This window comes from Phocoena phocoena, chromosome 4 (genome assembly GCF_963924675.1).
Source record: "Phocoena phocoena chromosome 4, mPhoPho1.1, whole genome shotgun sequence".
NCBI classification, from domain to species: Eukaryota; Metazoa; Chordata; class Mammalia; order Artiodactyla; family Phocoenidae; genus Phocoena; species Phocoena phocoena.
This window is the reverse complement of record NC_089222.1, coordinates 24,263,327-24,696,647: the sequence shown is the minus strand read 5'-3', so window position 1 is coordinate 24,696,647 and position 433,321 is coordinate 24,263,327. Positions and strand designations below refer to the sequence as shown.

The following is a 433,321-nucleotide window of genomic DNA, read 5'->3' as shown; positions in this document are numbered from 1 at the left end:
TAATTAAATGGAGCATGAAAATTGGGCCTCAAGTATAATTTACTGAATGTGGATTTTATTTCTCTTTTTAATGATGTAACAGAAGTGTCAAGAGAATGGCTCTTATTTATAGGTATTTTAACTTACGTTTTATTATATCTGAGGGTCCTTTGGACCTGTTGTGAAGTGATCACACTTGTGGTGGTGCTGCCAGTTTTGCTTTATTCTCAATTTTCTACCAAAGCAACTTCAGAATACTGATCAGAATATTTCATTTAACTGCTTAGAATTATAAATAGCAATCTAGATTTGAGTAAATAATTACAATTTTTTAGATTATTCAAGAACCAGCATTAGTAATTTCTAATAAAATTAAGTTTCAAAATCTACAGGGTATAATGATTACAAATTAATCTTCTAATAGAATAAAGTACGAAATATTAATCATGTTAATTAAAATAAATGGTGTTATCAATTTGTATAGCTTTTTACCTGCTTACTTAAACATACATGAGAGCTCCGTTGTTGGTACACGTGTAGTGCTTCCTGGAACTGATGAAATCCTAAATTTTTTAACAATGCCTAGGTGTGCACAGGCACCGTCAGTGTATACTGTACATTATTTATATGACAAGTGCCCGTCTCATTCTCGTTCCGTATTTTTAGCTTTATGCTGAACTGCCCAGGGACTCTGGCGTTTTGTCTTTGCATGTCACGTGTGGGTGTGTATTGTTCAAGCTGTAGCTGTTGAAATTATTTTAGAGTTTATGAAAATGTCTCAGTGGTACCAGGGCCTGAGTTTTTATATATATGTTTGTGCTTTCATTTTTGTGATATGCTTGTATTTTTAAGGAAGTAAGTTATCATACTTTTTTAAAAGTACGAACAACAATCTTTGTATGGAACTGCTTATTATTATATTTAGTTTCATTTGGCTCATTGAAAACTCTGCCATGAGTCTTTGTTTGTTTTTAAAAATGCTAGTACTGAATTCAATGGATTTCCTTCTCTAACTGCTAAATGTTAGAGTTTCTCTAAATGTTAATAGGATATTTGTATATTAGTCGTGCCTTTAGTGTAAGAGATAAATGTTCATTATCTGTCATTTATCACAATCATGTGAGTTTCTGTGATTTTATTTTCTATTAATTTTCCTAGATTCAGATGTTCATTGGTTCCCAGAATTTCTTTTTTGGGGAATATTTGTTTCTCTGTAATGGGATCTTGAGTAATGAGGCTCAAGTAATTCTCAGTGTTTGTCCTTATTGCCTCATGACCTTTTTTTGTTTTTTAAGGGAACATCTATTTGGGGCATACAATACAAAAAAGTTAAATTGTGACGATAAGATTATGTCAACCTCTTACTACTTTAAAGTGTATAATATTTTTCACCTTATGTAACTTTACAAACTCCAGCATTCAAGAATTGCCTCACTCATCATTGCTCTGTGACCACTCTATAAACAATGTACAGCCCACATCTTTTTTTTTTTTTTTTTTTGCGGTACGCGGGCCTCTCACTGCCGTGGCCTCTCCCGTTGCGGAGCACAGGCTCCGGACGCGCAGGCCCAGCGGCCATGACTCACGGGCCCAGCCGCTCCGCGGCACGCGGGATCCTCCCGGACCGGGGCACGAACCCGCGTCCCCTGCATCGGCAGGCGGACTCCCAACCACTGCGCCACCAGGGAAGCCCCCACATCTTTTTTAAAGCCCAGAAGAAGGAGCACGTGCCGTCTTCTGAAAACTCCAAGAGAAATTTCGGTAAGCACAGTGCCGCTGAACCCATATACGGATGTTTCCTCAGTATTCAAGCAAAGCAAGCTGACAATTCTAGGTGGATAGGCAGTAAAAGTGTTTTCTTTTCATTCTTTCTTCTCTTTTTAAAAAATGTATTATTCTAAAAGTCAAGACTAAAGAGAGATTAAAATGGGAGAGAGCTCCGTAATGACTAGATAGTGTCAGGCATTCATCTATATTCTCTTCACCTTGTATACCTATTCTAAATGTGGGCCTGAGAGCAGTAGATGTGCCCTCTCTGGGGAGGATGTAAGAGGCAGACTGTTTTTAATCTCTCATGACAATCTTGAGGAGACTAGATCCACTAATAGAATAGGAAACTTAACAGTTTTTCCTTTTTTGGATGGTGCAGACTCAGAATACCCCGGAGTTTAGAAATACGCCCATTCAACTGTTGAATCTGTTGTGGCCTTTCTGTGGAAACCATGGGCTGTACAGGGCACAGAGGATCAGATTCCCCAAAATGCTTCATGTTTCCACGTTAATAAGAGCAGTTAAATCTGTTTGAACCTTCTTCTCTTCGCTGAAAGATTATTTCTAAATATCCTTGTTCAATAAAGTTTTTTTCTTTTTTTTTTTTTTGAGCAAATTAAGTGAATTTTGAAGATTGGTCCTTCAGTCTCATTGTTCCTTTTCACCATTTCCTACATTACCTGAGCTTTATAATTTTACAGATAGACTGTATTAATTGACTGAAACATCATGTAGACTCACGTCTTAAACGTCTGAGACTCAGTTGCCTGAAAAATTAATTTCACCTCTGTATCTTGGTTTCAGTTTAAGACTTTCCTTGCTGTTCAGAGGGATAAGTAGTTCTTTTAGAACTAAAAAGATAAGGAGATCTTTTTTTTCCTATTGGTGGGAGAGATGAAAAACTCCTGATGCAGGTTTTTTGTTTTTTATTTCCTTTTCTATAATCAGGTACTTGCTTTGGTTTTAGACTGATATTTTTCAAACTAATCTAGGTTTGGGGGGGAGAGGTCAGAGAGGGAGGCAGTTGGAAGAAGGAAACAGTTAAATAAGACCTATCCAACACTGCATTTTTAGACTATATCTTTCTAGCTCAAGGAAATAGATAAGTTGCAGGGTCTTTTTTATTCACTCACTTTTTTTTTATGATCTTTTTTTTTTAATTGGAGTATAGTTGTTTTACAACGTTGTGTTGGTTTCTACTGTACAGCAAAGTGAAGTAGAGTTCCCTGTGCTATACAGCAGGTTCTTATTAGTTATCTATTTTATACATATTAGTATTCACTCACTTTTAAATCATCTGTTTTATTTGTATTAATAAATCATACATTTTCATAGTGGTTGTCTAATTTTTACCTTTAAGATAGCTAGGACTGTCCAGCTGTCCTTTGAAGTTCATTGTAATATGCTTCATCTCATTGTCCAGAGCCTCTTTTTTAAAGGAACTGTGTACAATCTCCCAGCTTTCTGAGTTTGCTATATTTCTTAGTACCATCTGGCTTCCAAATTGTGTTTTTACTGTGGAGGAGAATTAATTTATTGGAGAGAAATGACCATGACAGACATTCTCAACCTTTAAAAAGAAATGAATCACAGAAATTCCCTTATTTTTTTTAGAGACAGTGATATAGAACTCAAACTGGCAGTGTTCTTATTTCATAAGTTTTGTCAGTGAAACAGTGTTTTTTTTGCAGGAGCTTCCTTTCCTAGTTAGGATAATGCTTAAAATTCCAGAAATGAATGTGTTTCAGACAGAGCTGGTTCAAATTTCCCTCAGACCACTCCATCTTCTGCCAGGGAGCAGTATGAGACAGCGGCGGGACAGACAGAATGGGGGCAGGCGGAAGTTTCACTGACTTAACTCCAGCACCACTGATCCTTTGTTTAGAGGGAGAGAAAAAACAGGTATAAAATAGTTTTCGTAGTTAAGAATATCACCAATCCATAGCTGCTTTTGTGTGTGTGTGTGTGTGTGTGTGAGAGAGAGAGTGAACCAGCAGTAATGCCTTGTTCAGTCGCATTCAGCCATCTCAAGTGCAATTCATGATGGAGACTCTGGTTTCCAACAGATAAAGTTTTACGTAGTTAAACCTGTAAAACTTAATTTTTTTTTCAACAGTACACCTATTGCTATTATTTCAGCAATTGGTGTACTATTAAATTGCCCAGGCCAAATAATTAAATTTCTGTAGATGTTTTAGTAATTTGAGCCAAATCCTCATACTGTTTTCTCATAAAGAATGAGAATTTGGTCCTCAGTTTGCTTTAAGTTCTCTTACTCCTTTCTTTCCCTTACAGTTAAAGGACTTTTTTGTTTGTTTTGGAGCTTGGGGGCTTTTTTTTGCCTGAAGTGTCATACATTTTCTTTTGCCTGCACCCAGTTGCTTCTTTGAGTGTTTTCATCTATTTTGATATATGAGTAATAGATAGTGTATCATCCGAGTGTTCCAACGTTTTGTTCTTTTAAACAATGTAAGTAAGTATAACTCATACATATATATCTTAATTCCTTTCTTTCCTCACATAAGTATTTTATAAGTAACCGGAATTTTTCATTAGATCTTATACAGAGCAGTATTTTATTAAAAGTTCAAAAGGGAAGACTTTTATGTGCTCATTTTGTAGTTTTTGGTTTATAAATATCTTTACATTGTCTGCAATTAAAGTGTTTTAAACTTGTATTGGAATGGACTCCGAATGTATTTTTGTGTTAAGCTGTACATTTGTAGATTTCTAGCATGAAGTTAGCCTCAAAATGTGCAAAAGGATTTTAAAATATATGAATCACTGAAAGAGTTTAAACATCTATACATGTTAAATGCTATATGGATTTTAATTAAACCTTTGAGAATGATTTCATAAGTTGTTTGTTCTTGTATGTTTGCAGTGATATTAAAAGCAGAAACATTACAGTATTCACTTAAACCTCATATCCTTTTTTTTAGCAAGTTTTTAAAAAATATTTATTTACTTATTTGGCTGTGTCGGGTCTTGGTTGCAGCACGTGGGATCTTCGTTGCGGCATGTGGGATCTTTTGTTGCAGTGCACAGACTTCTCTAGTTGCAGCGTGCAGGCTTCTCTCTAGTTGTGGCACGCAGGCTCCAGAGCATGCAGTCTCGGTAGTTGTGGCGCACGGGCTTAGTTGCACTGCAGCATGTGGGATCTCAGTTCCCCATCCGGGGATCAAACCTGCATCCCTTGCGTTGGAAGGCGGATTCTTACCCACTGGACCACCAGGGAAGTCCCAAACTCCATATCCTTTTATTTGGTATTTTGAAACTATGTCAGTTAGCATAAACTAGACAGCACGATTGGTGGAGAAAGTCGGACTATAGATTCTGTTGGCCACTGTTCAGATCCTACCTCTACATCTAATTGTAAATAAATCATTTTCATTTTAGGACTGGCAAGTTATGTAATACCTAAGCCTCAGTTTCTTCATCTCCTAAAGGAAGAAAACAACACCCCTTGTATGGTTAATATGTTTAAAGCACTGGGTACATAGCAGGTATATTACAGATGTTAGTAAATAAGGATTTGTCACATGAACCCAAACACACAGAGTCCTGTATGGTGCCAAATACCTCTGTGCTTTTCCCATTGAGTCCCTCTCCAGTATTCAATTCATGCAGAGTCCCCATGCCTCACTTAGGCATATGGGAGACTTTTCTCTTTCTGTTCTTCCTTTTCCCTGCCATTGATCCCCTCTATCTTTTCTACCAAGGGGAAGGTTCTTACAGAGCCATGTTGGAAGAAGCTTTAATTCTTACTCATAAGACTGGGGAACCTACAATACTAACATCTTGCTAATTGGCCATGTCTCACAATATAACTCCAATGCATTATTATGCATATTACCAAAATCTCTCTATGGTAGGGGTGGGAAGGAGTTGGAAAGAAAGGGTTAAAGAGGGAAGAAAATTTCTACCTAGTAAATCTGCTTCCAGCTCTGCCCCTTCAACCTGAGTCTTTCTCTACTGTTGTACTTTTACTCAAGACCCCAAGGAGTGGTCACGTTCTGATACGGTGTTGGGCCACCTTCATCCAGCAGAAGGCACGAGGCCTAGGATCTCCAGTGGAGACATCGCCAGCTGCTTTTCCACTTCATCCCCCAGACCACCAGCCCCCCACAGTAACCACCCCTATCTACCCCAACTCTGTAGCATCACTGGGCTCCCCCAACCTTGGTGTCAGTTTTTTTACTTGAAAATCAAAACTAAACAAACCAAAACCCACTCAAGCTAGCTTAAGAAAAGGCAATTTGCTGTAAGAATATGGGGCTATCTCAGAGAATCCAAGCAGGCTTCTCAGGAACTGAACCTTAGTCGAGGTGTCACCTTCCAATTCACTTTCTGTCTCCTCTCCATGGGGCCGTGGGCTCTATAGTGTCTGTGACTCTCTGTAGATCAGGTCTTTGCTCCGACATCTATATTTGGGGGTGGGGGACAGGTCACCTTGAGGGGCCACCCCTGCTGGACTGTGGGTTGATGAGGAAATTTGGACCTATCAAAGGTAGGCTCTTAAGAAACAACCACATTCTGGGCTGGCAGTCAGTCCTCATAGTTCATACATAAAAGAAGGCCTGCAGGGACTTCTCTCGTAGTCCAGGATGTACAGAAACCACCTAGAATCCGAAAGCAGAAACGCAGCTGAGCTTCAAAGGGGCTTGGGCCAAGAGCAAGAAAGCTATCAGAAACATAGATACCTAACTTCTCCAGTCTTACCTCTGCCTTTCTGTTTAACACTCAAGCCTTCCATATTCCCTTTGTACATTGCTTTAGTTCTAGCAACCAGCCTCGGACTAGCATCTCTCCATCTCCACTCCAAATGGGCTAAGTTTGTATCAGGTGTCCACCTCCATGTAAGCAATTAACATCAACTAACACAAACATGGCTGCCAAGGCCCATTCATGTGGAGCGATGTACTTCGGAGCAAGAAAGATCAGGATGTGAAGATACCCCTAAAAGCTATTCTCATAGGAGCTATTACATGATTTTAATTAAGTAGGGGTTATTTGCTCTCAAAATGAAAACTGGTGGCATTGCAGAGAATTGATTAGAGAGAGTGGAAATCATACACAAACAGAAAGCTGTTTCAGTCATCCAAGTAAGAATGATGTAGCTGCACTAACTCTTAGAAGCTCCTATATTGTTCAGTATGTTCAATGTCAAAGAGAAACAAGAAATGTGGAATCAAGAGTTCCAGCATCACCCTCTCAGGCTGACCCATTAATATTTTACCAGAGATTCTCTCTGGCATATTGTAATTCATGGTGTAGCTGGTCTGGAAGCAACACAATAGATCCAAGCCTTCCTGAGGACAATTAACGTTCTCCCACATCCTCCCGTGTATGACCTGCTGACTTTAGTATCTAAGAAATACGAGCTCTTTCCAAGAAGTCTCTCTCAGCCTGATGACACTTCCTAGAATGTCAAACAAACATGACTTCTGCAACTATACTCGTGGATAGCAGGAGCAAAAACTATTTCTTTTTTTAATATTTCTTTCTTTATTTTGGCTGCACTGGGTCTTAGTTGCGGCACGTGGGATCTTTTAGTTGCAGTGTGTGGACTTAGTTGCAGCATGCAGACTCTTGGTTGCAGCATGCATGTGGGATCTAATTCTCTGACCAGGGATCGAACCCGGGCCCCTTGCATTGGGAGCGCAGAGTCTTACCCACTGGACCACCAGGGGAGTCCCACAAACTCCCATTTCTTACCAAGAATGTATCACACGGGCTTCCCTGGTGGTGCAGTGGTTGAGAGTCCGCCTGCCGATGCAGGGGACACGGGTTCGTGCCCCGGTCTGGGAAGATCCCACATGCCGCGGAGCGGCTGGGCCCGTGAGCCATGGCCGCTGAGCCTGCGCGTCCGGAGCCTGTCCTCCGCAACGGGAGAGGCCACAACAGTGAGAGGCCCGCGTAACGCATAAAAAAAAAAAAAAAAAAAGAATGTATCACACGGAGTCAGAGCTAGCCTCAATCCCAAAATCCTGAATGACAGTAGGTACTCTTTGCTCATTATGTTAGTACATTATGTTCTACAGAAGACAACTGGGCACAAACTGATGGAGATATCCCTCGCATAATGGCCAAGGCTGGGAATTTCTCCACTATGTCGGTTGCAGGGCAATTTGTATTGTTCACAGGCACAAGTCACATCATTAATTATGTCTCTATGAATATAGCACTGAAGGTTTGTGCTCCAGGCTCAGTGATAATAACAGTTACCACTTACGGGCTATCTGCGAGGTACCATCCACTTTATATAACACTTTCGATCTTCAAAACAACAGTAATATAAAATAGTATTAACTCATTTCACAAATAAGGAAAGTAAGACACAAAAATGGCTAACTTGCCCAAAGATACAATATGCAGCTGAATTGGAATTCAGAAGAGATCTGTTGCATCCCCAAACCCATGTTCTAGTTTACTTTCTCTTTTGAAATTAATTTCTAATTGTTTAGGTAACATATGGCTGCATTTCCTACAAATTTTGAAAGTATGGCAGGTAAGAGTAAAATCTTTGGACCACCCTCTGGAAGTAATTGTTGTGAGCATGTGGTGTGTGTCCTTCTAGCCTGTTTTGGTGCCACCCTATCTGCACATACAACTACTTGTAATTGCTTTTTTATTTTACATAAATGGCGTCATGCTTTAGGCATCATTCTGAAACTTGCCTGTTTCCCTCAGCAAGTATCTCTGAGACTTGGCCTGCTCTGCCACTCATGCTGTTCCCCTTCCTAGGCCCACCCGCTTCTCTGAACACCTGGCAGAGCAAGAGGTAGTGATGAAGATCTCAGCTGATCACCACTGAGAGCACCAGACACTTTGAGGGAATTTTTTTCTTTTTTCCAACATTTCATTATGAAAATTTTCTAATAGCAAATATTATACAATGAGCATGCATATACCCAATACCTAGATTCTACCGTCAACATATTACTATACTTGCTTTATTACATATCCATCCAACCACATTAGCAGAGCTCCCTGAAGCACCTCATTGAGCTATCGGCTCTGCTCAGGTTGTCAAATGACCCATATGACACCTAACTGGATGAGCGGGGAGCAGTGGTCAAACTACCTGTGGAACCCAGTTTGTTAGATGTCAGCAGAGTTCTCTATCCTGGAAAGGATGTCTTTTATGGAAAAACTACCTATCCTGCAGGACATCCAAGACGATTTGACTGAAGGAATCACTCAAAATGGCCTAGAATTGTACTTAAGGTTGAAAAGACTGTAAGAGAATGGATTACATATCAGCCTGCCAAAGCAAACTATCCTGGGTCCCTACTTTTCGGGAGGGTGGCCCCAAGAGCTCCATCAAGAATCCAGACTGACTTCAAGGAAACCATCATGGTCGATAGATTCCCCAAATGGATCCAGGTCTTCCCCTATCCAACTGAAACCTCTGGAGAAACAGCCCTGAGAGAGACAACTGTTTGCAGCACCAGGATGTCAGGAACGACCATTTATGACAGTAAGTCTATCTTTATTTCATTTGACATGAGGAAATTTGTGGTCAAGATCCTTACTGTGCAGTACAGTGGGGCAGGTTGTAAAGACAGTACAGATCTCTAAGTACAAACTTGCCAGGTTTTGTGTCCCTCCAGAGCAGATATTTTTTTAAGGAATGTGGCCAAGAGTGAATGAATGAATCAGCGTTTTTTAAAACAGCATTATCTTAAAGCTGGCTTTGCCTACTTGCAGCAAAACTTAACGGGCATACAGCATTCTGGTTGCAGTTTTGTTTGTAGGGATTCTTGAGTTAGGTTTATTCCAGGAGTATATTCCCACCCCTGTGACTTAGGTTATTGGGCCTGTGACATGTACTAACAGGCCATTGTGGTATCCCCACACATAGCTGAGGCAGAAGTGTTCCTCAAGGAATGCAAGGGGTGATATGGCACCAGAAGAGGTGAGCTTTCTGGCAGAGGGCAAGAAATTAGTGGAGGGAGTGCCAGCAGGGACCAGGGATAGATTTAGTGGAGCTGGCAGTGCAGAAGGGAAAACTTCCTATACTGCTTGAAGGAGATGCTTTGATATTGTTCCACAAGTGTTAGTTGAAGGCTTGCTATGGGCTGGGCACTGTCAGGAAACCCAGGCTTCCAGGGAAGGACTCCAAAGGAAGGAGAAGAGAAGCCAGGACTCAGCCAGCATACAGACTTTATTCCCTTCACATAGAGGTGACTGTGTATTTATCACACAAGGCCGCTATCTCATTCAGGACCCTCAAGGTCAGTTTTCTTTTTCTCTTTTTAATCAGAACATTTAAAAGTAAGCTGACATGATTTCCAGCCAAAGAGGGACTTTTGATAGGGAATTTTGCTCTCTTCCTTTGCTGCAAAATAATGTATATTTCTCTTCTGGGGAAAGAGCACACAGAGCTTGCTTAAGCACAATAGATATTAGTCACAGCTCACTGATTTCATCTGTTTCTCCCCCGGAAAGAAAAAAACCATTACAGGGTGATATCAGAGAGTCCTCATAAGGGGACTTGACTGAGAATACAATGCAAAGCTCAAATTAGCAGTATCAGACAAATGAGGGTGTCCATAGCAAGGAGTCTGGGAGCTAAAACCGCCAGGTCTGCACACGTTGCAGAATAAGCTATGAGACAATTTTTTTTTTTTTAAGTAGAAAACATTATTTATTTATTTATTTAGGCTACCCCCTGTCTTAGTTGCGGCATGCATGCAGGATCTCGTTCCCCGACCAGGGATCGAACCCCAGCCCCCTGCATTGGGAGAGGGGCGTCTTGCCCACTGGACCACCAGGGAAGTCCCTATGAGATAAATTATTAATGCAGCTTTTGTGATCTTTGCTTTTCTTCTTTAAGCTGTAGTTCACCATTGCTAGATAAATGCTTCCTGAGTTCAACACACGCAAACAACTTTCCCCATCTCAATAGCTTAATCAAACACCAGTGGAGTCTTAACCAGTGTCTCTGGGGTTGTCAGATGATAATTTCCCAATGACACTCCCTTATCACCACTAAGTGAAGGAAGTCATCATTTTGGCCTGAAATGCCATCATGTGATATTTCTACATTTATTGCTAATAATAGAAGTCACAGCTGCATGAGTCATCTTTGATTCCTCCTTTTCTTCACCCACCACACACACTTCGCTTGTCGTGGTGCAATGTCATCTCCTATATCTGCCCTCTTCTCTCCATCCTCATGGTTACCTTACCTTAATGCAGGTTCTCTTCTTCTCAAGCTTAGCCTATTGACATGGTCCTCTTTTTTTCCTGCTTCTAGACTCCAGTCCATAAGAACAACAATAGTAAGTACTGTTTACAGACCAAGTGCTTTATAGCATCCTGCCATTTAACTCTCACCACAGTGTTGTGAGAAAGGCATTTTTTAAGTTTTTTTTTTTATTGTGGTAAGAACACAACATGAGATCTACCCTCTTTACAAGATTTTAAATATAGAGCACAATACTGTTGACTGTAGATGCAATATTGTACAGCAAATCTCTAGAATTTATTCCTCTAAACTGAATTCATGTAGAACTTAAAACTTTATGCTCGGGACTTCCCTGGTGGCACAGTGGTTAAGAATCCGCCTATCAATGCAGGGGACACAGGTTTGGTCCGGGAAGATCCCACATGCCGCGGAGCAGCTAAGCCCGTGCGCCACAGCTACTGAGCCTGTGTTCTACAGCCCACGAGCCACAACTACTGAGCCCACGTGCCTAGAGCCCATGCTCTGCAACAAGAGAAGCCACCGCAATGAGAAGCCCATGCACTGCAACGAAGAGTAGCCCCCGCTTGCCACAACGAGAGAAAGCCCGTGCACAGCAATGAAGACTCAACACAGCAAAAAAATAAATAAATAAAATAAGTAATTTTTAAAAAATATATTGAAAAAAATCATTTTAAAAAACCCTTTATGCTCATTAACTAGAAATTCTTCAATTTCAACCCCTGGCAACCACCTCAGGTTGAAATTTTCCTCAACTACCCAGCAATGAATGAACATATGCTAGGGTCCATCATCATGGCACTTTAAGATACTGAGGCAAAGAAGCTCTTGAAAGCTTTCAAGAAAAAAAATCACATACAAGGGGTTAGGAGTAATAATGATTTAAGACGTCTCAAAGGTAGTGCCAGAACCTAGAGAATAATGAAGCAAAGTCTTCAAAATACTGAAAGGAAATAATTTCTAACATACAATTCTATACTCAACCGAAGTATTGATAAAATATTAGGATATAATGACATTTTCTAACGTAAAAGTCTCAAATAATGTAACACTTTTTTTTTGTTTTTGGCCACACTGTGCAGCTTGTGGGATCTTAGTTCCCCAACCAAGGATTGAACCCGTACCCTCAGCAGTGAAAGCACATAGTCCTAACCACTGAACCACCATGGAATTCCCTCAAATAATGTAACTTTTTTTTTTTTTTTTCCTGTACGCAGGCCTCTCACTGTTGTGGCTCCTCCCGTTGCGGAGCACAGGCTCCGGATGCGCAGGCTCAGCGGCCATGGCTCACGGGCCCAGCCGCTCCGCGGTATGTGGGATCTTGCCGGACCGGGGCGCAAACCCACATCCCCTGCATCGGCAGGCAGACTCTCAACCACTGCGCCACCAGGGAAGCCCCAAATAATGTAACTTTTAAGTGTCCTTTCTCAAGAAACTATTAGAAGATATGCACTAACAACGTGAGAATGTGACCCAAGATTGACGATTTAAACCAGATGGAAAGAGAAGTTCTAATCTAATTAACACAAGATAATTTCTTCAGTGATAGAAAACAGAGATTTCAGTATGGAAGCTGTCCATCAGGTCTAGAGGTTGACTAGTACAAACTGGAAAAAGTTAGAAAGCCCCAGAAGAGATGACTTTAAGAAAATGAAACTGAGAAAATTCCTGATGTTTCTGAACATCCTAAGGGGAGATTTAGAAAATTATAAAAGGTACTTGGGTTGAATTAATAATAAATTTATAGAAAACCAGAAATATCAGATTAAATATTAACTCCAGAGAAAATGGAAAAGTTTTGCAGGAAAGGAAAATATTCATAATTTAGGTCTAGCAGAAAATAGATAGCATAATTCAGGAGACCTTAATAAAGATACTAAAAACTTGTAAGGGTGTAGGTAGACTTAAGAAAACTAAAAAGACTAATAACAACATAAGAATTATTACCACTCCAGGACAAAAAAGGCAAAAAGAACATGCCATTACTTGACTCCAAAGAGACGGAGGGTGTTGCCTGACAAGAGCTGTGACCTTTTGTAGAACTAAGCAGCTAACCCATGGCCACCTAGTTGGGCAGGAGCTGGGGAACATATACTATGACCTCATTGTTTCTCCCTCCAGTGTCCTGCTGGTGCTTTCTATTGGTCAAACCCAACTGAGTAACCATGGGGCAAGGGAACCCTTTGATGGAGTACGTGCAGATCAGCCTCCCAAGACGCAGCAGAATGGAGAAGGATGAAGAGTGAATCTGGAAAGGCAAACAAGAGACACAGCATAGTACTGATACACTGGGTCAACTGTGGATTATGGTTATAATAACCATGTTAAAACATATGATTATAATAATGGAAGCCCAATAGTCATCTAAACAAAAGCATGTTATGACTGTATTAGGAAGATGGAAAGGGTGCACATATGTGGTGGCGGATGGAAATGTGTGTGTAATTCTTCCATGGTGAACGTCAGTAGATCATGTCCCAAACTGATAAAATATGTCACTAATGGAAATACGAAAAGAAGATTTAATGTAACTGCCTACAATAAAATGAAATAAAACAATAAAAGAATTAACCGAGAAGACCTCTCACGTCTTTCTCAGCCCTAACACCTTATTATTATTATTCTCATGGTCCATAGGTGGAAAATTCTACATTTGACTAGTGAAACCTCCACCTCAAGAATGATTAGGGGCTTCCCTGGTAGCGCAGTGGTTGAGAGTCCGCCTGCCGATGCAGGGGATGCGGGTTCGTGCCCCGGTCCGGGAAGATCCCACATGCCGCGGAGTGGCTGGACCCGTGAGCCATGGCCGCTGAGCCTGCGTGTCCGGAGCCTGTGCTCCGCAATGGGAGAGGCCACAACAGTGAGAGGCCCGCGTACTGGAAAAAAAAAAAAAAAAAAAAAAAAGAATGATTAGAAATTTAAAAATCCTAAATTAGGGACTTCCCTAGCGGTTCAGTGGTTAAGGCTCCACACTTCCAATGCAGGGGCCGCAGGTTCAATCCCTGGTTGGGGAACTAGGATCCCGCATGCCGTGAATAGAAAAAAAAAAAAAATCCTAAATTAGGATTCTCACAAACTGGATTCTCACAGTCTCAAAAATATCACTCCATGGATTACTTATTAAGTACAGAAGGGGAGAATGTACCTTCATAGTGTGGAGATTTGGCAGTCACTATTTTAAGCAAATAGTCAAGCTTGGCAACGGTTGCAAGAGTAGTAGGGAAGGACTGACATTCTATACTTCTTGATGTGATGCCAGTTGTTGAGGACTCAACATCTCCAATGTGGTATTCTTGCCAAAAATGCTTGTCCTGACTCTAGTAGAGGGAGACACGTGGGATTTACAGCATAAATCAGGGCCAGATAACTGACCTGTTCTCTCCAAGGGAGGTTGGGGGCAGGGAGGGCTGGGAGAGATTCAAGAAAACTAATGGTCAGATACAATGTGTGAACCTTGATTGGATCTAGGTTAGGAAAAAATAACATTTATAAGGCACTTTATGGCTCAATGGGGCTTCTTTGAATATGAGTGATGTTACTGAATTAGGGTCAGTTTTCTCAGGTACAGCAATGATGCCTCAGTTATGTAGGAGATGTTCATAATCTTGGAAGACACACAGTGTTGTATTTAGGTGTGAAGTGTCATGTACCTGCCTCCCACTTTCAGATGGTCTGGCATAAAGGAAGTGTAGAAAAGGAGGGAATGTGATCAGATGTCAACAATAGCCTTTTCGATGAGGACTGTTCAGGTAAGAATACTGAAGACTATTCTTTCAACTCTTCTGCAGATTCAAAAGAAAAGATTTTAAATGCTTCTGAGGAGGGACAAATGTGGGGATTGGTGGGGTATTGTTTCATAATAAGCTTTGTTGAGCATGGGCTCTATCTACATATCTACATAGTACATATTTAACCTTGATAAAGATAAAAACTAATAAAATAAAATCAGTCAAAGCCAACAGGAGGGACTTCCCTGGTGGTCCAGTGGCTAAGACTCTGTGTTCCCAATGCAAGGGGCCCAGGTTCAATCCCTGATCAGGGAACTAGATCCCACGTGCCACAACTAAGAGTTCACATGCTGCAACTAAAGATCCCGCATGCTGCAAGTAAAAGATCCCACATGCCACAACTAAGACCGGGCACAGCTGAATAAATAAATAAACATTTAAAAAAAAAGCCAACAGGAGAAACATTACAATTTTGATAAGTGTCATTTGGAAATTAGTACTTTTTACGTTTAGCAGTTGAGTCTTAGGGCTGGAACTTGCCTGGAGAACCTCTCAGCCTGCCTCCTCTGTTGTAGAGATTAATAAAGTGAGGCTCAGCAGAGTTAAGTGACTTGCCCAAGGTCACACACGTATGTAGCAGCGGAGCCAGGCCTAGGGTGGCCGCACTTCTGCTCCAATAATCTTTCCTTTATGTACCATGAATCATTCATCATCTATTGAATGCCATTACTGCATAGTGAGTACACCACTGTGCAGTGATCTGTGCTCTTTCTTAAGAACGGTAACACCAACAGCAGTGAAAGGGGAGAAGAGGGAAAACCAGGAGGCTACAAAGACCACAGTCCAATATTGGCTGGGAAGGGAAATTGACACTGACATTGCAGAGTGGTCCCTCTCAGGCAGTAAAGAATCCATTCTACCAAATTAGAGGGTTTCATCAGTTCACACTCTAATTGACCATTAAAGCTTAGTAATTGATACTAAGAAGCTTGTAAGCCTTTGGCTCCCAACGTTTGGCCCAGCTGTCAAAAGTCAGCGCAGTCAAGACAGACAATGAAGCTTTGTTGCTGCTTGTGGTCACCAGTGAGATTTTTAGACAAAGAGAAACAGTTCTTAGAATTTGGGGTACTTGGCTAGTTTTAAAAAATTTCCTTGCCACGTTTTAAGGCTCCAAACAATAAGGGTGTGTTTGACAATGTATTTTATTCTTTTCCCCTATATCTTATTGTAAAAAGTTTCCAAACATGCTTAAAAAAATTACTTCTGAACATCCATATACACACCACCTAAATTCTACCATTACTATTCTACTATTCTTACGTTATTACCTATATTACGTTATTACCTATATCCATCTCTCTTTCTATTTACCGGTCCATCTTGTTTTTGTGTGCATTTCAAAGTAAGTTGCAGACATCAGTATACTTCCCCCAGATACTTCAGCATGCATATCACTAACTAGAATTCAATATTTTATGGTGCCTTTTTGTTTCTTTACAGGTAAAATTTATATAAAGTAAAATGCACAAATTTTAAGTGGGCCATGAGGTCTGGCAAATATACACACACATGCAACCTAAATCATCACCAAGGCACAGAACAGGAACATTACACACACAAAATTCCCTCACACCCTCTCCCAATAAATCCTCAGCTGCCCAGAGGCAACCATTGTTCTGAAATTTTTTCACCAAAAATTAATTTTGCCAGCTCTAGAACTTCATATCAATGGAAAAAAACAATATGTACTCTTTTTTTTAAAAAAAAATTGAAGTATAGTTGATTTACAGTATTATATTAGTTTCAGGTGTACAACATAAGGATTCAGTATAGAGTATATACTCTTTATGCTGGGTTTCTTTTACACAATATAATGTTTTAGCATTCGTTCATGTTGTTGTGTGGATCAGTAGTTTGCTTCTCTTTATTTCTGAATAGTAGTCCATTGTGTGAAGAAGATAGCTTAAGATTTATTCTCCAACTGATGAACAGCTGATCTGTTTCCAGTTTTGGTTCTTATGAATAAAGCTACTATGAATGTTCTTGTACATAGCTTTTTGTAGACATTTGTTGGGTTTTTTTAAAAGATTTTTTTTAATGTACTTTTTCTAAAAAATAAATTTATTTATTTATTTTTGGCTGCATTGGGTCTTCGTTGCGGTGCACGGGCTTCTCATTGCGGTGGCTTCTCTTGTTGCGGAGCACAGCCTGGGCTCTAGAGCACAGGTTCAGTAGTTGTGGTGCACGGGCTTAGTTGCTCCATGGCATGTGGGATCTTCGCGGACCAGGGCTTGAACCCATGTCCCCTGCATTGGCAGGTGGATTCTTAACCACTGCGCCACCAGGGAAGTCCTAGACATTTGTTTTCATTTATATTGGGTAAATACCTAGCAATGGAATTTGTGGGTCATAGGATATGCATATGTTTAGTTACATAAGAAACTGTCAGACTTTTTCGACGTGGTCATACTAACTCGTACTTTCACCATCAATGGGTGAGAATTCAACTTATTCCACATGTCCACCAACCTTTGTCTTTAATATGAGCCATTCTGTTGGTGTGTATTCTTTATTCTTTGATAAACGCATTAATACCATTAAAATCAGTCTGTTTTTAGAAAAAAAGGGTACCCTCACTTAGAGAAGTTAAGACTTTGCTTTCTTGCACTCACAGGAAATTGACATACTTTAAAATATATACATGCAGTCTCTCTTTTTTTCTTAGACTCTGTCTTATTGTTTTTTGTCATTTTTCTGTAGTTTTTTTAAAATGTGGCAAAATACACATGATGAAATTTACCACTTTAACAATTTTAAAGTGTACAACACAGTGGTATTAAGTACATGTATGATGCTGTGCACTCATCACTGTATCTAGCTGCAGAACTTTTTCACCAGCCCAAATGGAAACCCCACTTTTCACTCACCCTTCTCCTTCCTCCAAGCCCCCAGCACCCACAAATCTGATTTTTGTCTCTATGGATTTTCCTATTCTGGATATTTCATATAAATTGGATACTACAAAATGTGGCTGTTCTATGATTATAGGATAGTAGGTATGACTATAGACTCTTTGGTTGCCAGGACACAACACAAAGGCACTCTGGGTAGATGAAAGGCAGAACATGTTGTTACTTACAGCTCCAAATGAGAGAAGGCTTCCTTGCAGGAACGCACTGGGTTGGCAGGGGACAGGGCAGAAAGAAGCCGGAACCGTAGGAGGCAGCTCAGGTGTGACAAGCAGGGTGGGATTGAGCTTGGTTTTATGGGCTACCTGGGAAGTGGGAATTTTGAAGAATTATGTAGGTCTAAGGAAGAAGAGGTCACCCCTGTTAGGTATCTGGGAGCCTCTGGCAGTTGGGAATGTTTGTACATACCCCAGGAGTGTCAGAGCCCCAGAGGGAAGTAGTTGGGGTGGATGCTTAGCAAACTGCCCACAAAGGGGAAATGAGAATTTTCACCATGACGCAAATTGGGTCAAGAGAGCACTTGTGAAATATTATAGTACAGCAACCTTTTGTGTCAGGTTTCTTTCACTGACTACAGTGTTTTCAAGGCTCATCCATGTTGTAGCATGTGTCACTACTTCATTCTTTGCTGTGGCTGAATATACTATTCCATTGTCTGGATATACCACATTTTGTTTATTCCTTCATCCATGTAATGGACATTTGGATGGATTCCACCTTTTGGCTATTAGGAATAGTGCTGCTATAAACGTTCATGTACAAGTTTTTATTTGAACACCTATTTTCAATTCTTTAAAGTATATTCCCAGTATATTCTTTAGAGTGGAATTGCTGGGTGGTATGTAATGTACTGAGGAATCTCCAAACCATTCTCTGAGTGGCTGCATGATTTTACATTTCTGCCAGAAATGGACAAAGATTCCAACTTCCCTACATGCTCACCAACACTTATTATTTTCCACCTTTTTATTATGACCAGTCTAGTGGGTATGAAGTGGTATCTCACTGTGGTTTTTTTTTTTTCTTTTTTTTTGCGGTACGCGGGCCTCTCACTGTTGTGGCCTCTCCCATTGTGGAGCACAGGCTCCAGACGCGCAGGCTCAGCGGCCATGCCTCAGCGGCCATGGCTCACGGGCGCAGCCGCTCCGCGGCATGTGGGATCTTCGCGGACCGGGGCACGAACCCGTGTCGCCTGCATTGGCAGGCGGACTCTCAACCACTGCGCCACCAGGGAAGCCCTCACTGTGGTTTTGATTTGCATTTCCCTAATGACAGACGACAGTGAGCACCATTTTCTGTGCTTGTTGGCCATCTGTATATCCTCTTCTGAGAGACGTCTGTTCAAGTCCTTTGCCCATTCCTAAACTGAGTTTTTTGTCTTTTTGCATGAAATCTATCTTAACTCCACAAGGCAACTTTCTTTTTTCTAAATAATTTCCCCTTATTTTCAATACAGGCATACCTCAGAGATATTGCGGGTTTGGATCCAAACCACCGCAACAAAGCAAATATCACAACAAAGTGCGTCACATAAATTTTATGGTTTTCCAGTGCATACACAAGTTATGTTTACACTATACTATAGTCTCTTAAGTATTGCATTATATCTAAAAAAGCAATGTACCTACCTTAATTTAAAAATACTGCTGTTGTGGGCTTCCCTGGTGGCGCAGTGGTTTAGAATCCACCTGCCAATGCAGGGGACATGGGTCTGATCCCTGGTCCAGGAAGATCCCACGTGCCGCGGAGCAACTAAGCCTGTGCACCACAACTACTGAAGCCCGCACGCCTAGAGCCCGTGCTCCGCAACAAGAGTAAGCCACTGCAATGAGAAGCCTGCGCACTGCAAGGAAGAGTAGTCCCTGCTCGCCGCAACTAGAGGAAGCCCGCGCGCAGCAACGAAGACCCAACGCAGCCAAAAATAAAATAAATAAATTTATTTTAAAAAAAAATAATAATGCTGTTGGAAAAACGGTGCTGATATGCATGCTCAATATGGGGTTGCCACAAACCTTCAATCTGTAAAAAATGCAATATCTTCAAAGTGTAAACAATAAAAGGAGGTATGCCTGTGTTTGTAGTTTTAACTTAATAAAAGATAAAGGTTTGCTTATTCCAGCATGCAATATTTTTAAAAACACGGTTAAACAAAATATGTGCACTGTTTATGTAAAAGGATCAACTTTTCAGATGACATTATTCTAGTTTTCAGAAAAGAACTGAATATCCTGATTAGAAGGCATTAAATTAAACTGAAATTCAAACCTTATTATCCTATTATCAGAACAGGTGGCAAAAACACTATTCTTTTTATTTTTAATGACTTTATTGGAGTATAATTGCTTTACAATAGTGTGTTAATTTCTGCTTTATAACAAAGTGAATCAGCTATATGTATACATATATCCCCATATCTCCTCCCTCTTGCGTCTCCCTCCCACCCTCCCTATCCCACCCCTCTGGGTGGTCACAAAGCACTGAGCTGATTTCCATGTGCTATGCGGCTGCTTCCCACTAGCTATCTATTTTACATTTGGTAGTGTATATATGTCCATGGCACTCTCTCACTTCGTCCCAGCTTACACTTCCCCCTCCTCGTGTCCTCAAGTCCATTCTCTATATCTGCATCTTTATTCCTGTCCTGCCCCTAGGTTCTTCAGAACCATTTTTTTTAGATTCCATATATATGTGTTAGCATATGGTATTTGTTTTTCTCTTTCTGACTTACTTCACTCTGTATGACAGACTCTAGGTCCATCCACACCACTACACATAACTCAATTTTGTTTCTTTTTATGGCTGAGTAATATTCCACTGTATATATGTGCCACATCTTCTTTATCCATTCATCTGTCGATGGATATTTAGGTTGCTTCCATGACCTGGCTATTGTAAATAGAACTGCAATGAACATTGTGGTACATGACCCTTTTTGAATTATGGTTTTCTCTGGGTATATGCCCAGTAGTGGGATTGCTGGGTCATATGGTTGTTCTATTTTTAGTTTTTTTGTTTGTTTGTTTGTTTTTGTTTTTGTGGTACACGGGCCTCTCACTGCTGTGGCCTCTCCCGTTGCGGAGCACAGGCTCCGGACACGCAGGCTCAGTGGCCATGGCTCACGGGCCCAGCCGCTCCGCGGCATGTGGGATCTTCCCGGACTGGGGCACGAACCCGTGTCCCCTGCATCAGCAGGCGGACTCTCAACCACTGTGCCACCAGGGAAGCCCCTATTTTTAGTTTTTTAAGGAACCTCCATACCGTTCTCCATAGTGGCTGTATCAATTTACATTCCCACCAACAGTGCAAGAGGGTTTCCTTTTCTCCACACCCTCTCCAGCATTCATTGTTTGTAGATTTTTTGATGATGGCCATTCTGACTGGTGAAAAACACTACTCTTGAACATAACAGGAGATGTTAAATACAATGGAGAAATGATGAGTCTCCTCAATTAAACCTAATTAATCCTCCAAAATAATATTTTAAATGTGGGCAAAAGTTCATCAAGCTATAGTAAGAAAGCTAAATTTTAATACTATTAAAATTAATCAAAAAACAGGCCTTGGCCTCTATAATTCTAGGTAGTTTTTTTGCCTGCATCAGACAAACTGTATCATAACCAGGAAAATCATACCCAACATGACCAATTGAGGGATTTAACTTTTCACATACATACCAAATTGCAAACACCCAAGAGTCAGGGAACACACGAAAACTAACTCCTAGTAAATACTAATTGAATTCAACCCAGTTAGAAACCACAATTTCTCAAAGTAGAAAAACAGGCCAAAGCAATCCAATAGACTTCTTTCAAGTGCTAAATAGGTGGACAGAAAACATGTAAACAAGGATAAAATTTATTTAGTCTAGAAAAATGAGTGCAACTAAGCTTTATACCAAAATCTCTCTTAAGAAAATAAGAGGTTCCTTGGCCTAAAGGAAAATTTTTCTGGAGAACTGCCTTAGAGATGAGAAACAGGGCAAGAAAAAATGGACTCCTCTTTTGAGCTCAGGAATCAGGGTGCACACTTGTTTCATTTAACATATTGGTACTAAATCTGGGAGAGGAAGGTCATAGTGACATATTTAGGTTGTTTGATGAACCCAAATTGTTGTGTTATAAAAATGTCAATCGGGCTTCCCTGGTGGCGCAGTGGTTGAGAGTCCGCCTGCCGATGCAGGGGGACACGGGTTCGTGCCCCGGTCCGGGAAGATCCCACATGCATGCTGCGGAGCGGCTGGGCCCGTGAGCCATGGCCGCTGAGGCATGGCCGCTGAGCCTGCGCGTCCGGAGCCTGTGCTCCGCAACGGGAGAGGCCACAGCAGTGAGAGGCCCGTGTACTGCAAAAAAAAAAAAAGGCAATCAATAAATGTAGAAAGAATGATGGAATGAAGAAAAATCACAATTTGGCAACCATCTTAATAATTGATTAAGGCAAGAATCATCAATAGATGCTAAAATTATTGGGTGAAAATTTGAAGAGTGATAGGATATTTGCATAGTCTCAAAGTAGCTCCCTATAAGACATTTATTAATTACAAAAAGAATTATAGGGCTTCCCTGGTGGCGCAGTGGTTGAGCGTCCGCCTGCCGATGCCGGGGGCGCGGGTTCGTGCCCCGGTCCGGGAGGATCCCACATGCCGCGGAAAGGCTGGGCCCGTGAGCCATGGCCGTTGAGCCTGCGCGTCCGGAGCCTGTGCTCCGCAACGGGAGAGGCCGCAACAGTGAGAGGCCCGCGTACCACAAAAAAAAAAAAAGAAAGAAAGAATTATAGTATCTGCACAATGAAGAAATCTGGCTGACACCACCTTAATCAAGTGACCAACAGACATCATACTGAAATAATAGATACCACATACCTCCTAAGATGATGTACTGAGAAGCAGGGCGGGTACTCGGTTGAGGCAAGCAAGGCATTTGTAGCTTACCCTGTACTAGCTGAGAATGAATATCTCCTTAAATTTTGTGCACTGGGTACCTCCTTTGCCTCATCCAAGGCCCAGCCCTGCTAAGAAGAGCACGTTGCTTTTGTGCTGTTCTGGCCCGAAGTGCATAACCACCTGAATCTAATCAAGAAGAAACCTCAGTCAAACTTAAAAGGAGGGACAGTCTAGGGCTTCCCTGGTGGCGCAGTGGTTGAGAGTCCGCCTGCTGATGCAGGGGACACAGGTTTGTGCCCCGGTCCGGGAAGATCCCACGTGCCAAGGAGCGGCTGGGCCCGTGAGCCATGGCCACTGAGCCTGCGCGTCCGGAGCCTGTGCTCCGCAACGGGAGAAGCCACAACAGTGAGAGGCCCGCGTACCGCAAAAAAAAAAAAAAAAAACGAGGGACATTCTACAAAATGAGTAGCCTGTACTTTTCAAAAATGTCATTGTCACTAAAGACAAAGACTGAGCAATGGTGCCAAGTGAAAGGAGACTAAGAAACATGACACTGAATGCAGCACACAATCTGGGATTTTCTTTTTCTGTAAGAGACACTGTTGTGATCATCAGTGAAATCTGAATAAGAACTCTAGATTAGCTAACAGGATTGTGTATGATGATTATACAAGAGAATATACTTGTTTTTAGGAAGTTCTGACTCAAGTATTTTGGAGCAAATGGGCATCATGTCAGCAACTTACTTTCAAATGGTTCAGAAAAACATACAGGTAAATAGATAAATAGAAAAAGATAAACTTAATGTGGTAAACTGTTAGTGTTTGGGAAATCTGGGTAAAGGCTATATAGCAATTCTTTGTGCTATCTTGTAACTTTTCTGTAAGTCTGAAACTGTGTCAAAATCATTTTTTTAATCAAATATCTAATATGAGAAACTAGGGAGGCTAGGAGGAGGCAAAATGTACAAAGCAGTACATTTTCCAGAACTGAGGAGCCAGGTCTTCAGTCTGAAGGATAAACTAAAAAGAAGACCACACCTGTGAAGACCAGAACACTGAATCTGAATAGAAAATCTTAAAGGCACATGAGAGAAAAGACAAGCGTACCCACAAAAGAATGAGAATTAGACTGGCAGCAGACTTCTCATTAGTAATTACAGCTAGAAGCCAATGGAACAATATTTTCAAAGTGCAAAAGGAAAAGCTGTAAACTAGTATTCTCTACCATGTCAAACTATCTTTTAAAAGTGAAGATATATGTGTAGATATTCAAAAACTGGGGAAGTTCAATCCCCAAGGATCCTCACTGAAAAGAACTACTTACTTGTGTCATCTGAGAGAAAGGAAACTGGCTTAGAAAGATGGGAATTGAATGAGATATGAAAGGCAATGCTTGGAAAATAAATTGATCTACATGTTGCTAAATCTAAATACGAAGACAGAGAGACAGAGAGATGTGCACATTCTCAGCTGAGCTCAAATAAGATGACATTCTGCCTTCTTTCAGCCTTCATACTGTAAACAGATGTCCTTTCTACTGACTATTTAGTGCCGCATTTTTCACATGCTTGTGTTTTTGTTGGTGATTTCGTGTTTAAAATGGCCCCGGCGTAGTACCGAAATGTTCTCAAGTGTTTCTAAGCCCAGGAAGGCCACGATGTGCCCTGCAGGGAGAATACATGTGTTAGATAAGCTTCATTCAGGCATAAATTATAGTCCTGTCAGCTCTAGATTCAATGTTGATGAATCAACAATATATATTAAGTAACATGTCTTTAAATAGAAACACATATTGAACAAGGTTATGTACTGATCAGTTGTTGGAAATGTGACCAGAGGCTGCAGGAGCCTAACCCTATATTTCCTCCAGCAGAAATGATTCGGTATTTGCCAATTGTGTTGGCCATAACTTTATAGAACAGTAACTACTGCAAATAATGAGAGTCAACTGTAATTCTTTTTCAGTTAACAAAATCTACTGGTTTTTTTTATGGCTCTTTATTTCTAGTTTCTTTACTTTGTGTTCTGAATTAATTAGATTTTATTCTGAGTTTCATCTCCTTTATAGTTAAAGGATCTATCTTATTAATAAAGCATAATAGAGATTATTAAGGCACACTATCTAGAGCTACAATTTGTGAAATACAACCTGTAGTAACTGTATTTCAAAACAGGGCTTTTCCTTCCTTGACAAGATAAAATGTAAGCTTGCCAACTGAATGCTCTCATTGCTTAGAATCACTTCAAGCAGTGTGGATTTACTCAAAACATATAAAGGAACCAGGAAGTGTCAAGCTATTACACTTAGCTTTATGTAAGCATGTCATTTGGTGAAAACCCCAAGTCCACAATCTGGCCCACATGTCACGAGGACCAAGCTCATTTACAGTCAGTCTGGAATTGGCAACTTCTTTTTGGTATGGGTTGCATCTCAAATTGCTGAGATCAGTCTGCTAAATTCAAGTGTTCTGAGTTACGTATGCAGATGACATCACCTTATGCTCATAGTAAAGGATTCAGAGTACTGTGTGCAAAAGGGACTTTTTAGAGTGGTGGAGATATTTTCTATATTAATGATGGTGGTGATGGTTTCAGGGCTGCATATGTTTGTCAGAAGTCATAAAACTGTGCATCTCAATAAGTATGACTTCAAGAAAAGAATCCTGTGGGATCTGGGGAAAAAATAATGCCAACAGAGGCTAAGCAATATGTAAGGAGATGTTTCCTTCTTTATTCTGTGTTATTCTTAGCCAAAAGGCCAAGACAGAAATCTTTATTTTTGAAAACTTACCTCAAAAGTAGTAACAGTTACTTTCCTACATTTTCTTCCATAGTACCATTCTTTATTTTGGATTTAAAATTGCCTTCTACAAAAATTCCAAATTTTTCCTCAAAAAACAAAGTTTTATTTGTATCCATGAATTCAAAAGTGTTTTCAGCCATTCTCTAGTGTGGTTTAAATCTTAACTCACAGAATTCATTCATTTGAGACTTTATAATCTCCCTAGTTGAATAAAGGCTTCTGACCACAAGTGAAACAGGATGATTGGGATGAGGAGGGAGGTAGAATGCTTTTGTTTTGTTTTGTTTTGTTTTGCAGTACGCGGGCTTCTTACTGTTGTGGCCTCTCCCGTTGCGGAGTACAGGCTTCTGACGCGCAGGCTCAGTGGCCATGGCTCACGGGCCCAGCCGCTCCGCGGCATGTGGGATCTTCCCGGACCAGGGCATGAACCCGTGTTCCCTGCATCGGCAGGCGGACTCTCAACCACTGCGCCACCAGGGAAGCCCTAGGATGCTCCTTTTAAGCCATGGCCTCTCTTCAGAACTTTCCAGCCTCTGGGTGTTCACAAACATGAGAAACCTGGCCACATAAGGCTTCTTCCCCTCCCACAATGTATACAGACAGGTGAGTGAAGGAAAAGATTTCCTGTCACTTAATCCACTTCAGGAGGGGAGAAGTTAAGACACGGAGCAACGAGCCAGCTCATGTTTCTGACACTGGATGCCTCAGAAGGGCATGGAGATGAGCAAATACCTGGGCAGGTGTGGCGGGTGTGGCTCTGGAAAGGACCTCAGCAGAACAATGGTGAGAAATGGGCAGGGTCTGGATCTTAAGTTGGCCCGGATGGAGGAGGCCAGGGCTTATAACCATGATTACTCAGAGCTGTGTAGGGAGGACAGACTTCATCAGCTGATGACAGTATTCAGGCGGTTCCGAACGGTGAATTGGGGACTATGTTACTCAGAGTGCATGCCGACGGCATTACAGACCACCACACTGGGATCCAGAGAGGAAGTCCTCCTGGCTTTGGGGACTATAGAAAGGTGGGGAGGGCTATGGTGTTTGAGTTTTTTTGAACTTTTATTGGAGTAGAGTCGATTTACAATGTTGTGCTAGTTTCAGGTGTACAGTAAAGTGAATCAGTTATACATATACATATATCCACCCTTTTTTTAAGATTCTTTTCCCATATAGGTCATTATAGAGTACTGAGTAGAGTTCCCTGTGCTATAGAGTAGGTCCTTATTGGTTATCTATTATATATATATAGTAGTGTGTATATGTCAATCCCAATCTCCCAATTTATCCCTCCCCTGCCCGCTTTCCTTCCTGGTGGGAGGATTATGGTCCTGTGGGAATCGAAGCTTGTACAATTTGGAGGGCCCACTTTAGGAAAATAATACAGAAAGAATCCACTTTTGCAAATGCCATAAAGCACAGGATGCTGGACAGTTTGCTAGGGCTCTGCTCAGGGCCTCGGTAGGAGCCCATGCAAAGTGGGGGACGTGAAGACATACTATGGTAAGTCTACCCCTGTGTTGAGGCCAGGGCTGCAGATGCAGTCAGGAGTGGAGCTACAGAGCAGGAAGCCGAAGAGGGAGTCCAGCCCAAGTTTAGCTGAGCTCATGAAATAAGGGTGAAAAGAAAGGATGTGGTTTGACGCTCACGTGGGGATCTGGGGCTCAGTCCTGATGTTCCAGGCGCCAGGTTCAGGGCAGGCAGCCTGACCTCCCTTCCACATCAGAAGGGCTGCATCGGTGGTCAGATGACGACAAGCCCAGATGAAAGCAGACTTTAGGAAGGGTTCACTGCCCTCTGTGTCCTGTGGCCACGTCAGGCAGAAGGTAAGGTCTGATAAGGACTTGCAAACATTAACTTGTTTGTTCATTTAGTCATTCAGCAGTTACTTTGTGCCTCTTGGAGGAAAAATGACTAATGCCCTGTTTCTGTCCTCAGGGAGCTCACTGTCTAAAAGCAGTGTCTGACACCTAAACATGAAGCAGCCAGCATCCCAAAGGAAGTCACCTGTGGACCCCAAGAGTCTCTGAGTTGTGAGGAGGACTGTTCTGGTTTTAGCATTGAATGTCCTGTGTTTCAAGAAATTCCTCAGTCCCTGGCAAATAGGTGCAGTTGGTCACCCTAGGAGGGAAGGACAGTGATTTGTTTCCTTGGAGTGAGGAGGGCATCGAGTGAGGTCCTGCACTCAGCCTTGAAGCACCATCCATTTCCCTTCAGGGAGTCCCAGGGAATGCTGGCCTCCCACGCTTTCTGATCCAGCCCTGAGTAACCGCATCCCACGCTTTCTGATCCAGCCCTGAGTAACCGCATCCACATTTCTCAAGAGCCTGGGAGGCTGGTGCAAGTTTTAATTCTGGGCCTGCCAGAGGAGAAAGGGTAAGGAGAGACAGTGGTGGGGAAGCAGCCTGGGAGAAATCCTCAGTGGCCACCTCTGGGCCAAGCCCAGAGTCTGAGGGAAGCAGCAGGCAAGCCAGAGGCAGACCAAGGCCATCAGGTGATGGGGCTCAGAGCAGCAGTGGCCTCTGAATCAAGAACAATGAACTGACCCACTAGCAAAGGGACTTTCAGAGTTTCTGAGCTCTGTGCCCTGTAGCCACTTGCTCCTTTCCCTGAGGGCGGAGCAGGGTGAGAGGCGCTAGCAGAGAACAATGAAGGAGGAGGAAACACAGTATCCCTTTGTTCCCCCAGGCCTCTCCTAGGCAACAATCTGTCCAGGTTAGGGAATTCACTCTGGATTTTTAATCTGAGATCTTCATGTTTAGTTTATCCCACACCCACCTGCAACCTCATGCCAAGTATTGTGTATATAAGCATGTTCTTGGGAAGATAGCATCATCAGGATCTCAAAGTTGTTCAAGATCAGAAACAGATTAAGAAACACTAGACTACGTGGTTGCTAAGCTCCCTGTTTTCACAGTCTATGATTCTTTGATAATGCTCAAGATCACTTGATGCGGATATAAAAAGAATCACAAAAGAAGTTACTGTAGGTGTCCAAGAAGCCCAAGAATTATCGCTTTGAGAAATATGCTAAATGTTCATATCAGGAATACAAAACAGCTTTCTCTCTTGTGAAAGGGGACCTGTGATGGTTAATTTTATGTGTCAACTTGAGTAAGCTAGTGGGCACACTGTAAAGGTGCCCAGTTGTTTGGGCAAGCACCAATCTAGATGCTGCTGTGAGATATTTTTTAGATGTGATTAACATTTAAATCAATAGACCTTGAGTAAAGCAAATGACCCTTCACAATGTTGGTGGGCCGCATGCAATCAGTTGAAGGCCTTAAGAGCAAAGATCGAGGTTTCCCAAAGAAGAATCCTCCTTAAGATTGCAACATAGGAACACTGCCTGTGTTTCCAGCCTACTGCCCAGCAGAATGTAGACTCAGACTGTAACATCAACTCTTATATGAATTTCTAGACTTCCAGCCTACCCTAAAGATTTCTGGGACTTGCCAGCCCTCACGAGCATGTGAGCCAATTCCTTAAAATAAATCTCAATCTCTATCCTATTGGTTCTCTTTCTCTGGAGAACTCTGGCCAGACTACGTGACTCATTAGTCATTTATTTCAAAATTACAATACTGGGGATTAACATAGTATATATGACTCACCAAAATGGTCACCACTGGTGAAGGCAGTCCTAGGGCCATTTGGAACGAATGAGTACTATTAGAGAGTTACAAGGTACAAAGACAAAGATTAAACACAAAAACAAAAACCATACTCTTCCAGGTGCTTGTTCCAAGTTTCAAGTAATATGGCCAAAGAACCATTGGTCAAAGGCCATTGGTCAAATGGGCTGAAAGCAAGTGGGTTAACATGACAAATTGTTCAAAAGAACGATTTGGCTCAAAATGAATATCCCTTACTTTTTTTTTTCCTTACTTTTTAATTGATATACCACTCTGCACTGAGAAACTTTTTCACAAAGAGCACATATCCATATTACTTTCATAATTTTACAAAAAGAAGACATTGAATATTTTCAGACACTGGTTTTTTTTTGGAGTGCTGGTGTGGTGATGGTGGAAAGGTGGCTGAAGCAGGAATTAACGCCTCTGCACTCCCCGCCTATAAGGACCACCCCATGGGAATCCCCCTGGGCTCGAGGCTGTGACCAGAGCTGCAGGAAACTCGAAATTTCCGCAGGCCTCCTTCTCTGTCCCCTGCGTGGAAGAGCCCACGCTTTTTGGGCAGGAGTGAAAGGTAAAGGGCCCTTGAGGGACTTTCATGTTCCTGAGAAGCCAGTCGTTGGGGTGGAGCTTGATGGTAAAAACAGCCACCCCTGGCTTTGTCCCTTCTTCCCCACCAGAGGGCTGGAGAATGTTCAACTCATTTGAGTGTTTATTTCATTTAGCAAGTATTTTTTGACGTGTATTATATGTGCAAACCTGACCAGGTTTTCTGAGGAGAGAAGTCTTGGGGGGGAAACCCTCAGTTTATTAATGAATACCTTCGGCGGAATTTTGAATTTCTTTTCTTTTTATTTTTCTTAATAGAGATTCATAATACGTAATTGGGTTGAAAGAAATGCAGGCCCTGCCGCAGGGTACGTGGAGTTAGGAGGGAAATCACGAAAATTACGGGCCAGGGCAACGCTGAGATCTGCCGGTGTTTGGAGAATCGGGCGGCACGGGTGACCCGGGACTCCAGGGACGCACCACCTTCCTGCTCGCCTCCACGCGCCCCACGCTACCGCCGAGACCGCGCTCTCTCCTGCAAAGGGTTCCTGCGCAGCCGTGACGTCACGGCGTCGGGGCGGGGCCCGCAGCGGGGGCGGGGCCGTTCCCGGATCTCGCGGAGGGGGCGGGCCGGGGGCGGTGGCCCGGCGGGGAACGCTCAGCCTCTGAGGTACGGGCGTTTAGAGCGCGCCCGCTCGGCTGGAGGCAGGTGCGGAGAGGCGTGGGGGTCGGGATGCCAGGGCCGCCCACAGTCGCGGAGCAGACGCGCCCCGAGCAGAGCGCGCCGGACCCGCGGCGCGCAGGCTTCGTGCTGGGGCTGGACGTGGGCAGCTCGGTGATTCGCTGCCACGTCTATGACCGCGCGGCGCGGATCCGCGGCTCCAGTGCTCAGAAGGTGACCGAGGAGCTGGCGTCGGGGCAGCGGGTCTGGGTCGCGCGGGGCACCCGGGATCGGGTCGCGTGGGGGCGAGAGGGCGGGACCTCCTCATGCGGCTTGGACGCAGCCACCTGCAGCACCACGGGCCCTCCGACCTGAGCGGCGCGCTGGGACCCGCTAAGTCTTCGCATTCCCTCCCCGGGCAGGGCTGAAACCTGCGCGCCCTTCCTGTCCCGGCTGAAGACAGCAGGGGCTCGGTTTGTGACCTGGGGCCGCTCACTCGCTTCCGCTCACCTGAGGATTCGCCTCTCTGGCCTCACCTGGGTGGGACTGCGGTGACTCCCGGGGCAGGGCAGGGCAGGGCAGGCTGGCTGCGCGTATCCAGTCAGAGGGTGCTTTGTGACTGGCTTGGTTTCTCCTGTACTTCCTTGATAGGCGTCCAACCCTGTCTTTATTTACATTTAGGATTTTCAAATCTTGATGGAATTTAAGTTTATGTTCGTAATTCAGTTATCATCATTAACTGCTTCTCAAAGTGCTGAGCAACTGATTCCCAGAGATATGAGAAGTATTGGACAAGTTTTGAAGGCTGTGTTGTCATTACTTTTCTCATTTCCATCTTTGACAATTCATGAAAGTATCTTTTTTTTTCTGGTTTGAGAAACCTATCAAGTCATTAGTTGTTATTAGTAAAGCAACTAACAGATTGGTATTCTTCTGTTCTCGTTTTAATGAAGTGTTGATTTCTACACAGTTGACAGCATGCCAAAAATAATGTTGATTCCATGTGATGTTTCTTATTTACTCTTCTTTCCAATACCAACATCTTTTTATGTTGGCGGTGTTGGGGGAACAGGAGCTATTAGTTACCTAACCCATTCCCAGCAGCACTGGACTCCCTCATCTGCTTGGTTCCCACCCTTTTTCCCACCCCCTTAGAAGTGTTTTTCAGCCGCAGGGGTTGCCCAGGAGCAGGTCCAGCCAAAAGACTGCTTTGAGCGTTTGATTTCAGGACTTCCTCATTCTGGTTTCAGGACCAGGACAGGGAGCTGGGACTAGAGCAGCTCCCTAGTCCCTCTTCTGTTCACCTCTGCAGGAACACTGCCCACCACCCACACACCCCACCCCTAAACCCACCTGAAAGGACAGCTGAAAGGCGGATTCTGTCCTTCAGCGACTATGTCCTCCTTATCTTTTTATGAGTCTTTATCAGAACACGATGATACTTTACACACAGTCTCCCTTACAATTCTAGACACAAAGTACTTTTGTTTTAAGCAGTGATTTTTTTTTTCAAAGAAGTTGAAGTGTTTGAAACTGAAGGGGTGCAGGAATTGTTAGAAGATCAAGTTTCACAGTTGCTATATAATTTGGGGGGAATCATTATTTTTTTAGAAATGAGGTAAGAATCTCAAAGATGAATCAAGATTGCTGTGAGCAGCATTAGACTAGAATGGTTTGGTCAGACTCAAAACTGTGGCGAAGGTGTCTGGAAAGGTATGTGAGTAAATAAAAATACAAAAATTCCTTGCCCTCAAAGGATGAAGTGCTATGTCTTAAATTAGGAGTTGAAAGCAGTGCCTCTCAACCTGTGATAGGAGTTTACAGCAGTGCTTCTGAAAGTGTGGCTCCCAGCTGCTGGGGTTGAGAGAGAAAAACTAAGATTTAGAAACTTGTGTAGCAACTTGGCAGAGTCATTTTATGTCTGTTGACCTCAATAATAAAACATTTGGGATTTTACTTTGTATGTCCTTTTTTCCTAGAAAGTTGTTTTAATTGTGTCTTAAAAATTGTTGGTTCACAATGAATTACAAATCAGAAAAAAACCCAAACAACAACTGGTCCTTTACTTCAGATGGCTTGAGTTCTTTGGGAAGAATGGTCTTGTGGGTCTACATTGCTTCTTAGCACCAGGCTTATTACTTCATGAGTACAGAATAAATAACTGAATTGCATTTAATCAAAGTATTAGGAAATCAGTTTGCTTCATGGGACTCTATGGATTAGACACAGAATTTGTGTTTATTTACTCAAGTGAAAATCACACCTCTGCTAAATTATGTTGGAAAGAATGTATAATAGAAACCCAAACGTCTTAGTATAGGATTTGATTGATATTGCTAAATAAATAGCTTAAAAAGGAGAGAAAGAAGAACTGAACAGATCACCCTTTAGAGATAAGAACAAAGAAGGCTTAGTTGGTCTTTTAATTAAAATTGAAATCCCAAACAGGAAACTTTACATTAGAAGGCTAGTACTAGGTCTCTCAGAAGACTTTAATTTTACCTCTTATCTCATTTTTTAATAGCAGAGGCACATTTTTAGCCTTTTTCTATAAGTTGTATTTTAAAAAAAATCTTTCTATGAACTTTTAAATATTGGCATTATATACTAGAGTAGTATTCACAGTTAGAAATCCCACATGTGAATATTTGATATTTTTAGTTTTTCAAAATGAAGAAGGTTCATCATGTTCCCCATTGAAACATCATGCCATTGTGAGAAACCGTAAAAGATGATAACATCTTGGTTGGAAGAACAGGACGGAAAGGCCTCTCCAAAGAAAACAGTGGACTCTCCAATACTGTGTACCCTCTGGACATTCTTGAAAAACACTGGTTGTTGTCTTTTGTTTTTAATCAACAAAACACGTTTTCTTCTTAGCTTTGATTATATTCTTGATCTAATTTCGGTTTGGTCTTCTAAGCTATTCTGACATGTTTAGGGATGGTGAGCTGTCCGGGTTGGTGGAGTCGGGGGAAGGGACCCTGAAGTGCCAGGGACCCTGGTTTGTAGGCTTGACGCGATTATGGCCACGCGGTACGCGGGCCTCTCACTGTTGTGGCCTCTCCTGTTGCGGAGCACAGGCTCCGGATGCGCAGGCTCAGCGGCCATGGCTCACGGGCCCAGCCGCTCCTTGGCACGTGGGATCTTCCCGGACCGGGGCACGAACCCGTGTCCCCTGCATTGGCAGGTGGACTCTCAACCACTGTGCCACCAGGGAAGCCCAAAAGTTGTATATATTTAAGGTATATAAATTGATGTTTTGGTATACGTATACATTGTTAATTAAATAACATAATTAATGTTAATTACTCATCATGAGTATACAGATGAGCTACTCATCTCACATGGTGACCATTTGTGTGTTTGTGTGTGTGGGTATTGAGAACACTTGAGAACTACTGTCTTAGCAAATTTCAAGTGTATAATACATTATTATTAACTCTAGTCACCATGGTGTACATTAGGTCTCTAGACCTTATTCATCTTATAACTGAAAGTTTGTATCCATTTCCCCCACTCCCCTAATAATTGTATTTTTTAATCCTGAAATTGTTAGAATTTCTTTTTTCTTTTGTTTTTTTTTGGCCATGCCGCTCAGCTTGTGGGATCTTAGTTCCCTGACCAGGGATTGAACCTGGGCCTTGGCAGTGAAAGCAACAGTCCAGTGAAACCACTGGACTGTCAGGGAATTACCAAAATTTTGTTTTTCTTCATGTCTTTTATTTCTTTGCTGAGACTTTCTATCTTGTTTCAAAAGAATTCACCCTTACTTCTTGGAGCATTTTTTTTTTTTTGCGATACGCGGGCTTCTCACTGTTGTGGCCTCTCCTGTTGTGGAGCAGAGGCTCCAGACGTGCAGGCTCAGCGGCCATGGTTCACAGGCCCAGCCGCTCCGCGGCATGTGGATCTTCCCATACCGGGGCATGAACCCGTGTCCCCTGCATCGGTAGGCGGACTCTCAACCACTGCGCCACCAGGGAAGCCCTTGGAGCATTTTTATAAGAGCTGCTTTAAAGTCTTTATCAGATCTCTGTGTTATGTTGGTATTGGTATCTATTATCTTTTCCCATGTGAGCTTTTTCTGATTCTTAATATACCTTGTATTTTTGGATTATATCCTGGGCATTTTTTTTTTTTTTAATAACATTTATTTTTGGCTGTGCTGGGTCTTCGTTTCTGTGCGAGGGCTTTCTCCAGTTGCGGCAAGCGGGGGCCACTCTTCATCGCGGTGCGCGGGCCTCTCACTGTGGCGGCCTCTCCCGTTGTGGAGCACAGGCTCCAGATGCGCAGGCTGAGTAGTTGTGGCTCATGGGCCTAGTTGCTCCGTGGCATGTGGGATCCTCCCAGACCGGGGCTCGAACCCGTGTCCCCTGCATCGGCAGGCGGACTCTCAACCACTGCGCCACCAGGGAAGCCCTATCCTGGGCATTTTGATTATCATGTTATAAGACTCTGGGTCTTGTATAAAGTCTATGACAAATGTTGATATTTTTCTTTTAGTAGGCAGTTAATGCAGCTGTGTTCAGGCTACAAATGCTGACCAGCCTTCCTTGGACTTTGGTTTCAATGTTAATTCTCTTTTTAAGATCTTGGAGGTACTATTTGGATCTGCCCTGTGTAGTATGTGCCACCTAGGGGTCAGTCTGGGACCTGGGCAGTCGTCTGTTTTTTCAGTTCTGCTTTTAACATCGTTGCTATGCTGTCTGGTATTATATTCATATACGTGCAGCTTCCAGGTGAGCCTAGGAATTCATCCACAACTTTCTGGAGTAGCTTTTCCAAGCTCTTCTCTCTCAGATCTTCCTGGGATTTTTGGTTCCCTGAGCCTCCCCCTTTTGGGTCCTCTTGCCAGAAGCTGGAGCTTTCATTATCCCATTCTGCTGGACATTTCCTGTGTCCACATCTGAGGCTAGGCATCAGGAGCACACAGAGAGAAAAAAGCCATCGGGGGTTCACCTTACCCTCTTGGGCCCCCAGCTCCTCTGATCAGAGAGGAAGTTTTACCTCCCTCAGTATTTTGGGTGCTTGTGGTTACTGCTGCAGCCACCACAATGGGATAGCCAGGATATAAAAGTATGGAGGCAGGTGTGGGGGGATAAAAAACAAAAGTGAGGGATATCTCGCATTCCCTCTGAGTGTTAGAAAAACTCTACAGGTGTTTTCACTGCACCCTGATACCCACTTCTGGTTTTCAGGCTGCCTTGAGTCCAGGCCAGGGGGTACCAGAAGAAAACTGGGAAACTCACCACCAGTTCAGTGGTATTCTAATTCTTATCTTCTTCCCCAGTCTGCCTGCCACCACATGCTTTTTGCAGTCCACAGATAGCTGCTCCATGCATTCTGTCCAGGTTTTATATCTGTATTCAGTGGGAAAGAGGGGGTGGAGTGTGCTTACTCCATCATAGCTTGAACCAGAACTCAGCACTTTATTTGCTAATTTAAAGGGTTTTTTTAAGTTTGACTTTTTTTAAAATTACAAAAACAACACATCTTCATTGTAGAAAACCTGAAAAATAAAGGTAAACTTAGAAAATAAAATAAAGCTAAAACCTTCTGTAAACTTATGAACTGAAGAAAACTGTTATTTTGGTGTATCCTTTTTTATTTCATATATGTATTTTTAAAAATTAATTAATTTATTTATTTTTGGCTGCATTGGGTCTTTGTTGCTGCACGCAGGCTTTCTCTAGTTGTGGTGAGCAGGGGCTACTCTTCGCTGCAGTGCACGGGCTTCTCATTGTGGTGGCTTCTCTTGTTGTGGAGCATGGGCTCTAGGTGCGCAGGCTTCAGTAGTTGTGGCACGCAGACTCAGTAGTTGTGCCTTGCGGGTTCTAAAGCTCAGGCTCAGTAGTTGTGGCACAAGGGCTTAGTTGCTCTGCAGCATATGGAATTTTCCCGGACCAGGGCTCGAACCCATGTCCCCTGCATTGGCAGGCGGATTCTTAACCACTGAGTTATGAGGGAAGTCCCTGTATATGTATTTTTTCCATGTTAACAATAAAAATGAATTAGGTAATTAATAAAATCTTGTTTTAAATTATTTTAACCAGTAACCTTAAGACCCAGATGCTATTGACTTGATCTAATGTTGTTTATACTAAATCTTCTCTTTTCCGAAATAGGTAAAAAGTCTTTATCCTCAAGCTGGCTGGGTTGAAATTGATCCTGATATTCTCTGGCTTCAGTTTGTTGCTGTAATAAAAGAATCTGTCAAAGGTATTTGGATTTATAGAAGTAAAGATAGGCAGTAAATATGTTTTGTGTGTAATAAAGAGTTTTCCTCAGGCGTCTGTAGAATTTTGTGGGTTTCCTAAGTTATACATACAATATTTTATTGGGGTCACAGTTTCCCAGTAGTTTGGGGAGGGGAACATTTGTGGTTTACACTGAACCACTTTGTCAAGGAAAGGTAACAGCAGCTCTGTCCTCTGCTTTAACTCTTTTTGAGCTGCAGTATTAAAGTCTCACCTTCCCTCTTGGTTCCCTGTTGTAGCTAGTGCCGATTTGATTTCCTGTTGTGTTTAAAATACCAAAGGGTTATAAACAAAGTTACAACACACAGTTCCTGCTCTTAGGAGTTTACAACTGAGTTACCTTTATTGTAAAATAAGTTTTTGTTTTGTTTTTTCCTGAGCAGCCTCTTAATGCAAAGTGCTCTCCTGGCCACAGCCAGGGTAAGAGATCTTAGCTCTTTAAGAACATTTGCAGTGCTACCTTCTTTAAGAATATGGCGAAAGAGTACTTGTCAATTCGAAAAGGTCTTTTACTTCATTTTTCTGACTGAATTGCTTCTCCTTCTCACCTTTCTGGCTTGAAGTATTTCAAAACCTATAAAAAAGAGTTCAGAGAATACTACATTGAACAGCTGTGTACTTTCTCCTAGATTCAAATGTGTTTTACAGTGTTTACATTACCATCCTCTACAAACTATTTTTCTTTTTGGCTGACCAATGTGAGAGTTGGTTGTGATGTAATAACCTGTCATCCCTAAATACTTCATCATTACCTCCAAAGATAAGGAGTATTCTCAAATGGAAACACAATGCAGTTATCACACAGGAAATTTAACATTAACCCAGTGATATTTTCTAATACTTGGTCCTCAATATTCACCTCTTATCTCAGTCTTTTTTTGTTTTTAATCTCAGTCTTGAATAACTTTTTTTTTCAATCCAAAATCCAACCAGAGATAAGGCATTGCCTTTAGCGGTCAGTCTGTTTAGTCTCCTTTAATCTAGACCATGTTCTTCATGACACTAAGAGTTTTTAAAAGTATGGAAGAGTTAAATAGACTGTCCTGCATTTGGAGGTTGTCAGATTATTTACTTATGATCAGGTTAGGTTAAATATTTTTGGAAGGCGTACTGAAAAAGGGGGGGATGTGTCTTCCTCAGTGCTCAAACTGAAGTTGTCCCTATGTTGTTCAGTGGGATAAATTGCTTTTTAAAAAGAATATCACGAAAACACTTGAGCTGCTATATTTTAAGCCTTCCAAAAATCCAAGTTTTTATTTGCATTCTAGCATCTGTTTGTGTGGAAAATAAGATCTGTGCTTCAATATTTATACTACTTTCCCTGAGGACTTTCTCTTATTGCCATCAACTAGCTTCTACTGTGGCTGATCTTTGCTTAAATTAAGATCCAATTTTTTAGTATCAGTATTATCAAGAAGAAAATACAATCTGACTTATTTTAAGTAGTGTTTGTTTTTTTCTAATCTTTAAAGCAAAAATGCCATTTTATTATTATTAGATTATAATCTTTTTTCCCTTTAAGTAAAAAAATACTAGAAAATCATCCTGGTAATGCTTTATTTATTAGCTCCAACTGTGTTATTAAAATGCTAAGCCCAGTTGTTTTTCTTAAAGATTATATTAAATGATTTCTTTTTCATATGATAATATTATAAAGAAAAACTTCCTGGGCTTTTAAATGTATCTTTTCTATCTTTATTTTTAGCTGCAGGACTAGAGATGAATCAAATTGTCGGTCTTGGCATCTCAACACAGAGAGCAACTTTTATTACGTGGGACAAGTAAGTGCATTGTGCAATAAGAACTCTAATGCTGGGTTCATACCACGGTGAACACATTGCTGAGAAACCTGTTTGGGTAGTTTTAAATTTTTGAAGTAAGAACAGTTTTGCTTGGTTAAGAGGGATGAAGGTGGACCTACTTTCTGGCTTAATTAAATATGCTCGCTGCCAACATTGTTCTCAATGGTGAAAAACTGAAACCATTTCCACTAAGATCAGGAACAAGACAATGTTGCCCACTCTCACCACTGTTATTCAACATAGTTTTGAAAGTTTTAGCCACAGCAATCAGAGAAGAAAAAGAAATAAAAGGAATCCAAATTGGAAAAGAAGAAGTAAAGCTGTCAATGTTTGCAGATGACATGATACTATACATAGAGAATCCTAAAGACGCTACCAGAAAACTACTAGAGCTAATCAATGAATTTGGTAAAGTTGCAGGATACAAAATTAATGCACAGAAATCTCTTGCATTCCTATACACTAATGATGAAAAACCTGAAAGAGAAATTAAGGAAACACTCGCATTTACCATTGCAAAAAAATAATAAAATACCTAGGAATAAACCTACCTAAGGAAAAAAAAGACCTGTATGCAGAAAACTATAAGACACTGATGAAAGAAATTAAAGATGATACAAACAGATGGAGAGATATACCATGTTCTTGGATTGGAAGAATCAACATTGTGAAAATGACTCTACTACCCAAAGCAATCTACAGATTCAATGCAATCCCTATCAAACTACAAATGGCATTTTTCACAGAACTAGAACAAAAAATTTCACAATTTATATGGAAACACAAAAGACCCTGAAGCCAAAGCAATCTTGAGAAAGAAAAACGGAACTGGAGGAATCAGGCTCCCTGACTACAGATTATACTACAAAGCTGTAGTAATCAAGACAGTATGGTACTGGCACAAAAACAGAATTATAGATCAATGGAACAGGATAGAAAGCCCATAGATAAACCCACGCACATATGGTCACCTTATTTTTTATTTATTTATTTTTTTGTGGTACGCGGGCCCCTCACTGTTGTGGCCTCTCCTGTTGTGGAGCACAGGCTCCGGACACGCAGGCTCAGCGGCCATGGCTCATGGGCCTAGCCACTCCGCGGCATGTGGGATCTTCCCAGACGGGGGCACGAACCCATGTCCCCTGAATCGGCAGGTGGACTCTCAACCACTGCGCCACCAGGGAAGCCCTGGTCACCTTATTTTTAATAAAGGAGGCAAGAATATACAGTGGAGAAAAGACAGCCTCTTCAAAAAGTGGTGCTGGGAAAACTGGACAGCTATATGTAAAAGAATGAAATTAGGGCTTCCCTGGTGGCAGCAAAAATGAACTCAAAATGGATTAAAGACCTAAATGTAAGGCCAGACACTATAATTATAAGGCAGAACACTCTGTGACATAAATCACAGCAAGATCCTTTTTGACCCACCTCCTAGAGAAATGGAAATAAAAACAAAAATAAACAAATGGGATCTAATGAAGCTTAAAAGCTTTTGTACAGCAAAAGAAACTATAAACAAGGCAAAAAGACAACCTTCAGAATGGGAGAAAATATTTGCAAACGAAGACAAAGAATTAATCTCCAAAATTTACAAGCAGCTCATGCAGGTAAATATCAAAAAACAAACAAACAACCCAATCCAAAAATGGGCAGAAGACCTAAATAGACATTTCTCCAAAGAAGACATACAGTATCCTATCCGCTGCAGATCTCTTTTCATCTCCACCATTCAGGCTCAGGGACCCTGCGACCTCGGAGCTCCTCCTGTCTCCTGTGAGCCGAGATGGGCACTTACAAGTACTTCCAGGAGCTGTGGAGGAAGAAGCAGTCAGACATGATGCGCTTTCTGCTCAGGGTGCACTGCTGGCAGTACCGCCAGCTCTCAGTGCTGCACCGGGCCCTGTGCCCCACCTGGCCTGACAAGGTGCGCAGGCTGGGCTACAAGGCCAAGCAAGGTTATGTGATATATCGTGTTTGCATGCACTGCGGTGGCCACAAACGCCCGGTCCCAAAGGGCGCCACCTACGGCAAGCCCGTCCACCATGGTGTCAACCAGCTCAAGTTTGCCTGGAGCCTTCAGTCTGTTGCTGAGCTATCAGAAGAAACCCTGACACCCAGTGGATCACCAAACCAGTCCACAAGCACAGGGAGATGCGGGGCCTGACGCCTGCAGGCAGGAAGACCTGTGGCCTCGGCAAGGGCCACAAGTTCCACCACATGATCGGTGGTTCTCGCCACGCAGCCTGGAGAAGGCGCAATACTCTCCAGCTCCACCGCTACCGCTAATATAAGTAATGTTTGTAAAATTCTTACCTAATAAACAGTTTAGGACATCCAAAAAAAAAAAGAGAAGATATACAGATTGCCAACAAAGTCATGAAAGGATGCTCAACATCACTAATCATTAGAGAAATGCAAATCAAAACTACAATGAGGTATCACCTCACACCAGTCAGAATAGCTATCATCAAAAAACCAACAAACAATAAATGGTGGAGAAAACAGAACCCTCTTGCACTGTTGGTGGGAATGTAAATTGATACAGCCACTATGGAGAACAGTATGGAGGTTCCTTAAAAAACTAAAAATAGAACTATCGTATGACCCAGCAATCCCACTACTGGGCATATACCCTGAGAAAGCCATAATTCAAAAAGAGTCATGTATCACAATGTTCACTGCAGCTCTACTTACAATAGCCAGGACATGGAAGCCACCTAAGTGTCCATCGACAGATGAATGGATAAAGAAGATGTGGCACATATATACAATGGAATATTACTCAGCCACGAAAAGAAACAAATTGAGTTATTTGTAGTGAGGTGGATGGACCTAGAGTCTGTCATACAGAGTGAAGTAAGTCAAAAAGGGAAAAACAGACACCATATGCTACCGCATATATATGGAATCTAAAAAAATATATGTTCTGAAGAAACTAGGGGCAGGACAGGAATAAAGATGCAGACATAGAGAATGGACATGGGGAGGGGGAAGGGTAAGCTGGGACCAAGTGGGGGAGTGGCATGGACTTATACACACTACCAAATGTAAAATAGATAACTAGTGGGAAGCAGCCCCATAGCACAGGGAGATCAGCTCAGTACTTTGTGACCACCCAGAACGGTGGGATAGGGAGGGTGGGAGGGAGATGCAAGAGGGAGGATATATGGGTATATATGTAGATGTATAGCTGATTCACTTTGTTATAAAACAGAAACTAAGGCACCATTGTAAAACAATTCCAATGAAGATGTTGGAAAAAAAAATGCTTGCTGCATGTCAGCTGGGCCTAACTTATATAAAGTAATAGTAATAAAAAGACTTGCTTTCATTAAAATTCAAATAAGCATGGATTGAAGATCTGAAAATTTAGTTTATACCTAAAGAGATTCAGGAGAACCTGAAAAATTTCAAAAACACAAGACTATATAATATGAGTTATATTTTCAGTCTACTCCAAATTTAATACTGAAGTACCTACAGCATATGAGGTATGTATGGATTAAACACAATAATAATACCATAATGGCTACATATAGTGATTACCTGTGATACTTCCTTCAGGTTCCAGTATCCTTACAACAAACCTGTTATTTAGTTGTTAAGTGTATTTTTACAGAGAAAGAAACTGAAGATCAGAGAAATAAGTAACTTATTCAAGGTCACTCAGTTAATTAATCAAGCCAAGATTCCAAATTATCTTTTTAATCCCAAAGAATATGCTCTTTCCACTATCCCCATATTGCGTTCAACATGTGTTTCTTGTCTTAAAAACAATAACAACAGAAATGCTGTAAAATGTTTCTCTGTTACAAAGCCCTAGATTCCAAAGAGCACCTTGAGCTTGGGGCAGTGGGGAAGAAAAGTGGTGGATGTGGAGGATAAGGGTGAATTCATGCACACTTGGCCTTTAATTCAGTGTTAGGAAGGAGGAAGAAGTTTAAATTTTCCAGTATTTGACTGGGTGGGATCAAGATGGTGGAGTAGGTAAACCCTGAGCTCACCTTCCCCCAGAAACACATCAAGACTACAATGACATATAGAACAGCTCTCTCTGAGAACAGCCTGAAGACTAGCAGAATGGCTCTTCTACAACCAAGTTTATTAAGGAAAGTGGAGTCTGGTAGGAAGGAAGGAGAAGTGATCTAATCGGGACCCACACCCCTAGTGCTAAGAAATAAGAAAATATTTATTTGAAGGAAAAAAATCTCACTGATATATGTAAATATATTGTGAAGGCAGTTGATCAACCACTTAAGTAAGCTACTATGAAGGTTAAAAGACAAAATTGTAAAATCAACCATTAATCAACTATAACTACAATAAACAGTTAAGGGGTATTCATAAAAATGTAAACTATGACACCAAAACATAAAATGTTGGTGGGGGGGTTTAGTAAAAAAAAGTAGGGCTTTTAGAATATGTTTGAACTTAAATGACTGTCATTCTAAAACAAGTAGATATATTTATAGATATGAACCTCATGGTAACTGCAAATCAAAAACCTACAGTAGATACACAAAAAGCAAAGAGAAAGGAACCCAAACATAATACTTAAAAAGTTATCAAACCCAAAGAGAAGAGATTAAAAGAAGAAAAGAACAAAGAAATACAAAAACAACCAGAAAACAAGTAACAAAATGGCAATAGATACATACCTATTGATCATCACTTCTAATGTAAAATAGACTAAATGCTCCAATCAGAAGACATAGGGTAGCTGATTAGATTAAAAAACCAAGATCCATGTATATGCTGCTTACAAGACACTCATTTCAGAGCTAAAGACACACCCATTGACAATGAAGGGATTAAAAAAGATATTTCATGCAAATGGAAAGAAAAGCTGGGGTAGTGGTACTCATATCAGATAAAATAGACTTTAAAACAAAATCTATAACAAAAGACAATTTAGGACATTAAATAATGATAAAGGGGTCAATCCAAGAAGAGGATATTAGACTTGTTAACATATATGCACCCAATACATTTATGCACCCAATATATAAAGCAAATATTAACAGACATAAAGGAAGAAATTGATAGTAATACAATAATAATAGGAGATTTTAATTACCCCATCACATTAATGAATAGATCATCCAGACAGAAAATCAATAAGGAAACATTGGCTTTAAATGACATTTTAGACCAGATGGACTTAATAGATATCTGTAGAATATTACATTCTAAACCAGCAGAATACACATTCTTCTCAAATGCACATGGAACATTCTCCAGGATAGGTTACGTGCTAGGCCACAAAAGAAGTCTCAGTAAATTTATGAAGATTGAAATTAAATCCAGCATCTTTTCTGACCACAGCAGTGTGAAACTAGAAATCAATAGCAATAAGAAAACTGGTAAAAACACAAAAAAGCGGAGACTGAAAACATACTATAAAAAAGCCATTGGGTCAACAAAGAAATTAAAGAAGAAGTCAAAAAATACGTTGGGATGAATGAAAATAGAAACACAACGTCCAAAATCTATGGGACACAACAAAACCATTTCTAAGAGGGCAGTTTATAGTAATAGAAGCCTACCTCAAGAAAAAAGAAAAATCTCAAATGAACAACCTAACTTTCCCTCTAAAGGAATTAGAAAAAGAAGAACAAGCAAAGTCCAAAGTCAGTAGAAGGAAAAAAATAATAAAGATCAGAGTGGAAATAAATAAAATAGAGACCAAAAAACATAGAAAGGATAAATGAAGCTAAGAGCTGTTTTTTTGAAAAGATAAACAAAATTGATAAACTTTAGCCAGACTCATTAAGAAAAAGAGAGTGCTCAAATTTAAAACATAAGTAATGAAAGAGAAGTTACAACTGATAGAAGTTACAACTGATATCACAGAAATACAATCATAAGAGAATAATGCAAAAGTGATATGCTAACAAATTGGACAACCTAGAATAAGTGGATAAATTCCGAGAAACATACAGTTTTCCAAGACTGAATCAGGAAGAAACAGAAAATCTGAATAGATTGATTGTTAGTATTGAAATTGAATCAGTAATCAAAAGACTCCCAACACACAAAAGTCTGGGACTAGATGACTTCACAGGGGAATTCTACCAAATATTTAAAGAAGAGTTAATATGTATGCTTCTCAAAATGTTTCAAAAAATTAGAGGTGGAATTCCCTGGTGGTGCAGTGGTTAAGAATCTGCCTGCCAATGCAGGGGACATGGTTTTAGCCCTGGTCCAGGAAGATCCCACATGCCACGGAGCAACTAAGCCTGTGCACCACAACTACTGAGCCTGCGTCTAGAGCCTGCGAGCCACAACTACTGAGCCTGTGTGCCACAACTACTGAAGCCCACGTGCCTAGAGCCTGTGCTCTGCAACAAGAGAAGCCACTGCAATGAAAAGCCCATGCACCACAATGAAGAGTAGCCCCTGCTCGCTGCAACTAGAGAAAGCCTGTGTGCAGCAATGAAGACCAATGCAGCCATAAATAAATGAATAAACAAACAAACAAATAAATAAAAGAGGAGAGAACACTTCCCACCTCATTCTATGAGGCCAGCACTACCCTGTTACCAAAATCAGATAAAGATACTACAAAAAAATTTACAGGCCCATATAGCTGATGAAATAGATGGAAGAATCCTCAACAAAATATTAGCAAACCAAATTCAACAATATGTAAAAAGGATCATACATCATGATCAAGTGGGATTTATTCCCGGGATGTGAGGATGGTTCAATATCTGCAAGTCAATTAACATGATACACCACAGATACACCACATTAACATAACCAAGGATAAAAATCACATGATCATCTCAATAGATGCAGAAAAAACATTTGGCAAAATTCAATATCCATTCGTGATAAAAACTGTCAACAAAGTTGGCATAGAAGGAACAAACCTCAACATAATAAAGGCCATCTGACAAACCCACAGCTGGCATCATACTCAGTGGTGAAAAGCTGGAAGTTTTTCCTTTAAGATCAGGAACAAGATGAGGATGCCCACTCTTCCCAGTTCTACTTAATATAGTATTGGAAGTCCTAGCCACAGCAATCAGACAAGAAAAAGAAATAAAAGACATTCAAATTGAAAGGGAAGAAGTAAAACTACCACTGTTTGCAGATGACGTGATACTATATAAGGAAAACCTTTGACTCCACCAAAAAAAAGCTACTAGAATAAATGAATTCAGTAAAGTTGCAGGATGCAAGATTAATATAAAGAAATTTGTTGCATTTCTGTACACTAATAACAAAAGAAATGAATCCCATTTATAAATCAAAAAGAATAAAATATCTAGGAATAAATTTAATGAAGGAGGTGAAAGACACATACTCTGAAACCTATAAGACATAGGTGAAGGAAATTGAAGAGGATAGAAATAAATGGAAATATATCCCATGTTCATGGGTTAGGAGAATTAGCATTATTAAAATATCCATACTACCCAAAGCAATCTACAGATCTAATGCAATACCTATCAAAATACCCATGACATTTTCACAGAACTAGAACAAATAATCCTAAAATTTGTATGGAACCACAAAAGACCCTGAATAGTAAAGCAGTCTTGAGAAAAAAGCACAAGGTTAGAGGTGTCTCTGCTCTCTGACTTCAGACTATACTACAGAGCTAAAGTAATCAAAACTGTGGTATCAGTACAAAAACAGATACATAGATCAGTGGAACAGAATAGAGAGCCCAGAAATAAACCCACGCACACATGGTCAATTAATCTATGGCAAAGGAGGCAAGAATATATAATTTTTTAAAAAGACTGTTCAATAAGTGGTATTGGGAAAACTGGACCAACTACACATAAAAGAATGAAATTAGAACATTTTCTCACACTATTTACAAAAATAAACTCAAGATGAATTAAAGACCTAAATGTAAGACCTGAAATCATAAAACTAGAAGAAAACATAGGTACTACACTTTTTGACATTGGTCATAGCTATATTTCTTTGGCTTTATCTCTTTAGGCAAGGGGAATAAAAGCAAAAATAAACAAATGGGACATAATCAAACTCAAAAGCTCTTGTACAAAGGAAACCATCAACAAAACAAAAAGGGAACCTACCAAATGGGAGAAGATATTTGCAAATGATACATCTGGTAAGGGTTTACTATGCAAAATATATAAAGAACTCATACAACCCAACATGAAAAAAAAATAGCCAACCCAATTTAAAAAGGGCAGAGAATCTGAACAGACATTTTTCCAAAGAAGACATACAGATGGCCAAAAGGCACATGAAAAGATGCTCAACATCACTTATCATCAGGGAAATACATTTCAGAACCACAATGAGATATCACCTCATACCTATTAGAATGGCTATTATCAAAAAGAAAAAAAGTAGCAAATGTTGGCAAGGATGTGGAGAAAAGGGAACCCTTGTGCTCTGTTGGTGGGAATGTAAATTGGTGCAGCCACTATGGAAATCAGTATGGAAGTTCTTCAAGAAATTAAAAATAGAACTACCATATGATTTAGCCGTTCTACTCCTGGGTATTTATCTGATGAAAACACTAATTTGAAAAGATATATTTACCTCAGTGTTTATAGCAGCATTATTTACAATGGCCATGACATGGAAGCAACCTAAATGTCCATCAATAGATAGAAGGATAAAGAAGATGTGTTATATATATAGAAACATAGGACTATATATATATGTGTGTGTATATATATATAAAAGATATATATATATATAAAAAGGATGAAATTTTGCCATTGGAAACAACATGTGTGGACTTGGAGGGTATCATGCTTGGTGAAAGTCAGACAGAGAAAGACAAATACTGCGTTTCACTTAATATGCAGAACAAATTAAACATATACAAACAAATGAACAAATAGAACAGATACTGAGAACAAACTAGTGGTTACCAGAGGGGAGAGGTGTCAGGGTTGGGCCAAGATAGGTGAAGGAGATGAAGAGCTACAAAATACCAGGTGTAAAATAAATAGGTTACAAGGATGTTATGTACAGCACAGGGGATATAGACAATATTTTATATTTTTCTATGGCATATATTTTATAAAAATATTGAATTACTATGTTGTACACCCAAAACTAATATAATATTGTAAGTCAACTATACTTCAGTTAAAAAAAATTAGTTCAATTTAAAAAATTAACTTACCACTATTTCTGGTCTTGATGTTTGGGAGGACGTGAAAGAAATTATAGAGAATATAAGAGGAGGAATGAGATAGGTGGTGATGAGGGTGGGTAGAAGGAAACATGATCAAGTGTTTGGTTTGGGACATGTGAATATGGAGATATCCCACAGGTTTAGGCAGGCATGGCTCATTTCCTCCAGAGAGGTACTCTTCCTTTTTCTTGTTTTGTTTTGTTGTTGTGTTGTTGTTTTTTTTTTTGGCTGCACCGTGGGACATATGGGATCTTAGTGCCCCAACCAGGAATGGAACCCACACCCCGTGCATTGGAAGCACAGAGTCTTAACAACTGGACCACCAGGGAATTCCCTAGGTACTCTTTTTTTTTTTTTTTTTTCAGCTGCATTGGGCCTTTGTTGCTGTGCACAGGCTTTCTCTAGTTGTGGCGAGTGGGGGCTGCTCTTTGTTGTGGTGCGCGAGCTTCTCATTGCAGTGGCTTTTCTTGTTGTGGAGCTCAGGCTCTGGGCATGTGGGCTTCAGTAGTTGTAGCATGCAGGCTCAGTAGTTGTGGCATGTGGGGTCAGTAGTTGTGGTGCATGGGCTCAGTTGGTGTGGGATCTTCCCGGACCAGGGATCTAACCCGTGTCCCCTGCATAGGCAGATGGATTCTTAACCACTGCACCACCAGGGAAGTCCTCTTGCTCATTGTTGAGAGAAAAGAGAGACAGATTTGACCCTGTGGAACAACATATTGTTCATCCAGCCCCAGCCAGTGCCTGCTCTTCCCAGCTCATTGTTTTTTCCTCCAGCGTCCATGGTGCATTCTGTCATCATGGCCATAGAAACTTTGTTTGCCTTAGAATTGCTGTTAGGATGTCTAAAACTTTGAACTTTTTTTTTTTTTTTGCGGTACACGGGCCTCTCACTGTTGTGGCCTCTCCCGTTGCGGAGCACAGGCTCTGGATGCGCAGGCTCAGCAGCCATGGCTCATGGGCCCAGCCGCTCCGCGGCACGTGGAATCCTCCCGGACCGGGGCACGAACCTGTGTCCCCTGCATCGGCAGGCAGACTCTCAACCACTGCGCCACCAGGGAAGCCCTGAACTTTCTTTTTATTTTTCTCCTCGTTCCCTCCCACCCCTCAGATGCCAGAAAACTCTTTTTGTTTGTTTGTTTTCATTTCTATTACTCTAGGAGGTGGGTCAAAAAGATCTTGCTGTGATTTATGTCAAAGAGTGTTCTTCCTATGTTTTCCTCTAAGAGTTTTGTAGTGTCCGGTCTTACATTTAGGTCTTTAATCCATTTTCAGTTTACTTTTGTGTATGGTGTTAGGGAGTGCTCTAATTTCATTCTTTTACGTGTACCTGTCCAGTTTTCCCAGCACCACTTATTGAAGAGACTCTTTTCCCCATTGTATATCCCTGCCTCCTTTATCATAGATTAGTTGATCATAGATGCATGGGTTTATCTCTGGACTTTTTATCCTGTTCCTTTGATCTATATTTCTGGTTTTGTGCCAGTACCATATTGTCTTGATTACTGTAACTTTGTAGTATGGTCTGAAGTCAGAGAGTCTGACTCCTCCAAGTCCGTTTTTTTCCCTCAAGATTGCTTAGGCTATTCAGGGTCTTTTGTGTCTTCATACAAATTTTAAGAATTTTTGTTCTAGTTCTGTAAAAAATGCCATTGGTAATTTGATAGGGATTGCATTGATTCTGTAGATTGCTTTGGGTAGTATAGTCATTTTCACAATACTGATTCTTCCAATCCAAGAACATGGTATATCTCTCCATCTGTTTGTGTCATCTTTGATTTCTTTCATCAGTGTCTTATGATTTTCTGAATACAGATCTTTTACCTCCTTAGGTAGGTTTATTCGTACGTATTTTATTCTTTTTGTTGCAGTGGTGAATGGGATTGTTTCCTTAATTTCTCTTTCTGATCTTTCATTCTTGGTGTATAGGAATGCAAGAGATTTGTGTGCTTTAATTTTGTATCCTGCAACTTTACCAAATTCATTGATTAGCTCTAATAGTTTTCTGGTGGCATCTTTAGGATTTTCTATATATAGTATCATGTCATCTGCAAACAGTGGCAGTTTTACTTCTTTTTCAATTTGTGTTCCTTTTATTTCTTTTTCTTCTCTGATTGCCATGGCTAGGACTTCCAAAACTATGTTGAATAATAGTGGCAAGAGTGGACATCCTTGTCTTGTTCCTGATCTTAGAGGAAATGGTTTCAGTTTTTCACCATTGAGAATGATGTTTGCTGTGGGTTTGTCATATATGGCCTTTATTATGTTCAGGTAGGTTCCCTTTATGCCCACTTTCTGGAGAGTTTTTATCATAAATGGGTGTTGAATTTTGTCAAAAGCTTGTCTGCATGTATTGAGATGATCATATGGTTTTTATTCTTCAATTTGTTAATGTGGTGTATCACATTGATTGATTTGCATATATTGAAGAATCCTTGCATCCCTGGGGTAAATCCCAGTTGATTATGGTGGATGATCCTTTTAATGTATTGTTGGATTCTGTTTGCTAGTATTTTGTTGAGGATTTTTACATCTATATTCATCAGTGATATTGGTCTGCAATTTTCTTTTTTTGTAGTATCTTTGTCTGGTTTTGGTATCAGGGTGATGGTGACCTTATAGAATGAGTTTGGGAGTGTTCCTTCCTCTGCAATTTTTGGAAGAGTTTGAGAAGGATATGTGTTAGCTCTTTTCTAAATGTTTGATAGAATTCACCTGTGAAGCCATCTGGTCCTGGACTTTTGTTTGTTGGAAGATTTTTAATCACAGTTTCAATTTCATTACTTGTGATTGGTCTGTTCATATTTTCTATTTCTTCCTGGTTCAGTCTTGGAAGGTTATACCTTTCTAAGAATTTGTCTGTTTCTTCCAGGTCGTCCATTTTATTGGCACAGAGTTGCTTGTAGTAGTCTCTTAGGATGCTTTGTATTTCTGTGGTGTCTGTTGTTACTTCTTTTTCATTTATAATTTCATTGACTTTAGTCCTCTTCCTCGTTTTCTTGATGAGTCTGGCTAAAGGTTTACCAATTTTGTTTATCTTCTCAAAGAATAAGCTTTTAGTTTTATTGATCTTTGCTATTGTTTTCTTTGTTTCTATTTCATTTATTTCTGCTCTGATCTTTATGATTTCTTTCCTTCTACTAACTTTGGGTTTTGTTTGTTCTTCTTTCTCTAATTGCTTTAGGTGTAAGGTTAGATTCTTTATTTGAGATTTTTCTTGTTTCTTGAGGTAGGGTTGTATTGCTATAAATTTCCCTCTTAGAACTGCTTTTGCTGCACCCCATAGGTTTTGGATCATTGTGTTTTTGTTGTCATTTGTGTCTGGGTATTTTTTTATTTCCTCCTTGATTTCTTCAGTGATTTCTTGGTTATTTAGTAATGTATTGTTTAACCTCCATGTGTTTGTGTTTTTTCCACCTGTAATTGATTTCCAATCTTATGGTGTTGTGCTTGGAAAAGATGCTTGATATGATTTCAGTTTTCTTAAATTTACCAAGGCTTGATTTGTGATCCAAGATGTGATCTATCCTGGAGAATGTTCCGTGTGCACTTGAGAAGAAAATGTAATCTGCTGTTTTTGGATGGAATGTTCTAGAAATATTGATTAAATCTATTAGGTCTATTGTGTCATTTAAAGCTTATGTTTCCTTTTAAATTTTCTATCTGGGTGATCTGTCCATTGGTGTAAGTGAGGTGGTAGAATCCCCCACTATTATTGTGTTGCTGTTGATTTCCTCTTTTATAGCTGTTAGCATTTGCCTTATGTATTGGGGTGCTCCTATGTTGGGTCCATATATATTTATAATTGTTATATCTTCTTCTTGGATTAATCCCTTGATCATTATGTAGTGTCCTTCCTTCTATCCCGTAATATTCTTTATTTTAAAGTCTATTTTATCTGATATGAGTATTGCTGCTCCAGCTTTCTTTTGATTTCCATTTGCATGGAATATCTTTTTCCATCCCCTCACTCTCAGTCTGTATGTGTCCCTAGGTCTGAAGTGGTCTCTTGTAGACAGCATATATATGGGTCTTGTTTTTGTATCCATTCAGCTAGCCTGTGTCTTTTGGTTGGAGCATTTAATCCATTCACATTTAAGGTAATTATCAATATGTATGTTCCTAGGACCATTTTCTTAATTGTTTTGGGTTTTTTGGGGTTCTTTTTTTTTTTTTGCGGTATGCGGGTGTCTCACTGTTGTGGCCTCTCCCATTGCGGAGCACAGGCTCCAGACGTGCAGGCTTAGTGGCCATGGCTCACGGGCCTAACCGCTCCACGGCATGTAGGATCTTCCCGGACCAGGGCACAAACCCGTGTCCCCTGCAACGCCAGGCGGACTCTCAACCACTGCACCACCAGGGAAGCCCTGGGTTTGTTTTTGTAGGTCCTTTTCTTCTCTTGTGTTTCCCACTTAGAGAAGTTCCTTTAGCATTTGTTGTAGGGTTGGTTTCGTGGTGCTGAATTCTGTTAGCTTTTGCTTGTCTCTAAAGCTTTTGACTTCTCCGTCAAATCTGAATGAGATCTTTGCCGGGTAGAGTAATCTTGGTTGTAGGTTCTTCCCTTTCATCACTTTAAATATATTGTGCCACTCCCTCATGGCTTGTAGAGTTTCTGCTGAGAAATCAGCTGTTAACCTTATGGGAGTTCCCTTGTATGTTGTCATTTTTCCCTTGTTGCTTTTAATAATTTTCTTTGTCTTTAGTTTTTGTCAATTTGATTACTCTGTGTCTTGGTTTGTTTCTCCTTGGGTTTATCCTGCCTGGAACTCTCTGCGTTTTCTGGACTTGGGTGGCTGTTTCCTTTCCCATGTTAGGAAAGTTTTCGACTATAATCTCTTCATATATTTTCTTTGGTCCTTTCTCTCTCTCTTCTCCTTCTGGGACCCCTATAATGGGAACGTTGGTACATTTAATATTGTCCCAGAGGTCTCTTAGGCTGTCTTCATTTCTTTTCATTCTTTTTTCTTTATTCTGTTCCATGGCAGTGAATTCCACCATTCTGTCTTCCAGGTCACTTTTCTGTTCTTCTACCCCAGTTATTCTGCTATTGAGTCCTTCTAGTGTTTTTCATTTGAGTTATTGTATTGTTCATCTCTGTTTGTTTGTTCTTTAATTCTTCTAGGTCTTTGTTAAACATTTTTTGCATCTTCTCGACCTGTACCTCCATTCTTTTTCCAAGGTCCTGGATCATCTTCACTGTCATTATTCTGAATTCTTTTTCTGGAGTGTTGCCTATATCCACTTCATTTAGTTGTTTTTCTGGGGTTTTATCTTGTTCTGATACATAGTCCTCTGCCTTTTCATTTATCTGCCTTTCTATGAATGTCGTTTTCGTTCCACAGGCTGCAGGATTGTAGTCTGGTGAAAAAGGCTATCTAAGAGCCTTGTGCAAGCTTCCTGATGGGAGGGACTGTTGGTGGGTAGAGCTGGGTGTTGCTCTGGTGGGCAGAGCTCAGTAAAACTTTAATCTTCTGTCTGATGATGGATGGGGCTGAGTTCCCTCGCTGTTGGTTGTTTGGCCTGAGGTGACCCAGCACTGGAGCCTACAGGCTCTTTGGAGGGGCTAATGGCGGACTCCAGGAGGGCTCACGCCAAGGAGTACTTCCCAGAACTTCTGCTGCCAGTGTCCTTGTCCCCGCGGTGAGCCACAGCCACACCCTGCCTCTGCAGGAGACCCTCCACCACCAGCAGGTAGGTCTGGTTCAGTCTCCCTTGGGGTCACTGCTCCTTCCCCTGGGTCCTGCTGGGCACACTACTTTGTGCATGCCCTCCAAGAGTGGAGTCTCTGTTTCCCCCAGTCCTGTCAAAGTCCTGCAGTCAAATCCCGCTAGCCTTCAAAGTCTGATTCTCTGGGAATTCCTCCTCCCATTGCTGGACCACCAGGTTGGGAAGCCTGATGTGGGACTCAGAACCTTTACTCCAGTGGGTGAACTTCTGTGGTATAATTGTTCTCCAGTTTGTGAGTCACCCACCCAGCGGTTATGGGATTTGATTTTATTGTGAATGCACCTGTCCTACCATCTCATTGCGGCTTCTCCTTTTTCTTTGGGTGTGGGGTAGCTTTTTTGGTGAGTTCCAGTGTCTTCCTGTCGATGATTGTTCAGCAGTTAGTTGTGATTCTGGTGCTCTCGCAAGAGGGAGTGAGCACATGTCCTTCTACTCTGCCATCTTCTGCCTATTCACCGAAACTCATTTTTTTTTTTTAAACTCTTTTCAGTCCTTGAGTTTTCTTCATATGCTTCAGGTTAAATTTTTTTTCAACATATTTGATCAGTGGTTGTGTTTAGCCTGTTTTCTAAAACAACTGTAAATGATAACTCCTCCGTTTTGGTTGTTTTAAATTCACTTTGTTCTAAAAAAAAAAATCTTGAATTGTTTTCTTTCTTCTGACACTGTGTCTCTCAGGGAGGCTTCTGCCAACTAACCTCAGATCAGGTGTGTGCCAATTAGTAGTATAAGCCATGAGTCCCTGCACTGGGATACACTTGGTAACTGTTTGAGGGCTCATCGCAAGTAAGGCATTGTGCTAGTTGCTGATTTGAATAGAAAGATGCATCAGAACAGCAGCCCTCCAGGAATTTACAGTCTCATAATGCAAGTACCTAAATTAGTCTGCATTCACTCAGCACCAAATATATCTTTCATTGTGGCACTTGCTACTTGTATTAATGGTTCTTAGCAATTATTTATGGCATAAAATAGATTCAGAGCCAAGAATGGTACACTGTGTTAGAGAGGTTTAAGACAGTTCATTTACAATACTGCATTCTTGTTTTCCCTCTCTTTTTCCTTTTACTGTTGATAGAGCTAAAACAAACATAAGTCACCACAAGTGAATGTTAAAACATGGGCTATTACTTGAGATCAGCATTATATATCATCTTCTATCATGTTATGAGTTAATGATGCCACATTCACTTTGTGATCTTCTCCCCTCTTTGTTCTTCAGCTACACCAGCCTTTAACACATCATGCCCCATCCTGCCTTAGCACCTTTGGACATATAATACATTTGGTTGGGAATGTTCACCCTCCTTGTTTGTTCCTACTTATCCTTTGGAGCTCAGTTCTGTTGTCACTTTTCAAAGAAGGCTTTCCTGACCTCCCAGACTAGGTAGAGTCTCCCCGTTAAGACACTCATGGTACCCTTCATGGACTTGTTCCTTTTGTAAGTAAGCAACTGAGTAATTGATTATTTGTTTGACTTCCCTGTTAGAAAATATATTCATAAGGGCAATGATGCCATGTCTCTGTTCACAGCTGTATCCCCAGCTTCTGGCAGAAATTGCTGTATAAATATTTGATGAAGCAGTGAAAAAATCAGATTTAAGTGTGTAAGTAGATGCTGTTGTAGAATGGCTCCAAAGAATCATATATCAATAGATTTCATTTCTGACAAACCCAGTCTGATAGTTCTCAGTAGCAGAGCAGCGTTTATTCATTTCTCAATCAAATACCTCTTTCGTATCTGGGCTAGGTGGTGAGAATCTGAAAGTGAATTCACTGTTCCCTCAGGAGGCTCACAGTCTAGTGTTAGATACAGACGTGTACATAGTGAGGGTGCAGCTGACAGACGTCTGCTCTGCAGGACTGCTTTCTACCTTAATGAGGGAGCCGGAGGGGGTGACTGAATAGCCTAGAAGTGGGAGTTAGGGAACGTTTCACAGAGCCAGGTCTCGAAGGATGAGTAGGAGTTCCCTTAGTGGAGAGAGCAAACCACTGGCAGAGGCAGGAGATGCAAGAGCATGGTGCGTCTGAAGCATCTAAAGGACTCTGGAAGGAGTTCCCTGGCGGCCCAGTGGTTAGGACTCCGTGCTTTCACTGCTGAGGACGCGGTCCAGTCTCTTGTTGGGAAACTAAGATCCTGCAAGCCGTGCAGTGCAGCCAAAAAAACTAAAAATAAACAAGATAAAGGGCTCTGGAATTCAAGCAGTGACATCGGGAAGGCACCACACCCAAGTGTTCTCACTCCTTCCTGACTCTAACCTCATCTCTGACCAACCCTCCTGCTATGCTCTGTGCTGCAACCACCCCGCGGCCTGCTTCTTGAACGCTCTCCACCGATTCCTGCCTTCGAGCTTTGTGCCTGCTGCTCCCGCTGCCTGGAGCTCTGTTACCCAAGATCTTCCCTTTCTCATCATTTGGAGCTCACTTCAAAGATCACTTCTTCTAGGGGACCTTCCCTGACCATTTTATTTACCTGTGACTTTACCATTTTATTTTCTTCCTATCACTCATCACTAAAATTTTTCATATCTAAAATCACTTCATGTCTAAAATTTTTATTTACTTGTTTACACATTTTAAAAATTACATCTCTCCCATAGAAGTAAGACATTCCATGAGTGTTGGGACTTTCATCTGCCCTGTCCTCACAGGGTCCTTCACACCCGAGTACAGTACCTGGCACATAGTAGGCACTCAAGGCTTTGATTGCGATGAACCTGGAGAGGAACGCAGGGACCCAGACCAGAGAAGACCATTGGTTGTGGTAAAGAGTTTACCCCTAATAAGCAGTGGGAAACTCAAAAGCTGTTAAGCAGGAGAGCAGTGTGACCAAATTTATATTTTAGAAAGAGTATTCTTAAAGCAGCACGGACAGTGGGTTTGAGGGGAATGAGGCTGAAACTGGAAGTCTCTTTGAAAGCTGTTGCTTATTCAGGTCTCTGATCTGATATCAAAAAGACACCTCAGGACTTCCCTGGTGGCACAGTGGTTAAGAATCCACCTGCCGATGCAGGGGACACGGGTTCAAGACCCTGGTCCAGGAAGATCCCACATGCCGCGGAGCAACTAAGCCCGTGTGCCACAACTACTGAGCCTGCGCTCTAGAGCTTGCGAGCCACAACTACTGAGTCTGCGTGCTGCAACTACTGAAGCCCGCGCGCCTAGAGCCCATGCTCCACAACAAGAGAAGCCACCACAACGAGGAGCCTGCGCACCACAACGAAGGAAGTCCTCGGAGATCCAGTGGACTTGGCGCTTTCACTGCTGAGGATGAGGGTTCAATCCCTGGTCGGGGAACTAAGACCCTGCAAGCCACTTGGCCAAAAAAAAAAAAAAAAAAGAAAGCAACACTAAATAAATAAATAACTACATTGATGAACATAGTGAATGTAATTTTCATGAATGATTGGGAATCTAAATTGCATTTGAATTGTATGTAGTTGATGTAGTAGGAAGTGATATGGAAACTGAGAGGGCTTAGTTGGGTGGGGAGGTATCGTGGGTCAAAGATGGGGAGATTTAAGCAAGTTGAGAGAAGACAGTTGCAGGAATGTTTGCGAAATGAAGTTATAGAAGAGACAGGAAGGCATGGATAAAGAGAGTACAGGTGGAGGTGCCAGCATTAGACTTGGAGAGGGAAAGCTTCTCCTCTGACCCAAGAGTGAGATGCACCATCGCTGTAGGTGTAGCTGGAGGAGTAGAGAGTTGAGGAAAGTCATTTCCTGTGTCCTTACTTCCCTTGAGAAACAGGAGGCAAGTGGTGGCCTAGGGCTTGAGAAATCTAGTGAAAAGTTAGATGTGCCATTGGTGGGGAATGGAGAGGAAACTAATTAGGGGCAAGAGAGAGACTTTCATCATTTTAAGTGACTTTGAGAGAGCAGACGAGCTTGTATCTCATAGGTAATGGTACCAATTCACAAGGCTATGGGACTTTCCTCCAACTCCTCTCAATGGTTCTGACATTGAAAGTGAACCCAGAAGAAAGTTAGATTAATCCCAGATTAGGTATTGAAAAGGTACATAGTTAACTTGTAAGTCAAGGGGTAGAGAGTGACATCACCAAAATAGTGGAGTGGGACGCTATAGGGGTTGGTCCCTCCACCAAAGCAATTGTTGATTTGGAGAGATTGGAATAAGCTCTTTCAGAACTCTGGAACCTGATCCGACCTTATAACAGCTAGGGGACTGCTGGATAAAGGTAGAGGCTGCTATCCTTGGGTAAGAGAGGACATGTGCAAACCAGCCACCAGCCTCCATTCTTCAGCCCTACTGCACATGTGGGGAAGGCGGCCCACATTCCAGGAATGAGGGCTGAGAACTTTGTCCTACCAAAATGTGGGCCTATGTACTTTGGTAGAATTTGCAATGCCCTGCAGAATTGGCACAGATGCTTACCTAGGTTCTGGCCCTCTCAGCTGCAGCTGCTTCCTTTGGCAGCGTCTGTTGGAAGATTTAAAGGGCCAGTATTTTTGGGGGGTTTTCGAGGCCACACATTTTAGAAAATGTTCATCAGATCACTAGCCGATCACAGAGAAAACATAACAGACGTTTCAGAAACTTCAGCGACCACACACCAACAAGGAATACATACTTTGCCAAAGTCTTTGGAAAAGTCACAAATTGACAGCCCTCAGCCAGGAAGAAATGGCAATCCCTGAGGAGTGGGAAAAGCAGATTTCTAGAGTTATTACACTTATTTTCAAAGGAATAAAACTTGAAAAAAATCTCACTTACCTGAGTTAAGTAATTAGTCAACTTAAGGAATGTTTGAATTTATCTGTTAAAAACTGAAACTATACATTAAGGTATAATACTACACATTACAAAAACTGTATAAAACCATACAGTTCAGGATTCATGCCTTTCCTTAAAACCTTTTCAACTCCCTTAATTACTCTGTCTTTCCTGTAAACGGCACCTCCCAGTATTCAACCTCACAAGTTATTAAAGCAAGGTGCATTTTTATACCTTAATCTAACAAAAAGAAAAATCAATGTGTGTGAGATTATGACAGATTTGTTTCACTCATGCATTACTCTCATATTCTATAATATATTCATGTTTGCTTTCATCTAAAATTAATGTCTCCAAATACTTATTAAGGAAACCTGTTGTTCCAAACACTGCCCATGCACCATCTGGAAGGGGCAGCCTAGCTGAGAAGGCATTTAACTGTGTGGCATTAAAAGTGTTAAAACAATCAGTATGCAATATTGATTATAAGAGCATTTGAGGAGCTGGAAAATTGTCTTACTCTTTGACTTAGTAATCTCACACTTAGGAGCGAAGGAGATTTGGGGGAAATAACTCAACAGCAGTGCCTCAAAACGTAACCTTCGGAAATAGGGTCACTGCAGATGTAATTATTTAAATTAGGATGAGATCATAATGCAGGATGAGGTGGACTCCTCATCAAATATGACTGGTTTCCTCATATGAAGACTGCCATGTGAAGACAGACACAGGGAGAACACCATGTGAAGAAGGAAAGATTGCTGCAAACTACCAGATCCTCCCAGGCAAGGGAGGATCCCCTTACAGGTTTCAGAGGGAGGACGGCCCTGCCAACACCATGATTTTGGACTTCTAGCCTCCAGAACCGTGAGACAATACATTGCTATTGTTTTAGTCACCCAATTTGTGACCTTTGTTATGGCAATCCAAGGAAACTAATACTGTGGTCACTTGGTTTTGTACCAGGGAGCCATGACCAGACAATAGGGAAAGAACAGTCTCTTCAACAAATAATGCTGAGAAAACTGGACATCCACTTGCAAAAGGAAGAAGTTGGACTCTTACCATATACCACATACAAAAATTAACTTTAAAAAATGGATAAAACACTAACTTTAAAACAGAAAACTATAAAACTCTTAGAAGAAAACAGAGGAAAATTTCATTACTGTGGATTTAGCAATGACTTTTTTTAAAATTTATTTTATTTTTGGCTGCGTCGGGTCTTCATTGCTGCCCCGTGAGCTTTCTCTAGTTGCGGCGAGCGGGGGCTACTCTTCGTTGCAGTGTATGGGCTTCTCATTGCCGTGGCTTCTCGTTGTGGAGCACGGGCTCTAGGAGCACAGGCTTCAGTAGTTGTGGCTCATGGGCTCAAAGAGTGCAGGCTCAGTAGTTGTGGCTTGCCGGCTTCAGAGCACAGGCTCAATAGTTGTGGCTCGTGGGCCCAGCTGCTCAGCGGCATGTGGCATCCTCCCAGACCAGGGCTCGAACCTGCGTCTCCCACATTGGCAGGCAGATTCCCAACCACTGCGCCACCAGGGAAGCCCCAGCAATGACTTCTTAAATGATATCAAAAATCCAGCTAACAGGGACTTCCCTGGCAGTCCAGTGGTTGAGATTTTGTGCTTCCAGAGAAGGGGGTGCAGGTTCGATCCCTGGTCGGGGAACTAAGATTCCGCATGCTGCACGGCCAAGATAAGATTTTTAAAAAAAAGAAAGAAAAAGTGCAGCTAACAAATGAAAAAAATAGGTGAGTTGAATTTTATCAAAATTAAAAACTTTTGTGCATCAAAGAATACTATCAAGATATTTTCTTCTATTTATGATGAGTAATTTTTCTTTAATTTTCTTAACTATTGGAACTGTCCAAAGTAGAAACTGAGAAGAGCCCTAAATTTAGTACAGAATAATAAGAAATAAAGTCATGCTGAAATTATTTTGACATAACGTATAATTTGCATTTTAAAAATGTCTGAGGGCTTCCCTGGTGGCGCAGTGGTAGACAGTCCGCCTGCCAATGCAGGGGACACGGGTTCGTGCCCCGGTCCGGGAGGATCCCGCATGCCATGGAGCGGCTGGGCCCGTGAGCCATGGCCGCTGAGCCTGCGCGTCCGGAGCCTGTGCTCCGCAACAGGAGAGGCCACAACAGTGAGAGGCCCGTGTACCTCAAAAAAAAAAAAAAAGAAAAAAATGTCTGAAAAAATTTATAGCCATTGATATCTTAAATCTACAGTTAGATATCTGAAAACTGACTGAAGCATGTAATATGGAAGGTATGTGTCTTGGTATGTTTGGTTTGTAATTTAAGATGGAGGACTAAAACAATAGGAGAGGAACTTCCCTGTGGCACAGTGGTTAAGAATCCACCTACCAGTGCAGGGGACACAGGTTCGAGACCCAGTTCGGGAAGATCCCACATGCTGCGGAGTAGCTAAGCCAGTGCGCCACAACTGCTGAGCCTGTGCTCTGGAGCCCGCAAGCCACAACTACTGAGCCCACGTGCCTAAAGCCCGTGCTCCACAACAAGAGAAGCCACCGCAGTGAGAAGCCCGCGCACCGCAACGAAGAGTAGACCCCGCTTGTTGCAACTAGAGAAAGCCCGCGCACAGCAACTAAGACCCAACGCAGCCAAAAGTAATTAAATAATAAAAAATAAATAAATAAATTTATTAAAAAATAACAATAAGAGAATCACTTCTCTGATTTGTAGTAACGATAATCGTGATCGTTTGGATCACTAAAGGAAAAAGATGTACCATATTCATGATGTATGTGAATGCTGTGATCCCATTAATAAAGGTGAAAAACAGAAAGAAAAAAAAAAAAGGACACTTTAAAGTAAGTGAAAACTCATAAAATGGGAGAAAATATTTGCAAATCATATATTTGATAAAGAATTAATATCCAGAGAATATAAATAACTCTGACAGCTCAGCAACAACACCAAAGCCTAAACCTAATTCATAAATGGAAAAAGGGTTTAAATAATATTCAAATGGTCAACTAGCACATGAAAAGGTGCTCGATATCATTAGTCATTGAGGAAATGCAAATCAAAACCACAATGAGATACCACTTCACATCTCCCAGGATGGCTATAATTTTTTAAATGTAAACTAACAAGTGTTGGTGAGGATATGGAAAAATTGGAACTCTTACATACTGGTTGCTGGAATGTCAAATGGTGCAGCTGCTGTGGAAAACGGTTTGGCAGTTCCTCAGAAACTAAACATAGGGGACTTCCCTGGTGGCGCAGTGGTTGAGAGTCCGCCTGCCAATGCAGGGGACACGGGTTTGAACCCTGGTCCGGGAAGATCCTACATGCCGCGGAGCAACTAAGCCCGTGCGCCACAACTACTGAGCCTGTGCTCTAGACCTCGCAAGCCACAACTACTGAGCCCGCATGCCACAACTACTGAAGCCCACATGCCACAACTATTGAAGCCCGCGCACCTAGAGCCCGTGCTCTGCAAAAAGAGAAGCCATCACAATGAGAAGCTGGTGCACCACAACGAAGAATAGCCCCCGCTTGCTGCAACTAGAGAAAGCCCATGTGTAGCAACAAAGACCCAACGCAGCCAAAAAATAAACTTATAAAGAAAAAAAAACAGGCTCAGGCTACATTTTCGCTGTTCTGTAGGTACAGAAGTTTTTATCTGATTGTGTATATTAAGATAAGTACAATGAAAAGAGAAAGTATTGGCTTCTTTGTCTTGCTTTTAAAATTGTATGAGCAAGTCTTCGAAGGCTTTTCATCAGTTTTGTTTTTGGAAGTGTATACATTGTAATGCTTCAAAAAGAAGATTTTTTGGATAGAATCTGATCTAAAATTTTATACTGTACATCACATAATTGTTACAAAGTGTGTTCAATTTATCAAATCAAAGAGAAGAAGGCATTCAGAAAGCCCCAATTAATTAAATCATATGTTGAAATTACAGTTCGGCTTCTAATTTTGTTCTCTCTTGTGACAGATCTTTTATATAATATAGTCTCTGATTTATATTGAGTCTCAAAATACTGTTTCCATTTTTCTTAGGAAAACGGGAAAGCATTTCCACAACTTCATTAGTTGGCAAGACCTAAGAGCTATTGAACTTGTAAAATCTTGGAATAGTTCTCTTTTAATGAAGGTAATCTTTTTCTTATGTTCGGTGATTTGGTTGTTGCTGTTTTTTCCTGTAAATGTCCTTTAGCCGTAGGCCGAATTGTATCATCTACTGATGATGTCTTAGGACATGAAGCAGAAAATACACACATGCACACTCCCCACCCCAGTGAAATTTAATAGTAGTCACCCAAGAGCGTGCTGGTGGACCGAAGTCCTTAACAGCCGCACATCAGGAACTGATGAGGAGGTTTGGGGTGGACCAGAGGTTCACAAGTTAGTGAGAATTCATTTCCATTCCTGGAGAAATTGAAAAAAAACGGACTATGTCCAGAAAAGGTACAGACTATGTCCAGGTTTTATCATCTTTTGCTATAAAAATGGTTAATGGACGTTGAGATAGATAACTGGCTGACTGCCACAAGCTTTCACCATGATGCCTGGCAAACGATGATGCTGATGACTACGGTAACAGCCGTAGTAGCATCTCACTCTGAAGTGTGAGACTACCGAGTTAAAGAACGAGACAATTTTCCAGCTCCTCAAATATGTTGAAACCTGCAATAGTTGGTCTTACAATCAATATTGCATATTGATTGTTTTAATGCTTCTAATGCCGCACAGTTAAATGCCTTCTCAGTTAGCCTGCCCCTACCAGGTGGTGCATGGGGAGTGTCTGCAGCATCAGTTTTCCTTGATAAGTGTTCGGAGACATTAACTTTATACGAAAACAAACTTGAATACATTATAGAATATGACAGCAATGCATGAGTGAAACAAATCTGCCATAGGCCCACCCACAATGATTTTTTTTGTTAGTTTAATATATAAAAATGCACCTTGCTTTAATAACTTGTGAGGCTGAATACTGAGAGGTGCTGTTCATGGGAAAGATAGAGTAAGAGAGTTGAAAGTGGTTTTAAGGAAATATTGTGAACTTTGAATGATATAATTTAAAATTATACTATTTATAATGTGCAGTGTTATACTTTAATATATAATTTTAGTTTTTAATAGGTCAAGTCATTGGATGTTCCTTAAGTTAGTCAGTGAGGTGTTTAATAAAACTTTTATTCCTTTTAAAATAAATTGTGAAAACATTTATTTCTGTAGTATAAGCCCCAGATCTCAAATCGTGATGAAAAACTGACATCAAGCACAAAACTGAGCATTTAAAGCACTTGTCTACCTGATATTGAACAGGTATATGATATAAATTTTGACCTCTCTTAGCAGAGAAATGCACACAAACAGACTCATGGAGTTTAGCGCACAAAATTGCAGAGCTGGCCCTGCCAGTGAAGGAACCCTACCCTATAATCATCCTTTTCCAGATGCTTATGGTCTGTTGACTCAGGTTCTTGGAAATGTTTAGGGAGGATGTGCCAGAGCGGGCACCAAGGTCATGCGTTTAGCCAAGGCTACCCGCAGGCAAAGTGGTGAAGTAATTGGGGCGTGGTGGCAATCTCCTGGCACCACAGTTTCCTCCAGTCACGCCAGGCACCCATGCTTCCTCTCACTGTTCTGATTCTTGCCTGTTGGTTGCTAAGGCTTCTCTGCTTTTAGCATAACAGTCCCAACTCCTTACCAGAGTTTGATCCTGTCTCCAGCTCTGACCCCTTCCCAGACCTCTCTCTCCCTGAAGCTGCTAAGGATTAGGCTCCAGCTTTGTCAGCCCTCAAGCCCTTTCTTACCTGAAGGCCCTTGTATCTGCAAGGGGCTCTCTCTGCCACCATGGCTGGATCCTTCTCATCCTTCAGGGCGCAGCCTCACCACCACCTCCTCTGTGGGAGCCCTTCTCTGCCATCCTATTCATAGTAGCACTCCTCACCCCCCCCAATCCGATCTCTATTACTGTCCTTTATTTCTTTCACAGCACTCATCAAATTTCAGAGACTCTGAGGTGTACATTTCTTAATTGAAGTTTTAATTGAGGTCATTGTAGATTCACATGCAGTTGAAAGAAATAATAGAGATCCCTTACAGGCTTTGCAGTTTCTCCCAGGGGTAACATTTTACAAAACTATAGCATAATGTTACAACCAGGATATTGACATTAATATAATCCATAGATCTTATTCAGATTTCCCCAGTTTTACTTGTACTCAGTTCCATCTGTAGGTATGTTATGTGTTTTAATTTCTGTACAGTTTTTTCCATATGTTCATGTATCTGTTACCGCAAGGATGATGAACAGACACGGGACTGTTCCATCACTACAAGCATCCCTCCCTCATGTTGCTTTTCATAACCACATCCACCGCTCTCCTGTGTACCTCCCCACCCTCTCCCATCCCTAGCTCCTTGCAACCTCTAATCTTTCCTCCATTACACATTTTTCTCATTTCAAAAATGTTATATATGTGGAATCATGCAGCATAAAACATGTTTTTGATTTGCTTTTTTCACTTAGTATGATTCTCTGGAGAATGCAGGTTGTTACATGTATCAATAGCTTGTTTCCTCTGTATTGCTGAGTTGTATTCAGTGGTACAGATGTACCACCTGTTGAGGGACATCTGTGCTAATTCCAGTTTGGGGCTATGACAAATAAAGCTGTTATGAACATTTGTTTATGGAATTTTATGTGAACATAAGTTTTCATTTCTCTGAGATAAATACCCCAATAGGATGCTTGCTAGATTATAGGGTAACTGCATGTTTTATTTTGTAAGAAACTGCCATACTTTTTCCCCAAGTGGCTGTACCATTTGCATTCCCACCAGCAATGTATGAGTTATAAGAGATACATTTTTTTTCCAATTTTGAAAAGGATGATTTTTATCTAGGATACATTTTTTAATCATCAGGGGTTTTTGGGTCATTTTAACCATAATTTATATCTTACAATTATGTCATAATTTAACTAGCAGGATTTTTTACTTTTTTGCTAGTACGTTAAATAGTGGTTCATCTTACAACCAGTGTCTTCTTAGATTATCTCATTTATTGATTTGATTACATATTTGTCTGTCTCTTCCCACTAGAATGTAAATTTCAAGAAGGCAGGGATTCTGCTTCTTGTTCACTCTGTTTTCTCAGGACCTAGCGCACTTCTTGGTACATGGAAGGTACTCAATAAATATTTGTTAAATATATGAACAAAAGTGTTCCTCGTTCATATGTTGACAAAAAGTGCAGGTATTAGACCTCTTAGTACTTTTTGTGTGCCCCTGCCAAAGTATCTGCATTTTAACAGAAGATCCCTGAAGGATCCTAAATCTAAGTTTTTATACGGAAAAGTATAGTTGCTTATGGAAGAAGAACTCATTTCAGTTCGAAATGTTTCTTAACATATAACACATCAGAAGAAGGATTCTGGGTGTTCACCTTAAATACTTTAAAAAGGTCTTATATTTAGTAAGTAATGTAAAATATAAGGAAGTGCAGAAGGTTTGAGTACTGAACAGGGTGAAAAGGAGGGTACAGACTTTCAGTTATAATGATGAATAAGGTCTGGGGATCTAATGCATAATATGATGACTAGTTCATAATACTGTATCGTATAACTGAAATTTGCTAAGGGAGTAGAGCATAAATGTTTTCACCAAAAAGAAAAAAGGTGAAAAAAATTAAAATGAGCCTCATTGTTCAAAAAAAAAAAAAAAAGGACAAAACTGAAATGTAGAGAGAACTGAGTCTACACATTTCTTGATTGATGCATTATGCTAAAAATGAAAGAAAAATAGATTTATTTCTATTTTAAATAAATAAACCAAAATCTTTCCATTTATTTTGGGGAGAGGTGGGCATAATAGGAAAAAATGCATAAAGTAGGTAAATTCTCTGTAAATGAATGTTTTGTCCAACATCAGTTTCAGAAGTTGAATTGTCCATCTGCCTCCTTCTAGTTAGGTAGCAGGATAAGGGTTCATTTTGTTGTGGTTTTTTGGGGTTTTTTAGTATGTCTTACAAACCTTAAAACTCAATGCTAGTTTTCTGTATAAGCTTTTTTCTTTTTTCAGTTAAAGGTTTTGCATACGAAAAAGTAAATTGAAAACTGTATGTTTCATCTTCAGTCATTAGATAAATATAAATAGTATTAAATAAAATCTCTTATCCCAAATTTTAAGCACTTAATGTGTAGGGGGAGCTTCCCTTCTGAGTTAATACTAACTTGATTAAAAATATATTTCTAATAGAAAAATAGCCTTCTCCCTTGACTCTCTACCTTTACTTCCATAGTTAAAAATGGGTAAAGAGGTAGAAAATAGTTATTTTTAAAAGACTTTTATAAGTACTTGAGCCTCTAGTGTTTGCTAAAGAAGTTCGTAGTAGATGTGTCACATTTCATATTTTAGAATGCAAATTGTCCTCTTAGGGTGCTTTGCTCGATCTCCTTAAGTGCTGAGAACACTTTATAAGTAGTTAAATAGTTTGCTATTGGGTTTGTTTGCATGTGTATGAAATTTAATATAGAAACATCAAACACCATTAAATGCATTTTCCTAAAATATCTTTTTTTTTTAAATAGCTCATACACAGCTCCTGCCGAGTGCTGCACTTTTTCACTAGAAGTAAACGATTTTTAGCAGCCAGTTTGTTCACTTTCACAACCCAACATGTTTCTTTGAGATTGGCCTGGATTTTGCAGAACCTGACTGAGGTAAGGAAAGAGTGTGTGTGTGTGTGTGTGTGTGTGTGCGCGCGCGTGCACGCACGCGTGTGTGTGTGTGTGTGTCTAGATTATAGGGATGAGAAAAATGCAAGGAATAAAGAGAATAATTTGCTTATTTGAGGGAAAATTAAGTGTCCACCACATTGGGATGGAAGACAAGGAATCCTTACTCAGTTTGTTTTTTTAAAACCTTTTTATTGTGAGTCATGGCACATATAGAAAAGTGAACAAAACAAAAATGTACCACTCAGTGATATTTTGTGGAGCAAATATCTGTGTAACACTACTCGAATCAAGAACTAGAACACTGTGGCACTATGTATTACATTTTCTTTCCACTTTTACAATTTACATGTTTACTCCTCAACACTGCACGTCAGCTTTCTTTGCCTGAATAGTTTTGAATTTTGTAAATGGAATCATACAGTGCTTATTCTTTTGTGTCTGACTCCTTTCGCTTAACATATTTGTGAAATATGACCAAATGGTATGTAAATTAATTTCCTTATATTTTCATTGCTATTTAGTGTTCAGTATATGATTTTACATAGTTTATCCATTTTGTTCATGTACATTTGAGTTATTTCCAAATGTACATTTTGGGCCATTATGAATAATGCTATGTAAATGCATTTCTGCTGTATCTATGCATGGGAATGGAACTTTTAGGGCATGAATGTGTATATATATTTTCACCTTTAGTGGATAATATCAAACATTTTTGCACAGTTTTTGACAATTTACACACCCCTCATCAGTGAAGGAGAGAATTTATAATTTCATTTACCATCATAATTGATATTATCAGTCTTTATTTATTTATTTTTGCGGTATGCGGGCCTCTCACTGTTGTGGCCTCTCCCGTTGCGGAGCGCAGGCTCAGCGGCCATGGCTCACGGGCCCAGCCGCTCCGCGGCATGTGGGATCCTCCCGGACAGGGGCAGGAACCCGTGTCCCCTGCATCGGCAGGCGGACTCTCAACCACTGCACCACCAGGGAAGTCCTATAAGTCTTTTTAATTTTAGTCATTTTGGTGGGTAGGTAGTGATATTTCATTGTGGTTTTAGACTGGATAAAAAAGCAAAATCAAACTATATGCTGCCTTATGGGAGACATACTTTAGATTCAAAAATACAAATCAGTTAAAAGTAAATGGATGGAATCTATGCAACGGAAACAGACTCACAGACATAGAGAAGACAGGCTTGTGGTTGCCAAGGGGAAGGGGGAGTGGGGAGGGAAGGATTGAGTGGTTGGGATTAGCACATGCAAACTAGTATGTATAGGATGGATAAGCAACAAGGTCCTACTGTATGGTGCAGGGAACTATATTCAATATCCTGTAATAAACCATAATGGAAAAGAATATGAAAGAGAATGTATGTATATGTATATAGAATCACGTGGCTGTACAGCAGAAATTAACACAACATTGTAAATCAACTATACTTCAATAAGATATTTTTTTAAAAAGCAAATGAGTGGAAAAGATTTCCATGCAAACAGCAACCACAAGCTAAGTGACTATCTAATATCAGACGAAACAAACTTTAAAAACAAACAAAAAAATGTTGCTAGAGAAAATAAGGGCATTTTATAAGAAGAAGTCCATCCATCAGAAATATATAACAATTGGGACTTCCCTGGCATTCCAGTGGTTAAGGCTCCACACTTCCACTGCAGGGGGCACAGGTTCCATCCCTGGTCAGGGAAGACCCTGCATGCTGGGCGGCACAACCAAAAAATATATATGTGACAATAATGCACATAATAACAGTGCTCCGAAATACAGGAAGCAAAAACTGACAGAACTGAAGGTGTAAATAAACAGCTCACCAGTGGTAGTTAGAACAACTAGAGAGGAGATCAACAAGGAAATAGAAAACTTGAACAGCATAAAGCAACTAGACCTAATAGACATTTATGGAAAACTAATAACAGCAGAATATACATCCTTCTTAAGTGCACATGGAACCTGCTCCAGGATAGAACATATGCCACACCATAATACAAGTCTCAATAAATTTAAAAGGACTGAAATTATACAAAGTATTCCTATGACTACAAAGGAATGAAATTAGAAGTAAGTAGCAGAAAGAAATTTGGGAAGTTCAAAAATATGTGGAAATTAAACAAAGCACTTTTAAACAATCAATGGGTAAAAGAAGAAGTATCAAGAGAAATTAGAAAATTTTTGAGATGAATGAAAATGAAAACACAGTATACTAAGATATGATGTAGCAAGAGTAGTCTTTACAGGGAATTTTAGAACAAGACTATATTACATAGAGAGACTACATGAAAACAAATCTAATATTCTCCCTTAAGACACTGGAAAAAGGTGAGCAAACTAAACCCAAAGCAGGCAGAAGGAAAGTAATATAAAGGCTAGAGTGAAAATTGATGAAACAGAGAATAGAAAAACAGTTGAAAAAATCAACAAAACCAAAAGTTGGTTTGAAAAGATTAGCTAGACTGACAACGAGAAAAAGAAAAGAGAGAAAGATCCAAATAACTGAAATTATGAATGAAAGAGGGAACATTAATTCCAACTTCACAGAAGTACAAAGCTCTATTAAGCAATACTATGAACAAGTGTATGCCAAATTAGATAACTTAGATAAAATGGAATACTTCCCAGAAATGCACAGACTACCCAAACTGACTCAAGAAGACATATACAAGCGGAATAAATCTTTTGTCCTTTAAAAAAATTAGTACATGTTAATTTTAGAGGAGTTTTAGGTTTACAGAAACATTGAGCAGAAAGTACAGAGTTCCCATATTCCCCCCAACACGGTTTTCCTGTTATTAACATTTTGCATTAATATGCTACATTTGTTGCAATTGATGAATCAGCAGTAACACATTATTATAAAATATTATTAATGTAATATATCTATGATTACAGTATCATACAAAATAGTTTCATTGACTAAAAATCCCCTGCATTTCATTTATTCATCCCTCTCCTCTTACCCCTGAAACCCTGGCAACGACCGATTTTTTTTTTTAACTGTCTTTATATAGTTTTGCCTTTTCCAGAATGTTGTATAGTTGGCTACAGAATGTAGCCTTTTCAGACTGGCTTCTTTCACTTAACAATATGCATTAAAGGTTTCTCCATGTCTTTTTGTGGTTTGATAGCTTATTTCTTTTTACCACTAATTAGTATTTCATTGTGTAGATGTATCACAGTGTGTTTATCCAGTCAGCTATTGAAGGATATCTTATTGCTTCCAGTTTTTGGCAATTATGAATAAAGCTGCTGTAAACATTTGTGTGGAGGTTTTTGTATGAACATAAATTTTCACCTCGTTTGGGTAAATACCTAGGTATGTGATTGCTGGATCATATGGTAAGACTATGTTTAGCTTTGAAAGAAACTGCTAAATTGTCTTCCAAAGTGGTTGTACCATTTTGCATTTGTACCAACAATGAATGGGAGTTGCTTCACATCCTTGCTAACATTTGATGTCAATTTTGGATTTTAGCCATTCTGATAGGTGTGACATAGTATCTCATTGGTTTAATTTGCAATTCCCTAATACAGGGGTCTGGTACTGGTCGGCGGTCTGTTAGGAACGGGGTTGCACAGCAGGAGGTGAGTGGTGGGCAAGCGAGCGAAGCTTCATCTGCTGCTCCCTATCGCTCGCATGACCGCCTGAACCTCCCCCCAGCCGCCGTCCATGGAAAAATTGTCTTCCATGAAACCGGTGTCTGGTGCCAAAAAGGTTGGGGACCCGCTGCTCTAATAGCATATGATGTAGAAATGTGACTCTACTCTCATTTCTTTTCCTTTGCATTGACAAGGACCTCCAGGATATATTGACTAGAAGCGATGACTACAAACATCCTTTTCTCATTCCTGATCTTGGAACAAAAGCTTTCAACATTTCACATTTAGTATAAATTTCTTTAGCTATCCTTTATCAAATTAAGGAAATTCTCTACTTTTCCTAGTTTGCCAAGACATTTTGTTATGACTGAATGTTGACTTTATCAAACACATTTTCTGCGCTTATTATCTAGGTGTGACAACCTGCTTGGCGTTTGTAGGGCGTCTTAAATTCATTGTTTGATATCTGTTGTTGATTTGGGAAATTTCTCAGCCATTATCTTCAAATATAAATTTCTGCTGCATTCTGCTTATCTTCTTTCCTTCTGAAAATCTGATTACATGTATGTTAGACCTTTTGACTAAATCCTTTTTGTCTCTCACTCTAACATATTTTCTATTCTTTGGTCTCTATGGACTTTATTCAGGATATTTTCTTCTAACCTGTCTTCCAAATCTCTTATCTCTCTGTTTCTAATGTGCTATTATGAAAACCCATCCACTAAGTTCTTAATTTTTTTAGTTCTAGAATTTCACTTGTTTTCCCCACGTAATTAGCATGGTATTTTAAAAGTCCATGGCTATTAATTCCAATATCTATAGCTCCTATGGACTGTCTCTTTCTCCTTCCCCCACCCCCTGCAATGTTCTCTTGTTTCCTTGTATGCCTGGTTACTTAATTGGTTTTTTAAAAAATTTTAAGCCACTTTATTGAGGTATGATTATTGGCATACAAATAGCTATGCATATTTAATGCGTACAACTTGATGAGTTTGGTGAACCTGGCTACTTGTTTGTGTGTATGTGTGTGTGTGTATATATATACATATATATGTGTGTGTGTGTGTGTATATGTGTGTGTATATATATATATGAACTAGACATTGTATTTGTGAGCTTGTGTGTAGAAATTACGAGAGCCTTAACATATGTTGCTCTGGATAGGATCTATGTATGCTTCTTCCATTCTTCTATGCACCAGCATTATCTCAATCCAATTTAATGATTGAGATGGTTCAAAGCTGAGTTGGAGTTCCTATAGGAGCCCATCCTTCTAGTTTACCCTTTCTCCGAGGGTAGAGCCATTTGGAGTCTTAACCCAATGTGCAGAGGATTGCCCTTGGTCCTCCTACCTTAGGAAGCCCTGATACCTACTCTGTGTCCATCTAGCCTCACAAGGGCCTACTACCTATCAATCAGAGGGCCTGGCTCTCACATATTTTTTAAAATAAATTTATTTATTTTTGGTTGCATTGGGTCTTTGTTGCTGTGCGCGGGCTTTCTCTGGTTGCAGCGAGTGGGGCCTACTCTTCGTTGTAGTGCGCGGGCTTCTCATTGCGGTGGCTTCTAGTTGCAGAGCATGGTCTCTAGGCACGCAGGCTTCAGTAGTTGTGGCACCCAGGCTCAGTAGTTGTGGCGCATGGGCTTAGTTGCCTCGCGGTATGTGGGATCTTCCCGGACCAGGGCTTGAGCCTGTGTCCCCTGAATTGGCAGGCGGATTCTTAACCACTGCGCCACCAGGGAAGCCCTCAAGTATTTTTTGAATGAGCAAATGAACTTACTACCTGGCACGCATTATTGCTACTTGCTGAAATACAGATTAACCTTTGTCTAATCTGAAACAAATTTTAGAATCACAATTTCTAAATTTAAGAAGAGTTTGAAATCTAATAATATTACTTTAAGTACTCCATATTTAAGTGGTATAGTACTTGACTCTTCAAAATACTTGTTATAAGTAATCTACAGATGACTTTTTTTGGAACTCATGTCATCTGTCTTCATTTTTTTTTTTTTTTTTTTTTTCCCGATACGCGGGCCTCTCACTGTTGTAGCCTCTCCCGTTGCGGAGCGCAGGCTCAGCGGCCATGGCTCACAGGCCCAGCCGCTCCGCGGCATGTGGGATCTTCCCAGAACGGGGCACGAACCCATGTCCCCTGCATCTGCAGGCGGACTCTCAACCACTGCGCCACCAGGGAAGCCCATGTCTTCATTTTATTGATCCTTTCTACTGTTAAAATATGATTCATTCTTAAATGTCTCCATTTGTTGTTTTTTTAAATCTCATTTATTTAGCAAGCTTTATTTTTTTAACATCTTTATTGGAATATAATTGCTTTACAGTGTTGTGTTAGTTTCTACTGTATAACAAAGTGAATCAACTATATGCATATGTATATCCCCATATCCCCTCCCTCTTGCCTCTTCCTCCCACTCTCCTTATCCCACCCCTCTAGGTAGTCACAAAGCACTGAGTTGATCTCTCTGTGCCATGCAGCTGCTTCCCACTAGCTATCTATTTTACGTTTGGTAGTGTATATATATGTCAGTGCTACTCTTTAACTTCGTCCCAGCTTACCCTTCCCCCTCCCTGTGTCCTCAAGTCCATTCTCTGCGTCTGTGTCTTTATTCCCTTGCCCCTATGTTCATCAGAACCATTTTTTTTTTAGATTCCACATATATGTGTCAGCCTATGGTATTCGTTTTTCTCTTTTTGACTTACTTCACTCTGTATGACAGACTCTAGGTCCATCCACCTCACTACAAATAGCTCAATTTCATTTCCTTTTATGGCTGAGTAATATTCCATTGTATATATGTGCACATCTTCTTTATCCATTCATCTGTCAATGGACACTTAAGTTGCTTCCATGTCCTGGCTATTGTAAATAGAGCTGCAATGAACATTTTGGTACATGACTCTTTTTGAATTATGGTTTTCTCGGGGTATATGCCCCGTAGTGGGATTGCTGGGTCATATGGTTGTTCTATTTTTAGTTTTTTAAGGAACCTCCATAGTGGCTGTATCGATTTACATTTCCACTAACGGTGCAAGAGGGTTCCCTTTTCTCCACACCCTCTCCAGCATTTATTGCTTGTAGATTTTTTGATGATGGCCATTCTGACAGGTGTGAGGTGATACCTCATTGTAGTTTTCATTTGCATTTCTCTAATGATTAGTGATGTTGAGCATTCTTTCATGTGTTTTTTGTCAGTCTGTATATCTTCTTTAGAGAAATGTCTATTTAGGTCTTCTGCCCATTTTTGGATTGGGTTGTTTGTTTTTTTGATATTGAGCTGCTTATATATTTTGGCAATTAATCCTTTGTCAGTTGCTTTGTTTGCAAATATTTTCTCCAGTTTTTTTTTTTAACATGTGCTATATGAAAGGAACCCTCCTAGGTGCTGGGGTTATAAATGCAATCTAGTTCCTGCTCTTAAGGAGCTTAGGGAAGTAATGATGCTATGAGATAATGGCTATATGGAAGTTGCCCGTGTGATACTGGGTTAGGCACACCTAAGAAATGCTAGTCTTGAAGGACAAATAGGAGTTGAAGAGGTGATCAAGTAGGATTTATGGAATTGTTTTCCAGTAAGTTAATGATATCTTTACAAGCATGCCAATTTCTCTATTAGCTAGTTTAAAGAGGTTTTGATTCTTTTGTTTCTTTTGGTAGATATTTTCTGTGACATTCCAGGTAAGTAATATTTTAGGCTTTGAAGGCCATGAGGATTCTGTCACAAACAGTCTGCCATCGTAGCATGAAAGTAGCCATAAATAATACATAAATAAATGAGCATGGCTGTGTTCCAGTAAAACTTTATTTAAGGACATGGAAATTTGAGTTTCATATACTTCTCATCTGTCACAGGGTATTCCTTCTGTTCTTTTAACCACTATAAAATTACAAAAATGTTCTTAACTTGAGGTACAGACAACAGGTTGGATTTGACCTATGAGCCATACTGTGCCATCCCATTTTAGACTTTCTATATTTAGACATATTTGTATATCTAAACTGAAAAAGAGATACACTGTTTTTTTCATCACAAAAGTAAACATTCTTGGTGTAAAACTAAAGCCTTTCATACCCTATATAATTGCTTAGAACAATTGGGGGTAAATTCTAGAAATTATTTCTCTATGTATATATTAATTTTTATAAAAAATGGGATTATATTGTATTTAGTGGTTGGCACTTAGTCATGCACTTAATAATTTAGCCTTTTGAATTGATTTTGTGCTGTTGTGTTTTCAAGGTGCGAAAGGCAATTGAAGAAGAAAATTGCTGCTTTGGGACTATTGATACCTGGTTGTTACATAAGCTCACAAAAGGTAAAGATGATTTGATAGATCTGTGTCTCAAGTAAGTGGAATTTGACTGACAGAAATGACCTATTTGAAAAAACTGGACGTTTGAAACTTTTTCCTCCATATCCCAGACATACTGTTTCTTTGGTACCGTAGTTACTTCATATTATACTAAAGCTAGATTAATTTCAGATTTATTCTAAGAGGAGGGTGATTTTAAAATTGTGATGAAACCTCAAACATAAGACCGAGGAACAGTCGTAATTTCGAGAGTGGAAGACTTGAGTTCAATTCCTAATCTACCACTTTGCAACTATACGTATAGTATAGCTATAGGTAATCACGTTGCTTCTCTGAGCCCCTTTCCACATCTTTAAACTGGGAATCATGATATGGAAATGTGCCTGAAAGTGCTTTTGTAAAGTATAAAATTTCAAAAAGGTTTAGTGGGAAATTGCTTTGGAGACTTTGCACTGGAAATACACATTTTGGAATGAATTTGAGGGCAGACAAAGGTCGAGACTATAAACTAAGGATAGGTGTTGATTTATACTACCTGATCATAAATAAATTGTTTCCAATATAAATTTAGGTTCTGAATTTGCCACAGATTTTTCAAATGCCAGTACAACTGGACTTTTTGACCCATATGAGGTAAAGTTTTTTTCCCTTCTTTTTTCTTTTTGAATTTATTTATTTTATTTATTTTACTTTTGGCTGCATTGGGTCTTCATTGCTGTTCACGGGCTTTCTCTAGTTGTGTCAAGCGGGGGCTACTCTTCGTTGTGGTGTGCGGGCTTCTCATTGCGGTGGCTTCTCTTGTTGTGAAGCGTGGGCTCTAGGTGTGTGGGCTCTAGGCGCCCGTGGGCTTCAGGAGTTGTGCACGTGGGCTCAGTAGTTGTGGCTTGCAGGCTCTAGAGCACAAGCTCAGTAGTTGCGGTGCATTGGCTTAGATGCTCCTGGCATGTGGGATCTTCCTGGACCAGGGCTCAAACCCGTGTCCCCTGCATTGGCAGGTAGATTCTTAACCACTGAGCCACCAGGAAAGCCCCTTCCCTTCTTTCTGAGTCACCAATTTTTCTGTAATTTAGCTTGGATTCTGATGACATGTTTCTGTGCTCAGATGTGCTGGAGTAAGCTCATCACCTCCCTGCTTTCAATCCCGCTCTTTCTGCTGCCTCCCGTGAAAGATACAAGGTAATAATGAAAATCAGACATAGAAACCAGCAAAATTGTCCCTGAATTCACCTGGCCTGTGTGGGGAAAAGCATCTTATTATACGTTTGAGGTGCTTGTATGTTCATTATGTAACTTTTTGGCCTACGCTAAAAACAATTTGCTGAATTTTAGAATTAATATTTCTAGAGCTATAACTTACTTTTTAACCAATTTTATTTGAAGCCACAATTTTGGATCAGTGGATGAAGAGATATTTGGCGTGCCTATACCAGTAGTGGCCTTGGTAAGTAGAAAACTTGAGGGCTTCTCCTTGTATAGTATAAACTAAATGAATGTATATGAATAGTTAGGATTAGATTTAAGAAACAAAAAAGGTCCTTGCAGAATAAAGTTAAAGTATCTTTTTTCTTTTTAACTTAAAGGGCTCTCAATATAATCAGAAGTGTTCTCCATTTTCTGGAAAAGGGACCTGTGGGCCAGTGTTCTTTCATGGAAATATTTTATAACCTTTTCTGACTTCTCTATATATAGTTTTTCAGAAAACTGTGTTAAATTTTTTTAAAATGTTGTATTTTGAGTAATGTGTGGCTTGTATTTAATACTCTGAGATAAAAAACCGTGATGGGGCCAATGCTTAGTTTATATATGACATAGTATAATGATAAACCGTGATAGGGCAATTAAAGTAAAGAAGAAATATATTTACATTTTATAAAATCCTTCCTCAGCATCTACTTAGCTGGTAAAGAATTTGTGGATGAGTGGAAAATTAGCTGTTTCTGATTTTTGAGGTTTCTTTCTTTATTATAGAAACTCAGATCTTGTCTTTAATTTCCTGTAACAGCTTAAACAGGAGTTATTGAGCATCTGTCCCTAGATGGACAGTCACTATGGTAGGTGGAGAAATCAAGTGAGGGGAGGGGAATTAAATTCTCAAGTTACAAATTCCTGGAGAGGATCAGTCCTAGTAGGCTCAGGTTTAGATTAAGGTATGGCTAGAAGACATAGATTAGTGAGAAAGCATTCTTCAGATGAGTTTTGGTCCTTAAAATATTGCTGTATATATATCTACATGTAGTTACATTAACAAAATGTTACAGGGAAGTCCCTGGTGGTCTAGTGGTTAGGATTTGGCACTTTCACTGTCATGGCCTGGGTTCAATTCCTGGTTGGGGAGCTGAGATCCTGCAAGCCGTGAGATGTGGGGGAAAAAAAAAAAAAGTTATAATTTTTTTTAACAAAATGTATGTTTGGGAAATGTATATTTTTAACCTACATCTACTTATACACCTATCTCTCTTATTAAAAGAGAAATTTGTGTGGCCAGTTATTTTGACTAATGAATGAAAATGCTTGCAGTTTCAAATGAACAATCTTAGTTGTTTTTTTCTGGACAAATTTTATTCTGACTTTTATTTCTAAGATTATTCTTATGATACTTAAAAGTGGTGAAGTAGGTAGACTGCTGAAAATTCCTGAGACACGTTAGTTATCCCTATAACGTTAGTCCTAGAGAGACTCCTATCATATACTTGTTGCTCTCTGTTTCCTTTTTTTAAGGAAAAGGAAATAAAATGGTGAACCATGAGAATACAATAAGTAAGACAGCGGGATACAGTGAAATGGAACACTGCTAAGGGCCCAAGGTCTTATATTTGAATGTTTTTGGCAGGTTGCTGACCAGCAATCAGCCATGTTTGGAGAATGCTGCTTCCAGACAGGAGATGTGAAGTTAACCATGGGAACTGGGACATTTTTGGATATTAATACTGGAAATAACCCTCAACAGAGTGTTGGAGGTAGGTAGTTAGAATATATCCTATTTATTAATAAAATATCCCTTCTTTTTACTTGTTCAACTTTTGTGACACTATTTTCTTATTTTATATTAAGGATATTGTCTAATATTTTTCATTATTCTTCTTAGAGACAGTTAATCCCCATTTCCCTTTTTTCTTAAATTAAAAGCACTAAAAAAATGAGAAAAATTTTAGGGAAAAGTTCAGAAAGACTAGGGTATTTTGGTCAGCTTTCTAAATATTTACCTATAATACATGTTATATTTGTTGAAAACATCTTTCTAGGCCTCTAAAATTTCTTTTATGTGTTAGAATTTCTTCTTTTTGTGATACTTTTTGGCAGTGGTACTTCTCAACTAGTGATCCATGCATATTTAGGGTTTTAATGACAATTGCTAAGAATTTGCTCTCTCTAATGGAGGAAATCCTGGAATGCACAAACCAAGAAATTTAGATAGTGTAACTACACTCAGGAGAGCTTGGGGCTCTTAGTCTGAGCTCTGGTCTCCTAACATGGTTACTAAGAGGTGGATTTAAAAATGTTTTTCTTGCCTTTCATTCCCCCTAAAGTTCTTCCTTTTTCCCTAACTGGGAAAATGAAAGCTGGAAAAATGATCATTATAAAAATTAAATTAAATGAAAATAAAAACACAGAAGAATGATCATTGTTTCTATTTAGGAACGTTGTTTAGAAACTACAGATAGGGGACCTTCCTGGCAGTCCAGTGGTTAAGATTTTGCCTTCTAATGCAACAAATTCAATAAAGAGTTAAAAAAAAATTAGTAACTACAGATAAATGCAATAGCATGGTTAGTTGTCTGACAAACCAATCTCATAATAACCTTTAATTTCTCAATTAAAATATTATTTCTGTGTTTCTAGAGACACAGATATGCTTGTAGCTACTAAAAGCTAATATTTATTGTTCTTTTTCTATGCCAGGCACTGCCCTAAGTCCTTTTTCAGTTTATTTTCACAGAAGCTCTCCGAGGTAGACCACTTTACAGTTGAGGAAACTGAGACTAAGAAACTAGAAACTTGTAAGACCACAGCTAGAAAATGAGAGAGGGCTGGGATTTGAACTCAGGCAGTCTGACTCCACAGGCATGTTGCTAGTTTTTGAGATAATCAAATTGTTCCACTGTAGACTTCTCTGTAATTAATTCACTATTTATTGTGTGACTTACATTGTTTATTTGTTTTTAAGGCTTTTATCCATTAATTGGGTGGAAGATTGGGCAAGAAGTGGTGTGCTTAGCTGAAGGCAATGCAGCAGACACCGGTACTGCCATACAGTGGGCTCAACAGTTAGGTGAGTCGTCTCTTTCAACAGAATTCATAGGCCAGACATAACTCAGGAAAGCCACAGGATCGCAGATCAGCACGAATGGATGATTCAAATGAAACGAAATAAAATGACGTGCTAGAAGAAAATACAGGATGTTATTTTCATGACATTGGGATGGTAAAAGGCTAGGCATTAAAGCCAGATACCATAAAGAAAAAGAAAAATAGATGTAAGTATAGAAAACATTAGAACGTGTAGGGAGAGATGCTGTAGCAAAGTTGAAAGACAAACTGGTAAGGACAATTTGTAGCATATGTTAGAAAAATTTAAAAAGATGACCAAAAAATTGGACAAAAGGCAGAGGAATAGGTATTTTTTAAATCAAGTGACTGTTAAAATGTGTTGTTTAAATTCAATAATCAAAGAAATACACATTTAAAAATTGATGTCTCCTATGATTGTCAGAAATTAATTACTTCTACGATGCTCAGCATTGATGGAAACATAGAGAGAAAAGTATTCTTGTTTTCCATTGCGATGAATGTTAATTAGTATGGCCTTTCTGGAGGGCAATTAGGCAACATGTATCATTTTATAGAGTACAGACCCTTGGCCCTCAGATCTATTCTTTGTTTCCTAAGAAAATAATCATACAGGTGTGCAAAGACGTGTACATACATGGGTGTTTAAAACGGCAGTTGGAAATAAGTTCCTGTCTAATAATAAAGCGTTAAGTAAGTAAATGTTGGTACATCCATATAGTAGAACGCTGTACAAATAACACAAATACTGTAGTCACAAATAACCATGTAGTTGCACATCTTATTGACATGCAACATTGTCTGTGATACATTAAGGAAGGGATTAAGCAGTCGCAGAACAGCCTGTATGAATATTTTTTGCTTTTTTTTAAAAACAGCTTTTTGAGATATAATTCACATGCCAAATAATTCACTTACTTAAGGTGTACAATTCAGTATTTTTTAGTATTTTCACAGGGTTGTGTAGCCATCACCACAATCTAATTTTAGAATATTTTTGTTCTCCATAAAAGAAACCCCCCTACCCATTGGCGGTGACTCCCTGTTCTACCCCCCAGCCCTAAGCTACCATTAATTGACTTTCTGTCTCTATGGATTTGCCTATTCTGGACATTTCATATGGATGGAATCAAACAATATGTGGTCTTTTGTGACTGGCTTCTTTCACTCAGCATGTAATGTTTTCAAGGTTCACCCATGTTGTAGCATGTATCATTACTTCATTTCTTTTCATTGCTGAATAATTTTCCACCATATGGATGAACCAGCATTTATCCATTCAACAGTTGATGGCCATCTGGGTTGTTCCCACTTTTTGACTGTTGTGAATAATGAAGAGCCTATATATTATATAACCATATTTAATGCATACAGTATGTAGTGTTATATACCAAAGTATTAACAATAGTTATGTCTGATGATTAGATTATGAGGGGCTCTGCTATCTACTTTGCTGATTTGAACTAAACTGATTTGTTTAAAGACAAAGATAATTCTGTTGGCAGAAAACATACACTTCAGGAGGAAAATGCCAATCCATTTCTTCCTTTCTCTCTCTTTCTCTATAAGCCTGCACCTACATTATCATCATAAGATTACTTATTAACAACAACAACAAATTGTTTGTTTGGAAGATTTTATCACTTAAAAGTCTCTTCTTCCTTAAATGTACTTCTTTTAATTTTTTGGACATGTATCTTTAGTCAACTCAGAATTATCAGAAACAGGAAATATAGGTTACCTATTTCTTCTCTTTTAGTTATAGCTTTTATTAATTTTACTCCTTCCCCCCGCCAAAAAAAAAAGTGCAAAGAAAAAGCAGAATGATTTCACGTTCCTCATTAAAAAAAAATCTTTCCCAAGTTCCTTTGACATCATGTACACATTATCAGGGGGAATCATTTCCACCGCTTTGCTGGGTTGGGGCTCATTCACTGTGATTCTCAAATGATGAAAACTCTTTTCTGGGGGATGGAGCTAAATGCCCCTGACCTAGAAAAGCGGTGTGATTTCCAGTGGACACATAAGCCCCTCCTAAAGACCAGTCCCATCTCTGGCAGGAAGCAGGACCATTTGTCTGACTGGAGAGAGAGAGAGAATTCAGAGTTGAATTATTTACTTAAAAATTTCAATCATTGGACTTCCCTGTCGGCGCAGTGGTTGAGAGTCCACCTGCCGATGCAGGGGACGCGGGTTCGTGCCCCAGTCCGGGAAGATCCCACATGCCGTGGAGCGGCTAGGCCCGTAAGCCATGGCCACTGAGCCTGCGTGTCTGGAGCCTGTGCTCCGCAACGGGAGAGGCCACAGCGTGAGAGGCCCAAAATTCAATCATTGGCAGAGCTAAACATTATTGGTATACATCTGTCTGAAATGTAAAAAAAAGGTGACCTTTATTTGAATATATCTCTTTCTGTTCTGAGAATTCACTTTAATGAGTATATCGAGAAAATAACTGAATTATGTTCAGGAGAAACACAGTGCATAAGAGCCTGAGTGACCCTGTCATTTCCTTGAAGATGTGTATTCTGAGCATTTATGTCTGTGTGACCTGCTGCGTTTGTTCCACTCTGAATGGTGGCTTCCTCCTACCCCTTTACTGGGTTGAATGCCTCAGTCGAGCTCAGGCACGAAAGCTCTTTTAAACCACTTTCATCTTGACTTTCAGATTTATTTTCTTAATCTTTTTCACACAGGCCAATTCTCTCACTTTTTTCCCCCTTGAGTTCCTATGGGATCATCTCTTTTTCCTTTTCATCTGGTCCATCTCAGCTCCCCTTCACTCTTTGTTCCCTATTTTGCTATCTCAATCTTAGAAATATTTCTATGTCTTCCAGCTTTTATTCAGTTAACAAGTAATTAAGTGCTAAGTACGAACCTGGACCTGTACATGCTAGGAGACACCAGTGGATAAGACAGTCACTCCCTGCCCTCACGGAGGTTATAGTCTAGCAGAAAAGATGTATATTAAATGAATAATGGAAAAAAACAAAAGAAATTAGTGTTAGGTACCAGGAAAGAGAAATAGAGGTAGAGTCAGTGATCTCTTTCTAAAGGGGGTGCTTTGTTTGGTCTGGGGAATCAGAGGGCTTCTTTAAAGAAGTCATGCTTCAGGCTTCCCTGGTGGTGCAGTGGTTAAGAATCCGCCTGCCAATGCAGGGGACACGGGTTTGAGCCCTGGCCTGGGAAGATCCCACATGCCGCGGAGCAACTAAGCCCATGCTCCACAACTACTGAGCCTGCACTCTAGAGCTCGTGTGCCACAACTACTGAGCCCACATGCCACAGCTACTGAAGCCCGCGTGCCTAGAGCCCGTGCTCTGTAACAAGAGAAGCCCCTGCAATGAGAAGCCTGCGCACGGCAACAAAGAGTAGCCCCCACTCGCCGCAACCAGAGAAAGCCCGTGCACAGCAACAAAGACCCAATGCAGCCAAAAACAATAAATAAATACTTTATTTTTTAAAAAGTCATCTGCAACTAAAAAAAAAAAAAAAATAGAAAAAGAAGTCGTGTTTCAGCTAGGACTGAAGGAAGAACAAGAGTGGTTGGACAGATGGGAGAAGCACTTGGTCAAGGAGCAGCCCAAGCAGAGAGGACCAGTGAAGAAGGCCCTGAGCAGGGAGAAGCATGGCCTATTTAAGGAACTGAAAGAACGCCCTATTTCTTTTCTACAACTGAGACAGTTCCCATCTCTGTTGTCCTCCAGTAACTTGGGTCAGGGGACATCTTTTCCTTAGCAATTCCACTTTTAATTGCTACATGTCACATCTGCCTGCTCCAGGCAAGCCCCATCAGACTCCCAGTATACTTTGTAAATTACCCAGGACTCTTGTTTACTAGAAATAAAGGAAACTGATTTCTTCTCTCTGGGCCTCTTCTGAAGAGAGATAACAGCCTCTCTCTTTAGAGGAGATGAGATAAACATTCTCTCATCTAGGAACTAATTAGGTGGTGGTGAATGGTTACATGCTATTGCTAGTGAGTAGGGTTTTTGTTCATGGTCTTGTATCCCTCTTGCTTCCTGCTGGGATGACACACAGTAAGATAAATATGGCTGCAGCTGGAGTGGAACCCAGTCATGAATGAAACCTTGAGTTGTCAAGGAGACTGTGCAGACCCAGGGTCTGTAGAGGGCACCAACTGAGTGTTATTGGTGAAAATACCAGAGGCTGGTGAGGACCCTGTAGATGTTCTCTATGGATCGAGCCTGCTGAGCCAAGAGAAAATCGCCTCAGACGTGGAGAAGAAAAAGCTGGGCCTCCCCACTCCTGGGAGAACCTGGTAACAGTGGACGTCAGTACTGATTGGTCTGAATTGCTCCTCTTCCAGGATAAGTGGAGAGGCCTAATCTTTCTCATACTCTGAGAAACCCGAGAGCCAAGGGCATTCATTCCCTTACCTCTCACTGCCTGCCAACCCCATAAGCCTGACCTGAAGGAAAGCACAAAGCATTCAAGAACATCCAGTACCTTGAAGGAGGGTGACCAAGTTCGATAAAGCACAACAGGTGGCTCCCACAGAGGCAGATGTCATGGAGGAAACAGAAGATTAAAATAACAACAGTGGGCTTCCCTGGTGGCGCAGTGGTTAAAAATCCGCCTGCCAGGGCTTCCCTGGTGGTGCAGTGGTTGAGAGTCCGCCTGCCGATGCAGGGGACACGGGTTCGTGCCCCGGTCCGGGAAGATCCCACATGCCGCAGCGTGGCTAGGCCCGTGAGCCATGGCCGCTGAGCCTGCGCGTCCGGAGCCTGTGCTTCGCAACGGGAGAGGCCACAACAGTGAGAGGCCCGCGTACCGCAAAAAAAAAAAAAAAAAAAAAAAAATCCGCCTGCCAATGCAGGGGACACGGGTTCGATCCCTGGTCCAGGAAGATCCCACATGCCACAGAGCAGCTAAGCCCGTGCATCACAACTACTGAGGCTGCGTTCCACAACAAGAGAAGCCACTGCAATGAGAAGCCCATGCACTGCAATGAAGAGTAGCCCCCGCTCGCCACAACTAGAGAAAGCCCGGGCACAGCAACAAAGACCCAACGCAGCCAAAAATAAATAAATACATAAACTTATTAAAAATATATAACAACAGGGCTTCCCTGGTGGTGCAGTGGTTGAGAGTCCGCCTGCTGATGCAGGGGACACGGGTCTGTGCTCCGGTCCGGGAAGATCCCACATGCTGCGGAGCGGCTAGGGCCGTGAGCCATGGCCACTGAGCCTGCGCGTCCAGAGCCTGTGCTCCGCAATAGGAGAGGCCACAACAGTGAGAGGCCTGCGTACTGCAAAAAAAAAAACAAAAACATATATATATATATATATATATATATATATATATATATATATATATGAAACAACAACAAAAATAAAACAGTAAATGGATAAAAGAAGATATTGCGAAGAAATGTTGGGAACAAATAATTTCAAAGAGCAAAAACTGTGATATATAATATGTAAAGAAATTAATAATATGTAAAATGGACAGTAGTGAAAACCCAAGTAGGGATCAGGAAGAATTTAACAACAAAAAGGGAAAAAATAGAAAATAAAGCTGAAAGGTAAGATATATAGAGGAAAGATCAGAGGAAAGAAATATGTGACTAACTGTCTCTTTTCTAGAATATGAAAATGGAATTATGAAAATGTAAAAATTGAAGAGAGAATTGAAAATAAATGTCCCTGAACTGAAGAAAGACCTAAGTTTTCAGAGTGAAATGGCTTTACTAAGTTTAAAAAAGTCGCACACTAAGACAGTCATATGTAGATGAATTGTCTGAATCCCAAGAATAAAGAAAAGAGTTGAGAGAGGAAGAATAGTTGATTTATAAAGAGAAGAGAATCAGACCGGCCTGGAAGTTAGTTGTAAAATTTTGAAAGTGGAACAACATCTACCCATTACAGAGAAAAAAGAACAGGGAGCCAATATTCCAGGGTCTGGCTAAGACGTCATTCAGATTAAGTGCAAAAGGCACATTTCTTGGCCATGCAGTATATACTTTCTGAAGAAATTACCCAAAATGAGCTAGAACAAAAATCTCAATATGGAGAAAGCAAAGGATACAAATAAAGTGTTTTCCAAATAAAAATATATTTTTTTCCTGGTAGTAGGCCAGACTTCTCTTTGTTCTATTTTATTTGAGCTGCTCTTATACCAAACTGATTTAAGTTTTCTTACTGTAATGTAAACACTTTATTTCCATACATTAAGAACATAGTTTTGGATATCCTTTTAAGAGATTGAAGTGATCTTAACACTAAAAAGAGCCCCTAATTAAGCTGGGCTTAAAGATTTTATGTGTGTGCATGCTTGCTCTACAAAAGAAAGTAATGTTCCTGTCCAATGTTTCAAAATGGTATTTTTTTTCCTTCCAATAAATGCTTTTAATTCTGTGATGTGTAATTTATGGGGCAAATTGCTGGTCAAGAATAGACAACGGAGTGTACATCTTTTCTGTTCTTCATTCTTCTTCCTGTTCATCTATGTTTTTATTTCAAGTCTGTGTAAATCCCTTTACACACACACACACACACACACACACACACACACACACACGCACAGAACCAAATCCTTTTCTCAGTGCCATACTTAGACAAGCAAGAGTGGAACATCTCAGGGCTTCCCTGGAGGCGCAGTGGTTGAGAGTCCGCCTGCCGATGCAGGGGAGCCGGGTTCGTGCCCTGGTCCGGGAAGATCCCACATGCTGCGGAGCCTGCGCGTCCGGAGCCTGTGCTCCGCTACGGGAGAGGCCACAATAGTGAGAGGCCCGCGTACCGCAAAAAAAAAAAAAAACAAGAGTGGAACATCTCAGCCTGTTATGTAATACAGTTAGAAATGAATAGTAAAAACAGTATTTAAATGGTACTTAGCCACATGGAAATTTGAAATGTCTTTTCTTAAGTAGCATAGGGCCAAGGAAAACATTTGAAACACAATTTAATAGTGTCCAGAAAATAACGAAAATGACTATAATTCTGTAAAAATTAGTACTTAGATGAAAATGATGAATGCTTATTAATATGCAAATAAAGAGAAGCATTTTAAATTTCCAACCCCAAAATGGTAAAGGTATGCAAATCATAAAAGGTAGATTGATAAACTAAATCTCTTTTAAACATATCTAAGTTACACTATATACGTTTCAGTGAGTTTATATATGTATATGTGGGGGGGTGGAGAAAGAGAGAAGAGAAAATGAGAACTGTTTTAACTTTTTGTTTTGAAATAATTTCAAACTTGTAAAAATAGTACAAAAATTCATGTATACCCTTTATCCCAGATTATCCCTATGTTTCAACATTTTGCCATAATTGCTTTACCTATCTATTACCCACCCATCCATCTATCCATCCAATATGCTATAGGATAGATAAATATCTAGATAATTTTCTGAGCTCTTTGATAATAGCTTGCATGCATCTTACTTCTTTCCCTGTAGTATTTCACTATGTATTTCCTAAGAACAAGAATATTCTCTCACATAGCTAAAGTATGGTTATTAACTTCAGAAAATTTTAACAGTGGGTACAATACTTTTGTCAGATGTCCCAATCCTGTCCTTCATGGCAATTTTTTTCCAATACAGGGTCCAGTTCAGGATTGCTTATTGTATAATTTCCTTTAATCTAGAACAGTTTCATCAACTATTCTGTTTCTATTGACATTTTTGAAGAATATAAGTCAGTTATTTTATAGAATGTCCCTCAATTTGGGTGTTTCATGTCTAGATCCAGGTTATATAGTTTGGACTGAAATTATACATAAGTGATAATGTGTCTTTCTCAGAATACATACCTGGAGATGCAAAGTGCCTCTTACTCCTGTTTTGGTTCTGTCAGTTTTGTTCAAGTGCATAAGATATTTTCTGATTTCTCCATTGTATAATTACCATTTTTTTGTAATAAATAATATGTGGCGAGATACTTTGAGATTAGCTTGGTACCCCTTTTCTCACCAAACTTCCCCCATCCCCTAAATTTAGCTTTCATTGATGATTCCTACCTGGATCAGTCTTCACTATGATAGTTGCAAAATGGTGCTTTCTAACTCCATTTTCCCCTCTGTTTATTAGTTAGCATTCTGTTATATAAGGAAGAGCTTTCCCTTCTCCTCTGTTAATTTATTATTGGTATAAACTCATGGTTTCTTATTTTATTCAGCAGGTTATAATTTTTACAGTTCTTATTTGTTTATTTTTTTCATGCTCAAATAGCCCCAGATTTGGCCAGTGAAAACTTCCTCAGTCTAGCTTCTATGTCTTTGAAGTGTCTATCTGTATTATTTTTGAGCACTTCCTTAATTTCTGGCACAAGGTGGTTTTAAGCTCATCTTGTGTTTCCTGCCCTGGAATTCCTGCCCTGGAATTAGCCACTTTTCCAATGAGCCCTGCCTCCTTTTAGTGGGAAATGGTATTTAAAAGCAATGAGGGACTTGCCTGGTGTGCAGTGGTTGAGAATCTGCCTGCTGATGCAGAGGACATGGGTTTAAGCCCTGGTCCGGGAAGATCCCACATGCTGCGGAGCAACTAAGCCCACGGGCCGCAACTATTGAGCCTGCGCTCTAGAGCCTGCGAGCCACAACTACTGAGCCCACGTGCCACAACTACTGAAGCCCACACGCCTAGAGCCCAAACTCTGCAACAAGAGAAGCCACTGCAGTAAGAAGCTCGTGAACCGCAATGAAGAGTAGCCCCCGCTTGCTGCAACTTGAGAAAGCCCGTGCTCAGCAACTAAGACCCAACAACGAAGACCCAATGCAGCCAAAAATAAATACATTTATTAAAAAAATAAAAACAATGACTGGGGGAATTCCCTGGTGGTCCAGAGGTTAGGACTCCATACTTTTACTGCTGAGGGCTCGGGTTCAATCCCTGGTTGAGGAGCTAAGATCCCACAAGCTATGCAGTGCAGCCAATAAGTAAATGTACAATTTGATAAATTAAAAAAAAATTAAAAACATATAAGAACAATGACTGGAATGCCTTTGTAGAAGAGCTGGAAATGTGTGTGTGTGTGTGAGAGAGAGAGAAGGGTCCCTGTTCCACATTTTTGTCTCCCACTTGTTTTTTCTCGACGTGGAAAAAACCACGTTGAGAACCTGGCTCCCAACAACATTAATATTATGTACTTATTTGCTCAATCTTAATATATACACCAAAGAGTTTGAGTTACTAGACCCATACCACTCCAACAAACAACGTTCAAAGGTTTTTTTTCCTTTATATTAAGGGTATATGGTCCAAGCATGCTATTCAAATTACCTGGATTAATTCTTTTTCTTCTCCCTTCGGTGAGTTTATTAATTTGAAAAGAACTGGGTTCATTTGTTTCTGTTACCATTCATTTTTAGTTTTTTTCCCTCTGCATCCTTTTTAAAAACATTTTTTAATGTGGAATTTTAGCATGATTTCCAAGTCAAATTCATAAAAGAAGGAGCAGTTGACTCCCTCTCCTCTCCCTTCACCCTGTCTTCCTACCTCTTGTAGATACTACATTTGTTTTTGGTTTATCCTTCCTATTTGTTTTTGCAAAAACATGAAGATACAATGTTTTTTCTCTCTCATTCAGGTAGAATGAAAAAACATTCAAAAAACAAAAAAAACAGGATAATTTCCCCACTCTCTGTCCTGTGGAGACCCCTGACTCTCACTCCTCAGACCAAAAAGAGGGGCTTCTTCAGAAGCTCTTCATATTTGTACCTGGTGTACAGACCCAAGTTTCAGGTTTCAGACTGTCCCTGATTCTAGGACAGGAGATATCAGAGAAAATAAAAAACAGGAAACTCACTGCTGGTTTGGTGGTATTCAGAGTTCCTTGGTTGGACTGCTAGCTTATTCTTTTGAGTCTTCAGATAGCTTTTCTGTGTATTGCATCCAGGATTCTTAGTTGCATTCACTGGGAGAGATAGAGTGAAGTCTGCCTACTCCACAGGACTTTCCATTAATCAGCTCATTGGTGAGCATTTTAGGTAGAAGATTGTTTAGAGAAATTCTTCAAGCAAGGACAGAACAACCAGTAAAGAATGTGGACAAACTAGATTTTCTTCCCCCTGTTTCTTTGTCTGTTACCAAAAACTTTCCTCAAACCAGCCATCTAGTATGTTTTCCACATCTTGGTTGAAAAATTTAGACATTTGGACATGATTTCTTCAAAGTATAGATTTTTAAGAGCAGTGTTTTTTTCTTAATATATTAGTTTTTGAAGTGCTGTCTATTTTGATGTGTTATTGGACATTTTGAACAAATGAATGTGACTTATGGATCTGATAACTGTCATTTTGAGTAAAATTTGTAATAATTATTGAGCGATCCTCATTAACCATAGTTTTATCATAGGTGTTCCTTAAACGTCTTGTCTTTAATCAATTCTTCATTATAAGAATAACAAAACATACAAGAAAATAAAACCAACTTAAGTATTATTGTATAAGGCCAGCAATATTTATTATGACCAATTCCTGATCTTTTGCATCTGATCTATGCTGTCAGTCTCACATGCTTATTCAGGAGTCACATTACAAACAAGGGTATCCAAATGGCCAGTGAAAAGGATTTCAACTTCATTAGTCAACAGAGAAATACAAAATCAAGCTATTGTGTAATACCACCAAACAGTAAAAATGAAAACCATAGACAGTATCAATTGTTAACAAGAATATGGGATAACTGGAACTCTCACATGCCTGGCAAGAGCCTTAAATTGGCAAAACCACTTTGGAAAACGATTCAGCAATATCTGCTAAAGCTAGTCCTAAATGTGAAGATCCTAGGACCAGCAATTCCATCCCTTGGTATATAACAAACAGAAACATATACATATGCTTACCAAAAAGAAGGTACATGAGTGTTCAAAGTGGCCTATTTATATTAGCCCCAAACTGGAAACTACCCATATGTGTATCAGCTGTAGAATAATTGAATGAACTGTGTATGGTGAGAATGGAATACTATACAGGCATGAGAATGAATGAAGTACAACTACTTGTAACAAAAGGAATCTCACACACATGATGTTGAGCAAAAGAAGTTGGTATCTGGACCTAGGTGTTGGTTTCCTGGGTGTATTCACACTGTGAAAATTCATCCAGCTGTACATTTAGCATTTGTGCATCTTCCTATATGTATACTTCAATAAAAAAAAGTATACTAAATAAATTAGATCTTGATTTTTTGTTTGTTTTATAAAAATTGACTTTTAGTGTATCTCTGTGTTACTGGCCCTTTACTGAACTCCTTAGATGGAATAGTTTTTCAGTTGACTCTCTTGTTTGTTATAGGTAGATGATCTTTTCATCAGAAAACTAGAATGGGTGTAATCTTTAGGAGAATAAAGTTTTTAATGCCAAAAAATACATAGAATTGATTCTTAAACAGCCCAATTATCTTTAAAGGAAAAAAGTAAGGCCTGTTACATCCAGAGCCCATCGAAGAGGGTCTTCTGTCTCCCTTGTCCTTTCCATGGGCCATAAACCTTTGCAGTGGGAGAACCCAGATAGCACTAGAGCAGATTGCCTTTGTGTTGACCCTTTTAAGTGAGCGACCTCTCACATTATATTCGTAATAAATGCTGATGCAGGTGAATACTAGTCGTATAACATAATTCTGTTTGTCCCTCCCCAACCCCTTCGTTTTGTTTTAGGGTTTTGTTGTTGTTGTTTGTTTGTTTTTGTTTTTGCAGATCTGTTCACAGATGCTGCTGAAACTGAAAAAATGGCCAAAAGTTTGGAAGATTCGGAAGGAGTTTATTTTGTTCCATCTTTTAGTGGATTGCAGGTATTTTTTTTAAGTTAATGGCAATTACAAACATTTCCCTCTTCATACTCACACCTAATATTATGTATCTGAAAATGTGGGCACTGAACAGAACTGAAGTGAAAGGTACTTTCTAGGGCTGAGAAGTTGTGTTTTGACCTAGCATGAATTCCACGAGAGGGCAGGGCAAATTCTGCTGGCTTCTGCTCAGAACTCCATCTCTGTGAAAACTAAAAGTTGGCAGGTTTATTATAGAACTTTTACATAAGACCCATGGTTACTTTATCATGACCAAAAATAGCCATTTACCAGTGGGGGAAAATAGATCAGCATTCTTTAGTTAGAAGAGGTGTACCATTGAGAATTAGAAAAATAATGTTAAGGTATATATTATACCTTATTTTTTTCAGTTGTTTATAAGTTTCATTAATTTTTTTTCTTTTTTTTTTGGCTGCATCAGGTCTTCGTTGCTACGTGCAGGCTTTCTCTAGTTGCAGCGAACTGGGACTACGCTTTGTTGTGGTGCATGGGCTTCGCATTGCCATGGCTTCTCTTGTTGCGGAGCATGGGCTCTAGGCGCGCAGGCTTCAGTAGTTGCAGCATGCAGGCTCAGTATTTGCAGCACATGGGCTCAGTAGTTGTGGTGTGTGGGCTCTAGGGTGTGCAGGCTTCAGTAGTTGTGGCGCATGGGCTCAGTAGTTGTGGCGCACGGGCTTAGTTGCTCTGCAGCATGTGGGATCTTCCCAGACCAGGGATCAAACCCGTGTCCCCTGCATTGGCAGGCGGATTCTTAACCACTGTGCCACCAGGCAAGTCCCTAACATTTTAAAAAAACATCAGAATTTCTTTTGGTTAACCGTTATGATGTGGGATGTTGGTTACCTTGCCTAACTAAAAAGTGAACTCAGTAAAATACTTGATTTTGTAATATTTAACTTTGTATTTAATTGAAAGATCTGTTGATACTACCTTTAATTTTAGCAGAGTGTTACAAAGACTTTTACAAACTGTTTTCAAGTATATTATTATAAACAAAATTCCTTTTTGGGGGGATAATTAGTCCTTTAATACTCCTCTAAATATTTTTTTCTTTCAAAAAATAAAAATTTCCCTTTCTTCTAGTCCATCTATACTCAAGCAATCAGTTACAAAAAATCCAAAATTTAGAAGTTTGGATAATACAATGTAGAACCTGGTGAAAGGAGTTAGATCAGGATGGTTTTAAATCCCTAAAAATACCATATTTTCAAACTAGATTTTTAAATGAGCATTATTTTAATATCTGTAATAATTTCCTTCTATATACTTTATCACAAAGGACTAAAAATGTATTAACTACATAAAAAGGTTGCATTGCATCCTCTTCAGAGTGATGTGACGCACCCAGATAGCATCCATGATAGGACAGGTAATGAAGAATATTTGTCTGATTGAGGTTTAAGGAGGAAGGTTGGATGAATAGTTGTCATCAGCAAAGGGAGGGTTTAATTAGGTTACTGTGGATTCTTCCCTTTTTGAAAAATGTGCTGGGGGACCTAGTTGTGACTCTGCCTTGGCAACTCTAACTTCTCCACCAGTTCATATGCCTGTAAAAATAATGTAAACTATGTGATTAAAAAAACCAAAGTATTGCTAAAGTCCAAAAGATTAGACAACACTATCACAGATGTGATTTTAATTTCATGTTGCTAACAAAATGTCCCTGTCCTGCCATGATTGCAACCTGGCAGTATGTTGAAGTGGGTGGGGTGGGGAAGGACCGCAGGCTCGTTATTTCCTGATGTAAAATGAAACTCTTAATTGGAAACCAAAAGTTAATTCAAACAACAATAGTGTGTTGATACTAAGGTGTTCAGAAAATAGTGGGGAGATCACTTGTAAGTTGCCAACGTCAACAACTAGAGAAAATGCGGGCTAGGAGAATGGAAGGAAGGAAGGGTCAAGTATCTATGATACTGCCTTTAATTTTAGAATATTGTTACAGTTGCCAGTAATGGTGGGCAGGATATTGAATGCTCCTAATAGCCTCAGGGGCATCATCTGAGAAAGGGGCATTGGAGGAACTTCGAGGACAGGGGGAACTTGTGGGGCAGCCACTTTAGGGAATGGGCTGGAGCATAGGGCTGTACACAGAGTGGCATCAATTGGTGCAGCCATTGTGGCTTTGTCTAGGTTTGGGGAGGGGCATGCTAGAGCAGAGCATCCCTCACAGGTATCGGAGGCAAGAATCAGTGGCCATCTACCTGATGTTAAAGTTACTGTGATGTTGGCCCTACACAGTAGGATGGCAGGACCGTGAACCAAATGCCAGTCTTCAGCGGATGAGGAGTCATGCTCCAGTGAAGGTTCTTGGGTTTGCAAGGAACAGGCTTGCTTGAGCACCTCCCTCTCTTCCCCTGCCCGCCCAAGAGGAGCTGGCTGTTCACACACTCCTGAGCACCAGGACTGGAAAGGAGTTGGCAACTGACGTAGCAGTTCTCAGTGTTCTTCTCTGTGGTTTCTGCCTCTCTGTGGCTGTGCTTTTCCCTTCTCCTTACCAGCTTTGCTCTGTACCCTTTCTTCCTCATAGCTTCTGTTTAACTGTCATTCTTTTCCTTATACTTTCTGCCTTTTCACAGTTTGGATATAAACACAACAACCTTTTTCCATCTTGCGCATCCTTTTCGCGTCTGTTCCCTCTGAAGCGCTTCCTCTTTCAGATTCCAGGGGAGGGAATCTGATTGGGCCACCTTGTCTTTTCAAGCCTTGGACAGACTTGTGCTCTCCCCCTGCAGTTGTGGTGGCAGCAGTAGGACGAGGGCATGAAACATGGCTGCTTTAGACAAGGATTCAAGCAGTTTGCTGAGAACCCCTCCCCCTGTAATTCCCCCCCTAGTTCTGTGAGTGACTGGGACATATGAGCCATGCAAAGGTAAAGGGATATAAAGCACGATATTGATGCGGGCCTAAGCAAACACGGGGGAGGCGACGTGTCTGCTGACAGCAGATGCATGGTGGCTGACGGTAGTCATGGGAGGCTAGAACAGTCCTTCTGGTCCTTGTGTATGGAAGCCTGTGGACCTTCCACTCCATAGCTGCAGCTGAAGCCATTTGCCCAGCACAGAGCCAGGCTCGTTATAGCAACCAACCACAAAATCAGTGGAAGGCACGTCTCAGAGTTAAGAGTTAGAGGAGTTTATTGACAACAGAAGGAAAAGTTGAAAAGGCATAGTAAAAGAGTTATGAAGAAAGTGAGTAATAGTGGGAAGGCTTTGAGTAAGAAATGACAATTAAAATATAAATTATAGTGGCAGCTAACCTGTGAATACTCGCTATGTCTCAGGCACTGTCCTAATTTCATTACACGCGTCGGTCTCATTTAATCCTCAGTCACTCAACAAGGTAGAAGATACTCTTAACATCCCATCCTGAAGCTGAGGTTTGGAGCAGTTCTATCACGGGCAGTGTCACACAGCTAGTGAGTGACAGAGCTGGCTTTAGGACTCCGGGGTCCAGATTCTTAACCGCTCTGCTGTTTCCTGGGAGAGCATAAAATACTCTGACAACAGGAATACATAACTGGAGCCAGAAGAACTTACTTTTAGGGTCTAGCTTGACAAGGACAAGAGGTATGGTGGCCTTAACCATTGTGCAAGTCCCCAGCGGATTAGGCTGAGGTTCCAGTGGGGACAAGGACCTGTGGCCCGGGCAGGAGTCTGCTGGTTTTGCTTAGAGAGCCACACACAACTTTGCTGAGTCCTGCTGTTCTGGAAAGCTCACTTGATGGGCCTGGCAGTGATAGATTGGAGGTGTGGCTGGAGGCTGTCCGCCCTGGCAAGGTGTGACCAGGCCCTTAAAAGTACCTTGCCAGTGTTTTTCCTGCTTTATCATCCCAAAGAGAGACTCAGTTGGACTAACAAATGCAGGGACATTGTACCCTATTAAGAAATTTTTAGGTTTCTATGGAATTTATAACCCCTCAAGTTGGCCTATTACTAACGGTAAATTATGTTCATAGCTATTTGTACAAAAGTGATTTCAGGCCAGGATTTTATGTGGTATATTGGAAGAAGTAATTTTTACGCAGAAAAAAACCATAGCAAGGGAATTCCCTGGCCGTCCAATGGTTAGGACTCAGCTCTTTCACTGCCGGGGCCCAGGTTCCATCCCTGGTCGGGACCTGAGATCCTGCAAGGCACACGGCACAGCCATAAAAAACACAAAAAACCCATCACATACTACTAGGGACTAATTGAACTGGCTGAGTCTGACCCATCTTTGTCATACAGTATTATATCACTTGGTATATAGACCAGCTTTACTATATAACTTAGCTTTTACTGAGTGAATCACCAAAAGATGTTTTAATAAGTTTGAAAAATTCTCTTTCAAAATAAATTTGAAAGATAAGATCACAAGGAGGAAAATCATGGCTATGATAAAGATAAGATGTAATATAGAATTTCTTCATTTAAGGCATTAGGAAAAGTATTATTTGTTCATGGATTCAACAAATGCGTATTGATCCCCTGTGTGGGGCTAGGTGCAGTGCTAGGCCCTGGAGACACACCGTGAGCACATCAGATGAGTTTCTCTGCCTGTGATGCTAACAGTGTAGCACAGAAGATGAAGTTTCAACAATCACACAAATATCTGTGATTATAAACTGGCACATGACATGATGGGAAGTTACAAGGTTCCATAAAAATGGATAGTGGGGAACCTGACCTACTTTCTGGGATTCGAAGTTTTCCCAGAGGAAGCTGAGCCAAAATTTGGAAGGGGAGTAGGATTAAGTAGGAGGAGGTGTGGTAGAAAGTTTTCCAGGTAAAGATAGTATGTCAAGCTCTGAAGCTAGAAGGAGCTTCTGGGGACCATCATTTCCTGACAACACTAGCCTGTCCCTCTGTCATGACTTTGCATAGGTGTGTTGGGACTCTTCTGTCTGTTTCCTTGTGAGATGGCAAGGCCTGACAGAGATCTTTGTGTTTCATCTTTGTGTCCCAGAATCATCTTGCATTTCTGGCTACAGAAAGATGAATACAAACTTCGTCTGATGAATACATAATTCCAGCTCAAGATTATGCCTTTTAAATGCAGATGTTAGGCAGGGTCATTTCTTTTCTTTTCTTTTCTTTTAAATCTACAGCTCTATGTTCTCTTTTTTAATATAAATATTTATTTATTTATTTATGGCTGCATTGGGTCTTCGTTGCTGCACATGGGCTTTCTCTAGTTGTGGTGAGCGGGGGCTTCTCTTGTCGCAGAGCACGGGCTCTAGGTGTGCGGGCTTCAGTAGTTGTGGCACGCGGGCTTCAGTAGTTGTGGCTCGCGGGCTCTAGAGCACAGGCTCAGTAGTTGTGGCACACGGGCTTAGTTGCTCCGCGGCATGTGGGATCTTCCTGGACCAGGGCTCGAGCCCGTGTCCCCTGCATTGACAGGCAGATTCTTTAGTGTTATTGCCTAATATCATAAATGACCCAGCCTAGGACTTCCCTGGTGGCACAGTGGTTAAAAATCCACCTGCCAATGCGGGGGACACGGGTTTGAGCCCTGGTCCGGGAAGATCCCACACGCCGCGGAGCAACTAAGCCCGTGCGCCACAACTACTGAGCCTGTGCTCTAGAGCCCGCGAGCCACAACTACTGAAGCCCGCACACCTAGAGCCCGTGCTCTGCAACAAGAGAAGCCACTGCAATGAGAAGCCCGTGCACCACGAGGAAGAGTAGCCCCCGCTCACCGCAACTAGGAGAAAGCCCGTGCACAGCAAAGAAGACCCAATGCAGCCAAAAATAAATAAATAAAATATATAAAAGAAAAGAAAAAACACTATTTAAGCTAAGAAATAGAGTTTACTTTGAAAGTCTGACAACATATTGGGTGTAAGTTATGACACTGGAAAACACTTTTTTGTGTTGTAGTTTTTTTATCTTAAGTCTAACTTAATATCCTCAAAAAACCACTCTACATGGTAAACAGTTTCAGTGTAAACACTTTACAGTTGGAGAAAAGGGGAAATACTGGCATTGCTTTCCATTTTCCTCATATATCAAGCTAAGCATTTCATAATCTATTACTCTGGGCGTCAGTCCCTTTTCTTGGTACAGGTGCAAACAGAAGATCCAGCCCATAAGTCTAATATCTGTGACTCATCCTTGCTTAAGTCCTATCAAAAGGTTATCTGAATAGTTAACATCATTTTGGGGCTATCATTTATGTTAAAACTATTTATCTCTAAATGAGCATTCTTTTTTTCTCTAACATGGCTATGTTTTTATTGTATAATATACCTTCAAGTCTATAGATATAATATAGAGCAGTAATAATATATTACTGTCTTTTACTTCAGGCTCCATTAAATGACCCCTGTGCATGTGCCTCTTTTATGGGTTTGAAGTCTTCCACCAATAAATACCACCTTGTACGAGCAATATTGGAGTCCATAGCTTTCAGGTACCAGAACCTGCCCGAAACTCCCCCCTCCCCATACAGTATCGCTATTTCCTTTTATTAATTTCTACTAAACTAAATTTTTTAATTTCTTAATTTTAACTGTTTATACTTTAGTTTAATTCATACTGTATATGATATAATCTATTATTATTACTAATTTTTTTGCATCTCTTTTTTTTTCACATTTAATAGTACCAGTACCACTTAGATTTGATATCTGAAAACTGAATGATTTTAAAAATATCCAATTTATTAAGCATAAAGGATTCAAAATTTGGACTTTCAAAGTCTTTTATTTCCTTATTCATGAAGGAGAATTCTAACTAATAATGCTTCTTTTATACTCAAAGATTGACTCATCAGAATTATTCTTTATGTATATTTCTTTTGGTCTTTTTGTTACGGGGCAGGTGTAGCTCATTAAAATTAAAAACGCAGCTGTCATGAATGGAACAAATGGAACATTTGTAATGTTTAAAATAACATTTTCTCTGATTACAAAATCATTATTTTTATATTTGATTTCTATTAGATGCTATTTATGGTGTGTCATCCATACCTATTAAATGGATGCTTGCTTTAAATTTTTATTTGCAGGAATGGTAACAGATTAAATTTAGTTCTGAAATAAAAATTATGTTCTTTTGCATCAAAGTGAAAAACAGAAGGGCCTGAACCTTGTTTACTTGACCATCTGTTATTGACATCCAGTTAGCCTAATATATTTCTTTAGTGTTTTCTTTTGCATATTTTATAAATGTCATGTAAATAAAACCACAGTTATTATTCTAGATTGGAAAAAAACAGAGAATTATTATGATATGAACTGCCTCTAAATAGTTTCCTTGTTTTTTTAACTAGAAACAAACAGTTATATGAGGTGATGCAGAAAGAGATCCACATTCCTGTAAGAAAAATTCGGTAGGTAAACTTTGTTCCTAATAGATTTAATTAGAAATTAGAAGTTAACTGGTAGCTGCTGTTGGCATTTTCATGATTATGATTATTCAGGATTTCAAAAAGAACTTATGCTTACCTTCTTTGCAACAAAATTCTTGATCATAGGAATTTGGAGAGGAAGGAAAGCTAATTTTGGATTTAAGGAGAATAAAACCCAATATGGAATCTGAGAGGATCTTAGCACCCATATGTGTATTATAAGAATCTTTAAACTTTAAAAATAAAATCAAGGATCTAAAAAAAAAGTGTGGCTTTTAAAAAAAGAATTAATAATGTATTTATGCTTTTGTTACAGTAATTTATCTCCAATATCTTTCTCCCCACAGAGCAGATGGAGGAGTTTGTAAGAACAGTTTTGTCATGCAGATGACTTCAGACCTGATTAATGAGACGATAGACAGACCCGTCCACGTTGATATGTCCTGCGTAGGTGCAGCTTCTCTAGCTGGTCTTGCTGTTGGTACGTGTGGGTTTTATTAAAACGAGAGCTGTCTTGCAAAACCATTTCTTACAGATAGCATTTCTCCTCCCAAATCACAAAATTATAGATAGAGAGGGTCTGGAAAGCCTTGGTGTCCATTAGACCCCATACACATATGCACATCACTCACAAAATGTTCCAGTGATCTCTTCTGTGGGTGGGCCTGGTTGCACCTCTTCCCTCCTTGGTGCTCTCCTTCAGTCAGAAGAATGAGACCAGGAAAGCTAATTCTCAACTGCTCTGGTCTTTAGCAAGGGAATGTCTCTGGGTAAACTTTCTGATTAGATAAGCTTGTCTTTGGCATTAGAAACCACTCCACTCTTTCATTTAGTGAACGTTTGTTGAGCACCTGCTTCATGAGAGTCGCTGCTGGGAATAATAGAGTTTAAATGATATAGTCCCTGCTCTGGGAGTCTCCAGTGGGAGCAGTCAAGCAAGTCAACCCATTATTATTCTTCTGTGATAAGCCCAGCGAACAGCCACAGTATCAAGCAATTGGTGTAGGCTTTCCCAGAGGCGACAACGTATAGTTCAATTTTGAAGGGCTTAGCAGACAACCAGGTGAGGAGAGAATAGAGGTGAGTGGTCCAGTAGAGAAGGCAGCTCGTGCAAAGGTACTGGCCCATTATGGTGCTGATAGGATGAGAGCAAGAGGGGAGGCTGGAGAGGTACATAGAGGTCCAGTCATGGTGGCTTCTTCATATAGAGGAGATTGGACTTGATCTTGAATGCATTGGAGAGCCACTGAACAATTTTAAGCAGAAGGACATGGTTAGATCTATATTTGAACAAATCACTTTGGCAATTAGTGTTTTCACTAATTAGTTGGGAGGAGTAAAGAACAGACATGGGGAGGCCAATTAGAGGGCTCTTTAGGAGCAGGATGACGCTTGGGACACTGGGAGTGTTTTCCTGTGTTCCTGTATGGAAGGGAGGAGTGTTTGTACAAAACAGGATAACTTACACTTAAAAGTTTAGGCTGTTATTTAGCAATTAAAGTTATGGACCCAAAAAGCATCAAATCTTGGTAAGTTCACCTTATACTTTATACTACTAAAAATCTGTTAACTTTGAATAAAATTGAAACAGTCACTTTCATTTGTTCATTGATTGGTGTTTGATTAATTCAAGTTGAAGAAAATAACTTCCCCTTAAATGGTCATTCCCGTTTACAAATTTAAGTTACTTTGTATATTTCAACTCTTAAGTACAATACAGCTGATGTTATTTTTAATAATTTCACATGACTAATTGAGCAAACTTAGAACTATAACAAAGAAATTTCTCCAGTATTTAAACAGCTCTTGAAAAATGAATAAATTAAGCTTATCATTACAGTAAGCCAAATGCTCATAAGCATTCCAATATTGTTTATAAAGTTAATCAAATTGATCTACACTTATCGCCTTATAAAGCTAAATATGTCAAATTCTCTTGAACATTTAATACACTTTAAATAACAGACACATGCAAGTTATTCTTACATATAACATAGTGGCTTGAGTTGTATCTACTTCATTTTATCTGTATTTAATTTCAAAACTTTTCAATAGAGAGATACTTCACTAACTACAGGGAACAGTTTTACCTCCTCAGAGAATCTGAAATTTCTGGTTGGATTACTTCTCTCTCAGAAATATGAGACATGGGGCTTCCCTGTTGACGCAGTGGTTGAGTCCACCTGCCGATGCAGGGGACACGGGTTCGTGCCCCAGTCCGGGAAGATCCCCCATGCCGCGGAGCGGCTGGACCCGTGAGCCTGCGCGTCCGGAGCCTGTGCTCCGCAACGGGAGAGGCCACAATAGTGAGAGGCCCGCGTACCGCTAAAAAAAAAAAAAAAAAAAAAAAAAAAAAGAAATATGAGACATGAAGGCTACGCAAATTCTCTGTATTTTCAAAATTCACCCAGAAACTGGGTCTGTTCAATACACATTTAATAAAGTGACTTTTAAGAGTATGTATGCCATTAAGTATAAATAATAAATTCTGGAAATAAGAATTTTAAGAACATACTTATTTTCATGACTAGATTTATCTACTTGTAGTACACTAATAAAGATTATTTTTAGTCTTTTAATAACTTCCATAAAATAATTAATATCTTTAAATATAGACAGTCTAAAACACTGACTTTGTAAATAGAATGTGGCCTGATGGAGAATTTTAGAAGAAAGAATTTTATGTGTCAGCTTTATTGGTAAGAGAAAAATGTACTTCTTGAAGACTTGTCAACTATGTTAATACTTCAGAGTAAGTGAGATGTACCAAGTTTATTAACAAGGGATCGCTACCATTTCAGACTACGTATGATCGTAGTTATAATATGTTTTCTTCTGCTTTTTATTATAAATCACATGATCCTCTTTGTAAAGAACAATATATACCAGAACTACAAGATTATTTTGAACTGGAATTTAAAAGCCTTGTATGAAATGCAATAGTTTGAAAAAGAAACTATTTTTTATATTAATCCCCAACTTTGAATTTTATGCATATCCTGAGGAGTTGCCTCTTACCTCAAGATATATGACAAAAATCTTAACTTGGGGGATTCCCTGGCGGTCCAGTGGTTAGGACTCTGTGCTTTCACTGCTGTGGGACCGGGTTCGTTCCCTGGTCGGGTAATTAATATACTGCACAAGTTGCAGAGTGTCGCCAAAAAAAAAGAAAAACCTTAATTTATCATTGTTTTGCTTTGGTTTTTTTAATAAATAAATTTATTTATTTATTTATTGGCTGCTTTGGGTCTTCGTTGCTGCACACGGGCTTTCTCTAGTTGTGGTGAGCGGGGGCTACTCTTCATTGCAGTGTGCGTGCTTCTCATTGCGATGGCTTCTCTTGTTGTGGAGCGTGGGCTCTAGGCACACGGGCTTCACTAGTTGTGGCATGTGGGCTCAGTAGCTGTGGCTCACAGGCTTAGTTGCTCCACGACATGTGGGATCTTCCTGGACCAGAGCTCGAACCTGTGTCCCCTGCATTAGCAGGCAGATTCTTAACCACTGCACCACCAGAGAAGCCCCTACTATTTCTTACTTGGGGTTTTTTTTTTTTTTTTTCTTAAGAGCTAGTCATGAAATTAAATGATGGCAGGATGTGGTTGCTCTAGAAATGATTTGGTGCTCTTCCACACAGAAATAAAGCTGCTAGTTAGAAACCAAAAGATTTTAAAATCCTGATGTATTTATGCCCAGGGATAGTCAATCTAACCAAGCTCAAAGCAACAAAATATTTTGAATTGTGTCTTAAAGTAATAACTGTTCACCTGTGTACCAGTTCACATAGGTTTGTGGATAAACTTTATGGACTCATTATTTGCCTTAAAACTTGAGAGTAAATTTTTTCATCTATAGGGTTTTGGACTGACAAGGAGGAACTAAAGAAACTGAGGCAAAGTGAAATAGTTTTCAAGCCACAGAAGAAATGGCAAGAATATGAAAAGAATATGGGAAACTGGGTCAAAGCAGTGAAACGCTCCATGAATTGGTATAACAAGACATAGCACTAATGGAATGACTGAAGCCACGCATGGCTGGTTGCTGTGATGTGCAGATGAGACAAAGCTCAGGGACAGCAATACGACCATGAATGAGAGGAGAAGACGAGCTGAGCTCTGCAACCGGAGAGAAAAAGCACTGCTTTTTTGAAAACAAAACAAAACTCATTGAAAAAATTCTAAACCTTGGTAAGATTGTAAGGCAACAATACCTCAGAACTTTTAAATCTTCTGTTTTATAGCAAATTCCAAAGGACACTAGCTATTTCCAACCATGTTTTGACAGTCACGGGTCCTCCTCCTGTTTGTACTGGGCCAATATGAACATAATTGTTTACTATCTGAGTTAATAGTTCCGGGTCAAGCACTGTTCGTGTTTTGTTCCAAAATGATGTGAAAAGTGTTTCCTTAATTCTTTAAAATGAAGTGGGCTCTTTGAAGTCCATATAGTTAAAAAGAAAGAATAACCAAGAAAATGTGGAATTTTGATATTTGAATTTTAATATTTTCTATTTAAAGCCATAATTGTTCAGTGTTGTATCCAAATATTAGCTCAATGTGTCTCTCTTAGATAGGTTCATTTGGTAGTCAATTCTTTCCCTTATTGGGTTTAAAGACACTGCCTTAATTTTTCCTTGTTTAACCAAAATCTGAGCTTTCTTTATATATTGAAAAACACTGAAAAAAATCATTTTAGTTAATAAAACCAAAAAGGGTATTGATTCATAAGGAATAGGAGAATACTTTCCTTCTCAGATAGCATTTCTTTCAAAGATTTCTGGGTAAAGTATAAAATCTCATTTTTTACAAAATACACGTAGTAAATATAAATCTTGCCTTTCTTCTCCTCTTCTCTATCCTTCTTACTTGTTGAGATGCTGGTGTAAACGTCTTTTGTTTTTATTAAGTGCCTAGTCGACAGAGCTTAATTTGAAGAAAGTGCCCTAATTTATTGCTGACTTAAGAATTGCCTTCATTGGGGTATTTTGCTTGTCCAGGTATCTTTCTTGTTTTTGTCCAATCTACTCATCTCTCTGAGATTTGTGCAGTGAGGTAGCTGACAGAGGGGATGGGAGTGTAGTCAAGCTAGTGACTGCCCCTCAGCCACTGAGCCAGAGATCCACAGAGAGGAACAGCATGAGTCCTACATTTTCAAACTCACTTGATAGAAACAAGGTAGAGTAAGGTAAGAGCTAAGAGTTGTGAGTAGCTTCAGGCCAGATGTAAACTTGTCCTAAGGCAAGTTGACCACCTTCCAACATGTTCTCATGTTATTTGCCCCTCCCTGTTTGGGGGCTAGGTTCCTTTTAGATTTGCAGCAATAATGTATTTATTTCCCTCTTGGTCAGGCTTTATCATATCACATAAAGTCCTACTGTTATAGAACTCACTGTTAAATAATAATGTAATTAAAGAAGTGACTGTTATAGGGAAGTTTGCTGTTCCTATCATGTACGTCCATTTCAGAGACAGGTAATAGATATTAGACTTGGAAATATTTTTGTTAAGTCAAGGTGTTTTGTTTACTGTAATAAGTCAGATCCCCTTATGTTGATAACATCTTACTCGTTTCATTCTTTCTGTTATTCACATCCTTTTTTACAAAGCTTAGTGGCCAATTAAAAGCTTTCTTATCAAAGTCATATGAAAGCCACTCTGTTTTACTATTTCTTATAGAGTCTGCTCCTCAGTGGGTATGATGTCCATAGGAAATAATTGTCTTTTTGTATTAGGATGTACTGAATTGTGATATTATTAATACCTAAACATTTGTTATTTCATTCATTTTCCACATTGTTCTTTCTCATCATGAAACCACAAAATAAAGGAGAAATATCTTTTAGATAATGTGGAAAAATAACTTTGAATATCTTTCTACTGGAATTGAGCATCTCCTCAAAAATCAGTGGCTAATTTTTTCTTCCATTAGTTTAGAAGTTAATCTTCTATTTTTAATATGTCTGGCCTTTTTTTTAGTAACACAGTTTACTAGATCTTTTGTCAGATTTGACCTAAATCAGAAACATGACCACGTTTGCTTTTGTGGTTGTAGAAAGCGCTGATTATCAGAATCAATTGAGCAAAAAATTGTCCTTTCAAGTTTATTTTTCATACGTATGCTAATAATTGAAGTTAAAAAAATTTCTATGCTAATATTTCTCAGAATGTTTTACTTCCTCACTATGGGTCTATCAGATAATTTTAGGAGAGATCTCCTATCTTATCAAGCTATCTTATCAAGGAGGAGAATCTTCCTGTACAATCCTTCCTAAAGTGGTACTAAATGCTTTTATACTATAGACTTACTGATTTTTAAATTTTTTTATATCCAACCATGACATGGTTTCTCAACCTCAGCATCTTTGACATTTGAGGACAGATAATTCTTTGTTTTTGGGTGCTATGTATTATAGGATGTTTACCAGATCCCTGACCTTTACCCACTAGCATCCATCTACTTAATGATGGCAAAATGTCTCCAAACATCGCTAAATGTCCCCTGGGAGACAAAATCAACCCCGCAGTTGAGAACCAGTGATGTAGACTGTTGGAAGAAAATTGAAGACTCAGTGAATTAGAGTGTCTATCGTACTCCTTTTCTCTCTGCTTCATTTTTACCTTAGGAAATAGTTGTTAGCAAAAAGAAGTAGTAGTATCTTAAAATAAATAGCGTTTCTGCTTTGCTGGTTAATGAGGTGGGAAAAAAATGTCATGCTGTAGTTGTCTTCTGCTGTTTTTATCCACCTACCCTCACCCCCGTGTCTGCATTCTCTGTGGTCTTAATGAGTGAATTTATGACTTCAGTATGGGATTAATGTAGTCTCCAGATCATCTTTGATTTGATCTGCCTTTTTGTTTCCTTTTCATCTCTGAACAAAGGAGATGATTTACTCTTTTATCTGCCTCTGCGCAAGTCTCCACCAAACTAGAAGTTCCCTGAAAGCAGAAAACATGTCTGCTTCCACAGAACTTAACTCTGTGCCTTCATATTTGTGGGACGAATTTGTACTTTGTGTTTGTAAGTGCAACTTTTTTTGCATATACATTTTGTCCTTGATGTTACATGTGTTTCTTGATAGGGAGCAGCTTCTATGTGTTACAGTAAAATATGTTTTGCTGGATTAAGAAGGACTACTTTGTTATGAGAACTAGAATCCTCATACTGTTTATTCTTAAAGTCTTTGTATGTTTGTATATTTGCATATCTATTTGTGTAGAGATACACATCCATATATACACATATTAACTTTCGAAGGTACAACTGAAGCCTTTCTATTCACAGGTTTTGTGTATTTGACTGCAGTTGACTAACAGATTGAATCTTAGGAATGCCAAACACTCTCATGTTAGAGGGAAGAAACTTCAGAAATACCCACTTTTGCAAGGCTCTTATACTGAGGACCAGTCTTTAATTTGAAAAGTAATCTAGCCCAGGAGTTTGGCAGTAATTTTAAAATTCTTTGAGGTGAGACATAGCTGGACCCTGGGGCTCTTCAACTTTAAGTGATTCTAATCATCCCAGAGAAGTGATTCTAATCATCCCAGAGAAGGCTTTAATCTATCCCAGCGGATTCTGAATCCCTTTGGGAAATTTATATCATGTTTCTCAATTAAAATTAAAAGCCCAAAACACACCCTGGATCTATCTGGTCCCAGAGTCCTCATCTTGCATACTCAAATCCAGGTCATCTGGTTCAAACCAGCCTAAAGGGGTAACTCCAGAGAAGTCAAATAGGCCGTCAAGAATCACATTGTTTTTTAAAGTTTTGGATCCTCATAGCTGTAAGTATTTTGGCACCAGCATCTATTGTGAGTCACTGGTTATTTTGTCACCATATTCCCATGGGACCTTTGCCCCTAGAAGGATGCAGGAATGATCATGGGAATGGGAATGATAGAAGCAGGAACCTGCAGAATCAGATGTTTTGGAAATTCTCTGTTATTCTATTTCCATCGTCTTTCCCCCCACTTTACATTACATTTGGTTTATTAAAATAAAATGGATGTGTCTGTATAGATACCTATGTTGTGTAGAAAATAAATGATAAGGTTTCCAATTTAAATGAGCCGTATCTTTACAAGAAACTGCCAAACTGTTTTGCAGAATAGCTGCACCATTTTACATTCCCACCAGCAATGTATGAGGGATCCACTTTCTCAACGTTGTCACCAGCATTTGACGTTGTCACTGTGTTTTACGTTCGTCCACTGGGATAAGTGTGTGGTTTTCTCATTGTGGATTGAATTTGCATTTCCCTGATTAATAATGATGTTGAACATCTTTTCATGTGCTCTTTTGCGATCTGTTTATCCTCTACTGAAATGTCTGTCCATATCTTTTGTCCATTTGCTAATTGGGTTGTTTGCTTAAGGAGCCATATCCTTAAAGGAATATCCTTTATAAAAACTTAAAAAAAAAAATCAGTCCAGTGACTTAAGAAGTCATTAAGTAGCATTTTCAAACCCTCCTGGGCAAAATGTATATAGCCTTTGAACATGACTTTGTAATGTACTGAGCAGAAGAGCTCTTGTATTTCTTACATACTTATTATGTAGTGTGGCACTAACACTGTATAATAGCAAAAAAGTTTCAAAGACACCTTTACTTAGAATGTTAAGTAAAGTGTACAAATACATGTTTTGTACATAGGTATCATAATCCTAAAAATATTTTTTATTTAAAATAAGCTGATTTGTGTAAATATTTCAGAATGATTTTATGGAAAATTAATTCAAAATTTTCCTATTTGTGCAAGACAGTTAATATAGATTCCAATTTGTATGCATCAGTAAATTTATAATTTTATTTCTCTCATGTTCTTTATGAATTTCATAGTTTTATTAAATGGTCATTGAGAACATCATAAATCATTGTTAAAATCTATAGATAAAATCAAGGATGCAGAATAAAAGGAATCTTTTTCATGTGTATGGGAATTTTCCCGTTACCTTTTGTCTACTTTAACTTTTGGATTTATTTTTTAATTTTACCTGGAAATTCTTATTTAATACCATTTCTTGTTTTGGTTTCTGCACATTAAGAACGTCACAGAGAAATAAGCATATGTTAACTTCGGTTGTGACTCAAGATAAATTTGGACTTGTGTTTCCCTTTTAACTGGAAGAAGAAAAAAATGAGGCTTAATATGGTTAGAGAAGAAAGGTTTTCTGTAAGCCTGCCTCTTTAGATCCTGTTTAGGCTTATTCTATACTCTACATTCTTGCACAGAGGAAATTACTAGAGATGAGAGTTAATTCTTTGTAGTGGAAAAAAGATGATACAGTCTATTGTGAAAATATACTGTATATTTAAATGTTTAGAAAAATTTTAAATAACTGGAAGAAACATACTTTCAAATGCTAATGTGACGGAATTAACCTAGCAGCTGTTAAAATCCATTATGAAAATTATCATTAAAATTATTTGGGAAATTATAACGAAACAGTGAGTGATCTGTACATATTGTGTATTAAAGCCATTCTTTTTTAGTGTTTCTCTCTTCGTTGCTTCACATCCGCACACATAAACTAGCGACATCCCGATGATGATGGCAGAGGATTCAGTTGGACAATCTGGATTCCATTCCCTGACCGAAGGGGAGCCCATGGTTCATTCTGTAGGAATTTTGAAGGATAATAAATATTCAATTATTTGAAGAAAGAAAGGGGTATGGTTTTGATTTTATTGTTCAAAGTCCTATTAGTCTAATGAGGAGGACAGGAAGGGGCAGGTATGTGGAGCTGACTTTTCTGAAATGTATGTGACTATAAATTGTATTAAATATTATAAAATTATTTTTAGGGAATTCGCTGGCAGGCCAGTGGTTAGGACTCCGTGCTTTCACTGCCAAGGGCCCAGGTTCGATCCCTGATCGGGGAACTAAGATCCCGCAAGCCATGCAGCGCGGCCAAAAATATACATATATATATCTGTGTGTATATATATGTGTAATATATATATATATATGTAAAGAATCTGGCTATGTAAAAGAAATTGTAGGAAAAAAATAAATGAGGGTGATAGGGACTAATAGTGGATTCTTTGCTATTTAGAAACAACCCACTAGGATGTGGAGATTGTAAGGCAAATACCTTAGATTTACTAAATTACCTCTCCCTCTTCCCCACCACTTGGGCAAAGTTATTAGCCACCAGATCCCAGGGAATTCTCATATTCTTTAACCCAGCCCACAGGGTTGTCCTGTCTCTCCCAGAAGGTCCTGTCTCTGTCAGCATCGCAGTTTCATCACCAAACTCTGTCAATATATCAGTCCCAATCTTCCGATTCATCCCACACAGGAGATACTTTTAGACCATGTAAATATCCTGTTTCCCATCACACTTTCACTCACTAGTTTTTAGTATCCCCGGATGCTTCCTGTCTGCAACAATCATTTCTGTAATATTTGCCTAATAATGGTGATCTTCTATTTCCATTATGTCTTTACATTTATTCATGGAATTCTACTGTAAGGAAGAGTTGTTGCCTGTCCTCCATTTATTATCCAATTATTTATATCAGTATTGGTCATCTCTTGCCCCACTTCACATCCTCTTAGCCCACTTTTTGATTCCAGTTGTAGCAACCAGCTGCCCAGGTGTAACCTGACAGCATCTTACTTTACCGTATCTCTGGTTTTATGAGCTGGGATTTCTCTGCCTCCCAGTTTGGAATACTCATTTGAACTCATTCTGTCATTTTTCACCCATGGTCAAGCCTGGAATGGTAGAAAGTTGACACCATATGGGTAATGTTTAAACAATGGGGACAGGAGCCAGTGTGTAAACATGCTCCTCTGTATTAGTTAGCAGATGTAATAGTTTGCATTTGCTAATCCCAATCTCCTACTCCATCCCTCCCCCATCCCCCTTCCCCTTGGCAAAAGCAAGTCTGTTCTCTATGTCTGTGAATCTGTTTCTGTTTCGTAGATAAGTTCCTTTGTGTCATATTTTAGATTCCACATATAATTGATGTCATATGATAGTTGTCTTTCTCTCTGACTTCCTTCACTTAGTACGATAATCTCTAGGCCCATCCATGTTGCTCCAAATGGCATTATTTCGTTCTTTTTTATGGCTGAGTGATATTCCATTGTATATATGTACCACATCTTCTTTATCCATTCTTCTGTCAATGGACATTTAGGTTGACTTGGCTATTGTAAATAAGTGCTGCTATGAACATAGGGGTGCATGTGTCTTCTTGAATTATAGTTTTGTCTGGATATATGCCCAAGAGTGGGACTGCTAGATCATATTATCATTATTTCTTATACCTCACATATAATGTATATTTTTAGGATAAATAAGATATTTATCTTAAAATAATTTTAGGTTTGATATTAAGAAAAGTTTACTTCTATTAATGGTGGCTGTGTAATCTTTCCACTGCCTGAACAAAGTCATTCCAGAAATGAACTGAGGAGAAAGCTGTGTCCCTCACTGAGGAAATTCCAAGGCTTTGATTCCACTCTGCAGTTTAATGTGACTAAACTGCCCGTAATACAACTGTCTCTGGAAGACAAGGCCTCGCTGTAACACATTTTTCACTTAAGTGTTATTTCTTTTGTCTGTCACTGGATGGATTGGGTGTGAAATCAGGATGCTTTTTAGAAAGTCATCTGCAGGATTTCCCTGGTGGTGCAGTGGTTAAGAATTCGCCTGCCAATGCAGGGGACACAGGTTCGAGCCCTGGTCCGGGGAGACCCCACATTCCGCGGAGCAGCTAAGCCCGCGTGCCACAACTACTGAAGCCTGCATGCCTAGAGCCCGTGCTCCACAACAAGAGAAGCCACTGTAATGAAAAGCCCACGCACCACAGAGAAGAGTAGCCCCTGCTCCTCACAACTAGAGAAAGCCCGCCTGCAGCAACGGAGACCCAATGCAGCCAAAAATAAATAAATAAAATAAATAAATAATAAATTTATTTTTTAAAAAAGTCATCTGCAACTACAAAAGTGTAGACAACTATGGATTTTGGGGAATGGTAAAAAGGTGTCACTAAGGTCCTTGTCACTCAAACTGTGGTGTTTGGTGAAGCAGCAGCATCACCAGTTGGAAGTTCATTGGAAATGCAGACTCTACCCCACTCTGAGGTGGGGTACCTCAGACCTGCTGATCTAGAGTCTGAATTTTAATAAGATCTCTAAGTGATTCCTGGGTACATTAAAGTTTGAGAGACATCGGTCCAGGAGCACTATAGCTATGCCTCTAGAAAGCAGCATCCAGCTTCAGGAGAGGGGCAGCACAGGGAAATTCCTCAGGTTTAATTTTAGCAGATCTGTCTCTTTCATGGCCGTCTGTTTGTTGCCCCGCATATACAAGTAGAGACTTTATTTATGCTCGTCTCCTCTTTCCAACGTGCTAGGCTGTGGCACACTCATCCATTCAATAAAAACTTACTGAGCTTCCCTCAAGCACCGAGGATAATGTAGTGAATAGAATGGCATAGATCCGAATCGCAGGGAGCTTAACAGTCTAACAGGATACAGGTACTAAATGAGTAATCAGAAGTTTGATGAACATTAGAAAGACAAACAATTTTATGGGCCAAGAGCTGGAGACCGGGAGTCAGAGGAAGCTTTTCTGGAGAGAGTGTTGTTTCAGCTTAGATGAGAAGGCATGTGTAGATGAGGTGTGGATGAACTGGGGGATTGTTCTAAGCACAAGGAACGCCCATGAACAAAGCTCTTTGGACATTTATGTGTGTATTTCCAATGCCTAGCACTGTTGGTGGCATACAATAAGCGCTTAGTAAGTGTTTGCCAAATCAGTAAGTGTTCTGTCGTGTTTCAAACATCTACTCTCTTGCTTTGGAGATAGTGGAAGCTTTATTTTCCTTTTCAAAGGAAATCAGATCTTTTAATGGGGAAATGAGAAGGAAGAGAGAAAGCTGACTGTTGTGCAAATTGCTAAATTGGAACTGTGAGTGGGAATGAAAAATTGATTTACATGAATTTTCCTCCCTGAAGCAACTTGACAATTTATTCTGTTCTGGGGAATTTTCAGTTTTTGGCTTGAAAACCAAGCTGTTCCTTATTCTGAATTTCTTGGCCTGCCGTGAAACTAGCATTTTGTGTCTTTTACAGCATACCCTGATTAGGTCATGGAAATTCACAGCTAGATCAAACCAGTATATGGAAAATTTGAAACTTGCACTGCCCATTTTACTTCAAGGCGTTGGAAGGTGTTATGAAACATTGACTTTTAAATCATTCTTTTCAAAAGCACTATTATCAAATGATCATAATATCACCATTATTTACTGAACACTTACTATATGTATTACATAGCAAAATCCTCATATTAACTCTACGAGTCATATGAAAATTGCCAAATATTAACAATTTCATGTGGTTTAACTTAATATTATCTTCCGACTCTCACCTTAAAAATTTACAAAGAGGTTAGAGAATCCCTGATTGCCGTAGCCTTACTCCAAAATTTAGCACTGAGTTGTCTTCATAGATAAAGAGATTCCGAGGTACAGTTCCTTAATAACATCCACTGCTTCTCCCTCCCCCATTAGCCCAAGCACAGCTCTGCATCTACTTCTACTTGGACAGTTTACACTTTGACCTGAGGTGATTAACAATCCATCTCTCCTGATAGACTGAGCTCCTTGAGGATGGAGGTTTCGTCTGTTTTCCTCATTTTTGTATCTTTGTGCTTACGATGTTTGAAAAGTATTTAAGTTGAAACCACAAAATTTCTGTGGAAACTAAATAAATCTTATTGATTTGTTATTGCAAAATGCAAGGTAATGACTCCATTGGGGCTTTTGCATTTTAGAATGAGTCCAAGGAGACTGCATTCAGCATTCTTGACCACCTAGGACTTTATCTACGTACCAATTATGCAGAAATTATCTCTCCACTCCACCCCAGAGAAAGGTCCAAAGGTGCTTTCTCACCTCCCCCAGTTCCTTTAGGCATTTATTTAAATGGTGCCTTTCCTGCTGCCTTCACTGAGCGCTCTATTTAAAAGTCAAGCCATCCCTCAAACACCTTCTCTGCTACATATTTTCCCCAAAGCAGGTCCCAGCATGTAACATAGCTTATATTTTGCTTATTTCTTTTGCATATTGTCCTTCCCACCCCACTAAAATGTAAGCTCACACATGGTTTTCAGATAGGCACAAAATGTATTAATACTGAACTAAATGGACAGGTATTTGGGGGGTGGGAGCTGCGATTTTCTCTTCAGCTTCCACGTGACATGGTGACCTGGCCCGGTTTGGATCTTACTTGCCTGTGTACTGAAGAAGCCACATGCCCAGCGGTCTCTAACCCCTGTCTGAATAATTTACCGCACACTCGTCCCCACACGTGGCCTCAATCACTCGTCCCCTTGCCCCTCCATGCTGCTGCCCCGGAGGTGACCCATCAAGTGACTGGGGACGGAGTTGTGCTTGGGAACTAGGGATGACCTAGTTCCTCCTTTTCTAAGAGAGATGGGGGTTTTCCTGCTTGGGCCCGGGGGGATGGGGGTGGATGGAAAAGTCAAGATTCCCACCCAAGCCGGGGGAAGGGGCAGGGAAGGGTGTGTCTATAAATTTTAGGCCTCAGGCCTGTAGCCTGCCCCGGAGGCGGCTGGGGAGCCGCGTTGGCGACATCCCTGCGGGAGACCCACTGAGAACCTCCAGTGGACAGCCCAGGGACCCGGCACAGTGCCTGACGCCCCGCTGCTACGCCTCGCGGCCCCCTCCTCTCTTTGGGAAGCCTCGGGGCGGGGTTTGTTTACTCCTCGCACGCACCGCAGGCCTGGCCAATCCGTGGGAAGAGGTGCCGTACGACATTCATCCCGAGGGCCAATCGGCGCTCACCGTGCTGCTCCGCCGCCAAAGCTCGCGCGGGGGAAGCGGGGCAGTGGCTTGGCCGGGCGAGGGCGGACGAAGCTGCCAGCGGTCTCGGCTGCAGCCGCCGCCGCTGCTCGGTACGCGGGCGCGCCCTGACCCTTCCTCTTTGGGCAGGCTCAGGGGCGCGCGCGCGGTCGGCGTCCCGGGGCCTCGAACTCCAGGGCCTCGACTGGGCAGGCCGCGGATCGCCAGCCTGCCCGGCGTGCGAGTCGGCCGGGAGCCGGCCGCCGCCAGCCGCGGCCGCCACTGGAGCGGCGGCGCCCGAAGACGTGCCCCAGGCTCGAAGAACAGCCCTGCGCGGTCGCCTCGTTTTCTGCAGCCAAGCGGCGGTAAGGTTCAGGGTGCGGGCGCGGGCTCCGTGCCGAGGGCCTCTGGACCCGGCCCGGCGTGTTCCTGGGCAGTTTCCCTCCCTGCGCCTCCGGGCCCCCTTGTCACCCCGAGTCCCATCTGTTTATTCCCACGCATTCTTCCAGGCCTGGCCGAGTAACCCTTGAATGTCTGGGGAAGAGAGTTGGAAACCGGAGACCGCCCCTCCCCCCCCGGTCCCCCCCCGGTCTCCGCCCCCCAGCCACACACAGACACACAGAGCGAATTGGGGGAGGCACCGTCCCTGAGTCACGCCTCGTGGAAGAGAGGAAGGGCTGCTTTCTACTTTCTCGGTATCTTCAGGGGAGAAGCATGGCTTCTATGTCTGGTTTTCCATCTCTACCAGGTGTATTTCAGAGTTCCAAAGCCTCGTGCGCTTGGAAGAGCCTCGTAGCCTCTATAAGGGAACTTTTCTCTCAAGTAGAGGGTCACTTTTGGGGCCCAGACTCTTTTGAGAAATTCCGGAGAGCCAAGGTCTCTCTCCACAGAAAAGGGTAAAGATTTTTATAGGCTCTTGCAGGGAGACAGTGCAACTAAGGGGATGAGTGCTCCGTCTCTGGTACCAGTCTCTGTTACCTGGCGTTGTGTGGTCTCAGTTTCTTCATCTGTAAAATCGTATCCACCTATTGAGGGTGTTGCCAGGAGGAAATGGACTAATCGGTGTCACCATTTGGAACAAAGCTCACCTCCTATTAATTGCCCTGCCCTGCTTGAGTTAGGCATTTAATTGACCCCCGTGAATGATGGTTTAGAAAAGTTCCCCGTGTTGTTTCTCTTTTTCCGTTGAAACAGTTAACAGGCTCATCCCTTTCCGTATTCACTGCTGAAGCTCCCTTTGAGGCTTTGAATACTTTTCCTCATTCTGGCCCTGAGGGCTCAGACTCCCTGTCCCACTTCTTTGCTCTCTTTTTGGTAAGTCAGTAGCTCATTCCCTTCCTTCCCCTTTCTCCCCCAAATCTTAGTGTTGTGTTTTTTCATTTGATTTCTATAGCCTAATTTTTTTTCTGGGCCACTTTTCTTTTCTCTTAATGGCTTGAAATCATCTTCACCTAATAGGTATAGTTGAGGTTATTCATCTGTCCTCTGTACGGTGTAATCATGACCCTACCTCTGTACAAAATTATACAGAAAATAATTTAATTGATCTGATATTGCATGTTGCTTTTCCATTTCATTGGTTGGCCTATAATTTAGCTAAAGCTTTATCACTATCCTGTTACTGTAATAAATCTTTAATGGCAGTGTCCATTCTCAAGTAGCACCCGGAGAAAAATCAAATGCCTAGACCCCGGATTCTGTCACACTTCTGTGCTGGCTCTTGATGCATTTGTTATTTATTAGAACATCTTGTGCCTGGAACTAGAGTCTAGTCTCATGGCAGACATGGTGTCTGTAGCCCTGTTCTGGCAGTTCAGTTGCAGTTTCAGCAATGTGGTGCTTATATTTAATAAAGGCCCAAGACTTATTAAACTCTTATTTTGGAGTTCTCTTTCTGTCTAGTTGTTTAAGAGGGAAAACAGAAGTTTCAAGTGTTTAATACTTCACGTTACCATTTTGTGATCATATGCTTTTCCCCCCAACTCTTGGAAATGTATGTGTCCTCCGACTGGCACCTTCAGGTTTTTCCCTTGCACCCAAAATTCTTAACTGTGAGCTATGTCCCCTCAATACAACTTGAAATTGGGTGCACAGATGTGTTTATCCTTAATATGGAAAGCATTTGTGGATGGAAATTATACATTAAAACAACCTGAAGGATTCAGAGGTTGCTTTTTGTAATTAGGAATTGAAATGTGAATATACATTTGCTTTTATTTTTTTTAGCATTGTAGAAAGACTGGCTTTGTTTTCTTGCTATTGATACTTTATGTTTTATGCATAATGCATGAGTCGTATATTACATTGCACTTCACCATTTTTATTTATTTTTAACATCTTTATTGGAGTATAATTGCTTTACAATGGTTAGTTTCTGCTTTATAACAAAGTGAATCAGTTATACATATACATATGTTCCCATATCTCTTCCCTCTTGCGTCTCCCTCCCTCCCACCCTCCCTATCCCACCCCTCTAGGTGGTCACAAAGCACGGAGCTGATCTCCCTGTGCTATGTGGCTGCTTCCCACTAGCTATCTATTTTATGTTTGGTAGTGTATATATGTCCATGCCACTCTCTCACTTTGTCACAGCTTACCCTTCCCTCTCCCCATATCCTCAAGTCCATTCTCTAGTAGGTCTGTGTCTTTATTCCTGTCTTGCCCCTAGGTTCTTCATGACCTTTTTTTTTTTCTTATATTCCATATATATGTGTTAGCATACGGTATTTGTTTTTCTCTTTCTGACTTACTTCACTCTGTATGACAGACTCTAGGTCCATCCACCTCCCTACAAATAATTCAATTTCGTTTCTTTTTATGGCTGAGTAATAGTCCATTGTATATATGTGCCACATCATCTTTATCCATTCATCTGATGATGGACACTTAGGTTGTTTCCATCTCCGGGCTATTGTAAATAGAGCTGCAATGAACATTTTGGTACATGACTCTTTTTGAATTATGGTTTTCTCCTGGTAGTGGGATTGCTGGGTTGTATGGTAGTTCTATTTTTAGTTTTATAAGGAACCTCCATACTGTTCTCCATAGTCACTGTATCAATTTACATTCCCACCAACAGTGCAAGAGTGTTACCTTTTCTCCACACCCTCTCCAGCATTTATTGTTTCTAGATTTTTTGATGTTGGCCATTCTGACTGGTGTGAGATGATTTCTCATTGTAGTTTTGATTTGCATTTCTCTAATGATTAATGATGTTGAGCATTCTTTCACGTGTTTGTTGGCAATCTGTATATCTTCTTTGGAGAAATGTCTCTTTAGGTCTTCTGCCCATTTTTGGATTGGGTTGTTCATTTTTTTTTGATATTGAGCTGCATGAGCTGCTTGTAAATTTTGGAGATTAATCCTTTGTCAGTTGCTTCATTTGCAAATATTTTCTCCTATTCTGAGGGTTGTCTTTTGGTCTTGTTTATGGTTTCCTTTGCTGTGCAAAAGCTTTTAAGTTTCATTAGATCCCATTTGTTTATTTTTGGTTTTATTTCCATTTCTCTAGGAGGTGGGTCAAAAAGGATCTTGCTTTGATTTATGTCATAGAGTGTTCTGACTATGTTTTCCTCTAAGAGTTTGATAGTTTCTGGCCTTACATTTAGGTCTTTCATCCATTTTGAGTTTATTTTTGTGTATGGTATTAGGGAGTGTTCTAATTTCATACTTTTACATGTACCTGTCCAGTTTTCCCAGCACCACTTATTGAAGAGGCTGTCTTTTCTCCACTGTATATTCTTGCCCCCTTTATCAAAGGTAAGGTGACCATATGTGCGTGGGTTTATCTCTGGGCTTTCTATCCTGTTCCATTGATCTATGTAGCCTGCCCCGGAGGCGGCTGGGGAGCCACGTTGGCGAGATCCCAATGTTTTTGTGCCAGTACCATACTGTCTTGATTACTGTAGCTTTGTAGTATAGTCTGAAGTCAGGGAGCCTGATTCCTCCAACTCCATTTTTCGTTCTCAAGATTGCTTTGGCTATTCAGGGTCTTTTGTGTTTCCATATAAATTGTGAAATTTTTTGTTCTAGTTCTGTGAAAAATGCCAGTGGTAGTTTGATAGGGATTGCATTAAATCTGTAGATTGCTTTGGGTAGTATAGTCATTTTCACAATGTTGATTCTTCCAATCCGAGAACATGGTGTATATCTCTCCATCTATTTGTATCATCTTTAATTTCTTTCCTCAGCGTCTTATAATTTTCTGCATACAGGTCTTTTGCCTCCTTAGGTAGGTTTATTCCTAGGTATTTTATTCTTTTTGTTGCAGTGGTAAATGGGAGTGTTTTCTTAATTTCACTTTCAGATTTTTCATCATTAGTGTATAGGAATGCCAGAGATTTCTGTGCATTAATTTTGTATCCTGCTACTTTACCAAATTCATTGATTAGCACTAGTAGTTTTCTGGTGGCATCTTTAGGATTCTCTAGGTATAGTATCATGTCATCTGCAAACAGTGACAGCTTTACTTCTTCTTTTCCAATTTGGATTCCTTTTATTTCTTTTTCTTCTCTGATTGCTGTGGCTAAAACTTCCAAAAGTATGTTGAATAATAGTGGTGAGAGTGGACAACCTTGTCTTGTTCCTGATCTTAGTGGAAATGGTTTCAGTTTTTCACCATTGAGGACAATGTTGGCTGTGGGTTTGTCATATATGGCCTTTATTATGTTGGGGAAAGTTCCCTCTTTGCCTACTTTCTGCAGGGTTTTTATCATAAATGGGTGTTGAATTTTGTTGAAAGTTTTCTCTGCATCGATTGAGATGATCATAGGTTTTTCTCCTTCAATTTGTTAATATGGACTTCACCATTTTTAAAGGCTATTTAGGTGTATGAAAGTTTGTAGAATGTGGTGAGGAAACAGACTAAGCCAAAATTAAATTCATGGCAAAAATAGTGAAGTAGAACCTAGTATTCTGACTTCTAGTACATTGTTTCTTAGTTTGTCAACCTTAACAACCAATCGGGACTAAAAGATGAGAAGGGAGAGTTTAGGATGAAGTCTTAAAGGCAGAGGGGGAAACTTTCTAATTTGGGCATTAAATATTAGATATTGAGTAGTATATTAGCACCTCATTTTTTAATCTTTAAACTTAGGTATGTTTCTTTTTTTTTTTTTAAATTTATTTATTTATTTATTTTTGGCTGTGTTGGGTCTTCGTTTCTATGCGAGGGCTTTCGCTAGTTGCAGCGAGCAGGGCCCACTCTTCATCGCGGTGCGCGGGCCTCTCACTGTCGCGGCCTCTCGTTGTGGAGCGCAGGCTCGAGACGCGCAGGCTCAGTAGTTGTGGCTCACGGGCCCAGTTGCCCCGCGGCATGTGGGATCTTCCTGGACCAGGGCTCGAACCCGTGTCCCCTGCATTGGCAGGCGGATTCTTAACCACTGCGCCACCAGGGAAGCCCCAGGTATGTTTCTTTTAAAGATGAAATAGTAAGCCATTATTACTTACAGTCAGAACTTACTTATAGTTGGTTTACATTGTTGCTTGGCAAACTTGATTTCACTTTTTTTCTGAACCTGTCATGATATTTTAAGCTCTTATTGTAACATGTATCTTAATGTGTCTTAGGGGAAACTAGAAAGCATGAAGTTCAGTGCTTTTTAGATCATAAAGTTTTAAGCTGTAATCAGTTTTAAAGATTATAAAATATATTTGCCTCTTCATACTTGAATCTTTTCTGTTTTAATCTGGGTTAAGTAATTCTAAGGATGGGGCATGAATACATTAAAAGTAGATTTGTGAACCCTTGGAAATTTTATGTGCATTTGTATATTTTTCTGGAGAGAAGATTCATAGTTTCTGAGGCAAAGATATTTGGACAACTCTCATTTTTATAAAATTATTTCTTTTACAGAACTAGAAGTTATATCTTCACTGGTTTTAGTTCTGTCCCCTCTGTAGTGGGTTTTCAAATATTTGAAGATACTTCCTATACTCTCATGATTCGTTTCTTTTCTAGACAAAGTATTCTCAGTCTTTAACCTCCTCTAATGATTTGCACCTCCTCAAATTACTTATGGCTCATTTGTGGGTTTGTCAGTTCATCCATATTCTTCTTAAAAGTGTAGTACCCATAATTAGATATTAACCAGTAGAGAAGACCGTAAATTACCTCTCTGATTTAAGATTAAGGGTAGACTTGCTTCTTTGGCAATCACGTGGCACTGTTAATTTACAATAATGTCCTGTCAAGAAGGCGAACTCTGGGGCTAGCCTGCCTGGGTTTAAATCCTGGTTCTACAGTTTATCAGCTGGGTGACCTTGAGTAAATTATGAAAACATTTTGGGGCCTCAGTTTTCTCATCTGTAAAATGGGGTTTATCATAGTACCTATCTGATAGGGTTCTTCTAAGGAATAAATGAATACATATATGTAAAGCATTTAGAATAGTCCCTGGCATTTAAGTGCTATGTGCATTACCCATTATTGATTTTGTAGTCACCTAACATTCTTGAGTTGTTTTGTCCATGCTCTCCCAGTTCTTTAATAGAATATTTTTTGGTAGGACTTGATATTTATCCCGATTAAATTTTATCTTGTCAGATTGGTTCCAGTTTGTTGACTCTAAAAAAAAGAAAAAGTCTTGATTTGGTCATTCAATAAAAAAACTTATTTGTTTATCCATAGATTTGATAAACTATAATTTTGATAATGCTGACATAGCCTTCATACAAATATTATTAAAATGTTGACTAGGTGGGCCTAGGAGCAGAGCTCTCACCCTGCTAGAGACCTCATAATGTTGAATTTTAAAAACCTGTTAATTCTTTGATTCAAGTTGTTCAGCTAATTAGAAATCTAGCTAATTTATCATTATCTACCTCAAATAGTTCTAGGTTTTCACAAGGAAAATATAAGGAACTTTAACAATTGCCTTCCTAAAACCCAGGTAACTTTATATATACTTCATTAAAAAAAATCCTATCTGTTTAATAACTGTCAAAAAAAAAAAGAGCATTAATCTGTCATTACTCATCCTTAATGAAACTATACTGATTTCCAGGAGCATAGGCTGGTTATTGTTTTTTCTGTGTTCATAGACTTCTCTCAGTAATGACTCTAAAATCTTGTCTAGAGTTACATTTAACTCAGTGATCAATAGTTGGCAGGATCCCCTTTCCCTAGCAGCTGCATGCACATTTCATCGGGAGTGATATACCTTGTTGAAGGTTTCCTTAGAGCAGTTAGGAACTCTCTTTAGAATCTTCTCATCTATATTGAGCTTTGGTTTCCATTAATTCATTGATTAAATTTATTAAATGCCCATTTTGTGCAAGATACCAATGCTCGTTTAACCCCATACAGTCTGAAGAGAATTTTTCATGGTAGAGATACCTGAAGCAAAAAGGTAATCCATGTCCGTTTCTCGCCATTCCTACTGTTGTTACCATAGTCCGGGCCTCCATTCCTTTCCTCTACAATAATAGCTTCCTTTTGACCTTCCTTCTTTGATCTTTTTCTGTCTCCAATCCTTAAGCATTGCAGCCAGAATCATCTTTTTTGTTTTGTTTTGTTTTTTTGCTGGACTGCTCAGCATGCAGGATCTTAGTTCCCAGACCTGTGCCCTCTGCAGTGGAAAAGTGGAGTCTTAACCACTGGACCACTAGAGAAGTCCTTCATGTTTTTTCCTTAAATTAATTAATAAGCTTTTGGTTGCGTGGGTCTTTGTTTCCGCGCGTGGGCTTCCTCTAGTTGTGACGAGTGGGGGTCACTTTTCGTTGCAGTGCGCAGGCTTCTCATTGCGGTGGCTCCTCTTGTTGTGGAGCACGGGCTCTAGGCACGTGCACTTCAGTTGTTGTGGCACGTGGGCTCAGTAGTTGTGGCTCGCAGGCTCTAGAACACAGGCTCAATAGTTGTGGCGCATGGGCTTAGTTGCTCCGCATGCGGGATCTTCCCGGACCAGGGCTCAAACCCGAGTCCCCTGGATCGGCAGGCGGATTCTTAACCACTGTGGCACCAGGGAAGTCCCTGTTTTTAAAATGCATGTATTTCTTTAAAGTATTTTCTTCCCCACTGGAAAAATGTTTAATGATCTAATTAGATTTTAATTTTTGACTACTTTCCAACTCCCTTATTCTGTTTACTAGCCTTTTAAATTCAAGCCTCCCCCGCCCTCTTTATTTTTTACCTTACTTATTCTTAGAGATGATATGAACCATCAGCCAGATAGTAGGCATGGAGCAATGGTGATTCCTCACCAGCTGGTCTGTGTGTGAGTCACTCAGCTGACAGATATGGAGTGCTTACTATGTTACAGGCACTGTGTGAGCCACTGAACTGACAGAAGAGCATGACATAGCCTCAGCCCTTGAAGAATTCTAAGTGCAGGGAAAGATAGAATAGGGGAAAGTATTTGGAAAAGAGAAATCTTTCTTTTTTTTTCTTTAATACTCAAAAGCATAATAAGTTTATGTAACAGATTCCATTTTATTTTGAAAAGAGCCAAGTATGTTGTTATTAAAGAATGAGTTTGTGGGACCTGCCTGGCGATCCAGTGGTTAAGACTCCATGCTGGGACTTGCCTGGTGGCACAGTGGTTAAAAGTCCGCCTGCCAATGCAGGTGACATGGGTTCGATCCCTGGGCTGGGAAGATCCCACATGCCACTGAGCAGCTAAGCCCATGTGCCACAGCTACTGAAGCCTGCTCTCTATAGAGCCAGCGAGCCACAACTCCTGAGCCCGTGTGCCACAACTACTGAAGCCTGCGCACCTAGAGCCCGTGCTCCGCAACAAGAGAAGCCACCGCAGTGAGAAGCCTGCGCACCACAACGAAGAGTAGCCCCCGCTCGCCACACCTAGAGAAAGCCCGCGTGCAGCAACAAAGACCAATGCAGCCAAAAATAAATAAATTAATTTTTTAAAAAAAAGACTCCATGCTTCCACTGTAGGGGGTGTGGTTTGATCCCTGGGAGCTAAGATCCCACATGCTGCATGGTGCGGCCAAAAAAAAAAAAAACAAAACTGGGGGTGTAATGTACACCATGATAAATATAGTGAACACTGCTCTATGTTATGTACGGAAGTTGTTAAGAGAGGAAATCCTAAGAGCTGTCATCACAAGGAGAACAGTAGTTTTCTGGTTCTTTAGTTTTGTATCTGTATGAGATGATGGATATTCACTAGGCTTATTGTGATAATCCCTTCATGAGGTATGTAGACAGATCATGCTGTCCACCGAAACTTCTGCAGTGCTTTTGACAGCTATATCTCAAAACTGGAAGAAAAAGAACGTATGCAACTAACAAATAGCAGGCAATAAAATGATTTCTAGGCTAAAGAAAGTTTGGAAAAACTTTTTCATGTTGTGACTACTAGCAACTTAGATGAATTTTTCACATTGAATCTACATCTATCTTAAGTAACCAGTGTGTGTTTGGTAACATTTTTATGTCCGATATCAGAAGCTCTCTCATAGTTTACATTATCTAGTGCTTACTGTGTGAATCTTGTTGTGTCTGATAGTTCCCTTGAAGATACTACCTGTTAATTAATTAATTAATTTTTGCTGTGTTGGGTCTTCGTTTCTGTGCGAGGGCTTTCTCTAGTTGCGGCGAGCGGGGTCCACTCTTCATCGCGGTGCGCGGGCCTCTCACTGTCGCGGCCTCTCTTGCTGCGGAGCACAGGCTCCAGATGCGCAGGCTCAGTAGTTGTGGCTCACGGGCCTAGTTGCTGTGCGGCATGTGGGATCCTCCCAGACCAGGGCTCGAACCTGTGTCCCCTGCATTAGCAGGCAGATTCTCAACCACTTCCCCGCCAGGGAAGCCCGATACCCCCTGTTATATCTACTCTTAGTCTTAGCTCTTGGTTATCTTGCACAAATCCCACTTTTTCTCAAGAGGAATATAGGAGATTGGTTGCTGACGATGGAGAAATAAAATAGACAAGTTGTGCTTTCTGGATTCTTCTGGGCTTAGGGACTCATGCTTGCCTTTCTGACTTCTTGTATTAATATTTGGCAGTTACCAATTTAAAATTTTCTGAAAAAGAATCTTCATATTTTTCATCTCACTATCCAGAGGTAAAACTATGTTTTTAAAAACTGCTTTTTTACTGAAAGATGATAGATACCTAAAATTGGACAAATTTTCACTAACTAAATAACACATCAGTGTAACTAGCACCCTAGATCCAGAAACAGACGATTAACAGCACCCTACTGCCCTTTCCAGTCACGAACACCTCTTCCCCAAGGGGAACTATCTTGATTTCTAACAGCACGAATTAGTAAAACTACCTTTAACCATATCTGCTTTTAGTTCTTTTGATGGTTATCACTCTTAGTGGTATAATTATTGCTGTATTTCTTTTTTTAAAACTTTTTTACTTTAAACTAATTTGAGACTTACAGGAAAGATACAACTTCCTAATGTTAATTTAACCTTTTCATAACCATTGCATAATTATCAGGAGCAAGAAACTAACACCAGGACAATATTATTAACTAAACTACAGACCTTAATTTGAATTTCATCATTTTTTTCTGTAATGACATTTTTCTGTTCCAGGATCCTATCTGGGCTCCCACATTGCATTTAGTTGTTTCTCCTTAGTATTCTCTATTCTCTAACAGCCTTCAGTTTTTCTTTGTTACATGACCTTGACACTTTTGAAGAGTACCGATCATATATTTTCCAGAATATCCTTTATTTGACTTTGTCCAATGTTGTCTCATGATTGGAGTATGGTTATGCCTTTTTACTAAAAATACCACAAAAAATGATGTGTCTTTCTTTCACAGAGCTCATCAAGGGCTTCGTCATGTCAATATGTTTTATCATTGGTGATATTTACCTTGTTTACCCTTGTTTACCTTGGTTAAGCTGATGGATGCCCACTTTCATTTTTTAAATCTTGATCTCTAATCCTTTTGGAGTTTATTTGTGTGTATGGTGTGAGATATGGATCTAATTTTATCTTTTTCAGAATGACTGCCCAGCACCATGTATTAAAAAGTTCATCTTTTCAGTTGATACCGAAAAGTATTTGACTAAATTCAACACCCTTTATGATAAAAACACTCAACAAACTAGGAATAGAAGGAACTACCTCAACATGTAAAAAGGCCCTATAGGAGAAGCCCACGGCTAACATCACACTGAGTTGTGAAAGACTGAAAGCTTTTCTTCAAGTTCAGGAACAAGACAAGGATGTCTGCAGTCACCACTCTACATAGTACTGGAAGTCCTAACTGGAGCAATTAGTCAGGAAAAAGAAGTAAAAGACATCTGAATTGGAAAGGAAGAAGCAAAATTTTCTCCATTGGCAGACAATATGATCTTTATATGTAGAAAACCCTAAAGATTCTACATACCCAAACCTATTAGAATTAATGAACAAATTCAGCAAAGTTGCAGGATAAAAAAATCAACACAAAAGAATCAGTTGCATTTTTACACACTAACGTAGTGAACAATCCAAAGGGGAAATTAAGAAAACAATTCCATTCAGGATAGCATGAAAGGAAAAAAGAATAAAATACTTTAGGAATAAACTTAATCAAGGAGGCAAAACACTGGTACATGGAATATTACAAAACATTGCTGAAATTAAAGAAGACACAAATAAATAGACAACTTGTGTTCCTAGACTGGAAGACTTAATATTGCTAAAATGTCAATACCACACAAAGTGATGTACCGATTCAGTGCAATCTTTATCAAAATCCCAATTTCTTTTTTTTAACAGAAACAAAAATCCGTTCTAAAATTCATAAAGAATTTCAAGGGACCTCACATAGCCAAAATAATCCTGAAAGGGAACAAAGCTGGCGGACTCAGACTTCCCAATTTCACTACTTATTACAAAGCTACAGTAATCAAGCAGTGTGGTACTAGCATAAAGACAGACATAAAAATCAGTGGAATATAATAGCCCAGAATAAACCCTTGCATATATGGGCAAGTTATTTTTGACAAGGGTGCCAAGACCATTCAATGGGGAAAGGGTGGTCTTTTCAACAAATGATGTTGGGGAAACTGGATATCCATGTGAAAAAAAAAAAATTGGGCCTTTATACCATATATGACAATTAACTCAAAATGAATCAAAGACCTAAACTTAAGAGCTAAAAGTATTAAATTCTTAGAAGAAAACATAGGTAAGAATCTTTATGATTTTGGATTTGGCAGTGATTTCTTGGACATGATACCAAAAGCACAGGTAACAAAAGTAAAAATAGATAAATTGGGCTACATCAGAATTAAAAATGTCTGCATCAAAAGACACCATTAAGGGTGAAAGGCAGCCTATGGTATGGGAGAAAATATTTGCAAATCATATGTCTCATAAGGCGTTAATATCTAGGATATATAAAGAACTTCTACCAGAACCCAAACAACTTGATTCAAAAATTGGCAAAAGGACTTCCCTGGTGGTGCAGTGCTTAAGAATCCGCCTGCCAGTGCAGGGGACATGGGTTCGATCCCTGGTCCAGGAAGATCCCAGATGCCGTGGAGCAACTAAGCCCGTGCACCACAACTTCTGAGCCTGCGCTCTAGAGCCCAAGAGCCACAACTACTGAACCTGTGCCACAACTACTGAAGCCCGCACCCCCCAGGGCCCGAGTGCCACAACTACTGAAGGCCGCGTGCCTAGAGCCCGTGCTCTGCAACAAGAGAAGCGACAGCAGTGAGAAACCCATGCACTACAACGGGGAGTAGCCCCCGCCGCTCGTTGCAACTAGAGAAAGCCTGTGTGCAGCAATGAAGACCCAACACAGCCAAAAAAAAAAAATTGGTAAAAGACTTGAATAGACATTTCTCCAAAGAAGATATACAAATGGCCAAAAAGCACATGAAAAGATGTTTAACATCCACTAATCATTAGGGAAATGCAAGTCAAAACCGCAGTGAGAGGGCTTCCCTGGTGGCGCAGTGGTTGAGAGTCTGCCTGCCCATGCAGGGGACACGGGTTCGTGCCCTGGTCCGGGAAGATCCCACATGCCGCGGAGCGGCTGGGCCCGTGAGCCATGGCCGCTGAGCCTGCGCGTCTGGAGCCTGTGCTCCGCAACGGGAGAGGCCACAACAGTGAGAGACCTGCGTACCCCCCAAAACAAACAAACAAACAAAACAACGCAGTGAGATACCACCTCATACCTATTAGGATGACGCCTATTAAAAAAAAAAAAACCAATAAAACAAAATAACAAGTGTTGGTGAGGATTGGAACCTTGGTTGGTGAAGAAATTGAAACCCTTACCCTGTTGGTGGTAAAATTTATAAAATGGTACAGCCAGTGTTGAAAACAGTATAGAAGTTCCTCAAAAAATTCAAAGTAGAATTACTATGTGATCCAGCAATTCCACTTCTGGATATATACTCAAAAGAATCGAAAGCAGAGCCTCAAAGCGATATTTGTACACTCATGTTTACACCCATGTTTATAGAAGATAGAAGCAACCCACGTGTCCATCAATAGATGAATGGATTAGCAAAATGTAGTATATACATACAGTGGAATATTGTTTAACCTTAAAAAGGAAGAAAATTCTTACACATGCTATAACATGGATGAACCCTGGGAACTTGATGATAAGTGAAATAAGCCAGTGACAAAAAGACAAATACTGTATGATTCCATTTATATGAAGTACTTAGAGCAGTCAAACTCATAGAGACAAAGCAGAATGGTGGTTGTCAAGGGCCACGGGGAGGGGTGAATGTGGAGCTATTGTTTAATGATTATGTAGTTGCAGTCTTTCACAGTGAAAAGAGATCTGGAGGTTGGTTATACTGCAGTGTCAATGTACTTGATGCTGCTGAACTCTAAACTGAAAAATGGTTAAGATAGTAAACCTTATGTTACGTGTATTTTACCACAATTTTTTAAAAATCTGAAAAGAGTCCATCTTTACCCAATGATTGGGGATGCCGACTTTGTCATATACTAAATTTCCATTTGTATTTAGGTCTAATTCTGTACTTTCTATTCTGTCCACTGGTCTACTGGCCTATTCGTGCATCTGTACCACAATGTTTTAATTACAGAGGCTGTATAGCATATTTTAATATCTGGTAAGGTTATTTTCCATTCATAGTTTTTCTTTTCCAGTACTTTCCTAGTTATTCTTGCATGTTTGTTTTCTATGTCAACTTTATTTTTAAAAATTTTTTAAAAATTATTTATTTGGCTGCGTTGGGTCTTGGTTGCTGCGTGTGGGCTTTCTCTAGTTGTGGCGAGCGGGGGCTACTCTTTGTTGTGGTGCGCGGGCTTCTCATTGCAGTGGCTTCTCTTGTTGCGGAGCGTGGGTTCTAGGCACGTGGGCTTCGGTAGTTGTGGCACACAGGCTCAATAGTTGTGGCGCACGGGCTTAGTTGCTCCATGGCCTGTGGGATCTTCCCGGACCAGGGCTCAAACCTGTGTCCCCTGCATTGGCAGGTGGATTCTTATCCACTGTGCCACCAGGGAAGTCCCTCTATGTCAACTTTAATATCAACCTGTCTAACTCTATAAAATGGCTTGTTAGTATTTTTATTGGGATTACATTGAATTTATAAATTAACTTAGGGAGAATTTATATCCTTATAATGTTCAATTGTCTTATCCAAGAACAGGGTATGTCTTTCTGTTGTTCAAATCTTTAGGAGTATTGAAAAATTTCCTTGTTTTTTTTTTTTTTAAAAAGCTTTATTGCATTATCATTATCATAAACTTTACCTTTTAAAGTATATGATTTGGTGGTTTTTGGTATATTCACAGAGATGTGCAGCCATCACCACCACCTAATTCCAGAACATTCCTAGTAACCTGAAGAGAAACCTGTGCCCTTTAGCAGTCACTCCTCATTCCCTTCTCCCTCCAGCCCTGGGCAACTACTAATTTACTTTATGTTTCTTTGGATTTGCCTCCTCTGAATAGTTCATATAAATGAACTATTCATGTATAATATCTAAATCATATTTAAATTCTGTCATACAACATGTGGCATTTTGTGACTGCCTTCTTCCACTTAGTGTAATATTTTCTAGGTTTATACATAGTGTAACGTAACAATACTTCATCTCCTTTTTATTGCCAAATAATATGCATTCCATTGTATAGATATAGTCCTTTTTATTTATCCATTCATCAGTTGGTAGACATTGGGTTTGTTTACGCTTTTTGGCTATTATAATAATGTTGCTACGAACATTCGTGCGCAGGCTTTTGTGTAGACGTATGTTTTCAATTCCCTCATACAAGTTTTTATACATTTCTTGTAATTTATTATTAAGTATTTAATCTTTCCTACTATTGGACTTTCTTTACCCTTGTAATCCTCCTAGTGTTTATTGATTTTTGTGTTTTTCTGTATTGATTTTGTTGCTGTACGTAAGTTAAACTCGACTGTAGTTTAACATATTGTTCCTATTATCTGGCTTTGGTGTAAGGGTTATACTGACCGCATCAAATGAGGCATTGTTTTGAAGAGAATTCTTTGGAAAACAATGTGTATTCTCCCATTTTGGGGGCAGGTTGGTACATATGTCTCTTAGACCACACTTACTAATTGTGTTGATGAAATTTTGTGTATACCCTTACTGACTTTCTTATTTTGTCTGTTCAACTCATCATTACTGAGAGGTGTATGTTAAAATCTCTTTTATAGTTGTAGATTTCTCAGTTTCTCCTTGTAAATTTGCCCTTTTTTTCTTTATACATTTGTGAACTGTTATAAAATACATTCAAATTTAGAATATTTGTGTCTTCCTGCTGAAAAGAACCTTTAATCGTTATATCCTCTTTATCCTCTATAATGCTCTTACTGTGAAGACCATTTGTGTGTTTATAGAGTCACATTGTCTTTTTTCATTCTGTTACTTTCTGTGGAGGTATGTGTTAGATACTGCAAAGAGCAGTTGGATTTTGTTTTCCATTTTATTGTTTATTTTAAACCCAATGTGACAGTCTTTTTAACTAACGAGTTTATTTATGTATTTGCATTTCTTTCTACCATCCATTTATACTGCTTTTTCTGTGCTGCTTCTGTTTTTCTATCCTACCAGCTTTTGATAATTCTTTTATCCTTTAAGTGGTTGCCTTTACATTTTTAGTGAGCATATTTAATTTAACACAGTATTTTCTAAACAGCACAAGGCCCTTTGAATTCTTTAATTCTGATCAAATGCCTCCCTTCTTATATTATTGTTGTCCAGGCATATTTCCTCCTGCTTTTTCCCCCACTTTCTTCATCTTCTAAAATTATTCAGTATAACTGTCATACAGATTATGTATGTTTATATATAATCTTACCGTTTTTATTTCTCTTCCTTGAATTTCTTTTGCATTTTCAGCTTAGTTTTCCATTTTCCTGAAGTATATCCTTTGGATGCCTCTTTATTGAATGTCTGTTGAAGGTAAACTCACTGAAAATGTCTTTTATTTCACGCTTATTTTTAGGTGAAAACTATTCTAAAATAGTTTAGAATTCTAGTTTGCTTTTGTTTTCCCTTAACACCTTGAGGATATTCACCGTGTTTTTGCTTTTGCTGCTGTTGAGAAGTCTTCTGCAGTCTAATTGTCATTTGCTTGTAGATAATCTGTTTTTCTCTCTGCCTGTGTTTTTTCCCCCAATTTAAAAAAATTGTAGTAAAATACACATAACATAAAGTTTACTGTGTTAACCATTTTAAAGGATACACTTCAGTGTCATTAAGTACATTCATATTGTTGTGCAATCATCACCATCATCTCCAGAACTCTTCTTCTTGAAATCTGAAATTCTGCACCCATTTTCCCCTTCTCCAGCCCCTGACAACCACCATTCTACTTTCTGTCTCTATGATTTTGATTACTCTAAGTAGTCATATAAATCATAGAATCATACAGTATTTGTCTTTATGTGATGGGCTTATTTCACTAAGCATAGTGTCCTCAGAGTTCATCCATGTTAGAGTACGTGTCATTATTTTCTTCTTTTTTAAGGTCGAATAATATTCCATTGTATGTGTATATGTAGCATATTTTGCTTATCCATTCATCTGTCTACGGATACTTGGGTTACTTCCAAATTTTAGGTGTTGTAAATAATGCTGCCGTGAACATGGGTGTACAAATATCTCTTTGAGACCCTGCTTTCAGTTTTTTTGAGTATATATCCAGAATTGGAATTTCTGGATCACATGGTAATTCTAGTGTGAATTTTTTCAGGACTTCCATACTGTTTAAACTCCACACTAGCTGTACCATTTTATATCCCCACTGGCAGTGCACAAGTCTCGACTTCTGTACATCCTTGTCAACGCTTCTTGTTTTGAGAGTAGCCATTCTAATGGGTGTGAGATAGAACCTCACTGTGATTTTATTTTGCCTTTTTCTAATGATTAGTGATGTTGAGTATCTTTTCATGTACTTGTTGGCCTTTTGTACATCTTTGGAAGAAAGTCTATTCAAGTCCTTCGCCCATTTTGGAATCGGGTTGTTTGGTTTTGTTTTTTTTTTCTTTTTTTGGTTGTTGAGTTTTAAGAGTTCTCTGCATATTCTGGATATTGATCCCTTGTTGGATGTATGATTTGCAAATATTTTCTCCTGTTCTGTGGGTTGCTTTGTTACTTTGTGGATAGTGTCTTTTGATGCACAGAATTTTAAATTTTTCATGAAGTTCTATTTGTCTGTTTTGTCTTCTGCTGCCTGTGCCTTTGGTGTCATTCTCTGCTTGTTCTTAAGATCTCTTTATTTTTAGTGTTTTGCTGTGTCTGGATGAATTTTTTTTTTTAATTGGAGATCATTATGATACCTGAATCTGAGGATTTTTAGGAGACCTCTTTTTCCCCTAGTTTCCAGAGCTAGATAGAGACATTTTCTTGTCTTTGCTGGTGGTTGATTTCCTTCTCCTCCCCTAGTCCATCCTTTCACTGAGAATGTTTGAAACGGGGTGGAAAAAAAAAAAAAAAAAAAAAGAAAGGGAGTGGGGACCTTAATTCCAACTCTTCACTTCATGTGATTCCCAAAGCCTCGTCTCTTGTCACTTTAAGGCCATTAAAAGTTAAAAGTTTTGGTTATTTGTGTTGACGAATTCCTCCATGGCAGCTGAAAACTTTGCTTTCTTGTGAGCTCAGCATTTGAGAGAATATGTATTTTAATGTATCCAACATTTCTAGATATTTGTTAAGGTGAAGTTTACAGACCCTTTAGTTCACTGTGTTACCAGAAACAAATATTTTTTGGGGGTATATAATTTCTTTCCTTCTTTTCTCTTTTCTTTTTCTGAAATTCCCTTTTAGTTGGACATCCTAGATTTGTGATTCTTATTTTTTTCTAATTTTAAAAAGCTTTTTGTTATAGTTTGTAGATTTCCCACTCTTCCTTTGCTTTCTTTCTCTTTCTCCCCTTCTTTTCTTTCTTTCCTTTCTTTTCCTTCTTCTGTTTTGTTAATTCGGTCTTTTTATTTCATGTTAGAGACTTTCCTCATTTGTTCAGTAAACTTTGGCCATCTGTGTAAAGAGTGAGACAGTAAAAACTCTGTCCATGGGGAGTTGTTAACTGCAAGTCTTAATACAGGGTGATGGAGTGATTGAGGGTCTCTTCTCTTGGGTCAGATTCCCTATGGAGGAATCTCGTAGTCTCCTGCTTGATTGGCTTGTGTTCTGGAAGCTGATTTGGGGAAGACGGCTGGGGTCCACTGTTCAGCATGTGAATCTTAACTTAATCTCTTTGTGGTATGCTGTGACACACAACCCCTGTGTGTACCTGGTTTCTACATCCTAGTTTAGTGTCTTAAGACAAATCACTTGTCTCTTGCTAGGGTGCAGGAGAAGCAGTTTCTTGGCTACATGATAAGGCTTCTTGGTGAAACCTGTTCCTTATACAGCCTTTCAACCGATATTCCTATTTTCAGCCCCGACCCAGATGTCTCCATTCTTAAGCCTTTCTGTTGTGTTTGCAGCTTATTGGTTTCATACCCTCACCTGCCCTCACATGCATAGGGTTTGGCTTGTTCTGTTTTACCAAGCCAAGTTCAGCTACCCTCTGTCTAGCTTCAGTGAGCTGTATTTATGTCCCTGATGTTTCCTTTCATGCTACATATGTATATGTTTTTAAAAAAATATTTATTTATTTATTTGACTGTGCTGGGTCTTAGTTGTGGCATGTGGGCTCTTACTTGTGGCATGCGGGATCTAGTTCCCTGACCAGGGATGGAACCCGGGCTCCTTGCATTGGGAGCATGGAGTCTTAACTGCTGGACCACCAGGGTAGTACCAATATGTATATTTTTTGGATGGTTTTATCCTTTTTTAGTCCTTTAGCTTCATTTTAGTGTAGTTTCAAAAGAGAATGGATATAAACCTGTGTTTTCGTATTTAACAAAAGAACCTTATGGACAAAAGAAAGATATTAGAACATTTTTTCACACCATGTACAGAAATAAACTCAAAATAGATTAAAGACCTAAATGCAAGCCTGGAAACCATAAAAATCCTAGAAGAAAACATAGGCAGAACATTCTTTGACATAAATTGTAGTAACATATTTTTGGATCTGTCTCCTAAGGCAAAGGAAACAACAGTAAAAATAAACAAATGGACCTAATTAAACTTAGAAGCTTTTGCACAGCAAACGAAACCATCAACAAAATGAAAAGAGAACCTACTGTATGGGAGAAAATATTTGCAAATGATATGACTGGTAAGGGATTAATACGCAAAATATATAAACAGCTCATACATGTCAATCTTAAGAACAAACAACCCAATCAAAAAATAGGCAGAAGATCCAAACAGACATTTTTTCCAAAGAAGATGTATAGATGGCCACCAGGCACACCAAAGGATGCTCAGCGTTGCTAATAATCAGAGAAGTGCAAATCAACACCGCAACGAGCTATCACCTCAACCTGTCAGAAATGCTGTCATCAAAAAGACCACAAATAACAAACGTTGGCTAGGATGTGGAGCAAAGGGAACCCTTGTACACTGTGAGTGTAAATTGGTGAAGCCACTGTGGAAAGCAGTGTGGAGGTTCCTCAAAAAAATAAAAATAGAACCACCATATGATCCAGCAATTCCACTCATGCGTATATATCTGAAGAAAATGGAAAACACTAATTCATAAAGATGCATGAACCCCAGTGTTCATAGGAGCGTTATTTACAATAGCCAAGATATGGAAGCAGTCTAAGTGTCCATCAACAGATGAGTGGGTAAAGAAGATGTGGTACACGTATTCAATGGAATACTACTCAGTCGTTAAAAAGAATGAAAATTTTCCATTTGCAACAACATGGATGGACTTGGAGGGTGTTATGCTTAGTGAAGTAAGTCAGACAGAGAAAAACTAATACTATATGACATTATTTATATGTGGAATCTAAAAGATGAACTAGTGAATATAACAAAAATGAACCAGACTCAGATATAGAGAACAAACTAGTGGTTACCAGTGGGGAGAGGAAAGGGAGAAGGGGCAAAATAGTGTTAGAGGATTAAGAGGTACAAACTAATGTGTATAAAAATAAATATGCTACAAGGATATATTATACATCACAGGGAATAGAGCCAATATTTTATAATAATTATAAATGGAGTATAATCTTTAAAAATTGTGTATCACTATATTGTATACCTAAACTTATATAAAATTGTAAATCAACTACGATTTTAAAGCAAAAGGAACCTTATAATACGTTTTAAATATGTTGTATTCACTTAAAATAGTATTGTTATAAATTCAGGAATTTCTTCTGTCTTCCTTTTCCACTCATGTTTATTTCAGTTTCGTATCTTGGGTGAAGAGTAGAAGGATAGGTAAATATAGGCACGAATGCAGAAGGGCAACAGGACAGAGACATAGAGAAAAGGAAAAACGCGTCTCTTAATAAGACCTTGAGAGACTTAGATGTAGGTACCAGTGAGACTTTAGTGAAGTAATAGTGCCATCTTCTGGCTTTTTAAAACCTGTGTTCCTGTAATTTTATCTTGGAATCCCACATGTCGCTGCATTGCACTGTGTGTCAGATATGGTGAATTTGGTCTTGTTTAGTTCTCTACCTTTTTGTAGAAAAAGGCTTTTCTTTACATAGGATTTGATTAGAATACAATAATTCTGGTTTTTCAAGCTCCTTAAGCGAGGATTCTATCTAAAATGTTACAAAAACCATACCCTGACTCTGTACTTCAGATATTATTTCTACTTATTTTTTGAAAGCAGTATTGTTTCTCTCTCTCTCTCTCTCTTTTTTCTTTTTGGCTGCATTGGGTCTTCATTGCTGCCCACGGGCTTTTCTGTAGTTGCGGTGAGCAGGGGCTACTGTTCATTGCAGTGCATGGGCTTCTCATTGTGGTGACTTCTCTTGTTGCAGAACACGGGCTCTAGGCGTGTGGGCTTCAGTAGTTGAGGCACGTGGGCTCAGTAGTTGCGGCGCGTGGGCTCTAGGGCACGTGGGCTTTAGTAGTTGTGGTGCACAGGCTCAGTAGTTGTGGCTTGCAGGCTCAGTAGTTGTGGCCCACAGACTTAGTTGCTCCACAGCATGTGGGATCTTCCTGGACCAGGGATCGAACCTGTGTCCCTTGCATTCGCAGGTGGATTCTTAACCACTGCGCCACCAGGGAAGTCCAGAAGTATTGTTTCTGTATGAAGGAAAATACAGAATTAAAAATTAAATTGGTGTGTTACATAGGTATTTTGTGTTTGTGGGAAAAATACAGAATGTATAAAGGATGTAAGTAGCTCATCTTATTATTTCATTAAAATTGATCAAAGAAAAGAAAAATGTGTTCTTCCCACTCTTTGCCATATGTCCAGCCAGTTCCTTGCCTGGGAGGTAGTCTTTTTATACAAATGCTAGTATGCTTCACGTACTTCTCTTTAACTTGCTTCCTTTCACTGAAAGGTTTACATTGGAGGTCATTCTTTATTAGTTCACAATGCGCTCCCTTATTTCTTGTTTTAGGCCATGATTTGTTTAACTAGTCTAATATTGGTAAACAGGGTTTGTCTTAACTTTTGCTATAAAAGTGACACCATAGTGAGTATCCTTTATATCTATGGTTTCACATGACCCTAGGAAAAAACCTCATGGGATATATACATGTATAATTTTCATAGATATGGTGAAGTTACACTGCATAAAGATTGTACCTATTTATTCTACCACCAGCAAGTATGATAAAGTCTGTTTTCCCTCCTTTTTCTCAGTACAGTATACCAGTGTCAATATTTTTGATCTTGTGTATTACAGCTTTATTTTGTATTTCTCTTATGAGAGAGGTTGAATATATTTTATGTTTAAAAGCCATTTGTGTTTTCTGTTATGTATCTTTTGCCCATTTTTCTTTAGATCTATTTATGTTCTGTTTATTTATAGGAGCTTTCATAGGTTAGAAATTAACTCTTTTTTTGGAAGGTGAATTGCAAATACTACTTTCCAGTTTATTTTTCTTATGACTTGCATTGTGGTGTTTTCTTTAAATATAAAAAAATGTAGTCATATCAGTTTTCTTCCTTTGATGAATCCTGGGTTTGGGTTCATATTTTAGAAGAGGTTTCCACACAGATTAAAAAATCAAGCTCCCATGTTTTCTTCTAACACCTAAAAAATTGAATTGGATTTTTTGATCCGTCTGGAATTTGTTTCAAACAAGGTACAAATTATGGCTCCAATTAATTTTTTTATATAAATTTATTTTATTGTATTTATTTGTTTTGGGCTGCGTTGGATCTTTGTTGCTGTGTGGGGGGCTTTCTCTAGTTGCGGCGAGTGGGGGCTACTCTTCATTGAGCTGTGTGGGCTTCTCATTGCAGTGGCTTCTCTTGTTATGGAGCACAGGCTCTAGATGCGCGGACTTCAGTAGTTGCAGCACGTGGGCTCAGTAGTTGTGGCTCGCGGGCTCTAGAGCGCAGGCTCAATAGTTGTGGCGCACAGGCTTAGTTGCTCCACGGCATGTGCGATCTTCCCGGATCAGGGCTTGAACCCATGTCCCCTGCATTGGCAGGCGGATTCTTAACCACTGTGCCACCAGGGAAGCCCTCCAATTAATTTTTTTAAGATGATTACTCAATTGTCTTGTATCCTATTGCTATTTATTGAGTAATCTACCTAAACCATTTATACCTAACTAATATGAAGTGTCAACTTTGATATATACTAAATTTCTTTGTAGATTTAAATCTATTCTTGCACTTGTTTTTTGGGTCCATCCATCTATACGCTTTTGCATTTACAGTATATAACATTTTAACTGTTGTAACTTTATGACTGGTTTTAATAATTAGACGGGTCTAATCCTTACTCTGTATTTTCCAGAATTTGTGTGGCTGTTTTGCTTACTTTTCCGTGTAAAGTTTTTTGTTTTTGTTTTTGCTCATCCCCTACTTTATTGTCTATCCATTAAAGAAATTTTTTTTATTGTGGGTAAAATACACATAACATAAAATTTACCACTTTAAGCCTTTTTTAGTATGTAGCTCATCATATCTATAACTCTTCATCTTGTAAAACTGAAACTCTATACACATTAAACAGCAGTCCCCCATTTCCATCCCCTGTCCCCCAGCCCCTGGCAACCACCATTCGGTATACTTTCTGACTCTGTGATTTTGCCTCTACTCTGAGTACTTCATGTAAGTAGAATTACAGTATTTGTCTTTTTGTGACTGGCTTAGTTTGCTTAGCAGAATGTCCTCACGGTTCATTCATGTTGTAGCATGTGTCAGAATTCCCTTCCTTTTTAAGGCTGAATAATATCAGCCTGGGAGCAGATAAATTGAGAACCTAAACAAAATGGATGATTATCCAGGAAAATATAAACTACCAAAAACTACCTCCAGAAGAGGTAACAAGTCTAAGCTGTCAGGTTACCATAGGAAAAATAAAGTTGTCAAAGGGTTGCCCATCTAAAGAGCAACTGGGGCCGTACTCTTACAAATAAGTTCTATCAATAAGAAAACACTTTAAGTATTTATTAGTAATTATTATTAATTTTGACTACTAATGCCTTTTAAGCAAATGCTAAAATATGCTTTCAGAAGATTTGATAAGATTTAACATGCATTCATTATACAGTCTTGTTAAATTCTCATTATAAACATTTAATAAGAGAAAATGATTAATATTTAGTAAGGTTATATTTTATGAAGAATGCATATGGAATCTTATCAGATGCCCTTTCAGCACCTATGGATATATTTTTCATTAAGTATCATTAAAGGAACAGTCTGATTAAAGAATAATAAGAAAGAATGTCTGTTATTACCACTCACCACTATTATTTAACATTGTACTGCAGAAATCAGCCAGTGCAATCAGAGAAAAGAATGATAGAAGTATATAAAGTGGCTGAAGAGGTAAAGTAATCATTGCTTACAGATGATCTGACTGTTTACAGAGAAGCCCCAAGAGAATCAACTGGAAAGCTCTTTCAAACAAGTGATATGGCAGATTACAAAATTCATACTCAGAAATTCACAGCTTTCTTTCTTTCTTTCTTTTTTTTGCGGTACGCGGGCCTCTCACTGTTGTGGCCTCTCCCGTTGCGGAGCGCAGGCTCAGCGGCCATGGCTTACGGGCGCAGCCGCTCCGCGGCATGTGGGATCTTCCCGGACCGGGGCACGAACCCGTGTCCCCTGCATCGGCAGGCGGACTCTCAACCACTGCGCCACCAGGGAAGCCCCTCAGCTTTTTTAAAAATGGGAAAACGAGAGTGTTTTGTATTGCTTGTATGTGCTTAAAAGAAATCTGGGGCAGATACAGTAGAAACAAAGTACTTTGTCCATGCAGGGGTATAAATGGGGCAGATGGGAAATAGGCAGATGGGCCAACAACATCAGGAGAATAACATTTCGCTGTACACCTTTTTGTACTTTCTGGCTATCTTCTTTTAAAAAATTAATTTATTTTTAAACCAGTGTTAAAGAAATCAAATTAAAAATATGTGATAGCTCTAAGTTGATAGAGGGCTCATATAAATAAGACAAATGTTCTTTTTCTAAAAAAATATATTTATTTATTTATTTGGCTGTGCTGGGTCTTAGTGGCGTCATGCGGGATCTTTGTTGTCGCATGCAGGCTCTTTAGTTGCGGGATGTAGGCTCTTAGTTGTGGTGTGCGAGATCTAGTTCCCTGACCAGGGGTTGAAGCTGGGCCCCCTGCATTGGGAGCGTGGAGTCTTAACCGCTGGACCTCCAGGGAAGTCCCAAGACAAATGTTCTTACCCTCTGCCATTTTTCTAGAAGTCTCTTTTAATTAATTAATTAATTAATTTTTTATTAATTTTTATTGGAGTAGAGTTGATTCACAATGTGTTAGTTTTTTTAATTAACTTTTATTGAAGTATACAGAAGTTGATTTTAGATCATTTTAAACTATATAATAGTTTATATTCTTCGCCATTTATATACAATACAAACTTTCTTAAGTGTTTTTAAAATCTTAAATTACTTTAAAATTAAAACTGCTTGGAACTCATCTTTTTATGATATCATGGAACATGTATGTAGTAACTTTATTGCAAATTTTGGTTGTATATGACCTTGTGCAAGTTATTTAAGCTGACTCAGTTTTCCCTCCTGTAAAATGGAGGTAATAGCTATTCTGTAGGTTATTTGGGGTAATTATATAGTAAGTAGCTCTTGTGATGATGCTGGATATAAAATTGTTTCATTTCCATTTGGATATAGATGAAGTATTTATATAAGAACAGTGCTGTTTTAAGTGAGGATTAGAAACTGTACTGTTTTCTTCACTGATTGCTTCCTTTTTCTTTTAGCTTTTTTAAAAATTAATTTTATTGGAGTATAGTTACTTTACAATGTTGTGTTAGTTTTTACTGTACAGCAAAGTGAATCAGTTATACATATACATATGCCCAATCTTTTAGATTTCCTTCCCATTTAGGTCACTACAGAGCATTGAGTAGAGTTCCCTGTGCTGTACAGTAGGTTCTCATTACTTACCTATTTTATATAATCAGTTGCTTCCTTTTGATTGCCTCCATTTTTCTTTTCTTCTTGGACCCTTAGGTGAATTGAACATTTTACACTTGCATCATTTTTTGTACAATACTTTGTCTGTAAATTATATTAATACCCAAATGATGTTTTAAAAACTCATCTAGTCTGTTGTGATGTATCAAGTAGGGATAGATCTTAACATTTGTATTACTTATCTAGAGCTACATTTATCTGGAAACAAGACTTTGCTAAAGAGCATATGGACAACAGGTGATCTAATCCATGCATTGTGCATAAACTGATTAATGGTTTAAATTTTGGCTTGTACCACTTGATAAAAGAAGCTTTCTATTAGGTTCTTGGCAGGATCTTGAAATGTGATTTTTTTCCAAATTTGGGTAATTACTTCTGATGTTGCTTGTTTGGTCAGGGCAGAAATAAGTTTTCTCTCTTAACTTTTGTTTTCTGTAATTAAGAACAAATAATAAATGTTATGATCTATGAAAATGTTTTAAACAATAATATTCATTAGGTTTTATTGTGAAAGCTCGTATAAGACCATGTCATTAATGTGGTTTTGCCAGGGAATGAGGGAGGATTTTTTTTGTTTTTTTTTTCCTGCGGTGCCACATGGTTTGCGGGGTCTTAGTTCCCCAACCAGGGATTGAACCCGGGCCACGGCAGTGAAAGTGCAGAGTCCTAACCACTGGACCACCAGGGAACTCCCGGGGGAAATTCTGTTTCAGTGAATTTACTTGGTAAAATATAATATGTCTAGTTTTCCTTAGTATTAAGCTGCCAGTTGTCAATTACTTTGTCAATGTACTCACCTATAGCAGTGCCTCCTAACCCATTTGCTCCCTGAAAATCAAGATAAGCAAATTTACCAAGAATTTTATGTTAAATAAAATCAAGTGAACAAAGGCCTGTGTACTTGAGTTACTGACAAGTGCATAGGTTTTATGGAAGCTAATTTGAGAGCTGGGGACTTTTTTTTTTTTTTTTTTTTTTTTGGCTTATTTCTGAGCTTTGAGTTTTGTTCTAATAGGATAAGGTGTTTGTTAGATAAATGAATTGTAGATGATGAATATACACTTACCTGGTATAGTCAGGAAGTGAGTGAATATTTCAGTTACCAAAGAATTACAGAATATTATAGGTGATATTACCAGTTTTTAAAGAATTAGAATGCATGTAATTTGTACTTAATCTTTGGTGAATGTAATTTAGTATCTCTGGTTCAGATGTTCGGCTCTTAAAAATCTTTCCAAGGCTTCCCCCTAATTTAATTAAAAAGAAAAGAAAAAAGTAATGTCCTGCATGATTGGGCCTCCAACCTTATCTCTCAGTCTTTCCTCGTCTTGCCCTTTGTTTTCAGGTACATAGATCTTCCTTTAGCTACTGGAACTTGCTATATGTTTTTCTTCCTCTGAGCATTCCCCTGTCATGTTTGCACCCTCTGGCTGTGAGGTCCCCCTCTCTCTTTGCCAGTGGTTTACTCTGTTTGTCTGTTGAGCTCGGCTCAAACTTCACTTCCTCAGAGGAATCTTCTTTAAAACCACCAGAGTTCCAGACCCTTGTTGTACGTGCTCCCTTTGCATCTTTTTTTTTGCCTCTATAGTAGCACTTATAGTAATTGTAATTACATAGTTAATTGGGAAACATTGTTGAATGCCTACCTTCAGAGTTAAAATGTAGGCTCCATGAAAGCAGGGACCGTCTCGTTGTTTCTCGAAGTATCTTTAATGCTCAGCCTACTGTTTGACAAGCAGCAGGCAGTCAATCAGTATTTACTGAATAAGTGAACCAATAAGTAGTGCTCAGACAACATTATTCGTAATTTCCCTGCACATATGTGGAAGACTCTGTTAAAAGTTGTTACTGATTGCTTGTAGTATTAACCAGTTTTTATCATTGTGTAGCGTCCTGGGTGAAAGCTTATGTAAACCTGGACACATTTTTTTTCAATTTAAAAAAGGTGAGCAATGAACATAAAAGCAATTATCTTTTTCTTTTTAAGTGTAAGATGTTGATGGTTTCTTAGAAGGGCAGCTTGTAAATTTTAACTCTTGGGACTTCCCTGGTAGTCCAGTGGGTAAGACTCTGCGCTCCCAATGCAGGGGGCCCGGCTTCAGTCCCTGGTAAGGAAATTAGATCCTGCATGCATGCCACAATAAAGATTTCTCATGTTGCAACTAAGAAGTCCGCGTGCCTCAACTAAGAGTGCATGCCACAACTAAGAAGTCTGCATGGCGCAACTAAGAAGTCCGCATGCTGCAATTAAAGACCCAGGTGCCACAACGAAGATCCCGTGTGCTGCAACTAAGACCTGGGGCAGCCAAAAAAAAAAGAAGATTAACTTTTGCCTACTGTTCTTTTCACCTTAAACATCAGTGAAATTAAATATACCCTATTATAAAATTTTTCCCATTTTTTGAAATTAATGAACACAGATATAATGCTGGCTCCAAAACACTTTTTGTTCATGACAGGAAAGTGACACACACATTCTGCTATGTAGCTTAGTGGCATTTCGGATGTGTGAATGTGTTCAATGTTTATATGTTTTCTTATTTTCTGCTACCACGTCATATTAAATGAGATTATCATATATTATTAAAGCATGAAAATAAATAAAATATTGAGTACATAATTAATTTAATGACTATTTCTTAAAAAGCAAACAAAAAACAAATATTTCTTGAGTTCCAACCATGTGCCAGACACTGGGTATATAATAAGTGAACAAAATGGATAGGGTTGGGAATTTCTTGGAGGTCCAGTGGTTAGGACCTCCAGGGAATTAGGAGTGCTTTCACTCCGAGGACCTGGGTTCTATCCCAGGTCAGGGAGCTAAGATCCTGCAAGGCGTGCAGTGTGGCCAAAAAACAAACAAACAAAATAGATAGGGTCCCTGCCCTCATGGCATTTACTCTTCAGTTGTAGAGATGGGCCACAATCTGATAACCACACAAATAAATAATGACAACCAGATGTGTGCTATGAAAGGAGAAGGTAGGAGAGCATTAACTGGAGACTCCTGACCTAGTCTGGGTAGTGGGAGAAGGACAGTTTTCCCTGAGAAAGTGACATTTGAGAAAAGATCTGAAGGAAGGAGTGTTAACTGCTGGGGAAAGTTCCAGGCAGAGAGAACAGAATGTGCAGAGGCCCTGAGGCAGGAGAGCCTGTCTTTGAAGAACGGATGGGAGGGCCAGTGGACCTAGATGAGAGAAGGATATGGGAAAGTGTTTCAACACAGAGCTGGCAAGGTGGTCAGAGAGCAGATCAAACACTGAGGATTGAGTCACTAAAATGTGATTACTGTCACCAGTGTAGAAATGTAGGAAATCTAAATGTCCATCAGTAGGTGACTAGTGACATAAGTTATGGTGTAACAATGTAAAGGAATACTATATAGTTATAAAAAAATGAGGACGTTTACTACCTACCCAGAAAAATAAATGTAAATTTAATACTGAAATTTAAATAAAGAAAGAACCTTTAAAAAGGGGAAAAACCTGACCCAACGATATATAATTTGTACTATATGAAAGTAATTCTTTTGGTATAATGTTATCCTTTTATATATGGATTTATTGTAATAGTAATTAGGTATTTTGTTTTATTTTGAGGATATATTTATTGTATTTCAAGGCAAATACATTTTACAAATTAGCATAGTAGTTAAGAACATGTCTGCTGGTCTAAGATCCTGACTTCATATTCTGGCATTGCCATTTACACAGTTGATTAACTGGGCAAATTACTTCAGCTCTCTAAAGCTTGGTTTTGCCATGTGTAAGATGCGAACAGTAATAACATTTACCTGATAGAGTTGTGATATGAATTGAATGAGATTATATAGGTGAAGCACTTAGATGTGCTCATCACCTAAGAAAAAGTTATATACTGTCACTTTTTATGAAAATATCTTCTAATTAATACCATTTATCAAAAGTTAGAGTGCAGAAGGAGAATACTGAAGAAAGTTATATCAAAAATTTATGGTAGGGCTTCCCTGATGGCGCCGTGGTTGGGAGTCCGCCTGCCGATGCAGGGGATGCGGGTTCGTGCCCCAGTCCGGGAGGATCCCGCATGCTGCAGAGCGGCTGGGCCTGTGAGCCATGGCCGCTGGGCCTGCGTGTCCGGAGCCTGTGCTCTGCAACGGGAGAGGCCACAGCAGTGAGAGGCCCGCGTACCGCAAGAAAAAAAAAAAATTTATGGTAGTTGCCTTTCAGAGGTGGGATTATGGCTGCTATTTGTTATCTGTTTTATTGTTGTGTATATTTTCCAAACTTTGAAACGTGAGCATGTATTTAAAATTACTATTGCCTTCCATTGAAATACGCTGGCTTTGCTGAAATTTAATTTTTAGTAACATCTTTTTCAGCAGTGTGAGAAAGTCTGCAAACCCCGATTCAAGTGATGTTAGTTCTGTAAATGTATTCATAATTATTTTTGCTTTCTTCCTTATATTTTGATTAATGTTGTACCAATTTAAAAGGCTTTGTGCCCACAGCTGCTAAGTTGTGATTGGAAAGGAAAGGGGCTTGCATTTTGAGACCATCTGTGGGAGTTGAATTGTCTGAGTCTGACAAGAGATCATGGCAGATGGTGAGGTCACTAAGATTGACTTTTTGAGCTTGACATAATGTGTTCATGAAGCTGGAAGAAGAAATCTGACTTAATTTTTTACCCAACAGCAGAGCATGGTGACAGGAAGAAGAGTACAATTGTTGAGTCTGGATGAAACATAAGGCATCAGTGCACATGACTGGTTTATCTTTGAGAATCACCAATACTGCCAAAGATGGCAGTTTCTTGAAACATTCAGTGCTGCATTTATTTACTTTCTAGGCCCTTGATTTAAGTCATATACTGCAAATGAAGACAGTGTAAAAGAAAGATAAAAGCTTTAAAAATACTTAGAAATGTATATTTTTAATTAAAAAGTTATAGGCTATCACTCAAAGCCAGTACAGCATACTTCTTCATTTTTAATTGAATGAAGATGTCTGTTGCAATCCCATTTCTTTTTATAACATTTATCTTAATGTAATTTTGTATCATTTAAATTACACTTGAAGGTTTATGCTTCCTGTTTCTGTCATCTACTAGGACGTCTCCAGTACCTGGATTCGTGTTTTGCCCATAGTGGGTATTCAGTAAATGCTGGATAGATAGATAAATTAATGAATGAAGTTATTGCCGACTCTTGTTAATTTTAGATGAGTTTTTCTTAACCACAGTTAAACACTTGTTTTTTTCTCCTTTAAACTTGGATTTAAATGTAATAGCATTTTAAACTTGGATTTAAATGTAATAGCATTTTACCACATTTAAATGTATTTATCACTTCAACTACATGTGAATTAAGTATTATTTATTTTGGAGGAAGAAACCTTAATTTGTCGTGAGTCAGTGAACCACTTTTTTCTTTAACATTGATTACCTTTTGCTAGGCAGTGTCCTAATTATTTTCCAAGTCTTGACTCATTTAATTAAGTAGGTGTACTAACACTATTTTGTAGATGAAGAGATTGAGGCACAGAGATATTAATGTAAATGTGCTCAAAATATTCACGTACTTTGGCTCTATTTCAAACTTTTATCATTTAGGTAACAGAGGTTGCAGTTTATGCTTATCTTTGGTGAGAAGATGCAAAGGGAATACTAAACAAAATTACGTTTTGTCTTATTAAGCTCAGTTAATGTGGCTACAAAGCATTTTTATTGGTTGCCTCCTGTTACAGTGTGTTGAAATAGTAATACCCTGTTAATTTCTTCTTGTTTGCATGAGTAACGGTGTCACTCAACAACCTGGCCCTTAGGAAATATAATCCCATACTGAACACCGAGTATAATAAGGAAGCAGATGCATGGAAACAAGGAGCACTAGCCATTACAGGCATACTCTGGAAACGAAGAAATGGGGAGGGGGGAAAACGGCATTTACTAGCTGAACCTAGTAGCCCAGCCCAGTGATGGTCTGCTTATATTTCATTGGCTAGAATTATGTCATGGTCAACCCATCTGAGGGGGAGACAGAATGTAGTAGTTTCAGTTGGGCATATTACTACCTTCAACTATTCCTAAGGAAGAGGAGGAAAATGATATTGGGTAGGCAACAGGATCTGCCTTAGGTAGATACAGCAGGTTTCTAAAATTTAGCAAGTACTTTGGGTAGAAAAGAGTCTATTTTGTTGTTGTTGTTATAACTATATTTCAGTAGGTCATAAGACCATCTAAAAATATTTAAAACTGATTTTTTTTGGCTGTTTGGAGTGTTTATGTATTTATAAATTGGAGGACATTTGTTACATTGTCTTGGGTGATACAGTTGCTTTTCACTTTGACACAATGTATCTAACTTACTCCTAATGAAACAGCACAACTCAGATGGGACTTGAGTCCCAGATTGGGACTTGAACCCACAAGTTGAGACTCAAACCCAGCCAAAACCCAGACTGGGACTCTAACCCACGGGCTGGGACTCAGACCCAGCCAAAACCCAGACTGGGACTTGAACCCACTGTCTTTTAATTGAGATCACACATCTTGTCTCAGGATGTAATGAAGCTCAGGTTCTTTATGTCTCATCACAGAAAGAATTTAGTGAGAGGCAAAGTGATATAAGAAGTGGATTTATTTAGAGAGATACACATTCCGTAAACAGAATGTGGTCCGTCTGAAAAAGTGAGAATGGCCCTGGGGGAAACACACTCCACAGACAGAGTGTGGGCCATCTCAGAAGGCAAGAGGCCCCAGAATGGAGTGGTTAGTTTTTATGGGCTGAGTAATTTCATAGCCTAACGAGTGGGAGGATTATTCCACCTCTCTTGGAGAAGGGATGGAGATTTCCAGGAATTGGGCCACCACTGTCCACTTCTTGGCCTTTTATGGTTGGCCTTGGAACTGTCATGGTGCCTGTGGGTGTGTCACTTAGCATATGCTAATGTATTACAGTGGGCATGTAATGAGGCTCAAGGTCTCCTGGAAGTCGATCTTCTGCCCTCTTGGACCTAATTGGTTCTAACCTGTTTTATGTCGTAACCTCAAGGGCTATGTCATTCTTTCAAAGGTTGTGCCCTGCCCCCTTCCCTCCTGTTTCACTAATATAACCCTGAAAAACTCTGTATACCTATTTTTCAAATGAGGACGCTGAAGCTCAAAGAGGTTAAATCACTTGTTCAAGGTCACACAGCTAATAAGTGTCAGAGCTCAGACTGAGCCTAAGTTAAAAAAAGAAAAATCATGCTCTTTTCACTCTGCTACACTGCTGCTTATTATATGTCTACTTCAAGCAGGACACTTAGAACCAGTTGTTATTTTGATTTTTTTTCCTATTTCATTAATTCTTCTTTTTAAAATTAATTTATTTATGGCTGTGTTAGGTCTTCATTGCTGTGCACAGGCTTTCTCTAGTTGCGGTGAGCAGGGGCTACTCTTCTTTGCGGTGCGCGGGCTTCTAATTGCGGTGGCTTCTCTTGTTGCGGAGCAAGGCTCTAGGCACGTGGGCTTCAGTAGTTGTGGCATGTGGGCTCAGTAGTTGTGGCTCGCGGGCTCTGGAGCGCAGGCTCAGTAGTTGTGGTGCACAGGCTTAGTTGCTCCTTGGCATGTGGGATCTTCCCGGACCAGGAATTGAACCCGTGTCCCCTGCATTGGCAGGCAGATTCTTAACCACTGCATCATCAGGGAAGCTCCCTATTTCATTAATTCTTACCCTTCTGTTTCTTTTCTTCTTTCTTTGAGCTCCCACTGATCTTTTAAAAAGCTTTTAAGTTGGGGCTTCCCTGGTAGTGCAGTGGTTAGGAGTCCGCCTGCCAATGCAGGGGACACAGGTTCGTGCCCCGGTCTGGGAGGATCTCACATGCCGCGGAGCGGCTGGGCCCGTGAGCCGTGGCTGCTGAGCCTGCGTGTCCGGAGCCTGTGCTCCGCAACGGGAGGGGCCACAACAGTGAGAGGCCCGTGTACCGCAAAAAAAGAAAAAGCTTTTAAGTTGATTACTTAATGAATGAAGAGAAATGTAAATTTACTTCTAAGTACTATTTCAGCTGCACTTTACTGTTTTTTTATTATTGTTTTCATTGTCATTCAGTTCTAAACATTTTAAATTTCCTTCTCTAATTCATGGATTGTTTGAGCCATGCTATAGTTTTATTTTCTAAATATACAACTTTAGAAAAAAATGACTCCTAATTTAATTTCATTGTGGTCAGAGACCATAATCTGTATAATATTGTCTCTGAAGTTTGTTGCTACTACGTTGGTGATTTTGTATGTGGACAAATTTTGTAAGTCTGTGCTTAAAGAGATGTTTCATATCTGTTAGCTACAGAGTTTTATGTAGATATATTAAACTTGCTTAAAATATTAATCTTCAAAATGCAATACTTACATTTTAGCCTTAAATTCCTTAGTGTGAATATGTCAGGTAGTTTGGTGAATGGGACGTCATGAACTTGTGCTTTATTATTTACATCATGTTTGTAACACTGAAGAGGACATAACAAATAACTGATAAATGTGAAGCAGTTCCAATGTAGGAACTTGATTTTCATATGACTTTAGTCTTTTAAAATCTGGACTGTTTCTTTAAGCCTCCTTTGTCTTTCATGATTCTAATATTTTTTTAAGAGCTCAGGCCATTACTTTATAGAATGTTTCTCAATTTGAATTTCTCAGTTGCTGCCGCATGATTAGATTTAGATTATACATTTTGGGAAATACCTCAGAAGTGATACTGTATCCATCGCAGTGCACTTGAGGAGATGTATGATGTTGGTTTGTCTCATTGTTGGTTGTCATTTGGTAGCTTTGATCACCTTGGATGAAGTGGTATGTGCCAGGTTTCTGCACTGTAAAATTGGAATTAAGAGGTATTTTGTAGGGAAATATTTCAAGACTATGTAAATATCCTTTTGCTCACCAACTTTCATCTACTAGTTTTAGCATCTTTTGGTGATTCTTGCCCAATCCATTAATATCACAGTGTTTACAAATTGGTAGTTTTCTAACTGCTTCATTTCTTTATACATATTAGTTGGCATTGTATTGCAGAGAAGAGCTTTCCCTTCCTCCTCGTTATCTGTTTCTATCAGTATGGACTCCTGGATTATTATTTAATGGGTTTAGAATCTGTTCTAGTCTGTTGCTATCAGTATATACTTAGGTGCTTAATTGCCCCTTTAAACTGGCTTAAGTTGTCCCTTTAAGTTGTAGACCCTTTAAGCTGGCTCCTGTATACTTTTCATATGTCTCCGTCGTTTTTCGAGCCCATACTTACTTTAGGTACAATACAATGTTCTAGGTTTATCTTATACATTACCTGCCCAGTGCTGGAAGTGGCTCTTTCTCCAAGAAGCCCTGGTGTTGCTCTCAGTGGATTATCTAAAACAGCATGGTATAATATTTCAAAGCCCAGTCTTTGTCACTTCTTAGCTGAGTTGATTTGGTCAAATTATTTAACATCTCTAAATCCCAATTTTTATCTGGAAAATGACAGTTAGAATGGTACCTATCTCACAGTGTTGTTTTGAGGGTTAATTTAGATAATTTAAAGAACAATGCATGCCACATAGTAAATATGACATAAATGTTGCTTATTATTATTATTACATTATTATTCCCTTTTTTCCCTTTAACAGGATGTTCTTTTAAAGAATATTGAAGACGAAGTTTTTTGTTTTGTTTTGGTTTTTTGTTTGTTTTTTAATGGCTTTACAGAATTTTAAATTGAATACAATTTGACATGACGGCAAAAAATGTAAGTATCTGTAAATTTTTAAATGTAAGTATTTAAAAAATGAGTTGTACTTTTTCGTATGCATGTTTGCTTTGTCATTCTGATTAATGAAATTCAGTGTACCGGCATTAGCTGATCACTGTTTTTGTTCCTGCAAAGAACGAGATAGTAAACTTTAACACTGTTGAATATTGTGCCAGGTTGCTCCATCTCAACAGCTGCAAAATTGCTATCTCCAGGTTTCCCACTCCCCCGCCCCTCCTGTTTTGTGTGCTGTGATAAATTTGTTTTGGTGCTTGCTGGAGACTTACTTGGCATTATTGAGAAAAATCACTGTTTTCGTTGGCTCACATTTTTTCTTTTGGATTTACTCTTGGAAGTGTGTACAGATGTTATTCAGAAGAAGCTTGTTGTCCTCCATGAGATGATTTCTGAGGGAACATGAGACTTAGTTTTTTTGGAGAAGTTATTTCTGTTTTTCTTTTGCTTAAGGCTCTCACTTCTGAATCTACTTCCGTTCAAGTTACATTCTTATTATCACCCTGTATCAATGGATTTATTTCCAGTCATGGTGAAGGATTATGCCAGAAAAGAAATACTACAACATATAGGGAAATACTTTATTATAATTACTGTTCCCAGATTATGCTGGAATATTTGATTACAGGTAACAGAAACCAGCTTGGGCTACCTTAAACAAAAAGGGAATTTATTATAAAGATACCGGATGTCTCAGGGAATTCAAGAGGAGGAATTTAGTGGGTCCTCAGAAAGATCTGGGTCCAGAAACTTGAAATCTACCAGGAATCGAAGCAGTATTTGGTTTCCATTTGTCATCTCTATTTGTTTCTGTGCATTGTCTTCATTACTCTCTGTCTCTCTGCAAAGCATCTTCCTCAGTTCTCAGTCAGCATCTTGATCTACTTGTTACAGTACCAGCCTATTCAGAGAGAGAGAGAGAGAGAGAGATGAAGGAAATGGGGGCAGGCAGCCTGACAAATCCTGTCTGCCTATGTCAGCTCTAATTTCAGACTCCTTGGGAAGGACCTCTGGCACTACTCCAGCCTGATATCTGCTAGTAGTTTGGCTAGTTGTGACCAGAGGCAAGTGTTATATTGTATAAAAAGATCTTGTGAGCCAGACAGATAGTTCCAGATACTACCCATTATACATTTAAAGAAGAGCATCGAAAACAAACAAACAAAAAACAGCCAAAAACCAAAAAAACACCCTGATTACTTATCTCTATTTTCCCATTATTGACCTTGCTTTTAACACACATGAGTAGCTGTAAGCAGATATAGACTTTGGTTCATTATCATCTAATTAATTATTTTAGCATAAATTATCAGGAGTAGTCTGCTTTTTAAAAATTTTTTTCATTGGGGTACATTTGTTTTACAGTGTTGTGTTAGTTTCTACTGTACAGCGAAGTGGTGTTGAGTTCCCTGTGCTATACAGCGGGTTCTCATTATTTATCTGTTTTATACATATTAGTGTATATATGTCAATCCCAATCTCCCAGTTCCAGCTTTCCCCCCTTGGTGTCCATACGTTTGTTCTCTACATCTGTGTCTCTATTTCTGCCTTGCAAACCGGTTCGTCTGTACCATTTTTCTAGATTCCACACATATGGGTTAATATATGATTTGTTTTTCGCTTTCTGACTTACTCTGTAAGACAGTCTCTAGGTCCATCCACGTCTCTACAAATGACCCAATTTCATTTCATTCGTGTGGTATATGTACCACATCTTCTTTATCCATTAAGAGTAGTCTGTTTTAATCTATGGCTCTTGTATATATTCGTTTAAATGCTGTCTGGGGAAAAGAAGAAGCAAATTTTTAGTCTGTGTATTGGGAATTTTCTTCCAGGATATTTCCTTGATTTTCCCTCCTCTAGAAAAAAGAGAATATAAAAGTTATCCTGAGCAACAAGATGGTTAACATTCCAGCAGCAAGTATATTTTGGCTTAAAAATGTACCTTAAATCTTCCTAGCCATATGTACAGTTTGCTATATTAAAAGTTGTTTCCCTAAAGTAAGAAAGCATTTGAACCAGTGGTAACTATTCTCCCATTATTTCATTTGTATATTTGGAAGTAATCAAAGAGTATGCAAACAGTTTCTCTTTCCGCTACAGCAACCTAGGGGGAAAGGGCTACGTCATGAGCTGACCCTCTTCTGATTCCTTGGAGTTGGGGACATGGAGAGGTCAGGCCTCAGACTGGGCTGAAGCATGTGGGAAAGAATTGAAATAGGCTAAACATCTAATCAAGTTCACTAGCCATTCTGCAGTAGATAAGAACATTTTTGTGACTTTTAATATATTTTGTCGAGGTACTTACGGGAAGGCTCATACCAGTTTACAATGCCATGAACAACTCATTCTCATCTCCCCCCTCCCCATCTCTCTCCAACAAATAGATTGTGTCTGACGCTGTTCCGGGCTCCTACCTTCTTGGGGTTTATAGTGTAGTGAGAGAAGATGGTAAATATATAATGTCAGGTAACGATAACAGTTATGAAGAAAAATAAAACAGGGTAAGAGGAGAGAAAGTGACAGCGATGAGGGAGATCTCTTTCAAGGAGGTGTTCAGAAGAGTCCTCTTTAAGGAAATGATGTTTAGACAGAAGAATGCTCTTCAGTCTCAGTGCAAGAAGAAGGAGCCAGCCATGTGAATATCTGGGGAAAGAACATTCCAGGTAGAGGCGGGAGAAGGTGAGGTTGTTCAAAGAGCAGCAAAGGACCAGTTGATAAGACGGAACAGAGTAATTAAGCCGGGGAGAGTGCGAGGCTCCAGGTCGTGGGGAGCCTCAAACACTGGGGTGAGCAGCGTGTGTTTTAAATGTCAGTGGGGAGCTGTTGGAGGTTTTGAGGATGGTTTCATGTCCTGACTTAGCATTTTCAAAAGCTTGTCTGGCTGCTGAGTGAATAGACTGCAGAGGGGCATAGTAGAAGTGGGGAACTCATTTGGTACTTGTCCCAGTAGTTAGACATCAGAGTATGGTGACTTGAGCTGGGGTAATGATATTAGAGATGGGGAAAAGTAGTTGAATCTAAGATGTATTTGAAGGGACAGCCACCAGGACTTATTGAGTAATTAGGATATGGGGACAGGGAAGAAGTTAAAGATTTCTCAGCATTTGGCTTGTGTAACTGGGTAAGTGCCTTTGCGGTTTAATGAGAAGAGGAACCCTTGGGGAAGTGCAGGATTTTGTGGCAAACTCAAAAATTGTTTTGAATATATTAAAGTTGAGGGACCTGAAAACATCCAGGTGGAGATATTGACCAGGCAGTTAATATAATGATTAATAATGACTCTGGAGCTCAGGAGAAAGCTTGGGGCTGCATATAAAAATTTTGGAGTCATTTCATATTAGATCGATTATTTTAAAGCAGTATGATTCCATGAGATTATATAGTTCATGCGTGGCTAGAGAATACATAAGGACCAAGGTCTGAACGCAGGGAATACCCAACAATTGGGGAGGAGGAGAGGCAGCAAAGGACACTGAAGGAATGGACAGAAAGGAAGGAAAGAACGTTACCCTGATGATGTGGAAGCCAAGTGAAGACAGTGTTTCAGGAAGTGGGGGTGGAGTGATAATTGTGTCACATGCTGCTTAAAAGTGACTCTTAGATATAGAAGAGATTGCGCAGGTTTTATGGAAGAACTATTATTATTATTATTGTTATTTTTGCGGTATGCGGGCCTCTCACTGTTGTGGCCTCTCCCGTTGCGGAGCACAGGCTCCGGACGTGCTGGGCTCACGGGCCCAGCCGCTCCGCGGCACGTGGGATCCTCCCGGACCGCGGCATGAACACGTGCCCCCTGCATCGGCAGGCGGACTCTCAAGCACTGCGCCACCAGGGAAGCCCTGTGGAAGCATTATTAAACATATGTTCAAATATTTGCATCTTCAGTTCCTGTTTCTCATTTTGCATTTCTCTTATGAGAATAGTTTTTTGTGAAACGTTAGTTTTGCCTCAGCCATGCCATCCTAGGTCTCTTATGGTTGCAGGTGTTAGAAACCCTATTCAGAATCACTTAAGGCAAAACGTGGAATGTGTTCATTGGCGTAACTGAAAAGTCTGGAGTACTATGGCTTCAAATACAACCGGGTTCAGGGAAATGATAGGCATCAGGGCTCTGCCTCCCTTTTTCCAACTCTTGGCTCTGTACTGTGGCATAATAGCCTACATTGGCCTTTTAATGCTTATCTCAGAAGAAGAGAGGGAACTTTTCTTTTTCAGTATTTATATTTCAAATTCCATGGAGGAGCTTTGGTTAACTCTGCTTGGCCCACACACTTAGACAAGTGGAGAAGGAAGTAGGATACCATAAATGGTTTGCTGCTTCACTGTGGGTCATGGGTCCACTCCTATTGTCGTAGCACATTTGAGGCTCCAAGATGAACAGCCCTACCAGAACTGCAGGGAGTGTGGGATGTTTCGTTTGCAAAAGGAAGTTCTGCAGAGCTGGCAAAATATATTCATTGTATCTGGGACAAAATTGTTATCAGCTAGTATCTAGCATCCAGTGATACTCTTCTAGTGTCTCCATAAATGGAGATGTGGTCTCACTTAAGTTCACTTAGTATACAATAAAGAATTTGAAAGGTACTTTGAGGTGTAATTTTTTGCCTTGTCAAAGAATCTTTTAACAATATGTAAGCCATAATACTCATTACAGAAAAATTAGAAAGTACAGATAAAGAAAAGAAACTAGCCTAGAGATTATCAGCAAAATTCTGCCTAAGAACACATCTGGTATATACACAAATATATATATATATGTATATACACACCAAAATCTATGTATATTATATTTTTTTTAATAAAAATGAGGCCAGACTGTTTTGTAACCTATTATTTAGCTTAGTCTGTATGATGAAAACCTTTTCTTGTCTTGATAACTCTGTAACATCATGTTAAATGGCTCTTTTATGTTATCTATTCTATGGACATTACACTAGTTTCCTAATATTGGCCGTTATTTCCATTTTTTCTCTTTTTTTTAACTTTTTGTTTATTTTTGTTTACTCATTGGATTATTTCCATGAAACAAAAGTCTTATGAAATTACTGGCCCAAAGAGTAAGTACTTTTTGGACTCTTGGTTCATATTGCTAGATTGCATTTCAGAAAGGTTGCACCAATGTACATATTCACCGGTGGTATATGAGAGTGCCATTTCCCTTTATTTTCTTTCTAATCTTGGTCAATCTAATCAGCAAAAAAATGGTATGTAATTTACTACATTTCTCTTAATTGCTAGTTAGGTCAAATTGGTATTCTCTGTGTTTATTGGTCATTTGTGTCTCTCTTATGAATTGTCTAGGTCAGTGTTGAAGTAGTAAGGCCATTGCCCTTTGAATTAACGACCCAAACTTGAATATTGCTTTGCCATTAACAAACGTCTTCACATAATTATTTAATTTGGTCTAAAGAGCTGTCTGAGTTTGTTGTACACATGTGTATTGTCATCCTCATTTTGCAGTGACTGCTCCAAGAACACCTTGCTTGTGAATGAATGGTACAGCTGAACTTTGACCACAGACCATCTTGCTTTGAATCTTTCAGTTATATCAGTCTGAAATGTTAAAGATCAGTGAAATTATAATGCTGTTATTGGGGAATATCGTTTGACTCTTAACATTTGGGCCTTGGATATTTTTTATTCAATAGACATTTAGTGACTGCTTACAGTATGCAACACAGTGTTTGAATATCCTGATAGAAAACTTTTCTCAGGATCTTATTAGATGAAAAATTTTACATAAAATTAGTTTACTTTTTTCTCTTGATCTGAGAAACATTATATAGAAAGATCCTTTTTAAATGGACAGAATAAAGAAAGAATAGCTAATATTTTTAAACGCCTTTCCTACCCAACTTTTTCTACTTGCATATCTACTTTTTCTTTGAATCTTTAAACTATACAGTGTTTATGAAAGCAGAAATTAATACATTTTCGAAGTTTTAATTAAATAAATTTTAGTAGTATTTATTTAAGCTCTGAATACAAACACCTCCCCTCCATCCATGAGACCAAAAGTACACGCACTATTGATTTACAATTGACTTTTATCTTTTTGTGGTATAACCTGTTGTTCACTAAGGTGCAGGTGTACAGCTGCTTAAAACATTTCCTGATTTGTTTGCTACTTCACTTAGAAGTAGCAAAAGTTAAACAGTAAGAGCAGGTGTTTAAATGTAACAGTAATCCAGTAACTGAACTCTCGTCTGTGAATATGTGGTTTTGGTTGAGGTTTTTGCCGTTATCTTTGTATAATAACAAAAAGGTATAAACGGATACTTTAGAAGTTATTGTAATGTATTAAATAATCACATTGTATTAAGCATGGAATATATTAAAGGCTGTATTTGCCTTCTTTGCTTTCTGTTTACGGTAGAGCACCAACAAAAATTTCGCCTTTCTCTTTTTTTGTAGTAGAAGAGCTTAAAAAGGAGAGGCATGTTTGTGATGCCACAGTAAACTCTTGGCATTTGCAAATTGAACGCTTAACGTTAGTATTTGTGAGCAGCTCTGGAAATCCATGCACACACTTGCTTTAGGTAGTCCCTCAAGTATCTTACAAACAGTAATGAACATTAAAATGGATGGAGCATTTTGTGCCAAGCCCTGTGCTTTACATGAATTCTTTTTCTTAATCTTTCTAACAACCTGAATTGGTAAGCATCTTTAGCGGCCTCTAATTTATGGACGAGGAGACTGAGATATAGAGAGCTTGTGTGACTTGACCACGGCCACACACATAGTGGGCTTGATGAACTGCAGGATGAACCCAAGGCCAGTGGACCTCATGTCTGTGTTGTGGTATTAATGGTCTTTATTTGGTCCATTACAGGTCATAATGTTTAAAAGCATTATATGCAGTGATTGTGAACAGTAAAAATTAAGGGCAGCAATGAGGGTGGAATTTTGGTATATCTTTTGGCAACTTCATGGTTGCCAGATTACTTGCTTTCAAAAAAAAAAACCATCAGTGAAATCTGTAGATCTCACATCTGCTCATAAGTAACATTATTTCATTAATTTTTATCTTGATCTGGACAGTGCATTATTTTTCCCATTTCAAGCAAAATGACAATGTTTTAATCCAGCTCCTATAGTTGATATCATTTACTCATCTTTATGTGACAATGTATAATATTTGATGTGGACTTCTGGTGGAAGGTTATTAATAATAGCTTATTAAGTGATCACATATTATTTAAGATCCTATGTATAATTTTTAAAACTGTTTTATTCAGGTTGGTTTGACTTCTACAAATGCAGAATTAAGAGGATTTATAGATCAGAATCTCAGTCCAACAAAAGGTAAGGACAGTTGAATAAAAATTTTCTGCATTGAGCTAGTTTTATTGCATTTGCTATATAAAATAAACAGTTAAATGAAGAATTACTTTATGTATAATAATTATATAATATTACTGTGTTATATTCCAAAGAACTGTCGTATTCCAAAGAACTTTTATCATATAAAAGTCAGTTACCTCTGAGAGGTGGAGAGGGGGAGGGAGAGAGAGAGAGAGAGAGAGTGTTTTGAGAGACCCTATTTGCTAGTGGTTTAACTTGTAAGGAATACAGTAGAATGAATGAATATATATGTAATTCCTTTGTGTAAAGTAGATGGTTTACTGGGGGAATGCTTATATCAGAAATCTGATCCATCCATACAAGAATTTGTGCAGGACACTTGTCAATATCTTTCACTATACATCTTTCAACAGTATCTTTTAGTACATAGAAATAGCATCTGAAATCTTTATGGTTGAAATGATAGGGTGTTTGGGATTGGCTTCAGAATAATCCAGTGAGGGAAGAAGAGTAAAGTGAGTGGAATTATAGATAAAACAGAATTCTCTGTGAGTTGGTTAATGGTTTAAGCTGGGTGATAGTTATACGGGGTTTCATTATTCTTTTCTCTCTTCCTTTGTATATGTTTAAATTTTTCCATTATACATATATAAAGGTAAAAACAAAAGTGTCTACTATTACAATACAGATAGCTATGAGAGAAACATCAGCTTCCTCAAAGGCTTTATGTCTAAGGTGGGCTATGTATGTCTAAGGTGGAGAGGCGGCTAGAGAAATCTGTATTTCAGTATAAAAATTGCTAGCTTAAGAGTAGAAATGGTCTGTAGAAGTATTCTAAGAATTTAAATGTATTATGAAGCAATGAAAGAGATACTTGAAGCCTTGATGCTTGTCATTTTTTCCCCAATTTTTAAAAATTGTGGTAAAACACACATAACATAAAGTTTACCACTTCAACCATTTTTAAGTGTACAGTTTGGTGGCATTTAAGTACATTCATATCGTGCCACCATCACCACCATTCATATCCGTAACTCTTCATCTTGCAAAACTAAAATTCTATACCCATTAAACAACAATTCCCTATTTTCTCCTCCTCCTTTAAACCTCTGGCAAGAACCATTCTACTTTCTGTATTTTCACTACTCTATGTACCTCATATAAGTAGAATACCTCTGGATTTTCACTACTCTGTACCTCATATAAGTAGAATACCTCTGTATTTTCACTACTCTATGTACCTCATATAAGTAGAATACCTCTGGATTTTCACTACTCTATGTACCTCATATAAGTAGAATACCTCTGGATTTTCACTACTCTATGTACCTCATATAAGTAGAATACCTCTGGATTTTCACTACTCTATGTACCTCATATAAGTAGAATACCTCTGGATTTTCACTACTCTATGTACCTCATATAAGTAGAATACCTCTGGATTTTCACTACTCTATGTACCTCATATAAGTAGAATACCTCTGTATTTTCACTACTCTATGTACCTCATATAAGTAGAATACCTCTGGATTTTCACTACTCTATGTACCTCATATAAGTAGAATACCTCTGGATTTTCACTACTCTATGTACCTCATATAAGTAGAATACCTCTGGATTTTCACTACTCTATGTACCTCATATAAGTAGAATACCTCTGGATTTTCACTACTCTGTGTACCTCATATAAGTAGAATACCTCTGGATTTTCACTACTCTATGTACCTCATATAAGTAGAATACCTCTGGATTTTCACTACTCTGTGTACCTCATATAAGTAGAATACCTCTGGATTTTCACTACTCTATGTACCTCATATAAGTAGAATACCTCTGGATTTTCACTACTCTATGTACCTCATATAAGTAGAATACCTCTGTATTTTCACTACTCTATGTACCTCATATAAGTAGAATACCTCTGGATTTTCACTACTCTATGTACCTCATATAAGTAGAATACCTCTGGATTTTCACTACTCTATGTACCTCATATAAGTAGAATACCTCTGGATTTTCACTACTCTATGTACCTCATATAAGTAGAATACCTCTGGATTTTCACTACTCTATGTACCTCATATAAGTAGAATACCTCTGGATTTTCACTACTCTATGTACCTCATATAAGTAGAATACCTCTGGATTTTCACTACTCTATGTACCTCATATAAGTAGAATACCTCTGGATTTTCACTACTCTATGTACCTCATATAAGTAGAATACCTCTGGATTTTCACTACTCTATGTACCTCATATAAGTAGAATACCTCTGGATTTTCACTACTCTGTGTACCTCATATAAGTAGAATACCTCTGGATTTTCACTACTCTATGTACCTCATATAAGTAGAATACCTCTGGATTTTCACTACTCTGTGTACCTCATATAAGTAGAATACCTCTGGATTTTCACTACTCTATGTACCTCATATAAGTAGAATACCTCTGGATTTTCACTACTCTATGTACCTCATATAAGTAGAATACCTCTGGATTTTCACTACTCTATGTACCTCATATAAGTAGAATACCTCTGGATTTTCACTACTCTATGTACCTCATATAAGTAGAATACCTCTGGATTTTCACTACTCTATGTACCTCATATAAGTAGAATACCTCTGGATTTTCACTACTCTATGTACCTCATATAAGTAGAATACCTCTGGATTTTCACTACTCTATGTACCTCATATAAGTAGAATACCTCTGGATTTTCACTACTCTATGTACCTCATATAAGTAGAATACCTCTGGATTTTCACTACTCTATGTACCTCATATAAGTAGAATACCTCTGGATTTTCACTACTCTATGTACCTCATATAAGTAGAATACCTCTGGATTTTCACTACTCTATGTACCTCATATAAGTAGAATTATACAGTATTTGTCTTTGTGACTGGCTTATTTTGCTTAGTGTCCTCAAGTTTCACCCATGTGGTAGCATATGGCCTAATTCCCTTCCTTTTTAAGGCTGAATACCATTCCATTTTAAGTATGTACCACATTTTGCTTATCCATTCATCCATCAGTGGACACATGGGTTGCTTCCATATTTTAGCTATTGTGAGTGATGCTGCTGTGAACTGGGAGTACAAATATCTTTTTGAGACCCTGATTTAGTTCTTGCGGATATATTCCAAAAGTGGAATTGCTGGGTCATATGTCATATGGGTCAAATAACAGAATTATTTTTAATTTTTTGAGGAATTGCCATTTCGATTTTTACAGCAGCTGTACCATTTTACATTCCCATCAGCAGTGCACAAGGGTTCCAGTTTCTTCACATTCTTGCCAACACTTAACTTATTATAGCCATCGTTATAGGTGTGAAGTGATATCTTATTGTGGTTTTGATTTGCATTTCCCTAATGACTAGTAATATTGAACGTATTTTCATGTGCTTGTTTGGTATTCATATATCTTCTTTGAAGAAATGTATACTCAAGCCTTTTGCCCATTTTTGAATTGGATTTTTTGTTTTTTGTTGTTGAGTTCTAGAAGTTTTTATATGTTCTGGATATTAATTCCTTATGAGATAAATGATTTGCAAAAATTTTCTCCCATTCATCAGGTTGTCTTTTTGCTTCCTTGATAGTATCCTTTGATGTGCAAAACTTCTTTGTTTTGATGAAGTCCAGTTAATCTATTTTTTCTACTATTGCCTGTGCTTTTGGTGTCATTTCCATTTAGTGGTTGCCAAATCCAGTGTCATGAAAATTTTCCCCAATGTTTTCTTCCATGAATTTTAAAGTTTTAGCTCTTAGGTTTAGGTCTTTGATCCATTTTGAGTTAATTTTTGTATATGATACAAAGTCAGGGTCAAACTGACATAAGGATATCCAGTTTTCCCAGTACCATTTGTCAAAAAGACTGTCCTTTGACCATTGAATGGTCTTAGCACCCCTGTCAAAAATCAGTTCGCCATATATGTGAGGATTTATTTCTGGACTTTTTATTCTATTGCATTGGTCTGTATGTCTGTCCATATGTCAATACCATAATGTTTTAATTACTGTAGTTTTGTAGTATGTTTCAAAGTCAAAAAGTGTGAGTCCTCCTACTTTATTCTTCTTTGAGATTGTTTTGGCTATTTAGGATCTCTTGCAATTCCGCATGAATTTGAAGATTACATTTCCCATTTCTGTGGAAAAGGCTGTTAGATTTTAAAAAAATTTTTATTTATTCATTCATTAACTTTTGGCTGCATTGGGTCTTCGCTGCTGCACGCGGGCTTCCTCTAGTTGCAGTGAGTGGGGGCTACTCTTTGTTGCGGGGCACAGGCTTCTCATTGTGGTGGCTTCTCTTGTTGCAGAGCACAGGCTCTAGGCGTGTGGGCTTCAGTAGTTGTGGCACACGGGCTTCAGTAGTTGTGGCTCACGGGCTCTAGAGCGCAGGCTCAGTATTTGTGGCGCACTGGCTTAGTTGCTCCGCGGCATGTGAGATCTTCCTGGACTAGGGCTCGAACCCGTGTCCCCTGCATTGGCAGGCGGATTCTTAACCACTGCACCACCAGGGAAGCCCACGCTGTTAGATTTTTGATAGAGATTGCATTGAATCTCTAACTCACTTTGGTTTTATTGACATCTTAACAATGCTATGTCTTCTTATTTATGAACATATTCAACTTGTCTAAGCCTTCTTTAATTTTACCATTTCTTTTTGAAGTCATAAAAAGGTTCTGGAAATAGTGGTTGTAGATATATAACCTTGTGTATATACTGGAAATCAGTGAATTTTTGGGTATGTGAATTATACCTTGATTTAAACAAAAAACATTTTCTTCAACTTAATCTCTCCTTCCAGCCCTCATTTGTTCTCCCCATCATTATCAGACTTCTTGAAAGAAGCTATACACTTACAGTCCCATTCTCAGCTTTCATCACTTCTCTGCCCAATGTAATCTGGCTTTTGACTCCATTAATCCATTGAAACTGCCCTTGATTTTGTCTTTTTTTTGTTTTCGGTTTATCAGCTTTTGGCACAGTTAATGTGCCCCCCACCCTTTAAAAATAACCTTTTAATTTTAGAACAGTTTTAGGTTTATAGAGAAATCACAGAAATAGTACAGAGAGGTCTCATAAACCCCTCACTCGGTTTCCCTACTGTTGACATCCTACATTATTCTAGTACAGATTTTATAATGAATGAGCCAGTATTGATACATTATAATGAATACAAGTTCATACTTTATTCAGACTTCCTTAGTTTGTAGCTAATGTCCTTTTTCTGTTCCAGGAGAGCATTCAGGATATACCACATTACATTTCATGATCATGCATCCTTTGCTGCTTTTGGCTGTGACAGTATCTCAGACTTTCCATGTTTTTAATAACTTGACAGTTTTGAGGTGTACTGGTTAGGTATTTTGTAGAATGTCCCTGAATTGGGATTTTTCTAATTGTTTTTCTCATACTTAGATTGGGGTTATAGGTTTTTGAGAGAAAGACCACAGAGATAAAGGGCCATTTTCATCACAACATATTAAGGGTATCAACATGACTTATCATTATTGGTGTGAACCTTGGTCACTTGGCTGATGTAGTTTTTGTCATGTTTCTCTACTGTAAAGGCACTCTCTACCCCTTCCCCCTTTCCATACCATAGTCTTTGGAAGGAGTTCATTATGTGGAGCCCACACTTGAGGAGTGGAGAGTTTGCCCCACTTCTTTGAGTTGTGAATATCTACATGATTTGTTTGGAATTCTTCCACCCTAGATTTGTCTCTTCTCCTCCATTTATTTAGTTAATTCTTTCTTTATACCAGTATGGACTCATGGATATTTGGTGTATAGTCTGGGTCATAGTCCAATACTACTTCAGTTTTTTTGCTCAAATTGTTAGGACTATGGCCATTGGGAGCGTTCAGTTGCTTTTCTGTGTCCCTTTGACATATTTCCAGCCCATTCCTCAGATCAGCCATTTTCCGAGAGAGTCCTGATTCCTTTTTATAGAGAATGTTGTTAGAAATCAAGGTCTTGGTGCTAAGCGAGCTCATCGTTACTAGGGTGGTGTCTTTCTTTTTGAATCACTGTTTTTCTTTGTGTCTGTGATACCACACTTTTTAAGTCTTACAGGAAGCAGTACAGTGTAGCAGTTAAGGACAAGGGCTCTGGAGGATGAGGGTGTAATCTTGGTTGCACTTCTTATACTCCACCGAATGTGTAAATCTGAGCAAGGTGATCTCTAAGCCAAAATGTCCACATCTGTAGCGATGCAGATAATAATGGTAAATTGCTCATAGGGTATGTAAGGATTAAATGAGGTAGTGCACATAAATCACTTAGTACAACACCTAGCACATAGTAAGCATTCATTAAGTGCTTACTCCTTTTCCTCTTGTTAATATTTTCATCTTCCTTTTTGGCCATTCCCTTCAGTCTACTCTCCTAGCTCTTCTTTTGTCTTCTAAATGTTAGTGTTCCATGGTTTTTTTTTTGTTTGTTTTGTTTTGTTTTTTTGCAGTACGCAGGCTTCTCCCTGTTGTGGCCTCTCCCGTTGTGGAGCACAGACTCCAGATGCGCAGGCTCAGTGGCCACGGCTCAAGGACCCAGCCGCTCCACGGCATGTGGGATCTTCCCAGACCGGGGCACGAATCCGCGTCCCCCGCATCGGCAGGCGGACTCTCAATCACTGCGCCACCAGGGAAGCCCTCCATGGGGTTTTTGTCTTAGTTTTTTTTCCTCACCTTGTACATTTTCCCTAGGCAATTTCATCTGTTCTCACTGCTTTTACTTTGTGTATGGTTGATTCTCAAGTCTGTACCTCCAGCCCAAACCTTTGTCTTGAGTTTTTGTATATTTAACTGCTTATGGGACACCTTCATTTGAATAACTTATATGCATCTCAGACTCAGTCTGTCCATAATTAAAGTGATTATTTCACCCTCTCAAAACCTACTTTCCCTTTTCTTTATCTTACTGGATAGTACAGTAGTACCTTTCACCCTTTGCCCAGACCAGAAACTGAAGCATCATCTTTGACTCCTTTTTTGACCTCTCTACTCCCAGTCAAATCACTTACAAGACTTGCTGATTCCAGCTACATATCTCAGTTCTCCCCACCCACTTTCTCTATCCCACTGCTATTATCTTAGTTCAGACTGTGATAAACTATTTCCTGGATTACTGTAGCCGTTTTACTTGCTTTGAGATTTTATTTCTTTCTATTTCATTCACTGTACTATAGCTACATACTTTTTCTCAAACACAAATCTGAACAAGTCTTCCCAAGTTAAAAAAACATTTTTTGTTCCTTATTGCCCTCAAGATAAAGTCCAAACTCCAGTTTAAAAGATCCTTCATGATATGGTTCTTGCTTTCATCTTTAGCCTTATCTCAGACATTTATGCTTCTGCTACACTGAACTACATTCTCTCTGTCTGTCTGTCCCTCTTCTCCCTCCCCTCCCCTCTCCTCCCCTCCCTTTTCTCTCTCTCTCTCTCTCTCTCTCTCTGTCTTTCTGTATTCTCTTCTCTGTACCTATAATGCCATACCTCTCTGACAGCATCCTCACTTCACTCCTGATAGATATACATTTCGCCTGGCTAATTTCTGTTCATTCCTAGCATCTAAGTTTAGATCTTACACCCACTTGGCCCATAAGCCTCTAATACTCTCTACTTATCCCAATTGCAGTATTTATCACACTGGACTTTAATTTTACTGATTTACTTATTGGTCCCCACCTGACTCCTTGAAGTCAGAGACTTTTTTATCTTATTCATCACTGTTTCTGTAGAATAGATATTTCAAAGTAACTATTCCATAGTAGCTGTCCCAAACTGGAACTTTGTTGAAAGAATGTGTGTCTTTCCTTCTACCTATAATTCCCTTGGCCACTGGGCAAATTCCTGTTTATGCTTTAAAATCTAGCTGAGCACGAATTCCTCTGTACCTCCTTGTTACTGAGCCTCCTTTGTGTTAACCTTTGGACCCTGTAGATACTTTGTGATTGTCCTTATCACATTATATTGTGTTTCTTTATAAGATTGTCCTTTTTTTTTTTTTTTTTTTTTACTAGACTCTGAGCTCTTTAAGGACTGGGTCTTTTTTATATATATATAAATTTATTTATTTATTTTATTTTTGGCTGCATTGGGTCTTCACTTGCCGTGTGTGGGCTTTCTCCAGTTGTGGCGAGTGGGGGCTTCTCTTCGTTATGGTGAGCACGGGCTCTTGTTGCTGAGTACGGGCTCTAGGAGCACATGCTTCAGTAGTTGCAGCACGTGGGCTCAGTAGTTGTGGCTCGCGGGCTTAGTTGCTCCGCAGCATGTGAGATCTTCTTGGACTAGGGCTCAAACCTGTTTCTCCTGCACTGGCAAACGGTTTCTTAACCATTGCACCACGAGGGAAGCCCAGGGTCTTTTTTCATATTTTTGTCTTTAGAGTCTAGCTTGGCATCTAGCGCAGTTATATATATTCAGTAAATTTTTAAGAGTTTATTTTTTTATTGAAATATAGTTAATTTACAACATTGTGTTAGTTTCTGGTGTACATCAAAGTGATTCAGTTATACATATAAATATATTCTTTTTCATATTATTTTCCATTATAGGTTATTACAAGATATTGAATATAGTTCCCTGTGCTATACAGTAGGACCTTGTTGTTTATCTATTTTATATATAGTAGTTTGTATCTGCTAACCCCAAACTCCTAATTTATCCCTCCCCTCCCTTCCCTTTTGCATACTAAGTACATATTGAACTGCAAGAGCTTGTTTTGCCGTAGCATTTCCAGGCTTTTAATGCAAATATTCATTTATCTAACCTTTGAGAAATGTATAAAGAAGGAACTTACCTTGAATGCTTTTTGAAACAAAGTGTTAAGGTATTCAGTGAGGAAGGTTTCTGAGCTTTTTGTCTTAGGGCATCTATCTAAGAGTTGGAGGTCTAAAAGTTACATAATTAATTAAAATAAGAACAAGCCTGAAGATGATTTTATTCCGCCATAACCAGGCGAGTAGCAGAGGATTCGAAAGCAGTTGAGTATTCGTATATCCTTGTCATAAATCATGTAATTTGTATTATTTTTTATTTTATTTTACTTTATTATAAATTTATTTATTTCTGGCTGTGTTGGGTCTTCGTTGCTGCTCATGGGCTTTCTCTAGTTGAGGCGAGCGGGGTCTACTCTTCATGGCGGTGTGTGGGCTTCTCATCGTGGTGACTTCTCTTATTGCGGAACATGGGCTCTAGATGTGTGGGCTTCAGTAGTTGTGGCTCATGGGCTCAGTAGTTGTGGCTCACGGGCTCTAGAGCGCAGGCTCAGTAGTTGTGGCGCGTGGGCTTAGTTCCTCCGCGGCATGTGGGATCTTCCCGGACCAGGGATCGAAACCATGTCCCCTGCATTGGCAAACAGATTCTTAACCACTGCACCACCAGGGAAGCCCTGTATTATTTTTTAAAATGAAAGAAAAAGATAGTGTAACTCAGGGCTTCATTATCTCTAGTGTTGAAAGCCCAGCGGAACCTTTGTTGAAGTCAGGGATTCCTTCATTATCTGAGAGGTACATGCTGTTACTTGGGCTATATCTTTGGGTGGTTCTGGCATGTGAAAGAGGCCATATTTGCCTGTAAGCTGTATGCGTTTCTCAGGCAGCTGCTGTGGGCTGAATTGCTTGTGTCTCTGCAGGTAGATGAGCCCTGCCGTGTATCCTCCTCTTGCTCCTTTATGTCCTCAGCAGAGCTAGCAGTGCCACCTTGCCAGCTCCTTCATTGCTTGCACATCAGATTGAAAATATGTGTATCTTTTACTCACTGCCAGTTCCGCACTGTCCAAGAGATTGCAGTAGCCTACAGCTATGGAAATGACAACCTACTAAAAGGAATGCAGCAACTCAAAAGAGGGAATATCCCTGGATAATCAGATTCCTCCTATGGAGGCAGAACTAATGGAAAGGTAAGAGAGAGCATGACAGGAAGAAAGAAGAATGGAACTCTCAAGAGGATACAGTTGGAACACCAAAAAAGTTGTTTTGGAACTAAAAATATATTCACAAGTATTGAATCTAAGGAAGATTAAAAACAAAAAAATGGCCAAAGATGTACCATGAGCAAAACAATATTGATACTAAATAAATATACTAACAGCCTCAAGCTATTAAAGGGACAAAGAGAAATATTGTATTGTGATGAAAGGAACAATCTACCCAACAATCCAATTTTTAGGAAATGGGCAAAACTTATGAATAAACAGTTCACCGAAAAATATTAATGGTTCTTAACACAGATAAAAAGGCACCCTACCTCATTCACAAACCATACATAATTTAAAATTACACTTGAGTACCATTTTTCACTCTATAAGGCTGGCGAGTATTAAGAAGTTTGATAAAACACTGTTGTCAAGGGTGTAGGGTAATGTGCTCTCTTATACTGCTGGTGGGAGCATAACCTTTATGGGAAGCAATTTCACAGTATTTATTAATTTAACATTCACATTTCCTTTGACCAAGTGGTCCCAGTTTTGGGAATGTATTCTACTGATATGTTTATAAATTTGGGAAATAACATTTAATCTTTGTAGTATTGTATGTAATAGCAAAATACAGGCAACAGTGTAAATCCATCAGTAAGATCTGGCTAAATAGATTATGTTCAGTACATATAATGGGGTTCTATGCAGATGTAAAATTGGGAGTGAGAAAGCTATGTACAAGTATGGAATGATCTACAAAGACACATTATTAACAAAAGAAAAGTGCAGGACAATGTGCCGAATAACCATTTGTTTAAAAAGCAGTGACATAACAAGCACACGTATCACATTTCTTGTAAGAATACACAAAGGCTTGACATTTCTCATCTGGTAGTTAGAGAAACAGTATCTTTCACGGAGAAGTTTTCATCTTAATGAAGTCTAACATTAAAGCCTCATTTTTTTTTTCATGAATCACACTTTTTGGTGTTTTATCTATAAAGTCATTACCACACTGAAGGTCAGTTAGATTTTTCTCTTATTTTTCTTCTAGGAGTTTTACAGTTTACATTTAGGTCTGTGATTCATTTTGAGTTAATTTTGTGACAGATGTAAATTATGTATCTAATTCTTTTTTTTTTTTTTTCTGCATGTGGATGTCTGGTTGTTTCATCCTCATTTGTTGAAAAGACTGTCCTTTCTTCATTGAATTGCCTTTGCTCCTTTGTCAAAGTCTAGTTGAAAGTATTTGTGTAGGTCTTTTCCTGGGCTCTCTATTCTATTCCACTGATCTATTTTCTTATTTTTTTGCTGATACCACGCTGCCTTGATGACTGTGAGTCTTGAGGTTGGGTGGTATCAGTCCTCCAACTCTTCTTCTTCAATATTGTGTTGGTTATTCTGGGTCTTTTGCCTCTCCGTGTAAACTTTAGAGTCAGTTTGTTGATATCTACAAAATAACTTGCTGGGATTTTGATTGAGATTGCATTGACTCTGTACGTCAGTGGGAATAACTGACATCTTAACAATATTAATTCTTCTATGCATAAACGTGGACTTCTCTCTCCATTAATTAGATCTCTGATTTCTTTCATCACAATTTGGTAGTTTTCCACATACAGATCTTATACATATTTATTGGATATATCCTTAAGTATTTCATTTTTTGGTGCTAATGGAGATGGCCTTGTGTTCGTAGTTTCAAACTCCAGTTATTCATTGTTGGTATATAAGAAAGCAGTTGACTTTTATTTATTAACCTCGTATCCTGCAACCTTGCTATAATCATGTATTAGTTCCAGGATTTTTTTTTTTTTTTTTTGTAGATGATATTTTTGTTATTGGTGGTGTCTTTTTTCTTCTTTTCTTTTTTTGGCCACGCTGCGTGGCATGTGGGATGTAAGGTCTTAGTTCCCTGACCAGGGAGCAAACATGTGCCCCCTGCAGTGGAAGTGTGGAGTCTTAACCACTGGACTGCCGGGGAGGTCCCTGTAAATGGTATTTTTAATTTCAATATCCAGTTGTTCTTTGCGAGTATGTAGACACACAGTTGTTTTTTGTATTTTTTGTAGCCTGCTCCCTTGTGAAACTTATTTCTAGTAATTCTTTTGTGGATTTTTTAGGATTTCCCTTGTATACTCTCACGTCATCTGTAAATAAAAAGTTTAACTTTTCCTTTCCAATTTGTATTTCTTTTTCTTTCCTAACGTCACTGATTAGGACTTGCAGTTCAAGGTTGAGTAGAAATGGAGAGAACAGAAATCCTTGCCTTGTTTTTGATCTTAGGAGGAAAGTATTAAGTCTTTTATTATTAGGTATGATGTTAGCTGGTAGAATTTTCATAGCCACCCTGCAACTGGTTGAGTAAGTTTCCCTTCTAAGTTTTCTGAGTGTTTTGATAATGAATGGTGGATTTTGGTAAATGTTTTTTTTCTGCACCTATCGCAGTGGTTATATATGGTGAGAGTAATTTTAGCCCATGAATATGGTGAGCTACATTGATTGATTTTTACATGTCACAAAAACTTTGGATTCCTTGCATAAACAGCACTTAATTTTTTAAAAACTTAATTATTTTTTTGGCTGCGTTGGGTCTTCGTTGCTGTGCGTGGGCTTTATCTAGTTGCAGTAAGCAGGGGCTACTCTTCGTTGCGGTGTGCGGGCTTCTTATTGTGGAGGCTTCTCTTGTTGCAGAGCACGGATTCTAGGCGTGCAAGCTTCAGTAGTTGTGGCATGTGAGCTCAGTAGTTGTGGCACACAGGCTCAGTAGTTGTGGCACACGGGCTTAGCTGCTCTGTGGCATGTACGATCTTCCCAGACCAGGGCTTGAACCTGTGTCCCCTGCATTGGCAGGTGGGTTCTTAACCACTGTACCACCAGGGAAGCCTAACACCACTTAATTTTGAGAGGAGCTTATGAGTTCTCCATTTGGAGAGTATTGTTGATTAGAGCCTGTTTTGTACTATTTTTAATCCCTTATAATCTAGAGATGATTCTGGAATCCCTGTGTAACAGCAGGGAACCAGTTGAGGTTAGGCAGAGTACATACGTTTATAGTGGAACCAATTGTTCAGGTTTTGTAACGTTTTTTTAAAAGATCTTCACAGCCTGGAAACAGAAATAAAAGAAAGCATTTTGTGGGTAAGGCAGTAGGAAGAGAAGGAATTCAGAGTTTTCCCAAAAGTGTTGCTGGAATGGCTCCTTATAGGGGCCATATGAATGCATGTCTGCTAAGAAGGAAATGTGAGAACTTACCTTTCTTGATGAGAAGAAGCTTAAAAGAACCTGGAAAGGTGAAAGGGTAAGGAACTGGTGTTAGAGATTATTTCAGTCCTCAAAATCTTAAGAAGAGAGAAGCTTGTATATTTTGGAGTTATATGTTTCATTAAAAAGGCTGCTAACGTTTGCCCCATTTAAAAATTTTACTTAACAAATTTAAGTCCTCAAATATCTAGTAAGCTTTGTTTTATTTTATATTTCTTTGAACAGTAGGTATAAGCGACATTTGGTTGCTTTTTCTATGAAAATTCTTTGGCAGGCTTCTAAATCTGAGGTCATGTTAGGGTAAGTTGGGCCTCTCTTGCTGTGTGAGGCTTACTGAGAGATTGTATTTTAATAAACACAGTGAATGGTTCTGGCTTTGCCTTTTGAATCTGAATTTGTTTTCAGGATATTTAAAAATATCTTAATGATCTGATAATAGAGTAACACATTCTACAAGTAGTTTTATCGACCTGTTCAATCCAGTAGCTTGCTTTTCCTGTAGGACCGGTGCCATCTGATCTTTTTCTCTTTTGTATTTTTCTGATCTTTTTTTCTCTTGTGTTTATCTACAAGATAAGTTTTATTTAAATAATCATGTTTAGTTTACCATACTACATAATTAAATACTAAAATTAAATAAGAATTATCTTTTAGAAATAAAAGTTAAGTTCCTGATTTAAAACAAAAAATAAAGGAAAAATTAAAATGTTTTTAAATAGACTGTGCTTACTACATCTTTTATCTTCCTGTTAACTGCTTTCACAATGTATATTGTGGTTAGGTAGCATTACATAACTTTGTTCTGTGTTTTGATTGCATGTTGTAGATTTATAAATAATTTTGATAACACAGTATGTTGTACCTGAGACCAAATAAAATGGGTTCCCCCCTCTTTTTTTTTTTTTTTTTTTTTGCAGTATGTGGGCCTCTCACCGTTGTGGCCTCTCCCGTCGTGGAGCACAGGCTCCGGACGCACAGGCTCAACGGCCATGGCTCACGGACCCAGCCGCTCCGCGGCACATGGGATCTTCCCAAACCGGGGCACGAACCTGTGTCCCCTGCATCGGCAGGCGGACTCCCAACCACTGCGCCACCAGGGAAGCCCTCCCCATTTTTTAATATACATTTTTATTCTCTATTCTGATAGTTAATATAAATTGCTTTATTATAGAGCTTGACATGATGATACCTATTTTTAAATCTTGAAATAACGAGTCACTATTTCTTATGAAAGGATGATAAATGGATATTATTCTTTTTGGAGGAAAGGATATCTGCAGTCTTGTTTCTGTAGTATTTCAAAATTCATTTTCAGTGAATCAGCTTGTAACCTAGTTGGCAGAGTAGAATACTGTTGATGTTAAAAGGTCCTTCTTTATGTGATTTCTTATTTGCTAGGTAGTTGGAAAATGGAGTTGATCTAACTGCCTGTTTTTATTTCCTATTCCTATATGGCTCACTGTCTTCTAGAAGGAAACTTTTCCACACCTTTAACTTAGCTAGCCATCTTGCTTACTATTGGTAACAACTATTGGTACTGGTTAATTTCAAACCCACAGCACTAAGGGAAGATGATAATTTTGATTGTCAATAGGAATTTAGTTCTAAGATCAACTTCTTAAATGTTTTCTTTTTTTGAATTTCCTCATTTAAATTTATCTTGTTTATGACCAACATAAAATTTGCATGAGTTACCAAATCTAAAAGCAAAATATCAAAAATCATGCCTTAAAATTGTTTAACAGCTTTGTTGCCAACACAGTGTTTTGGCAATTTAAATTGCAAATGTTATTTAGGAAAGATTAAATTGCCTCTTCTGAATTTACCCTGGTTTCTCCTCTGCTTTATAAATTACATAGTAAATAAAAATGGTAGCTGTGTCTTTAAAAAATACTAAATAGGAAAACTATTAAAAGTTGGTAAAATTTTACTAACTATATTTCTTTAGGAGTTTTTTATTCATTCTAATGAAAACACATTGTATTTTGCTTCATGTTGTAAAGTAAGTTTGATATATTTGAAAAGGGTCAGGTTTTGGAATCAGTGAAGCAGAGCTTCAAATTTCAGCTTTGCTATTTACTAGATCTACAATTGATAACATCGGAAATATACTAAATCTCTCTTCTGATTTTCACATTTGTGCTTTGGTGATTGTAATACCTACCTTGGAGGGATTATATTTTCTCATTTAACTCTCATGTGTAAAGCTTTATGCATAATGCTTAGCATGTAGTGGGTGCCCAATAAAATATTAATTCTCTTCTCCTTTACTTCCTTCATTGTTCCTTTGATATTTGAGCCTTTCCTTATCATTGTATCAATTATGTAGAAAATGTCTGCAAGTTGCTGGTTAAATTATTGAAAAAGACCAGCCTGAATACATTTAATTACAAGCTGTATTTTGAAGTAAAAGGAAATTGCTATCAGGATTTACTGGTAATACAAATTACTTCCTTCATTTTCTGCCTGTGAAACTAATTAAATCCAATTTTTTGCATATCTCAGAATAAGCTAGGACCTGTTTTGTCATCCCTTTCTTCAGTGACATCCTTTACATCCCCTTTAGTGAGTCCATTTGGGACCCATTAAAGTGTGACGAGTAGCATGACTGACACTGCAGACATGTAAATCACAAATCTAAAAGAAGTGGAACAGAAGATGAAAACATTTATCTAACATGAAGGCCCTTAGTCTCTCAGATGAGCAAAGTAGCAATTAGAATAATAGTTTCTAAAAATTATTAATTTTTTTTCCATTCCCTGATTAATAAAGGTGATGTTTTCTTAGTATGCCTGGAGGTTTAGAGTGCTTTAGTCCAGTAGTTCTTAAATTTTAGCAAGCAACAGAATCACCTGGAGGGCATCTCATAAAGATTGACTCCAGAGTTTCTGATTCAGTAGGTCTGGGGTGGGGTCTGAGAATTCATATTTCTAACAAGTTCCTAGGTGAAGCTGATATTGCTAGCCCTGGACCACACTTGGAGAATTACTCCTCTAAGGGTATGTAGAAGAAGTGGGGATTAAGCAAAAGGTAGAATCAGACTGACTTTTCTGCCTAAGATTTTTCACTCAATTCAGAAAACTTTTTCCAGTACCTTCTATGTGTCTACTACTGCGGTATCATCAAGCCTCACGTCTTAGACATTCAAACCACAGATTTTGCTTTACGAAAGGACTCTACTGCCTAAGGAGCACTTCTAAAAGAAAAGACAAGTGAAGAAAGGAGGATAGGCCATCCATTTTGTTGCTTTTTCAAACCTCTGTCCTCATGTTATAGCAGTATTTTATCTTTTGCTAATTTTAATGCAAGAACATTGGCTCTTGTAATTCTATCTCTAGGTATCTCTCCTAAGGAAGTAAAATTTGACTTATAATTAATATAGACAAAGACAGGTATTTATCATAGCATTGTTTGTAAATAGCAAAAAAGTAGCTCACACACAGAAGTATATTACTAGGTGATTTTAAAGTAAATTTTGTTTGTATGTATATGATAGCTAAATTTGTAGTCGTATTTTGCTTATGAAGGAACACGTTTTGAAAATAGAAAATGCTTAATACACATAATTATTTTACGTAGGTATGTTTTGATATAATTTAACCTCACATTTAAGTAAAATTGTATGTATTCTATGTTCTTAACTATGTGACATTTATAGAAAAATGAGGAAATACATCAAATTACAGGTATCTTTTAGAATATGAGATTATGATTGATTGGTATTATATATTTTCTGCATTTTGTAATGTATCCAGAATGGGGTATTTACTTTTATAATGAAAATATTCATGTCGTATATTTACATATGTATATGTGTATATATCAAGTTATCAAGTTTTAGTTGAAATATATAGAGAAAAGTACAAATATAGGTGTACAGTTCAGTGAAATTTCACAAACCAGCACTCGAAACTAGAAGCAAAATACCAGCATCCCAGAAGCATGCTTTGTGCTCCCCTTGAAGGCTAAGTGCTGTCTTGACCTCTAACAGGATAGACTATTTTTGTCTGTTTTGGGGCTTTACATATGGAATCATACAGCATTTATTCTTTGTGACTTGCTTTTCTTGCTCAGCATGTTTGTGAGATTCATCCATATTGTATGTAGTTGTAGTTGATCTTTTCTCATTGCTATATAATATTCCACTGTGTAACTAAACCATAATTTATTTATTCATTCTAATGCAATTGGGCATTTGGGTAGTTTTCAGTTTGGGGATATTACAACTAGTGATCTCACAATATAATTTTAAAATACCGAGTCTGTCAAGTGTATTTACGTAATTGAATTTTATTTTCCTATTACCTTATATTATAATTGAAGTTATGTTCTCATAATCAAATTCTTCAGTAGAATGAGTTTAAATTTTTTGGCAAAGACAGATAAGTTGATAGGCGTTTGGCAGTTGTAATCAGGAACATTACTAGACTCAATACTTTTAAAGCACTACACAGATATAAAAAAATTTTTTTTAATTTAATTTTATTTATTTTCTTATACAGCAGGTTCTTACTAGTTATCCATTTTATACATATTAGTATATAAATGTCAATCCCAGTCTCCCAATTCATCACCCCTTCAGCTGCTTTCCCCCCTTGGTGTCCATATGTTTGTTCTCTACATCTGTGTCTCAATTTCTGCCCTGCAAACCAGTTCATCTGTACAATTTTTCTAGGTTCCACATATATGCGTTAATGTACGATATTTGTTTTTCTCTTTCTGACTGACTTCACTCTGTATGACAGTCTCTAGATTCATCCACGTCTCTACAAATGACCCAATTTCATTCCTTTTTATGGCTGAGTAATATTCCATTGTATATATGTACCTCATCTTCTTTATCCATTTGTCTGTTGATGAGTATTTATGTTGCTTCCATGACCCAGCTATTGTAAATACTGCTGCAGTGAACATTGGGGTGCATGTGTCTTTCTGAATTATGGTTTACTCGGTATATGCCCAGTAGTGGGATTGCTGGGTCATATGGTAATTCTATTTTTAGTTTTTTCAGGAACCTCCATACTGTTCTCCATAGTGGCTGTATCAATTTACATTCCCACCAAAAGGGCAAGGGGGTTCCCTTTTCTCCACACCCTCTCCAGCATTTGTTGTTTGTAGATTTTCTGATGATGCCCATTCTAAATGGTGTGAGGTGATACCTCATTGTAGTTTTGATTTGCATTTCTCTAATAGTTAGTGATGTTGAGCAGCTTTTCATGTGCTTCTTGGCCATCTGTATGTCTTTGGAGAAATGTCTATTTAGGTCATCTGCCCATTTTTGGATTGGGTCGTTCTTTTAATATTGAGCTGCATGAGCTGTTTATATATTTTGGAGATTAATCCTTTGTCCGTTGATTCCTTGACAAATATTTTCTCCCATTCTGAGGGTTGTCTTTTCATCTTGTTTGTAGTTTGCTTTGCAAAAGCTTTTAAGTTTCATTAGGTCCCATTTGTTTGTTTTTGTTTTAATTTCTGTTACTCTAGGAGGTAGATCAAAAAAGATCTTGCTGTGATTTATGTCAAAGAGTGTTCTTCCTATGTTTTCCTCTAAGAGTTTTATAGTGTCCGGTCTTACATTTAGGTCTCGAATCCATTTTGAGTTCATTTCTGTGTATGGTGTTAGGGAGTGTTCTAATTTCATTCTTTTACATGCAGCTGTCCAGTTTTCCCAGCACCACTTATTGAAGAGACTGTCTTTTCTCCATTGTATATCCTTGCCTCTTTGTCATAGATTAGTTGACCATAGGTGCGTGGGTTTATCTCTGAGCTTTCTATCCTGTTCCATTGATCTGTACTTCTGTTTTTGTGCCAGTACTGTATTGTCTGGATTACTGTAGCTTTGTAGTATAGCCTGAAGTCAGGGAGTCTGATTCTTCCAGCTGTTGTTTTTTTCCCTCAAGACTGGTTTGGCTATTTGGGGACTTTTGTGTCTCCATACAACTTTAAGATTTTTTTGTTCTAGGTCTGTAAAAAATGCCATTGGTAATTTGATAGGGATTGCATTGAATCTGTAGATTGCTTTGGGTAGTATAGTCATTTTCACAATATTGATTCTTCCAATGCAAGAACATGGTATATCTCTCCATCTGTTTGTATCATCTTTAATTTCTTTCATCAGTGTCTTACAGTTTTCTGCATACAGGTCTTTTGTCTCCCTAGGTACGTTTATTCCTAGATATTTTATTCTTTTTGTTGCAGTGGTAAATGGGAGTGTTTCCTTAATTTCTCTTTCAGATTTTTTCATCATTAGTGTATAGGAATGCAAGAGATTTCTGTGCATTAATTTTCTTTTTCTTTTTTTTTTGCGGTACGCGGGCTTTCACTGTTGTGGCCTCTCCCATTGCGGAGCACAGGCTCCAGACGTGCAGGCTCAGAGGCCATGGCTTACGGGCCTAGGCGCTCCGCGACATGTGGGATCTTCCCGGACTGGGGCACGAACCTGTGTCCCCTGCATCAGCAGGCGGACTCTCAACCACTGCACCACCAGGGAAGCCCCTGTGCATTAATTTTGTATCCTGCTACTTTACCAAATTCATTGATTAGCTCTAGTAGTTTTCTGGTGGCATCTTTAGGATTCTCTATATATAGTATCATGTCATCTGCAAAGTGACAGTTTTACTTCTTCTTTTCCGATTTGTATTCCTTTTATTTCTTTTTCTTCTCTGATTGCTGTGGCTAGGACTTCCAGAACTATGTTGAATAATAGTGGTGAGAGTGGACATCCTTGTCTTGTTCCTGACCTTAGAGGAAATGCTTTCAGTTTTTCACCATTGAGAATGATGTTGGCTGTGGGTTTGTCATATATGGCGTTTATTATGTTGAGGTAGGTTCCCTCTATACCCACTTTTGGGAGAGTTTTTATCATAAATGGGTGTTGAATTTTGTCAGAAGCTTTTTCTGCATCTATTGAGATGATCATATGGTTTTTATTGTTCAATTTGTTAATATGGTGTATCACATTGATTGATTTGCGCATATTGAAGAATCCTTGCATCCCTGGGATAAATCCCAGTTGATCATGGTGTATGATCCTTTTAATGTGCTGTTGGATTCTGTTTGCTAGTATTTTGTTGAGGGTTTTTGCACCTATATTCATGAGTGATATTGGTCTGTAATTCTCTTTTTTTGTAGTGTCTTTGGTTTTAGTATCAGGGTGATAGTGGCCTCATAGAATGAGTTTGGGAGTGTTCCTTCGTCTGCAGTTTTTTGGAAGCGTTTGAGAAGGATGGGTGTTAGCTCTTCTCTAAATGTTTGATAAAATTCACCTGTGAAGCCATCTGGTCCTGGACTTTTGGTTTTTGGAAGATTTTTAATCACAGTTTCAATTTCATTACTTGTGATTGGTCTGTTCATATTTTCTATTTCTTCCTGGTTCAGTCTTGGAGGGTTATACCTTTCTAAGAATTTGTCCATTTTTTCCAGGTTGTCCATTTTATTGGCATAGAGTTGCTTGTAGTGGTCTCTTAGGATGCTTTGTATTTCTGCAGACTACACAGATTTTTGTATTACTTTTAGAGCTTTGATAACTTTGAAATGTTCTTATCATCTTGATTTTCTTTCTGTTTTATCCACTGGTACCCTTATTCCGAACTCTAAAAGTATAGTTCTCAGAATTTATTCCCTTCCTCCTATTGGCTGAGTCTTTAGAACAAGGTGGAAAGCACAAAATAATTCAAATTCTCCAGTAAAAAAAAAAAAATCCAGTTTATGTATATAATATGTAAGTTATACATGTATAATCTTATTAGCCTCATTGGTATTTTAAAATTATATTGTAGTGGCAGGCTCTTGAGACAAAGTAGGACTTTGCTAGGTAAGTGCACAGCACGTAAGTGCACAGTGCTAGGTAAGTGACTCGCAGGGGCTTAACATCTATCTGTTGAGTGGATGAAACAAAGACAAAATTCCACTATCAAGTTTTTCTCTTCTCAGGTTTTGTTGGCGTTTCCACTTGTCCACTCCCCTCAAATTTTGTATGTTTAATTTAAAAACAGGTATTTGAAATGAGTAAGAGAAAATTGCTATTAGTGGAATTTTTTAAAGTGGAACTTTTTCTCAAGATAACCCCATAGACAAGTCAGAGGAGAGAAAGGTAAAATCGTGAAATCACTGGAGATATTACACATTTTAGTGATTTTTTTTTTTTTTTTTAGTTCAAATTTTGGGAGAATCTATTCAAATTCCCATTAAAATAGAAAACAAGGTTAGTGTTATCATAATATTAGTTAAGGTGTATCAGTGAATAAATTCTACAGTATATATTGGCTACTTATGAACAAAGAGAACTAGGGGAAATAATGCTTTAAGAGAAGGAAAATAAAAGAAGTTCTAAATACAAGGAAAGAAAGCTAGAGGCAGAGAGATCAGGAACAGTGAAACTGTCTGACCAGCATCTGTTATCCTAGATGATATTAAAGAGCTTTGTGTTGAATGTTTTTTCCTCAACTCTCTTCTACTTTGGATCACAAAATTTTATAGTGTATTATTTAGTTAGAAAAGACAGCTAATCCTCTAGAAATTGTTATTTGCTGCCAGTTTTTAAAGCTTTCCTTGGTTTTTGGTTCCAGATCTTTAAACCTCACTATGAACCAACCCAGTTGTTGAGAAACATTGGATACAGTCATTGGAAAATCTTAACCATATGTGTTAGAGTGGCTACAAAGAAAATGCACAGGGCTTAGGCCTGAAACTTCAGTGCTTTGTTTAATGTGTGTTTCAATTTTATATAATTGATCAAAGCAAATATATAAAACTGCTACTTAATTTTGTATAAAAATATCTTAGTAACTGTTGCTTTATTCTGTAATATCAGATACTCAAATTCAAAGATAGTCTAGATTTTGTTTACGTCACTGTGTTCTCTCTTGGATTAGTATCCCAAGGTAATTGTTAAATGAACTGGATATTTTAAAACTTGTCAGCTTATACATGAAACTAATATAATATTGTAAATCAACTAACTTCAATAAAATAAATAAATAAAATTTAAAAGTTTACTTAAAAATATTAATAATTCACATAGCAATTTCTAGAAAACATAGGTTAGATCAGGCTTTATTTAAATCAGTGAAGTGTACTATCCTGGAGAGGTAAGCTTTTTTTTTTTTTTTTTTTTTTGAGAGGTAAGCTTTTTAAGGCAGTATCCTTATCTCAGTTTCTATGAAATTTTATTTGGGGATCTTGTTAAGATAATTGTGACTGTTTTGCAAACCATGAGGAGAAAAGTAACATCTGGTATATCTGGAACACAGACTTTAAAGGATTCCAGCATTAACTCATACTAAGCTCAGTTGGTGTTGAACTGGCCTGGGGAATAATGTGTCATAATAGCATATGACCTCTGAGATGGTTTGGATAGAAAACCTTATTATATAAAGCCAAGGGGGCTGAGTCTGGGGCCTATGATCAAAGAAAGCTTCTAGCATCTCTCTGCAGCCACATTTAGTTTTACTGTTATTACCTACTCCCTTCCAACTCATCCTGTATTTTTGGAAAAGGAGGGAAATGTCTTTCTCTGAGATTTTTCTATTCATATTAGATAATTAGAATGCAATCACTTAAACTTAATCTATTGGAATTAAATAATTTATGGAATTCATAACACTCAAATTGTTTCAACAGATACTCTTAGCAATTCTGGATTAGTTGATTAACCACAGTTCACAGCTCTTCAGTTACACATTATCCTTAAGTTTCAGAAATTCCTTTCTGGATGGGAGAGTCAAAACAACCCACCCAGGAACAAACTTATTTTCTTGGTTGCAGAGCAGTTTCCATTCTTAACGTACATGAAATAGCTTTGCCATTCTTAGCTCTGCTAATTTTTTCTCTTATTTTGCTTGTGTTTCTATTTTCACACAATTCCCTGAAGTGATTAAGCTGATCTCAGAGAAATATTTTTTATTTTGTAATTTTAGAAAGATCTTTTAAAAGTATTTTGTTTCAGAAGGGATAGGCTGTCGTTAACAAACTTTGTTATCCCGTGGAGGCTGTGGAAATACACCATTCAGATCTCCTGCTTGAAGGGAGGCGTAACTGACTGACAGTGGCAGCTGTGGCCCCTCTGGATCCACTACCTCATTCTTGTTGAGGCCACCCACACTGCTTGTGGCTGCTCTCAGCCATGATTGAGCACAATGGAGTACTAGCATAGTCCCATTCTTACAGGATGCAGAACTCCTGTGATGGGCAGAGCATTTCTGTTGCTGCATAACAAATTACCCTGAAACCTAACAGCTAACAACAAACATTTATTATCCCACACAGTTTCTGAGGGCCAGGAGTGGCTTAGCTGGGTGATTCTGCCTCAGGGTCTCTTGTGTATTGTAATCAAGCCCTGGGCCAGGGCTGTCATCATCTGAGAGCTGGACTATGTCTGGAACATCTGCTTCTAAGATGGCTCACTTATGTGACTTTTGGCATGGGCCCTCAGTTCTTCCCTGGCTGTTGTCAGGGGCTTTCAGATCCTCGCCACATGGGGGTCCCCAAATTTGTTGGGGATAAGTAATACTGATAATTCAGTTTCCATCTTGGGTATCATTTTCTCTAAGACACTTTTCTAAACATCATCCCCACCTAGGGTTGCCGGATATAGCAAATAAAAACACAGGACAATATTAGGGGCATACTCTAGAAACGTATTCATTGTTTATTTGAAATTCACATTTAACTGGATGTCTTGGAGCCCTACTTCTGGCCTCTCTGGGTTTAATTTGTCTCATCTGTGCTCCTGTGGCACCCTGTGCTGACCTGTCTTTGCATCCACACTATATATATATTTTTGCAGTACACGGGCCTCTCACTGCTGTGGCCTCTCCCGTTGCAGAGCACAGGCTCCAGACGCGCAGGCTCGGCGGCCATGGCTCACGGGCCCAGCTGCTCCGCGGCATGTGGGATCTTCCCGGACTGGGGCACAAACCCATGTCCCCTGCATCGGCAGGCGGACTCTCAACCACTGCGCCACCAGGGAAGCCCCACACTATATTTTAATTATATATTTAGTTGTCGGTATCTTCCTACTAGGGTGAAAGTTCCCTTGGGTAGGAACTGTGTCTTGTTTATTTATTCACCGATATTTCCCCAGTGCCAAGTGCTGTGTTTGACCTTTATAGGTACTCAGTAAATATGCGTAGGCTATTCAAAGAAGGAAGATACTTGGCCTTGTAATTCGATGTACTTTTTCTCCTCCTCCATCTTTTTCTCCTCTTCACCATCATCATTATCATGATGAATGTCCAAGTAATACTAGTGCAGAGAAAAGGCAGGGAATTCCAAGATTCAAAAACTTGCTTTATCACTTTATATATAAACTTTAGTTTCCCCTTCTGATAGCTGGAGGTAATAACCTGTTTCCTGACTATCTTGGATCATAGCTGCCTCCTGTCTCCCTTAGAAAAAAACTAAAAATTACTAAGCCTACTATTTTCTAGGAAATGTGCTAGTTTCAGTCATTGGAAGCTGGGCTTTTATATAGTGGTAATAGGCTTTAAGTAGTGGTAAGGACATGGAATCAAAAGCTCTGAGTTTGAATCCTAGCCTTGCCACACTAATGTCACATACTAATGGGCAAATTACTAAATTGTGTTCCGGAATGTCAATTTTCTCATCTCTGAAACAGCTAGCTGATACCTGATAAGGGCAATTGTGAAGATTTAATGGTACACATGTGACCTTGCACATGTTTTTGGCACATAGTAGGTACACAGCAAAACCCTAATGAAGCCTCTCAGCCTCGCCATATTGTAATTCTTTGAGTGACTTTGGCTTTTGATTTATAGACATTCATAATTCTACCAACTGTAAATTCTCAGCCAAACACATATACAAAATATTTGATCCTGTGATTTCTCTTACTGAGATGGTTTACTATGGCAACAACATATCAGTAGAGTGAAGCTAACTTGTTTTATATCAGTCTAAAATAGCTAATTTTCCCTATATGTAGTGCTTGTTGAATCCTGTTCCCAGTGATGGAAGGAAACTACATTGAAGGATCGAAAATGGATGTTTACTATGCTTATTTTTCTGCCCCGTGGTGACTTTTGTGATATCTCCTGCTTAAAAGCCAAAATATAAGAAGGCTCATGAGATCCCACTTTCTCAGACTGTGGTTGTTCTGAAAAATCAAGTTCAAGTGTAACTTTTGGCCCTTTGCTTCTCAAGAGGTTTAACCGTCCTTATTGGCCTCACATACATTAGGATTGCTGGTTGTACCCACCCCAAATCCCCAACTCTGTCTTTCCCCACTTTACCCCAATGCTGTTCAGTTTAATGAATAAGGAAACTTAGTTTCATATAGATTAAATGACTTACCACAGGTCACCCACGTAGTCAACTGGGATTTGAATCCAGGTATCCTGAATGCATTATGGTATGCATAGTACATTCCACTTGTTTTATTAAATGAGAATTATGCAGCCAGTGGATTGGTGGACAAATATGTGGTATTATTTTTAATATTGTGAAGTGCTGTACAGAGATATGCAGTAACCCCTATGGCAGAAGGGTTTATAGTTGATTTAAGGGGACATAAGTTAAATAACAGAAGATGGTAAGTGCCAATGATTCATGTAACCAAAAAAAGACTACTGAAAATCAGAATTATTTTTAGCCATATAGAATATTTTAATATATTTTATTAATATCATTTGTGTCTAGATTCTTGTATCAATACTTGGGATAATGCTTTTGAGATTTATTTGTGTTGTGTGTCAGTTCTCTTTTGTTCCATTGTATGGATGTACCACAACTTTATCCATCCATGAGTTGATGAACATTTGTGTTGTTTCCAGTTGTCGACTATTACGAATAAGGCTGCTGTGATTAACATTCAAATGCAAACTTACGTGTTGACATAAGTTTTCGTTATGAGTGGAATTGCTGGGTCAATGGTACGTGTATATTTAACTTTATAAGAAATCACCAAAATATTTCCCAGAGTGTCTGTACAAATCAGTCATCCCCATCAGCAATGTGTGAGAGTTCTAGTTGCCTTGCATCCTTGCCGGCACTTGATACAGTCATTTTTCATGTTAGCTGTTCTAGTGGGTTTATATGATATCTCAGTGTGGTTTTAATTTGTATTTCCCCGGTGAGTAATGATGTTGTGCATGCTTATTTGCCATCAGCATATCTCCTTTGAAATAACAGTTCAAATTTTTTTGCCCATGTTTAAATTGGTTTGTTTGTCTTATTCTGGATACAAGTCCTTTATCAGATATATATTTTACAAGTATTTTCTCCCAACCTGTAGCTTGCCTTTTAATTTTCTTAACATTAAATTTTGAAGAGCAAATACCTATTCTATTTTCTTTATTTTATTAAAAAAAATTTTTTTTTTTTGGTTGCACCGTGCAGCTCTTAGGATCTTAGTTCCCCAACCATGGATTGAACCGAGGCCCCCTGCAGTGACAGTGCCGGGTCCTAACCACTGGACTGCCAGGGAATTGCCCATCTTTCCTATTTTCATGTGCAGTTTGTCAATTTAAAAAATAGTTTGTTCTTCTTTATGTCCTCTTTAAGAAATCTTTGTCTAAGCCAAGATTACTAAGGTTTTTGCTTATATTTTTTTCTTGGAGTTTAATAGTTTTGGCTCTTGAATTTAAGCTTGGGGTAAGTTTTGAATTAAATTTTTACATATGGATTGAGGTGAGGGGTGAGGTATATCTTTCTTACATACAAATAACCAATCATTATAGCATCATTTATTGAAAAGATTATCCTTCCCCATAGAATTGCTTTGTGCCTTTGTCAAATATCAGCTGATACATAGTTGAGGGTCTATTTCTAGGTCCTATTTTGTTCCATTGATTTAAATATCTGTCTTTATGACAGTAACACACCATACTTACATAGCTTAGTGGTTCTCGATGAAGGGCAGTTTTGCCCTCTATGAGTTATTTGGCAGTGTCTGGAGACACTTATAATTGTCACACTTGGGGTGTGGAGGATTTGCTCTGGTAGAGGCCAGGATGCTGCTAAAAATCCTACAGTACACAGGACAGTTCCCGTCACAAAGAATTAGCCAGTCCAAAATGTCACTGGTACCAAGGTTGAGAAACTCTGCTGTAGCTGTATATTAAGTCTTAAAGTCAGGTAGTGTAAGTCCCCCAACATTGTTCTTTTTCAGAGGTGTTTTGGCTATATTAAGTCTGGCATTTTTATATAAATTTTAGAATCAGCTTGTAAATTTCTACTGAACTGTCTGTTGAGATTTTGATTGGGATTGCATTGAATCTATAGATGAATTTGGAAAGCTTTGACAACTTAATATTGAATCTTATAATTTATAAACATGTTTGATCTGCCCATTAATTTAAATCTTCTATAATTTGTCTCAGCAAAATATTATAGTTTTCATTGTACAGGCCTTGCACATATTTTGTTAAATTTATCCCTAAGTATTTCATGTTCACATTTGGTATTATTATGAATTATATCTTTTTTTTTTTGGCGGTACGCGGACCTCTCACTGTTGTGGCCTCTCCCGTTGCGGAGCACAGGCTCCGGACGCGCAGGATCAGCAGCCATGGCTAATGGGCCCAGCCACTCCGTGGCATGTGGGATCTTCCTGGACTGGGGCACAAACCCGTGTCCCCTGCATCGGCAGGCGGACTCTCAACCACTGCGCCACCAGGGAGGCCCTCTCAGGAAATTTTTGATTAACATGGAACATTATTGACAAGACCAGAAGTAATTTAAAGAACTATACCACTGAGTAATCTCAGTGCCCCTTGTTATGCTAACTGGTTTTAGTATTATTTGTGTGCTAACTTATTTTTCAATTTATTTGGAGACTGTCTCTGATAATTGGCCTATTATCTCACCAGTTTATAGGTTTTATCATGTACACTCTATTGTGGAGGAACTTGAGTATTTCTAGTTGGTTGCTACAATTGCTTAGGCTTTTGTTTTGTTTTTAATTAATTTATTTTATTTTTGGCTGCACTGGGTCTTTGTTGCTGCATGTGGGCTTTTCTCTAGGTGAGGTGCGCGGGGGCTACTCTTCGTTGCGGTGCATGGGCTTCTCATCGCCGTGGCTTCTCATTGTGGAGCATGGGCTGTAGCTGCACGGGCTTCAGTAGTTGTGGTGTGCGGGCTCAGTAGTTGTGGCTCACAGACCCTAGAGCACAGGCTCATTAGTTGTGGCGCACGGGCTTAGTTGCTCCACAGCATGTGGGATCTTCCGGGACCAGGGCTCGAACCCGTGTGCCCTGCATTAGCAGACGGATTCTTAACCACTGCGCTACCAGGGAAGCCCATACAATGCTTAGGTTTAAACCTTAGATCTATTGGCAGTTTCTTGACATCTTGACCTGGAGTAGAGCTTCCTTGAGAGAAAAATAACACTTTCCTTTTTAATGTGCTCTATTCTATATGCTCAGTAATATCCATGAACATTTCTGTTTATGTAAATTCGTAGTGTGGTTGAAAGTTAAGGGAGGCAAGAGTAGATAAGAAGCTACTTCTTCCGCTTATCTGCTGTTCCCAGGCTGAACACGTGCCAGGTTATTGTAGGGCATTTTAGCCTCAAGATTTCAACTGTGGGAAGCCTGGGTTTAGCTGGCAACCAGCTAGTGGAACCCAACTTAATTTCCTCTGTTCTCCCATGGTCAAATAGGTGAAGATACACAGAGAAGCAGGATTAGAAATAGAATCAGAAACTAGAAATACAAATTAAAATATGCCAGGCATCAGGAGGATTTTCTACCAGTAAAAGTAAAGACAGATCCCCAAGACAGAATAGCAGGGACAGGCAGGAAAAAGGTAATTTCCTACCCATCTCTACTGCATACCTACATTTAAGGAAGTAGGTGCTTTGCCAACGAGAGAATTGCCAACTGTCTCCTGCGGTGTTGCAACTGCTATCTGCAGCCTCCAGGGCTCTTTTTCTCCCTTCCATCTTTCTTATCATTACCTCTCTACTTCCCTTGGTGACCACAGTTCTGTAAAGGCGGGGGCAGAGGTGGACTGGTTATGGTGTATTTTCAGATGTGAAGTAGGAAGAGGCAGGGGGAGGAAAACCCGTGGGGTGGTATGCATTTTTTTTAGGCCCTATACACAAATAAACTCACAAATAAAGCTTTTTATTTTGAAATTTTCAAATATTTACAAAGAGAAGAACAATTTGATGAATGCCCTTGCACCAGTCACCAGCTTAAACAACTCTCGGTTAAGCCCTACTTTGGACTAGGGAAGAACTATATTCTGTTTCAAAGTAACCAGGATTAAATTATCAGTCATATGCATCACATAACAAGGTAACAGGATCAGGAGAGCCTTCATTAGCTAATCAGAACCATAGTAAGGGAGGGGATCCTTAACCTAGAATCCATGAATTGACTTCAAGGCATGACGGACTGAACTGGTAATTAAAATTCCATGTTTTGGAGAGAGAGTATATAATTTTAATGGGATCCTCAAAGAGATCCTTAATCTCCAAAACATATGATAGTCATAATAATGATGTGACTGCCTAACACCGGAAATTTGGCTAAGAGTTGTGTGAATCAGTCTTTTCTCCAACTTAAGAGCTAAGAGTTAAAAGTCAAATAATGCCCAAATGGACAGTAAAGGGGAGAGACTAACTAGAGTTTGCCTAACTTTTTCTTAGCAAACCCCAAACCTAGATAGTTTTCTCAACTTTCAAATAATTGACAGCATTTTTTAAAAAGGCATCATGGGCTTATTAAGAAATTCTGCAAAATAAAAGAAGGAAATTTTATATTTAAGACACAGGAAAATCATACTTGGAAAAAATTGATAAAGGAAACAAGAAAATATTAGATGGGAGTTGTTTTCTTCACAGAATTATCTACTGAATCTGAAGTAGTGTGTAGAAGATAACAGGTTGACATAAAAGGGAACCAGCTGAGATATTAGTGAAGATTATAGTAATAGCTAAATGTTTATTGAGTACGAGATACTGTATTAAAACCCTTCATGAATTAGCTAATTAAATAATTAAATGATTATTCCCAAGAAAATTGAAGTAAATAGGTTAAATTACTTCCCCTGAGATTATACAACTAGTCAGTTAGGTTTCATATTTGAATCCAGATAGACTGACTGCAGGGCCCTGGAACTAGAGGAAATAAAGATGATTGCAAAGGATCTTGAATCATTTTGTACTTTTCTGCATGTTAAGTTTTCCTCAAGACTACTCAAAACTCATAAATTATGATAGTGAAATTCAATGTACTATTAAAATCCACAATGAAGGAGTCAGAAGATGGTGAATGGTGAAAATCAAGTAAGTGATGTGGAAGAGAAGCTGGAGAAGGTCTTCCGAAATACAGCAATGGAAAAGGGTCAAAAATGAAAATGATAGGTACAGAGGATAAAGACTCAGTATGTAGATAAGTAGTATTCCTGAATAAAGGAGCATATAGATAGAAGAGAAGCAATAATCTAAGGTAAAATGGAAGACTGTTATCTTCCTTGAGCTCAACAAGGACCAAAGTTTACAGTTTAAAGGATTTCACTGATATAGGGAAAGTACTCTGCAGATTTTGAGGAAGATTTTGAGGAAGATCACTGCAGATTTTGAGGAAGATTAAAAGATGTACTGTAAACATCCAGGCAAGGGGTGAAAAGGATACTGCTACAAAAAGCAACCTGTTCACTATTAAACAGCAGAAGACAATGGAACAATATTTATAGTGTTATTATGAAAAAGAAAATGTCTACAGTGTGATTAGACAAGGACAGAAAATACAGGAGATAATATTAAAAATCATCAAGAATAACAGTGACATAATGTAAGACCACCTAATTGGTAATTAGGATAAAAGTGAATACATTAATATATAAGTTTAAAGAACAGAGTGTCAGATTGGGTCAAAAAACAATGTCTAAGACTTATACTACCTGATTTTGAGGCTTACTATAAAGCTACAGTGATCAAGACAGTATAGTATTAGGGAAAGAATAGAAACATAGATCAATGGAGCAGAATAGAGAGTCCAGAAACAGACCTATTTATATATACAAATACAGTCAACTGATCTTTGACAAAGGAGGAAAGGCAGTTCAATGGAGAAAGGAGAGTCTTGTCAACAAATGAGGCTGGAATAATTGAAGTCCATGTGCAAAAAAAAACTAGAGGCAAAACTCACACCTGTCACAAAAATTAACTCAATGGATCATAGTCCTAAACGTAAACATAAAAAGATAAAACTTCTAGGGACTTCCCTGGTGGCGCAGTGCTTAAGGATCTGCCTGCCAAAGCAGGGGACACGGGTTCGGGCCCTGGCCTGGGAAGATCCCACATGCCGTGGAGCAACTAAGCCCATGAGCCACAACTACTGAGCCTGCACTGTAGAGCCCGCAAGCCACAAATACTGAGCCAACGTGCCACAGTTACTGAAGCCCACACTCCTAGAGCCCGTGCTTCACAACAAGAGAAGCCACCACAATGAGAAGCCCATGCACCGCAACAAAGAGTAGCCTCTGCTTGCTGCAACTAGAGAAAGCCCACGTGCAGCGCTGAAGACTGAACACAGCCAAATATAAATACATAAATTTTTAATTAAAAAAAAAGATAAAACTAGTAGAAGACAAATAGAAGAAAATCTAGGTGACCTTGGGTGTGACAGTGATTTTTTTAGATACAACAGCAAAACATATCTTAAAAAGGACTTAGTGAAGTTAGCCAATTGCAAAGTTTGGGAATAGTGCACAAAAGGCTGCCCTTAACTTCTGACACTAGTTGTGAATTCACGGTTCTCCAAAGTCACCTTTTAGGTTTGCTAATACTCTGGAAGGACTCACAGAATTCACTGAAAGCTGTTATACTCACGGTTATGATTTATTACAGCTGAAGGATACAGATTAAAATCAATCAAGTAAAAAGGCACGTAGAGGGGCTTCCCTGGTGGCGCAGTGGTTGAGAGACCGCCTGCCGATGCAGGGGACGCGGGTTCGTGCCGTGGTCAGGGAGGATCCCACATGCCGTGGAGCAGCTGGGCCCATGAGCCATGGCCACTGAGCCTGCGCGTCCGGAGCCTGTGCTCCGCAACGGGAGAGGCCACAACAGTGAGAGGCCTATGTACCGCAAAAAAAAAAAAAAAAAAAAAAAAAGGCACGTAGAGCAGAGTCCAGAAAAGTTCCATATGTGGAGTTTCCAAGTTGTCCTCCCCATGGAGTCATGGACAACATTACTTTCCTGGTATTAATGTTTGACAGCTCATGTGGAGTATTGCCAACCAGAGAAGCTCACATGAGCTTTTTGGGATTTGATCATGTAAACCTGACCAGCTACTCATGTGGCAGATTTAAGTCACCATTTCCTCAGGAGGTCAAGCTGATACCACTTGGCCCAAATGCCCCCAACCTAAATCTCATTATTGATGTTACTCAAAGCCTCCACCCTAAATTATATTGTTACTATGTGGCTGGCCCAATGCCTCCAGTTAAGCAAAGACACTTTTATCAGACAAGACTTTCCAAGGGAGCAACTAGGCCCGTGAGCCACAACTACTGAGCCTGCGCGTCTGGAGCCTGTGCTCCGCAACAAGAGAGGCTGTGATAGTGAGAGGCCCGCGCACTGTGATGAAGAGTGGCCCCCGCTTGCCACAACTAGAGAAGGCCCTCGCACAGAAAGGAAGACCCAACACAGTAAAAATAAATAAATAAATAAATAAACTCCAAGGGTTTAGAGATTACCCTCCAGGAGCTAAGGGCCAAAGGCAGACCTGTCTTTGGGTAAGATTAAATTCTTTACTACCTAGACTTGTATCCAAAATATAAAAAGAACTTAAAAACAAGAAAACAAACCACCCAATTAAAAAGTGAGCAAAAGATCCAAACAGACACATCACCAAAGAATGTGTACAGACAGCATATAAAAACACACTCAATATCTTTTATAATTAAACGATTGCAAATTAAAACAATAGTGAAACAGTGCTACATACCTTTTAGAATGAGCAAAATCCAAAAAGCTGACGATACCAAATTGTTGACAAGGATGCAGAGCAACAGGGACTCTCATTCATGGTTAGTGGGAATGCAAAATGGTGCAGGCACTTTGGAAGACAGTTTGGTAGTTCCTTACAAAGCTAAACACTCTTCTAGAAGTTGTTCTTCTGGATCCCATTATCCTTTATATATCTACTTATGTGCTTAATCTCCTATTTATAACTAATTTCTCATCTCTGCCACCCCACTAAGTGGACACCTTCCTCGCATTACTTCAGCTCTATCACTGGGTACCTTACAAAGAATACCCCTTCTCCTCAAGCATTCATGGAACATTTGTAGAAGGTAACCATGCTAAAAAACAGAAAAATCTCAATATAGTCTATAAAGCAGAAATTTGATAGACCATTGTATCTGGCAACAGTGCAATAAAATTTGGAATTAATGAAAGAAGTCCACTTGTCATTTCTTTTCCTAAATAGCTACTAAATCAAGGCAGAAACCTCAACTGCAATGACTATTAAAAATAACAAATTGTAATTTTATATAAATACACACATATACATATATTTATAGGATACAGCCAAAGTTGTATATGTGCATTTTTTTTAATTAAAAAAAATTTATTCACTTATTTACTTATTTTTGGCTGCACTGGGTCTTCGTTGCTGCACGTGGGCTTTCTAGTTGCGGTGAGCGGGGGCTACTCTTCGTTGCAGTGCACAGGCTTCTCATTGTCATGGCTTCTCTTGTTGCGGAGCATGGGTTCTAGGGCGCACAGACTTCAGTAGTTGTGGCGCTAGGGCTCAGTAGTTGTGGCTGGCGGGTTCTAGAGTGCAGGCTCAGTAGTTGTGGCACACAGGCTTAGTTGCTCCACACAGCATGTGGGACCAGGGCTCAAACCCGTGTCTCCTGCATTGGCAGGCAGATTCTTAACCACTGTACCACCAGGGAAGCCCTGCATTTATTATTTTTCAATGAAAGAAAAAATGTATTCACCTCCCAAATTTAGCCAAAGGTTAGCAACAGGAGACATGTAATAAAAATAAAAACAAAATTGAGCAAAATCAGAAGATAGAAAAGTGTAGAATTGAAAGATCCAGGTAGATTGGTCATAATAAACTCTAGGAAGTCACTTAGCAAAACATTGGGATATTAGGAACATTAGAGAAATATTAGAAATATTAGAGGATTTAAAAAATTAACAGTATCATATAATAATTATGTTGAAGAATTTGAAAATACTGATAAAAAATTATTTGGAGGAAAATATCAATTACCAAATTGATTTTTTTTTTTAAGTAGAAAACTTGAAAATTCTAATTATGTTGGTAGAAATAGCAAATGTTGTCCAAAGAATTTACTTTAAAAAAGACTCTATTCCTGACAGTTTTATGGGCAAGCTTTTCCCTGTTTCTAAGAACAGATAATCCAGCCAATAACACATGCAGAGTATAAAACCAAAGACTTCCAGTACATGGAACAAAACTGATTTAATTCATAAATAAAACTTAACAGTACAGAAGGTTATAAACCAATTGCACAACTATAGTAGCAAAAAACCTAAGTATTAGCAAATAAAATTAACATTATATTAAGAGAACTATATGCCATGAACCAGAATTTGCTTCAAGAAAGTAAGGATGGTTGGTTTAATATTAAGAAATTACCATTAATATATTTACGTAGGTAGATTAAAGAGGAACCATATTTTTGTCTGAAATACTTTTCAGGCTACGTTTTAAAAGATTTGGCCACTTTTTAAAAAAATATCCTTGTGAACTAGGGGTTAAAGATATTTTAAAATATATTTTTTAAAGGTCTATCATTAAGTTATTAGTCAATACTATATTTAATACATTTCCGTTAGAAACATACTATATTTAATACATTTCCATTAGAAACAGACATTCTCATTTAAGATAGGAACAAGATAAGGAGATTCACTGGTACCACTATTATTTATTTGGTTTCCTGTTGTTTTGTTTTTTAAAGTCAGATTTATTGAGGTATGATCTATGTGCAGTAAAGTTTACTATTTTTTGGTTTTTTTGTATATTTGGGGCCTGCTACCTTGCTGTAAACTCATTAGTTTATTAAAATTTATTACTTTTGATAGCTTTTTTGTAGATTCTTTTGCATAATTTATGTCTAGCAGCATTCTTTGGATAGATACCACTTGTTTGTAATGTATTATCCTTTTTTATCTATTGCTGGATTAAGTTTGCTAACATTTTGTTAAAGATTTTTTTTGGTACTTTTTTTTTTAACTTTTTGGCCGTGCCACATGGCATGTGGGATCTTAGTTCCTTGACCAGGGATCGAATCCGTGCCCCCTGCAGTCTAAGTGCAGGGTCTTAACCACTGGACTGCCAGGGAAGTTCTGTTAAAGATTTTTTATGGTGGTAAAATATACATAACATAAAATTTACTGTTGTAACCAATTTCAAGGTATAGTTTGGTGGCTTTAAGTACAGTCATAGTGTTGTACAGCCATCACCACCATCATCTCTAGACCTTTTTCATCATCTCAAAATAAAACTCTACACATTAAATAATAATTCCCTATTCCCCTTCCTCTAGCCACTGGTAACCATTGTTCTAATTTCTGTCTCTGAATTTGATGATTCTTGGTACCTTATATAAGTGGAAACATACATTATTTGTCCTTTTGTATCTGGCTTATTGCACTTAGCATATTGTTTTCAACGTTCATCAATGTTGTAGCATGTCTCAGAATTTCATTCCTTTCTAAGACTTGTTACGGTTCAGGAAGGATATTGGCTTGGAATTTTCTTATTATTTCTTTGTTTAGTTTTGGTATCAGCGTTGTGTTGGCCTTATTAAATGATGTGGGAAGTGTTTTCTACTATTCCGTTTTCTGGAAGAGTTTATATGTAGCCACATAGGCCTGAAGTTTTCTTTGCGAAGAGGTTTGAAACTGGAAATTCAATTTCTATAATAGGTATAGGGCTATTCAGGTTGTTTTTCCTTGAGGGAGGTCTGGTAGTTTGTATCTGTCAATGGATTTGAAAGTGTGTTGTTCAGTTTCTAAATGTTTGGAGATTTTTTTCCAGAGACCTTTTCTGTTACTGATTTCTAGTTCAATTCTGTTGCTATCAGAGAACATCCTTTGGAGATTATTTGAATTGTTTTGAAGTTTGCTTCACAATCTCTTGCATGGTCTAGCTTAGTAAATGTTGCAAATGCACTGAAAAGAATGTGGATTTTGCTGATGCTGAGTGGAGTGTTCTATAAATATCAATGATGTCAAGTTGATTGCTAGTGTTGATCAGACTTTCTGTATCCTTTCTATCTGTCTGCTTATTCTGTTAATTACTAAGAGAGAAATGTTGGTCTCCAATCATGATGTTGATTTTTCTATTCTGTGAGTTCTGTGAGTTTTTCCTGCGTATATTTTGAAACTCTGGTTTTGGGCACATGCACATTTAGGATTGTTATGTGTTATTTTGTTCGTTTGTTTGTGCTGTTTTCTTTTATCATTATGTAATACCTGTCTTTATCCCTGGTAATATTCTTTGTTCTGGGAATCTCTGAATTTACTTAGGGTCTCTAGATAATTTATATTTAATATAATAATTGGTATGATTGAATTTAAATCTGCCATATTGTTAGTTTTTTTCTCTATATCCCATCTGTTTCCTGTTCTGTTTCTTTCTTTTTCTTGATCTATTTTGGATAAATTGAATTTTTTTGTGATTCCATTTAATTTACATTCTATTTTTGCTTATTTGTTATACCTGTTTTTAAGTTTTTGTTTTATTCTGTTTTGTTATAATCATTTATTTTATTTTTTAGATTCCACATATAAGTGCATTCAGTATTTGTCTTTGTCTGATTTATTTCACTGAGCATAATACCCTCTAGGTCCATCCATGTTGTTGCAAATAGCAAAATGTTATTCTTTTTTATGGCTGAGTAGTATTTCTGTGTGTGTGTGTGTGTGTGTGTGTGTGTTACATCTTCTTTATCCATTCGTCTGTTGATGGATACTTAGATTGCTTCCATTATCTTGGCTATTGTAAATAATGCTACTGTGAACATTGGGGTGCATGTATTTTTTCAAATTGTGGTCTTCATTTTCTTTGGATATATACCCAGGAGTGGAATTGTTGGATCAAATGGTAGTTCTATTTTTAGTGTTTTGAGGAACCTTCATACTATTTTCTGTTGTGGCTGTATCAATTTACATTCCCACCAACAGTGCATGAGGGTTCCCTTTTCTCCACATCCTCATCAATATTTCTTATTTGTGGTCTTTTTGACAATAGCCATTCTGACAGGTGTGAGGTGATACCTCATTGTGATTTAGATTGCATTTCTCTGATGATTAGCATTGTTGAGCATCTTTTCATGTGCCTGTTGGCCATCTGTATGTCTTTGGGAGAATATCTATTCAGGTCTTCTGCCCATTTTTTGATTGGGTTTTTTGCTTTTTTGATATTGAGTTGTATGACCTGCTTATATTTTAGATATTAACCCCTATTGGTTGTATCATTTGCAAATATTTTTTTCCATTCAGTAGATTGTCTTTTTGTTTTGTTGATGGTTTCCTTCGCTGTGCAAAAGCTTTTAAATTTAATTAGGGCCCATTTGTTTATTTTTACTTTGTTTCATTTGCTTAGGAGACAGATCCAAAAAATATTACTACAATTTATGACAGAGAGTGTTCTGCCTATGTTTTTTCCTAGGAGTTTCATGGTTTCAGGTCTTATATTTGTACACAGTGTAAGAAAATGTTCTAATTTCATTCTTTTACATGTAGCTGTCCAGTTTACCCAGCACCACTTACTGAAGAGATTGTCTTTTTTTCCCCATTGTACATTCTTGCCTCCTTTGTTATAGATTAATTGACCATAAGTATGTGAGTTTATTTCTGGGCTCTCTGTTCTGTTCCATTGATCTATGAGTCTGTTTTTGTGTCAGTACCATACTGTTTTGTTTACTGTAGCTTTGTAGTATAGTCTGAAGTCAAGGAGTATGATAACCTCAGCTCTGTTCTTTTTCAAATTGCTTTGGTTATTTGGGGTCTTTTAGGAATATTCTAGTTTGTGTAAAATGCCACGGGTATTTTAATAGGGATTGCATTGAATCTGTAGATTGCCTTGGGTAATATGTTCATTTTGACAATATTAATTCTTCCAATCAGTGAACAAAGTGATTTCTCCATCTGTTTGTGTTGTCTTCAATTTCTTTCATCAGTGTCTTGTAGCTTTCCGAGTACAGTTCTTTTACCTTCTTAGTTAAATTTATTCCTAGGTATTTTATTCTCTTTGATGCAATGGTAAATGGGATTTTTTTTGCTTAATTTCTCCTCTTCTGATGGTTCATTGTTAGTGTATATAAATGCAGCAGATTTCTGCATATTAATTTTGTATCCTGCCACTTTACCAAATTCATTGATGAGTTCAAAGTTGTTTAGTGGCAACTTTAGAGTTTTCTATGTATGGTGTCATGACGTCTGCAAACTGACAGTTTTACCTCTTCCTTTCTAATTTAGCTTCCTTTTATTTATTTTATTTTTTCTTGTCTGATTGCTCTGACTAGGGCTTCCGCTACTATGTTAAATAGAAGTGGTGAGAGTGGGCATCCTTTTCTTGTTCTTGATCTTAGAGGAAAGGCTCTCAGCTTTTCACCTTTGATTTTGGGTATGATTTTAGCTGTGGGTTTGTCAGAAATGGCCTTTATTATGTTGAGATATGTTCCCTCCCACTTTGATGAGAGTTTTTATCATGAATGGATGTTGAGTTTTGTCAAAAGCTTTTTCTGCATCTATTGAGATGATCATATGATTTTTGTTCTTCAGTTTGTTAATGTGGTTTGCCCTAGAGTGTACATCTTTAAGTTATTACAGTCTGCTTTCAGAGAATTTATACCATACCTTGTATACTTCCATTTCCTCTCTCCTCTTTTGTGCTATTGTTAGCGTACGTTTTATTTTTACATAGTTATAAGCCCTGTAATATGTTATTAGTGTTCTGGTTTAGACTCTCAATTATCTTTTCAAGGGATTAAAGATGAAAGATAGGAAAAAATTTTTCTTCCAGTCTAATAATGAGAAAGTTTAAATAGTTATTTTAAAGCCCCTGTCTGATATTTTCAACATCCAGGTCACATATGAGTCTGTTTCTATTGGCTGCTATATTTCTTGGCAGTGGGTTTTTTTTCCCTTTTGTGTGTGTTTTACAATTTTAATTTAATGCCAGACGCCTTGTACAGAAGCATAGTAGAGCTTGAAATAAGTAGTATTTATACATGGAAATGGGCACACTTCTACTTCTCATAGGGCAGTTGTCTGTGGGATTGAGTCAGTCAGTCAGGAGTTGAGCTGGGTGTGGGTTTTGATGTTGCCATGATTATGTTCATCGTATCTCAGAGGGAAAAAGACGTTGAACCTTTAAGAAAAATCTTGGTCTTTGGAAAGGGGAAATGATTCTGAATAGTGCATGGTGGTAATTACTAAGTTTTGTCTTATGGCCAGACCTATTCAACTCATGTGTGAATCCTATGAGAATAGGGTGGGTATGGTTTTTATGAAGACAACAAAACAGTTATCTTTTAAAACATAATTGAACAAGAATCATCTTGTTAAGACACAGGCAGTGCTGCTTATGTGTATCTCTTACACGGCAGTCTAGTAAGGGAGCAAAATATTCTTCCTTATTTCAAAAAAGGCAAAACTTGAAGCTTGGCATTTTATGGATGCCCAGTGTTTCTGCAGAGGAAGGGGGAGGTGATCTGTGCCTACTGCAGGCAGCATTGCTCAGCAGTACTTACTGGAAATGAGCTTTCATTGAGGCCGTGAAACAGACCGAGGTGGTGTTTCTCTAGCTAAGATACACACTGTAATCACCAGAGACCTTTAGAACAGTACTTCCCACCCTCAGAGGTTCCAACGGAATTGGTTTGAGATGTGACTAGACATGAGATTTTTAAGTTTCCCAGGTGATTCTAGTGTGCCGCCAAGGCTGAGGCTCATTCCTCTAAAGGCTCACAGAAATCCCGCGGGCTGTTGGAGACTTTGTAGGATCTGGAATATTTGCATTAGCAGATGGAGGAAATACTAGTGATATATAAATTACTATCATTGCTGTGATATACAGAAAAGCAATTGTTTTATTATGCTGAGAAACAACTGAGCACAAGGCAAGTCTTGTCTTTTAACAACTCAATAAATGAAAGTTATTCCATATTCCTAGCAGAGAAAAATAAGTATTTTAAAGTTGACAGTTCCTTCCAAAGCAAATAACAGTTATGTAATGCCATTTCAATCAAATATTTTTAGAGTTTTTAAAAGCCAGTAATGTCACTCACTGCCCAGATCTTGGTGTCTAATACCGTTCTCCAATAAAAGCATCCAGGACTCCTTGGAAAAATAGCTAATCTATGTTTGCACAGGAAATATACAAAATGAACATGGTATCAGAAAGTAAGGAAATACTAAAAAAAAAGTGGAACATGCCAAAGCAACACAGAAGCCAACCTGAAAAAGATCCCAGGGGCCAAAACTGGAGCAGTTTGAGCAACAAAATAACTAACGTAATGTTGGATTTTAACCTAAAGTATAAAATAAAAATAAACAAGTACATAGTCATATGAATAAGTGACTGAATAAGTGGCAGAGAAGAGACAAGTCTCCTGTACAGAATTCCAAAAAATTTATGTAGGTACTCCCCGCTCAAGGAGGTAGAGCTTTAACCCTCCAACCTCTCCTTGAGTGTGGGCTACATTTATTGCAGTGCTTCCAAAGAGTGACTTGTGTCTATATGGGGAGGGGGGAGAAGTAACTTTATAGTGGGGAAGCCTAGAAACACCAGCTTGTCCCGGTGATCCTCAAAGTTAACGTTAATAGTCATAAGTCATTCTGATAGCATGTGTCCTCGATATGATGTGAAGAGATCTTCCTCCTAATAATCCATAACCCTAGCCTAACAACGAGGAAAAAAAAAAATCCGAAAAACCCAGATTGAGTGGCTTTCTACAAAATGCCTGATCAGTGCTCCTCAAAACTGTCAAGATCTTCAAAAACAAGGCAGATCAGAGACCAAAGGAGGCTTAGTAAACACCATAGCTAAAAGTCATACAACTATATAAATTAAATATTGGCATTACAAGAAAAAACGGGGCAGCAGAGTGGGAAATTCACAGAAGAAATGCAAATGGATAATAAAAATATGAATATATATTCCATTAACCAGTAATCAAAATGCAAATTTAACTGACAAAGCCGATGTTTGCCAGTCATATTAGCAAAGTGAGTTTTTTGTTAATACTCACTTTGGGGAGGTAGAGGAAATTATGGGAACTTATAGAGTGATACAACCTCTTTGGAGGATAATTTGCTCAGTACCTATCAAAAATCTTAAAAATATGCAACCTCTGACTCAACATTTTTTCTTCTGTGGATTTATCCTAATTAAAGAAAGATCTGTGGGAAGATTTTAACAGAGAATGTTTACCATGGCATTGTTGATAAGACTGAAACATTGGAAGCAGTGTGATAAATGAGTATATTGTGACACTGTTGTATGGTGGTATTCTATAGATATTATAAACTAAGCAGTTTATTAAGTTCAAAAAGTTAAGCCAGCATATACAGTATGATTTCCCCCCTTGCTTTTTTAGAAAATGAAAAATATGTAGCATAGAAAAGGAATCGATATATGTATATAAGACATTAATTATAATTATTTCTGGGTGTTTGAATTATAGATGATTTTAAATTTCTCCTATGTGCTTTCATATATTTTATAATTTTTCTGCATTGTACATGTGTAGTATTTTGGACATCATGTAAAAAGCTGTTTAAAAACAAAATCTTGGGGCTTCCCTGGTGGCGCAGTGGTTGAGAATCCGCCTGCCGATGCGGGGGACACAGGTTCATGCCCCAGTCCGGGAAGATCCCACATGCCGCGGAGTGGCTGGGCCCGTGAGCCATGGCCACTGAGCCTGTGCATCCGGAGCCTGTGCTCCGCAACGGGAGAGGCCACAACAGTGAGAGGCCCACGTACCGCAAAAAAAAAAAAACAAAAAAAAAAAACAAAATCTTATGCCTCTATCAAATTAACAAAGACTTTCTTAAGATTATGACCTGTGTTGGCAAAGGTAAGAAAAGTTGGTTATCTTCATTTCATAGCCACTTCTTGTTATCCTGTTTATTCATTTCTTCTTACCTACTTCTATTAGGAGTGTGAATCAGTACAAGCACTCTGTGAGAAAATTGGTAATACCCATCAAACCCCTTAAAGTAATTTACAGTCTTTCACCCAGTGGAAACCGTTCCAGGATTTTGTCATTAGAAAAGAAAAAGATTTGAGTGTAGAAGTGCTTATTACATAATAGTTTATTAATGCAAAAATACGGAAACTGTGGAAATATCCATTTATAAGGAAATAAAATATGATACATCCACACAGTGGAATATTATGCAGTCATGATTGTGTTTTAGAGAATATTTATTGAGGTTTGATAATCTTCTTCCTTTTTAGTCTTCTGGTCAGAATGGCATTCATGATCCAGATTTTTTTTTTCTTTACATCTATATTAGAGTAAAAAACATTTATTGATAGTTGTAATGTATCGTTTTATAGATGAGGAAATGGGGGCTTGAAAATGTTAAATGAGGTGCCCAAGTCATGTGGCTAGTAAGTGGCTGAAGTAAGATTTTTATTTATTTATTGGCTGCATTGGGTCTTCATTGCTGAGCCCGGGCTTTCTCTAGTTGCGGCGAGCGAGGTCTACTCTTTGTTGTGGCGCGTGGACTTCTCATTGCTGTGGCTTCTCTTGTTGTGGAGCACGGGCGCTAGGTGCGTGGGCTTCAGTAGTTTTGGCACGTGGGCTCAGTAGTTGTGGCTCATGGGCTCTAGAGCGCAGGCTCAGTAGTTGTGGCGCACGGGCTTAGTTGCTCCGCGGCATGTGGGATCTTCCTGGACCAGGGCTCGAACCCGTGTCCCCTTCATTGGCAGGTGGACTCTTAACCACTGCGCCACCAGGGAAGTCCTGTTGTATACTTTTTAAATACACAGTGTATATATTTTTAGCAAAGTTTTAGGTTCACAGCAAAAGATACAGCTGTTTCCCATATACCCTTTGTGCCCACTCCTATGTGAGTTTTTTTTTTCTTTCAGTTCTTAAAATTGCTGTAAAATACACATAACAAAATTCACAGCCTTCGTCATTTTTAAGGATGCAGTTCAGGGGCACTGAATATATTCATAATGTGGAGCCATCTTTAAGACAGTCGTTTTAAAGCCTTGTCTAATACGTCTGCCATCAGGACTTTTTCAGAGACAGTTTCTGCTGATTTCTTTTTTCCCCTTGAGTTGGCCATAATTTCCTGTTGTGATTTTTCGTTGTTGAAAACTGGGTGTGTAGATCTAATAACGTAGTAACTCTGGAAATCAGAATTAACCTCGTCCCCAAGGTTTGCTGTTGTTTGTTAACTGGCTTTGTTCATTTAAAAAAAAAAAAAAATTGTTGTGGGCTGTCACTGTGCCAAGGATCAGCCTGAGGTGTAAACTTAAGGTCTGCTCAGGTCTTTTCTGAGCCTTTCCCTGGGCGTGTGTGGTCACTTTCTAATTTTCCCAGATATGCAATGTCCTAGTCTTTAACGTCTGGCTGTGGAAAGGGTAAAAAGAGAAAAATGAAGGAGGGAGGGAAGGCCAGGAGTCCTTTCAATCCCCTGGAAGTCACTTCAGCTGGAGGGGGGCTGGCGGGGGGCTGGGTGGAACGATGTGAGGAGTTACAACAGCAGTGCTGCCCACTTCTTTGTCTGCACCTCTGTGAGCAGAAGCAGCAGTCCCCAACCAGGACACGGATGCCTGATATTTGGAGACCGGGCCCTTTTTGCCCACCCTGGCTCCCACATGCTGTGTGCAAACTGCTCCAGGAACAGTGTACAGCTGCCAGCCACATGGCTGGGGTTGGGGGAGGGGTAGCTACTACGGCACCATCAGCTATAAATTGACCAAAATTAGCTGAAATTTACCATCCAGGCCTTCCTCTGGAAGTTGCAAGACTTCCTTAGACTCCAGAGTTTCAGAAGAGTTGTATGAGACAGATTCTGCCAGTGCAATTGTTGCCCAGGTGAATAGATGGATTCCTGATGCTTCCTATTCTGGCATCTTCTCAGAATCCTCTTTCCAACATGAATTTTTAGGACAGAACGGCAGCAATATCTCTGGCATGTTTGGAAAACTATTACAGAAAATTGTGGATTACTAACGGAGAGGACAGCTAGTTGATGGTAATTAGTAATGGAAAGTTATTATAAAAATTCATCTGGGTCTAATCATTAAGAGTCTGGAAATCGGGCAAAAGCAGATAAAATTTCTTCTGCTGTCAGTGGAGTTCTTTTAACAGATGGGAAGCGACTGAAGGTATTTGATCAGTAAAGGACACTTATTCATTCATTTATTTGTTTAATAGGTATTGTTTGAATATATACTGCGTACGAGATGGTTTTTTAGACAGGAAGGGTACAGGGATGGAATGGGAGGGCTGGAGAGCCAAAAACCTGTTGTGGAGGAATTCACAGACATGTAACTTACAAAGGAATATGATGTGGAAATAGGAATATGGGAACTTAAAATAAGACCAGGTCTGCTTTAGGGAATTGGGAATATCTTAATTGAGGAGGTAACATTTTATGGTTTTGGAGGAATTCTAGTTTACCAGGTGAAGAATATTGAGAGCTTAACAGTAAGGTCATGGGCTGCTCAGGGAATGGTAAATAATTCATGCCTCTGGAGTTGTGGGAAATAGACCTTGAAAAGCAATTTGGGATCTGATCATTAAGGGTGTAGTGTGATTTATTTGATGACGGAACCATCAGAGGTTTTTAGGCAGGGGAACTGAAATGACTTTATTTTTTTCTCATCTGGAATAGTTTAATTGGCATTAATGAACTAATATTTGACATAAAGAACAATACTAGATTTTAGTAAGCCTTTTTTTTGTGTGTGATACGCGGGCTTCTCGCTGCTGTGGCCTCTCCCGTTGCGGAGCACAGGCCCCGGATGCGCAGACTCAGCGGCCATGGCCCACGGGCCCAGCCACTCCGCGGCATGTGGGATCTTCCCGGACCGGGGCACGAACCCGCGTCCCCTGCATCGGCAGGCGGACTCCCAACCCCTGCGCCACCAGGGAAGCCCTTAGTAAGCCTTTTGATTACATCTACTCATTGAATTTATATCTCTGATTACTATCCATAGACTTTAAATGTGTGGACTTTAAGAACTGGATTAGAATCATAGTTCTACCATTTTGTAGCATTTATACAAGTTATTTGATGTGGTAAACCTCCATTTTCTCATCTGAATTATTGGGCTTCTTAGTTTCTGGGCACTATTGACAGGGGGGAAGTAATGAGATTTCTGTTGAATGGGGAAGAAATCAAGTGAGACTCTCCACTGGATGTAATGTAGTCTGAGTGTACTCTACGGACTGGTTGAAGGCCATAAAAAAGGTGTGCATTTAATCTACAAGAGACAGTTAGTTCTAAATAGGTTTTTGTATGCTTAAGGATTTGGAGACGGGAACCACTGAAGGTTTTTAAGCAGGAATCCATATGATCCGGTTTTTCCAAACTGCTTCAGTTGTATCCCAGTATAATTATTAATAGTGTGCCCCCTTTAACTCTCAATGGTTAACCCAGTGTGGGTAATAAATTTTGTGGCCAGTCACCTTCTAAAACAAAAATATAGTAAGAACAGAGAGCTGTGGTTGAGCCATTTAGAATACAAGTAATGAGAAAAAAATAAAAGGAACCAGCCTAGAAGGTTGGAGTGAAACAGAGAAGAGTCTTTACAAAAATCTTTACAAAAGCCAAGAGAGGATAATTTTAATGGTATTAAGAACGTGAGATTTGTGAGGTCAGCAAGGTCAAATTCGCAAGGTTATGGAGCATGAGTGTACATTGATTTTTCCAAGTAGAGCTCCTTGTCTACTCTAGACAGTAGAGTTTCATTTGGGCACTTGGAGAGAAGCCAAATTGGGTCGTTTCTTTGAGGCTAAGGACTCTGCCCTTTATTTTTATATCCCTAGTGCCTAGTACAGTAGGTATCATGTAGGAGGTACTTGGTGCTTTTTTTAAGAATTGAAATATAATTAATAGTTTGTAAAAAGGTGAGAGAGCAGCTATGGATATCACACTTTCAAAAAATTCCGTCAGACGGAAAGGAGGATGTTTTTAGTTGGGCAGCAGTTAGAAAGGAAAGATCTCTGCATCTTAAACGTTAAGATGAACTCAGTGAAGAGGGAAAAATTAAAGTTTCTGAAAAGGTAAGGAAGTTTGAAAGCTAAAGTTCTTGCCGCTTAGGGCAGAGTCTATTACAAAGTGAACAGTGTGGCCTTAAAGAGATAAGTGGATAACATACCCTCACCTACCCTCCAATCCCGCCCTCCAACCCCGCCCCCAACCCTTTGATGATTTAGGAATATTCTAATGAAAAGAGTACAGACATCAGAGTCAGAAAACCTACAGCCAAATCTTGACTTTACTTTTTACTAGATTAGTGGCAAATCATTTACTCTCTTATATTTAAATGATTCACCAATACTCATGCTTTCTCCACTGTAACATATTCTTTCTCTAGGGCTGAAAATCTTTGGTCTAAAGTTCTGTCCCTTCCTAACTTGTGAGGGCTTTAGTGAACTATGGTTGTCCTCTCTAGCGCCTTTGGTCTCTTCCCTTTCCATAGATCCTTCTCTGAGGTACTGGCAAATGCCTCCCTCATCCTGGAAAGCCTTTGCCTTGATTCATTCGGCTCCGCTAATTCAGCTGTGACTAAAGCACGCAAAGGGATTTTGGTAGAAGTTTAGAAAGGGGCCAGATTGAGGAAAATTTAGACAGCAGTCTTAGGTCGTTTGCTGTTATTGTCTAGACCAAAGATGTTTAATAGCACTTTCTGTGATGATGGAAATGTTCTGTATCTGCAAGCTGTTAGCCACATGTTGAGGACTTAACATGTGTCTAGTGCAACTGGGAATTGAATTTTTAATTTTATTTAAATTTAATCAGTTTAAATTTAAATAGCCGTATATGGCTAAGGCTACCAATGTTGATAGTGCAGCTCTAGCCATCAGGAGGTCATCAAAAGTTGTATTTCTTATTTCTTTTGTTTTGTTTTTTAAATAGGGAAATGATGTGTGTTTTAGAAAAAAAAAACAACTGGAAACAATGTGGTCATTTGGATGGTGAGGAAGAGGCAAGAATAGAAAATCACTTTCTTTTCAGGATGATGATGCCTGTAACAAGGATGGGGAATGTAGGAGGGTGAGCTGCTTTGGGACAGTAGACGTGGAGCTCAATCCTGCAGAAGTTGCGTTGACGTCGTGGGACTTGTAGACAGAGATGTCCAATAGGCCATTGCAATGAGAGTTTAGAGCAGAGAAGCCCAAGACTAGAAGTATACATTTTTGTAGTCGTCTACATAGAGGTGACAAAGCCATAGAAATGGGTAATGTCCTCCAAAGAGGAAATATAAATCTTGGAGAAACGAGCATCAAGGGCAGAACCTTGAAAGATGTCTACATTTAAAAGGTAGAGGAAGAGGAGGTGCAAAGGTGAAGTTAACTGTGGTCACTATGCTATACATTAGATTCTCAGAACTTATACATCTTATAGCTGGAAGTTTGGATTTAGATTACTTCCATGTCTTAGCTATTGTGAATAATGCTGCAATAAACATGAGAGTGCACAGAAAAATACTATATGATATTTTAAAGAAACCGACACTTACCCATGCAAGTAGTAGCAGGAACTCTTTGCTTTAGGCATAGCCCTCATCAGGGAGATTAGACATTTTACTTGGAAATGTGAATAAGTATGTACCTCATGATATGGATCTGGTAGATAGTTATATTTAGCAGGCATGGGGCAAGTAAAAACTATTATTGTGCTATCATAGTGTAATTTCTGCCTATAGAATCACAAATGTATCTGTAAAATATGGTTAATCTTTGGTCAGATGGCCAATAGACATAGCAAGCCCTAGTCCAAATAAGTTAGCTTATAAACTTGGGGAAGAGAATGGCTTGTCCCCTTTGGTGTTTGCTAGATAATCAGTAGTTGTAAATAATATAATGCTTAAGTAGATTTTCTTTCTTTCTTTTTTGGCAACTCTGTGTGGCTTGCAAGATCTTAGTTCCCTGACTGGGGATCGAACCCAGGCCGTTCCCTGACTGGGGATCGAACCCAGGCCCCCTTCAGTGGAAGTGCAGGATCTTAACCACCGGACTGCCAGGGAATTCCCTTAAGTAGATTTTCTATCTAAGATTAAGGAGAAATTGTTTGGGAGAACCTACATAAGATGCATTTTATTATGCCAGTGGGAAGACTCATGAACTTCCCCACAATGTGTCGTACACTCATGAAGGCATACAGAAGGTAGTGATCAAGCTGCCTGCTGAGAAAGGCTTGGGAGTAGATTGAAGAGCAGTGTGAATGTGAATGAAGAATTTGGGAGTTTAAAGGGGGCACTGGCAAGGAAGGGAGACAGGGACAAGTAAACATGGTAGAGAAGGGCTTAAGGTCAGATCTCTGGAGCAGACAATAAGGAGCAGGTCAATTGGCTGCCTAGCTCAGTGCCTGATGCATAGTAGGTGCTCAATAAGTATTTGTTGAAGGAAAGATGAATGATGGTTAGGGAGAAAAAACATTGCTCCTGCAGGACCAATGGAATCCTACTTTGGCCCAATGTTATTTTATTCATTACTTGACCTCAGTCATCACAATGTCTTCCTGACCTTGGGTTACTGTTAATTTATTGTTAGAATACATACTAACTATTCCGGGTAGAATATTTGAACATGTAAATCACTGTCCAGCCCTGGGGGCGGGGGAGGGGATGCCCTGCCTACTTCCTACTACTAGAAGTAGTAGGATCGCAGTGCCTGAGTATTAGAAAGTTTAATTTCCTTTTAAGACTGTAGCAGAGTAGGTATGACAATATCTAGACCCTGAATATCCTGGCCTTGGGTGACACGAGCGATCACTTCTGGCTAACCTCACAGGTTAGAGGTATGTGCATGTTTACTCTGTGTGGTTTCTGGTAAGGTGATCAAGAATGGTGAGAAGCAGGATAGGGAGATTAAAATTATTTCCAAATGTGGGTATATAAACAGATGTAACCATGTTAGATTTTAATACACAAAACTGATTGGATGCTGGGTAATTTTCAAGTTTCTTCTTTTTTTATTAAAAACTCCTCTGAAAACTGATAGTCCACAAAACCTTAGTGTATAGAATTTTAACTGATTCCTTTACTCAGATATTATAGTGACCTCATTTGATATTGAAAACAGATTTTAGAATCTGAAAAGATACAGAGCCATAGAGGTTGTATTTTCAATTTTAAGCTAATATGTACTTGCAGCTCAATTTAATTTATACCCTATGCTATATTATTTTCGACATATCTCTGTGTGTATATAAGTGTAATATGTGGTACATAGTCTGTTTACAAAGAAAAACTTGACTAAGAAAAAGCTCTGTTTGATCTGTTTCATTCAGTATATGTTTATTGGGGTGTCTAACAGCCTCTGTTTTAGCCACTGGGGATACAGCACTAAACCAAGCTCAAGATCCTTGCCCTGCTGGAGCTGTTGTCAAGACATACTTTCAGAGAGGAATATTTCAGATTAGGTGGTACCTAATCAAAGAAGGAAAGGTACCTTATTCATCCAGGAGAGTTACACTTTCAGGGAACTGAGATATAAACCACTGAAGGCAGGGATTTTCATTTGGCTTTTGTTCACTGCTGTATCCACGGAGCCCAAAATAGTGCTTGGCTCATATGTCCGTTGACTGAAGCGTTTATTGTTTTGAATTTGTATAATCAGAGACATGTACTTTGATAAATGATCTTTACACCGAGCTGGTTGAAAATTTTATAGTCTCCTTTACCTTATTTTTATGTTACCTACTTTTTCTTTCTCTTGGGGCCCATTGTCAGGATGCAGGAACAGCTTATTAATATTAATAATTAGTCATATGGTAATCTGATATCGCAAAGGTTAGATTTGGAAAGGAATTTAATAGGTCATCTTTTGTTCAGCTTCCTGCCTAAGAAAAACCAAGTAAGATAATTAGGTATGTATTTTTAATTAATCATTTAAAAAACTAGGACAACATAATTGGGTTCTCTCGAGAAAATGGAGAAAGGTACTTAACCCTAGATACAAAGGTACTAACCTGAAAAAGTTAGAACTTCTGTGTGGGAAAGTGAAAAAAATTCGAGCACCACTAAGCTGCTCTTTGTTGATATCAGAAATGGGCCTGTCATTCATTTTGGCATTGAAGCATAGCCTCCTATCTCAGGGGGCAGAACCAGGACTTTTTTTTTTCCTCCCAGAGGAGCTGGACAGTTATTACAGGTTGAAAAGCCTGACTAGTTTTTCAAGAGTTTCTCCTCCTTTTTTTTTTTCCCTCTGAAACTCATGGTGCTTTTGCTCTGCTTTCAAGATGCACTGAGGTCTCCTGCTTTGTGACTGCTTCGGAGCCCGCAGATACCCTGACATGTATAATTCGAAATATGCAGGTTTCATAAGTAAGTTCCATCTTGGTTTTTAGCCAGTTAAAATTCAAGTTATTTTTAGAAAAATGTTAGGGTGGAGTTAGGCATTGTATTGTTTCACCACTTTTATTTTAAGCCTATTTCTAAAACAGTCAGTAAGACCTGTACTTTGTTCGTTTTTAAGTGTCTTTGTTGCATTAGACAGTATTCATATGTCTTTTAAAAGCTAGTAACGAAACTATTTTCTTGAGCATCTTTTTAGTTTTACTGAGAAGTATTTTAAATTGAGTGTTTCTGAGCTCGATTGCTCATGTCTGACACAGTCTCAAGTTTCCACTGAATGGTAACAAAGACTGTAGAGTGTTGTTGGTACTGCAGTGAGAGGCATGCTTCATTAGACCAGGTAAGAGAGATCATTTTGTTTCTTACTGCTGGGTGCGTTTTTACAGGGTTTATTTTATATTCTTTCAACAGCAGCAGTGTTAAATTGATAAATAGCCTGGAGCACGCTGAATTCAAGACGTCCTTGCTTGTTGCAGACAGGAAAGCTACAGGGTATGGGGGTTGGGGTGGGGGGGAGGGGTAGAGTAAGCTTAGTTTATCACTGTTACTTATATAAATCAATTTAAATATAAAGATAATTCTGGAGCTCCATTTTCTCCGTGCAAGAACTAAAGAAGCAGTTAAAGAAATGAATAATATTAAAGGTACTTCGTGGTTCTTACTTGTGAGTGCAATTCAGATGTGAGTTTTTACTTTCATTTCTTTCCAGTAGTTAATAAAATAAGCTTTGCCTCTAACTCTGCATTTTTTTTTCCCATTTACGAAAACTTTGAAATTGTCAACAGCAAAATATGCTTCCTCAGGATCTTTGAAATAAACCTGACACGTACAAAAACATTTCAGCTTTTATAGCTGTTTCATTCTCTTTTTTTCCTAGTACATTTTTCTTCAAAGTATTTGTGCTTTGAAAATGTCAGCTGTATTCTAATGAAGCTCAGGCATTGTTTGCTCATAAAGGGGCCGGTGCATTCCACTGCTTTATGGTTTATTATGAGGCACAGTGTGAGAGTTTGGGTGGCACCATTTGGTGTCTGCCTCTTGGGGTAGTGACTGCCATTATGTTCGCGTTGGATTGGCAAAGAAAATATAGAGTGCAAGATCCTATATGAATCTGGATCCTGTGAAGAAAATCTTTACCATAGACAATAACTACGTGAGCCTGGAATGTGTGACAACTTGAGCTGATCACTTCAAGTATACTCTTGAAGCCTGTATTTTAGTTATAATTGATAGTCTCCCAGTAACATCTCTGGTTTCGTGATGTATGTAAATAACATTTACGCATTATTTGAACTGTAGTAAAGTGAATGTCTCTAGGTAAACTATGACATTTTAAATGGACACGGTACAATTTTCAATCATACATGTACTTTAAAAAAAAGTTTGAAGGAACTTAGTGTCGGGGGGAGGGGGAGTAGGAGTGGGAGAGGAGGTCAGGCAGAGAGGCTTTCTTTCAGTTGGGAAAGCCCTGATGAAGAGAAAAAGCAACAGATGTTTCTTCTGTTACAATTGAGGTTGTTTCATTCAAAATTCACAGTAGCTGGAAACGGGAGGGGCGGCCATAAATCTGACTTAATCAGTGAATAAAGAAAATTAGTCATTTCAAATTTATTCTTTTACATTCAGGATTTGAGAAACAGTATAGAGTAACATATTCTGAGTAACATACTTTTTGAAGAGGCTTTTCTTAATCTTAAAAATTTTATGTGTAATTAGTGGAAATGTGAGAAAGCTAATTTTAGTGCCTTTAAGTGATGGAGAAAATGATTATTAAGTCATAAAGAATACTAGGAAAAAAGCGAAGCCGCTATAAAATATATAAGGAATACTTAGGTAGCAAAAGTTTGTAATTACACAATAGGTATTAAGGCTCAAAATGAAATTGCAGTATGAAACATCATTTGCATTTAGTGAGAGACTATTTTATCTTCAGTGTGAAGCCATGAGACTTATTTCTAAAGATCTTTGAATAAGAAATGTGGGAGAAATATTTTGAGTTTAATTGAAATGATGTGTTGCAGTTTCCCTCTTTAAAAAAAAGATAGTAAGTAAGCTAATGGAAGGAGGGGAATGTTTATCTGCTGACAAGAATAAGAAGAGCTTGGATGTGATATGCATGTAATGAAAGCAGTCAAAAAATAGTTCTTTAATTCGTGGAGTTCATAATGAGTAAAGTAAAAATCTATCCTTTTACAAGTAACATGTAGAGAAGTTCTGTGCTCCTGTATACTGTGTGTTTATATACATTACAACTTTATGTATTTCTTAAAGTTAGCTCTTAGAAAACCAGTGCTGAGCGCTAGATCTTTCACATATTAGGCACTTATTAAATTTTGCCCTACCCTACACTGTAAAGTTAGTAATAACATATAATAGCCAAAAACTTCTTTGAACCGTAGTTCAAAATTTGCATATTGAGCAAATGTTAAACGATTTTCTAAATGTTTAGTTGGTCTAAGGAAAGGACTGGGAAAGATAGCAAGATTCAAGGAGGTTATTAAAAATGTCTCTTGCTCTGAGCTAGGATCTGTGGGCTTCCCTGAAGATTTTCTTTGCTTCAAATAATGACAATAGAATTTAGAGATTTCAAAACTTTTCAGATCATTGTTTGAATTAAGATTGAGTTTAAAATCGATCTGTGTACATTTTGCTTTTTTAAGGAATAGCAGTATGGAGCATTTGAATTTTTTTCTAAGATAGCCAACTTACATGGTGGAGTTTAAAGTGGATTTACCAAGTTATAGGTTTGATTAGAGTAAGAACTTTTATAATTTTGACCAAAGAATGTATAGTTTTGATGGAATAGACAGTCCTAAAAAAAACTTGGTGACCTCACATGTGAAACATAACTTTGACAGCATCATAGATTGCAGTTATCAAAAATGTGTGTCAGTGGCTTCCCCAGTGGCGTGGTGGTTAAGAATCCGCCTGCCAATGCAGGGGGACACGGGTTCGAGCCCTGGTCTGGGAGGATCCCACATGCCACGGAGCAACTAAGCCCCTGCGCCACAACTACTGAGCCTGTGCTCTCGAGCCCGCGAGCCACAACTACTGAGCCCACGTGCCACAACTACTGAAGCCCGCGTGCCTAGAGCCCGTGCTCCACAGCAAGAGAAGCCACTGCAGTGAGAAGCCCCGGGCACCACAACAAAGACCCAATGCAGCCAAAAGTAAAAGTAAATAAAATAAATAAATTTATATTAAAAAAAGTGTGTCACTTATGATCATAAATGTAGGCATGACAGTACGTTACAGCATCATTAACAACGGTGCAGAAGTAATTGAGACTGTTAACCCTTCAGTTTAAGAGCAATATATTGGCTGAAAGAAGACTTCTGGAGTGAAGTACCTGTGGTTCCTGCCTTATATGTGAACTCTTTAGCAAAAATTGATGTCTGGGGCAATCTGAGCCTTCCCTATTCATTTTTCTCCAATTCAGAATACCCAGAGAGTGACCGATGTAGACGTTCTCTCTGCCTTACATATTTTAATGCAGTTAGAAACTATTGACGGTGACCTAGAAATCTCTCATTTCTGGTGTGGAAGTCGGAAGATTTGCCAGACACCTACATTTTTCTGAGAAGAAAACCTTTTACGCCATTGTTTAGGAGCAGGTATGAGTGTTGTGCCTTAAGTGTATTATGAGCTAACTCTGTTTTGCAAGTGGCTCCAGGAACCGATGGTGTAATAGCATTCTTCCTTTCTACCAAGTTTTAAGCAACCAGTTTTCAAGTGAACTTTTGGGTCTTGACTCCAAAGCTGGAGATATCAGCAGGGGGCTTTGTTTTCGGCATTTGGCTCTCTCTTGCAAAGTTTGGCAGCTCTCTTGGCAATTTCTCTGACAGAAAGATGAAGAGACTTCTACCTGAGCACTTACTGTTTGCCAAGTAGACCCAGTAGAACTTATTTATAAAATTTAGCAGAATCTTTTTTTTTTTTTTTTTTTTTTTTTTTGCGGTACGCGGGCTTCTCGCTGTTGTGGCCTCTCCCGTTGCGGAGCACAGGCTCCGGACACACAGGCTCAGCGGCCATGGCTCACGGGCCCAGCCGCTCCGCGGCATGTGGGATCCTCCCGGACCGGGGCACGAACCCGTGTCCCCTGCATCGGCAGGCGGACTCTCAACCACTGCGCCACCAGGGAAGCCCTAGCAGAATCTTTTAATGGGCAGGATTTTAGTACAAAAGCGTTTGTTGATACTGGTGTCTAAGATTTCCTGCTCTTGACAGTATGGTTTAAATGTAGCTTCAGTAATAGCTCTCAGTGGAACGTATTATTGAAATACGAAGTTGGTAACAATGCAATTTTGAATGAGCTACTTAGCATGACCTATGGAATATAATGATCCCTTATTTGCTAAGGAAAAGAACTGCCTTTGAAATTCTGATTCATAGGTGGTCTTTGGTCTTTTTGAATTTGTGTCCTAAAGTTTTAAATTTATTTTAAGAACGCACCTTTTAAACTCTGGATCTGTCTGTAGTCATTGCCACCTTTTGTAAATACTAGAAAAATAGCTTCTCTTGACTGTAAATTTAAAATGATTTATTTGTTAACACTGTCTGGGGCAGGGTACCGTCTCAGAGGGTAGTGGGCTTCTTCTTGAGAGTGATTTCCAATTCAGTGCCTTTGGGTGTTGTAATGCTCATCAGGTCCGACCCTTGTGGTTGCGCCCAGCTGCGTTGATCTCCTCTAGCCATTCAGTGGCTCTTGGTACCAGATAAAATGTGCTGCTTTCTGTTCACACTCTTTTTCTAGGCATGCGGACAGCGTCTGTGTGCCATCTGGCAAGTGTGTTGGCTGTGGTGATGGTGCTAAAAGTAGTGGTTGAAAATAGGCTAAACATTGAAAAGATACAGCATTTAAGAACAAGAGACAAAAATGATGATGATGATAATAATATAAGGGTCGCTTGGCCCCTTCTCTTTTTAAAATGAAAATAGAGGTAAGTGTAGTAGAAAGTCTACTTAGACTCCGTTACTTCCTTAATTTGAACAGAGAGGAAAGGGGCACTTGCAGCAGCTTGTCCCAGTCCTGCTTGATCCTAATCATCTTCTGAGGCACTTGTTTAAAATATGCATTCCCACCTGGTTTCTTTAGGTGTTTAGTGGAACCCAGAAATACGTATTTTGAATAAGAGGGACACTGCCCTCTCCCACTTTTGTTCACCCCCTTTGTATCCTATGTCTAAGCACATTTGGTAAGAATTACTGGGAAGGCGTGGAAGAACCAAGTTGTTTGAGGCCATATGGTGAACTCATTCAATTATTAATCAGAAGATAGAGTGTCCAAAACTGGGAAATTCTAATTAAGGAGGTGGAAGAGAAATGAGAAAATCAAGAATTAAAAGATGGTCCTTGTCTGAGCAGGGCAAATAGAAAAAGGACAAAAGGACATGTTTTATATAAAGATAGAGAAGCCAGCGAAGAAGCAGTAGGATCCAGCCTGTAGATGAGATGCATGTTTTTGGATGGACATCGACAGAGTATTGAAAGGGAAGGGTCCTACAAGAGAAACCCAGTGAGAATGGACTAAATGATTTCTAAGACCTTTTAGCTTTGAGGTTTGATGAACTAAATGAAAGCAGTTATAATATTCCAGATACTAGAGCTTGAATTAAGAAGTTCATCTAAGAAATGAAGAAGCCCTGTTTAAATCCTGACATGTAGGAAGATGGAAAAGAAATGTTTTTCTCCTTTCAAGTTGAAGAATCTGGGGCATTTATGGTTCTGGATACCAGAGAAAGAGGGAGCTAGCTAAATGTTTTAAAAGGTGTCCTCCAAGTAAAAATGCTTATGGAAGCCAAGAGAAAAGACTTGCTCCTCTAGGGAAAGTATGTAGGAAAGACTGACGTAAAAGATTTATTGACCCATTAGGAGTATACCCTGAGGGCTGTAGAACTGTTTTTTGTTATGGTCATTTCAAGGATCCTTTCTGTGGTTCTTTGGAAAGATTCTGGTGAGGTGGTCCACTGGGGGGAAATCACAGAAGTCCTGTGCTCTGACAGCTGCAAAAACATCCCGGCTTTGGCTTCCATGCCTGTGATATGTAGGAATGTGCATTTCAGATCTTCTGTCTTTATCTATGCGTTAAGGATACTTGATTTCCATTTTGGAACCACATACAGAGAGGGAGGTTCTAGAGGTCACTTTAACCATTATACTTTGGAGATATTATGAACTTTTATCTTCTGTTTCTCACCCTGACCATTTGCAGTGATATTATCGTCACCCACGTTAAAGAGTTTAGTAATGGATGGTGGCCTTTGGATTTAATCTTGGCAACTTTGGTGAACATGATTGAGTACAGATGCAACAAAATAGAACATAACAGTGTTATAGGGTGCATATAGGTAATGCACATTATAGTAGCTAACCTCTAAATAGAATGAAAACTAAAAGAAAAAAAAATTTGAGTATATTTAAACAAAACCGAATGAAGTCACGGTGACTGCAAGGTTTATTTACCTTCAGTTCCCATTCCTGACATGTACCTTATACATGGATGTGCTGTATTTTACTATCTTACAGATTTGCTGTTTCCAGTTGGATATGTTGTCTTTTCAAATTAATTATGAGCAATTAATATGGGTTTCATTTATGAAGATAGTGCTGTTGATCTATTGGGCCTGAGTTATTTTTCAAATAAAGGTGATAGATATCCCCTGAGCCGTCATATTGTTCCGCCTACTTTACTCTCTCTTCAGTGACATATGTTGCTTTCTAGATGGCTGGCTGAAATTAGAAATATAGTCTGAAGGTTGTGGAATCTTTGCTCTTTGCAAAATGAATGGGCCTATTCCAGAACCGACCTGGGACTTGACCTCATTCGTACTGTATTTGAAACTGATGGATAGTCATCAGTCCATGACAGTCATTAACAGTCATTAACAAATAATTAAAAGGTAGTGTGGGAAGGAAAGGGATGCTTGACACTTTTCTTTTTCTGAGTCTCCTTATTCTCTGTTTGAAATGTTAATTGTGAATGAAGTGAAGCACGTGATACTGTCACATAAGTAGGCAGATCAGTGGAGCAAAGAGAAAGTCAATAAGGTAGACTTTCATGTTAGCGTGGGGGAGGGGGAGTAGATTACTCATTAAAAGTAGCCATTTAGGAAAAATAAATTGGATCATTCGCTTCTCACATCAAATAAATTCCAGATGGTCAAGGATGTAAAATTTAAAATGAAGGCATCGAAGGATTATGAGAAAACATGGGGGATGTTTAATACAGTCTTTAGTATGTAAGGAATGATAATTAAATTCAAAGAACAGCATATCCAACTGGAAACACCAAACCTGTAAGATGAGTAAAACATAGCACACCCATGTATAACGTGCAGCTCCAGGGTGGGAAGCGAAGATAAATAAATAAACTTTGCAGTTACTCCGACCTCCTTTATTTTTATATTTAAACAGACTCACAGACCTTTTTAATGGCACTAAAGTCATAAAAGGAAAGAACTATGAGATGGACAGCATTCTTTTAAAATGTGGAAAGAAAATCGTATATAAAAGCCAAAGACAAATGTCAAACGGGGAAAAATATTTTCAGCAGGTATAACAAAGAATACTCTTATTCCTTTGATATTTAAAGAGGGTCAACCAATAAAGCAAATCATCAACAGCCAATAGAAAGTTGGTTATAATTCTCAGGAAGGAAAATTTAGATGAGTTTTAAACGAAACACGTCAGTCTTATTCATAATAATAAAACCGAAATAAAATCAACGTGAGATACTATTTTTAGCCTAAAGATTGACAACAATAAAGTTTGATAACACACTGAGTTGGAAAGGATATGTGGAAATGAATACATTTCATACATTTCTGAACAGAGGGTGAATTGGTACAGCCAGTTGGTACAACCAATGTGTGTAAAGACATATGTGTAGTCATTGCAATATTATTTGTAGTAATAAAAGATTTTACTGTTAATCATGTTTGTAACACTAAAAGCTTTCCATTATTAAGGGACTCAGATAAGCTGCTAGAGCCATAAAAAGAAGTATTACATAGCTAACGAAGTAAATACTGAAGCAGAATTACATATGTATGTACGTAGTATGGAAAGACATCTAAAATAGGTATAGTATTGTTAAGTGGTAAAAAAGCAACATGCAAACTGATATGCAAACCATCTGTGTAAGGAGAAAAGGATATGTATTGCATATATGTTTGTATATGCCTAGAGTATTTCTGAAAGGTTATATATGAACTGGCACCAGTAGCTGTCACTAGGGAAGGGAATGGTTAGGTGGTGGTCGGGGACGAGAGGAGGCTTAGTTTAACTGTATACTCCTGTCTCCGGAATTTGTATCACATGCTTCCATGCAGACATTCGTGTATTTGTGCATTCATTCATTCATTCATCCATCCAGCAAATATTTGTTGAACTATGCTATGTCCCAGGCACTGTGCTAGGTGCTGGAGATACAGCAGTGAATAAGATAACGAATCCCCTGTTCTTACAGAACTTAAGAGAGTGGGTGCTTATATGATTATAAGCAAGTAAATATAAATTTGCAGTACATCATGTACAGATAAGTACTCTGGTGGAAAGTCATAGTAAGTGAAGAAGTGCTGATGTAGGGTGATCAGCCATCTCTGATACACTGACAGCTGAGCACAGTCTTCAAGGAAGCTGGGGAATAAGGCATGTAGCTATCTGCGGGAAGAAAGTTACTGGCAGAGGAAACTTTTAAGGACAAAGGCCACGAGGTAGAAGTTTGCTCGTCATGGTTTGAGGAACAGCAAAGAGGCCTGGGTGAATGTAGTGGATTGAAGGGAGAGATTTGATGAGGTCAGAAAGGAGGGGTCCGGTGACACAGGGCTCTGTAAACCATCACACAGACTGAGATGCAAAGCCCACTGGAGAGCTGAAAGAGAATTACTCCACAAAGCAGGGTCACTCTGACCGCTGTGAACAGCAGTGCTGTTCAGTAGGATAATGGAAGTCGCATAATTTAAAATTTTCTAGTAGCCACATTTAAAAAGGTAAAAAGAAACAGGTAAAATTAATTTGAATGATAGATTTTATTTAATCCAATATCCGAAACATTATCATTGAACATGTAATCAAATTTTTAGAGAGTTAGGTTTTGATTACTTAGCCTTGAAAATCTGTAGTTTACACTTAGAGCACATTTCTGTTTAGATGTTAAATTTTCAACAATTGAGGTGAAATGTAGTACTACCAAAACAATAATGCTGTTTTTAATGGGTAAATATTTTATACTGCTTCAATTTTTAAATTTAAGTTCGTTAAAATTAAATACGTTTAGAAATTACGTCCTCAGTTGTACTAACTACTAAAGTCGTACTTTATAGCCTCTGATCTAGTGACTACTGTATCGGAAGGCTTGGGAGTAGTTTTGTGGGGTGAGGTGGGCCTAATGCAGGACAGGTGGGTGAATCAGGAAGATATTGCAATAATTCAGTCTAGAAATGGTGACTTGGATCATAGTGGTAGCAGTGGAGTGGATGAGAAGTGGTTATATTCCAGATAACATTTTATTTTATTTTTTGTAAACATTAAATCATTTTTATTGTGGGTATGGATACAGACGTATAGCAAAGAACTAAGTAAAAATTTAAAATAAGGACCACCATCATAAATGTAAACCAGCAATGTTCTGACACAGCCACCTCTTGCTACATAGATTGTTTGGGGTTGGTTTTTTGTTTTTGTTTTCTTTACATTGGCCATCTACCTTTTTTTTTAGTATATACAATTTAAAAAAAAAAATTTTATTTATTTATTTTTGGCTGTGTTGGGTCTTCGTTTATGTGCGATGGCTTTCTCCAGTTGCGGCGAGTGGGGGCTACTCTTCATCGCAGTGCGCGGACCTCTCAGTGTCGCGGCCTCTCTTGTTGCGGAGCACAAGCTCCAGATGCGTAGGCTCAGTAGTTGTGGCTCACGGGCCTAGTTGCTCCGTGGCATGTGGGATCTCCCCAGATCAGGGCTCGAACCCATGTCCCCTGCATTGGCAGGCAGCTTCTCAACCACTGCGCCACCAGGAAAGCCCCAATATGCAATTTTTAAAGGTTACTTTCCATGAACAGATACTACAAAACATTAGCTATGTTCCCTGTGTTGTACGATACACCCTTGAGCCTATCTTACACCCAATAATTTCTGCCTTGCACTCCCCCACCCCTATATTGTCCCTCTCCTTCCTCCCCACTGGCAACCACTAGTTTGTTTTCTATTCAGGATACATTTTTAAAGATAGGACCGATAGGATTTATTAATGGATTGTATGTAGGCTATAAGAGAAGGTCAACAGTGATCTCTTTTGGTCTAAACAGTTGAAGAATGGAGTTGACATTTAATGAGATGAAGAGAGAGATGGGAGAAGGAGGTTTCTGGGTGGGATGGGGAACAGTCAGGAATTATATTTTGAGAATGTTAAGTTTGAGATGCCTGTTAAACATCAAAATGGAGATATTTGAAATGACAGTTGGATACATGAATCTGAAGTTTGGGCGAGAGGTTTAATCTGGAGAAATATACATGGGAGCTGTCAGACCACCTAGTGAGGAAGAGTTGACAGAGAATAGTCGGAGGACCGATGTAAGGGGCTCCCGAATGGTTTTAGAGAGGAGGATCCAGCCACCAAGACTGAGAAGGAGAAACCAGTGGGTTTGGAGGAGAACCAAGAGAGAACGGAGGTTTGGATGCCAAGTGGAGAGTGTTTGAAAAGAAGGTGTGTTTTTGTTTATTTTTTTTTGCGGTACGCGGGCCTCTCACCGCTGTGGCCTCTCCCGCTGCGGAGCACAGGCTCCGGACGCGCAGGCTCAGCGGCCATGGCTCACGGGCCCAGCCGCTCCGCGGCACGCGGGATCCTCCCGGACCAGGGCACGAACCCGCGTCTCTCGCATCGGCAGGCGGACTCTCAACGACTGCGCCACCAGGGAAACCCAGAAGGTGTGTTTTTAAAAAGTATCAGATACGGCTGGTAGGTTAAGGTTAAGTTGAAAACTGAGAATTGACCATTGGATTTAGCAACGTGGAGGTGATCTTGGCAAGAGCTGTTTCAGTGAAGCTGAGGGGCGGGAATGGGAGTGGGTTAAAGAAAACAGAGTGGAGAAGTGGACACAGCAGATGTTGACAGATTTTATGAGTTTTGCTGTAGAGCGCAACAGAAAAGAGTTGGTAGCTGGAGAGCTGTGTATGGTTAATAAAAGTTGTTTTGCGTTTTGTTTTTAAGATGAAAGAAAAAATGCATGTTTATGTGCTGGTAAGAATGACCCAGCAGAAGGGGAGAGATTGTGATGATACAGGAAGTTTTCAAAAGAGAAGGTAGCTGGAGGGATGTAATTTAGACAAATCCATGAACTACCTGTTTATAAAATAAATTTAAAAAGTAGATAGCAGAAGGTAACAGAAGAGGAAAAGCAAGAGGATTGTATAATCTGTAATTAGCTTCTTGCTAATAAATAATGAAGTTGCCTAGGTCACTTTTTCCCATTTTTTAAATTAAGGTATATTTTACATGTATATAGTAGAATTAACCCTTTTTAGCCTAGAGTTCTCCGAGTTTGACAAACACATACATACACCACCACAATGTAGGTCATTTTTTTTTCAAATAAATTTATTTTATTTATTTATTTTTGGCTGCGTTGGGTCTTCGTTGCTGTGCGCAGGCTTTCTCTAGTTGCAGTGAGTGGGGGCCACTCTTTGTTGTGGTGCGCGGGCTTATTAATGCAGTGGCTTCTCCTGCCATGCAGCACAGGCTCTAGGCACGTGGGCCTCAGTAGTTGTGGCACGCGGGCTCAGTAGTTGCAGCACATGGGCTCAGTAGTTGTGGCTCACGGGCTCTAGAGCGCAGGCTCAGTAGTTGTGGCGCACAGGCTTAGTTGCTCTGCGGCATGTGGGACCTTCCTAGACCAGGGCTCGAACCCGTGTCCCCTGCATTGGCAGGCGGATTCCTAACCACTGCACCACCAGGGAAGCCCAGTGTAGGTCATTTTTAAACTTATATTTAGGGTTGTAAGTTTACCTTGTCCAGTGAAGTTTGGACCCTGTATACATGGGATATACACTACTTCTGATTTGAGGTATTTAGAAACCCATAAAATAAGCATATTCTTTCCTATAATAAGTTACTAATTAGGTTCTTCTGGGAGAATGTGATATAGGCTTGGGTGAAGATCTTCCCCAAAGCTTATTCAGGCCAAAAATAATCTTTCCCCCAGCAGGTTAGTACTGTGAAAAATAATTTATGTTGGCTTCATGTAGACAAACCACAATTATTTGACTGAATTTTTCATTTTAATTGGACATATTGAAGGTGATTAACTATAACTGAAACCCCCCAAAGGATTATGAGTGAAAGAAATCTTTGGTGTCTGGACAATTCTAATGCAAAACAGAAGGATTCCAGTTACTCAAGAGATCGAAATAAAATTTGAGCCGAAATTTTGTGCCTGTGCAGGGTTCGGCGTAAGTGTTAGCTTTTCTTAGCCCCTTTCCTAGGTGATCGATCTCATTTTAGTTAATTCAGGGAGCTGCCAGCACCAAAATCCAGGCAGGTCTTTAAAGTTTTGTTTTTAATAAATAGATCAAGTGTCAGGCATTGGCTTTTGGACAGTGTCAGGACCCTGTTGCCACGGAGCTATGAATTAAGGCCAGGTACTTAAGAAAAATTGTTTAGACTTGGTTTGGTTTACTCCTAATGTGGCTGAAATTTCAGGAGACTGGATGTTTATAACCTATTTCAATGTCCTGTTGAGTCCGAAAAATTATATTTCTGCTGCTGAACCTAGTTGATTCAAGGAAAGCAAACTGTGTCTAAATACGTGGCTGTTGTTTCTGGATATTACAATTACTGAAATCCCAGCAGAGCCCCTTTAACCGCTTCTAAAACAGATTTCCCTTTTGCTAATTCTAAAACACAGATACTTCATTTATAGATCGTCACCTTGTTTCAGCAGCTGTGGCTGATTCTCTGTCACTGTCTTTTTTTTCCTTCAGAATGGCAATAGCTTTTCCCATTATAAAACAGGTGCATGCATGCTCATAAAACTTTATTAGTAATAAAGTATAAAACAAAGTAAAACACTTCTCCATACTACTCACCCAGAGCTAACCTCTATTATTATCTTACCAGACTCTTTATGCGTATGTAAACTTATGTGTATATGTAGTTTTTAAGGTAAATGGAATCATACCATTTAATCATCCTCTCTTATAATGGGAACATTCTTCCATGGCAATACATACTTGTAATGTTTTTAGGGACTTTATAATATCCCACCATATGCATGTACCGAAGATGTTTAAACATTTAAATTGTTTCCAGGGTTTTGCTTTTATCCACAGTGCTGCAGTCCTAGGACATGTGTAATTGTTATCATCTGCTTAGATTATTAGGGTACACATCCTGCGGAGGAATTGCCGGTCAGAGGGTATACCCATTATTAACTGAGACGTTGTTGCAGAGGCCAGGGATCACCTTGCCCCTTAGGCAGCAGAGGGCAGTTGAAAGATTATTTGTTGAGGTAGAAAGAGCCTTTAAAATGTGTATAATTGCTTATAAAGCCCTTACTTAAAAATTTATACTCTAACACACAATCCTCAAACTCCTCTCTAATTACACTGTTGGACTGCCATCCAGAAAGGCTCTCCAATAGTGTTAGCCCCTTGACTGCAGTGGACAGTTCACTTGCCCTGAGTATCCGTAGCACTTAGCATTAGTACTTGGCATACAGTAGGTGCCAAGTAAATATTTTTTTTATCTTTTATGTTTTTATTTTTAAAATTTTTGGCCACACTGCACAGCATGTGGGATCTTAGTTCCCCGACCAGGGATCGAACCCGTGCCCCCCCTGCAGTGGAAGCAGGGAGTCCTAACCACTGGACCACCAGGGAATTCCCTAAATATTTTTTAAATGCACCCATTTTGCCACATCTTCACCAACTCAGGACATTATCAGACTTCTTAATCTTTACCAATCTGGTACATTAAAAAGTTTCTTTTTGTGTGTGTGATTTTTTTATTTTTAAAATTAAGCATCTATTCCTGTGCAAATTTGTTTACCAAGTCTGAGATTTGTCTTAAGTGTATTGGGTCTTTTGCTGTTTAGAAAATATTTATTTTTAGGTAGTCAAATCTGTCAGTCTGTTTTCACTTAAGATTTCTGAATTCTGTAACATGCTTGGAATGTTTAATTTTTATATTTAAGCATTTGGTCTTTCTGGGATTTATTTTTGTGAAAGATGAGAAATCTAAGATTTTTTTTATCCAAATGGACAGTTTCTTGTCTCAACATTTCTTAAGTAATCTACCCTTTCTCCATTCATTTGAAAAGCTATTTACCATATATAAAATTTTCATGTATAAATGAAGTAAATTTTGGACTTTAACTTCTGTTTTGTCAATTTCTTTGTCTGCATCTTAGCCAGTGTCACATGATTTCAGTCCCTTTAGCTGTGTAATAATTCTGAAATCTGCGAGGCTACAGTTCCTCTCTTCCCCATTATTCCTTTTTTCAAAATTTTCTTGGCTGTTCTCTGTCTTTACTCTTCCAGAAACACTTTAGAATCAATTTTTTAGGTTTATTAAGTTCCATCTAAATTCTTTGATACTAACTGCCATGACAGATCTGGCTTTAACGAGGTTTTTCTATTTGTTTTTAAGATTTAAATTTATTTATTTATTTATTTTTGGTTGCGTTGGGTCTTCGTTGCTGCACGCAGGCTTTCTCTAGTTGTGGCGAGCGGGGGCTACCCTTCGTTGCAGTGCGCAGGCTTGTCATCGTGGTGGCTTCTCTTGTTGCAGAGCATGGGCAATACTCGTGCTCAGCAGTTGCAGCACGTGGGCTCTAGAGCACACAGGCTTCAGTAGTTGTGGTGCACGGGGCTGAGTTGCTCTGTGGCATGTGGGATCTTCCTGGACCAGGGCTCGAACCCATGTCCCCTGCATTGGCAGGCGGATTCTTAACTACTGCACCACCAGGGAAGCCCTTTTTTTAATTTAATTTTTTAAAAATTAATTTATTGATTGATTGATTTATGGCTGCGTTGGGTCTTCGTTGCTGTGCGCAGGCTTTCTCTAGTTGTGGCGAGCAGGGGCTACTCTTCAGTTGCAGTGCGTGGGCTTCTCATTGCGGTGGCTTCTCTTGTGAAGAGTGGCCTCTAGAGTGCAGGCTTAGTAGCTGTGGCGCACGGACTTAGTCGCTCTGCGGCATTTGGGATCTCCCCAGACCAGGGCTGGAACCCGTGTCCCCTGCATTGGCAGGCGGATTCTTAACCACTGTTCCACCCAGGGAAGTCCCTCTTGTTTCTGTTTTTGACCTAAGTTTTATATTCTTAGTTTGTCTTTACTGTTAAGTTTCAATTTAGGGTTATTCCCTAACCTTAACTATCTTTTTTTTTTTTTTGTATGTTTCTTGCTTCACTGTTTTTTGTAAGTTTTTGGCTTTTGTTTCTAATATGGTGTATCACAGATGATCTCATCTTAAACATTCAGCAGCCTTAAGGTCATTTTAAAAAACCATCTGAGGACTTCCCTGGTGGTGCAGTGGTTGAGAGTCCGCCTGCCGATGCAGGGGATGCGGGTTCGTGCTCCGGTCCGGGAAGATCCCACATGCCGCGGAGCGGCTGGTCCCGTGAGCCGTGGCCGCTGAGCCTGCGCGTCCGGAGCCTGTGCTCCGCAACAGGAGAGGCCACAACAGTGAGAGGCCCACGTACCGCAAAAAAAAAAAAAAAAAAAAAAAAACCATCTGAGAGCCAGACTTTATCATGGCTGGATTCTTCCTCACATGGATCGGTGGTGTTTCCCCTCCTGTCTAGGACTGAGTTTATGGCACATGTCTATCAATTACAGACCTGTTCCTCCCTCTGGAATTATAAATTAGTATTCTCCAGTTAAGTGAATTCTTAAACAGGTGAATAACCGTATTTGAGTTATAAATATCAAACCGTATTTGATAACGTAGAGGCATGTTGTATAAAAGATCAGTGGCACAGTTACAGAGAAAGGACACTATTTGCTAGTACCAGTTGGTCAGTCATGTTTAAAAACAATAAACAAAGGACCTGGTGTTTAAATTTATTTCACCTGTTAAAAAGTAACAAAAGATACAATTTAGGCTACATTACAGGAAGCATGGCATCCAGATTAGGAAAGGTAATAGCTCCAATCTGTGCAAATCGAACAGTTTTTATTGTTTCCTGTACCTCTTTGGGGCCAGGGACTAAACCAGGTGCTAGGATACAAAGCTGACAACATAGCCTACTTATAGTAGAATTACAAGTAAATAATAATAGGTTTTATGAAAAGCCAGAAGAAGGGCATCCAAGACCTAGACCCTAGAGGCTGGAGACGCCTAATAAGGGGGAGGTGACACAGAGAGCAGAAGCTTCAGAGGTGGAGCTATGGCCCTTTACTGCCTGTGGGACCTTGTACAGACTGTTTAACCTCACTCCGTGTTAATTTCATGTATAAAATGGAGTCATCAGTAATATATGTCTCACTGTTCTCCTAAGCATTAATGAGATATGTATATATAGGAAGCCTCTAGAGCAGACCCTGGAACATGGTGATTTCTCAGAAAATGGTAAGGAGAACCATTTTGAAGTGCTGGAAGGTAGGCCTTGTCCCAGTAGAGAGAGACTTCCCAGCAGAAGGAAGAGTGTGCATCAAAGCTGGAGTGGTTGATCTGGGGCCTTCCTGGAACTGCAAAGTATATAATCTGATGGGAGCCTAGGGTGCATGTGGACAGAGTAGCTGAAGATGAAACTGGGAAGGGAGGCGGGGTGAGATCTCCAAACGGGAGCTTGTGTGTCATGTGAGGAGTCTGAGAGGCATTTAGGAAGTGTCATGGAATCTCTGAAGGCCTTAAATAGGGGAGTGTCCAGCACAGTTTCATCCATGGAAAGACTGGTTTGTCACAGATGTGCAGAGGGGTAGGAAAGCTGTTTGAGGTAGGATACCCAGTCGGGGAAGTGGGGCTCAGCACTGGCTGCACCTTGGAACTATCTGGAGAACTTTAACAGTCTGGTGCCCAGGTTGACTCCAGTTCAATTATATCAGAAGCTCTGGGGGTAAGACCCAGGCACTGGCATTTTTTATGGCTTCCTAGATAATTCCATTGCACAGCCAGGGTTGTGAACCTCTGGATTAGAGAGTAACTGTTCTCAAACCAGATTTGATAAAGTTCCAGATTAAACAAGCACCGGCAATATAAAGGAACCAGGGTAAGAAGGTAACAAGAAGGATGTGGTAGTTGGTTGAATAAGGAGGGGTTGATGGTTTCTGGTTCGGGTCACTGGGTGCACGATGGTCTATACCAAGAAGGAGAAGCAGATTTGCTGAGTGGGCATGAGAAAGATAAAGAATTTGATTTTGAAATGTAGAATTTGAGGGGAAATAATACAAGGCAGATGGGCAGAGAGAGACGCTGAGGGAAGGAACCGGTGGTGTAGTTGAAAACTCAGAAGACAGAGTAAATAATTGATGCGTGAGTTCCCTGAGAAGACAGGAAGTGCAGAGCAGACATGAAAGAAGTAATTTATATGAGAATCTTCCACTCAGAGAGAAATAAAAATATGTGAGGGTGCCGGTAAGTTCCCAGGTTGAGGAAGAAGAGCCTGGTGGCCTGAGTTCCTTACTGCAGGAGACCTACTGAGAGTTAGGAGATAAGAGAAGGGCATTCAGGAGTTGGGCAAGCTTTGGGGGAGCTCAGGAAGGGGGAGGGAGAGTGAGAAGGAGGTGCATTTCTGGTCCTGCTCTTAAATGTTGTTTTTTCCCCACAGTTTCAATATTGACCCTCTTTCACGCACTTCCTGTGTGATCTACTTTGTTATATTGGATTACACTCTTATCTTCTAAGAGGAACATTGGTAAACTGAAGTTTGTCCAGAGAACTTAAGTAGTTGACATGGTAGTTCAGAAAATTATTGGTTGGCTTTTCATTTGGGGGGAAGGCATTTTGCTACCTTAATTTGAAATTTAAATGGTTGAAATCACTTGAAAACACTATACAGATCTCATAGCTTCCACCATCAGAAACTAGGTGGCATCATTTATTTCTCCACTGTGATAAAATCTCAGAACACTGCCAACTCAACATTTTGAAAGCATGTTAGCATTTAGTATAAAACGTTATACTGTAAAGAAATTCTAACAGATACTTATTTTATTTCATGTTATACTTCATGCATTTATTTTTGTTCTATGATTTCTAATAAAGATCTAACTGGAATTCTCAACTCTGATACAAACTATGATGTGCATTATGAACTCTCAAAATGTTTTTTCCTCTAAAAAACCAACTTAATGTCCAGTAGTTGTCAGATAAACCAACTTTCCTCTAAAAAGCCAACTTTTCCTCTAAAAAACCAATGTCCGGTAGTTGTCAGACAGACTGAACTATTTATTTTACAGGTGTGCTGTTCTGCAGAATTAATTGTCCTCACTACAACAAAGCAATAGTTGGTTGGCTTTTCAGTACGGCTCTTTGGTCTTAACTTCCTTATTAAGATAATTATAAATTACTTAAGCACAGCTGGTTAGGACCATGGATGCATAGATAGGTAGAAGGTGGCCTTGATATTGCAGAACATTAACCGAGTGTTTTGATATAATTTCAGGTAACGTTTCATTTGTTGCATTTCCAGTTTCCAGCACCAACTCACCAACAAAGATTTTACCGAAAACCTTAGGACCAATAAATGTGAATGTTGGACCCCAAATGGTAAGAAAATCATCATATCTTAGGACTTGAAACTTTGCTTAGGCAAGACTTACTCAAAGGAGAGTTGTACCAAAGACGCTTGGTCAGATATTCCAGTTAATTTCTTATCTCAGTCACTTATTTTTTAAAGTTTTGTTTTTACCTGAGTGTAACTGATTAGTCTTACGAAAAACAAAGGCGTTATACTCTTCAATGTTCAATGTTCACGTACTTGAATCTGTGGATTCTGAATGTGTTAATATTAAGGTTTTTGCTCCCTATATGAGGCTTCTCTTGTTTTCAGTTGTTCGATTAAATTGGTTTGAAATCTGTTATGTTTTATGTTCTCCTTTTTCTTTTTCTTGTAAAATAGCCTTTACTGCACTAAACCGTGTAATCTCATATAAATTGAATATCATATAAATTGAGTATGACCCAACAGTTAATCTATATTTGGAGCTACTAATTTGAAACTCTTTGATGAAAGGACATTTAGGAAGAAACAACTCACCAGTTCATTTTAATCTTTAGCAGTAGAAATAATGAATTAAAATGGAAAGTATTTAACTGTTTCTCTGAAGGTATTCCATTAATTATGCTAGAGCTTAAAGTATATAGCACTTTTAAGAAAGCCTTATTTATAAACAGAGTTGCATGCAGCTAATCTAAAAACTATACCTAATTTAAATGGCCTCACCCACCATTAGCAAAAGTATGTAAACATTTGAACAGTAACTCTTCATTGTCAGTGTTTACATCTTCTTATCTATAAAGCAATAAGCATAAATTTTGTTTGTAATGTGCGGTACTGTGGCCTATGTTAAATGCACAATTATTTAGACAAAAGTCTCTTTTAACATTCTGAATGGCTTCAGAAAGTCTTTGAGATCTTAAGCCATTCTAGACACAACATTTTTCTTGATCCCTTGAGGACTGTTAATCATCTGCAGAATCCGAGCTAAAGATGTTGCACAATGGCTGTAACTATGAGAAGAATGTAATCTAGCTCCAAGCCTCTTAGAAACTTAAGCTCAGGTGAATATCTGCATTTCAAGGTAGTTCAGGGTATATTTTCAAACGTTTGCTAAGCATTTGCCCCTCCCCAGCCACTACAGGAGGTGCAAATGAGATTATACACCTGACTTGAAAGTCGGGTGTTTTGACATGTGGTTTATATAAACATCAAAATTAAACAAACAGATGTGAACTTTCTTGACTTCGACTCTTACAGTACTCTTCTATTTTGAAAGACTGTTTCCTCTTGGTATTTCAGTGATGCTGCTATGGCTGAAGTTTGAATTCCTCTTTTAGAAACATAATTGTTCTTCCCATTGTCAGTTTGAACTAATGTACATGTAAGCCTTTACACACTTCAGTTCTGACAGTGGTAAGTAGTCCTGTATAGGACGTACCCAATTACTGCAAACCTCAGAATCAGCAAAGCAAAGGTCAGACAGAGAGATTTCGGCCTCTCCTTTGAAACGGGCCAGCCCAAGACCTTCATTTGTCTTCCGAATTCTGAGGAGCTTTTTGTAGTTTTTAGTCCCTAGGCAGGAATCAGAGTTTTCTTTTTGATTTCCTAATATATCGTGGAACCCCAGCGAGAGCCGCTCTCTCTCCTCTCGCTTGTCTCTTTTGAATGTTGTTCCCTCACATTCAATCTCTCATCCATGATCTAAAAAAATTTTTTGTTAGAAAATTCTTAAATGAAACCTCACCTGTTTCCTTCTTACAGTTGTCTTTCTCGACTTGCCCTTTAAATTTTACATGTCCCTTTGGAAGCCACATCTTCATGGTAGCTAGAAATTTCAGAAGGCCTCAAGAAAAAGTTGTTCTCTGTGTTTCTAGAAGCTAGTTTAGCAGTAACTGTTTCACTTTGGGATACTTGCTCTTTTCTTAAAGGTATCTGGTTTTATGGGAGGGGAGTTTGGGGGAGAATGGGTACATGTATATGCATGGCTGAGTCCCTTTGCTGTTCACCTGAAACTATCACAACATTGTTGATCAGCTTTATTCCAATACAAAATAAAAAGTTTAAAAAGAAAAAAAAAGGTATCTGGTTTTTTATATAAGATAATCTCACGATTATTTTAACATGGTTAAAAATTGCATGTTTCTTACAGTGAAAATGAAAATTTTGTCAAATAATGAAATCCTTTAATAGAACACTTTATAGTTATATAGATTCTTTCTTTTCAGAGTATAGATGCTCTCTTGGCTTTTCTTACTGTAGATGGCAGTAGTACATAAGGTATCTTGATTGAAGGTAGAAAATCTTCAGAACGAGGTTCAGTTGCGATTTGATTTATGGCTAACTGTAATCTATTGTCAAAGAAACCGCATGGTTACGTTGAAGTTAAGGATGTCTGGTTTTTTTGTGGGGAGGCGGGGAAGACTTAAATTTAAAATAAATGTTCATTTTCCTTATCAGATTGACTGAATACTATTTTAATTTGGGATTTCAAAATTAAGGTTCAGTTTTATAGAGCATATGTGACTTGTCACCTATATGAACTAATTTTCCTGTGTTCGTTGACTTCCCTTTGGTTTTGTTTCTTGAGGCTCAGTCACTGTCACTGTCCTAGTTTAAGAACGCAGTGCGTCTCATAAGGATTTCTAACTTGTGGTTCCAGTTCAAGTCGAGCATCCCACCAGTTCGTTCGTTCATGAAATGTTTGTTAAGGACTTCCCAGTATTGCTCATCACTCTCAGATGAGGAAAGAAGAGCAGCTGACAATCTGACATTAAGGAAGAAAAATAGAGTAGAACATAACAATTTATTTCCAAAGTCATTCTCAATAAAGATAACCAGCTTTTCTCTATGTCCTATTTCCCTTCCTCCTTTCTTCGTCTTCTTTTTTTCCTACAAAGCCCTTTAAATCAGGTAAAACCAAGCCTGTAGGGTCCTAATAACAGATAAATAAAAAACTCCTTAGTAATAATACTGCACAAGTAATGCAGTCTGTTTCACGGGTAAATCAGAATGCTTAGATAAGTTGCTTTTCTGGAGACTCCTGTTCTAGGAATAGAGTAGACCAGAGACTGATCAAACGCTCAAAATTTCCCTCTCAAGCTCTCACACTCAGGGTAAGCATGATAGAGAACGTCTGAGTGTGTGGTGCGGTGATTGGTGAGAACTATGCCCTTTTCTTACAGGATTTTATATAATCCTTTCTAGCATATCAATGAACAAAGAAGCTACTCTTTTCCATCATTTTAAAAGCTGGGCCTTCTGTCTCAGTTCAATAAATATTTATTGATTCTTTCCTATGAGAGTCCCCTAGCACTATGGTAGGCTCCGCAGACACTCTCTACCTTTAAAGATCGTGCATTGAAATGGAAGTGAGGAGGTGGTGTGGAATATGTGCAGGGCTAGGAGGTACAAACACCTTGTCTAGTGTTCATATTTTCTCACGAGGCAGACTTCTGAATGCCCTCTTTAATAATCCTTGGCATATTATGAGAATCAGAACTCCCCAGACGTCTGTCAGTATTTGTTGTGTTTTGTTTTCTTTGAACTATAGAATTAACATATTAAAAGCATTTCCTAAGCATTTGTATGTAGTAACATCTCCCTAGCCCCATTAATACCCCCATTCTCTGGAGCATGCCTTTATTCTATTTATTTATTTATTTACTTATTTATTTATGAAAATACTTAGGGTACCAAATTTTTTTCACCAATGAAAACTGTAAGACCTGGAAAGCAATTTGGCAACACAGATCAAGAAACGTTTTTTACAAGTCCACATCTTTGGACTTCCCTGGTGGTGCAGTGGTCAAGAATCTGCCTGCCAATGCAGGGGACACAGGTTCGATCCCTGGTCCGGGACGATCCCACATGCCATGGAGCAGCTAAGCCCGTGCACCACGACTACTGAGCCTGCGCTCCAGAGCCTGCGCACCACAACTACTGAAGCCCGTGCGCCTAGAGCCCGTGCTCCACAACAAGAGAAGCCTGTGCACAGCAAGGAAGAGTAGCCCCCGCTCACTGCGACTAGAGAAAGCCTGTGCGCAGCGATGAAGACCCAACGCAGCCAAAAATAAATTAATTTTTAAAAAAGAGCAAATTAAACCCCAAATAAACAAATAATAAAAAGTGAAAATCAATAAAATAGAAAACAAAAAATATATAAAAACAATAAAATAAATATTTATTTTTGGTTGTGTTGGGTCTTCATTGCTACGCACGGGCTTTCTCTAGTTGCGGTGAGCTGGGGCTACTCTTCGTTGCAGCGTGCGTGCTTCTCATTGCCATGGCTTCTCTTGTTGTGGAGCACGGGCTCTAGAGCGCAGGCTCAGTAGCTGTGGCACACGGGCTTAGTTGCTCCGTGGTATGTGGGATCTTCCCGGACTAGGGCTCGAACCCATGTCCCCTGCATTGGCAGGCAGATTCTTAACCACTGCGCCACCAGGGAAGTCCCCAAAATAAATAAATTTTTTTAAAAAAGTCCATATCCTTAGTTCTATTAATTCCCTTTCTGGAGTCTATCCGTTAGAAATTAAAGCCAGTATCACTTTATAGAAATGTTTATCACAGCATTATTTATAATATTTGAATATTCATAAAAATCTAATAATAGGAGATAATTAATCCACATGACAGAGTGTTTTATGGTCTTTAAAATGTCTTTGAAGAATATTTAATGACATGAGGAAATGCTCTTAAAAAAACAGGTAAAATTGTATCTGTATAAGAATCCAAATTGTATTATGTCTTTGTATATGTTTCGGACTGTGAAGAATTAATTTGCTGTTACCCCAGTTCTAGTAAATAGAGTTCAACTGAGATTAGTTTCCATAATTTCAAAGAAAGCTTCTCATTTTTCTGATTTTTAAAATGTCGTCAGTTGCCAACTTAATCCCTCCCAATTGCTGTTCACTTGCTGAAATCTACATTGTGACTTCATATCAGTATTCAGGATACTTGTGCTTTAAGATCGTAGAATATAAATGTATCAGAGGTATTGCTTATATTTAGATGATTGATATTAAGTACATTTTAGACAGTAAGGTCTACTCCTTGTGTATAGGTTAGCATTCACCATTATTTTCTGCCTGTAGGTTTTCCTTAATAACTAAGAATATTTTTTTCTTTGTCCTGACTTTACAGATTATAAGTACACCACAGAGACTAACCAGTTCAGGAAGTGTTCTGATTGGGAGTCCATATACCCCTGCACCAGCAATGGTTACTCAGACACACATAGCAGAAGCTACTGGCTGGGTCCCTGGGTAAGAGTGGTACTGCAAATTACCATTTTTAAAAACCTTTTTTTTTTTAAGTTCTGATCTTTTTTTCTCACTATCTTGTCTTCTGTTCTTGTTTTATGTTCTTAAAAACTCATATGTTTCCTTTAAAATCACCTATTTTATTTTATTTTATTTATTTATTTATTTATTTTTTTTGTGGTATGCGGGCCTCTCACTGTTGTGGCCTCTCCCGTTGTGGAGCACAGGCTCCGGAAATGCAGGCTCAGCGGCGATGGCTCATGGGCCCAGCCGCTCTGTGGCATGCGGGATCTTCCCGGACCGGGGCACAAACCCGTGTCCCCTGCATTGGCAGGTGGACTCTCAACCACTTGAGTCACCAGGGAAGCCCTCACCTATTTTATTTCACTTTATATCCTAGATATAAATCAGCTCTGGAGCAACCATTTTTTAAAATTTTATTTTAATTAATTAATTAATTAATTAGCCTGCACCACCACAGCATGCAGGATCTTACTTCCCCAACCAGGGATTGAACCTGTGCCCCCTGCAGTGGAAGCGTGGAGACCTAACCACTGGACCACCAAGGAAATCCCTGGAGCAACCATTATTAAACAGAAAAATAGAACAATAACTTGTAACTGAATCTTCTTTCTTCAACTGTGAAAGAAGACTACTTTTTACGATTGTGACATTTAGCCACTTTGGAGATGTAAAAACTGCATTTTATATTGTTTTGACAAACATTAGAAAGGAGTTTTATATATACGTGTGTGTGTACTCAGAATTTCCCCTTAAAACCAGCATGTTTATTTCCTTTAAAACCAGAAAAGGAACTAGGAAAAAGAGCCCAAAGATATTAAAACTTTCATTGAGTTTTATCTTCGTTCCTTTAAACACTGGGCAATTAAATCGGTATCCCTTCTTTGTTACTCATTTGCCACTTTTAGTATCAAATCTCTATGTTTCTTTACCTGTAAAATACCTTCATTCAACCTTTCTCCACTCCTTATCATTTTAGCATCTCATCCTTCCATAACAGAAAAGAAGTAGTAAAATAAATGATTCGGTTTTAGTTTGTCACTTTAGAAGTTATTTCCAAGGTGGCATGCCACACTGGTGGTTCTATCATTGACTTACAGTTGTGAGTTCTAGCAAACAGACAGTAAATCTTGGTTGAGTAAGAATCTCCTTGCTTCAAGGATATTAAGGAAATGAACGAAATAACAATCCTGGCAAAGTGCTTTAAGCCATACACACAGACGGAGACAGAAGAGTTTCATGTGTATACATAATGTCTTTTCCATTATCAAATAAGATGAAGTGACAGAGTCACCTGTAATTCCTTTGCCTTTATTCAGTCGTTAACAACATTTCTCATGTAGATCTAAGATCTAAAAATCTTGGATTTTTTCATAGCCTTGAGAGATAATTTAATGAAAGCCAAGCCTGTGCCAGTAGTGTTGGCCTACTTTGGAGATGACCAGAGTTTGGCTGTTTTCAGCACCAGCTGTGCTTTATGCTGGGGGTAGTCTGATTATCTAATGTTTTTATAGTCATTTCTCCCAGAGCAAATAAAACTTTTCTATGCCTTCTCCTCCATAAATCTGCAGTATTTTCCTCCCTAAAGATTCATTGAGTTCATTTCAGACTATGGCTATCATGTTGCGATTTCTTTGTCCAGTGATAAAATTTAAGTTTTTATTTCATGTACATATCTTTTATATTTGTTACTTTTGTGTTTGGATATTTTCCATGTGGAATTAGACAAGTTACAATAAACTATAAACTATTCATGAAATAAAGTTCTTTATGCGTGTTCTTTTTATGGTATCTTTTTTTCTTTTCAGTGATAGAAAACGGGCTAGAGAATTTATAGACTCTGATTTTTCAGAAAGGTGAGTATAAGTTTAACTATTTTGTTTAGGAGATGCTACTGCATAGAGAGGGGTTTGGTACCCAGACTCTAATGAGATGTTTTTCTTCATATAACTTTAACTTTGTTGAGTTTCTACCATTATTTCATTCCACACTGAGTATTCTCCTTCATTCATCATTACATAAATTTATTGTATTTGTGCGGTTTCAAAAGATACTATTCTGTGAGTAGACTGTCTGTTGGCAGTATGCCATTTAGCCCCCTCCCTCCTTTTGGGAGTTGAAGTGTTTTGCCAAAGTGAATACTCCCCATTACCCCCAAATACACAAACTTTTTAAAAACAAGTTTCATTGAACACATTTAAAGGTCATAGTAAATTCTCACTTCATTTTTTTCCTTCCAGCCTTATTGAGATATAATTGACACACAGCACTGTGTAAGTTTAAGGTATACAGCATAATGACTTGATTTACATACATCATGAAGCGACTATCACAGTAAGTGTAGTGAACATCTACCATCTCAAATAGGTATAAAATTAAAGAAATAAAAATGTTTTTCCCGTAATGAGAACTCTTAGGATTTACCCTTAATAACTTTCATATATAACATGCATCAGCGTTACTCTATCATGTTGTACATTACATCTCACTTTTTTCTTAAGACATCCAGTGTAATATAACCTTTCCTTAGACTATTAGGACAGTGGTTCTCAGATCTTGGTGTGCATCAGAATCACCTGTGGTCTGTTGAATAAACTGCAATTGCCTACTAAGTCAGAAACTCCAGGATTGAAAACTGTCACTTTAGGGTCGTTATTTGAACTTAAGTTCAGTGTTCCACAAAAGCCACTCTACTGAATATCGTATTAATGTCACACTACGTTAAAACAAGACACGTAATCTCAGAGGCTGTTGAGTTCTGTAAGATAGTTACTATTTTAGATAAAACCTTGTCATCAATGCTTTTTAAAATTTACTTTTGATTCTGAGATTTTGGAATTGCTTTTGTCAATTGTGTTTTCATCTCTTTTCTCCTGTTAGGTCGTCTGCTTTCAATACAATAGTTTTCTGTTTCTCCAGTTTCTAGTTGCTTTCTCTGATTTGCTGTGCACTGAGAAACTACTTGGCCAGATGTGTTAGAATTCAGTCTAAAATAAAAGTGAATAGGTTCTGAATGAGGACCTTGGGGCTGTATAAAAGAATGTGTGTTTTCTTACATTGACACTAGCTCTGCTTTAGTTCCTTGGTGGCCTTTGTAGTTTACTTCTCACATCTTAACTGTTTTGAACAGATAAAATCATGTCTGAGGAACTGCTATATCATATAGACATATATGGCGAGATGGTCTTTTTTCTCTAATGGAAATTCTGGCTCATACTGGTTTTTCTTCATGTATATCCTTGGAAAGGGCAGCAGCACACTTTTTTTTTTTTTTTTTTGCGGTACGTGGGCCTCTCACTGCTGTGGCCTCTCCCGTTGCGGAGCACAGGCTCCGGACGCGCAGGCTCAGCGGCCATGGCTCACGGGTCCAGCCGCTCCGCGGCATGTGGGATCTTCCCGGACCGGGGCACGAACCTGTGTCCCCTGCATCGGCAGGTGGACTCTCAACCACTGCGCCACCAGGGAAGCCCAGCACAAGTTTTTTTAACCATATATTTAGCACTATTTAAGGCCTTAAAATGGAACTATTCATTAGTTATGATTGGTGGCACCTATGTATTGCAAATAATATAAAAAACAAGGTTCTTTTTATTCTTTATAAGAGAGAAACCTCTAAAGAGCACATATAAAAGCACCAGATTAAACTCATTGGTATAGCCACTGATTCGACTTTCCCTTTCTGCATTTGGTTCAGTGGCCTTTTTTCCTAGTGCTTTTTATTATTCTCTTTTTATTCTTTAATATAACTTTTCTATAATGAATCCCATTCCCTCTCCCTAATCAAGCCACAAAAATTACTACGTGTGGTTTTCTTTTGTTGTTGTTGACCTTACAAATGTTATTTTCCTCCAAATTTATGTGTTTTTCTGTAATGTTGAGAAAAGTCTTCTGTTCCCTTTTCCCAAGTGCTGAGCTTCAAAAAGCCAGCTCTCAACCCAAAGTAATCTTCTTCATCTCTTTAATGTCTTATATGTTGATTTAGTATCATATGTAATTATTTTTATTACTGTTCCTCAGGGATATGGAGAGAGAGAGAGTGAAGGAGAGAGAGAGAGTGAAAGAGAGAGAGAGAGAGAGAGATAAAACACACACACACATAGTCCCACATAGATAAATACCACCGTTTTATCCTCATCTTACACTTGACAGTACAACCTTAAGTATGTTTTACACAGCTATTCCTTCGTCAGGTTCATTTGCGAGAGCAAGTCAGTTTCTGAAGAAATTTTTTGTTGGTTAAAGATCCATTGATGTATTCTCATTGGTTTTTTTCCCTGTGTTCTGATCCACTGGACTTGTTTGCAAAGAGCTTGTGGAAGGAGCTGCGAAAGCCCCCTTTCTGCTCTTGCCGGGGGTTTTGATCCTGAAAGATGTTTGCTCACTTTCTCTTTCTCCCTTTGGACAGAATATGGTGGTGTCTTCTAAATGCATCTCTTCCAAATAGGGAAGGGGGACCTATTTGGGATCTCTTGGGTGGAAAGAAGGTCCTGGATGTGTGATGGGCAATGGCAATAGCCTGCATATGTTTTACTGTATTCCTGTCTTAAATGACTGGGATTTAGCACAGTGGTGTTTCACTGTTCCTTTGTGCTCATGTAATCTTAAGACCTTTTTTTAAAAATTCTGTTGGAATACAGTTAAAACCCTTTTATTTAGAATAAACTAATAACTGATATAATTTAAACTATAATAAGCTAATAAAAATCAATATAATATCTGTACTGCTTCAGTGATGTTTATGAAGTTGTTTGTTCAACAATTGTTTTTAAATTTATTTATTTAGTTAGTTTTGGCTGTGTTGGGTCTCTGTTGCCACGTGCGGGCTTTCTCTAGTTGTGGCTAGCAGGGGCTACTCTTTGTTGCGGTGTGCAGGCTTCTCATTATGATGGCTTCGCTTGTTGCAGAGCATGGGCTCTAGGCATGCAGGCTTCAGTAGTTGTGGCACACGGGCTCAGTAGTAGTGGCTCGCGGGCTCTAGAGCACAGGCTGAGTAGTTGTGGCGCACGGGCTTACTTGCTCCGCGGCATGTGGAATCTTCCCGGACCAGAGCTCGAACCTGTGTCCCCGGCATTGGCAGGCAGATTCTTAACCACTGCGCCAACCAATATTTTGATGTGATAAATGTTGGTATGTTCTAGGCATTGGCAAGAATATTAAACAAGATAGATAAGTCTCTGCCCGTTAAAGAGCTTATATTTGGGATGGGGGAGCAATAAACAAAATAAGATAATTTTAGATTGTGATAGGTGGTATGTAGAAAACTTAAGAAGGACGATTTGTAGAGTATTGGAAGGATGGTGGCTACCTTAGAAAGGCCTTTCTAAGGGGGTGACATTTGAATGCAAGGAAGACAGGCATGTAAATACCCTCAGGGAGTCAGGGGTTCTAGGCAGAAGGAATGGCAAATGCAGAGCTTCTACGTGAGGAGCGAGGTTGTTGTATTTGGGGAAGCACAGTGGCTTGGAGAGAGTGAGAAAGTCAAAGAGTGATGTGGGATGAGGATGGAGAGGCAGGCAAGAGTCAGAACACGAAAAGCCTTGTAGGTCATGGTAGAGAATCTGGTTTTTATTCTAAACAGGGTTTTAAGTAGGGAAGTGACATGATCTAATTTGCACTGACTGCTGAGGGGGAAATGGACTCTGAGAAGACAAGAACAGAAGCAGGGAAATCAGTTTGAAGGCTGTTGCAGGGCGCACTGGCCTGGCAGTGGAGATGGAAGAAAAAAATGGATAAATTTTGGAAATAGACAAATTGACAGATTGGATGAAGGGAAGAGAGAAATAAAAGATGGCTCCTGTTTTTTTGCAGTGAGAGCTGGGTGAATATTGATGCCATTTAGACTTACTGTAGTTAGGAGTAGGTTTGGGGAGGAATTGAGTCTTGTTTTGGACATATGAAGTTTGATAAGTTTATTAGTTATCTAAGTGATCATATCATTAGTGTATAAGTAGTATCATCAGCTTGTAATTCGTCACAGGCCTGGATGACATAACCCAGGGTGGGGAGACAGTGAAGATCTGTAAGTGATCACCATTTATTTCCCATTCAACAATCCCCCCCAACACACACACAATGAATACATATGTACAGGAAAGTGGGGTTTGGGGGTTTTTTCCTAAATTATTTTACTAAATTACTAAATTATTTTGCTGATTTAAACATTCTAGTTAACTTATTTGAATGGGAAATGAGGTTTTTATTGTATATTTTATATAATTTCTTATGTAAATGGAATACATTTATTATAACTTATACCTGGAGGTATACTGTTATACTACAAATTTGAGTTTTATATTACTTTTGTAAATAAATATAAATTATTATGGGAAAATATAAAAAGACAGTGATTGTGGATTCTAGTTAAGTGCCTGGAAAAATAAATACTTTTTATTCCTTGGGAGTAATTCTTATAAATACTTCTTATGAATATGAAATTATGAATACTTCAGATGAAATAAAATACAGCATGCTTTTCAAACTGTGCTGTATTAGTAGTTTTATTTTCTTAAATATTAAAAAAGTTTTCGGGCTTCCCTGGTGGCGCAGTGGTTGAGAGTCCGCCTGCCGATGCAGGGGACACGGGTTCGTGCCCCGGTCTGGGAAGATCCCACATGCCGCGGAGCGGCTGGGCCCGTGAGCCATGGCCGCTGAGCCTGCGCGTCCGGAGCCTGTCCTCCGCAACGGGAGAGGCCACAACAGTGAGAGGTCCGCGTAACGCATTAAAAAAAAAAAAAAAAAAAAAAAAAAAAAAGTTTTCAATTTGGTTTTATTTGGCAAGGAATGCTTCCTACTGGTTCTTTTTTTTTTTTTTGATTTAGGGACTAATAGAGATGATAGTGTGTACATCCTGTGGCCAAATTTTGGTGTTATTTGGAAAGAGGGTCTTGGTGTTTCAGAGAGCTCAGGTTTTAGGAAAATGTGTAAACTCTACTTATTTTAAGGTTTAGAGGGCTTCCCTGGTGGCGCAGGGGTTGAGAGTCCGCCTGCTGATGCAGGGGACGTGGGTTCGTGCCCCGGTCCGGGAAGATCCCACATGCCGCGGAGTGGCTGGGCCCGTGAGCCATGGCCGCTGAGCCTGCGCGTCCGGAGCCTGTGCTCCGCAACGGGAGAGGCCACAATAGTGAGAGGCCCGCGTACCGCCAAAAAAAACCACAACAAAACAAAAAGATTTAGATAGGGAGCTTCCAGTTTGAGATGATGGGCTGAACACCCATTTTTAATCCCCAGCCCCTAAGATTGTAATAAAATTTTTTGTGTAAAAAAATAATAAAAAATAAATCTCTTAAATTGCCGTAAAACATGATAGAGATGTAGATTTTCCAAGGACTTGAAGGTGAAAGCTGGTGTGATTATAATGATGACAAGTGAAAGTAGAGAAATCCACATCCCAAAATACGCATGGGAGAAGTCAGATTTGGAAGCTGCTCTTGCCTGCACTGACATGGAGAGGCCCCAGGCTCAGAGTTGGCAGGTATTAAAAAGCAAGAAGGAATTGGCAGGGGAGGCACTGAGGGCAATGAAATGAAAACTCTCCAAGGAGCACCTGGGCCAGTGGAACCTTCTCAACCCTCCAGATCCACTGTCCCTGCCATCCTGTCTCCACACACATAAAAATTACATGTTGTGGCATATATTAGTACTTCATTCCTTTTTATTGCCCAATTATATAACATTGTATGGATATACCACATTTTGTCTACATTTGTTCATTGATGATGGACATTTGAGTTGTTTTTACTTTTTGGCTATTATAACTACTGCTATGAACATTTGTGAACAAGTTTTTACATGGATATAAGTTCTCATTTCTCTTGGATTATATACTTAGGAGTGGAGGTGCTAACAGACAGTTTCTAGAGTGGCTGTGCCATTTTACATTCCCACCAGCAAAAGGTTCCAGTTTGTCCACATCCTTGGCAATACTTATTCTCTTTTTTTTATAGCCATATTTGTACATGTGAAATGGTATCTCATTTTTTTTGTGTGTGGTACGCGGGCCTCTCACTGTTGTGGCCTCTCCGGTTGCGGAGCACAGGCTTTGGACACGCAGTCTCAGCAGCCATGGCTCACGGGCCCGGCCACTCCGCAGCATGTGGGATCTTCCCAGACCAGGGCACGAACCCGGGTCCCCTGCATCGGCAGGCGGACTCTCAACCACTGCGCCACCAGGGAAGCCCCTTATTTTGGTTTTGATTTGCATTTCCCTAATGGTTAATGATGTTGAGCATCTTTTCATATCTTGTTTTCTTTTTATTGAAGTATAGCTGATTTACAGTGTTGTGCTGATCTCTGCTGTACAGCAGAGTGACTCAGTTATACACGTATAGACATTCTTTTTTTTACATTCTTTTCCATTATGGTTTATCACAGAATATTGAATATAGTTCCCTGTGCTATACAGTAGGACCTTGTTGTTTATCCATCCTGTATATAATAGTTTACATCTGCTAATCCCAAATTCCCACTCCGTCCCTCTCCCACCCCCTCCCCCTTGGCAACTCTGTTCTCTATATCTGTCAGTCTGTTTCTGTTTTGTACATAGATTCATTTGTGCCATATTTTAGATTCCACATACAAGTGATACCATGTGGTATCTGTCTTTCTCTTTCTGATTTGCTTCACTTAGTATGATAATCTCTGGTTACATCCATGTTGCTCTAAGTGGCATTATTTCATTCTTTTTTATGGCTGAGCAGTATTCCATTGTATATATGTACCACATCTTTATCCATTCCTCTGTCGATGGACATTTAGGTTGTTTCCACGTTTTGGCTATTGTGAATAGTGCTGCTGTGAACATAGGGGTGCATGTATCTTTTTGAATTATAGTTTTGTCTGGGTATATGCCCAGGAGTGGGATTGCTGGATCATATGGTAATTCTATTTTTAGTTTTCTGAGGAACCTCCATACTGTTCTCCATAGTGGCTGCGCCAGCTTACGTTCCCACCAACAGTGCATGAGGGTTTTCTTTTCTCCACACCCTCTCTGGCATTCGCTATTTGTAGACATTTTAATGATGGCCCTACTTTTTTAAAGATTTACTTACTTATTTATTATTTAATTTATTTATTTTTGGCTGTGTTGGGTCTTAGTTGTGGCACATGGGATCTTCACTGAGGCATGCGGGATCCTTCGTTGTGGTGCGCGGGCTCTTCGTTTTGGCACGCAGACTTCTCTCTAGTTGTAGTTTTCTCTTCTCTAGTTGTGGCGTGCAGGTTCCAGGGTGTGTGGGCTCTGTAGTTGTGGCACACGGGCTTAGTTGCCCCGTGGCATGTGGGATCTTAGTTCCCTGACCAGGGATCGGACCTGCTTGCCCTGCATTATAAGGCAGATTCTTTACTACTGGACCACCAGGGAAGTCCCAGTGATGGCCATTCTGACTGGTGTGAGGTGGGTACCTTATTATTGTTTTGATTTGCATTTCTCTAATAATTAGTGATGTTGAACATCTTTTCTTGGGGCTACTGGCCATCTGTATGTCTTCTTTGGAGAAATGTCTATTAAGATCTTATGCCAAAAAAAAAAAAAAAAAAAAAAAGATCTTATGCCCATTTTTTGATTGGGTTGTTTGTTTTTTTGTTGTTGAGTTGTATGAGCTGTTTGTATTATTTTGGAAGTTAATCCCTTGTCTGTTGCATCATTTGCAAATATTTTCTCCCAGTCTGTAGGTTGTCTTTTTGGTTTTGTTTTTTTGTGTGTGTGGTTTCCTTTGCTGTGCAAAACCTTCTAAGTTTGATCAGATCCCATTTGTTTATTTTGTTTTTATTTCTATTGCCTTGGGAGACTGACCTAAGGAAACATTGGCATGATTTATGTCAGAGTATGATTTAAGTCAGAGCATGTTTTGCCTATGTGCTCTTCTAGGAGTTTTATGGTGTCATGTCTTATGTTTAAGTCTTTAAGCCATTTTGAATTTCTTTTGTGCATGATGTGAAGGTGTGTTCTAACTTTATTGATTTACATGCAGCTGTCCCAAGTCTTTTTTTTTATTTTCCTAGTATAAATATCTTATAAATAATTTCTGGCAGTTTCTAACCAATGAAATGTATTGCACAATAAACCACCTCACATCTTCCAGGAAGAAAAAAACACTAAATTTGAATAGTAATGACCCACTGAATTAAGACACAATTGAAATTTGCTTTAAATATTTCTTTGGGGAAGGGGAGACACACTTCTACTCAATTAAGAGAAACATTTTTACAGTTTGGAGGTCTTCTGTGTTTTTTTTGTTTTTGTTTTTGTTTTTGATCATGCCATGAATTCATAGGGACTGGGTTCTGGCAGCTCAGACTCCTTTCCATTGGTTCTCACAAAGTGTGCATCTCTAGGTGGAGCAGGCTGGTGCTTCAATTGAACCCAAGTACCTTTCTCTTTGGCTTTTTTCTTTTTCTGATCATTTTCCTTCACACGTTTCAGGAAGCTATCTTAGCTCTTAGAGTGCTTAATTTGCTTCATAATCTCTTTGCAGGACTCTTGCCCTTAACTCGTTTGTTTACAACAGTGCCAACAGCAGCTGGGTGACATTGTGGACTCTTCTGGTAGCATTTATGGGGTGTTCCTTTTTGAACAGTGCCCATTCCCTTGACGTCTACAATATCATCTTTCTTGTAGATTGGCATATTTGTAGCCAAAGGAACAACTCCATGTTTTCTAAAAGGCCTAGAGAACATATAGCGGGTACTTCTCCATCCCTTTGTGTTGATCATTTTGGTGAATTACTGGAAGATGCCATTCTTGCTGAAAGGAAGTCTAAATATGTTCCTTGAAAAACTCTATTCCGATCTTTTGGGTTGTTGTTGTTGTTGTTTTTTCTATTGAGTTGTAAGAATTCTTTATGGATTATAGATACAAGACCCTTATCTGATACATGATTTGCAAAAAAATTCTCGTATTCTATGGATTGTTTTTTCACCTACTTGAAGCACAGAAGCTTTAAATTTTGATAATGTTTATCTGTTGGGGTTTTTTTTCTTCTTGTGTTACTTATGCTTTTGGTATCCTATCTTATTTAAAAAAAAAAAATTGTCAAATCCAAGATCACAAAGACTTAACGCCTATATTTTCCTCTAAGAGTTTTATGGTTTTGCTCTTACATTTAGATCTTTGATCCATCTTGAGTTAATTTTTGTCGCATGTGACATTATAAGGTTAATTTGTCTAATGTAACCCAAAAGCATATAGAAGATACGTGAAAATGTAGACATTTATTTTTATAACATTTTTCAACCATTTAAATTTTTTAAATAAGCCTGGTTTTAAATTTATCATTTTAAATTATTAGCTAAATTAGAAAAGTTTAACTTTAAGTTTTTTTAAGTTTAACGAAGCTAAATTAACTTTGGGTTTTTTTGGCCGCACTGCACAGCACGTGGAACTTCCCCCACCAGGGATTGAACCTGCGTCCCCTGCAGTGGAAGCACGGAATCTTAACCACTAGACCGATAGGGAAGTCCTGAGTTACTTTGGTTTTAACCCTCATTTTGTGGTGGGGAAACAAGCATTCCTGAACTGTTCTTGTCAAGAAAAGGCACATCTTTTCTGAATGTGGTGACAGTAGTAGTAAGCCAGATGTGACAATGGAAATAGTTCAGAGAATGAAGAACAATAAAGTTTGTTTTGCTCAGAAGCATGATCCCTTGTATACTGAGTTTGGCTCTTTTCGAAATAATGATGAAATGCTAAAACCACAACATCTTATTTTATAGATATTCAGGCTCATGAAGCCATCAACACTTAAGCACAAAAGACAACAAAACATAAATAAGTTCAAAAGCAAATAAACCACTGAGAAAATAAATAAGAACTTATTGTGCATCTGTTGCCGCTATCCATCTGCAGAACTTTTTCACCATCCCATACTGCCCCTCCTTACTGATGAAGCAATAACTCCCCACTTTCTCCTCTTCCAGTCTGCGGTAACCATAGTTTTACTTTCTGTCTCTATAAATTTGACTATTTTAGGTACCTCATATAAGAGGAATCATACAATATTTACCCTTTTGTGTCTGGCTTATTTCACTTATCATGTCTTCAAGGTTCATTCATGTTGTATCAGGATTTCATTTTTTTAAAAGCTGAAGCATCTGTTATGTGCATTTACCACATTCTGTTTATCCATTCATCTATTGATAGATATTTGGGTTGTTTTCACCTTTTGGCTATTGTGAATATTGCTGGTATGAATGTGGGTATACAAACATCTGTTTGAGACCCTACTTTAAATTTCTTTGGGTATATACCCTAAAGTGGAATTGCTGGATCATATGGTAATTATATGCTCAGTTTTTTGTGGAACTACCATAGTATTTTCTACAATGGCTGCACCGTTTTACGTTCCCACCAGCAGTGCATGAAGGCTCCAATTTTTCCACATCCTCCCAACACTTGACTGTTTTTTGTTGTTGTTGTTGTTTTTAATAATAGCCATCCTAACGTGTGTGAGTGGTGTCTCATTGTGGTTTTGATTTGCATTTCCCTAATGATTAGCGATGTTGATCATCTTTTTATGTACTTACTGGCCGTTTGTATATCTTCTTGGAAGAAACATCTTTTCAAGTCCTTTGTCCATTTTTGAGTTGAGTTGTTTTTGTTGTTGTTGAGTTCTTTATATAGCTTTTTACCTTTTAATGCTCTTTTACTAGAGGTGTTGTTCACTTAACTTTTAAAGAAGTGGTTTATAGAATTGGTTGCAGGACCAAATCTCCTATCTGTGTACTGCAGGTATTAGCTCTTCTAAATGCTGTTGAATTTTAATGTAGACATTGATTGGGTTTTGGCATGCTGCTCCACCAGCCTTCCAAAGATCAGGCTTAATTTCTTTTTTTAAAAAAGTTAATTAACTAATTTATTTATTTTTGGCTGCATTGGGTCTTCGTTGCTGCGTGTGGGCTTTCTCTAGTTGCGGCGAGTGGGGGCTACTCTTCGTTGCAGTGCGCAGGCTTCTCATTGAGGTGGCTTCTCTTGTTGCGGAGCACGGGCTCTAGGCGCGCGGGCTTCAGTAGTTGTGGCTCGCGGGCTCTAGAGCGCAGGCTCAGTAGTTGTGGCGCACGGGCTTAGTTGCTCTATGGCATGTGGGATCTTCCTGGACCAGTTTCATATGTGATGTATGATTTAATCCTCACAGTAATACGGGTATTTACGTCTGTATTTTTCAGATCAAGGAAAACTGTGGGATCAGAGTTAAATGAAGTAAACTGCTGAAAATATATAGTTAATAAATAGTTTACCAGTGTTGATACTTAGCCACAGCTTTCTTCAAGTCTATCAATTCATACACTGAACTAACAGTATAAAACTCATACTGTAGTCTTATATCTGTGTTTCGAGAATATGTTCATAAGCATTTAATAGTTGTTAAAAATCTAGTTATTCCTATCTAGTTTCTTCCTTTAAATATTATCCAGGTATGACTGCAGAGGGCAAATTAGTCAAGTGATCCCCCCAAAACACTGTATGATTGTCTTATTACTCTCTTTTTAAAAAAGACCTAGAATTATATGAAAAACAACAACCCTGCTTCATCCCTGGCTTTTAAAAAGTATGTAAACACTGAGTTAAGGTTTTATTTACTTTAAGCCATTGTCCAATTCTTAACATAAATGTAAAATCCCACACACAACATATTTCTTTCAAAATAACTCCTGTCTCTAGCAATTCTTAAGTATTTTGTTACCTAACTTGCACTAATTACGTAAATTTAGGTGTGACTAGCCATTTATGTCTAAATACACTAAACTCTAAGGACAGATCAGCATAGAGTGGGTTGTGTGGGGAAATGTAGGTAGCAGACAGGAATTGATGGATTCTTTTGAGAAATGAAATTACTTAGTCCAATGACTGGTACACACTTAAATTCAGGGAGTGTATGCTCTTTACTACCATTAGCACCAGGTTATTAGGGTTATGTAGAAGGGTCACCAGGATGGCCATGTGGAGGAGGGATTGAAAGCCCTTGCCTCTACGCAGCACAAAGGAAAACAGTTATATGGCTCTAGTTATATTCTTTTTTTTCCTTTAAAAAAAAAAAAACTTATTGAAATACAGTTGATTTACAGTATTAGTTTCAGGTGTACAGCAGAGTGATTCAATTATATATTGTTTGTGTCTGTATATATATATATTTTTTTTCAGATTCTTTTCCCTTATAGGTTATTATAAGATATTGAATATAGTTCCCTGTGCTATACAGTAGCTTCTTGTTGGTTATCTATTTTATATATAGTAGTGTGTATATTTTAACCTCAAACTCCTAGTTTATCCTCCTTCCCTCACCCTTTCCCCTTCAGGAACCATAAGTTTGTTTTCTATGTCTGTGAGTATATTTCTGTTTTGTAAAAATAAGTTCATTTGTGTCATTTTTTAAAATATTCCGCATATAAGCAATATCATATGATATTTGTCTTTCTCTTTCTGACTTCACTTAGTATGATAATCTCTTGGTCCATCCATGTTGCTGTAAATGGCATTATTTCATTCTTTTTTATGTCTAGTTATATTCCGAGAGAGATTATGAGGGCCTGAACTAGGGCAGTGGGAACAGAGAGAAGAGGTTGAATTTAAGAGCTCTTTAGGACAAGACTTAGATTAGATTTGACAGAATTAGATTGATTAGATAGAAAGGGAGATTAGGATGAATCTGTTGTTTCTGGCTTGGGTGATTGGGTGGATGGTGCCGTCACTCACCTAGATGAGAACTGGGGTAGGATCAGGAGTTATGGATTGGACATGTTGAGTTCTCCTTTGTATTAATACGGTATTGTGATGTATAAGGACCCCTTCCTGAGAAGGCTGGGCTGAGTGGAGGAAACTGAGCCTAAGGACTAAATCTATGTAAATAACCGAGGATATGCTAGAACCATTATTTTTCTCTTCTTTTTTAAAAAACTTTTTATTTTGGAAAATTTTAAATATAGAAGTAGGTGATTCATATTATGAGCCTCCTATGTACCCATCTCTGAACTTAAGCAATAATGGTGTATCTTGTTTTGTATATACCCCTTCTATGTTATTTTATTTGTTTATTTTTTATTTTTGGCTGTGTCAGGTCTTAGTTGCGGCACACAGGAACTTTTGTTGCCGTGTGCGGGCTCTTCGTAGCAGTGCGTGGGTTTCTCTCTAGTTGTGGTGTGCAGGCTCCAGAGCACGTGGGCTCTGTAGTTGTGGCACGCAGGCTCTCTAGTTGTGGTGTACGGGCTTAGTTGCCCCACAGCATGTGGGATCTTAGTTCCCTGACCAGGGATTGAGCCCGCGTCGCCTGCATTGGAAGATGGATTCTTAACCACTGGACCACCAGGGAAGTCCCTACCCCTTCTATATTATTTTAAAACAAATCCAGGACATCCTATCATCTTCATCATATCTCAGTATTTATTTCTAAAAAGACTCATTTTTAAACATATCATTATTATGCCTAAGAAAATTAGCAGTAATTCCTTAATATCAAATATCTAGTAAGCATTCAGATTTCGAGTTGTTTCCAATGTCATGTTTTGTTTGTTTGCTTTTCTTAAAATTTTGTCAAATAAAATACAGATACAGAAAATCACCAAAAAGCAAATGTATAACTAATGAGTTACTTTAAGGCAAACACTCTTGTAACCATCACCAGATGAGGAAGTAGAACCCCGGAAGCCCCTCCATATGCCCCCATCCCCTCTCTCCCCTATAAATAACCATTACCCTGATTTTTATAGTTATCACTTTCTTGCATGTTTCATTAGTTTTATCACCTAAATGTGCATCCTTTGGAACATTTTAGTCTTGCTCACTAAAAACAAACATTGATTGTCTTATATATAGAATTTTCCTCTGTCCCATTATTTTCCTATACTTTAGTTGTGGAAGGAACTAGGCCTTTTGACCTCTCGAATTTCCCACAGTCTAGATTTCGCCGGTTGCATACTCACGTGCATCTCAGTATATTTCTGTTCCCTGCATTTCTGTAGTTTGGCAGTAAGATTCAGAGGCTTTATTAGACTGACGTTTGATCCTTTGGCTAGAATATAGATAGTAGTGTGTTCTTCCGTTAAAAGGCACATCACATTTGATTCTCTCTCTTTTTATGATGTGAACACCACTGATGCTTAATGCTTGTATCTGTTAATTCATGGTGTGTGGCTATTAGTGTTATTCTGTCACTTCTACTTCATTTACTACTGGCACTGCTTTTATATAAAGACTCTTTTCCTCTTCTACTGTTTGTTTACCTGAAGGGACAGTTTATATAGGAAAGCAGAATAAAGCTTGATCCCTTCCCTTTACTGACCAGTTTTCAAGATGATGAGTTTGTTTCTGTCTTCCTCCAAAGGTGAACAAGTCTTCCCTTTAAAAAATATCATTATAGGGACTTCCCTGGTGGTCCAGTGGTTAAGACTCTGTGCTCCCAATGCAGGGGGCACAGGTTCGATCCCTGATCGGGGAACTAAGATCCCACATGCCACACAATGTGGCCTAAAAATATCATTATAGGGCTTCCCTGGTGGCGCAGTGGTTGAGAGTCCGCCTGCCGATGCAGGGGACACGGGTTCGTGCCCTGGTCCAGGAAGATCCCACATGCTGCGGAGCGGCTGGGCCCGTGAGCCATGGCCACTGAGCCTGCGTGTCCGGAGCCTGTGCTCCGCAACGGGAGAGGCCACAACAGTGAGAGGCCCGTGTACCGCAAAAAAAAAAAAAATCATTATAAACTCATGAATGTAAACGTATTTGATGGGTTTCATACAATGCAGTTGTCACTATTGAAACTTAAATTGTCCCATCTTAGGTCTGTGGGAGCCTCTTCCATAATACTTGACTCATAAGACCTTTTGATATGACCCTAGATGTCTTTGATAGCTTGTTTGTTATCTGGTGTGGCAAGATGTTCCAGGTTCATCTTGTCCATTTCTTGCCCTGTACATGGAACCAGCCATTTCTCTAAGAAACTCTGGTTTCCTTTAGGGTGAATTATATGTCAAGCTCCAGTTAGGGGCCAAGGATGCTCTCTGCTACTAGGTTGGTCATATTTTCTAGTCCTTTTAAATGGAGAGAGCTAAGATACACACCCACAAAGATACAGTACTTCATGAGTTCATATTGATATTTCCAATTCAAATCTTATTAAACCTCCGTCACATCCCAATCCTCTTTTTTCCATTCCGAGAATCTTGATCTTTAAGGATGTTGGGGATGAGATGTTAGAATTAATGTATATGGTAATTACTCGTTGACTTTATCCCATAGTACATGCTCAATAGTCCCAAATAATAATACTAATATGACCATTAACATGATTATTGAAAACATTAAAAAAACTTTTTTACATATGCTCTCTCCATTCTCTTCCCATTTTTCTAATAGTCATACATAATAGTCCCACAGTATTTGAGCATTTGCCTATTTAAATACTATACTCTCTGCCTCTTAGCCCTCATTTTGTCTCACATCTACAGGTAACGATACATAAACACAGGGCCTTTATGTCAGTGTTTCTTTAGTCATTCTGATTGTCTAAGCCAGATGCTGGATACAAAAATCCTTGCCTCCTACTTTCTTTCAAATTCTTAAATATATTAATTTTCTTCTAATGTAACAATTTGAAAAATTGTTGAAAAATAGGATACTCTCTTTTTCTAGATACCTAAAAAGTTCTTCTTCTTTGCAATACAGCAGTTTTACTAGAATGTTTTGGTATTTGTCATTCCAGGCTGGTAGTCTCTTTCCTTTTATTTCATGAACATTTTCTTGACTTACTTAGCATTTAGTATTTATTCTGTTCCCTTGCCTGGATTTTCTTCTTCAGATACTCTTATTGTCTGTATATTCTTTGCCTACCTCCAATATTTCTCATTTTCTCTGGAATATCACGGGTGGGAGCCACACGGGCTAGATTGTTGCAACCTCTTCAGTCTTTGTTGGCAGCCTCTTGCACTCAGCTGGTACTGAGAGGTCAAAACTCCTTCTCATTTCAACTGCTGCTCTCAGATTGGCCTGTTGTGCTTTCTAGCAAATTCTTGTTGCCTATTTTGGGCTTATTCTGTTCTGAGTTCCATTAAATGCAGCCTCATCGAATATCTCTTTTTCTGCCCACGCAGACACTACTGTGTAGGCCTTTTGGCTATTGGTAGTTTGTATTCTGGCATTTGTTGAAGGTACTTTGTCATCTAGTTTTGTTGTAAATGTTGTCAAGGGGTTTAGGTTTTGCTGCCTAGTCATTCCGTCTGTTTTTATGTGGGGATTTGGAGAGTTTGAGAACTATGCTGCTATTGCTGTGTTCCCAGACTCCCCCGTAACTGGGGTGTGTGTGTTTACAGTCTGTATGAATCAGAATTTAAATAAATTGATGTCTTTTATAATCTGTAGATTCCCCCTCTGTATGTCTCTCACTCTTTCGCTCCTCTTTTCCCTTACAAATTATTAGTTGAAGAAACTACATTATATATCCTGAAGAGAAATCCTAAAGATTTTGCGTATCGCATCTCTCTTCTATAGTTTAACGTGTTCTTCTGTCCTCGGTATTTCCTTCAAACTGGTAGGTGGAGCTGGAGTCTTGAACAGATTCAGCTTCCGTCATAGGTTGTACATGGAAAAAACAAACAAAAAACTGGATGGGCCAACTCAAGGAAAGCAAACAATACAGAAACAGAAGCACTCCATTTGCAAAGTTGACATTGAAGAATAGGCAAATCCATAGAAACAGAAAATAGAATAGTGGTTGCCAGGTACTGGGGGCAGGAAGGCTGAGGAACGACTGCTCAGGGGTACAGAGTTTCCTTTTAGGATGAAGAAATTAGGTTGTTGTGATGTTTGCACAACTTTTGAAAACCACTGAATTGTATACTTTAAAAAGATGAAGTTCATGGTACATAAATTGTATTTCAATAAAGCTGTCATCTTGTAAAAGGAAGTTAGATTTGAAAAGGAAGAGGGTTACCTAATTCTCTGAGACTGGTAGGAAGGAGAGTTGGCATGGGTACACGTGCTGATAAGTTTGTAAGTGACCTCTCCCACTAGCTGTAGACTAATATATTCAACTGTCTATTGAATACACCCATTTGGATGTTCTGTAGGCATGTCAAACTCAACATCATTGCTGCCCGATAGAATGTAATACAAGCCACATGTAAGTTTTAATTTTCCAGCAGCCAATTTAAAAAGTAGATGGAAGTATGTGAAATTGATTTTATATCTTTTATTTAATCTAGTATGTCTAAAATAATATATTTCAGCATGTAGTTATAAAAATTATACATGAGCTCTTTTACCTTCATTTCTCATGAAGGTCTTTGAAGTGCAGTGTGTATTTCACACTGACAGCATACCCAATTCAGACTTGGCACGTTCCAGGTGTTCAGTAGACACATGTGGGTTACGCCTAGAGTACTGGACAGTGCAAATGAGAAGGTTTAAAATGGAATTCATGAATTCATTCCTGTCTCCTTGATCTCAGTAAATGACCCCTCCTTTTAAGGATCATTGTCCTATTTCTTCTTCCTTACAATCCACATCGATCAATCATTTAGTTCCACTGATTTTTTTTTTTTGGCTGCGTTGGGTCTTCGTTGCTGCGCGCGGGCTTTCTCTAGTTGCGGCGAGTGGGGGACTACTCTTTGTTGCGGTGCATGGGCTTCTCATTGCGGTGGCTTCTCTTGTTGTGGAGCACGGGTTCTAGGCATGCGGGCTTTAGTAGTTGTGCCTCCCGGGCTCAGTACTTGCAGAGTGCGGGCTCTAGGGCGTGCGGGCTTCAGTAGTTTGGCGTGCAGGCTCAGTAGTTGTGGCTTACAGGCTTAGTTGCTCCGCAGCATGTGGGGTCTTCCCGGACCAGGGATCGAACCTGTGTCTCCTGCATTGGCAGGCAGATTCTTAACCACTGCGCCACCAGGGAAGTCCTCCACTGATTTTTATCTTTAACATTTTTGCAAATCCATCTCTTCTTATCCGATCCTACCAGTTTCCTGAAATTCAGCACTGCTTGCCTGGGCTATTACAGTAGCCTCTCAACAGGTCTTCCTGTTTCTGTTTCTGCCCTTCTTAAGTTACTCTGCTGCCAGAATCTCTGCCTCACTGATAATTTCACCAGGCCACTCCCCTACTCAATACCATTTAGTGGCATCCCAGTATTTCAATAGTAGTCTGTGACCACAGTGAGTACTACACAGATGATTGGGAATGTGGGAAAAAGAAAGTAGACATCTGTCCTTATTCTTTTGAAAAGTACATTTAGCATCTATTTCTTAATGGACATAACACAGTAGAACATGTAAATAACTTATAAACGAATATAATTATACTGATGGAATATGATAAAGTCTAGGTTCCTTTGCATAGCAAACTCCCCATTTCCCCTTTCCCTCCAGCCTCTGGCAGGCACCATTCTACTCTGCGCTTCTGTGAGTTTGACTATTTCAGATCCCTCATGTGAGTGGAATCATGCAATATTTGTCCTTCTGTGACTGGCTCATTTCACTTAGCATGATGTCCTCCAGGTTCATCCATGTTGTCACATATGGCAGGGTTTTATTCTTTTTCAAGACTGAATAATATTCCTGTGTGTGTGTGTGTATACATACACACACACCCACATTTTCTTTATCCATTCATCCATCTATGAGTTTTCCATATCTTGACTATTGTGAATAAAGCTGCAATGAACATGACCGATATATCTCTTTGAGATCCTGATTTCAATTCTTTTGGGTATATACCCAGAAATGGGATTGCTGGATTATATGGTAGTTCCATTTTTAATTTTTTGAGGAACCTCCATATTTTTTTTCCATAGCAGCTGCACCATTTTTACATTCCCACCAACAATGTGCAAGGGTTCTATTGTAATTTCTCTACACTCTCACCAACACTTGTTATCTTTTTTTTTTAATAATAGTCATCCCGACAGGTGTGAGATCATATGTCATTGTGGTTTTGATTTGTGTTTCTCTTACGATTAGTGATGTTGAACACCTTTTCATGTACCTGTTCGCCATTTGTATGTTTTCTTTGGAGAAATGTCTGTTCATGTCCTTTGCCTATTTTTTAATTGTGTTATTTGTTTTGCTATTGAGTTGTAGATGTTTCTTAGATATTTTAGATATTAACTACTTACCACATAAAGGGTTTGCAAATATTTTCTCCCATTCCATGGATTTCCTTTTCATATTGTTGATTGTTTTCACTGATTCTTACTCCAGGAAGACTTCCTCCAGTTAGACTAGATATCCCTCTTCCCAGTTCCCATAGAACATTGTGAATAACTCGGACTTGGCACTTACATTATTATATTAGAATTATCTGTCATTATATGTCTGTTTTGTCTCTCTTCCGGCCTCAAGACTCATTGAGGGAAAGGATTTTGCCTCGGTTATCATTTTTGTACTTCTGGTCCCTAATACAGTTCCTATTATATAATTGGTACTCAGATTTAGTAGAACTAAACTGCTCCCCTGAAATTTTAATGATTAAGTTATCAAAGGTTAGACCTAGGCATTAACCTAAGATAACCGAAGATGTAGATTCGTTATTAATACCAATGACCTCTGATTGAAAATTGAGTAGATAACTGAACCTGAGAATAGTGGTATTTTTAATTTTAGGTGGGAAAAAAAAAGCTGTAGCATATATAGAATACAAAATGATAAGTATTGAGAATATAAACTCTGCAAGTGCAGAGTTTTTGTCTGTTGTTTTCACGGATCTTCTCCCAATGTGTAAAACAGTACCTGGCACATAATAATAAGTAACTGGTCAGTAAATATTTATTGAATAAATGAGTGGGCATAGAAAAGCACTCTAGCTTTACACTTTATTAGGCTTTTAAGGCAAAAATTAAGTTTAAAACATTTCCTTATCTCTAATTCAATGAAAAATTTATCAAATTCCTGTCTTCTCACATTATTTTATGTTTTGTAAAGGAAATCTCTAAAGTATAATGGAGTATAATTTTTTTTTCTCTTTTAGCAAACGAAGCAAAAAAGGAGATAAAAATGGAAAAGGCTTGAGACATTTTTCAATGAAAGTGTGTGAGAAAGTTCAGCGGAAAGGTACAACATCATATAATGAAGTAGCTGATGAGCTGGTGTCCGAGTTCACCAATTCAAATAACCATTTGGCAGCTGATTCGGTAGGTAGATCATGCACTTGACATTGACTGTGATGAGTGATGCAGCAGTGTACCTCTCTGGGTTGTCTGTGTCAATTCGAGGATTCAGACAAGCTAGGGAATCCCCAACTCCTCCTTTACTTGAGGGTTTCATAATTGTCTGTTGGGGAATTTTGTTGTTTTGATTTTTTGTTGTTTTGTCTTAGAAAGAATTCTTTTACTATTTATTTAAACATAAAGATGGACAAATATTTTTTAAATGTCTTTGGGGGTTATTGAAGAAACATACTTTGTAAAAATATGCTTTTTATATTTGAATGACTTCAGATACATTTCTGAACCTTTTAGTGTTTCTTCCATGTCTAAGTCAATAAGAAAATTTTATCTCATTTTTAATTGAAAAAATACTACATGAACATGTTTATAAAAATTCACTTGTACCGAAGAGTATGTAATAAAAAATATCTCTCCTCTACGACAGACCCTAATCTGCCTCCCCAAAGGCGCTCTTCACTATTACCAGATTCCTGAGTATCACTCCAGACATTCTATATGCATATATATATAATAAAATTTATTTCTTTTATTATTGTAAACACAAATGTGATTATGCTTTTGTATGCTTCATTTTATTTTATTCATTTATTTTTATTTATTTATTTTTGGTTGCATTGGGTCTTCGTTGCTGTGCGTGGGCTTTCTCTAGTTGTGAGCGGGAGCTACTCCTCCTTGCAGTGTGCGGGCTTCTCATTGTGGTGGCTTCTCTTGTTGTGGAGCATGGGCTCTAGGCGCGTGGGCTTCAGTAGTTGTGGCACACGGGCTCAGTAGTTGTGGCGCACAGGCTTAGTTGCTCCATGGCATGTGGGATCTTCCCAGACCAGGGCTCGAACCTGTGTCCCCTGCATTGGCAGGCGGATTCTTAAGCACTGCGCCGCCAAGAAAGCCTGCATGCTTCATTTTTAATTTTATTTTCTTAGCAATATTTATCTTAGAGCCTCTTTTTTAGCACGTATAAATCATTCTCACTTTTTAAAAATGGAGATAAAATTACATGCAGGGAGGGAAATACACATGTCTTAAGTGTACAGTTAAATTATTTTTTCCTTATCGTGGAATAATTTACATACAATAAGATGTATTCATTTCAAGTGTAAAATTCAGTGAGTTTTGACAGTTGTATGCACCTGTGTCATCACCACCATAATCAAGACACAAAACAGTTACATCGCTCCCAAAAGGTTCTTCCTGCCTTTGTCATCCGTCCCTCCCTCTCCCTCTATCTCCAGGCAACTGCTGATATGCTTTTTATCATTATAAATCAGTTTGCATTTTATTTAAATGTAGTCATACTATAGATATTCCACAACAGTATTAAGTAATAGTAGTAACTGTCGTCATATTGTCTTTAATTCTTGACGTTAGTAGAAATATTTGTAGTTTTGCAACCTTAATTATGATAAAAGTTTTATTTTGAGATGATAGTAACCATAACTTAATTTTTTAATGAATGTTTATTTCTTTTTTCTTAATTAAAACAATTAGGAATGGATGCTGAATTTAATCAAACTCTGGATAGTTTCCTGAAATTTTAGGATTTTTACACTGGTGTTAATGAATGAGATTGGTGAGGGTTTTTTTTACTTTTGTTTTTCCCATCTTTGCTGTTTTTTTAATAACTTTTTTCCCTTTATTCTGCAGTTCACATATGAGTCCCAGACTGGTTTCTGTTCTGGCTTTGTTATTCTTTCAGTGTCTTTGTCAACACAGACATTTCTCCCAGTAGCATATGCAGTTTGATCCCTATCCAGTGAGTACATGTAGGCCTTCAAAGTTCCTGGTTCTCCAGCGTCAGAACCTGGGTCCTCCTTTTTGACTGCACCCATGTCTGTCTGTGCTGGAACTCTGCCGCCTTGGTCCCATCACCCTTGAGGTATCCTCAGGCCAGGAATGCCAAACACATTAACGTGCCAAGTCTGAATAAATACGGGAACTACTTCGATCTTAGCGTTGAGAGTAGGGAAGCAGACTGTGTCTGAGTTCTGTTACAAAGAATGCTGTACGCGATTAGCAGCGTCTGCCTTGGCAACACTCACTAGACATGTCGGGAATGGAGTATTGGGAGAAGAGGCTACGAGCTGGCCCAGATTCAGAAAGGGACAAGGGGTATATTCCATCCTCACCTTAGGTGGTTGTTCTGCTGCCCAGGCTGCATTGTCTCACTGGCCAGGTGGCTGGGGAGGCCGACTGAAGGCCACGAAGCGTCAAACAGCTTCCCCAGGCTCTTGGTGGAAGAGCAGAAGCCCCAGGCTAGAGGGAGCTTGGCAGGGCAGCCCATGCAGGGCCCTAAAGGGGTGTACATGCTGCAGGCCGCCCTGGCATTAGCTCCTTATCCTCTGGAGTCAGCCTCATGCAGGCAAAGGCAGCTGGATGGCTGTCAAAGAGGCAGATGCAGCTCAGGGGTGAAAACACTCTTCCATGGCACTTACCCAGAAACAACCTTAATCTCTGGATAAACTTTCAAAAATTCCCATTCCAAACTAAAATGGTTTACCTCCTGTGTGCTACCAAGAAATCAAAATAGAATAAAAGGACAGTCTTACTTTAATCAAGTCCGGAATGCGGGCACACTGCTTTGAAAAGCACTGTCTCAGCAGAAGACACAAGGGTGTGTGTAAAAGAATGTTTCTGGAAAATACCAAAGGCACCAAACATACCCCCAGCTTTGCCTTCTGCTTCCCTTCCGTGCCACTCCACACCCTGGGGCAGGGAAACTACTTTTCCCAGCTGACTCTGGGCATGTCACAGTGCTCTGTGAGTGTGTCCAGGTCTCTGTTGAGTCCTCTGCTCTCGGTTTGTGGGTTTGGGATGCTTTCTTCAGGATCCTCTCCATTTGCTGCATCTCCTCCAAGGCCACCTGGGCCGAGGTCCACATTTCCAGGCCACACCTCTGCTCCTTGTTCTTTATGCTCATTCCCATCGCTTCCAGGCGTTTTGCCTTGTCTTTGTCCTTTTTCTTCTTCTGCTTGGTCATGCTGAGCTCTGCGACACCTTTCAGCTTCAAGGGCCCCTTTTGGACCTGCTCGCAGGCCTCCATGGCACCCGTCTGCAGTTCAGTACCATCTTCGCAATTTTGATTAGTGTTATGCTGGCTTTATAAAATGAATTTAGAGGTTTTCTCTTTCTCTTTACTCCATCACAGATTTAATGGCATTGGATGTCTAGTTCTGTTCCCTGAAATTTTATAGAAATCACCTGAGATACCATCTAGGCCTGGTGACTTGGTGGGGGGTAGAGTTTAGATAGCTTTTTCCATTTCTTTTTTGGTAATTAGTCTGTTTACAATTGCTTTCTCCGTTAAGAGTCAGTTTGGTATTTTATGTTTTCTTAGAATATCCTCCATTTCGTCCATGCTCTCAAAATTATTGGCAATTATATTTCCAAAATTAAAACCCAAACATCTCTTAGATTTGTTTGTATCGACCTCCTGTTTTGCAGTTGATTTCTGTTTTTATCTGTATTTAATAGTCTGTTCTCTTTCCTGAAGTTACTTTTGTTATTTCTCTACCCTGCAGACTATGATGTATACTTTATTTACTTTTATTATCTTTGTTTAGTAATGAAAGTCTTTATGGCTGTGACTTTTCCATTTATGTATGTATGTATGTATGTATGTGGCTGCATTGGGTCTTAGTTGTGGCACGTGGGATCTTCATTGTGGCATGCGGGGTCTTTCGTTGTGGTGTGCAGGCTCTTCATTGTGGCATGCTGGCTTCTCTCTAGTTGTGGCATGCAGGCTCCAGAGTGCATGGGCTCAGTAGTTGCGGTGTGCGGGCTTAGTTGCCCTGCGGCACGTGGGCTCTTCGTTCCCTGACCAGGGATCGAACCCTGCATCCTCTGCATTGGGAGGCCGATTCTTAACCACTGGACCACCAGGGAAGTCCCGACTTCCTCTTGTGCATGGCTTTAGCCATATCCCATTGATTCCGATATGTTATTCTTTAGATATTCTATAACTTTGGTTTTAATTTCCTCTTTGACCTAAGAATTGCATTAGAAAAGTTTCTTGTAGTTCCAGGTGGTAGGAATTTTTGTTCATTGTCATGAATTTTTATCTTTATTACCTATGATCAGAAGTTGTGATTTGAACTTTTTCCTTTTTGGGGGGATTGCTTTGAGATTTTTCTTGTGAGCCATTATGTGGTGATTTCTTTTTCGTTTAATTTCCCTGGGCACTTGAAAAAAAAAAGTATATGACATTCTGATTTTCAGTGAGCTTCAGAGCTCTCTAAATGGTCTCCCAGCCCCCGTGTGACCTGGCCCAGCATTACCTCTCATCTCCTACTATCCACTCCCTCAGTTACTACACTCCCGCCACACATTTCGTGGATATGCTCCTAATCAAGCCATTGCACTTGCTGTTTCCTTTGCCTGGAATACTCTTTGCTAGGGATACATATGGTTTCCCTCTCCTCTCCACCGAATCTTCACTCAGCTGTCACTACGATGAGGCATTTCTTCCTAGCACTTCTCAACATCTAACATACACAAATTTTTACTAACTACCCACCTCACTCCCGAATAAAAGCAAGGGTTGGGTTTTTTTTCTGTTTATTCACTGCTTTGTTTTTTTTTTTCCTGATAATTTGGAAGGTTTGTAGTCTGTAGTTCAATTTTTTTTTTTTTACAACTTTAAGTAACTGCAGTATTTTATTTAAGTTATCACCTATAGACCAGTATCTGTTGATTATGGAGGGAAAAATAAATCAATATGCCTATTATTTACTCCCATCTCCCAGTTTTCCCCTCTACCACAGGATTCGGATTGATTAGTGGCAGTTGTTAAAAGAATATTATTATTGTTTTTATGACTTTAAATGAATATATTGTGCCAAAATTGTTACTTAGTTCCTCTGCTTTGAATTCATGCCCCTTCCAATATCAAAGAGGAGATCAGCAGACTTCCTTTGCTGCCTCCTTCTGATATTTGTTGTTTTATTATCATTATTTCTACAGTTTCAGGATTTCTAATATTTACATTCAGTTCTATAACTTAAATCTCCCATTTATTTAAGTTTAGTTCTATATTCAAATTGATTCAGTGCTCCACCATCCTTTATTTTCATGGATTGATTGGATTTGGTTCATATGACCCACCTGTGCACAGTGAGATAAGGGGCTTTTCCACAATGTAAGTTAACAGTTTCTTTCATTAAGAAAGTCTTGCTAACCGCCCCTCCCCCCCCAAAAAAGTCAGCTGAACTAAACAGTGTGTATAGTGATCTGTGTGATTATATTTTGGTGCAAGTTCACTATTTTCATTGTATATTAGTAATAGTTCACAGATCAGCACTAGTGCATGGACCACATTTTGAGAAGCACATTTACTAGAGCTTAAAACATGGATCCTTGGGCTTCCCTGGTGGTGCAGTGGTTGAGAGCCCACCTGCCGATGCAGGGGACACCGGTTCGTGCCCCGGTCCGGGAAGATCCCACATGCCGCGGAGCGGCTGGGCCCGTGAGCCATGGCCGCTGAGCCTGCGCGTCCGGAGCCTGTGCTCCGCAACGGGAGAGGCCACAACAGTGAGAGGCCCGCGTACTGCACAAACAAAAACACAAAAAAACATGGATCCTTGACTTTTCAAAGTCTGATATCCTCCTAGGCACTGCAAGGCCTTAGCCACTTTAACTTCATTATGCCTTTCTCATATATATACTATTATTGTCATGTATATTAGTTCTCTATATATTCTAGACTCTACAAGATACTATGTTTTATACAGTGAGTATTGAGATTTACCTTTAGAGTTGGTCTTCATTCCATCCTACATCTCCAGGCTCCCATCTTAGATTATCTTTCTTTTACCTAAAGAAGGCCCTTTAGTATTGTTTAATTTAGATCTGTTGGTAACATAATCTTTATTTTTAAGATTGTTTTATGTTTTAGATTGCTTGAAAGTATCTAGTTCATCTTTACTTTTGAAGGATACTTTCACTGGGTGTGCAGTTCTTTCAGGTCTTTGAAGATACTATAATAATATTAATTAAATATTCTAATATCCTGTGACTATATCTTAACCTTTAAAATTTATCACTCAATAAAAATATTTTTTAGCAGGCTTATGACCAGAAGAACATTAGGCGAAGAGTTTATGATGCTTTAAATGTGCTAATGGCAATGAACATAATTTCAAAGGAAAAAAAGGAAATCAAGTGGATCGGCCTCCCTACCAATTCTGCTCAGGAATGTCAAAACCTGGAGGTAAGTGAGGAAAATCTGTTTACAGATAGTAGTTTGCTTTCTTTTACATCAGAGACATTTTAATTTAGAGATATAATCACATAATATTAAAATATTCCTAATTGTTCGTTCATGTATACTGTGCCCTCTTTTTAGCAGATTCTTCTATGTAGAATTTTAGAACTGGAAGGAGATTTAGAGAGGTCTAGTCTGACTCATGTCCTGATGAAACCGAGGGACAGAGAAATTAAATGACTTGATTTTTACTGTTTTTTGGAGATCTTTATTTTATTCTAATTTCATTCTGAGCAGTCTGCTAATAAATGTTTGGTGACTCGTGTGATAGAAATGCTATCTTATTTGATGAAATGCTGTATCCATCCAAAAACATGGATCAAGTTAGTTGTTTATTTCTTGTATTTAACCTTTGACTCTAGAATCAGTGGCAACAGAATGGTACGGTATTTCATTTGAATCCTTATTGGAATGTTCAGCTTACACGAATTTGTGGATGATGTATGCCAAAACATTGTTTATTCTGTTAAGTTTAATCATTAGACAAAATCTTTCCTAAGTGAGCATGTGTCCTGACGTACTATTTCTAAGTTGATTTGACATAATTTTACTGTCATGGCCATTAAAGGTAATAGACCAAGGTTGACTACAGCTTTAGAGGTGAATATGGTTGATTTTGTGGGTTTTTTCGTCCCTTTTTCCCTCCAGCAAATTAAAAAATTTTGGTATTATTACACTTGTGGATGGAGGGAGAAACCAGGCAGTCATCAAAGTTCTAGAATAATGTTCTTCATGTGCTACGGTGGATATGTCCTTTTTTCTCCTCCTGATAGAGTGAAATTTGAGGGTTATATTAATTACCAGTAAGATTAAGCCGGTAACAAAGACTCAGTAAGCAGTAATCTATTAGCATCTACCATGTGCTTAAACAAAGATTATACGAGACAAAATCTCTGACCCCAAGGAGCTTTCATACTAATTGAGGAGAGCAGAAATGTAAAAGGAGTTAACCAGAAATGTGATGACTCCTGTGAAAGAAGTATGTACAGATTCTCTGGAAAGGGAGATAAGGGAGGGCTTTACCAAGAAAAAGAAATCCCTGTGCTCAGTCCTGAGGGAGGGGTAGGAGTTTGCCAAGTGGTTTAGGGCAGGGAGGGCTCCCCAGGCAGAGGCACCGCCTGGGCTGAGGCAGGCTGAAGAGGGCGTGCCCGCAGTGGGTGTGGCCAGGGTACAGGCGAGGAGAGAGGGCATAGGTTTCTGAGTGCTAAAGCAGTAGGGACCTGATCCTATAAACAACCGAAGCTGCTGGAGAATGATAAGGAAGAGGGCTGAGGGCGTGTGTTCTGAAGGGTCACTCTACTAGTGGGTTGGAAGTTGAACTGACAGGAAGGTGAGGAGGGAAGGTGAGGGCGGGTGGGTTGGAGAGGGGCTGAGTTCTGGCTGTGGCAGTGAGGCTGCAGAAGTGTTTTAGAGGCAGCGTCAGTACAGCTTGGCCTGGCTGGGTGCAGAGCATGAAGGGGCAGATGGGGGCTGCCCTGTCACAGCCTCAGACACAGGGGGAACCCCCTGCAGCATCTTTTCAGATGGGGGAGAGCACAGATTTTACAGTGGGTCTTCAGTGTTTTAGGACTCAAGTGTGGTAGTGGTTAGAAGGCACCATGAGAAACTCTCGGTGCGGACTAGATGGGGAGCAAACAAGAAGGACGCTGCTTAGCTCCCTGGCGGTCCAGTGGTCAGGACTCGGCGCTCTCACTGCTGTGGTCCCGGCTTCCATCCCCGGTTGGGGAACTAAGATCCTACAAGCCACGTGGTGCAGCCCAAACAAACAAACAAAACATATTTATGGGACTTCCCTGGCGGTCCAGTGGTTAAGACTCCGCACTTCTGGTTGGGGAACTAAGATCCTGCATGCCGCAAGGCGCAGCCACAAAAAGAGAAACAGAAATACGCTGCTGGAGTAGATAAGAAAAATGTCTTATTAGATGTCGTTGGCTTTTGCCCAAAGACACAGTGGGGAATTCATCTACGGGAAATTCAGACCCCAATATATGTTTTCTAGGTAGCTGTGAGAGTGAGGAAAATAATAGTTATTTGAAGCTGGGAAATTTGTCCCATAAGCATGTTTCTTACAACAAGTAGGGATTTCATATTGAATATGTAGCCTCTCTGTATTAGCAGCTGTGCCTGTTTAAAAGGCAGTTAAACGGAGATCTTAAATGAGATCTTACCTCATTCTTGGCGGTTCATAGAGCAAAGGAATTAATAATAGGGTCTCTGAAACCAGGTGGCTTAGGTTCAAATCCTGGCTGTTGCCACTCACCAGCTGTGTGACCTTGGGCAGTTACTTAACCCTCTCTGTGCCTCCATTTCCTTACTGCAGAAGGGGTAACAGCAGTACTTACCTCTAGGGTTTTGTGAAGACGAATTAAGAGAACATGGGTCCAGGGCTCAGCTGAGTGCTGGCAAGTAGAGTAGGTATTCACCACGTGTTAGCTGTTACTCTGATAAGCGCTTCTGTAATAAATAGCGACAGGTACTGCAGAGCGAGTGTTCACTCAGGGGATGATTGTCATGATGGCAGTTGCCACAGTTCTGCTGTCTTGCCTGCGTGCTCACCCAAACCCAGAAGGTGCGATTTGCCTTTATTGATGTTCATTAAAACGGGTTGAGTGTCTCTAAGGAAAATTCTCGATATCTCAGAACTAGGACCTGAAAAGCGAGCAGTACTTTCTATGTACTGCATATGTTCATGCTATTTTGTTACCTGTGTTTTAAAGATCGAGAAGCAGAGGCGGATAGAACGGATAAAGCAGAAGCGGGCCCAGCTTCAGGAACTTCTCCTGCAGGTAAAGAAGCGGGGGTGTGTTTCGTTACCTTCCCTACCTGTACTCTGCCTCTCCCCTTACTTGCTTTGAGTCAGCGTTTTCGGCTTTGGGTGCCTTGGAGTATCTGGTGGGGCCTTGCTAGGGCAGCCTCTGCCACGCCCGAGCTCATCACCGTGCTCACGACCTGCCTGCCCCACCGACATCAGGGGGCCTCACAGCAGCTCTAACGTGGAACATATTATGCAACAGTTTACTTTTGACTCTTACCCTTACTCTGAACAGAAATTATTTTAGCCCTTATTTGGAACATCAAGGAATAAGGCTAGTTAAATTTTAGGCGCTTTGAGTAAAATAATCTGATCCACCTGTAATACTTATTATCTGTAAGTGACATTATAACATAATAAGCTTTGTAGAAATACCAAAACTTAAGATGCATTTCTGTTTAGGAAAATTAAATTTTATAGTGTAATGAGGATCCCTGTATTTATGCTTTTTTTTGATAACTGTCTAGAATCTGGGTAATTTAAAAAATATATCATAGAGGCCTTGTATAAAATCATGTGAGGTAAAAATCACAGGGTAGATGGACCTTTTTTTTTTCTATTTTTGGTAATTGTCAGTTGGTGTAAAAATTCACTTTGAGCAGTACAGCGAGTCATTTTCAGTCCAATCAGAAAAACTTTGTAAAATGAGCCAGCGAGTCTTTATACTTTTGTTTTTAATCAGCAAATTATATGAAAAGCTTTCAACCAATCATGAAATCGATGTGAATTTGAACAACCATAGGTCCTATTTCACTTTTGGTGTAATCTACTTTTCAGAAATAAAGGGAGCAATAAATTACCAAATAATTGTAACATTTTTTTCCCCCCCTAAAATACTCACTTTGTCTCATGGACAGAATAGGGTAAGTATTCCTACATGTTCCAGATTTGTGTTTTTCACTTTCTAGACGTGTATTTCTTTTTGTTTGTTCGTTTGTTTTTCACATTTTACGTACACATCGGAGAGGAAGGAGAAAACCGCTAGCCCTTCCACAGCTGCGCGTGGTCTGGGAAGGAAGGAGGGGAGGAAGCGGGGCAGGGGAGACGGGACAGAGGCTCCTGCCGCACAGGCGGCCCTGCCAAGATGTTCCCTCCTCATTAGGCACTGCCTTCTCGCTGCCCTGTGTCTGCAGCTCACACTGGCCCCTATGGGAACTACCTCTGGAGCAGGCGTCCTACGTAGTTTTCATACTGGATTTCCAAAGTAGGCTTTGTTGGAAGAGAGCATTCTGCAGCTTAAAAGAAAAACAAAACTTGAAAGCTGACAGTTGATTCCTGTGCTGCACCCCGTACAGCTCTGCCTGCTGAGAGACCTGGCCTGCCTCGCCGCCACCTTCCCCGGCTGCCTGTCTGTCGTCCCTGTCCCTGCAGCATCTGCAGTATTTCCCTCCCCACTCACAGACCCTGAAACCCTGTGCCAGGCCTTCCTCACATTTCCTCAAAACCCTCATTGGAGCTTGATTTTTGGCATATGTTATTATAAAAACCTGTGTATCAGTATGCCTGTAATTATCTGTTTATCAGAAAGACTTGCGCTGGGCAAAATCGCCCTCACGTATGTGGCGCTTTCCCATCCCTAGATGGCCAGCACAGAGGATGAACTGGAATATGTTCTCCCCTGCTTATCTTTATACAACGAGCATTGCTTTTTTAAAGTCCTGAGTTTTTTTTCCTCTGCTGTCTCTCAAAGTAAATGTTTATGGAAGATTTCAACCCAGGCACAACCTAGCTGTCAACATTTATCAAAGCAAGTCTCTGTAAACATTAAAATGAAACCCCAAGTATAAGTTCTCATCTCCTGGTAGACATATAGCTTATTTCTTCCTCGTAAAATTAAGCAAGTTGTCCCTAAACAGGAAAAATTTGCCTCGCTGCAGCTAAGCTAGCTTAATTTTTTTTTAACAAGTTAAGGTCACAGCTACTGACATCACATGACCCAGGTCACTTTTACTTACATGGCACCACTTCTCTTTCGTCCTTGGTGATGTGGGAGAGGAATGGTGGGAGTAGATTCTGCCTACAGATAATCTAAATGCCCTACTTTTGTCTGTATCATTGTCCCTTCCAGCCAGTAAGTCTTTTCCAGAGCTACTAATGCAGGGCAAAATGAATGTCTGAATACACCTGAAGCTGCTTGGCCTCTGAATAGATGTTAATGAGCCTGGAAAAGAACGAAAGGATGAAGGAAATCAAAGGGCAAAAAATAAGGAAATCAGTCCAAAACAAATGGGAAATGATTTTTCTTTTTTACTATCCAAATAACTTTATATCTGTATTCACAGTGCTTTGCACAAGAAAAATCTTTTTTTTTGTTTTTTTTTTTTTTGCGGTACGCGGTCCTCTCACTGTTGTGGCCTCTCCCGTTGCGGAGCACAGGCTCCAGACGCGCAGGCTCAGCGGCCATGGCTCACGGGCCCAGCCGCTCCGCAGCATATGGGATCCTCCCGGACCGGGGCACGAACCCGTGTCCCCTGCATCGGCAGGGGGACTCTCAACCACTGCGCCACCAGGGAAGCCCAAGAAAAATCTTTGATGCTATTAAATGTACACAGTATTTAACAATGAATCATACGTACATAAGAACTTTTACTTACCGCTGTTTATATTCCACCCTCTACCGAGGCCCTCCCATGGCACTAGGACCACAAAGCTAGGAAAAGTATGGGGGTGTCTCCAAGATGCTTTTTCTAGAAGAGTAAGGAAGCTAGGCAGAAGTATTCAAACGTATAATCTTTTTCCCGGTTTTACAGTTTCAGCATATTTTTCCTCTATTAAGTGAACTAAGCATTGAATATAAAATAGCCTTAGTTCGTTAGCAGCAGAAAAGAACAAATTAATAAGTATGACTTAAGTAATGTTTGGTAATGAATGGTGTTGACAGTGATGGTTCTGGACACACTGTCAGGGCTAGAATAAATTGGTTTCCCTTCTGTTTTGTGCATTTTAAAAGAGTAAATGTTTACTTTCTAGGGAGATAGCACCCAGCCATTTTAAGATGACAGTAATCTTAATCAAGCTTCTGTTAAGGCCCAGGACCTAAAATAAAAACACTCGTAGGATAAGGTTGCTAAAACATAGAAAATAATTTAAATGCATCACTACTGGGTGAGAAGAGGGAACTCGTTGATGGAAGGGTTGAAAGGCTGTGACTTTAGGAGCTTTTTAAGCCAGTATCTGTTCCACAAGCAGATGAAAGACTTTGGCTGCGTAAGGTCTTTCTAGCTGTGGAATTCTGAGATACGTTTGCCTTATTTAAAGGGGGGTGGGGGGCTTCCCTGGTGGCACAGTGGTTGAGAATCCACCTGCCAATGCAGGGGACACGGGTCCGATCCCTGGTCCGGGAAGATCCCACATGCCGTGGAGCAACTAAGCCCGTGCGCCACAACTACTGAGCCTGTGCTCTAGAGCCCGCGAGCCACAACTACTGAGCCCACGTGCCGCAACTACTGAAGCCCGTGCGCCTAAAGCCCGTGCTCTGCAACAAGAGAAGCCACCACAATGAGAAGCCCACGCACTGCAATGAAGACCCAACACAGCCAAAAATAAATAAAATAAAATTTTTAAATAAAATAAAAGGGGGTGGCAGGGTCTCTGTCTTTGACTTTTGATTAATGGTTATAACTTAAAAGTAGCAGCAAAATTTATTGTAAAGATTCAGGCCTTATATACCTTATAATCAATGCTAAGCCTCAGTTCCCTCATCTGGAAGATATCAGGTGGGGAGTGGCTTGGACTAGATTCCAAACTGTGTCCTAAAGATGCTTAGAAGTTATGTGAAGGAGCTAAGCGGTGAGTGAGGGCAGAGCTGGCAGGACTCAGGACTCAGCCCCAGTGCAGCCAACCAGAGCAAGGATGCTTTGATCTGTTTTATAAACAGTGGGTGTCCCAGAAGATTTCATTTGAAGAAGGCATTCTGTGGCTTTATAAAGTTTGCATATTTCTGGGCTAGACAATCTAAGGGGCATATTTTTAACCCTAAACTCTCAGGAGTCTGTGTTAGATAAACACTGTATCTGTTGCTGTATCACTCTAAGAAGAGTTGTAGGTGCCACTGGCTCTCCCAGATTTGTAAGATCCTGTTTCTATGCCTGATGGAAACCATGGGTCCCATTTTCTGTGTTAGGATATGTTAGACACCATTTAAATGTATATTTTCTTTCCCTCGAAATATATTTATTGAGTTGGATCATTCTAATCTTTTTTCTTAAATGTTTAATTTTAATTAACTCGTAGGTGAAGGGCCTCTTTAAATGCTCTAATTTTAAACTATATTTTAAATGTATTTAATTCATTTAGTTCCAACTCACTTATCCACGTTAAATAACTATACGGGTAATTTTGTTGATCATTACAGCAAATCGCTTTCAAAAACCTGGTACAGAGAAATCGGCAAAACGAACAGCAGAACCAGGGCCCTCCAGCTCTGAACTCCACCATTCAGCTGCCATTTATAATCATCAATACAAGCAGAAAAACAGTCATAGACTGCAGCATCTCAAGTGACAAGTAAGTGGAGAACCAGCGGCAGGGGCAGGGCTGACCTTCTATCATTTGCAACATAAAGAAGGTTGTACCCATTATCTGAGCGCACCAAGGCTAACTTCCTTGGGGCTCACGAAACAAGCTTTTCAAACGTGAAGTGCTGTCATCTACTAGCGCTGGCTTCCACATTCACCCTCCGTAGGCCCCTCTCTTGAGCCTGGCACTGTGCTGCCGGTGCTACAGGCGTACTGGTGCCCGAGTCAGGATGTGCACGTATGTACACGTAATGTGGTATAAGTCTGGGCAAGTCACTGCGCTAAAGTAGAGCGTCACTGGGGTCTGGGACAAGGTAGGTTCACTAGTGATTACTGTCGTCATGTATGGTGGAAACAGTTGAGATCAACACGCGGCACTAAAGCAGTTGTTTGTTTTGCTGTATCGTATTTGAGTGTGCTTCTGTTTATAATGAATGAATAGACGTGAAAGGGCTAGATGCATTCTCTGCTTGCTTGCTTTCCTATTATCTTATAACTTGAAGTTTGTGCTTTTTATGACCTTCATTCATTTTACTCACCCCCACCCTCTGGCAACCACCAGTCTGTTCTCTGCATCTATAAGTTTGGTTTTTAAGATCCACATATAAGGTCCATCATCCGTGTTATTGCAAATGGCAGAATTTCCTTTTTTTTATGGCTGAATATTCCATTTTCTAAGTACACCACATTTTCTTTATCCACCCATCTGATGATGGACACAGGTTGTTTCCATGCCTCGGCTATTATAAATCATGCTGCAATCAGTGAACATGGGAGTACAGATATCTTTTCAGGATAGTTATTTCATTTCCTTTAGACGTATACCCAGAAGTGGGATTGCTGGATCATGTGATAGTTCTATTTTTAATTTTTTGAGAAACCTCCATACTGTTTTCCAGTGGCTGCACCAGTTTACATTCCCACCAGCATGTTTGTCACTTTAAGATTGATGGCAATATTTATCACAGTAAGTGAGAAATAGCAGTTTTCAAAATACAGAATTTATTTGTAACTTATTTTACCCTTCATGAAAACAGTGGTGGTCTTCAGGCTGTGACCAGTATCGAGGTCGTTAAGGGCATAGGGTGCAGAGTGAGGCAGACACAAGTGTGGGTTGTGGCTCCCGCATTTAACTGCTTCAAAAGCTCTGTGTCCAAAGAACAGATGGGGACGATGCCAGGGCCTCTGTCACTTCCTTAGCCTTGTTGTGAGGATTAAACAAGATTATGCCTCTAAGAGGTCTGACTCATGGAAAGTGCTTTGTAAACATGAGCTACTTTTCCAAGGAGTCAGCATATAACTTATCATCCAAATTTGGGACACGTTTGAGAGCAAAAGAGGGCTCAGTAACCACATCAGTGCCAGAGGCATAGCCTAGGACTGTCCTGGGAACTGGAACTTCTAGCCTCTTAGAGCTACTGCATCACCGTGGGGCTTTACCACTCCTGGTTTTTCCCACTCTTTTCTCTGGCAGTGTTGCTTCCCTGTCTTGATTGCATGCAGAGATTATGGGTCACTTAAATAAGAAGGAACCAAAAAAAAGAAGAAGAGTAAGAGAAACAACAGGGATTTCTCGAGTATTTGGTAATTAAGCCTATAGACACAAGTAGAAATAGTAGGGACCGTGCAGGCTGTGGCGTCAGAAGATGCATTTTTCAATCTTTCCTCTAGTTGTGTAGTTTCTTAACTTCTCTGAGATCTCATTTCTTCCTCTGTAAAAACGAGAATTATAGTATTTAACTTGCTGGTTTACAGACGTTAAATTCATAAAGGACCAGCCCAAATGGTAGATGTATTATTATTCACACACTTAAAATTCTTTACAGAAACATGTGTCTACAAGGACTTGTCACATATTCTCATAAATCTGAGAATTCTAGAGAATGGTTTAACATATTTTCGGGAAAAACTGTTAGAATTCTAGTTATTCTCTCTAGTTAGTCTGTTTTGTGGGAAATCATTAAAATTCTCTTCTTTGGTTAATCTTTGAGGTCTAAAAGAGTAGCAGGAAAGTGTGGGGACCAGAGACCTAAGGGAATTAGGGATTCTTGTCCTTCTTGGGTGGTTACTGACTCGTGCCCTTTCCTCGCCCTCCCCTGAGTGGAGGGAAGGAGGCTCTGAGCTGCTTGTAGGAGCTTGTTGTTCAAGGCGGGGTGCAAAAGCCTGGTCTTTCAGTTACTTTGGTGATGCAATCCTTTCCCCTTAGCCAGGAGGCTTTCCCACAATGATGATTACATTTACGAAACCTTCAGCTTTTAACGTATGCCTGAAGTCACCCCTGGGGCAGGCATCCACTCCAGATTTTGTGTGGTTTCTTTTTTTTCTGAATTTCTGTTAATGTACTTATTTAAATTCATATACTTCAAATTACTTAAATGTGGCATTTTGCTTTAAATTATAAATTTTGCCCTTAAGATCTAGCATAAAAAGTTTTACCCTTGCGTGACTTTAATAGAATTTCATGACAACGTAAGCCCACCACTGTCCCAGAACTTCGCCTGCACCCTGTCCCTGAGGGGCTGAGGCTCTGGGTGATGGTGCCCCAGGGCATAGCCTGGGAGTCAGATGGACTGTTTCTTCTTACAGTCACCTCCTTATTGAAAGCCTGTGCCAGGTAGCTGGGCATCCTGATTTGGTATTTTACAGAAACGTTTGGAAACGTGCTATGTGTTATATACGACACTTTTTTCTTGCGGCGTTTTTACCCCTTAGGCCCTCAAGACAGGATTTGGGGGTTGGTTAGTTTGTGAAAAGTCTTCCATTTTCTGCTCATCTAAGGTATCGTGTAGCTAACACTTGACTCATGAAAATGAAGTAAGCATCCAACATGCTTTTTCCTCAACCCTAGTTAGGCCAACTCATAGTAGGAAAGTTAGATATTAAATTGGAAAGGCTTTCTTTGCTTTTTTTGTTAATGACTGCTTGCTTTATTTATTTTTATTGAAGTATAGTTGACATACAATGTTATGTTAGTTTCAGGTATACAACATAGGGATTTGACACTTGCATCCATTACAAAATGATCACCGTGATAAGTCTAGTAACATCTTTCCCCGTACAAACTTATTACAATATTATTGACCATATTCCTTATGGTATATATTATATCCCCGTGGCTTATTTTATAATTGGAGGTTTGTACCTTTTAATCCCCTTCACTATTTCACCCACCACCTTCAGCCCCTCCCATCTGCCAACCGACCACCCATTTGTTCTCTGTGAATCTACTTTTATTTGTTTCATTTTTTAGATTCCACATGTAAGTGAGATCATATGATATTTGTCTTTCTCCGCCTGTCTTATTTCATTTAGCGTAATACCCTCTAGATCTATCCATGTTGTCGCAGACAGCAAGTTTTTTTTTTTTTTTTAATGGCTGACTAGGAATATTCCTCTGTGTTTGTGTGTGTGTACATACCACATCTTTATTCGTTCATCTGTTGATGGACACTTCAGTTGCTTCCATATCCTGGCTATTGTAAATAATGCTTCAGTGAACATTGGGTGTTTATGTTTCTGAATTAGTGATTTTGTTTTCTTCAGGTAAATACCTAGAAGTGGAATTGCTAGATAGTATGGTAGTTCTATCTTTAATTTTTTGAGGAAACCTCCATACTATTTTCCATAGTGGCTGCACCAGTTTACACTCCCAGCAGCAGTGCACAAGGGTTCCCTTTTCTCCACACCCTCTCCAGCATTTGTTATCTTTTTGATGATGGCCATTCTGACAGGTGTGAGGTGACATCTTATTGTGGTTTTGATTTGCATTTCCCTGACGATTAGCGATGTTGAGCATCTTTTCATGTGTCTTTTGGCCACCTGTATATCTACTTTGGAAAAATGCCTACATGGGAAGGCTTCCTTAATATTTTATCTTTTGTGACAGTTATAGACAGCTTTGAAAAGTATTAGATTTAGACCAAAATTTCTGTCTCCAGTTTGCCACAGCTTAATGAGGGCTGAAATTTATGGGCTCCTGTTGTCTGTCACAGGAAAGGTGTTTTAATTGGCAAGTGGTTTATTTGAGATGTCATTCTGAACCCAGCAGAATGGCTCATTGCCCTAAACGGTAACAATTTCTAGTACTGTAGCTGAGCTTAGGTCCTCATTCTTTTATTGAATATGCAGAGTACAAAACTATTCAGACCTCCCCAATACCGCAGAAAACCCCACACTAACTTTGTTTCCTGATGCAGGTTTGAATATCTTTTTAATTTTGACAATACCTTTGAGATTCATGATGACATAGAAGTGCTGAAGCGGATGGGAATGTCCTTTGGCCTGGAGTCAGGCAAATGCTCCTTGGAGGATCTGAAACTTGCTAAATCACTGGTGCCAAAGGCTTTAGAAGGTTATATCACAGGTATGTTAACTCATGCTTTTTCAGTGTTGTCCTTGATTAAATGTCAGACCCTTACTTGCTAAAACCTTTCTCATAGAAAATTAAAGCCCACACTGTATGTCCTTCCTCAGTTCTGTGCCCTTCCCTACCCTAAAATGTAACCTCTCTCTTGAATTTCTTGTTTATCACTACTTGCTTTTCTTTAGAGACACAAACACAAACAAATATAGTAAGCTGGAAACAATTTATTAGTTTTGCCTAATTCTCGCCTTTACATAAATAGAATCATAGTGATATATTCGTTTGTGATTTGACTTTTTTCACTCATCATGTTCTTTAGATTTGTCCACATGGTTTCATATAGCTGTAATTGATGCATTTTTACATAGAATTCTTATATGCATAGAATTCTAGTATGTGGGTAAAGCACAATTTATTTGTTCATTTTACTGATCATAAACCTTTAGTTTGTTTCCAGTCTCTTGATATTTAAACAGTGCTGCTTCGAACATCCCCGTAACTGTATCCCGGTGACCGTGTGCAAGTGTATAGAGTGAGGTTGCTGGGTCAGAGTCGGGTGCATCTTAATCGTTACTAGATGATGCCACAGCTTTCCAATTTGATTTTGCCAAGTTACATTCTCACCTGCAGAGTGAGAGTTTTATCTTCCCAAGCAGGTGGATGTGAAATGGTATTGTAATTTTTTAAAATTGAGATTTAATTCATGTACCATTAATACACCATTTTTTTAAAAAAGTTATTTATTTTTGGCTGCATTGGGTCTCTGGTGCTGTGTGCAGGCTTTCTCTAGTTGCGGCTAGCAGGGCTACTCTTTGTTGCTGTGTGTGGACTTTTCATTGTGGTGGCTTCTCTTGTTGCGGAGTACGGGCTCCAGGTGCGCGGGCTCAGTAGTCGTGGCTCACAGGCTCAATAGTTGTGGTATGCAGGCTTAGTTGCTACACGGCATGCGGGATCTTCCCAGACCAGGGCTTGAACCCGTGTCCCCTGCATTGGCAGGTGGATTCTTAACCACTGCGCTACCAGGGAAGCCCAAAATACATTTTAAAGTGTACAATTCAGTGGTTTTAAGTATATTTACAGGGTTATTATGCAGTCATCACCAACCATTATCACATTCTAAAACGTCTTATCACCCCAAAAAGAAACCCCACATACACTAGCAGTCACCCTTTATTCCTCCTTTCCTCCCGGCTCCTGGCAACCACTGATCTACTTCCTGTCACTGTGAATTTGTCCATTCTGGACCTCTCATATAAATGGAATCATATAATATGTAGCCTTGGTGACTGACTTTTTACTTAATGTAATGTTTTCAAAATTCATCCATCCTGCTTCATCCCTTTTTATTGCCGTTTTGTGGATATACCACATTTTTTTAATCCATTTGTTAGTTGGAGGACATTGGGATTGTTTTCAGTTTTTAGCTATTATGAATGTGTTGCTATAAACATTCTTGTACATGTTTTTTTATGAACATAAGCTTTTGGTTCTGTTGGGTGTATGCCAAGCAGTGGAATTGCTGGGTCATATGATAAACTGTATCTAACATTCTGAGGAACTGCCAAACTATTTTCCAGAGCAGTTGTACTGTTTTACAGTCCTACCAGCAATGTACCAGGGTTCTGATTTCTCCATATCCTTCTCCACGCTTGTTCATCTTTTTTATCGCAACCATCCTGGTGGATGTGAAGTGGTGTTTCACGGTGGTTTCAATTTGCATTTTCCTCATGACGGATGATGGTGAGCATCTTTTCATGTGTTTACTGGCGATTTGTGTATCTTCCTTGTAGAAATGTCTATTCAGATCCTTTGCCCATTTTTAAATTGGGGTGTTTTAAGAGTATAGTGAGTGTACTTGAAAATGGAAACACCGTTTTGCATGTTCTAAATTTCAGATTTTCACTAATTCAGAAATCTTCTTTATGACTGTCCTAGTTCCTAAGACTGGTATATTCTGCACATATAATTTGGATGTATAGACAAAAGCATTCTTTTGCCTTTGCTTTTGCCAGTTTCCTTCATTTATAAGCATTACTACCTAGAACTAATATTAAAATGCCTTTAAAACATGATGAGAAACTCTAAAGTATATTAAGTCAAATATAAGCAAACAGGTTGTTTTTATTTTGTTTTATGGTTTTGGCCCTTTAGTCACAAGAGTCTGTTGATTGAGATTTGGTTTCTGTTGGATTTAGTTTTTAAGTTCGCACCGCCCGCCTCCTGCAAATGGGACCCCCTCTTCTTGCCCCTCAGCGACCCAGTCCCCCATCCTCACCCCGACCCACTCCGTGCTCCCCTCGCTCCCCCCCAGAGAAGGACCTCCTGTTTTATTAGCAGCTCAGGCATCCTAGCCGTCCAGCAGGGTCTGCATAAAGCTCTTACTCCATAAATCTCCAGGACTTTATTTTAGCTCATTCTCAGTGAAAAGACTCAGGGCGATTAGGCGGGCTCTGTGGCTTTGATCTCTTCGTGACCGGGATACAGACTTTCAGGTTAGTTCAGAAGCAGAAGCGTGTGTGCCTTCAGTATGTGGAGGGACAGGGTGGCTCTTGAGGAGGGTTGTGAGAACCGTTGTGTGGGTCCTAGGAAAGAAAGAAATGTTGGCTTTTCAGAGCCATTGTGAAAAGAAAATATGTCAAGAGCTGTGTTCTGGCAGAAGGTTTCCATACGTACTAATTGATAACACTTAGCACAGGATTCTGGCTTTAATTTCATTATGTACGGACTTGTTCTTATTGTATGTGTCTAAAGTCTACTCTTCTTCTTAGAATTGAAGGGTTTTTGTTGTTGTTTTTTTCCCCACAGCTGCCTTAGTTCGCCTGGGAAGAAAAGATCCACAAGGCCATTTTAAGATGAATGTAGTCATTTAGTTTACTTTTTTCCTACGTGGGAAGCCTCTCACTTGGTCAGGTAGTGCCAGGATAGTGGAGTTTCCAATCCCAGTACACAGTTTCTTTTCCTTTTTGCACAGTGATTATAAAACTATCTTGATTAAGTATAATAAAAACTCATTTGGCAAATTACACTTTCTCAGCATACACTTGGTCTTATCTCACAACGTAAGTCAAATAAGTTTCTTTTTTAGGAATGCATTTCTGCTGTACCTCCCACCTGTGTTGTAAACTCACCGTTGAAAGAGATGGTACTCCTTCGTGCGGTAACAGTTAGATCTCAGATGTTCCAGTCACTGCCTTCTCTGAGCTAACATTCTAGATAAGGAGACAAGCGTTAAACAAGTCGAAGTACAATAAGAATTGGTCAAGGTCGTGATAGGAAAACCATGGTAAATGCATAGAAAATGAGATTGCAAGGACGTAGCCAAAATGTTTCGTACAGACTAAAACAGCAACGCCTGTCTCGCCCTCATGAAAAAAGCGACTGTGCGTGGCCTTTTAAAATAAGGTCTAGTTCAAGTTGTAAAGCAGAGGGTACCAGGAAGAAGACTAGGCCTCTAGTGCCTAACAGCACTGAGTTCACCAGGGGGCACGAAAGGACGGCGTGCTGGGGGCCTTGGGCAAAAATGTGTCCTTCTGGCCTGAGACGTTGCGACTCGACTTTGTCTGCACCCACTTGTGCTCAACTTGTTAACACCCCGGCCAGAGAGGCTTTTGTGCTGAGTCCGGCGGGTGTCCAGGAGTAGTACAGCTCTCACTGTACTGCGTGAGCTGCCCTCTCGAGGTCTTCTGTAAGAAAAAAGAATGAAGAGTCTGTGATTGGTTTAATTTGAAATCTTTCCTGCTGTAGTCTGCTTTCCTGTATCCACACCCCACACCCCACACCGCTCTTATGTTCTGTTTTCCAAGCTGAAGAAACCTGGGTTCTTCCCTGGGCAGGAGACTCGTCCGGCTGTAATTCAGAACAGGCCGATGGCCTTACTTGTCTGTGTTTTCTTCACGCCATAACAAAAGCAGCCACGGAACTTACAGAGCTGCCATCTGTTTTTGTTTTTCCCTGTAGATATCTCCACAGGACCGTCGTGGTTAAATCAGGGACTGCTTTTGAACTCTACCCAGTCAGTTTCAAACTTAGACCTGACCGCTGGTGCCACCTTGTCCCAATCAAGGTACGTATTTTTTCAGGGTGAGAAGGGCGAGCCGCGAAGCCCTGACCCTCCCTGGAGGGGAGAGCCAGCGTGCTGCGCCGGCCGGGTCCCAGGCGGCTCCGGCAGGGCTGGCCTGCAGCTCGCCCCTTCCCCGGGTTCTTTTCCCTGTGTTCTCCAAAGCTTGAGACATCCACCACGTTAATGAGCCTGTGTGTTTTCAATTGTTTGCTAGTGCAAACCAAGGGTTGTGCTTGGATGCTGAAGTGGCCTTAGCAACGGGGCGGCTCCTGGCCGCAGACACTCACCGGTCCGGCAGTGCGGCCTCCCACTGCTCTGAGTCCCGAGGCGAGACCCCCTGTTCCCTCAACGACGAGGACGAGGACGAGGACGAGGAGGACTCCTCCTCCCCAGAATAAAGACAGGCGCAGACCCACGTTCTGCTCTTTGATGCTCATGTGTGTTTTTAGTGTGAGCTCTTGTGTTTGAAACGATTGCTTCGGTCTTTGCCTTTGTTTGCACTGTGTGTTCAGTGAAAACTAGGGAAACACAATAAGCAAATTACCTGAAGGCTGAGAGGATTGAGGTGAAAGTTAACGTAGTGTGAATGAAAACCCTGAACGACAGAGCAGTAGATCACATGGCAAACAAAGCACGTACTCGGAGGTGGCAGAGGGGATAGTCCCTGACTTGGCAGCACGAACGCAGCGCATTTATCTTCCGTGAGGCGGGGCGCCGTGGCCCCCAAACCCACGCAGCCCTCCTTATTGCCGAGGTGGCTCCATGAACAGTCCCCGACGGCCGTGTGCCCCACGCCCCGCTCCCTGCTCTGGGCTGCCTTTCACGAGGCGGAGCTGAACGCGAGAGGTTCCCGGTGGGAGGAGCTGTACAGCGAGGGATGGAGACCCTCGTGGCCCAAGGAGCACAGATTGAACCGCTGAACTAGTTGAAAGTCTAGTCGAGGTGCTTTACGCATCAGCTGCCTTAGACGGCTTCTAGAAAGGAGCGAACGCTAATTCTTGAGTACTTAAGTGACATTTAGAATAATTTATAGTCAAACTGAAATGATCACTATTAGCCAATGCATTGGTGCATAGAATTTTCTAGGGCTACTTCTGGAAGCCAAAATAGAATAGCATTTCCACGTGCATTAAATACTTTGCCAGCACTGCCTTTCGCCAGCAACCTAAATCTGGAGTTTTACAAGAGAAGAAAATTGTCTCTATCGTTTTAATCAGAGCTATGCATTTCATACCGCTCTTTCACCTAGAACAGAACAAAGGAACAAGTCCCTATGACCGAGTTGCTTGCTTACAAATTCCCTGCCGTAATTGTATGACTTCACCCCGTGTGCAATTTGTGGAAATGAACTGTCATTACTTTTGTCTGAAAAGTATTTCCAGAATACGAACAGCAATGTTTTCCTGTCATGTCACCTTTGGTACATTCTCATTCATCAAAATGACCGTATTGGGTTGATTCCTGGGTCAAACGCATTTCAAACTCACCCGATATTCAGTGTTTCACAGAAACACCAAAAAACGTTGAGCACTCCAGGTGACTGGGTGTGCAGTAGATCAGGACATAGACTGTCAGGTCAGAGCCAAAGATGTGGCTAGGAACCCGCGCACTGCTGGGTTCACTTCCTGCGCCTCTGAATATGAGTGTGGAGACACTGCCCCCACAGCCGAACCCTGACCTAAGCACACGTTATTAGTTATAAAGGTCTTGGAAAGGAGCAAATGATAATGGAAGATTAATTCTAAATCTCTGACTTGAATCATTTGGATTTGCCCCGAGATTATGCATCCGGCGTCTGCGGGCTCAGCGCTGAGCTCAGCCCAAACCGGCTCTTCCCTAAGCCCCGCGGGGGAGCGCGGGAGCCGGTGCCCACGGTGAGCCGGCGGGGAAGGGCCTGGCTGACCCAAACAACCGGTCCACAAGGATGTACAACTCGAAGTTCCTTTGAGACAAAACGCATTCCATCAGGAATAAGCCATAGCGCAGACTCAGAGTGCAGAGGGGCTGGAGAGGTGGAGGCAGGTGCAGGAGGGCCCCCGTAGCAGCCTGAGTTCCGGGCCACCCTGAGGCCGGGGCGGGCGCGGGAGGGAGGGCCCGAGGGCCTCCAGGGACGTTCTGCCTGGAAGGTGTCAGCTGCACCATCAGGGAAAAACCGGGTCTCCTTCAGGCTGCCTCTCCCTCTCCCAAGCCCAACTTTTCTTGCCCCTGTACTTGAAAGGGGCCCAGCGGGGACCTGGAGAGGCCCAAGGCCACAGCGGGCTTTTCAGACTTCAGAATACCATGCCGCAGGTCCCAGGGCCACACATCGGCGTTCATGACAGGTGCACCGATCGTGAGCACTCCTCTACCAGGTAGCAGGCTCCTTGCCAGAGTTCGTGGGGCACCGATCCCCTCCCTTCTCTGTTCTCTCTCTGCCGCTGATAAAATATGGGTTTAAAAGAAAAAGCAACCAAAGACTCCTCTTACCATTCATTACTGGTGCCCCATCAGTGGCCTCCGCAGCCGGCAAGCAGTGTGTGGTGTTTGTTGGGCAGGAAGTGGCCTCCGTTCCTCAGTGACACACACGGGTTACTGCTGAGGACGCCCAGCAGAGTCACACTGTGGTCACGGGATGTGTTGTCACTGGTGTAAGGCTTTACCTGAGCAGAAAGCTAGACCCAGATGTTTAGAAAGAGAAATTCTGTCATTCATCTGCTTCTCCCCTAAACAGATTTATGTGGTTCTAAAGTTCATTACTCAGTCACAATTTCATATAGAAATCAAACAGAAAAAAAAAAAAAAAGGAAATTGTGGTTACAACATCCAGGCTTCTCCATAGGAGGAGCACTTGGGGTTATTTGCACACGCACATGTACACACACACGCAGACACCCCTCCCAGAGGGTGCTGGTTACACTCTGCTTGGGGGAAGTTCAAGAGTCCCCTTTTCCCTCAAGCACCAGTGTATTCGGTAACCTTTCCGGTGCATGGTGTCGCCCAGTCAGTGAAGTCGTGATCCGTTTAGCACCCGCGCAGGTGGCACCAAGCCTGCCGTCTTTGGCCCTGATGTGGGAGGGTCGAGGCAGTGCCCACGGCGCCCAGGCAGCCGCCCACACTTCCTGCCCTTCCCCGCTGCGCGTCTGTCTGACCCGCTTCATTTTCTCCCGTGATGACAAGGTGACGGGAGCAGCTTCAGTAAGTGTTGGCATAAACTGTGCCTTACGATCACAGAGGACCTCGGGGAGGGGCCGGGAAAGGAGGTGCTGAGACGGTGATTCCTCACCTCTCAGCGCTGCCCGCCCCCCTGCAAAACTTTACAAATGACCCCTGTCTTCTAGAAATGGTGGGGAGAAAACTGTCTGCAGTTGGCTGCCACTTTACCGGGATAAAGAGGATAACTCTCTTCCTTGGCAGAATTTACAGTTGTCACCATACTCTGCCCTACCTGAAAAATGATGCCGGGGGCAGCCCCCAGGTACACATGAGCCCCGCAGGTAATTCAAGCAGCGATAACCACAAAGGAGTGGCTCACTTTAGCCATGCAGACATCAGAAACTCGGCGGTTTGCTAAAACACAGCCCTTTCTGGGCTGCTCAGGTTGTAGAGACAGCAAAGTTTGGGTGTAACCTGGGCCCTGGGACGGTCAGAGCATAGTGGGCATGGGTGGGGCAGGGTTAGCAAAGGAAGGAAACTGCCTCAGCTCTTCCTACAAGAACCACACACAGGGGGAGAAGCCTGGTTAGCTTCATGCGTGAGTCACTTCAAGTGGCCTTTGACACCTCGCCAGGCCCCTCGCCTCGGGCACATCTGTGAGGTGGCCTTTAAGGCTGCACTGCCACAGTGGTCCCTGCAGGGTAGGGGCTGGACAGTGAATGGGAAGATATAATCCTTCAGTAAGTGTTTGAGTGAATACAGAACAGAAGACGTTCAGGTTGATTCGTGCTATGGAAAAAATGACAGGGTCATGGGGCAGTGGGGGAAAGGCTACTTTGGCTGGCGGTATCCGGGGAGGGCCCCCTGAGAAAGTGACTTCTGTTCTGAATCAGACAATTGAAAGACCTCCCTACCAGGCCACCCTACCCCATAACATGCACTTGGAAATCTCTGCTAAATTCCAAAGGCCCCACTCTTCCAGCTTTCAGTGTACATTTTGGAGTCTGTCAGGGAATTTCTAAGATTAATAAAAGAAAACCAAACTTAGCTACCAGCAGTAGCCATAAACTAAGAGAACATTCTAACCCATGGAGGTCTCCTTGTTGGCTCTGTTACCTTCCAATTGAACCTACACAATAGGAAAGTGAGTAGAAATGGAGAACTTTTCTAGGTGTTTTCTTCTAGTTTTACAAGTTGTTAGATACATAAAGATCTACTTTTTATATTAGATATATAAAAGAGAATCTTTTATCCTGCATATGGACTAGTTTTAGCAGAGCTGAAGACAGCCTGAGGATCATTTTCCCAAACAGGTTCCCCATTTTCAGGCACCCGAAGCAGTGGTCCCCCAGCACTGACGATCACTCACACACATTTATCCAGGCCCACGGGGTGTGCCAGGGGCCCTGCATGACGCCACTTGAGCGGCCCTCAGAAGCGTGCCTCCCTGCCCTCTGATTCACAGTCATACAACGTTCAGTTCATTTGCTTAACTTCCATTCAAGCCGAAGACTATTACCCAAAAGGAATATAGTGTCTGACGTTGACTTTACCGTTTTCTAAAAAGTTCAAGCTAATGCCCACGTAAATTACATTTCTCAGGAATTAGCCAAGATCTCTCTGGAAAGCTGTGCGTAGATAACCTTCAGGACGCCGTTTTCCCACCTACTTCTACACTCACACTGTGCTAAGGAAGAGAAGGTGAGGGCATAAACTCTGCCCCTCCAGTTCTGACCTGGGAGTCCCTGACAAGTACAGAAGTTTCAGTGGCCGCAGGTGTTCACTGACCACGCTCTTGTGACAGAAGAAAGTATATTCGCTTACTTCTGTGCAGCTGTACTTTCAGATAAAAGCCTGTATTCTTACAGGGCCTTCGCTTTACACGAAGGCCTGTGAATTCCATGCTGTCGTGACCCCTTGCTACTCCAGCAGATCGGACTTTGGTCCTCTGCCTGTAGCTGCCTTAGAAGCCAGCGTAGTGGACACGTGGGGTCAGGACTCGCCCCTTCTCCACCAAGGGCCTCAGAAGAGGGGCAAACCCTCCCCACTCACTCAGGCATGTGAAACCGGCCGGGGGCGTGACCGGCCCGATGCCCCTCAGCCTGTCTGGCAGAGCCTGCCCTGCATCCCGAATCTCCCTCCTCCCGGGGCCCCACTGCCTCCTACAAACCCAGCCCTCAGCCGGGTCCTCCCAGAGGGCTTCTAGGTTAGCATCAGCGCTCTGTCACACCAAGTGCCGGACAGCTGAGCAGCAGGAGCGGACTCCGCCCGTGGGTCCCGGCGAGAGGCTGTGGTGTCAGTCTCGGGCCTGTCCCAGCCCGGAAGACCCAGGCTTAGAAGAAACCCGTTCCTCCCTGGGCAGAGCCCTTCTGTAGCAATGTTAGCTTTTTTTCTGTCCGTGCCCGTCTCAACCAGGAGACGTCCCCAGATCACGTTTGGGTTTTAAAACCCGTCGCTTTGTCGCTTCAAACTCACCATGTTGTCACTTCCCATGCGCTGTCTTCAGCATGTCGGGCACTGATAGCAAATGGCCTGATGGGTCTGTGTGTTCAAGACTGGGGTCAAAGATTTCTCTCAAACCCAGTCTCTGGGGACCGAGATTCTCTTCTGCTAAGAGACTTCTCTGAGCGTGTTGCAGTTCTGTTTTTCCCAGTAGAACCGTGGCGGCTTCAACCGTTCGGTGTCCCGAAAGGCGGACCCCCCCGGCCGCGCCAGAGCTCGGAGGCCCACCGTTCAGTACTGTGAGGTCTCCGAGGCGGCTGCTTGCCATCACCACCCTGACTGTTAGACAAAAAAGAAAGGCCATGAGCCCAAATCCCCAGCTGGTTCACCTGTTCATTTGTAGATGTCGTACTCTGATCATGTGCTGATAGGTTTTATTTCCAGAAAATATAGCTCTGCTTTTTTCTGCATGAAGGAAACATCATGGTGCCACATGCTTTAAGCAGTTTAAACGAGAAATAAGGGGAAAATGCAAACACCGCATCTGACCTGCCTAATGTAGACTTTATTAGATTGAAGTATCTAACCTGATTATTATTTTGTAGCATTCTCAAACTTTGTAAATAAATACCATTATTTTTATATGGAAATTTTATAGAAGAGCTATTTCTGTATACTTAATTATTCCTGGGTTTTCTGAAATTGCTTCCAGTAGGTAATGGACAAGTGCTAATCTGTGTTCCTGTAAGGATGGTTCAAGGACCACCCGCAGCAGAATTGATGGGGGGCAGTTTTTAAATTTTGCCTCCCTAGAACCCACCCCAGACGCTCACTCAAAAGCTCTGGTGGCGGGTGGGGGGGGGAGCCTGGGAAGCTGTATTTTTAATAAACTCTGAGTGGGTTTTTTTGTCCATTACAGTGTGAGTGTCTGTCCATCCTGAAAGATTAAAAGAAGGAAAGAAAGAATAAGCATTTGAAATGAGTTTAAGTTGTGCTTGAGGAAAAAAATGTATCAGACTGTTCCATGATTTGAATGAGATGTACTATAGAAAAAATAAATAATTTAAAATAATTGTGGTCTCGTTATTAGCAGGCTGATGGCGGTGGTGGTTAGTGAATACTGTGCAGTGCCCAGACCCCGGCCCCATCTGAGTCCCTCTCCCCAGGAATTACCCTTAAAAGGGAGCTGCCTCACACAGCCAGTGAGGGGTACAAGAGGCCCAGCCGCCTTGCCCCAGTTGGGGTATCTGAAGGGCCGTCTCCATGTCAGAGTGCCTCGGGGAATTGGCTGGTTCCTCTGACGACTGTGTCGTGGCTCAGCTACCCTCTAGCCCACCCTGCACCCCTCACTACTTACAGGTCACGTCCCCAGAGCACTTCAATGCACATCCACCACCTGTCACCTAGGATGGAAATGTCAGACATTTAAAAGGTTTTCTGCATTGGAGACCTGTGATTTTGCATCTTTATAAGATCACTTTAGAAGATAATCGCCTAAAGAATAATGTCTTTGCAGTCTCAGAAACGGCCGACTGTAATACAGTTTTTTAGGGAGAACGCTCATCTTCCCTTTAGCCAAACCGGCATCAGAGAGACGAGCTACAGTGATGAGTACAGAGTGAGGCCCCAGGAGCCACCGTGGCCCCCAGAACCTCCTGCTCAAGCAATCTCTGCCTGCCTTGGGAGAGGTGGGAGCCCTTGATAGCGCTGTCTTATATGCAGTCAGCTGGGTGCGTGGTGGGCACGTGGACAGTCGGAAGGGTTTGGCGCAATTGGGGCATGGCAGGATGGGGCCACGTCTTAAAGAGACACTAGGAAATGGTGAAGGAAGCACTCACTTGAATGTTAATGTCCAGTGGGACTTCCCTGGGGGTCCAGGGGTTAAGACTCTGCGCTTCCACTGCAGGGGCCACAGGTTCAATCCCTGGTCGAGGAACTGAGATCCTACAAGCCATGCTGCGTGGCAAAAAAAAAGAATGTTAATGTCCAGGAAGAAAGGCATCCTCCCTTAAAGACTCTCACTTGAGTTGAGCAGACCAAGTCAGTGATGGTGGTGTGGACTGTCCAGCGTTGAAGTGGGGAGCCGGTGCCCGCCCCCTTTCCCAGGGACTTCCTGAAGTGGTGAGCCCAAGCTGGTAGCAGGTCCTCCCTAGGGCCATTTGGCAAACGTGTCCAAGGACCCATGCGAGTAACACTGGATCACTTATTTGGCCATGAGGACGTGCTTTGCTCTTGTGGCCGCATGGGGGATGTCGTGCGAGACTGCTGGGAGTGTCGTTGGTAGCTGTCAACACAGCCAGTGGCCACGGGATTGGCCGGGGAGATGTCCACAGAGCCCCAGCAGTTGTTTACGTCACCCAGTTCCTTGAGCTGGGCTCTGCTGAGGTGACAAGGCATCAGCGAGAAGACGGCCTCAGCCAAGGGTCTTCCCCAGAAGCCAGAACTCATCTGACAATCGACTGTTGCCTTTTTCGGTTCCTACTCCCAGAAGCTAGTTTTCCCCCATTCCATCGGACAGACAAACGGCTACAGTAGTTCCATCCTCCTTCCATTTCTGTGTCTTATTTATTTGAGCGCTGGCTCCTCTAACTGCTGCTTGCGCCTGAGAACACCTCGAAACTTCCCCCGTTTCTTGCCTGGGAAGAGGGCTCCGCGTGTTCATACCGTGAACAACCGCCAAATGCCCGGGAGCTCCCTGCTCACTGCCAGCTCAGCCTTTCTTCCCGAGAGGCCTTTCCAGCTTCCTGCTGAAACTTGCTTTCAGGAAATCCAAGCGTATAAAATGCTCTGTAGTAAAGGCAGGTCTGTATCAGGGTGGGTGAAACCAATCCCACTGAATGCCAAGTACAATTTGTCATGACCCCTCTTTCACTTTCATGCAAATCACTTTGCCATTTCTGCCACTGGGGCACAGCTCCCATCGCCATCCACTTCCTTCTCGCTTGCTTGTCTCCTGCCTTACTCGAGGGCCTCGAGTACTATGATGCCTGCCATACTGAGGTCAGAAGATTTGTTTTCATGCCCTAGCACTTGGCCATGGCCCCCAAAAGCCAGAATTTGATTAGAAATCCCCCAAAGAGTATGCACTAAAGCCCCCAAATAATGGTCCTTAAAAAGGTACCATCTCCACAGGAATTATTTTCAGATTCTGCTAATAAATAGATTTGTTTTTGAACCTCCAGTGAACAAAGTCTTGTATTGCAGCTTTAAAAAAAATATTTTATTTTTGGCTGCATGGGGTCTTCGTTGTGACACATGGGGTCTTCGTTGAGGCACGTGGGCTTCTCTCTAGTTCTGGCGTGCGGGCTCAGTAGTTGCAGTGCGTGGGCTCTCTAGTCGTGGCGTGCAGGCTACAGAGCGCATGGGCTCTGTAGTTGCGGCATGCAGGCTCTCTAATTGTGTCTTGCGTGCTCAGTAGTTGCAGTGCATGGGCTTAGTTGCCCCACAGCACGTGGAAGCTTAGTTCCCTGACCAGGGATCGAACCCACGCCCCCTGCATTGGAAGTGCGTATTCTTAACCATTGGACCACCAAGGAAGTCCCTTGTATTGCATCTTTAATCTGAATACAACAAGAAGTGCTCTCACAGAAGGTGTCTGTAGAACATCTAGGTGCGGCCTGCTTCGTACGATGGGCCATTGGAGCAGTGCTGGGCTCTTCCACTCCTGCCCGTCCTGTGATCATCTAAAAGATGAACAGTTTCCTCAAGGTTTATCAAAATTCAGTTTATAAATCACTATTAACAGTTATAAGAATGATAGATTTTTTACTTTAAAAATACTTGTGGAAATTATTTTTTAAGAACAAAACCCAGGGATTTCCCTGGCGGTCCATTGGTTAAGATTCCATGCTTCCCCCGCAGCGGGCACGGCTTCGATACCTGGTTGGGGAACTAAGATCCCGTGTGCCATAAAGCACGGCAAAAAAAAAAAAACACAAACCAAAACTTTCAAGAGGACACTCTTGAAAGTCAGACTAAAGGCATGTAAGGAGACAGAGACCATCAAAGTGCAGTTCCTACTGGGGGCGGTTAGTGTCCCGCGGGCCTTGTCAGACAGGCAGGCGGGCCGGGGCAGGCCGTGGGGCTGCCTGCTTCTTCCTAGGTGTTGGCTCTGACCCTGGCAGCACCGCAGAGAAGACAGGCAGCTTCAAAAGCCACAGGCTCTGGCTTCCTCACCTGCACTCCTGGATGCAGACCTTTGGAGGAGGCGTCAGTCTTCAAAGACAGTGTTTGTTAATGGGCAACACCTTCTCCAGGGCTTCCAGAGACAAATTCCTCAAAAGACATTTCTAAAACCTCTGGAATGAGGGTCGGTATCAGGGCAGCTGTTCCCTCCTTGTTGGGCCTCTGTGCCAGGAACCTGGCCTGTACGTGACTGGGCAGGTTAAGGACAGGTGTGGCCAAAGAAATCTGCTTGCTGAGGGGAGAGAGTTCCCCCCCCCCCCCCCCCCCCCCCCGTGGCTTCCCCACCCTGAATCCCTTTTGAAAGTCTTCTCAGAGCCTGGAGGGCAAAAGCATGAGCAGGTTGCAGGGTTGGCTGGAGTTAGGCCGGGGAGGTAGGTGCTTGCTGGGGCCACTTCCAGTCGTCATGATAAAGGCCAGACACGGAGCAGATGGGGAAAAAAGTCCAGGAGAAACACCCCGGGCAGAACAAACACAGAAATGAAAAACTGCGACACCCACGTAGCATGAGCCATGTGGGCCACGGAGGCGCTTGGAGGGCCTCGCCCGTCAGCCGGTAGCGGCTGGAAAGCAGCACAATCTCCTGTGAGGTGGCCGTGTGCTTTGCTTAAGTTTTTGTTTGTAAGACTCAACAAATACCAGCTACTGCACTGGGAGTCCCTGATGGAGTTAAAGTCCTGCTGGGTATACGGTAATGGATTGACGAGATAAGTCGGTAACACAGTCTACTCATCTGATGAGCTTGGATGAGCTGGCATTTGAGAAATTTTAGTTGACTACTTTTTTTTTTTGCGGTACGCGGGCCTCTCACTGCTGGGGCCTCTCCCGTCGCGGAGCACAGGCTCCGGACGTGCAGGCTCAGCGGCCATGGCTCACGGGCCCAGCCGCTCCACGGCATGTGGGATCCTCCCGGACCGGGGTACGAATCTGTGTCCCCTGCATCGGCAGGCGGACTCTCAACCACTGCGCCACCAGGGAAGCCCAGTTGATGTTTATTTACATTTGCGTGTGTGTACACAAATTCCGTAATTCCTAGGCATTGTCTGATAACAAAATTCTAATTTTTCTGTAGGATTTTGTCATGTTCAATAAGCAGTATTAGAACACACTCTGCAGTTGACAGTCTGTTGACTTGCTTGGCAAATTTTTAAGCGAAGAGAGACACAGTCAGGAAAGTAGGGAGTATAGCCAGGCTTTGGCCAGATCATTCATGCTGAAGGTGAGTGCTATTTGGTTATTCAGGCGAACCAAAGGGTCAACATAAAGAGTGCGTAGTTCACCTGTTCATGCGTTCATTCATTCACTCGTTTGCACACCTTGACCTGTCTTCCTCCCTCTGATGACAGCTTGTGCGCACGTAGGGGTGAGCTGGCTGGGGCCGTTTGAGGGACCTCCGTGCAAGAGGAGGGAGGGAAGCCCCTGCAGCTCACAGGCTCCAGCATCACAAACCGGCACCCACCTCACTCGGGAATTCTCAGGCTTCACTGTCAGTGGGAGGGAACCCAGGGAAAATCTTTGTCTCTCAGAAATTAGAAGTTCTCTGAAAATAACCTACAACAGGAACTTGTTTCTTATACATGGACTTTCTTTCATCTTTGTAAATTCAGGGCCTGGCACAGTAACTGGTATGTAATGATAGGTTCTTAGTCTTTTTTGAACCAGTGAATGAACGAACGAACGCATGAACAGGTGAACTACGCACTCTTTATGTTGACCCTTTGGTTCGCCCGAATAACCAAATAGCACTCACCTTCAGCATGAATGATCTGGCCAAAGCCTGGCTAACCTGGAAAGACTGACCTCTTAACCATCCTATGTTCTGCTGGATTGAGTCAAGAGAGGACAAGACGGTGAAAAGAGTGAGACATTTGCCTGGCTTCGGAAGTAACTGGGAGATAAGAGCAAATAAGCTGATGCAAGGAGAAAAACTCTGCCTCTTGGGGAGAAGGTCGGGGGGAGCAGGCCTCACTGTCACCCGCCTCTGGGTCCTACCTGACAAATCCTGTCTAGCGACTCGCCCACAGGCCCGACTGTGCTTTTCCAACCAGCCCAGGCCCCTGCGTACTATACGCTTCTCTCCCCACCAGGACGTTAGTAGTTGATTTTCTATGAGCCAGTAAGAGACCATGGAAAGGTGAGGGCTCCACTCTGATAAGTCTCAAGCCAATAAGGTTTGTGTTTCCAATACAGAAACAGCTGCTTCACGCCCGCCCGCCCCCGCCAGTCCGGTACCAGCTAGTTCTGTCTTTCCACTGCTGCCATTAACACACTTGTTCTAACCAGCAGCCACTGGATTTTTCCATACTTGAGTGTGGGCAGCTGTTAACAAGAGAACACCTGCCCAGAGAAGCCAGCAAGCATGGGAAGGAATGAACTTGTTACACAGTCAAAAACAGATGACTAGGAACTACATGAAGTCCGTAGCACTTCCAGCTGCTTTCCATGTCAATTTATCAGTAACAACTCCACAGGAGAAGCTTGAGTGGGAGAGCTGGTGAGGGACTGTCCTAAGGTCACGAAGAGACCAAATCACTTGCAAAAGAGAGTTCCAGCCAGAGAGCTTACCTCACCCAATCTTTGTATCCGGGGAGGGAAAAGCCTTAAATGCTGGAGGGGCCAACACGAGGCTCCCCACAAGCCTTCTCCTCAGAAGTCCATTTTAAAAGGCCTCCTGGGACTTCCCTCGTGGCGCAGTGGTTAGGAATCTGCCTGCCAACGCAGGGGACAAGGGTTTGAGCCCTGGACCGGGAACAGCCCACATGCCGTGGAGCGACTAAGCCCGTGTGCCACAATTACTGAGCCCGCGTGCCACAACTACTGAGCCCATGTGCCACAACTACTGAAGCCCGCGTGCCTAGAGCCCGTGCCCTGCCGCAAGAGAAGCCACCGCAATGAGAAGCCCACGCACTGCAACACCCACGCACCGCAACCAAGAGTAGCCCCCGCTCGCCGCAACTAGGGAAAGCCCGTGCGCAGCAACGAAGACCCAACGCAGCCAAAAATAAAATAAATTTATAAAAAATAAATAAATTTAAAAAAATAAATTAAAAGTCTTCCTGGGCCAGGCACAGAGCTGTTTTCTTAGTCTCTGCACCTACAGGTGTATCACAGGCCAGGGATGCACCTCTCTTGGGGCAAAACTCTTTTAGTCATTTGTAGGTTGAATTAGCGACTAGTCTTTGATGGGGCAAGATACTTTTCTACTACCCCAGGGAACTGCCGCCAACCCCTAGCAAGTTTCCCAAGCTGAACGGTGAGCACTGGCTCCAGATGCCCACGGTGGTCAGAGTGGGCCTGGACCAGGGAGACTCTGAGGGAAGACAGAAATCCTTTGTTCCTAAATAATGAATCTTCTTTAACAGTAATGGCTCTCTTCTTCGGCGCTGCCTACAGAGCGGGCAGCATCTCCTACCCGGGATCATGGCTACCCTCAGACCACTCGTGAAGCCCAAGATGGTCAAAACCTGATGAACCAAGAAGTTCATCTGGCACCAGTCAGGCTGATGTGTCAGAATGAAGCGGAACTGGTGGAAGCCCAGAGGCATTGACAACAGGGTGTGCAGGAGATTCAAGGGCCAAAGGTTGATGCCCAACATCAGTTACGGAAGCAACAAGGAAACAAAGCACGTGCTGCCAGTGGCTTCCGGAAGTTCCTGGTCCACAGTGTCAAGGAGCTTGAAGTGCTGCTGACGTGCAACAAGTCTTTCTGTGCTGAGACTGCTCTCAACCTCTCCTCCGAGAACTGCAAGGCCGTTTTGGAGAGAGCAGCCCAGCTGGCCACCAGTCACCAATCCCAACACCAGGCTGCACAGTGAAAAAATGAATAGACAGCTCGTGTGCACATTGTGTTAATAAAACCATGAAACTTGGCCAAAAAAAAAAAAGACACACCAGTAATAAAAAGCAGCTAAGGCATCTAGCGCTAATTGCCAGGCACTCTTCTAAGCACTCGCCCTACTTCACAGACAAAACTAAGGAAACAGAGAGGTTACTGTCCAAGGTCACACAGCTCTGAGCAGGGGGCAGATTGAGGACTGAAGGCGAGCAGCCTGGCTCCAGGCTGTGCTCTTAAGGATAAATTAGAGCTGCCCCTAGTCCCTCCAAGGCAGTCTTTTCAATTCTGGTAAGTGTATTGTCTTTAAGTTTTATACAAAGAAATTCACGTCAAACAGGCTGTCACTTGACCCAGAGTTAGTTGGGGGCGGGGTGAGGGTGGTCAGTTCTCTGGGTTTTGAGGGGAACGAGAGGCTGGCGTTGAGATCTGTGCAGTTAGTTGGGACAGTGGCCCAGGAAAGAATGACTAAGGCCGAGAACAAAGCCCCTTTCTCTCCTGCGCCAGCCTCTCCCAGGGAGGGGAGTGTCTTTTGGAAGTGGGGTCCCCAGCAGGCGGTGTCTGAAGGTGGCATGGTTGTGCCCACAAGTCTCCTGTGTTTGCCTCCCTGCCCACCTCTTGACCCTGTGAGTTTCTTTCTCATGCAAGCTCTCCCCAAATGGTGGCCAGATGGTCCCCAGCAGCTGCTGGATTCCTCACTGCCCTCCAGCCCTCTAGCCCAGAGGTCAGCGCTTCTCCTGACCAGTGTCTTGGGGTTTACTCTTCTTGGACCAGCCTGGGCCACATGCCACCCCGACACCAACCAGTGTGGCTGCAAAGAGCATGCAGATGAGCTCGGCCCGGGCAACCCCGCGCCCTTGGAAACAGGTCAGTGTGGCAGCCCTGCCTGGACTGCGTGGCCTGAGGTGGGGAACATCAAGGCGCTGTGATGGGCCTGGCAGAGACAGGTCAGGGCAGGAAGAGACACGGACACCCGCATTTACCCAGAGCAGCCTTGCTGGAGGAGACCCGCTTAAAAGTGAAAGCATTTGCATTCTACAGCAACACTGTTTTATGTGCTGCTGTGAAGTCAAACAGTGGGTGGGGGTGGTCTGGGCACTTACAAAAACAGCCATGCTTTTCAATAGTGCGTTGAAACGCTGGAATGCATGGGATGGCAGGTCTGGAGCAAAGATCTGGATTTCCACTGCAGCTCCACTAAAAGTAAGTCCCTGGGCTGGACTTGTTTCCATCCTCACAGAAGGGGAGGCTCACCTCCGCCCTCCATGCCTCACAGGCATTTCAGGAGAAATATGAATGTGAAAGTGCTTAGTGCTGTTGCAGGAATGTTCAATCCTGAGCAAGATCCCTCAGGAACTGGGGCAAAGTGAGTATGGCCAGAAGTCAGTACGACAGACGACAAGTGCAGGGGCCTCTGGGGCCTTGGAGGACGGGCTGTCACAGGCAGCGCCGGGTGGGAGGGGAGACCAGAGGGCCACAGAGGGCAGGCTCCTGGGCTCGGGGGACTGACAATCACAGCTGAGAAAACACACACTTCACAGACTTGATACTTCTGCATCAGGAAACGGCACGAATGATCAGGTCTAAATAGAACAGAGAAGCACTGACCAGCAGAGAGGCCTGCGAACACAGCGGGCGGGCGTGGAGCCGCACATCCCCGGGGCAGGACAGCTGTGGACAGAGGTATATCCCCGGCAGGCAGGGGACAGTCGGGCCGGCGAGAGATTGAGTGCTACCTCAGGGGACCACCCATTTCAGAGGCCCTGTAATTAGCAGACACACAAACAATGGCGACATAGTACATGGAGAGAGCTGAAAAGGGTGAAAAGACCCGACTGCTACTACGTATAAAATAGATAACCAACAAGGACCTGCTGTATAGCACAGGGAACTACACTCAATATTTTGTAATGATCTATACAGGAAAAGAATCTGAAAAAGGATATATATACATATATATATCTCTTGTGCTGTATACCTGAAACTTACGTGATATCGTAAATCAACTATACTTCAATAAAAACAAAAGACTTTGAAAAAAAATAAAAATAAATAAAAGACCCAACTGGGCGTGTCTGCACTCGGTCTCTGCAACAGTTCAGAGAACAGGCTGTGCTTACCTGCCCAGGCCAACCCTAATCAGAAGGCTCTTCATGGAAAAGACATCCAAGAAACCCGTTCAGACTGTAAGGAGGAAACGCACCAGTGGCTGCTGTTCGCATCTGCAGTTTCAACACGGAAGGTAACCACTAGTTGGGGTTCCTCTTGTAAAGCTGCCACAGAGGTCTGGGGCTCCCCGAATCTGGCTGATGCTTGGGGTCTGCTAGGGAACCACCTTACTTAGGAGGCCTCGTTAACAAACTTCCTTGGATGGATTTTGGGATAGTCTGTCTTTAAAACAGCTGCTTCTGAGGGATCCAGATGACAGTCAAATTACCACATGAGATTTTCAAGGAGCCCTTGTGCTACTTTTAAACCCTAATGTGTGTTTCTTGTATTTACTTGCTACACACATATAAACATCACTATTCTTTTCCAACTAATACGGATTTTAAATTCTGCTCGCTACACCAGATAAACTTCTTGTCCATTGGAGTTATTTAAGGATCTGATAGAATCTTCTACAATCCTTTCTCTCGGAGCATTTATAAAATGCAAATATCAAATTTTTAAAAAAGTGGGGGGGGAATCCCCTGGCGGTCCAGGTTAAGACTCCACATTTTCACTGCTGAGGGCGCGGGTTCGATCCCTGGTTGGGGAACTAAGACCTCACAAGACGCGTGGCTCAGCCATAATAATAAAAAATGAAATAAAAGGCAAGTATCCTGAAGACTGCGTCTGCAGGTGTGATTATTGCCGTCCTTCTGGGTGGCTCCAGACTTAAAGCCATTTAAAGTCAGTTCTAACATGTCTCCTCAGAAAGAGGCTCCCCAGACCTGCTGAGCGCTGGCTGAGGGCTGTGGACTGAAGGTGTGAGCAACGTGTGGACCAGGCCTACTCTGGCCAGGGGCCATCACCTCCTGGAAGGGCCGCAAAGACAGCCACCACACACACAGCCTACCAGAAGCAGTTTCAGCCTTGCTGTAGTTGCTGGGCTGTTAAGTTCCACGAGGGCAGGGATCTTGTTTTGACCCCCAGTGTACCCCAAGCTCCTAGTACATTGCCTGGCACACACTGGGTGCTCAATTAAAAAAAAAATTTTTTTTTTTAAATGAATGAGTCCATTCCTTCTCACTAAGTGATAGCAACTTTGCAGAGTTTTCTTTGTTGATGAGGTGGGTTCCCTTCATCTCCAAGCCGGTGGCCCCCAGAAGCTGACCTTCTATTCAGCTGGGAGAAAGGGTATGCTGGCGAGGACGTTGTTAAAGGTCAGGCTGGCACCATGCTGTCCTCAGGAAGCTGGAACCATGGCTGCAGGCTCTTGTCCTCCCCCAGGGCCTCAGAAAATAAGCACAGGACATGGAAATGCCCCATCTGCAGCCAGGTCCTGCCTGCTGTGCAGGCCACGGATCACAGACGTGAGGCTCACGATCCAGAAGCCAGGGGCTCACGACACAGGGCACCCCTCCACCTCGACCTCTGTGAATACTAGTTCACAGCCGAGCAACACGTATCCGAGGCCTTTCTTCTCTCAGTTCTCATTTCCTCCCTCCTCTGCCCTGGCTCCGAATCCCAGGTGCTGCACTGACCAGGACGGTGCACGAGAGCCTCGTGGGCAAAGGAGATCCTCAGAGTAGCAGCACACAGGAGCCCGTCAGGAGGGCAGACTTTCAGGCCCCACCCTAGACGTGGCTGCGTCAGAACATGCATTTTAAACAGGATTCCTTGAATGAATCACATGCCGAGACTTGAGAAGTACTGGGTTGGAGCATCCGCTCTTCATTGAGAAAATGACCATCTTCGCTTTCTAGCTGCTGCTGAAACAAATGACCACAGATTTAGTGGCTTCAGATGATACTCATTTATTCTCTCCATGGTTGTGGTCAGCCGTCTTGGTGGGCTGGGCTGGGCTCTCCTCTGGAGGCTCAGGGAAGACTGGGCTTCCAGAATTCGGTTGCTTCTCCTGTTTCCACACGGCCCCCTTCATTATCAGAAGAGCAGCTGGGCGTCTTCTCACACTTCGGACCCGACTTCTGCTTCAGGCTCCCACGATTACACTGAGCACTCTGGATGATCCAGGATAATCTCCCCATTTTAAGGTCAACTGGTTAGTAACCTTAATTTCATCTGCGAAGTCCCTATTGCCACGGGATACAACATAAGCACAGGTGTGACACCAGAAGGCAGAGGTCACGGGGGCCCCAATTCTGCTTACCACAGTGATTTCATCAGCAGTAGGTCCAAACCCGGATGAATGGTCTCAGAAGGGCACCCGCAAGCGCTCTGAATGCTCGGTCATCTCTGTTGGCGCCTCTCCCTGCCACGCCTCATTTGGTTCTTCCTGCCTGACCCTTAGTTTCACTCCAGTTACCACTGCCTGCCCCCTACCCTGCCATACAGTCTCAACACATCTCAACTCCCTCCCACCCAAGAGAGCTCTTATCTGAGGGTGCACATAATTCTGCAGGAAGTCCATCCTTTCCATGCCATCTCAGCTCTTCTCAGCCACCCAGAGGGAAGATCACAAGGAACAAGGCTAATGCCAAAACAAGATGGCACCCACGCCTGCCACTTCATGTCACCCCTCACTCTCCCTCGGCTCTGGCGTTAGAGACCTGGGGCTCTGACCTGCAGAACAGAAGGGGTGCTGGACGCGTGAGTGTCAGCAGAAGGTCTCTGGGAGCTCAGCACCACCCCAAGGTCACCTGAGCCAGCAGCCCTGCACACTCTCCAATTCCAGACAGACTCATACTTGAGTGGATAGAGTGGTCCTGTCTTCAAGCAAATCCAGAACTAACGCTAGCCTGTCACTAGCTGGTTGGTCACCAGTCAAATCCAGTTTATTCTTATGAAGGCCCTTCTGAGTTATCCCAAGGCCACACAAATAATCTGGAAAGAGAGGGTTAGGAGACATGCTCCGCTTTGGTTTTCATACTCAAATATCAGCCCTTACCAGTCTTGACTCCCTAGTGAATTCTGTTCCTAAAAAGCAAGCCCATCCTCAATGGACAAATCCTGCCATCCGTGACAAGGGTTAAAGGCTGTTCCATGCTCCTGAAAGCAAATGCAGAAACCATTCCCGAAAAGTTGTGAAGTGACTTATTTGAAGGACAAGTCACTGGAATGTCACGAAATTGGTTTGTTGAAAAAGCAGACACACTGATCTCTGTGTGCCCTCCAGTATGAAGGAAGCCCTCCTGGGAACAGATCTCCCTCCCTGGAGTACCAGTCAGCCGCAGGCCGGTCTCAGGGAGGCGCCGCACAAGGACCCGCGGCTCAAAACACAGCTCCTTCTATGCGGGAACCAATGGAGCTGAAAAACTCTGAAACCAATGTAGCAGATCCTGTTGAGCCTTCTTTAAACTCCAACTTGACAAATTTATTAAAGCAAGAAAAGCCAAGGGAAATGAAAAATCCCACGTGGACGACAGTTTCAAATTCACCCATCTGTGACCCCTGCCCTCATACAAACCTGCTGCACAAGGCCACAGGCAGCCAGGAAGGACTTTCAACTCCTTCTCTACCACACCCCTCCCAGTGATCAACAACCCGCCAATGCAGCAGCAACACCGTACTTACCCTGTTTCCAGTTACCAGGAAGGAAACACTCCCGAAAAACCTGCAACCTCGGAAGGAGGGGGAGCCTTTGGAAACTCACATTTATAAACATCTACTACATGTTGGCGTGGCATATATATTTTCTCATTTAATCCTCACCGCCCTGAAGGGGGGCAACACCCTCATTGTACAGTTAAAATGAGAACCGCAGCTCAGAAGGGTAAGTACCCTGGCCTGAGATTTCCAAACAATCAAATGCAAATCAAGATTTAATGCCAATTTTCCCTCCCTCTCCTTCCACAATGAATGATCGGGGATTTCACGTGAAGTTCTCTCTTCCAACAGACTCTACACAGAATCTGGGAAGTCCTCCTCACAGACTGTACCTTCAGTGATAGGCAGTCCTACCGGATTTCGTGAAGAGGACAGACCAGCCTTTCTTATCTCACTGCTGCATGTGGCGGGGAAGCTACCACTAAGAAAGGACAACGCGGCTTAAGTTATAGGACGAACTACACACGTTCGAGGTAGGGAGAGTTCACCTTGTACAGAAAACCCTACTAAGACACTATAATACGGTCTAAGGCTGAGTCTGTATGTCCAAATTGGGATTGAACTAGACTGTAATTTGTTCCCTCCCACCCATGGAAGTGATCAAAGTGAAATAAGAGTTCATTTGTATAAAAAAATTCCAAGTATAAAACAGCTTGGAGATCTACGGAAACTAACACATAATTTTCTTTGAGCTAGATATATAACATACCTGTTGAATTTTAAGTAGCAGCTAAAGTCAAATGACAGTGGAATCTTCTCCATCCAGTAATCAGACTAGTGCCAGACTCAACCGCTTGAGGATGCAAAGCTGGTTGTCTTTAGTCCTTTGTCCCCTTGCTATTCAAACTGTGGTCTGTGAATAGCAGGCTAGGCATCACTTAGGAGGCTGCTGAGTGTACAGAATCTCTCCTATGGAATCAGAACCTGCCTGTTAACAAGATGCCCAGTGAAGCTCTGAGGAAAACCTGAAATGTAGCAGAAACGCAGACTCAAAGCACGTCCAGGGCTCCCTTCATTCCTAGTCACCCTTTGCATACAGACCCAGCCCCTTCCCATACTGACTGTCTCGGGGGACCTTTGGAATAACCCAGGCCCCCCCACCTCCCTCACATGTACCTGCCATCATCTCAGAGCCTGTTCCCTCCTAGTTTAAGATTTTCAAGAGACCACATCTCTTCATCTCTTTATCCTCAGAGTCTGGCAACTCATTACCTGGCCCACAGCAGGCTTGGGATAAAGTTGCTAAACTCCCCTAATTTCAACACAAAAGAGAACCAGGAAGAGTTGGGTGCGTCAACTAAGGTCACAGGCAGTCAGGGGCCAAGCCACGACCAACCTTCTGAACCAAGGAGGCACAAATGGGACTCATGTCTATGTCCCTTTTTTCTTTCTTTCCAAAACCCACTCACCCATTCTGGATATCTCAATTCTTGTCACATGTTCTGAGAAATGCTTTGCTTCTGCCTAAGCTCATTAAAACAAAAATTCCACCCACACTATACTTCAAAAGATACAAAAATACAAAATTAACTGAATACTTAATGATATGGATTTCACGTGAGCCAGAGTTGACAGCTGCTGAGGACCTGTTCACACTTGGCCAACTAAAACGGTGTCCTGGTTGCAGCCCATGACACTGCTCTGCCATCACAGCGTCTTTTCTCCTTGTTTTATACTCTTAAGAGACAGGGTAGGTTTGCTTTACTAACAACCCCAAGAATCATTTTCTTCAGTTGCAAAGGAGGCTTCTACAATGAAAATCTGTTATCACTAAGATCTTAGTGACAGAGCAAACCTCCCAATGGCACTGAGTGACAACTACCCAAGCGTTCAGGCTGCTCCTGGGCCACCAAGGCCCATCTGGCCAGTCAAGGCCACCCAGAGCACTCATGTTTCCTCCAGACAGCAATTCCTGAGCCACCAAGGCCCATCTGGCCAGTCAAGGCCACCCAGAGCACTCATGTTTCCTCCAGACAGCCATTCCTGAGCCAGCTGGGTTGGGTCCCACTCGTCCTGGCTTGCACCAACACAAAGAAAACCTCAAGAATATTAGCCCTGCCTTTTTTTAAGGAGAAAAGTAACAATTTTTAAAAATAGGCTTTAAAAAAACCACAGATCATGTGGGAAGCACACCTTTCTCAACAGAGGAGAAAGTAGCTCACGTTATGACAAAGAATCATACCAAACACCTCAGACTGAAGGAGGAAATATTTCATGACTCTAATAAGACAATGCTGAAATAAAACTGTTCAGTTGGAAGCTTTGAATAAGTTCCAAGTGTTTATATTTCAATTTGTAGAGTCCACAGTCTGCTAAATAAAAGCAGTAGCAAGATTTCACAAACTATTATACAATTTAAATCTTATGAATTTAATTTCGTAAAAATTTAGGTGCACATATTCTTACCTTGGTAGTTTTGTTTTTGTTTGTTTTTTCTTTTTGCGGTACTCGGGCCTCTCACTGTTGTGGCCTCTCCCGTTGCGGAGTACAGGCTTCTGACGCGCAGGCTCAGTGGCCATGGCTCACGGGCCCAGCCGCTCCGCGGCATGTGGGATCCTCCCAGACCGGGGCACGAACCCGTGTCCCCTGCATCGACAGGCGGACTCTCAACCACTGCGCCACCAGGGAAGCCCAGGTGCACATATTCTTACTGGCTAACCTAAAAATGCAGTTTTTATCTAGGGTCTAAAATACTTTAATCTTAATACTTTAAAAGATTTAGTTCCAGCACTGAAAATAATCCCGTCACTTTTTTTGTTTGTTTTTACATGTTTTACAACAAAAAGGTGGTGCTCCTAGTCAGAAAGATCCACAGACTAATTCAGCATGTAAAAAATAACTTTACAAAACATCCAAGACAACCTTTCAAATCCACTTTTATTTTCCTTTTTCCTGCTCACATACAGAACTTCTCCACACACTGCATTTCTTGCAGCTATAAAGTCATTTGACGTTGGTCAGGTACCATTTTATCCCCTAAAACTTTGCTGGCATCAAAATATGACAGTTAACCAGTGTTAAATCTATAAAATATTTACATAGCACAGCACATTAAGCTTTAGACACTTGGCAATTAAACCACATAAAAATTGGACAAACCCCCATCCTACATGTTCAGAATCAGCTGTTCACAGTCCCTATCTGGTGACTGTACATCGTTCAAAAGGCAGCAGAGGCAACAGGCAGTTACTTTGAAGGACACCGAACACTATGGTCTGGAAGCACATTGTGATGCTACCCCAGTGTCATGCACCACTCCACCTTTCTCCAAGGCGGTCTCATAATTCTGGAATGGCAGGTCCAGCTGATACCAAATGAAGACAGACAACACAACGTTTACTCTGTGGAGATATCTTAACTCCTACTATGGACGCATGGTGATTTTGAATACAACGCGTCCTAAAAACTTGTCACGATCATCCTGGTTTTTTAGGTTGGGTGATCCATCAATCTTGCACTCAACTGTGACTTCGTTTATGTCATTTCTATTACCAAAGCTGAGCTGGACGGCAACTAATGGCTGTAGATAGCTCCCCTGGCAAATAAAGGAAAATACATTAATTCAAATTCTGCAATAACTTTACACTTTATCAGGGGTTTGTTTATTCTGTAAAATTAAAAAAACAAAATTTTAATTTAATAATTAGATCTATTATTTTTTTAATCCTCTACCTTTTTTTCCCCCTTAGCTGGATATTCATTTATTTTCACTTTAATTTTTATTGATAAAAGTGTTTGTGACTATGAATTTTCCTCTAAGCACTGCTTTAAACGTATTCCATAGGTTGTGATTATGTTGTGCTTCATTGTTTTTTAGATATTCTATAATCTTGGTTTGAGTTTCCCCCTTTCCCCAAAAGTTGATTAGAGAGTTACCACCTCCTCCCTCTTTTGGAAGGGCCCTTTTATTTCAATAATTTCTAGTTTTCCTGCATTGTGATCAGAAAGTATTGTTGTAATATATTTCTATTTTATGAAACTTGAGCATGCATTTTTTATGATAAAGTTTTGTGACTGTTCTGGGTGTCTGAGAAGGATATGTATTGTATCTATCTATATATTAGTATGTTTGATAAACATGCAGAAGATCTACCTCACTGATTATGTTACTTGGGTTTCTAACATCCTTACTTATGGTTGCTGTGTGACTTGGTATAAAAGTATACTCAAAATTGTTTTGCCATCACTGTGGTTTCTAAATACAATTCTTCACTAAAAGGAACTAGGGGCTGATTCCAGGGCTGAGGCAGGAAAGTACAAGAAGAACCTGGAACATCTTGTGGTGCCAGAAAGTAGGGAAGTGCTATAGGAATCAAGGGAACATGTCTAAAGGACACAGGAGCCAGAGCCAGCCTGAAGGTCTCCCACCAGCCAAATCTGGGACAACATTAGCACCAAAATAAATGATTATAACATATAACCCCTGAATTAAATAAGAATCCGTAAGAATATACTGATATAAATAAATAAACAGTGGAGAAGGAAAAGCTCTTCCTTAGAGTGGAATGCCAACTAGTAAAGGGAAAAAGAAAAGATTAGAAAAAACATTTGAGAACAATTCTATTAGTAACTGATTGTGGAAAGAATTGACAAATGCTAAAGTTATAGGAGAAATAATTTTATAAATTCTCCAAGTATTCTCCCCACATGATACTTATTACAAAGAAAAAAAAAAGTGTAACTTTACATTAGGGAAACCTGGCTGACCCCACCCTAATAAGGTTAACACATCACCATTAATGGGACTCAACACCACGTCCCTCCTGATATGCTATTCTGAAAAGGACATAACATTTCTTCTGAGGCATTCCTGCCGAAAAGGTACAACCTACATTTAATCATGAAAAACATCAGATAAACTCAAACTGAGGAACATAAACCAACAAAGTAAGCCAAAAAAGGCCTGTACTCATTTCTGAAGAGCTCAAGGGCATGAAACAGACAGATGGAGGAACTGTTCCAGGTTATAGGTGACTAACAGTGTAACATCCTAGACCAGGAAAAAACTTTTTTTTTTTTTTTGCAATAAAGGACATTATTGGAACAACTGGTGACATTTCAACAAGATCTGTAGATTAGATAATAGTACAGTATCAATGCTAATGGTTATATATGATAATGTCCTTATTTTTAGGAAATTTAATGTAAAGAGGCACCATGTTTATCACTGAGTGCCAATGATGGTTCAGGGGGAAAAATTATATATATATATTTTATATACATATATATACATACATATATGTGTATATATATATGGAGACTAATAAGACAAATGGGAGATCTGTGTAAAGGGTCTATAGGAACCCTTTGTACTATTCTAGCCACTTTATGTTTAAAATCATTTCAAAATAAAAAGTTTACTAGTATACATACGAAATGCTACTTATATACACATACTTAAAGAAAAACTATGGAAGAAATTACGCTACAATAATAGTTATTCTCTGGATAATGACTTCTTTACTACTTCTCTATATTCTTTAAATAAGCACACCCTAAGAAATGAAAGAGGAAACTGTATTTTGAAAATAATCATCCTTTAACTTAGCTGCTTTGGTTTTGTGTTTGTAGTTAAGATCTGGAGTCTCCATTTGCCATCACCATTTGTATTTAAAAACCAGAATAGATGATGCACACGTTACATAGGGCATACGTCTACCTAATCCAGACAACTGGCATTTTAATACAGACTACCAATTTTCCAAGAGTCCCTACCACTTAAGAACTTCTAAATACTTACATGCAATTTTTTCCCATAATATGGAAAATATTTTAAATCTATCATTCCATTGGAAGGATAAGTTGATAGCAATGCTGTGTTTTCACCCTAAAGTTGAAAACAAAACAAACCCTTTTTAGGTCACAAAAAATAGCTTTTAAAAATGTATTTTTATTAAAGCAGTATCCATTATGGACAGTATGAAGAAACTACAATGTTGCTCCAACTGTATTCACTACAAGTGTATTTTTGAAAAGAGACTTACTCATGTTGATTTAAACCGTTTGACACAAACTATCCTGATTTCCTAATATATCTTATATACTTTTCCATGACAGTCCCTTTAACTTACAGCCAGATCTACTCATGCAATGTCTGTAAAAATCTTATCTGCCTTCCAACTACCAAATGCCAGTTCTCCAGCCACTGACAGCAGGAATGCACAAGTAGGTCTGGGACCAATGAACCCTAAAATGAATAAAATATTGTGCTTCCAGACTGGAAAGCAATAGCTGCCACACCTAGAAGGTACCACTCAGGCCTGGGAGGCAGCAGGTCCAGAAGTGTCACATGATTAACAACCATGATAACTGTAACCAGAGGTGGAAACTATGATGCAGCTGACACACTGCTGGGGAAAATTTAAAGTACTCCAAGGAATACCCTTAACTAATTTAAATACCACATTTCCCTGGAATAATTTTTACGGGCACATGTAAATCAGTTAGAAGTATTATATATCTACTGCAATTATATTCCACGTATTAAAAAAGCTGATACAGGAACTTCCCTGGCGGTCCAGTGGTTAAGCCTCTGCGCTTCCACTGCAGGGGGCACGGATTCCATCCCTGGTCAGAGAACTAAGATTTGGGATGCCACTAGGCACAGCCAAAAAATAAATTTAAACAAACAAACAAGCAAACAAAAAACTGATCCAACAAAAAAGAAACAGACTCTCAGATATAGAAAACGAATTAGTAGTTACCTTTGGGGAGAGGGGCAATATAGGGGTAGGGGATTAAGAGGTACAAACTACCATGTATAAGAAAAGCTGGGCTTCCCTGGTGGCACAGTGGTTGGGAATCCGCCTGTCAATGCAGGGGACACGGGTTTGAGCCCTGGTCCGGGAAGATCCCACATGCCGCGGAACAACTAAGTCCGTGTGCCACAACTACTGAGCCTGCGCTCTAGAGCCCACAAGCCACAACTACTGAGCCCGCGTGCCACAGCTACTGAAGCCCACGTGCCTACAGCCTGTGCTCCGCAACAAGAGAAGCTACCGCAATGAGAAACCCACTCACTGCAACAAAGAGTAGCCCCCACTCACCGCAACCAGAGAAAGCCCGCATGCAGCAACGAAGACCCAACGTAGCCAAAAACAATAAATAAAATAAATTTATAAAAAAAATAAAGCTACAAGGATAAACTATACAGCACAGGGAATATAGCCAATATTTTATAATAACTATACATGAAGTATAATATTTAACAATTGTGTATCACTGTGTTGCACACCTGAAACTTATGTAATATTATAAATCAACCATACCTCAAAAAAAACCTGATATACAAGATAATGATACAAATCTAGTATTCTTCTTGAAAAATAAGCAATTTATGAAAATTCTCATGTAACACATTCTGAGCAGACCCAATATTAATGACTGTAACTTTTACACATACTGAGTAGATGACAGATAACAATGATTAAAATCAGTGGCAACTTCAGAAGGCACTAATTAAAACAAAACGTTACTAAATGTTTGCACTCTAGATTTGAATAAACGAATTTCTACTTTTGAAAGCATACATGAAACACGATAGCAAAAGTAAGAATCTTCTCTAAGGGAAGCGGTATTCTGCTTACTTCCCTTAACCACCATGAAGCAGCAGATGTGCATGGGGTGAGAGAAACACATGGACAAGCGACACAGGCAAGAAAGCAAAGCATAAAGCGATGACAACCCACAAAAAGGGCAAGTTCTAACGATCCAGATCAACAATACGTAAAAAGAACAGGAGAGGGGCTTCCATGGTGGCACAGTGGTTAAGAATCCGCCTGCCAACGCAGGGGACATGGGTTCGAGCCCTGGTCAGGGAAGATCCCACATGTCGTGGAGCAACTAAGCCCACATGCCACAAGTATGGCACGCCTAGAGCCTGTGCTCCGCAACAAGAAGCCGCTGCAATGAGAAGCCCGTGCACCGCAAGGAAGAGCAGTGCCCGCTTGAACGAAGACCCAATGCAGCCAAAAATAAATTTATAAAAAAAAAAAAAAAAAAAAAAAAAGAACAGGTAATAACAAGGCTAAGGAAACTGTAGAAGCCATTTTTCATTCACTATTCAAACACCACCCTACGTTTGTACTCCTTAATTTTAAAAAAGTCTAAAAAGAATCTAAAAAGGAGTGGATATATGTGTATGTATAACTGATTCACTTTGCTGTACACCTGAAACTAACACAACATTGTAAATCAACTATACTCCAATAAAAATGAAAAACAAATTGAAAAAAACCAGAATACATGCTAAAAGAAGTCCAAAGTAACATTTTATATAGGAGAAAAAAATAGTCACTTTGATATAAGTACTTTTGTACATTAATTACTTTTCTTTTTCTTTTTTTTTTTTTTTTTGCGGTACGCGGGCCTCTCACTGCCATGGCCTCTCCCACTGAGGAGCCCAGGCTCCGGACGCGCAGGCTCAGCGGCCACAGCTCACGGGCCCAGCCGCTCTGAGGCACGTGGGATCCTCCTGGAGTGGGGCACGAACCCGCGTCCCCGGGATCGGCAGGCGGACTCCCAACCACTGCACCACCAGGGAAGCCCCATTAATTACTTTTAACCTATTTTTCCTTAATAATTCATAGAAACAGAGAGATGTTCCCCAAAATGTAAAAGGTTTTAATTAATTAATTATTTATTTTTGGCTGTGTTGGGTCTGTTGCTGTTCGCGGGCTTTCTCTAGTTGTGGCGAGCCTGGGCTACTCTTCATTGCAGTACGTGGGCTTGTCATTGCAGTGGCTTCTCTTGTTGCAGAGCTCGGACAGCACTCGGGCTCAGTAGTTGCGGCACGTACGCGCAGGCTTCAGTAGCTGTGGCGCACGGGCTTAGCTGCTCCGCGGCATGTGGGATCTTCCCGGATCAGGGATTGAACCCATGTCCCCGGCGCTGGCAGGTGGATTCTTAACCACTGTGCCACCAGGGAAGTCCTGGGTTACAGTTTACTGAGCACTTCAGTGTGCATTTTCAGCCACATACCACACTCAGTTTATATTTACCTCATTTAGGCCTAAGACCCTTAAGTGTGTAGGATCAGTTATAGAGAGGGAAACTGAGGCTCAGCGTTATGGTCACATGCTCAATTAATTGTTCTACGGGTTTGTGCCTAAGCCATCACGTTGGCAGACTTTTACTTAAAATTAACATTTAGAAACTGTGAAATAATAAAATGCACATCTGAACAATGATGAGGTACTTTACGGTGAAGCTACATGTCATGGTTCTCTAACGAATGGCATCATATTGGAAACCATGAGCAACTAAGTCCAAGAGTCTATTAGCAGTCACTAAGTTCCACTGAAAACAAAATAAAGGTTTAAAACTAATGTATTTTGGTTCTACTGTAGAGTCATCACCTGTAAATAACTTGAAGAACACACACCAAATGTTCTAAGCAGTGATTAACTCTGGGTAGCATTTACCAAATGTTTTCCTTCTGCATTTTTCTAAATTTTCTTAAATGAACACGATTCACTTTTGTAAGAAAATTAAAAAAAACACTAATGACATAAATATGAATGTTACATCTTTTGCAGGAACCATCCTTTAAAATTAAAGGCCACCTCTAAAAGCATGTTCTGTCATCAATGCTTTAGTGTTTCCAGGACTCTTAACTTGTATGAAAGCAATTAAAGGACTGCCCCAGTGGCACAGTGGATAAGACTCCGCGCTCCCGATGCAGGGCGCAGGGGTTTGATTCCTAGTCAGGGAACTAGATCCCACATGCGTGCCTCAACTGAGTTCGCATGTCACAACTAAGGAGCCCACGTGCTGCAACTAAGGGTCTGGCAAGCTGCAACTAAGGAGCCCACCTGCTGCAAGTAAGACCAGGCCCAACCAAATAAATAAATAAAAAAACAAAAACAAGACAAAAAAAATCCTTGTAAATAAATAAAAGCAGATGAAAGTTAAGAATACAAGACACAATAAAAGACAAATGTATTATATAAAAAGTAAGTCAACTAAAGAATTTACACTAAGAACACTTGATTATAGACAAATCTAATGGAAAACAGCAATATGGTGATATGCAGTAAATGTTGCCATCTGTTCACAGAGCCACACCTCGAAAATTTATGGATTCCACCTGATTACTCCTTTGTGACTAGCCTACGAGTAAAATGCAGTTTTACAAAGAGTTCCTCCAATTTTGTGTGTTTTTTCTAAAAACAAAAATATTCCACAACTAAATAAACAAAACAAAAACCCCATCTATTATTTTGATTATTTTATGTACTTTCCACACAACTCTTCAAAGCAAAAGGGACAGCAAATTGAAATCTGAGTCATTAGACCAGATGTTCCTCCAACTATTCTAGAAGTTCCCCCAACTACTCTAGAATAGTTCCCCCAACGGTTCTAGAAGCAAAAGATACATAACAGATAACAAGGAGAAAAATCCATTTATAATCCTAAGTGAAGAGTTAACACGGAGGAGTTTATACTGGCCAAAGGCTTACAGAAGTGAAACCTTAGGAAGGGAGTGGAAGGCTTTTGTCCTTCTGGCTGTGTGTGTGTGTTTTCCTTTCTTGATGGTGTTGGCTCCACAGACCCACTGTTCCAAGTATATCTACATTGTCTGCTCACAAGCAGAGGCAAAAGTTCCTGCACACAGGACGCTCATAAAATCAGCACTTCCACCTGGCTGAAGGCTCACAGCCAGCCTCGGGAACCTTCTACTGGAAAGAATTGCAAGCAAGGGGGATCACAGAGTTACACAATACATTTCCTAAATCTGTCTTGTAGGTGTAACGTTTTCTCCTGTTTTGAGATGCCAGTAGAAGCTCACTCGATTTTTAGAAGGATTTGTACACCAAGAAAAACTCAGCTTAGATGCAGCATCTGGTTTTAAGTGAGATTCTGATTTTTTAATCCAAGTTTCCTGCTGAGCTGACTACGGCATAAGGAGATAAAGTGAGCTGCCTGTGGTCACACATGCATACTTCAACCCAGATGAGAAAACCACAAACTTCCCAGCTTTTCATTCTATTCTAAATCGTGAATAAATACTCAAAATAAATCAATAAGGATATTCTAAAGCAGGAGTTCTCAGAGTGTGGGTCCCAGACCAGCAGCATCACCATCACCTGGAAACTTTAGTTAAAAACGCAAATTTTGCAGCCTCACCCCAGACCTACTGAGTCAGAAACTGCAGAACTGGGACCTAAGAAACCCTCCAAGTGATTCTGATGCATGATCAGATTTGAGAACCACCCAGCAAGAAGTTTCTGCCCAAATAAGAAATCCATTCATCGTTAAAAGGGATTACAGTTTTCTTTGGCAAACAACTTTAGAAGTGATTTCAATGTAACATTTCAAGTAAGACACTTCTGACACATTAACTGGAGCTGGAATGCTAATATTTTACACAACGATAAAATTAAATTTAGAACTTAACAGTTTCTCCTGAGAACTCTTACCCATCATTTACATATTTGTCTTAGTTGAACTTTGCAGCATGGAGAGAAAACAAAAGAAATTATGAAAGGAAAACAGCACAGTGCTCTGGAAAAAATAAAGTAGGGATGAGAGAGCAAAATAACGCCTCCTTAAGGAAAATGTACCATGTTTTTTCATTAAATCTCAGATGCCACTGATGTACACCAATTTATGTACTATTAAGAAAGAAAAAAATCTTATACACTATTAAGTCACTGTCAGTTATAAGGCCAACCCCAATTTTGGTGTTATCAAGCTAGAAAAAAGAAAATGAATCTTAAAATCAGTGAAATATGGTATATGTAAATATAAAGGCAAAGTATGTGACATCAAATGCACATGGAAAACAAGTCTTTTTGAATTATCATTAGCAAACAGAGAAGGGCTACCCCCAAAGGTCGGTGGAGTTTCCTTCTTCTAAGAACGGCACTACAATGGACTTTAAAAATGTGACAGGGAAGAAAAAAATGACTAAATTCATTAGACTTTTAAAGTATTTTGAAGATACACTAAGGTTTTAACAGACGTTGGGTTATTTTCTGAATACTAACCTTCAAAATACATTCTATCCTTGGTTCTCCTTGAGGCTTTAATCCAATTATCTAAGGTAAAGAAACATTGATTAACTGAAACATCACAACGGTATACAACAGAACCTCTTCCTTCATTGCTGGGGACACAGGGGTGGGAGGGTTGAGATGAACACTAACACTGCATTAGAACCCTGTTACCTCTGCCTTTTACTTTAATTTTATTTTAGAGGATTAGAACAGACTTTTCAATATAATAATCTTACCAATTATCTATCTTATTATAGTACTGGGGCAATTTAGAAAATAAATCAGTTATCAACGAATTGACCAAAACACAGCATTGCACTTTGCTACCCTAAAACAAGAAATAAATAGAAACCTTTACATTTCGTTATTTATATGAACACATCATTAATGCCAATAAGAATGGCAAAGGCGTAATAATAATAACTGTTCTTCATGAAAATAGATTAGGTCACAACCCTACCATGTTTCCATAAGGCTTCCACAGAGCCCTGTTGTATTTCACATCTATCTGTTCTACAAAACACATACACTTAATGAATCCCATTTTGAGGACTCTCACAGCACCACTCAGTTCTATGTAATGAGGCTTTCATTTATGTCGTTGATATAACTAACTCTGTATGAATGATAACAGATATTTATCCATATATTTTGCGAGAGGATTTTTTGGCCTTTTGAATTGTATGCATTTTAATTTATAATTTTATAATTTATATACATTTTAATGTGAATGCTTGTAAAATGTAAGTACTCCTCCCGAAAGACAGGTATTGTTGCAACCGAAATAATAATCTCAAGAGCAGTAACTATCCGTGCCCTTGCAATGATATTGGAACAAACTATACTGGGATTAAATGCCCTGCTACACCCTTATGCGACATGTCACTGCCGATCCCTGTGTGCCTCATGATGCCTTCCTGGCGTGCCTGTGAAGTTCTGCCCTAGCGGCAAGTATAATCTCATATCCTCATCATTCAGCGGACATGTTGACAAAGAAAACAAACTCAGAAGGTTGGTCCTGTGGCAGAAGGAACTGGCATTTCTTCTCTTGGCTTTATATTGGGAACAGATTTTCCATCAGTCTAGGTGTTGTGAAGAGACTCCTAGGAGGCAGGGATTACAAAAGGCATCCCTGTTGAAGGGAATGGATCTACTTCATCTTACAAGCTAGATCACCTGGCTTCACATTACAGTTGGCCCTCCCTATCCGGGGCGGGGGTTCCACATCTGCAGATTCAACCAATCGCAGATCAAAAACATCTGGGGGAAAAAAATTCCAGAAAGTTCCAAAGAGCAAAATTCGAATTTGCTGTGTGCTGACAACTTTTTACACAGCACTTACATTGAATTAGGTATAAGTACTCTAGAGATGCTTCTGAGTACACAGGAGGATGTGCACAGGTTATATGCAAATACTACGCCATTTTATATAAGGGACTTGAGCACCTCCAGATTTTGGTGTCCTCAGGAGTCCTAGAATCAATTCCCCACAGGGGAATAAACTAATAAACACCGAGGAATAAACTATCTGGGTTTCTTGTGTGGATTGTGAAAACTCATTTCTACTTTATTTAACAGTATGTGGTATGTATGAGCTCCCTAGCATTTCTGAGGAAAGTAGGGGTCCCCTTGAAATAGTTGCTCAGATTGCTCCCACTTCCAGGCCTACCCATCTTGCCTTCAGTTTCACCTCCACTTTGTTAACCTTAGTTCCTAAGTGTTGCTAAAACATCCCATTAAATGTTTATTGAGCACCTACTATGTGCCAGGCAATGTTTCAGAATGATTTCCGGAGTGCTATGAGATAATCAGAAACTGTCGCTGTCCATGGGGACAGGGGAAGGAGAGGCTGGAGGGAAGCCAGTCTGGGAGCTTAAGGGTCTAGCTGGCTCTCCCTACAGGGAAACTCCTTATTTAGCAGTGCCAACTTCAGAAGACTCAAGTTTTAGTTTTATTAGGGATGGTAACTTTAGTGATATGTAAACTCAAGCCCTTGAGAGGCCTGCACCTGTTTAGGAAATTGCCTTTTCTCTGCGTAAATGACCAGGAATTACCTCATTCTTCAAGGGAGACCGTACAGGCCTCAACAGGTTAACTGTATCAGAACACAACTCTGCAGTACCATTTATAGAGCAGCAAGGCACAGGGTTTGGAGATCACTTCATTATGCAAGGAAAGCATCTTCCTTTTGCACAATGACTCCACAACATTGTTACTTAGATGTAGAGCACATTAGCTTCTTGGTTTGCTAATGGCTATACAATTCAGGCACTTTCTCTGGACAACATGGCAAGATGCTGCTGGGTTCATTTTAATGCAAATTTATCTCTATTTCTACTATTGAATTACATATACTATAAAGCTATGCTTTGCTACTAAATATTCAGAAAAAGTTAAATAAGCCAAAACTTTGTAAGTTTGCCGTGGGATTTTAAATTACATTGCCACACAGGATGCAAAGATGAGCAGAGCACATTAACACAACCATGCTGTGGGCATGATCCCCAGAATACCTGATCCCTGAAGCTCTGATCTACGCTGAAGTGCATACAGCTAGTTCCAAAAGAGAAAAACTGAAGTTGCGTTACTCCCTAATTTATGACTAATCTACGAACCAATTGTTTTTTTCTGTATTAATTTTCCAAAGGTCAGTATCACTGTTAGCTTTTTATACAAGCTACCACCAAGTGAGAGAGCACTGAATAAAGAGCTGCCAGCTTCTTAACAGAAGAGATTTGGAAGAAGCAGCCGCGGCAATAAATTATGTACATACTCTGTTCATTTTCACAAGAATACAAGGGTGTCCTGTGGAGTAGCCAAACTCGGGATCATCCACACCACTGCATGCTTCAAGTAAGACAAGAGGAAACTGACACGAAGTATATTCTGGACCCTTCTGCTCAAAAAGCTCTCCACTCTGACAATCTGTGAGATTCTTCTGTTCTTCTAAGCCATATGCTAAAAAGGAAACAGCCAAAAAGGACCTTAAACACAACCAGAAATATATCATCCTTTGGACAACATTCTTCAAAGACAAAAACAGCAATGCCATTTACTGGAAAATTTTAGGGAAAGAATGTTAAGTCTGTTCCTTTAAAGTCCGACTGCTATCTAGCGCTTTGCCGTTTATTTCATTTCAATACAAACTGGGTGACAGACAGATCTCTTTTGTCACCATTAGGTGGCACTAGCCACGGCTACAGCATTATCTGAATGCCTTCGATGCTCTTGGCCCAAAAGATAGAATGGTGAGGACATAAAAACGCATTACCTCTGCCCTTATGGAGGTAATTTACAGTGTAGTGGGTAAGACGGGTGTTGAGGATAAAATCATAAATGAAGGGCCTAAAGAAAGGGGTACATGTGAGTTAATGTTAGCTTACAAAAGGGTGTTTTCAGCAGAGATGGAGGTAACGAGATAGATCCAAAGGGGATGAAGGAGTAAAATGGTTACAACTTGGAGATAGGGAAGGAAGGAGAGGGAGACAATTCAACGATTTTTCGAATGTTTGCTGTGCACTTGACACAGTTAGACAAAAGGGGCACAACGGGGAGCCAGTCTGCTGTGGACCCTGCCCTCAATGAGCTTAGGCTACTGCAAGGCACTCACTAATAAACACGGTACCACAATCCTCAATAAGAACTGTTGGTGTGTGGGTATAAATGGTACCAGAGACAGGCCAGCCTCCAATGAATTCAACCAAAAACAGGAACCAAAATTTCAGAGTACTCACATATACTTATTTAACTTTATTTATTTATTTAAATTTATTTAAATTTGCTCATTTGCTTGCTTGCTTGCCATGCCACGAGGCTTGTGGGATCTTAGTTCCCAGGCCAGGGATTGAACCCAGGCCCCGGCAGGGAAAGTGCTGAACCACTGGACCACCAGGCAAGTCCCAAAGTAAACACATTTAAAAGGAAGTATGATCTTTCCCTTAAAAAAAAAAAAAGTCAAAAATTTTGGTTTCAACTTTTACTTATCAAAAATTAGGATATCATGGGAACTATGTACCCATTAAATAGCCAAGAATGAATCAGGTATTGGGGAGGGGGGATAGGAGTAAACTTTTACAACAAAACAGTACCACTAACATTCGTCACTCCTTTTTTTTTGCGGTACGCGGGCCTCTCACTGTTGTGGCCTCTCCCGCTGCGGAGCACAGGCTCCGGCGGCCATGGCTCACGGGCCCAGCCGCTCCGCGGCATGTGGGATCTTCCCGGACCGGGGCACGAACCCGTGTCCCCTACATTGGCAGGCGGACTCTCAACCACTGCGCCACCAGGGAAGCCCTCGTCACTCCTTTTTGACTTTCGTGGCACAATCATGAATGTCATTCGGCAGAAAATACTCAAGGCCTACATCAGTTTCCTCCAAGGGCTTCTCCTGCATATACTCTGTTGGTACAGTTCATCAGGGACCATTTTTGTATGATGCCAACTTCCACTTCTACACAAAACCGCTCTAAGTCAAGGAGTTGGATGATGAATGGTCAGAATATGAAGACCTCTGCTCAGCACATGATGGGAACAGAGAAAGGTGACCGTTCCGAGAGAGAGCACAGAACCCCACATTCCTGAGGAGCGTCTAAAGTAAGATAGAAAAAGGTGTAGGTAAACGGGGGGGGGGAGGAAAGAAGAGACCTGAAAGATAATTTGAACAATATAAGATTTTAAATTCTAATTAGTATTCAAGGGGGGGGGGGGAACAAACCCAGAGCAGATAATGTATCTTTTAACAAGAGACTGTATCTTTTAAACACCAGAAAGGCATTCCTAAGAGCAACAATGACAATACAAAGTTTAAAAAAAGGGAGGGGGGAGGGCGTGCTGAACACTGAAGATCTAAAAGTAAATCCCCAGTATAATAAAGCAAAAGTAGAAAATGAGAGACAAACAAGAGATCCAAAACCCAACAACTAACAGAATAGCTCTAGAAAGAGAACCAGAAAACTGAGGTGAGGAAATTTTCAAGTAATAATAGTTTCCTCAACTGGAGAATCTAACTCTTCATCCCGAAAGACCCCATCAAGTTTCCAACAAAGTGATATTTTAGAGACTGACACCAACACTTGGAAATTTTAGAACCCTAAGGAAATACATTTAAAAACAAAAACAAAAAACCAACACTGTTGAGCAGAAAAAGGCAAATACAAAGGAACTAAAATTCTGTACACAGCTAAACTAGAATAAAAGCAGAATTAAGTCACTTTCAGAAATGAAAGGATTAAAAACCTACATTCCATGTATCTTTAAAAACATTTTTTTAATTTAAATACAAATTGAGATATAATTCACATATAACATTATGTTTCAGGTGTACAACACAATGAATGCTTGAATATTTGTACACATTGTGAAATGATCACCACGATAAGTCTAGTTAACATCTTGTCGCTATGTAAGTTACAAATTTTTTTCTTGTGATGAGGACTTTTAAGATCTACTCTCTTAGGAATTTCCCAATACGCAATACAGTAGTGTTAACTATCGTCACCATGCTGTACATTACATCACCAGGGCTTATGTATTTCTAACTGGAAGTGTGTACCTTTTGACCTTCCTTCACAACTTCAGCCCTGCCCCCTGCTGCCTCTGGCAACAACCAATCTATCTGTTCTCTGCATCTATGAGCTTGGTTTTCTTATTTGTTTCTTAGATTCCACATGTAAGTGAGATCATTTGGTATTTGTCTGTTCATTTCACTTAGCATCATGCCCTTAAGGTCCATCCATGTTGCTGCAAATAGTAAGATTTCATTCTTTTTCTGTGGCTAAATAGTACAGTGGTATATATACAATGGAAGAGTATTCGTGTATCTTTTCTTACAAAGTTATTTGAGAATATACTCCATCAAAACTAGGGAATAAATAAAGAAAAAGAAGGCAGGAGCCAAGAAACAGTGAATCCAATCTGAAAGGGATCAAACGAACTCCCCAGATGACAGCTGGGTGGTCGAAGCCCTAAACAGAAATCAGTACAGACTGCAGCAGAGGGGAAGGACTCTAGGGAGGAGTTCTCCAGAAAAAAGGGACATAAGAGAACTCTCAAACGATGGTATACAAATAAGGGAGTTAGACGAGAGTCTCTACAGATGGTAGAATATGACGTAAAGACAAGTATAAGAAGGCAACCAATAATGAAAATAAAATAGTAATTCAATTACTTTTGAATTGAGATTAGGTGAAGGTGTGAGGCATGTGAGCTAAATCCTCATTTAACATGGCAGGAAGTAAAGACAATGTATAAAAGTGATAAATCAAGAGCCAGCAGATTGCATTTAAAGATACAGAAGAAAAAGTTCAAAAGTATGAAGTTATTTCCTGTTGAAAATGTATCCAGAATCAGACGATTTCTCACAGTCTCACTGCTCCTGACCTTGCCACTATCTCCACTCACCTAGGTGACTGCAATGGCCTCCTAACCAGCTTCCCTGATTCCCCTCTACAGTCTAGTCTCAAAAAACAGCCTGAGTGATCCTTTAAAAATCTGAGTGAGATGATGTTATTCTCTGCTTAAGAACCTCCATCTTGGTCACTGTGAAAGTCAAAGAACTGAACAACAGCCTCTAAGGCCTACACAATCCGGTCCTCCTTTAACTCCCTGACCTCAATCTCCTACTACTCTCTCCCCACTTACTCCATCCAGCCCCTCTGACTTCCTTGATGAACGCTGAACACATTGGACATTGTGAGCCTCAGGGCCTTTGCACCTACTGCTGGGTAGTTCCATGGCTACTTCCCTCATCCTTAGATCTTTCCTCAAACATTCCCTTTCAATGAGGCCTTCCCAGACCACTCTGCTTAAAATTGCAGCCCTCTCAACTCTCCCTATTTCCCTTCTCTGCCTTATTTTCCTTCACAGCACTTATTACCTTCTAACACACCGCTAGATTATAAAAACTCCACGAACACAGAAACTTTGTTCATTGATGGAAATTAGAAGAGTGCTTGACACAAAAAAGACCCTCAAAAAGAAGTATTTGTTGAATAAAGGAACAGGACTGCAGCTAGAACAGAGTACGGCAGGGAATTATTGTTCTACTTATAAGCCTTTCTTTACTGTTTGGTTTTCAAACCATGGATTATACTCTCACAAAAACATCTCCATTTAAATAATAAATATACATTTAACTTCCAAGGGAAAGAGATTTAGGACGGTAGGTAGTAGAAGACCAGGATCAAAAGGTTTTTGATTTAAGAAAGGATCCAACAGAGAGGCTAAACATTTATGAGAAGGATCAGTAACTAGCATAATGCTCGAGGCAGTGAGAGGGGACGAGATGCAAAACGTGACCCGGATAGGTGGACTTAGATAAGAGGAAGGGCAGCTCCCCTTGTCAGAGCAGGAGGAAAACCACAGACAAAAAGGCTGCAACTGAAGGCTGGTTTTACTGGTAACAAGGAAACTGGGGGAGTTTCCACCTGAGTATTTCTAGTTTCTCTTGAAGTAGGAAACCAGGTTATATGAAGAAAGTGAGTTATAGGGGAAAAGGTAAGGAGCTAGAGTTTTGAGTAGAGGCTGGAAATAATCCCTTCAGAGAATTACCCAGGGAAATTCAGCAGGATTGCCAGGCAGTAGATCCGATCCATTTGAGGGAGGTGATCAAGTATTCACAGTGCTAATTAGTCTTCAGAGGGCAGGCTCAAAGGAAGAGCTCCATCCAGGAATTACAGGGCTTCATCTAGGGGCATTACACGGCTTCATCTACTTGCAAGTTTTATGACAAACGGACTAAGAGGCGAGGGATTTTAGAGTACTGGCTTAAGTAAAAATGAAATGAAAAACTATGGAATTGACAAGCTTGACCAGAAGGGCAGCTGAGCGGGGAGCGGCTGGGATAAAATAAAAGGGTCAGTGAACTGGAAGTCCCAGTGAGGGAGACAAAGAGCGAGGGCAAGTTAAGCAAACGAGAAGGTTGTATACGGAGCCCCATCAGCGACCGTGGCAATGGAGTCCTGCACATTCTCAGAAGCAACTGCAGGAGACTGTGGCTGAGGAAGAGCTGCGGCAGCCATGAACCAAGAGGCCATGGCGCTTGATGGCTATTCGGGTGGATGTTAATACCATGGAGCCAGGGCAGACAAAACGGAAGAGAAAACTGGGCCAGGACGGCTAATAGCAAGCACTGCAAACCAGTAGCTCTGAAAAACTCACAACCGATACACAAACTTTTTTTTTCTTTTAATGAGGAACACCATTCCTCGTCGCCACACCGCAAGCACTACACTGGACCCGAAGATCCAAATCCTTAGAGGCATCATTTCATAATATAGTTTTGCTCCATTAGTCACATGCTATTTGTTTTGATGCAGATATAAATGTTATGCTTCAATGAACTTACTCATGTACTTATTCAAGGGTAGATAAAAAAAAGATCAAATAAACTGCCCATGAGGGTTAGGCCCCTGTGCTTTCCGTAAGTCAGAATACGGACTAATCATAAATTCATCATGAATAATCGTAAATTCTACTTGCCATGTCCTCTCAATTGACTGTGTTTGACAGAAAGAAAGAAAAAGGCAAGACAAACTCTAAGAATAATGTTTCTAAAAGTAATCATAATTTGGTACTAGTTTCTGTAATAACTAAAATCTTTAACTTACTCTAAAAAAACATACTTACACTTTAGAAATTTCTTAAGGTCACTGATGTACCCTCTATAGGATTCTGGATTAGACACGCTGAATGAAAAATCCAATGCCGTCACCGGTTTTGGAAAAACCATAAGCCCTATAGAGATAAAAGAAAAGGGGGGAAATTAATTATAGCAATTCCCTTCTCTCCCTCCTTCTCCTTACTCTTATCTCTAAAAAGGAAGATCTCAGTAAATTTTGTGGAAACTGTTTTCACAGGTAGGTTGAAATTATCAAGAACCTCCCACTTCTATCTGACTACGAAGAGACATCTAAAATGAAAAAATTCCACACCTTCACAATCACCTCGGACATTACCAATTAGAAACCTCCTCTAAATCTTAGTTAGAATTGCTCTGTTCCTTAACTTAAAAGATGCAAGTTTTACTTTGTACTTTCTACATGCATTTTCTATTAAATATTTTTAGGTTTTGCCCATTTGCCATTAATATACAGAGAAAATTTTAGCAAATCAAAATCTAAGCACTTTTGTCATTCAAATAACAACTGTATGAAAACATTCGTAAAGAAAGCTTACCTTATTCAGTGAAAGAGGGCTATACAATTTTAACTCTACAGTTAAATATTCTTCCTTCAATAATAAACACTGCTCGATAGCTAAAATGTGGTTTTCTCATACTGAACTGACTCATAACCACCAACAATTTCACATTAGCAATCAACACCCATGTATATAGAATATGTTTGCATGAGTTTATTAACAGAAAATGTAAGCCTATTTATCTCTAACAAGCAGGTTTCCAACTTTAAGCTTTCCTTGATTTAAAAGCATTAGATCAAAAGTGTGTCTGTACATGTATAACTGAGTCACTGTGCTGTACAGCAGAGATTGGCACAGCACTGTAAATCAACTCTACTTCATAAAAAAAATTTGTTTAATTTAAAAGCATTAGATCTACATTCAGCCTTGCACAAAGGCTTAAACAAAAAAATCCTAAAATTCTCACTAGTTTCTAAACATTCCCCATATATCAAAGTTATTATAGATAAGCCTTGCCTTGAATCTGAAAATAAATAACAAGGTTGTTTTAGTTTTCATTAAAATTGCTTTTGCTGCTCTCCATGTACTGCAACTACTGAAGCCCACGTGCTGCAACTACTGAGCCCGCACGCCTACAGCCTGTGCTCCGCAACGAGAAGCCATCATGATGAGAAGCCTGCGCACCGCAACGAAGAGCAGCCCCTGCTCGCCGCAACTAGAGAAAGCCTGTGCACAGCAATGAAGACCCAATGCAGCCAAAAAGAAAAAATTGCTGCTCATAGACATCTAATTCGTTTTAGATCAAACCCAGTTTCTTTCAAATCCTAAATACTTGCCTTTGTTGATCTGCACGGTTCTTGAGTTAAACTACAATAGATCCGATGCTACTCCTATGATGAAACACTCAATGTTCCCAAATGGCAGAGCAAATCTTATTCCATATACAGCACAAAAGAGCCCCAATTAGATTCCCCATTCACCTACTATCTCAACATACCAGATCACTTGGATTTGGAGGATCTCATATGCCTTTTTTTCCTTACCCCTCCACCTACTACAAAATCAATAGTAACTTTCTGACTCTTTAATAAAAATGTTCAATGTAGAAATAAAACCTGACCATCCAGTATATGAAGTGACCATCTGTGTATGTCTGAAATTGTATGTTTTCATTTTTAAGGTTTTACAGAAGGAACAAGACATACTATACTGTAAGTGAAAAAGTATACATACAGCTTATACATAACTGTATAAAAACACCCAACTTTAAGAAAAACCCAACTTTTAATAAAACATCCAGTTTGAAAGAAATTTTAAAGAAAAATATGAAAATGTCTATGCTTTATAAAAAAAAAAAGATTACATTCCTTTAACATGACTTATTTCTATGGGAAGTTTTAAATGACTCAATTTACAAAAACTCTGTAGACCAGAATGTCTAAAACTGAATTTCTGATACAAGTTACTTCTTAGATCTTGCTGAGCAATGCTCTTGGAGCCTTAGTTCATTTAACAGCCTGTTTGAAACTCTTAAGTAAAAAAAAAACACAGCAGGAGTGTGTCGTACAGCTGCATTTTTTGACGCAGTACACCTACGTCCTCCAAATAGTCTTGGCTTACCCCAAACCATGAACATCAATAGCATGTGAAAACTACAGTAACTCTTACGTCTTTACAATTTAAACTATTGGAGCATGAATATGTGTGTATGCATGTGTGTACATCTATAGGGGTGTGCATGGATGGTACATGTTTATATCATATGCATGTATATGTTAATACACATACCGATTTCAAACTAGCATTTATTTTACCAGGTGCAGATACGTTATTGAAATGATGCCATTTAAAAATAAAACTTAGGGCCTCCCTGGTGGCGGAGTGGTTGAGAGTCCGCCTGCCGATGCAGGGGACGCGGGTTCGTGCCCCGGTCTGGGAAGATCCCATATGCCGCGGAGCGGCTGGGCCCGTGAGCCATGGCCGCTGAGCCTGCGCGTCCGGAGCCTGTGCTCCGCAACGGGAGAGGCTGCAACAGTGAGAGGCCCGCGTACCGCAAAAAAAAAAAACCAAAAAAAACCAAAAAAACTTAATATGGTCATTGTTAAAAAAAAAAAACCAAAAACCTTAGAAAAAAGAAGTAGAAATAAAATTTAATTACCCATAATTCCTTTATGAAGAGAAAATCATATTTAACAAACTAGTATACATTCATCTAATATTATATTGATATATAATATGAATACGTGTGCATATATATTTGTTTATTTGAACTAATATTAAGTTTTTAAGTACTATAATACACTTGGTGAATGATTTTAAGGAACTCAGTTTAAAAGTATATACTTAAAAAAGTATATTGAACACATTTTACTGATTATTCATGAAATTATAAATGGTTTAATATTTCTGAAATAGATCAGCTTATGTTCAACAGTAATAGTCACATAACTTAAGGCAGCAAGAGAAATAATTATCTTAGAATTCATCTAGGTAGAAAGAAAGCAGGGCTACAATGAAAGATGAGGAAAAAATTAGCATGGAGCTGGTCTCAGATACATGGTCAAATAGACCAAAAGAGTTATTCATGATATTTAGATAAATATTAGCTGCAAACAAAGGAAAAGCTGTGAGAACAAATTTTTTAAGAAAACTGGTTGGGGAAACTGGTTCAATCTCGCTGCTGATGTAGCTGAGAAGTCCATGCAGTGGGCAAGGATCTAGGCTAGGGTTCCTCAGCCGTGGGCCTACTGACATTCTGGACTGGATGATTCTTTGTTGTGGGAGGTTGTACCATGCACTATAGGGATGTTTAGCAGCACCCCTGGCCTCTACTCACAGTAGCATGTCTGCAGTTGTGACAACCAAAAATGTCTCCAGACAGTGCTGAATGGCCTTGGGGGACAAATCACTGCTGGAAGAGAACCACTGCTGCAGACAGAAACCTCCTGCTGCAGACTCCCACCTTCCCTGGCCTGCATGCCCACTCGGCCTGCATGCCCACTCTGCCTGCTGCCCAAATCACGGTCCTCCATGGAGAGCCGTCCCTTTGCTAGCATCTCTGGACGTTGTTTATATTTCTGGGAATTAGATACACTGGAGTTCTGCACATTATTGTTATTTACTAGCACTTTGAGGACAAGGGCCGTGTGCACCAACGAAAGCGGAGCTAACATTCAAAGACCAACTGTTTAAAAAGAATAAAATCAGGAAGGAGAAAATGTGACTTAAACAAGTGCTCCAGTTAAGATTTTCTTCTGTACGAAGGTACATTCTCCAGTATCCTAGAGGAAATTTTTTTCCCTAAGACAATCAATAGAGAATAATTCAACATATTAAGAGTATGCTCATTTTATTCTCTATTGACTTCTTACCATTTCCACACTAAGCAATTAAAAACACGAAGCATGGGGCTTCCTTGGTGGCGCAGTGGTTGAGAGTCCACCTGCCGATGCAGGGGACACGGGTTCGTGCCCCGGTCCGGGAAGATCCCACATGCCGGGGAGCGGCTGGGCCCATGAGCCATGGCCGCTGAGCCTGCGCATCCGGAGCCTGTGCTCCGCAATGGGAGAGGCCACAACAGTGAGAGGCCCGCGTACCGCAAAAAAACAAACAAAAACATGAAGCATGTATTTTACAAGACCAATGCTCTAACCCACACCAGAGCTGAAATATATACTTCATAAGTAAATTACTCAGACCAAAGTGAAATTACTACACAATATTCATAAACACCATTCATAATTATAACTATATTCATCAATCTGGCTTCACTTTAACTCTCAATATTCATTTCTGCTTACTCTTGGCAAAAGACTCAAGATTTATCAGCCAGGGTTTTGTATCACTGTGTAAATATTAAAGGTTTTTATATCAGTATGTAAATATTAAAGGTCTTTATATCAGTATGTAAATATTAAAGGTCTTTATATCACTATGTAAATATTAAACAACAAACAAAATCAAAACTTTCACATTATCTAACCCTAAAGTTTAACATCTTCTACCGGCTATATAATACAGACTTACGGAGAAGATAAAGTATAACCCAATTTTGTTACAAGCCATGATAATCACAACATAATTAATTACCTGGACTAGGAATCTGGTCACGATATTTTGGAATCTCATCGTTCAGAGTCTGAAGCATAGCCCACATTGTGAATGTAAAGAGTGCAGCCAGGAACCCATAAAAGACTAGGTAGAAGAGCAAGATCAAACCTGTAAAAGAAAATAAAACTCACAAAGTTGAAGATATACACATTGTGTGTGTGTGTGTGTGTGTGTGTGTGTGTGTGATGTGGCCAGGGTAAAAAAACAGACCCATCATTGCAAGGCTAGAACTCCAAGCTTTGCCATGCACACAGCCAAGTATCTTCATATTCAGAGCGATATGAATTTGCCCAAGCAAGGGGTATTTCAGCAGGCAGCACCCACCCACATCCTGTGACCCCCTCCTCTCCTCTGATACTTCCAAGTACAAGTAGCTTCCACAGATCATACTGATTCAAGATCAGAGCTTTAAAATTCCAGCACATAAGGGAGTATTTCCCGAAATGGAGTTAATGCTCTCTAGAAAGAAAAAAGATGATTTTAGGTTGGACAAAACCCCCAGTATGTATACGTGACAAACAAAAAAATTAACATAGGACTTCCCCAGTGGTCCAGTGGTTAAGACTCCGTGCTTCCACTACAGGAGCCATGGGTTCAATCCTAGGGGAAGTTCTGCATGCCGCACAGGCGGACAAAAAAAAAAAAAAAGAATTAGCACATCAACCCTGTATTTCACAGTAATTATTAGCATAAATTTGGGTTTTAAAAAGTGAGCTCGGGCTTCCCTGGTGGCGCAGTGGTTGGGAGTCCGCCTGCCGATGCAGGGGACACGGGTTCGTGCCCCGATCCGGGAAGATCCCACATGCCGCGGAGCGGCTGGGCCTGTGAGCTAAGGCCGCCGAGCCTGCGCTCCACATCGGGAGAGGCCACAACAGTGAGAGGCCCGCATACCGCAAAAAAAAAAAAAAAAAAAAAAAAGTGAGCTGATTTAGAGTATAGCCAGGAAACATGCAGAGAAGGTAAATCATGAAGCTGGTATCAATGAATAAAGTTTAGGAAACATTGGTTGAGTGGAAGCGTCATGCAGAAGTGAAGAGAGGAGCATCCCAACCAGTGGGACTTGACAACTCCCTGCTAAGCACGCAGCAAGAGCTGGCAGACGCAAGTTTCAACATCAAGAGCTTAACCTTTTTTTCTTCACAATCTGGAAACACTAAGATCTATCCTAAGCCAGTGATTTATTTTGTGAACATGTAGAATTATTTTTCTCAAATGTCTATATTCAAAGATCTAACATCTTAAGTGGTCACCATCAAGATTATATACTAGAATATATTGTTAACGTCACACATTTATATTTGAACATTTAAAAACTGATCAAAGGGGACTTCCCTGGCAGTACAATGGTTAAGACTCCACGCTTCCAATGCAGAGGGCACGGGTTGGATCCCTGGTCAGGGAGCTAAGATCCCACATGCCACGCAGCACAGCCAAAAAAAAATCTGATCAAAGAATATTCAATAAATCCCCAGTTACAGCAACAGTAAAGAACACTTAATTCCCCAAAGTTGAATTAACATCAGCTTCATTTTCCAGTCTTAAGATAAACCTGCTTATTAATATTTGTCTTAGCAGAAGGGCTAGAGCAGGGGTTCCTAACCTGGAATCTATGGACCCTTCACCCTCACTCATCCCCAGAAGGATTAACTTCAGAGCTTCTATGACTTCTGTAATAATACAGTTCTGAATATATCCATTTTTCTTCTGCAGAGTGGCTCTACAACGTTCTTGTGATGCTCAAAAGACCCTCCCCGAAACAGATTGTGGCAAAAGCTAGATAACTTTCATTTGTTACCTGCGGGCCAGGAAACTACCTCCCCTTTTTCTAAGCAAAGGGGAAACAGTTAAAGCAATTTCATTTTAATTTAGACCAGCATTCCCCATCCTCCCCCTGCCCCAATTACCAGGAGGCCAAAATAGGGAGCGAAAGGACAGAAGGAAGAAAGGAGCACAGGATGTCGCCTCCAGACAGCATCACTTCCCTATCACACAGAGTGATCCTGTTGCAGAAACACAAAGGAAGACCAATCTCAAAGAAGTGATCAGTTTACTACAGAGGTAGATGAAATACGTGCAAAGCCCAAAGGATGGTTTAATGAGATACAGAAGAAAAACCATTCTTTCAGATCTGAGTATTTGTAGGAACTAATGGATAAACTCCTCCACAGAGCAGACCAAGGTACAAATATATAAATATGATAATGAGTGGGGAATGTGTTCCATCCAGTAAAGTCTCACTTATAGAGCAGGCAGACTGAGGCCACAGTAGTTTGTCAACTGACGCAGGAGATATTAAACTGGAGAAGTTTAAAACAGGTGCCAGGAGTTTAATTATTTAGCGGTGTTTCAAAGTCATCTGAAAATATGCTTACCATTTTCAAATTTGATTTTAAATTTTCAGGAGAAATAATATAAAGCGGATTTATAAAAACGGTTACAAAGCAAATGAACATATAGCAAACACGAACAGAAGTGTAAAAACTTCCTATAAAGAGTTGGGTTGGGACTTCCCTGGTGGTCCAGCGGTTAAGACTTCACCTTCCAATGCAGGGGGTGCGGGTTCCATCCCTGGTAGGGGAGCTAAGATCCCACATGCTTCGGGGCCAAAAAAAAAAAAAACCACAACATAAAACAGAAGCAATATTGTAGCAAATTCAATAAAGACTTTAAAAATGGTCCACATCAAAAAAATCTCAAAAAAAAAAAAGTTAGGTTCATAAAATAGATACACAGATTAACAGCCATGTCCCAAACCTGATGCCATGTACTAGTGGCCATTAAGTCAATTTTGAATGTAGGGAGTGTACCGAGTAGATAAGTGATTTTCAGCACTGAAGCCAATTTCCCCTGCTTGATAAGATCCTCTTGCCAAGAACACACTTAACATTTAAAAACTAAAATTAATCTCACTTGTAAAAACCACATATGAAAGACCACTCGCAAGGATGGCAGTACTTTATCAACTTAACCACCTTTCTCCTACACTAAGAAAAAAAAACCTGAAAATAAAAACAGAAGTTGTAAACTGCTGTTCTTATATATCAGTATCTTGCAGTTATTTACTCAGATGCATTCCTGACAATGACAGGGATGAAACGAATTGAGCTACCCTACCTGAGTAATAGGTAGTGCAGATGGGACCTGTTCAGTGTGCCATGTCTGCCTCAGTGCTAGTTAACGTAAGCAGGGAACAGGTCTCAAACACACTTTGAGACCGTGTGTTGAACCGTGATCTGACTCCCTACTTCTGCAAACTTCCTAGTTACCTGAGGGTACCTAGACAACAGAAAGACTATGCCTTATCCTCAGAGAATTCTGATGAGAAACAACTTCCCCTTGGTAAATAAATTAATAACCTGTTTATAGTTAAAAATAACTTAAAGCAGAGGCAGGTATAATCTTTTAAAAAATCAATTATATGGACAAGTACAAATTTAAAGTCCTTTGTATATTCAAATTTTTATAAGGAGCTATTTATTGAGGTATAGTTCACATTTCATTCACCTATGAGTGGAACTGCTTGATCATATGGTAATTCTGTTTAGTATTTTGAGTTAAGTACCAGACTATTTTCCAAAGCATCTACAACATTCTACATTCCCACCAGCAGGATTCCAATTTCTCCACATTCTCATTAATACTTCCTAGTGGGTTTAATTTGCATTTCCCTAATGACTAATGATGTTGAGCATTTTTTCATGAGCTTATTGGTCATTTGTACCTTCTTTAGAGAACTGTCTATTCAGACCCTTGGCCCATTTTTAAATTGGGTTGTCTTTTTATTGAGTTCTAAGAGTTCTTTATATATTATAGGCACGAGCCTCTTGTCAGATACATGATGTTCAATTATTTTCTCCCATTCTGTGGGTTGTCTTTTCACTTTCGTGACAGTGCCCTTTATTATTATTTTTTTCAGCAAAACATTCTTATTTTATTTTTATCTCAGCAAATGTTCTCATTTGGCACCCGACTGGCATCAAACCAAAGCCCTTAGGCTGACAGGTGTGGGCTGAGACCACCCGCAAACTTCCCATGTGTAGGTCTCAACGGCAATGCGCATCAGAGCACCTATTCCTCTCTCTAGTCCCTTAGGGTGGCCTAAAGGTCTCAGGTGCGCTAACAGTGCTGGCCACGAGGTGGTGGAAAAGTTGTGACACTGAAATCTGCTGGGGTAGGAAACCAAGCAGTGCCTTGAAAGCAAGTTCTTTTCTCAGGCGACAGATACCCAGATAGGGTCCTGATCATGCTTATTCAACATACTCCTGTCTGCCTGGTTACACTTTTTAGAGCTCAAGCATCTAAGGAAGTCTTGTCTGGCAGGATGGGACAGTAAGCTCTCAGGTCAGCACTGTTGGCCTGCGGAAATCCCGAGTCCAGCTTTGCAGCCTTTGCACAGTGGGTACTTTCCCAGGATCCATGAAAATACTCAGAGCCCATCAGGACATTTTACTTATGTGCAGTTTCCAACTGTCAGAGGAGTTCAGGACTGTCTGGCCTTCTCAGGATCTCAGTTCAAGATTAGCTATTCAAAGCATGAAATAAGAGGGAATACGTTTTAAGAATCAAGGCTGCTCTTTTCAGCCCTGCTGAGGGAACAATTTCAGACATGACTTTTAGAGAGGAAGCTGGGCACTCAGCAGGGCACAAGGTGGCTTTCAGACCAAGACTCCTCCTCTGGTGCGGCGGAAGTGGGACCTCGGCGTGGGGTCCCGCATTCTAGCTTTTCTTCTGCGAGCCTAGTTGACCGGCAGGCAGGGATCATGAGCAGCTGCAGGAGAATGAAGACCGGAGACGTGATCAGGCCGAACCAGAGCTCCTGAGTCCGCTCCACCAGCTTCTGGCACAGCAACATCTCGAAGACGAGCTTCAGGCTAAGAACCGTGAGGACCCAGAAAAGGTGGAGCACGGCCAGCCGCTTGGAAGAGGCGCACGGAAACGACAGTAGTGAAGTTGGTGCTGAGCTGGTCAGCGGCGAAGAAGGGCACGAACACGTTCCACCAGCAGAGGCCGGAGCCAGGCCGTCCACACGCAGGGCCAGCAGCACAGAGAACACCGAAAGGGCCATCAGTTGCACGAAGACCTCGAAGGGAGCGAAGCCCAGCAACTGCACCAGCTCCCCGAGCGCGAAAAGCATCGCTCCGGTAGAGCGCGGGCCAGGGCCCCGGGCGACGGTCTCACCCGCCTGGCTGCGCCGCCACTCCCCATGGGCCTCGCTGGCGCCTGCGCCGTCGTCGCGGCCAGCGAGCTGCAGAAAGTGGCCCTGCCTGCCTTGGCTCTCGGCCCCAGCCCAGGACCCAGCACTGGCCGCCAGCTGATGCCCGCCTTGCTCGGACGCCATGCCCCGCTGGGCGCCGACAGTGTCCTTTAAAGCAGAGAAGTTCTTAATCTCAAGGAAGTCCAACTTATCTATTTTTCTCCTTGGTTGCTTGACTTTTGGTATCATATCGAAAACACCACTGCCTAATCCAAAGTCATGAAGACTTGTAATTATATTTTCTTCTAAGAATTTTTAGTTTTAGCTCTTTAAGTTTGGGTCTTTGATCCACCGTGTGTTAATTTTTGTACATGCTATGAAGAAGGGAACATTGGGGTTTGGGATAAAAACTGGGCAAGGTCCTGGATGGGTTGGTAAAAATCTAAATCTCTCCATAGAGAATCTCCATACCTGACCAGCTCTTGGCTACCTATGCCTCATCCCTGAATGCTATGACAGGGATGTCTAAATACAAAGAGGAGGTGCAGAGAACCAATAATTACAAAATACTGAGAAGAAAAACTAATCCAATAAAGTATCAAATGCAACAAAGAAAGTAATGCCTGAAAAAACTGGGTTGTAACAGGGTACAGAACCAGGGGGGGTAGCATGAGTATAATTAAAATACAGAGTATAAGGTAAGAGGATAATTTTTCAAAATCTGATTTCATATTCTGATTGTTAAAATTTTAAAACTTAGTAGATAGCTGAACTGGAGAAGAGTCAAATAATAATAAAAAAAAAATCCAGACACCTAACAAAAAAGCAAACCAAAGACTGGGAAAAATATTTTGCATAATATGAAACCAATAAATTACTTATTTGCAATCTAGAATATATAAAGAACTCTTACAACAAAACAAATTTCTAAAACATGGACAAAAGTTTTGAACAGAAACTTCATCAAAAATGTAATGAGAATTGCAAAACACTAAAGCTCATGAAAACATACTCAACATCACTAGTTATCCAGGAAGGGCAAATCAAAACCACTACATGCTCACCAGAACGCTAGAAATTCTAAAGACCGACCATACCAAGTGATGATCTAGGAGCGGGGCAGCTGACCCTCTAATACCTGCTGGTGGGAAAGTGCCAAAACAAAAACTGATTTTGGAAAACAATTTTTTGAAAAGTTAGTAGCATATGCCTATGACAGGATCCAGCCAATCCATTCCTAGATATTTAACCAAGAAAAACGAAAGCACACGTTCGCAGAAGTGTATGAATATTCGTAAATGCTGTATTTGTAATCACTAAAAACTCCAAACAACCCAAAAGCACATCTACAGATGAATTAATAAATAAATTCTGGCATATAATACAATGGAATACTATTCATGAACTACTTCTCAAAGTAACTGTGCTGAATGAAACAACTCAGCACTCCTGACCCCAAAGAGAACACGCTACATGATTCCATGCATTTAAAGTTTCAGAAAATACAAACGAATCTAAACTGTCAAAAAACAGATCTATTTTTGCCCGGATACTGGGGAGGTAGGGAAAGAAAAGGATTACAAATGGGAAAGAGGAAATCTGGGGAGTGATGAATATTTTCATTACCTTGATTAGAGCGATAGTTCCATGGGTACAATATATGTATATGCATATAGGTGAATACACATCAAAACTCAAGTTATACATTTTAATTTTAAATACGTGCTGTTTACCATATGTCACAATTATACCTCAATAAAGCTATTTAAAAAACAAAAATTTGGAAGAAGGCCTAACCTAGAGAACTAGCCAAGCCAAAGAAAATTCAGTGAGCTAAAAGATCAAACCAAGGTGTTTTACAATACTGGGCAAAAAGACAGAGAGTGTGTACGGAGATTGCTGAGACACGGGAGACAGAACCAGAATATCAATAAATCCAACAGGAATTCCACCAGAAAAGGGGACGGGGAGGAATGCCCAAAGAAATAACACATTTTGTGTCTAGATTGGAAAAGATTGAAAAATATTAGAAAATACCCTATACCTAGATAGAAAAAGGTAAAATTTCAGAATACTAAAAATAAAGTGAAAATTTCTTAAAGCTTCTAAGAAGATAAAATGGGTTTTACCTAGAGCAGAGAAATATGACTGACAGGTATCTCATCAGCCAAAAATAAAACAGTATATTCCAAACTGAGGAGGCTTTAAGTTTTAGCTACACTGTCTTCATTTCCTTCTTTTTGGAAGAAAAACTTATATATTATCTAACCTGAAAAAAAAGGACAAAGTTCACAGACTAAATTCTAGAAAAAGCTAATATAATTGTATTTTTCATTTTTTAAAGTTTTCTTTAAAAATCTAAGACAAGAAAAATATATAAAGCAATGGTGAGCAAAGAAACCAGTAAGACTTGCTGGTAACATCTAAGTAAGTGTTGATTTTAATTTCTTTTCCTTATCAGGTCTGAGGAATAACTTACATACAATAATTTTCATTGATTCCAAGTGCACAATCCCAATGAGTAGACAGTTGCATGTATTGTGAAACCACCACTACACTAATGATACAGAACATTTCTATCACCTCTGAAAGGTTCCTTGTGCCCGTTTGCAATCTGTACATCCTTCAGCCAGCCAATGATCTCCTTTTGCCACTACATTAGTCTGTATTTTACACAGTTAAAATTTGATTTTAATTTAATAACAAGTTAAAATCCCAAAAATATTAAGATAGGAATAATTTAATAGTAGTCTAATAAAAGACATTCTCAAAGTGGGTTAAAGAAAACCTTATAGCACTATAAATAAATGCTATTTATAGATAAAAACCTAAAATTATAACACATATTGGTTGAAAATAAAGTAGATCTTGGCTAACAAAAAGAAATGTAGAAGTGGCATTATTCCTGTAAGCAAACTATTTAGAATTCAAGTCAAAAGGTATTAACAAAGCAAAGATATTCTCTATTAATAAAAAGTAAACAAAACACATCAAGAAGATACAGCATAAAAGCCATGAACATTTGTGATGCTAAGTGGCTTAAGATATGTAAAGCAAAATTTATCACAATCATCTGTAGAGATTTTAACGTACCTCTTCCAGAAATCCACAGATCAGGTAAACAATAACAAAAAGGATAATATTTTAAAAACACAACTAATAGTTATTTAATATATGTAAAACTTTGTAGCCACCAGAAAATATACTCTTTATAAACCTGGAACATTGCCTCGAAACTGACCATGACTTAAATTTCAAAAAACCAAACCAAAACAAAATAAAAAATAACCTAAAAAAAAAAAAAATCAAGGCCACATTTTTCAAAATCAAAGTATGTTAGAGAAGTATAACAAAAATTTAGAAAATGGACTGCTAAATAACCTTTGGATTAAAAAGACAACAAAACCCAAAACATTCAAAATTCAAAACAATCATGTAACCAAAGCAGAACACAAAGGAAAATCCATAGCCTTATACGCATTCACTAAAAAACCAGACTAACCAAAAAAGCCAGGTTTTAAACTCAAGAGTAAAATAAATTCAAGGAAAGTAGGAGATTTAAGATACAAGCACAAGTTAATGGAAACAAATGCAAAAAAAAATCATTAATTTTATCAATAAAACCAATTTCCAACTAGTAAGCTCGAAAATAGATGAAATATATGATTTTTAAAGAAAATAAACATATTCAAATCAGAAGTTGTTACAAGAAATAAAGAGCTCTATCCCTAAAAGAGACACTATGTCCAAACGGCTTTAGTTCTCCCAATTTTCAAGTAGATTCTTTCTCTACACACAAGCTCTCCTTTTTGTATGCTCTGTAAGTTACCTAAATCTTTATAAGGCTAGCACTCTCCAGATACCAAAACTAAACAGACAGTACTCGCACAGATTTCACAAATTTATTTTATTTTAAACGCTTACATAGAGCTTACATGCTATAGAGTGATAATGACACAGGAACAGAGATACAGATTAATAATAAAACATAACAATAATCAGGAAAGGAGCCATATAAAACCCAAGTAACAAAGCGGGCACTTCAAATCAGTGAGAAAATGATGGATTATTCAATATATTTTGAGATAAGTGATCAGGAACTGCCTATAAAAGACTGTTAAATTTGTAATAATATTTATTTAAACAAGTACAATTTTTAAAATAAAAGAATTAAGAGACAAAAGACAGCAAAAAGACGAGCAGGTCGCTGTAAAGAAACGAAAACTGAGCAAACATAAGTTGCAATTATCAGAGATACTGCAAATTAAACCAACCAAGACACCAGCATCCCATCAAACTGGCAAAAATTTTTAAAGAGTGATGATAACCAATGCTCAGAAAGTTGAAGGGAAACAGGTAATTTGATCCCTGCTGGTGAGAGTATACACTGGTACAGCTTTTCTGGAGGACAATAAATTAATATAAAAATAAACATATACTATAAACTGGTGATTCCATTTCTCAGTGACTACCCTGGATAAATAGTTGCACACATGCACTGCACAATTTGCAAGACAAAAATTGCAAACAATCTAAATATTCATCACAAAGAAATATATATATATCTTGGATATATATCCCCACACTATGGAATATTATGCAATGACTCAAAGGAATGAGATAAATAAATGGGGGGGGGCAGAGAGAGACAGAGACATGGAAACAGTCAAGACATATTAAGTGAAAAAAAGCATGTTCTAGAACATACATTCTTCCTATTACTCATGTAAAAGTGGAAAATTAATTATTCCTACATAGTCCATATATACTCATATACATACACACACACACACACACACACATATACATATACACGTATATAAGTGTGTTGAAAAAGGACTGGTAGGAAAACTGATAAGCAATCATTATCTGTGGGAAAGACTGCGACTGGTAGAAGGCAGTGAAGAGAAACAATATATTCATGTATTCTTTTTTCTCCAATATCCAATTAGGAATACTTACAAATACACAGAAAAGTTAAAAGAAATGTAAGTGAACACGCATAAACCCCACCTAGATTCTACAGTAAAGTCTACTATATTTACCTCTTATCTATTCACCATCTATTTTTTTTTTAAGAATTTCAAGTTGCAGATGTCAGTACACTTAACCCCTAAATACTTCAACATTATATTAACTAAAATTGAGGGGAAATTGCATTCAGCAAAATACACAAATCTCCAAGGTACCATGACACGGTTGTTGAGAAATACATTCACCTCTATGATTCAAACAGCTATCATTGCCAACACCCTATAAAGTTCTCATGCCCCTTCCCAGTCAATCCCCATGACCACCATCCTAGAGGCAAACACCATTCTGGGCTTTTCCCCAGCATAGGTAAGTATGGCTTGATTTAGAATTTCAAAGAAATGAAATTATATGGTATATTCTCTTTGGTAAAGCTTCTTTTCTGCTCAGCCTAATTGTGGGATTTACCCATGTTTTGTGTTACCTGTAGTTTGCTCCTTTTTACTGTTGAGTAGTATTCCACTGTGTGGACACTGGTTTGTTTACCCATTCTACTGCCGGACACCTGGGCTCTTTCCAGTTTGGAGCTACTATGAATATTTTGTGTATTTTTGTGGACATATGTTTTCATTTCTCTTGGGTAAACTGCTGGAGATCATGGGGTAAGTGTATATTTACCTGTACAGGAAATTGTTAGACCTTTATCCAAAGTGGATATACCACATATGCTTTAAAAAGTATGATAGGTAACAGTGGTTACCCAGGGAAGAAGCTGAGGATGACAGTGGACTTATTGACTATTCACATCTGTACTATAAAAACTCAAATAATGAAGTTACTTTTGTCATATGAAAAAAAACAAAGCCAAGAGTCCATATTCCATTTAAGACACGTTCAGGTTTCTTGGATTAGCCTACGCTGACTACTAACTAACTTCTAAAGCATAGGTCAGCAAATCATGGCTGCTGCCTGTTCTTGTAAATAAAATACTGGAATGCAGCTAGGCCACTAGTAAACATATTGTTTACGGCCGCTTTCAAGCTACTAACAGCAGAGTTGAGTAGCTGCAACACATACTGTATTCCTGGCAAAGCCTAAAATATTATCTGGTCCTCTAAAGAAAAAGTTTGCAGCCTCCTGTTCAAAAGCATTTATATAGGCCTTGATTGTCATTCCAATGTGACATCTGAAACTATCTCATGCAACTTCTCCCTTACAGAGGAAACTAAGACCAAGAGATTTTTAATGACTCACCTAAGCTTAGATGGAGATGTGGAATTCTAATTCAGGTCTGTATTCTGAATCCTAGTCTGATCATCTTCTCAGTACACTGGTAAACTTCTAAGACGTATCAAGCAAAAATACATAGGCCCACAGGCTCACTTTGACTACGATGCCCTATCTGGAAACTTCAGTGAATGAGAAATTTAGTGGAACAGGATCATGGTGAGCTGAGGGGAACGATGAACAAGTTTCTCCACAAACAAGACTTTCATAGTGTGGAGCTATACCAATTAATCAAAGTACTCTCGACTTTAGCCCAACGACCAGGTGAATCACAAGTGGAAACTGACTAAATGACAATTTATTCATCAAAAAAATAGTAAGTGCTTACTATGTGCTAGATGTTGTAGGGACATAAAATGCACCTGTGATTCCTGCTCTGTGAGAACATCCAGCTAGTGGGAGCAACGTATATAAACAACTCTAATCCAGGATACAAAATTTTTAGGTGTTATAGACGATAAATGTATTATTTTCACCTGGGCAAGTCCAAGAAGGCTTACGGCAGAGAGAGCACTAGATCTATGAAGCAGGGGAGAATTTATGATGCAGAGAATGAAGGGCACGGGAGAGGGAATGAGTAGGGCATTCCAGACCAAGGGGCCTTAGACATACCCATTTGGCTATGACATGTGGTGTACAGGGAGCAGGGTGTAAAATGACAGATTATATAAGGTTGGAAATGTAGTTCTAAGCCAATATGTAATATATCCGGAATACCAGGCTGTCTGGAACTGATTTAAACCTTCTGAAAGCAGTGGGGATCCCAACAGCTTTGGGGTATAGGGAGTAGCTTGACCAAAGCTGCAGCCTTAGAAATAATCTGATAGCAGTGAAGTTACACTGGTTTAGGTCACAATGATTCTAACTGATTCCTTGGATCTTTCTGGGGCTGCACCAGAAGAGCCTAACTTCCCCAGTCAACAACACTACACTTTTTATAAGCAGCAGATAAAAGTTGGAAAGCCAGTGGTCTCTTTAAACTAGGACCAATTTTGAAAGAAATTTACAAAAGATCTTCATCTAGTGCTTTAAGTTTTTTAATCAGAGAATTTACAAGAAAAGGCACTACCAGATCCTGAAAAAGTGGGGCAGGGTTGGTGGGAATATTGAGGGCTCTGCAATGTGCAACAGGTGGTTAGCATTATGAAGCTAGGAAAAACAAGCACCCTGGGCTCCCTCTGAATGCCTGTTTTCACAAGATACTGGAGGGTGGGGTGAGGTGGGGCAGTGGTGAGTAGGTCAGAGAAAATTAATTCCTGAATTAACTGTAGCAGTGGTAATGAGGGTGTGGGTCACCAAGAGATTCAAGAGATGTTATGGAAGTACAACTGGCATGGTTTGGTCAGGTTCAGAGCCCAGATGACAGAAACGGTAGTGACAGTCTTCAAAACTTGCAAATACAGAAGCAACTCACAACTTCAGTGGAGGAAGGGGAAAGAGCTCTGTTTATCAGTTGATAAACAAGGTACTGGAGTTGTCCAAGCCTCACTCTCAGGTTTATGGGATGTGCAAGAAGCAACTGGAATCTCAGAGAGATGTTAACCAAGAAGTAAAATCTGTCAGTAATCTTTGCAATTGTTTTATGAGATGAAGAAGATGAAAAGAAAACAAGGCCAAAGACAGCACCTGGGAAATCTACATCTAGGAAACAAGAGAACCAGGAAAGGAATGGCTAGAGAAGTATAGAGTAGGGGTAAGGGCCACTTTTATGGACCAGATACTGCCAACTGGCCAGAAACCATCAAAAGAAAAGTACCTCATGCTGTAGACAAGGGTCAATTCCTTACCGTGGCATCAGCAGAGTACTAGGAGGAAGTCATAAATGAGCCAGCTCCACCAATGACTCAGTAACAAAGTTTAAACAGATATGGGGAGGTTGTTAAGTTAGGGAATTCTTTTTAAAAATATTATTAGTTAAATAGCACCCTGTAGGGAGAGGATGATACTATTAAATAAACCCCCATTAAATCTGAGAGCAGGTAAGTTTAAAAAGAAAAGAAAAATCTTTATGAAGTTCTCATAAGAGCCACATAAGAAGCAGAATAGAGCAATAAAGCAGGACACAGGAGGCCTGGATAGTTACCCTGGTTCTGTTATCCTAATCAGATGCACGACCGGGCATGTCAAACTCAGATGAGTCTCTTTCTCGGTCTCCCTGAGAAAGTTAAGTGGAAGCTTTTTCTGAACACTGAACTATGAAAACCATCAGTGCTGAAGCAAAAAGGAAAATGCCCAAACACTGGGTGAACCATTATGCTACGATACACCAAAACCATCAAAGACATTAAAAACAATGTTGCAGAAGACTAATTACATTTAATTAGACTGGAAACATTTCATAATACTGTTCATTCATTCAACCACTTCTTATTACATTCCCACTAAGTGCCGGGCAACAGGCTAGGTGTTAGGGAATTCAAGACGGGTAAGATGTGAATAAGAAGCGTATGTCTAATAAGCGGGTAACAACAATACTGTTGAAGTCATAAATACTATACTAGAAAAAGGTATCATAGAATACACTGGAGCACTTGACCCAGTCTCAAGGCAAGGAATGGTTCGAAAAGGTTTACCAGAGATCAGGCCATCACAGCTGACATCTGAGTAGCCAGGCCAAGTTGAAGGAAGGAGAGGCTCGGAAGCTAGGAAACAGGCCCAAAAGCAGTGGGAGAGAACTATGTGGAACAGTAGAGATGACAGGGGAGAAATATGCCAACCAGACTGCAAAGAGTCTGCACGTCGTGCTAAGGAGCCCTGAGGGCAACAGAGTTACACGAAGAGGTGCCCATGAAACATCCAACTGAAGATTTCTGACAGGCATTTGGTAATAAGAATACAAAAAAGTCTTAGGGACTAGAAATGCAGATTTGGGGGTCTCAAACGGAGATAATAACTAAAGCCACCAGAACATGTAAGTTCTAGCAGGAAGTGTGGACAGTCCCCACAGAAGTGATGGAGAGGGCCAGGGATACCCCAACAGAAAGTGGCAGAGGAATAAAAAACATTCCCCTTAAACGTTAAGTGATCAAACTACGTATACCTAACTGTGTATTTTCAAATTTTATTTATACATTTGAAAAAACTTTATACATAGGAAAATGTTAACAGTGGTTACTCTATGTGATTAAAGATGGCAGGTTTTACTTCAAAATCAATATAATGAATGCATAATTAGAACATAATAAATTTATCTTCCAAAGTTAATTTTTTTTTCCTATTACACAATTCCTTTTTTTTAAATGCTAGGTTAGTAGAGGCTTAACCATAATGGAAATGCCGGAAGTCGAAAGGGGGAGGGGAAGGGGAACTGATATCTCCTAAGATTAACCTTCACTTTTTAACAATTATTGTACATGTGATTTTTTTTCCTGCTCATACATGTGTGCTGCCCATGTACTCTTGGCATATTTCAATAAAAGTGTTTGGAACATAAAAGCGTTAAACGGTCCTTAATCAAACACAATGATAAATCACAGTAAAGTTGTTACTAAGGACAGGAGGGTTTTTAAACTTCTTTTAATACAACTAAATTAATTCTAAAAATATAAATTCAAAAGTTAATTTCAAAGAAATGGAATTACTTCGGGGGTGAGGGGAGGCTGCTCTTTAACACAGTAAAGCACATACTACTGTAATTACAAAGGTATCTGGAACATCACACACACACTTGCCCCCTCCCTCCCTTCCACTAGCAGTCCAGAAGTGCTGCCTCCTGCTGGGGGACAGCTCGGTTAGCCTCAGCTGCTGCCGCTGCCACACCCACCACTGCCCTTCATATTTATAGCCTCCACACAGGGTAAGGCAAGTCCTGTTACTTTCCCAACAGTGCATATTTTTGTAAAGTTTAATATGTCACTCCACAGGACAAAGAATACCTTACAAAACTGGGAAAATAAACACACTTGCCTTCTCCCCTACAGTCAGACACCCAAGATGGGATGGAGCCTGATCTCCAAAGCAGAGCATTTACTGAGGCATAACCCAGAATGGGAGCAGGTGACTGAAAAAACAGCACTTCATATATAATGTGACCTATAATAAAAGAGACCTGTAATAAAAGAGAAGCACATGAACAAAATGTAGATATTAGTAGTTTGGGTCCAGAATCCTGACCCTGCTTGGAATCAGTAACTTGAGTTTTAGGTCCATGTTAAAATAAAGCATTTATTGACAAATAACCTTAAGATAATGAACTCCAAAGAAGCCCACAAGCAGATGTCATTAAATGACATTACATCATGTTTAAAAAAAAAAAAAAAGCTCTGTCCTTGGAGAGTCTGAGGCCAAGGATTCTATCACTAGCTGAGTAAGTGAATTCTGACAGATCAGATCTGTGGGTTCAATTTTCTCACGTATGAAAATGAGGGCACAGGGCTAGATTAGTAGCTTTCAACCTTTTCTTGATTGTGAGCCACAGTAAGAAATACATTTTACACCAAGGTATCTGAATATACAAAAAGTTTCACAGAATGATATTTTTTCTTAGAATAAACTTATTAGGCAGAATAAACTTTGATAATTTTTCTATTTCATTATTTTTAAAAATGTTAACTGCAACACATGGTCCACTGTCTACAACTAAATAACACTAGATGATCTTTGAGCTGCCTTTTACTCTAATTGTACGTAATACATTTAGGTTTAATATCTGCAACATAGCCACAAGGTGCTAAAAATTGTCTTTGTCCTGTGTTTTCGTAAAAGGCAACTACTTATTCCTGATGCATCCTTACTGTCCAGCTTGAGAAAACAGCTCTTAGGAACACTTTGATCACCTACATGGTGTGCGTAGAAAGTTGTGAAGATGGAATGAGGTAAGTGCGTTTATATAAGCACTTTGAAACTGCTGTAACCAAGTGTCACATATTAACCAAATATACAAGAAGCTAATCAAATTCTTCACACAGCTGTTTTAAATAAGGCAATGAGATGAAACGTAGTATTTTCACTTTATCCCCAAGGTAAACTGCAAAATTGCTTTTTAAACATGTGTTTTTAACATAGATAATGCACTTGGAGAGGAACCTCAGATTACATGGGACAAATGTACTGAAGCCTTGACTGTAAAAAATAAAATCAGGAAACATCTTAAATGTCTTTATAGAATCCTTGAGGTAGAGAAAGGTTTTCTTTATATGTCAGCAGCCCAGCAAATTTACCTAGGTCAAAAATAGATGTTAAAAAAAAAAAAGAAAAATAGATGTAATAATTCCCCCCCCCGCCATTAATTTCAAAAGCGACTAAAAGAAAAAATTTGCACTAATGAGGTTTAATTAAAAAGCCTATAACATGTTTTCAGAATATAAAACGTACATAATGTTATCCACAACCCAGAAATTCCACCAGTAGAAGCATATCTCAAGGAAATAAACTTGCAAAAATGTACAAGGATGAAGGGAATGGGAGGAGGAGGGACCAATACATACAATAATGCACTGGTTAAAAAAAAAATCAGGAGTTACTCCTATTACCCTGGGTATCTCCCATGTATACATACGGTACACATTAGTAAACTTAAAAAAAAAAAAAAATCCCAGTACGTCTAACTATACAATGGAACACTAGCCAGCTATCAAAAGTGGTGATATAGGTCTTTATTTATTAACATGGGAAGATGCCCACAATATACTCAAAAGATTATAAAGCAACACTTACGGTATGATCTCTTTTTGTTAAAAAAAAATTAATAGTAACATTATACACATTTTTAAAGTCTGCCCAGACATATACCAAAATATGAATAGTGGACGTCTCTGGGGTGATGAGATTAGGCAGCTCACTCATACACTGCCTTTCTGAGAACTACAAGAAGATACGCTTTCTCCAGGCACACCCCATGCTCTAGGGTACACAGCCCAGTGAGCTGAGTATGGATTTCAGCCTCCAGGCACCACTCCTCCACATTTCCTTGGAGTGAGTGCCCTTATACTGGTATAGGATTATGGATAGCTTTCACCTATTTATGCCATTCTCTGGCTGGCTTACTATTATTACAATAAACCCAGAAATTTACTATTTGTTGATATTTTCGATTTTGAAAAAAAAGGTCTTGCCTTAATCCTTCCAAAACTAATCCCAACTTTACTTGTACTACTCCCACTGCCCTTACATGATGCCGCATACTCTGATAATTTGTGCGTGTTATCTATTTAAATGCACGTACCAAATAAAATCTCTGCCCCAAAAGCATATAATACAAAGGTTAGATAAGGAGCACAACCTGCACTAAGAAATGTCATTCTAACACAAAGTGCAGACACTTACTACTGGAAATGAGAAGGCACTGAGAAAGGTAGTCTACACAAATTAACCACTCTCCACCACTCAAAAATTCCTTCAGCAGAAAGTTAGGACACTCTAGAAACAATAATAACTGTTCACAGTTTTTTCCCCCATTTAATTCCAGATGCAAGATCTATTTCCTCATCACATTAGTGGGTTCCCCACAGACAGCCATTCGAAAAAAAATCGTGAGTGATTACCATGCAGTTAGGCAAGGCATGTGTAAAATAATACCACCGCTGGACTAGGATTAAAGGACAACTGGTTCTTTTCTTGGCTCTTTGGAATATGTAATTTTACACAAAGTAAAAACGCAACCTCTCTGGGGCTCATTTTTCTCTTCTCTAAAGCAGGGTTTGGGCTAAAAAACCTCCAAGGCCCCTTTCACCTTGTGATAGGACTTTAAGCCACCTTTCCACTCTGGAGGAGCCGATTTCAAGCAACAGCCAGTCTATTTTCTAAGTCAGAGCAAATTTACTCTCTTCGTGCTTCTCTTGACAATGTCATGCCCGAATAGTTCTCAACTCTAGAAATATTCTCACTCAGAAAAAAAGGTCTGTCATGACCAACTAACAAAATATTTTTCAAAAGGAAAGAAAAACTAGTTTACTTAAGTGTAAAGGGGGGAGGAGGAAGCGCACTAGTCCTTATTCAGATATAAACATAATTTTTCCAAAAAAAAAAGTCACTCCAAAGCAGCACCACACTGGCGGATGGTTTAAATATTTCTTTTAAAACAAAGAACCCACGCAGAGGAAAAACTGCTAGCAAATTCAATCATCACACGTTTTGAAGGTACAGGAAAAAAAACTGTGCCATTCAGACCGGATTTACTTTCCCCCAATGAAGCACGTTGGTAAGAAAACCTGTGTCATTATAAAGGAATTAGGGAGAAAGCAACCTTTTAAACGGTCTTTTTACTGTCCAAACTCAAGTGCACTTTCGTGTACCGTGTACTTCTGTGCTTAAAACATGAGTGCAGAGCACACACTTAACACTCACACTCTTCCGACCAGCTGGGGTGGCAGCGTGGACGAGTCACAAGATAGCGGCGGGAGTGGAAATTTCCTCTCCCCGGGCGTGGGGCAAGGTCGGGCTTCCCCAAACCGCTCGGCGCCGCTGGCCGCCTCCGCCAGGCCTCTCCGGGCCGGCGCGCTCCGTACAAAGGAGGCCGGGCGCTCAGCCCCCACGCGCTCGGGGTTCGGGCAAGGGTTTACCGGCTTCCGGCGCCGCAGGCCCGGGCAGCACGTGCGGCCCACTCCCGGCAGGGAGGAAGGAACCGGCGCGGCCCGGCGGCGGCTGCCAGCGGGCCCCGCAGCCTCGCTCGCCCGCCGCCGACCCCGCGAGAAATGAATGGGGCCGCGCTGCTCCTCCGGCGCCGCCGCCCGCGTTCAAGGCTGGCGGCCGCGGCGAAAACAGCTGCGGGCGGAGGGAGCGGCGGCTCCCGGGGCCCCCGCGCGGGGAGCCGCCTCCCGCCTTCCCTTCCCACCCGACCCCGCCCGGCGCCCCCCGGACCGCGGCCGGCCCCGGCGCCCAACCGCCGCCCGCTCACCCCAGCTCTTGGCGGTGCGCCCCAGGAACTCTCCGGTGGTCGGGTTGTAGATGAAGAGCTTCCACTCGGCCAGGCTCTGGTTGAAGGACTTCTTCTCTTTCTTCGTCATGGTGTGTGTGCGGACGTCGAGGGGAGCGGCGGCCGCGGGGGTGGAAGCGGCGAGGAGCGCAGAGGCGCGTCCGGGCTCGAGCGGCGCAGCCCGGCGACGGCGGCAGAAGGCGGGACGGCCTAGGAAACCTCCTCTCTGTGGTGAGCGCTCGACCCGACTGCGCTGCGCCGCGCCTAGCCGGGCCACCGCTCCGGCCGCGGGAGCCTGACGTCTCCGCCCTCCGCAACCAATCCCCGCGCCGTTCAGGCCCCGCCGCCGCCGCTACCGCCTCCAGCCGGCGGCGGGGCGCAGCTGGAAGCTGTGAAGACGCCCCGCCCACGGCCACGGCCCCGCTCGGTGGTACCCGGCTTGGCTCCGGGACGCTCGGCGCTCCCTCTTCCCGGCAAGAAGAAAAAGCAAAAACTACGCATAGCAACTTAAAAAATCATGAGAGCTTAATAAGAAGCAGATTTATAATGACAAGCAAAAGATGAGCATCCCTAACCCGCTGGTTTTTCAGAAGAACTCTGGGGAGATGCTGCGGGCAACCGGGATCCGGAGTCCCCTCGCTTCCTAGCCTGCGGCGGCGCGGGACTAGCAGAGAGTGGAAACGACTCCAGTCCACCGAGGACGGGACTTCACCACCGTCTCCCCAAACCGTTTCCAGGCGTTTTCCTCTGGGCTCTATGACGTGACTAAAAGATAATCCGCTGTAGTATCTCGTGAGGGTGTACGGTGTATTACATACCTTCGCTCAGAGAATGCCCTGACTTCGCTCTTTTGAAGGAGTCAACTAGGATTCTTGGGTCAATGGGAATTTCATCCTAAACATGCCAGTATTAACTAAATGCAGTATAGTTTTCCCCAGATTTAATTGATCAATGAAATCAATACACATGCTTTCCTGAGTTTCCTGTCAACCGCAAGACCTGCTTTTTCTCAAACACTCAGACTCTTTACAGGAAATCAATTCTTCGTTTAGTCTTGATGCCTAAATACTGTTCGCGGCTTTTCATCTTTTCCACTCTATTGGTTGCTCCCCTTGGTCAGAGCTGAGGGTGCAGTCGATGTTTTCCTACACGAGATGGAGCTGAAGAGTACAATGCTTTGAGACTGTTGGGACAGCATGAAAAGACTTAAATAGGAGTTTGGGCAGGAGGTGCTTTCTTTCTTTTCTTTTTTCTTTTTTTGGAAAAAAGAAATGGAGCACTGCCTATGTTTTATTAGCAAATAAAAAATTATGAATGAAGAAATGTAGCACACATCTTACCGTTTGGAATGATACATTGTGATCCATCCGACAGTTTAAACAGCCAGCAAATGCTTTAAAGGAGTAAATGGATAACAAAATTCTGGCGTTGCTTTTGTTTCCTCACTTTGTTTATCAAAACAAGGAATTATGAATTATGCCTTTCACAAATGGAAAAGGAATAGAAGAATATATTATTATAAAATGATTTTCCCCCTGCGCTTACGAAAGCTAAATTTAAAATTATGACCTTGGGAATGATAACCAAATCCAGTTACTTTGTTGAGCCAATGACAGCAAAAGATTTGTAGAAGCATTTTGTAAAATTTGGCATGAAAATAGTACTACAAATAGCAAAACATCGTGCAAGCAGACTAGAATGCATTTCTTTAGTTCATAAATAAGGTCGAAAGGGAACTGAGGAATGGAAGTAGTTAACTATTTTTGTCTCATTAAAAATCTAACTACAAATTAGAGGACAGCTAAAATATTGGTAGAGCTGATAACAGGCTTTCTAGTTTGGGTAAGAGGGAAGATACAGAGTCTATTTGGAATAAAATATAAAGCTGCTTGGACTTTCCTGGTGGTGCAGTGGTTAAGAATCCGTCTGCCAATGCAGGGGACATGGGTTCGAGCCCTGGTCTGGGAAGATCTCACATGCCGCGGAGCAACTGGGCCCGTGCACCACAGCTACTGAGCCTGCGCTCTGGAGCCCGCATGCCACAACTACTGAGCCCACGTGCCACAACAAGGGAAGCCACCTCAATGAGAAGCCCACGCACTGCAATGAGGAGTAGCCCCCGCTCGCCGCAACTAGAGCAGCAAAGGAGACCCAACACAGCAAAAAAACAAAAAGAAAACAAAAAAACCCTCTGCTTTATTTATTTTGTGTGTGAGTTAATAACACAATAAGCACACTTCAAGAAATAATTACCTGGCACATACAACGAAAACATGGTAAACAAGAACTTTATGAAATAGTGTTTCAAAGATACTGAATGCTGTCAGACATTTGTAGTCATTAATATGCTTTTCATATGTAGTGCTTTGTGGTTTTCCAATTAAGTACTTAAATACAAATATAATTCAGTAAGTATTTTCAAAACTCATGCCTAGTTTAGTATAATACCTGATCCAACAGATTTCAGTTTGGGGAAAAGTTTACATCCTAATCCAAAATACAGGAACTATTTGTTTCTCTGATACATGATACTTGAGCATTACTTGCAAGAGAAAATACTAAGTGTTTTGGGGGATATAGGCCTACCAAGTATGAATAGATGAAATATCAAATTTAATCAGAGCTTTATTCCCTGTAGATTTACTTTACCATACCCAAGTCTCCCTTTTATTTTATTTCTTTTTTAATTTTTGAATTTTATTTAATTTTTTTATACAGCAGGTCCTTATTAGTCATCAATTTTATACACATCAGTGTATACATGTCAATCCCAATTGCCCAGTTCATCACACCACCACCTCCACCCCCTGCCGCTTTCCCCCTTTGGTGTCCATACGTTTGTTCTCTACATCTGTGTCTCAATTTCTGCCCTGCAAACCAGTTCATCTGTACCATTTTTCTACGTTCTACATATATGTGTTAATATACGATATTTGTTTTTCTCTTTCTGGCTTACTTCACTCTGTATGACAGTCTCTAGATCCATCCACGTCTCTACAAATGACCCAATTTCATTCATTTTTATGGCTGAGTAATATTCCATTGTATATATGGACCACATCTTCTTTATCCATTCATCTGTCGATGGGCATTTAGGTTGCTTCCATGACCTGGCTATTGTAAATAGTGCTGCAATGAATATTGGGATGCATGTGTCTTTTTGAATTATGGTTTTCTCTGGGTATATGCCCAGTAGTGGGATTGCTGGGTCATACGTTAGTTCTTTCTTTTTTTCGGTATGCGGGCCTCTCACTATTGTGGCCTCTACGTTGCAGAGCACAGGCTCCAGACGCACAGGCTCAGCGGCCGTGGCTCATGGGCCCAGCTGCTCTATGGCATGTGGGATCCTCCCGGACCGGGTCACGAACCCGCGTCCCCTGCATCGGCAGACGGACTCTCAACCACTGCGCCCCTAGGGAAGCCCCTATTTCTAGTCTTTTAAGGAACCTCCATACTGTTCTCCATAGTGACTGTATCAATTTACATTCCTACCAACAGTGCAAGACGGTTCCCTTTTCTCTACACCCTCTCCAGCATTTGTTGTTTGTAGATTTTCTGATGATGCCCAATCTAACTGGTGTGAGGTGATACCTCACTGTAGTGTTGATTTGCATTTCTCTAATAATTAGTGATGTTGAGCATCTTTTCATGTGCTTCTTGGCCATCTGTATGTCTTCTTTGGAGAAATGTCTATTTAGGTCTTCTGCCCATTTTTGGGTTGGGTTGTTTGTTTTTTTTTTTTTTTTGGGTTGTTTGTTTTTTAATATTGAGCTGCATGAGCTGTTTATTTATTTTGGAGAGTAATCCTTTGTCCATTGATTCATTTGCAAATATTTTCCCCCATTCTGAGGGTTGTCTTTTCGTCTTGTTTATGGTTTTCTTTGCTGTGCAAAAGCTTTGAAGTTTCATTAGGTCCCATTTGTTTATTTTTGTTTTTATTTCCATTACTCTAAGAGGTGGACCACAAAAGATCTTGCTGTGATTTATGTCAAGAGTGTTCTTCCTATGTTTTCCTCTGAGAGTTTTATAGTGTCTGGTCTTACATTTAGGTCTGTAATCCATTTTGAGTTTATTTTTGTGTATGGTGTTAGGGAGTGTTCTAATTTTATTCTTTTATATGTAGCTGTCCAGTTTTCCCAGCACCACTTATTGAAGAGACTGTCTTTTCTCCATTGTATATCCTTGCCTCCTTTGTCATAGATTAGTTGACCATAGGTTCATGGGTTTATCTCTGGGCTTTCTATCTTGTTCCATTGATCTATGTTTCTGTTTTTGTGCCAGTACCATATTGTCTTGATTACTGTAGCTTTGTAGTATAGCCTGAAGTCAGGGAGTCTGATTCCTAATCCAAAATACAGGAACTATTTGTTTCTCTGATACATGATACTTGAGCATTACTTGCAAGAGAAAATACTAAGTGTTTTGGGGGATATTGGCCTACCAAGTATGAGCAGATGAAATATCAAATTTAATCACAGCTTTATTCCCTGTCGATTTACTTTACCATACTCAAGTCTCCCTTTTAAAAGAGAAGTTATTTTGCCAGATAAAATACAGGATGCCCACTTAAATTTGAATTTCAGATAGGTGATATGTATAAGTATATTCCCTGTAATATTTGAGACATACTTACATTAAAAAAAAGATTCTTGTCTATCTGAAAATCAAATTTAACTGGATGTCTTGTTTTTTCATTTGCTAAATCTGGCTTCCCTACTGTAGAGGATACCTATGAATCCCACAGCAATAATAACAATGATCATTTATACATACCAAGTCCTAGGCCCCGGACCACTTGCTTAGTGTGATTTATTTCTTAATCTTCACAAATACCCTAAGAAGGAGGTATTAGTTCCCTAATTTTGTAAATGAGGAAACGGAGGTTTAGAGAAATTAAGTGACTCACCCATGGTCAAAAAGGTATCAAACAGCAGCACAGTGATTCAATGCCCATCTCTCCTCCACCACCCAATACTGCTTCCACAGTGAATGACGGCAAAGTTCTGGGAAAACTTAACAAAGCTGAATGAGGCAGAATGAGAGAGAAATGGTTGTAGGCCACTGGCTGAGTATGCTCTCCAATCAGCAGAATCCATTTTCTACTTTCTGTGGGCATAAACAAGATATTTGGGCTCTTAATTTTCTAAAACTCTTTGTTTATTCCTGAATTTTATTTTTTTAATATTATTTATTTATTTATTTTATTATTTATTTAGGCTGCGCCAGGTCTTCTTTGCGGCATGTGGGATCTTTGTTGTGGCATGTGGGATCTTTAGTTGTGGTATGCATGCGGGATCTAGTTCCCCGACCAGAGATTGAACCCGGACCCCCTGCATTGGGAGCATGGAGTCTTACCCACTGGATCACCAGGGAAGTCCCTATTCCTGAATTTTAGAATTGTTTATACAGAAAAAAGTATTTCAGTTCTTAAAACAGCATCTTATTTATAACTTGGTGTTATAACTAGGACTGTGATACTAAATCACTGAAAGACCATTGTCCCTCAGAGAATAGATATTAAGATTTCCTTAGAAATAGTCCTTTCTTCCCCACAAGCAACAGCTATAATTGTGTTGGGATTTTATTGTATCTGAGAAACACAGTCATGAATATATATATTCTCTTCACAGAAAATGTCCTTTTCCACACATTGATTTTAATATTGAATACTTTTACTAATCCTTTAACAAACAGCATCTCTACATACTTTGCAGGTTAAAGGGCACACAGTTGCATTGTTGATTATCTTGAATAAAATGAACCAGTGCTTTCATAAAGCATGAGCACAGTGTCTGGCACAGAAAGCGCTCTGTAAATGGTAGGGGGTTTTTGGGTATAATTTCTAATACTGTCATCCACTGTGTTAGGTGTTTTATGAAAAAGTGTATGATATGATCTAACAGGATTTTTTACTAAATGAAAAATAAATTCAAAAGACCAAATCAATATGAAAGAGTAATTAATAATTTGGTTATCAAAATTTACAGGAGTAGGTGAAGTTGTAAGTGAAACAAGAATGGTAGAATATTGATGTTTATTGAAGCTGGGTGATGGGTGGATGAAGTTCATTATACTTTGTTTACTTTGTATATCCTTGAAATTTTCCAGGATAGAATGTTTTTTTAAAATGGGGCCAAAGGATAGGAAATTTTCTTGATGCACAAGAAAAGTTCACTTAGTTGAAAAATAACCGGAAGAAGGTATGGATGTAATGTTTTCAAAAGAACGATTTAAAAAAAAAAAACAGCTGAACTAATGGGAAACAGATAATTCTGGGAACATAAGATAATTTTTTTGTATTCTAATTAGTAACCAGAGGTAAAGTTGAGAAGCTGTTGTATCCATAAGACAAAGACAAGTATATGTATATAAATATATATATGTATGTATGTATATATATGAGACAAAAAAATATTGAAAATTTAAAATATAATTAATTCCTATAATTTAAAAAATCAACATAAGGGCTGAAAGAAAAGGTCAATGGAATCTCCCAGAATGTAAAGCAAAAAGACGAAAGAAACACTGTATTTTTAAAAGTCCAAAGACTATCTAGGTTCAATCCAGGAGGGATAATAGTGAACTAATAGTTCCAGAAGGAGGTAAGAAAATGTGGGGGAGAAAATAGTGAGAGAAATACAGAAAAAAAAATGTCCTAGAGTTGAGAAAAGATAGAAGTCTTCAAACTGAAAGAGCTTACTGAGTGCCAAACAAAATAAATAAAAATAGAGCCATACTTAACCCTAACCTTGTGATTTTATAGTACATCAAATACTAAGAGAAGTTCCTAAAAGCTTCCAGAGAACAAACAACAGGTCAACTACAACAGAACAAAAACCTGATTGGCACCAGTCTTCTCATCAACAAAAGTGCTAGAGACAGTGGTGGACTGCCTGCAGAGTTCTGAGCATCAGAATCCCATACCCAGCTAAGCTATAAGGGTAAAGTGGAAACACGTTCAGACATGTAAGAACTCAGAAAGTCCACCTCTCAAAAATCCTTTCTGAAAACATCAGTTAAAGATGGACCAGTAAAAAGGAAAAGGTATCCAAGAAAGAGAAAAACCTGGGGTGCAAGAAACACTGGTCCTAACCCAGGAGTGCTATGAAGAGGAGGTCTAAAATAACAACTGTATACAGCAGGCTAAGAGAACAACAGATTTTAAAGGGAGAAGAATATCTTCAAGCAGAAAGTAGATTCCATGGCCATGGAGACTGGGATTAAGATCCTGGACAAATTTAATCATATGGTGAAGGCATGTGCTTCTTCTGTTAAGTGAAAGGCAATTAAAATCAGCAGAAAACTGTGTTCCAAATATAAAGCAAACTAAAATGTGGCAACTCATGGAGCGTTTGAAAATGTAATTATATAATCTCAATGTTTGGAGCATCCTTTATTTTTTTTTTGATTAATTAATTTTAATTTTTGGCTGTGTTGGGTCTTCGTTGCTGCGTGCAAGGGCTTTCTCCAGTTGCAACAAGCGGGAGCTACTCTTCATTGCAGTGCGCGGACTTCTCACTGTGATGGCTTCTCTTGTTGCGGAGCACGGGCTCTAGGCGTGCAGGCTTCAGTAGTTGTGGCACACGGGCTCAGTAGTTGTGGCTCGCAGGCTCCAGAGTGCAGGCTCAGTAGCTGTGCCCTCGGACCCAGTTGCTCCACGGCATATGGGATCTTCCCAGACCAGGGCTCAAACCCGTGTCCCCTGCACTGGCAGGCAGATTCTTAACCACTGAGCCACCAGGGAAGCCCTGGAGCCTCCTTTCTATTGGCACAGGGCTAGTGATATGGATTTACTTTTTCTTTTTTTTTAATTTACTTTTTATTTTATATTGGGGTATAGTTGATTTACAACGTTGTGTCAGTTTCAGGTGTACAACAAAGTGGTTCAGTTCTACATATACATATATTCATTCTTCTTCAGATTCTTTTCCCATATAGGTTATTACAGAATATTGAGTAGAATTTCCTGTGCTGTACAGTAGGTCCTTGTTGATTATCTATTTTATGTATAGATTTACTTTTTCTATTCTAACAGATGCATTTTGTTCTACAGTGAATACTATTTTCATAATCAAAATAGTAAAATTGCAGCTTATTGACTTGCAATTCTTCAGAGTCAACTGAATGACCAATCACAGAAGAAAATGTAAATGTTGTAAATTATGACAATATAAAAGTAATGGTGGGGTTGACAGAAGTCAAGGGCTTTATGTAGGAGAGAGTTGAAGGAAAAAAGTTGAAAGGAAGTGTAGAAGTGTTCATTTTTTTACATAATAAATAAGAAGGTAAGAAATGTTAAGAGTAAAGAGTTTAAAGATGGTGGAACTGGAATGGAGGTTTAAGTATGTTCTTTAAAGTTATAACTATAACCAATGGAAAAATAAAGTAAATACTAAATAATAGGACTTCCCTGGTGGCGCAGTGGTTAAGAATATGCCTGCCAATGCAGGGGACAAGGTAGGGAAAGATCCCACATGCTGTGGATCAACTAAGCCCGTGCGCCGCAACTGCTGAGCCTGCGCTCTAGAGCCTGCGAGCCACAACTACTGAACCCGTGTGCCACAACTACTGAAGCCTGCATGCCTAGAGCCCATGCTCCGCAACAAGAGAAGCCACCGCAATGAGAAGCCCGTGCACCACAACAGAGTAGTCCCCACTCACCACAACTAGAGAAAGCTCGCGCGCAGCAACAAAGATCCAACGAAGCCAAAACACAAACAAAAACTGGATAATACTACATATTATTAATAATAAAATAATACTATGGCTAAAAAATATGAAATGGAGGATGAAGTGGGATATAGTACATAAATAGCTCATTTATCATCTTCCTTGGCAGAGAGTTAATAGTGTTAAAATTTGACAAATAAAAAGATAGGTATATTGGGAATTCCCTGGTGGTCCAGTGGTTACGATTCCCTGCTTTCAGTGCCAAGGCCGTCGGTTCAGTCCCAGGTTGGGGAGGGAACTAAGATCCTATAAGCCATGCAAGGTGGCCAAAAAACAAACAAACAAAAAATGTATATAAGCGTATTATTTGGAGCTAAGGAGAGAGTGACTGACTTCCTTAATCCATTCAGGCTGCTATAACAAAATACCATAGACCAGGTGGCTTATAAACAACAGAAATTTATTTCTCACAGTTCTGAAGGCTGGAAGTCCAAGATCAGTGTCCTGACATGGTGATGTGAGAGCCCTCTTCCAGGTTGCAGACTTCTAATTGTACCCTCACATGGCCGAGAGGGGAGGGATCTCTCTGTAGCCTCTTTTGTAAGGGCAGTAATCCCATTTATGAGGGTTTCACCCTCGTGACCTAAGCACCTCCCAAGGGCCCCACCTCCTAATACAATCATCTTAGGGATTAGGATTTCAATTTATGGATTTGGGGGGGCACAAACATTCAGACCATAGCAGTGACCAAATGAAATAAAGCAAGAAAGGATTTAAAGTGATTACCTCTAGGGAGTTCAGTGAAAAACATGTATGTTTTTCCAATGGGATAGGAGAGAGGATACATGTACTTTTCATTTGTAGTTTGTTTCATCTTGTAGTTTGATTTTTTTAAAACCATGTACATGTTGTTCTACTTTGATAGTTTAAGTGGTTGGGAAAAAAGCACTTTAGTGTAACTGGCTCCTCCCATTACAAACCCTGAGACCCACAATTCCTAACTGCAACCCTTTTTTTTCCTCCTTAAAGGAAGATTTAAGTTCTTCAGTAACAGGCTAAGAACTAACACCTTAATAAATGAGTTACAAGGTATTAGGTGAAACCAAATGAAATTTTGACCTATGAAGATAGCAATTTCATATCATTCAAATTAATATATGTTTTCACTAAAAAAGTGCAAGTGAAGCCAGAACTGTAATTATAGCCTGTTATGCACCATACATTTCGTTTTTTATATTGATTTTTCTACTTAATTTAATTTAAAAAAATTTAAACCCCACAGAGCTCTGTCAAAAACACAAAACTATTTTCAATTATAGAAAGGGCTAAGCCATCAGTCTCCAGAGAACTTTGGTTTACTTTTTTTAAATTAATTTTTATTGGAGTATGGATGCTTGGTTTACTGTTGTTTGATATGTCTCTTACAAAGCAACCTGCTAATTTAACTCAAATTTGAAACTAAAAAGATGTCACATGAAGCCATTTATTTAATATTCAGGGCCCTTGTACATGTAATATGCTGAAGTAATATGCCCTGCAATTTTTCTATTTATTTCTTTCATGACAAACTCTAACCAAAGAGGGGCCAGGAAGAATTTCCTAATACAAGGGCCAGGCAGACTTAAGAACAATGTCTTATTACTTAATCACTGTTTTTCAGCAAACCTTGAAAGTACCTGAATCTCAAAAGTTAGCCCTAGGCTTTTTTTTTTTTTTAAATAAAACTCAATGCTCCTCCCAAATTTGAGGTATTTGATTCCCTAACTGAGAATCCTTCTCGAATATTTTCATCCTATACCTGACAATTTATTCCTGATTGTTACTATGAAGGACTAAAAGCTGTAGAGGATGTGTAGTTTCAAACTATAGTTATAGTAGTATAAGCATATTGCTCATAGACTCCTAGATCTCTAGAGAAGGGACCCTCAAGATCAGCTGATCTGTTCACAAATGAGGAAACTGAGGCCTAGAGACTGAGAAATTTAGTCTATACAGAAACTTAATGAGATACATAAAGTGACCAGAGAGTGTTCAGCTCCTGGTGAGACCTTTTTTCTGTTATACTGTGCTGTTTCCTTAACTCAGAAATTCACCATCAAAAATATCCAGGTTTTTTTTTTTTTAAGAAATTAGTCAAAAATGGACTTTTGTAAACCCAGAAAATCATGATTCTCCAGAAATTCTATAAATTAAAAAATATGTTGCCCCTCAGAGGTCAGGAATAATGGTGGTAAACAAAATACTTTCCATATCCTGAAGTCTGGGGCATCCTTCAGTGGAAAAGGAAATGTGGGCTAAAAGAATAGTAGACCCTATCTTTCCATATTTCATCTTTATTTGAACAAAGGTGTCTCACAAATAGTGATCAGGGCTCATTTCCCTCTATTCAAATAAGCTGTAGGCTTCTGGTGTGTTTGCCAGACAACTTCTAGGGCAAAATTGGAGCAATTCAAAACTTGAATCCAATTTTCTAGCTGCCAGGATTGCATTACCTGATAGCATTAATAAATAACTGACTTATTATTTAAACAGTCTCTTTTCCTTTCAGTTTAATGTTTTGTTTTCAGTGGAAAATAATTGTGTCAGAGAAGTGACTGTTTTCTTTTAAGCAGGAACTGTCTGTCACAATCTGACTACGAGGAACATGAAGGAAGATTTAAATGTCACTTTAGGTAGTATCGCAACAGTGTTTCCTAAGAGACTTGATAATATCTCCAGGGCCATGGGAATTCAAGTTCCTTGACTCTAATTATTGTGTTGCAACCGACTCCTGACATGACCACAGCTACCATAGTTTAATTACTTTTACACAAATTCATTATCTCTCATGAATTGTGTACAAGTATATAACTCTGCCTTACTGGATATATTATGAGGAGAATGGTCTTTTGGTTATATGACGGTTTGGGAGTTAGGAGATGTCCATAAATGAATATTGTGTTTCAACTTCCTGCAAATCATGTAAGCTTATATCAGCTAATGATCTTTCCATAGCAAGAAACAGAAAGCAAACTCCTAGTGACTTAAACAATAAGGAAAATGTACAGGTGAACATAGCGTAAAGTCCAGCTTTGAGAAAGGTTTAACCCAGGGCCCAAATGAGTCTATAAATCCTGGATTCTTGCTTTCCATTTATTGGTTTTTAGGATTAGTTTCTAGAAGCTTCTGGGCCTAATTATTTCCATGTTCAAATCCAGAAGAAAAGAGAGACGCAGCATCCTCAATAGCTTAAATAAAACTCCTAAATGTAGCCTCATTGACCCACCCACTGCCCTGACTCGGGTACTGTGTTTGTCCTAAACCAACTGTGAAGACCAGAGAGGGACGTGGTATATGCTGATTGGATCAAGCCCAGGAGGGTCCACTCTTGACCTGGGGGTGGGGTCAGTCTCTCTCAATTGCATGGTTCAAAAATTTGGAATAGTGTTAGGAAGAGGGGAGGGGAGATAAATCCTACAGACTTCTATTTAAATAACTGCCTTCAGAAACTAAAATTTCAGGGACTTCCCTGACTGTCCAGTGGTTAGGACTCGGCACTTCCACTGCAGGGGGCCCGGGTGTGACCCCTGGTCAGGGAACTAAGATCCCACAAGCCGCACAGCCTGGCCAAAAAACAAACAAAACCCCTTGAAACCAACCCCCCCCTAAACAATAACTAACATTTCAACCTAGAGTCATTCTTTCCTTCATTGATTTATTCAACTAACCTTTCTTCAGAGGTCCCCATATGTGAGGTCTTTTTTTTTTTTTTTTTTAATTTATTTATTTACTTTGGCTATGCCAGGTGTTAGTTGTGGCACACGGGATCTTTAGTTGTGGCATGCACACTAGTTCCCTGACCAGGGATCAAACCTGGGCCCCCTCCATTGGGAGCACAGAGTTTTAACCGCTGGACCACAAAGGAAGTCCCTAAAGTGAATGCGTTTTGATTTTTGAAGTTAACTTGGGGGTTGGAAGAGGGTTTACATACATTGAACACAAGACATTGTCTTCATAATTTTTTCCAGAGTCAGCTCCTTTTAGATCTAGGAGATAAATAAGTCTTCTTGTAGCAGTAATTTATCAGTCAGCAGTTGAGGTTCTGAGGAAGCAGTTCATTTGTCTAGTGTAGTGAACTTGTCTTAGAGCTCTTCCGGGCTCCTGACTACTCTCTCTCACCTCCCACCTCCAGGCTCAGTCTCCCTCCCACTCTAGGGAGGATGCTTATGGGCAGGAGTCTCCAAAGGCCTTGTTGGAAATTCATTAGCTCAGGAAAGAGTTGGTTTTGCTCTTTCCTGTGACTGCCTTGACCTTGGTTTCTGGATTTCTAGTAACCAAGAACTTTTCCGGTAACCAAGATCTGCCTATCTTCTTGTTCTTGGCTGACCCTTGCTCTGTTCCTGAGTCCCTGGTAATTGCATTTCCCTCCCAGTTTCACAGGGAGGTTATTGCCCTCTGTTCTCTCCAGTGACTACATTTATCTAACCTTGACTCCTAAACTCCTACACCTGAGTTATCTGCATACATTTCTCCTCTCCTTGGCATGGAATCATTCACTTAACACAGGTGTAAGCATGTTCGTGTTTTTATTGGGGCCTGTATTCTACTTAGCTTTATTTTAATCTTAGTTCCCCAACCAGGGATCGAACCTGCACCCCCTTCAGTAGAAGTGCAGAGTCTTAACCACTGGACCACCAGGGAAGTCCCAGAGCTAGTGTATTTCTTGAATGCCCTGAATCTCACTGAAAACAACTCATTAACTTTCTAGCATTGAATTATATCAGCTGACAGGAACACAAACAAGGTGGGCTAAAAATAAAAAAAAAAAAACTGGATGATCACTTAACACCTCATAACATAAGCGGTGTGATGTGAACAAAAAGCAGTGCAAACACTTCAATAAAATCTGAACTAGTTATAACAGCCATCTGGTCAAGAATCCTATTTTAGTTTTTACAAGAGATCAAAAGCTTAAGAATTAAGAATCATAGGCATAACAATTTCCATAATCATCTCACTGCTTGAAACAGGAAGAAAAAAACATTGGTATACTCTGTTTTTTCTCTAAGTTATCTTGGCAGAAAAAAAAAGAAATGTGATTCAGTTTTGCAGATAAGAATTTTTTGGAGCATCTTTCTTAAAGACAGGGGTTTCTGCACACTCACAGATATAGAGAACAAACTTGTGGTTGCCAAGGGGGAGGGGGAATAGGGGAGGGATGGATTAGGAATTTGGGGTTAGCAGATGCAAACTAGTATATGTAGAATGGATAAACAACAAGGTCCTACTGTATAGCACAGGGAACTATACTCAATATCTTGCGATATATGTGTCACATCACTTTGCTCTATAACAGAAATTAACACAACATTATAAATCAACTATACCTCAAGAACAACAACAAAAGACAGGGGTTTCTGTCTCTATTTCATCATTGAAATAGTTCAATAAACCAATTGCAGTATAGGATTTAAAAGATAAAATTCCCTTTAGAAATGGTATATGAAAGTATCTAGTTGTACTAACAGAATTATGCAAGACCAACACAGGCAAAATTAGCTGCAAAGCTCTTGAACCTTTTTGGGTTCTGAAACCATTGATATTACCTGGGGTATTTATGCTGTAAAATTTGATAGACGTCACACGTTTTACTTGGTGTATTCTCAGCTGCCATTCACCAAAAAATCAAAGAAAAGTGGTTTATATGACAAGAATATTTTTCTCATGGAGGAGGGCCCAGAGTTGGCTCAGGGCTCAACAGCGTCACGGAGAATCCAAGTTCTTCCTGTCTCATTCTCAATGGCTCAGCCGAGTGTTCTCTCGGGTCACATGATGGCAGCAGCAGGTCCACAGGGACATGTCCCCAAGCAGGGAGGAGGGAGCAGGGTCTCCTCACACATCCCTGTCATTTTATTGGAGAAGAAAACCTTTCCCCAAAGCATGTACCTCTCTTTCCCCTTCTTTCATCGACCAGAACTTGATCCTACAGCACTGTTCACTGAAAAGTGATAGTGTGCTATGGGCAAGCTTTCCACATTTTACTAACCCATGGAACATTTCATATTACATGAGGTTCATCTCCCCTTTGAAGTCTTGAGAGTACTCAACCTTACGGGCCACGTGGACCTGCTTTCTTTTGTAAAGGTAGACCTTTGTCTACCTATTCCTTATGTTATTATTGGTGATTTCAGGCTTTCTATTTATTTAGTCAAGTTTGGAAAGTCATTCCCCATGGTCTAGATTTTTAAAGTCACTGGAATGAAGCTGTACCTAACATTAAAAAAATTTTGTTTTTAAATATCTGCATCCTGTTTTCATTCCTAATGAATGTTATGGTGTCTTTTTGCTTCTTTCTTTTCTGGAACAGACTTGCCAAAGGCTTTCTATGTTTTGATCTTGTCAGAACATAGAAGTTTAAAGCTATTGCTTTTGGCGTTCTATTTCATACTATCTATTATATCTTTATTAATTCCTTCCTTCTACCTTCTTTGGTTTATTTTTTTATTTCTTCTCTGGTTTCTGGAGTTGAATGCTAAGTTCATTTATTTTCAACCTTTCTTGCTTTCTAACATCTGGATTTAACATTATAATCTGCTCCCTGAGAAAATATTTTGTTATGACTCAGAGCTGAGATGCTTTGTTCCCATTGTCACTGATTTCTAAATAATTCTACTGCCCCACCCTGTGGGAGAATTATACTTCCTTATCCCATTGATGCTAGACTTAGCCATGCAACTTATACTTTAGTCAATAAAATATGAGTAGAGGTGAAGCCTACATTTTGCGAGTCATAGTGTGGTTCCATCATCTTTCTTCTCCTTTGGCAAAAAGACAAGCAAAGTCCTAGATAGGGCTGCTTCTTCGGTCTGCATACCAGACTGAAGGTGACAAGAGAGTGGCCGCTGGCCTGGGATAGTGATGTAGTGTGAATGAGAAATAAATGATTGTTGTTCTAAACTCCTGAAACAGCCTTAAATGCTTCAGCACGCATTTCTGAAGAATAAGAACTTCTTCCTATGTAGCCAAAAATGATGTTTCACATCTAAAAAAAATTAATGATGATTTCTTAATATTATCCAATACTTAACACATATTTGAATTTCTTCATTTGGCCCCAAATGTCCTTCATAGCTGGTTTGTACAAACCAGAAACCAATCCAGAGCCACATGTTCCATTTAAGTTTTTAAACTGTCTTTTAACCTAGAAGAGTCCCTTTTCTTATTACACTGATTTGTTGAAGAGCCCGGGCCAGCTGTCCTAAAGAATGTGCCATCTTTTAGATTTGTTTGTTTCCCCATAGTTTTGTTTAGCTTGTTCCTGTATCCCCCCTATTTCAGTAAATAAGTTAGATCTAAACATTTGGCTAGGTTCAAGTTAAACATTTTTGGCTAGAATACAGTATATGTGATATTGTGTGCTTTGTATTGTATCACATCAGAAGACACATACAGTTGGTTATCTCACCATTAGTCATGCTGATGGGATAGAGGACCACTAGGTTCAAGTGGGAGCAGCCTGATGTCTCCATTATATCGTTATGTTTTTTATCTCTTGTGACCAGAAAGTAACCCAAACGTTATCACTTTAATACGATACGAATAATCAAGTATCCTTCCACAGAGGTTTTAACAACAATTGATAATCCTTGCCTGAATCAATAATTTCATTAGGGACTATAAAATGACTCTTCTGTAAAGTAGAGCTTCTCCTTCTAAATGGAGACATTTGGTTTCTGCAATAAAGTTGCTACTAGAAAGGCAGGATAATGTTTCAATATTCACTGTAGCACTGTTTATAATAGCCAAGACATGGAAACAACCTAAGTGTCCACTGACAGATGAATGGATCAAGAAGATGTGGTATATATACACGACAGAATATTACTCAGCCATAAAAGTGAATGAAATAATGCCATTTGCAGCAACATGGATGGACCTAGAGATTATCATATTAAGTGAAGTAAGCCAGACAGAGAAAGACAAATATCATATGATACCACTTATATGTGGAATCTAAAAAAATGATACAAATGAACTTATTTACAAAACAGAAATTGACTCACAGACATAGAAAACAAATTTACGGTTACCAAAGGGGAAAGGAGGGTAGGAGGGATAAATCAGGAGTTTGGGATTAACAGATATACTGTACTATATATATAAAATAGGCAAACAACAAGGACCTACTGTATAGCACAAGGAACTGTATTCAATATCTTATAATAACCCAGAATGGAATAGAATCTGGAAAAGAAAAGATATGTGTATATGTACAGCTTAATCACTTTGCTGTACACTTGAAACTAACACATTATAAATCAACTGTACTTCAATTGAAAAAAAGAGATTTCAGACACAGAATATCTCGGAGTACGCAGGAGCCACTGCTGGCTGTGGCTACTACCTAGTTGAGAAAGTGAGTAACATGTACTCTGAATCACTGGTCACAGTGATTCTGTGATAAAATTAGCTACATGAGGAAGCAGTACTTAATTTCATTTTGGTTTAGTTTAGTTTTTAATCACAAGCGAGGGTGGGCAAGAGCACAAGAGAGCTGCTTTGACCCAGCCTCTGCTCCTGTCTTATCACCACGTGACCTCAGGAAAGACACAACCTCTCCAAGATTCAAGTCCCTCATCTGTAAAGTAAGGACACGAACACCTTCCTTACAGGGCTTTGGTGAGAATTTACAGGAGAATGCTGTGAAGCCCCATGTAAATGAAACCTGTGAAAAATTAATAAGTTAAAAATGTTTCGGGTTCTGTAAATGCATGGATTCAGTTCTAATTTTTAAAAATCAGGACTCGCCTATGACTTCCTGGTACAGAACAGTGAGGGTGGATGGGCAGGTCTGACAGACCCACCCACTGCTTGGAGAAGCACCTTGGCATGCCAGACTTGGAGGATGGAAACTCACAAAACCCTCACAAAGGGTCAGAATCCCCCTCTCCTAGAACAAGTAACTTATAAGAGATTTTTAAAAAAAATTATGCACAGGTTGGAGCTTTCTAATTGATAGGCTGGGTTTTGCTGTTCTCATCTAGCTACCGGGAGTGAAGAATTCACTTACCTCTTTTCCTAACCTGAACTTGGACCAGCAGCTGTTCCCTGGCACGATCACATTCTAGAGGACTGTCTAAAGAACTCCTCAGTTTCTGGTTTGAGATTTGAAGAGTGATTTGTGGAATGTCCCCTCTGGAAAGCAAACAGTACTACAGAGCACGAATTTAATTCTTATGCCCAGAAAGTTCAGCTTCGATATTTTATTATAGACAACATTAACGGAAGACGCTGATTTCTCTGGGGACTGCTTTGGAAATGGTGTGAAAAAAAATGGAACATCGGGAGGACTGCCCAACATCTCTCCTCATTTTGCCATTTATATACAAGTCCTTATTAGGCAACAGGGAAAAAGTCACTGCAATTTCCTCAACTGTGATCTGGAAAGTAGCCACACCCTCCTCTCAGAAGTTCCCTCTTCCCCCACAAAGCTTTTTCCTTTTGAAAATGAGATTTTTATTCTATTTATGAAAGAAACGTGTGCTCCTTTCTCCAATTACAGTCTACAATTAAATCAATTTCACATCAGGTGAAAGCCAATCTTTTCTTCGGAAGGGCAACATAAATGTTCATGGAACTGGTGACTTTGCTAGTGAATCATGTCCTGGAACAGAATTAACAGATTGTTTTCATTTATCTGAGGGCAAGGCCAGATGAAGGCACACACCAATGAAAGTAAATACACAAAGAAGAAGATATAAACAAAGGAGAAACCTATGTGCTTTTAGTACTTCATTAGGTAATTGTTTTATATTGTCATTTCTACATGCTAAATACTTTACAGGTATTTTAGCATTTAATACAACAACCCTGTAAGATAAGTATTATTATTATTATCCCTATTTTAAGATAAGGAAACCTCAAACAGAATGGTTAAATAACTTGCTTATGGTAACACGCTGCACCCTATTTGCTAAATATTTACTAAACTCTACTTGCTAAATATTCCTCTTTGCTGCATCAGCTGTAGACCCTGGGGGTCTTAAAGATTTTTGTTCTCTGTCACTTTTTCCAAATTCACGGTAATTTCAAAACTCATATGCACAACCTTTCCAATCCCTGTGTGCCAGCACCTCAGCCTCCTTTTTTCAGTGATCTCGTTCTTTCACCTTACCTGTGCCAGAGGCCAGCTGTGACTCCCCAAATCTGTTTCCTCTCCTTCCTGGGCAGATGACATTTCCCCTACTCATTTGTAGTTAGATGTGGCATCGTGACTGAGTTTTGCGCAAAGGAATATGGAAACTGCCCTCTGTTTGCTCTGTTATCTGCAGCCAGGTGGAGGGCGTCCAATGGAGGGTTCTGAGGCCCTAGAACAGCACTGTCCAACAGAAATGTCACGTGATTTTATTTTATTTATTTTTTAAATATTTATTTATTTATGGCTGCATTGGGTCTTTGTTGCTGCACACGGGCTTTCTCTAGCTGTGGCGAGTCCGGGCTACTCTTTGTTGCGGTGTGAGGGCTTCTCGCTGGAGTGGCCTCTCTTGTTTCAGAGCACTGGCTCTAGGCATGCAGGCTTCAGTAGTTGCGGCATGTGGGCTCAGTAGTTGTGGCTCGTGGGCTTAGTTGTTCTGCGGCATGTGGGAACTTCCCGGACCAGGGCTCGAACCCATGTCCCCTGCATTGGCAGGCAGGTGCTTAGCCACTGTGCCAACAGGGAAGCCCTCACATGTGATTTTAAATTTTCTAGTAGTTGCTTTAAAAATAAACACAAAAAGAAACTGGGGAAATTGATTTTAATAATATATTTTATTTAACCCAATATACCAAAAACATTATGATTTCAACCTGTGATCAATATAAAAATTATTAAAGAGGCATTTTGTATTCTTTTTTCATATTAAGTCTTTGGAATCTGGTAATTTGCACTTTTAGCATAAATCAATTCAGATGCCAAGTTCCCATAAAAAACACTTGATCTGTATATAATTTCATAAACTAGATGCACACACTAAAATCATTCCAAACATTCTTTCTTGGGGGGAGGGGACTTGGACTTCCATAGCATCTTATATACTTAATTGAAGTATAATGGATTTATAATATCATGTTAGTTTCAGGTATACAGCACAGTGATTCAGATATATATATATATATATATATATTCTTTTCATATATATATGTATATACATATATATATATATATATTCTTTTTCAGATTCTTTTCCCTTATAGGTTATTACAAAATACTGAGTGTAGTCCCTTGTGCTATACAGTAGGTCCTTGTTGGTTATCTATTTTACATAATTATATATTTATATTTTATATATAGTGTATATGTTAATCCCAACCTCCTAATTTATCTCTCCCCCGTCAAATATTCTTTCAAATTTTTAAATGAATTAAGTATAAATGAAATTTAAAATTCAGTTTCTTAGTTGCACAAGTCACGTTTCCGGTGCTCAGTGTTGAAGAGTGTGAGCCTAGAATCTGAGCTGCTGTGGAAAGAGCCTAGGACTGGAAATGACTTTAGGGAACTGACTTTTGTCCCCACTCCATCCGTAAGCATGGGACTGTGGCATGAGTGCGAAGCAAACTCCGTGTTTGTTACGCAGCTCGTCTGCCCAATATACAGCCTTAACCACACCCGCATTTACACGTTGTTACCAATAGCTCTGCCTCCCCCCAACCTCCATTTCAATCTTCCTCCTTTTCTCACTTGCTATATTTTCAGCTCCTTTCCTCTAATATCAAAACTCTAATAATTTGCCATCCCCACTTTCTTCCTCACCCATGGACCCTCATTCTCTGGCTCTTACTGCCTTGTATACACCCTCAGCTCCCTGGTCCTTGCCTCCTTCCACTGTGCTTTCCTAGCAAACCCCCACTGGGGTGGAGCCCACCTCCCTGCCTGCAGTCAGTGAATGTGGACACCCAGAACCGTGCTGATTTTCCTCACTTTAAATGAGTGACCAAATAATTTACTAGGGCATTTAGTACTGCCAGGAACTCCTCCTACATTTCCATTCCACACTGCTCTTGCCAATTTTTCTTCTCTTCAACTCTCCACTTCTTTCCCCCTCCTCTGTATCAGCTTCTGACGGGCTACCTGTTTCCAATGAGAAAATAGCAACCATCCAAAGACCAATTCCATGCACTTCTACTACCACACCAGCCAAACTATGCACTCGCCCCATCCACTCTTACCTCTGACACAACCTTCCAGCAACTGTCTCCTCTTTCCTGCATCATTTTTGTTTTCTTTTAGATTTTTTTAAATGTATGTATACTTTTAAATAGAGCAAAACACACCAATCTTAAGTGTAAGGTTTGATTAATGTTTGCATACGTATATAGCTCTATTATTACAATTCAAGACAAAGAACATTTCCAGCACTCCTGAAGGCTCCCTCATGCTTCATCCAAGTAAGTACCCCCTCAAGGGTATCTACTATTCTGACCTCTATCACCCTAGATTGATTATGCAAATAAAACTTCATATAAATGGAATATGACAGAATGTATTTCTTTTGTGCCTGACATTTCATTTAACTTTATGCCTGTGAGGTTCACTCACCACAAGTAGCAGTAATTCATCTTTTTTTATTGCTGTGCAGTATTCCATTGTATGAGTACACAACAATTTGTTTACCTATTTTATTGATTGTGGTAGATTTAAGATGGCTGTAAATTCTTTGACACTCCTCCCCTTGACAGTGGAGTCCCTGTCTCATTGAACTTGGCTGGCCTGTGACTGCTTTGGCCAATAGAGTATGGTGGAGGTGAGCCTAAGCTGGTTCCAAACCTAGCTTTTAAGAGGTTGGGCAGTTTCTGCTTCTTTCCTCTTGGAGCCCGGAACCTCTATATAAGAAGACGGACTACTCTGAAGGCGCCATGCTGCACAGAAGCCCAAGCTAGCCATGTGAAGAGGCTGAGGGTAGAAAAAGAGAATTTCCTTGCCAATCCCCACACCTTCAAGTCATCCCACTGAGGCCCCCAGAGATCACAGAGCAAACATGTGTGCCTCGTCTGATTTCCTGACCCGCAGAACCATAAGATATAATAATACTGATATACTGTTGTGTTAAGCCTCTAAATTTGGGAATTGTTTGTTACACAGCCATTAATAACCAGAAAACTACTGTTAAATATTTCGGTTGTTTCCAATTTCTGGCTCTTAGGAATAAAGTGGCTACGAACATTCTTTTACGTGTCTTTTGGTAAATGTAAGCCCTGTTACTCTTGGATATTGCACCATCACCAGTGTTTCCCTCTTGCCTGGATCATTCCCATCAATACGCAAGCATGCTGCAATTTCTCCCATGTTAAAAAATAAAATGTTCTGAAAAAAAAAAGTTCTGGACCCCAGCTACTGCCCCGTTTCTTTGCTCCCTTCATAGCAACACTCCTTGAGTTATCTACCCTTCCTGTCTTCACTGTTCCTCCTCCTTTGCATCCACTCCAGCACTGCTTTTATCTCCTCTACTCCATAGAAATAGCTCTTGTTGATGTCCCAAGGGCCTTTATACTTCCAAGTCCACTGGGTATTTCTTGGTCCTTATTCTTACTAGACTTTTTCAACAGCACTGGACACACAAGATCCCTCTCTCCTTATTGCAGCACTTTCTTCGTTTGACATCTAGACTCCACTCTTGGTTGTCCTTTCACTTTTCTAGTCATTCCTCTTTAGCCTTGTCTCATCAGTCCAAATCTCTAAAGGTTGACATCTCCCAGAGCACCGGCCATACTCAATAGATGTTCACACCCAATCTCAAGGCTTTAAATACCATCTATTTGCTGCTGACTTTCAAATATATACCTCCAGCCTGGACCTCTCCCCTGACCCATAATCAATTGCCCAATCGGATGACTTCATCTCTTACCTCTCTCCCCCTCACCTTACCATGCTCTAGCTTTACTGATCTCTTGCTTTCTCGGGAAGTCCCAAGCTCAATTGCACTCAGAGCCTTTGGTTTTGCTGTTTCTGCTCCATGGAATGCTCTTTCCTAGATCTGCGCATGGATGGGTCGTTATCTTTCAGGACTGAATGAGTGAATAAATGAATGAGTGAATTATTTGAAAGATATGTTTTATAACTTTCATAGTATTGTTACTAGCATCGTTTATTGTTAGCCTATATCTTGAATGTAAAGATGAAGAAACTGGTTTCAGTCAAGGAACAATTCAGGGGGGGTTTGTCTTCAAGACACCAAAGAGCTAGGTGATGGACATTCTCCTCTGCAGGGTGTTCTGAAATAAAAAGACTAGAAAATTTAAATTAGACCTCACACTCTCTGCCTTCTCATTTATAAAAGGAATGTAACCTGGAATTTTCTACCAGTCTTGCCAAATCATCAACCTAAGACATTGAATCTCATTTGGATACTGCCTATCTGGCAGATATGTGTGTGTGTGTGTGTGTGTGTGTGTGTGTGTGTGTGTGTAGGTGAAAAGTCCACTTGGGGTTCAGCATCAAGTACTTCACTCTATGGTTTGGCATCATCAACTAACCTCCTTATAGTTCCACTAATTCAAGAGGAAGCCCAAGGAAAGAATAAGACCTAAGGGTCAACCAGCTTTTTCATTAAAAAGTCTGCTTTCCTTAGAGGTGAAGACCATCCAGCCTTTCGAATGTATTCCTTTGTAGCCCCAAAGAAGATGCAAATTTACCAGGCTGCCACTTAGCTAACATGGTAGATTGTGGGTGAGTGGAAGAAACTGACTAGTTTACATGGCTAATTAAAACCAAATTAACAGGGCTTCCTTGGTGGCGCAGTGGTTAAGAACCCACCTGCCCATGCAGGGGACAGGGGTTCGAGCCCTGGTCCGGGAAGATCCCACATGCCACAGAGCAACTAAGCCCGGGCGCCACAACTACTGAGACTGCGCCCTAGAGCCCGCGAAGCACAACTACTGAGCCTGTGTGCCACAACTACTGAAGCCCACATGCCTAGAGCCCGTGCTCTGCAACAAGAGAAGGCACCACAATGAGAAGCCCGCGCACCTCAACGAAGAGTAGCCCCTGCTCGCCGCAACTAGAGAAAGCCAGCGCACAGCAACAGAGACCCAATGCAACCAAAAATAAATAAATAAATAAATTTTTAAAAAATTATAAAACAAAACAAAACCAAATTAACAAGGACAAGATTTAATGCACCATATATCCAGAAACAGTAATTGGATGGGAAAGGACATTGAGATCCTTGCAAGGGTATTTAGAAGAGATTAAGTTGAGTCATGATGCGGGGAGGGATGCAGTGCAAATATTTGGAGTGCTCTTATGTGGGAGAACGAGTGAATTTCTGCATCATTCCAGAGCGTCTAGCCCAACTCTATGCAGGGCTAGATGTTGGATGCAGTCCAACACCAGCATGCTTGCTCTAATGCACAGGCAACTTCTGAACTGCTTTTTTGTTTTTAATTCCTTCAGCCCCCAGTTCATTTGACTCATTTTCTATTTGAGGCCTGGAAGCTGGCTCTCAAATCCAACCCTTGGTCCAACCTTTGGTCTAGCAACTTCTTCCTTCATCCTGACTGGATTTTCCCCCTAGAAGGCTGCCTCCAGCTGCCTCTGGGTAAATACCTTGCTGGGTTTGCCAGGACTCACTAGTAGGACTTGGACTCAGAAGAGAAACTGGGACCAAGGAATTCAAGTTGCAGGGGATAGGTTTCCGCTCCAGGAAGTGAAGGAGGCTGTCCTTCACCCTGTCACTGGGCATATGCTACAAGTGACTGGAGGGTCACCTCTCTGAATGGAGCAAAGGGAACTCCTGCACTGTGATGGGGTTGAAGGCCAGCACCTTTTCCAAATCTCATCTCCCAACGGCCCAAGAACTGACAATACAAAGTGGTCTAGGACTAGCCAAGGATATGACTCTTCATGTTCATGTCCATTTTGTATTCCAGAAGATGGTGAAGGTGTTCCAGATTTAACCATTTTGAGTCTGTTTCTTTAGCTCTAAAAATTGGGAAAATAAAAATACTATACCACAGGGGTTATTGTGAGAATTAGGGGTGTTCATTTTGTAAAACACTTGAAAATATAAATAGGTCTGGAAGAGAATAAACCAAACTGTTGACAGTGGTTACTCCCAAGGAGTGGCCTTGAATAAAAACTTTGAATCCTTTTCAATGACCTTGTATTAACTTTGCCATAAAAAAAGTAAAGATTTTAAAATATTACACATAGTATATAGTGATTCTGTAATTACACATGAACCCATAAGCATGTTTCTACGAAGACGTATATCCTTTCAGTCTTTTTCTCCCTTTGACCATCAGGTTATAATATGAGTTAACATCATTCCATGCTATTACACATTCTTTGATAACATTCCTATAACGATGCCCAGAGATTTACTTAACTGGTTCCTTATTGTGGCTGTCTGGGTTGGCTCCAGTTTTTCCATATTATAAACAATACTGTGATGAATATTCTTGTGTCTATTTCTGATTATTCCCTTAGGATGGCTTCCTAGAATTAGAATTGCTGGGTCAAAGGGAAAGCTTGTTTTCCACACTTCTGATTCTTGTTACCAAAAAGCCCTCCATAAAAATTGTACCAATTATGTTTCTGCCAGCGGTGTATTGTCGAAAAAAATTGAAGTCCAACGTACTGAAACCATGAAAATGCAAAATAAATGACAGCAGCTGGATGGTTTCTCTGCCAGATGACCCAGGAAACTTTGAGTTGAGGTGGGAGATTCGTGGGCTGGTTCAGGCCCTGAAGGGAAGTCTTACTTTACTAGAACCTTGTCATTTGTAAACTGCTTTAAGCTTCCATGTTTCATTTCCCCTGTAAGAAGCCCACTGGGTCAGATACACCCCCTCCACTGTGGTACCTCTTGGCGTGAGCAGGGTGGAGACACTCCCTCTAGCTCTCCCAGGCCCACCTTCTAGGAGCCAAGCTGATAGAGTGGTCTGGTAGCCCAGCCAGCCTGGCCAGCTTCCTGCATAGCCTGCAGCTAGAATGAGTCTCTTTGCTGCTGGCTTCGCTGTCCTTCGCCCCCAAATTATCTGAAAACTGGCTGTGGATCAGGTCCTGCAAAGGAGCAGAAGCCCAGCCCTTTCCCCTCCCCTTGTGCAGAAGTGGATCCACACCACCCCCAACCCCCAACCCTGCTTGAGGTTTTTAATGAACGTGGGCCCAGCCTCACCAGCAGAACTGACAAGGTCAGCATTTTCTCTCCTATTCCCCACCACCACCCCAAGACCTAGAGGAAATGAATAACAATTCTTTTCATGCTTTCAAGTATTTGTTGTTGTTGTTGCTATGGTTATCCGGAGTCAAATCTGAAGCAGAAAGGAAGGGAGGCCTCTGGAAAGTCTTTGACCTCTTATTTCTTCAATAGCTTTTGGTTCCCAGCTTGTACTGTAATGTTTTGCCATTTCCAGGCTGAACAGCAGATGGTGTGGTAGGGGGTGGGGTGGGGTGTGTAGGGGAGAAAGCATCATTTCTGGACAGTAGAGACATAGAAAACACCTGTGGATTAGTGAAAAAGACCACTGGACTCAATATCCTAGGCGTCTTCACACTGTACTTCATTATAGCCCCAAAGTGGAAGAATCAATCCTCGTGTCTGTCCATAGCAGGTAAGTAAATTGTGGTATAGTCACACAACAGAATACTATACAGCCATGAAAAAGAACATATTCCATTTATACAGAACATGGGTGGCTCTCACAAACATAATGTTGGATGAAAGAAGCCTGACCCAGCCTGACTCTGGGTATCATATGACCCCATTTATACAAAGTTCAGTAAGAGGCAAGATGTAACTACAGTAAGTCCCCTACATACAAATGAGTTCTGTTCTGAGTACGCATTCATAAGTCCAGTTTGTTCGTAAGTCTGACAAGTTAGCCGAGGTACCCAACTAACACAATCAGCTGTGTACTATAATAGGTTTATAATACTTTTCATGCAAATAATACATAAAAAACAAACACAAAAAATAAAGAAAACATGTTTAATCTTACAGTATGGTAGCGTGAAAAGTACAGTAGTCCAGTACAACAGCTGGCATCCAGGGGCTGGCATCGCGTGAACAGGCAAGAAGAGTTACTGACTGGAGGAGGGAGAGGAGGTGGGAGATGGTAGAGCTGAAGGATCGTCAGCAACAGGAGATGGAGGGCAAGCTGCAATTTCACTCATGCCTGACTTTGATGGCACAGGTTCTGGTTCCTTGCTGGATTCAATTCTATCTACCCTCTTGAAAAAACAATCCAGTGATGCCTGGCTAGTAGCTCTTTTTTCTTCGTCATCGATGACACAGTAGCACTGGATTGCATTCTGAACGGGTGCTGCAACCTTCGTGTACCTTTCTGCATTCGGGTCCTGTGCCTCAGAGACTAACAGTGCCTCCTGAAATAAAGAAAATCCCCTGCCATTTCCTGCTTTGTGAATCTCTTCGGTTCTGCAGTTACTTCTTCCTCTTGTCTCTCTTGGCGATTCTTAGCAGTACCAGCTTACATCACCACCGCTTTTACACTTGCTTCTGGACATACTGAGCTTGAAATAAAGATATTGTACTACTGTACTCTATACAGTACTGTACAGTAAAGTACACAAAAGCACAACCACTTGTAGAGGATGCATGCACGTGACAATGTTCTCCAGACAGGTGAACTAACTTATGTGATTGGACATGGGAACGCACGTTCGCATCTTTGAAAGATTGCAACTTGAAGGTTCGTGTGAGGAGGACTTACTGTATAGTGTTTAGGAATGCCTATTGGGTAATACACTATTAAGAAAAGGAAATAAGTGATTTCCATAAAAGTCAAGGTAGTAGTTACCTCTGGTAGAAGAGACGGTGATTGGGAGAGGGCATGACGGGGCTTCTGGTGGCTGGTGATGAGCTCTTTCTTTTTTTTTTTTAATTGAGGTGTAGTTGATGTACAACATTATATAAGTTTCAGGTGTACAACGTAGTGATTCACAATATTTAAAAACAATATTTATTTATTTGGCTGCGCCAGGTCTTAGTTGCAGCACGCAGGATCTTTGTTGTGGCCTGCAGGATCTTTAGTTGTGGCATGCAAACTCTTAGTTGTGGCATGTGGGATCTAGTTCCCTGACCAGGGATCAAACCTGGGCCCCCTGCATTGGGAACATGGAGTCTTAGCCACTGGACCACCAGGGAAGTCCTGTGATTCACGATTTTTAAAGGTTATATTCCATTTATAGTTATTATAAAATATTGTCTATATTCTCCATGTTGCACAATATATCCTTATAGCTAATTTATGGTGATGAGCTATTTCTTTCTTTCTTTTTTTAAAGGCAATTTTATTTTATTTATTTATTTTTAAATTATTGATTGATTGATTGATTTATGGCTGTGTTGGGTCTTCGTTTCTGTGCGAGGGCTTTCTCCAGTTGTGGCAAGCGGGGGCCACTCTTCATCGCGGTGCACTGGCCTCTCACTATCGCGGCCTCTCTTGTTGCGGAGCACAGGCTCCAGATGCGCAGGCTCAGCAGTTGTAGCTCACGGGCCTCGCTGCTCCCCGGCATGTGGGATCTTCCCAGACCAGGGCTCGAACTCGTGTCCCCTGCATTGGCAGGCAGATTCTCAGCCACTGCGCCACCAGCGAAGCCCAATGAGCTATTTCTTGACCTGGGAGGTAGTTATATGGATTTTTACTTTATCATAATTCTTCAAGCTTGCATTCTATGTTTTGTCCATTTTTAGGTATGTCTGTTGTTTCTCACAACTTGAAAAGTGTGTCTGTGTGTTTTTGTGTCTGTGTATGTTTAGAAAGATTAAGAGTCACTATTTTCCAGAGTCAAACGTTCTATGATGCAAACGTTCTATGTCTGTGATGTATTTCGAGGACCCCTCTGAGGCCACACATGTTATACCACCCTGGTGAAGGACAACTAGGACTGTGTGACAGGGCAGAAAAAGAAGGAGAGCAACCCAACTACTGAGTCACAAAGCTGTTGACATACTTATCTATTTTACCTTCTCAAAGACTAGAGCAGTGGGAATCACAAAAGAATCATTCCTGTTTAAAAGGTGGAGCATAATCTATTAGAAAGAAATGGAGTCAAATAGCCTGGAGTCAAAACTTGTCCAAGCTTGAGGGATCTGTAAAACAGAGCAGAATAATCCCTTCCTCTAGGGCTTTGGAGAGGAATAAGTGAGCTTATCGGTAAAGTGCCTGAAACATGTAGATAATAAATGGTAGAAATAGTATCCTCATTTTACTCAAGAAGACACAGAGCCCAGTCTGGCTGGGACTTGCCCAAGGTCACCCAGCTAGCAAGGGGAGGACCAGAGAGTCAAGCCTGGGCATCTCCCTTTTGGAGCTCAGGGCACCACCTCCCCACAAGCTGTGTTGTAATAGAAGTTTCCTCTGGGAACTCAGGGGAGGCAGCAGGTACATGGCTGGGTGGGAAGGCTTGTCACAGAGGATGTGACTTTTGAGCTAATCCTTGAAGAAGATGAGGGATATGTTAGGCAGAAGAGAGAGGGAGCACAGACCAGCCTAGGAGGTGTGAAAATTTGTAGAATCACAGGGGAATGGTTGGTGAACGATTAAGTCACTGAACTACACTAGGCATCAAGTTCCGCACGCATGGGGCTGAAAGTAAGAAAAGTAAAAAACACTTTTTTCAAAGTGTTATTCCAAGGATGGAAGGAAGGTGTATTTGAAAGCTCTTTATAAATTGTTCAGCATTACACAAACGTAAGACCGTGTGTGTGTGTGTGTGTGTGTGTGTGTGTGCGTGCATGCACATGTATCCCAGGGAAAATTTAATACTTGGCTTCTGTCTGTGGGTAAAAGAAGGAATCATGGCCTTTCCTTTTGTCCTATAGAGACCACTCCCAAGCCTGGGGCACCGGGGACTAAAGGAAAATTCCTGGAAGTTACTTAGCACAACAATTAAGCCTAGAGTATAGGTATATACTGTTAGGCCAAACGTTGGTAGTTAGAGTTAATTGTTAATAAGAATTGAATTGTTAACACAAACCCTAGGATGACTAGTATCTGCTGGTAGCAAATTTCAGGGGGCAAGGATGAGCCCATCTTCTGGGAAAACTCTATGAACAAAGGACTGGTTTCATTAGCAAAATCATTCACATTCTCCTGGCATCTTGTGCTGCTCTGAAAGTGTTAACAGCTAACACTTCTTCTGTGCTTACCGTGTGTCAGACACTTTGATAAGTACTCTATATGATTTCTTACTATTAAATTAATAATTATAAACATATTGTTAATCATCAGAACAATTCAGTGAGGTATGCTACTTTGCTCACCTCCATTTTACAGATGCGGAGACCTTAGGTAACCTGACCAGGGTCACATAGCTAGTACAAGGTGGAATTTGAACCCAGGCAGGTCTGATCCCAGAGTTCACATGCTTATCCATTTCTCTCTACTATCTTTCAGCCTGATTAATTTTATCAATGACAGTGACCGTTTACAAGAAGAGACTGATTATTTACTTTATCTTTTTCAAATTCAGCCTAGAGTCTCTACACTTCTTAAAGCCAAACTTTCGTCACCAATTTTGAATTCAATGCCACATGTAGAATACAGGTGAGGGTCACCTGTATCTCTGAGAAGTGTTTTTGAATGTTTATTTACTTGTTCAAAGCTTTGAGAGTTTCAAAAAACATATGACCCATGTTCGAGAACTTTGAGAAATCCTAATGAAACCACCGACGATAAAGGAAACAGGTAGAACTGAATGAAGGTCTGTGATGATGGTGAAGCGGGAAAAAAGAGTGAAGACAGAGGAGAGCCTGGGAAAGATGCAGAGCCTGAGAACCATGGGGCTTATCTGAGCTGTAATCAACAGGCACCATTCCCAGTAACGTGTGATGTTGGAGACAGCATGGTGCACTTTGACAGAAATAATGATGTTTAATTAATGTCCATTAAGATATGCCAGCACAGCCCACCAAAACACATGGATAGGTAAAGACAATTTAGTTTGTTTGACCAGGTTACTCTCTATCCTGCTTTCTTAACATCCCTTTTTAAATTGCCTTCTGAGCTTCAGCCAGAAGTGGGTGAATTGGCAAGTGGGCTGTGTGGCTGATTGCTGACGCCCTGGAGAAAGGGAAGGGTGTCCAGGCTCTCTGTCCCCCAGCTCGAAGTCCCAGACATCACAGAACCTGTCAACCACGGCTCCTTTCTGCTACAGATGATTAAGACACACCCTACCTGAGCTGTGCTGCAGGCAGGCTTTGACACCAGAGACAGAGGATTAACTCAAAGTGAGATTTTTCCTCCAGCAGAAAAAAAATTGGCAATTGACAGAACTAAGGAAACGAGCTGAGAAAAGGCCAGACAAAGAATAGTGGTTGGATGATTCATAAGGTGGGGTGCTCCTTTCCGGCAAAAAAAAATTATTATTGTAAGATTGTAATCTTCTGGTGGCTGTCTTGTTCTTTAATGACTATGTTCTCCTTCAGAATTCTAAGTGTAGGTTAGGTCTGGAAGGGGGAAAAATGTTGAAGGGAAGGACTCTTGTTATAAGTGGGTCCTTCACCTCTGCCTTCCCTTTCTGTGAGCGCTGTGGCCATGACCTTGTTGCCAGCCTTGCAACCCTGCCCAGGTGATGTAACTCATTAGGTTTTGCCACCTTGGAAGACGTAAGGTGGAAAGAGCTTTTAAAATTCTGCCTTGGTTTGCGCCAAAGAGACCTGGGGATTTTTTGCAGGTTACTTGCTTTCCCGGTCCAGTAATGTTTTCCCCTGCTATTGTGAGCGCTTTCATTGTTTTAAGCAAATAATAGTCCAGGAGTGGCCAGGACTTTTTCTTTTTGACAGGAAGACCCCAGGAAGAGCTGTCCATTAGTAACCATTCACAACATACAATTGTTGCGTGTCTATCATTGTTTCCAGTGCTGCGGAAGAGCTAAAAGTTTGGACGTCCAGCTCTAACTAGATTAAGGAGGGGGAAATCATAAACATTGTCCCCTCAGATTCTACCCGGAGAGGGTTTGCTTTGAGAACAGTAGTTTCTGGCACCTCCTTGGCGGTCCAGTGGTTAGGACTTCGCCTTCCAATGCAGGGGCGGGTTTGATCCCTGGTTGCGGAGCTAAGATCCCACATGCCTCGCGGCCAAAAAACCAAAACATAAAATAGAAGCAATATTGTAACAAATTCAATAAAGACTTTAAAAATGGTCCACATCAAAAAACTCTTTAAAAAAAGAAGGAATAGTAGTTTCTGTTATCGATCAGAAAAGAAGTTTAAGGAACGTGAAGTTCCATAAAAATCCTTCCATTAGGAGGGAGTGAGCAGTGACAGGCGTGAGGGGAGGTGGAGGTATAGAATAGCAGTGACAAGATTCCAGTCACATGTGTGCTCCTGGAAAACTGGGTGGGGACCAGCCTGGCCTGAAAGGAATTTAATTAATTAATTAAGTTATTTATTTATTGGCTGCATTGGGTCTTCACTGCTACGTGCAGGCTTTCTCTATTTGTGGCGAGCGGGGGCTACTCTTTGTTGTGGTGTGCGGGCTTCTCATTGCCGTGGCTTCTCTTGTGGTGGAGCACGGGCTCTAGGCGCGCTGGCTTCAGTAGTTGTGGCATGCGGGGTCAGTAGTTGTCGCTCGCGGGCTCTAGAGCCCAGGCTCCGTAGTTGTGGCGCACGGGCTTAATTCCTCCGTGGCATATGGGATCTTCCTGGACCAGGGCTTGAACCCGTGTCCCCTGCATTGGCAGGTGGATTCTTAACCACTGAGCCACAAGGGAAGTCCCTGAAAGGAATTATTGATTCAGTTTCCCTTCCAGGATTAAAAATAAATGATGTGCTGATAATCCATGGTTAAATTCGGGTTTTGGACGTTATTTGTCTGGATTTGAATCTGGGATCTTCAAGGTATTTGCTGTGTGTCCTTTGTCTAGTTACTTCACCTCTTAGTGCCTTTTTTTTTTCTTCTCTGTCGCTTTAGCTTTTATTTTTAGTAAAGTGGTACATATCCATTATTTTAAAAAGTCAAATTGTTCTACAAGGTCAATTGTGAAAAACACAGCTCTCTGGTCCCCTTCTCCCTCTATTCCTACTTCCCAAAGATAACCCATTTCATCTATTTTAGCTGCTTCTTTGAGTGTATCCATATTGCTAAATAATTTTTTTTTTTTTTTCGGTACGCGGGCCTCTCACTGTTGTGGCCTCTCCCGTTGCGGAACACAGGCTCCGGACGCACAGGCTCAGCGGCCATGGCTCACGGGCCCAGCCGCTCCGCGGCATGTGGGATCCTCCCGGACCGGGGCACGAACCCGTGTCCCCTGCATCGGCACGCAGACTCTCAACCACTGTGTCACCAGGGAAGCCCTAAATAATTTATTTTTAATAAATCTTTTTTTTCTGATTGAATACCCTGTGTGAAGGATGAAGATTTCATCCTCTTACTCGCTCCTTTAAACCACATACATACATCCCTCCCCCATCCTCCTGTATATAATTTTTAGTTTGATCTATATTCAGTTTTTAGATTATTGTGGCTGACAAGTGCCTTCTCAAATGTAAAATGGGGAGGGACCAAATAATGAATCATGAAAAACATGGAGTAAGTGCTCAGCAGATATTAGCTACTATTATTAGGCTACATCATTGTAATAAGTCTTCTGCAGCACAGAAATTCCCGAAAGTTTTCGATTAACTGTACGACCTTGGGGCTGAATTTTCTCATCTGTAAAATTTGGAAGCTGGATCAGATAAGGTCTGAACTGACCTTAAAGGTCTCAAATTACATTCTTTGCATTTTCCTAATGGAAATAGTGAATCATACATCCTAGTAGTACCTGTTCCTGATACATGGCAACCTAGCAACAATCAGGCTGAGGAGGTGGATGGCCCCCAAGCCTTTGATTCTAATAGTTTTCTATTATCTTATCAGAAGATCACAGCCCATGGTTCATGAGAGTGCAACCTGGTATAACATTCCTGGAGGTCAATCTGGCAATATTTATCCAAAGCCTTAAAATTATGTATACCCCCAAATTCCATTTCTAGGAGTTCATCCTAGGACAAAGATAAATAATAATTAGAGATGTTGCAAGATAGCTACAAGGATGTTCATTACAGGATTATTTATAATAAGGAAAAATTGAAAAAATAGTGATAATCAAAACAGAGGATTGGTTAAATTATGGTGCATCTATGGAATGAAATGCAGTTGTAAAAATGATTAACAAGGAATTTTTTGACACGGGAAGATGTTTATAATGCATTGTTAAATGGAAAACACATTCTCAAACAATATATATACTGTGACCCCAGAGTGGTTAAAAACCAATGTGTATCTCTCCACCACAGTCCACCAAATCCACCAAATATATAACCAGTCCGCTAAATGTATTCACCAAAATCTACCAAAATATAAATGGTTTGCTTAAGACAGTGTTTCTTTTTTGTATTTGGTTTTTTACTAATTTTATCCATTGAATATATTTTTTCTGAACTTTTAGTTTTGGAAAAATTAAAACATAAACAAAAAATAGAAAAAATTGTGATAGCCCCCCTCTTCACTATCTACCCATCACTGAATTTCAGTAATTTTTAACCCATGATCAATCTTGCTTCATCTTGTACTACTTTCTAATAGAAAAAAAAATGTTACTTAAAATTTTTTTCAAGACTCTCACCTTATAAGAGGAATTACTGTTCATTTCACCCCAACTACAGGACAAATAATAAAGAAATTAGCTCAAGATTCACAGTGGTCCAGTGGCATTTTTAATCATATCAGGAGCAAGTAAGAGCAATTCTGCACAGACCTAGGCCGGGTCTTTACCAGGCAACCATACCAGTCAAGAGTAGCTTCTGGTACAAGTACAGAAACCCACGGCTACCAAGTGAAGTGGAAAGCAATTGGCTCTTGTGATCCCATGGGAGTGGGAGTGGGGGGCAGACAGAGGTAAAGTGTCCCTGGGGACTCAGGGAATTTCCCAGCGGTCCATCGGTTAGTGTCTCAGGAGCCTAATGCTCCTCTCATGCCTCTGACCTAAGTCACGGGAGCAGCAGCTCACAGGCTCTCAGCAAATGATAAGGGGAGTCCCACTGCTGTCAGTCACACAACCTCGAGTGGCCTCTGTCTGGTAGGCCTTGGGTCAAGTCACTTCCCTATGACCAGAGGGCAGAGAGCCAGGGCCACACTGAGATCGTTAGAGGTTCTCACTATAATATTAACAGCAACAGCTTCCCAACATAAAGCACCTGCTCTGTGCCAGGCACTGTCTAAACACTATGTGTAGATACACTCATTGAAGCCTCACAACAGCCCTAAGATGTAGGTGCTAGTATTAGCATCATTACCCTATTTTAGAGATGGGAAAAACGAAGGCAAGAAAAAGAAAAGAAGAAATCAAGCAACTCGTCCAAGGTTGTATAACTAGTAAGTGACAGAACAGGATTCAAACCCAAGCAGCCTGGCCCTAGGTGCAGTGAGCCCCTCTGTGATTCTATTGCTTGAGATTCTGAGCACCAAAAGCATTGTGCCTCTGGCCATATATAATCCAAATCCAAATCACACTAAATTCTGAAGGAGGGTAAGAAATTTAAAAAATGTTTCCTATGACGACTATGATTTTTTTTTTTTTTTGCGTTACGCGGGCCTCTCACTGTTGTGGCCTCTCCCGTTGCGGAGCACAGGCTCTGGACGCGCAGGCTCAGCGGCCATGGCTCACGGGCCCAACTGCTCCACGGCATGTGGGATCTTCCCGGACCGGGGCACGAACCCGCGTCCCCTGCATCAGCAGGCGGGCTCTCAACCACTGTGCCACCAGGGAAGCCCGACGACTATGATTTTTGCTATTGCATGTTTTTCTCATGGTTCTGGTGCTGGTGCCCTAAGTAAATAACGCTTTGTCTGTCACTTGGATAACCGGCCCCAGTGTTTGGAAAGGGATTTCAGGTGGGCAGAGTGCACAGATGTAGTTCTACCAGCCAAAGTTGTGTTGGGTGTCCCCTGCCCCCCCACAGGGTGTCCTCCAGTCCCCTCTGGGGACTCACTTTGGAAGCTTTGGCAGCAACTGTAGGCCTGACAGTCCACTTTTTCTTTTTTAAAGGGTGATTCAGGGAATTCCCTGGCAGTCCATTGGTTAGGACTCAGTGCTCTCACTGCTGTGGCCCGGGTTCAATCCCTGGTTGGGGAACTAAGATCCCACAAGTTGTGTGGCGTGGCAAAACAAAAAAGTGTGATTCAAATGTTCAATGTCTTTATTGGGGTGGTGGTTGCACAGTTTTATACCTAATACAAAATTCATCAAGTTGAACACTTAATGGTGAAGTTTCAACAATTTTAGATTTATTTTTTACTGAAGTGACATTGGTTTATAACACTACACAAGTTTCATGTGTACGACATTACATTTCTACTTCTGGATACCCTGCAGTGTACTCACCACCAAAAATTTAGCTTCCATCTGTCATCACACAGTTGATTCCCTTTACCGTCTCACCCTCCTCTGCACCTCCCACCCCTTCCCCTCTGGTAACCGCTCCTCTGTTCTCTGCTTCTATGCGTTTGTTTTCTGACAGCCCTCTTCTGTAAAAGCATGATATGCATTCCTCTGGATTTCCATCTATTTCCAACTTCTCTCTCGTATTCTTTAAGTGCGTTTGGCAGCAAGTAACCAGAATCTTGACTATCAGTGCAAATTTAAGCCTTAAGAGGCCTATTATCTTCTTCAGAAGTCTGAGGGTGGTAGGTTTGACAGCTCAATAGTGTCATCAAGAACCCAGGCCCTGGGAATTCCCTGGTGGTCCAGTGGTTAGGACTCTGTGCTCTCAAGGTCAAGGGTCTGAGGCGAGGCTGAAAAAAAAAAAAAGAACCCAGGCCCTTCCATCTTGCCACTCTGCCTCATGTGTTAGCTGTTATCTTCAAGCTCATACACTATGGTCTCAAGATGGCCACCTCAGGGCAAGGCATCATGGTCCTCTTCTAACTTAAACATTAAAAAAGAAATGGGCAGGGCTTGCCTAGTGGCGCAGTGGTTGAGAGTCCGCCTGCCGATGCAGGGGATGAGGGTTCAAGCCCTGGCCTGTGAAGATCCCACATGCTGTGGAGAGGTTGGGCCCGTGAGCCATGGCCGCTGAGCCTGCGCGTCCGGAGCCTGTGCTCCGCAATGGGAGAGGCCACAACAGTGAGAGACCTGTGTACCGCTAACAGAAAAAAAAAAAAGTGGGCAAAAGGGCTTCTTTTTCATGTGGTTCTTTTTATTTAGAACAATGACCAAAAAATCCATCCAAAAGCATCTCAACAGGCATCTGTTTACTTCTCATTGGCCAGGAAGAGGTCACATGACCGTGCCTAGACCAATTATTGGCAAAGGGGATGCTGGGCTTAGACCAATCATGATTCATCCCCTAGGCAAGGGCATGCAGCTTCCCTGAGCGATATTTGGCATCTGTGTGCGATGAAGAAGAAGAGGTGCCTGTTGGGTAGGCTGCTATATAACCTCTTTCTCCTTCTTCTCATGTCCTTCCTCCCAAAAGTCCTAAAAAAAAACCCCTGCCCTCCCCTGGGGCAGGGCCAAGGTCAGGATTGGAGAATAGGGGGCATTGTTTGCTAATTAACACAATTTATAGTTATTCCTTTGCAGAATAATTGACCTCTGTATTTTCCTAATTCTCCTAAAGCCTCAGAAAGTTCTTTAATTCCAAGGCCAGAAAAAATATGTTGTACCTTGTATTAGTTTCCTACGTCTTCTGTAACAAATTACCACAAAGTTGATGACTTAACACAAATTTATTCACTTATAGCTCTGGATTCAGAAATCCAAAATCTGTTTCACTGGGCTAAAAGTCAAGTAGTTGGCTGGACTGGTTGCTTCTTGAGCATCCAGGGAGAATCCATTTCCTTGCTTTATGCAGTTTCTGGTAGCTTAGTGCCCCTTCCGCCATCTTCAATGTGGGTAATTCCACCAATGGCATCTGCTTCCCTATATCCCACAGCCCTCTCTGACAGACTCTTGCATCCCCCTTAGAAGGAGGGTTGCAATTATTAATGCAGGATAATCTCCGTATCTCAAGATCCTTTTTTTTTTTTTTCACTTTGTCTCCAAGACCTAAAACTGAAAACCACCAGTCAGTCAGTCACGTGGTGCTGGAACTCCTGTAGCACTGGAATGGAACTGACAGCCACAGGCAGACTCGAGATTCTTAAATTAATCACATCTGTAAAGTCCCTTTTGCCATATAAGGTTAACACTGACCAGGAATTAGGACATGAATATCTCCGGGGGCTATTAATCAGCCTATCACCCACCCTAATACCTGATCCTCCAATCTCAAAAGTTTCTGAAGGGGGAACTTATTAGGCAGGAGTGAGTTCTAATGTCTTCTTAGTGACATTCAGCAGCCCAGCAGCTCGTAAGTGTGGTCTTGGGGTCTATGGCTTAAGTTTGTGGCAGATGCTTGGGGTGATGTTTGTGCCCGAAGGACAGAACTCCTAGCAGAAGGAAGTCTCTCTTGGGAACCTGTGGGGGACACTTTTAACTCTGTGCGTCTTGTATTTTTGCAGATGAATGAATCATATTTGCTTTAAGTCAGTGCACATGGAAGAGGTGGCAGATCCCATTAACGTGAAAAAACTTCCATCAAATCACACGCCCACATTAGCTCCGTCACATTTTTAATGAACCCTTGTTGTGGAGTGATGATTCCACAGGACATCTTAGGACGTTAAGTAAAGTTTTGTAGTGAACTTACAGGCCACTTGGACCATTTTCCTTTCCCTGCCTTTCTTTCCTTTTGTTCTGGTTTTGGTGGTTGCCCCTCTTTCACGTTCTCTTACGGTCCTCTTTCAGATGTTGGTAGCCTTGCATCCAGCTTTTCCTGGCATTTCTCAGCTTCTCTGGCTGGTGAGTATCTCCCATGGGCAGTGGCTTGTGACTTTAGTTGGTTTCTCCCCTACAGCCTTGCCCACCCCCTGCAAATAGAAGCAAGTCTTGGGGCAGAACTTGTGGGGTGCCGGGCAGAGTCATAACTTAACCAGACACAGTATGTTCCAGGGACAAGTCAGTGAAAAGCTGGTAATGCTTAACAACCCTCTCCCCAGAAAAAAACAAACCTGATTTGTAGGATTTGCCAATTTTCGTGATGGCAGATATATCCACTGCTGTCCAATCCAAGCTACTGAGGTCACCTAGACCGTGGAGTTGGGGAGAGATGCACACACCACGGGGCCAGTGCAGACATGTCCTCATGACACAATATTTCAATAGTCCGCCTCTTCCGAAACAGGGAAGAACTAGTCAAACACATTCTCTCTGGAATATTTTCTAAAGGAAACCTTCCACGCTCTCACATTCTCCCCGAGCTAGTCTCTGGTGCAAGGGTATGATTAGAAGTAAGCTTTGATGTGGAATTGCACTTTGCTTTTAGTCTTTCCCACTGTCCCTCCTTCTTCCTTGTGTCAAGGGATGCTGGCTTATAGTCACTTTTACTGGCAAGATGGTCACCATGCCAGGGAGGAAAAGGGCTAAATATAGGCGATCCAGCTCCTGTGTGTCTCATGTGGTACACACAAGAAAATTCCAACTTAATGTAAATTAAGGTGAATTAGCTGAGTTATCTTTTCATAAAAGAAAGGGGGGTGGGTGGGAGATGTGAGCAGATAGAGTACGTCATTTAAGTGCTAAGAATGCAGAAACCAGTTAATGGCTTTGGCCCTCTTCTTAAATTCCTGTTCCAAAATGGAACGGATTTATTTCTTTTCCTTTCTGCAGCCCTGCACACAATGGGGTAGGGCACAGTGAGTGACAAAGTGACCCCAAATGCACTGTAGGAGGGAGAGGCAAGGTGGCCAGAGAGTCTACAAACTGCAGGTGAGTCTTAAGTGACTTAGAATTGATCAAGCACTCAACTGTGACAGGAAATGCCAACATCGTCATAAAGTAATCATAATCATGAAAACTCCACATGTCCGGGCCAAGCTCTGCCCTGCGGTATGTGCTGTGCTGTTTTATGGGCCTAGCCCGGAACATAACGAGGCAGAGGCCAGGGCCGGAGGGCACCCCGCTCCCTGGGAAGCGAGGTACAGACAAGGGCATCCAAATGTTTGTTTGGTTGAGCTGCTGTTTCACCATTGTTCGCCTCGTTACCAGTTATGACACGTGCCAGAGCAGGCTTTGCCCCCTTCATTCCACTGGCATTTGTTAAAACAACATTCACCAAGATCTGATCTGGATGTGTCTTTTGGCCTGCCTGTAACTTTCCACTTTCAGGGAGATGTAACGAGGAGTTTACAAGTCTTGATTTCACAGCTTTTTAAGGACAAGGATTTTAAAGCATAAACCTGGGAGAAATTTTATTTTTTATTTTTTTATTTCTTGGCCACGCCGTGCAGCATGTGGGATCTTAGTTCCCCGACCACGGATTGAACCCGTGCCCCCTGCAGTGGAAGCTCAGAGTCTTAACCATTGGACCACTAGGGAAGTCCCTGGGAGAAATTTTTTAAAGAGGAGAGGAAGAAGGGAAACTGAATTTCAGTTCTTAACTAACTACCTGGCCCCTGGGCATTGTGCTTCCAAGTCCTTGGCATCAATTAAAGTATGATAAGAGAAGGAAGAAAAATTACTGATCGTGGGACTTTCCTGATGGCGCAGTGGTTAAGAATCCACCTGCCAATGCAAGGGACGTGGGTTCCATCCCTGGTCCGGGAAGATCCCACATGCCGCAGAGCAACTAAGTCCATGCGCCACAACTACTGAGCCCACGCACCACGACTACTGAAGCCTGCACGCATAGAGCCTGTGCTCTACCGCAAGAGAAGCCACCACAGTGAGAAGCCTGCACACTGCAACGAAGACCCAACGCAGCCAAAAATAAATAAAAAATTTAAAATATATTGATCGATATTGCCTAATAGAGATCCAGCCGAAAGGGGACATGTTCTGGACGTGCGTGGTCTGTCTTGGGTGGTATTCCCATCTCCTACCACAAGGCCTAGCATATGGTAAGGCCTCACTTAGAATTTGTTGTATGAATGAATACAGATGATTGTGAAGATGCAGAGAAATAAAGAAATGTAGCTTCAAAAGGATTTTGCTAAGTATCTACACCTGAGCTATCTAGGACACAGGCCCAGAGTTAGGGTGAGGGGAATGAAAGGTCTAAGGTACAGAACTGAAGGAGGCACTCACTTCCAGTTTTATGCAAGTTTCAAGGCTGCACTTACTGGCATGATCCTGAGAGTGAGTGCCATCTTACATGTCCTAAATATTGTGCCCTACTGCCTCACTCACCTCACTCCTATCCCCGCCCTGCTAGTCCATTTAGAACTGACAAAATATATTTAAAAAAATGATTTCCCCTTTGGGCTTGGTCCACTAGCTCTGCTCTGAAACACAGGAGATGTTTTAGGGAATAGGAACAGAGGCTGTTCTTACCTAGGAAACCAGTGACCACACAGCCAAGAGCTGTCAGGTAGATCCGGGTTTACTCAGCACTTACTGTGTACTTGGATAAGTCCGTTAACCTCCGGAGCTTTCCTTCTTCATCCATAAAATGCAGATAAGAATACCCACTTCACAGGATGATTGTGAGCATTGGGAGTAATATACAAAAAGTGCCAAGTGCAGCACCCGGCACATAGTAAGTGCTCAATAAATGGGAGTCTTTATTGTGTTACTATTAGTGGTGATGCTGGCGATGCCGGCAATGCCGCTTAGCCAACTCTTTAGGTGAAATACAGCACACATATGCACTTGTCAAAAAAGATTCAGGTGGACTTCTGAAGCTGTCTTTGGTTCTTGTGGCTCCTGGCTCTCTCCTCCCTGCTTCTTCTTCCCTGATAGCATCCCCTGCTGTATGCAGGAACTGTGGGCATGGCAGGAATGTGTGTGACAGCTGGCCATGCAGACAGGAGAGGCAGGGTGAGGAGAATAGGTTTAAAAATATAGACTAGTCAGCTGGCCCCATGCACCTCAACCAAACTCCCTGGGAAATGCTAGTGGCTTTCTGGCCTCACCACCGCTCCCACCAGCCCTCTGTTTAGGGGCTCTGCTCTCTGCTGTGTGTTTCATAAGAGAACAAAAAGACAGAGGTTACTTGCTGAGAACTTCTGCTTATGGAAGCAGAATTTTTTAAATGTGCCCCAGGTTCCATGATGGCATTGTGACATTCTGCCTTGTGTTAATGGATAATTCTCAAAAAAAAGGGTAAAATCATGACTGTCATACAGAAATAAAAATGAAAACATGTTAAAGATTTTATTTAACTCTTTAAGGAGGAAACTGGCGTTTCAACCAGTTCAGAGAAGCAATAAAACCCACAGATTTATATGGGGTAAAGGAATGTTGGAACGAATGAGCAAATGGACATAAAATTGGCTTAAGGGGTGTTATAGGCTGAATTGTGTCTCCCCAAATTCATGTGTTAAAGTCCTAACCCTCAGGTACCTCGGACTGTGACTGTATTTGCAGATAGGGTCTTTAAAGAGGTAATCAAGTTAAAATGAGGTCATTAGGGTGGGCCTTAATCCTATATGACTGTTGTCCTTATAAGGAGAAGAAATTAGGACACAGACCCACACAGAAGGAGAACCATGAGATAGAAGGTGGCCATCTAGAAATCAAGCAAGGACAGAGGCCTCATAAGAAACCAATCCCAATGACACATTGATCTCAGACTTCTAGCCTCCAGAACTGAGATAAACTTCGGTTGTATAAACCACCCAGCACTTTGTTATCATAGCCCTAACAAACTAATTCAGTGGGGAAGGGTTATTTGAACATCTATAGACAAGAATTAATTTACATCCCAATTAGTTATCTATAATTTATAGAGTTGTAAAATAGCTCTGTTTGAATCAGATAACCCAGCCAGTTTAATAATGAGACTTATTTACAACTACAATCAGTAAACTACAGCTTGTGGGTCAAATCCAGCTCCACCACCTGTTTTTATAAGTAAAGCTTTATTGGCACACAGACAGAGTTGGTCCTTTCCCTTGTCTGTGGCTGCTTTCCCACTACAAAGGCAGAGTTAAGTAGTTGTCATCTGCAAAAGTCTAAAATATTTACTATATGGTCTTTTTCAGAAAAAGTTTGTAGATCTTCCTCTAGAAAATGCATCATTTCCCACGGAAGCACAATTTCCTTACAGTTGGAATGTCCTTCAAGGTCATCCAGTCCAGGGGGTTCCAGATTTTGAAATCTCATGCATCAATAAAATTTCAAAAAAATACTTGAGGAATAGTCACTGGTCTTCAATTTTTACTTCTGTCGAATATCAACTACTTCATAAAAGAAGACATTTCAGCTATGTGATAAAATAAGATATTTTGAAGAGCGTAGTGCCTGAAAGACTCACTGCATTGTCCTTTCTTTTTTTTCTTTGAGGTTTGGTAAAAACTTTGCCACCAACTAGCCACAGTTCATGGTCTGGATTGTGGGACAACTAATCTGGCTCAACTGTAGACACCAACTGCTGGCTCTGTCCAGGGAGACTCTGCTGGCTCAGACCAGGAGTCCTGGACTTACTCCTGGTTACCAGGCTAGTTCATGTCTTTCGGCCAGGAAGGAGGTCCTCAGGGTCTGGTTATTGCCAGAGCCAGCCTGGGCACACACCCAGCTCCAATTATGACAGGGCCTGCCTTGCTTTAAAAAATATATTTTTTCTTTTCTTTTTTTTTTTTACATCTTTATTGGAGTATAATTGCTTTACAATGGTGTGTTAGTTTCTGCTTTATAACAAAGTGAATCAGTTATACATACACATATGTTCCTATATCTCTTCCCTCTTGCGTCTCCCTCCCTCCCACCCTTCCTATCCCACCCCTCTAGGTGGTCACAAAGCACCGAGCTGATCTCCCTGTGCTATGCGGCTGCTTCCCACTAGCTATCTACCTTACATTTGGTAGTGTATATATGTCCATGCCACTCTCTCGCTTTGTCATAGCTTCCCCTTCCTGCTCCCCATATCCTCAAGTCCATTCTCTGGTAGGTCTGTGTCTTTATTCCTGTCTTACTCCTAGGTTCTTCATGACATTTTAAAATATATATATATTTTTTCTTGATTTTTAAAAGAAAGATATGTGCAGTGCAGAAAACTTAGGAAAAAATGGAAAGATCAAAACTCATCTCTACCCAGAGAGATATAAAAGTTTAGTGATACACAGGGTGAACAAAAGTGCTTTCCAATCTAAAAAGTTTAAAGGGGCAAAACCCAGCATATCTCCCCGAAATGAGGCCTGGCACATGGCAGGCACCAATAGTTATTGAAAGAATAATTAAACCTAAACAACTGCAATTATTTTTCCCAGATGATCCAAGAAAATTCAGTCTTTTTACTTTTTTGATGATCAAAATGGCTAATATGGTAAATCTTCCAGGTTGGCCTCCTCACCACCAAAAAAATCTTGTATCTATTTTTTTTCTTCTTAAGGCTTATAACTGCCAAGAACAATCATTTAAGAAGCAAGTATTATATATTTTCACTATTTTCATCATGTTTTACTGTCCAAAAATTAACATCAAACTGCCCTAATGATAAACACAATATAATAATAATGATCTTTAAAAATCAATGTAGTATTCTCTCTGATTTCTTTTTCTTTCTTTCTTTGTTTTTTTGTTTTTTGGCAGCACCACACAACTTGTGGGATCATAGTTCCCCGACCAGGGATTGAACCCAGGCCACTGCAGTGCCCAGTGAAAGTGCACTGGGTGAAAGTGAAAGTGAAAGTGCACATCGGTTAGAGTCCTAATCACTGGACTTCCAGGGAATTCTCTCAATGACTTCAAATGAGCAATTCCTAAGAAGCAAAGTTTAAATTATTCAATTATTTCACATTCATGCCTGGTCACCTAAATGAGAAACATCTTGAATTTGATATTCAAAGTAAACAATTGAGAATACTTTTTAAACTCTTTGTGGCTTACAATCCTAAAATTGGGGACTTCCCTGGCGGTCCAGTGGTTAGGACTCTGTGCTTCCACTGCAGGGGCATAGGTTCAATCCCTGGTGGGGGAATTAAGATTTAGCATGCCTCGTGGTGTGGCCAAAAAAAGAAAAGAAGAAAAATTACAACTAAAATCAATCATTCATCACTGTTTCCTGTGAAAACATCATCCATACCTCCTGCTTTGCAAGGCACTTCTAAGCCCCTTCAAGCGGTTTATTAATTCCATCTACCCCTTTAAGAAACAAACATTTCAAACAATCCCTGACAAACCAGAAGAATAAAAATGACTTCTCCTTGGTTCTTCTTTGTCTGAATAGTTCACTCATATATGTCTGTGTTTCCCCTGATGTTTCATTTTGTTTATACGTAAAATTTTTCTCTAAAAACATAAGCTCATTTTAACTGTTTAAAAATAAGCAAGTATCATCCCTTTTCAAAAATCACTTCTTTTCTTTGATAAAACATCTGGTTGCATCTTATTTCAGTCTTGAATCCCACACACAATCTGAGCCAATCCCTTTGCACTGGCTTATTTCGCTCCATCTCTAACATTTAATCTCCATGCTGAGGTCTGTCCCTTACCTGCCCTGCCCCTGTGAGCCTCCTGTACTCTGACTTGGCCCAGGTGGATTCCCACCTGGCATATGATGGGCAGGAGATCTGGGATGGGCCCCCATGCCTCCACTTATTCCAATTAGATTTTTCTTTCATTGTGTGTAAAAAATTTCCTTCTCAACCACTCCCCAGGAACCAGCTCTCTTGCTTCTCTCACCTCCTCTGGAACTTTCAATGAAGGTTCAGGTCTTAATAGTTTGTCCTTGGACCAGGAATCATTCGACCTGCTGCTACTTACTGACCGTGATCTTCAATTTAGTATGCCCTTACTGTATGCAAGTCAAGCACTAGGTGCTTCCTATACATTATTTCTAGTCTTCACAACAACCCTGCAGAGCTGTGTGACCTTGGACCAGCTACAAAACATCTATGGGCATCAGTTTCCTCTTTTAAAATGTGAATAATAACACCCACAGGAGTCTGCATGCTCCACTACACCACAGGGCCTTTCTTAGATGGTTGTCTTATTTCTCTGCTGTGTCCCCAACATCACCCAGTGCAGGGCTCAATGTATAACTAGAGCTCAACACATACTTACTTACTTGGTGATTCTTTGAATATAGGTATCTTATTCAATTATTTTCCTGAGTTACTTCTAAAACATGAAACAGATTTGCATTTAAAGTTTATCAAAAGCAGTAGGCATTCACATGAAAGAACCAATGCAAGTAGAAGTCACTTTTTAAAATGTCTGATGTTTATAAAGCTAAATCCTGAGATCTACGCTTGGAATGCTCTAGTTAATTGAATTTCTGTTAATTGTTGATTAGTTTTTGTTAAACAGACTTAGAAATTTTATCAAATTTTAATCTACTTTCTTGCCTTAGGGAGAAGAATCTGCAGGACACAGCTGTATTCTGCTTTGGTGATTCAGGACTCTACAGTGTCTCTAGGGTAGGGTTTGGAGCTTCAAGGAGCTCACTGAGGATGGAGGATGAGCAGGTGAGTGGCAGGTGTTCTAACCCAGGACTCAACTGCATGGGGGTTTCTTCCTCCTTGTTCCAGATATGGTTGATGTTGTCTTGTAGTTGAGGATTACTGTTAGCTGGATTCCAGTTAACCAAAAAATTTTTGGCCAGTGTTTTTTTGTAATTCTTGGTACCTTTACTCAAGGGACAAAACTTTTAAAATAACTTCAGCCAGGTTTCTCACCTTTGGGCCAAGAGAGATTTCCTTGGGCACACATACATCTTAAAAAAAAAAATATATATACACACACACACACACACACACACACACACACACACACACACACACACATATATATATATATGGTCACCCCAGATGTATATTTGTGTCATATATATATTTTTTTTTGGGGGGGGGCTTAAAATTCTCACTTTGGCTGTGCTTTCGAGAAGTGCTAATTCTCCTATAAAGTGCTGGCTGGCAGCCACCTGAAATGAGGGCCACTGTTTGTTCAAATCAGTTTCTAAGCCCATATGTGTCCTTCAGGTCTTGAAATAGTCAAGAGATCTACTTCCCAAGATATGTGTGAAGAACTAAAGTGTCCAAGGGCAAGGAAATCTACAAGATGAATACGGATGATCTTCAGTTTCATTTAACTGCAATTGCCAAAGTTATGCATTTTTTTGGGTATTTGAAAAGTTGTGGTCAAAATGTAAGACTGAGGTTTTGAGCAACCAAAACAGGGACCCATATGCACTAACGTTTAAATCTGATGACTGTGGTTCCCAAACTGTTGCACACTGGAACCACCCGGGCAGATTTTGAAAATCTAGATGCCCAGGTTGTACTCCAGACCAATTAAAATCTGGGAGTGGGAGTCACATGTTAGTATTTTAAAAGATTTCTGGGTGATTCCAAAGTTCAGCAAAGTTTGGGAACTGATGGCATACGGAATTATACAGGTAAGCAATTTGTAGACTACTACCTAAAGAACTCAACTTACAGAATACTTTAATCCCCAGACCTCATGTGTATTTACGTTTAACGTGCTTCAACGTTGTAATGGTAGAATATTTCAGAAATATGAAAAAGAGACTCTATAAATTAAAAATGATTCTGTAATCAAATATTTCCAAAATAGTACAATCCACTCCTTTTTTTGCAGGGAGGGGGAAAATCAGAAATATTTATTTCCAGGTTCAAAATCCCTTTTATAAGTACAGAAGAAGGAGAAATACTGAAAGATGAAAGGATGAAAAGATATAAACAAAGAAAAACTAAAATGATTGTTTACTAAGAATTGCAAATGCTCGTTTTCTGAGCATACCACAAAGTTCCATTCTCTGTTCTTAGGACTTTGTGTAATTGTCAGGGACATGATGACAAAGGCTCATGCTTTTAGTTTAGCAAAATAAACCTGAGGGTTCCTTTTCAACCAGGTCTCAGTGAAAACTGAGACTGTACGCTTCTTTATGAAGGAAGAAAGAAAGAATAAAGAAAGGAAGTAAGTTAGGGGGGAAGGGAGGAAGGAAGGAAGGAGAGAAAATACGTCTTAGTGGTGAGCTCACCTAACCTTTGAACTGTTTTGTGGTTGAAACGCCCTTCCTGACTGATCAGTGCTCATTCAACAGATTTTCACGTATTAGGAACATTCGAGGATTATGTCAGCTGAGACTCCTGCTGCCCGTGTGGTAGAGAGAACAACTTATAATAGCAAACATATACCAGACTTAGACGAATTACCCTCCCCGCAACCTGCAGGCCTGTTGGGGTCATTCAATTCGGCAAACAGCCCTGTTTCTATAATCTCTTCCTGCCAAGCTATAGGGACAGCACCTGTTGCAAATCTTTGGAAGAACTGCGTATCTTTATCATCAAATTCGACTCCTCGAACCTCAGAGAAATCTTCAATTTCACCGATATCTTTGGCATAAACCACTGATGGGTCTGGCACAAATGGAGGCTCAACTAGGCCAGCTTCCAGGCGAGGAAAGTTGATGGTTTTGAAGAAATGGTGTTTCCTGGGATCATCAGACTTTTCTCTGTGAAGAAAGGAGATGGCCAGCCTGAGACACAGTAACAAACCCAAACAGGAACTGTTCTAGCAATTCAAAATATGTGGCCTTCTTTTCCTGGAATACATTTCATTTTAATTGCAGAGACAATATCACATAAAGAACAATTTAGAAAAATAACAACTTTCAAAACCAGCCACAGGGAATTCCCTGGTGGTCCAGTGGTTAGGACTCCATGCTTTCACTGCCAAGGGCCTGGATTCTATCCCTAGTTGGGGAACTAAGGTCCCACGAGCCACACATGGCCAAAAAAAAAAAATTTACCCCACACTTCTACTATATGCAGATAGTCGCATTTTCATTGTTTGTAGACCACCTTCACATTTAGATGTAATTTTTTTTTTTTTTTTTGCCATACGCGGGCCTCTCACCGTCGTGGCCCCTCTCGCTGCGGAGCACAGGCTCCGGACGCGCAGGCCCAGCGGCCATGGCTCACGGGCCCAGCCGCTCCGCGGCATGTGGGATCTTCCCGGACCGGGGCATGAACCCGTGTCCTCTGCATCGGCAGGCGGACTCCCAACCACTGCGCCACCAGGGAAGCCCCTAGATGTAATTTTTAAACAGCCAAGTAGTTGACGTGACTTTTGTTCTTGGTGTTTCATGGAAACACCAGCAAAATTCAGTGGGGTCAGAACCTGCTTGCCTGCAGCTTCCAAGGTGTGCTCACTGCCTCTTGCTCTGTCCTTCAGGGTTACGTAGAACAAGTGAAGCATGTCTCTTCTTACTTGACCGCCACTTACATTTTAAAAGACAGCAGTCAGATCTCCTCACTCTTCATATGACATGATTTCTAGGAGCCCCACCTACCTCCCTCAACTGCCACAGTAATCTTTAAAGACTTTTAAATAATCCATTAGCAATTTTTAGCAGCATAACTGAGCATACATTCGGTGCTCAAGACTACAGTTGTTTGTTATCAAACCCTCCTTCCCCATGCTAGAAATTATTCTAGTATTTGCCTTAGAATATGGGGGAAAAAATGTGTGTTTCCAGTTAGTTGTGTAACCTTTTATATTAGTTACCTATTGCTGTGTAACAGATTGCCCCAACATTTAGTGGCTAAAAACAACAAACATTTGGAACTTTCCTGGCGGTCCAGCGGTTAAGATTCTGTGCTCCCAGTGCAGGGGGCCCGGGTTTGATCCGTGGTCAGGGAACTAGATCCCACATGCTACAATTAAGAAAGAGTTCACGTGCTGCAACTAAGAGTCCTCATGCTGCAACTAAAGATCCTTCATGCAGCAATGAAGATCCTGTGTACTGTAGCTAAGACCCAGAGCAGCTAAATAAATGAATAAATAAATATTTTTTTAAAAGGCTTTATTTAAAAAAACAAAAACAAAAACATGTATTATTATCTCACAGTTTCTGTGGGGCAAGAATCTAGATTTGGGTTAACTGGGTGCCTCTGACTCAAGGTCGCTAGAGACATCACAGTAAAGCTGTTGGTCAAGGCTGTGGTCTCATCTGAAGGTTCGACTGGGGTGGGGGGTCAGGGTTGGGGTAATCTGCTTCCAGGCTCACTCATATGGTTATTGGAAAGCCTCCATCCCTCACCATGTGAGCCTCTTCACAGGGCTGCCTGATACCATTGTAACTGTCTTTCTTCAGGACAAATGGTCATAGCAAGAGAGAGATAGAGAGAGAGCTCAAGATGTAAGACACAGTATTTTTATAACTTAATCTTAGAAATGACATCTCATTACTTCTGCCATATTCTACTTGTTAGAAGCAAGTCAGTACATACAAGTAAGTCCAGCCCATCCTTAAGGGAAGGGGTTACTCAAGGGTGTGGATGGCAGGAGGTAGGGATCTTTGGGGATCATATTAGGGGTGGTCTACCATACACTCCTCTTGGTTCTTCTTGAGTCCAAGTTTTAAAGAAATAAAAAGAGGGCTGTTTTGTGGCATCAGGTTCAAACGACTTTTTTCTCTTTTTCATTTTTTTAAAAAGATTTACTATTTAATTTATTTATTTATGGCTGCATTGGGTCTTAGTTGCGGCATGCAGGATCTTCGCTGAGGCATACGGGATCTTTCATCATGGCGCACAGGCTTCTCTCTAGTTGTGGTGTGCAGGTTTTCTCTTCTCTAGTTGTGGCATGCAGGCTCCAGGGCGTGTGGGTTCTCTAGTTGAGGTGCACGAGCTCAGTAGTTGTGGCATGCGGGCTTAGTTGCCCCATGGCATGTAGGATCTTAGTTCCCTGACCAGGGATTGAACCCATGACCCCTGCATTGTAAGGCAGATTCTTTACAACTGGACCACCAGGGAAGTCCCCTCTTTTTCTTTTATATGAGTAGGTATGCTGGTCTGACTAAGAGATGTCTTCCTTTTGGAAGAAGTCAATTTCTGTCATAAATCAACCTTAATAAAGCGAATTACATGCATGGTCTTCCCTTTTTCATTTTTGTTCTAGTAATCAGAAAGCTTTTAGGAAAGGGATTAAGGGCTTCCCACATACATCCCCTTCAGAGACTCCCTACTGTGTTTGAGGATTACTGCAGCAGACTCTGTCCAATAAGATGACTAGAGTCTAAACCCAATAATCACGTTACTAATAACAGGTGGAAATGACCAACATTTATGCAGAGCTACTCTCGGCTAACACAACGTTATGCTCTTCACTTACTTTGTCACATTTAACCATCACAACAACCCTATCTGCCTTTTAACTGTATTTTAAACCTCTTTTAACCTCTTTATACTTGCTTTTGCATTTATAAATAGCTGTGTATCTCAGAAAGCCAGCAAATATAGGTGAATTTTTCAAAGGAAAAATTGTAGTCAAATATTATTATGGAAAAGAGAAACTCAGTCGAAGGTTTCTGATGTCCAGCAATTCCCCAGTTCTTGTTTTGTGATTCAAGCCTAGCTCCATCCAGAAAGGCCCATCCAGGACTCCTTGGACTTTTCCCATTATGACCCCACTGAAAAGAGAGGTATGGAAAACTGTATCATAAGATACTATAAGGTAACTCTGTTCTCCCCAAAGCCACTGAGTCTCCATGAATTGAAAGAAAGGGAAATGCAGGCTTGCCACCTATTAGAACCTACTGATCAGACTTCCCTGGTGGCACAGTGGTTAAGAATCGGCCTGTCAAAGCAGGCGACACGGGTTCGATCCTTGGTCCAGGAAGATCCCACATGCCACGGAGCAACTAATCCTGTGGCCACAACTACTGAGCCCGCACGCTGCAGCTACTGAAGCCCATGCGCCTAGAGCCCATGCTCCCCAACAAGAGAGGCCACCGCAATGAGAAGCCCGCGCACCGCAATGAAGAGTAGCCCCTGCTTGCCACAACTAGAGAAAGCCCACGCACAGCAACGAAGACCCAATGCAGCCAAAAAAAAAAAGAACCTACTGACCAATGTCTGTGTGGTTTACATCCTGTAGAGTAAGAGCCTTGAGGGAGGGTTACTAAGATGAATTGAAACTTCAAGGATGGATTTTTTTAAAAGTCAGATCTACTGAGGTATAATTTACACAGCAACCTTTTAAAGTATCAGAAAGATCTGAGGAATGGGGGTTGGTACCAGATTTTAAATGTGTTAGAACAAGGATAGAGGTAAAATTCCACCCAAGTAGATCAGGAATGAACCTCAGGCCTGTGTGTCTCAAAGAGAACAGAGGAGTTAGAATGGGACCAGGTGCCATGAGGAAGAAGCTTGTACCATCTTGATGGCCGCTGGCAGGTATGAACACACTGTACCAGAGGTCAAGAGGGCACCTTTAAAGTCACTCTGAGCAGATTTAACTTGGATAAAGGAGAGTGCCCATGGGCTTGGTGACCGTGGGGAACTTGCCATACCAGTCCTCACATCAAGATGCACGATTTTCTTATCTAGGAAATAGCCTCACAGATGTAGAGAACAGACTTGCAGTTGCCAAGGGGCAGGGGTGGATTGGGAGTTTGGGATTAGCAGATGTAAACTATTATACACAGGATGGATAAACAACAAGGTCCTGCTGTATAGCACAGGGAACTATATTCAACATCCTGTAATAAACTATAATGGAAAAGAATATGAAAAAAAGAGTATATATATGTATAACTGAATCACTTTGCTGTACAGCAGAAATTAACACAACGTTGTAAATCAACTCTACTTCAATAGAATAAACTTTTTAAAAAATGCGCACCGTTCTTAACTAACATCTCAACCAGGCCCGGATGGCCTTGGCGTGTCCATTAGGGATGGCCAACTGCAGCCTTTTTGCAACTAGTCACAGAAGACTGGGGAAAAACGGGCCACATTGAGGTTTTCTTTATGTTCTGTCACATCCCCAACTAGATGCCCCTGGAGGGCAGGGCCCATGCCTTATGCCCCTTTCCAATAAATATCTGTGGGTGCTGATGCTAACAACAAAAGACTAGGCTCTCCAACTTCTGCTCCTTTCCCTCTGCGTCCAGGCTACGGGAAAGCTGATCACTTGGCTATTTTGCACTAGCCATGCTTACCTCAGTTGTGTAATTAGAGTGAAGCTTATTTGACTCCTGAACCTTTCCCTGGCAGATTTGTTCAGGGCTCTTTTTTTTTTTTTTTTTTTTTGCGGTACGCGAGCCTCTCACTGTTGTGGCCTCTCCCGTTGCGGAGCACAGGCTCCGGACGCGCAGGCTCAACGGCCATGGCTCACGGGCCCAGCCGCTCCGCGGCATGTGGGATCTTCCCGGACCGGAGCACGAACCCGCGTCCCCTGCATCGGCAGGCGGACCCTCAACCACTGCGCCACCAGGGAAGCCCTGTTCAGGGCTCTTTTGGCCCATCATCATGCAGTGCCCTTGGGCAAATAGGGGAGACTATGGAGGGTGGCAGCACCTTTTGTAAGGGCCAAATCAGCAGCTGCAGGGAGACTTCTCCTGCTTATTGAATATATTTCAGAGCATTGACAGGGGCTATTGTGTTACCAAACCCCACACAGAGATTACAATGGATTTTCTAATAACAGTCAATGAAGGAAAGATACCAGCTGCCCATACATGAGGACCACGCTGTGGGGTTTGGTCTGCCAAGAACAGTGGCTATTGGCCTGAGAAGCACTTAAGTCAGAGACTTGCATGGTTATTTGCCCTTACTTGGCTGCACTGTCTTATCAGAATAAATCCTGCAAAATACTTAAGTCTTCACCTTTCATTTTATTGGAACACACCATAGTTGACCCTATCTGGAGTCCCTGTGAGATGATCAGAAAAGCTTTTGGCTTCTCTGCAAAATTAATTCACAGACCCATAAAGGCAAAAGAGGAGATTCCCTTCAGTGATGTCTAAGGAAGGAGAAGGGGTTTATTTTCTTCCTTTCAAATGCTCGTGAATGCAACAGGGAGGGGGCACTTGACCTCTCCGCTGTGTAACACATTGTCTAGGTATTTGCTCGGCTTTGGAGGATGCCCACGAAAGTAATCAAACATTATCTCATTTGAATGAATGTTTAAAAAATACAAAGAGTTGAAATGAAAACGTTGGAAGGTTTTCTCTTTCACTGAACAGCTGGTTTTTATATGCTTTCTCTCTAATGTTGTAAACAGTTTTTATACAAAACAGTCACAACAACAAATGCTTTTTAAAAAGGTTTTGCTTGACAGAGCAGCTTCAGGCCATGATCCAGTGCTTTAAGGTGGTGTTTTCCCGAAGAAGTTAGTCAATGTTTCATTTTACAGATTCAAAGTGTGCTTATAGACTGCCTGGAGGGGTGGGATAGGGAGGGTGGGAGGGAGGGAGATGCAATAGGGAAGAGATATGGGAACATATGTATATGTATAACTGATTCACTTTGTTATAAAGCAGAAACTAACACACCATTGTAAAGCAATTATACTCCAATAAAGATGTAAAAAAAACAAAAACAAAGTGTGCTTATAAAGTACTGAGATAGATTTTTATTCAAAGACACCAAGTGGGTTGTGTTCCTTTCAGGGAAGTCATCTAAAGAAACTGTTCACTTCTTTCCCTGCCTTGGCCACTGTTGGTACATTCTCTGATTCCCCCCGCATGGGCTTGAGAGCCAAGATGGTAGAGATGGTCTGTGTTCACCATATCCAGCTCTCCTCTCCTTTCTGGACAGACAGAAAGCAGGACTAGTCAGCTCCCTTGCCCTAAGGCAGGGCCCGAGGACTCCTTCTGTCCAACAGAAGTGTATCTGAAATGACCTGTAAAGTGGGTCTGAGGCAGGACAAAGCTCCCCAGGTTCTCTGCATTCTCTCTTGTTGCCATAGCAACCGAAACCACCAGTTCCAGTGGGGCTGAAAGGTGGAAGCAGCCTGAAGCTCTGAGTCACCATTCAGAAGGGAGATACCTGGAGAATCCCTGGACCCATAAAGGACTTCATATGAATGAGAAATAATCCTTTAGTTTTAAGCCGCTGAGACTTTGGGATTTGCTTGTTATCACAACGTGGCCTATTTTGACCACACTAATACAACAATGTTGGAATCTACACAGGAAAATCACTTCCACATTTTACTTTCACATCAGTGAAGAGTTCCATCTCATTTCAAAATACTCATTTGTTAGTTTTGCTACCTTTGAAATGCTTTGAAAGTCATTACAAATGAATTTTGTTTCGCTATTTTAAAAAATCTGATCAAAAATAACAAGCTTGCCTCCATACGTAAACATTGTGAGCTAAGGTAGCCCTGTTCTAGAGCTTCCACTGACAACTACTCAGAAGATTTAGAGTAATTTGCCTCTCTAAGTTTTGGTGTAATATTAAAAATCAGTCATATTACTTTATGGTTGTAACTTTCTTTTTGTATGTATTTTTAGATTTTGAAAATTCAGTCCAAGTAATTTAAGACACACGAGCTCGTAGTTTAGTCAAAATATTATCTGATATCACCCTTGGAACTAATTAATAATAATTGCTATCACATTGAATGATTCCTAAGCTATGTTATATCTAACTTTGCAAGCATTATGTCTAAACCTCAAAATATCCCACTGAATTAGTTAGGGTTCCTTAGAGAAACAGAACCAAAAGGGCGCTGAACTGTCCAAAATGCACAACAGTGGCATAAAAATTATTTTGAGCTGAAGTTATTTGAGAGTCAACAGATGCAGGTTTTGAACTCCCCTTTGTCCGCCTTTAAGATAAGCAGAGTCTTGGAAAAAAACTCAACTCATAAATCTTCTCTCCGGGAATTTCAGGAGTTTTGGAACCAGGAAAGATTGACTCTTATCACCAGTGACAGAACTCAGCACCACACCTAAATAGACATTGCCACAAAGCTATCATATCTCCCATCTATTCTTCTAAGGGCCATTTATCTTTCCTAAAAGTCAACTGTTCTCCCATAAGTACCCTTACCCCACTATTTCAAAGAAGTCATTTGTTTTCCTGTAAGTGACCTTCTCCCCATCCCCCTCCCCTATTAAATGGAATATAAACCCTCAATTCTAACTGCCACCTAGTAACATTTTTTTTTTTTGCAGTACGTGGGCCTCTCACTGCCATGGCCTCTCCCATTGCGGAGCACAGGCTCCGGACCCTCAGGCTCAGTGGCCCTAGCTCATGGGCCTAGCCGCTCCATGGCATGTGGGATCTTCCCGGACCGGGGCACAAACCTGTGTCTCCTGCATCGGCAGGCGGACTCTCAACCACTGCGCCACCAGGGAAGCCCCCTAGTTACACTTTTTTGTGAACTCTTGTGTATGTACATAAATAAAAATCTGTCTTTTCTCTTGCTAATCATCTTTTGGCAGTTTAATTTTTAGGCTTCCATTCCTAAACCTAAGAGGGTAGAAGAAAAGTTCTTTCCTCTCCCCCCAGTACATGTGTATGTATGAGAGAGAGCGAGAGCGAGAGCGAGAGCGAGAGCGAGAGCGAGAGAGAGAGAGAGAGAGAGAGAGAGAGAGAGAGAGAGAGTTTATTTTAAGGAACTGGCTCAGGCAACTGTGGAGGTTTGGCAAGTTCAAATTCTGCAAGGTAGGCTGTGTGGCTGGAGACTCGGGGAAGAGTCACAGTTCAAGTTCAAAGGTGGTTTGCTGGCAGAATTCCTTCTTCTCCCAGGGAGGTCAGTCCTTTTCTATTAAGGCCTTCAACAAATCGCATGAGGCTCATCCACATAATGAAGAATAACCTGCTTTACTCAAAACCTACTCATTTATGTGTTAATCTTACCTAAAAAATACCTGCACAGAAACATCTAGAATAGTATTTGATCAAATATCTGAGTACTGTGGCCTAGTCAAGTTAAGACATAAAATTAACAATCACACCCACAAAAAAACCCCATTTTATATATGAGGATATTGAGACTCCAAGAAAGTAATTCAGTTGCTTGGGGTAAAATGATCAGTATGTAGCCAAGCTGGGTTGTGAGTCTATGTCTGTGACTTGAAAACCCTTGGTTTTCTCCTTACATAACACAGTTACTCACTGCCATAGATCAGGTTTTCTTATTTTTTTCTTCTAAAATATCTTGATCTTATTATTTCTTTGTAGGCAATAAAACTTGACTTTCCTCAAAACTAATTTCAACTGTACTTAACATAGCTGGCAACATCATATGTACTTAATAAATATTTGTTGACTGATTAATGATATTTTACAGAGATGTTTAAAGGGGCAGAAACTTTCACTTTAAAATACATCTTGGAGGACTTCCCTGGTAGCGCAGTGGTTAAGAATCCACCTGCCAATGCAGGGGACACGGGTTCAAGCCCTGGTCTGGGAAGATCCCACATGCTGCGGAGCAACTAAGCCCATGTGCCACAACTACTGAGCCTGCGTGCCACAACTACTGAAGCCCGTGTGCCTAGAGCCCATGCTCGGCAACAGGAGAAGCCACCGCAATACGAAGCCAGTGCACGGCAACGAAGAGTAGCCCCCGCTCGTTGCAACTAGAGAAAACCTGCGTGCAGCAACGAAGACCCAGCACAGCCAAAAATAAATAAATAAATAAAATAAAATTTAAAAACTGCAGTATTTATTTTTAAAAAAATACGTCTTGGAGATTGTTCCATATCAAATGTTCATAGTGTTTGAAAGTGTTGAAAATACTTAACCACATAATATACAAATAATAACAGGAAAATACTACTACTACTTAATCCCAAGCCTTTGTCATTAATCCAAAGTATTCTCCAAATCCCTGTGGAAATGCTGACATCACTAATCATGTCTTTATATGATAGTTACCTGCTTCCTAAGCGTTGCTCTGGTGTCTTAGCCAAGAAGAGTCTGCAAATGTCTTTTGCTTCCTCTGTGAAGTTATCGTGTTGGAATCTGACTTCCTCCTTCAGTGTTCTTTGCTTTAAATCCTCTTTACTGACTTTTTCCTTGTAATCTTTGAATGGTGTTCGTCCAGCAACCATTTCATAAATACTGCATCCCATTGCAAACCAGTCCACAGGATAGGAATAACTCGCTTTTTCCATTAGGATTTCAGGAGCCATATAACCATTGGTTCCAGCCTGTAATGCCCCAAACAAAAACAAAACAAAACAAAAACACTAATATGAGTTGAACAGACACTGCTGACAGCCTACTCAACACCCTTTATCCTTTTCTTTCCTTGTTGAGGGAACCCTAATTTACTTGGAGTGGCCATGTGTCTAACCTATTCTATTCCCTGCTTTCCCAGCAGCCTCTGGTGCAGTCAGGGCAGGCCATGCAATCCATTCTGGCCAATGAGACATAAAGAGGATTTGGTTGGAGTGCATTATGAAAGAGAGAGATACGGCTGATCTTGAAGTGGGAAAATCACCTAGACTCTCCTAGTCCCCTCACCTCATCTTTAAGGTAAAAAATTCACGCGGCTGTCTCTAAGATCCCCTAAGTCCTGCTTCTGCTTTTTATTCACAGATAATAGAAAATTAGACGCGTGATTTTTTTTAAGTGGAGTTCTTTATTGTTAATATTGGACGTTCACATAATATTATCTGGTCTATGATTTTTTTTACTCTATTTGCTATGCAATGATACTAATATATCAGCCATCTTTGCCTGTTTGTCTCTGCACTGAAAATTTAATACAGAAATTTTAATCCATAAAATTCCACACATGAAACTTCATTTAACATGCAAGACTACATATTGTAGGCACACTTCTACCGACAATATATACCAAATGACCATTGGGTTAATGTGTGTATATATATATTTTTAAATATACGTAGCATACAATTTACCATCTTACCATTTTAAGTGTTTAAAGAGTTTTAAGTACATTTATGTTGTGCAATGAATCTCCAGAACTCTTCAATCTTTAAAAGCTGAAACTCTATACTCATTAAACAATTCCCCATTGGGCTTCCCTGGTGGTGCAGTGGTTAAGAATCTGCCTGCCAATGTAGGGGACACAGGTTCGAGCCCTGGTCCGGGAAGATCCCATATGCTGTGGAGCAACTAAGCCCGTGCACCACGACTACTGAGCCTGCGCTCTACAGCCCATGAACCACAACTACTGAGCCCACGTGCCACAACTACTGAAGCCCGCATGCCTAGAGCCTGTGCTCTGCAACAAGAGAAGCCACCTCAATGAGAAGCCTGAGCACTGCAACAAAGAGTAGCCCCTGCTCGCCGCAACTAGAGAAAGCCCACGTGAAGCAACGAAGACCCAACACAGCCAAAGAAAACAAAGCAAAACAAAAAAAAAAAACCCAAAAAACAATTCCCCATTACCCCAACTGCCCAGGCCCTGGCAACCGCCATTCTACTTTCTGTCTCTATGAATCTGACAATTCTAGGTACCTCATATAAGTGGAATCACGCAGCATCTGTCTCTTTGTAACTGAGTATAATTTCATACGTTCATTCATTCAACAAATATTTAATGAATACCTGCAACATACCTTGTAATTATAAAGTATGTATTTACATTATAATATGTTTTCATAAAAACTAAGCTGCTTTTGATTAAAGTATAATGTATAACCTTTGCAGCACTTAAAAATGCAAAGAACACCCTAAAACGACAATAAGCTTCTATTAATATTTACATAAAAATGAGAACATAAATTATTGGCAGAGTTGTGAGAAACAGATGTGCTCTGTAATTTGACTCCGATTTTTAGGAGAGCAGTAAGACACAGAGCATAGACAATGAGATGTATCAACTGTTCCTGTTCTTCAACCAGGTCACTTGACTTTGGAGCAAGTAGCTCAAAGAATTGATTCAGAAGAAAGGGAAAGGGATCTACATCGCCATGTTCATAGCGTCATTATTCTTAACGGTTGCAAGCTGGAAACACCCAATGCCTTTCAATAAAGACAACAGACCAGGAGACTTCCCTGGCAGTCCAGTGGTTAAGACTCTGTACTCCCACTGTAGGGGCATGCCCACGTGCCCGCCATGCGACCAAAAAAAAAAAAAATAGACTAGAGTCTAGTGTTAATACCAAGAAGTGCATATATGTAATGGGTTACTGATTATAAATGTGAATTCAGTACATCAAAAAAGGTTGGAAAGTATTTTTAGTTGTTTACTGGGTGATTATTTTTCTGTCTAGTTGCTTAAATATATGTTTTTAATGTACACAATATATGTAATACCTTAGGAACATTAAATTTCACGGATGATTTTTACATGGATAACAACAATGAAAAACATAAATGACCTAAGCACTAATGAGGAGTAATTGGCTTGAGCAAGAAAATTGTGGAAGTGACCTTGGTCTGACAGGCTGGGCATGAGTCAGCATGGCACTGCTGTTTTCGTAGGAGTGTGTATGTAATTTGGGTGACCATATGTTCCGGTTGCCCTGGGACAACAGTTTACATCTGTTGTCCTGGCATCTTGTCCAGAGTTACGTCTGCCAAAACAAAAGGGTGCTGTAGGCTCCTCTGAGGCCCAGGATACAGTCTTACTCATCTTTGTATCAAACTGGGTGTTTACCCCCGAGCCTCCCTTGCTGCACGCCCAACAAAATGTTTCTTACGTAAACAATAGTGAAGATGGTAACTAGATGTTTTCCATCCACTATCCAACAAATATTTGTTAAGCCACACCCTGCAGTGATTTCTAGGGATACCAAGACATACTAGGCCTGGCCCCTGACCTTGAGGATTTATAGGCTGGTGGAGACAGGTCAAAAGGTTAATTCAGTAAAGGAGGGTAAATGCCTTAATGGGAGTGGAAAACAAACATAGGGAGGCCAGTGTGTGTGTGTGTGTGTGTGTGTGTGTGTGTGTGTGTGAATGTGTGTGTTGGGGATACGTTACTGAAAAGTGACAGCTGAGCAGAATTATGAGGGAAGAACCTTCTCACAAAGAGAAGGCTGTCCAGGTAATGGACATGTGCAAGAGATGGAGTCCGGAAAAATGTGGGGTGCTTGGGGAACTTTAATTAATTTGGCATTTCTGGAGTATAAGCTCTGTGGGATGCAATGGTAGGAGGGGAGACTGGAGGGGGAGATGTAGATGAAATTGAGAAACACTGTCTGCCAAGGTGGCGAAAGTCCATTCCCAGGCTCCCTTTTCCCTTTGTCCCTTTACTATAGAGCCAGAAGGCTAAGCACTCCATCTCCCAGCCTCACATGTTGCACCGAGGGTGGCCATGTGGTAATGTGATATGAGCTTCACTTGAGAGGTGTGCAAGGTGAAGGCACTGACGGTTGGGAAAAAGCTTAAAAAATGGGGGAAATATCCAGTGAGAACACGAGTAAAACTTCAAGCAAGTCCTTCATAATGTTTAGTTTTCATGTAAGAAATACACACTCATTTTTTAAATATCTCATTTTTAAAAGCTCATTCTCTAATTTTAAGTACTTCAGAAAGGAAAAAAGTAATATTTATCAGAGGAGAAAGAAAGTTAACTAGGCCAGAAAATAAGATATATACTTATAAATTTCTTAGGTCAGAGAGCATGGTATTAAAAATGTGAAGGTCAAAGCACATGTTTAACAAAAAACACTGCCAATTTTTCATCATTGCTCTTATTATCTTATGTAACCTCACCCTCAATGACTCAGAATTTTGTGTGCTCAACAACAAGAACAACAAAATGGGGGAAACACGTGAAAGATATAAGATGGATTAATGGATCAACAGAGGGATGGAGAGATGGATGGGCATGTGATAAAGCAAGTCTAATAAAATGTTAATAATGCACAATGGGATATTGTTCAGCTATAAAAAAGAATGAAGTATTGACACGTTATGACATGGATGAACCCTGAAAACATTATGCTATGAGTGAAAGAAGCCAGTCGCCAAAGACCACTTACTGTAGGATTCCACTGAAATGCAGTATCTAAAATTGCATGCAACCAATTTTAGTGGTTGTTTAGGGTTGGGAGAAGGGGAATGGGAGTGATTGCTAATGGGTAGGGGGTTTCTTTTGGGGGTGCAGAAAATATTCTAAAATTGCGATAATGTTTGTATATCTCTGTGAATATACTAGAAACCACTGAACTGTACACTTTAAATGGGTCAATTTTATGGTATTTAAATTATATCTCAATAAAGGTGTTTAAAATGTCAAAGGTAAACTCTAGGTCATGGGTGTACAGGTGCTCGCTGTGAATTCCCTCAACTTCCCTGTATGTCTGAAAGTTTTCATAATAGAATGCACAGGGGAAAAAGGAGTAAGGGGTGGGGGGATGTGACGCCAGACGTTACCACACTGGCTGCTAGTTCATCAGCACATGAAACTCTTCTGCAAGAGTCACAAGGAAGAACCACAGGGGAGAGCAGAGGAGGGGCATCTATCGGCCCAGCTCCCTCCCATCTCCTACTTCCATTAGTCAATAGTTAACCCCATATGATATCACTTATACGTGGAATCTAAAAAATACAACAAACAAGTGAATATAACAAAAAAGAAGCAGACTCACAGATACAGAGAACAAAGTAGTGGTTACCAGTGGGGCAAGGGAAGTGGGGAGGGGCAATACAGGGGTAGGGCTTTAAGAGGTACAAACTAATAGGTATAAACTAAGCTACAAGGATATATTGTACAACATAGGGAATATAGCCAATATTTTATAATAGCTATAAATGGAGTATGACCTTTAAAAATTGTGACTCACTATACTGTACACCTATAACATATAATATTGTACCACAACTATATTTCAGTTAAAAAAAGAAATGTCATTTTGAATTCTCTGACATGTAAATGTTTAATTATATATTGAGATTATACATCACTAAAAATAATAAAAAATAGAATTGTTAAAGGATGAAATAAAAAAGAATTATCCCAAATCTAGTTTGTCTCTATTTCCAGATATGTCATCCAGACACTTAGCAGTTGCCTGGAAAACCAGGTCCCACATCATACTACAGTATAATATTTCACCCAGCTCTAAAAGTGGAGGAACAACTTGGCCTACAAGTGGTGCCAACAGGGTGTTGCCCAAGAGAGAGAGAAAAGGAGGCCGTAGAGAGAATGTAAGAGGGTGTGTGAGGTCTGTGGCCCAGTACACCAACTTCATGAAATTTCTCAGCGATAGGCTTTGCTGTGAGGTATTTTTCATCCCTGGTGCTGGCTACTGGCTGGCCTCTCAATCCAGAAACTAGTGGCTGTCAGTATTGGGAAATTTTCTGAAATTATTTCTTTGATCATTTTCTCCCTTTCATTTTCTTTCTTCTCTCTCCCCTCCCCCCCTTTTTTAAATCCTGAACTTACCCTTTGTGTTTCTTATTTTTGCTCCCACTTTCTGTCTCTTTGTCTTCTGTTTTCTTTCTTTTTTTTTTTTTTTTTCTGGGAGACTTCCTCAATTTTTCTTCTAACTCCTCTATTTTTTTAAAGTACTTTATTAATGGGAAATTTCACACATACACAAAAGAAAAGACACTAGAATAATAAACCCAGTGTACTCTATACCCAGCTTCAACAATTATCGACACATGACCAATCTTGTTTCCTGTGTCCCTACTCACGCCCAATGCCCCCCACCCCTGCCACTAACTTAGATATCATTTGTAAGTATTTCATTATGAATCTCTAAAAGATAAGGTCACTTAAAAAAACAAGCAAATAAACACAAAGCACTGCAAACACCATTATCTCACTTTAAACATAACAATAATTCTTGAATATTATCAAATATCTGGACATATTTATACTTTCCCAATTGTCCTACACACTTGCCCCCTAAATAGTTTGTTTAAATTTAGGTCCAAGTAAGGTTCACACAGTGTGATTGATTGATATGTCTCTTAAATCTTCGGGACTATATACGTTTTTCCTCTTTCTCTCCTCACTCCCTGCAAGATTTTGTTGGAAAAAAAAGCTGGTTAAACTGCAGTTTCCCACAGTCAGATTTTGCTGACTGCATTCCTGTGGTGTTATTTAACATGTTCCTCTATTCTTTGTATTTCCTGTAAGTTGAGAGCTAGATCAACTTACAGGAAATAGCTAGAGCTAGAAACTTCTACTGAACTTTTCATTTCTGCAAATATGTTTTTATTAACATATAATTTACACAGAATAATGTGTTTGGGTTCAGTACATCTTGATAATTGACTACACCCGTGTAAATACAACAAGATAAAGAACATTTCCATTCATTTCCTTTGTGCCCCTTCTGGTTCATTCTCCTCCCCTCTTCCCAGGCAACCACTTTCTGATCTCTGTCACCATATATTAGTTTTGTTTGCTCTTGGATTTCATGTAGATGGTATGGTAGAAACTCTTTTGTGTCTGACTTTTTTTTAACATAATGTTTTTTGAGATTTATCCACGTTGTTCTGAAAACATATTTATATATTTTTAATTTCCAAATGTCCTTGTTCTTCTCTGAATGTTCTTTGTTTTACAACATCTGTCCTTGTTTCATGGATGCAGTATCTTCCCTTAAATCTCAAAAGATATTAATTGTAGGTGTTAAAAAAATTGTTCTTTTCTACTCCCCGCATTGTTCCTGTTTCCTACAATTTCTTTCTTCTGTTTGTTTTGGCATTGTCTTTCATTTTGGAGGGTTTTTTCAAATGACAAGTGATCTTTGACTCTCTGTTTGTATTTAAGAGTGCGACACCAAAAAGCTGACAAGAAGCTGGTCGACTGATGGGCTTCACTGTAGGGTGATTATGCCAGGCCATGTCACTGGGGACCCTGCCTGTATCTGTAGACCTTCTGGGTTAGGCTGCTCAGTTTCCCCAGAAGGGAGATCCTCCAATATCCCACCTGAGAGGAGTCAGCCTGTTTGCCCTCACTGTGGGAGCTGAGATGGGAAAGGGGCTGAGGGTCTCCCTGTATGTAGTATTGCATTCTCTACAGCTCTGAGTTGGGCTATATGTTCCTGGGTCAGGCTTCTCCCTGGCTCAGTCTCTTGAGCTGGGGTGGGAGAGGCATGAAGAAAGACTATACACAACATCCCACTGCATTTCAGACGGGTGTGATTGGTAAGTTCTACTCGGCCACATTTACTGTGAGCTTGCTCCGTGTGTGGCAAGTTTCCAGCAAGCAGATTTCAGAGGCGAGTGACTTCAAGGATTAAAATCGCTAATCGGGACACTGGATAAACATCAGTCGCTCAGTAGAAGGTGTAGGGTAAAGAGTGGGCAGCATATGCCAGTCGTGAACAAAGGATTGTGAGACACACACCGGGAGAAAAATTGGAAATAATAATGGGCAATATTTATTGAGTGTTTATGACATGCTAAACATTTTGTCAAGCGCTTCACGTGAACTTCTTGTTTAATCGTCATGATAAACCTATGAGATAGAGCCTATTTTATCCTCCATTTTGCAGATTAGAAAACTAAACCACAGAGAGGTCATATCTTGCCTAAGGTCACCCACCCAAGATTCACGCACAGGCTTGCACTGTGAACCACTACATAACACTGCCTCTGTGGAAACAGGCGAGGGAGCCTTTTCTTATCCTTCCAAGTTCCCTTCAGGATTTCTTTTCTCCCTCTAGAGTATCCCCCTTCCCTCTCCCCATCTGCCAGGTACTAAGTCCTCATCTTGGTCCGTTCTTGCTTAAGCTGCTTCTCTTCTTTTCCCAACAAGTTCTCTGTTCTTTGCCGGCATCACTGCTCAGGCAAGCTGGCTGGCCTGCTCCACACCACAGAGGTTGCCGGTCGCTTGGCACCAGACCCTGAGCCATGCAGGGACCAACTTGGTCCCACCCCCAGGAAACGAGTGAAGAATCGCCGGCCGTCTTTATGGCACTATAGCCCCTTGGAATCTTGGAAAGAGCGCTCATGGCATGCAGGGTAACCTCAGATTCGTTCCAAATAATTATCAGGACTCTACCTCTTGGCCCTAAAGACAGAAAATGTCAGTGATGGAATTCTGAAGGGCACCACCTCCTTGAAGAGTGGAGGTATTTCACAGAGGAGAAGAATGGAATTAGCAGCGTGCGCCAGAGTCTAAGCACCCAAATTCCATCGCAGCCTCCAGCTGAAAAAATTAATTGCCTGCCCTTTATGCCATTTGTCTTCGGCCTGTGAACTGCCTCCTCAGAGTGGGGTGGGAGGAGAGGACGGGCCAAGCAGCATGGGGCAAGGTCTAACCACGCTGACCTCTCGTGGCTCGGTTTAACTCCTGCCGTTACAAAGGGCCCCGCACGTCAGTCTCTGTGGCATCAAAACAATCTCCTTCGGATCGTGAGACGGAGAACTGCCGTTGCCAGGGCTGTAGGGATCACTCGAGCGTCAGCAGCAACGGAACTCCGTGGTGGGTTCTGTGTAGAGTTTAACTTTTTTTTTTTTTTTTTTTTGCTTCATTTTGTTTTGCTTTGGTTCTAGAGTGCCCTTTGGTGGGTCCACTCCGTCAGCACCTGGTCAGGCAAAACGAAGTATGCCCAGCATTCAGGGCATCAAGCATCAGGAAGCCAGATGGGGTCCAAATCCCTCCCCCCGGTGGGCAGCAAGAAGTCCATCTGCCACTGTCACCACATGTGGGTTGCTTAGTCCCATCAGGGCCACCTGTCACCTACAGGTGTCCAGACTTTGAGGAAGGTGGATCAGAGCCAGCTTGTGGGGACCTGTGCGGACACCCCCTTCCTTGCTCTTGCTGTTGGATGCTGGCTTCCACTGACCCTGCAGTTGTTGTCACTCTCACCCCCGGGGCCCATGGGAGCTAAGTGGCAGGGCCCAGGCGGGGCGGGGTCTGCACACTGAGTAGCCCAGTGTGGCTCTGGGCAGGAGCGAACTGTGACCTCATCCGCAGTGATGAGAACAGGGTGTGGCCTTTCAGTGGGGGGCTTAGAGGGCATAGTTCTCATCCGACTAGTTTTAAACGTCCATTAAGGAGTGTGCGTGTCCCCGCGCATGCTTGCGTGTGTATGGGCAGGTCCTTCAAGGTCAAGGTCACTTCCAGGTCCCAGTGAACCTGAAAAGTTGGCAACCTTAAATTCCATCATTAAAGGAAATGCCTGTATCCCGGTGCCCTTGGTGTGGCCAGGCCAGGCTGGATTTACTGAGCCGCGCGGGGAGAAAGACGCCGTCAAGGAAGCTGTTTCTGCGTTTCCCGATGGCCCAGCAAACTGGCCGGCGGAGCGAGAAACCGCCCGCGGATGCCTCTTCCCCCCAGTTCATCACACACCAGATCCACTCGACAGCACAATCCAAACAGAAGAGGGAATCAGAATGTACATCTTTTGTTTGCCGTGGCAGGAGAACTGTCGAGCAGAGGAAAAAAACAAGCTGAGCTTAGCGCTATCGGCTGCTTCCTGGGGCTCGCTCCTTCCTTCCTCCGAGGGGGGCCCGGCCGCTTTGTTCTCGTTCCCAGCTGCTCCTCTGCGCCTTTAAGCGGTGGCCTTTGCAGACCTCAGAGGAATGCGGCCCGGGACCCCAGGGGACTTTGCTCCAAGGCTCCGCCCCGTGTGCTCAGCCCCGGGCTGCAGCCTCCAGAGCGCGGACCTAACTTTTGCTCCTTGCCCTCCCGCCCCCGTCGCTTTCTGCCAGCCGCTTCCGGCTTTCCTGCTCTCCCTGACACCCCTGGGAAGAGGGGATCCGAAAGAGGGATCCCTGCAAGAACGAATTCTGCAGCTATACAGTCTGGCATCAGTCTGCTCTGGTGCAGATCTCAGCTCTACCAATTACCAGCTGGTCACCCCCAGGCCAGTTACTCAACCTCTCTGAGCTTCACAGCTCTTACCTCATAGGACTGTGATGAAGATTAAAGCCATAAGACACACGGCTTGCCTTTCCAAAGCCTGGCACATAGCAGGCCCTCACTAGGTGTTAGCCACGATGGTCACCAAGCCAGGCTCTGGTTGTCTCAGGCAGGGCAGCTACGCGAAAAGAAAAACCCAGAAGCCTCTAAGACTCCATCAGATTGAAAGACGGGCCTGGTACATCATCAGAGATCAATAGCTGTGATTCTTCCACTGGAGTGTGTTCTTTGGTGGTTTCACATTCTGCGAATCTGTCCAGCAGCAGGCTGATGCCTATTTTCCATGGTGACTCTAAGACACTCAGAATAAAATCACAGACGAAGCTCCACGTGGCTGTGAGGAAGTGAGACAATGGCGTGTGGCTGCTCGGCTCAGCTTCCAGGCGAGCTGCGCCTTCATCCACTGCCCACCCGGCTGCAGCCTTGGGGTCCTGCTGGCTCCTAGTGTCCCTCAGAGAACAGAGCATGGCAGCAAAGGTCCTCTGAGCAGCTACAGTGCCTTTCAGGTGAGGCAGAAACAATGCAACAGTGGGGATCGTGGCAGAGGGTCTAGCGCTGGGCTTCTTGTAAAATAATCATAGCAATCATTTTGTGAGTGCCTACCAAGTGGCTGACCTCTGCTAGGCATTCATCTACTTTAATCTTCTCATCAAGCCTAAGAGGGGAGCAGTATTAATCAGGCTCAGAGAAGAGGCATGACTTGTCTGGGGTCACATGCAGGGCTATGGCAAGCCTAAGTGGCACGTCTGGGCCCGTCAGAAGGAGGTTCTCCACCTGGGTTTGTGGTCAGCCTGTGCATCTGTACACAGCAGCCATAGTAAGTGGCAGAACCAGATTGGCAGACTCACCCTCCTTCCATCTTTTTGATCCCGTGGACCGTATTTCATCAGCTGCACTTGATCTGAAAGGATGCTCTGAGCTTCCAACGTGTTTACCTCAAATTAGGTGATGCGGCAACGGTTTGTTCCCTGGATCGCATCATCGTGCGTGACAGCCCTCTCCTGCTGCACCCTGCAAGCCTCACGGCTCTCTTTCTCTCCTCACTGCCACAACTCAACAGACAACGTGCCAGCCTGGCACTTCCCACGGAAGACGGAGGGCCAACCCATGCTCCACGCACCAAGCCGTGCAGAGTGCCAGATTCTCTTCCCTCTCCCCTTTGTTTCCTGTATCTGTGAGTCTGTTTTGCATATACATTCGCTTGTACTATCTTTTACATTCTCGATATAAATGGTATTATACAGCCTTTGTCTTTGACTTATTTCACTAAGCATAATATTCTCGAGGCTCATCCATGCTGCTGCACGTGGCAGGATTCCATTCCTTTTTATGAAGGAGTAATATTCCATTTGACATATATATTATACCCCATCTTCTTAAGCCAACTGTCTGTTGATGGGTGTTTCCATGTCTTGGCTATTGTAAATACTGCTGCTGTGAACATTGCACTCCTCTCCTCCTTTCCCTCATCCCAACTCCCTCTTCCTGTTGGCCCTTCCAAGGCTGATTTTGTCACTTTCCTGCCTGGAAACTTTCAGTGGCTCCCCAGCACCCTTGGCACTGGGTTTGAATGCCCTTGTCTGACTCCTCCAGCCTCCTAGGGCCTGACACAGGCTCCGCTCTTGGTGGCACCTGTTGTCTCCCTCACAGCCTGTGACTCCACACTCTAGACAGCTGCAGAGTCACACTGTCCTTGGCTGAGCCCCAGGCCTCTGGCCAGGGTTTTCACTGCAGCACTATGGACATGGTGGATCATTATTTGTGGGGAGGGGCTGTGGTGTGCGTTGTAAGACGTTCGCAGCATCCCTGGCCTTTACCCAGTAGATGCCAGTAGCAACTCCCCAGTCATGACAACCAAAAAGGTCTCCAGACATTGTCCAAGTGCTCTAGGGGCCAAAATCGCCCTCAGTTGAGGACCACCCCCTATGCTGATCGCTGTGCCAAGCCCACTCTCCTTTCTCTTCACCTGCCTCACTTCTTTTGTTTTAACATCTTTATTGGAGTATAACTGCTTTACAGTGTTGTGCTAGTTTCTGCTTTATAACAAAGTGAATCAGTTATACATATACATATGCTCCCATATCTCTTCCCGCTTGCGTCTCCCTCTCTCCCACCCTCCCTATCCCACCCCTCCAGGTGGTCACAAAGCACCGAGCTGATCTCCCTGTGCTATGCGGCTGCTTCCCACTAGCTATCTATTTTACATTTCGTAGTGTATATATGTCCATGCCACTCTCTCACTTTGTCACAGCTTACCCTTCCCCCACCCCCAATCTTCAAGTCCATTCTCTAGTAGGTCTGTGTCTTTATTCCTGTCTTACCCCTAGGTTCTTCATGACATTTTTTTCCCCTTAAATTCCATATACATGTGTTAGCATACGGTATTTGTCTTTCTCTTTCTGACTTGCTTCACTCTATATGACAGACTCTAGGTCCATCTACCTCACTACAAATAACTCAGTTTCGTTTCTTTTTATGGCTGAGTAATATTCCACTGTATATATGTGCCACATCTTCTTTATCCATTCATCTGTCGATGGACACTTAGGTTGCTTCCATGTCCTGGCTCTTGTAAATAGAGCTGCAATGAACATTGTGGTACATGTCTCTTTCTGAATTATGGTTTTCTCAGGGTATATGACCAGTAGTGGGATTGCTGGGTCGTATGGTAGTTCTATTTTTAGTTTTTCAAGGAACCTCCATACTGTTCTCCATAGTGGCTGTATCAATTTACATTCCCACCAACAGTGCAAGAGGGTTCCCTTTTCTCCACACCCTCTCCAGCATTTATTGTTTCTAGATCTTTTAATGATGACCTGCCTCACTTCTGTTTGCCTTTTAAGTCTCGACTCAGTTGTCATTTCCTCCTGAAAGCCCTTCCTGAGCCCATGACCCAATGTCGGGCTGGTGCCCTTCCTATGCACTCAACTTGGACAGTCTGACTGCTGTATTGTCAGGGCCCTTTGACTTATCAGTGTCTTCCCTGTCCTCGGCTTCATGAAGGCAGACATTTGTTTGCCTGGTATCCTGTTGTACTCAGGGCCAAGTCTGTACCTGTGACATGACTTCACCTAGTAAATCACCCTTGACAGCCCTCTCTCCCTTAGCCCATGTCCAAACTATCACTGAGGCCCAGTCATTCTGGAATCTCTTCCCAGTTCAAACACTGTGCTCTGGCTCCACCACCCCTCCTGTTGGCTGAGCTGCTATCATCTCTCACCTGGATTACAAATGACCACAATCCACCCGAATCCCCTCTGATCTGCTCTCACTTCAGATGGAGTGATTCTTTTTTTTTTTTTTTTTTTTTTGCGGTATGCGGGCCTCTCACTATCGTGGCCTCTCCCGTTGCGGAGCACAGGCTCCGGACGCGCAGGCTCAGCGGCCATGGCTCACGGGCCCAGCCGCTCCGCGGCATGTGGGATCCTCCCGGACCAGGGCACGAACCCGTGTCCCCTGCATCAGCAGGCAGATTCTTAACCACTGCACCACCAGAGAAGCCCGGTGTTTAGGATTTTGGTAGAGACCGATATGTGACCATGAAGTAGCCAGAATGCCTGTCTTGTGTGGTTCTCAGAAGTAAATTCTCAAAGAGAAAATTTTTTGGAGCAGGGTCATAATGGTTGTGATGTATGTAGGTATTAACTTCTGATGAAACACACTCAGAGATCTTTTTAAAATCACTTATTCAGGGCTTCCCTGGTGGCACAGTGGTTAAGAATCCGCCTGCCAATGCAGGGGACACAGGTTTGAGCCCTGGCCCGGGAAGATCCCACATGCCGCAGAGCAACTAAGCCCATGCGCCACAACTACTGAGCCTGTGCTCTAGAGCCCGCGAGCCACAACTACTGAGCCCACGAGCCACAACTACTGAAGCCCGGGTGCCCTAGAGCCCGTGCTCTGCAACAAGAGAAGCCACTGCAATGAGAAGCCCGCACACTGCAACGAAGAGTGGCCCCCGCTCGCCGCAACTAGAGAAAGCCCGCGTGCAGCAATGAAGACCAAACACAGCCAAAAATAAATAAAAATAAAATAAATAAATTTTAAAAATAGACAAAATCACTTATTCAGTGTGTCACTAGCATTGTAGTCAGCACGACAGAAGCTTCAAAATAAATATTATGCCCAAACTCTATGACATTATCCCTCTGAATGTGAGGAGTTGGTTAGAGGCAGGACATGGTAACCAAACATATCACAAGCTTTTGGGTCACTGCACTAACTTCATTCCAATTCCTGACAATACAGCAAGTTTTAAGGACTCAGTCATGTTCCACAATATCTGAAGGTCACTGTTCTCCACATAGATGGTTGAATTTGAAAAGTCCCAGCACGAGTCCCATTGCCCGATTTTCCTGTTATATTTACCTGGCAGTTCTAAAAATGCTGAGTTAGTTTTATTGTGTGCACTTGGATGTCAGCTGAGAACAGGCAGGAGTGCTTATCACATTTATTAAAGGTGAATATCGACAGTGGCTGGGACCACGTTTAATGATATTGTGTCTGGGTGTGGGAAGGCTGACTGAGATATTAGTCACATCGTTCCCTGTAAAGGTTGGGCCAATCCTCTTCCAAAGTCTTAACTCCATTAGAGGTCCGACTAGGCTTGAGGTTGAGATCCATATCAGACCAGACTGAGGAAGATATGCTATGTCATCACATGCACTCATTCTGAGTTTTACTCAGTGGAGGGCCTTTTATAGCATTACAAACCAGAGGTCACATTCTGCTCCGTGTGAACTTGACAAGGTGGAGTCAAAACCGTAAGTGCTCTTGAATCTGGCACACCTGGGTTCATCTTACATATGAGAGATGTGACTTTGGGGGGGTAACTTAACCTCTCTGAGTCTCAATTTCTCCATCTCCATAATACTCCCTATCTTGTAAGTCTTTATAGAAAGGCTCTAGATCCCATCATCCCTTGATTAAGAGGTCAGGACTCTTCCAAACTTTTCAAACCATTGAGATAACAGCAGTTATTAGGGGTACCCACTGTTTTTGCTTATCTGAATTCCATTTCATCATTCTCTTCCACCCCTCTTTTCTTTCTTTCTCTTTTGGCCACGCCACGCAGCATGTGGGATCTTAGTTCCTCCACCAGGGATCGAACCCTCGCCCCCTGCACTGGAAGCGCGGAGCCTTAACCACTGGACCACCAGGGAAGTCCCTCCATCCCTACTTTCCATTGGAGAACACTTTCTTCTGCCCTCAGTTCCTGATATAGATATAGAACAGAACGTCTCCCTGGTTCCTGAGCACAGCAGAGATCTAGCCTGGCTAATGGACTTGGTTATGGTTGGGCATGTGACTTGAGCAGTCCATTGAGAGTCTTCCCTGGGAATTTGAAGGAACTGTTCGTAAAGAACTGTTCTCTTTCCACGGGATTGCTCGGTTGGTAGGATATGTGTGGAGCTGTCGGTGGCCCCCACTCAGGAGCCCCTGAGAGCAGGAGTGAGGCCAACGCCGAGGAGAGCAGAGCTGGGGCACGGAAGGAGAGTTTCCCGCTCATACTGCTCAGACCCTGGATCACTCTGGGCTTCTTAGTTATGTAAACCATTAATTTCATTTTCTTAAGTAACTTCCCTTTGTCCGGTAAGAACCCTTACAGATATCCCAGTAAATCATAGTAAAACGTATGCCATGTGTTTACCTTTGGCGTTTGCGAGTCTTTTCCTACAAATAATTCAAAGACTATCTCATAGACTCATGAAATCTTAGAGATTAAGGATGCTCTGGGGCCTGCCTGAGATGCCAGACACAGTGAGTCAGCCATAAGCCAGGGTTTCTGCCTCCCAGGTCAGTGCTCTTTTTTTGTGTGTGTGGTACGCGGGCCTCTTACTGTTGTGGTCTCTCCCGCTGTGGAGCACAGGCTCCGGACGCGTAGGCTCAGAGGCCATGGCTCACGGGCCCAGCCGCTCCGCGGCATGTGGGATCCTCCCGGACCGGGGCACGAACCCGTGTCCCCTGCCTCGGCAGGCGGACTCTCAACCACTGCGCCACCAGGGAAGCCCGTGGCCAGTGCTCTTAAGCCTTCCTGCCTCTTGTCGTGTGTCTGCCTCAGTCTTTCTCAGACTCGAGCAGAACTACCCTCGCCTTTCCTTCCTGAGTCACTGCCCAATTACCAGCAGCCAGGGGCTCCACGGGGCAAAAGGCACCACCTTCTAGAAGTGGCTCCATTCTCTCCACAACCCCGCCCCCTCCACTGGGGACAGCCGTGATTTAAGAGAAGTGAGTACAGACGTGGGTCTTGATGGAGGCTAGGTGAAGCCAGGCAGCTGAGCTCTGGATGTAAGACTGCTCAGAGCCCTGGGCCCTACTTCAACCCTCATTACCTCATGTGGGAGTTATTACAGTAGCTCCTTACCGGCCCCCCTTTCTCCTGAACCCCAGGCTCCCTCTACTTGAATTCATCATAGTTTCAGTCATCTCCTTAAAGAATCATTCTGTATACCCAGACAAAACTATAATTCAAAAAGATACATGCACCCCCATGTTCATAGCAGCACTATTTACAATAGCCAAGACATGGAAACAACCTAAATGTCCATTGACAGATGAATGGATAAAGAAGATGTGGTACATATATAAAATGGAATACTACTCAGCCATAAAAAAGAATGAAATAATGCCATTTGCAGCAATATGGATGGTCTTAGAGATTATCATATTAAGTGAAGTCAGAAAGATAAAGACAAATACCATATGATATCACTTATATGTGGAATCTAAAATACGACACAAATGAACTTATCTACGAAACAGAAACAGACTCACAGACATACAGAACAGACTTGTGGTTGCCAAGGGGAAAGGGGGTGGAAGGATTGGGAGTTTGGAATTACCAGAGGCAAACTATTATATATAGGATAGATAAACAACAAGGTCCTACTGTATAGCACAGGGACCTATACTCAGTATCCTGTGATAAACCATAATGGAAAAGAATATGAAAAAGAATATATATATATGTATAACTGAATCACTTTGCTACACAGAAGAAATTCACACAACGTTGTAAATCAAATATACTTCAATAAAATTAAAAAAAAATAAGAATCACTCTGGTCACGCCATTTCCTGTTGATAAACCTTCAATGGCTCCTTGCTGCCTATAAAGCAATGTCCAAAGTATTTCACCTGGTGTCCTGAAATAGCCTGACAGGGCCTGTGTCCCTCCAGGGAGGCTCAGCTCATACCTAGGGAAGGGTTACCCACTGGGAAGAATCACTTCCAGAGTTTCAAATTCAATTAAGAGTTTCAAGTTCTATTATACAAGCATACCTCGTTTTATTGTGCTTTGCTTTACTGCACTTCGCAGATACTGAATTTTTTACAAATTGAAGGTTTATGGCAACCCTGCAAGTCCTTTGTGCCATTTTGCCAATAGCATTATTTTAAAATTGAGGTATGTATAAAGTTTTTTAGACATAATTCTACTGCATACTTCGTAGACATAACTTTTATATACACTGGGAAACCAAAAAATGTCTGGAATCAAACCCACAATATCTCTGTGGTATGTCTGCAGTAGACGGTAGGTGTACTGATCCCTGCTGGAAAAGAAAACGTCCCTCTAACAGTGTCCAGTACCTTGCTCTCGTCACCATTAACGTTGATGCCATTTTTCATCTTTCCATTGGCTATCTTCCTTTATTAATGAGTTTTCTATTGGTGTGTAACAAATTACCACAAACTTAGTAGCTTAAAACAACACCCATTTATTACCTCACAGTTCTGTAGGTTGGAGCACAGCGTCGGAGGGGTTCTCCGGTCAGGATCTCACAAAGCCAAAGTCAGGATTCTGCTGGGCTGCATTGCCATCTGGAGCTCAGGACGCTCTTCCAAGTCCATGTGGTTGTGGCCGAATTCAGTTCACTGTGGTTGTAAGACTGAGGTCCCTGCTATGTTTCTGGCTGTCATTCAGAGGCAGCCCTCGGCTCTGGAGACCACCTACATTCCTTGCCATGTGGTTCACTCCATCTTCAAAGCCAGCAATGGTGTGTTGAAGCCCTCTCATGCTTTCAGTTTCTGAGTTCTGCTGTCTCTGGCCTCTATACCCATATTTAAAGGACTCACGTGATTAGGTCAGCCCCACTTGGTTAATTTCTCTTTTGAGTAACTCAGAATCAACTGATTAGTAACCATAAATGCATCTTCAGAATCCATTTTGCCTTATAATGTAATACAATCACGGGAGTGATAGCTCACAGGTCTTGCCCACAAGTCAATGGGAAAAAAATTATACAGGGGCAAGGGTCATTGGAGGTCATCTTAGAATTCTACCTACCACACCATTGTAACAATGATTTGCGAATTTTAATGCCTGTGTGAGTTAAAAACTGAACAAGATTTCCTCATCTTTTTCAATACTTTTTTCCTGGGGGCTGGTGACAGATGCTGTCAGCTCATCCAACACTTGATCTCACTCCCCATCTCCTTTATCATCCCCTGCAATAGAGGCTGGACAATGAAAAACTATTTTTCAGGCTCCCTTACAGCTAGAGGTGAACACGTGGCATGGTCCTGGCCAACGCGGTGTAAGCAGGGTCTGTTAACATTCTCCCTTCTCTTCCTTTCTTCCATCCTGGAATGTGGACTTGATGTTTGGAGCTGCAAAAGCCATCTTGTGACAGGAGGAAAAGGCCAGGAGATTTACACAGAGACCTTGGCACTGAAATTGTTGAGAATCTGGCATTCTTTCATATGTAGCAGAAAGCAATGCTGGCTTACAAAAGACTGAATGAGTAGCTGAATGAGAAGCAGCTAGCCATGTCTCCAAAGCCACGATGCCTTAACTTTTCTGGAAGGATTGCAGAGTTCAGGCAGGTATCAACCTTCATAATCAGGGTGATTTTTCCTTCACACCTTCTTCATAATGTTCACAGTACTTCTTTATACAGTATCTTGACATCAAAACAATGTTAGTGGTTACAGAAGCCCTGTAAATATGTTCCTTTTCATTTCTTCTGTGAAATGTTGTGAGTATAATGACCTTAAAGTCCACTTGGGGGCCCAGTTACATGTGTGGGACCTACAGTAAATAGGAAACCGAGGGGCTCTACTTAGCTATGTGGAGGGGTAAACAGTGAAAGAGGGATGCTTTCCATTTTCTGTCTTTTTTTTTTTTTTTGCGGTACACAGGCCTCTCACTGCCGTGGCCTCTCCCGTTGCGGAGCACAGGCTCCGGACGCGCAGGCTCAGCGGCCATGGCTCACGGGCCCAGCCGCTCCGCGGCATGTGGGATCTTCCCATACCGGGGCACGAACCCGTGTCCCCTGCACCGGCAGGCGGACTCTCAACCACTGCGCCACCTGGGAAACCCTGTCTTTCTTTTTATGGCTTCTAAACTTTCTCTCTGACTCTTCCCCTCCCCATCCTGCACCCTTCCTGAGGGTCCCGTGGGATTTGGAGGCAGGTCTGAGGACTGGGGCAAGTGGTCTAAACCCAGAAATTTGGTCTCATGGGACAAAGAGGGACTCAGGAAAGGCAAAAGGGTAGAGGTCTCCAGTGAGTAAACTTCTCCACCAACTGCATTCATTATAGTGGACAATACTGAGGAGGCACGGAAAGCTTCCTCCAGTTTCCAAAAGAGTCAGACAGCTGGACACAGGAGCCACTGAAGGAACTGTCCCTAAATATTCTCTTGGCCCATGAATAGAGCTGGAGGAAGACTGAGAAAGGATTTACAAGAGACAGAGCTACGTGTCTCCTCAACCTTCAGCAAGGTGGAGATGTACCACCGATTAGCATGATACATGCCTATGAGACACTCAGAAGGAACACCTCTCCTCTGCATAAGTGACAATGCGAATTCAAAATCCTGAAGAAATACACTTTGGTTTTTCCATGCATAGACAGACATGGATTCATGACGTTTCCGTTTTTTTTTTTTTAATTTTATTTGTTTATTTTTGGTTGCGTTGGGTCTTCATTGCTGCGTGCGGCTTTCTCTAGTTGCAGCGAGCGGGGGCTACTCTTTGTTGTGGTGCGCGGGCTTCTCATTGCGGTGGCTTCTCTTGTTGCGGAGCACAGGCTCTAGGCGTGTGGGCTTCAGTAGTTGTGGCTCGCGGGCTCAGTAGTTGTGGCTCGCGGGTTCTAGAGCTCAGGCTCAGTAGTTGTGGCACACGGGTTTAGTTGCTCCGCAGCGTGTGGGATCTTCCCGGACCAAGGCTCAAACCCATGTCCCCTGCACTGGCAGGCGGATTCTCTTAACCACTGCGCCACCAGGGAAGTCCCACGATGTTTCTGTTTTCATAGTGAAGTCCCACGGAGGCGAACACTCTGCTTCCCCGCCATCTTCCCGCTTCTTCCACCCCAACTTAGAAGACAGTGATATGGAAGTCCTCCATCCCATCCCCACCTCTTCCTCGGTTTCTCCACCTTCATTCAGCCTCTCCTTCCTACAGAACCAGTACTTTCTCTCCTGATTCTTGTCTCAGCATCTAAATCTCCCCTCCTTAAAACTCCATCCTCCTCCCTGTGTCCTCCTGTAGTGACCAGTCTCCCTCCTTCCTTTGTCTCACTTTCTACTCCCAGGTCAATCCAACCTCCACAGTCTGAGTTCTGACCTTGAACATCACTCTTCCTGAGGACACTGCGGTTTCCTGACTGTCAAATCCCCTGCTGACCTGTTGGCAGCACTCGACAGTGCTGACCACTCTCCTCCCTTAAATCCTCTTCTCCTTTGGCTCCTGTGGAGAAGGCTGCCAGTTACCTGCTCCATATCCTGTGTTTCTCATTCCAAAAAAAAAAAAAGTCATTTATCAGCTTCCCCTACAGGCAGGGTAGCCAGATAATAGTTCTAGCCAATGATATTTAAATGGAAGCTGTCAGATGGGCCTTCCAAGGAAGTTCATATTCGGAGACATATTCGGTTGGTGCATGCATGCCTATTTACTCCTGACCTTTCCTCCTTTCTCCTGCCTGGAACGTGGACCTGATGTCTGGGGCTAGGGCAGCCATCTTGCAGACGTCAAAAAGGCCAAAATGACAGAGATGTTGACCCCATTATCCTGGAGCTGCGGAACTAATACCAACCATGCTTATTGCCACACTACTTGTTACATAAGAAAAATAACCCCCTCTTTTGTTTAATCCACTATTATTTGGGTTTTCTATGATATGCTGCTGAAATCAACCCTTAACTGATACAGCTCCCATGACTCTGTCACTCTCGTCCTACTTCTTTAACCTCTTCAAGGCCCCTTTGCTTCAACACCCCCTACATGTTGATGTTCCTTAGCTACCATCCCTGGTCCTCTTCCTCCACTGTTTCCCAAACAACCCAGTGGTGTCTGCTGCTTCCCAGGTCATGATGACTCCAAATCCTAATGTCTAGCTCCGACCTTTCATCAGAGCACCAGATCTTTATCTAAATGTCTACCTGCCTGTCACATAGGAGCCTCATATACACTACACTCACAATTAAACTTACCAGCTTTCCCATAACTCTGTTCCTCCTTCTAGTCACTGGAGCTAGAGACCTTCCGCATCACTTACCCTCATACCCAGCTGGTCCTGAAGTCCCATCAGGTCTCTTTCCAACAGCTCTGCTTTATTCCCACTTCTTCAGTCCTACTGTTTTATACAGGCCTCATCATCTCTTCCTGAGCCACCGCATACGCCTCCTAACTAGCTCCTCTGCCTCTCATCTACAATCCAAACTGGTGTTTAAAAACATGCAAATCTAGGGCTTCCCTGGTGGCGCAGTGGTTGAGAGTCCGCCCGCCGATGCAGAGGACACGGGTTCGTGCCCCGGTCCGGGAAGATCCCACGTGCCACGGAGCGGCTGGGCCCGTGAGCCATGGCCGCTGAGCCTGCACGTCCGGAGCCTGTGCTCTGCAACGGGAGAGGCCACAACAGTGAGAGGCCCGCGTACCGCTAAAAAAAAAAAAATAAAAAATAAATGCAAATCTAATCACACCATTCCCTTTCTTAAAACCCTTCAATGGCTTCTGGTCCCTCACAAGAAAGAATTCCAATGCCTTTGCATGATCTGAGCCCTACACATCTTGTCAACATTCCTTACATTATAGCCACATAAATTCACCTGTGGTTTCCCAAACTTGCCATGATTTTTCTCACTTCCTTGCCTGACTGTCCTCTCTGACTTGTAAGCTGGGAACTGTGCAAAAACAAAGTTTTAAGTGGATGTTTAGGAACCTGACTTGGGCCCTTATCTTCCTGGGAATTCTCCCACCTTTGTGCACAGAAACTCAGTGGTAAAGAACGGTCAGAATCGGAGAGATTTTTGTATTGTTCACTTAACATAATTGCTTAATTATAATTCCTTTTTTAAAGAATTCTCTGCCATCACCTGGAACCAAATTGATCAAAATAAACATCAATTGCCTTTGTTGTCTTGTATATGTATTTTCATTTAAAATTTCACCTTTGATCAATGTAAAACATTCCCCCAGTGCGTACTCAACAGAAAAGGAGATATTTACTTTAATGTGCTAAATGCTGGGGTTACTTCTATTTCTTATTCTATTAAATTTTACCTCCTAGAATCCTGAAATTTTAGGGTCCAGCCCCTAAAATTTTCCGGGAAAGGAAACCAAGGCTCTATTGACTCAGGAACATGGCACCAGGGAGGTGGTTATTGGTGGGACATACCTAGATCCTGGCTAGGGCTTCAGCTCTTACCATCTCATGGTGAAGGCACAGATCATCTCCAACTCACAAAGAAGGCTCCCCTCTGCTTCCAGTGAGAGGAAAGTAAAGTAGCCCCCAAAGAGCTAATCCTCTTATACCACTCCACTTAAGGCAAGATGACAGCATAAGGGCTTTAAGAACAAGGAAATTAAAAGCATTAAGTCCAAGGTTCTGCTTGCCCTGGGAATAGAATGGCCCTCTCCCCTCCTCTCTGACTCTATGCCCCACCTTTGGGCCCACGAAGAGCCACTCACCCTCTGGGTGATGGGCTTGCCATCCTGGATCTCCACAGCCAGCCCCAGGTCGGACAGTCTGCAGTTGCCAAGGTCGTCCAGAAGCACATTCTCGGGCTTCAGGTCCCGGTAGACGATGCTGAGGGAGTGGAGGTGCAACACGCCGCAGGTCATCTGGGCCGAGTAGAAGACCACCCTGCTCATGTCCAGGCCCCGCTCGCCCACACTGTAAATGTGGAACTTGAGGTCTCCCCCATTCATCAGGCTCATAACCAGGCAGAGATGGGACTTGCTCTCAAAGGCATAGGCCAGAGAGACAATGAAAGGGCTGCTGACCCTCTCCAAGATTTCCTTTTCCAAGAGAGCCATTTTCTCACCATTTTTCTTCTTCAGCCGCTTCTTGTCCAGTTTCTTACAGGCATACATCTTGCCGGTGTTTTTCACCTGGACAGCACATACCTTAAGGAGAGAAAGAAAGGGAGAGGAAGAAGTAGACAGTACTGGAGACAGGAAGGGGAAGGGGGATACAGAGGGTGGAGGAGCAGGAAGCCACCAAGGTGGAAAGATGGCAGGCTTCTGAGAAAAGAGAAGCTTTGAGATAGAGCTGGGACGATAGTGAGGTATCACTTCACCCCCACTATGTGAGATATAATTAAAAAAAAAAAAAAAAAGGAAAACTAACAAGTGCTGGCAAGGATGTGGAGAAATTGAAACCCTCACGTGTTGCTGGTGGGAACTTAAAACTTGGAAGAGTTTGGTGATTTCTCAAAACGTTGAACATGGAATTGCCCTAAGACCTAGCAATTCCACTCCTAGACATATACGAAAGAGAAATGAAAGCAGGTATTCAAACAAATTCTTGTACATAAATGTTCACAGCACCCCTATTCACGCTAGCCAAAAGGTGGAAACAACCCAACTGTCCAGCAATAGATGAATGGATACATGAATTGAATGTAGTATTCCCATACAACGGAATGTTATTCAGCCCTAAAAAGGAATGAAGTACTGATACATGCTGCAATGTGAATGAACCTCTGAACCTTACGCACAGTGAAAGAAGCCAGCCACAAAAGCTCAAATACTGTATGACTCCATTGATATGACACACCAGAATCGGCAAATCCATAGAGACAGAAAGCAGCCCAGTGTTCGCCAGGGGCTGGGTGGGTTGGGGGAGTGGGGGGAAATGGGTAGTAATTGTTAATGGGCACAGGGGTGCGAAAATATCTTGGAACTAGATAGAGATGATCGTTATACAAGATTGTAATGTACCAAATGCTATTAAATTGTACACTCTAAAATGGTTAATGGCTCATGTGACTTTTACCTTAAAGAATTTTTTTCAACTTAAAAAAAAGAAAGATGAGCACAGCATTGGTGCAAAAGGAATTCCAGGCTTTAATTCAAGATGAGTGTTTTCTTAGCTCTCTGAAGTTTTTCTCAAATTACCTCCATTACCACAATTAAGGGGAAAGGGGGATCCCCCATTGTTTGTTGCTATCATTCACCAGAGGGGCATTTCAGTGTGTGCCTGCCTGTTGTAGACCCCACGATAAAGATCCTTGGTCAGGGGCTTCCCTGGTGGCACAGTGGTTGAGAGTCCGCCTGCCGATGCAGGGGACACGGGTTCGTGCCCCGGTCCGGGAAGATCCCACATGCCGCAGAGCGGCTGGGCCCGTGAGCCATGGCTGCTGAGCCCGCGTGTCTGGAGCCTGTGCTCCGCAACGGAAGAGGCCACAACAGTGAGAGCCCCGCGTACCACAAAAAAAAAAAAAAAAAAAAAAAGATTCTTGGTCAGTTCCACATTTTGTTAGTTTTTCCTATGCCATTCTCATTTTATGTCACGTGGTGACCGGAAAGAAGACGCGAGAGCAAGCTAGGAATTCTTTCTCCACATGTGGCACTGAGATTAGTTCTAAGTTCCCTTGAGATTAAAAAAAAAAAAAAAAAGAAGAGGTGAAATAAAACTCTATTTTGCTATCTATTTCATCTTCCAGCCTGGCTATTCTGAAACACTTACCTCCCCAAAACCACCTTTCCCCAGCACCCGGAACTCTTCGAAGTACTTGTCTGACACGGGTTGCATCTCAAAGACTTTCCACTGCAGAAACTTGTCATAGAAGGGGCTGGCCAGGAACTCTAGGAAGGGCTGGTCCTGCAAGAAGGCCATGGCCTCAGCCTTGGCCAGCTCCACCAGGGATACTCGCTCTTCCTCCGTGGTGGCTGCTTGGCACTTGGTGACCAGAGCTGGGCTGAGGAAGGGGTGTGGGTGCCCCGGGGAGGCCGCACAAGTGGTCACCAGCCCCTGCAGCGTGCTGCCCTTGGCGGGACCCTCTTCGGCCAGCTCCCAGCTCTGCACCTCCTCCAAGAAGCCCACGGCCTCCTGGTACGCGGGCACCGTGGCTAGGAAGTCCCGGAAGAGGCGGCGGCCGATGGGCTGCTGCTCGCACAGGCTGTGGAAATCGTTGGGCGGGGCCTGGCGGAGCCGGTCGCAGCTCTGCGGCCCGGGCAGCATCAGGGTCCGGCGTCGGCGCTGCAGTTCCTTGCTTTCGGTATCCGAGGACTTCCGCGCCTGCAGGTAGGCCGAGTTGGCGATCAGGTTGTCCAGGCCCCCCATGTCGACCATGGCGGAGCACCAATCGTGCTTCCTCGGCACAGAAAAGGAAGGATGGAGGGCTGCGGCGGGGACGCCGTCAGGCCCGGGCCAAGCTGGCTGCTGTCCGGTCCAAGGTGCAGTGACTTCTGCGGGATTTACAGCGAAGCTTCGGGTCTGCGGGTGGGACTGATGGAGGGTGAGGAAAGAGGTTTCTCTTGTAAGAAGCTTTGCTGGCTATGTATAGCCGGCCAGGGAAGGGCGCCTCACAGGTCACCCACCGAGGGGAAAGCAGTCTGTGACACCTGCAGGGTCTACCTGTTCATCATGGGGCCTTTCTCATCTACACCTGCTCCCTGAATCCCCAGCTACCAATTTCCAAAGGAAAGGTCGTGTGTTATTTGTTGATGACAGCAGTGTTTTCAACTGTGTCTGATTTTACGTATTTCCCAGCAGGTGCAAGTTAAATAAACTCCTAGGAATGACAGGTCAGGAAGACGAGCTGTGGGAAGCTGGAGAGGTTGCGTCTAGCAGCGTGATCCAGAGCAGGTTACAGAAGGGGATGCTCTGAGCTGTGAGTCACGAGACATGTTCCCAGAGGCCCTTGGGAACCCAGGTCGTGGCCCTCAGAGTGGGCTGTGGCTCTCCCATAGCCGGCGACACCCTCTACAGCCTACAGAGGTCCTCCAGCCATGGCTTTCTTAGTTCTGAGGAGTCTGTGACCTACAGTACCCAGTTAAAAAGGGGAGGGTCACCTTGACCCAAAACATCCCGTGAAATGACATCAGCAGGAAAATCACACCACTTCACATCATGTGGTCCAGACTATTCCAAGGGGACAAGCCTAAAAGGGGAATCTGAAGGCGAAGGAGCTGTGTGTGGAGACCCCGAGCCGTGAAGTTCCAGGCGTGGCCCTTCGACACCTCGGTCCAGGCTCCCTCATGAAGCCAGGAAGCTTCCCTCCACAGAGATCACTCAGAGCCGCCCCAGACCACGACCTCACAAAGAACAGAAATTGGTTTAGACAGAGATCAGGCTAAGAATCTCTGCTCCAAAAATAACACTTGTGTCCTACAGGGAAAGAACACTCAGGCTTTTTCTTCACAAAGCAAGGCTAAGGCAGCTTAAAAACAAAGTCATTCAGTATTATGCCAGAGTGTTTAAAAGGGCTAAAAAAAAAAGAGAGAGAGAGGAAGGACAAGGGGGAGGAAAAATACCTGGTGAGTCTTTTTCCAAACAAACAACCTGTAGCACACTCTGTCAAAACATCATCGTGACGGCCGTGGTCTGCCTGACAGAGCCTGCTGACCGTCCCCCAGAGCAGATACACACTTGGCCACATGCTACCAAGAATTATGTAATGAACTCGTGGGTGCCCTTTGGCTTTGCACTGCTGTGCTGTAAACCCTCAGCCCAATGGCAGAGGTGGGGGATCTGCACGAGGGACCACCGCTCGGAACCACGCCATCCGCTTTGCAACCCACGCTAGAAATGTTGGGACTTTTTTTGTTCTTGATATGTCATTCCAGGCCCACATTTCTGACTAGAGAAAAATCAGTCTGAGACTCTCTCCTAAGGAGGAAATGCCTTTTCCTGGGGTTCTTATGAATACAGCGGCAACAGGGCAGAACTTTGAGAAAATGGTAGAATTGTCATCACATGACTACTTCACCTTATCGCTGAAAAAAGAACGTTTTTCACTGATGACCATATCTGCTATGAGCTGCTTGATCCCACTCGCACTGATACTGTCTTTTATCCCCGAGTAATCACTTAATCACCAGCACTGTCCAATAGATAAATGCAAAGCCACATACGGAATTTCAGATTTTCTAGTAACCACATTAAAAAAAGTAAAAAGAAACGTGTGAAGTTAGCTTTAAAATATATTTTACTTGGCCCAGTATATGCAAAATATTATCATTTCAATATATAATTGATATAAAAATTGCTAATGGAATATTTTACATCTTTTTTGTGTCCTGAGTTTTCAGAATATGCTTTGTATTTTACACTTACCAGTTCTAGCCACACACATTTGAAATGCTCAGTAATCACATGTGGCCAGTGTCTACCTTTTTGGACAGCACAGACAAAACTTTTGGCTGTAGCTTTGTCACTCATAAATAAGAGAAAGTTTTTCTTATGTTTTTTTTTTTCTAATCAGAATACCATAGACCATCTGGGTTAAAAAAAAGACTCTCTTAGTAATTAAAAATGATCTGACTGATGAGAACAGAATTTAAATAATATCTGACACAAAGTTTAGAAGTTATAAAATGATTATACATTGACCACCAGCCATTTTAAACAGAGTACCATTATTTTCAAAGTTTGACCCACCTGAAAAAAAAAGTCTATTTAAAATGGAACACTCTATGTGATTACTAACAGTTAGGGTCCAGGGCTTTTCCCAACTTGATGAAACAGTAATTTTAGGTCCAATTAAAGAACAGCACTGAATACTTAGCTTAGAAGCACAGCCAAGTGCTGGGCACATTCAGGATACCCTGCACCAAAGGGGAAAAATATCAGAAATCTTGGATTGGAGATATGACCCTATGGTTACAAGCACTAACTCCAGCACTGCTTGGGAGAGCTGAGTCCTGGCTCTAGCGAGTCCTAGCTGTGTGACCTTCTGCAAGTTACTTAACTTCTCTGAGTCTCAGTCTCATTATGTGAAAACAGAGCTAATGTTGATTCTTCTTTTTTTAAAAAAATTATAGTTTGTGTACAATATTACATGTTACAGGTGTATAATATAGTGATTCACAATTTTTAAAAGTTATACTTCATTTATATCACTGTTGAGTTTTGAGTAAGTTCTTGAGAGAATTAAATGCCAAATAGTGCCTGGCACAAAGACGTGATCAAAAAATATTTGATAAAATACTTTTTATCAAAGTATAAAAGTATCACTTTTATTTTATTTATTTTAAAATAAATTTATTTATTTATTTTAAAACAAATAAATAGATTTATTTATTTTAAAATAAATATATTAATTTATTTATTTTTGGCTGCGTTAGGTCTTTGTTGCTGCGCGCGGGCTTTCTCTAGTTGCAGTGAGCAGGGCCTACTCTTTGTTGTGGTGCAAGGGCTTCTCATTGCGGTGGCTTCTCTTGCTGTGGAACATGGGCTCTAGGCGCGCGGGCTTCAGTAGTTGTGGCTCCCGGGCTCTAGAGAGCAGGCTCAGTAGTTGTGGCACACGGGCTTAGTTGCTCCACGGCATGTGGGATCTTTCCTGACCAGGGATTGAACCCGTGTCCCCTGAATTGGCAGGTGGATTCTTAACCGCTTTGCCACCAGGGAAGTCCCTCACTTTTAAATAATGACTATCAATCATCAAAACCTGATCCAGAATTATGCTTTTCTGATATGCAGATTGGAGACAGGAGATACCTAAGCAATGTGGAAGAAGGTGGGTTCCATGCCCATCTAGTATAGAGCTGCCAACTCAGGGTCTCACATGACCTTGGAAAGCTGTGGGGACCCGTGGAGCAGGAAGACAGGGAGATCGGATTCATTAAGTGACATGCAAGACTTAGAACAACAAACTATTGCAACTAAGCGATTTACTATATTCTGCCATGAAAAGGAAGACTAAATTCTGTCATGTGAAAAGAGGAGATATTTCAGTTTGAAAGAAAAAACAACTTTGATGCTAGGAAGAAAAACAATGAAAATATTTTAGTATCTTTTACGTCTAATTTTGTAACCTAAAGAAAAGGAAAAAATGCTCTTTACCCAGCCAGGTCTTCCATTACATTTCGTATCATGTGGTTTAAAGCATTATTTATGACATGTATGTTCTTACATTTTAAAATGCTCTGATGTCATACAACATCTGAAACACAAAGAACATTTTTAAAGAAGCTTAGGTTAATGGTTAGTAATAGGGTATGCTTGGTTTGCTTCTCTTTCTGAGGATTTTTAATTTTGAAAATACACCCTAGGATGAGGAAAATGTGAAGCTAGGTTTCTAGGAAGAGCATGACCATCCTTTACAATGCACAATTCTCTACATGGTCCAATAGCACATATTTGAGGTTCAAGAATTATGCAGTTATAGAGCTCGGTATTATGTGCTCTCAGAACCAGAAGGTATTTTGAGCTGTGTTAAGTTCTGAAGCAGATGAATATCTTAGCATTAGGACACCCAAAGAACCCAGACTGTTCTTCAACTTCTGATTTAAATCCTTCCATAGTAAAGATTTTTGCTTTTTTTGTCCAGTAGCAGCCCTCTACTGGAAGAAAAAGCAAAAGGGTCTTATCCTTCCAACCACAGCTGACCACACTTCACATTTTAATAATTTGAAGAAATCAAGGGTATCCCTTGCTTGTTAAAATTCACTGATACTAAACAGAGAAGAGGTGGAGCTAGATAAACTTTATTGTTTCAATGTAGTCACAGAATTTTCACACAGAAATGTAGTTTTCAAGCACCTTGTCTTTTAGATTGAAATACTGAATAGTAAGACCAGTGGTAGGCCTACTGAATTGTCTTCAACAGAGTTCTACAGACAATTGAGGTTTTCTTAGTGAAGTAAGAAAGGAATCATACACAGGTATTTTCATAGAACTAAGTGTCAAAATTCTGTAAGGGATAAATCACCATTTTATCACACCATTTTTAGAGATCTTTTTGTTTTGGAAAATCTCAAATGTGCATAAAAGTGGTGAGAATAGTAAAAGAAACTCCCATATGCTCATCATTCAACTTTATCATCAGCATTTTCCCAATATTCTTTCACTTTCGTCTAACACCCCCTTGTTTTGTTTTAAATACTTAAATTTTTTAGAGCAGTTTTAGATTCATAGCAAAATTGAGAAGAAGGTACAGAGTTCCCACATGTCCCCACACATGCATAGCCTCCCCCCATTATCAACATCCCACCACCAGAGTGGTACTCTTCTTACGATTCATGAACCTACATTGACACATCATAATCCTCCAAAGTCCACAGCTTACATTAGGATTCTCCCCAGCCCTTTTTTTTGCTGGAGTATTTTAAAGAAAATCCCATGTCACTGTATCTGTACATACTTTGGTATATATAATATACATCTATATAGGTACACACGCATACATATATATTATGTATTTTGTGTAATATAAACAAACAGGGTTTGGTGAAGCAGCTTCAGAGATTAGCTCTAACAGAAAGCTGCTTCCACCCCTAGGGCTGGAGGAGGTGTGTTCTCAGAGCCTAGGGCCACAAACACCCAATGGGCCATGGAACCATGAGGGGAGATATAGTGGATTGAACGATATGTTCAAGTCCTGAAACCCAATACTTGTGAATGTGACTTTATTAGGCAATAGGGAGCTTGCAAATGCAATCAAGTCAAGATGAGGTCATACTAGATTAGGGTTGACCCTAAATCTGATGACTGGTATCTTTATTTTTAAAAAAAGAAAAAAAAGAGAGAGAGAAAGAGATTTGGATGCAGTGACACAGAGGAGACACGTGAAGAGGCCACGTGAAGACAGAGGCAGAGGCTGGAGTAATGCAGCTACAAGCCGAGGAACATTGCTGACAACCACCAGAAGTTAGGAGAGAAGCACAGAACAGAGGCTTCAGAAAGAACCAACTCTGCTGACACCTTGATTTTGGACTTCTGGTCTCCAGAAAGGTGAGAGAATAAATTTCAGCTGTTTAAGCCACTCATTCTGTGGTATTTTGTTAGCAGTCCTAGCACGTTGGTACAACAAGGGAGGCTGGGAGGTGAGCCCCCTGAGATGCAGATCAGAGAAGGGCAAAGTCAGAGGACATATCTGAGAACAAACATGTCGATGATCAGCATAACTATTATGCCATTGTCCCCCCAACACAGTTCCCAATAGCTCCTTGATACAATGTCATATCCAGAAATAAACTTTTATGTGTTAATTGTTGAGATTTGGGGGTTTCTTTATTACCCAGCCCAATTTAGCTTATCCTAAAATTGTTTATCAGCCTGTATGTATTACTGCTTGCTCCTAGTCAACTGCTATTCTAAAACATTTGTGCCTGCATTCATTTGTTCAGAACACTGAATAATGTTCACCTACTGTGAACATTATTGTGAATTGTATTGAATAAGCACCTACTGCGTGTCAGAAATCACAGCCAGTTTGTAGGGGTACAATGACGAATAAGGTCCCTGCCACCTGCCTTCTTCCTCCCTCCAGCATATCTTTATTGGGGTCTCCCATGTGCCTGGCATTGTGCTGGGGCTGTGGCCACAGTGGAGAGCCAGGGCAGATGTGGTCCCTGCCCCCATGGAACTTATCGTCTAGTGAGGAAGGCGAAATTTACCACGTGATTTTCCATTTGTGTGAAGTGATCCGGTGATCTTCTGGACTGGAAGAAACTAGGATTTCACACAGAAATGATCCTTGTGCTTTGTTTCCTGCCAAAATGGCAGCTTTTCTAGTTCTCAGGCTTACATGGTGTCATGGTATAACACCAAGCATTTAATTCAGCTCTACTGCAATTGATGGTGAAACCAGTCATTGTGCATCTGAAGGAAAAAATCCTTTCATCAACAGGAATCCTGATCTTCTTTAAAAGCCATACCAAGAAATCTTGCTTTTGAGGCTACTTAGGATAGAAGAAGTTGCAAAAGGCCCAAAGAATCTGTAGACCTTGTTTAAGGTCTCTTGTTTTTATCATAAATTAAATTCATAAATATTGAACCTTAGGATCCATAATCTGGTATAACATAAATATCTTCCTCTCAAAACAAGAATCTAATTGTTTTAATAATGACTACACACCCGTAACAGAGGATATCATTCTTAAACAAAGAGCCATAATAGCTGAGAGAGAAAATTAATTGATTCGTATATTTGGAGGAAATAGAAAATACTTCCCAATAGAGGTTCAATTTAGAAATGGATCATGGCAGGTGTACAAAAGGAAATGAACTGTATGTGTTTACACAATGAGATTTTAAACATCTATAAACAACTTTCCAGAGAGTGAGAGATTTTATTAAAGAAGACTAAGAGATTATTAGAGAAGACCAAACAATATAATGTTAACAAAGAAAAAGCAAAATAAAGTCCACTAAACATATATTTGGTAAGTGAGGGAAATGTGGGAAACAGCAAGAAAAAGTTCTTGTGGTTATAAAGAGTGAAACAAGGGAGTAAAAGTCAAAGTTATTTTTAGTAGAACATAAAAGACTATTGTGGAAGTGCAAACTATCAGGTATAAAATTAGCTTAAAGGATATATTGTACAACACTGGAAATATAGCCAATATTTTATAATGACTATAAATAGAATATAACCTTTAAAAATTGTGACTCACTCTATTGTACACCTGTAACTTATATAATATTGTATAATAGATCACCTATATATCTGTGTATTCATTCATCCTACAGGTAGAGAGAGAGAGAGAGAGAGAGAGAGAGGGAGAAGATAGGTAAATAGATAGATAGGACATATGTCAAGTATTGTTCTAGGCACTGGGTATGTAGCAGTAAACAAAATAGACAGAAGTCCCTGTCTTTATGGACATTACATTTTAGTGGATGAGAATGTCAATAAACAAAATAAGTAAAATATATAATATATTAAAAGGTGGTGTTACAAACTACCCAAAAACTTCATAGTCTAAAATAATGACTTATAACTTGTCAGGGTTCTGTGCTTTGGCAGCTCTTTGCAGGTCTCACTCAGTGGCTGAATTCAGCTGGCGGGTTGGCAGATGGCTGAGCTCAGGTGGGAGAACTGGAAGCCACTGGAAGTTTTCAGGGGAGGAATGCTATGGTGGATGGACGATTTAACAGGATCATAGGCTGAAGTGGGCAAGTGTAAAAACAAAATCAGGGACTTCCCCGGTGGCGCAGTGGTTAAGAATCCGCCTGCCAATGCAGGGGACACGGGTTCGAGCCCTGGTCTGGGAAGATCTCACATGCCACGGAGCAACTAAGCCCATGTGCCACAACTACTGAGCCTGTGCTCTAGAGCCCACGCATCACAACTACTGAGTACATGTGCTGCAACTACTGAAGCCCATGCGCCTAGAGCCTGTGCTCCGCAACAAAGAGAAGCCACTGCAATGAGAAGCCCACGCACCACTACGAAGAGTAGCCCTGCTCGCCGCAACTAGAGAAAGCCTGCACGCAGTAATGAAGACCCAACGCAGCCAAAAATAAATAAATAAATTAAAAAACAAACAAACAAACAAAAAAAACAAAAAAAACCAAAATCAATTTGGAGTCTATGGCAGTAGCTCTGATGAGAGGTCAGTTGAGGCCATAAGAGGGTTTGTTCCTGAGTTGAATGTGGGGTGTGGCAGAAAGACAGAGGACAGGGTGAACTCTGGGGTTTGGGGCCTGAGTAACTGGAAGGATGAATTTCCCCTAAACTCAGCTGAAAATGCTCTGGAGGGGCAGGTTTCAGGGAAGATGAGGAACTCAGTCTTGTACCTGTTCAATCTGAACTGCTCATGGGGCATCCGAATGGAGATCTTAATCCGCTGGATCTATGGGTCTGGAGTGCAGGGGAGAGGCCTGGGCTGGAGATATTCATTGTCACCCTGCATATAAATGGCATGTAAAGCCGTGGGACTGGATGCAACACACTGGGGTGATAGCAGAGAAGAAGGCTGAGGACTGAGCCCTAGAGGTGGGGTGGGGGGAGGGGGAGAGGGCAGTGGGGAAGAAGGAAATCCGGCAGAAGATGCTAACCTAGGAACCACGTGCAGAAAGGCTGTCCCGGAAGAGAGTGATCAGCTGTGACAAATGCTGCTGGCAGGCCAAGCGAGATAAGGATTGAAGAACTAACCGACTGTCGTTGACAGTTTTATTTATTGGTTTCTTTGTGAAGCTGAAAAGGAATATTAAATGGGATGAAAGATACTGACTTTACTTATAAAAGTGGGTACTTAAGAATGAGAAGTTATGCTAGGTATAAAGGAAAACCAACCAACCAACCAAATAACCTAGTAGTATTGTCAGCTGGGTGGCACACCAGCATTGATTCTTTGGGCAGATAAATGAATTCTGTTCAGGAGAGCTTTAATTCAGAATTTTTCCAAGGTCTAGTTTTTACTAGCAGATTTGACTTTGAAATATTTCTGTTGCTTATTGAAATCACTACTGTGTTGTGCTACATCTTCTGGCGGGGGGCCGGGGGCGGCGGCGAGGGAGACAAAGTTAACACAGCTCTGATTAATAGCAATAAAAGATGCTATTTTAATAAAATACTGAAACAAAAAGTGTTGCAATTTAAAGGTCACTCGGGAGCTTGGCAAGAGCAGTTTCAATGGAGTGATGTGATGAAACCCTTATTAGAGTCAGTTCAATAGGGAATGGAAGGAGATAAGTTGGAAGCTGGTAGCGTAAGCTTCTCTTTTGAGGAGTTTTGCTCTGGTGTGACCACTGGAGTGAGAAGCCGAGGTAGGGGTGGAGAGCACACAATCACTGGAGGAGAGGAGGTCGGGGATTGAGAAACCAGGGTATTAGAAGCATCATTCATGTGAAAGATGAGATCACCAAGAACTATCCAAAGAGCAGTGATGGAGAGACTGACAGAGAGCCAGGAGCTAGCATCTTCATCCAACAAAGGGGAGTGACAGTGTGAGGCCATTAGTGAGCAGTGGAGTCTAATGACATGAGAGTGCAAGCTGGGTGGTTTTAGGGAGGGAAGCAGCAACAGAGAGAAATGAAGACGTCTCCCACATTGCCAGGTCCAGCGGTACGAGGGACCAGGAGGGCTGCTGAAGGAGCAGTGCTCTCGGGGGAGAAGCAGGTTTAAGCGGGAATAAGAAAGTGAAAGGAACTTTTGGAGAAGGATGAAGATGGAGGATGTTTTCGGTGTGAATATCAGAGGGCACAGAGGAAGAGTTTCAGAAGTTGGGGAGGGGTGGGAGACGAAGGAATAAAAGGGAATTTAAAGAACTACTTCGGGGGCTTTGGTGGCGCAGTGGTTGAGAGTCCGTCTGCCGATGCAGGGGACGCGGGTTCGTGCTCCGGTCCGGGAAGATCCCACATGCCCTGGAGCGGCTGGGCCCGTGAGCCATGGCCGCTGAGCCTGCGCGTCCGGAGCTTGTGCTCCGCAACGGGAGAGGCCACAACAGTGAGAGGCTCGCGTACTGCAAAAAAAAAAAAAAAAAAAAAAAAAAAAAAGAACTACTTCGGATTAGATTTCAGAGAATGCGAGGTGACTGGGAAAGCCTGGGTTTCTTGCGCTGACTAGGGATGAAGAGCAGGGTGAGATTGATCGTCTCAAAGCAGATGATGGGGTCAGACTCTGAGTTTTCCAGGCAGGGAGGAGTGCATGCAGGGTGCTAGAGCTGGAGCTCCCACTGGACCACTGTGGCCAGAGTTGAGAGAGGTCTCATTTGGAGACCTTGGGCCCCTCCCACCTGGCCCACGGAGGAGCTGGCAGGGGGTTGGTCTGACCTGAGCTGGGAGGGCCTGGAGTATTCACATGGTTAGACAATGGGTTTGAGGGCTGCGTGTGGAGACCTCATAAGGACTTTAAGAGGAAACTCCTTTGACTTTGCATCTGCCTAAAGGACCCAACAGCAGGGCTGTGGAGGAGTTGGGGGGACTTCAGCATTCCTAAGCTTCATTCGGTATCTGTATGCACTCATAAAACCTCAGTTCCGGGCCATCTGTCCAACAGAAACCCAACACTACAGCCTCAGGGCTGTCAAGGGCTATTTTAACCATAAGGTCTGGGAAAGACATACATCCATATCTAAGAAGATCTAAGCCTGTTAGAAAGGTTCAGAGTTAGTGTTGTTCAGTTTAGAGCTCAGTGAAGAATTTCAGGCTACCCTAAAATTTCCATCTTATAATAGGGGGCAACTCTAAGATTTTGTACATTTAAAATCCTGAGAAACATTCTAGAAGAGAGTTGGAAAGAATAAAACGTTTGCTCTTTAAAAAAATCACTTCTTGCTTTACTTATTTCTTCTGCATTTTGCTAAACTTCTTGAAAATGTAGCCCTTCTAATGAACTCCAAGGAGCTTTCTCAGATTACCTCCACAGGGGACCAGAACAAGATGAGAAAACACAATTATTTTGATTTGACTGCTTTCTTGAAGAGTTGAACAATAAAACAAATGGAACAACCATTAATGCATTTTCCACTTAGCAGCAAATGTAAAAGGGTGTTGGCTGTGATCTTAAATAATAATATCCCTTTCTCTTTTCTAAATTTATTTATTTATTTATTGGCTGTGTTTTGGTCTTCAGTGCTGCGCGCGGGCTTTCTTTAGTTGTGGCGAGCGAGAGCTACTCTTCGTTGCGGTGCTTGGTCTTCTCATTGCGGTGGCTTCTCTTTTTGCAGAGCATGGGCTCTAGGTGCACAGGCTTCAGTAGTTGCGGCACGTGGGCTCAGTAGTTGTGGCTCATGGGCTCTAGAGTGCAGGCTCAGTAGTTGTGGCGCACGGGCTTAGTTGCTCCGTGGCATGTGGGATCTTCCTGGACCAGGGCTTGAACCCGTGTCCCCTGCATTGGCAGGTGGATTCCTAATCACTGTGCCACCAGGGAAGTCCCCATTTCTCTTTTTACATGTGGGTTTATTTTACATAGAGGAAAATGTATAGATCTTAAATGTACAGTTTGAAGAGTTTTGACAAATGTATAAACTCATGTAACCATCACCCAAGTCAACTTATAGAACATTTCTATCACCACTGAAAATTTTCTTATGCCTTTTCCAGTCAATAGCCCCACTGAGAAGCTACCATTCTTCCGATTTCTAACACTGCAGTTTAGTTTTGCCTGTTCTTGAACTCTGTAGAAACAGAATCACGTAGTTAAGTACCCTTTTATGACTGGATTCTTTTGATCAACACAATGTTTTGACATTCATCCATATTGCAGCATGTATCAGTTTTTCCTTTTTTTTTTTCCTGCTATTCAATTCATTCCATTCTATGAATAGAACATTATTCTTCTGTTGATGGACATTTGGGTTGTTTCCAGTTTGGAGCTAGTATAAGTATGAAAAATGCTCCTTTAATTCATCTATGTCTTTTTGTGGACAAATGTTTTCATTGTTCTTGGGCAAATACCTAGGAATAGAATTGCTGTGTCATAGGATAGATGCATACTTAACTTTTTATGATACTGCTTTCTGTTCTCCAAAATGGCTGTTCCATTTTTCATTCCCACCAGCAATGGAGGAGAATTTCAGAGCCTTCACATCTTCACCAAGACATGGTGTTATCAGTCTTTTAAACTTGAGCTGTTCTACAGGGTGCGTAGAGGTATTTCATGGCAATTTTAACTTGCATTTCTGATGAGGAATATTAGGTATATTTTCATGTGCTGACTGCCTATTTGTATATCTTCTTTTTTGAAGTATCTTTTCAATTATTTTGCCCAATATCCAGCTCCTTAATTAAGCTTTTGTTGG

At 40.6% G+C, this 433,321-nt stretch overlaps 5 protein-coding genes and 4 pseudogenes across 11 annotated transcripts; 4 read left to right on the top strand and 5 right to left on the bottom strand.

Moving 5' to 3' along the window:
* Positions 1-30,209: 30,209 nt before the first annotated feature.
* GK5 (glycerol kinase 5) lies at positions 30,210-102,087 on the top strand. Its single transcript, XM_065876431.1, has 16 exons — positions 30,210-30,420; positions 36,312-36,405; positions 38,149-38,224; positions 61,885-61,978; positions 66,428-66,559; positions 74,451-74,526; positions 75,095-75,156; positions 75,626-75,699; positions 75,904-75,964; positions 77,354-77,480; positions 78,689-78,793; positions 90,471-90,565; positions 96,873-96,976; positions 97,838-97,897; positions 98,263-98,396; positions 101,768-102,087. The coding sequence occupies exons 1-16, from the start codon at positions 30,259-30,261 to the stop codon at positions 101,914-101,916; spliced, it is 1,605 nt and encodes a 534-aa protein (XP_065732503.1). The 5' UTR covers positions 30,210-30,258; the 3' UTR covers positions 101,917-102,087.
* Positions 40,029-40,531, top strand: LOC136122462 (large ribosomal subunit protein eL15-like; annotated as a pseudogene).
* A 46,255-nt stretch (positions 102,088-148,342) lies between the features above and the next one.
* Positions 148,343-274,908, top strand: TFDP2 (transcription factor Dp-2). 6 transcript variants are annotated; one of them, XM_065875744.1, is made up of 12 exons: positions 148,343-148,363; positions 155,623-155,689; positions 224,999-225,102; positions 230,195-230,316; positions 232,143-232,190; positions 252,266-252,428; positions 258,523-258,666; positions 261,438-261,506; positions 265,887-266,038; positions 270,246-270,412; positions 274,370-274,475; positions 274,687-274,908. In XM_065875744.1, the coding sequence occupies exons 1-12, from the start codon at positions 148,349-148,351 to the stop codon at positions 274,868-274,870; spliced, it is 1,341 nt and encodes a 446-aa protein (XP_065731816.1). In that variant the 5' UTR covers positions 148,343-148,348; the 3' UTR covers positions 274,871-274,908. The 6 variants fall into 6 exon arrangements, with proteins under 6 accessions (XP_065731816.1, XP_065731815.1, XP_065731817.1 ...); XM_065875743.1 differs by having other exon boundaries at positions 258,520-258,666; XM_065875745.1 differs by lacking the exon at positions 232,143-232,190.
* On the bottom strand, positions 240,587-241,047 carry LOC136122623 (large ribosomal subunit protein eL21-like). The gene is given in 2 exon segments (XM_065876690.1): positions 240,587-240,792; positions 240,795-241,047. Coding segments are annotated over 2 exon segments (456 nt in total). The 5' UTR covers positions 241,045-241,047.
* On the bottom strand, positions 255,179-255,501 carry LOC136122868 (protein FAM32A-like; annotated as a pseudogene).
* A 12,740-nt stretch (positions 274,909-287,648) lies between the features above and the next one.
* Positions 287,649-288,080, top strand: LOC136121934 (large ribosomal subunit protein eL32-like; annotated as a pseudogene).
* Positions 288,081-296,632: 8,552 nt separating this feature from the next.
* ATP1B3 (ATPase Na+/K+ transporting subunit beta 3) lies at positions 296,633-338,572 on the bottom strand. 2 transcript variants are annotated; one of them, XM_065876390.1, is made up of 7 exons: positions 338,306-338,572; positions 318,999-319,127; positions 314,397-314,504; positions 308,545-308,729; positions 305,763-305,813; positions 299,513-299,599; positions 296,633-297,307 (listed from the first exon to the last, which is right to left on the bottom strand). In XM_065876390.1, exons 1-7 carry the CDS (start codon positions 338,412-338,414, stop codon positions 297,137-297,139), a joined length of 840 nt encoding a protein of 279 aa, XP_065732462.1. In that variant the 5' UTR covers positions 338,415-338,572; the 3' UTR covers positions 296,633-297,136. The 2 variants fall into 2 exon arrangements, with proteins under 2 accessions (XP_065732462.1, XP_065732464.1); XM_065876392.1 differs by lacking the exon at positions 318,999-319,127 and having other exon boundaries at positions 338,306-338,518.
* Positions 323,653-324,153, bottom strand: LOC136122558 (transmembrane protein 203-like; annotated as a pseudogene).
* Positions 338,573-385,398: 46,826 nt separating the features above from the next.
* Positions 385,399-421,077, bottom strand: GRK7 (G protein-coupled receptor kinase 7). The gene is made up of 4 exons (XM_065876620.1): positions 420,375-421,077; positions 418,373-418,810; positions 395,585-395,859; positions 385,399-386,415 (listed from the first exon to the last, which is right to left on the bottom strand). The coding sequence occupies exons 1-4, from the start codon at positions 420,978-420,980 to the stop codon at positions 386,079-386,081; spliced, it is 1,656 nt and encodes a 551-aa protein (XP_065732692.1). The 5' UTR covers positions 420,981-421,077; the 3' UTR covers positions 385,399-386,078.
* Positions 421,078-433,321: the final 12,244 nt, after the last annotated feature.

What these genes read in the sequence shown, in the direction of transcription:
- GK5 (XM_065876431.1), top strand. Translation starts at nt 30,259, where the DNA reads ATGCCAGGGCCGCCCACAGTCGCGGAGCAGACGCGCCCCGAGCAGAGC. An exon ending in ACAGTGGGCTCAACAGTTAG is followed by an intron (nt 78,794 to 90,470) that starts GTGAGTCGTCTC and finishes TTGTTTTTGCAG; the next exon opens with ATCTGTTCACAGATGCTGCT. An exon ending in TTGGAGTCCATAGCTTTCAG is followed by an intron (nt 96,977 to 97,837) that starts GTACCAGAACCT and finishes TTTTTTAACTAG; the next exon opens with AAACAAACAGTTATATGAGG.
- TFDP2 (XM_065875743.1), top strand. An exon ending in ACCATTTGGCAGCTGATTCG is followed by an intron (nt 252,429 to 258,519) that starts GTAGGTAGATCA and finishes AATATTTTTTAG; the next exon opens with CAGGCTTATGACCAGAAGAA. An exon ending in TGCAGCATCTCAAGTGACAA is followed by an intron (nt 266,039 to 270,245) that starts GTAAGTGGAGAA and finishes TTCCTGATGCAG; the next exon opens with GTTTGAATATCTTTTTAATT.
- ATP1B3 (XM_065876390.1), bottom strand. Translation starts at nt 338,414, where the DNA reads ATGACGAAGAAAGAGAAGAAGTCCTTCAACCAGAGCCTGGCCGAGTGG. An exon ending in GCGCACCGCCAAGAGCTGGG is followed by an intron (nt 319,128 to 338,305) that starts GTGAGCGGGCGG and finishes TTTCTTTTACAG; the next exon opens with GTTTGATCTTGCTCTTCTAC. An exon ending in TTCTTGTGAAAATGAACAGA is followed by an intron (nt 305,814 to 308,544) that starts GTATGTACATAA and finishes TCTTTACCTTAG; the next exon opens with ATAATTGGATTAAAGCCTCA.
- GRK7 (XM_065876620.1), bottom strand. Translation starts at nt 420,980, where the DNA reads ATGGTCGACATGGGGGGCCTGGACAACCTGATCGCCAACTCGGCCTAC. An exon ending in GGAAAGGTGGTTTTGGGGAG is followed by an intron (nt 418,811 to 420,374) that starts GTAAGTGTTTCA and finishes TCTCTCCTTAAG; the next exon opens with GTATGTGCTGTCCAGGTGAA. An exon ending in GCAAGCCCATCACCCAGAGG is followed by an intron (nt 395,860 to 418,372) that starts GTGAGTGGCTCT and finishes GGGGCATTACAG; the next exon opens with GCTGGAACCAATGGTTATAT.